Source organism: Meriones unguiculatus, chromosome 1, assembly GCF_030254825.1.
Source record: "Meriones unguiculatus strain TT.TT164.6M chromosome 1, Bangor_MerUng_6.1, whole genome shotgun sequence".
Classification (NCBI taxonomy): domain Eukaryota; kingdom Metazoa; phylum Chordata; class Mammalia; order Rodentia; family Muridae; genus Meriones; species Meriones unguiculatus.
Window position 1 is genome coordinate 198,383,781 of NC_083349.1, and position 564,916 is coordinate 198,948,696.

Below are 564,916 nucleotides of genomic sequence, written 5' to 3' on the forward strand. Positions count from 1 at the left end.
TAATGTGTGTGGATCTATATGTGCTTTAAATTTTATCAATGTTTCTTTCACAAATGTGGGTGCCCTTGTATTTGGGGCATATATGTTCAGGATTGTGATGTCTTCCTGGTGGAATTTTCCCTTGATGAGTATGAAGTGTCCTTCCCCATCTCTTTTGATTAATTTTGGTTGAAAGTCTATTTTATCAGATATTAGAATGGCTACTCCTGCTTGCTTCTTGGGTCCGTTTGCTTGGAAAGTCGTCTTCCAACCCTTTACCCTCAGGTAATGTCTATCTTTGTGTCTTAGGTGTGTTTCTTGTATGCAACAGATTGCTGGGTTTTGTTTACGTATCCATTCTGTTAATCTGTGTCTTTTTATTGGAGAGTTGAGTCCATTGATGTTGAGAGAGATTAATGACCAGCGGCTGTTAGATCTCTTGATTTTGATGTTGGCTGTGGTCATCAGGTTGTGTGCTTGGTTGCTTTTTGTTTTACTGAAGTGAGGTTATTTATTTCCTGTGTTTTCTTGAATGTAGCTAGCTTTCTTGGGTTGTATTTTCCCTTCCAGTGTCTTCTGTAATGCTGGATTTGTTTGTAGGTATTGTTGAAATTTGTTTTTGTCATTGAATATCTTGTTTTCTCCATCTATGAGGACTGAGAGTTTTGCTGGGTATAGTAGCCTGGGCTGACATCTGTGTTCTCTTAGGGTCTGCATGATATCTGTCCAGGCCCTTCTGGCTTTCATAGTCTCTGTTGAAAAGTCAGGTGTGATTCTAATGGGTTTGCCATTATATGTTACTTGGCCTTTTTCCCTTGCAGCTTTTAGTATTTTTTCTTTGTTCTGTATACTTACTGTTTTGATTATTATGTGGCGGGAGGATTTTCTTTTCTGGTCAAATTTGCTGGGTGTTCTGTAGGCCTCATGTATTCTAATTGGCCTCTCCTTTAGCTTGGGGAAATTTTCTTCAATGATTTTGTTGAAAATATTTTCTGGGCCTTGGAGAAGGGAGTCTTCTTTTTCCTCTATACCTATTATTCTTAGGTTTTGTCTTTTCATATTGTCTTGCATTTCTTGGACGGTCTGTGTCAGAAATTTTTCAGATTTAACATTTTCTTTGACAGATACATCGATTTCTTCCATTGTATCTTCTACACCTGAGATTCTTTCTTCCATCTCTTGTAGTCTGTTGGTTATGCTTACCTCTGTAGTTCCTGTTTTCTTCCCTAGATTCTTCCTTTCCATTATTTCTTCCATTTGTGTTTTCTTTAATTTTTCCAATTCTATCTTCAGGTCTTGAGTTGTTTTGTTTACTTCCTTCACCTGTCTGATTGTACTTTCCTGTTTTTCTTTTAGTTCCTTCAACTCTGTTTCTTTCATTTCATTCAGTGTTTTAAGCATTTCCTTTCTAAAGGCCATAAACTGTTTGGCTGCAGCTTCCTCTATTTCTTTACGGATGGCAATATTCTGTTTGAGTTTATCTTCCTCTATGTCTTTACGAATCTTATTTGTTTCCTCTGTTATCATCTTCATGAGCATACTTGTTAGGTCATCTTCTTGGATTTCAGTTATGGTGGGGTGTCCAGGGCTACTTGCCCCTGGGTAACTGGGTTCTGGAGATGCCATATTGCTCTGTCTTTTGTTGCTTGAGCTTTTACGCTGGCCTCTACCCATTGTGTTATCTTAGGAGTTTGGGGTTATTTTCTGGTGGTTCCTGGGGATCCTGTGGTGGAGAGAATCCCCTTTGCAGAAAGCTGGATTTTCCTGAAGGATGTCTTCTCAGCTTTTTGGGTATAGTCCCTGGATGGCTGGTGTTTTTTCAGGAGTTGCTCACCTCAGGGATATAGACCTGAGTGGTAACTGTGGTCTTTGTTAGTCGAGAGGGTTCTCCTCTCACCCAGGGAAGTCCTGAGGGCAGCTGCCCTGTTTCTGGGTTTCTTGTTGCAAATTTAATGATCAGCTGCTGTGACCCAGTTGGACATCAGGCGCGCCTCAACTGTTTGTGCTTGTGTCTGGAGCACAGCTGAGTGCTGGCGCCTCGGCCCCACTAGACTACTAGACTTTTTCTAGGGAAGGATTGGGTGATTTAGATCAGTACAGTTTCCTTCCTTCCCCGTGGATTCTCTGGAGACACGGACTCCTAGTGTCTTTTTTTTGCCCTGGTGCACAGTGCTCAGTGTCCGCCAGCTGGCTGGCCACAGAAATTTGCCTGTGCCTGGAGCACAGCTGTGTGATGGCGGCTCAGTCTCTGCCAGCTGTCTGGTGCGCAGAAACTGCCTGTGTCTGCCTTTGTGGCTTTTGGGAGTCTGAGTGGCTCCCTAAGCTGGGTAATTTTCCGGGGACCTTTTCAGGTTGGGGGTGAGCTGAGTGCTCTGAGATCAGACCCACCGTTTCTATCTCTGGCGGCGAATCAGGCGCGCAGGCAGGCAGGGCTCTGTGCCGGAACCTGGGTCCCCGGCTCTGGCTCCGGGCTGGCTCCTGGGGTGCCCGTGGAACCCGCCCGAGTCTTTTCCAGGGGATGTCTGGGTGACCTAAGGCCGGTCCCAATCGTTTCCTGTACCCTGGGGTTATCTCTCGACTGAAAATTCCAGTCTCTGATAGTGTGGTGCCCAAGGTTCAGTCTGGGACCGTGACCAGAGACACTGGCTTGTGGCTCTGGGCTGGGGCTGGAGCTGGCAGCCAGCAGCCAAGCGTCTGGCGGAACCGGGATCTCTTCCGCGGTTTAGCCGGGTGAGTTAAAAGCTGATTGAATCCCCCACCGTGGGGTATCCTCTCACCTGGGAAACACAATGACTGTGTTTTATGGCAGAGAGTTCTGATTGCTGTTCACTGTACTGATCCTGCTGTGCTGCTGCTCAGAATGAGAGTCCTCCCAGCGCCGCCATCTTGCCCCTCCTCTCGCCATTCTATTTTTCTCTACCGAGAATTCTCTGTTTAGCTCTGTACCTGATTTTTTAATTGGATTACTTGATTTGTTTCTGTTTAACTTCTTGAGATCTTTATATATTCTGGATATTAGACAGCTGTCAGATATGGGTTTGGTGAAGATCCTTTCCCAGTCTGTAGGCTGTTGTTTTTTAGGATGACAGTGTCCTTTGCTTTACAGAAGCTTTTCAGTTTCATGAGGTCCCGTTTATGGATTGTCGATTTTAGAGCCTCTTATCAAATCCTTTTAATCAAATGCATTTTATCAAATGCTTTTACAGAATCTAAGGAGATTATCATGTTTTTTTTTTTCTTTCACTTTGTTTATATGGTGGATTACATTGATGGATTTCTGCATATTGAACCACCCCTGCATAACTGGGATGAAGACTACTTGGTCATACTGAATGATATAATCGATGAGTTCTTAGGTTCAGTTTGTTAGTATTTTCTTAAGTATTTTCACATCAATGTTCATTAGGTAAATTGACCTGAAATTCTCATTCTTTGTTGGGTATTTGTGAGATTTTGGTATCAAGGTGACTGTGGCTTCATAGGATGAAGTTGGTAATGATCCATCTGTTTCTCTTTTGAGGAATAGTTTGAAGAGTATTGGTGTTAGCTCTTCTTTAAAGGTCTGGTAGAAATCTGCTTTGAAGCCATCTGGCCCTAGGACCTTTGCATATATAGTTCACTTGTGTAGCTTGGTATTCTTCTGGGAATCCTAACAGTGAGATCAGGGGCTGCCTCTGACTCTGGCTGGCTTTGGGGAACCGTTTTCCTCCTTCTGGGTTGCCTTGTCCAGCCTTAATAGGAGGAGAGGTGCCTAGTCTTGTGAAAACTTAATATACCATTTTGGCTGATATCCATGAGAGGCCTGCCCTTTTCAGAAGAGGAATGGAGGAGGAGTGGATAGTGTTGGGTGTTCAGAGAGAAGGTAAGGGAAAGGACTTGGAAAAGAAGGGAAAGGGAAACTGTAATTGAGGTGTAAAAATAATAAAAATTAAAGTTTAAAAAGAGGGAATTCTGTAACTATTAATGATGGCATTAAATGTTAGGAGAAAACAAAATAATTAACCCAGTACCCCTCAGGTTGTTATAAACACTAACAGCCGGTCAACCTGCCCTTCGGTTTCTGCTTTCTTTTCTGTAGCAGCTTGCATGTCCTGCAGTCTAAACCAGTGAATCCTGAGAAGAGAAACAAGGCAGGAATGGTAGGGGCTAAGGAGATGTTAGGAGTCCTCAGGCAAAGGTGGGTATGCTGGGGAAACAGACTTCTCAAAACACAGATTCAGTGAAATGGCTCATTTAATTGGGGGAAATTAAGGCTATTTAAACCTGAGGAGAATAGGTTGAGGCTTTGAGAGTGAGTGTTCATCATTGGCCAGACCTGGATGCTGGAAATGCCTTATATTAAGGAAGAAGAATTGCAGGTGTTTGCAGGATATGACCTTATAAGGAGAGGGGAAGTTGAAAGTGGAACCTAGCAGCCAGGCCAGGGTGGCAGAGGTGGTGGGTGTTAGGTTATGTGCTCTAGGACATGCAAGCTAGGGTATAAAGGGGATAGTCGTAATCCTGCTCTTTTCTTTTTATTTATTTATTTCTTTATTTATTTATTTTAATTTTTTATTTTTCTTTATTAATTACTCTCTCCTCCCATCCCAATTTCTCCCTTCCTCCACCCTCTGCCTGCATGCCCCTCCCCAAGTCCACTGATAGTGGAGGACTTCTTTTCCTTCCTTCTGATCCTAGTCATTTAAGTCTCATCAGGAGTGGCTACATTGTCTTCTTCTGTGGCCTGGTAATGCTGCTTTCCCCTCAGGGGGAGGTACTTAAAGAGCAGGCCAATCAGTTCATGTCAGAGATAGTCCCTGTTCCTATTACAATGGAACCCGCTTGGATACTGAACTGCCATGGGCTACATCTGTGCAGGGGTCTATGTTATCTCCATGCATAGTCCTTGGTTGGAGTATCAGTCTCAGGAAAGACCCCTGTACTCAGATTTTTTGGTTCTGTTGCCCTCCTTATGGAGTTCCTGTCCTAATCAAGAGTGAGGATTCTTGCTAAAATGCTCAATTCCTATCCAGAAAGGCAAAGAGGCTGGACATCAGAAGAAGGAGAAAAGAGGGAACAAGTCAGGAGCCAGACACAGAGGACCTCTGAAAAGCTCTGCCCTGCAGACTATCAATGTAGATGCTGAGACTTATGGACAACCTTTGGGCAGAGTGCAGGGAATCTTAGGAAAGAAGTGGGAAATAGTAAGATCTTGAGAATCCTGCTCTTTTCAAGATGAGATTCTTGGGGTTTGTACTTGCCTCAGTCTCACTCTTGCTTCAGTCAGCTCCCCTGATTGCATGGCTTCCTGGCCCCATAGCAACCACCAAATTAGTTAGTGAATATAGATAGTAAATATCTGGGTAGAAATTAGTAAAACTGAAACTAAAGGAACAATGCATGCCTTCATAAAATATATACGAGTATACTGAACCTTAATGTCCTCTACATGAAAAGGACAAATAACAGAAGGAAGTCAGAAAGGAAATGGGAGATGGAAAGATCCTCTACTTCAGAGGTTAGCAGAATATTATGAATGTTGTCTATATATCAGTCAAAGACATTTATAGATTCAGTACAATACCCATCAAGTGACTAGTGACAATAATCACCAAAATTGAAAAAAGTCTTAACATTTATATGAAAATATAAAATTGCCCAGTTGCCACAGTGTAATTTTTCACCCATCATGAAGAAACCATTATTTCTTCAAAGGAAAAAGAAGGTCACTGGTGTCATGTATCTTGACCTATCACAGTAAGATGGGAAACTTATACAACCAAACAAATTTCTATCCATGAATGTTATAGAGAGCTGGAGAGATGGCTCAGCAATTAAGAGCACACACTACTTTTCCAGAGGGCCTGAGGTCAGTTCTCAGCACTCATGTCAGGAGGTTCACAAATGCCTGTAACTCCATTTCCAAGAAAACCAATGTCCTTATCTTACTGTTGCTGGTCCTTCACTCATCCATGCATATACATACTCACACATGACACATGCCTATACCTATAGTTAAAAATATAAATGAGGGCTGGAGAGATGGCTTAGCATTTAATAGCACTAGCTGCTCTTCCAGAGGTTCCCAATTCAATTCCCAGCAAATATATGGTGGTTCCCAACCATCTATAATTGTATCTGATGCCCCGTTCTGGTGTTCATGAAGACAAAGCACTCGTGTATATTAAATACATACATATTACATACTATCATCTCATCTGCAAATAGTGATACTTATTTATTCCTCTTCCTTTCTGTTTTGTATCCCCTTGATCTCCTGTAGTTGTCTTATTGCTCTAGCTAGGACTTCCAGCACTATGTTGAAGAGATAGAGAGAGAGTAGACAGCCTTGCCTTGTCCCTGATTTCAGTGAGATTGATTTAAGTTTCTCTCCATTGAGTTTGATGTTGGCTGTAGGCTTGCTGTATATTGTCTCTATGTGCCTTGTATCCTGATCTCTCCAAGAATTTAAGCATGAATGGGTGTTGGACTTTGTCAAATGCTTTTTTGGCATCTTAGGAGTTGACCATGTGGTTTTTCTCCTTCAGTTTGTTTACATGGTAGATTACATTTTGGATTTCCATATATTGAACCACCCCTTCATAACTGGGATGAAGCCTACTTGGTCATGGTAGATGATATCTTTTATGTGTTCTTGGATTCGGTTTGCAAGTATTTTATCGAGTATTTTGCATCAATGTTCATAAGAAAGATAGGTCTGAAGTTCTATTTTTGTTGGGTCTTTGTGTGGTTTAGATATTAAGGTGACTGTGGCTTCATAGAATGAATTTGGTAGTGTTCCTTCTTTTCCTATTTTGTGTAATAGTTTGAAGAGAAGTTCTGGTAGAATACTGCGCTGAAACTATCTGACCCAAGGCTTTTTTTTTTTTTTTTGGAAGGGAGACAGTTGATGACTGCTTCAATTTTCTTGGGGTATATAGGGCTATTTAATCTTTCTACCTGATCTTGACTTAATTTTGGTAGATGGACTCTATCAGGAAAATTGTCCATTTTTTTTTTTTTAGATTTTCAAATTTTGTGGCATATAGGCTTTTGTAGTATGACCTAATGATTGTTTGGATTTCCTCGGGGTCTGTTGTTATGTCCCCCTTTTCATTTCTGATTGTGCTGATTTGGATAGTTTCTCTCTGCCTTTTAGCTAGGTTGGCTAAGGGTTGGTCTCTATTGTTGATTTTTTCAAAGAACCAGCCCTTGGTTTCATTGGTTCTTTGAACTGTTCTCTTTGTTTCTACTTTATTGATTTCAGCCCTCAATTTGATTATTTACAGCTGTCTGTTCCTCTTGGATGTATCTGCTTCTTTTTTTTTTCTAGGGCTTTCATTTGGGCCATTAAGTTGCTTGTATGAGATGTTACACATTTCTTCTTGAAGGCACTTAGTGCTATGAATTTTCCTCTGAGTACTGCTTTCATTGTGTTCTATAAATTTGGGTGTGTTATACATTCATTTTCATTGATTTCTAGGAAGTCTTTAATTTCTTTCTTTATTTCTTCCTTAACCCAGCTGTCATTGAGTAGTAAGTTGTTCAGTTTCCATGTGTGTGTAGGCTTTTTGCTATTTCTATTGTTCTTGAGCTCCAGCTTTAGTCCTTGGTGGTCAGTTAGGATATAGGGGATTATTTCAATCTTCTTGTAACTGTTGAGGCTTGCTTTATGACCAAGTATATGGTCTATTTTGGAGAAGGTTCCATGAGGTACTGAAAAGAAGGTATACTCTTTTCAGTTTGGGTGAAAAGGCCTGTAGACGTCTGTAAGGTCCATTTGAATTAGGGCTTCTGTAAGTGCCTTTATTTCCCTGTTTGGCTTCTGTCCAGATGATCTGTCCCTTGATGAGAGTGGGGTGTTGAAGTCTCCCACTATTAAGGTGTTGGTATCGATGTGTGATTTAAACTTTAATAATGTTTCATTTATGAATGTAGGCGCTCTTGTATTAGGGGCATAGATGTTCACAATTGTGATGTCCTCTTGGTGGATTTTTCCTTCCATGTGAGTATCATCCCCTGCTCATCTTTTTTGATTAATTTTGGTTGAAAGTCTATTTTAGATATATATCCTTATATTTTAGATATAAGGATAGCTACCCCAGCTTGTTTTCTGGGTCCATTTGCTTGAAAAACATTTTTCCAGCCCTTTACTCTGAGGTAGTGTTTCTCTTCATTGCAAAGGTGTGTTTCTTGGGTGCAGAAGAATGTTGGATCCTGTTTCTGAACCCATTTTGTTAGTCTATGTCTTTTTATTGGAGAGTTGAGTCCATTGATGTTGATAGATAATACTGACTAATGAACTTTAGTTCCTTTTATTGTGGAGTCTTACTGTAATTTATTGCTTGTTTTCTGTTAATTTTTGTAGAGAAAATTATTTGTATCCTATGTTTTCTTGGGTATAGCTTTTTTTTTTTTCATCGTTTTGGAGTTTTCCTTCTAGTATCTTCTGTAGGGCTGTGTTGTTATGTAGATATTGCTTAAATTTAGTTTTGTCATGGAATATTTTGTTTTCTCTGTCTTTGTTGATTGAAAGCTTTGCTGGGTGTAGTAGTCTGGATTGGCATCTGTGTTCCTTTGAAGTCTGCATTACATCTGTCCAGGCCCTTCTGGCTTTCATAGTTTCTGATGAGAAGTCTGGTGTGATTCTGATAGGTCTACCTTTATATATTACTTGGCCTTTTTCCCTTGCTCCTTTTAATATCATTTCTTTGTTCTATAGATTTAGTGTTTTGACTATGATGTGACGTGAGGAGTTACTTTTCTGGTCTAGTCTATTTGGTGTTCGGTAGGCCTCTTGTATGTTTATGGGAAAATTGTCTTCTATGATTTTCTTGAAAATATTTTCTGGACCTTAGAGCCTGGAATCTTCTTTTTCATCAATTCATTTTATTCTAAGATTTTGCCTTTTCATAGCATCTTTGATTTCTTGGATGTTTTGTGTTTGGGATTTTTCTGATTTTACTTTTTCTTTGAGAGAAGTATCTATTTCCTCTTTATCTTCTTCCATCTGTGTGGCAATTCCTTTGAGAGATTTGTTTCCTCTTTATATGCCTCTAATAACTGGATAAATATGTCTTTAAAGTCATTTTCCTGTGTTTTCAATGACTTGGAGTATCCATTGATTTGGGGGGTTGCTGGTGAAGCCATGATTTCCTGATTTTTGTTGGATGTGTTCTTTCTCCTACCTCTGGACATTTGCTTACCTGTAACCTTCACTATTTGTTCCTGGATTCTGCAGTTCAGACTGTTATTGTCTTTCTCTGGTGTCTGGAGAATTCTTCAGGAAGATGGGAGAGGTCAAGTGGTTTCAGCATGTGTGTTGGTGTTTCAGCTGTACTTGTGGGAGGAAACTCCGAGGGCACAGAAGGACAAATGCTGATAAATGTGTGCTCTGTGTGTGTGCGTGGAAGTGTGCTTTGAGGGACAGGGTGCTAGAGAATGTAGAGGCTTTCAGTGTGAGGGAAAGGCGCCTTCAGGCACCAAAGGGGTCACAGGCTCTAAAGTTATCACAAGCGCTGGTGATGATGACGGGTGCAATTCCCTGAGAACCTCAGTGGCCTACAGGATACTGGTATTCATCTCTGACTGAGCTTCAGGAGTTATTTGTCTAAATTCCACTGGTAGAGCTGTAGAGCAGAGGCTCCAATGACCCAAGAAACCCTCTGTTTTCCACAGTGGATGTGTGGGTGAGAGGGATCTGATATCTGGCTGTTAGCTTAGAAGCATCCTGGATCTGGGGCTCTATAGGCACTTGAGCATGGGAAGGTTGGAGAAATGTCAAACTCCTTGGTTTTCAGGACTGGGTGTTGTACCTCTGCGACACGCATTCCATGGAGGCTTCAGAACCTCAGAAGGTGGTGAAGCAGGTGGGCTCAGTGCAGAAATCTTCTGAGTGCTGTTATATTAAGAAGCAAGATCTGTTAATGTTTTGAAAGGCAAATCTGCATGTTATAAAGAGTTTTATTTAGTAGATCACAGTATATATTTGTTAAAACCCTGTTTAAAAGTACTAATCTTTCCCAAGATTGTGTAAAACACAGACAGTAACATACATATTTGAACATCTTTAGAGTTTCAGTTGTACTCAAAACTCTTCCAAAGTATTTCTATCTAAATTCTCAATATGTGTGAGAAATGGAGAGTGAGCAATACGGAGGGGAAATATAATGAAAGTTACATTTGCATGTTATGTGCAAATGTCATAATACAATATACAAACATGATGGGTATCTGTCAATAAGACCTTGTAAAACTTCAATAAATTGCCAACAACAGCAAACCCCAATGAGACTAAACGAACTAAATGAATGATGTTTTCTATCATATTTAAAATATGTCATATGTCAGTACCAAAACATCACTCCAGGCTTCCTAGTAGTACATCCATAAACTAAGAATAATTCAAACATATCAGAGGTAATTGATGAGAAAAGTTACATGTGGAAATGCTGATAAGCATGTAGCTCCAGTGTTCAAAAGAACATTAAAAATTTATATTCAAGTACATTGTATATTCTGAATGAGATTTAACTCTAATCAAAGTATAGACAGTTTAGGTGGAAAGAGGATAAAGGTGCTGGAGACAGGCCTCACTGGTTAGGAGCACTGACTTGGTTCAGTTTGCAGCAACCACATGGCTGCTAACAACCATCTGTAACTCCAGCTCAAGGGGAGCTGGCCTTTGAGATGCTACCCACAAGTGGTGCACAAATATACACGCAAGCACAGATATACACAACCAGGCACATAAGATAAAAATAATTTTATATAAAATAAAGAAAATGGCCAGGTGATAGACTTACATATCTTTAATCTCGGGAAGCAGAGACAGGTGGATCTCTGAGTTGGAAGCCAGCCTGGCCTACAGAGGAACTTCTGGGACAGCCAGGACCATACGGAGTCATCCTGCCTCAAACAAACAAACTGAAGAAAATGAAGTTGGGAGGAAGATGGGGTTGGGGTAGTAAGGGCAGTTGTGAGAGGTTGTGGTGGGTATAAATGATTTAAATATATTGCATAAATGTATAAAAACTTCAAGTAAGTCATAAAATAGTAGTAAAATGTTTTCCAACTCACCAACAAAATTGTCACTTTAAATAAATAATATCACACGCACAAAAAAACCTGGTAAGGGACCAGAATTTTTTTATAAAAGGAATCCTATGCTTTTTATAATTCAAATTGTATCATTTATTTTCTTTTTTAAGTTAAATATATAGTTTTCTCATGTTTTGAGATTGTAAGATAATTACATCACTTCCTTTCATCCCCTTCTGCCCCCCAAATCTTTCCATGTCCCCCCTCTTTCTCTCTTTCAAATTCATGGCCTCCTTTCTTTAGTTGCATATATATATATATATATATATATATATATATATATATATATATATATATACATGTATATATATACATGTAATGTATGTATATAATTCCCAAGGACATGAATACAACCTGTAACTCTGTGTACTGTTTATTGCATGTGTGTTTTCAGAGCTGACCATTTGGTACTTCTGTGCTATTCTCTGGGCAAGATTATCCTTCCCACTCCCACGCTTTGCATTCCCATGTCTTTAATTACATAAAATTTAAACCTGTGTAATAAAAATACAATAACATGTAACGCTGTATGGAATAGCAAACTTAGAATATTACAAAAGAAGACTATAATCGATTAGTTATTTTGAGAAGTCTTACAGTATTCAACAAATGTAACAGACAGAAGAGCAATAGCATTTAAGATGTCTGAGCAAGACCATCCATGATCTTTTTTTTTTATCAGTTACATTTTATTAACTCTGTATCCCAGCCGTGTCCTGATCCCTCATTCCCTCCTCCCAGTCCCTCCCTCCCTCCCTCATCTCCATCGTGCCCCTTTCCAAGTCCACTGATAGGGGGGACCTCCTCCCCATTCATCTGATCCTGTTTTAGCAGGTATCTTCAGGACTGGCTGCAAAGCCCTCCTCTGTGGCCTAGCAGGACTGCTCCTCCCTTCGGGACTGGGGAGACCAAAGAGCCAGTCATTGAGTTCCTGTTAGAAATAGTCCCTGTTCCCCTCACTTTGGGAAACCAATTAGTTACTGAGCTACCACAGGCTACATCTGAGCGGAGGTTCTAGGTTATATCCATACATGGTCCTTGGTTGAATGTCAGTCTCAGAAAAGACCCTGTGCCCAGATATATTTGGTCCTTGTGGAGCTCCTATCCTTTCATGATCTTTAAGTGTTTCTCTGCCAATCGATATTCGTTTATTGAGAATTCTCTGTATAGCTCTGTACCCCAATTTTTTATTGGATCACTTGATTTGTTGTTGTTTAACTTCCTGAGTTCTTCATATATTCGGGATATTAGCCCTTTCTCAAATATAGAGTTGGTGAAGATCATTTCCCAGTCTATAGATTGTCATTTTGTTCTGATATTTTGCTTTACAGAAGCTTTTCAGTTTCATGAGATGCCATTTATTGATTGTTGCTCTTAGAGCCTGTGCTGTTGGTGTTCTGTTCAGAGTCATCCTATCTGAAACAAACAAAAACTACCTAACTAATGAAAATTGAAGTTGGGAGGAAGATCGGGTGGGGGTAGTAAGGGCAGTTGTGGGAGGTTGTGGTGGGTTTAAATGATTTAAATATCTTGTATAAATGTACAAAAACTTCAAGTAAGTCATAAAATAGTAGTAAAATGTTTTCCAACTCACCAACAAAATTGTCACTTTAAATAAATAATATCACACACACAAAAAGTTGTCTCCTGTATGAGTAAGTTCAAGTTTCTTCTCCACTTTCTCTTCTAATAGGTTTAATGTGTCTGGTTTTCTGTTGAGGTCATTGATCCACTTGGAATTTAACTTTGTGCATGGTGATATGTATGGATCTACTTGCATTTTTCTACATGTAGATATCCAGTTAGACCAATACTATTAGTTCATGATGCTGTCTTTTTTCCATGGTATGATTTTGGCTCTTTGTCAAAAATCAGGTGTCCATAGGTATTTGGGTTTTATTCTGTATCTAGATTCGATTCTATCAATCCACCATTCTGTTTCCATGCCAGTACCATGTACATTTTAATTCCTATTGCTCTAAAGTACACTTTGAGATCAGGGATGGAGATACCTCTAGAAAATCTCTCATTGCAGAGGATTGCTTTCACAATTCTGGGTTTCTTGTCATTCAATATGAAGTTGAGATTTTTTTCTTTCAAGGTCTGTAAAGAACTATGCTGGTAATTTGATGGGAATTGTATTGAATCTGAAGATTGCTTTTGGTAAGATGGGCATTTTTACTATGTTAATCCTGCCAAGCCATGAGCATGGGAGATCATTCCATCTTCTGATATCTTCAATTTCTTTCTTCAGAGACTGGAAGTTTATTTTCATACAAGTCTTTGACTTGCTTGGTTAGAGTTCCACCAAGGTACTTTATGTTCTTTGTAGCTATTATGAAGGACATTGTTTCCCTACTTTCTCAGCTCATTTGTCTTTTGTATACACGAAGACTACTGATGTTTTTGAGTTAATTTTGTATCCATTCACTTGGCTAAAGGTGTTTATCAGTTGAAGGAGTCCCCTAGTAGAACTTTTGGGATCACTCTTATATAGTGTCATGTCATCTATAAATAGTAATATTTTACTTCTTCCTTTCCACACTGAATCCCCTTGATCTCCTTTGATTGTCTTATTTCTCTAAAAAAGACTTCAAGAACTATGTTGAAGAGATATGGAGAGAGTGGGCAGCCTTGCCTTGTCCCTGATTTCAGGGGTTGGTTTAAGTTTCTCTTTGTTTAGTTTGATGTTGGCTATAGGCTTGTTGTTTATTGCCTTTACTATGTTTAGCTAAGTGCCTTGTATCCCTGATCTCTCCAGGACTTTAAACATGAATGAGTACTGGATTTTCAAATGCTTCTTTAGCCTCTATGTAGATGATCATTTTTTAAGTTAATTTATATGGTAAATTATAATGATGGATTTCAGTATATAGAACCATCCCTGAATAACTGGAATGAAGCCTACTTGGACATAGTGGATAATATCTTTGATGTGTTCTTGGATTCGGTTTGCGGGTATTTTATTGAGTATTTTTGCATCAATGTTTAAAATAGATTGGCCTGAAATTCTCTTTCATTATTGGACTTTGTGATGTTTAGGTATCAAGTGACTGTGACTTCATAGAATGAGTTTGGTAATGTTCCTTCTGATTCTATTTTGTGGAATATTTTGAAGAGTATTGGAGTTAGCTCTTCTTTGAAGGTCTAGTAGAATTCTGCACTGAAACCATCTGACCCTGCGCTTTTTTTGGATGGGATAATTTTGATGACAGCTTCTATTTCCGTAGGAGAAATAGAATATAATTTATTCTAAAAGGGAATATAATTTATTCCCCCGGTGTTGATTCAGCTTTATAAGTGGAATTCATCAAGAAAATTGTCCATGTCATTTATATTTTCAAATTTTGTGGCATAAAGGCTTTTGAAGTAAGAGCTAATGATTGCCTGGATTTCCTCAGTGTCTGTTGTTATGTCCCCCTTTTCATTTCTGATATTTTTGATTTGTATAGTGTCTCTTTGCCTTTTAGTTAGTTTGGCTAAGGATTTGTCTATCCTGTTGATTTTCTCAAAGAACCAGCTCCTGGTTTCATTGATTCTTTGAATTGTTCTCTTTATTTCTAGTTTATTGATTTCAGCCCTGAGTTTGAGTATTTCTAGCCATTTACTCCTCTTGGCAGAGTCTGCTTCCCTTTATTCTAGGGATTTCAGTTGAGCCATTAAGTTGCTTGTATGAGATAACTTCAAATTTCTTTTTGAAGGCACTGAGTGCTACAACTTTCCACTTAGCACTGCTTTCATTCTGTCCCATAAGTTTAAAAATTTTGTGCCTATATTTTCATTGAATTCTAGGAAGTGTATCCTTTCTTTCTTTCTTTCATTCTTTCTTTCTCTTTCTTTCTTTCTTTCTTTCTTTCTTTCTTTCTTTCTTTCCTCACCCAGCTGTTTTTGAGTAGACAGTAGTTCAGTTTCCATTTGTGTGTAGGGTTTTTGCTATTTCTGTTGTTGTTGAGGTCCAGCTTTAGTCCACGGTGGTCTGATAAGATACGAGGGATTATTTCAAATCTTCTTGTATCTGTTGAAGCTTTCTTTGTGACCAACTCTACGGTCTATTTTGGAGAATGTTCCATGAAGTGCTAAGAAGAAGGTGAATTCTTTTGTATTTGGATGAAAGGTTCTGTAGATGTCTGTTAGGTCTATTTGATTCATGATATCTGTTAGAGTCATTGTTTCTTTGTTTAATTTCTGTTTTGTTGACCTGCCCTGTTGAGAGTGGGGTGTTGAAATCTCCCCCTATTAATGTGTGGGGATCTATGTGTGATTTAAGTTTACTAATCTTTCATTTACAAATGTGGGTGCCCTTGAATTTGGGACACTGATGTCCAGAATTGTGAGGCCTTCTTGATGGAATTTTCCATTGATGAATATGAAGTGACCTTCCCCATATCTTTTGATTAATTTTGGTTGAAAGTCTATTTTATTAGATATTAGAATGGCTACTCCTGCTTGCTTCTTGGGTCCATTTCCTTGGAAAACCATCTTCCAGCCCTTTACCCCCGGGAATGTCTATCTTTGTGATTTAGGTGTGTTTCTGCTATGTAACAGATTGTTGGGACTTGTTTATGCATCCATTCTGTTAGTCTTTGTCTTTTTACTGGAAAGTTGAGTCCAGTGATGTTGAGAGAGATTAATGATCTTTATGGGTCATTACAAATTCCTCTAAAAAAAAAAAAAGAGTGATATCCTGGATTACTGTGAGACCAAGCTTCCTTATTTCATACTAAGCATGCAAATATTCCTGACCAGCATCAGTGGAATTGATTTTGGTTCTGTGTGTGTAAAGTGCATATTTTTGCATGGGCATGTAGTGGTCAGAGTTCTATCTTAGTAACCTTCCTTATAATTCTGTTCTAAACATTTTTAATGTTTATTGATTTTTTTGTTTTGTTTTCTTTTTTATTTTATTTTTTTATCAGTTACATTTTATTAACTCTGTATCCCAGCCGTGTCCCGATCCCTCATTCCCTCCCTCCCTCATCTCCACTGTGCCCCTTTCCAAGTCCACTGATAGGGGGGACCTCCTCCCCATTCATTTGATCCTGTTTTAGCAGGTATCTTCAGGACTGGCTGCAAAGCCTTCCTCTGTGGCCTAACAGGACTGCTCCTCCCTTCGGGGGTGGGGAGACCAAAGAGCCAGTCATTGAGTTCCTGTTAGAAATAGTCCCAGTTCCCCTCACTTTGGGAAACCAATTGGTTACTGAGCTACCACAGGCTACATCTGAGTGGAGGTTCTAGGTTATATCCATACATGGTCCTTGGTTGAATGTCAGTCTCAGAAAAGACCCTGTGCCCAGATATATTTGGTCCTTGTGGAGCTCCTATCCTTTCCCCATCAGACTAACTCCCCTTCTTTCTTATGATTCCCTGTACTCTAATATCCAGTATATACAAAGAACTAAAGAAGCTGAAAAGCAGCAATCCAAGTAATCCAATTAAAAAATGGGGAACAGAGCTAAACAGAGAATTCTTGACAGAGGAATATCGAATGGCAGAAAAACACTTAAAGAAATGCTCATCCTCATTAGCAAATCAAAACGACCCTGAGATATCACCTTACACCCATCAGAATGGCCAAGATGAAAAACTCAAGCGATAACACATGCTGGAGAGGTTGTGGAGAAAGGGGAACCCTCCTCCACTGCTGGTGGGAATGTAAACTGGTACAACCACTCTGGAAAGCTACCTGGCGCTTTCTAAGACAAATAGGAATAGTGCTTCCTCCAGACCCAGCTATACCACTGCTAGGTATATGCCCAAAGTTTGTTCAAGTACACAAAAAGGACACTTGCTCAACCATGTTTATAGCAGCTCTATTTGTAATAGCCAGAACCTGGAAACAACCCAGATGTCCATCAACGGTGGAATGGGTACAGAAATTGTGGTATATTTATACAATGGAATACTACTCAGCAATCAAAAAGGAGGAAATCATGAAATTTGCAGGCAAATGGTGGGATCTAGAAAAGATCATTCTGAGTGAAATATCCCAGAAGGAGAAAGACAAACATGGGATATACTCACTTATATAGACCTATAAGATATGATAAACATAATGAAATCTATACACCTAAAAAAGATAATCAATAGAGGGGACATGGGGTAAGATGATCAATCCTCGTTTAGAAAGACAGATGGGATGTGCATTGAACGTATGACAGGAGTCTACTGAGCGCATCTGAAAGACTGTAACTAGCAGTGTTTATTGATTATTAAAATAAAATTTCATGTATTTTTGGAAACTTTCATACAAAGTATCTTGATCATGTCCACCTCCCATTCCAACTCTCTCCAACTCCTCTCAGCGTCCCAAACAAAACTCTCCTAACTTCATGTGCTTTCTTCTTTTAAAATGTATAACTCATTTCATCCAGTCACTGTTGCTATATGCTCAGTGGTGTGAAATCATTCACTGGGGCACGGGCAGTCTGCCAGTGGCCACACCTGTAAAGAACAATGACTCTCCTCTTGAGGAAGCCATCAACTGCCAATGTATTATTGGGATTTCAGAAGCTTCTCTCTCATCCCTGCTCAGTTTTTAACAACAACAACAATTACAACTACTATTATGGTGATGATGATGATCATCATCATAATTATTTTGATTTTTTGAGATGTTTCCCTTCAGCAATAGGGTCTTACCTTCAAGTTTTGGAAAGCAACAAAAGATGACACCAATAGCATATGTGGTTTGGAAATTTTCTTGGGTGTTCCCTACCAACAACTTGAATGAAGTTTCCCATGTCTGCAGCTAAGGTTTTTGTTGAAGAGTCTGTTGCTCTCAAGGGGAGCATTATAATTCCCCTGGCTTTAAAAAAACCTCTTCCATTCCCTCCATTTTCCTTCTCAGTAACTGTGTCCCACTATTTCTCTCATTTGAGCTTCTTCTTTTTTCTTCATGACCATGACACCATTCTATTTTTTGGATTTTTCCAGTTACTTCAACTTATGTACTGACATCTGAAGATTTCAGTGAAGATTGACAAATAGGACAGAACACTTACCACTTCTTTTCCTGGGTCTTGATTAACTCACTCAATATACTATTTTCCAATTTCACCCACTTAACTGCAAATTTCACGTGGTTTTTTCATTTTCTTTTTGTCTTGTTTTGTTCCTTTTTTTAAAATGATTAGAATTCTCTTAAGTTCCTACCACATTTTACTATTCATTCATCACGTGGAGGACATCTAGGTTTCGTCCATCTTCCACTTGTTCTGAATATGACAAGAGTAAACATGGCTGAGCAAATATCCCTGCAGTAGGATATTGAGTCCTTTGGTATATGCCACAGAGTGGTCTAGGTGGGTCATGGTGGTAGATGCGGTTTCAGCTGTTTGAGAATTCACCACTATGGCTTTTTGAGATTTCCATGATGGCTGCACCAGTGCGTAACCCACCAACAGTGAATAAGCAGTGCCTTCTCGCTGAATCTATGCCAGCATTTGTTGTCAGCTGTTTACTTGATCTTAGCACTTCTCAGAGGAGTAAGATAAAATCTATAACTTTAAAATTTACATTTATTTTTAATTAATTTATTTAAGTATTCGTTTTACACCTGATCTAAGGCCCTCTCCCTCCTCTACCCCCAGTCCTACCCTCACACCCCTCTTTGCAGTCCCCCTCTTGTTCTCCTCAGTTAATGGAAGGCCCCACATGGATACCACTCTACCCTGGCACTTCAAGTCACAGAAGGACTAAGCACATCTCCTCCTACTGAGGCCAAACAACCGAAGCTAGGGGAAACAAACTCAAAGGCAGGCAAAAGAGTCATACAGGGCCCACTCAAATTGTTAGGGGACCCACATGAAGAACAAGCTGCACATTGGCTACATATGTGTAGGGGGTTTAGGTCCAGCCATTCATGTGCATTACTTGGTGGTTCAGTCTCTGTGAGCCCTCATGAGCCCAGGTTAGTTTACTGTGTAGGTCTTCTTGTAGTGTCCTCAATGCCTCAAACTCCCTCAATCCCTCCCTCAATTTTTCCAAAATATTCCCCAAGCTCTGCCTATTGTTTGACTGTTGGTCTCAGCCTCTGTTTCCATCATCTGATGGGTGAATCCTCTCAGAAGACAGTTATGCTAGTCTCCTGTCTACAAGCATAGAAGAGTATCAGGGGTTGGCTCTCTCCCATGGAGTGGGTCTCAAGTTAGGACAGTCATTGGTTGGCCCTTCCCTCAATCTCTGTTTCCATTTTTATCCCTGCCCTTATTGCCCTTCTTGTAGACACAACATATTTTGGCTGGCAGGTTTTGTGGGTGCATTGGAGTCCCCCTCCCTGCACAGGAAGTTCTGCCTAGCTACAGAAAGTGGTCTCCTCGGCCTTCATGTCTTCCACTTCTTAGTTGTCAGCAAAGGTCACCCAAATGATTCCCAGGAGCTACCCCTGTCTCAGACATGCCCCCTCACTCATGGATTTCTGTTCATTCTCCCAGCCATTTCTCACCCATCTCCGCACTGGTGCCTAGACACCCTTTCTTCCCACATATCCCATCAATCTCCTTGTTACTTAGCATCTTGTGTCTTGCAGATTGTAGCATGGCTATCCTGTACATTATGGCTAATATCCACTTATAAATGAGTACATACCATGCATGTCTTTCTGGGTCTGGGGTACTTCACTCAGCATGGTACCTTGTCATTCCATTTACCTGCTTTCAAACTGCATGGTGTCACTGTTATTCATAGATGAATGGTATCCATTGTGTAAATATACCAAATTATCTTTATTCATTCTTTGGTTGAGAGACATCTAGATGGTTTCCTGTTTCAAGCAATTACTAATAAAGTTGCTATGAACATAGTTGATCAGGTGTCCTTATTTTATGGTTGTTCATCTTTTGGATCTATGTCCAGGAGTGGTATAGCTGCATCTTGAGGTAGAACTAGTTCCTATTTTCTAAGAAACCTTCAGTTTTATTTCCAAACTGGTTATACAAATCTGTACTCCCACCAACAATGGTGGAGTGTTCCCCTTGCTCCACATCTTAGCCAGCACTTGAGATTTTTATATTAGCCATTCTGACTTGTATATGGTGGAATCTCAGAGTCATTTTGATTTGCATTTCCCTGATGACTAAGGACATTAAACATTTCTTTTTTTTTTTTTCTTTTAAATGTTTATTGGTATTAAGTAGGTGGGATGGTGCAAAAGTGCAAAGAAACTTATGCATTTGGGCCCTTCTTTCCCTACTGATCACATTAGTGTAGAACAAGATTAAGTAATATTAAGAGGAATAGAAGAAACAAACATAAATATACCCATAGTAGCCAAATCCTCTAACTCAGTGAAGGATGAGTGACATTTTCAGCCTCAATTCACATTTATCTGAGAGCCTAAACCAATTACATGCTCTCTACCTGTTCTCGGCCTGTGAAAAAGGGCAGTGGACAACATTTATATTACAAGACAGCAACCTTTTATTAAAACTTTTTTTGTCTAAAACTACAGAGTTTGCTCTCTTGTTCATAAATTAGGTAAGTCTAACATCACTAAATCAATATTATATACAAACAAGAACCTTCTCTTCGCTTTATCAGTAGGTTCACAGACCCTAAACTTCAAACACCACTTCAGTCTAAATGTTTAAGTCTTGCCATCAAAGCCAGGCAACCCTTATAAGGGTCGGGAACAGCTTTTGACAGCAACATTTATCATTCACCAGAATGTAAGCCACGAGTGAACAGGATGGACACATTCCAAACAATTCCTATTTGCTTTCCAAAATCATGCTGTGCCTAGCTCATTTCTACACAGACAACCCTCTTTTAAACCAGGAGTGGGATGGCTTAGTGTGTGAGGATGGACTCTGTAAACGACGCCAGCAGACAAAAAGTCAATTGAACTTGAACCCAGACTTCCACACGCCCTGACGACGGGCCCACTCTGGCAGGTTGTTCTCACTTCTTGGTAGTTGTTATCTGGGTTGCTTCTAAATGAAGTGTGGCTGCCTCAGAGCCTTCTCCTGCTGAGTTGTTTTCGAGGGCAGGTGCTTGATGGAGTTGCCAGAACAAACTGACCACAGAAGAGAGCCTGTACCAGAGTGTCCTGTGATTATTTAGCTAGAAACTAACTACTAACTAGTCCTTGGAATTAGTGACCATGGAGACAGTATTTATCAATTTATGCATACATTCTATTGATTTCCCAATAAGGAATTAACTTATGTGTATTTTCCTTTCCCTTGTATTTTGATTGCCCTTTATCTCAAGTTTTTATTGACAGTTCCATTGTGGATATTCTTTTTGACAGTGACACTACAGTCTCATAATACTGTCTTTTTGTATATACACAAACTTTACCTTTCTATGAGTAGCTAAGATAAATTTCCTTCTGGGGCCAGCCTGTTGGAGTCCAAGAAACTGTACAATATGCCAGCAATTTTTATTATTTTGATTTGAGTTTCTAAGGAGTCTCTTCTCTGTTTTGGGGGGTAAGAACCCTGCACCTGTGACTTCAGATGAAGTGAGAACAATCTTTAAGTGCTTCTTAACCATTAGAATTTCCTCTGTTGAGAATTAAGTTTAGTTCTGAACCCTACTTTTAATTAGGTTATTGTGTTTGCTTTCCTCACCTCTTTATATATTTTGGATATTAGCCCTCTGTCAGATGTAGGGTTGGTGAAGACCTTGTCCCATTCTGTACACTGCTATTTTGTCCTATTGACAGTGTTCTTTGCCTTACAGAAGCTTTTCACTTTCATAAAGTCTCATTTATTAATTGTTAATCTTAGAGCCTTGGATGTTGGGTTTGCTTGTTTGTCTGTTTGTTTGTTTTCAGGAATCAGTCTCTTGTACCAATAAGTTCAAGGTTGATTTCTACTTTCTGTACTATTACGCTTGTTGTATCCTGTTTCAGGTAGAGGTCTTTGATCCACTTGGAGTTGAGCTTTGTGCAGGATTATAAATATTGATCTATTGCCATTTTTCTATGTGTATTCATGCAGTTACACCAGCATTATTTGTTGAATATATTTTCTTCATTCCATTGTGTGGTTTTTGTTCTTTGTCAAAATCAACTGTTTATAGTTGTGTGGGTTTATTTCTGGGTCTTTGGTTCAATTCTGGTGATCAACTAGTCTGTTTCTGTGCCTTTACTATGAAGTTTTTATTACTATTACTCTGCAGTACAGCTTAAAATAAGGAATGGGGATACCTCCAGAAATTCTTTTATTGTACAGGATTATTTTAGTTATCCTGTTTAACATTTCTTTCATATGAGGATGAGAATTTCTCTTTCAAGATCTATAAAGAACTGTGTTGAAATTTTGATGGGATTTACATTGAATCTGTAGATTGCTTTTGGTAAATTGGCCATTTTTACTATGTTAATTCTACAAATCCATGACCATGGGAGATCTTTCCATCTGATATCTTTTTCAGCTTCTTTCTACAAAGACTTGAAGTTCTTGTCACACAACATTTTCACTTGCTTGGTTAGAGTCACACCAAATATATTACATTATTTGTGGCTCTTTTGAAAGATTTTATTTCCTTAAATTCTTTCATAGCCCATTTGTCAGTTTGTGTACAGGAGAGCTACTGATTTTTTGAGACAATTTTGTATCCAGCCAATCTGCTGAAGATATTTATCAGATCTAGAAGTTCTCTGGTAGAATTTTGGGTGGCCACTGTAATTTACAATGATATCATAATTGAATACAGATATTTTAATTTCTTACTTTCCTTTTTGTATCCCCTTGAACACCATTATTCATCTTCTTGCTCTGGATAGGACTTCAAGTACTATATTGAATAGATACGGATAGAGTGGGCAGCATTGCCTTGCTCCTGATTTAAGCAGAATTGTTTTGAGTTCCACTCCATTTAATTTAATGTTGGCTATTGGCTTGCTGTGTATTGCCTTTGTTAGGTTTAGGTATTTGCCTTATATCCCTGATCTCTTCAAGTCTTTAACATGAAAGGATGCTGGAATTTAGCAAAGGCCTTTTCAGCAACTAAGGAGATGATAATGTGTTTTTTCTTTCTTTCAGTGTGTATATATGGTGGATTACATTAATGTTTTTTGTATGTTAAACCATCTCTGCATCTCTGGGGTAAAGCATATTTGGTTGACATATATGGTATTTACATATGTTCTTGGATTTAGTTTTCGAGTATTTTCTGAAAATTTTTTGATTAATCTTCATAAGAGAAATTGTTCTGAAATTCTCTCTTTGTTGGGTCATTGTGTGGTTTAGGTATCACAGTGACTGTGGCCTCCTAGAATGAGATTGGAAATGTTCCTTCTGTTTCAATTTTGTAGAATATTTTAGGGACTATTGATATGAGCTCTTCTGTGAAAGTCTGGTCTGATCTAATTCCACACTAAAACCGTCTGGCTCTGAGCTTTTTTGGGTGGGAGACTTTTAATGACTGCTTCTATTTACTTGGGGGTTATAAGACTATAACTTATTGTTCGCCTTAACTGGATTTAACTTTGGTAGGCTTTGTCAATTTTGTAGAATACAGGTTTTTGAAGTAAGGCCTAATGATCTTTTGGATTTCCTCCATGTCTGTTGTTACATCCCTGTGTACATTTATGATTTTATTAATTTGCATACTCTTCTCCTACCTTTTAGTTAGTTTGGCTAAGGGTTTTTCCATTTTGTTGATTTTCTGAAAGAACCAACTCTGGGTTTAGTTGATTCTTTATGTTGTTTTCTTTGTTTCTAACTCAGTGATTTCCAACTTTAGTCTGATTATTTCCTGCCATCTACAGTTCTTGAGCGTGTTTGCGTCTTTTGTTCTTGAGATTTCAGGAGCACTTTTAAATTGTAGTATGAGATCTCTCCAATTTCTACTTGAAGACACTTAGTGCTATGGATTTTTCTTTTAGCACTGCTTTTATTATGTCCCATTAGTCTGGCTATGCTATGCCTTCAATGTCATTGAATTTTAGAAAGTCTTTAATTTCATTCATGAACGTAGTATTAATTTGAATTGTTCTGATCACTAAGGATAATGAGCCAATTTTGTAAATGTAATGGGTGCTTTTTCTGCATGTTCACCTATATGCCTGCCAGAAAAGGGAACCAGATCCCTATATAGATACTTGTGAGCAACTCTGACCTTACTGGGAAGAGAACAGTGGACCTCTGCAAGAGCATCCAGTGCTCTCAACCACTGCGCTATCCATTTCACCAGCCCATGGATAATGAACAATTTTACAAATATTTCTAAGCCATTTTCGTTTCTTCTCTTGAGACCTCTCTGTTCAGAGCAACACCTCATTATTTAATACTTCTGTGATATCCCAGAGCCATGTAGTTTCTAACTATATTCTAAATACTTACATTTACATTCAGAGTGGAGATGTCACCCCTTATCAAAGAAGATTGTTTTGCAAAAGACAGAAGAGAACGTAGAAAGCCTGTAGGAATACTGTCAAAATACAAGGATTAGATGACCTTGGGGTGCCCTGTCTTGATTGGTAGCTCTACAACACAACACTTATTACTGAAGTCTCAGCGAGCACTGTGGAAGAGAGGTCTGAAATACTGTAAAAGCCAGAAGACTAGAACGAATACTGCAGAGTATGTCATGAGGCTGCATCCATGAAATCTCAACAATATGGTTGTCTAAGCAAGACCTGCATAATGAGAACACCAATTGAAATGCCAACACTGTTGGGGGACATTTGACGAGGCTCACGCCAAATGAAGAGCTACAGTTTTCCAATGACTGTTGAGAGAGGGTGGATCAGGACTCTCTATGGATAAAGCCTCTGAGAGCTATCAATCCTAAGTGAAGAACCTTAAAAACATGTACATACAAGCAGCCCTAACCAGACTCAACTGGTTACATATGAAACTAATGTGTAATATGTGTGTAAACGTACGTATATCACAGTAAAAATTATAAGAGGTCATGAATTTCATAAAGAATAAGGGAATGGGAAAGACAGGAGGGCCAGAGGCAGAGAAGTGGAGATGATGTAAGTATATTACCAGGATTTCCTTGGCAGACACTCTACCCCAATTCAAATTTGAAAACATAATGTTCTCTTTAGTTTACAGTGGTTGCAGATGACCTTAACTTGGGTGATGTAAGGAAACACTCACCCCAGATTGAGAAGACTCCAACAGAGCAAAGGAGTATAGTCAGGGACAGACTTTTGAAAATATTTTATTTAGATTCATTACAGTAATATGGGTGACCAGACCCAGAAAGACAAATGCATGTTCCCTCTCATCTTTGACTTTTAGTTCCAAATCCTCAGATCAAATGGAGGCCATCACAGAAAACCACTCCTAGATACAATGCAAAGATAAACAGACAGTGGGGAGCCTGGCACCTATGGCTACATCCATATCACAGCTCCTGTGTTATGGCTCAGGGAACATTTCAGAAGAGGGGGAAAAGAGATTTTAAGACCGAGAATACCAGTAAGTCTGCTGTAAAATAATCCTCCCTAAAAATGGTTATACAATAAGACTGGAACAATTTCCATATCAATACAGACATTAACAAAGAAGGGCAAAAGTCCCACGGATATCACTCCTATACAAAGAATTACATGCAACTAATGATAGCTGGAAGAAGGATAATCAGCATCTCTGAGTGTTTCATTATTATTATTGTTGTTATTTAAATAATTACCTGAAATCTTTAAACACAATACAATGAAAGTGCTTAGATCTTTCAAAAAAAAAAAACTAGTGTTCTTAAAAACACAACACTCCATAAAAACATGAACCAAGGTCCAAATGCTATTTAAATTTTTTGATTAGAAGTATTTTAATAGCAAAAAGTCAAGATAAGATATTGTTGAAACTATTTAGAAGTTCATTTTCCCACAGTGTCATAATTTGAGTGGGTAATAAATGTTCAAATTATCAAAATTATGTACATGAAATTATATTCAAGATAAATGCTAAATACCTGAGTTTTAATAGCAAACAGATTGTGTGAATTATGACGAAGGCCCTATCAGGTATTCAAGGTACACATTCTAATCTTTTATGCCATGGAAATACTACTGCCAATCAGTATACTATTTAATCTCATAAGGATGAGAAATTGTGGGTTTCAATTCAGCCACGAGTGCACTTTGAAAACAGGTCATTCTCAATACAGAAAAGGAAGAAGTGAATTGCAAAATAATTTTATTATTCCTCATTAGTAAGAAAGGGCAGATGGTTGAGTAGCAGGTGTTAAAAACTGCATTAATTCCCTCCAACCTTGGAATTTTTGTTTGTGCATAAAAGCCATAAAGAGTGATGGAGTTGTTTAACCAATAAATGAACACAAAGCAGGTTACCAGAAACAGGATGTGGTGAGCAGCTTTGCTTTCAGGAGATGGTTTGGAGGAGAGGCTTAGGCTGTGGAGGTGCTGGGCTCTCTTGTGGTGTCTATAGAGGAAAGTCATCTTGTAGCAGCTGGCACAAGTCATGATGGCCACAAAAAAGAGATCATGACTGAATATGACACTTAAAAATATCCATGAGTTTCTGTACCCAAAGTACTTGTTTTGACAGTAAGCATGCACATATCCAGTGCCAACAGGAGTAAAATTGTTTTGGCTATTACACCTTCAAAGATATATGGATAGATGAGCAGGTTAATGAGCCAGGAGCAAAGTAAAGAAGAAAAAGCCCATGTAGAGAGTTTAGGCTTAAGCCATGCCCACTTAGAATTACTAGGAATAATGGTGATGACTTGAAATACGCTTACAACACAGGTGGTGCAGATTGACATACCCCGTAGGACTCTGGTCATAAACAAAACTACCTTACAACCAATATCATCCAGAAGGTTGGGTACTCCAAAGGATGCCAGGATATCTGGTATTAATGAGAATGTGATGAACAGTATATTAACTATTGTCAGATTCATGAAAACTGAATCTATCAACTTCATAAAATGAAGCTTAAAGAAGTAACAATATAAATATAAAATGAACAGTGATGAGTTCCCTATGACACCAATGCATAACTGTGATATGAGAAAGATCCCCAAGATGGTGTCACTTGGAACCATGATGGATGTTACCGCATGTCAGATTTGTTAGGTTTAGAGTGAAAAATAACTGGACTGTATTATAAAACTATTTTTAAAATGGCAGTTGTGGGAAAATATACTGACTGACAGCACAGAGAGGTGATGAAATATCCAACTCCTTCCTTTTTCATTTTTCCTTCCTTCCTTCCTTTCTCTCCTTTTTGGGTTTTCTTCCTTCCTTTCTTTCCTTTTTGGTTTTTGAGACAAGATTTCCCTGTGTAGCACTGGCTGGAACTCGCTCTGTAAAACAAGCTGTGCTCAGACTTACAGAGATCCACCTATCTCTGCCTCCCAAGTGCTGTGATTAAAGGTGTGCATCACCACTGCCTGGAGAAAAGTTCAATTCCTTTCTGGGTTAGGTCCAGAGACTACAGATTGCAACTGCATTCCAGGAATTCTTGACCATCCTTGAAGATAGAATAAAGTGTTAGAAAGCAGGTTCAATCCACCCAAACAACCTGAATTAGCTTATGTCAGTCAGAAGGATATGTTGACCTATGTGAAAACCAAATTTGCATGTTAGGAGGAATTAAAAGATTATATATTTTATGCAAATGGCTGTTTTGCCTACATGTCTGCGTACTATATGCCTGCCTTGGAATAGAATCCTGGCAGAGCAACCAAGGAAGTTTTATTCACCAGACAGTATTTTTTTTAACCTAGGTGTGAATGTTTTCATGTTTATAACAACATTTGTTTCTATCACAAAGATCCTAACATGTGTGCTTTGTGGGTTTTGCCTGACATACATATCTGTCAGCTTAGTGATAACTAAGTACTTAGACTTGCCATGTGGGACTCTTTGCCTTGCTTCCACTCTACTCATTAACTAGCAGTGCTCTGAGCCATTCCATTCCATTTCCTTTCATTTACTTTGCTGACAGTTGGAATTGAGCTGCCAAAACATAAAGGCAAGGGTGAGACTGCAGATCCCACAGTGTTGACCACATCTTCAATCACATGTGTTTTCTGTGTATTATAATGAGCAAAACAATCAGGCTGATCCTGACCAATAAACCCACTCTAACAAAGACTTATATCTTTTGTTACTGCAACATCTGAATTCTTCTGTACTCCTGTGACAGATGCAGGGTTCTCAGGTCTGCAGTTGCTTAGAGAACACAAAAACATGAAATTTGACCTTCAATTTCACCACATGGTTATGTCACCCATGTTCTGTGTATTTGGGAAGTTTTACTGCATGTTTACTTTAGACTCATTCCCCAACTGAATGAATTATTTCTGTCACCTGAAATTCAAACCTTTATTCTTTGGTGGACATCTATTATGGCTTTCCTAGTATTCCAGTCTGAATTCTCTTTATGCACCATAAATCTCTGCCTTCATAGTCAAAGCATTTTAGTATGAGGGAACAACATTCAAATTACTTAAAGAATTTGACCATACTGAGATATTGTTCTTCCATAATCCCAATTACTCTCCATATCAGCTTCTTAATTTCTGTCTCATCACTTGCCATGTCCACCATAATTATATTCTATATAGTTAAACAACACCCAGCAGCTTCTAAGCTTTGAAAACACATCATCTCCTCTTCCCTGTGCATTACAGCTTCTTTAGACTCACATTTATTTCTTTGGTATCACTCATATTTTCCAAGTTTCAGCCTGATTGATAGATAGCCTTTCTCTTCACTGTTCACCAGAAATTTGATTTTCACTCATCTTTTCTTCTTGCTCTGCATCTACCCTTTGATGCTCCAACTTTTCCTTCTTTTCTCACCCAGCACAATCCTTGAAAATTCCCTCAACTATCCATTTCAGTAGTATTTTTTTCCGGAAAAAAATAAGTACCAGATTGTGATCTGAACAGAAATGGAACAGATTCACATTATGATTAGCACAAGAAGGTGTTATCAATGGACAATAGAATCACAAAAAAAAATATCATGCACTATTTTGACAATCGAAGAAATGAAGTTCGAATACTGATGAGCAGACTTATTGAAAAAAAAATGAAAGAAAAGAGCAACTGACTATCCAGATATAAAATGTGATAAATTTCAAATAAACATTATAATCTTTAACTACATTCATGTGTGAAGTCATCGAGAATGAAGAAAACTTACAATAAAAACTTAAACCGTAACAAAGACACAGATGATTTCCAAAAACAGACCAATGAGTTATCCAGTTGTATGAAATGCATGAGTAACTGAAAATAACAATGACACCTGAAATTCAATCATATTCCCAGTCTACAAAATGCAGTTGACACGCGTGATTTGAAACAGGCTAGTTGAACTTTACTGGGGGCAAAATTGGAATTGTTCCTTTTTTTCTCTGAATGAAACTGTCAGCATGTTGACATATATGAGGAAGAATGAAAACCTCCACATTCTAGGTAAGAGGTAAAAGATTCACCATTTTACACCAATGCAAACACATCAAGTACAATCAAGAGGACAAAAATCCCTTGCACTAGTGATGATTAGCACACAACTAGAACATCCAAATGAACATCAGAAAAATGAGTCTTTACAGCATTGCACACACTATATGAGAATCACCTTACTCATTATGTAGAAGATTCAAAAATTTAAAAAAAAATGTAAGAATTTCTAACACCCAGGAAAATTTCATGTTAAATAAACTAAATTTCCGAAAAGAAACTGTAAGAGAGCATAGGTCTTGCCTGTAAAGAACCACATTTCTGCAACAACACAATGTTTAAATTTGAGAATCAAAATCCATATGATATCATCATATATAATCAAGCTTATAAAATTGTAGGAGACATAATAATCACCTTAACAAAGTCTTATTGCATTTCACCAGGTCAACAGATAAAAGAGAATACAGGAATTAAATAATTGAGCCAGAGAACTGAAACCATCAGTTTAACAAGACTACACACCACATGATGATGCAGAAATTGTTGGACATAAGGCACATGTGAATTAAAAAGTAATCGGGGACATCTAAACAACATCAAAGAAAGGATCATCAATGGTCAAGTTTGCTCTCAGAAAAAATCTTACATCTGTAATGTTGTGTGGTACAGAAACAGAGCAGGGCAAGAAAGATGGCTCTGAGAATACAGTGTTCATCATGCAAGCATCAGAAAGTGAGTGAAGATACAACACACCAATATAGACATTAATGTGGTGGGCTAGGCAGGGTGGTGACAGGTGGATCCCCAAAGCTCACTGACCAGATAGTCTAGCCAGCTGATGTACCCTAGATTGAGTAAAAGATCCTGTCTCAAAAAATTAGGGGCAGTTAGAAAAGGACACATGATAACAGTGTGTATCTTCTACACACACATGAACAATTTAGTACACACTCACATACGTGCATATACCTCACACAAAAGGGAAAAAATTCCCAATTCCAATCATGTTAAAATTAAATGAATATCTTGGCAATCACATAAGGAAAAATTCATTTTACAAATGAATTTTCTAAAGTGTGTTTCCTGTAGAAATGTATGTGCGGAATAGACAGGAGATGTGGGGAAACAATGGCATTATTTTTAAAGGGAAATTTAAAATAAAATCTAAAATGAAGGCGTTGACTCAGTAGAAGTAGAATGCAGCAAGCAGCAGAAATATGCAGTAAAATTCAAGCTCAGGCTACAGCCTGGGAGAGAATACACTAACACTCCTCTGTGAGACTGCACTCTGCTCCAGAAGGAAAGACACAGCACCATGGTAAAATGTATACAGCATCTGAGAAATGGCAAATACTTGTTGAAAGATTACATTATGACTACAGAGGACAATAAGGGGCTTTAAGGGAAATGTGGAAAGTTCTATAAGATGTTAACAGTCCTCAAATGAATTTAGAATTGTAAAAAGTTGCAGATGAACATTATTCTCAGGAGACTGAATCACTGACTAGAGAAGATGCAAAACTATTAACAAAGAAAAATCAGGGCTTGAGATGGCTCAGTGAAAAGAGCACTGGCTGGTGTTCCAGGGAACCTGGGTTGATTCTGATCACCACATGGAGGCTCATAGTTATCTGTAACACCAGTTCCAGGAGATCTGACACCTTCTGCTGGTTTCCTGGAGCACTGTACTCATGTGGTTCACAGACATACATGTAGGCAAACCACTGTAGACATAAAATACATGGATAAAAATGAAAATGTATTCATGGAGGCCAAGAGAACTATTGTACAGAAAAGTAAGAAAGGAGTTTTACTAAATTGGAAGAAAATGGGAAAACAAATAAATCCAAAAAAACAATCCCAATGTGTAAGGTAGAGTAGTGGAAGACAGTGTCAGTGGCATGATAGACAGACCAGGGGAGAAGAGAGAAACATTGAAAAGGTTGCCATACCTCTCTCTCACTTGAGTGTTGAGCTCTGTGGACCCTTCTTCAGGCAGTGTGAATCCCAGAGACGTGAAGCATCACAGGCACAAAGTGTCTTGGAATGGCTGCCTAGCAGGAACCATAACTAAATAAGGGATAGGGTAAGAGGACTCTTCCTCCCAATGGTGTGCACAAGCTTGTCATCCATGGCATCAATGACCTTGTTTACTTTGCATCATTTTGATGCACTCCAAGGAAAACTTCACTCTCCCAGATACAATGTGGATCTCATGGCAATTGATTAAGCCAATTAAATAAGAGTGCAGTCTCTGTGTGACAATGTGCACTTTCCCAAGTTGAACTACATCAGAAAGAAAACTTTACAGTCTGGGTAATCACTATAATTTTTCTTGAAGATGTGGATGTTATCACAGCCATTATCATCTGATGACAGAAATTTCTATTTTTCCCTACTGATTTCTCCAGTGAACCACAGTTCCTTCAAAATTGTATTGTTCTATCTCCAAGTCTTCATGCAATGTCTCTTGCTACTTATTTCTAGTTTTATTATACTATTATCTAATAAGGTACAAGCAATTATACAAGTTCTTTCATATTTCTTTAAAATAATAATAATAACAAGAAGAAGAAGAAGAAGAAGAAGAAGAAGAAGAAGAAGAAGAAGAAGAAGAAGAAGAAGAAGAAGAAGAAGAAGAAGGTGTTGGATCCTCTGGAACTGGAGTTACAGATGGTTGAGGGCCACTGTGTATGTCCTGGGAATCAATCAAACCTGGGTTCCCTGGATGAACAGCCAGTATTCTTAACCATTGTGCCAACTCTCCAGCCTCCTCATCTGTAATTTTATTAATTTAGATCTTCCCTCTCCATCTTTTCATTACTTTGAAAATTAGTTTGTCAACCCTTTTTTTATTGCTCTGAAAGAACTAAATCCTCCTTTCATTAATTCTTCATATTTTTGTAGTATCTAGTTCATTCAGTGTTGACTTTAATTCTTCCTTGCAGTACACTCTAGCTATTCTTTTTTTTCCCTAGAACTTTCAGGTGTGGTTCTAAGTTAGTAGCATGTGATCTCTCCAAATTTTCTTTTCCTTATTCATCTTTTTTTTTGTCAAAATTTATTCATTATATGTCCCGAATGAAGCTTCCTCCCTCAAATACACTCATCCTCCTCCTTCCTCCCATCCCCTTCTCCTAGTCAATTGACAGGGGGAGTTCTCCACCTTTGCCAACTACTCATAGCTTGCTAAGTCTCATCAGGACTGCCTGGATCCTCTTCATCAGTGGTATGGCAAGGCTGCATCCTCAGGAGCTAATGTTCAAAAAGAAGTCAACTGAATTCAAGATAGAGGCAGCCCCTGCTCCCCTCACTCAGAGATACACATGGAGGCTTACCTGCCAATTGGCCAGATCTGAGCAGAGGGTCTAGGCCCCCCAAGCATGGTCCTCCTTGGGTGTATCAGTCTCTGCAGGATCCCCTGAACTCAGATGTTTTCATTTTGTTGGTCTCCTTGTGGAGCTCCTGTTGTCTCCCCTCCTTGCCCCCCACCCCCTGTCCCCAGATGGGAGACTAAGAGAGTGTCCTCTGAAATGATTCACGCAACAGATGATCAAAGCAGATTCTGAGACTTACAGCTAATCTTGGGCAGAGCTCAGGGAGTCTTCAGTAGGAAGAAAGGGGTGTGGATAAAGGGACATGGAGGGGACAGGAGTTCTCTCCAAATTTTTTATGAAGGCGCTTAGTAGTATGAAATTCCTTCATAGAACTACCTTCATTGTATCCCAAAACTTTGGGTATGTTGTGTATTGGTTTTCATTCAATTCTGAAACATTTGAATTTTCCTTTTTGATTTATGTCTTAACTCTGTTTTCATCCAGTTGTTCAGTTAACATTCTTATATTTTGAGACAAGGTTTCTTTATGTAGCTCTGGCTGTCCTGGAACTTGCTAAATAAACCAGGCTGGCCTTAAACTCACAGAGATCATCCTGCTTCCACATCCCGTGTTCTGAAATTAAAGGTGTGGAGCACCATGGATTTTCCCTAACTTCCCTAGCATTGACTAAAAATGCAAGGGTACCTAGATGTTTCTCAGAGCTATCCTGCAAAGCTAAGAATATTTAAGGACGCAAAAGGATATAGAAAATTATAAAAAGGTAAACATACCAGGAAGTCTTAGCAAACATATAGGTCTGTATGCAAAAAACAGGACTAGTATTATGTGGAGGAAAATCAATAGAACTTAAAGCAGGGACAGATAAGTCCATAATTACAGCTCAAGACTTCAATGAATCTTCCACCAACTGACAGAAAACCATCATGAACACAAAGTTTCAGAGGAATGCCACCAACAAGCAGCCATGTGGACATTCACAGAAATTCCACCAATGACAACAGGACACCTATTCCTTCCAAGCAGCAATACAGTCAGAACAGACCAAATCCCAGGTTGCGGGAAGTGATGGGGAGGAAGTTTTAACAGAGCAAATCAGAATAATAACAAATAGCAAGAAATACTCAAAAGACTAGGAAACTGAACAACACATTTTTAAAAAATCTGTGTCTTAGAGCAGAAATCAAGAAATTTCATAAGTGAATGTTACACAATTAAAACATATTAAAGCTTGGATGATATGGAAACAATACTGTGATATTGTTAATACCTTCTTACATTAGAGAAAGAAAAAAGCTCAAATCAATAGTCTATATTCCTACTCCAGAAATGACTAACAGCCAAGCACAAAAGAAATAAAGGAAAAGAATACAATACAGACCAAAGTAAGAATCAATAAAACTGAGAGCAGACAATGGGTTAGGAGCAAGGGAAATGATGTTACAAGGTTCTGATTAATTTGAAATGGCCAAGAAAATTGATAAATATTTTAAGATTACAAAGACCAACAGAATGGATATATATAAAACATCAGGAAATGCTACAGTTAAGTGTAGATCCTGCTGTAGTAAAAGAATAGTAAGAAAATACTTTATGGTCAGTAATGCCAGCTCTTGGAAGGCAGAGGTTGGTGAGTTCAAGGCCAACAGTACTACACAGTAAGACCTTGTCTCAAAAGGGAAAAAAAAATCAAAGATTACTATAAATATTTTTATATAAAACAAACAATTTCTTGAAAATAACCCAAAACTTCATTCAATATGAAATATTCTTAATAAGTCTGGACCTATGAAAGAAAATAAACGTAAAGTTAGGTAATCAAAACATACCACCCTTGAATTGTTGATTATTAATATTTAATGTTGATTTAACTTTTAGTTAAACAGCGGTTATTCCTAAACCAGCTGTATACCCAAATCACCACACAGAGGGTGGGAATTATTTAATAAACCAGGAGCACAATGCTGGGGAATAATTACTCCATCCTAAACCTCCAAGCATGCATAGCTTCCTCCCATTCAGACTGACCACATTATACTTGGTTTTAGTCATATCTTAGGTCGGGTTGGTTCATCTCTCCTGTTGTTTCCAGGCCCTCTACTCCCAGATCTCTCACACACACACACATCCTCTCCCACTCACTTCTCTCTCCTCCCCTCTGGACCAGGATGTCCCACCTTATTCTCTCCACTGCTCATCATTGGCTAGTTGTTTCATTGACAATACAGAGAACAAATGGTGGCATGTTTACACAAACTTGAGACAGTTGATGCTTAGAGTAAGGATCACAATGCAATGTCCAGATTGAAACCAGATAGTAGGTTAGAGAAATCAGCATTTGAATGAACAAGGGTAAATTCTGTACATTCCACAAGAACATTATACCAACATTTCCCCCAAGTCCAATAAAAGGCTCCTTTTCTTTCAATTCAGTAATATAAAATATTTATGAAAACTCTTAGGTAAGATTTACATGTGCAATGTCTAGTCCATGTGCACTTGGCAACTTAGGAGAAAGTATTTTATTATCTATCCTACCTTGACAAGTTTAAAAATTAATAAAAACTTAATTTTTATCCTTATTTGTATTATCTATATGAAAACATTTTCTTAAATTCTAAACAACTTAAGCTTAATTGTGGAACTGTAACTATTTGGTCTTCAACCCCACTCTAGAGACTTGAGAAGGAATAAAATTAGTTACTAGAGTAAATAGGAGGTGCATGTTAATAGCTTCCAAAAAAATAAAAAATTGACAGTTTGCTGCCTGAACAGTCACCCAAAACTCTGTAATGTTGAAACATCATCTTCAGCCTGGCTCAGTATATTTCACAGACATGTATGAAGCAGGAACTATGTAGGACATTCTTCACTGTCTTGGCAGAGTTCAGCAGTCAACTTGGCCTGCATTTAAGCTTGCCCGTTTTTGGCAGAATTTGTCTGTCATCAAATGAGGGCATTTTCTTTCTCCAGGTGGCTGGCTTGACACATTTGAAGCCATTTCCATATGGAGGTTCTTTGATGCTCATCATCTTCTTTGAGGCAGGGGGAGTGCTACTAGGAGATGACCAGTGTCATTGTCAAAGAATCTTTAAAATAATATTTTTAAATGCCATATTCTGTAGGCCTCAGAAGTTTTTGAAGACTTACCTATCTTTATATAATCATATCTATCTGTTAAACCTAGGATGTATATTCCTGTGAAAAATTAGACTAGTGTCTGATATGACTCTGAGTTAATTAACAATTAACTTGCATTACCTAGTATCCTAACCTTATTTTTTCTCTGAATAAGATCATTAACAACATATAACCATCTTCCAATGACAATAAACATTCATTGCTCCAGAAAACAATAAAAACCTACTCAATCCCCCTAAAAGAAAATCGGACGTTGTTCTCATGAATTTTTTCTAGCTGACTTTTTGAACACGCAGAAATCCTGTTAGGGGACCTAAAGGAAATTGGGAAAATGGTTAATTAAGCAAGCATTAACATTTGTGGTCCTGTCTTTGAATATTGAGAAATTTCTAGCTTAATAGAAGTCCTGTTTGGAACAGTCTAAAATGCTGGACCAGTTGAGATTAGTTGCTTTCTCCAAAGCTGTCTTGGGAGCAGGCTTTGATGAGAAACAGCAACTTGAAGCAGTTGAGACAGGAACAAGCAGAATGCTGGAACAGATATGTCAATGTCTCAGTGTGCTGGAAAGATGAATTCTGTCAGGTTTGACCCAGTGTCTCCGATATCTACTCCTTTTGTTCTGAAAACATATTTCTCACAAGTATTATACAGTCCTAAAATTATAAATGTATGAGATGTACAGGATGAAACTAAACTGTAAACTAATTTTATGTATGCCAATTTGAAAAATGAGATAATAAATTTTTAGGATATTGTAGCCAAGGATTTATTGACCATGTATTGTTGAAGTTCTGGCTAGGGACATTTTTTATGTCTCAGTCAGTTTTACTGTCGTTCCCATGTGAAGGTATCATCAATTTATGTTACCTGTTATGTTTAGTCTTCTTGATTTCTCTCTTCCTGTGTGTGGCCAAGATCTTCAGGGGGTCTTCCTCTGTCGTATCTGATTTTTATTAGTTTTGATGGAACCCATAATTTCTCTTCTCCTGTATGATCATATGAAAAACCTCTTCCCCAGAATAACACATTCCCTGTTTTCCATTTTAGAATTAGGACCTTAATATGCTGCTCTAATTCAGCAGTCCTTTCTAAATTCCACTGTGTCTTAGTAGGTATATTATTTATCTCATTTAAACATTTTAAAACTGATAAATCATTATTTAGTCTATTTTGCAGAAATATTACATTCCCCTTCTGTTTTATGACCATCTTTTAAAAATTGCTAGATATTCTCATAATTGTTTGACCTGTAGGTTTCTAAGTTATATCTGTAACAGTATTCATGTAATAATGTCTAAAATATTGTTGAATTCCAGTGAATATACATGCTGAAGCACCATTAGCCCCAATTTGCAAGGGCATCTCCATCTCTAACAAATGTGTAACCTTAGGATCATGCTCTCCAGAATTTAAGGCATTAAAAGCCCACTAGAATTCTAAATATGAATTTACAGCATGATGAATGTATTTCAGTTCTCCAAACTGTAAAATGGAGCACACCAGCCACTGGATGACCTTGTTCCAAGACAACACTAAACAGGATCTACATTGCTACTTTAGCATATAGACCAACCTTAAGAATACAGGTAAATCGATCAAGAAAATTGTCCATTTCATTTAGATTTTCAAATTTTGTGGCATATAGACTTTTGAAGTAAGTCCTAATGATTGCTTGGATTTCCTCAGTGTCTGTAGTTATGTCCCCCTTTTCATTTCTGATTTTGTTGATTTGGGTGGTGTCTCTCTGCCTTTTAGTTAGCTTGGCTAAGGGTTTGTCAATCTTGTTGATTTTCTCAAAGAACCAGCTCTTGGTTTCATTGATTCTTTGAATTGTTTTATTTGTTTCAAATTGATTGATTTCAGCCCTAAGTTTGATTATTTCCAGCCGTCTACTCCTTCTTGGTGTGTCTGCTTCTTCTTTTTCTAGGGTTTTTAAGCGAGCCATTAAGTTGCTTGAATGAGCTGTTCGAATTTCTTCTTGAAGGCACTTAGTGCTATGAACTTTCCTCTTAGCACTGCTTTCATTGTGTCCCACAAGTTTGGGTATGTTGTGTCTTCATTTTCATTGATTTCTAGAAAGACTTTAATTTCTTTCTTTATTTCTTCCCTCACCCAGCTGTCATTTAGTAATAAGTTGTTCAGTTTCCATGTGTGTGTAGGCTTTTTTGCTATTTCTGTTATTGTTGAGGTCCAGCTTTATTCCATGGTGATCAGACAAGATACAAGGGATTATTTCAATCTTCTTGTATCTGTTGAGGCTTGCTTTGTGACCAACTATATGGTCTATTTTGGAGAAGGTTCCATGTTTGTAGCAGCTTTATTTGTAATAGCCAGAAGCTGGAAACAGCCCAGATGCCCCTCAACTGAAGAATGGATGCAGAAATTGTGGTACATCTATACAATGGAGTATTACTCAGCAATGAAAAATAAAGAAATCATGAAATTTGCAGGTAAATGGTGGGACCTGGAAAGGATCTCCCTGAGTGAGTTGTCCCAGAAGCAAAAAGACACACACGGTATATACTCACTCATATAAACATACATCATAGGATAAACCCACTAAAATCGGTACATCTAAACAAACTGAGGAAAAGAGAGGACCCTAACTAAAATGCTCAATCCCCATCCTGAAAGACAAAAAGGATGGACATCAGAAGAAGAAGAAAACAGGAAACAACCTAGGAACCTGCCACAGAGGGCCTCTGAAACCCTCTGCCCTGCAGACTATCAAAGCAGATGCTGAGCCTGATGGCCAACTGTCGGGCAGAGTTAATGGAATTTTATGTAAGAAGTGGGAAATAGCAAGAGCTGGAGAGGACAGAAACTCCACAAGGAGAGCAACAGAACAAGAAAATTTGAACACAGGGAACTTCCCAGAGACTCATACTCCAAACAAGGACTATTCATGGAGATAACCTGGAACCCCTGCACAGATGTAGCCCATGGCAGTTCAGTGTCCAAGTGGGTTACATAGTAATGGGAAGAGAGACTGCCTCTGACACAATCTGATTGGCCTGCTCTTTGATCACCTCCCTCTGAGGGGGGAGCAGCCTTACCAGGCCACAGAAGATGACAATACAGCCACTTCTGATGAGAACTGATAGTCTAAGATCAGAAAGAAGGAGAGGAAGACCTCTCCTATCAGTGGACTTGGGGAGGGGCATGCATGCAGAAAGGGGAGGAAGGGTGGGATCGGGAGGGGAAGAGGGAGGGACTTATGGGGGGATACAAAATTAATAAAGTGTAAATAATAATAATAATAAAAAGAAAAAAGAATAAAACAAGGTGAAATTAATGTGAAAAGAAAAAAAAAAGAATACAGATAAAATATCCAGTCTGACCAAGTTGACCTGTTAGGCCCAAGGGGGGATTCTAGGGGACCCTAACTTCTCGAGGGGGATGAAGAGAACTCAGAAGACCAATCATCGATGCAATAGCAAGAGGTTTAATGGAGTCATCATGAGATGGGGCTGGCCCCCACAAAACCAGTGAGGAACAGCCAGGAGAGAGAGAAGTCTGAAGTTTTTAAAGGAAGGATCATGGGAATCACAGAGGTTGCGGGCTTGGCGACACTGGATTGGGTAGTTGACTTTTAAAATGATTGGTTCATTTTAGGCGCCAAGTCCATCTGGTCCTGCCCCATCTGCGTTGGGGAGCTATGCCTTCTGGACAGGTTACTAAGTTGTCTCCTAATGCAGATCCGGACACTCCTCCACAGCGGGGAGGAGACCTTTTGCATTCCTTTGCAACGGGGTGGGGTCTTGTCTCAATTCATCTCCTCCTCCTGGGAGAATTTAGTTTAACACGGGGTATAGAATTTATAAAGAAACCTGTAAAGCAATCCTGTTCCTTTCAGACCTATATAGGTCAAGACTCTCTCCAGCATCTCAGTAGGCTGCCATTTTGCAATATCTTCAAACGTCTGTGGAATTTTCTCATCTGGAACCACCTCTTTTGGTGTTATTGTAAGTACTAGATTGGATTACTCTGAAGGCTCTCTATTTTGATTCAAAGATTTCCTCAACCTCTGTTCTATGGCCTTTAATTTAGCATCTATTTTCTCAGTCTCTTCTTTCTCCAAATCTGTCTCATCCTGATCTTTCCCAAAGAGGATATACAAAACTGAAATCATCAATGAAAAAATTACTTTATGCACAGAGAAACAAACTCAAATGGTACCCAGAAGCACTGTGAAATTGTGTTTTCCTCCATTTTCAACATTTTCAAAAGATAATTTCAACAAAATTATCTTTTTAAATCTCAAAACCTTTCCCTCATGACTTTACTTTCTTAGACCCAGCTTCCCTTTCAGACCTTGCCAGTTCAGATCCTTGACGCTTCTCTGTCTGTCTCCTGCTTCTAGGGAGAGATATTTATTTCTGCCTCCCTCACTGGATTCTGACCTCTTCCTCATTCTAAGAAGTTATTGGATCCACAAATGCTTCCTCCTCAGACTGGCAAGAAACCCCTCTCAAAGGGATTTTGCTTTCTGCCTTGGCTAACAAAGTCTGGCTTTAAGAAGCTTCCTTGTTAAAGAGCTACTTTTTTCCCTCTACCTAAAGAAACTGCATCTCTGGGGTTTGTGTATATCAATTTTTCTTTTTCTTCAGCCTGCTGGAGGACTTGCTGCTCTGCAGGGGGTCTGTCTGTGAGATCCTAGTTTAGGAACTGCCTTTGCTTTGTTTTTAAGGAACAGAACAAAAAAATGCTCTATAGTTTTACTTTCTATGAAAGTTCTTGCTAGATCACTTTAAATTCTGCCCCACACTGGTATGCCATTTGTTGTTGGTGATTAATATTTAATATTGGTGTATCTTTTAGTTAGAATGTTATTCCTAAACCAGCTATGTACCCAAATCACCACACAGAGACTAGGATTTATTTAATTAATCAGGAGCAAATTGCTGGCAATGATTATTCCATCCTAAACCTCCAAGCCCGCATAGTTTCCCACCATTCAGAACTTCCACCATTATAGTTGCTTTTAGTCATATCTTAGGTCTGGTTCATCTCTCCTCATGATTCCAAATCCTGTCCTGCTGATCTCAGCTCTCCTACTCCTCCCACTCCCTTCCTTCCCCCCGCCCCCCGACTCCAGACCAGGATGTCCCAACCTATTCTCTCCATTGCTCAGCATTGGCTGGTTGTTTTATTGACAATACAGAGAACAAATGTTGGCATGTTTACACAAACTTGAGACAGGTGTGATTAGCATCCCAAAGCAATGTCTGGATTGAAACCAGAGAGTGGGGTAGAGACATCAGCATTTGAATGAACAAGGGTAAATTGTATATATTCCACAAGGACATTATACCAACACTGAGTGTTTCACTGGAGAAATGCTACAAAACATTACAAGAACACATAGCACCATTTACCATCCATCTTTCAATCAAATGAAAGAAAAAAGCAAAATCCTTAAGTCATATTGGAAGGCTGGTATCAAACACTTTGACACCAGACAGTGTTTAAAAAAAATAAATAAATAAAGACAGTGGTGATGACAGCTACATGTGCCATTTAAGGAACTTGGGGAAAATCTCAAGAAAATAATAGCAAGTATAACAATACAAAATATAAACAAAAATATCCTCCGTGGCTATTCCCAGAATGCAAGTCTGCTCCAATAGTCAAAGCTTAATGTGGAGCATCACATCAATAGACTACAACTCATCATCACATTAACACACATGATGAATCCCGGCACCCAGTAATGAAAGTATCACAAGAGGCAGGACATTCTCTGCATCAAGCACGTGCACATGCGCACACACGTAAGGGAAGTATTTCACGACTTAATCGCTCATATTTCTCATACAACTGATGCCTTACCAGAGAAATAGGTGGAACAAGGAAAACATTATGTTTCTAGATTTGTTCTCGATTCTTTAATACTGAACAGTAATGAATATATATGTATTCAGATATATTATCTGTATATATACATATGCACATAATATAAACAAACACACACACACACACACACACACGACATATATAGGTCCAGGTTCTTTACTCTTTTACTCCCTAAACCAAAGTTCTCTCCACCCATATTAGAAATCCAGGTGGTGGTGGCACAAGTCTTTGATCCCAGTGTTCAGGAGGCGGAGGCAGATGGATCTCTGTGAGTTCTAGGCCAGCCTGGTCTACAGAGTGAGTCCAGGATGGTCAAGGTGACACAGAGAAACCCTAATTCCATAAACCAAAACCAAAAAAGAAAAAAGAAATAGATGAGGAAAACCCAGAGACTCAGCATAGCTGTGTGAAAGCAATGTTTGGGTTTTTCATTCCCATGTCACCTCCTTTTCACATAAATGTCTAAGATAACACTGCACTGCAAAGTAGGAGATACAGTTGAAGGCTTTCATGAGTACAAAATAACCACTAGGTGTCCCTCCCCCATTCTCAGGTAGAAATGGTTCATTTTCTAATGTGTTTTCACACGATAAGCAACAATCTGCAACAAGTTTTCTCACACTGCAGACACTTGTAGGGTTTCTCTTTGACATGAATTAGCAGGTGCTATATAAGATGTTTCTGCCTGAAAAAGATTTTCCTCAGTGGTTACATTAAAAAGCCATTTCCCAACAGAAGATCTTGGATGTTGACAGAAGTTTGCCCACTTGTGAAAGACCTTTCCTCATCTGACACCCTGTTAGGTTTTCTCTCAGTGTGCATCCTTTGATGCTGAGTGAGGGTTGAGCTGCAGCTGAAGGCCTTCCCACACTCACTGCATTCGCAGGGCTTCTCCCCAGTGTGGATGATGGAGTGGCCAATGAGGTTCGTGCTCCAACAAAAGGTTTTCCCACACTCAACACACTCACAGGGTTTCTCTCCACTGTGAATTCTCTGGTGCCTTGTGAGTCCTGGCCTATGGCTGAAGGCCTTCCCACACTCTATGCATTCGTAGGGTTTCTCCCCAGTGTGGATGCTGAAGTGGCGAATGAGGTTGGCTCTATTGCTAAAGGCTTTGCCACACTCTTTGCACTCAAAAGGTTTCTCTCCAGTGTGGACCCTTTTATGCAAGATGAATGTAGAGCAGTGGGTGAAGGCTTTGCCACACTCACTGCACACATAAGGTTTCTCCCCAGTGTGTATACGCTGGTGCCTCTTGAGTTACGACCTGTGGTTGAAGGCTTTGCCACAGTCAAGGCACGCAAAGGGCTTCTCCCCAGTGTGGATCACATGGTGGTGGATCAGGGCTGCACTCTCACAAAATGCTTTCCCACACTCACTGCACTCATAGGGCTTCTCACAAGTGTGAGTCTGCTGGTGCCACAGAAGGTTTGATCTGTGTTTGAAGACCTGTCCACACTCAAAGCACTCTTATGGGTTCTCTCCACTGTGGATGATGTAGTGTTGAATGAATGAAACCTGGCCTATCTCGAAAAGCTTTCCCACATTCTCTACAAACAAAAGGTTTCTCTCCAGTGTGGTTTCTGTTATGCAAGACAAAAGTGGAGCAGTGGGTGAAGGCTCTGCCACATTCCTCACATTTATAAGGCTTCTCCCCGCTGTGGATCCGCATGTGCCAGGTAAGGTGGGATTTTCGGTTGAAGACCTCACAGTCCATGCACTTAAAATGTTTCTCCCCAGTATGCACTATATGGTGTTGAAGAAGGTGTGTGCTCTTGCTGAAGACCTTGCCACACTCATATGGCTTCATGCCAGAGTGACTGTTCTCATGCTGAGCAAGGAGGTGCTTCCTGCTGAATACTTTCCCACAATCACTGCATTTGAAGACCTCTTCTTCCTCTTGAATTACAGAGTCCTCATCAGACTCACGTGAATCACAGTTACGGACAGCATGTCCCAAAGAGATGTGCTTCTGTATCACAACATAGAACACTCATCCTCTGCTGTTCCTAAGCTAGCATGACCTAGGCTGGCTTTTTCAGAAAGCACCATTTGAAAGCATCCTTGCTGCATTTCTGAGGAAGCAAACTGACTGGGAGCTGGCACTGCCTGGGAGTCCTCAGAGGCTTCTTTTGTTATCTTGCTCTGCTGTGAGACTCCCTTAGATAGTACTGGCTCACTACTGATAAGTTCTGTGGCCTTGGTCTTTCCTTTGTTACCTGAAATAAGTAACACACTAGGGTAATAAAAAACATAGAAGAGTAAAAAGGCTATGTTAAAGAAAAACATCAGGCTTGAAATAGTGTCTTAATGTCTGTTAACCCTGGGTTGCAATTTCCTTCTTTTTTTATTCTTAAATTCTTGATTCTGAGGGAGAGACCAAACTGAAAGGCTGGGTGATACAGAGTCTAGACATCTCAATTCCTGACTTAGTCTTTCCATAAAGTAGCTTAGGAGTAGCTCCTAAATAGTAGTTCTGGGGCTGTTGAGATGTGTTGGGGAGGGTTGGGATGAGTAAAACCGATTGCCAGCAAGCCTGAGTTCAATCCCTGGTACCAACAAGCTAAAAGGAAAGAACTGACTCCTGAAAGTTGTCCTCTGATCTTCACCTGTGTTCTGTGTGCATACATGAATGAATGTACACACAACAAAATATGTAGTAAAAACAATAGTCTGGGTCTCCCAGCAGACTCAGGAGACATAGATAACAGTTTCATAAGTTTGAGAGATCAGCTTGAGCTATACAGACAGCATGAGGGTTTGCCTGGCACGCATATAAAAACACTACTTCAAAAACTGGAAAAGTATACTTGTACCATATATATAAATTATAAAAGTACTATGAGTGGGGCTGGAGAGATGGCTCAGAGGTTAAGAGCACTGGCTGTTCTTCCAAAGGTCCTGAGTTCAATTCCCAGCAACCACATGGTGACTCATAACCATCTATAATGAGATCTGGTCCCCTCTTCTGGCAGGCATGCTGGCAGAGCACTGTATATATAATAAATAATAAATCTTAAAAAAAAAAAGACCACCTGCTCAGATGTGGCCAATTGGCATCTCAGTCTCCATGTGGTTCCCGAGTAAGGGGAGCAGGGGCTGCCTCTGTCACGATCTTTGATGCCTGCTCTTTGATCACTTGCCCCTAGTGATTCAGCCTTGTCAGGCCACAGAGGAAGAGGATCCAGGCAGTCCTGATGAGACTTGATAAGCTATAGGCAGATGGCAGAGGAGGAGAACTCCCCCTTTCAGTGGACTAGGGGAAGGGGATGGGGGGAAAAGGGAGGGAGGGTGAGGCTAGGAGGAGTTGGGGGAGGGAGCTTCAATCAGGATATATAATGAATAAATTGTGAAAAAAATTAAAATTGAAAAATTCTTTTAAAAAAAGTACCATGAATGTAGATTGAGAGGTATAACTCAGTAAATGGTACTTGCCTAGTATGTCTTAGGCTTTCAAAAGAAAGAGGAAAAAAAAACAAACAAGAATATGGAAAGAACTCCAAGTTAATAACTAAATAATTTTTTTTTGTTTGTTTGTTTGTTTGTTTGAGACAGGGTTTCTTTCTGTAGCCTTGGCTGTTCTGGACTTGCTTTGTTGACCAGGCTGGCCTCGAACTCACAGAGATCCACCTGTCTCTGCCTCCCTGAGTGCTTGGTTTAAAGGTGTGTGCCACCATACCCAGCTAACTAAATTAAAAAAAAAAAAAATTTAAAGATTTACTTGTTATATATACAATGTTTTGCCTACATACATGCCTGCATGCCAGAAGAGGGCACCAGATTTCATCCTAGATGGTTATAAGACCATCCATGACCATCCATGTGGTCACTGGGAATTGAACTTAGTATGTCTGGAAGAGCAGCTAGTGCTCTTACCCTCTGAGCCGTCTCTCCGGCTCCCTAAATAAATTCTTTAAAAAGCACTTGTTTAAATTATTTCACAGAGGACACGGAATGGAAAAAAAAATCTTATAGTAAGCTACTAACCTCTCCCCTTCCCAAAGAGAAAAAAAAATTAAACACCATGATGTCCCCATCTGACACACGATGCAAAAACTGGGAACCCTTACAAGTACTGGACAGGAAATGGGTCAAAGTAGGACATGCATAATGATACTGGTAAGGAACTGAATTTTTATTGTTGTCCTAAAACTCAGAATGAGTGAAAGAGATGAGGAAACGTGGAAAACAGAACAGAACTGGAAAATTCAGAAGAAAATATAAGGCATAAAGGAAATTCCCCCACCTCAAAACCAGGGCCATTAGCAGAAGAAACATGCCCTCCAAGGAATTCCAGAAAACATCCAATCCTCATCCTCATCACACAGTCACAGGAAATCCGGTTTATCTCTCTGGTCTGGGACTGCCTTCACCAGATCCCCTCCTACCTCCTTATAATTCTCAGCCCCTGCACAACCCCTTATCCTGTACCCACAGATACTAAGCCACAAGGCTTGGGGCACCACCCTCTCAGACCAGTAAGTCTATCCTAGCTATTTTGAGGTCCAACTGAGTCTTTCTTTCACATATCTCCATGAGTATATTTCTTAAAAGACATGCTTTGCCACACTGATCTATTCAACATAAATGCTAAAGCTTACGTTTTGTTTATGTTTTGAGACAGGGTTTCACTATGCAGCCCTGGATGGCCTAGAACTAGCGATGTAAACCAGGCTGGCCTCGAACTCACAGAAATCCACCTGCCTTTGCATCACAAGAAAAGCTTACTTTTGATGTGTCAATACCCAGTTTGAAAGAAGATTTGCAGCTAAGCCTAATAAACTGAGTTTAATAAGTAGAATTCACCTTGTGGAAACAGAACCACCAGCTCCCACAAGTTGTCCTCTGACCTCCGTATGCATATTGTAGCACTATAAAAAAGAAGGAAGTAAAGGAAAAAAAAGAAGAAAAAGGGAGAGCGAGGAGGAGAAAAAGGAGGAGGAAAATAAGAGAAGTCCCCAGGAGATTGCAGGGCCACCAGCCCTGACCACTTTGCTTACCTGCATGGATGCTTAGGGAAAGGTCATGCATCACCGGCCACAGCTTCTGCCCGTGCTCCAGCTGATACATAAGCTCAGGGTTGGGAACAGGATACCCTTCAAGGAGAGATAAAATGAGATAAAGACCCTCAGTGTCATCTGGGATTTCAGGTCCAGAATTTGACCTTGAAATGAACTTAGTCTCAGCAATACAAACAATTAACATGTGACTTGGAAACTTACATAACTTTTATTTAAAAGAGTATGTCAGAAACTATAAAAGGTGTGCCTGGTGGGACAAGACTATAATCCAGCTACTGGAGAGGCTGAGGCAGGAAGACAGTAAGGCCAAGGCTGCCTGGGCAACTTGATGAGACCTTGCTTTAAAATAAAAAGGCTAGGGACACAGCTCAGTGGTAGACTGTCTAAACTGTACAAAGACAAAGGGTTCCATCCCTTGTACTGGGGTGGATAAGAAAATAATATTTTTATGCTGGTTAGTTTTTGTCACCTGGACACAAGCCTAGACATATTTGGGAAAAGGAACCTCAAGGGAAAAAAACCTCTTGCAGAATGGCTGACAGGCTACTCAGTGAGGTGTTTGTTTGTTTGTTTGTTTATTATTTATTTGGTTGGTTGGTTTTTTGAGAGATGATTTCTCTGTGTAGCCCTGCCTGTCCTAGAACTTGCTCTATAGATCAGGTTGGCCTTGAACTCAAGAGATCCACCTGCCTCTGCCTCCCTGGGATTAAAGACATCTGTCACCTTTGCCCCCCCCCATGGGGTCTACTGTGGGCAGTGCCACCTCTGAGCAGGAAGTCTTATGTTATATAAGAAAGTTGGCTGAGCAAGCCACAGCCATAAGGAGCAAGCCAGTAATCAGCACTCTTTTTCATGGCCTCTGCTTCAGTTCCTGCTTGGGTTCCCACCCTTGGCTTTCTATTACGATAGACTGTAACCTGCCCAAGCCGCTTTGGTGTTTTATCACAGTAATAGAAATCCTAACTAAGACATACTTATGCCTGGTATTTATAGGGCATCTAAGGGACTAAGAAAAGCGTATATCTGTACGTATTAGTTCATTCCATGACTGAAGAATATTTAAGGGGAGAATTTAGGAATAAAAATTGAATATTTAAAACATTAAGTATTTCCATTCAAAACAAGGAATGAGTATTAATTCATTTTTCCACGATATAAAGAAATAGTAAAGGATAGGAAATATAATTAAACAAACAGAGTCTGGCTTGTTAGCACACACTTTTAATCCCAGCGCTCAAGAGGCAAAAGCAGGTAGATGTCTATCAGTTCAAGGCCAGACTGGCCTTCATAGTGAGTTCTAAAACAGCCAAAGTTACATAGTCCAAAAAGACCCAAACATCCAAGAGGAACAGGCTGAAAATCAGTCATAGCTAGCCCCTATAACAGTAGGATGCTAGCAGTTTTACATCAGCTTGACACAAACTAGAGCAATGGTTCTCAACTTTCCTAATGCTGTGACCCTTTAATGTAGTTTGTCATGTTGTAGTGACCCCCAACCATAAAAATATTTTCATTGCTACTTTATAACTGTGACTTTGCTACTATTATAAATTGTAATGTAAGGATCTGTGTTTTCTGATGGTCTTAGGCGACTCCTATGAAAGGGCTGTTCAGCCCTCAGAGGGGCCAACCCACAGGTTGAGAACCTCTGAGCTAGTGTCACTGGAGATATGGAAGCCTCAACTGAGAAAATGCATCCCTAAGACTGGGCCATGGGCAGACAAGCCGACAGGGCATTTTCTTAATTAGTGATTGATGTGTAGGACCCAGTCCATTATGGATGCTTTCATCCCTGGGCTGGTGATCTTGGGTTCTATAAGAAAGCAGATTGAGCAAGGGACAAGAGGCAACAACCCTCCATGGCCTCTTCATCAGCTCCTGTCTCCAGGTTCCTTCCCTGTTTCAGTTCCTGTCCGGATTACCTTCAATGATGAACTATGATGTGGAAGTGTAAACCAAATCAACCCTTTCCTCACCAAGTTGCTTTGGTCATGGTGTTTCATCATAGCAATAGAAACCATAACAAAGACAACTGGCAATTGGTAGGCTAAGGCAAATAGAAGGAATACCACAAGTTTGAGACCAGGCTATATTACATAGTAAATTCTAAGCCAACCTGGGCTATACAGTGAGACCTTTTCTTAAAACAGAGCAAAACAAACCAACCAACCAAACAAACAAAAACAAAAAAACATAAACCAAGGAGCTGATGGAGAAATGGCTCAGTGGTTAAGAGTACTGGCTGCTTTTCCAGAGGTCCTAAGTTCAAGTCCCAGCACCCACATGGAGGCTCACAACCATCAGTTGCCCTCTACTAACATTCACATGTACGTGCAGCTGGAGCATATACATAAATAAACCTTTAAAAAACAAACAAACAAAAATACACTAGCCCCCCACGGTGGCTCACATCCATTTATAATGAGATCTGGTGCCGCCTCCACGCAGGCAGAATAGTGTATACCTAATAAATAAAATAAAAATTAAAAAATATATATACTAACGGTAGCAGCACATTCCTTTAATTCCAGAACTCTGGAGGCAAAGATAAATGGATCTCTGAGTTCAAGGCCATCCTGGTCAACATAATGGCCCTGTTTCAAAAAAACAAATAATATCACACACACATACACACCCCAATGAAAATAAACTGGACAGGTAAAGACACCAAGCCTGAACATGATCGCTAGAATCCATTATGTGGTAGGGAGAAGTAACTCCCATGAGCTGTCTCCTGAGCTCTATGTATCATAGCACAAGTGTGTATTCACGCACAAACAGACTATAATCCTAGGACTTGGGAGATAGGGACAAAGATTGTTAAAGCAACTTTTATTTGCCTGCTATAACATTGTTGTCTTGTAGGCTCACTGCCCTGTCTTCTAACCGAGGCCTAGTCCTGGAAGCTTCTAGCCTTTGTACAATCTAATCTAGGCCTAGAATGTTTTCAGAGTCTAAGACTTATTGCTAATAAGCCCACCTTATCTTGTTCTTTCTGAACTCTGGCTGGCTGATTCAACTCAGCCATTCTGGTTCAAACTAGGAGCGATCCAAGCTGATTCAATCTGGCCTCTCTCAGTTTCTCATTGGATAGCTCTGCTTAGCTTCAAACTAACTCTAGCAATCTTCTCGTTCTGTCTTCACCTGTGTCTACCTTGTTTTCTCTTCAACCTCTCTCTGTAAAACTCTCCTGGTAAAAACTGCCTCTGAATTCCATGAACTGAACTGCCATGAATTCAACTCTACTCTACACTATCTCACTGCACTTTCTCTCAGCTCACTGACTCAACCAAACTATCTGAACAGAACTGACTAGAACTCAGAGATCTGTGTGCCTCTGTCTTCTGAGTGCTAGGATCAAAGGCTTGTACCACCAAGCCTGAACCTAAGCTTTTCTTTACCTGAAACTTGCTCTATACCAGACTGGCCTTGAATTTACAGATCTGCTTGCCCCTGTCTCCTGGGATTAAAGGCAAGTCTGTATTCCAGATGGCTCATACATACCTAGAAGGTCTTTGGATGTGATCTCTTGCCAGAAAAGCCATGTTCTGAATTAAAATTCCTCTACACAAGATAATAAGGAACACAAGGTCATCTTCAGCTATATGGGTTTAAGGCCAGCCTGGGCTATATGAGACCCCTTTATAAAAGATAAAAACCAAGTCTATTTAGTTCACTTCTGAGGCAAGCCTTTCCTACACGCACGTACACACACACACACATTTTCCTTTCCTCTGTCCCACCTCTCTTTCTCTCTCTATTAGGGTCTCACTATATAGCGTAGGGTGGACTCAAACTACTGATCCTCTTGACGTGGGTTCCCAAGTACTAAGATTGTAGATAAGCATGAGCCACCACACTCTCAATCAATACTGATTTTTCTATAATCCATTGTCATTAATGCTATGTCATAACTAGGTTGATAAGTCCATTAACCTCTGGAAAGGATGAACTTCCAGTAACTTTTTCTTCTCTCCTTTCACATCCACGTGGGTCCTAAAGTTAGCACTCGGGTTATGATTATTTTTTTCTTTATTAATTACACTTTACTCACTTTGTATCCCCCCTGTGGTTCCCTCCCTCCTCCCATCCCAATCCCTCCCTTTCTCCACCCTCTGCATGCATGCCCCACCCCAAGTCCACTGATAGGGGAGGACTTCTTTTCCTTCCTTCTGATCCTAGTCAATTAGGTCTCATCAGGAGTGGCTGCCTTGTCCTCTTCTGTGGCCTGGTAAGGCTGCTTCCCCCTCAGGGGGAGGTAATTAAAGAGCAGGCCAATCAGTTCATGTCAGAGATAGTCCTGTTCCTATCACAATGGAACCCACTTGGATACTGAACTGCCATGGGCTACATCTGTACAGGGGTCTTAGGTTATCTCCATGCATAGTCCTTGGTTGGAATAGCAGTCTCAGGAAAGACCCCTGTGCTCAGATTTTTTGGTTCTGTTACTCTCCTTATGGAGTTCCTGTCCTTTCTAGATCTTACTGTTTCCTACTTCTTTCCTAAGATTCCCTGCACTCTGCCCAAAGATTGCCCATAAGTCTCAGTATCTACATTGATAGTCTGCAGGGCAGAGCTTTTCAGAGGTCCTCTATGTCAGGCTTGTTATTTTTTAAAAATTTATTTTTTGAGATTTATTTATTTTTATTTTACATATATGGGCATTTTGCCTGTATGTCTGTCTGTGCCTCATTTGTGTGCCTGTTGTGCTCAGAGGCTAAAAGAGAGCATCAGATTCCCTGGACCTAGAGCCACAGATGGTCATTGACCTCCATATTGATGTTTGGATATGAACCTGGGTTCTCTGGAAGAACAGCCATCTCCCAGCCTCCTAGGAAAATGTTAAGCTAACCTGCCAGCCCTAAGCCTTGCTTCTCAAAGACATAGCTACCTCAGTACCACCATGACGAGGAATAAGTTTCCAACACATAGCTGCTGGCCAAACCAAAGCATCATGCATTTCATTGACCAAAGTCTTTGTTTAGATGTTAAGCAAAGTTTTACAGCGTTCTTGCAAGGCACAGACTAAATGTGAATTCTATTCAGAATTTTCTCACAGCATCCTCAGGTAGCCTTCCCACAAGCATGTATTATAAAGAATGACCATGCAAACATAAAGTGCAAAAGAAGAAGGCCCTTAGCATACAGACCCAAGCTTCCTACATGCTGACCCTGGGTTTCCAGCATCTAGACCAATGATAAGTAACTGTCTCCTAAAGAATTAGGAAAAGAAGAAAAAGAAGAAAAGAAGAAGAAGAAGAAGAAGAAGAAGAAGAAGAAGAAGAAGAAGAAGAAGAAGAAGAAGAAGAAAAACTTCAGAGAGGCCAGGATCAAAAATGTTTCTCAGAGGGCCAGTGAGATGGCCCATCAAGTAAAGATGGTGACCTCCAAGCCTGAGAACCTGAGTTCAATCTTCAGGACCTGTATGCTAGAAAGAGAGAATGGACTCACACGAGTTGTCCTCTGACCACCATACAGATGCCATAGCAGAAAACACCATCTTCCTTGCTACAATATATAAATGTAATAACATTTATCCAAAAACAAAACAAAAAATAGCCCCCAGATAAGCCACTGCAGAAAAACAAAAAACATGCAGAAAAGTAGAGAACACTGAGACTAAGTACTAAACACATTTTTTTCCTGCTACAAATTTGATAAAGCAGAAAACACACAGAAAAGTCTTACTCTTAGCTGAAACTGGCCTTCCACTCACAATCCTCTTCCCTGAGCCTCTCAAGTACCAGCACAAAAGTGTCACTACTCCTGGAGAGAGGGCTCAGTGGTAAAGAACATGAACGGTTCTTCCAAAGGATCTGAGATTGATTCCCAGCACCATGCCAGGTAGCTCAAACTCTCCATAATTCCAACTCTAGGGACATCCAACACATCTGGCCTCCTCCATCACCTGTACTCAAACACATGACAGACACACTCACAATGTAGGAGACAGGAGATCCCTGTGTTCACATATAAGTACTAGGAAACCAGGAATGTTAAACCCGCAGAGTTCTCTCGTCAAAGAAAGAGATGCATAATTTGTTTTCTACCAATGGTGATCTGTGCTACCTGTATAGCCAAGGCACACCTGGCTCCCCAGACTCTGAACATTTATTTCAGTCAATCTATAGTGTCACCCTCTTCTAGAACCTTAACAAGAGTTGTTTACCTTGAGTACACTTTGTAAAAGGAACTTTTATTTGCCTGGTGTAATTGTTGTCTTGGAAGCTTACTGCCTCTGTCTGCTAACCTAGGCCTAGTCCTGGAAGCTTCTATCCTCTACAATCTAACCAAGGCCTAGAATATTTTCAGCCTGTGAGAGTCACTGTTTAATAAACTCACCCTTTTTTGTTCTTTTTGAGCTCATAACTGGCTGGTTCAACACAGCTGTTCTGGCTCAAACTTCTCTCCCTGCTAACTTATTCAGTCTGGATTTTCTCTTGGCTCTGAATTGCTCTGCTTGGCCTCAAACTAACTCCAACAATCTCTTCTAATCTTCTGGCTCCTTCTCTTTCCTTGACTCATTTGGTCTTCACCTTAGTTCTCTCTCTCTCCAACCTGTCTCTATTACTGTCTGTCTCCTCTCTCTCTGAATTGCCCCTTAAATAGCTTCCCTTTCCTTTTTCTTCAAGTTGGGCATATCCTATTCTGTCAAATCTTTCTCTGATTCATCACTCTTTCTGCCACTCAATTAGACAGCACTTTTAAACATAAGTGCTTCCTTCAACAAACAAGCTTTACCTTCATTGTTTGGAATTAAAGGCATGTACCACCATGGCTAGACCTAAACTTCTCTTTACCTGAAACTTGCTCTATACCAGGCTGGCCTTGAACTTAGATCTTCTTGCCTCTGTCTCCTGGATTAAAGGTATGTTCGTATTCCAGCCAGATCACACAGACCAAGAAGGTCTTTGGATGTGATCTCTTGTAAGCCATGCTGTGAATTAAAATTCCTCTACAATGCTTTCCTAGTCAATCTACAGAACTTAACTTTATGGAAGAGGCCACTGAGGGGAATGATTTTTAAAAGCTAGTCTGACTCCATGACAGCCTTCAAAAGTGGCCTCAGACTGAAAAGACTGTTTCTATTTATCAGAACACAAAACTATAGTCCATGGAGACCAGATACAACAACTCAATAAGCTCCCTGAAAACCAGAAACAATAACTTAGCTAAGTCCCCAAGCACTTGACCAATCAAATTAAAGGTCAGTTAAAAATGTTTTCTCTTAATACTTTGTTACCTGCACACTCTTTGTTACCTGGACACTCCATCAAGTCCCCCAGCTGCGGAACCAATCATAAGACCCCCCCATATACCCTAGATCAGACTAACCAATCAACGAAAATATTACCTAATCACACCAGGTTAATCCCCTAAATGTCCTTAAATTAAGCTGGTGTGTTCACTGCAAGGTTGTCATTCTATGGAATGGTGGGCCCAGCATAAAGGCAATGTCTGCAGAATAAACACTCCCTGCTTTTGCATGCTACTTGAGTCTAAGGTCTTCTTTCAGCTATTCCTGGACCTAACAGTCACATGGACTTTACAAAGAGTTTCGATGAAGTCATACCTTAAGATTTATTGTGCATACAGAATTAAGTATCACCAAGAAATATTTTTTCTAAACTCTGGTGGTTGCAGAGACCTTCACACACATACACAGGATTGAAATAAAAATAAATGTGGTGGGGGAAGCACTAGCTAAAGAAGCTGGAAATTTTACTTCTGAGTTCTACAGAACACCTTTTCTCCCACTACCATCTTCTCTACATTACACTTGGAGCCTAAAGGTGCTATGTTTCTTGTCCAAAGATATATAACACAGTGAAGAGTTTAAGTTAGCCTGGTTATAGTTAGCCTGAATAAAGAGCCATCTTGACTCGGAGCTGAATTCAGGTACCAGGAAATATTACAGAATGTACCCTTGGCAGAGGACAAAGTTAACTCTCCTAGCAACAGCCTCCAGGAAATAATACAGAATAAATACTTCATAGAAAATAGAGACAAACTCCCGGGCAATAATCAATGGGAATTGGTTGGAAATCAGGTTGGAAAATTCCCTCAGTGTTTCAGGTATGGTTTAGAAAACTAGCCATTGTGATTATATGCCTTAGCTATTGTAATTGTGTGCCTCAGAAAAGGTCACTCCACCCTGCTAAACTTCACCCAATTCTGTAATGCCAAGGCTTGTGTCCCCCTGTTTGCTGCCATGGAAACACCCTGCTCACAGACTTTCCCTTTAAAAATCCTGTTCACTCTTTGGTCTCCCCACCCCCGAAGGGAGGAGCAATCCTGTTAGGCCACAGAGGAGGGCTTTGCAGCCAGTCCTGAAGATACCTGATAAAACAGGATCAGATGAATGGGGAGGAGGTCCCCCCTATCAGTGGACTTGGAAAGGGGCACGGTGGAGATGAGGGAGGGAGGGACTGGGAGGGAATGAGGGATGGGGACACGGCTGGGATACAGAGTTAATAAAATGTAACTGATAAAAAAAATAAAAATTAAAATTAAAAAAAAAATCCTGTTCACACAGAGCTTGGGGTCCCACTTCTCTACTGCTGCACCAGTGAGACTTGGGTCCCGAGTTCGATCGCTCTCTTAATAAAGCTCTCTTGCTATTGCATCGAGTCATTTCCTGGTGGTCTCTGAGCGTCCCAGAACTTGGCATTACATGTGGGGGCTCGTCCACCTGGGATGCCTCGGTACCTCTAGGACTGCCAACCTGGAGAGCTTAGTCCCGCAGGTAAGTGTTTTGTGTTGTCTGTCTGTTGTAAGTTTTTTGTTATATGGTTTTGGTTAACCTTCAGTAGCATAGGGGGCAGAATAGGGCTTTCAGAAGATGTTCAGATGGCCATCTGCCTGAAGGGGTGTCCGAGACATGGAGCTCTCTCATCAGTTTAACCCCTCCAGAATTTCTGGGGCAGGGAAGCTGGAATGGGGATCAGTTTTAGTCTTTCTGGAACTTCTGTGGCACAGAAGTCCAGGAAAGCCAGGTTTTTGGTTTTCCTTCGTCTCTGTGTGTGATTGTCTCTTGCTTGGTGTTGTGCCAGGAGTTACTGTTTCATTTCTGTGATTAATTGTTTGTGGTTTCGCATTTGCAGCTCTTTTGCTTTCGTGATTTTAGTTTTGTCCCGGGACACTAGCCTATGTATAGGCTGTGATTTATTGTCTTTGGTTTTGCTTTTGCCTGAGAGAGCTGGCTTCTTTTTTCTGTGACTTATTATTTGTTAAAGTTTTTCTTTTGGCTGGAGAGATGGCTTAGTGGTTAAGAACACTGGCTGCTGTTCCAGAGGACCAGGGTTCAATTCCCAGCACCCACATGGCAGCTCACAACTGTCTGTAACTCCAGTTTCAGGGGATCTGACACCTTTTCACAGGCAGTCTAAAACACCAATGTACATAAAATAAAAATAAATAAATTATTTTTTAAAAAAAGAAATTTTCCTTTTGTGCTTCTTTGTGTTCTTCTGAATTCTCTTGATGAAAAGACTGACTGACGATATGGGACAGAATACTTCCAAACCCCTTGACTTGGTTCTGGCTCATTTTGGAGAGGTCAAGACTAGAGCTCACTGTTTTTCAGTTGATGTGAAGAAAGGGAAAATGATGACTTGTTGTAGCTCAGAATGGCCCACCTTCAGCGTGAGCTGGCCACCAGAAGAACTTTCCACCTTCCCACCATCCTTGTGGTGGAAAATAGAATCTTTCAGAAAGTATGTGGACAGTCAGACCAAGTGCCCTATATTGTAGTTTAAAGGGTTCTGATGATTCATCTACCTCCATGAATTAAGCCCTTTCTGACCCCTACTAACAATCCTCCTTCCACAAACTCTGAAACCAGAGGCCACTGCCCTGGATCCCTCCACCCCCTTACTCTGTTTTGCAGGATGGGACTCCCATGGAAATAATTTTTCCTCCTCCTCCTCCACCAGCAACTACTCCTTTATCCATGTTGGAACCACCATCTGGCCCAGCACCAAGGATCCAGAGCCTCCAGGCAGCTTCTCCCTCTGGGGAACCAGAAGCAGATTCTACATTCCTTCCCTTACGGGCCATGGGGCCCTCCAGATGCTAATGGCAATAAATCTCATCATTACTGGCCTTTTGCCACATCACAGGTTTAACTGGAGAACTTAGAATGCCAAGTTCTCTGCTTTTTACCTGCCAGCCCACCTGGGATGATTGCCAGCAGTTTTTACAGGTCTTATTTAACACACAGGAGTGGGGATGTATTATTTCAGAGATGTGCAAAAGCTCCAGACACTACAGGAGTTCCAACTACAGATCCCATATTGATGATCACTTTCCCTATAAGAGGCCCAATTGGGATCACAACACGGCTGCAGGTAGGGAACGTCTCCTAGTCTACCACCAGGCTCTGTTGGCAGGTCTCAAGGCGGCCGCAAGACGGCCCACTAATTTGGCCAAGATGTACAGAAACGGAAAAGAATAGGCCAGAATTTGTGTCCAAGGTGAGTCAGAATGTAGCTAAGTTTATTGAGGCAGATTGGAGATTGCATTGTGCATATAGGCCCCAAAGTTCAGGACAGATAGAGAGGATGAACAGAACATTAAAAGAAATCTTAATGAAATTGGCCTTGGAGACTGGCACTGACTGGGTGATGCTCCTCTCCTTTTCTCTTTATAGGTTTAGGAATTCCCCTTACCAGCTAGGTTTAACTCCCTTTGAGATTATATATGGGATGCCAGCTCCTATAGTACCCAACCTTAAGACTGATGCTACTGCTAAGTGAATAAAACAGGTTTTGAGAAATGTTTAAGACTTCTATGCAAGCAGGCAGCTCTTAAAGGGGCAACAGCAGCTTCTCAGGTAAAAAAGCTGCAAACCTCTATGTCATAAAAATTGGATTCAACCAGTAGCAAGATGTTCCTCCCTTGAAATTACAGCTAAAGGGAATAAAAAAAGAGTTTTATAGTTTTGTTTGTTTTGAATATATAAATTAACTATGTTCTATATATCTTGATGTCTGATTATTGATTATTAAAATGTATTAATAATCAATACTTTACATAATTTCTGTCCTGTTTTAAAAACCAGGTTTACAAAAATAATAAGGTTTGAAACTCTGTTTATATAAAATATTAAAACTGCATTTCCATGTGTTTGTATACAGGAACTTCTCTTGCTGGCAGCCAACATCAAAATAATACACTTGGAATTGATTTTAAGAGGACCGAATTGTTTGCAATGATAAAATTTTTTTGACCTTTAAAATTATGGGTATATTTTGTTACTTCATTTCTAAAAAGGGTATTTTGATATTGCAAAAACAGGTCTAAAAATATGTTTAAGGCAATAAAACATTTTAAAGTTTTTCAGGCACTTTAGGCAATGACCTGGGGCAGTCTAACAGGGAACTTGGAATAGTTTCTCAATCCTTTGGGAGAGGACAAAAGACTTTGATATTTATTTTGTTAATTTTACCAAATGAAAGCAAGCCATACTATTTGAGTCAATTAAGAAAACTGCAGTTTTTATAATATATTATGTCAAAATGAGAAGGTATAAACTATTTACTTTGTTGGTTTTTGTTTGTTTGTTTGTTTGTTTGTTTGTTTGTTTGTTTTTTACACCTGCAAGCATGATTTGAGAAAGAACTGTAAGATATGTTGCTCTTCATTTAAAAGGCTGGTGTTTCTTCACTGCAAAATGTTTTCTTATGCTCTTTAGCCCAGGTTTACACAGAGTAATATTTAAGTCATTGTTAATTACTATAAAAATATATGCCTGGTTGCCAGCTCCTATATAAATGATTTAAGGCTGTTTATTTCTGGCCGATAGGTTTGAAATGGCCAGAACTGTCCATCTCTGCTAAGGTTTCCAGTTGTGTTTAGTTCTGTTTGGTGCTAATGAAACTTCTGTCCTTTATGCTTTTTTGCTGTTTGGTCTTAATGCAATATGATGGAATGAGCAAGGTTTTCTGGGCCTTCTATGTATTGTATTTGATTGAAGGTTTTGCTTTGATTTTAGTTCAGAAAGATATTTGAAGTTATGCTAATGAATGCACTTAGTTATAAGAATGGATTTTATCTGGTCTTTTGTTTATGTTTTTAAAGTTAAGCCTAGGATAGGTAATTATGAAGTTGGCCTATACAGATCTACTTGAGATAAATATGGGTTTAAAACATTTATTTAAGGAATATGCCAGAATTAGAGATTATGACATCCTATTTCATAGGATGCAATTTAAAATAGATAATTAAAAGAGAGATGAAGAACAATTCAGATATGCCAGCCCTCAATCTTGTCAGAGATCTGATGAATATGGCATTTTAACATGTGTAAGCTTATTATGACAGAGAGTCCCAAAATCCTGGCAGTAGCTCTCCCAAGATCTCCAAGAAGATTTGGCACAATGCAACTCTGGATTATGGTATACTAACCACTGGGCAAGACTGCCCCAATTGGTCCACTGCTAGGGCCCAGCCTAAACTGTGGACAAAACTGTGGACACCTGGAGAGTCAATGTTTCACGTTGCTAAGGGCAAGGTGAGGCCATTCTATCATCTCTCATCTTCTGTGCATGTTTGCTGAACCGCCCTATTCATGATGCCATGAGACCACAGGAGCCAAGAACAGCTGCCGAGAGTGATGGACTGACTAGTTGTCACTGTCATTTTGATTGGTACATGGATTGGTATATATTTATCCTTCTCAGTCTCTGATTACATTGATGGCTAAGCTAAGTTAATGGTAGCCTTGCAGCTAAAGAGCAGATAATTAGATCCATTGCTAGTTTATTGGTTAATTTATTCATTAGTTAAAATTATAAGGTACTAGGTCTTCTATTTGAAAAAGGCAGGCAAGTTTGCCTACAGGCTTCATGTTAATTATCTATGTCTTATAGAAAGATAATGGAGTTTATGTAGAGTCTGAGGATATAGGAGTTTACGTTTTGAGAATCTAAAGAATGTTTTTTGGTCTGAGAAAATGTTTCAGGGTTGATACATGCAAGAAAGATTGAAGGATATAAGTAGATGTTTTAAGGTATATGAATTGTACTGATACAGAAAGATGATTTGAGGCATATTAATGGGAGATATTTCAGATATCTCTCTTCTTTCTGCTATTATTGTGCTTATGTTGTTATAAGATTTCAGAAGTCCAGAGTTTTGACATTGACCAATAGAGTTCTGATAAGTTGATGAAACACTGATTGCTTATTACCCAGTCACAAATTTGAGATCTTAATTGTCTTTTGGTTGTTTTCTGGAGATAGATTTAGAAGTGCATTTTATTATGCTAAACACATCTATACAATGTGTATATTTGACCCAAAAGCCATAGCTTTTACTATGGTATTCTTAATCTCTGCCATTTCTCAGATAGACTTTGATACAGAAATATTTTAAACCTATTCCTTCTTGTTGCTTTGTCAGGGAAACTCCAAGCATTCAGAGTTTAATACTAAAGCCATTAATGCATTTCTGTCTAACTTTCCAATGTAACATGGAGATGGAGACTAAAGGTAAAATGCTAAAAACTGACAAAAAGTAGCCAAGCTCTTTTGGTGGCTGATTACTAACAACAGGGCCCACAGTTAAAATGTTAGAGTTTCAGACCATGGACACACTTTAGTTGTTTATAAAGGTTACAAAACAAACAGCTAAGAAAAACTGATACTCATTCTGTTGGATGCAGTTTTACCTGTTTTAAGAAATCAAAAAGTCATGAGACCTGAATCTGTCATAGCTCAAACAGACCCCAGATGAGTTTTTCCCTGGTCTTGGGATTCCTCATTTTTCCCATTTATTAGACAAATTTTAACTTCTGTTACTAGTTTGAATTTGTCTCAGCAGATTTTCACCTGGTTGAGATTGAAAGCTAAGATCTGAACTTGCCGGAGGCTGACATGATTGCTCACTGCCTCCCCAGATGGACCACCTAACCATACGCTTCTGAGGACTACCCCATTGACCAGCCTTTGGCTGGCATTTCAGCCTTCCTAGCCCCTGATGTCAACGGTCCTATTGTCAGCTGAATCAATTTCAGAAGACGAGACCACCAGCCCAAAAATCCCACCTACAGGCTGAAATGGTAGGTCAAAGGGGGCACCCTGACATTAGCTATTATTTTGGGGACCTGCTTAGCTGGAGATATATTAGGCAAAGACTAGGGACTATACAGTTAATGATAATGAGAGTCCAGTACTGCCAGTTTAGAGATGACCTTAAACTGTAAGAGCCCAAGATTGGCCTCTTCAGGTACATGGAAAGGGGGAAATGAAGAGTTTAAGTTAGCCTGGGTATAGTTAGCCTGAGTAAAGAGCCATCTTGACTGGGAGCTGAATTCTCTACACTTCTCTACTGCTGCGTCAGTGAGACTTGGGTCCTGAGTTCAATTGTTGTCGTAATAAAACTCTCTTGCTATTGCATTAAGTCGTCTCCTGGTAGTCTCTGAGGGTCCCATGAACCTGGCATTACAACAGGAAGAGATGAGTCGAGAAAACGTCTGAAGCACTAGGAAGAAAAGGAGGTTGGATCAGAGGACCTCTCAACCATCAAGGCCTGGAGCCAGAGAGTAAAGTGAAAGCAACAGATGACCTATTCCCTGAAACAGGGAGCTAACAAGACTACCCAGAGAGACCACAAGACCATAGTTTTCTATCATCATCTCCTGGTACAGGGTTCTCTGAGCTGGAGCCAGCTGTACCCACTCCTCTTGGGTAAAAATTACAGCCACATCTTCAAAGGTGAAAGCTACCTGAAAAGTCACTATATATATTAGCATTGGTCCCAGGCTTTGTTCAAAGAGAACAGAGAGATTAAGGCCCAAACTACACAGCACTTCTTGAAGGCTATGCTGTTTTCTGGCTCACAAAGGGAGAGATGCTCTCTGGGGCATGTAATGGCAGGTTTTAGTCAACAACTTGACCCAATCCAGAATCACCTAGAAGACAGTCTCAATGAGCGACTGCCTAAATCAGGGTGGCCCGTAGGCATGTCTGTGACATTGTCTTGATCATGTTAAGTAAGGGTAGAAAGATCCAACCTAAAAGTGGTTGACACCATTCCCTGGGTTTGAGTACCAGACTGTATAAAAAGGAGAAAGTGGAGTCACTGAGTTGGCTCAGCAGGCAAAGGCACTTGGGGCCAAGCTGAACAATTTGATCTTGCCCATGGGACCTTACATAGCAAAAGGCAAGAACCCAACACCCCATAGTTGTCTCCTGATCTCCAAATGAAAGCCCATAGGTACACACACTAAGTAAATAAATATATGTAACCTTAAAATAAATACAAGTAAGTACTGGGTGTGACAGCTCACACCTTTGATCTAAGCATTTCAAGAAGCAGAGCCAGATGGGTCTCTGTGAGTTCCAGGCTTGCAAGGGCTACATGGGGAAACCCTGTTTCAAAAGAAACGAACAGAAAATGGGGAAATGCATGCACAAGCATGCATGCATCTGTTGCTATCCCTTTCTGACCATGAACATGCTGTTACCAGTTCTCTCAGGCTCACACTTCCATGACTTCCCTACCACAATAGGCCTGGAATTGTGAGCCAAATTACACCCTTTCTTCCTTCAAATGCTTTTGTCAGGCAATCTTATCACAACAATAGGAAACTAAGCTAAGACAGGGCATACTGTGTCAGTGTGAAGGGCAGAAGCCTCCTATGCAGGAGCTCTTCAAAAGTAGCAAACAAAGAACACACAAACTGTTGGTTGTGAGAAGGGTTCTGTGTGGAACATCACAGGGATGACAAAATAAGGACAACAATGGAACCAATACCAATAATATTAAGAACAGTAATTCTTGAGCTTCACTGGTCCAGCTACTTTCCTACCCATGCTGAATACTTCACAAGTTCTCAGTTCTGAAGTCAGTCTCCCAAATTTTCAATCCAAGCTCCTGAAACTACCACTGGACATCTGTGCAACATTAGGTACCTGACTTCATCTCTGAGCCTCCATTTCCAGAGCAATACAGTAATTTTCACTTCATGGACAACAGCTATTGGGAGGGAAGAAGCAGGAAAACATAGTAAACAGGGGTAAAAAGAAATAGCCAGATGATTGAGATGAGATTTTTGAAAGATAAAACATACCACACTTAACTGGTTTAGTTTCTGCTATCTAATATAGAGTCTATGGCAAATACTACAGGTCTCCTCTCAGGTCATTGACTTGAGCTAAAAGATGACCACAATCTGTTCATTTCTGTTAAGGTCACAAGTAGTCCAAGAGGGCCTCAAACTTGCTCTGGCCCAGGGCTGACCTTGAACCCCTGATACTCTTGCTTCTTCTGTCTCTCCAGTACTAGGGCTACAGGAATACCTCTCTAGTACAGGGATACAGGAATAAGGAGTGCTATTTGAACAAGTGAGATGGTTTAGAGAGTAAAAGTATTTTCCCACAAGCCAGACCACCTGAGTTCCAGCCCCAAAACCCATATAAAAGAAAGAGAGAACCAATTCCTTAAAATTGTCCTCTGGGGCTAGAGAGATGGCTCAGAGGTTAACAGCACTGCCTGTTCTTCCAAAGATCCTGAGTTCAATTCCCAGCAATCACATGATGGTGTTATGCCAGGTTCAAGGGACCCTCAGAAACCACCAGGAGATGACTCGATGCAATTGCAAGAGAGCTTTATTACGAGAGTGATCAAACTCGGGACCCAAATCTCACTGACACAGCAATAGAGAAGTGGGACCTCTGAGTGAACAGGATTTTTAAAGGGAAAGTCTGTGAGCAGGGCGTTTCCATGGCAGCAAACAGGGGAGCACAAGCCTTGGCGTCACAAAATTGGGTGAAGTTTAGCAGGGCGGAGTGACCTTTTCTGAGGTACACAACCACAATGGCTAAGGCATATAATCATAATGGCTATTTTTCTAAACCATATTTGAAACATTGGGGAGAATTTTCCCACCAGATTCTCAACCGATTCCCATTGATTATTGCCAGGGAGTTTGTGTCTGTTTTCTATGAAGCATTTATTCTGTATTATTTCCTGGAGGCTGTTGCTAGGAGAGTTAACTTTGTTTCTGCTGGGTGTACATTCTGTAATATTTCCTGGTACCTGAATTCAGTTCTAAGTCAAGATCTTTATTTCAAAATGGAGTTATATTCGGGCTAACTTAAACTCTTCAATGGCTCAAGACAATCTATAATGAGATCTGATGCCCTCTTCTGGAGTATAGGTATACATGCAGGCAGAATACTGTATGTATAATAAATAAATGTATAAAAAATTGTCCTTTGATCTCCACACTCTCCAGATATTGCTTGCACGAGTGGACCCACAAACATTTAGAGCACACAAATGTTGAAGTTAACAAAATTTTAAGCTATTTATTTTTATTTTATGTGCATTGCTGTTTTTCCTGCATGTGTGTCTGTGTGAAGGTGTCAGATCCCTTGAACCTGGAGCTACAGATAGTTGTCTGCTGTCATATGGGTGCTGGGAATTGAAACTTGAGCGCACTGGAAGAGCAGCCAGTGCTCCTGACCACTAAGCGATCTCTCCAGCCCCAAATTTATTTATTTATTTTTTAATTGGCTTCTGGGAGGCTGGAAAGATGGCTCAGAGGTTAAGAGCACTGGCTGTTCTTCTAAAGGTCCTGAGTTCAATTCCCAGCAACCACATGGTGGCTCATAACCATCAATAATGAGATTTGGTGCCCTCTTTTGGCATGCAGACATATACACAGACAGAATATTGCAGAAATAATCAATAAATCTTTTTTAAAAAGTGACTTCTGAGTGAAAATGTTGCAAAGAATGGTCCTGCAGAGATATTAGGATTGTCTTGAGGCAGAGAGCTGAGGCAGAGTAAACTGCAAAGGTAAAAGCTAGAGAAGTGAAGGAAATTTGGGGTCAGGTTGGTACACCCAAACAGTGAGCCAGAAAGGGAAACAAGATCATAAATGGTCAACCAGGAGACCATACCCGATTGGATTATGAGTTGATGAAAGCCCTTAGTCAGGAACATCGTTCACTGGACACCACGTGGTGTCCAGGGATTGCCTGTGCCCACCTCTTACTCCCCAGGCCACATAGTTCAGCTCAGATTCTCAGTGGGTGTGGGCTGAACTGTCCAGCTATCATGACATCTATGCAGGGACACAGTAGGGAGGGACGCACCCCTTATTTAGCCCTTTCATTTGTCAAGCAAGCCACATGACTCGTGTGCTGTGCCTTCTGGGTAATGTAGTTCTTTGTTGCTGACAACAATCCTGCCACCACCCAAAGTGAAGTGCTTTTCTTAATCTTTGCCTGAAACAGAGCACAGACCCAGCGTGGTGTCTTAGACAGACCTATTATTGTTGTTGTTTGAAGTTGTTTTCATTTCTAAGACAATCCTGGTGAGTTGCCTGGGTTGTCCTTAAACTGAAATTGTCCTGCCTCAGCCTTCTGAATACTTAAGATAGTAGGCCTGGGTCACCAGGTCTGGCTTCACCCCACCCCAGGAAAAATGCACAGAGCTCAGGATGATTCAGGCACTTGGTGGGACTGGCATTCTCTCTATGCAAAAAATAGGTTCTAGTGTGTTTGTGTATGTGTGTGTGTGTGTGTGTGTGTGTGTGTGTGTGTCTGGAATCTTGGACAAAATTCAGGGCAAATGTAGGAGAAACTGGGTGCCCTACAGGACACCTGACTCCTGCACATATATTATCCCTCCCTATGCCCCACTTTTCAAGTACTCATTTTGTATGGGTGTGAGCATGAGTGTGCCTCCATCCATGAGTGGGAGCACAGGGACTGAGTCTGATCCCCAGCAGCCTGGTACAAGCTGGGCACATTGCAGTATGTCTGTAATCTCCACACTGGGGAGCTGGAGACAGGAGGATAACTGTGCTTCACTGACTGCCAGTCCAGTCTAACCAGTGAGTTTCACGTTCAGTTCAGAGACCTACCAACTCAAACAATGAGATGGAGAGCACCTGAGGAAAATACCTCTGTGAATCCCTGGTCTCCACTCCACCATACACACAAGACAAAAGACTCTACCCACATGACATACTCACACAACCAAAAAGATTAACATTAGATTAATGAGGTTTAATTAGCATCTTAAAAGAGAAAACAAGCAAAACAGATGAGGTAACAAGCAGAGCCTGGAGGGCTCCCTGAAGAGACACATAGGGATAGAGGCAGGCAGGGCTCAGGAAGCCATCTGAGCACAGGGAGGCAGCACCCGACGAGAGTGCTCCTGGACCCAGGGGTGCTTCAGGACCTGGGCTAGGGTCAGCCGATCTGAGGGATGGTACCTAAGAAGCTTGGAGATCAAGTCCTGGGCCCCCACAGGCACTGATGGAGGAAACCGAAAATCCACCTAATGAAGCCGGGGAAGAAGGAGAATCTAGTTAATCTCTTTGGTTAATTTTCTCCCTGTTCTGTAAGTCTCTATGAGGCACCCTGCTGCCTAGTAGCAAATAAACTTTTGTACACAGCCCAATCCCCCCAAAGGCCCAGGAGCCATCACTTTTTGGCTCCCTGGTAAATGCCCCTTGTGTGTGGCCACTCACCTTGAGGATGCGTCTGTATGTCTCACTGTGAGTGCTGCTCTCAAAGGGTGGAGTTCCCACCAGCAGCTCGTAGCAGAGCACCCCAATGCACCACAGATCCACCTTCTCATCATACGTTCTTGCCTCAATCATTTCTGGGGGCAAGTAGTCCAGAGTCCCACACATTGTCTTTCTCCTAGAGCAGGACACAGCAGGGAGCACCGTGCATGGGCTCAGAATGAGGGGAATCCTCCCTGTTCAGCTTCTGAGGAGACGGGAAACCTAGGGACGCCCTAAAGAGTCCTCTCCTAAGCAGAGGTGTAGGGGTCAGAAACACCAGGTGTTAATGGGGATCAAGATTCAGAGAGGCTGTGGGAGGTGACACATGGGTAGAACACTTGCTATGAAAACCCTGAGGACCTGAGTTCTATCCCCAGAACCCATATAAAGCTGGTGCATGTCTATAGTCCTAGCACTCCTACAGTGAACTGGGAGGCAGAGGAGAATCCCTGGAAACCTGAAGACCATCTAGCCAACTATGAAGTAGCAAACAAGGCACCCTGTCTCAATAAGGCAGAAGGTGAGTATACACCCACACACACACATACACACAAACATGGCAAATGCGTGCCTGCCCTCACACAAGTCAACACACACATGTCTAAACACAGAGATTTTTTACTATCATTCAGAAAAGTAGGTGGGTATAGCCACTCACATCTCCTATCCTAGCACTTGAGAAAGCTGAGCTAGGAAAGGAGTGCTATGTACTTGAATGTGCTAGAATAAATGCCAGGACAGGCAGGGCTACAATGTGAGACCTTTTCAGTCAATCAATCAGAAGGCCGGGCTGGCAAATTGATTCTGTGGTGAAGAGCACTGGCTGCATGGATTTCCTGGCACAAACCTAGCAGCTTACAACCATCTACAATTCTAGTCCAGGGGATCTGATGCCCTCTTCTGGCCTCTAAGAGCCCCAGGCATGAAAAATGGTGTACAAGTTCTACATGGAGGCAAATCATCCATACATGTGACATGAAAATTTAAAAAAAAGAAAAAAAAAAAAAAAGAAACAGAACTACCTCAGAGTAGGCAAGCACTGTAAAGGAAAACACACTAACCCCATGTTTCAGAATTCTTCAACCAGGTGAGATAGGAAGATTGCTATCGTTTGAGGCCTGCCAGCTTTGCAGAGTATGGAAGATTTAGATCATAACAGTTGTTTATCAAGAGGTACCAAGCAAATGTAGCTTATCTACATGGAAAACGTCATTCCTGCAAGACTTACATGGAATCTTATTGGTAAATGAAAATACTACTAAAGACTAGAAAAGCTCTGGTTAGTCCCTGTTAGTGTGTGTGTGCACACATGGCTACACACACTAACAGGGACAGAAGAGGACATTCAGTGTCTTTATTGCTCTCCACTTTATTCCATTAAGGCAAGGTCTCTCAGTAAACCTAATCCAGGCATTTCTGCCAGGCTGCATGGCCAGCTTCCAGGATCTGCCTGTCTCTACCCATCAATGCAGGATTAAATGAATTTGCAGCTATGCCCAATTTATTTATTTATTTGTTTGTTTTGTTTTTTTATTTTTCGAGACAGGGTTTCTCTGTGTAGACCTGGCTGTCCTGGACTCATTTTGTAGATCAGGCTGGTCTTGAATTCACAGAGATCTACCTTCCTCTGCCTCCTGAGTGCTGGGATTTACATGCGTGTGTCACTGGGCCCAGATATGCCCCAATTTGTATACAGTGCTTTCAATCTAAACTTAGGTTTTTGTGCTTACAAAGGAAGGGCTCTTATCTACTGAGTCATCACCCCACCCAATTCTTTTAATTTGCAAATACATTTTCAATATATGTATGTGGAAAGGTCTGTGTTTTAATACAAGCCCCAGTTTGTATCTGAGTCTTAACATGTGAGATAAACTCCCTTAAGGGAAGGCCTCAGTGGTGTGTGTGGCCCACCCACAACCCACTGACCTACCTGAGAGACGGGGTATGCACAGACCAGCCGAAGTCTGCAATCTTCACCTCGCCCCTGAGGCCCAGCAGGAGATTCTCTGGCTTAATGTCCCTGTGAATCACCTTATTCTCATGGCAGTGGGTCAGGGCATCAGCCAACTCCTCCATGATCTGTGGGAACAAAAGCTATCTGGTAGGGGAAGACTTTTCACAGCTTCCCTGTGAGGTAGAACAGGCATTGTGAATTTTAAGACTACAGTGCAATCTCACAACTCGACTATAATTCTATTATTTCTTTCTGTGTACATACTTGCATATGTGGATCATAGAGAAGAATCTTCAGTGTGGCTCCTTATTGTCTATTCATCTTGTTTGTTTGTTTTTCTAGCTTTTTGCTTTTTTGTTGTTGTTTTGGTTTGGTTTTGGTTTTTGAGACAGGGTTTGTCTATGTAGCCCTGACTGTCCCGGAACAATCTGGTGTAGACCAGATTGGTTTTGAACTCACAGAGATCCTCCTGAGTGCTGGGATTAAAGGTGTGAGCCATCACTGCCTGGATCTTTGTTCTTTTTAACACAGGGTCTCATGGTATAGCCCAGATAGCCTTTTAGCCTTGAACTCATGAGATCCGCCTGCTTCTGCCTCCCCAAGTGCAGGATTAAATGTATGCACCACCATGCTCTCCTGGATTCCCCAATCTCCTTAAATGGCACCATGGTTATAATTTTGCATAAACACTAAAATAGGCAGGTTTTCCCAGTGGACTTAGCAGAACAAGCAGCGAGACACAGAACCTGTACTGAGCCAATCATATCATTCCCCCAAGGGATTGGAGGCTAAAAGAATCAATACTTTTGATGTGCAGTGGAACAATGGCTGCTATGACTTTCTCCTCAGTGCCCTACAAATTTCTAGGTAACTTTCATTTTTTTGATACATATATCGTTCCAAGTCAGCCAAGACTACATAATGAGAAACCCCCCCACTCTTTCTTTCTCTCTCTCTCTCTCTCTCTCTCTCTCACACACACACACACACACACACACACACAGAATCTAATTTGTCAATACTAATATTCTGGAACTACACTGGGGATCAAACCCAGAGTCATACATATAACTGGGCAAGAACTGGACTACCAAGTTACATTTTGAAACCCCAGAAGAAAAAAAAGGAAAGAAAGGAAGGAAGGAAGGAAGGAAGGAAGGAAGGAAGGAAGGAAGGAAGGAAGGAAGGAAGGAAGAGCTAATAGAATCAGAAGATGGGTCTGATGGCACATGCTTGTCATCCCAGCACTTTGGTGACTGCAAGTTCAAGGCCAACCTGGGTTCTACAGAGTTCCAAGTCATTCTCAGCTATTTAGAAAGACCCAGTGCCTCAGGAAAAATTACAGCACCATGAACCAGGCATGGTGCCTATGTCTAAGCTCAGCATTTATGAGGCTCAACCAAGATTTTAACACATTTCAGATAATCTTGGAAATTCTGTGGCAGTCTGGGCTAGCCTGGCCTATGTAACGAGATTCCCCCAACTCAGACAAAAAGGGATGGAGGCCAGCAAGATGTCTCTGTGGGAGCTTGCTGTTCAAGCCTGGTGACCACATAGGGTAGAGGGAGAACAGACCCCTCCGTCCAAGCTGTCTTCTGACTTCTGCATGTGCACGTGCACGCTCCCCCAACGAACAGTAACTGTCATCACGGCACAGCCGACCCTCCCAGAGCCTCCCCTCACCGTGGCTGTGCGCTGCTCATCTAACTTCTGGTTTCTCTGAAGCTCCTTATAGAGCTCACCCCGGGGAGCATATTCCAGAATTAAGTACACCCGGCGAGCATCGTGGAAGTAGTTGTACAGGCGCAGGATATTGGGGTGACTGAAAGAGGAAGGAAGGGTCAATGCAGGCAAGATGCCACAGCATTAGAGACACTCGTTGCAAAGTTTGCCAAGCTGAGTTCCATCCCCAGATTCCGTTTGTGGAAGGAAAGAACCAATGCCTACAAGTTGTCCTCCACATGTGGGCTGTGACTCACAAATGCCTTTGTGCCACCCCAATACCTAATTAAATAAAAATGCTGGAAGGCGGCAGTGCAGGACTTTAATCCCAGCACTCCAGAGGAAGATGCGATGAATCCCGGGGTTTGAGACCAGCTTGATCTACAGACAGCCAGGGACAGTCCCCCACACACAGATCACACTTACTGTAAATGCGACTGGATCTCCACCTCCCTTCGAAGCTGGTGCTCCAATCCCTCCTTCTCTATCTGGGACTTGAAGAGGACCTTTAGGGCCACAATGAAGTGGTTTTCCTTCAACCGAGCCAGGTACACATTACCAAATTTCCCCTTACCCAGTGGCCGCCCTATTTCAAAGTCATCGATGGTGAAACGCCTGCTAAACAAAAAGCAGAGATGACCTCATCTCAGAGACTAGAAAGAGTCTGGGATCCCAACTGCTCCCCTTCCTCATTTACTCTGCTCACAACCCCAGCCCTGGGTAGTCCATGGGGAAATAGCATTTTGGATTTATTAGCCAATGCCCCACTTGCCCAGCTTGCTCTTGTGCTTCTAGATACCGAGGCAAGGCACTCACCTGGTTGAAGTGCTGGACTCCATCTGGCCGGAGGGTAAAAAAAGAGGAAGGAAAATGGCTGTGGCAATGCACACTGGCAGTCCTGATCTGTGGAGACAGGAGGATCACAAGTTCAAAGTCATCCTCTACTTCACAGCAACATTGAGATCCACTTTGAGGCTACAGAGACCCTGTCAGAGATTGGGGGAAGGTGGAAGAGGGAGAGGATCTCTTTCTGTTCCCCTCTATCTTTCTTTTTCTCTATCTTTCTCTCTTATCCATTCATCTATTGGGGATCCTCATGCTTTTAATGGTCTAAGTGCTCTCTTACATTCAGTATTTGCATTCTCTATGCCAAGATCAGTATCAACATTTGTCTGGTCTCAGGGTCTGGCATGGCTCTATTTAGAGCTGAACCCAACCTCTGTAAGACATTGGTGAAGGCTTCTCCAGGGCCTTGAATTACCTTAGAAAATGAAGTGGTTGTTTTAGCAGACTTCTCAACCATGTCTTAATGCTGTAACACAACATTGTTCAATCACTACATCAGATTGAATTTGTGTTTGTAAATCAGCATAAAGGCCTTCACTGAGCAGCTGGTGAAACATTTATCCCTCTTATTATATTTTGTTGTTCTATTTTTGTGGCTTTATTTCTACACCACAATAATCACTGTAACTGCTGACCAGCTTCTAACACACCACTCCCTTCCAATCTTGGGGGATAAGTCTATCCTGGGTTGCTTAATATTTGCTTATCGAAATCATGTATTCCACACTTTTCAATGGATTCTTTAACATGCTTTAGATCCAGCTTTCTACTGGACTCCATATCCATTCATCAGAAGCCTCACCACCCTCAGTAGCAGGCATATGTTGCACAGACTGGGAAAACTGATGGTGCTTACATATCCCCCAAACTCCTCGAGGTGCACCTGGCTGGACTGTAACCCGTTTTCCTGTACTGCCTCCTGCTCTTCTGGGCGTCTTGCCTCACACAGGTGCTCTGGGCACCTGGAAGCAAACTGCACGGAGCAGGGCGGGGTAGCAATTTGCCTTCCAACCTAACTTGCTTTCCTATTTCATCCTGAGGAAAATGTCTGCTCTCAGATGTCAGTCCTGAACCCTTTTCTCCTTCCACTGGCACTTTTGGCTTTCCAAGCACTTCAATCTCTATTCACAAACTCTAGTACATAGACAGCTCTGCAATCCTTTCTAACACCAGAGAGTTGAGTGAACCCTGAGTTTTCAGCTTTCTTCCCAACTTTTTTCCACATGGAATATATAAATACTATGAAGCAAAACCAGAAAATCCCTTCTGGGAGCAAGATAAGGGATTACCCAGAGACAGTAGCCGTATTTTGCTAACATCCTTAAACAACATTAATAACTTATCAAAACTTGATGATTCCTCCAATATACTTTAAAAGCGAAGTTACCCATTGAGCTAAGTCACGTTGAGGCCCACTTAGGCTACAGAGACCTTGTCAGACATTGGTAGAGGGAGAAGTAAGAGTGTGAGAGTTCGGGTAAGGGAGGAAGAAAGTAAGGGAAATTGGAGGGGGAGGACGAGGAAGAGAAAGAAATGGGCTGCAAAGAGGGAGGGATGAAAAAGAGCCTAGAAGGACGACGAAGAGATGGAGCGAGGAGTAAGGGACTAAGAGAGAAGGCTGAAGTCTTCTGTGCCTATGCACCCAACCCTGGCAGCAGACCCCAGCCCTTTCTACCCCTTTTGCTAGTGTCCAGTTTCTGTTTAAAGTTTCCTAGTAGCCCAGAATGGCCTCTTAACTGTGCCCATCCTTCTGCCGGGATTACACGCACTGGCCACCACCCTGGGTGTTGGTATGGGTTCCCATCCCTTTTTACTTGTGAGCGAAGCTGCGTCCGAGGAGGGCATCTACCGTCTTGCCTGAACTTAGGAAGTGATGGCACGCTGAAGTCCTGCTAGCTGCTTGAGTCCAGGCGCCTCTTGAAAGAGGTGGGCGGGTAACGCTGCGGCTGCAGCTGCTCCAACCGCCTAGAATGCACCACCCAACCCTAGGGCGCACTCACTGGTAAACCACTAGAACGGCAGCTCTCAAGCCCTTTCTAGACCGCGACTGGCCAGGGAATTGCAGATTCCAGCTGATAACCACTAGTTCGTCTTTCCGAAATCAAGAGCACACCCAATAGGGTGGTTTGAGAAGGAGCTTCCGCCACGAGGGCGGTCGACCAATAGGATGGTAGGGGCGGGACCAGACGTCCCCAGGAAGCCAAAGTCTCGGGAAAAGTAGTTAAATTTGCTGAGGTCGGCACACGGGGCAGTGAGTTTGCGCAGGTACAGATGATGTCAATGAACCTCAAAGACCCCGAAGGAAGAAATAGTAAATGTGCGGCCTTTCTATCAAATAGCACAAAACCTGTGTTTATTAGGATAGGGAGTTTAAAATCTTTAAAAGTCCAGCCCATGACAGGAGGCGGTGGCATGAGCCTTTGATCCCAGCACTCAGAAGGTAGAGGGGGTGTGAGTTTGAAAATACAAAACAAGCCAAGAGCCCAGCAAAGCAAGATCTTTATTTGAATTAGGCAGCTCAAACTGACTAGTCAGGAACACCACCACAGACTTGGAAGCTGACTTCATCTTCGAGAGTTCATAAATAGATGACAAAAATTCATTGTATTCAGGCTGTTACTGATCCGATAGGGCCCAGAACAGACTCAGCTTAACTGTGACCCTGAGCTAGAATATCACGGAGTTTTTAAGCCTGGAATCCATAAACATTTGTGCCAAGTTACAGTTACGTTTTCCCATCAATGAGGATTTAGGGATAGGGGACTTCCTTAGGAACACGTTTTTGTGGTTCACTCATCGATTCCCATTGGTTGGTTTACTGAACTGTGGTAGGGAGGCCTGTGCTCCAGCACACCCTGCCAATCCAAGCGTTTTCATCCTCCCTACCCAGTAAAGATTTTGTTTGCACAGAGGCTTACTGCTTTAAGAATTTGATGGCGTGTGGCACTGACGGTTTCCCCTTCCTCCATTTCCTGTTCTTTTTAGACTAGCCAAGTAGGACACCCTAGCCACTGGGAAAAACCACAGCCACCAACTGAGCGAGAATAAACAAATAATACACTTCTTGTCTCCCATCGTATTCACTTATCCGAAGCCTTGAACTCACAGACATCCCCCTGCCTCTGCCTCCCCAGGGCTGGGATTACAGGTATGCCCCCACTGTCACACGGCTAACAGATCTTAAGCGTGTTAAACTGTGCTTAAGGCACAATGGATGTAGCTTTCCATTTTTAATTTTTATAGCTTGGGGTATTATTTTTCTTTTTTTTTTTTTTTTTTTGAGATGGTGCCTCAGGTTGGTCTGGAATTCACTATGAAGCCAAGGTCATGTCATGTAACTCATGGACACCTCCTGAATGCTGGCATTGTGGCAACACACAACTACACTTCGTGGCTTCTTTTTCCTCTTCATTTTCTCTTGGAGACTGGGTCTCATTATGTAGCCCCAGCTGGCCTGGAACTCAAATATTCACCTGTCTCTGCTTCCTGAATGTAGGGTTTAAAGGCTTGTATCACCACATCCAGCCTTATATTTAGCTTCTTTTAAAAAATATTTGTGTGTGTGTTTGAGTGTTTTGCCTGCATATGTGTATGTGTACCATGCTCATGCCTAGTGCCCACAGAGACCACCATGTAGATGCTGGGGACCAGAAAGTACTCAGGAAGAGCAACAAGTCCTCTGAGCACTGAGCTAGCCTCTCCAAAAGAAGAAAAGAAAAATGTTTGTTGTAGGACTTCTCAGTACACTTGGCAGAACCATCATTATCCTCTGCTATATTTGAAGCCTTTTATTTGAAGTATTGGAAAATAGTCCTTACAGATTTTTTTTTTAATTAAATATTGCCTCTCCGTCTGTGTACGTGTGCAAATGCCTGTGGCAGTCAGAAGAGGGTGTGAGATACCCTGAAGCTGGAATTACAGGTGACTGTTAACTGCTTGACGTGGTTGCTGGCAACTGAATTCAGGTCTTCCAAGAGAAGTCATTCTCTGGACCACTGAGCTACCTCACCAGAGTTTCCCATCCCCACTGCAGTTTATTATTATTATTATTATTATTATTATTATTGAGATAGGGTTTCTCTGTGTAGTGCTGGCTTTCCTGGAACTTTATGTAGACCAGGCTAGCCTCACACTAAAAGATTTGCCTGCTTTTGCCTCCCATTAAAGGCCTGTGCCACCTGGCTTCACTACGTTTTTTTACCCTGAGAAATATTTGAGTCAGCTGAACACACAGGCTTATGATTTTCACCCCATAAAGGGCAAATATTTCAACTGTATGTTATGGAGAAAGCTGTATATTTATGTGACTAAGGGGGTGGAGACACAGCTCATCAATAAGAGAGCTTACATGCTTACACATACACAGAGTAGAAACATCTTGGTAAAGGTAAAGGAAAACACGAAAACGCTGTTGGAATTTGCAAGAGTACAAATATACTTATGTAAAATATGGAACCTTACTGCCTTAAATATGAAGTATTTTCATGGCTCAAGTGCCCCATTCCTCATAAAAGCTACTGGTCTCAAGAATAAAGACTATCAGCAGGGTGTGGTGATGCACGCCTGTAATCCAAGCACTCAAGGAGGCAGAGGTAGGTGGATCTCTATGAGTTCAAGGACAGCCTGGTCTACAAAATGGGTCTAGGACAGCCAAGGCTACACAGGGAAACCCTATCTTGGAAAAAAAAAAAAAAAGGAGAAGGAAAAGAAGGAAAGAAAGAGAGAGAGCAGAAAGAAAGAAAAAAGAAAGAAAGAAGAAAAGAAAAGCAAAGAGAAGGGAAGAGAAATGGCTCAGAGATTAAGAGGGCTGGCTGTTCTTCCAAACGTCCTGAGTTCAAGTCCCAGCAACTGCATGGTGGCTTACAACCATCTATAGTGAGATCTGATGCCCACTTCTGGAATGTAGGCACACATGCAGGATGAACACTGTATAAATAAATAAATCTTTAAAATATATATATATATATATATACATATATATATATATGTATATATATATATATATAGCTTAGGACACAATATGCAATACACACTTACAGACTTGTTCTAGCTAACTACCCTAATAACTGAACAGTAACAAGTAAAAAAGGGCCAAGGCCTTGTACCTCTGAAACACCCACCTCATGCCAAATAAACTGAGGAATGGCTATCAAATGCCACAAGTTTGGCAGGAAAGTCTGAAGAGACCTGTTTTTATTTTCTCTGCATCTGCTTCTTTGTAAAACAATCCCTGAGATAACACTGCAATGTTAACTAGGAGGGAAATGTGGCTGAAGCTTTTCCTATGTACAAACAAAACAAAATCCAAGCAAGAGTCTCTTTCCTGGGTGAATTTCCAGATGGGAAATAAGGCTATAAACTGCATCTGCTGATGTTGCTCTTCAGATGACAGAAAATATTCTGCAACAGGAACTTTTTTGTTTGTTTGTTTGTTTGTTTTTTAAATAGTCAAGACACTTGTGGAGTTTCTCTTTGGTATAAACAATCAGATGCTGAGGAAGATGTTTCCTGTGACAAAAGATTTCCCTCAGTGGTTACATTCAAGAAGTCTTTTCTTAGGAGGAGTCCTCAGAAGGTCACTGAGGTGTGCGTGGCTGTAAAAGGTCTTTCCTCATTTGACACACAGGTAGTATTTCTGCCACTGTGCATCTTTTGATGCTGAGTGAGGCATGAGCTACGGCTGAAGGCCTTCCCACACTCACTGCACTTATATGGCTTCTCCCCATTGTGGATGACGGCATGGCATATGAGGTTTGTGCTCCAGCAGAAGGACTTCCCAGACTCAATACATTCAAAAGGCTTTTCCCTACTATGAATTCGTTTGTGCCTCGTAAGACCTGACATGCGAGCAAAGGCCTTCCCACACTCTATGCACTCATAGGGCTTCTCTCCATTGTGGATGCTGAAATGACAAACGAGGTCTTTCCGGTTGGTAAAGGCTTTGCCACACTCTTTGCACTCAAAGGGTTTCTCTCCAGTGTGGGACCTTTTATGCAGGATGAACGTAGAGCAGTGGGTGAAGGCTTTGCCATAGTCAAGGCACTCAAAGGGCTTCTCCCAAGTGTGGATCACATAGTGGTGGATCAGGGCTGCACTCTCAAGGAAGACTTTCCCACACTCACTGCACTCATAGGGCCTCTTTCCTGTGTGTGTCTGCTGGTGCCACAGGAGGTATGACCTGTGCTTAAAGACCTGTCCACACTCAAAGCACTCATATGGGTTCTCTCCACCATGAACGATGTAGTGTCTAAGGAAGCCTCCCCTATGTCGAAAGACCTGTCCACATTCTGTACACACAAAAGATTTCTCTCCAGTATGTCTCCTTCTATGCAAGACAAAATTGGAGCGGTGGGTGAAGGACTTCCCACATTCACTGCACTGATATGGCCTCTCCCCGCTTTGGATTCGCTGGTGCTGGGTGAGGTATGACCTGCGGTTGAAGGCCTTCCCACATTCCAGGCATTCATAGGGTCTTTCTCTTGTGTGGATCATCTGGTGCTGAAGGAGATGAGTACTCTTTATGAAGGTCTTCCCACATTCTGTACACTCATAGGGCTTCACTCCAGAGTGGATCTTCTCATGTCCAGCAAGGAGGTGTTTCTTATTAAATACCTTCCCACATTCACTGCATTTGAAGATACTTCCCTCTTTCTCATGTATGAGCACTGGATACACTTCTTCAGCTGTCCCTCCAGCATCCTGTACAGGACTCATTTTCCCAGGGAGCTTCTCCCCCCAGGCATCCATCTCTTGTCTGAAGAGTCTTTTCTGAACTTCTGATGGACCATCACGGTCTTTGCTTTGCATCCACTTCATGTCTCCTGGGGTTCTTGGTGTTACCTCTCCCCAGAATAAGGTTCCCTCAGGCAGTTTTGGCTTACAAGCAGTAGGTCCTATGGCTTTGGTTTTTCCACTGACACCTAAAACAAATTCAACACACAAGAGGGACTGTTAGTAAAGACAACATAGAAAAAACAAAACCATTATGCTATTAAAAATATATTCACCAAGAAGCTAAAAATAGTGCCTTTATGCCTGCTATGTTATCTCCAAAGCCTAAGTTAGCAAATCTTGTTTGTTTTTTAAGACAAGGTTTCTCTGTGTAGCCCTAGTTGTCCTGAAACTCAAACTGTAGACCAAACTGGCCTCAAACTCAGAGATTTGCCTACTTCTGCCTCCCAAGTGCTGGGATTAAAGGCCTGCCTCTTTTTTCTCCTGGTCCTTGGACTCTAAATACTGTGAAAAGGAGATGTTGGGGACAGACTGGATCAAGATAGAGGAAGGGCCTTTCGAGGAATTGTTTTAATAATTTCAGGCTGGCTGTAGCTGGGCAGAGTAAAGCAGACACCCTGAAGTAAAATTCCTGTAGGTAATGGCCTAATACTGTCCCCATGGAAGACATGGACTACCTGGTGAGAAAGAAAGCACCCACAGGGAGCCTCAGTTTTTGTTCAGCATCATAGGAAATAACCTTCAAGTACCAGAGGTATCCAGAATTCCTTTTAAAATTCGTTATGGGTTCCTATCATTAAAACTAGTTAAGTATACTTTTTTTTTTTCTTCCCCAAATAGCTAATTCATTTCTGGCCCACCAGCAATTAACAAAAAAAAAAAGATGACTCAGGGAAAGGCTTGGCTTCACAAGAAAAGCAAATTATATAATTAGAAGGTTTGACTTAGATAACTAGCATGGTGGTGGATGCCTTTAATCTCAGCACTTGGGAAACGGGGACATGTGGATCTCTGGGAGTTCGAAGCCAGCCTAGTCTACATAGTGAGTTTGAGGACAACTAGAGCTACATAATAGAGAAACTCTGTCTCAAAAAAAAATAAATAAAAATAAAAAAGGTTTGGCTTGGGCAAGAGGTATGTGGAGATATGGTTCAGAGTAAAGACACTACTGGCTGTTCAATCCAGGTGCTAATACTATCTTTGGTAAAGTCAGGAGAAAACCAGCTCCACAGCTGTTCTCTGGCCTTCACACATGTGCCACCAACCCCTAAAAAAATAAATGTAAAATAATTTTTTAAACATTAAGCCCAAATGCCAACCAACACATGGACAGTACCTGGCTTTAACAGGCCCACGTGACACTGTGAATACAGTGACACTGAGATCTTACACAGCAGATTATTCAGGAAGATATGAGCAAGGGACTACCTTTTAGTGACTCTCATGAACAAGAAGGTTAGAAAGGATAGTAGGTAGAGCAGAGTTGTGAATGGAAATTGGGAGATTGATAAAGGACACCTTTTCCTATGGTGTCTGGAGAGAAATGTGTGGAATATTTACTAGATATGACTAATCTGGTATAAAGGCCACACATACCCCACTTCCACATGGGCTGCACAGGCACATTAGAATTCTCACGGCATTTAGTAAACAAAAAGTAATAGAGCTTTAGACGTATTCTCCTCCTGCTCAGACACTGATGCTAGTGTATCAACACATGAAGTGATTCTATCTTTTCCAAAGGAACCCACCCCATGCTTAATGATTGCCATCAATTTCCAGGGACAGACTGGGTGCAGGCCACTAACAGATGTTGATAAAACATCTGTTCTTCTTCGATACATAGCTCAGTAACATATCCCAGCCCTGCAGGCCCCAGGAAGACCAAATGCCTAGTTCTTTTAATAGAACTGGTGTCCCTGGCCGGGTGGTGGTGGCACTTGGGAGGCAGAGGCAGGTGGATCTTTTTGAGTATGAGACCAGCTTGGTCCACAGAGTATCCAGGACAGCCAAGGCTATACAGAAAGACCCTGTCTCAAATAAATAAATAAATACAGAAATAAATAAATAAATAAAAAGATAAAAAGAACTGGTGTTCCTAGAAGTGGGGAGGACATGTCTTCCTGTCTCAGTCTCTGGAAGATGGCAGAAAACCTTACAGCAACAAGCTGCTGACAGAATGTATGTCAGTCCCTGAACAGCTGTGTGACACAAAGCTCTCAGCTGTTCACTGATACTGCAATGGGTAAGAAAAAGTTACATGCTGACCCAATGAGCCTGGAATCTGGCATGGCTTAGTCATGCTTACTTCAATGGTGTGAATGACGGCATCCCCCGTGGGCATCTAATACACATCTCCAGCTGCTGGCACTGTTTAGGGAGGCTTAGGGGTTAACCCTGCTGGAGGAATACATCATTGGGGCAGGCTTTGAGGTTTTAAAAGCCATGCACCATTCCCGGAGTGCTCTCTGCTTCTGGACTGTGGCTCAAAATATAAGCTTCTCCAGCTGCCAATTCTGCTGCTTGTGATCTCACTTCCCTGCCATGATGGACTCTTATCCCTCATGAACCATAAGCCAAATAAACCCTTCCTTCTGTAAGTTAATGCGGTCATAGCATTTAGCACAGCAACAGAAGTAATGCATACATTTAAACCAACAAGTGACTGATCCATGTCATGAGAGCCACAGAACTGGTGACCAGGAAGCCAGGCCAAGCCCATGCAGGTAGAGGGAGAGCGTCCTGAGACAGTGACTTATGAATCTGACTCATTCCCAAGAGAGGTGACAAAAGGGACATGGCTGGGGGAATCAGAAGGGCCACAGATCACAGGGTTCCACAGCTCTAAATCCTGAAGTGAGATACTAAGAAATGTCCCAGGAGAATGGCTCAGTAGTTAATGAACTCAAAGGATCTGAGTTCAATTCCCAGCACTGGAATCAGGTGACTCAACAGTGGCTTATAACCTCATCTACAGGGGGTCTGGCACTCTCTTCTGACCTCTTAGAGCACCTACATATGTGTGGCATATACTCACAGACACATAAATAAAAATCTCTAGAGGGAGGGAAAAAAAACCTTCCAGGAGATCCCTGGTCCAAACCTCCATGCTGTTCCACCAGTCCAAACCTGGACTTTTACCTAAGCAGGTGCTTTCAGAGAGGGACTTTGCCACTGTCCATGATTCCTGCACTTGCTCCGGCTGGCATAATAGCTCCACTTTTTGAACAGGATACCCTTCAGGGAGAACAGGAAAAAAAAAAAAACACACTTGAGGATTTTGGTGAAACAAGATAAATACCCTCAGTCTCACAGGATGTGGTCTGGACCTTGAAATGAAGCTGCTCCCATCAACACAAAAAAAGGTGAAACATGCCAGGAGTGGTGGCACACGCCTGAGCTCCCAGCACTCTGTGAGGGCAGAGGCAGGAGGATGTCTGTGAGTTCAAGGCCAGCCTGGTCTACAAAGAGAGTCCAGGACAGCCAAGCCTACATAGAGAAACCCTGTCTCAAAAACAAACACAACAAAAACAAAAGGTGAAACATAACTCACAAACTAAGTTTGCAGTATCATGCCACACACTCCATTAGAAACTAATACTTGTTTGGCAAGATCACTCGGTGATAGAAGCACCTGTTGCCAAAACCGAAGCAAACATTTTAAGTGCAGTATGTCATACTGGGGATGAAAGCACTCATCTGTAATTGCAGCACTTGAGAAATGCAGAGAAATAAGGACAGCCTGTTTAGATAAGAAAACCTTCCTCAAAAACAAAATGAAATAAAACAAAAAATCTCTAAAACCCAAAAATAAGTTATCTGTATTAGTCTTTTTTTTTCTGCTGAAACAAAAGAAATAATAAGCGAAAGAAATAACAATCCCAGCATTCAGGAGGCAAAGGCAGGCGGATCTCTAAGAGTTCGAGGCCAGCCTGTTTTACAGAGCAAGTCCAGGACAGCCAGGGCTATTACTCAGAGAAAAAAAAAAAAAAAAGTTTTATAGTATTCTTCCTCTAGGTCAAAGATTCGATACAGATTCTATTTTGGAATTTCCTCATAGCATCCCAGATAGACAGTTCATACTATGATCATGATTTCTCCATTTTATACATGGACAAATCAAGGTTCAGATTTTATCATGGGGGGGCAAGATGGCTAAACTAAAGCAGAAACCGAATCCCAGCCATCTCTTTCCTATGTGCTGTTTATCCACAAAATGCAGAAGGTGTGGAGTGCAGGCACAACTGGGACGTCTGTCATGAGGATCCTAGTAATGGCGATGGCAAGTGTGGGTGCAGTGGCCGACACGCACATGGGCTGTAGGGCAATGTTATTCTGAAGGCTGTTCTTGTAACAAGTGTGGGTGCAGTGGCCGACACGCACATGGACTGTAGGGCAATGTTATTCTGAAGGCTGTTCTTGTAACAAGTGTGGGTGCAGTGGCCGACACGCACATGGACTGTAGGGCAATGTTATTCTGAAGGCTGTTCTTGTAACAACTGATTTACACCGACAAGAGCAATGGAAATGGATATTCAATATGTTCACATCCAAGCAGACGATGCTGGGCACAGTGGGACTGGATAAGAGGTCTTGACACAGTGGGACTGGATAAGAGGTCTTGACACAGTGGGACTGGATAAGAGGTCTTGACACAGTGGGACTGGATAAGAGGTCTTGACACAGTGGGACTGGATAAGAGGTCTTGACACAGTGGGACTGGATAAGAGGTCTTGGGCTAAAAAGTCTTAAGGAGCAGAAGATAGGTCAACAGTTAAGAGCACTTGCTGCTGCGGCAGAAGACCTCCTTTTGCTTCCCAGCACCCACATGGGCAGATCACAGCAGCCTCTAAGTCCAGTTTTAGGGGCTCCAAACCCTCCAATACTATGCATACATGTGGTACACATACAGACAAGTAGGTGTATACATGTGCACAACAATTAAAAAAACAATTGAAAGAAAATAAGAAAAGGACCAACTCTGGGATGGGACACCAGACACTGGGCTGCAGACTCTGGACACCCAAGAGTCTACACAAAATGGAGAAAGCCACAAACTCCAAGAGGGGTCAATAGCAGAGACAGAATGGTAGGTGGTGATGAGGCAGGGCTTACATAGGAAGATAAATTAGTTGCAGAAAGCAGAGGTCAGGGAAGGGCACACTCAGTGCCTACACTCTAACACTTCACTGTAGTATTAAAAACCCTATACATAAACATTTTTTGTCTGTTTTTTTGTGTGTGTGCATGAATGAAGATTAGAAAACAATTTGTGGGATTCAGTTCTCTCCTTCCACTATGTGGGGCCTGGGAATCAGTCAGGTCATCAGGCTCGGTGCCAAGCACCTTTACCATTGAGCCACATTACTGTTCAGGATATTTAATGGTGGGGAAAGACCTTTTAAGAAGATGCTGGGCTGGAGGCGCGTGGCAGAGGTGTACGAGAGTGGGCCTGCAGGATGGTAAAACACAAGAGGAAAGGTCCTGAAGACCCAGGGAAGAAGAGTAAAAAGCAGAAGGCAACTCCGGCAGAAGAGACGCCGAGTGCACCTGAAGCCAAGCCCTGCAAAGAGGCAGCCGGCCCCGAGGTGCGGGAGGCCAGCCCTGAGCTGTCCCCAGAGGAGAGGAGGGTCGTGGAGAGGAAGCTGAAGAAGGAGCGGAAGAAGGAAGAGAAGAAGCGGCTGCGAGAGGCAGGCATTGCTGGGGCGCAGACAGCCAGGGTGCAGACCCCGCCAGCCAGCCCCTCGGCTGCCGGCTGCCGTTCTGGCCCTGGAGTACCTCCAAGGGTGGGCCCGGAAGCAGGAGAGCTGGAAATTCCAGAAGACGAGGCAGACGTGGCTCCTGCTGCACATGTATGACGAGGACAAGGTCCCTGACGAGCACTTTCCTACCCTGCTGAGCTACCTCGAGGGTTTGAAGGGCAGTGCCCGAGAGCTGACGATCCAGAAGGCTGAGGTCCTGATGCCGGAGATGGATGAGGCCGGAGACCCGCCGCTGGGGAAGGTGCAGCGCCTCCGGCAGGTGCTGCAGCTGCTCTCCTAACCTTGGGCCCTGAGGACGCCCTGGCCACCTCCTCCCACCACTGTGGGAGCAAGCAGGCCTCCAGCAGCTCATCCGGCTCTGCTCGAGGACTTCCTCCTAAGTTCTGGGAAGAGCCCTCCATCCCCCTCCCTACAAGCCGATGCCTTAGACTTGAACGTGGGCTCCCTGACTCCGAGGTGCCACCGCACGCCTGCGGCCCCAGCGTGGCTGTGAACAGACTTTGTTTTCCCACCAGGTATATCTTAGAGACTGGCCCACGCTGGCTTTCTCCGTCAACCGGACTCCCTGCTGTTGGGGCGGTGGTCTCCTACGTACTCAGTCAGGGCCTCTGCAGTGCAGCCTGGCCATAACTCACCTGTCTGCGGGGAGACCCGCTAGGGGCCTGTAGCGAGGACCCTGGGCCCTTGCGGCCACCCACAAGCTACCAGAGGCTGCTGCTCTGCGATCCTCCTCAGGTCAGCAGCCTTCATTTCTCACTGAATGTCTCAGCCAGCCTGTTGGCAACAGAATGACCTCACATTTGTGTCTGGACCGGTGTCGCCATCAGAACACATACCCCACTCCCAGTGGGGGACTTTCCCTTCAGACCATGGAGTCGCCCATAGGAGCCACATAGGGAGGGCACAGACAGCCACGGGGGATGGGCGACACAAGTCTAGCTCAGTGAGCAGTGGGTTCCCTGCGGTCCTCGAGGGAGCCATGCAGTGTCCGCCTTCTGGGTCCTGTTCTCCAGCCCAAAGCTTCTGGAACTCACTCACACGCCCTTTGCACCAAAGTGTCCCCTGGCTATAGAGGTATATAAAAGAGGTTTACAGATAAATATATACTAGATCATGAGAAGTTTATTTTAAAACAATTCTGAATACATATAATTTGCCATTTATTAAAGATGAAAGCACATTTGCAAAAAAAAAAAAAAAAAAAGAAGAAGAAGAAGAAGATGCTGACTGTGCTGAGAAAAAGAAAAGATGTGACGTGAAATGCTGCATTGTATTGAGCATAGTCCTAAGCAAAGGAAAACACCAAGGGCATTCTTGATGGAGAACAGGACAGGCAGCCTGCAGAGAAATAGGAAGGAGCCCAGGTGGACCGAAGCACTGTGCATCTTGGGCTGAAAGGAACATGTGAAATGAGACCAGAAAGGTCTTCTTATTTATTTATATTTAAAGACTTATTGTATTGTTTATGTTTGTGTATGTTAGATACTTTCTTTTGCTGTCATCAAACACCATGATCAAGGCACCTTGTAGAAGGAAGAGTTCATGTGGGTTTCAGCAGGGTTAGAATTCATGTTAGTAGAGAGACACAAAACCAGCAGGCATGGCAGTAGCAGCAAGAAGCTGAAAAGTCTTATCACTAATCACAAGCATGAAGCACAGTGAACTGGAAGTAGGGCAAGGCTTTTAGGCTTAACCCCAGCGATGTGCTTCCTCTAGCAAGACTGCACTTCCCCATAACCTCTCCAAACGGCATCACCAACCAAGGACCACCTGTTCAAACACCTGAGTCTATGGGGACATTTCTAATTTAAACTACAGGGTGTGTGTGTGTGTGTGTGTGTGTGTGTGTGTGCAAATGCACACACAAATGTGCATGTAACCCTAAGAGGATTTCCCATGAGTCTGAGGTCAACCTAGGCTACATAGTGTGATTCCAGGTCATCCTGCACTACAGAATGAGAGATCTTGCTTTTAAAAAGCTGATGGTATAGCCAGGCATGATGGCACACGTCTATAATCCCACCACTCACGAAGGAAGAGGCAGGTGGATATCTATGAGTTAGAGGCTAGCCTGGTCTACAAAGTGTGTTCAAGACATCCAAGGATACACAGAGAAACCCTGTGTCAAGAATAAAAAACAACAACAACAAAAAGCTACTGCTGGTAGTGGTAGTGGTGCAGTGGATAAAGCTGCTTGCCACCAAGCCTGGCAATCTAAGTTTGATTCCTAGGATCCATATGGTGGAAGAAGAGAACTGAGTATCTGCAAGTTGCCCTTTGAACTCCACATACAACACATGTGTACCAATGTGTATAAAAATGAGTAAAATAAATTTTAAAAAATTTAGAGTAGAAAGCCTTACCCAGAGATTTCCATCATTACCTCCCAGTATAGACTCTTTTGAGCAGGATCCAGCTGTCCCCACTCCTCCTGGGTGAAAGCCACAGCTACATCTTCAAAGGTCAGAGACACCTTGCAAAGTCAAAGAGAGGCATCAGTGTTAGCCTTGGGGTTTGATGAGAAGAGCTGGCCCATGCCTCTCTGAAAGAGGTTAAGAGAGACGAAGGCCCAAACCACACAGCGTCTCTTCAGACACATGTTCCATTCCGGGACCCAGGATTAGGAAGATGATGCTCAGGGAACACAAGTAGATAGAGAAAGGCTGCCCATGCAAGAGTCATCAGAGCCTGGCAACTCACACCTATAATCCCAGCATGAAGCCAACCTGGGCTATATATAGCAAGCTCAAAGCCAGCCTGGGCTATGTGAGACTCTGTCTTAAAAAAAAAAAAAAAAAGCAAGATAGGGTAAAGGCACTTAGTGGCACTTGCCACTAAGCCTGACAACTTGAGTTCAATACCTGGAAAGAGAACGAATTCCCTCCAGTTGTCCTCTGACCTCTATTCTCAAGCTGTTACAAGCATGCACACACACATACCATAAATAAAGCTTTGAAATATATAGCATAAACAAACAAATAAATATGGAAAAGAGCACTACCCCACACAAAACCAGAAGGATAGATAACATCAGCAAAAATGTGTGGACTACAGCATTCTGGGAACCAGAGGAACAAAGAAACAAAGGTGAAGCTGTACAGCTAACAGGCAGAGCCTCTCCATGACAGTTCACAACAGTAATTCTCTAGGGCTGCCAAGATGGCACAATGGGTAAAGACATTTGCTGTCAAGCCTGATGACCTGAATTCAAGCCCTGAACCCACATGGTGGAAAGTGAGAAGCAACTCCCTTAAGTAGTCCTCTGATCTCCTCACCCATTAACATGCATGCATGCATGCACACTAAATAAACAAACAAAAGAAAAACAACAGTTCTATCCGACAACAGGAAGTTTTAAAAGAGAAATTCTCTAATGCTCGCTGTGAAAATATTCTTAATGTTCTACAGTCGCTGAGGTCACCATCATCAGGTCTTCACAGAGCAGTAACTTGAGGCTAAAGCGCTTTACCAACTCAGCTGGAATCACATGCTACTACGGAAGGATTTGCACATGGGTTTAAAGTTGTAATAGCAATCTTGACACTCCATTAATAGCAAGGAGAATCTAAAATAACAAACTTATTCCAAAAAGGAGTTACAGAGCTAAAGAGCTAGCTCTGAGGCTAACAACAATGGACCTGAGGTTGGCTCCTAGCACTCACATCATTATCTCCTGCCCCAGGCATTGGATTGCCTGTTCTGGCCTTGGAGGGCACTTGTATTCATGTGCACATACCGTTATGCAAACATCACTTAAGAAAGATTTTTATGGCCAGGTGGTGGTGGTGCACGGCTTTAATCCCAGGACTTGGGAGGCAGAGGCAGTCGGATCTCTGTGAGTTCGAGGCCAGACTGATCTACAGACTGAGTTATAGGACAGCCAAAGCTACAGAGAAACCCTGTCTCGAAAAAAAGAAAGAAAGAGAGAGAGAGAAAGAGAGAGAGAGAGAGGAAGGAAGGAAGGAAGGAAGGAAGGAAAGGAGGAAGGAAGGAACGAAGGAAGGAACGAAGGAAGGAAGGAAGGAAGGAACGAAGGAAGAAAGAAAGAAAAATTTTTATAGCCAGGCACTCGTGACACACACTTTAATACCAGCACTTGGAAGCAGAGGCAGGCAGATATCTGTGAGTTTGAGACTAGCCTAGTGAGTTTGTATAGTGTTTCTGCTCTTTTTTTTTTTCCTGATAAATCCACTTAATCACTTCTGAAAAATACCCTTCTAACAAGACTAGATATTTTAGCTGGCTTCACAAGAAATGTGCATGAGTTGGTTGTGGTGGCTCACATCTGTATTCCCAGCACTATGGGGGCTAATACAGAATTTGAGGCCAGCCTCAGCTACAGAGTAAAACCTTGTCTGAATACAAGAAAGGTAGTAGAACCTACTTGAGACAAAGCCCTGATCAGATTCCTGAGTGGCCTAGACTTTTCTTAGGCCTCCTAGACTCCCAGAGAAATTCCACAAGGAGATGTCCCTCTTTTTTCCCTGCTAGATTGTTACAGCCCTTGTCCCTAATGTAAGACACTTCAAAACTAGGAAACACAAATGGTCATGGATTAATAATGCCAGCTGTGGCTCTCATGATTGGACACTAATATGGAGAAGGCTACAGTAACCTCATAGGTACTGGCTGGACCTCCTTAAATGGCCAATATACCTTGAATTCCTCCAAGCGTGTCTCTCTAAATGGACTGCCCTAGCTTCCTTGCCTTTCCCAATCCAGCACTGCTGCACAGAGGTCTGTTAGTCTGGGTGGCTCCTCCCAGGCATAGTAGGAGTTAATAGTATGACTGGAGCATCATTTACTCTTGCAACAACTTATCCATGATAACATAAAAAGCACAGCTCTCACCTCAAAGCAGGTAAGAGTTTATTCTGAAGCCAAATATGGGAACCATGACCCTGGAACTCAGGTTTAGGTTAACCCAAATGCCACATTCCAAAGGTTTTAAGATACAAAACAAGGAAGGGCATACATCAAGATATTTGCAAATACACTCATGTAATGATATAGTAAAAATGCCTCTTAGACATATAAAAATAGCTTAGTCAGGAACTCCATTACATCCAAGGCTGTACCTGATAACTAGAACCCAGTGACATCACTCACTCAAGATAGCCAGACACAGTCCTAGAACTGCATGATGCCCACTGGACAGTATATAAGCAGAGACCAAGAGCAACGTTCTGCTTTGCACATCTAGAGAGATACCGGCTTAATCTGCCCTGCAGTTGGAGAGTCTATCCCAGGATCCTAACCCTCAAAGAGACTTCCTTTAGAGACTGGACCTGTCATTCAACTAAGATACATGGCATAGGTGAAAAACCTTTAGTGTGTGGACATTATGTGATGACAGCATAATAAAATACAACTGTTGTTATACTAACTACATCTACCTTCTTGCTCGAGACAACTCACAAATATATCAGGCAGGCAGGTTAGAGTTCAGTGAAGAAACTTTCGCTACAGGCTTCAAATGCTATCTGATTGACTGATTGATTGATTGATTTAAGATTTCTGGTTGGTGGAAGTTAGAGGTCTGCTAAGCCAACACATCCAAAATGTTTTGTCTATGTTTCACAATGATATTAAGTCAGACACTGAGGTAAGCAAGGAATAATTATAAGGGGGCTAAAGATAGCCCAAGATAATTAAACAGGGTAAACAGGGTCTTGACCTGCAAAGTACCAATCCCTTCTCATTCACTGGCGTTCTAATCAGTCAATCTGCTGTCAGATGCAGCTTCCGTCCGGAAACTATAGTTCAAACTGAGCATCTTTAGGCAGCATCTAGAACCACTAACAAATTAGGTGGCCCTACTATGCCCTCCCCAAAAATGACAACGGTAGAGCTCACCGGGGCCTTCGGATGAGGAGCAATTTAAAGCTCACAACTCACTCACCTGTGTATGTTTCTTCCCGAACGCCATAGTTGGACTTTTCGTGGGCAGGATGAGGTGGACGGAGCGCCTTTCAGGCCTCAGCTCAACCTCCCCACGCCGGTCCGGCCTTGGCCAGGGGACCACGGAAATCGGCTGGACTCGGGACCGCGGGATCTTCCGTGGAAATGACAAACCGCTGCCCTTGGCTGCTGCACGCTGAAGGACGAGTGCTGAGAGGTCGCTGCTTCCCGGAGGAGAAGACCACCCAGAATGCGGCTACAAGCCTAGGCTTCCGGCATTTAGTTAACTCAAGCCCCTGGGAACCAAAGTGCTAAGGCAATGGCGTCTGCGGCGAGCAACCCAGAAGTGCACCCGTCCTGGTCCATTATTGGACCTGAGCGCAGTAAAGTCTTCTGGGTGATGTAGTTTTTCCACTATGCCCGACCAGACTGGTAGGGCTTTCCCCAGTAAGTCTTGCCCAATGTGTAAGGCATTAACGGTTCCAGTTTCTCTCAAATGCTGGGACATCTAGAGGACTTAGTTTGTGTGAAGAACCCAGGAATAGGGTTAAGACCACCATTCTTTCAGGGAAATAGAGCTTGGGAGGCAGAGGGATTTGCCCATTTTAGGGTTAGTGCAACAGTGTGGATCCTGAGATTTAGCTGATCTCATGATTTGTCCTTTTTAGATACTTCCTACCAGGATCGCCTTCTGAGCTGATAACAGATAGTGTAGCTTAATATTCTTCATGAGGAGGATGCTGGAAGCCTCACCTCAACATATTTGTTCCATCATCCTTACTGTCCTAGGTTTTGTGTGGCCCAGAACAGACTCAACAGATGTACAGACTTCTGGGTCACTAGATCATTCAATTTTCCCTCATCTGACTTGTGAAAGCTGCAAAGGTAGGAGGTTTAGGGGCCTCGGGGTCAATCTGATAAGATTCTAACATAGAAAAGTAACTGTCATATGGGCAGTTCAGCCTATGTCTGAACACTGAGAATGGACCTGAGCCTGGGTATATACATTTGGGAATTACGAATCCTATGGGGTTGCTCACAGTTGTGATCCCAGCATTCAAGATAGTGATTCAGGAGACTTGCCGTAAGCTCCATACCAGCATGGGCTACATTGTGAGTTTCAAGCCAGCCTGGGCTAAAGAGTTCTCCCTCCCCAGTCTATCTCCTCACCAGCCTCTCTCTCCTGAGATATATAAATTCTATACTCTCACATTCCAGCCAGGCATGGCGGTCCTTGCCTATGATTTCAGCACTTGTGCAGATAGGAGGACCAGGAGTTAAAGGTCTTTCTCAACCCTACGTTCTGCACACTAATGTGATTATCCAGTTTTGGTGCCTGGTCTTTAACATAATGGCCTATGGTTTCTTCAGTGTTGTTGCAGTTGACAAGATCTAATTATTTTATATGGGTGAATAGTATTCCATTATATATGTATACTGCATTTCTTTATTCATGAACATATAGGTAGATTCAATTTCTTGACTATTCTGAATAGTGCTGTAACAAACCTAGGAGTACAGATATTTCTTCACCATCTTGATTTTATTTCCTAACACATTTTTGTGGGTGGTGAGTTTTCTGTTTGTTTGTTTGTTTGTATTTTTTGTTAGGGTCAGTGTATTGTTACAAAGCTCAGGTTGGGCTCACACACATGATCCTCCTGCCTCAAATCTTCAATGCTTGGGATTACAGAAATGCACTACTAAGCCTGGTTCTGGTTCTGTTTCCTTTGGATGTATAACCAGAAGTAAGAATGCTGGATTTTATTTGTTTCCTTTGAGACAGGCTCTCATACTGTTACCTTGCCTGACCTTCCAGACTCCCTATGTAAAACAGGCTGACCTGGAACTCCTCCCTATGTAAAACAGGCTGACCTGGTCCGCAGAGCAATTCTTTTGTCAGCCTCCCCACTGTTGGGATTATAGACTTAAAACATCAGCTACTGTACATTTGTACTTTGTTTATGTTCCTTTTTATTTATATTTTTGGGTCTTTTATATATATGCATATTAATACACATATTATATTTTGGATATAACATGAAGTGCTCATATCTGTGCACATATATTGTTGTTCACACATGCGTTCAATATAGCAACATATTAGTCGTGGCAATATATATAAATTTGGGCAGTGGTGGTGCATGCCTTTAATCTCAACCCTTAGGAGGTGGAGGCAGGTGGATCTTTGTGAGTTCAAGGCCAGCCTGGTCTACAGAGTGAGTTCCAGAACAGCCAGTGCTGTTACACAGAGAAACCCTGTCTCAAAACAAACACTATGTATAAATTAATAAATTAATAACTATGTAACATGTAAGTGATAAATATACAACAAATAGTAAAATATATGATTATGATACTAAGGTTAATATTTTACATATAATATATTACAGTATGTATTTTATGTATATGCACATAATTATAAAAATTAGAAAAAAGAAAAGGAAGGTATTATATTTGACTATATATTATCCCCAACAGGATCATATTCTTTTTAAAAATTATATTCATTTATTCATTCATTCTGCATGTAAGTGTGAGTATGGGTAAATGTGTGGTAGGTGTGTACATGCCAAGGCCCTAACGTAGCAGTTAGAAGACAACTTAAGGAGTTGGTTTTCTTCTACTGTGTGGGTCTGGAGAACAAACTCAGCATCAGCCTTGGCATAAGTCCTTCTGCCTGCTGAGCCATCCCACCAGACCTCAAGATCCTATATTGGCAATTCTAAAATGGCCAGTGGTGTTATTTTGGAAGGTTGTGGAACCTTGAAGCTTTGAGGCCTGGCTGGCATAAGTAGGTCAGTGAAGGTGGGTCCCGGAGGTGACATCCCAGCCAGGTTTCCTGTATGAAAGGGAGAAAGCAGGGGCAAGCACTCCACTATTTCCAGCAGTGTCAGTGCCATAGACGTAACTGAGTCAGCTGTCATATTTTGGTGGACTGTACCCCTTAAGCACGAGGCCAGAGCCACCTCTCTTCTCTTCAGTGGTTTCTGTTGACGAGTCTGTCACAGTGAGGAGAAAAGTAATTAGGGAAATGAATACAGAGCACTAATGTGGGGAACTGGCTGTACCGTATGGCATGTTACAAAGAAATTATGATATTTTTGTGGTGCTTTTGCAGTTCCAAACAAATCTTCTTCCCAGGGTTTCTTGGCTTGAAAAGAAATGAATGATTCCCAGATGAAAATTTTATTTTTGTGTACAGGACCTTGAATTTAGTGTCTGGCAAATAGCTTTTTACTACAGTTATATCTCTGGCCCCAGTGGTGAGTTTTATTAAAACTTGAAATCAGGGAGGGGAGGGCTGGATGTCTCAGTGATTAGGAGCATCTGTTCCCTTGCAAAGAACTAGAGTTCAATTCTCAGTACCCACATGGTGTCCAACTCCCAGTTCTAGGGAATTCAGTGTCTGATTTTGACCTCTGCAGGCACCAGGCGAGCATGTGGTGCACAAGCACACACAGCCAAAGCATTCACACTTACAGCAGATGGACAGCTTGGTCCTCATGAAAGACCTCTAACAGCAGGAGCAGGGACTGTCTCTGACTCTGTTGCCTGCCTTTGGATTCCTAACTGGGTTGTCTTGTCTCAATAGAAAAAGATGTACCCAATCTTACTGAAACTTGATATGCCAAGGCAGGTTGATATCCATGGGACATCTGAGAGAAAGGGAGGGAGTTAGAGAGGCAGGGGAGGGAAGAGAAAGGGGCTGGAAGAAGATAAAGGAGGTGGCGCTCCAATGGGACATAAAGTAAATAAATAGACTAATAACAACAACAACAACCTTGAAAATCAGCTGGGTTGACGATTCACACTTTTATTTCCAACACTTGATGGGAAGCGGCAGGAAGAACATGGTGGAGAGTTCAGTGCCATTATGCGCTACAACAAAGCAACAAAAATAGGAGCCAGGAGGATGGCTCAGCCAGCAGATAGCTCAGTGGGTAGGGTGGAAGGAGAGAACCAGATCTTACAGGTTGTCATCTGACCTCCACACACACACTCACACACCCACACATGGACACAAAATAAAGAAGCAAAATGTAATGATAATTTTTACAAATCTAAAATTTCCTTAAAAAATTGTCACTCATACTCCCATTGTTCGCAGTTAGCCTCTGCTATTGACTTTTCCACGTTTTCTTCCTTACCTTTATTTAAAAAAAAAAAAACATCATATACTCTGGTTTCTCTCTTTCTTTTATGGTGGTGATAGGAAGGGATCAAACCCAAGATCTTGCACAAGTTAGGCAGGCACCTTACCACTGAGCTACAAATCTCCTGCCCTTTTATATTTTCAGTTTGAGACAAAGTCTTGCTGAGGTACCAAGCGTGGCATTGGATTTACTCTGTAGCTCAGCCAGGCCTTGAACTCTTAATTTTCCTTCTTCAGCTGCCTCAGCCACCTTAGCCCCTGAGATCACAGGCCTATACGTGTTAGCCTAAAAGTTGGCCTATACAGCCAACTTTTCCTCTTTTGTTAAAGTGAAAAAAATTTCCCTGGCTGGTGCTTTTAGTCCCAGCACTTGGAAGGCAGAAGCAGGTGGATCTTTTGAGTTTGAGGCCAGCCTAGTCTATCAGATAGAGTTCTAGGATAGCCAGGGGTACAAAGAGAAATGCTGTCTCAAAAAAAAAAAAAGAAAAGAAAAAGAAAAAGGAAGGAAGGAAGGAAGGAAGGAAGGAAGGAAGGAAGAAAGAAAATAAAAGAAAAAAAAATCTCTAGTAAAGCTGAATTTACATTTGAGACAGGGTCTTACTGCATAGCCCTAGCTGACCTGAAACTCACTCTGTAGACCAGGATGCCCTCAAACTCAAAACAATCCTCTTGCCTCTATCTCCTGAGTACTGCAATTAAAGGCATGCTCCACCATATCCAGCTAAGGTGAATGTCTTTTGGGCACTGCCACCATCCACTTTACCCACTGTTCATCTCCAGATGTATCACAGAAATATAAAATTACTGGTGTATTTTCTTTTAACATGGTTCAGTGAAACAGTTGCTGAATAAGCCTCAGGGTTTTGAATTGATTGCAAAATATTCAAAGGTACAGTTTGTTATCCCCCAGAATACAGTATTCAGTGAACTCTGCACAAGGGCAGTGGGACACATTTTTATATTTCTAGGCCTCAGAAGCCATTGGATTCTTTTGTTATCAGTTTGGTTTGGTTTGGTTCAGGTTTGTGGCTTGGTTTGGTTTGGGGGAGGTTGACTGGGCTATCTGTTGTTTTGTTTTTTGTTTGTTTTCTTTCTTTTTTGTTTTTTGTTTTTTGAGACAGGGTTTCTCTGTGTAGGCTTGGCTGTCCTGGACTCACTCTGTAGACTAGGCTGGCCTTGAAATAACAGAGATCCACCTGCCTCTGCCTCCTTGAGTGCTGAGATTACAGGTGTGCACCACAAGCCTGGATTTGTTTGTTTATTTGTTTGTTTTTTGAGACACAATTTCTCTGTGTAACTCTGGCTTTCCTGGAAATCAATCAGTAGACCAGGCTGGCCCAAAACTCAGAGATGTGTCTGCTGCTGCCACCCAAGTGTTTTGATTAAAGACATGTGCCACCATAGGCCCATCCTTTTTACCATTTTGGGACAAGGTCTCACCCTACAGCCCGGACTGTACTAGAACATAAAAGCTAGCCCTGTTTAGCTTCTAACTCAGTAGCTCTCCCTCTTCAACCTTCTGAACACTGAGTTTATAGGCATTAACCAACACACCTGTCTTCAGTGACATCCTTCCTTTTTTTTCTTTTTTCAATTTTAGCACATTTATTTATTCATTTATCTCTCATATATTATATTCCAAACACAGTTTCCCTTCCCTTATCTCATCTCAGTCCCTCCCCCATATCCATTCCTCCTCCTGTTTCCCCTCAGAAAAACAGGCAGGCCTCCCGGGGATATCAACCAAACATGCCATAGCAAGATGCAGTAAGACCAGGCACTTCCCCTCATATCAAGGCTGGACCAGACAACCCAATAGGAGTAAAAGGGTACCAAAAGCAGGTAAAAGAGTCAGAGACAACCCCATTGCTACCATTAAGAGTCCCACAGGAACACCAAGCTACATAACCATATCATATATGCAGAGGGCCTAGGTCAGACTCATGCAGGCTCCATGATTCTTGATTCAGTCTCTATGAGGTGCTATGAGCCCTGCTTAGTTGATTCTGTGGGTTTTCTTGTGCTGTAGTGATACCTTTCTACAGATGGGGAATTTGCTATTACAGGGGAGAGTGACCTTCCAGGACATCACTGTGAGCTTCACCTCAGAGGAGTGGCAGGGGTTGAACCCTGATCAGAAAAGCTTATATAAGGATGCGATGTTGGAGAACTGCATCAGCCTGGCCTCTGTGGGTGAGGAGGGCTTTGTGGGTAGGTGGAGCGACTGCCTGAAGTCTGAAATCTGAAATACATAAGCACCTGCTCAAGGGTGAGCAGATTTGCTTTCCAGCCACTTTTTACTATGGGGATATCATACATGAATCAGGATTAGGATGAAGCAGGAGAGAAGTGTAGTGCTGCTGTTTTATTAGTTTTCCCCTATTTTCTTGTGGGGGGGTTTGCATCCTTCTATCCATTCATCTGGTGTGTATATGTATTTGGCTATGGGTGTGTTCGTGTCATAGCATATCAGGTGGAGGTCAGAGGACCTTAGAGGTGGAGCCTCATTTTACCCTTCCACCTTATTTAAGACAACATCTCTCATCTCTCATTCACTACTACCTCCAGCAGACTAGCTAGTCCATGAGCCTTCAGGAATTCTTCAGTCTCTGCTTTGCTGACATTTCAGACCATGACAGTTTTAATTTGAGTTCTGCACATCCAAACTCAGGTCCTAACACTTGCACAGCTAATACTTTATGCATTGAGCCATCTCCACAGCCCTTTTGTTGTTGTTTTAAAGATATTTTTTCTAAATGTAGTGTGTGTGTGTGTGTGTGTGTGTGTGTGTGTGTGTGTGTGTATGTATGTTCATGTGAGTCCAAAAGAAGGCATCTCTTCAGCCCCTGTTGACTAGCACTAGCAGCAGTTGACCCTGGTAGCCCACCTGCTTGGTGGGCATAGCTGATCAGCTACTTGCCTGCTGAAGCTAGACTAAGTCCAATTCTCTGAGATCAGAATGGCCCCACTTTGTGATTTGTAGCATATCCATGTCAAACCACAAGAGTGGAAAGTTTCTCACTATACATTTATTTCAGAAGAAGATGAGGATGTTGAAAGATAGGTTGAAATGTCAGTGAATGTGGAGAAGAGTCTCAAGAGAGGAGCTGTATCCATCCACAAGAAAACATTCACTGAGCAAAAAGGCACTACACATGAAAAAAATGTTTCTCCCAAGCAATGATGTTCCTTCAAGAATCAGGCTCTTGGAATACTGTATACCTAGAAGGCATTTGAGGCATAATTTTGATAGGAAGCAGTGTATGAAAAACAATTCTCACAAATATAAAAAAATCAATTGTCCTTAATTCATGCAAATCTTTGGAAATGCAGTTTGAATATAATGTCTGTGGAAAGTTACTGAACTCGAAGCCATGTCTTCAGAGGCATAGGAGGATCCATAATGGGAAAAATTCCTTTAAATACAATAAATGTGGAAGAGCATTCAGAATGCTTTGAAAACTGAATAAACATAAGAAAACTCATCCAGAGAGAAAAGTCTATCAGTGTGCTGAGTGTGGAAAAGCCTACAGGCAGAAGACCAATCTTGTTCAACATCAGAAAATTAATGCCAAAGAGAAACCCTTTAAATGTGAAGCTTGTGGAAAGCCTTCTCCTGGGTGTCATCTTACAGTAATCATAAGAAAATCCACCATGAAGAGAAAGCCTATGAGTGCAATGTATGTGGCAAGTCTTTCAAACAAAACTCAACCTTCAGTCAACATAAAAACATTCACAAAGAGAAGCTGTACTGATGTAAGCACTGTATGAAATCTTTCATTTGGAAGTCTCTCTTGTGAAACACCAGAGAACACACATGGGAGAGAAACCCTACAAGTGTGTACTGTGTAAAAAGGCTTTTGCCCAGAAAGCAAATGCCATCAATCATGAGAGAATCCATGCTGGTGTGAGCGCTTGCGAGTGTCATCTCTGCGACAGGGCTTTTGTCTAGAAGAAAAACCTTACTCAACATTAAAAAAATCTACTCTGAAGAAAAATCAGATGGCTGTAAAAGATGTGGGAAAGTTTTCACTGTGAAGTCAAACCTCCGTGTTCATCAGAAAATTCACAGTGGAGAGAAAGCCTATGTGTGTAATGAATGTGGGAAATCCTTCAGCCAAAAAGAACACCTTGATTTTCATAAAAAGCTCCATACTGGGCAAAAACCTTATAAATGCTCTGAGTGTGGAAAAGCTTTTGCTTACAAGTCATATCTTGATGGACACCAGAAAAGAATTCACACTAGCTAGGGACTTTGAGCTCTTCAAAAGTATGGGAAACTCTTCCTTTATAGGATGGTATAAAATAATCATTCCGAAAATTGACTGCAAAATGTTCTACAGTTTTGAGTCCATCACAGAGAACATGAACATAGAGAACTTAAACTCACTGTGGCTATCTTTTGAGAACAGGTTTAACTCATTCATCCATAGATACTTGTTTTGTCTTTTCAAAATGTATGTGTATATGTATATCATGTATGTTCAGATGCCTAGGCAAGCTAGATGACATCAAGTCCCAACGAGTTACAAGTGGTTGTGAGCTGCCTGAACTGGGTGCAGGGAACTGACTTCATTCCTCTGGAAGAGCAGCAAGTGCTCCTAAATACTGAGCTATCTCTGTAGCTTCCTATTTTGGTATTTATTTTAATTTACATATTTTATGTGGGTATGTGTTTTGCCTGCATGTATGTTTGTGCCACATATGTGCCTGGTGCACATGGAGGCCAGCAGAAGGCATCAGTTCTGCCAAGACTGGAGTTAACAGATGGTTGTGATCATCTCTTTTGTGGATGGCCATGTGGGTGCTAGGAATTGAATCCAAGTCCTCTGGAAGAGCAGACAATTCTATTAGCTCTAGTGCCATCTCTCCAGCCCTTGGTATGGTATTCTTGAAATGGAGTCTTGTTATATTGCCCAGGCTGGGTTTTGACTTCTGAGCCCAGGTGATCCTCATGCCTCAGCCTCCTGAGTATCTGAGTATCTGAGTACATGACACCATGTCTGCCACGCAGCAAATATTTAAAGTACCTTTTAACTAACATGACTAAAGAGATACTGATAAACCAAATGTGTCCAAAACCTTCATGGAATTTTTGTTTGTTCTCATGGAATTTTTTTTTCTAGTGACTAATAACTAGTGGTAGCCATTTTTAATAGTTCACATCAGAAAATGTAACATTATATTGCTTAACAATATGTGCCAGGTTGGTTATATATTTGGAACTTTTTGTTGTTAAATAAAAAGCCTTGGAGTTCCAAGTGATACCATAAGTAACACTATGTGTATTGTCACACACAATACTGAGGATGGGACTCGGAGCCTTACATATGGGATTCACTTACTCTAACACTAAACTATATCCTAAAATCAACCCATTAGACATCTTAAAAGTTGTGAAAGGGAATAGGAGTGATGGCACATGCCTGCAATCTTGGAACGTGAAGGTTGCAGATGAGAGCTCAGGAGTTCAAGGCCAGCCTTGGGTAAGGTGGCTCAGCGGGATAGAGGCACTTGGAGCAGAGCTCAGCAACTTGAGTTTGATTCCTGGGACCCACATAATAGAAGGAGAGAACTAACTTCCACAAATTGTCCTCTACTGTCCACCTACAAATTGTGGTTCACACACACACTAATTTCAAAGAGTGAGTTGCTAAACATATGATTCAGGAGTTAAGATCATTTGCCCTCTTACAGAGAACCTTAGTTTAATCCGCAGAATCCATACTAAATGGCTCACATCTGCCTGAATTCTAGCTTGACGTGATCTGATGTTCTCTTCTGGCCTTGAAGTTACCACACACAAAGACACAGTGACATAAATAAGTAGAAAACTGTTTTTTTTAATGGTTGGGAAGGAAGAGGAATGGGTAGGCATCTTTTTCTGATTTTAAATCCCTGTACTTCTCCATCTCACTTGATTTTTCAAAGGAGAGTAATTTATCTCAACTGGTGGATTGGAGAAAAAGCAATCTGTAAATGATAACCCCAACCAGTTAGTTTCCTGTTTGGGTTTTGGGGGTGGAAACGATTTTTTTTTTTAATCCAATCTGTTGCAACACTTTGGCTGCTTCTAATTTGCCAAGTCACCTATGAATGGATCTGCCCGGCAAAGCCAAGTTCACACAGGACGCTGGAAGGTAAGGTAGCCAGAAGAGAACATCTTCAATTAGTCCTTTGTAGGACTGGTGGTAGGGGTGAGGGTCTTAAATCTGCCTCCTGAAAACTGAGATTATAGGCATGAGTTACATCATCTGGCTAAGCTAGTCCATCCATCTGCCATTCAGAAAACCAATCTTAAAAGATGCCCTAAAGAAAATTATTATGCTAGGCATGGTGGTGCAGACAATCTACTAGAATTCCAAGCCAGCCAGAGCTACATAATGAGATCCCCCAAAATTATTAGATTTTTACATGTCCATTCATTTATGTGAGTGCACATGTGCTAGCTTCTCTAGAGGTCAGAGGAGAACTTGTATGAGTGGGCCATAAGGCTTTGTGGCAGGTGTTTTTACCCACTGAGCCCTTGAGGGTGCTTTTGAATCTGCAAATTTATCATAGTATTTCATTTCCTGTGTAACCCTGCCAGAGAAGGAAGGACAAAACCAGTTGGTGGGCAGCTGGATAATTTCATCAATAGTCACAAACACATAGGAAACAGTGGTTTTAATAAATTGATAAAAGAACAGTAATTTAGGGAAAACACGATGAAAGTCCTCTGGAGGACATGAACAATTTATACATCCACTAACAAAATAAGACATTCTAAATTTGTCTCTCAAACTTTTTAAGTCCATCAGGGTTGTTTCTGAACCTGTTATGAGAATGGACCACAACATTTGGGCTTATGATTAGTTGCTTGCTGTGTTGTGCTGGTTCAGAATGACATTTAGGAACCACTGTGTTTTGCCCATGTGGATAGCACATATACTAGAATTAAAATGAAGGCCAAGAGATGGCTTAGTGTTTAAAAGCGGAAACTACTGCTCTAGGGTATACTATGCCTTCTGCCTCCAAGAACACATACATACACTCGCACTCAACACAGGTACTGGGAAATCAAGCTTGGGTTTTCTATAAAAGCAGTATGCACTCTTTAGCTACTGAGCAAACAAATGAAGAACAAATTAAAACAATATTAGAAAAACCACATTTAACCTTTTTGGAAGTTAACATGTATTGTTTTTGTTTTACTGAATTTTCATCTTCAGTGATATGATCTTTCATTGTGATCATATGATGTCTGTTAAGCCAAAAAACAATGTCGAGAGATCTATTTCCTTGGTTTCCCCTTTAGATGTACTAGTAAACTTGCACTCTAATGCCTTTTTCAACAGTTCCTCAAAAACTTCATTATGCATGTAAAAAAAAATGTAGCCAGTGTGACGCCTGCCCTCTTGAATAAAGGAATCTGGAATCTCAAACACTTCCATATCACTGTACAGGAGCCATGCCTGCCTTTGAAAATCATACACATCACTTACATAATGGCCTGAATTTGGGGAGCTCCCAAAATGGCTGACAACACTGACAAGCCTGTAATTCTGAGGATCATCTTCCATCTCCACATTTGATTCCTCAGTGGCATTTACTATGTTGTTGCGTTCTGTAACATTGTTATTTTTAGGATTGTTATCAGGACCAAACACACCAAGGGAATGTGGATCATCTACCTGAGCTCTCAATTCTGAAGACCTACTCATACCCTTCCCTGTGCCTTTCTGAGTACTAACACTTGGATATGATGCCTGCAGAAGCAATTCATTGCGCATTCCATTCCCATGAATCTGGTAGAGCTGTTCCACCATTTCTTGAGATCCTTCTAGAATCTTCCATTCTTTAAGATCACAAAAATATTTTGACAACTCAGTGGTAGTGTGATAATCTGACTCTTCATGTACAATAACTTTCTCATAGTCCTTAAAATCTGCATCATCGGGTACCTCTGTAAGACCTGGGTCTTGGATGCTGACAGGCTCACAGATCATAGAGAGGAAGCCTTTTCCTTCACCCACTGAGTCAGCTGCTAGCAAGGTCTTTTCACTGAGCATCCTGTATTCTGTCTTCACTAGTTCAGGCTCCAGCTTAGAACCACTTTCCAAGTCTCTCTGCTGCTGTTCCTCACCTGCATCCTTGTACATTCTCAGGAAGTTTTGTATTTCAGCATCCTCATCACACTCAACCTGAAGAATTGTGGGATCACTGGTTTCTGAAGTCACCTTTCTAGATGGCATTGACTGGTTGAGGATCTTAGGCATCACCCCTTGAGAAACATTTGAGATATCATAGTCACCATTAGGGGATGTATTGTCCAAGGGAAATGGTGGATTCCTGTTTCTATTGCAATGGGAAGATATATTTAAATACTTAGAAATCTCAACTGGCTGCTGACTCTTCACCAGCAACTTGTCAGTGGTAACTTGGTAGCGTTTCAGATGAACTATGAGGACCTTGGGGAGTCTCCTCAATGTGTACCTGAGAACAGAATTCTTGTTCTTGCATTTCTCACAATTATGCTCAATCTTTTCTGGTTTAAAGAACAGATCAAAAGACCTTTGAATTGATAGAGGGCTTTCTTTTGTCCCTTGGTGCAGGTCAATGGAGAGGTAATTACTCACTTCAGTTTTGAGAGTAGCCTCACCACAACCTTCACAAATAATGGATTTTTGTAGCTCAATTTCAAAATTAGCACGAACGGGACAAACAAACCTTTTGAAAGCAGCAGTCCCAGCATACATTAGTGAAGATGATTTCTCACCTTTGTTCTCTCTCTCAGCATTCCACATGGTATTTAGTTTTTCCATGCTCAGTTTTAATAGGTCTAAACACACACTTAAGAATTCATGGGCATCATTCTGTTCATTGTAGGAGAATGTGTCTGTAACCATGGAAATGCTTCTCATCACATTCATGAGGAATGCTCCCTTAATGTCTACATCTTGAATGTCTTTCACCACAAGAAGTTGAGTTAAGGGCTTGATAAGATCATCACCGGAAACACTGTCAAATGGAATACCTTGTGTGAGTAAGTCCTTTGCAAAGGTTGGGATCCCAAAGACAGACTGTAAAATGGAATTCATGTAACAGGTATTTCCCAAATTGGGGAAGCCTTCACGTTTTAGTTGCTTTGGTCCATTTCTTTCATCAAAATATTTTGGGAATGGAAAAGTGGTGTCACCTAGGCTAGGCTTTTCATAGGAGTTGGGACTGAATAAAAGCAAAGGGTCAATTTCCCAACTGTTATACATTTCCTGATCTCTTACAGCCATCAATTTCTCTGCTTTGCTTCTTACATTCTTGGATTTCTTTTTTGGTTCAAGATTACTTTCTTTGAAAATGTCCTCATTCGTTTCTATACTGGATGATGTTGCTGTCTTCCTCTTTTCACCTCGTTTTCCTTCTCTCTTTTTTCCAACATGACAGCTGGTGGAGTCTGACACAGAAATTGGCATCTTTCTGGAGAATGGTATCCCAGTTCCTGTTGTGGTATTCAGAGGTCCACAAACTGGCTCGTGGTGCTCCCCACAGAATGGAACACTGTTTTCAGGAACATCATAATTACTCTTGGGCTCCAGAGGTTGTTGAGATTCACATGGAATAAACAAATCCAGGGATGACTTCAAATGTTCGAAGTCTGTGGAGGATAACTTGTCAATGAGTAAGGAAGTGCCATCTCTCAACGTTAAATGCAGGTAATGCAGTTCCAGCTCACAATCTCCAACCTCGACATTGGCAACATTATCATCCAGCTGAAAAACCCTTCTCCTTTCTTCCAACTTGAAAGAAACCACCAGATTAACTTTCTGTTTTCTTTCTACTATTTGGAGGTCTGCTGATTTCCACTGAGATGCTCTGGTGTGCTTGCTCCTGTCCTTGCTTCGGATTTGGACAAAACCATGCATCTTTAGATGAGCCATTCTTTCTTTACAGATAAAATATGTATAATCTAAAAACAAATACAAAAACAGCACACACAGACATTATGACTCAGAATGGAAAAAAACTTACTTTTGTTTAGTATTTACAATTTTTGCTTATCAATTACAATTAATAAAAATTCAAGTTACTTATATCCTTTTAATAAAAAAATATTTAATTATTTGTATGTGTCTGTGCACATGTTAGTTCAGTGCCCTCAGAATCCAGAAGAGGGCACCAGATCCCCTAGAACTAGAATTAGTAACTACCCAGTGTAGGGGCTAGAAACTGAACTCCAGTCCTCTATAAGAACAGTTAAGTGCCTCAAGCAGGGCCAGTCTTTGGTTGGCCATTCCCTCAATCCTTGCTCCATCCTTGTTCCTGCACATCTTATTGGCAGGACAAGGTTTTGTGGGTGGCTTGGTGTCTTATCCTTCCACTGGAAGTCCTGCCTGGCTATGGGAGTTGGCTACTTCAGGCTCCATATCCCCTGCTGCGAGGAGTTTCAGCTAGGGTGATCCCCATAGATTTCCTGGGGCCTCCGTATCCCAGATTTTTGGAAAATCCCAGAGATGCCCTCTACCTCCTATTCTTTCCCCTGGCTCTCTCTCCCCAGGTCTCCCTTCTCCTAATACCCATCCCTGCTCTCCTCCTCTCCTCCCCTTTCCTACCCAGTTCCTTCCTTCCTTTCTTTTTTTTTTTAATTTTATTTTTTTCTTATTAGTTACATTTTATTAACTCTGTATCCCAGCCGTGTCCCGATCCCTCATTCCCTCCCAATCCCTCCCTCCCTCCCTCATCTCCACCGTGCCCCTTTCCAAGTCCACTGATAGGGGGGACCTCCTCCCCATTCATCTGATCCTGTTTTATTAGGTATCTTCAGGACTGGCTGCAAAGCCCTCCTCTGTGGACTAACAGGACTGCTCCTCCCTTCAGGGGTGGTGAGGCCAAAGAGCCAGTCATTGAGTTCTTGTTAGAAATAGTCCTTGTTCTCCTTACTTTGGGAAACCAATTGGTTACTGAGCTACCACAGGCTACATCTGAGTTCCTTCCTTCCTTTCACCTCCAATGCCTATTTGGGAAAACCCTCATTTTCCTTGTTAACTTCCTTGGGTCTGTGGATTGTAGCATGGTTATCCTGTACCTTATGGCTAATATCCACTTATAAGTAAGTACATACTGAGCATGTTTTTTGAGGTTTGGGTTACCTCACTGGCTCTGCCTGAAATCCATCCACTGGGAGAGAACCAATCCCCGACACTATTTCAATTTCCCCACAGTGTGACTTCCCTTAAGTAATTGACTATCTGCTGTGACTGTGGACTAAAGTAGACTTTCCCCCTAAGTTTCCCTGCAAACTGTTTGCTTTTCATCAGGGTGCGTTATCATGGCACTAGCAATGAAACTACAGGTACCTTAAGTGAAGTGAGGCAGCAACGTACGTCTCCTCACTGGTGCCGCTGCTCTTCTCCCCGATGAAGAGTGGAGCCAGTGGATGTTCCGGTCAAGTTCTAGTCTCTCACGCAAATGAGGCAGTTAAGAAGATAGGAGGTTACTGAGTAGGGCTGTTGTTCTGGTGCTGGCTTTTCTGATTGCAGCTTCCAGACTCAGACCCACCTCCTGCATTATTATGGTATAAAAATCAGGAGTACAAATGTGCAAGTATACACAGATTAAAGCACTCAGCATGCACAAGGCTCTTCATCAATCCATAGAATCACACCCACACACATAATTAAGTGTTGTGATTATATATGACTATAATTTCAGAACTTAGGATACTAAACCAAGAGATGAACAGATATGAGACACGGATGGAGTACATAGTGAGACCACCATCTCAAAAGGGGGTGGGGGAGAAGACAGGAGCAAAACCCAAACCAAAGATATCAGAGAAAGAGGAGAGAGAAGGGAGTGAGTCTGAGGCTAACCAAGCCTACATAGACTTTTGTCAAAAACTGAACATAGCTGGCAGGATAGTTGAGCAAGTAAAGGTGCTTGCTGCCAAGCCTGACAGCCTGAGCTTGATCCCTTGCGCCTGCAGGTTGAATGGGAGAGGGCCTGCGCAAACAGTTCTCTGACTGCACGTTCCAGTTAGGAAGTGCCAGAACACAGCATATACAAATAAATTCAAATATAATTAAAAAACACTTGCAGGCAAGGCACTTTTGATCCCAGCACTTAGGAGACAGGCAGGCACATCTCTGTGAGTCTGAGACTAGCCTTAATCTGAGTTCTAGAACGGCCAGGTTTGTAGAGAAAAGAAAGACCCTGGCTCAGGAGCAACAAAGCGTGAGGGGGCAGGACTACACAAAACAAAACAGAATCTAGAGTTGAGACACCCAGAACTCTTCTGCATCCCCAGATATCTGACACGAAACATGGAGGTGTTTGCCAGGAGAGGGGAGAGAAAAAGTAAAAAGTAAAGTAAAGGGGGCAGCCCAATACCAGATCAAAACTACAAATTCAAAAGAAAAAAAAAACTTCCCATTTTTTTGAAGACTGGGTTGCGGGGGGGGGGGGGGGGGGAGAGGGGGACCTGGCTGGCTGTGGTGACACACACGCACCATTAATCCCAGTACAAAAGGAAACATGACTCGAGGGCTAGCCTGGTCTACATAGCAAGTCCCAGAAAAGCTTCATAATAGTCTCTACTTCGAGATTATTTTTTATTGCATGTGTTTAGGTTTTGCCAGCTTTACTGTCTGTGTACTACATGCAGTGCCCAGAAGGGGCAGATAGTTTGGAACTGTAGTCACAAAGGGTTGTGAGCTATGATTTAGGGGCTGGGACCTTAACAGCTGAGCCATCTCCCTAGCTCCTGATCTTAGAACTCATAAAGAAAAGTAACTAAAGACCCTAATGTAAGGAGAAGGTTAGGGAATAAACAGAATTATCCTCAGTGAGTCTTAGGTTCCACAGAGCTAACAACTGACAATGCTCAAATTGTGGGTAGCTCTGGCTGTCCTGGAACTCGCTATAGAGACCAGGCTGGCCTCAAACATGCCGAAATCCTTCTGTCTCCCAAGTGCTAGAATTAAAGATGTGCCACTGCCACAACCCATCTGAGATATCACAAACACTCCCTGGCTGAGATCACACACACTGGTTTTTTGAGACAGAGTTTCTGTTTACCTTGCCTGTCCTGGACTTGCTTTGTAGTCCAGGCTGGTCTTGAACTCAGTGAGCCACCTTCCTCTGCCTCCCCAAGTGCTGGGATTACAGGCATGCACCACCACACTAGGCAAAATAATTTTTAAAATCAAATGAAAACAAAATATCTGGACCTAATAGTGCAAGCCTGTAATCTCTGGGAGACTGAGGCAGGAGAATTAAAAATTCAAAGCCAGGTGGGAGAGGGTAGAATCTGTAAATTCACAGGCCTGAGAGTTCCAGGACAGCCAGGGCTATAGAGAGACCCTGTTTTTTGCAATTGGTATTGATAACTGCAGACTCAGAGTTGAAAATGAGAGACAGAATATTTATGTAACCTTGTGATTGAGTGCTCCACCTGCATGAACTCCTGCCTGCCAGATGAAGGCACCAGATCCCAGTATAGATGATTGTGAGCCAGGACGTGGTAGCTGGGAATATTTACGAGACCTTCAGAAGAGCAGACAGTGCTAGAACTGCTGAGCCATATCTCCAGCACGAAAGAGAACTCTGAAAGATTGTGGTAGGCTTTGACCTGTGCAGCAGAAGCAAGATGACCAAAGAAATGTCCTCGAGCTGCCGCAGTGGCTCTAAAGCCTTCAGGAGTCAACCTGTGGCAAATGTGGCTACCCTGCCAAGCACAAGAGGAAATATAACTGGAGCGCCAAGGCTAAGAGACGAATCACTTTCAGGAACAGGTAGATGAGGCACCTAAAAATTGTCTGCCACAGATTCAGGCCTGGATTCTATGAAGGAACAACACCTCAACCTAAGAGGGCAGCTGCTGCAGCATCCGGTTCATCTGAGGATTTCAGTCAGCCATACAATAAATGCTCTGGTTTCAAAAACTAAACTACAACAAATTGTGATAGGGATCCTGAAATGTAGCTCTGGCAGGGGTTGGGGTGAGGAAGGCTTTCTTTAAGGAGCTGAGAGTTTGACTATGCTCCAGTGAGTATAAGACCAATACAAATTGAACTTGCTTTTTTTCTTTCTTTTCTCCGGGGTGGTCACAAGGTTGGGGTGATGGACCTGGGAAGAGGGGGAAAGGAATGTGATCAGGTGCATTATGTGAAAACTCCCAAATAACCAATAGTAATATTATGTTGGGGATAAAGAAAAGAAAAAGCTTCCTTTAGTAGCTGCAGGACACATCTGGGCTAAACTGGAGAAAGAAAAGTACTGAGAGAAAATGGAATTTAGCTGAGAAACTTCGAGCCAAGAATGCATGGGGCTCAGCAGGAAGGCCTTTAATCCCAGCACTCCAGGAGGCAGGGGCAAGTGGCTCTCTCAGAGTTGGAGGCCAGCCTGGTCAAAGTCTCAGGGACAAAGAAACCCTGTCTAAAAAAAAAAAAAAAAAAGGCCAGGGCTACACAGAGAAACCTTGTCTTTTTGTTTTGGTTTGGTTTGGTTTTGGTTTTGGTTTCTCTGTGTAGCCCTGGCTGTCCTATACTTTGTAGACCAGGCTGGACTTCAATTCACAGCAATCCACCTGCCTGGGATTAAGGCATGCACCACACCTGGCTCAAAAATGTATTTTGTTTGTTTGTTTTCCAGGGGCAGGGGTGTTCCAGACAGGATTTCTCTGTGTAATCCTAGGTATCCACCACATCCCCAGACCTTGTCTTGGAAAAAAAAAAAAAAAGAGGAAACAAACAAAAACAAAGAAAATCCTTCAAGCCGGGTGTGGTGGCACATACCTTCAATTCCAACACTCATGGCAAAGGCAGATCTCTGTGAGTGCAAATCTATGAATTCATCTACAAATCTATGAATTCCAGGACAGCCAAGGCTGTTACAGAGAAACCCTTCCTGTCTGGAAAAAAAAATAAATAAATAGAGAAAGACAAAAAGTCTCAGGCTTAACATGGCGGCTCATGTCCTTAAGCTCAGCACTGGAGAGGCAGATGAAAGCATATCTTCTTGTGTGAGTTTCAGGCTAGCCTCAGCTACACAGTTGAGACCCAGTTTCAAAAACAAACACCTCAGGAGCTTCGAGTTTAGCTCACTCAGTAAAATGATTGCTTACCACGCACAAAGCCCTGAGTTTGATCCCCAGGGCCTTATAAATGGAGCTTACTGGTTCACACCTGTAACTTCTGCTCTTAGGACGTGGAAGCAGGAGAATCAGAGTTTCAAGGTTATCCTCTGCTACATAGCCAAGAAGAGTTCAAGGTTGGACTACATCCATGAGACCCTTATCACGCCTCCACACCTTTCAGAATGAGTCTAGGGACTCAGGACACAGCTATAAAACCTGACAAATCAAATAGCTTCAAATTCAAAAGCGTCAGAACAATGATTGAGTGTGGAGAGAGCCTACACAAAGGGAGGAAATCAGTGTGAGCTATTGCTCTGACAGGAGAGCAACAACACCTAGATTATACACAGACCACAAAAACAAATAGCCAAACAACAAGAAAACCAAACAGAACAGAGAGTCCAACCAGTGAATAATCAAACATTCGTCAGAAAAAGAAATTCAAATTACCGTGAAATACATGAAAAGTGATTAACATCTATAGCCATCAGGAAAAGAAATACTAATCAACAGCACAGAGGTAGGTAGGTAGTCTCACATGCCTTTAATCCTGCCACCTCAGAAGCAGAAGCCAGAAGATCTCTGAGTGAGGCTAGCCTGGTCTACAGAGCAAGTTCCAGGACAGCTGGGGCTAAACAGAGAAACCCTGTCTCCAAAACTCAAAACAAAACCCAATAGGTAAATAAATAGAATGAGATTAAAATAAAAATAATCTTAACTAAATAAAAATATAATAATAGAAGGAAAACTAAAATACAGAGCGACAGTTTGACCTTACTATACCTCCTGGTGCTTATGGAAGGAGTCTGTGTCAGGGAACAGCATGGGACCTGAACACCTATGGTTCTTACACAATTATAGGAAACAACCGACTTGTGGGATCAGCTTAGATGTCACAAACAGGTGAATGGAGAAATGAAACAGGTGTAGAGATAATGAATATCAATGTATACAGACACATTGGAGTTTGATTCAGCCAAATAAGAATAAAATTACACCATTAGCAGAAATATTTGTAATGGGAATCATTCTAAGCAAAATAGACACCATTCCAAATGACAAATATTTGATAACCTCTCTCACATGCAGAATCTACCTTTTTTACAAAAGGCTTTGAAGTAGAAGAGGGAGGGAAGTTGTCATAGAGACAACAGATGCAGATAAAAAGTGGGGTTTTGTTGTTCTGTTTGTTCGTTCGTTTTTTAAAGAGCACATGAACCTGGGTGAGGTAGCACATGCCTCTGATCCCAGCCCTTGAGGCAGAGGTAGGCAATCTCTGTGAGTTCAAGGACAACCTGGTCTACAAAGTTAGTCCAGGACATCAAGGGTTGTTACACAGAGAATCCCTGTTTCAAAAAAAGCAAAATTAAAATAAAATAAAGATCACATGAATTTGGGAGAGAAAAGTGGTGGGAAAGATAATGGTGGAACTGGAAGAAAGGGAAACAGGAACGGATTTGACTGAATTTTATATACTCATTCCCAGCACCTGAGAGGCAGAGGCAGGCAAGGCTCTGTGAGTTCCAGGCCAGCCTGTTCTGCAGAACAAGTTCCAGGCCAGCCAGGGCTACACAGAGAAACCCTGTCTCAAACAAAACAAAAATCCTCGTATGAGATTCTCAAACAAGATAAATGGGGCAAGAATGACCAACCACATTATACGCTATATTAAATATCATGATGAAGCCCATTACCTAAAAATACATACTAATTTAAAAAGACTTTTTTTTGAGGCAGGGTTTCATATAGCCTCAGATTCACTAGCTGAGGATGACCCCAAAGCCTAGATCTTGTGATCCAGCACCTTAGGGGTGCCGGAGTTATAGGAGTGTTCTATCCTGCTCAGTTTGTGAAGGGCTGGGGACCAAGCCAAGGGCTTAGAGCATTCTGGGTCAGGATTCCAGGAAGGATTCTACAGTGTAGCTCCCATCAGCCTTCGTAGTTTTGTCCTTTCTGGTCATTTGTTTCACCATTTCTTTCCAGGCAACCCAGAGAGCTTGCTCCCATTGGGCCTTCTGATATCAAACATATCCACTTAGTGATACAATCTGGGACAATAAAGTTTTACTCACCAGATGTCTACGCAGGCGTGTCACAGCTGTGGAGGGCTGCTCAGGGTCCTGCTGCAGGTTGTTAACTGAAAGAAGGGTCAGACATAAAACCCAGTTTAATTTAAACCGTCCTAAGAAAAGCCACGCCCACCTTGTGATGTCATTGTCTCTTTATAAAGGGAATGGGAGGGGAAAAAGGGGATAAATTAGAAAAAAAAAAAAAAAGGAAAAAAAATCCGGTTGTATCTAGACCACACTGACCTTGAACTCACACTGACCTTGAACTGCCTGTCTCTGCCTCCCAAGTGCTGAGATTACAGGCACAAGCAACCACGTCAGCACTTGTAAAGCAGAGGCAGGAGGATTTCTATGAATTAGAGTCCAGCCGGTTCTACCGAGTGAGTTCCAGGACAAAGAACCCTGTCTCTAAGAATCAGAGGGAGAGAAAAACAGAGACTGCAGGGCTTGGTGGCAATGCCTTTAATCCCAGCACTCAAACAAACAAAAATCAATCAAACAAAAAGAGGCTGGAGAGATGATTCAGTGTTTAAAAGAATTTCTTACTCTTCCAGAGAAACCCCCCTCCCGCCAAGAAAGCCTCAATGTTGGGGTCCCAGAACCCACTTTGCTGGGTGTGTGTGTGGGGTTCACAATTGTCTGTAACTCCAGCTCCTGGGACTCTGATTCTTTTTGATACTCACATAATTGCATAAAATGAAAATAAATCTAAATTGGGTATGGTGACCTATGCCTTTAATCCCATCACTCAGGAGGTAGAGGCAAGCAGAGTTCAGTGAGAACCAGCGAAGTATAGCTGGGAAGAGAGAAAAGCAGCAGCCTACAGAAAGAAAAAAAGATTTTTATCAAGTACACATCCTCTGGAGTGATAATAGCCAAGATAAGTAAGGGACTCAAAAGCTAGATATCAAAAAAACAAAAAACAAACAACAACAAAAAAACAACCAAATTAAAAAATGGGGTACAGATCTAAACAGAATTTGTTTTCTTTTTTCTTTTTTTGGTTTTGGCTTTAAGGTGGTTTTGTTTATTTGTTTGTTTGTTTGTTTTGGTTTTGTTTGTTTTGGTTTTGTTTTTTGAGACAGAGTTTCTCTGTGCAGCCATGGCTGCCCTGGAACTCACTTTGTAGACCAGGCTGACCTAGACTAGTTCTGTAGGCCAGGCTGGCCTTGAACTCACAGAGATCTGCCTGCCTCCTTTCCTGAGCTCTGGGATTATAGATGAAGATGTACACCAGCCACCTTGCGTCTTTTCACAGTGCTGTGGGTAGAACCTACGGTTTCCAGCATGCACGGCAAGCATTTTACCAAGGAGCTACAACCCCAGGTTGTGTCTTAAGATGATTTTAAAGTAACCCTGTGTTTGTCTGTAATTAATTAACCAGACCTATTCCTTTGTTATTGCTTTTTTTTTTTTTTTTTTTTTTTTTTTTTTTTTTTTTTTTTGATTTAGAGTTTCTCTGTGTAGCCTTGGCTGACCTGGAACTCACTTGGTAGACCAGGCTGACCTCAAACTCACAGAGATCCACCTGCCTCTGCCTCTCAGGTGCCACCATGCCCACCTCAGTATTTTTTTTTTCTTTGAAACTGTTCTTAGCAGGTCATTGTGGTGTATGCTTTTAATGCCAGCACTTAGGAGGCAGATCTCTGTGAGTTTAAGTCCAACCTGGTCTACACAGTGAGTTCCAGGACAGCCAGAACTACAAAGTAAAACCCTATTCCCACTCCTCCCAAAAGAAACTGTTCTCAGATTACTCATTTTAAAAATTATTTCTTTTATTTTTAATGTTATAATATTATAATTACACCACCCCCTACCTTTCAATTCTCCACAACCTCACGTGCACCTGTTTGCTCTCTTTCAATATTATAGCCTCTTTTTCATTAATTGTTGTTTTATACACATACACACATATATGTACATGAATATTACTGAATTCACAAACATACAATGCTTAATTTGTGTTTGTTTTCAGGGCCGATCATGTGGTATTGGACAACCGATTGGTTTATTCTCTCCTGGAGAAGACTATTTCTCCCTCCCCCAGCATTCTTTTCTTGTCTGTAGTGTTGTTGTTGGGTTGACGTCTCCTGGACATGCGCCTACCCACTTTGGTTCTTATTTCTATTGGTGTTGTCCTCTTTCAGCTTGCATTTGGGCAGTCATATTGGTGAGACCGTATGGGCTCACTAGCAGGCACAATCTCAAGGCAAACTCCCTCAACTTGGTGCTTTTAGTCTTTGGACCCCTTCTTCCAAAATGTTCCCTGAGCCTACTGTTTCATAGCTGTTTCAGATCACTCTAATAGTTGTGGTGATTTGCAAGGGATGTTCACAATCAACCTCTTGAATTTGAATACTTGGTCTCTAGTAGGTATCCCTGTCTGGGTAGGCTTAGGCAGTGTGGCCTTGCAGGAGTAAGTGTGCCACTGGGGATGGGCTTTGAGGTTTCAGAAGCTGTGTGTTATTTCCAGTGTGCTCTTTTTTGACTGTTTAAACTTCAAAATGTGCCCTCTCAGCTGCAGTTCCATCCATCTGCTGCTTGCTACATATGTGCCACTATCACAGACTCTTGTCCTTCTGAAACTGTAAACTCTTTCTTCTGTGACTTACTGTGGCCATGGTGCTTCGTCAAAGCAACAGGTAATGAAATAAGACAACAGTCCTTTTACATCTGTGCAGACATAGTGTAGAATAAATCCTTAGGCTTGCTGAGGCCGGTAACTTGTCTCAGTGTGTCAGTGTCCTTGTGACAAACCTGACACCCTGAGCTCAGTCCCCAAGATGCATGCACCTGGTACCTACATTGTTGTTGTCCCAGTAGCCAACCTGCCAGTTCTGACCTCTACATGTACACAGTTGCAGGAGCACACACACACACACAGACAGACACACACACACACAGACAGACACACACACACACACAGACACACACAGACACACAAATGAACAAGTGTAACAAGAAAAATCTATAGTATAGCAAAACATAAATCAGTAACATGGGTACATTGTATAACAGGGGCTGGAGAGATGGCTCAATGGTGAAGAGCACTTGCAGCTCTTATAGATCTTATAGATCAGGACTCAGCATGCATGTGTGCACCCATACACAAAACATACTTACTCTGCTTTTTGTACTTGGTCTCCACCACCTTCTGGTGGCAGCAAGTAGCAACTGCTACAGAAATTCACAGGCTCAGTTAAGACAAAGCCTTCAGGATGCAGTCACTACATTTGCAGACACTGACTTAGAAAATACTTGTGTCCACATGGGCTTAGTTCCAATCCCCATCCAGAGGGCTGGATTACTTCTCTGTTGGGAATGTCCACAGGAATATGTATACAGACACATTACAGAACTGTAAAAGTCCAACTTAAAGCTGAGTACATTTGGGTTGTTCAAGTATGCTGTATCCACAAGCTGTATTTTGACTCCTGTGTTCTTTCTGACATAAAATAGAAGTACTTTTGATGGGTTTATCCAATTAAATCAATTGTCTCAGAACCTCTTTCATGTTTTATGTGTGTAGCTATTGTGCCTACATGCCTGCCCTGTGTGCTACTTGAGTGCAGTGCCCTGGGAGACTAGAACAGGGCCTAGGAGTCCCTGAATCTATGTAGGTACTTGGGCTTGGGTCCTTTGGCAAAGGCTGTAAGTGTTCTTTTAAACTTTTATTTTATTTTATTTTATTTTTGAGACAATGATCCTCTGTGTAGTCCTAGCTATCCTGGAACTCACTTTGTAGACCAGGCTGGCCTGGAACTCACAGAGGGGTAGGGGTGGGGAACACCCACCTAGGCAGTTTATTGGTTTCCAGGCAACAGAACTGTTAGTACCACTGAGGCAGCCACTGCCCTATACCCTACCCACCACAGAACTATTAAACTCCCAGTTTGTAGCAGCCTCGAGGAAGGATCTGGCAAGAGGATTATCTTCCTGATTGCTGCTTTATATCCTATCTAGTAGTTGAATTAACTTCCTTGACACTCCTCCCTCTTTTCTTCATTTTCTTTTTTCCTTTTATTCTTTTCTCAGATCATATATCCTTACTGAACTTTCCCATCCCTCCACTCTTCCCAGTCCTTCCCCGCACCTCTGCTCTCTCCCCCAGATCTACAACTTCTGTTTCCCTTTAAAGGGGGGAGGGGCAGGCCTCCCATGTAGCAGGCCTCTATGGTACAAGTTGCAATAAGACTAGGCACGGTGTAGCTAGAGAGATGATGGCTCAGCGGTTAAAAGCATTGGCTGCTCCCAGGAACCATGCAGCAGCTCACAACTGTCTGAAACTCCAGTTCCAGGGGATCCAATACTCTCACACACATGCAGCTAAAACACCAATGTACATAAAGTTAAAAAATAAATGTGTGAGTTCAAGACAGCCTGGTCTACAAAGCAAGTCCAGGACATCCAAGGTATTAGAGAAACCCTGTCTCAAAAACAAACAAACAAATAACCCCCATACACACACACACACACACACACACACACACCAACTTATTTATTTTTGTTTTTATTTTATGTGTATGAGTGTTTGTCTGCATGTATATATATGTGTACTTAAGAAAGCCAGGTGAGGTCCCAGTGTGCAGCCTTGGAACTCACTACTACATAGATCAGGCTGGCCTCAAATTTACCGAAATCCATCTGCCTCTGGTTCCATACTGATGATTCAGTCACAGCCTTCTAGATGAAGAAATTCACTCCTGCGGGTTATTGTTGGATCTTCTATCCAAGTTTCCTCCACTGTGAGTGTCCAACACCAATAAAGGATATTATATTATGTTATATTATATTATATTGTATTATACTATATTATTATATTATCTCCTCAAACTCTTACCCTAGCACATTTCTCTGCAGAACTTGGAGAGTATTGAAAAAGAGAATCCGTTGCTACTTGAGAGCCTGAGAAGGTTGGTGGGGCTGGCAGATATTAAAGGAGGCATCTCAGCCTGTGTTTTGGAGCTGGTTAAGACATCTTCCAAAAGGCACTGAGTGACGAGACTGTTGAGGGATGGATTGTGAAAGAAAAAAATACTGGCTTACGACCCCAAGACCAAGTTCTCAACACAAAGGATATTTATTTGCCCCAGAGGGACAAAGGGCAGGGAATAAGAGACAAAGGCAGATAGAGGATGAGAGGGGGACAGGAACAAGGGAGAGGGTACAGGGATATTTGTCCTGGAGGAGAATGGGACAAAGGACTGCCTTTGGAGAGAGAGGAGACAGACATGGCACATAGGAAAATGGCAGTTTATAAAGGTAAAGGGGGAAACACAGTGTTAAAATGAGGTGTTTAATTTTAATTGAATATGTTAATTATGTGAACCAAAGAGGGCTTTTGATTTCTGGACTTCAATACTTTGATAGCTGGACTTTGGTAGTCAGCCTCAGGAGGAAGAAATGGCAAAAAATGGGACTACTTCCTTGGGGGCTAGCTTTAGGAATATAATTTAATGGTTTTTAGCAAGGCAGAGGGTTGTGGAGAAAGGCACGGCCTGCAGAGCCATGCTTAGCATGCTGGAGCTGGCCGGAGTCCCTTCAAATTGTGACCGTACCCCCCAACTGCCCTATCTGATGAGGTCCTTGCCTTTGTTCCTCAGAACATGGCTGAAGTCAGAGGTAGATACTTTCACATCTAGCTTACAATGACATAGTAGGTCAGAAACTGAATACACAGGGATGAGGGAATGCCGTGTGCGCTTACCTCTAAGCCAAGCACGTGCTGGGTTGGGGAGTTCAAGCACACAAGAGGCAGAGGCAGGCCAGCCTGGTCTACAGAGTTAAATTTCTTTTTCTTTCTTTCTCTCTCTCTCTCTCTCTTTCTTTCTCTCTCTCTCTTTCTTTCTTTTTAGTTTTTCAAGACAGGATTTCTCTCTAAGCCTTGGCTGTCCTGGAACTCAAACCTAGAAAGATCCACTTGCCTTTGTCTCCCAAGTGCTGGTATTAAGGGCATGTGCCACCATCACCCAGCGGAATTTCTTAATTTGTCTCCACCTCTCAAGTGCTGTGATTACGAATGTGTGCTCCATCAGGGTTGGATTTGGCTGTGTTAGGAATCGAACCCTGGGCTTTGTGCTTTCTAGGTATGAAACCTATTAAATGAGCCACATTCCCAGCTCTTTCTTTTGACTTTTTTAGCGAATTTCTCTTGTAGCATAGGTTTGCCTAGAACTTGCTACAGACTCCTCCTTAGCGCGGAGTTACAAATGTAAAATCTGTGCCAGGCGGTGGTGGTACATGCCTGTAATCCCAGAACTCAGGGAGGCAGAGGCAGATGAAACTCTGAGTTTCAGTCCAGCCTCGTCTACAAAGCGAGTCCAGCACAGCGAAGGCTACGCAGAGAAACCCTGTCTTGAAAAACCAAACAAACAAAGAAAAAACAAGTGTAAAATCTGCTTTCATAGAATATTTGGAACGTTCTTTGGCCTTGACATTCATCAGTAATTGCGGTCATCTGCCAAAAGGTGGCGCTTGCAGGGCATTGACAGAAACAGAGCTGCTATTTCTGCTGCTGCTGTAGCTCTAACGTATTTCAACTATTTACCTTACAAAGACAAGGGTAGATGAAATTCAAGAGAGTGGAGCCAGGGAAGTGGGGGGAGCCAGGAAATGGGGGATTCACTGATTACGCAGGGCATTGGGATTTGAGTTCACATCCTGGCTGCAGTTCACACTTGTGTGTGTGTGTGTGTGTGTGTGTGTGTGTGTGTGTGTGTCTTTGGGTGGAGGGTTTTTGGCCTTGGGGCTTCCTCTTTTTTCTGTTTTCAATTCTGAACAGTGTAACAATGGTACTTAATAACAATGTTACTTGGAATTTGCTAGGAGAGAGTTTTAAATGTTCTCACAGTGAAGGGATGGCTTTGTCAATAGCTTGATTGAGACATATATCAGAGCATCCATGTTGTGTACTATACATAGATATAATTTTTATAAGTTCAATTTAAAAATGAAAGTTGGGCAAGGTGGCACACCCATGTCATCCCAGTACTTAAAAGTTGGAGGAAGGAGAACTGAGAAGGTGAGGCCATCCTAATCTATTTCTGGAATTCAAGGCCAGCCCAATAGCTAGGTGTTGTGGTACACCCCCTTAGTCCCAGTAAGGGGAAAACAGAGGCAGATAGATCTCTTTAACTTCAAGGTCAGTCTGGTTTACATAATGGGTTCCAGGCCAGGCAGGGCCACACAGAGTGACCTTGTCTCAAAACAAAGCAAAAACCTTACCAAGCAGCCAAACAAACAAAGTTCATGCTACATGAGACCCTACCTCAAAAAACAAAAATAATATTAGAATGTGGCTTGTGGCACACAGGTCCTATGCTCAACTACCAATAATTAAAAATTTAAAAGGGGGGGAGGGAGTATTCCTTGAGTACTGTGAATTTCTTGATTTTTTTTTTTTTTTGACACAGAGTTTCTTTGTAAAATAGAAAATAGCCTTAGCTGTCCTGGACTAGCTTTGTAGACCAGACTGGCCTTCAACTCAACAGAGATCTGCCTGCCTCTGCCTCCAAAGTGCTGGTATTAAAGGCAAGAGCATCTACAATGGATTCTGAACTCCATCTCCTGAAACTTGATGATCTAATGGTGAGCAGACGGCAAGAGGAAGAGGTCAGGTGTGTAGTATGTTGGTGCTCTGAGCCAGAGCTGCAAGGAGATTGCCCATGGGGAAGACCACAGGCTTTCTGGAATGAGGAAGAAGCCACAAAAAAGGTAATTGTAAGAGTAAAATAGGAAAGGAAAAAAAAAAAAAACCCTAAGATTTATGATTTGTGTGAAGCGATCTGGGAAAGGGTTTTTGTTTTGGTTTAGTTTGTTTGTTTGTTTGTTTTGAGACAGGGTTTCTTTTGTAACAGCCCTGATTTTCCCAGAACTTGCTTTGTAGATCAAGCTGGCTTTGATCTCAAAGAGATCTGCCTGCCTAACACCTTTTTTTATTTTAATTGTTTTTTGAGCCAGGTTTCATTCAGGATTGAAAGCTGCAAGCAAGCATGGATTATGTAAAACCAAGACTTAAAGACTCCAAATATGAGGCCAACCTAGTCTTCAAAGCAAGTTCAGGACAGCCAAGAATACAAAACCAAAAGAACAAAACAAACAAACAAACAAAAACCTGGGCTTGATGGTACACACAGCCCTCAGGAGGCAGAGGAAGGCAGATCTCAGAGTCTGAGGCTAACCCCATCTCCACAGTGATCCTTTGCCTCAAGGCAAGGACAGAAGCAACAAAAACCAACTTCCCAAACATCATCATCATGATAATAATAATAGCACAACATTATAGCATGAAATGCTTCTTCTTCTTCTTTTTTTTTTTTTAATATACTATCCCATCAAATGCTAATTTTGTACCAGACACTGATAAACAGTTCTCAAGAATTAAGAGAGTTCAAAGCCAGCCTGGGCCACATAATTTCAGGCCAATCTTGACCGCAAGTGAGACCTTCACCTTGTTTCACCCTCCCAACACTCCCACCCTGAAGCAATAAAGCCTGCAAATTATAAAATTCAATGTTGTCAGCTCTCAAAATCTGGATGAAAATGAAGGATACAATCAAGGGGAAATTTTTGAAACAGATGGCTCTTTAGACAGATGTGATTTTAAACAGACATCTCAGAAGACTGTCCACATTGTTTTGTGTCTAAGCGAGACCTTTTCCATCCTTAATTACACAGGGAGGTATATAATTCTCGGAATGAAGCCTGGCCTTTCTTTCGGTGGAAAATTCTGTTGCTGATTTGAGAGCTGAGCTGTCCTCTGGCTGCTAGTAAACACCCTGGCTGCCTTGCCTCCCCAAGGCCAAGCTCTGTGTTTGCACAGTATAATCCACTAACAAGGACTGCATTTTTCTCCATTCCCACTGCCCCCAATCTAGTCTACTACACTGCAATATATCCCTGAGGTGGGCATAGTATCATCTTTAAAATTGTTTTAGAATTATATTTATATGTATTATCATCACATATTTTTTTTTCAATGCAGTTTATTCAGGAACCTTGAACAATCCTCGGACCCTGGGGAAAGCCAGCCCACAGCTTAAATAGCCTCTGGGTAGCCAACCCAGGCGTGCCACGTGGGCAATGCATTCTTGTGCTGTGGCCCTCATTTGTAGGTAGAAGAAAACTTGCAAGAGTCAGCGCTCTCCTGCCACCATGGGGTTGAATTCAGTTTGTCAGGCTTGGTGTTAAGGTTCTTGACCCAAGGAATCATCTCTCTGGACTTAATTTCTTCTTCCTGTACCCTACCCCAAGCTGTCCCATCAAATTACATGTCACCATGATTCACAGTTGCTCAGGACAAAAACCAAGGTGGGATTCCTCTTTTGTTTCCACCACTCTCTGGGACCTGTGTACCTCAGCCATCTTTACCGATGAGCTATCTCTCCATCCTTGTAATTAAAGATTTGTGGGTTTTGATCAATATCTCCTCAACCCCTGTAACCCCCAGCCCCCGGCTCTGGCAACTACCATTTGTCTGATCCAAGAGTCTTCATGTTTTTAGTTCCTGCCAGTAAGTGAGATCATGTCATTTATCCCTCTGTGTCTGGCTTATTTCACCTAGTTGCATGATGTCCTTCAGATTTACCCATGTTGTCAAAAATGAAAGGATTTGGAAAAGTTATGTCTTTGGAAATGTTACTCAACACTTAAGTTTTTCCAGAAGGGCAACTGGACTGGTCTCTTAAAAAATGCAAATGTGTCCCAACACTTGTCTGATGGGAGTAGGAAATTTGGGAGATTACAGTCATCTTTAGCTGAATTTTGAACTCAAGGCTACCTGAGATCCTTTGCGTGTGCCCGTGCACACACACACACATGCATGCACACAAAATAAATAAGCAAAATGTAATAATTTTTTTCAAATGCAAAAAGTAATCAGTTATTTTATTCTTCTGATAAAAACCCTACAGGCATCAGAAGTTCCCCAAATCTGCCATATAACAAGGCACACCCAGAGCAGAGATCTTGATTTTGACATATTTTTCTGCCCACAAGGGGCCTGGGAACTCTGTGGCTAGTTAGCTAACTGCAGGTCAGGAGAGGGTGAATGGGAGACCAGAATGTCTCATTGTGTCTGGAAATAGGGGAGGATTTTTTTTTTTAATGTCAAAAAATTTGAAAAGATCCAGAATCAAACTTGGAGCAGTTATGGAGAAGATATATTCTGAAAGTAGCAAATAATAAACAAGCCCTTAATTAAGTTAAAATCCACAAAATGAGCATGGAATCAATTAAGGAGGGATAAAGGAAATCAGAGACTTAGAGAAGAAATCTAACAGAGATACAGCTGGAGATGCAGGATCAGAAAGTCATCGCTTGACACTTCTCATGGAATAGCTATCTAAGGAAAGAGTCCTCAGTGCTTGCTAAACTTGTATTTGTGGGGCCAGTGAGAAGGCTCAGTGGGTAAAGGCGCTTTCAGCCAAGTTTGAAGATGTAGTCTGACCTCCTGTATAATGGAAGGAAAAACAACTGATCCTCACAGCTGTCCTCTGGCCTCCACACGTGGCCTTTGGCACCTGCCTCTCTACTCACATACACAAATAAATGTAAAAATTTTGAAAAGTAAAACTCTTTTTGAGACTTTGATGCATGCGTACAGTTTGTTTTGATCGCACTCATCCCCAATCCCTCTCTAGCGCCTTCAGACCTACCGTCTACCCTACTGTCCCCAACTTTGTGCCCTCTTTTAAAAGATTATTTAAAATTTTAGTTTTGTGTGTGTGTGTGTGTGTGTGTGTGAGAGAGAGAGAGAGAGAGAGAGAGAGAGAGAGAGTAGGAGGTTGTGTGAAAGTGTGCTGGTGACCAAAAAAGCCAGAAGAGGGCATTAAATTCCCCAGAATTAGACTTCTAGGCAACTGTTAACCAGATGTGGATGCTGGGACTCACACTTGGGTCCTGTGCAGGAGCGACTAAAATGACTTTAAGGAGTAAGTTCTCTCCTCCCGTCCTTATTCAGCTCTCAGGACTGAACTCAGGTGGCCAATGCACTTACCCACTGAAGTTTTTCTTCAGATCCCTCTACCCTTTATTAGCCCCTTGATTACAGTTTGTCCTACCAGTATACTCATGGTTATGTGGGCATCCACTGGAGAAAAAAAATGTAAATAAATCTGTATTGGGCAAAGAGAGAGAGAGAGAAACAAGATATTTATGCAGATAATTGACAATGAGGAAAAATAGTAATGTCACCAGGGCAGGAACCACTTTCAACAAGTGTCAAGGCCAACAGTGCCAACGTGGGGACAAAATAATGCCATGAGCTTGCTAATTTGTTTGTTTGTTTATCTATTTATTTATTTATTTAATTTTGAGATGAGCTTTCTCTGTATATCCCTGGCTGTCCTGGAACTCACTTTGTAGACCAGGCTGGCCTTGAACTCACAGAGATCCACCTGCTTCCTACAAGCCTGGCAAGTATTCTGCCAACTGAGCTATACCTACTGGTGCCAAATAAGTTTTAATAAGTAAATTTAGTGGGCACTGAACATACATGAGCAAATAAATAAGCAAATATAGAAATCAGTTTAAGGGCTGGAGAGATGGCTCAGCAGTTAAGAGCGCTTACTGCTCTTGCACAGGACCTACGCTCTCCAGCACCCATATCAAGGGGCCACTGGCTTCCAAGGGAACCTGTATGCACAGCGTGTGCTTTAACTCACACAGGTACACACACACACACACACACACACACACACACACATGTGCAAAATAAATAAATAAAAATAAATCTTAAAACAGTTTCAAACAACTTTCCAAATCCTCTCTACGTCCATATGTGTATGTATGTATCTATCTCTATATCTCCATGTAGTAGAAGTTGTGTGGCCAGTTTCCTTTGAAATATGTTACCGTTTGTCTCCAGTCATCTGCCATTTCAAGATATGTTAAGAAGAGAAACAATTAAGTTAGTGTTTCTCTTTTGTTCTTTTGTTTGTTGTTTTTGTTTTCTGAGACAGGGTTTCTCTGTGTAGCCCTGGCTGTCCTGGACTTTATAGACCAAGCTAGCCTCAAACTCACAGAATTCTTCCTGCTTCTGCCTCCCGAGTGCTGGAATTAAAGGAACATGCCACCACTTCCCAGCAAGTCAGTGGTTCTTAATCTTTCTAATGTTGTGGCCCTTTAATACAGTTCCTCATGTTGTGGAGCCTCTCAACTATAAAGCTATTTTCACTGTTACTTTGTAACTGTATTTTTGCTACCTTTATATATTGTAATATAAATATATATAATTATATGCAGGATATCTGATATGTGACCCCTGTGGATGAGTCATTCAACCCCCAAAGGGCTCAAGACCCATAGGTAGCGAACCACTGAATTAAGCACTGGCAACCAGAGATACAGCTCACTAGTGATTGCTTGCCCAGTGCACAGGAAGTTCTCACCTCTCTCTCTAGCACTAAATGAAGACTTTGACTGTAAGGTGTCCTTTACAAGCCCAAGTGTTTGAGCACTCGGACCCCAGCTGGTGATGGTGTTCTGGGACCTGGGGAACCTTTGGAGAATGGAGCCTAGTTGATAGCTGGTATACCCAGCATGACTGCAGCCTGCTCTCTCTGCCTCCTCATTTGCACCATTAGAAGAAGCAGCCACAGACCCTGGCTGCCCCCATGGCATCTCACCTTGATGGACTGAAATCTGAAACTGTGAGTGAAAATGAATCCTTCTCCAACCTTAAGTTGTTTTTATCAGACATTTTGCCACTTTGAGAAAAAAAATATATAATACAACTAATGAAATTTCAAGTTTGCACACAACCAACCACAATAAATGACTAAGTTGCCCAGGCTAGTTCCAACTCCCTATTTCCTGACTCACAGTGTCTATGTTCATGATCTCTCTCTCTCTCTCATCTATCTATCTATCTATCTATCCATCCATCCATCTATCTATCTATCTATCTATCTATCTATCTATCTATCTCTGTACCTATGTACCATGAAGGTTTTTTTTGTTTGTTTGTTTTTGTTTTTGTTTTTTAAGATAGAGTCTCACTATGCAGCTCTGAATGTCCTAAAACTCTCTAGGCCAAGCTAGCCTTGAACTCACAGACATCACTTGCCTCTCACTCCTGAGTGCTGGTCTTAAAGGTGGACTACCATGCCCGGCATATTCTTAATTCTTCAAAAACAAAATCTTTATGGGGCTGGAGAGATGGCTTAATGGTTAAGAGCACTCAGTACCCTTCCAGAAGACGTACAATTCCAGTTCAGTGGGGGGGTCTGATGCCCTCTTCTGGTCTTCTCAGGTAATGCACACATACAGTACACCGACAAACATGCAGGCAAATATATATATACACATAAAATAAAAATAAGCAAATAAAATACTCGATGTGTTCATGTGTGTTAGTCAGAGGACAACCTTGGGTGCTGGTCCTTGCCTTTCTTCCACCTTGTTTAGGGTGGGGTCTTTTGTTAACTGCTACCTGTGCCAGGTTAAATGTGAACTTCTGAGATCTATCCTATCTCTGCCTCCATCTTGCTTGTTACAAGAACATTGGGATTTTACAGATTCATAAAACTACTTCTGGCTTCACATGAGGACTGGGGAGCCTAACCTAGGGATTCACACTTTGTACAGCAGGCACTTTACCTGCTGAGCTTTCTCCTCGGCTCTGTACTCTTAATTCCCCAACCCTGTGTTTATTCTACTCAGCATTACACAACTCCCCCTGAAGAGAAACACATTCAGCTTATGATCTGTGCTCTAGGCTGCTGCCATCTACTCAGGACCATGATATTTTAGAGGCACAATGGTCTGTGCTTTTACAATAGTAATCTGTGATGCAACCCATAAACAGTAGATAAAAACACAGTTTGGACTGTTTTCATGAGTGGGGGAAATGGAACAGATGTTCTTTGGTTCTTTTTGTGTGCCATCTGCTTCCTATCCTGAGACTGATGGAGAGTTGCCCCCAGTCATCAAGAGTTGTATTGGAAATGCCTGTCTTTGGATCTTTGCATTGTGCTGAACAATGGCAGCATCCCAGAGTCAATAGCAATCAGTTCCCAAATGCACAGATCTAGACAGCCTACACCTGCCATTGCCCTCACAGGATGCTGATCTTAGAAGTAGCATCATGTGGGTCATTAAACTGTGATTTGACCTTTGGTTTCATTCATTTCCTGCTAGTTCTTCCAGGTGGTTGGGATTCATGGGTTGCACTAAAACATGAGTCTAATGTCAAAACTAGAGAGAAAAGATGAAGAGGGTCACTTCAGACTGATTAAGGGAACAATCCATCATGAGGCCATTAATGTTCTAAACACATGAATCCAAAACACAGGTGCACCAATTTTATAAAACAAATGCTATTAGATGCAAAGCCATAGACCATAGACAAACCCTAGTACAATAGCACTCTCAGCAATTGATAAGTCTTCCCAACTCCCCCCACACGCACACAAAAACCCAGAAAAATATAAGGAAATACAAAAGAGCCTGATGTCTTTTGAAACAGGAATAAATAGAACTTGAATGCTTTTGATTCTCTGGGAGAGCTATTGGACTCCTTTTGCAGAGCAGTATTTCATTTCTTAGAGCAGAGAGGTTTTGAAATTGCATTCAAGTGCCTAATAACCTCCTTGGTGCATAAAGGAGGTCCTCCATCAGCCACACACAAAAAAAGAGGAAGGACAAAATGTACTGAATGGTGAACAGGGAGACAACATAATGAGGCTTTCTCTCGCACCTGCCACAGCTGCCCACCAAGAACCCATGACTCTCGGTTGAGTCAGCAGCTTGGATGCCTAGATTTTTGCCCCTCTAATTAAAAAATGACCTGGAGGTCTTCAGTGAGCACCAAGGGCTTGAGTGCACCAGTAATGGGGCGGAAGAAGATGACTGAAGGACTTGCTGTGGTTATTATTTTTTAAATAGAATGTCTTTATTTGTTCTTTTGCAATTCCATATAAGTAAACAATGCACCTTGGACATATGCACACTCCTTTCCTTCCCACTCCTCCAGCCACCCCAACATACCATCCCTCTTAACCCCTTTGTGTCCTTCTACTGCAGAATTTAACCCTTTTTGGGTCTCATCTCCCACCCTCAACCCACTCTGCCCCAAGGAGAAGCTGTCCTCTTTCCCCTCCAGGGTACTCAACCCTGTTAGCAACCAGAGAAGGTCACCATGGAAACCACTTGTAAGGAGGAAGGAGTGGGTGGTCAAGAGGGGTGAGGAGGGGGCAGGGAAAGATTCAGATATTGAAATACTTCAGGCCATGTGGTGTGGTTGCAGGCACTGGGTCTAGATGCAGATCAGGTGATGGATAAACATTTGTTATTTGTCATTGGCAAGGAAGCATGGAGCCTTAAAGCGCTCTCTGTGTCTACATCTCTGTAGCACATCCAGATCCATTTACATTATATCTATTTTTAAATATGTGTCATTGTTGATGTGTATGTGAGTGTGTGCCACAAGTGAGAAATCATAATTCTAAGCATTTACCAAATTCATTGGTGAGAACACCAGGCAGGTAGCTCATGGCAAGCCAGGGAAATCTTCACTGTAGCTTTCGGATGCTATCAAATAACACGCACAGCTTTGTGGCTGGTGGTGTCTGCTAAGTTAAGGTATCCCAAAGGCTCTACCTGATAGTTGAAAGGAGCACAGGACAGAAACAGACGTGGATGACAAATGGCTACTAAGAGAACTAAGCTGGCCCCAAGCAGTTTGGGCTCTGTATCTGCAGCATTCCAACTCTGTCTCCAATCACAAAACTGTTACCACTCCCTCAACCTTTTCCCCAGGCATTTCCATTTTACACAGGTTCCGCCATGCTAGGGATTGATCCAGGGCCTGAGGCAGGACAATCACAGGCTATAATCCCACATTTATTCCAGGCCCCACAATTCCTCCTTGACTCAGGCAGGCTGGAATTTGTTTTTGTTTCTTTCATTCTTTTTTGAGACAGGGTTTCTTTATGTAGCTCTGGCTGTCCCAGAACTCCCACTGTAGAACAGGCTGTCACACTCTCAATGAGACCCGCCTGCCTCTGCTTCCTGAGTCCTGGGACTACAGGTGTGCCCCACAGCTTGGCTCAAGTGTACAATTTTTAAAAAGTTTTGGTGACATGTTTAAATGGCTATCTTTTGCATCAATTGAGTTAAATATAACTCTTGTTATGGCTAATGAATCCATTCTTTCTACCCTTTCTCCCTGTGTTTCCATCCATCCATCCATCCATCCATCCATCCATCCTTCTTTTCTCTCTCTTCCTTCCTTCTTTCCCTTCTTTCTTTTTCTTTTCTTTTCTTTGCTTTTTTTTTTTCTTGAAACATGATTTTTCTATGCAGCCCTTGCTCTCTTGGAACTTGCTCTATAGACCAGGCTGGCCTTGAATTGTGTGCATGTGTGTGTGTGTGTGTGGTGGCCTGAGGTTGATGATAGGTATTATCCTCCATCATTCTGCCATCTTGTAGTCTGTCAGTCAAACCAAAAGTGTGCAGATATGACTAGCCTTGCTAGCTCCTTACTCTGGGGATGTGGTATTACACATGAGTTTCCATATCTACCCAGCATGTATTTACATGCATTTACATGTCTTCTGGAAATCCAAATTTTGGTTTTGATGCTGTCATGACAAGTGATTTAATGGCTGAGCCACCTTCTGAGCCCTCTTTCTATTTTTTTAAGTGTAGCTACTGAATATTCAAAATTACATTCACAGTGGACATTTGTGTCTCCATTACATTTAATGCTTTTATAGTAATTTTCTTATGTCTTATTTATTTGCTTTCTGCATTTCAAGGTCATGGAGAAGAGTCCATGAACAATAGTGAAGGCTTGTTGGGGTTTAAAACCTTTTCGGTATTATTCCTGTGTGTATGTGCGCATGGACACCGTGCATGTGTGGAAGTCAGGAGACATCTCTCAGGAGTTGGTGCTCACCTTCACCATGGATTCCAGGGACCAAACTTAGACAGTCATGTGCCCAAAGCAAGTGATCCTACCCTTTCTCCATGTCTCTGGCCCTTGTCTGTGTTGGTTGCCCACATAATTGGCTCAATTTAAGCATACTTTCCAACTTATGATGAATCGACATCCCGATAAACCCACAATGCATTGCAAACATTTTGCTTTGAAAATGGGCATTTAAGAGTCTGAGGAAGCTGGGTGAAGTGTGCACCCTGTAATCCCAGCACTAGGGAAACAGAAGCAGGTGGATCTCTGGGAATTCAAGGCCAGCCTAGTCTACAAAGTGAGTCTATGACAGTTAGGGCTACACAGAGAAACCCTGCCTCGGGAGGGGAAAAAAAAAACAGAGTATGGAGAACGGGCTGGAGGGATGGCTCAACCATTAAGAGCACTGGCTGCTCCTCCAGAGGTCCTGAGTTCAGTTCCCAGCACCCACATAGCAGTAGTGACTGTAGTGACTGTAGTTCCATTAATTCTGATGTCCTCTTCTGGTATGCAGAGGTACATGCAGAAAAAATATCCATACTCATAAATAAATATGTCTTTTTTTGTTTGTTTCTTGTTTTGGGTTTCTTTTGGTTTTGTTTTATTTTGTTGTTGTTTTGTTGTTTTTGTTTTTTGAGAGAGGGGTTCTCTGTGTAGCCTTGGCTGTCCTGGACTCACTTTGTAAACCAGGCTGGCCTCAAACTTCACAGAGATCTGCCTGCCTCTGCTTTGTGAGCACTGGGATTGAAGGTGTACACCACCACACCAGGCTAAATAAATACATCTTAAAGAAAAAAAATCGCCTGGAGGGTGGTGGTGGAGGCTCACGCCTTTTTAATCCCAGCACTCTGGAGGCAGAGATAGGCTGATCTCTGAGTCCAAATCCAGTCTGGTCTAGAGAGTTCCAGGACAGCAAGGGCTATCCAAAGAAACCCAGTCTCAAAGAACAACATAAAAAAGTCTGGAGAGAGGGCTTAGTTGTCGAGTACTTGCTGTGTGAGAATGATGACCTGAGTTCAGGTCCCCAGGAAGCACTGAAAAGCTCAAGGTGGCCCAACTTGTCTGCAACTCCAGCCCTGTGGGGCAGAGACAGGAAGACTGTGAGAGGGATGCTGTCAGCCAGCCTAGACCAAACCCAGGAGGCTCCAGGTTTAGCAAGACACCCTGTCAAGAGTGATTCTCCAGAATACCCCAATACCAATCTACCTCTGGCCTCTGTATCTGCATTGACATGTGTACCCACCACACCTCCACATGTGGGAAGCTGGATTTAATGCACCTAACTTACTGAGTCTATCTCATCCTGGTCCACATGCTCAGAACACATAAGTAGTCTGCAGCTCTGCAAAACTCTTCTCTCACAAGGCCTATTTTATAATAAGGTGTTGAATGCCTTGTGTATGCATTTTATAGACAGGCCAGCTTGTGCAGATACAAAATACTATACATACATATATATATATATATATATATATATATATAAACATATATATATAAATATATATATATATAAACATATATATATAAACATATAAATATATATATATATTTATATATATATATAAAGCATTGGTGGTCTGGACATGGGTACTTCAGTGGTAGAACCCTGAATGTACAAAACCCTAGGCTCCTTCCTCAACACACACACACACACACACACTCTCTCTCTCTCTCTCTCTCTCTCTCACTCCAACACACCACACACACAGTCACACACATACACACTGACACATACCACACATACTCATACACACACACTTTCACACATTCAAACGCACCACACACATATACACACACACTCAACACACCTCTCTCTCTCTCTCTCTCTCTCTCTCTCTCTCTCACACACACACACACACACACACACACATTGGAGTATAGCACAGCCTGTCTGTTGTTAACTCTCTTAATTGTATGACTGACTGGGAACTTCAACTCACTGCCCCAGCCTGTCATTGCCAGAGAGTAGTACAATGGTGCATATTAACAGTCAGGAAAAAAAAAAAAAAAAAGCTCAAAACTGTATGTACCACTCCTACTGAATGTGCAGCATGTGCTATAGTGAGGAAAGCCAAATTTAAAGCCTGGCCTGAAGAGATAGCTCAGCCACTAAGAATATTTTGCTGCTCTCGCTGAGGCTAGGTTTGGTTCCCAGCACCCGTGAGTCCATCATCTTACAGCTGCTTCTCTGTTTTGTCTTTTATCTTTTTGAGTGTGTGTGTGGTGGGGGACAGGGCTTCTCTGTGTAGCCTGGCTGTCCTGGATCTCACTATGTAGACCAGGTTGACCTGGAACTCAGACAGACATCTTCCTGTCTCTGCCTCCTGAGTACTGGGATTAAAGGCACATGAGCCCATGGCCCTGTCTTACAACTGCTTCTAACTCTGGCTCTAAGGTATCTACCACCCTCTTCTGGCCTCTGTGGACACTGCACTGATGTGGTGCACTTACAGACAAAACACTCATAAAATAAACACATCTTAAAAAGAGAGAATAAAAAAATAAAGTTGAGTCATGAATTAAGAAACATCTGTATAATTTTTCTTTTCTGTGTGTTCCTGTATGTCTTCACGTATGTGTGGATATGTTTATGGATGTAGAAGTCAGACGGCAAACTCAAGTGTTGGTTTTCATCTTTCACATTGTTTGGGACAGGGTTGCTTGTTTGCTACTGCATATACTACTGCATATACTAGCTGGCCCACAGGTTCCTTTGGATTCTCCTGTCTCTGCCTCCAGCTCACAGTGGAAGCACTGGGATTATAGAAATGCATTACTGTGCCCAGGTTTATGTAGAATCTGGAGATTCAAAGCCAGGTCCTCACACTTGTATGGCAAGTACTTTATCCACAGAGCCACCTTCCTAGCCCATATACGTATATTTTAACATATAGCTGCTGGGAAGAGAGCAGAGCCTTGAAAGTCAGCAACCAACAGAGGAATCTTCTTCCTCACTGATCACCTGGGGAGTGAGGCACTGGGACAAGGAGTCTCTTTCCCTGTCATTCACTCACAGTCTGCTCTCTCCCACTATCCCAGGACCTCACTTGAAGTGCTGACTTTGGGTGCTGGGAGAGAGCAGGGTATTTTTTTTCTGTTGTTAGAGCGGAGTTCTAAAATTGTCCAAGAGAATAGCTGAGATGTAGATTTGGGGGAAGATTAGGCACAGAGACTGTCGGTCTCCTAGCAGAATCTCTACTATACTCAGGTTTTCTCTCTCTTCCTTACAACATCCAAATCTCTCCTTGAAGGACTTCTAACCTGTCACAGTCTGTCTTATCTCAATGTATTATTCTCCAGGGAATATAACTCGACCAGGTTTTCATATATGGTAAATCTATGTATACACGGAAAATGAGAGAAAATACACATGTATAAGCACATCTACCTTTATCTATTTCTGTATCTATAGACGCGTACATATCTATATCTTATATCTATATGTATTTCAGAATCTGAAGTCAATGGGTTCATCAGACCCATAATTTTCCACAGCTCTACTGCTCTGGCATCCATTACTCTGCTTTGGTCCATAGGAGCATCCTCTGGTGTTAGTGATGCAGGCAGGCAATGCCGTTGCTATGGGAACTGAAGCTGAGAGGGATGAGGCTGGAAGACACAGGGAATAGAACTTTCTAGACTATATTATGGGTTAGAATCCCAACCAGCCATATTAATAATTCCCAGCAGTGCTTTGCTGTGGGGAATATTAGACAAAAACACAAGATCACGGGTCAGTGATTTTATGTGTTTCTGGTCCCTAGTTTTCCAGTCTACAATTGAAGAATATATATTTCTGGATTGTGGTAAAGATTATAATAGGTGCTACTTGCAAATCTCTGGGGGAAGAATTTGCAGAATAATGTTTTTCAGACTGTATAGATACAAGAATGGGGGGTACTGGGATGGAGGGAGTTGTATTAGTCAGGGTTTGTAGAGGAAGAAAGCTGATAGAAAAAAATGTATTAGAAGGTACTTTATCGAGTTAGTTTGCACAGTACAACCTGGGTCATCTACAATGGCAGTCTGCCCACTGGAGAGGTGGTGAACCCAGTAGCTTTACAATTCAGGAATCTGGAGGCCACAACAGCCCTAATCCAGTCCCTAAGGCCTGGTCCATGTTGGCAAGACAAAGAAGCGAGTTCTGGTATCTGTGAAGGACTGAATGCAGCGACAGTGGTGGTAGAGCAGATGAACTAAAAAAACAGGCTAGATGAATCTGCCCACAAGGTAGATAAACTCAAGAGCAAGACCTGAAGGCGATGAGGTAGAGAGCCAAGCTTTACCCTAGGAGCTCCATGTAGCTGGTCCCTGTAGCTGACTGTCACTGGAAGGTGATGGACCTTTCTAATAAAATGACCTGATCAAGAAAATCTCTCACTGGTGTGCCCAGCATGTTACATCTTGGTCGACTCTGGATCCAATCAGATTGACAGCTAAGATTATCCTTAACGGAGGGATGAGAAGATTGACAGAAAATGCAGATTCCCAGGCCACTCTTCCAGACCAGAGAAGGCAACATTCTCATCCTACCTTTACCATCCTGCTTTAATTTGTTTTGCTACAAAACCGTCTTGAAGCCCCACTCTTTGTCTCTGTCTCCATCTCTGTCTCTCTGTCTCTTATTCTCTCTGTGTGTCTCTGTCTCTCTCATTACTTTCTGCTCAGTGTAGAATAAAATAATGGCACCAGAATAAAGCTTTTCTCTGGTCTCCCTGCATTCCTAGCCCACCCCAATGCCCAGCACCCAGCAGATAGTTTATGTATCCAGTCATGACTCAGTATCCATGGTAGATCTGTTCTAAGACTCCTGAGCATGCTAAAATTCACACGTACCCAAGCTCTTTATATAAAACGGCAATGTTTGCATGTAACTTCTATACACGTGTGAAGTTTTGTTACATTTATTTATTTTATGTGTATGTATGGTGTCTGTTGGAATACACATATGCAATGGCACACATGTGGTGGTCATAGGATGACTTTTAGGAGTCTCTTCTCTCCTGGCACTATATAAGACCGGGGAATGAACTAAATTCATCAGGTTTGGAAGCAAGTGCCTTGACTTACCAAATCATCTCATCAGCCTCACACATATACTTTAGTCAACTCTAGAATAATTCTAAATACCCAATACTATAAAAACTCTATGTAGTAATAACTACATTGCCTTAGGAAATTCTGAACCTTCAAAAATATCTCTGTATTTTCAGTCCAGTTGTGATTTTCTTTTTTAATTTTGTTTTGAGACAGGGTCTCACTGTATAGTCCTAATTGGCCTTGAGCTTGTTTTGAAGACCAGGCTGGCTTTGAACTCACAGAGATCTGCTTGCCTCCATCTCCCACGTGCTAAGGCTAAGTGTGCACTACCTTACCAGGCTTCTGAGTATTTTTATTGTAAACCTTGTTGAATCTGTGGAGATGGGACCTATGGCTTGAGAAGGTAGAATGGGCTTGAAAAGAGAGAGGGTGTGCATGCATGTGTGTGTGCGTGTGTGTGCGTGTGTGTACATATGTTTTCATCAAAGAGAGGTGGCTGGGTCAGGTGCGGGAAGCTGAAATCCAGAATTCACAATTCCAGCAGAAGGAGGGCTTCTATGTCTGCACGCAGAGACCCTGTGAGGCGGGGAAGAGAAATCCAAGCTGGTGTAGCGTCCTGAGTGGGGGGTTTGCTTTCGTGTTCTCAGACGCGTGGAAGTGCAAAGCAAACACCTTCAGCTCAAGTGTCCAGGAAGCCTGTAGAGGTACACCCACATTACACAATTTGGAATGCCTGGCATGTCTGTAAAGGCATTTTCAGTATTTCTGTTTGTGTGTGCTCACAAGTGCCATGCACAGGTATAAAAGACAGACTTATTTCTGGGGACTATTTCTGGGTGTGAGCTCTTTCCTTGCACTCTGTGGGTCCTGAGCCCTTACTCAGGTCAGCAGCTTTGCTGGCAAGTGCCTTTTCAAATGGAGCCATCTTGCCCCTGTCCTCAATCTTTTTCTTTCTTTTCTTTTCTTTTCTCAGGTGGCTCAGGCTGGCCTCAAACTTGCTATATAGCTGAAGCTGACTGTGAACTCCTGATCAACCTGCTTCTACTTGGCTGGTATTGGGATCATGGGTATGCACTACCATTCATGGTTAATGTAGTGTTAGGAATTGAACCCAGAGCTTCATGCCTGTTATCATACTATCATTAATTTTCATGTGTAGTTTGGTGTGTAACCTCATCTAAGCAAGCATCTGTTACTAAAACATTGTAGGATTTCCTTCCATCTATACTGTATCCCTATGATAATACCAACAGCTGAGAATAAATGCAAAATTAGTATATTAATGTAAGTAGGCCAGAGAGACTGCTTGGCTGGTGAAGGTGCCTGCCACCACGGCTGATGAACTGAGTTTGATCCCTAAAACCCACATGGCAGAAAGAGAGAACTGACTACCGTAAAGTGTCGTCTGACTTCCATATGGGTAAATCAAACACACAGATACTATATATGTGGTGCATTGACTATGTACATATGTAATATATTAATATAACTATCTCTACCAGGTACACTGGCATATTACTGTACATGAAAAAATGGAAGAGGAAGATTGTCAGATATTTGAAGCCAGTGCTGTATATCCAAATGTCAGTGTTTGCATGTAACTTCTTCATACATATGAATTTTTGTCATATTTATTTATTTCGTTGTATGTATGGTGTCTGTAGGAGGGGTGCATGTGTGCAATGGCACACATGTGGTGGTCAAATGATGATGTTATTTATAGCAAGACCCTATCTCAGCAACAAGAATGGGATTATTTCTGTTATGTGGGACAGATAAACAGCTCAATCATGAACGAATAAAAAAGAAGCACAAAGAGCATTCATGTTGCTGATTCTCTGCGTCAGCTTGAGATCTCTGCCTGGGGTGGCAGAGAACCACACAGACCTGGCCTCTGCCTGTCTTTCTGCAGACACCTTGTTCGACAATGCATTTTAATTATATAAAAGTCTAAGGGCTCTGTCTCTTTCGGAGCTCTCATCTGGCCATATCTGTTTCTATGGAAACCACAGCAGACAGAGCAGAGGAGGGGGTTGCAACACCACCTGGGAGAAGGGCTGAACCTGGAGGATTGTAGGCCCTGGACTTAGACTTGTAAGCACACGTGTGTGTGTGTGTGTGTGTGTGTGTGTGTGTGTGTGTGTGTGTGTGTGTGTGTATGTGTGCACACGTGTTTGTGTAGGCTCAAAGTGCCAGTTTGAGTTCACAGTGGAGATTCTGCCAAGGCTTGGGGGTATTGAAACAAGGATTCATGGGCCCCTCTGAACTTCTCTATTGTGTAGAAGAAGCTGGAGGTCTGTGAGCCTCTGTGGGCACCCATGCCCAGCTGCTCAGCATGCGGGCTCTGACCTGTTGCCCTCATCCAGACTCACCATGGAAGTATAGGTTACATCTCAGGAACTTGTTCCTGGGCCAGCAAGAGGGCTCATCTCAAAGGCACTCACCACCAGGCCCCACAGCCAGAGTTCAATCTCCAGGGCCCACACAAAGTAGAATGAGAGAACGAACTCCTGCAAGCTGTCTTTTCAGTTCCGCTTGTCTATAATGTATGAGTGTGTGCACGTGCGCACACACACACACACACGACATGTTTTTTAAAGAAAAAATTGGTGTGTTGTTAGGGTCTTCTATGCCTGCTTCATCCTAGTCATATTCTGATCTCATTTTTCTCAAATTACTCAACTGTCTTTGAATCTGTGTTTTATTTCACTGTATATGGCCTCCCCCGCTCGGTGTAAGTGAATTTCTGTGTGCATTTGAAGGTTATCTCACTCAGCTAAACAATATGTGGCACAAAGTGGGACTGGACATCGGTGGCTTCCCACAGCCTTAAAGTTTATGCACTGTGGAGCAAGCACCAGTAGAGGGCGCCACGGATCATTCTTAAATCTACAAACTGGGAAGAAATTGATTGGCAGAGACAAGAGAAGCAAAGAACTTATGGCTGAAGATTTTGTAGCTTTCCCGTGGGAGAGGAGAGGGAGACAGACACTGGTCTAATCTCTTGTGTGTTGTGCCTCGTCTTCTTGGGAGACAGAAGTTAGGGTTCCCACACTTGCAGACTCGTACAACCTCTTTGTCCTCTGCCCAGGCCCTTCACAGTTCCAACTCCAGCTGTCTGCTGTTTCTCAGGCTTGGGATCCCGTACTCCCTCTGTGGGCCTCCAGCGCCATTCAGTGTCAAGGGCAGCTGGGCCACCTTGCTGGGACATAAGTCTGAACTGTTCATTGTTAGCTGGGGCTCCCTTCCACACTCAGGGCAAAATCTAAGCTGCTAAGGCCTTGGGTATGCCTCCAAATCCCGCCTTTACCAAACTGCAGGCTCCATTTCCAGCATCTCAGCTTTCCCCCTGACTTTGGGGTTATTGAATGTCTCACAGTTTCACAGATCTAATGCCAGTGACTCCAAATGCTTTTGAAAAGAGGATGCTTATTTATCTTATTAAAGAGTTCCTTATTTATTTATTTATTTATTTACTTACTTACTTATTTACTTCTGTATTTGGAAATGTCAGGGCCCATGTGGGCCATGGTGCACATGTGAAAGTCAGAGGACAATTTGAGGGCGTTGATTCCTTTCTGCCACAATGTGGGTTTCAGGAAGTTCGGGTAGACAGGTTTGATGGCAAACGCTTATCTTTCTGGCCTGTGTTTATTCTCAAGACAGGGTCTCGTTCTGTAGCCCAGAGTGGCCTTGAAATCACAGCAACTCTCTTGCTTCAAGCTTCTGAATGCTGGGAGACAGGCACAACCACCCTCATTGCCATGCCTAGCTGTAAACAGTGGCCTTTTATTTTTGCGGTGCTGGGGACAGCCTAGGGCCTCCCTCACCAGTAGACTCCAGGGATGCACTCAGTTTCTGAGCTGTGTCCCCAGACCTGGTCTTCAAAAAAAAACATTTATGTATTTGTGAGTGTGTTGCTTCATGAATAACACCGTGTAAATGCGGAGGTCAGAAGTCAACTTAGAGGAGTTAGTTCTCTCCTTCTAACATATGAGTCCTGGGTCATTGAACTTGGGTCACCAGACTTCCCAGCCAGTGCCTTTATCTGCCAAGCTGTCTTGCCAGCCCCGAGATAGAGTCATGATAGGTGTGATTAAGGTAAAAATGAGAGGGCTAGTCATCCATGCTTAGTGCAATGCTATTCACAATAGCCAAATTACAAAACTAATTTAGATGCCCATCAACAGACGAAAGGGTAGAGAAAAGTGTGTGCCTGCACTCTGCACCCCACAGTGGCATATTATTCAGGCATAAAGCCATATAAAGTGATGTCATTTGCAGGAAAATAAATGGAGATCATCATGTTTAACAAATAAGCCAGACACAAAAAAACAAATATTACATGTTCTGTTTCAGGCATGGAACCTAAACCTAACCATATTTATGACATGAGAATAGACAGGAAACTGGAGGGAAGAAAGAAACAACCAGGAGGGATGAGAAGAACTGGCCGCAATGGCTGTGGTGGAGAACATGAGCAACCCACAATGACACATAGAGGAAAACATTGTAGTGAAACTTCTTTCCTTCCTTCCTTCCTTCCTTCCTTCCTTCCTTCCTTCCTTCCTTCTTTCCTTCCTTCCTTTCTTCCTTCTTTCTTTTCTTTCTTTCTTCTTTCTTTCTTTCTTTCTTTCTTTCTTTCTTTCTTTCTTTCTTTCTTTCTTTCTGTTGTTCTATACAGGGTTTCTCTGTGTAGCCCTGGATGTCCTGGAACTCTGTAAACCAGGCTGACCTCAAACTCAGAAAATTACCTGCCTTTGCCTCCCAAGTGCTGGGATTAATGAAATGTGCTACTCACCATTTGGCTGAAACCTATTCTTTTATTTACTTAATTCTTTTTTTTTTAATATGATCTCACCTTTCAGCCCAGATTGTCCTGAGCTATATAATCCAAACTGCCCTTTAACCTATAACGATCTTCCTTGCTTCAGCATCCTGAGCTCAGAAATTACAGGCATGAGCCACTACTTAAAATCTATTATTTCATATATTAAGTTAAAAAAAATTGAGAGCTAGAGAGATGGCTCTGTGTTTAAGGGTGCTTGCTGCTCGTATAGAGGACCCGAGAACAGTTCCCAGCATCCATGTCAGCAGTTCACAACAGCCTGTAACTCCAGCTCCAGGGCATCTGGAGCCATCAATATGTCTTTTTTTTTTTTCTCAGATTGAGAAATTGAGGAACCAATTTTACAAACTAGTTGTTTCAGGGCCGGAGAGATGGCCTCATCAGTAAAGGGTTTGCTTTGCATGTGTAAGACCCAAGTTTGGTCCCTTAGAGTAGACTGTCCAGAGACTCACTATGTAGCCAAGGATGTGCCTCACCTCTGCATCTTTTTGTCTGCATCTCCCAAATATTGAGATGATAGATGCAGTGAGAACCCTGATTTGCTCGGTGCTGAGGACTGATCTACCCCACCTCTACTTTCCCTCCCGATTTCATATGTTCCTTTTCTCATTTAAACACACTGAGTGCACTTAGCGTTGTCTGTAGGACCGCGGGTGTAGGGCCGTCTACTGGAGAAGCTACAGCTTCTCAGAGAAGGCACCCCAAAGAAAACAGACTCTCTCCCTTAGCACTCATCAATCTAGATTCTCAGCTAGAGACCTTAATTTTTTTCTGTTTATATATTCAGTGTGTATGGGGGGTGGTGTGTGAGTGTGGGGTGGTGTGTGAGTGTGTGTGGGGGGTGTGTGTGCTGGATATGTGGAGGTCAGAGAACAACATGTAGGCATTGGTTATCTCCTTCTACCATGTTGGTTCTTGGAGACTGACTCAAGTCCTCTTATCTCTTAGCCATCTTAACAGCCCAAATATTTTTTTTTTAACTTTACGTGCATTGGAGTTTGACTACATGTCTGTGTGAGGATATCAGACCCATAGAACTGGAGTTACAGACAGTTGTGAGCTGCCGTGTGGGATCTGGGAATTGAACCTGGGTCCTCTGGAAGAGCAGCCAGTGCTCTAAACAGCTGAGCTATCTCTCCAGTTCCCCAAATATTTTAAAATTCGAAATTTCATTCTTTCATTTTCCCCTTCTCTCCCTTCCTTCTTTGTACTATTTTATTTTGGAGGTGGTGTCTCACTGAAGCAGAGGTGCATGGATTTGTCTAGGCTGGCTGTCCACTGAGCCTGTCTCTGTCCTCTCAGTGCTAGAGCTATAGGCAAGAGCCACCATGCCAGACTTCTATGTGAGTTCTGAGGATCCAAACTCAGGTCCTCATACTTGAACAACAGGTGCTTTACCCACTGAGAGGGGCATTTCCCCAGCACTCTGTTTCTGGGAATGTTCTCAGAACAAGATGGAAGACTATCTGATGTCTGAACAGCAGGCAGACCCTCATGAGTAGCTGCAGTCTCTGCTCTTGTTGATACAAATGTTAGCAGAGTGACCACTTTCTGACTGTGAACTCCCTGACCTAAAGAAAAGCTCTTTACAAGACCTTTATCTCTAAGGGATGGGTGCTAAAATATTTGTGGATGGAATTTTATCCCATTGTTAAGGCTGGATGGCTGCTCAATCTAGCTAAATTGGAGAGAGAGAGAGAGAGAGAACAAAAGCAGTGTGGGGTGTATATGGTTTAGATTATTATTATTGAGACTCATAGTTGATTACTAGTTATAAGAGAGGTGCATTTGGCTATTTTCTATACTCTGGTGTGTCCTTAAACTTTGATGGCAATGTCCTCCACCTCAGAGATTGACACCAAAGACATCTTTCTAAATCATGGATACGACCACCTTATTTTCTTATTTTTAAATTTAATTCAATTTTTTTTTAAAATTTTATGTATGGGTATTTTGCGTGCACGTGTGTCTGTGCATCATGTGTGTGCCTGGTGCTTATGGAGGCTGGAAGAGGTATCAAGTCCCTTGGACTAAACTGACAGATAGTGGTGGGTGGTAGAAACTGGACCTAGGTCCTCTGGAACAGAGGTAGCCAATGCTCTCAACTACCGGGTCCTATCTCCAGCCCCCATTTTAAGATTTTTTTTTTTAAAAAATTACATTTACTTATTTGTGTATATCTGTGTGTATGCTGTGGTAAATGTATAGTGGTCAGAGAATTAATTTTAGAAGTTAATTCTCTCTTTCCACTCACCATATAAGTACTGAAGATACAATTCAGGTGGTCAGGCTTGGTGGCAAGTTCCTTTACTGCTGAGCCATGTTGCCAGTCTTCTTTTTACTTATTTATTTATTTTATTTCTGTGTGTTTATGTACAGTGTGTGTGTGTCTGTCTGTCTGTCTGCCTGTGAGTGCACATGTGCCATGGAGAGCATGAAGAGATCAGAGAACAATTTTTTGCTTTGTCTTTAATATGTATTTTTACTATTTTGGGGGGGAGTTTTGCACAACAGGTTTTGATCATACCACCTTCTCTACCCAGGTCCTCCCAGATCCAGCCCTCCTTTCCTGCCTGCCCAACTTCGTGTCTTTCTTTTTCTTCTTTTTTTTTAATCTATGGAATCCATTTTATACTGCCCAAATACTCTTGGAGAGGGACACATGATCATGGAGTCTTACTCCTAGCTGAAGAGCTATTGGCAATTAATAATTGCTGGGAGAGGGAGAGTCAGTTTTCTCCAGAAGTGTAGCCCTGGTAAGAAGACCACATTCCAGTAGAAGGCCACAAAGGACTGTTTTGAGGAGTCAGTTCTCTCCTTCCACCGTGGAACCCAGGGATCAAACTCAGGTCACTGGCTTGCATGGCAAGCATTTTTACCTCTGAGCCACGGTGCTGGCCTGTATTCCCTATTAACAAAAACCTCACTGTCTTCTAGAAAGAAAGTTGAAAGATGTAAATCTTGCTAAATTCCCATCACACCCGGGGCTATGAATGCTTATCAGCTTTGTGCAAAGAAAATGAAATATTGATAAACTTGTGATTACATCTTGGGCTCCTGCGGCTGGGCTTCGTCCCGCGAGGAGCAGTGCTCGCGGATACCTTCCTTTGGGGAAGTGTTTTTATTACATAGTAATTGTGGGTGATGACTGTGACATCTCAGAAGTCACCAGACATACATTTTGAGCAGGCTGCTGAGAGAGGAATCTTCACAGAGCAATTCCCAAACCAGCATTTGTTGATTATGAGCTCAGCCTACATGTAATTGGTTTTTCTGTACTCTGTCTCCTTGGGTATATCCAGAGCTGTCAACGTGATTTCTCTGGAGACACAGACAACAAACATGTTCCTCATCTTTTGAAACAAACAAGTTCTATAGTGCAAACCTTGAAGCTCACGTTTCCCAGGGGCGGACATACCTAAAGCATGTGTCAGCGGATCAGTTTTCCCTACAGCTAATCCCCCTCAACAGCTGTGTTGGCCGCTGTGGTCTGTCAAACTGCCTGTGACCGGCCGGGGCCTCTGCTGGCAGGCGGGCGGGCGGGCAGCAAGGGACATTGCTGACCGCCCTGCAGGCGGCGGCAGCTGCAGACCTGTTGGTGACAGGAATGCTGTTGCTCGATCATCACGCTCATGGGTAAAGTTGGTCACCCGTGAAAGCGGCAGCTCCACCTTCACGGTGCGATTCTGAGAGGCCTCTTTGACGGAAGGAGGGGCGGGAGCTGGGGTGAGGGAGAGGATTGCCTGAGACAGCCCGGCTGCCTGCCAGCTTTCCTGCGGCAAAGGATCCCACCCACTATGGTGGGCTTAGGACATAGGCACAGGTTTTCTGAAGTCAGAGATGGAGTCCAGCTGACGTTCTGTGGGCAGAGAACCCTGGGGCTTCATAACTGAGAGACACAACAAAAACAAATAGACACGAAATCCAAGGTCCATGGGATTCTCGTATCAAGAACGGCGCCTGGGGCCTTCTTTTTATTGTTATTTTTAAATCAGTGAACAATTATCGATTTCATTACAGCGTTTCAATATATGTCCTGCACTTGGCTCATACTCTCTGGTTACCCTTCCTGCCTGCCTTAGTTAGCCCTCTTCTGCCAGTACAATTTTCCTCTCATCCGGTCTCCCTATTGCTTTCCTGTTACACACACACACACACACAAACACACACATATACACACAGAGTATTGTGTAAGAGTTTCCTCCAAGGTTAAAAGCTTCCATCTTGGAGGTAAATGCGTTAAGACACCAAATGGTCTAAAGGGAAGTAAAACACTATTCTGCGGGAAGCTTGTTCAGCCCAGGAAGGAAACAACTAAAAAGCGTCAAGAAGTCACTGAAAATGACTAGGTTCACCAAGCCCCTCCCTCCCCAAGCATGGATGAGCAGTAAAGACTGCTGAGAGACATTCTCAGGCCAGCTGAGCTGCCTGGAAGAAGCAGAGACGAGAAGGGCCCCAGAAGGAGCACTGTCCAACTTGCCGAGCTGCCTGAAGGCTGGGCAGTAAGTTCCAGGCTCCCATCTTTAATGCGCTGTCCTCATCCTGGGGTGGACTTTGATGGTGCAGCTGTTCTTGAGTCATTTCTGCTTCTGCAACTAACCCCTCCCTCACACTTCTGTGAGTAACCCCAGTACAACTCATTGATTCACCAAATGGGGCTTTGGTGGTGTCCCTACTTTGGTCTACCCTTGGCTCCCTATCTGGGGTGAGCAGACATTTGTCACATCTCACCAGGAATAGCATCACACAACACATATACACACACATGTGCATATACATACATACATACATACACACATACATACACATGCACATATGCGCAATCATACACATATACATATACACATGCACACACATACACATATACACATGTACACACATACACCCAAACATATATAAGTGCATGTACAGATACATATACATATGCATACACATATATAGATATACATGTAAATCCAGATTTACACTCACATATCCACATGCATATATATACATACACATACATATATGCATATAGACATTCACACATATACAGGCACATGTATACATATATACATACACAAATACACACATACACACAAATAAATACATATGTAAACTCACACATATACACATATAGATACATGTATACATATATATACATAAGCAGATACACACTTATACACACATATACATCCATGTAGACACAATGTACTCAGTTATATGCATACACATATATACCTATACACATGCGAACATAAAGATATATACACACACGTACATATACATATAAATATAATCACATACATGTATATTTAACTCTTGATTCCTGTGGCCTATAAGAACAGCTCTTTCAGCACCTCCTCTCAGATGGCCTTAGTCAGGACTCACTCTGTCACCATGAGTGAGGAATTCTTCAGTAAGTCTTGCTCTCTGATGCTGACAAGCGATTCAGCCCAGCTGTTGTGGTCTACCTTCCTCTGTTCAGAGAGGGGTAGGGATGGCGCCTCCTCCCTTGGTCTTCTGCAGGTTGTGTGTCATGTAACACAGAACTGTGGATTTCAGAGTGAGAGACAGAGTGTGAGCATGTGTGAGTTAGGGAGGCAGACTCTAGCCCAGTGGTGCAGCTGGCACTCCATCTGGGGAAGGCTAAAGTCTATCATCTCTGGCTTGCTCTGGCAGAGGAAGGTTCCATGCTGTCAGAGACTGTTAATGCATTTGGTCCTCTTCCTCAAAGTTTGGACATGGAGTGTTGACGCCAAAGTGACATCTGTAGAGAGAACTCTTGAAAAGGAACCAAAGTTTAAGATGGTCATAGAGTGGGCACACTGGGACTTTCTTAAGAGCAGGAAAAGATACCAGATCAATACTTTTTTTTTTTCAAAACAAGATTTCTCTGTGTATCCTTGGCTGTACTGGACTCACTATGTAAAGCAGGCTGGCCTCGAACTCACAGAGATCTGCCTGTCTCTGCCTTCCTGAGTGCTGGGATTACAGGTGTACGCCACCATGCCCAGCTCAGGTCAGTACTTTTTCAAATATTTATTTACTTTTAATTCTGTGTGTATGTGTGTGTTGGAATGTGGATGTGTGTGCAGTATCTTTGGAGTACAGAAGAGGTTTTCAGATCCCCTGCAGCTGGAGCTACAGCCAGTGCTTTTAACCACTGAGCCATCATCACTCCAACCTCCCTCCCCCAGATCAATTCTTGATTTTTTTTTCTGGATTCTCTTCCTTCCCTTTTTTCTCCCTTTCTTCCTTTTGTTTTCTTCCTTCCAGCAAGTGAGAACATAGTTAAATGATAGCCAACCATCTGCAAGCCTCACCAGGAGCCAAAGTCTGCAGGCACCTCTAGCATTGACTTTCAGCTTACAGCATGGTGGGGGGAAAAATCAGCTTCTGTTGTTCAAGTCACCCACTCTGTGCCATTTTGCTACGGAACTCTGGGGCTGACGAATGAGGGAACCCAGACTCCCTCTGTCTCAGTGTTGTGCTCTCTGCCAGGTGGCTTCCACACCCTGTCTGGGAGCTGGGACAAAGATGGTTTCTCTTCCTTCTGTCCCTCTCCCACTCCACCCCCTACACTGTCATTCCTCCAGACTGAGGTTAGTTAGTAGTCTTGTCTGGAATGTGAATGGTTTATCAATTTGTGGCTGGAAATAAGAGCTCGGATACCCATCCTGCTTGGATGTGAGATGCACATTTCATGCAGGCTGCAGATAGAATAAAGACTTCTTATCTTGGAAATTTTTAGTGAAGACTCCTTCTGATGGTGGACCCCAACGACATTGCTGATAAGTCCTTAAATATTTGTTTTTCAAAGTTCAAAGACGGGTACTTTACAATAAAACAGCCACATGTGCCGGAATGCCTGTGAAGTTTGCCCTGAGGGGGTGGAAGGTGGAGATAGCAGGGCCAGAGAGATGATAAGCCTATCTATATTTCATGGTTGTTTTTTTTTTTTTTTTTTTTCTTCTTTCTCAGAAGATGAGTCTTTGAAGCTCTGGGTGTTTGAGATCAAGCAAACATCTGATTTTCTTTTTCTTTCTCCTTTCTTTTCTTTTAAGATTTATCTTTGTTTTGTGAGTATGAGCATGCATATCCCACAGTGCACGGGTGGAGGTCAGAGGCCAACTTACAGGAGTCAGGACTCCTCTTGCTATTTGTGGGGTTGTGCTGTGCTGCAGACAACCCTTTTAGGTGTCTTTCTCATTTCTGTCTTCCATCCTGATGTAGAAATTCTGAGATTGCACTAGTAGCTATCACATTTGGCCTTTTCATATGAGTTCAGGCTGTTAGGGTAGCATACAAGTGCTTTTAATTGCTGGGTCATTTTATTAACCCTCTGTCTTTTACTTATTACTTTAAATATTTTATTTTTATTTATATGTGTGTGTGTGTGTCTGTCTATACATAGATACATATGTGAGTGCATTGCCTGTGGAAGTCAAAAGAGTCAAATCCCCTGGGGCTGGAGTTAATCCTGATTGTGGATTCTGGCAATTGAAGTTGAGTCTTCTATGAGGGCAGTAGGTGCTCTTACCTGCTGAGCCATCTCTCCAGCCCTGTCCTTTTAAACACACTCCAAAGTAATAGTAAGAATTCTCTCCCCTTCCTTCCTTCCTTCCTTCCTTCCTTCCTTCCTTCCTTCCTTCCTTCCTGTCCAACAAAGCCCTTTGTCTTCCAGGGTATCTTTGAACTTCCAACATAGCCAAAGGTGATCCTTCTGTTTCTGTCACTCAGGTGCTTACCAGCCTGAGCTCCCACGTCTGATTTTACAAAGGTGCTGAGGACTGGACCCTGGGCTTGTTGTGTGAGTGACTGTATGGGATTTGTGAGCTTCATGGTAAGCAGGCAGTCTACCAACTGATCTCCACTCCCAACCCCAACATTGTGTGTGTGCGTGTGTGTTTGAGTGTCTCTGTGTGTGTGTAAATTTTTTCTTCCGAGACAGGGTTTCTCTGTGTAGCCTTGGCTATCCTGGACTCACTTTGTAGACCAGGCTGGCCTCAAACTCACAGAGATCCATTTGACTCTGCCTCCCAGAGTGCAGGGATCACAGGAGTGAGCCTCAGTACCAGACTGTGTGTAAAATTTTATTTCTTTTGTCTATGAATGTTTTGCCTGTATGAATGTCTGTGCTTGGTATGAGTACTGGGTGCTTGAAAAGAACATTTGATTCCCCTGGAACTGGAGTTACAGATATTGTGAGCCACCATGTTCAGTACTGGGAACTGAACTTGGATCCTCTGGACAAACATCCAGTGTTTTTAACCACTGCAACCATCTTTCCAGACTCAACAGTTGGGTTTTGTTATACTATTTTGCAATTGTGCGTCTGTTAAATCTAAAGCTCTAAATTAAATCAGTTTAAAGTTTTGACATTGCAAATGCTCATGGGAAGCCAATGTGCTTTCCTTCTGAAGAAGGTGAGAGCCTAAAGAGGTAAAATCAAAACAAAGCAACAGGAACAGGCACAGATGAAACTTGATCTCCAACAGGCGTAGAAACATCTGGCAATGTCTGGAGACAGGGTTAGTCGCCACACAAGATGAGCTTGTGGGCTAAGAGGATGGCTCAGTTGATAAAGAGGTTTGTTCCCAAGCCTGATGACTTGAGTTCTGTGCCTTGCACCCAGATGGTGGAAGGAGAGAAATGACTCCCGCAGGTCATCCCCTGACTTATATAGACATAGGTACACACACACACACACACACACACACACTACATGTAATAAAATAAGATTTTACTAGAATGGAGTAGTTAAGAACTGAAAATCTGTAATACTCTAAGAAAGGATCTTCCTCCCAAAAATCCCATACAGTCACTCACAAAGCAAAGAATTCTCCAGAGTTGAATGTCCACAGTGCAAGACAAAAGAGCCCCTGGACCAGGTGCCGTCACCTGCTGAAGATCCAACTGAAGCTCTCCTCTGTTGTAAAAGTAAAGAAAAGGGAAATTTTGTTATTTGCAATAAAATGGATAGATGGGGCCATAGTAGAAATGGCTCAGTGGTTAAAAATATTTGTTGTTCTTGTAAAGGAATTTGGTTTGGCTCCCAGCCCCCACACAGTGACTCACAACTATCTGTAACTTTGGTTCCAGGGGACCCGACACCCTTTCTGACCCCTGCACCAGACATGGATATGGTACACAGACAAAGCATAGACAAAGCATCATACATATAAAATTAAGTAAATCTTTTCTTTTTTTAAAAAAATCTTTTTTTTTTTTAAGGAAAATGGATAGAATTGGAGGTTGTCGTTTGCTTAAAAACAAGCTAGACCCAAGAGACCAATACTGCATATTTTCTCTCATATGTGGAACCCAGCATATATGCGCATCACACATACATACACACCAGCTTGTATGTATATGTAGGTAAAATGGGGACTATTTGCTTTTTAAAGTTGTGTGTATCAATTCATCAACTAGAAGTTCAGGGATCATAGTAGAAGAAGGGGAAGGAAAGATTCCTTTCCAGAGGAAAGTTTGCTGTGAGATTTTGTCTCCGAGAACTGTCAGACAAGCTACATTCATGAAGTTCAACAACACAGCTGCCTAACAGTGATGACACCTGGACAATGATGACATGGACAGGACAAAGCTTGCAGGGCCTCAAACCTAAACAAAGAACTCCATGCAACTGTGGAATGCTGAACTCGGGCTTTTATTGGGTGGTAGGCACTTTTACCCCCTGAGCCAACTCCCCAGGCCCATTTTTGTTTTTTGAGAGAGAGTATCATATAGTGAAGGCTGGCCTTGAACTCACTATGTAGCTGAGCTTGAACTTTAACTTTTGATTCTCCTTCCTCCACCCTCAAAGTGCTGTGCTCTGTTATAAAGGTAGAGGAAGGAGACTGGAGAGAAAAAGGGAAGGGAACACGAAATGGCAACAAGAGGTCATTGTAATAAGGAACATGATGAAAATGTCCTCATAGAACCCATTTATACAGTGAATTTGTATAACGAACACATATAATGAGTGCATTCTCATTTTTATTTAGTTAAAGAAAATAACAGGAAGTTTTGTGGGGCTGTTGGAAGTATTTTGGTACCTGATAGGCTGGTGACATGGCTGAATAGGTAAAGTATTTGCCTTTGGAGGTGATGCAGGTCTGTAATCCCAGCATTCCCATAGTTAGAAGGAAGCCAGAGACTGGCAGATGCCCAGGTCAAGGGTCAGCAAGGTTGGCATGTACAGTGATGGGCAACAAAGATACTTCATCTCAAACAAGGCAGAAGGCGAGGACTGACACTTCAGTTTATCCTCAGACCTCCACATGTATGCTGCACACAGAGCAGCAGCACTTACATACATAAACACTGACTCACACACAAATGTGCACATACATAAACATACTCTACATGCATTTTGCACATAAACCTACATATAAACATTTAAAAATAAAATGATTAGCAAATGTTATATAGAATTGTTGGAAGCACTCTGGCGCATTTAGCAAGTTCTTCTTGGTTGAAATGGGGAGAACTGGCAAGAGACTGGTGCTGTTATGGGACACTGTTATCTCAAATGCTGAACTACCTGCTGGGATCCCCCAGCAGTGCCAGCAGCCTGCATTCTTGGAAACCTCTAGGAACAGGAAGGGGAAGAAGGTGAGAAAACAGGCCCAAGTCAGATGGGACAGCTCAGGCCACCGGCAGCAGCACAGAGGCCAACTGGGATATGCAGCACCTGTCCAGATGTGGAGATCTGGGGGAAAGAGGACAGGATTTCAGCTTTGGAGGAAAACATGGAAGAAAATCAGTTTTTGATTTTATCCTGTCACTATTGGTGGTGAGTTCTCCCAGGGAGGATGAGATGTGGGCGTGGTTAGGAGCAGATTGTAGTCAGTTCTTCAAGCCAGATCTATGGGCAAAGAGGACTACAGTGTTAGCCATGAGGACTAAGAGCTGAGAGCAGTGGACATGAGTGACTAGGTTAGCAAATGAAACCTAAGAAACTTCATTATTCTAAGTAAACCTTATTTTAATTCAGTCTTTTCTTTTTTTCTTCTCCTTCCATCTTTCTCCAGAGGTGGAACTGGAACCCAGGCACTCCAGTTTCACAGGATAGGCATGCCAGTAGTCCACCAGACTTGTAGCTCTGAGGAAATATTTTTACGTGGTACTGAGGGTTAAAGTTAGGTCCTTGTGCTAGACAAGAGCTTTACCACCAAGTCACATCTGCAGCCCTATTTTTACCTTCATTTTGAAATAGGATCTTACTTAGTTGCCCAGGCTGGCCTTGAACTTACTCTGTAGTTCAGTTAACTCTTTAATTTATTATTATTATTATTATTATTATTATTATTATTATTATTATTTGTGTGTGTGTGTGTGCGTACAAATGCCACAGAATCAGGAGTCGAGGTCAGAAGACTTTTGGAACGCTAATTTTATCTATCTACCCTGTGAGTCCCTAGGATTGAACTCAGGCAGTTGGTTTGGCAGCAGGCCCCTTGACCCACTGATCCATCTTGTCGACCCCCAGGGAAACCCCGAGTTTGCAATCTTCCTGTCTCTGCCTTTTAAGCAGCCGGGGTTGCAGGTCTACACTGCAAAGGCAGTATTTCAAAGAAGGTAAAACAACAGAAGACTAGGGAGAGCACTCGTGGGGGAAGCGCTTTCTGTGCCAGCAGAAGGGCTTGAGTTTGGATACTCAGCACTCATTAACAAGGCGGGCATGGATGCCCATGCCTGTTTGCGCAAGGTCTGGAGGCAGAGGTTGGCAGAGCCAGGGGCTTCCCTGGCTGAACTGTCCTGCGGCGATAGCTCCAAGGTTTGGTATGAGACTCTCTCTCTCAAAAAGTAAGGGGAAGAGTAAAGGGAAGAAGACATGCCAGCATTCTGGCCTCCGCTGGCGGCCACAAGGAGGCACACACACAGGCACCCCACCACAGGAAGTGAAAAGCAACACAGGAAACCCACATGAGCATAACGCCAAAATCTTCCCTAGAAACAGGGTGACAAACATCATTTCTCTTGCCCCGTCCTACTGCTGACCCCGTCATCAGTTCAAATTTGATATTTGGGCTGTGATTAATTTGGACAGTCCTTGCCTAACACGTATGAAGTCCAGGGTTGGAGCCTCAGTACCATGTAGAAGGTTTGATGTCGAATGCTCGTACTTCCAGTGCTCTGCAGAGGCAGGAGGATTAATAGTTCAAGATCAGCCTGGGATACAAGAGACCTTGTCTAAAACACAAAGACATAAAAATATAAACCCCTAAAATGTTAATATTTCACCTCCGGTTATTTTCCCTAAGAGTTAAAAGAATTGACATTAAAAATGACATTTAAAAAAAATCTTGCGTTTAGCTATTTGTCTGTGTTGTTGAGATGTTTCCACCTCACCTTTTAAATTTCTGTACCCTGTTGGAGGCTGCACCCAACTTCCCCTCATCCTGGCCCTGCTGACCGTGAACAGATGGAAGGAACATTTTCAAGAGAGAGGAAGCAAACATTTAGAATGTTCACACGAGGCTGCTGGCCACGTGGACCCTCGGGTCTCCAGAATTCCATGGGGTTTCCAGTGAGCTCGGGCGGTGTTGGATAGCAGGCAGGATCACATCCAAGTGATGGGGGCAGATCCCTGCTTTCCTGCAGACATGTGGGAGGCAGCCCCTTCCAGGATATGAAAAAAGCGCTTAATGCTAACCATCTGCTTGGCGAATTACACGAGTGCCTGCTGCTTCTAGCCGGTTTTCCTCTACCATTCAGAGCCAGTCACGGAATTTTCAAAGGGTACTGCCCATCCTTCAACCCGTGCACAGCATCAGCCATCCAGACGCTCTGTCTATTCATCCATCCGTCTGTCTAGTCATATAACCAAATCAATATTTTGCTTATTTGGTTTTTTATTTTATTTTTAAATTAGTTTCTTTTTTATTCAATGAATTTATTTAATAATTTTATTAAATAAAAAGGATTTATTTAGTGTGTGTGTTTGTGTGTGTGTTGTAAACACACACCTGCCATGCTCTGCATGTGTAGGGGGACAGTTTATGGTGTCCTTTTCTTCTACTATGTTGGTTCCAGGGATTTAACTAAGGTTGTCAGGCATGGTAGCAGGCACCTTAACTTGAGGAGCCATCTCACCAGTCCTACTTAATTTTCAAAATAATTCTATTCTATTATTTATTTTTGGTGTCTCAAGATAGGGTTTCTCTGTGTAGAACTGGCTATTCTATAACTCTCTCTGTTGAACCAGGTTGGCCTTGAACTCAGATATAGCCTACCTCTGCCTCCCAAATACTGGGGTTAAAGCCATGAGCCACCATGGTTAGATTACTTTTAATTAGATGTATGGATGTCAAGGAAACCACAGGAGGATGTTTCATCCTCTGGAGCTGTAGTCACATGCAGTTGTGAGTCACTAGATATGAATGCTGAGAATTGAACTCAGGTCCTCTGGAAGAACAGTACTTACTCTTAACCACTGAGCTGTCTCTTTAGCTTTTGTTTGTTTTAAATTACATTTTTATTTTGTGTTTGTGCTTGTGTGTGTGTGTAAAGGTTAAAGGACAACCTATAGGAAAATATTTTCTCTTCTACCACCTGGGTCCTGCGGATTAAACTCAGGTCCTTGGGTGTGGCAGCAATGGTCCTAAACTCCTGCTTTTCTTGCCTCCATCTCCCCAGTCTTAGATTGCAGGTGTAATCAATCTGCTTTTATTTGACGCTGGAAACGGAGCCTGGGACTTCACGCATGCTCGGAAGCACTCTGCCAACTGAGCCACACCCCCATGGCCTTGCCTCTCCTACTTTTAAACCAGAGTTGACTAGCTTGGCATTGTTTGCTATTTTAAGAACTTGTTTATTGTTTGAGACAGGGTTTCTCTGTGTAGCCTTGGCTGTCCTGGACTTGATTTGTAGACCTGGCTGGCCTCAAACTCACAGAGATCCAACTGCCTCTGCCTCATGCACCACCTAGCCTGCCCAGGTTACTTTAAGAACTCTTTTCATAAAAATGTTGTATCAGTAGTTAAACTGATATTTAAATTTATTAATGATAATTTAAAATTCTTCTTTATGGGGTTGGAGAGATGTCTCAGTGATTAAGAGCACTTGCTCTTTTTCTAGAGGATCTGGGTTTGATTCCTAGTATCTACATGGTTGCTCATGACCATATAGAGAGGCTCTGATGCCCTCCTCTGGCTTCCCCCAGCATCAGGCACGCACATGGTACAATGCATATACATGCAAAACAAAATACCTGTATGCATAACATAAAAAATAAAAAAAATAAGTTATCTATGGCCATAGAACATTGCATAATGCAGATTGTCTATAATTTTACAGATCAATCTCCTGATGAGTTTATATTGTGTTTTTGTTACCCAAAAATCAGAATCATCCTAGCATGATAGAAGCCACTGGCAGTTTTATCACATCGCTCTGTCACCCCAGTCTTGCCCTGACTTTTGGACAAACTCTCAAGACTGGAGTTGCAGATTCAAGGTATTGTATGTCTGCAGAATCAAGGCCATGACCACTTTCAGATTTGAGATTTTGTGCCTTGGCAGGTTCAAGGCTTTGTCTATTGTTTGTACTTTACTTAAATCCTGACCAGTTGCCTCTGAGCCAGATGGAAAATGTGCATGTGATTTTTCTAGATGTTTGCATGTTACCTCTTGTAGGTATCTGCAACCAGGGAGTCTGGACTTCACCACCAGTTAAAATTATTATTTTTTTAATTGTGTTTGTTAGTTTGGGTGGGTGAGTACTTACATGTGCACACACCTCAGAGTGTGTTTGAAAGACAGAGGACAACTCTCAGAACTGTACTCTTTCCTTCCACCTTATGGATCCCAGAGATGGAGCTTAGGTTGTCAGTCTTGGTGTCAAGTGTGTCACTGAGTAATCTTGCCTGCCCCTCACTGCCAGCTCTATGTCCTCATGATCTGAAGAAGCAACGTTTTCTGGTTTGCAACTTATATGTTCCTTTAATTACTGTGGAGATTGTGGCTAGCTATAGGACATCACTGGAACAGGGAGCACAGTGAGGGGAACGCTGTTGTGTTCTTGAGGAGTTGCTGTGGTACCCTGGTTTAGGGTGGTATTTACAAAGATGGAGGATGGGGGATGGTTTTAAGGAGTATGGAAGTAGAGTCCATGGGATGTATTGGTTCTTGGTAAGAGGAGATGAGGTAAATGAATGAGGAAGAAATGCTTCTGGAGGTAGATGGTGTTACTCACCCCCAAACTTGTCTACAACTTCAGGTATGATGCTGTTTGGAATAAGATGTTTTTGAGGGCTGGAGAGGTTGCCCAGTGGGTCCATGTGTCTGCCTCCAAGACTCATATTTTGAGTTTGATTCCTGGAACCCACATGGGAGGATAAGAGAAGAAACTCCTAAAAGGTATCCTCTCATATCTCCATTTTAAAGCCATGGCATGCATGCAGTGCATGTGGGAATTCTCTCTCTCTCTCTCTCACACACACACACACACACACACACAATATAGTTAAAAAATTTTAAATAGAAGCCTTAGGAGTTCTGTTGATGAAGGCTGTCATTCTGGATAGGATGGACTCTGAATCTAAGGGTGTTTCTTTATAGGAAACTCAAAAGAACACAACGAAAGGCAAACCCTGTGAGGGTGCAGACAGGGCCAAGCATGTGGCATCATCAAGCCAACCAGCCAAATATTTCTGGCAATAAGCAGGAGCGCAGGAAGAAAAGAGAGAAGAGTTTATCCCCAGAGCCAGAGGAAGTAGCACTGTAGACACTAGACCCTGAACTGGAGGAGAGTAACTTTGACGTCTAAAATCATGCAGCTTGTGATCATTTGGCATAGCAACCACAGAGAACCAATTTGGGGACAGTCCTTCAGACTATTACAAGAACATCCCTGTAATCAGGAGATATGGGTCTGAGACTCAGCTTGCTGCCTGCGTGACTCAGAGCAATTAAAAAATCTTTACTTTCCCATCTATGTGAAGGAGATGGAAAGATTTCAACCACAGTAGATGGCAGATAATAGACTTTCAGTCTCCATCTGTGTTTGTGTCTGTCTCTGTCTCTCTCTGTCTCTGACGCTCTCTGTGTCTCTGTCTATCTCTCTGTGGTGTGGTGGTGTGTGTCTGTGTATCTATATATATATATATGTACTCTCACATGTGTACCATATGTAACATGTGTACACAGGTCCTCAGGGTGGCCCAACTCCACCTTATTTTTGAGACAGGCTTTCACCAGTGGGCCTGGAACTTGCAATATAGACATGGCTGGTCTTGAACTTACAGAGATCTACATGCCTCTTTCTCTCAAGTGCAAAGATTAAATGCATGCACCACCACACATTTTTATATTTGAATTTTAGAGGAATACACAAATTCAGGCTTTTGCTGAATTTATGCTGAGGGCCAGTGCAATGGCTCAGGGGAAAAGGCATCTGCCACCAAGATGCATCCCCAGAACACACACTGTAGAAGGAAAGAACCTACATGTTGCCCTCTGCCCCTCGAATGTGAAGCACCGCATGCTTGTACCAACATGAAATAAACATGCAAGCACACACATGAAATAAAAGAGCGGTAAAACATTCCAAACAAATCCTCACCACCATATGCATTTTCCCTCTCACTGGTCCAGTTACAACTCTGAGTATATGAGGCTACACAGTGAACAGCATAACATGTATCTGATGAGAGTCCTGTGACATGAGGGGAGCTGGAAAACTCAATTCCTGGACAAAGAGGTTTCAGCTGTTGTGACACCATTGCATCCTTCACAGTTTGGCAGCGATGACGCTTGATGAGAAGGAAAACCTGAATGCAGAGTGGCCCCTAGTAGACTCTGGTGTCCTCACTCAGGGAAGGCAGTCTGTGGAGCAGGGTGCAGGCGGAGAAAGAGCCCACTGTGCTATTTACCTGGGGGGGAGACAGTCTTGGGGCAAAGGGGTGTGAAATTAGGGTACAGATGGAAAGGTGATCAGAGGTTAATCTCATGCAACAGTGTTATTCAGATATAGCTCAGTGTTTAAAACACTTGCCATGCAGGCGCAAGTTGTAGATTTCAGATCACCAGAGTTCACATACATGCAGGGTGGGGGAGGCATCTGATACAAGGGATCCTCAGAGTTGTTGGGTGAACACAGGTTTGATTGAGAGACCTTAGCGAATAAGAAAGAGGAGTGATGGAGGAAGATAGCAACCTCAGGCTTCCTCATATTATATGCATACATATGTGTGTAGATCCCATGCACATGTAGGCACACACATGTGCATCTGCACACCTACAAAAACATGTTTATCTACATCCATGTGGATTACACATAGGAGAAAATGGAAAAATATCTGAAGAATCAGACTTACTGGATGGGAGCGATTATTTGGTACTTTCTCGGGAATTTCACACAGCAAGATGGAGGAGGGAGGGAGGTGAAGAAAGGAGGAGAGGGAGAAGGGTAATGGGTAAAGGGAGAAGGAGAGGGAAAAGAAGAGGGAAAGGGAGATACATACATGCACACGTGCGCTTGCACGCGCACACACACAAACACACAAACACACACACACACACACACAGAGTATGAACTGGAGGCAGGAAGAGGCTTACATGTGAGCCCCAGGCCCAGGCCCAGTTTGAAGACCTTGTTGAGGTAAGATGTCAGTTCCCTAAGGCATGCAGCCAGTGATGCTTCTGTAACAGAGGGTTTAGGAGTGTTATTTCTTGGGATGGAGTCTCACGATGTGACTGAGGTAGAGCAAAGGCTTGTGGGATGTGTTTAAGCACTCTCCTGAACCTCTGTGTGGAACTGGGTACACCCTATGAGGGGTGATACCCTAGCCAAGACTAAATAAGGTGTCTGGTTATTCTATTTTCCCTGGGATTTGTTTATTTACTTTTTAAAAATTTTTTCTCTTTTGGTGGGGGTACAGAACTTTTAACAGCTACATCAGGAATGTTCCAGAGTAATCAAGAAAACTTAATCACCCCAGTGTCAAAGCACCAAATGTCTTAATGAGACTTTGGAAACTGGAGATGGTGGGAAAAACTAGAAGCAATGTAATTAAATTACATTTATTTCGTGTACGGGGTGTGTGTGACTACTGGTGTTCATAGTTTCTGAGGAAACCAGACAGACTGCACAAGAAAGAAGTGAAGAACCCTTCTAGTGGCCGGTGAGATGGCTCAGTGTGTAAAGATGAGTGCTACCAAGACAGATGGCCTGACTGGGATCCTCGGGTCCCACTTGATAAGAGAAGAGGATCAGCTCCCAAAGCTATCCGATGGCTTCCATATGCATGCTGTGGCAAGTGCACATCCCATTAAATAAGCAAATAAAATTAAAAATAAATAAATGAGTGCAACAAATTCTTCTTGTTTAGTTCCTCCGGGGTAGTGCTGGCTGCAACTGTGAGCAGGAGGAAGCCATACAAATTTCATCAATTTTACATGTTCAAGAGGGTGAAGGCCAAAGCAGGCCTTTATATTTTTCAGACAAAGAATAATATTTTTGAGAAGGAGTGACAAGACAGATGGGTCTCTGGCTGGGGGAGTAAACTCCAGGCTGTCACTAGGAGATATACTGGGCATCAGGCTGGGGGAGATAAGGGCTGCTTCGTGGTGTTACACAGGTTCAGGGCAGCCCAGTCACTGGCCTGTGGTGATCGAGGCTCTGTTCCAGCTGTGGTGTTGGAAGGATGGCCCTCCCCCAAAGGATCTTCACAGTCTGCTGCTGCTCCATGGAGAGGCAGGCTCAGTGGCCTTTCCCCTGGCCAACTGTGGGCAGTTTCAGCCTAAAACAGCTGACAGGCCAGTCTGGTGCATTTGGAGATGGCTACTGTCTCTGATATACATCTTGGCTGTTGGAAATAATGCTTTTGATGAATATGGATGGGCAGCTATCTCTTCTGAATATTGGTTTCACTTCTTTGGAACATCCCCCCCCCCCCAGTGTTCTCTTTAAACACAAATATTTGTGTTAGTGGGTTGGCTTGGATGTCCACTCTACCTGTGGCTGCTAACTGGGCTAGTCTTCAACTGGTTGGTGTAGATATTCACCCAGTGAGACCCTCCCCTTGTGGTGATATGCAGTATTCTCTGAGAATTTTGTGTACTTCTGTGACAATTTATTTTCTTCTTTTTCTTGCTATTTTTAAATTTATTTAACCTTTTTTGTTTGTTTGTTTGTTTGTTTGTTTGTTTCTCGAGGCAAGATTTCTCTGTGTAGCCTTAGCTGTCTTGGACTTGCTTTGTAGGCCAGGCTGGCCTAGAACTCACAGAGATCTGCCTGCCTCTGCCTCCCTGAATGCTGGGATTAAAAAGGTGTGCCACCACACCAAGCTTGAATTTTTATTTTCAAGACAAGACCTCTTCAATCACTGGGAAGGCTGAGGCAGGTGGATCTTTATGATCAGGTTCCAGGACAGCCAAGGCTACGCAGAGAAATCTTGTCTTTAAAAAAAAAAAAAAGACATGGCCTCATGTAGCCCAGGACCTCAAATTCATACCATAGCGGAGGAAGACCTTGAACTTGACACTTTTGCCCCCTCTTCCAGAGGTCCAGGCTCACAGATATACACTGCTATGCCCAATTTATGCAGCACTAGGGATCAAACTTGGGGCTTGGCAAGTCCTCCACAAACTGAGTGACATTCTTACTCTCTCTCTCTTGTGTATGTTAATTTTTATATTTACAATTGAGAGAAACAGGGAGAGAAAGAGAGCGAGTGAGAGCAGGAGCATGACATGGCATGCTTTTTGAGGTTGGAGGACAGCTTGTGGCATTGAACTCAGGAGGTCAGGTTTGGCAGCATGTGCTTTAACACTACACCATCTTTCCAGCCCTGCATTCTGCAGCTTGTAACTTTGAAAGGTTATGGAAGCTTTTTGAAAAGTGAGCTATCCTCTTGGTAGAAAAGGTCAATCCTGTGACTTGCAAGAGAATGAAAACACGAGGCAAGTAATTGCCTGCTGGAAGATGCTTTGTTTCAAAGACTGAGGCAGACCAAGTTCTAGGGTCCCTCAGGAGAATCATACTCTTTCAGTGTCACGACTCAGGTATAGTGAGTCATCTCCCAAATTATGGGAATTACGTGGCCGTGCAAAGACAGGGCTCAGGCTGCAAACTGGCAAATGAAAATTGCTTTTACCAATTCAGTAGAGATGTCTTTTCTGTGCTGGGTTTTGAGACTCGACATTTGTCATTTAAATGTCAAAGCCTTGACGGGAATGTCATCTGAAACAGCAATAATTGTAAAGTAAAATGCATGCCCAGCCTGTACCCCAGGAGAAAGGGTGATGGGCAGCAGCCCACGAGGTTTTGAGCAGCTGTGTTGTTGACTATGTTCTCATCAGAATATGCTGGGGCTGAAGGTCATATTTCTTTTTCAGAAAATTTAATTAAATTTTTAAATTGAATTTGGTGTGTTTGTGCTTGTGTTTGTGTGTACGCACATATGCCTGCATATGTGTTCACGCACCGACACAGTACAAGTATGGAGGTAAGAGGTCAACTTGAGGAGTTGACTTTCTCCTTTCAGTATGTGAGTTCAAGGGATGGAGCACAGGTCTTCAAGCTTGGCAGAAAGCAGGCGTCTCTACGTGATGAGCCATCTCACTGCCTGCATCTTCTGAGTGTTCCATTTCTTCCTTCTTTCCTTCATTTCTTTCTTTTTTCTTTTCTTTTCTTTATTTTTTTCCTTCAAGACAGGGTTTCCCTGTGTAGCCCTGATTGTCCTGGAACTCACTCCATAGACCAGTATCACAAAGATCTGCCTGCCTCCTCCTTCCAAGTGCTGGGATTGCAGGTGTATGCCATCTCACCCAGCTCCTTGTTTATTTTTTTTTTCAGTAAACATCTTTTGTGTCTTGTATTAGAGATGTTTTTAACTTTTACTTTATTTATGTCTGCGTGTATGCATGTGTACGGGCATGAGCTTTGGTGCATATGTGCAGGTAAGAGAACAACCTCTCCTCTCTTTATGTGGGTCGTGAAGATCAAACTGAGGTCATCAGCTTTACCCGACGAGGTATCTCCCTCCTTCTGGTGTTGCATATTTGCAGACATTAATGGAAGTAGTATTTTATTTATTATCTTTTTGTTGTTTGTTTGTTTACTTGCTTGTTTTGAGACGAGGTTTCTCTGTGTAGCTCTAGCTGTCCTGAAACTTGCTTGTAGATCAAGCTGGCCTTGAACCCACAGAGGTCTGCTTGTCTCTGCCTCCTGAGTGCTGGGATTAAAGGCGTGTGCTACCACCTGGCTTGTAACTGTTATTTAAAATTTTTATTTTGTGGCTGGTCCTTGATGTTCACCTTCTAACTTTTCTTTATGGGTTTCCTCTGTGAATTAAGACCTTAAAGGTTTTATCACTGGTTGTGGTGACCTCTGAAACTGAGTTCTGACATTGTTAATTGTTATTAGTTACTTGATTCTCATTTGTGAACTTTCAAGGATGCACAAGAGTGCTGAACAGAGAGAAGGAATCTTTTTTTTTTTTTTTTTACCCCTGAGCTTTGGAATTTCATATCTCCCCTCCCATGGTGATTTCCATATCTCCAATGTTATGTGTATTGCCCCTGAGATAAATTTTACATATGCATTTATGCAAAAATTATTCACACACATTATGCACAGACTGTTATGCATAATTACACACAGGTCATTATGTATAATCTATTATGCATACGTTGTTAGACATATCCTATTTTGCACAATTATATTCTAATATACAATATGCAAAACAGCAGACTATATTACTTTTTACCTGTCTTTTTTCATGCAACAATTCATCTTGAGCATTGTCCCAAGATAGGTTTAGAATTTGCTCATTTTCTTTTTATTATGGCAAAATCCTCCACAGTGTGAGGACGTGGGGAGTTAATAACAGATGCCCTTCCATGAACAATGGAGCAGTCTTCATTCCTGTCCCTGGGGTTCCAGAAGAACCAGAGAAGCCAGCTCATGCATATTGTACCAGGTATTTAGTTTGATGTGTCTGCAGGATGTATCCTGGAAGGAATATTGCAGAGTCAAAGGACATGGGTGTACTTGAAATAAGCATTGATTCTTCCCATATTTGCCTGAATCACGAATTGTGAACATTGGTAATAACCCAGGACTCTTCAAGTCCTGAAAACATAAAAACAAACCCACATAAGACCTTCCTGAGGGACTGACAAGGCCATCTGGAGATCAGGGAACAATTCAAATGAATGAAGCAGCCAAGTTCAGACACTGACACCAACATAGCCAATGCTGATAGGCAAAATGAAAGTAGGAAAAGGAGTTAATGGAAGAAGGGAGATTTGTCTGCCAGGGTCTCTAGCAATGCCAGTGGCTGCATGGTTCAGTTTGGCACTTTATACTATCTGGCTAAGAATATTTTTTTTTTTTTTTGAGACAGGATCTTACATACTTTAGCCTGGTCTTACATTTGCTATATATATATAGCCAAGAAGAGCATTGAACTTCTGATCCTCTTGCCTCTACTTCTGGAGCACTAGGATTGCAGGTGTGTGCTACTGTGCCTAATTATGATAACGGATTTTCAACAAATAAAGAAACACTAATAGAGGTTTTCTCAGCCTAAGTGCAGCTGAGAAAATTGACCCAGACTTGCTTCAAACTCTTGATCTTCCTGCCTAAGCCTTCTGAGTTCTGAAATGACAGGCTTGTACCACTATGGCTGGCTTCTAATCTATGTGGTGTGTGTGTGTGCTAGTGTGTGCGCACACACCTGTTCGTGAATGATCAGCAACCTGTTCAATCCTCAGAACCCATGTTAAAAAAATAAAAGCCAAGTGTGACATAGCTAAGTAAACACATATAATCCAAGCACTAGGGAGGCAGAAACAGAAGGTCCTTGATGGTCATTGGCCAGTCAGCCTAGCTTACTCGGTCAATTCAAGGCCAGTGAAAGACCTTGCCTTAACAAAACCAAAGGGCTAGGAAAATGTCTGAGAGATAAATCACTTATTATGTAACCATGAAGACTGCAGTTTGGATCCCAGAATCCATGTACAAAAGCAGGGTCATGAGCTGGCAAGATGGCTTTGTGGATAAAGACACTTGCTACCAAGTCTGATGACATGAGTTTGATACACAGGTCCTACACGGTGGAGGGAGGGAACAGATAGCATACACAAGTTGTCCTCTGTTTTCCACAAGTGTGTGTTGTGAGTGCATGTGCTTGCACACACACACAATCACACACACACAAATGTAATAAAAATATTTTTTTTAAATATTTTTTTTAAAGCTAGAGAAAAGTTAAATAAGGTTTAAAAAAAGGCCAGGTAAGTAGGGAAGCCACCTGTAATGTCAGCTCTCAGGAGGCAGAGCTGGCTACCTAGCCACTCCAGGCTCAGTGAGAGACCTGCCTCAGTAAATAAGCGTAAGAGTGATGATAGACGACACCTCATAAAAATTCAAGTCTATACACATACCGAAGTGTATACATCCTAACACACACACACACACACACACACACACACACACACACACACACGTTTTTAATGAAGCCTTAAAACAAGATTTTTATAAACAATTTTCATGCATTTTACAACTAGGGTCTAATTCTATCACCCAGGAAAACACCTGTAACTTCAGATACCAACTTCATTAGTTTGCCCTCTAAATATTTATTGAACATCTATCATATACTAAGATAAGGTTTGGGACCCTCAAGCCCAGGAGTATCTCAAAGCTTGGATAAAGTGGGCTTCCGTGCCTTTTCTTTCCCTGGTCCTTCCTCCCACACTCCTGTAGTTTCCATGATAACAACCTGAAGTGGCTTCCCCTTCCTTCCCCTCACAACAGGTTGGAGCTACCACCACCCTCCCCCTCCCCCAGGATTCTGGCAGCTAGATGGGAGAATCTCACCCTAGGGAAGGGGATGGACCACTGTTTTATTATACTTCTACTTTTGTATAGCTTTTATTTATTTCTTTATTCCTAATTGGAATCTTTGCAGATGTGTGAAAAACCACAGGCCTGTGAGTTAGCATGCTGAGGGTTGATGACTTCCAGTGTTAGCATTAGGTTAATTCTTTCTGAGATTTCTCTGCTCAGCTGATAGGAGGATGTCTTTATGTATCGTCTTTCTTCCATGAGTCTAAATCCCACCCCCTCCCCACTTTTAATTCTGTTATGTTGAGAAACATTCTCACATAGCTCAGGCTGCCCTTAAACTGATTGTGTAGCTTACGGTGATCCTGAATTTCTGATCCTCCTGCCTCTACCTCCCAGGTCCCGAGATTACTAGTGTGAGCCACCATGCCCGTATCTGATTTCCCATTTTTATAACGACATCAGTTGCATCTGACTATGACTCAACTCTAAAGACTCCTTCTTAACTAATTACATCTGTATCATTTGTAATTCCCAAAACAGTCAGGTTCTGAGTCAGAGGATAGTACAGAGCATCGATATATGGATATTAAGGGGTGCCAATTCAACTCATAACATTGCAAGAGGTTTCTCCTCATGCCTGTAGAAAAATGAAGTTTTCTGGGCTGAGGAGATGGCTCAGTAAAGCGTTTGTCATGCAAATTCGAGGACCTGAGTTAGACCCCCAGAACTCTCATTAAAGGTCAGGTAGCACATGCTCATAGCCTCAGTTCTGAACAGAATTCCTGAGACTGCCCGAATCACATAAATGGGGCGTGGCCATCACCCCAGAAGTCCCAGCACTCTAGAGACACAGCAAAAGGGTCAGAGATTCAAGGTCATTCTTGGCTACATAGTGAACTTGAGGCCAGCCTGAGTCACATGAGACACTGTAAAAATATTTTTGTACAGGGGCTGGAGAGATGGCACATTGGTTAAGAGCAAGTAATAGTTGTCCAGAGGACCAGAGTTTAGTTCCCATTCAGTGACTCATAATCATCATTACTCCAGTTGCACGGAAATCTGACCTCTCTGGCCTCCAAGGGCAGGTGCCTTACTCAATTGCGCATACCTTATTGCCACTGTGTAATTAAAAATAAAAGAAATCTTTAAAGATATATTTGTATATGTGCTAACTAGTTTTGTTTTTTGTTTGTTTTATCAACTTCATGCACAAGCTAGAGCCATTTGGAAAAACAAAACCTCAGCTGAGAAAATGGCTCCATAAGGTTGGCTGTGGACATTCTATAGGGTATTGCCTTGATTAATGAATGTGGGAAGGTCTATCCCCTTGTGGTAGTGTCACTCCGAGGCTGGTGGTCCTACATTTTATAAGAAAGCAGGCTAAGCAAGCCGTAGGGAGCAAGCCAGTACGAAGCACCCCTCCACTGGCTTCTGCTTCAGTTTCTGCCTCCGGGTTCCTGCTCTGAGTTCCTGCCTTCCATGAATGACTACAAGCTGTAAGACAAAATAACACCCCCCCATTACCTTTAGTTATGGTGTTTTATCACAGCAACAGAGGAGTAATTAATATAGTACAGAACTTCAGTGGCCATAAAATCAGGACTTCAACTGTAAATAGCAGTGGGTCCACCATAGAACCCCACACCATTGTAGAAGCAGAATAAAGTCCTTTTAGACTAAATTATTCAGCTCAGAAATGTGTTTCAGTATTTCTTTGGGTACCACTCTTGTTTGACTTCCCTTTCTTTCGCTTTTATTTTTTGACACAGTATCTCTGTCTGTCTGTCTCTCTCTCTCAAGCTAGCCTAGAAGTCACTGTGCAGCCATGTATGGCCTCAGACTCACAGATCTTCCAGTCTCTTTCAATTGCTGGGATTATAGGTATGAGCTACCTCTTTCTGCTTATTTGACTTTTAAAAAAATACTGAAAACATATGTGAAGTAGATTTGCAATGAAAATGTTTTTTAAAAAGGAACTGCCAGCTATTTCCCATATAACCAAATTTATTACCAAGGGAGGAAGGAAAGAATCCATCAGAGGTCACTTGTTGGAGGGAAGATTTTCCATTCTTGTGTAGTCTCTGACACTACTGACCGTCTGACCAGTGGTGGAGTTCTGAGGAGAGAGATAGAGGGCCAGAAGGAAGAATGTGAGGAGCTGGCATTCCCTGCATGGAGGTCTAAGAGAGGAAGCAGGGTGTAACTGAGGTTGACCCTGAATTTTTGAACCTTCTACCCTAATACCCCAAGTGTTGGTACATAGAAGCATGTACCAACACAGCCAGTTCATATGGTGCTACGGCTCAAACTCAGGCCCTTAAGCGTGCTAGACAAGTACTCTACCAACCAAGCCATACCCAAGCTCATGAGGCCTAGCTAGTGATGGTGCAGAGAAGTCTAAAAAAGGGTTGACATGCAAGAAAATCTCCTATTTTCTGCTATTTCTACAGGCAAGTTGTAGCTCCAACTTGCCTGATATATGGCTGACAAATGAAAGTTGTTTAGACTTAGGGCTAATAACATTTAAAGATCACAATAGCTGCAAAAACATAATGAAATAAGCACAGAAAGGTAGCTGTGAGGCAAAAGAGAACTTGGGCCCCCACGAACACACACATATAGTGAACTATGGATGATTCAGGAGGCAAACAACTTCGAAATAGCAATCTTTTCTGACTGAAATTACTTCTTCTAAGTAGAAGCCACTTGAAGCTCAGGCCAAGCATACACCGAGAAGATAATGGCTCAGACCAGGCCAGAACAGCTCCTATTCCATACTTAATGCCTGTTGGGGATCCATTGTGTAAGCACATAGCCATTTAATGGCAAGAAATGGCACAGGAAACAAAGTGTTGAAAAGATGCCCTTTTCAGACATTGAACATAGTCCATTAAGGTTGTTTTTCTGATTGTTTCCATGGAGACCATTTCATGTAATTATTCTCCAGTTTTTCAGGGGCTAAAAAAAAGTCTTTGTGTTTCGATTTTCTAATGCAGTGGCTTGAAGCATGCCCATTTCACAGCCCAATGCACAACTGTTGGTTCAGAAATGCTCTTTGTTCTGACTTGCAGAGAGATTCTACTTGTGCAAATGAAAATACAGGACAATGGATAGATCTCACGTTTCTTCATCTGTGTATCCAAGTGCAGGTGTACACACACACACACACACACTTAATTAAAATGTAATAAAAAGTCAAAAGTTACATGCACTTAAAAATTGAAGCAGGAGTATTGCTTGAATCAGGAACTCTTGGCTAGCCTGGGCTACACTGCAAAGCCCTATAAAACAAACAAACAACAAACAAACAAACAACAAGCAGGGGGTTGGGGGTGGAACTCAGTTACCAGGCAAGTAGGCTGTCTTTCTGTTTGTACATACATACACTAATATCTGTGTGTTTACCATACATATACCTGTTCACACTCATACACACACACACACACACACACACACACACACACACACATATATATAATAATTCCCAGTACTCTATATCTAAACAAATTTGTCTCTTTGTACAGAGAAAATCCTGTGGTCCCCACTGTCTCCAGGATGTGACAGAGGCAGTGGGAATCCATGGGGGCTTTAGGATGGGGTGTGACCAGGTCAGATGGCCCTTGAGAAGGGACATGCTAGGACCTCCCTTATAGGTCCCCTCACCCTTACTCCCTATCTGAAATAAAGATCTTTTAATATGTATCAATCAGATTCCTTATTCATTTATAGTGATGGATTTTTGGTTTCTCTTGACCTTTGATATAAAAACTCCAGAGTTTCCTGTAGCATATGCATTGCCTTTTAAAAATATTTATTTTTATTTTGAATTTTGAGTGCTAGTTGTGTTATGGTGAATATGTATGTGTGTGTATGTGGTGAGGTCTGTGTGTGTGTAGTGTGCTGTGATGTAGTATTTGTGAAGATGTGGTATGGTATGTGTGTGTGTGCATGCATGTGTGAGTGCAGGTGCCCTCAGAGTCCATAAAAAGGGTGTCAGATCACCCGGGGCTAAAATTACACGCATAAATAAGTCACAGGACATGAGTTGTAGGAACAGAACTCAGGTCCTCTGAAACCATTTCTTTGGGGTTCAATTAACTCAATTTTAATTACTAGCTAACAACCCCAGACTTAGTGGCTTTAAACAATAGCTTAACTGTGGGTCAAAAGTGTGGGTGTGGCTCAGCTGGTCCTCTGCTCCAGGTCTCAAAAATCTGTAATCTAGAGGGTGGTGTATCTGGGCTCTGAGCTAGAGAAGGATCTCTGGCCAGGCTGCCTGGGTTGCTGGCAGAATCTGCTTCCTTGCAGCTGTAGGAAGTGGAGGCCCCTTCCTCGGCTCCCGCTGGAAGTTTGCCCCACATTCTGAGGACCACCTGTGTTTCCTGGCTAGTCAAGCTTTCCCAGTACAACTCCTTCATCAAGACGGCAAAGAGAGTTGCTAACTGGACAGGGTTTTATATTGTGTTACACAGTCATAAAATGACCTCCTATCTTTTATGTTGCATTGCACAGGTTAGAAGCCCCATCCTATGTGCTCAAGAAAAGGGGATACTACAAGGACATGAACTTTGGGGCTGGTGGGTAATGAGGACATCTCCTACACCCAATGCTGCCTTTCTATATTGAGAAATGGTCTTCAGTTGGCCAAACTCTTGTCCTATACCAATGTGTATAGTATTTCCTTATAAAATTCAATTCCGTTCTTGTTTTTTTTTTCTGTTTTTTCATGTGTGCTGCATGTATTAGGGCACACATGTGTGTATGTGGAGACACCAGGTTAGTGTTGGCAATTATCCTAATTTTCCACCTTATTTACTAAGCCAATGTCTCCCGATCAAACTCAGGGTTCACCCACGTGACTAGTCTTGCCAGCCAGCTTGCTCTATGGATCTCCTACCTCCACCATCTAAGGCTAGAATCATAGGCAGAGGCCCACAGTCATCAGACACTTTGCATGGTTTTTGGGCATTCCAAACTCAAGTCCTCAAGCTTTTATGGCAAATTCTTTAGTCACTGAGCAATCTCCCCAACCTCCTCCTCCTTGTCCTCCTCTTCCTCCTCCTTCTTTTTAAATTAAGGTCTCATGTATCCCAGGTGGACCTCACACTGCCTATGCAGTTGCATATGAATTTAAACTTCCAAACCATCTCCACCACTTTCCAGGTACTGGGGTTATAGCCATGCAACAGCACACTTGGCTTACGCAGCTTGGGGTATGGAGGTCGGGGCTCTCTGCTAGGCAGGAATTCTACCAGCTGAGCTTCATCCCCAGTCTCAAATTGCGTTTCAGTAAGAACCTGCAGGGTCTGTTTCTTAAGAGATAAAGAGGCAGCCAGCCCCAGGAAATTAAAGCATAGCCAGAGGCATCTACTATCCCAACAGACAGCTGTGATTTAAATGCTTGGTAGTCTTGAGATACAATCGGCCTCTGTATCTCATCAAGCACCCACCTGCCATGCCAACGTGATGAGTGGTCATGCAGGCGCAGACTCCCCTGCACCTGTTTCTGTCCACTGATGGCCCTGCACTCTGATGCTTAGCTCTAAATCCCTCACATGTCTGTGCTGCGTGGAGCCCGAGATGTCTCCCTCACTGCATAGTCCCATAGTATGCACTGAGATAGTTCAGAACAGAGTCTCCCTTGTTGTGTTTTAATAAGCACCACTGAACAACTGTTCCTTCACAACACAACTCACAGACTCACAAACTCACCGTTTGTGTGTGTGTGAGGGGGGGGAAGTATGTGTGTGTGTAGATGTTTGTGTGTGGTGTGTGTGTGTGTGTGTGTGTGTGTGTGTGTGTGTGTGTGTGCATCTCTGTCTGTGAGAGAGAAGAGGGTAGAGGACAACCTTATGTGTTATTCTCAGGAATGCTCTCCACTTTCTTTGAGATAGAATCTCTGACAGGCCTACAGACTGTTAATTAGGCTAGACTGTCTGGACAGTGAGGCCCAAGGATCCTCCTGTCTGTGCTGGGATCCTCCTGTCGAATGTTGGGATTACAAGCATGTGCTACCACAACTGGCTTTTTACATGGTATCTGGGGATTGAACTCTGTTCCTTGTGCTTGCAAAACAAGTACTTTACCAACTGAGCCACCTTCCCAGCCCACACTGGTCAAGTTTTAAAAGAAAAACCAAAGTACCAGTGGAAGAAACTTTCTGACACAGTCCAGAGTGGTGAAGAACACACAATACGAATGTCAAGACAGGGTCCAGTTGCAAAATTCAAGCTTGGCTCCTAGGACTCCCTGTGGGTGGAACTTCATGGGAAGTGAGCGAAAGGTTCACCTGAGGCCCAGGAAGTAGCTGCATTTCCACAGGACTCAGGGAGTCAGCAGCTTCTTGGGAACAGCTCACCATGGCCAGCACTGAAACCACAGCTGTCCGCTCAGCACTGCGCGGCCCTAGATGCAGCCGATAGCCAGCTCTTCTATAATTTCCTGGGGCTGGCTGCCTTTTTTCTCTCTTGTCTGATGAAATGCATTCCTGTCCGATGTGTTTGTGCTCAGCACACAGCTGGCTCTATATGAGCGCATTTCACATTTCCACACCCTGATGCCAAACGTGCTTTCTGATGTGCTCGTGGGAGGGGCTCCTATTGCCCAGCACAGGCACGGCTGGCATATAGAACGTCATGATCTTTGTAGTAGAGGCGACTAGCTGCCCTGGGCACTGCTGAGCGACATCTCCGGCCTCCACTCATTACGTACCTGGAACATATCACCTTTCCCTGCTGTTACAACCCCAAATGTCTTCAGACATTGCCACATGTGGTGTAGCTCCTGGTAAGCTGACTGCACTTCTGGACTCAGCACTAATGACACTCACTGGGTGCTGTCAACATGGCTCAGGGGCAAAGGCGCTACTGCCTGAGTTCAATCCAGGGACTCACCTGGGGGAGGATAGCACTGACTCCTGCTGCTCTCTATTCACACTTGTGGTATGGTATGTGGATATGTACACATGCACACACACACACAGACACACAGACACAAAATAAAATAAAATAAATGTGATAACAAAGACAAAGAAATCATCTCAGATCAAGAAAGGAAGCTGTAGTGTAAAGAAACACATGATATAGTTTTTATTTTGTATTAGTTTCTGTTTTTGAAATTTAATTTTTTATTATTTCTTTCACACTTCAACACACATACACACACAATCACACGAGGAAGGCAGGATGTGGCATTGGGCTAAGGTAGTCTAGGACACAGCCTGAATCATGTGATCCTTGAAGCCTGTGTTCATGGGGTATTTTGCTCCTGGGGCCAGGTCCTACCACAGACCAAATTCTTTTTATGAGACACGGAAGATAGAGCACACAGAGTGCCATATTCTCCCCAATGATCCCACCTTACTCCCTTTGTCCTCTTACTGAGACCCACTCATCTACTCAACAAGCCAGCTTCACTTTGAATGCTACCTGGTCCCAGCCCTTAATTCTTTCTAAGCCACCACAATAATGGAACGGAACTAAAACACACTTATCTGTGCTTGCTGAAAGAGTAAACATCACAAGACGATTGCTGCGTAAGACTGTTTGCAACTTAGAAGATAGGAATGAAATGCAAGCACGTGAGCGTGAGCAAGTGTGTGCATGCACGCGCGCGTGTGCACACACACACACACACACACACACACACACACTGTGTTATGAATTTGAAGCAACCAGCTTCAAGATGAGACCTATTATTCTCCTTCAAATACTTCAGACACAAGCCAAGCAGTATCCATTGCCTTGGTCCATGTTAAGGAGTGACTTAAAGAAAGTGTATGTATACATTCATGTGTGTACATATATGTTTGTGTATATGTGGGTCCACATGTGTGCATGCATAGGGAAGGCTGAGGTTGATGTTTGTTGAGAATCATCTTCAGTGGCTCTCCCAACGTATTTTTTGAGGTAGGAGCTCTCAATCAAACCCAGAGCTTGTGAATGTGGCTACTCTTGCTAGTCAGCTCTCTTTGAGGATCATCTATCTAAACATTCTGAGGCTAGAAATGCAGGGATGCAACCATGACCACATTGTGTTTTCAAGATTTCTGGGGATCTGAACTCTGGTCCTCATGTTGGCTAGACAACGCTTAACCCCTTGGCCATCTTCCTACTCCAGGATTCTGAGCTACAGGAACCCAAGGAAAGGCCAAAAAAATGAAGGTAACGACTCAGGGTTTTATTTTGATGCTGAAGAAATGTCAAAGGTTGTGTAGTAATCAAAGCAGGAAGTTGGACAGTTTTGCTACTGAAGTGTGGCTTGAAAAGGTGGTAGTAACCTGTGGATTGGATGTATGGTCGTTAGTAACACATTTACACACCTGGTGATATTTTGCATTTGTGCAGAATGTGACACCTCAGATCCAACAATGATGAAATCTATAAACAGAGTAAAGTTCATCTTCAAAACACATCTTCAGGTGACCATCACCTGACAAGGTTTCCTCTTGTGATTGGTGTCTGAGTTACAGCTCCCCACAGCTCTGAGCCACACTACTCTTCAACAAGGGTGTAAGAGGTGGAAAGGAGACTGGAAAATTCCCTTTATATTTGTGGTCTGTCCCACACTTTTGAAATTCCTATGTTTTGTGCTGATTTTATATTACACACCTTTCTATTAATATTTATATACCAGTTCTTACTAACGAAACGTCTATGTGCACATATCTCAGTCATGATCTTACAAGTTAGATGGTGTAGAGATCAAAATCAGGGAAACTTTACAATTGGAAATGATCTCTAGAGAAAAAATAAAAAGAATATATAATAAAAGAATATATAATATATAATAAATATATCATCATAATAAATATAATATATAATAAAAGAAATGTCCACACAACCAATTATGTATTCATTTAGAAACACAAGCACAATCTCACTTAAACATACAAACACAATTTCATCACCAACACATTTGTCTTTCAATGGTAAATTCATACATTTCATCCACTAACCAATCTACCTATTTATTCATTAACCAATTTTATATCCATGCATTCATCCACCCACCCATATATTAATTTATGCATTTATCCATTATCTCACCACCACCACCTCATTCATTCATGTATCCATTCACCTATCTATCCACTTGTTAATCCATCCATCTATCCATCTAGTTATCCATCTACCCATCCCATTTATGTATTTATTCACCCATCCACTCAGCAACCTAGACATCCACATATCCACTCATCTATTTAAGAAAAGAAATAGGCCCTCCAATATTGGAAATAACTTCATCATACTCTTATGTTCCAATCTCCTAAGTGAAATCTAAAGAGCGTTGTAATCCTCTGCAGGGTTCCCTCTCTGAATTTGCCTCCATTCCCTTTTTCTTTTGCTCACTCCCCATCAGACAGCTCCACTCTCTTGTGTTCTTCTAATACAAATATGCTCCAGCGTCACATGCTTCTGAGTCAGGTTCCTTCTGCTCACAGTGGCCATTTCCCTAATGAACCCAAAGGCCCTTTCCTGCAAACAGCACCATCTCCAGGAAGACCCTCCCAAAGCACCCTCTCCTCCTCTGCATCTGACCTGTTTCCATTTTGTAGAACTGGTCCCGATCTGTTGTTTTAAGCTAAAGTGATTGGCAGATGAGCCCCAGCAATGAAAGAGCTATCAGGGGAGAGTTAGTCTTGTCTTCCACTTCATTAACTACAGTTAACTGACTGTCCGCTCATAGTGGGACTTCAGTAAATATTTTCAGAAAAAACATAGACTTAAAAATTTTACATTAGGTGTGTGTGTGAGAGAGAGAGAAAGAGAAAGAGAGCCAACCCATGTGTGGAAATCAGAGAACAACTTGAAGAAACTGGTTCTCTCCCCCATGTTCCCCAGGGAACAAATTTAGGTCATCATTCTTGGTGGAAAGGGCCTTAACCCATTGGGCTACCTTGCCAGCCCCAACACATACATTATTAATTTAGGGGTGAATATATGGTCTACCTGAGTATATAAAATTTGTTTGGTTTTGCTCTCATGTTTTAATTGTTCAGATCTAGGACAGAACAAGGAAGACATAAAGCAGATCCATGAACACTCCTTGGTCTCCGTGTTTGTCTGGGGTGAGCACATGTAAACGAACACTAAGCAGGCAGTGAGAACACACACTGCTGTGCTGCTGGGCTCTGTCAACTTTCTAGTCAGCAGGACTCCAGCACATCACATTTCTCCTTCTGTAACGCCTGGTGCAAGTGCTACAGTTCCCCACGAGCAAAATACAAGGTGCAAGACTGAAGCAGAGCCTAGTCAGCCAGCCCCATCCATTCCAGTGGCACGAGTCTGATGTCCACATGAGTCTGCTTTCAGCTTGGGAGCCCACACAGTATGAAGTAACAGGGGCTGGCTCAGGCTAAACCGCAACAAGAGGAAAGTGAGGGAATGGAGAAGGGACAGTGTCCCTCAAGGACAGGAATGGTCTCTACCCCAAAAACCAGAGCACATATGCAGATCCTACATCCCAGCCTGAACACAGTAGGCCTTTAGCACATGTTGGAGAACCAGTGCCAGTGTCCTGACACCATTCTGGGGTGAGGAGAGCTTTCTTCCATCACAGTGAAATCTGTTCTTTGAAACTCAGCTCTGCAGCTGTTTCCATCTCAAGCTTGGGATTTGAGATGGCCAATGACCTCATCCCTCTCTGCAGGGAACCTGGAGTGAGGAAAGGAATTGGGCATAGTAAAGGCAAGATGCTGAGTGTTCCACAGCACACCTGTGTCTTCTACAACTCACATTAGCATCTGGGACCAGCAAGAGAGCCCCAGAGAGTCCAGGGCTCTTTCCATGCAGGGAGTCAGCACATTGCAGCTAAGCTGCAAGTAAGCAGAGGACACAGACAGTGGAGTGCTGGGCAGAGGCAGTTCCAGCCTCAGGGAATAACAGGCATGAAGCATGAAAAGCTTTTTGTTTCACAGAAATAGGGTGAAAACCACTGGCTTCTAAAATCAAGGGAGCAAGGGAGCGATGGGCTGGAGAGACAGAACAGATCTCTAGAGACCAGGACTACTATGGTCTTCTGGGAGCCCTTAGGTTTAGTGGCCTGCCTCATTGCTGAAGCTCATCTGCCAATCACTTTAGCTTAAAACAGCAGATGGGGACCAGTTCTACAAAATGGAAACAGGTCAGATGCAAAGGAGGAGAGGGTGCTTTGGGAGGGTCTTCCTGGAGATGGTGCTGTTTGAGTGGACCTGTATGAAGAGAGCAGGAAAGGGCCTTTGGGTTCACTAGGGAAATGGCCACTGTGAGCAGAAGGAACTTGACTCAGAAGCGTGTGACGCTGGAGCATATTTGTGTTAGAAGAACACATGAGAGCGGAGCTGTCTGATAGGGAGTGAGCAAGAGATGAACTAGGTAGCAGTTATATAAAGGCTTTTAGATTAGTCACACATAAGGGATCAACATATAAAAGTATGATGAAGTTCTTCATAATATATTTTCAGGATCTAATTTTTTCTTGGGTGAGTGGGTGAATGGATGGATGCTTAGATGGACAGATGTGTGGGTGGATAGACGTGTCAATGGATGGATGGTTGATGAGCTATGTTATTAATCTGCATCAGTGCTGTCGTGGTTTTGGCACCCACTGGGACCGTTGGCATGTGTTTTTCACAAATAAGGGTGCACAATGACATACAAAATTGGAGTAATATTATAATACTCAATAAATTATAAATGTAGGTGGCTGGCTAGAAGCCAGGTGTGGTGGCTCACACCTATAATCACAACATTTGCAAGGGCAGAAGGATTGCCATGAGAATGAGGTAGGCCTAAGCTATAATATGAGACTCTATTTCAAAAAAGGAAAGGAAAAGAAAAAAGAAAAAAAAAAAAGGAGAGATGGCTCAGTGGTTAAGAACACTTGCTGTTCTTGCAGAGGACAGGAGTTCAGTTCCCAGAACCCATATCAGGCTGCTCACAACTGCCTGTAATTCCAGATCCAGGGGATCCCATACCCTCTTCTGGGCTTCATGGGAACCCACCCTCCCACCCCATCCCCACACACTAAAAAGTAGAAAATTTTGACCTGGGGCATGAGAGCTGATGTGAGCTACAGTTTGTATTTTGTATAATGAAGTATGAGAAATAGGGGGTGGCTATGGAGGAAAGAGAGAGAGAGAGACAGACAGACAGACAGACAGACAGACAGAGACAGAGACAGAGAGACAGAGAGAGAGAGTGTGTGTGTATGTAAAGTATTTTCAAAGGAGTAATAGGGGGGAAGTGATGAACCCAGGATTTCAGACTCCTAAAAGGCAAAAGGAAGGCTGCAGGAGGTGATGGACATTGAGAAAGTCCCCGGGTCAGAACAGGTAGAGGTGAGTTCCAAGGACTTGAAGTAAGCTTTGGTTTTTGAACCCACCATCTTACTGCAGGGGCTGGAAAATTCCATTCTCTGCAGCTCTCTCCCTCCCTCTCTCTCTCTTTCTGCATCTTCCTCAGCCCCTCACATCCCTGATGCCATCGGAGGTTTCCATGGCAACCGCCTGAGCTCCCAGACCTGTCCTCGAGAAGATGAGAACCCCATGGGAAGTACGTGGTAAAAGACGTCAAAAGTCCCCCGCACAGGTCAATCATGTGCGCATTTTGCACACGTCAAAATGCGTCATTGTCAGTGTCTGCGGAAGACGAATATTAGTTTCAGCAGACACCGCGGACGTGAGAGAAATCTCAAGCATTTCCTAAGGCCAGTGTCTCACCCCCGCATTCAATCAGAAATATCGACCGGCCCCTTCCGTGAGCCAGACACTTCCCCAGACATGGGGAATAACATTATGTCCTGAAAAGAAGCCTGCTCTCTGCCCTCCTAAAGCTGAGGCAATCTTAGCTGCTCTGAACTTTCATTAAAACTAAGAAAAGAAGAAGGAGGTGGAGGAGGAGAAAAAAATGTTAGTGGTAGTAGATTTGAGAGTTGGCAAATGGGTGTTCAATGAGAAATTCTTTTAACTTCGAGTGCATTACAACCTTTTTTTTTTTTTAATTTTTAAAGCTGTGGGTGATGACACCTACTGCAAGATGGAGGTAGGAGGCCCAGGGGTGCACAGGTGCACAGGCACCCTTGGCTACATAAGCTGGTTTGAGATCAACCTACAGACCACATGTCTTACCCCCAACCTAAAAGGAATAAGAAAAGCTTAACCTGAAGGTGAGGTTGGTAAGATGGCTCAGTGAGTAAAATGGCTGTGCAAACCTGGCTACCTGAATTCCATCCCTGGAACCCATGTGTAAAAGCCAGGCAGTGAGCTGGGAGGTAGAGACAGAAGAATTGGTTGAAAGCGTATGGACCACCTAGCCTGGGGTGTGCAACATGGTGGAAACAAGAAGGCTAGAGATGATTAACTCCCCAAATTGTTCTGATCTCCACATGCCTGCCAGTGTACTCACACACAGGTGTGCATATGTGCATGTGCACACACGGAGAAAGAGAGAACTCTTACAGTTGATGGCTACCACTACTCCTGTGGTGCTGTTAGAATGGCTGCACTCTAGAGTTGAGGATGTAGGAGAGAAAAATGGATGAGATTTGGTCAGGAAGGGAGTTAGGGGATGAATCATCTAGGCACAGATGGTTAGGAGTATTGTGAAATATGGCCTGTTCTGTTTTTGTATAATATGATTTTATTGGGACACAGACACACCCTTCATTTATGTTTTGTCTGTGTCCACTTTTTTCTTTTTTTACTACAATGACAAAGTGGAATTGTAAATCAGAACATATGGTCCACAAAGATAAAAATGCTATCCAGACTAGTACAGGAAAAGTTTGTGGATCTTCAATGTACTACATAAAAATTGATATATAGTCAATGCACTCACACTTTTTTTTGGGGGGGGGGATTTCCTTTCTTTGTTGGCTTCATAGCTGGCAGGACAGATTACAGAAGAATCATGGACGAATGGATGGATGGATGATGGAATGATCATTAATAGAGGGTGGATGGATGGATAGCTGGATAATTGATGGGTGGAATGATCATGAATGGAGAATGGATGGAAGAATCATACATAGCGGATGGATAAATTAAAGGATCATGGATGGTGGGTGATGGATGCATGATGGATGAAGGGAAGGAATGATCATAGATAGAGGATGGATAGAGGGATACACTGATGGATGGAAGGTTCCTGGGGTGGATGGTGACTGGAAGGCTCATGAATGGGAAGTTGTATGTATGCATGGATGGATGAGTGATAGATGAATGGAAGAATATGGATGGATGGATGGATGGATGGATGGATGGATGATTGGATGGATGTATCATGGATGAAGGATAAAATGTTCATAGGTAGATGGACAATGGATGGATATATGTGCAGCTACTGGGTGGCAGGATGGTTGTATGGCTAATAACTAGATGGATGAGAACATGAGTAAATAATTTTCTTATTATGTTATTACGAATGACCACAAAATAGAGTAACATAAAACAACATAAATCTGTTGTCTGATAGTTCATCAGGTGTCAACAAAGTTGGCTTCTCTGGCAGCCTCTGAGAAAAGAATTCGTGGTCACCTATATTTCTTAATTCATGCCCCTTCCTCCATTTTCAAAGCCAGTAGTGTAATGTCTCCAAAACCATCTCCCTTCCTCCATTGTTCCATTCCTCTGACCCTCCTGCCTTCTTGTTTTATTCTCTTTCCCACTTCCCTCCTTTTAGAATCAAACCTGGATCCATGGATGCTTATTAAGTTCTTTTTCATTGAGCTGACCCTCTCAACTCTTTGCTTTTCTCTTATAACGATATTTGTGATTGCACTTATGACACAGACAATCCAGGATAATATCTCTAGCTCAAAATTTTTAACCTAAGCACATCTGTAAGTACGTTTTGTTATATTAGACAATATTTACAGGTTCTGATAATTAGGATGCAAAGGTATTTGTTTGTTTGTTTGTTTGTTTGTTTGTTTGTTTGTTTTGAGACAGGGTTTCTCTGTGTATCCTTGGCTGTTCTGGACTCACTTTGTAGACTAGAACAGCCTCGAACTCACAGCATTTCGCCTGCCTCTGCCTCCCTGAGTGCTGGAATTAAAGGCATGTGCCACCACACATGGCTCAAATGGGGGTTTATGAAGCAGAATGCAGAGGGAGTTGGATGGATATTTGGATGGAAGGAAGAAGGGATGCACAGGTGGATGCACAGGTGGATGGATGAATGGGTAGGTGGACCAATAGCTAGCTAGCTGGCTGGCTGGCTGGCTGGCTGGCTGGCTGGCTGGATGAATAGTTGAATAAATGGTGAATGGTTGCATGAGTAGAGGGTAGATAGTTGCATGGATAGACAGATGAGTGGACAGATGGATGGTTGCATAGATAGTTGAAAGAATAAGTAGCTGGATATATATGTATGAATGGAAGTGAATGGTTGCATGAATGTGTGTATGCACGTATGTAAGAATGGAAGGTTGATGGCTACGTAGATGGATAAAAGAACAAATGTGTGATTAGATTAAAGAATGAATAAGTAGATGGATGCTATAGATAAAAGTCCTGATTCTTTTCTCCCACCCCTTCTTTTGAGACAAGATTTCTCTGTGTGGCCCTGGCTGTCCTGGAACTCATGGTTTCTCCTTATTATTGATCAATTTCATTTCAGACAAAATAGACCCTGAAGTTTACTTCATGTGTCTACACAGAAGACTGCCTACAGCTTCCACTTTTAGAAATTCATACTCTGGATATATAAATTGCTAAGAGTTTGGATTAATGCATGAGATGAAATGAGAGAAGAAATTTTCTCCAAGGTCTAGCAAAAGTAAATCAAAGCATTCAGTGATGGTCAGCTGGAGCTTGGTCCACATCCCATGCTGGAGCCACTCGTCTCTCTATGACTAGAGTTCATAGAAGATCCTCCCTAAGGCTTCTTTCAATGTCTTTCCTACGGTTGATGTCACTGTTCTAGAGTCTGACTCTGGCCATTCTCGAGCCATATGATCTTGACTCTTGAGACTGGACCTCATTTTCTCACCTATTAAATACAGATAATTTTTGAATGATAGTAATTATGGGTAATTATCTTCATTATCCATAATTACCCAGCCCACCTCATAGGGAAAGACGATAACACTCCCTTAGTCTGCTCAGAGGGTCATAACAAAGTACCATAAACAAAGTGGATGCTAAATGAAGGAACTGCAGAGAGACAGCTGGGTAGGTAAAAGGCTCTCACCACCAACAACCATGGTTGAGATTGATCCCTGGGACCAACATGGTAGAAGGAGAGAACTGATTCCTGAAAGTTACCCCCTGGCCTTATTATGCTTGCTGTGGCATGTATACTCATAGTGCCTCTTGTAAATAAATATATAATACATATTTTTTTCATGATAGAAGTAAACTTTTCACTCTTCTGAAGGGCTGAATGGAACCTTAGATCAAAGCAGCAGCCACCGCTTCACTGTCTGCTGAGGGCTACTTTAGGTATAGACAGCTGCCTCTTGCTGTGCTCACACATAGTGGAGAAAGAGGTTATCTCTTGGAGATGTCTTTCATGAGGACATTGAACCTACTCCTGAGGGCCTCCCTCTCATGATTGAATCATCTCCCAAAAGTCTCATTTCCAAATCTCATCATACTGGGAGCTGGGTCCCTTGAATTTGTTATGTATCTGAAAACAGCCTTGAATTTAGCTGGGTGGTGATGGCGCACACATTTAATCCCAGCACTCAGGAGGCAGAGGCAGGTGTATCTCTGAGTTTGAGCCCAGCCTGGTCTACAGAGGTCCAGGACAGCCAAGGCTATACATAGAAACTCAGTCCCCCCAAAACAAACCAAAACCAAAACCAGACAATAATAACAACAACAAGCAACCTAGAATTTCCAAAGCTCCTCCCTGTATCTCCTGAGTGCTGAGATTACAGGTGTGCACCACCACACCCAGTGTATGTGATTCTGGACCTCGAACCCAGCCTGCCCTGCATGTTAGATAAGACACTATTTGAGCCATATCCATAGTCCTTATTTATCCATTATGGTTTTTAACTTACTGAGATAAAATAATAAAAAAAAACTCAATGAATGAAGTTTACTCTTGATTTCTATGTTTAGTGTACTGTGCCATCAAAGAGGCTTGGTCCATCTCAGAAGATAAAAGTGGTTGGGAGAGTTTAAAGAGATGGCTCAGAGTTAAAAGCACTTGTTGTTCTTCCAGGGTACACACATAGTGGTTCACACATAGTCCAGGGATATCTAATACCTTCTTTGGATTCTGAGGAACCAGGCATACACATATTACATATACAGGCGAAACACTCACATACATAAATAAAAATACACAAATATTTAAAAACAAAAATGTTGGATAGACCTACACTGTATGCATTAAGTTTCAGTCATCCATTTTCTCAATCAACATTTAATGAAGGACCACTGTGTACCAGTCATGGTTTAAAACTGATGTTTCCTGCTCCCCCACCTCTATACAGTCCTGATGCAGTTTCCATGGTGATGCTCTGGGCCACTGTTGCAAGAGCACAGGGTTGATAAATCTCTCTCAGAGATAGTGGTTGTGGGAATAGGATGGGAGGGTCAAAAGAAGGGGACCAGAATGGGCTCCAGTTTGTTACCACCTGTCAACAGTCATAGCAGAGCATTTGGGGCCTTTGAATAAGGACATTCAGAACTCAAAACATACATATGGAAAGAATGTTGAAAGTTCACACTCATGACACTAAAATAGAGATAATATACCATCTGAGGTGATGTCTGTGTTAATTAGTTTGATTTGATGATACATTTATATGCCAAAACATAGATGTGTACAATTATCTGCCAATTAAAATATGTTTGGAAAAACAGGTGAGATGGCTCAGCTGGTAAAGGCACTTGCTGTAAATGCCTGGTGACCTGAGTTTGATCCTTGGAACTCATGTAAGGGTGGAAAAAGAGAGCTGATTCCATAAAGTCATCCTCTGGTCTTCACATATGTGCTACGGCATGTGTATGCCCCACACATACATAACACAAGATAATAACAAATTTAAAACTGGAAACATAAAGAAGTCCAGTATGCTGTGTACACACACACAGAGACACACAATTAATTAATAAAGTATAATAAATAACAATAACACTATAGACCATAGCAACCTCAGCAAATGATTTTCTTCTTACTAAGTCGATAAATTTTATCTTTTCACCTCACAGCTCATCTAAAGTGACAATGTTACTAGAGAATCGGGGTTCCCTTTTGTGAGTTCTCAGTTTCATTGATAAAAGAATGACTCAGAAGGAAACTTTGAGAAACCATGTGGCAGGCAAGCTGTAACTCTCAGCAGCTTCCAGGAGGAGGGAGATAGAGAAGAGGAAGAGAGAAGGCAATGCCTTTTAAGTTAGGGTACAAGAGAGCCGGCAGATTCGTCAATGGAGGTCTGTGAGCATCTGCAGGCATGATGGGATTAGGTGAGGGTGACTCAGGAAAGCAATGAGAAAGTCCAGAGTGTCAGGGCAAGCATGTTTAGGGTTTGGGCCATCATGTAAAAAAGACAAAAAGTGAGGAAAATTTCCATTTTTGAGTCAGAATGCAAAAAGCAAGTAGGCTTAGCAATGAAGATCAGTCCAGAACTTCATCAAAGGAGGGACTCTGGGGTATAATTATGATTCATTTCTTCAGCATGTCTTCAGGTGAATTGGTTTTCATGGAAAAGAGGGGTATCTCCTGGCCAGGTGACTGACAGGCTCAGTTGAATTAACTCTTTTATTTTGAGGCAGGCTCTCTCTACACCATCCTAGCTGGCATCAACTCACATTCACCTGCTCCTGCCTTCTGAGTGCTGGGATTAAAGACATGTACCACTACACCTGGCTGAATTAACTCTTAAGAGAGGAGACAATAGAATGTAGAGATTAAGGCAGTTTCACACTCAGTGCTAGAGGTAGAACTTAGAATCTGACCCTTTGACCAGGAGATAAGTAGTAGCTACCCCTTTAAGGGCCTCAACAAAGCCCTGATATCTCTACCTTTTCCTATGGAATTTTAAATCTGAAAGAGAGACAATTACGATGTTTTTCCCTTCTAGGGTTCAGGGGAGGGGTCCAGCCTCAATGTCTCCAAGGCCGTTAATATGTCTAGCTAGCCAACACTGTCATAATTTTTATTTTATGTCTGTTATTAAGTAAGATAAGTAAGTCTGTGATGTTGTGTGTAGCTCTTTTGAGGACTTAAGAAGCCAAGGAAAGTTCCCAGGCTCAGGAAACTCAGAAAGTTGAATAATTTACAAGCCCCAGTCCATGAAAGAATAAAAACAGTGGACAATCACTGAGGAGAAGGGCCTCTCTTCTGTGGAGTTGCCTACAAGCTGACTGAACTCTGAGGGATGCTGCAGCTTTTGTGAGTCAACAGTCAGGCTGGGGTGGGAATCTCAGTGAGGCAGTTTTCTTTGGATTACTCACATTCCTTTAACTAAAGCCCAGTAGACCCATTGGTTCGCCAAGCTAGATTTGGGTACAACCATTTCTGCTGTTGGCAGCCTAGCTGGAGTGAATATTTGTTCTTGTTTCCCTAGCCACCGAAGTCACATAGCAGGTGCCATAACATACACTCTGATCTCTGAGATAATTGTCAAGTGACTGATGGCTGGGTAAACACATACCATTTGGTTTCACCAGACCAAAGGATGGCTCCCATTCTGGGTAGGCTGGAGCTGGAAAGCACACAGCTTTCCAATAATTTCCAATAAACACAGCTTACAATAATTTAGGAAATGAAATCTATTAAAAAATTAATTCATTTCTTGAAATTTTTCACATAGTGATTTTAAAACTTTGAAGAAAAAACATTGTATTAATTGCTCTTCCCATTGTTGTGAGAACATACTTGAAAGAAAAAATTTAAGGGGAAAACGTTTACTTTTGGCTCACAGTTCAAGAGCACACAGTCTATCATAGTGGGTGGAGTTGATGTAGTAAAGCCTTAGAGAAACTATTCACATGGCATCCAGAGTCAAGGAGTACAGAGACAAATGCTGTGCTTATCTTACTTTCACCTTTAAAGTTTGTTTTTAATTGTGTGTGTGTGTGTGTGTGTGTGTGTGTGTGTGTGTGTGTGTGTGTGTGAAAGAGAGAAAGAGCACAAAGCACAAGATGGTGGCTGGCATGTAAACCCTAGTGTTGATCTTGTCCTCCTATCATGTGTTTTCCAGGTTTCAGGGATTGAAGGCAGGTCATCAGGTTTAATGGCAAGTTTCTTTCCTCACTAATCCATCTTGCTGGCCCTCATTGTCTCCTTTTTGTACATTCCAGACCCCCACCACAGAGAATATTGCCACCCACAGAGGCAATCAACTTAAACAAGAGAACTCTCTTCATGCATGCCTAGACATATTAAAAATGTATATATGGTTATGTATGCCTGAGATCCAAACATTCTTAAAGCAGAGGAGGATGAGTTCAAGGTTGTCCACAGCTGCATCGTATGTCAAGGCTAACATGGGCCACACCATACCCTGTCTTTAAAAACAAAACAAGTCAAAAAAGTAAAAAATAAAAATAAAAAATAAACAAGTTCCATCCCTGAATTTTAGCTAGGGAAATATCAGAGACATAGAAACATCTGCTCAAGAACTTAATTTTTTATTTATTAACAAATTTTGAATGAGAACTTAACTGGTAAATTCCAGGTTAATTCTTTAAATATACACTTAGTCTAATACAAAGCTCTAGAATGTTCCATTTCTCTGACATTTGCTGATTTTCGATTGTCTTCATTTCCTCATTCTACTAGAAGCTTCTATGGTAACAGGTTGAGCTTGTTTGGGTTGCTAAGCAGCAAAAAAAAAAAATCCCTAAGAGGTGACCTGTGATTAAGCTACTGTCATTAGACCAACCTGGCCAAGAAAGGGGAGGATCAGACTCTTCAGGCTATCATCTGCCATCTGTGGTCCACACACATCTTCTGTGTTTTCTCCTGACAGAATCTCTGTAGAATGACACAGTTGGACATGAACCTTAGTGTATAGAAAATTTGAATAGGCGTGTCATTCAGTTGGAGTGTTTAGAAAGCATGTGAAAAGTCCTGGGTTTGCTCCCAGCACTGTATAAATTAGATGTGGTGGAGTATGCCAGTGACCCCAGCATCTGAAAGATAGAGGCAAGAAGATTGAGAGTTCAAGGTCATCCTCAGCTACATATGGAGTTTGAAGGCATCCTGGGCTACAGGAGTCTCTATGTAAAAAACAACAATAGTTCAATGAGTAAGAGAACTTGTTATGCTCTGGCCTTTGCAAGTGTGCACACATATGTATATATACACATATATATGTGTATCCACCACCCACATGTGCATCTCATACATTCCTCATACATGTACACACATATATGCATACATACATACACATACATACATACACATATACACATTTAAAAAATTAAGGGAGTGGACTGGAAAAAAATAGATAAAAATGGAGATTATCATGTAAAGAAAAATAAACGACTCAGATGAATATCACATTTTTTCTTATGTGGAACATAGTTTATGAATATGTTATATATATATATATATATATACACACATATGCATAAAACCACACATGATGGAAAATGGGAGGAGACTTATTGTTTCACTTCTGTTGCTGTCATAAAATATCCTGACCAAAAAAAAGGAAAAAACAAACTTTGGGCATTCTGGAAAGATGCATTGATGGTTAATAGCGTTTGCTTCTCTTGCAGAGGACCAGGTTTGATTCCCAACATCCATATCGGGTAACTCACAACCACCTGTAACTCCAGTCCCTGTGAATCTGATGCCCATAGACCTCAGAGAACACTTGCAAACATGTGGCATACATAAACTCACATACATACATACATACACAAAAAATGGGAAAAAAATCTTATATTTTAAAGTAAATTTTGCAGGGCTGGAGAGAAGGATCAGTAGTAGTTAAGAGCACTGGCTGCTCTTCCAGAGGACTCAGGTGCAACCTACATGGCAGCCCACAACTGTCTGTAATTCCAGTTGCAGGGGATCCAACACCCTCATGAAGACATACATGGAGGCAAAACACAATGCACATAAAATAAAAATAAATCTTAAAATGTAAATTGGAAAGATACAGTTTAAGTCAATGATAACCAAGTCACAATCTCTATAACCACAGAGGTTAAGTATAGAGTAAGAGACTAGGGGGTGCACATAGATCTCATTAAGAAAGGGAAATAGCCAAAATATGTTTAAGTATACAACAAGAATATGTGCTTAACCATGTTCATAGCAGCTTAATTTATAATAGCCAGAAGCTGGAAACAACACAGATGTCCCTCAACTGAGGAACGGATACAGAAAGTGTGGTACATTTACACAATGGAATACTACTCAGCAATTAAAAAGAAGGAAATCACAAAATTTGCAAGCAAATGGTGAGAATTAGAAAAGATCATCCTGAGTGAGGTAGCACAGAAGCAGAAAGACACATGGTATATACTCATTTATAAGTGGATATTAGACATATAATATAGGATAAACATGCTAAAATCTGAACACCTAAAGAAACTAAGCAAGAAGGAGGTCCCTGGGTAAGACGATCAATCCTCATTCAGAAAGGCAAATGGGAGAGATATTGGAAGAGGGAGGAAACAGGGAACAGGACAGGAGCCTACCACAGAGGGCCTCTGAAAGACTCTACCCAGATGGGTATCGAAGCAGATGCTGAGACTCATAGCCAAAGTTTGAGTAGAGTGCAGGGAATCTTATGGGGAAGATAAAAAGACTGGAGGGGACAGGAACTCCACAATGAGAGCAACAAAACCAAGAAATCTGTGCCAGGGGTCTTTTCTGAGACTGATACTCTAAACAAGAACCATGCTTACAGATAACCTTACAACCCCTGCACAGATGTAGCCCATGGCAGCTCAGTCTCCAAGTGGGTTTCCCTAGTAAGGGGAACAGGGGCTGTCTCTGACATGAACTCAGTGGATGGCTCTTTGATCACCTCTTCCTGAGGGGGGGAGCAGCCTTACCAGGCCACAGAGAAAGACAATGCAGAAAGTTCTGATGAGACCTGATAAGCTAGGATCAGATGGAAGGGGAGAAGGACCTCCCTTATTAGTGGACTGGGGAAGGGGCATGGGAGGAGGTGAAGGAGAAAGGGCAGTATTAGAAGGGGACAAGGGAGGGAGCTACAGCTGGGATATAAAGTGAATAAATTGTAATAAATTCAAAAAATTAAAAACAAAGGGAAATAGACTAGATAGTTATGGATGGATAAGGGGGTGATGGAGTGGGAGTATCAAGAGGGCAGAATACTGGAAGAGACAGAAAAATTAAGGGCCATTTGAGGAGTATTGTGGAATCCTAAAACAGAAGCTTTCTAAATCACATATGAAAGTGATACAAACTGAATAATCACCAAATAATGGAAAAGACACAGAGAGCCAACTGGACATTTCTTGTCACCAAATGAAGCTCCCAATACATCTAATTTACTTGTTCAGAAGGGTCCCATGGGAATCCTCAAACAACCCAAAGTATTGCCAAGACTATAAGCTTCTCTCTACATATGGGAAGCAAGGCCCCATTGCTGAAGACAGCACCCACACAATTCATTGCACATGGAGAAGTTGAGTGTCTATATAGAGCTTCTGTCTTTGGTACAGGAAAGTACTCTGCACTCTACCAAAAGAGAAATGTAAATACCAAGCCAGCCACAAACCCTTTGCTCCTCAGTGGTGTCCTGCCAGCAAGATATGTTAGTGAGATGGTACAAAGCTTGAGGGAGCAACCAAACAATATGACTTGACTGAAGGACTCTACAAGATTGAACCCACACCCAACACTGCCTGAGTGACCAAGACCAGGGACCAGATAGACCAAGGACCTGGGTAAAACCAAGTATTACTATTCTAAAAAAATAGCAATAAAACAAAATGACTCCTAATGATATTCTACTATACTCAGATCAGTGCCTTACTTGGCCATCATCAGAGAAGCTTCCTCCTGCAGCAGATAAGAACAATACAGAGGCCCACAGCCAAACGATACACAGAGAATGAGAGACATTAGAATAACAAACCTAAATGGAATGTTTCCATCAAAGCTCAGAGTTCAGAGAACCTCAAGGAAGAGGAGGAAAAAAGAGTGTAAAGATTCAGAAGGGATGGAGGACACCAAGAAAACAAGGCCCTTTAAATAAACATGAGCAAAGCTCATATGAACTCACAGAGACTGAGGAAGCACACACCAGTTCTTTGCATGTATGTTATGGCCTCCAGTTTAATGTTTTGATGAGATTCCCAAGTGAGTGAACAAGTGTATCTCTCTGATTCTTGTGCCTTATCTTGGGCTCTTTTCCTTTTGCTTGCTTTGTCCAATTCCTATGTGTTTGATTTGTTTCATCCTATATTTTATTTTATTATCTCCTTTTTGTGTTATTATTTTTTTCTTAGATGCCCATTTGTTTTCTAATGAGAGACAGGAAGGGAGTGGATTTGGATGGGAGGGGAGGTGGGAAGGAACTCGGGAGAGGGGGGAACTATAAATTATGTGAGAATAAAATTTATTTTCAATAAAAGAAATTTTTCAGAGAGGGAGCAGAGAGAGAGAGAGGCTGCACTATGTAACTTCCGGTAAGGGTTCCTGGGGCAGGGGTCAGGAGTGAGGATTAGCACAAATTCTTAAGGCTGCTGGCCAGATGTCCAGAATGCAAATACCTCCTCTTATGCCCATTACAGTTTAAAGATGGGACTCAGTGGTGGCTCAGTAGATAAAAGTGCTTGCTACATACATTATGGGGACCTGAGTTCAATCTCTAATACCTGATTGAAAAGCCAGGTACTTTGGCACACAATTATAATCCCTTGACAGGTAGATCTGGGGGGCCTACTGGCCAGCCAGTCTAGTTAGACTGGGAAGGTCCCAGGCAATGAAGAAACCCTGTTTTAGAAAACAAAATGGAGATGGCATACTGAGAAATAACATTCTAGGTTGATCTCTGGCTTCCACATACATACACAGACATATGCATGTGTTATATACACTGTGCCCAACACACACACACACACACACACACACTCACACACACACAATGTAGAAGCTGGAGAAATGGCTCAGCAGTTAAGAGCACTTGCTGCCCTTCCAGGAGACCCAAGTTCAGTTCCCAACACCCACATGGCAACTTACAACCATCTGTAACTGCAGTTCCATGGGATCTGACACCTATAAGAGCACTGTTTGCATACAGTACATAGAAATACATACAGACAAATCACCTATATACATATAGTCTATTATAATCTTCAGAGATACTACAGAAGGGTCATTTATGCATCTAAAACAATGGCAGACTTTATCAGCAAGCATTTTTAGTGTAAGGGAAGACTGTGCTCCTCACAGAAGCCATGCAAGGATCAGACAAAGCCCCCCTCATAATACCTTATACTCTCATTCTAGTGAGAGAAGCAGGGAAAGACATGTTGGAAACAAAATTAACTGGAAGGTTGGGATGGGGGCTGCACACAATCAAATGGCGAGGAGGCATTCTCTGACAGCATGCTGACACAGCTTTAAAGCAAGAGAATGAGGCCCAGTGAGGTAGTTCCACAAGTGAGGGGCTTTTGACTGAGTCTGAGGAACTCAATTCCCCAGAGCTGGAGTTACAGGCAGTTGTGAGCTGCCTGACACTGGTGGTTGGTGATGGTGACCCAACTCAGGTTTTCCACAAGAGCATTAAGCCTCCTTAACTGCTGCCATGGAAGCTTGAGGGCCTCAGTTGGATCCCCAGAGGTCAGAGGTCACAGAGGTGTAGTGGTGTGCATGTGTAAGCCCACCATTTTTATGGTAAGATGCGAGATAAACATAGAATCATCCAGAAACTCATGGCCCAGCTAGTCAGTGACACTTAGTGTCCCTAAAAGAGGAGGTGGAAGGTTAGGACTGACTCCTCAAAGCTGTCCTTCGACCTTCCCACGTGTTGCAGTATTTGAGTGCCTATGTGCATGAACACACACACACACACACACACACACACACCCCACACACAAATAAACGAGTAAATAAAAGCAATGGTTTAATTTTAAGTATCAGCCTGCAACAACTTGGAATCAGCTGGGAAGACAGCCTCCATTCTTAATTGATGTAGGAAGACCCACCCCACTGTGGGCAGCACTAATGCCAAGGCAGCAGGCCCTGGACTGTGCAATCACAGAGAAAACTGGACGGAAGCAGAAGGCAGCATGGACGCATTCCTTTCTCTCTGCTCTTAACAGCGGACATAACTAACTGCTTGAGTTCCTGCCTTGACTTCAATGATGAACTGAAACTGAAACTCCAAATGAAGTTAAACCTCCCAAAGTTTCCTTCCTAAGTTGCTTTTTCTTGGGGCATTTGCCACACCAACAGAAACAAAATCAGGACAATAAACAAATGCAATTAAAAATAAAATAAATTCCTAAAAGACTTAATAACCAAACAAACAAAAATCTGTGTGATAAGCTGCATAGGTTGGTGATAATCTAAAAGTGACTCATGAGTAACGCATGATTCATAAGAAACCTAAGCTTAGGCTGACTATCTTGTGCTCATCACTTTTGAGAATCTTCCTCACTAAGGAAGGATCAGTCAAATTACTGGGGGTAGTCACCTATTACAAAGCAAACATCAGTAGCAGTTCAAAGCCTGGAAAATTCCAACCTCAGAGGCCCTTTGGGCTGCCTTGCAGACCCCCTCCTCTTTCCCAATACTGCTGCTGTTTCCATGGTAACCGCCTAAGCTAGACCAATGAGCGCCTTGCAGGCAGGTAAATGTTCCTAAGTGGGAACAAACATCTATTGACGTCAAACCAGCCCTAGTGGGGAATAGGGCAGGTGGAACTGCAGCCCTCTCAACAATACCTTCTGTTACATCTGTACATTTTCCTTGTCATAATCATAATAAACTATAAATCACATACAGTTTTACATTTTAACTTTTGTTGTTGTTGTTGTTCCAGAGCTGGGGACAAAATGTACGCCTATGTGTGTGGAGTCCAGAGGATAATGTTGATTATCTTGTCCATTTTGAAAAAAAAAAAAAAAAAACTTTACATTTATTTACTGTGTGTGTGTGTTTTGTGTGTGTAGAGGCCTGAGGGTAACCCCAGGTATGTTTCCTAGGGTGATGTCCACTTTATTTTCTGAGACATGGCTTCTCACTGAGTAGACTAGGTTGGCTGGTCCCAGCAGTCCCAGTGTCCCAGGGGTCCTCCATTTGTTGACTCCTGCCTGTCCAGCATTAAGACGACAAGCATGTGCTGCCACACCTAGCTTTTTCACATGGGTTCTGGGGATCAAACTCAGGTCTTACTGCTTTCATAGCAGACAGTTTACCAACAGAGCCATCTACTCAGCCTTCCTCCCCTCCTCTTCCTTCTCTCTCTCTCTTTTCTCCCCCACCTCTTTTACTTATTTCTTACTTCCTCTTCCCACTCCTTCTTTCCTCCCTGCCTGAGACAATTTCTTATTCAGCTCAGGTTAATGTCAGTATGTAGCAAAGGATGACCTTGAACTCTTGATGCTCCTGCTTCCACCTCCCCAGTACTGAGATGACAGGATTGCACTACCACGACAAACTTTAGTTCTCTTTAAAAAGGTAATCTAGGGTTCAGGAAGAGTGAGCTGCTCAGTACTGTGGCCAGTTCTCTGTGGCTTGAATTTGTTATTCTTTCCTTTCTGGAATTTTCTCCAGTTATGTTTGGCTTTTCCTCTTTCTAAAATGCTGCATCCATCCAAGAACTTTTAAATACGACCCTGGTCTCAAGAAAGAAAGGCGCTACCCATTCCTCACCTCCTCACATCCCAGGACATGGCTGGGTTTGACCAGGTCTTCAGCCCACACATAGTCAAGCTCTTCACCCCAAAGGCCCCACTCCATAAATTATCCTGTAACCAGAGAAGGTCTGCCTCTGCTTCCCAGCCGAAATACCACAGCCTCTTTGTAAAGACCTCATTCATTTTCAAAGGAAAACCTGCCTGTCTCATTCCTGTGATTAATTCGGCCACAAGTTATTATTTTTTGCAGACTAAAAAAGCCCACTGTTTCTCATCATCCGCCCTCAGTGGCTGCTACACAGGGTCCTCCCAGGAGAGGGCTTGGAGAAAAGGCTATGAGGGAGAGAGAGACAGAGACAGAGGCAGGCAGCAGACAGACAAACACACACACACACACACACACACACAGAGGCAGAGAGAGACAGAATCAGATTGACTAGTAAGGTATATCACTAAGTCCTCATGCAGTCTGAGATGTAGCACCCTCATATTCGATAAACTGTATTTTGAAACATTTAGAAAACTGGAAGTAGGAGGCCTTTCTTGCTTTCCCTTTATCCTTCTTTTCTGCAGCAAGCCATGAGACCCATACTCATCTCTGAAGCTAGACACAGAACCCTTAACAAGCAGGCTTACTGAAGACCTCTAGTGTGTGAATATTACATCCTGCTCCTATGCATTTGTTTGTTTACCTCCTTATTTGAGGCCTCTTGAGCAATAAGATTAGAAACATGTACCACTATGCGAGCTAGATCATTAAAAAATAAACAGAGAACAAACAAAATTGCTGGGCTAGTGAATAGTTCAGCAGGCAAAAGTGACCTGAGTTTGATCAGGCGCCCCACTTGGTGAAAGTAGAGAGTAAACTCCCAAAAGTTGTCCTGTGCCTTCCACATGCTATATCACACCCCACAACATGCAAACACAAAATTGATAATAAATATATAATTAAAACAAGAAAAATCAGAGTTGGACAGATGGCTCAGTGGTTAGGAGCACTGGCTGTTCTTCCAGAGGTTGTGAATTCAATTCCCAGAAACCACATAGTAGCTCACAACCATCTGTAATGGGATCTGATTCCCTCTTCTGGTGTGCATGAAGACAGGGAGCTCATATACATTAAATAAATAAATAAATCTTTTTTAAAAATTAAGAAAAAATTTATCATGCTTCTTTGTGGCTAACTTCTTCATTATACCCACCTTGAGTTTTCTGTTTCTTTGGGTCTTTGTTTTCATTTGAAAGCTCTTGTAACATGAAAATTTATATCAAGACATGTTTATACTCTTCTCTTGTTAATCTGTCCTTTTGTTTGTTACAGGGGCTTCACCACCTGGGTGGCTCAGTGTATTTGTCATGTGTTATCTTAACTACTGTGTAATGCTGTTAATTGCAAATGGCACTACTAATAATAACAGATCTTTTTGGCAGCCCAGGCTGGCCTGGAACTCATTGAGTGGCTCATCCACTAAGAAAATGGTTTGGAGCTGAAGAGATGGCTCAGTCGTTAAGAATATGTGCTAACACCCGCATGGTAGTGCTCACCTTTGATCCCAGTACTCAGGGAGGCTGAGGCTGGAGGATCACTGTGAAATTCGAGGCCATCTCGGTCTACAAAGTGAGTTCCAGGTCAGCCAAAGCTACACAGAGAAACCCTGTCTTGAAAAAAAAACAAACAAAAACGAAATTAGAAAAAGGAACACTTGCCAGTCTTACAGAGAACCTAAATTAGGTTCCTTGCTAGCGTCCATGTTAGGCAACTTACAGCCATCAGTAACTCTAACTCCAGAGGATCTTATACTCTTCCTCTAGGTCCCTTGGGTATTACATGCATGCATATACTCCACACAGGCATGTGCAGACATGCATATATGAACACATACACACATAAACAAAGACATAGCCACAGTTTTATCTATGAAGCTAGTCAAATTAACATGTTCTAGAAATGAGAGTCTACAGAATATTGCCCTCCTTCGTTGATTATTTTGAGGAAATCTGTTCCACCTCCACCCCCCAGATTTTCATTTAGAGGGGGAGATGAATAAAGCTTGGCCTTTGATCATTAGAGGAGCCTTCCTGGAGGACTCTTGGCAGAGGCACCTCATTAGTGTGAACTTACACAAGCCTAGTGGGATAGTCTATACAGACAAGGCCTGTATGACTTCTGACTGAACCATTATTCTATGGAGTCCAACAGAATTTAGAGTTTCAAACTAAAACTACACTAACCTTTTCCATTGTTGGAATTGTGGAAATTTCCCCTGAAACTTGTTAAGATGCAGGAAGTTCTAAAGGAAGCATGTTAAGATTTGGGAACTAAACAACTCACATATCTCAGAGAGTCTCTGAAACGTGTAAGATTCATGAGATGTCTCCATCCCTGAGGTTATATAGGGATTAAGAACTGCTGAGGTGATGGTCAGCACAGCTAAACTGCCTGGAAGAGAATTTTCAACCTGCTAAGTAGTCTACAAGCCATGCAACAATACTCTGTGAGTCTCTTTGCTGGCTTCAGCTGCCTTTGAGTCAATCCTACTCCTGTAAGTAGCTCCAATAAACTAATTGGTTTTGCCAGTTGGACTTTGGTGGTATCATTATTTTGGTCTACTGTCAGTCCTTTCTTCAATTCTTTCCCTGGGTAACTGTGGCATCCTCGTGACTAGGATCACTTAGATCCCATCAATATTCTGTCACTCACAGAGTGAGCGGCAGGCCAGCAATGAAGCAGACCATGTCACTTTCCTTGCACCCACCTCCCACCCCAACTTGACCTCTGTCAATGATTGCAACACAAAGTATGAAAGGACACTACCAACCATTGGTCCCCAAGATTAATGAGCACCTGTCTCTATCTGTTTCTCTAATTGCCAAGACCTTATCCCTTGACCTCTGCCATGTAGCCTTGATGGCTTCCCTGAGAAGTTTTTGCTGTCCCCAAGAGCTTGACAATTAACCTTTTCTTTAATTGCATTCCTTTCTCCTCAGCCCATTTGGCTGGCTTGTTTTCAACTATCCCATTGCGGCTCATAGATCATATCCTGAAAACAGCTGGGGTCAGGGTGAGACAAACAAAACAGGGCACTGAAATGTCCGACAGCAAGATAAATTGCACACACCTGAGTGGGCATTTCAGCGGCACTGGTCAAAGGATACACTGTTTCAGTTAAAATGAATAAAGTTCAGAGTTCTAAAGTCAACAAGTTGATTATAGTTCTATTTTAGAAAGAGTAAAATAATACTTGATGCAATATTTAATTTAAAAAATCTCACTCATATTAGAGGGACAAAGCAACAAGATTGTCAATAAAGTCCAGTATATTCTAAACCACATTAAAGCCTGAGGCAAAGGGAAAATGTGAGCCCCCATGGATGAGTTTTTGTGTGATTTTAAATGTTAATTTTCCCACAGAACATTTCAGTAGTAAAAAAAATAGACTTAAAACTTAAAAAAAAAGAATATATATTGAAACTCAACATTATCATGTTTTTATATTTTTTGCTTTGGTAGAAGCAAACTTATCAATGATATTTTCAAATTTTAAATCTGTGGAAATAGTAACTGTTAAAAAAAATGTCAGAAGCCAGGTGGTGGAGGTGCTGCGCACTTTTAATCCCAGCACTTGGGAGGCAGAGGCAGGTGGGTCTCTGTGAGTTTGGGGCCAGCCTGGTGTACAGAGTGAGATCCAGCATAGCCAAGGCTACACAAAGAAAGCTTGTCTCCAAAAAAAAAAAAGCCAGAGCCAGGGGTGTGTTTCAGAGAGCCTTGACTAAATCCTTCCCCCCCCCCCCGCCACACACACACACACACACTCCGTGAGGGACTGGAGTTTTGGCTCTATGGTAGAGTTCTTGTCTAGCATGCACAAGGCTCCGAGCTCCATCTCCAGCTCTGTAAAAAAGTAAAACAAAGTAACATACCTTCACTGAACTGTATGAATATTTTGGCTTCAGACACTAAAATAGCTTAGTAAGAGTGTTGCCCGATCCTATCTTAATTTTAAATGTTAATATTTTGTTCATCAGAGGACTTAAATTTTTTCATATTACATGAAAACATCACCCAAGACTGTTCTTGGTTGTTTACTGTTCTTGGGTCTTTACTGTTGTTTATGGCACTTATGTGTGGCCATGATTTCTTTGCTCATTTAATCAATCCAGGATGTAGGTGTTTTTTCCCCAAGTGTGGAAGCTGTACTAAGAATTAAGCTACTGTGAATACCGTCAAGTCAGAGCCCCTGACTTGGAGGTCATGTAGAAGGTGAACTAATTTCTCTCTCTTCTCCTTTCTCACTCTTGGGACCCTCATTATGCCCACGGCTCAGGAATACTCTGGGTATTCAGAAAGCACTTATGCAGTTCCTGGGGTGGAAGTGAGCATAATGAATATTATTTATATTTTAATGATATGGTAACTGTCATGGTGGCGATGGTGGTGGTAGTATGTTAGCAACCAGTGATTCGTCCCAAATATGACACTTGGTTCTAAAAATAGTAAGAATTTGGGCTGGGGAGATTGTTCCTTTCTCAAAGTGTTTGTTTCACAAGCCTGAAGAGCTGAGTTCATGGTGTCGTGTGTCTGTACGTCCAGACTGGCATGCAGAGACAGGCAGATCCCTGAAGCTCTCCCTGACCAGTAGATCCCTGAAGCTCTCCCTGACCAGTAGCTGGGTCAGTTAGCTCCGTCCAGGTCCAGGGAGAGACCTTGTTTTGAAAACATAAAGCGTTGGGCAGGAAAGATTGCTCAGCAGTTGAGAACACATACTGCTCTTGCAGAGGGCCTGAAAGATTGGCTCCCAACAGCCATAGCAGAAGGCTCATGACTACCTGTAACCCAGCTCTGAGGATCTGATTTTCTCTCTCTCTCTCTCTCTCTCATTTGTTTTTTTGAGACAGGATTTCTCTGCGTAACCTTGGCTGTCCTGGACTCATTTTGTACACCAGGCTATCCTGGAACTCACAACAATCCACCTGCCTCTGCCTCCCTGAGTGCAGGGATTAAAGGTGTGCACCACCACGCCCCCTTTGATACCCTCTCTGGTGATTCTTGGGTACCTGCTCTCTTGCAAACACACACAGAGATAGATAGATAGATAGATAGATAGATAGATAGATAGATAGATAGATAGATGGATGGATGGATGGATGGATGGATGGATAGATAGATAGATAGATAGATAGATAGATAGATAGATAGATAGATAGATAGGCATATACACAAAAGTACAGAATTAAAGAATAAAAATAGATCTTTAAGAAGAATAGGTGGCAAGTGAGTGAGGCAAGTACCAAATATTCACCACTGGCCTCTACACTCATGGTAGACATGTGAACACACACATCTGCACAAGTAAGTTCAGACACACACATACCACAAACATACATATATACAAAGATAAAATAAGAAGGAAATGAAATGCAAATGTCGTGCTGGGCCTGGTGGCTTAGGCTTATAATCTTAGGTCCTTGACAAATTAAGGCAGAAGGATGGGGGTTCAACACTTGTCAGGGCTGCAGAGTGAGTTCAAGGCCAGCCCTTGAGATATGGAGTGATAGACACTCTTATCTAAGAGGCCCTGATTTCAATCCCCTGTAAAACACACACACACACACACACACACACACATACACACACACACACACACACACACACACACACACACACATACACACACACACATACACACACACACATACACACACACACACATACACACATACACACACACACACACACATACACACACACACACACACACACACACACATACACACACATACACACACACACACACACACACACACACACACACACACATACACATACACACACACACACACACACACACACACACACACACACACGTGCCCCCGAGAGTGGGTGCACCTAAGTAACTAAGTAAATCAGCACATAGATAGGATTTCCATCCAAGCTAAGAGCTTAGCCCCAGCCACCCCATACACTCAGGTCCTCTGCTATGTTTAGGACCAGCCCCTGGTCTAATGGTTACATATCCCAGAAAAAATAATTAGTTTTTTTTTTTTTGTCTAAGTTTGTTTTTGTGTGACCATCTGATCAGGTTCTTTCTCTCCCAGTGTTCTCTAAGCTGCTAAAAGCCAATGGTGGAGTCTGAGTCTACCCTCTGGCAATTTCCAATATCCAGCAGGAAGTCTGTTATGGAGTAAATCTTCATTCAAGATGGATGATAGCAATATAGTCTCAATTTCAATAATTAAGCCGTAAATTGCCACATATATACAATGTACAAGGCTGCTTTTCTTTATTTTTAAAATTATGTTTCCTGCATTTGTTTCTTGTGTATGTGCCTCTGTGCCACGGTGTGCATATAGAGATTAGAGGTCAGTTTGACGGAGTCAGTTCTGTCTCCTCCACCATATGGTCGGGCTTCTTAGCAGTAAATGCCTTTACCCACTGAGCCACCGCACTGCTCCACAGGCATGTTTTTTATTTGCTCCTTGGTACAGTATTTCCCTGTGTAGTACATATACTGACTGAGAACTTCTGACTGCTGGGATCCAGGAGGCTGGCTACCACATGCAGGTTCTAGGGCCATACAGTTTAAGCACCACTGCCTCCACCATTGTCTCTTGCTAAGAACCCCTAATGCTGCTTTGGCTGCTCTGGTCCCCACCCTTTCTGGAGCAGATTCAATGTGCTTCTGCCTCAGTCATGAGAAGATGGGTTAACATTGCCACCGTTATGCCATGTCCCAGGTGACAGCCTGCCATTATGATTGGGATAAAACCAATTGTTTATGAGTAGATTAAGAATAAACAAGATCTTCTTGATCCTGATGGGTTTTTGTAGACAATTTAAATGTTTAATAATGAAGAAACTATCCTCTATTCCTCCTTCTCTCCCTCTCTCTCTCTGTCCCTTGCTCCCTTCTTTCCTCCCTCTCTCTTTCTCCCTCCCTTCCTCTCCTCTCTGCCTGTCTCATGATTAAGGATCTTACTATGTATCTTTGGCTAGTTTTAAACTCACCCTGTAGCAAGGCTCTCCAAACTTCCATCCTCCTGCCTCTGTCTCCTTATAGCTATGTACCATTATACTCCGCATACAACAAAAATTTTTAATGAAATTATTTTTCATTGAATATATTTACAGGCACAGTGTGATAACTCATTACACGCATATGCTGCATAATAAATCAATAACTAGCATGCAAACCTCCTTAAATACTGTTCATTTTTTTTGTATGTGTATGACAGGGACCTTGGAATTCACACTATGATTTATGATCTTCTACAAACTTCCAAATCTGCAACTTAATTGCAGGAAAGAAACAAACATGACCTTCTGTTGTTTAATCTTGTCTGAGTCTGCCTGTGGCCCCTCTCCAAACCTCTTACAACCAGGAAGACAGCAACTCAGCTATTGCCATGGAAACCACTGCTTGCCCCCTCAGCGCTGCCATGGAAACCCCAGAGGCCAGGAAGGAGAGGGGTTGCAGAGGCTGAATACGCCCAGAGGCTACAGGTGAACTTGCCTTGCTTTGGAAAAGCTCCAATATAGAAGCCATAAAATAAGTTTGTAAAAAAATGTATAATAAAAATAAAGTAAAAATACATTTGCAGCCTTTGCCCCCATCTTCCATCGTGTCATGGAGATTTCCCTCTTGCAGAGCAAAATCTGGGGGCACTGCAGGTTTGATTCTGAGATAGTACATTAACCCACTCCTCCTGCTTTGTGAATTTTGATGAATGAAACGCAAAACCTGACACCAGTGAATAAAGGAAATAATTCCAGCTACTTGTACATAGATAAAATAAATGGAGTGGCTTAGTAAACAACACTACACACTAAATCCATGGTGCCCCACCAACACCAAATCCACAGTTCACAGCCTGAACTGCTGATGTGCTGCTTGGGTAGGGTCTTTATTTCCATTTAGATGAAGTCATGAGGCCAGGCACCCACCACACGATAGGCTACTGTCTTTATAAGTAGAATGATTCAAGATCTAAGGACATTGAGACAGGAGGCTTGTCATGAGTTTGAAGCAACTCTTGGGCTACATAGTAAGTTCCAGGCTAACTGGAGCTACAGAATTAGACACTGTCTGAAGAGAAGGAGGAAGACGGAGAGAAGGAAAGAAGAGGAGGAGGAAGAGAAGTAGAAAGAGAAGGAAGAGTAGAAGGAAGAAAAGGAATCTTTCCATCTCTCTTTTGTTCTTCATAAATTTTCCAGACTGTGACATTTTGTTAGAGCAGCAACTGGTTTCCTCTGCATTTTTCCCATAGGCCTTTTTCTTTTTGTTGACTCTGTTTCCACCTTTTGATATGACTCAGCAGTGAGTGTGACCATTTGCTAAGTTCCTTGAGCCACAGAACCTGGTGATGGCCTTCAGAGATTGCAACACACATGGTATGAACTATTCTTAGGAAGTACAAGTTGTTTTATGTGAACGCGATTTTTTTCTTCCTTTCTTTGTTTCTTTTATCTTTCTTTTTTTGTTTCTTTCTTTTCCTTTTTTCTTTGCTTCTTTGTTTGTTTGTTTTTTTCTTTGCTCCTTCCTTCCTTCCTTCTCTCCCACCCTTCCTCCCTCCCTCCTTTCTTTCTTTCTTTCTTTCTTTCTTTCTTTCTTTCTTTCTTTCTTTCTTTCTTTCTTTCTTTCTTTCTTCTTTGAAACAGGGTCCCATGTAGCCCAGGCTAGCCCCCAACTCCTCACTATGTATCCAACCTCTCTTTAGTTCTAGGATTACAGGCATGCATCGCCATGTCCCATTTTATGCCATGCTGGGAATGGAACCCAGGGCTTCCACCATGCTAGGCAAGCACTCAACCAACTGCATACCCAGTCCCATGAAGTGTTTTCTTTTGACTATAAACCTTATTTTAATGACCTGCACCGTAAGCATAACTGAGATTGCACAAGAGCACCTTGGGGCTCCTGGAATCTAGAATTGGAATTTCCAAGTTAGGATTAACAGATTTTAAATTTTTTACACACTACTCAAACTACAGACAGAATGCACCACATAGATGCCCAGCATGAACAAACAGACAAGCCCCGGCCTCCAGCCTTTGCCAACTGTGGTTTTTTGGGGGTTTTGTTTATTTGTTTTTTGTGTTTTTTTGTTGTTGTTTTTTGTTTGTTTCACTTGGTTTTTTGAGAAACAGTTTCTCGGTGTAGCCCTTTCTGCCCTGGAACTCACTTTGTGCACCAGGCTGGCCTTAGACGGAAAGACCCGCCTGTCTCTGCCTCCCCAGTGCTGGGATTAAAGGTGTGAACTGCCACCACCCAGCTACCAGCTATGTGCTGTTGATAATTTCATCTTTGCCATATGCTAAGGTGAAGAATGTAGCTCACTCTGGTTTCGTGTCTTGTTCTGAATCACAAATAAGATGAGGCCTCTACTCACCTTCTCAGTGAACGCTCTCTTCCTATTTAGTTGTTAAACATTTTGTTACTGACCCGAAATGTCATTCATCCATCAATCCTGGAAGTTCATATTATTGCCTATCACTCTCCTTTTCAAGTATTTTAAAACTTATGTCTTTATGTGAGTAGACTTATTTTTTAAAAATGTGTGAATATTCTAGCATGGATGGGGAGGGGCTTATGATTCCCTACTCCCTAGCAAAGGCTCTATTGATAATTGATGGGAGAAGGATTTGGTCCCTGGCAGGTTGGCCATGCTCCAGTGGATACCCCACACCCATATCACCCATAATTGGACTCAGTGACTTATTTAAAAAAATAATATGAATGTAGGGTGTGGAATGTAGGGGGCATACTGGAGAAATTGGAGTGGACAGATGTTCTGGTTAGTTTTATGTCAACTTGACACAAGCTAAAGTATTTTGAGAGGAGGGAACCTCAACTGAGAAAATATCTCCATATGACTGGGCAGGCAAACATGCAGGGCATTTTTTAAATTAGTGATTAATGGGGGGAGGCCCAACTCATTGCAGGTGGGGAGACATCTGAGTTCTGAATAAAGACAGGCTGAGCAAACCATGAGGAGCAAGCCAGCACTTCTCCATGGCCTCTGCATCAGCTCCTGACTCCAGGTTCCTGCCCTGTTTGAGTTCTTGCCTTGGCTTCCCTCGATGGATGGTGTATACTTTGGATATCTATAAGCCAAATAAACCCTTTTCTCCTCAAGTTGCTTTTGGTCATGGTGTTTCATCACAGCAACAGTAATCAGGAGCTTAGGGGTATATTTGACCAAAATACATTGTGTGTATGGAATTCTCAGAGAATAAATTAAAATAATTCTAAAAATTGTGGGTGTTGGTCAGTTGGGAGAATGTGGATGAAAACATGAATGAAGGGATAGGTTCAATCCCCAGCACCACATAAACTAGGTGTAATGGTGAAGGCCTGAGATCCTAGAACATGAGAGTTAGAAACATAAGGATCAGTAGTTCAAGGTCATCCTCACCTAAAGAGAGAGTTTGAGCCCATCCTGGGGTATCTGAGATCCTTTCAGGAAGAAAAGAAGGAAGGAAGGAAGGAAGGAAGGAAGGAAGGAAGGAAGGAAGGAAGGAAGGAGGGAAGGAAGGAAGGAAGGAGGGAAGGAAGGAAAGGTTGGTAAAATATACAGAAGGCAAGAAATAACTAACCTTCAACACTTCCTACCCTTGGTCGTCATCATATGGGCTGTTTGTCTGGGTCCAGGAACCCCAATTAACACAAGCCTAATTAACAGGGCAAAACCACATAAGTTTCAGTAAAGTTACACATTCATGGAGTTTTTCACCAGAGGGTGAGTCCAAAGCAGGACACCTCTACACAATTCAGACAGAGAGCAATATGTTTGAGAAGGAACAACAAGATGGATGGGTCTCTGCGTTCGGGGAGTAAACTGCAGGCTGTCACTAAGAGATATATGGGGCCATTGGGCAGAGGAGGAAGATAAGGGCTGCTTCGTGGTGTTTACAGAAGTTCAGGGCAGCCCAGACACTGGCCTGTGGTGATCGAGGCTCTGTGTCAGCCTGTGTGTGAAGGACGGGCCTTCCCACAGAATCTTTATTGACTGCTGCTTTATGTAGGAGAATGCCAAATGGCTCTTTATGATGTTTGAGCCGACATTCTATGTACATGTTCAAAAAATTAATATTCAAATCCTCAAAGGATTGCAGCCTGAAACAGTTAATACACCAATCTTCTTGTGTGTGTGGGGGGGGAGGTTCATGCACATATGGAGTCCAGAAGTCTTTCCCTGTCATTGCCTGCCTGATTCCTTTGAGAGGAAGAGTCTTTCACTGAACCTGGAGCCAGAATGGCAGCCAGCAAGCCACAGTAATCCTTTTGTTTCACTCACACGGGGTCACACAGGCAGACAAGCTCATGAACATACATCCAAAGTAAAATGTATTAGTGTGTATTAATTACACAAAGCAAATTATTTCACTGTGGTGTTCAGAATGCTTTGACCATATTTGTTCCCTCTATCACTTTTGTAATATTACATTTTTTTATTAATGTATAGTTGTCATATGTAGTAACAGGCTTCATAAACATATGTTTAGGCTGGCTAGGTTTTGTGTTTTGTTAATTTGTTTCTTTGTTTTTCTGAGACAATTGTGTAGCCCTTGCTGTCCTGGAACTTGCCCCTGTAGAGCAAGCTAGCATCAGACTCACAGAGATTCACCTGCTTCTGCCTCCCCAGTGCTGGGATTACAGCACCTCCTTGTGTGTCAGCTAGTTTTATGTCAACTGCACATAAATAGAGCCATTTGGGAAGAGAGAACCTCAATTAAGAAAACGGCCCTAGCAGAATGGCATGTGGTGAACCTGTGGTGCATTTTCTTAATTGATGGCTGATGTGGGAAGGTCCAGCTCACAGTAGGCAGTGCCAATTTCCAGTACATGGTCTGGACTTGTATGAAGAAGCAAACGGAGCAAGCTAGGAGGAACAGGCCAGGAAAGAATATTTCTCCACAGCCTCTGCTTCAGTTTCTTTCTCTAAATTTCTGCCTTGAGTTCTTTTCCTGACTCTCCTTTGTGATAGACAGTGGTCAGAACATTAAAGCTGAAACAAACTTTGCTCTCTAGTGTTCATGGTGCTTTATCACAGCAATCATAATCCCAGTTCAACTAGATGCCTTTAATCCAAGCACTCCAGACGCAGAGGCAGGTAGCTCTCTACATAGGGTCAAGGCCAGTCAGGTCTTCACAGGGGGTTGCAGGCCAGCCAAGATTGCCTAGTGAGATCCTGACTCAAAACAAACAAACAAACAAACAAAAACCAAAACAAATCATCAACATCACAAAAAAGAAGAACGAAAAGAAAAGGGGACGGGAGGAAGGAAGAAAGGAAGGAAGGAAGGAAGGAAGGAAGGAAGGAAGGAAGGAAGGAAGGAAAGAAAGAAAGAAAGAAAGAAAGAAAGAAAGAAAGAAAGAAAGAAAGAAAGAAAGAAGACATTTTCATACAAACCATAGTAATCAAAACAGCATGGTACTGGCCCCCAAACACGTAGCTGAATGAAGTAGAAATAGGAGACTCAGGAATAAACCCACATGATTTTTGACAAGGATTCCCACCCAAAAATACTTTGGAGAAAAGTTAGCATCTTCTACAAATATTTCTGTGGGAAACTGGATAGCTACGCGTAGGTGAATAAAGTTCAAATCATAGCTCTCACCCTGTACAAAAACCATTTCCCAAATCATCAAAGACCTTAATGTAAGACCTGAAGGCCTACTGTTTTGTTTTGTTTTGTTTTTTTGTCCCCGCCATCATTCCTTGTTTTTCATTTCTTTACTATGTCCCTAGTATTCTTTTCCACCTCTTAATTTTCTCTTAGCTTCCAAATAGGAGAAAACAATACAGTATTTCTCTTTCTAAATTTGGCTTATTTCTTTTACAGTGATGATTTCTGGTTTCATTTTGCTACAAATGATAATTTTATTCCTTGTATTGCTGAGTAAAACTCCATATCTATCTATCTATCTATCTATCTATCTATCTATCTATCTACACATATATATATACATATGTATGTGTATATATATGTGTATATACATATACATAATCTGCACTTTCTTTCTTCCTCTGTTGATGGGTCTCTTGGTTGATTCTGTTCCCTGGCTGTTGATTCTTTTTTTTTTAATTATTTATTATAAATTATTCACTTTATATCCCAGTTGTAGCCTTCTCCCTCGTTCCTTCCCAATACCACCCTCCCTCCCTCATCTTCTCCCATGCCCCTTCCCCAGTCCACTAATAAGGGAGGTCCTCCTCCCCTTCCAACTGACCCTAGCCTATCAGGTTTCATCAGGACTGTCTGCATTCTCTTTCTCTATGGCCTGGTAAGGCTGCTCCCCCCCTCAGGGAGAGGTGATCAAAGAGCCATCCACTGAGTTCATGTCAGAGACAGCCCCTGTTCCCCTTACTAGGGAAACCCACTTGGAGACTGAGCTGCCATGGGCTACATCTGTGCAGGGGTTGTAAGGTTATCTGCAAGCATGGTTCTTGTTTAGAGTATCAGTCTCAGAAAAGATCCCTGGTACAGATTTCTTGGTTTTGTTGCTCTCATTGTGGAGTTCCTATCCCCTCCAGGTCTTTCTATCTCCCCCTCCTTTCATAAGATTCCCTGTACTCTACCCAAAGTTTGGCTATGAGTTTCAGCATCTGCTTTAATACCTATCTGGGTAGAGTCTTTTAGAGGCCCTCTGTGGTAGGCTCCTGTCCTGTTCCCTGTTTTTGCCCTCTTCCAACGTCCATCCCATTTGCCTTTCTGAATGAGGATCCTAGGCGTATATCCAAAATATGTTCAAGTATACAACATGGACATTTGCTCAAACATGTTCATAGCAGATTTATTCATAATAGCCAGAATCTGGAAACAACCCAGATGTCCCTCAGTTGAGGAATGCATACAGAAATTGTGGTACATTTACACAATGGAATACCTCTCAGCAATTAAAAACAAGGAAATCATGAAATTTGCAGGCAAATAGAGGGAACTAGAAAAGATCATCCTGAGTGTGCTATCCCAGAAGCAGAAAGACACACATGGTATATACTCACTTATAAGAAGATATTAGACATATGCTATAGGATAAACATACCCAAATCGGTAAACCTAAAGAAGTTAAGCAAGAAGGGGGACCCTGGGAAAGATGCTCAATTCTTCTTTTTCTTAGGAATCTTCTTATATTAAGGGTTTTTTTACTGTGTCGGATCTCATGCCTGGGTGTCTGCCGCATGTGTGCAGGTGCCTAAGGAGGCCAGCTGTCTGTTGGATGCCCTGGAGTGGAAGTTACAGGCGGTCTTCAACTGCTTGATAGGGACGCTGGAAACTGACCTCGGTCCTCTGGAAGAGCAGCGCATGCTCTCAACTGCTGAGACATCTCTCTAGCCCTTGATTGTTATTACATTTTAATCATTACATTTTATTTATTTATTTATTTATATGCATGTGCACGTGAGTGAGTGCTCACGTGGAAGTTGGTTTTCTCCTTTTATCATGTAGTTCCCAGGATCAAATCTAGGTCTTCAGGCTTGGCAGCAAGCTCCTTTACCCATCTTGCCATCTCACCAGCCCCTTGCTTTAATTCTATAGTTAGGTTATACTGTGGATTCTTGTGACCTATTCCTGCTTCCTTCCCTATCCATAACTGAAAGTCTCTATTGAGCTACAAAAGGATGACCCATGGGCTCCATGCTCTAGTGCCTGCCAGGGAATCAGGGCCCAAACTTCCAGTGAAAAGGTGGTTCATATGGGAGAGAGGTTTCTCCTGAAATCTTATTGCCCTATGGACAAAGCTCTAAGACTGTCCCTAGAACCAGGGAAACTGGCATGTTCTGGAATTTTCTCTGGTTAATTGAACTGCAGAACGGGGTCCAAGCGGTCACCTCACTGGGGCAGGGAAAGGCTTTCTTGGAAACTGAGACTCGTGGCCAATGTTCTAAAGATAACCCAACCAGATGCAGCCTCCCAGCACCCTCCTGTTTTGTTTATCCTGTCTCTAGACCCAGCTTTCAATGAGTTTCAACTTTCCTACGGTTATAAATCTTGTCATTGATTTTCTTAAGATTTTAGATACTACAACTGTGTCACCTTATTAAGAACCCCAAAACTTATTTTCCAAATTTTGTGCTATGCTGAATTAAGGTAAAAAATTATTGAGAAGAATTGAAATAAGTGAAATATATGTATAATAATAAAGATATGATTAATATTTGTGACTTAAATTTTTTATTATATATTATTTGTCGTGTGTGTGTGTGTGTGTGTGCACGCGCATGTGCGCGCACGCGCGCGCGTGTGTGTTTGGAGGAGTGAGTATATTTGTAAATGTACTCAGAAATATATGGTTACCCCCTCCTTCTTCCTTTCTCTTTTTCTTTGCTCTTTTATCTCTCCTCTCTCTCCTTTGTTTCTCTTTCTTTCCTCCTCTCTCCCTTGTTTCTTCTTTCCTTCTCTTCCAAAAAAGGAAAAACCTCTTTCCCAACAATTCACAACCATTTGGAAATGAAGGGGGTCTCAGAACATCCTCACTCTCTTTGCTGCCTTAAATTCTGTTAAATTCTTCTTCTGTTGAAAATACTCAGAATACTATTTCACATAATGATGTAAAACTCAAGCATGGACCGGGGAGACGGATGAGTGGCTATAAGTGCTGGCCACACACTCATGCGTTCAGATCCCTAGCACCCATGGAAAAAGCCAAGCAGTCCATATGAGTGACTGTAATTACAAAGCTTAAGGTAAGGACAGGCAGCTCCCAAGAGCTCTCTGGCCACCTGTCTAACAAAAAGGGTGAGCTAGCCCTAGGCTAATGAGAAATCCATGTCAGCAAATAATGGGAGGGTCTAGGGAAATGATTCAGCCATTGAGAGCTTGCTGCATAACCATGAGACCAGATCTCAGGTCCCTATAACCCACTTAAATGCTGAGTGGTCAAGCGGTCCACCTATATTTCTAGCCTCTAAGGTGGAGACAGGAGTCCTGGAGTGACCTGTCTAGTGAGAGTAGCCAATGGGGGAACTCTAGGTCCGATTGAGAGACACTGCCTCAGTGAATAAGGTGGAAGACTGATGGAGTTTGATTCCAGACATCAGCTGCTATATGCTGCACCTTCACAAATGCATGTTCACCCCCACACATGTGCAGATACAAAAATCATGCAGGTACATGGACTCTACACTAAGTCAGTGCAGCCATTCTTTAAATCTTCTTGTGAGAAATTCATGTCTCTCTTCTATGCCAACAAATGAGGAAGACCAAAGTGAATTCAAGGAGACAGGAAGCCACAAGGTATGGAGGAGACTGGAAGGGCAGAGAAGGCATCAGGAGGTGTTCTGAGTTTCTGTTTCAGGGAACTGAGTGCTGGGACTGTCTTAATTGAGAAAAGAAATGTTTAAATAAACAGCAGACAACTAGGAATAGTGCTTACTCAAGATCCAGGTATACCACTCCTAGGCATATATCCAAAAGAAGCTCAAGTACACAATAAGGACATTTGCTCAACCATGTTTGTAGCAGCTTTATTTGTAATATCCAGAAGCTGAAAACAGCCCAGATGCCCCTCAACTGAAGAATGGATGCAGAAATTGTGGTACATCTACACAATGGAATATTACTCTGCAATGAAAAATAAGGAGATCATGAAATTTGCAGGTAAATGGTGGGACCTGGAAAGGATCATCCTGAGTGAGCTGTCCCAGAAGCAGAAAGACACACACGGTATATATTCACTCATATAGACATGTAATATAGGATAAACCTACTAAAATCTGTACATCTAAAGAAACTAATCAAGAGAGAGGACCCTGACTAAAATGCTCAGTCCCTATCCTGAAAGGCAAAGAGGAAGGACATCAGAAGAAGAGGAAAACAGGAAACAAGCTAGAAACCCACCACGGAGGGCCTCTGAAAGGGCTCTGCCCTGCAGACTATCAAAGCAGATGCTGAGACTTATGGCCAACAGTTGGGCAGAATGCATGGAATCTTATGAAAGAAGTGGGAAATAGTAAGATCTGGAGTGGACAGGAACTCCACAAGGAGAGCAACAGAACCAGAAATTTGAGCAAAGGGGTCTTCCCAGAGACTCATGCTCCAACCAAGTACCATGCATGGAGATAACCTAGAACCCCTGCACAGATGTAGCCCATGGCAGTTTAGTGTCCAAGTGGGTTACATAGTAATGGGAAGAGGGACTGCCTCTGACACAATCTGATTGGCCTGCTCTTTGATCACCTCCCTCTGAGAGGGGAGCAGCCTTACCAGGCCACAGAAGATGATAATACAGCCACTTCTGATGAGAACTGATAGTCTAAAATCAGAAAGAAGGAGAGGAAGACCTCTCCTATCAGTGGACTTGGGGAGGGGCATTCGCGAAGAAGGGAATGGGAGGGTGGGATTGGGAGGGGAGAAGGGAGGGGCTTATGGAGCGATACAAAGTGAATAAAGTGTAATTAATAAAAATAAAAATAAATAAACAGTCAGTCTCTCGTGAGCCTCGGTTCCACAAATATTTAACCAAGAGTGGATGGGAAATATTTGAAAAATAATCTCTGTTAAACATGTATGCTTTCCCCTTGTCAATATCCGCCAAAGGAAATGGGGATTTTTACTTTTAAGCATCATTAATGCTGCATTATCTGTGGTAAGTGATTCAGATGTGACTTTAATATACAGGATGATGTACCCCGGGTATATGCAAATGATGTGCCATCTTATTTTACCTTCAGAATATTTTCATTTATTATATATATACATATCCATTTCAATCATATCCACCCCAAATGCCCTCTTCCTGTCCTGAATGCTTCCTTTTCATTTTATTCTTTTGTTTTAATTTGTAGGGTGTAAGTCTGTGGGTGTATGCACTCATGGAGAGGCCAGAAGAGGATGCTGTGGGTTCCCCCTCTATCACACTTTGCCCCTGTCATTTTCTTGTCTTTCCTTTTCACAATACTGGGGTTACTGGTGCTCATATAACCACACTCAGCATTTTATGTAGGTGCTGGGGATGTGAACTTAGGTCCTCATGCTTGCACAGCAGGTGCTCTTACCCACTGAGCCACCTGCTCAGGCTGGAGAGCAGGTTGTTTGTGAGGACTTCCCCTCCGTGTCTTGGGATTTTTAACATTCACTATTCTATACTGAGCTATTCTGACTCTGAGCTTTAGGAAGTATTGGGAAGGATGTAGAGTTCTTAAGTGGGAAGGAATAGAAGATGCTAAGATTTTTAGCAAAGTTTTTGTTTGGTTGGTTGGTTGTTGATTTTTTGTTGTTTTGTTTTTCATGACAGGGTTTCTCTGTGTAGTCCTGATTGTCTTTGGAACTCACCCTGTAGCCCTACCTGGCCTTAAACTCACAGAGATCCTCCTGCCTCTCCTCCTGAGTGCTGGGATTAAAGGAGTATGTCACCACCACCCAGCTAGCATAATGCTTTTTTTTTTTTAATCACATATTCAGTCTAGGGGTAATCACTACTTTTGTTTGCTACCATTTTCCTGGTCTTTTAAATATACATATACACGTATGTAGAATATGCATAAATTTGGGGTTATTTTTTATTTCGGAGATGTAAACACCATGGCAGCAGGAGATAGTTTTTTTATGTTTCATGGGAGAAAAAGAAGGAGTAATAGAAGAAGTAGGAGGAGGAGAGGAAAGAGAAGGAGGAAGGAGAGGAGAGAAGACAACACCATTTATGTTGCCCATCATTAATAAGTCAGTAGGTGTAAATCAAGTGTCCCCTAAGTTTGTGACAAATTAACTAAACTCAAAGAAGGCAGTGTGGGGAATCAAATTTATGGCCCATCACAACCAAATCCCTGTGATTGGCATCCGAGGACCATCTTGAGGACTGAGTCATTAACCCATAGGATCTTATACTGTTTTTTTGGATTTAGTGTCAGAAGTGACCTTGGTTGTAGGACATAGTTTGTGGGGAAAGCTCCCAACATGCTACATTCCATGTCAGAAACGTTAGCATTGAGTGGTTTGTGAGGACAGAGGGCAATAAAATGCACTCCAAAGTCAGAAAGTAATAAGGACTCTGAAGGAAGAAGCAGAGGAAGGTACAATTTCCAGACACCTGGGTGGGGGAGAGGGAGCTACCACTCTTTCAGATGGAATGGTAGGTCTCATAGCTGGAGAAAGGACAGCTGATGGAACTCTTAAGTTGTATTGAATATCTACATACCTTTTATTGCTTGTCATGTTCTCTAAACAGCACAGTGTCCAGACAAACTCACCCAGAATTCACACTGCATGCTGAGTCCTGGGGAAGTGCCAAAGTCTGGGGGTAGATACAATATGATTTGTGTATAGAGGAGAAAGAGGGAGGGAGAGATGTCCATCAGCTGTAAGAAGAGAGAGAGACAGACAGAGGCAGAGGCAGAGACAGAGAATGTATACAGCACGTGCTGGCAGCCTCATGGTGGAGGGAATCAGAAAGCATCATGGGAAGCTACTGGGATTTGAACAGGTGATTCACATCACTGCTTTATATGAGCCTTAAGATCCACCCACCCTGAGGTTATAGAGGAAGGCATGATTAGTTAGGATGCAATATACCTTACTTCTTTGTGTGTATTTTATTTTTTCCCATTTTTCATATGGGTGTGTCCTAGTTACTGTTCTATTGCTGTGAAGAGACCCCATGACCAAGACAACTTATGGAAGAAAGTATTTAACTCGGGACATGCAAACAGCTTCATAGGGTGAATACATGACCATCATGTTAGGGAGCATGCCACAGGCAGGTATGAAACTGAAGCAATAGCTAAAAGTTTATATCCTAATCATCAGGAAACTTGTGGAACCTCAAAGCCTGCCTCCAGCCACATACCTCCTCCAACAAGGCCACACTTCCTAATCCTTCCTAATAGCCCATCATCAAGGAACCAAACATTCAAATATATGAGCCTATGGAAGCCATTCTCATTCAAACCATTACAGGTTGTATATGCTGCTTTGCATGTATGTAGTTGCATCTGTGTATGTGTGTTGCATGTGCATCTTCAGGCTCAAGATTGAGCTCACAAATCTTCCACCTTACTCATGGAGGCAGGTCTATTTCACTCAAACCCAGAGCTGACTGATAGGGCTAGTCTTACTTGCCATTTTGCATGGATATCCTTTGTCTCTACTTTTCCCTTCCAAGCCTGGAATTATAGGTAGGCTGCCATGGCTACTTGGCATGTATTTATTCAAATTTTTTTTTATTTTGAGAATTATATACATTTATATAATGAAATATTACATCTACTCCCATTTCCCTTCTCCAATTCTCCCTATATTCCTGTCAACAAGAACCCCTCCCAACTTCACATTTGTTTTGTTTTTGATAACCTACTGAATTGATCTAGTGTGTAGGTGTGGAAACTTCTCATGGAGCATGGCAGTTTTTGATTACCTGCTAAGTTAGGCTGGTGTGTAGGTATGGAGCATCTCAGAGAGCTTTGCAGACTTGCCAGTGCCCATGTCTTCCATAAGCCCCAGCAGCTATCAGCTGCCAACAGCTCCTCAATATAGAGTGGGGCCTGGAGATCATCTGGGCTAGGATTTTGGCTGACTAGATTTCAGACGAATCTTGCTTGAGCAACCACAGCTACTGTGCATTCATGAGTGTGATGGCCATGCCATGTCTAGAAAATAGCATTTCACAGCTCTCCTCTTCATCTTCAAGCTCTGATATTCCTTCTGCATCCTCTTTTTCCATATTACCCGAGTCTTCTTGGGAGAGAGGAGTTTGATATAGATGCCCCATTTAGGGAAAAGCTTGTTCTCATAATTCTGGCTTATCTCGCTTATGCTTATGCATCTTTCCAATCACTGCTGCCCACTGGAGAGGGATGGGGAGAGCTTCTCTGACCAAGGTTGAAAGATGTTATGGTCTCTGGTCATAAATATAATATTCACAAAGCAACTTAATGCATGACCATTTGTCAAAATAACAGTAGCAGGTCTGAACTCCCATTTTGTGGCAAATGATTTAACCACTAAGCTATTTCCCCTGCCCTCATCCATATATTTACTAGGTTAAAAGTCAGGTTCCGGTCCTCCCTATATCTCAGGAACCCATCTCTAAAAGGAGAGAAATGGGATGCTTCAATGTTGTGGTGAGTGAATAGCAACATTCCTAGTTTTTGATAATCAGCCAGATACATCCAACATGCTGGCGCCCTACTGCCATCTCCATAGTTGACAATTTGAATCCCTTCCCAGTTGTGGTGCTTGACAATCCTAACTATGAGCCACACATCCAAAAACAACCCCGAGGAACTGGGAGTGTCACTTGGCTGATAGAGTGCTTGCATAGTATGAATAAAGTCATAGGTTCCATCCCCTGTACCAAATGAACTGGGTGTGGTGGCTCATGCCTGTAAGCCTAGTGCCAAGGAGATGGAAGCAGATGGAAGCTGGAAGACAGAAGTTTATGATCATCCTCTGTTATACTAGTTCAAGGCTAGGGTGGGCTACATGAGACTCTATCTCAAAAAAATCTGCCAGAATGCCTCTCTATCTTCCCTCAACATGATGGCCACCCTAATTTCTGCACACATTTCACCTTTGCCTCAGAGAGTTCTCTGTATGTAGTCAGCCACCATAGTCAAAGGTTCAACCAGTTTAGGAGTTTTATTTTGGTAGGGGACTAGAGATGGCTTAGTGGTTCTGCTATTTGCAGAAGACCAACGTTCAGTTCCAGAAATTCACAATGGCAGCTCACAAAAGCCTGTGACTCCAGGTCTAGGGGATCTGATTTTGCCCTTCTAGCCTGCATAGGCACCCTCGAGTAGGCACATGTAGACAGACACACAAAGTGTTAAGGTTATGCAGGACATAGGTTATGTATGTACTATAAGGGACTTGAGTACACTTAGATTTGGTGTTGGAGGAAATATACCCTGAGAAGATTGTGATTATCCTCTTGAGGCCACTTTCCTGATGGTTCTTGGTTAATCTCTTTCTCTCCTGAAGCCTGCCAATCAATGCTTACTTCTTCAGGTCAGTAAGGAACATCACATGAGGTATGTACTTAATCCTACCCAGTGACACAATATTTGCTAATGTCTACCCGGGTTAATAACAGCCAGGGGCAGGTGAGATGGCGCAGATGGTAAAAGTCCTTGTCTTGCCTCCCGATGACTTGAGTTTGATTCCTGGACTCCAGGTAAACAAACACATGAGGTGGTGCTTCTCTATAACCTCAGCATTCTTTTGTTGAAATAGGTTGAGACATCAGAATTGCCTAGAAAGCTCCTGGCAAGCTAGTCTGGAATTTGCAAGGTCTGCAGAAACAGGAGAAACGCTGCTTCAACAGGTGAAAGAACTGACTCCTGAATTTGTTCTTTGACCTTCACATAAGTACACAGCATGAGCTTACTTGCCCTGCGTGAGCGCTCTCGCTTGCTCACACACACGCAAACCAAAAGCACCAGAAGTGTCTCCATGCCTTTCAAACCCTCTGAGAGCCTACCCTTCCCACTTACCAAGTAGCTCTTCCTTCCCTGCTCCCTCTGTGCCACAGGCTTCTGCTGGATAGCCAACTGATTCCCACCTTCCAGCTCTTGCCCATACTGGTTCCATCTGGAATGGTCTTCCCTTAGGCTTTGTTCCCCCTCCTCATTGTTCTTCTCAATATTCAGGGCCCTTTATTAGCCCTCTTAAAATTCCCCTGTCCTCATTTTCCAGCTAAAATAACCCTTCCCATTCTCTTCTTCTCTTCTCTTGTCAACACAAAGACATGGCTCTCTCTTCAAAGGGAATAAGAGATAGTTTATCCTTGTGCCAAATATGAATGACCACAGCCCTGAAAGACAAGCTTCATCATGAAAGAGCTTACACAAGATTTTATTAGTTACAGAACGAAGGAAGTCATAAATCAATCTATTTTTCCAAATACCTTATCAGGGACCATAGGTAGGCAAGTTATGGCAAAGCAGGGAAACCTCTATTATGGGTTCCAGATGGTATCCAGTGACAGTCTCAGCATTTGGATTGGTAGGAGCTTGTGGCATGATGAAAACAAATTTTAAAGGCTTTGGTTGTCAAAAGGTCAGACAAGGCACTGGGCAGTGAATGGCTAAGGTGATTAAAACCAGAGGAGAATTATCTACAGATCTGCCACATTCTAATGCTCTATAATCAGCTTTCTAGTGGGTGATTCAGCTTTGTAGAATCTTCAGCACACATGTTGCTTCCCTCCTCAGAAGCTTTAGTGTACAACTAAATTATTACTAATAATTTTTAAAATTTTATTACTGTGCCTGGCATTTTGCATATGTATCTATGAACCACTGCATGCCTGATACTTGACTAGAAGAGGCATCAAAGTGCCTAGAGATTGAGTTACAGACAGTCATGAGCCACCACGTGGGTGCTGGAAATTGAAGCCAGGTCCTCTGAAAGAGCAGCCAGTGTTCCAACCAACATTCTTCTCTACATGTGATTGGTTGTTATACAATCCTGCACTAGAATAAGACATCAAGAAGGCAGCAATCTTTGATGGCCTAGTTTCTGTAGCATCCCACCATCACCTGGTCTTGGGGCCTTGTCAAAGAAAGTTCTCAGCACCTAAACATTGAAGGCCTATAGACCCATCGCAAGGGCTGTTGTCTCAGAGACAATGTGGCTTGTTTCCACCACCATTCTCTGTCTTTGAGATGAGTATCAGATTCTCTTTGAGTCTAGACTAATATAGATCTTTTAAAAATATTTTAAATGTTTTTTATTCTCTCTCTCTCCCTCTCTCTCTCTCTCTCTCTCTCTCTCTTTCTGTGTGTGTGTGTGTGTGTGTGTGTGTGTGTGTGATGGGTATGGTGCACATGACCTACAGTTCAGAACAGAGCTTCTGATCCCGTGGAGCTGGAGTTACAAGTGCTTGTGAGCTTCCTGATTTGGGTGCTGGGAACTGAATTTGAGTCTTCTGCAATGGTAGTATCTGCTCTTAAACAATGAACCATCTCTACAGCCCCTAGATTTTAAAAACTTTTTTAAAAGTAAGTTTATTTAGGGTGTATGCATGTGTGTGTGTACACAGATGCCTGAGCATGAGTGAGCATGCTTGCATGCACACATAAGCCAACAAGTGCCAATCCATGTGTGGAGGGCAGAGGATGATTATTCTCCTTTTAACTTATAGGTCTCAGGGATAGAACTCAGGTCTTCAGGCTGGACAGCAAGCAATTTTGCCCACTGAGCTATCTCACTGGATTCTATAGCTATTTCTTTTTCCTGTTGCTAATTCTTCCTGCTAGTTTCCCAATAACAGTAACTAAATATATGTATTCAATATTAGACACCAAACACCCCTATACATAGTTTTAAATTTTATTTATTATTTGTGTGTGTGTGTGTGTGTGTGTGTGTGTGCATGTGCACACACCCTGGTGCACATACATTGGTGAGAGAACTTGTGAACGTTGATTCTTTCCTTCTGCCATATGAATCTTGGGAATTGAACTCAGGTTCCCAGGCTTTAGCAGCAAGCTTTCTAACCTAACTGAGCCACTTAGGCCTAGATTTTGGTTAAAAATCAATCAAACGCAGAGACTAAACTCCTAGGTTCTTATGTACATTTATGTGCATCTGTGTGCTTTTCTGCAATGATACCCAGTCTCATGATCCACATGAATGTTCACAAAACGATGTGCTCTACCAGGATGGGGGAGAAGGAAGGGCTATGGATAGGAAACCCCTGGTCCTGTTCCTCACCTACATGTATCCCCTCCTGACTCTGCCGCAGCCAGTCCTACTTTGTTCAGGCTTTTCCCTCCAGAACTATCAGGGACTTAGGTATGCTCAGGCTGTTGGCATGGAAACCTGCAGCTACAGTGAAGGGAGGGGGCTGAGAGGCCTGGGGAGGCTGGAAAGTTCCAGTTCTTAGATTTATGGTGAGTCAAAGTGCCATGCTAGCAGGGGCTTCCCAAAGCTTGCTATGGAAGAAGGGAGGCTCAGGCTCCCTCCCCACTCCCATGACTGAGCTTTGCAGGGGAGATAGACACTCATCTGGTGAACTCTGGTAGTTGAGACTAGTCGTACCAGTTGAAGGTTGGAAATGGAGAAAGCTTTTAGTAGATTAAATCAAAAGTTACCATACAATCCAGCTGTGACATTTCTGAAAAGATCCAAAAGTGGGGAATCAATAGATATTTGCATCCCCAGGTCAGGGCAATGTTGTTTGAAATATCGACCCAGTGGCTGAATGAATAAACAAGTGCTTCGTCCACACAATGAAACAATGCTCAGCCTTACTATAGGCAACTAAGGAATGTGGAGAATGGGAGAAACAGTCTTCCCCAGGGAAGAACACACAATCGGTTATTGGATACTGAATGGTCAGCCCTGCAAACATAATACACTAACAGCATGCAAACTGAACGGGCTATATTTAAGAATGTAAGTGCAGATGCATATGAGCACGTAACAACATTTAATGAAAAGTGAGGCCATGACTTTGAAAGAGAATAAGCAGGGATATATGAGAGGGCTTAGAGGGAGGAAAGGGAAGGGGAAAATGGTGTAATTATGTTATAATCTCAAAAATAAAATAAAATATTCTTAAAACAGAAGGAAACTGAGTGTGTGAGATGGTTCATTGGGTAAAGGTGCTGGCTGCCAAACTTGAGCACCTGAGGTCAGTGCCTAGAACCTACACAGCTGAAGGAGGGAACTACTTTCCAAAAGTTGTCCTTTGCTCCATATAGACACACATGATAAATAAAATGTCATGATTTTCTTTAAATTAGGAAGCTCTGATATATGCTACACCCTGAATGAACCTTTAAGATACTGTGCCAAGAGAAATAAGCCTGTCAGCTTATTAGTGTGAAGTACCAAGTGATCAATCCCCTGGGCAAATTAGGATGATGGTTGTCCTGGCCTTTGGGACCAGAATAGAGACTTATGACCTAATGGCTGCAGAGTCTTGGTTGGTAAAGATAAAAAGCTTTGGAGCTAGAAGAAGGTAAATGTTGGACATTATAACTGTATTGATGAGCATGGAGCAGTACACTTGGTACAGTGGGAAACAGCAAAATTTCACTTATTCATATTTCCCACTATAGAAATTGAAGGAAAATAAAACCCAAAAGATGGTTACACCTTCAGAGAATGGCGAGGTCAATAAACAACTTGAAACAGGTTACAGAAAGAGATTGCTGGAAATAACATGTCAATTGCTCTTTCTGTAACTGGCCCCAATTTTTTTTCAGGCTTTAAAAATTATTTTATTTTTGTTTCATGTATCAATATATATAAGTATATGCCACATGTATGCAAGTGTTCTTGTAGGACAGCTGGGGCTACCTGAAGTTGTGAGCCACAAACACGGATTCTGAGAATCAAATTCTAGTTCCCTGATAGATTAGCAAGTGTTCTCAACTGCGGAGCCACTTCTACTTCTTCCTGATTGAAACGTTCGTCCAAGCCGTCCCATGAACACACCTGGGCTGAGTAGACACACTGAGTGGTCCCTCCCTCCTGCCTATCTTGTCTTTGCTGTAAGTTGTGCCACACATCCCCAGTGCCCAGAGCATACCTGGTCTACAGTTTCTGCTGGAAAAAAATATTGATCAAATGATTATTGCAGCAGACATTCTTAACTTCCCTTCCTTGCTCTCCGTGCAAGTGTTCCTCAAGGTCATAATGCACCTGGAATGTCTGGGTGTTGGGAACATACTAGGAGCATTATCAGAAAACTGTGGCCCTCTCTCCACAATGCTCTTGTATTTGCACCCTCCCCCACCCAGCACCACAGAGTAAACAACTGGATCCACAGCAGACATGGTGCCTAACGCATAGCAGGTGTTCTACAGTTTGGTGTAAGCGGACAATCGATTTAGCACCTGGATTATGTTTGCTTGACGTGGGTGCATCCGTAAATTTTTAATCTAGCCTTTGTTTAACACACACATAGCATGAAATCCCCTTGAGAACAGTTGTTTCTTCATCCAGTAAGGAGGTTATGTCTTTGGACTGTAAAATCATGCAGGAATCGTGTTCTCATTTAAAATGTTTTCTTTTAAACATTTATTCATTCACATATATTTGTGTGTGTGCACATGCTATAATATGTCTATAGAGGTCAGAGAACAAAAAGAAGAGAGTGAGAGAAAGACAGAGTGAGATAGACAAATAGAGAGGGACAAAGAGTAGAAGGGTTGATTTTCATTGTAAGGAATTAACTCATGGGATTATAGGGCAGAGTGAGTTTGAAGGGCAAGCTGGCAGGGATGAGTTCAGGCAGGATTCCTGTGTTTGAGCCTACCACAGAAGGTGACCCTTACTTCAAGTCAACTGTTTTATGGATGTTAATGCCATCTACAGTGATATGCAGCCTAGTGTTTAATCAAACAACAGGCTGCATTGTTTAGCCAAAAGACACATAAAATTAACTATCGTTATATTTGCAGATATGCTTATTGCTCTATGTCCTAGAATAATTGGAAATTCAAAAGAGAGGTCAAAGACAACTAGACATAGATTTCCTCACTTAGGTCCTCACTTTCTATAATACACAATTATATGTGTATGTGGTATATGTGTGTGAGAATGTGTGTACACATGCCTGTAAATGTGCATGAATATGTGTGTGAGAGAGAGTGTGTGAATGTGTGTACAAGAATGAGATTGGATGGGTCAGAGCATAAGTGTGTGAGAGTGTGAGTGTATGTGAGAGAGTGAGTGTGAGTGTGTGTGAGTGTGTATGTTTGTACATAGAGGCCAGAGATGGATATCAGGGCTCTCTGCTTCCTTCCTTCCTTCCTTCCTTCCTTCCTTCCTTCCTTCCTTCCTTCCTTCCTTCCTTCCCTTTTTTATTTATTTTTGAGGCAGTGCTTCCCAGTGATCATAGAGTTCATTTATTCCACTAGACTGTCTAGGTAGCAAGCTTCAGGGACCTCCCTGTCCCCATTGCCACCACACACTGCCAGCACAGGAGTTGCAGCCTAGATTCTGTGTACTCTTTCTTTCTTTCTTTCTTTCTTTCTTTCTTTCTTTCTTTCTTTCCTTCCTTCTTTCTTTCTTTCTTTCTTTCTTCCTTCCCTCCTTCCTTTCCTTCCTTCCTTCCTTCTTTCTTTCTTTCTTTCTTTTTCTTTCTCTCTCCCTTTCTTTCAGTCTTTCTTTCTCTCTTCTTTCCTTCTTTCCTTCTTTCTTTCTTTCCTTCTTTCTTTCTTCCTTCCTTCCTTCTTTCATTTAAGTGTGTATATATGTAGGCACACATGTGGAGATCAGAAGACAATTTTCAGGAGTCATTTCTCTCGTGCCCTGAAGGGGGTTACAGGGATTAAGCTTGGCATCAAGTACCCATACCTACTGAGCCCTCTTGCTCCCTGCTACATATGCTTGTACAATAGAAAAATTTGGTTACAAGAAAACTTTGCCATTTTTCTGTTTCAGAGTTTAGCTTATTTTAAAGTATTTTAAAATTACTTTTTTTGAGTGGGCATTGAGACAGCATTTCTCTGCATAGCTATCCTGTAATGCCCTCTGTAGTTTGGACTGGCCTTGAACTCTTATTTATTTATTTATTTATTTATTTATTTATTGTTGTAGGAAGGCATGGATGTCCTGGTGTGTATGTGGTGGAGGTCATAGGATAACTTATGAGTGTCAGTTCTGTCTTTCCACCATATACATCTCAGAGATCAAATTTGGGTCACTGGGCTTGGCAGCAAGTGCCTTTACCTGCTGAGCCATCTTGCTGGCTCTGAGTCTAATATATTCTCTTTAATGTGATGATGTCCAGTCTCATTTACTTCCCTGAAATGGCATAATTATACTCTTTTTCTATTGCATGACAAAATTCTACTGTGGATATATAAAACATATTTTTACCCACTTCTATGCTGCTGAGTATATAGCTTGACACCATAACCTGACTAGTGTGAGCAGGGCAACAATAACACAGATGTGTACACATCTTTGTCATAGGTAGACTTCATCATTCTCTACTTTAACCCAGTGGCTGCTTTTAGGAGTCTCCAAAAAAGAATTCTGAGGCTGAAACTTCTAGGTCACAATCAAGAGCTAAGTCTTGGGCTGAAGAGATTGCTCAGCCATTAAGAGCACCAGCTGCTCTTCCAGAAGACCTGGGTTTGGTTCTCAGCACTCACATGTCAATAATTCCAGTCCCAAGAGATATGATACCCTTTTCTGGTCTTCTTGGGCACTGAATACATGTGGTACATAGGTAGGTATTCATTCAGGCAAAACCACTTATACACATAAAATAAAAATAAATATTTTTAAAGTGCATACCCTTCTTGCAGAAGACCTACTTTTGTTTATCAAAACCCACATCAGGCAGTGCATAACTGCTAATAACCCTAATACCTAAACATAAACCTAGAGGACCAACACCTCTAGACTCCAAAGGCATGGACACCCATGTGCACACACATACACACAATGAAAATAAAATTAAAAAAAAAGAGTTATGCTTCAAGGGCTGCAGATGTAGCTCAGTTGGAAGAGTGCTTGTTCTCACGCGTGCAGCATTGGGTTCAGTCCTTGGCACCATATAAACCAGGCACAATGGCACACATGGGTGATCTCAGCTTTCAGGGGTAGAAGTAGGCAGATCAAGCAGCAAGGTCAGCCTATGCTACATACAAGTTTGACTTCAACCTGGACTACACGAGACCTTGCTGCCAAAAACAAAAGTTAGCTATAAAAAGAAATGGGAATATGTTGAGGTTTTTATAAGCATGCAAGGTATTTCTTCACATATATGCAGTCAGGCTCCTCAAAGGAAAATTCAAAGGCTTGAAATGTAGAGGGAAAGAGATCAGCAAGGAGGTGGCCTTGGGAACACCACAGGAGATTCCAGCATGGACAAAGGAGCATCAGTGGAGACAGAGGGGCACAAACTGTCTAGGAGTATTGAGATATGTCTAACTGCACGTGATAAAGGCTGAACAAATACCTCTTCCCAACAGGAATTAAATGTCTATGATCAGAGCTAAGGAAGAAGGAGAGCCAATTGACATCATACATATGAACTGTGTTTCAGTGGGGTCTAGCTAGGCTCAGTTGATCCTAGGAAGGATCTATGTGTGATGTCTTGCAAAACTGTCATTCAAAGATGCCCATGAAGAGTCTAAAATGTCTCACACAGACCTGGGCTATAGCTATAAGTTGGATCCTTTCCCACACCGACAGAGCTGCTCTGATTTTTTTTTTCTCTCTCTCTCAGAATAATTACCTGGTCCAAGGAACTGAAAAGGGCTCAGGCTGTTGTCATGGAAACAGAAGCTGGTCCAGGGGAAAAGGAAGGACTGGACTGGAATTTTCCAGGCTCTGATATATTGGAGAGAGATTTTGGATATTGGAAGATGCAGAGAAGGGGATGGGAGGTCTTGCAAGTGTCAGGCAAGTACACCCTTGGTGCATAATAAATGTTTGTTGCGGAAAGTAGTGGGGATCTGAAGAGTCAGCAGAGTGCTTGCCTAGCATTCAAGAAGCCCTGGGTTTGATGCCCCAGTACCACATAAACTGGATGTGGTCATGCACATGTGTAACCCTAGCACTCAGGGAGCAGAGGCAGGAGAATAGGAATTCAAGGTCATTATCAGCTTCATAGAATGTTCTAGGCTAGCCTGGGCTATGTGAGACCTTATTACAAGTAAACAAAAAGTGGCTCCACTCAACAGATGTCCTGGGAAATGTTTCTCTCCTTTACAGAACTGAAATATGTCACCAACCTCCCTTTCACTTTTAGATAAGGTCTCACTGTACATCCAAAGCTGACCTTGAACTCACAGTCTCTTTGCCTTAGCCAAGGAGGAAAATGACAACAGGCATAACCACCACACCCAGCATGAATCACCCTTTGATATCAGCCTCAGCTGCATTCATCCAGGCTTTTCTGTGGACTGCTTTGTTACAGAAAATCAAAGCAACATTACATAGATGGACACTCTTGAAGAAAGAAGCCAGTTCCACCCAAGGGTCCCACCAGCTGGGCAGGGGGTTGGCTGCCAGGGTCTGCCCCTAGTCAGTGTGCCTCATTCTGTTGATGGGCTGAGATATGTTTATATGGATTTCTACAATTCTTGGTCTTCACGAATGGCCAAATGTATAAATGTGCACATGGTTCCCAACTTACTGTGGCTTTGTTTACGCTATTTTAAACAAAACAACTTTACAAAGGCACAAAAGCCATACACAGTAAAAAACAAACAACAACAACAAACCTGTGCTTCAAGCTTTGAATTTTGTTATCTTTCCAGAGTTCTGTCCTCTAAACAGAATAGCTGCTGTTTCTGTCAGATCAATGTTCCTATCAGCAGCGGATATCACAAATGGGCCAGCAGAGTACTGCCGTTCCACAGAGAAGGATGCAGAGGGATTTCATTGGATGCTCCAGCCATTCCTCCCAGACTTTAGTGTGCAATTCTGACCCACTACATGTAGCCTCATCGAGCATATATGCTCTTGGGAAGGTTAGTTGAAAAGGTGCTTTTTGTATGTGACAATAGGGAAGCTGTATGCTACACTGAGAGGGTGCTTTCTGGTGTGGTTGCTTTGGGGTCCCTATAAGTGAGCCCAAGAAACTCATTGGTTCCACAGGGTGAATTTGCTGATCTCTTAGTTTGGTGTGCCATGTGGCCTTATATGGAGGCGGTAGATGGTCCCAGGGAAGGAATTCTTCACAATAGCTAACAATAGGCTCAACCATATTCTCCTGTGGTGCTGAGTAGGGGATCAGCCCACAGTTCCTCAGTCATTACAGGAAGCAGTTGATATTCCACAGCATGGTGTGCTGCTAAGTGGCATGTTCAGTGAGTTAGCTGTATTCCTTGTATCTTTGGCTTATGATGGGCTTACTCATCAGCACCAAGATTTATTCATTGTTTTGTCAATAAACATTAACTGCCCCACTCCTCCCCTTTTGGTATAAAAAATACAAACAGCCTCCATCTGGAGTCCAGTGCCAGACACATAAGAGACGATCAATCCACAGATCCTGGTGAATAAGCAATGCTATGAGCATTGTTATAGATGATGGAAGCAGGGGGCCAGCACCGGAGAATGCATACCCAGGAATAGAATTGCTATGCTCCTGATCATGTGCCTCAGGTTTGACAGCACTGGCATTTGGTCTGACTGTTCTTTGTCATGGGGAAGGCTGTGTTGTATAATCTGTATATTTATCAGATTCCTTCCTCTACTTATTAGATGCTAGTGACATCCTCTGTCTCTAGTCCTGACTATCAATAATGTCTCTAAGGGGACTGGGAAATGGATCATTTGGGGAAGTTCTACCTCTGTTACTTGAGTTCAGGCACCAGCACCCATGTAAAAGAAAAAAATATGGTGGTTCATGGCATTGGGGAAACAGTTCAGCACTGGGGAGGCAGAGATAAGAGGATATGTGGGGTTTGCTGGTTGGTCGATAAAGCCCAGTTGGTGAGCTTGAGGTTTGGTGAAAGATCCTGGCTTAAAAACTAAGGTAGATGGATGGAGAGATGATTTAGTGGGTAGACCAGTAGAGCTTAGTTTTCTAGCACTCGTGTAGATGCCAGGTGGGTCCAGAGACCTGCCTGCAATCTCAGCAATGAGGATGCAAAGACAGGAGATTCCCCAAAGCAAGGTAGCTAGCTGGGCTCCTAAATAGCAAGCGATGGCTTCACGAGAGACATTGTCTCAGTATATACAGTGGAGAACTATCAGAGACACCTAGCATCAGAATCTGGCCTCTATATGCACACACACATATTTGCCCACACAGGTGAGAACATATATACACGTAAACACAAACTACACACACACATATACATGCAAAAATTAACAAGGTGGTAAGTGAAGGCCACATCTAATAACAACTGATGTTGACCTCTGACCTTCACACACACTTGCACATTCACCTATACTCACATACGTGAACATGTGCATACAACAATTTTTTAAAAAAATATTTAAATTAAAGTGGAATGTGTGTGTGACAACTTTCAGAAATTGATTCTTTACTTCCACCATGTGGGTCTCAGAGATCAAACTTAGTTTATCAGCTTTGGTGGCATGCACTTACTTCCCTGGCTCTTTTCCAGTTTCTTATTCAGTGTGCGTGTCCAGGTTTTAAGTATAAATAGAATATTAGCTGTTTTCTATCATGATTAGTAAGATGGTTTACACCATAGAGATTTTTAACTTTGGTTTTCTAAGACAGAATCTTATGTTGTCCAGGCTAGCCTAAAACTGCTATGTAGGTGGGGCTGGCTACTACCTTTCAGATTATAGGCAAGTCTCCATTATTTTTGTAGTTTTATTTTGGTTTTTCATATTTTTCTTCTTTTTGTTCTTATTTTTAATTTTTTTCACACAATATATGTTGACCATGTTTTTTTCCTTTTAGTTTCTTGGTTTTGAGTTTTGATTGTGTGTGTTTGTGTGTGTGTGTGTGTGTGTGTGTGTGCTCGAGTGCACGTGTGCACGCACTAGGGCAAGTACATGCCTATGTTTGAGAGAACATCGTTTGAGTCTCACATGTTTGAGAACATGTTTGAGTCTCATATTGTAGCATGGGCTGGTTTAGAACTCATTCCATGCCAAGGCTGGCTCGCACCATTGGTGATCCTTCCCCTCACTTTTCTGACTACGAGGATTTTATCTGGTCCACCAAACCCAGCTCCATTCTTCCTGATTACTGAAATGCTCATCTGTGTCCTCACGGGGAGCAGACAAGGGTAGGTTGTGATGGCTCCAGAAGGACCCGAGGCCAGTGAGATGGCTCAGTGGATAAAAGCGCTTGTCACCAAGCCTGATGGCCTGCTTCTGATCCTCAGGACCAGGTTAGTGGGAGAGAGAGAACTGACCCTTGCAAAGTGTCTTCTGACATCCACATGTGTGCTGCAACCACACACATGCACTCTTTCATACACACACATAAAATATAAATATAAATTAAAACTTTTCTAATAAAAATGAGTTCAGATGGTTAATGGGCAGTGATTTCTCAAGAGCAGACAGGGAGCTTCCAAAGACTATGCTTCAAGCAGTGCTGAGACAGTAAACAAGTTCACACCAGTACAATCGTCAAGTCCTGACCTGACACAGAGGTTGTGTGGAAACATGTCTGGAAATAGCCAGAAGCTGTCCAGCTGGAGAGAATCTGAGTTTGTCCCTACATGAGAAGGAGTGAATGTGATGTCCATCAGGAGAAAAGTTCAGCCAAGTAGAGGAAAGCTGAGAACAAAGTGGTAAACAGCCATTCTGTTGTGAGCTTCTGTCTCGACAAGGATGGAACTCCCTGCTAAAGAGTGGGCAGGCCCTCAGCACCACCCAGCAGGGTGGCCCACCACCCAGGCTTGTCCAGGACTGAGGCAGTGGGTACCATCATCTTGGCTTGCTGAGGGCTTCTGGGGCCTTTATGAAACTGACAGCAACCCAGGAAGTTAACAATCAGTGGGCTTTGCCCTCCGGGAGTGTAAGAAATGCAAAGTCACAGATGCCACTTGGTACCTACTAGATCAGATCCTTGCAGACTGGGAACTGCATTAAAGATTGAGCACAGGGCTGAGTAGATGACTCAGAGGGTAAGGCATTTGCCTTGTAAGCGTCAGGACCAGAGTTCGGATACCCAGAGCTCATGAAAATGCTGGCTGGGCATAGTAGCCTGCCTGTAATCCTAGCACTTTTAGGATGCAGAGAATCCCTCAAGTAGGCTGCTCAGCCAGACTACCTGAATTGGTGAGCTCTGGATTCAAGTGAGAGATCCAATGTATAAGAATGGAAACAATGTTAGAAAATGATCATTGTCAACCTCTGGCTTTCACACACATACAAGTTCATACACAGGACACAGATCAACACCCAAGCATATGCAAACACAAATACACTTACACTTGCACATCACACACGTGTCTTTATACAAAACAAAGACTGGAACTGCGAAAGAGAGGAGACTGGTATGAACAAGGCTTATCTGAGGGCATCCTTACTCCAAAGACTTCATCTTCCCATCTAGGCCTGGGGCTGCTTCATTCTCTCACAGGTATATATTAGCTCTCTGCTAGGTGAGTTAACCCTAGCTTCAATTTAATTAGCATATACTCATTATAGACAAGAATGGACTTCATTATGACATTTTCACACACTTACACTGTACTTTAACAGTACTCACCCCATGAATCCCACCTGTCCTCTCATTCCCCCTGATCTCCTTTCTCTTCTCAACTCTTCAACTCTCCTTCCTTCTACTTTCATGTCCGTGTGTGTGTGTGTGTGTGTGTGTGTGTGTGTGCAATGCAATGAATTTAGCTAGCATTACTTATACAAACTAGAGTGGAGGGTTATTCACAGGAATATCAGCAACTTACTAGTGCCTACACCACTGAGAAGAATGTTTTTCTCTCCCTCACCAAACAACCATTAATAGTTTATAGATCCTCAAGAATGGGTGGGGCTTCCATCTCCCTGGAAATATAAACAAACTCCTAGGAGAGTGTCATGTCTTTCATATGGGACTTTATGAATAGTGAGCACTCATCCCCAACATCATTTTCATTGAGCTCTGACCTCCTGTCACTGCTTACCCGACCTAGGGCTCCAAGGCCAGTTACCAAGCAAGCATACAAGCATGCATGCATTCATTTCTCTCCACTCTTGACTGTGAATGTGTTGTGACTGGCTTTCTCAGGCTCTTGCCACTGTAAAGAACCACAGTAATGAACTGTGATCTGGAATTGTAATCTCTTTTTCAAGAAAGAGGGTATTTCTTGTCAGGACATTTTATCCCAGCAACAGAAAGAATGCTGAAAACGAGAGGAGGGAGAGGAATGCTGTGAAGTGCTGTCTTCTGGATGTGATGTGGCCATCACACTCAGGAATGCAGCAAGTGTGCCTCATCTATACAAGACCTGCACAAGGTCAAAATAGCCAAAATGCAAGCCTACTTGACCTAGATGATCGCTCAGATCTACCCCTTACTATTAGCAATGGATAGTTGCTGTGGGAGGGAGAGTCACTCTTATTTTGAAGATGTGGCCACTGTCAGTTTCCCATGTTCCAGTGGATGGCCCCACGTCATGAACATACAGACAGCACTAACTGGACTTAGTGGGTTACTGAAAAAAAAAAAAAAAGGCTTAAAGTGGGGAAGTGTGTGTTTGGGATGATACTTAGGAAGTTTGAGGGGTGGAAATAGGAGGAGGTAGACATATCTAACTGGATACATGTATAAAATTATCAAAAATAAAGAAAACTTAAAAATGGGATTAAAAAAAAAAGATATAGTCATTTCTGACAGCTGGCTACACTGTCCAGATACAGAAAACTTTCAGTATCTAGGTCCTATCATTTCTTCACTATAAAAATTGTTTTCTTTGGTTTGGCAGGATCTCTATCATGTAGTCCAGGCTAGCCTGGAACTCACTATGTTACCAGGGATAACTTTGAACTTCTGATCCTCTTGCCTCTACCTCCTGAGTACTGGCATTATAGGCATGTACAATTCTACCACACCTAACAAAATCTTCAAGAAATAACATAGAAATGTTCTCATTAGTGAAAATATAAGATAATCATCTAAAAAATATGTCTAGTGTCACTTTTTAAATAACAAAATGTTCATTTGCCTGCCCATTAAAAGTGGCCACATGAAAATTCAAAAACAAATAAACGGGGATTAAGGCTGAGCCTCCAGACAAGGAATAAAATTTACTAATCCAAGCAAATCATGAGACCCTTTCATTCCCTTTGACCCAGTAACTTGACTTCCAGAAGTTCTTTCTAGGGAATTAATGAGGCACACAGAGACAGAGCTGAACAGAGGTTGGGCGTTCCATTTTTCCACTGGATCAGTGAAATGTCAGAAGAACATTTTTCCTTTCCAGAGCCAAGCCAAGGCTCCTTCGTCTTCTTAGGAGGTCTTTCTACTGCTATACAACCCCACCATTTCATATCCTTCATTTTTTTTCTGGAAAAAAAAAAGCCTGTGCCAACTGAATTCCTTATGGAGAAATGGCAATCAGTCTGGGCTCCACCAGAGACACAGAGCCATTGTGGGTTGAGTTGTGCCTACCCCTACCCTCTCAACTCCCACCCTGACTCTGTTCTCACCAAAATCACATGTTGAATTTCTGAGCTCCCCTGCCTCAGACTATTCCTGTATGTGAAGATCTTGAAAGAGGTAATTAAGGTCAAATGGAGTCATTAGGCTGGGCCCTGAACCAATAAGGACTGGTGGTTTCATAAGGAAAGAGGCAATTTAGACACAGAAATGCACAGAGAAGAGTCCATGTAAGGACACAGGGAGAGGGCAGCCAGCTGAGGAGAGGGGCCTCAGAGGGGATCAGCCCTGCTTCTGCCTGGCCTTAGACTTCAACCTCCTGTGAAACTTTTTCCATAATTTAAGCTATTGTCTGTGACTACTTTTTATGACATTCTTGGCTGGACAGGAAACACTGACTATAACAACTATAGATGTGTGTATACATGCACACACACATTTGATGTGTTTTTCTAAGAGATTCATTGTGGAGATGGGAAGATAGCTCAGTAGGAAAAATGCCTGCTGCCCAAGCATGATGACCTGAGTCCACATCCCCAGCACTCATGTACAAAACTCCAGCTCCTAGATCTTTGACTTTCACACCATGATGGACTGTATGTACCCCTCAACTGTGAAGCAAAAAAGACCCATTTTTTTTCTTAACTTATTTTTGTCAGGGTTTTGTTGTTTTGCGCCTTTTTTTTTTTTTTTTTTTTTTTTTGCAGGGCCTCCACACTAGCCTTCGCTGGTTTGGAACTTACTATGTAGATCAGACTGGCCTCAGACTCACAAAGGTCTGCTTGCTTCTGCCTCTGAAGTGCTGTGCTGGGATTAAAGGTGTGCACCACCACCCTGTGCAGCTTGTCTTGTAATTTCTTAAGTAACTGGAGAAGAAATTAAGACAGGAGGTTACAGTGAAAAAGATATGCAGGAGGCTGGTGAGGTGGCTCAGGGGCTAAAGAGCGCACATTTTTCTATCATGAGGACTGGAATTTGGTTCCCAGGACTCACAAAACACCTGTAACTGCAGCTCCAAAGGAGCCAATGACCTCTTCTAGGTTCTGCGGGCACCACATGATCATGTGCACAAACACCCAAGCAGATACATACACACATTGTACATAAATAACAATTTTAAAATATGAGTTAGATTATACTGGGCACAGCATTGTCCCCTCCTCTAACCACAGCACCTGTGGGTGGACCAGAGGGATCTTTTATGTTCAAGGCCAGTCTGAGGTACACAATTAAATCCTATCTCAAAAACTAAGGGCTGGAGCTGAAGAGATGGCTCAGTGACTAAGAACAGCGTTTCCAATGCTTAATGGTTTTATGGTTTAGGGGGCTGGCAAGCTGGCTCAGTGTGATAAAAGTGATTGCTGCACAAACCTGATGACCCGAGTTGAAGACGCAGAGTCCATGTATTCAAGCTGAATGTGGTAACATGAATTTCTAGTCTAAGCGCACTTAGGGAGAGTAGGAGATGGAGACAAGGGAACCAAAACTCTACAGAGTGGCGGAAACAAGGAGACTCCATGGCACAATTCTGCACTCCACACTTTTTCTCCCTTAGCAAAGAGTATTTTTTTTTCTAGTGCTTGGATGAGGCTAGACTGTAATTTCTAAAACTACTTTGGTGTTTTCTTCTGGTTTCTCCGTGTATACTCTTATGACCGAAAGTTCTGTGCTGGGTGCTTATAGGTGTGTGTGTGTGTGTGTGTGTGTGTGTGTGTGTGTGTGTGTTGGGGGATAAAGAAGCATGGGGTTCCCAGAGAGAGACCCTGTATCAACAAGGTAGAAAGAGGAAACCAACTTCCAAAAGTTGACTTCTAATCTTTACATAGATGTTGTGCTGTGTTGTTGTCCGTGCACACACACACACTAATAATAAAAATAATAATAATAAATATAAATTTTTAAAAATATGTTTTTATGACCTGGAAACAGAGGTGCCCAAAACACTGGCTGGGTTGTGCTCTTTCCGAGAATGCTAGTCTCTTCCTGAGCTGGATGGCGGCATGTATATATTGCTTGGATTTCAGTCCACGACTTAGCTCATTAATCAGGGGGAAAAATTCCGAGGTGGGTTGTTGAACCAAAGTTTTATCTGGCACCTGGACCAGATGTTGACATTGAAACTATTTCTGAAAGACTGAGAGTCTCCTGTCAGAAAGGCTTCGACCACTGAAATTCCTTTTCTATTTATTTAGGTTAAGCTCAAATCTTCCCCATACTACCGGATGTCTTCTTGAAGAACCCAAGAGTAACCATGTCTGGTCGGATATAATTCGAGCCTATGTGTATTATTTTAAATATCTTTTTAGTTTTTTTTTTTGGAACAAGGGTCACATGTAACTCAGCCTGGCCCCTAACCTGCTCTGTACCTGTATATAAACTTGAATTGCTGATCCTCCTGCCTCCAAACTCCCAATTGCTGGGATTACAGGCATAGTTTATTCAGGGTTGGGGATCAAACCTGGTTTAAATTTTCCACTAGACATTTATAGTTTTTGTGGGCATTGCTAACCACTATTTTAATTTGGTATTAAAATAAATAGTCGGTATTAATTTTAATAATGATTTTGTTTAAAACAAGGTTTTAAATACATCATCACATCAACATGTAATTGCCTTAACACTTCTAATGCCACACTTACATCTTTATGCATGATAAATTTGTTTGTGCCACAGCCTTGAACACTTCCTACAGGACAAACTCTGGATAATGGGGAGTGTCAGTGGCTACTATTGAGCATTTCATCTGAGAGTTTTGCTTGAGTAGGAAAAGCAGTCTTTGGGACAAGAGAATAGTCTCATGGCCTCCTCTTCAAATTCACGAAATGAAAATGAAGAGCATTTTTCTTCCTCTATACTGAGGTTAGTCCTGGGAGGGTAAGATTGCTCAGTAGTTAAGAGTTGGGAAAGCCTGATGATCTGAGTTCAATCCCTGGAACCCATGCAAAGGTGGAAGGAGAGAACGACTTCTACAAAGTTGTCTTCTGATCTCCACACATCTCTCTCTCTCTCTCTCTCTCTCTCTCTCTCTCTCTCTCTCTCCCTCCCTCTCACTCTCTCATACACATATACACACATATACACACACCTCATGTGCATTATAGGCACAGATTCATCTACAAAGCAACAAAGGGAAAAAAATGAAACCCTGGAATACAGAAGGTTTTACTACACTTGGCAAGAAAGTCGGTGAACACAAAATAAGAAATAATATAAATTTGATTTCATTAAAATTGAAGATTTTATATATTGGGAAAACCTTCCTATAGATAGGACTTCAATGGCCAACTCAGGTTAGGCCGATGGCAGATAATAGGTGTGCCAGTCAAACACTTACATAGCTAACATAAAGAATAGGATGAGGAGGCTGGAGAGAAGGCTCGGTGCTTAAATGTGCTTGTTGCTCTTACAGAGGACTCCAGTTCAGCTCCCAGCACTCATTTTGGGTGTCTGCAGGGATCTGACACCTTGTTCTGGACACTGAGGGTGTGCACACACGTGTACATATGCACCGGTGCACGCAACACACACACACACACAGGAAACACACACAGGAAACACACACACACACACAGGAAACACACACAGGAAACACACACAGGAAACACACACAGGAAACACACACACAGGAAACACACAAGTTTAAAAAGAGATGAATGTTTCTATAAAAAAGAGCCAGTCCTAGGCAGCAAATATACTGATCACATGCAGCATTGAAATGTCACACCTGGTCTCACAAGTATATACAATTGGTAGGTATCCATTAATGAAGTAGTTTGGAGGCTGGGGAGATATAGCAATTGGAAAAGTGCTGGCCAGAGTTCAATCTACAGAACCTAACTAAGCTTAAAAAATGGGTATTGTGGTGTATGCTTGTAATCCTATAGAGATATGGGAGGTAGAGACAGAGTCACAGGGAAGCTTGAGCATCAGTTAAGCCCAGAGTACACAGCAGAAACAAGACAGAACCTGCTTCAACGAGGCAGAAGGCAAGAATGGTCTCCCCAAAAGTGTCCTGCAGCCTAGACACAAGTGCTATGGCCCATCATTCGTAGAGAGACACACTGAAAAGTAGGGCAGATTTTAACTGTTCTTAACACACACACATACACACAGAGAAAGGTAATAGCTTAATGTGGCCATCTCATTTAATCCATACCTATTTTTAAAATCATGTCATGCATCAAAAATATGTATCATGCAATTTGCCAATTCAAAAATGAATGGGGCCAGGGAGATGGCTCAGTTGTTAAAGGTGTCTGCTGTCTGAATCTGATGACTCAAGTTTGACTCCCAGAGAGAAGACTGACTCTCTGAAGTTATCCTCTGAGTTTCATTCATGTGTGTGGGTACACATACAAATCTCACATACAAATAAATAAATTCAGGTAAATAATTTTGAGTGAATGAAACTGTTGAAATAAAAGAAAGGTTCCAGAGAGCTGCCTTGCCCTTTCCACCATCTGTGGACACCGAAGACTGAGTGTCCTCACACCTTCAGCTTGGCCTTGCAGCCTGTGAGAAACCCATTCCCGCTGTTGACAAGTCAGCCAGCCTGTGACTTGAGATAGTGGTTTGTTCCGATTGTGAACATAGCATGACCCAAGATCAGGTTGGCCTGTGTGGCACATCCAGGAGGATTCTCCTGTTTATGTTGAGAGGACTTAAACTCGAGTGATACCATTCTCTGGTTTGGGTCCCTGGACCATGTAAAAGTAGAGAAAGCTATCTGAGCAATAGCATGCATGCGTTCATTTTTCTCTGCTCCAAGCTCGACAAACAGTAGTCTACTTTATCTTTGCCAGTGTCTTATCCCAGCAACAAAAGTGACACTAAGACAATTGCTATGGTCCTATAATCTGCAACACCTCTGACATTATTGCCACCAACAGCCACAACTTATATGACAACTCATCTCGACTTCCTTGCCCGTCCCACCTTCTAGAAAACCCATCTTTCCCTTCTCATTCATAGCCATCAATTATTTCTCTTGAGATCCATAAGAAAAAATTGAAATCATACAGAAAACAAAATGATCAGTTTTTTCCCCCAGACTCTTTTTTTTTTTAATCAACAGGAACATTCTTACTAAAATTGGAGGTGGAGCATACACTGAGCTGGGCTGTTTTATGAACTGAGCGTATTTATTTATTTTTCAGAGCTTGGAAAATTCCATGCTCAGAAGCTCTTTCCTAGGGCCCCCTCTCCATCTCTCCTGAGCTGAGGTTTCCATGACAACAGCCTGAGCTTGCATCCATCACCCAGAGCAGGTAAATGAGGAGGACAGAGAGTTCTTAATGCTGAGACGTTTTGGTACAGAGGTGGGAAGGGTATCATGGTAGGCTTGTCAAGCCCTTCACCCCCCCGCCCAGGAGCTATTTAAAAATCAGTCTCATCTGGAATAGATACCTACATCCTGTTGTCAGTTTCTTGTTACGGGAAAACAACACCTATACCCAGGGACAGTTACGGGGAGAGGGTATGATGTTCCTGAGGCTGAGGTGGAAGAACAAAGATTAGGGAGCTAAATGCCATGCTGTGTGCACACTGTGTGCAAGAGAGCCTCTACAACAGTGGTTCTCGACCTTCCCAATGCTATGACCCTTTAATGCAGTTCCTCATGTTGTGGTGACCCCAACCATGAAATGATTTCCATTGCTGCTTCACAACTTAGTTTTGCTACTGTTCTGAATCATAATGTAAATATCTGATGTGATATCTGATATGCGATTTCTGTGGGGGTCATGTCCCTCAGGTTGAGAGATGCTACTTTAAGAGTTTCTCATGAACCATCCCTACAGGGCCTTAGACTCTACATTCTCCCCCTTTCCCTCACGTCACTATGTAATGCTGGTTGGCTGGCCTGGAACTTCCTATGTTGACCAGGCAAACCTTGAACTCTCAGAAATCCACCTGCCTCTGCTTTCCAAGTGTTAAGATAAAGGTGTGTATCACAATATCGGGCTAAGAATGTGTATTTTAACAGGCATCCAAGTGACACTTTTGTTCTTTATTTATTTCTGAAATTTTTGCACATGTGCTGTGGTCACATTCACTCTCGTTACCCACTATTCTCCTTCCACTCTACCCCATCTTTCTTGCCAGTGAGTCCCCCTCTAACTTTTGGATTTGTGAGGCAGCCACAGGTGCTAAGTGTTCTCGACTATGGCAGCTGTGTTACAACCGCTCCTCACCCTCTGGCTTTCAAATTCTTTCCAACTTCTCCTCTACAGTATTCCTTAGGCCTTGAAAGAGGTGAAATAGGTGCCTCCTTCATCGACAAGTACCCAACAGTCTCCCATTTTCAGAGTTTGGGCCAATTATCAATCTCTGAATTAATTGTTACTTCTGCAAACAGAAACATCCTGACCCAGGTTTGGGCAGCTCTAGTCTATGGGAATAAGTGTAAATATTTAGAGAACCACTGATTACTGGTGCCTTCCCTCCCCCACAACACACACCCCTCTGCTATGCCCCACCTACTCATTTAATATGTATATGCTTATGAATTTATATTATATTTAGATAATATAAGTGATTCCTGCCCCTAAGGAACAACAGGTCTCGGAGGCAATTATGGCTCACTTTTCTGCTTAAGTCACTCCAACAGTTCTTTTTGCTATACAAGTATGGAGAATGAGGGGTGGGCTGTTTTCTGGGTGGAGAGGGGCTGCCTCTGGGGCCTTCCTTTGGGATTCATTGATACTATATTTTGAGTCTTACACATACTGCCTGTAGGAAATGCAAATGATTACTTTGAATATATGTGCATAGATTTATGAGACAGACAGAAAGAACACACACAAAAAGCTCTAATTCTTCTCATCTTCCCAGCTATGGTTTCAGCTTGGGTTGTAACCTGAGTTTGTGAAGCACTGCCCTGAGCCTGGCAGTGACTGTGTGTAAGAATCTGAAATGTGTGAACAAGTGTGCAATAGCACCAGCTTTGGAACAGGGACATCAGAAGAGGCAGCCAGCATTTTACCCCTACCCACTCACCCCAACTCCCCCAAAAAGAAAACGAATTGAAAAGCTACAGAAGGCAGGCATGGAAGGACAGAGCTGGTAACGTGGACTGCTTTTATGGTTTGGAAATGCTTGTCTTCCCAACAGAGGCCAATTGAGATACTTCCAAGAAGCCCACTGCTTCCTGCAGGGCAGGAGATGTATGTGTCGCTTGGTTTATTGCCGAGCGCCGGGCGAAATGAACCTTGGTGAGTCCATGAACTAAGTACAATCTGATGATGGGAGCCAGGAAACAAAGTTCAAAGGCTCCTTTTTGAAGAACACAAGTTTCCAATTAGAAACTTTCTCGTTCCCAATCAGCCCTGTCACAATGCAGACCCAGCCCATCCCCTTCCCTAAACAGAATCAGGGCCTTAATGAAGACTAGAGTTCTTGAGAGGGGAACAGTGGTGAGCATTTTTTGTCCAAGCTCTCAATTGCAACATAAAATTTTGGAGGAGAATTTGTCCATGACCACTAGGAGGGAAAGTCTTATTCAAGAAAATCCACACATTAAAAGACATAGAGTGGTATTCATTGTGATTACATAAAACTGAAAAGATTGGAATGTGGAAGTTTGTATCATGAATAGGAATGAACAGCCCACTGGGTGAAACTGTCAGACTGGGTAACCTAAAGAATTCTACCACATCCCAAAGACTGAGTGGGTCCAAAAGCTAAACATCCTGGTAAGTTCTTTGGATGATCATGTTCCAATAGATAGCCTCACACCTTTGAGTACATGAGCTACAAAAACTAGAATCAGTGGGCTAAAAGAATAAAATAAAGGATAAGAAAATGGGTTGGAGGAGCAGATATGGAAGGAGTTAATTAGTAGGAAGAGAGAGAGACAAATATAATCAAAATACATTGTATGCATGCAAGAAATTCTGAAAAAAATCAATTAAAATATTATATTAAAATGTTACATTAAAAATATTAACTACTCCAAGAAAATCTGAAAGGGGAATTCTTGAGAGAGAAAATGTATGACTTGAGGAAAAGGAGCAGATTCTCTAACCTACTGGTTGGGTATTTTTCAATATACATTTTATTTATAAAGTGTGTGTGTGTGTGTGTGTGTGTGTGTGTGTGTGTGTGTTTGTCCATGTGTATGACACATGTGAGGGTCAGGGGAAGACTTTTGTGGAGTTGGTTTTCTCTTTCCACATTCACATGGATTCTGGAGCTTGAAGCCAGGTTGTGAAGCTTGCACTTGCACTGTTGTGGGTGAAGGCTCAGCACTCTACACATGATGCAGCATTTGAAGCCTAAAGGTAGAAGAAGACCCAGTATCTATGCAGTAAATAGTGAGATGGTTATTTTTAACCTATCATCTTGACATAATGTAGAATCACCTGAGAAGAAAGTCTCTCAGCAAGAGATGGTCTGCATCAGGTTGGCATGTAGGCATGCTGGTGAGGGGTTTTCTCATTTGGATAAACTGAGGTAGGAAGACCATGGGCAGTATCGTGGGCTGTGTCTTGGAGACATGGAGCATTATGCATAACTTCATTGTTTTGACTATGGGTGTGATGTGACCCAGTTCCTGCCTCAACTTCCCCCATGGTGAGGAAGTGTAACCTGGAATTATGAGTTTAACAAAACCATTCTTCTCTAAGTAGCTTTAGTCAGTCTATTTTATCACAGCCACAGAAAGAAAACAAGAACAGTGCAGGCAAGTGAAATGTAGTCTATTCGCACATCTGAGTAAACAGGAGCTCTGACACAATGCAGTACAGGTGAACCCTGGGGTCATTATTGCTAAGTGAAAGTAGCCAGTCACACACATGAAAAGATATCTTCTGCATGATTTCACTTATACGAGGTACCTAGACTTCTTTAACTGGCAGAAAGTAGGGTAGTAGTCAGGGAAAGAGAGGAGAGGGAGGTGAGAGTAAAGATAAAAGTATTCAGTGAGTTGCCTTGGGTTCTTTTCCTTTGCTGTGATAAAAACTCTCTGACAAAAGCAAATTAAGAAAAAAAAGGATTTATCTCATTTCACAGTTCAAAATGCAGCCCACCATGGCGGGGAAGTCAAGGTGGCAAGAGCAGTTGCTCACATCTCATCCACAGTCCAGGACAGGAAGTGCACGTATGCTTATTTGCATGTGGACTGAGCTTGTTCAAGTCAATTTCTTCACTCAAATCCAATTCCCTGCCTAGGGAATGGTGTCACCCACAGTGGCTGGGTCTTCCCACATTAATTAACTTAATTAAGCAACCCTCCACAAACACAGGCCAACTCAATATAGACAGTCCCTCACTGAGACTGTCTTCCTTGGTAATTTGAGTTTGTGTCAAATTGACAAAGCTAGCCAACACAGTGACAGAATCTAGCTTGTCCAGGCTTCCCAAGGCCAGGCTTTTATACAAAACAAAACAAAACAAAACAAAACAAAACAGAACACTTTCAGAAACAAACTGTCATTGTCCTACCAGAGGAAAACACAACTGGCAGAGCTGGCAGAGGTGAAGGGAAGTGAGACCCTCTTTAGATGGAGCTTGGTGGAGAGAACATGCATAGTCTTTCTGAGAAGCCTTTTAGCAAGGAACATCCAGGACTATACACATACATTTCAGACCAACCATTCTATATCCAGTACAGGGTTAACAAGAAACTCAGTAAGGCTTGAATATCTGCAGGGAGACATTATGAGCCTGTGAATGGAGGGTAGAAAATCAGAAGCTGGTACATAAAACACATGTGCAAGCGGGATGTCGGCTGCATGCTGTAGTGTGATGCATCATTTTAAAGCCAGGGGCTGGTGGTGCCTTTGAAAAATGAACACAGAAAAGGAATCAGATGTCTGCACTGAGGAACATCATTTGTCTCTGTAATGAACATTATATTGGTAAATGACATGAGCCACTTGAGCTCACTGCGAAGCTGGCTCTGGAATTGACCCCTCCCATTTCAGACCCAAGCATGTTTATCTGAAAGTGTCTTCTAAGGCCTGTTGTCTGAGGCTAGGCTGGCCCCAAGCCTCTGTAAAAGGGAGGAAAGAGAACAAAACAGGCAAAAAGTAAAAACATGTGCCCTTGAAGACAACAGGATAACTATTGTTTAATCCTGTGATGTAAAAGTGCCCAATGGAAAAGATGAACCAGAGGTTCAGACACGGGAAGCTCAGTCCTGGAGAGAGAGAATGCTCAACCAGGAACTGCCTGCCTTGGCTTCTCCAGTCAGTTTCTGATGCCATCTGTATCCTGTTTGTTCCTTTATTTTTGGAAGCTTCACCTGAGGGGATGCTCGGCTCTGCCTGCTGGGAACTCTAGTTCACTGGTTCAATGGAGCTTCATAGTCAATTCCTGAAGTCTCTTCTATGTGCCTGGTTTGATGATCCTTTGCCTTGTTCTCCGACTCTCGCTAATTTGATACTTACTCTTTAGTTTGGGCTTGCTATAGACTTAATAATTTCATTCATCCAAAATACAAAGTATTAGAACATTCTCTGGACCCTACCTAATTCACCAATTAAAATTTTATCTATAAACTCGTTACCATATTTAATTAAGTCCATTATTGTTTTTGTTAGGGTTTTTATTGGGGGGGGGCAGGTCAGGGTCTCATTACTCTAGGTTGGCCTGGAAATTGTCTGTAGCTCAGGATTACCCTGAACTCCCAATCCTTCTGCCTCCACCTCCCAGAGACTGCAATTATAGACACTCAGTTACAAACACTTTAAAAAGAATTTAAAATAGAGCTTGGGGATGTAGCTTAGTTGATAGAGTACTTGCCTAGTATTCATAAAGCCACGAGTTCAATACCCAGTATCATCAGGTGTGGTGACACCTGTAATCATGTAATCACAGCACTCAGAAAGTGGAGGCAGAAAGTTCAGAAGTTCAAAAGTAACATAGACTGTGTGTAGTGCATTTGAGGCCAGCCTGGGGTACAGGAGACTGTGTCTCAAAAAGGAAAAGAAAAAAACAAAAACAAAAAACAAGACAGTAAGTTAACAAATAGTCAACAAAACCTCCAAAATTATATCAGCAAAAAACATTTATTCATGTGCACACATTCTAGAATATTCCAATTCAAGAGGGAGAAAACTTCAGCCATAAAGGCATGCCATTATGCTGTCTTTCCAATTAAAAACAACAGGGCTCAGCGGATAAAGGTGCTTGCTGCCAAGCCTGATGGCATGGGTTCAAGCCCCAGGGCCCACAAGGTAGGAGAGAACCAGCTCCTGCAACTTGTCCTCTGACCTCCACGTATGCATTATGGCATACAAACACCTCTCTGCACACACAAAATAAATTAAAATTTAAAAACAGAGACCGTACACAGACTTGATCAATATGAAAATTGTGACAACTATTTCAAAAACAAGTTTTTTAGTGTGTGTTTTCTGATGGATACATGCTTCTGTTCTGAGAAGCCAGCTGTTCAAGAGGCCAATTGCCATGAGTGGCCAGTGGCTACCATTAAGGACAGCCTAGGTGCAAATCATGCAGAGTTGTTTTCAAGCGGATATCCATTCACCTTTAGAACCTGGAAAATTCCAGACTCTGCAGCTCTTTCTCCATGGAAACGCTGGGTGCAGTTTCCATGGCAACAAGCCCCTGCAAGGACTAATGATGATGGCTCTTGAGTGGCTCAGAGCCAAGTGTCCTGACTGGGGGATGGGCTCAGCCGTCTCTTTTGCAGTGATAGTACTTGGGAAAAAAGCAACCAAAAAAGATTGTTAGACAGAGTCATTGCAAAATAAAACAAATATTGGCTTTTAGGAAAATATTTTTATTACATTACTGCAACATTATTGTGTGTTTGTGAGTGTATTCCATGACATGTATGGAGATCAGAAGATAACTTGTTGAAGTCAGTTAGTTCTCATCTTTCATCATGTAGAGTCTGGGAATTGAACTAAGATCCTTGGACTTGGAGGCAGACACACTGAGTCATCTTGCTGGCCCCAAAAGCACCTCTGTTTTGAGTCCCTGTTTAGCCATCAGAAACCACGAATCCCCCCTGAATTCCAGGAGCAGAAGCATTACCTACTTCCCATTGATACCTGAGAAACACAAGTGAGGAAAATTGACTGAGCCCTTCCCATTTCCAAGACTCCATGTAAGGTGGTGGTTCTCAACCTTCCTAATGCTGAGGCCCTTTAATACAATTCTTCATGTTGTGGTGACCCAACCATAAAATTATTTTGTTTGCTACTTTGTAGCTGTAATTTTGCTGCTGTTATGAATTATAATGTAAGTATCTGTTTTTCGAGGGTCTTATGTGACCCCATGAAAGAGTTGTTCAACTTCCTGGTTGAGAACCACTGATTTAAGGACCTGGGATTACAGACATATTCACAAACAGGTAACCCCTCTGCTTGAGAGCAAGGGAGAGACACAATGTTCTTTCAAAAGAAATTTCATCTCATTCATTATCTGTTGCACTGAATGCCTGTCACACACCAGGCATCATTTTAGAAAAGGGGGATTGTCTAAAAGTAGCAATAGAAGCCTCTGTTGTCTTAAATTTTACCTTGTAACAGAAGAGGTGGGTTGTAAATGAATTCAGGCAGTGGTCTGGAGGTGATAAGTCTTAATATACATAAACAAACCAGAGTTTAGTGGGTAAAGTTGCATTTGCCAAGCCTGAATATCTGAGTTCTATTCCCAGCACCCATGTGGCAAGAGAGAAAGTTGCCTTCTGACCCTCACACATATGCCATGGCTTGTGTGCATGCCCTCTAAATAAATAAATGCAAAAGTAAGTGTGAAATGAGGATGAAATGAGATTTTTCTAGGCTAACCACAGAGATTTGAGGGATAGTAAGGGCATGTCATTGGAGAGTCTTCTGAGGAGCAACACAGCAAGTACATGTTGTGTGGCACTATTCCTGGGGGGTCACCCGAGTCGGGAAACCATCAACAGGCCAGATCAGGAGACTGCCTGTGATGGCTAATCTTGGTTTTCAACTTGACGCAGCTGAAATCAACTAAAGTGTGAGCTGTGGGGCACTCCTGTGGGGGATTTCCTTGGTTGGATTATTTGAAATGAGAACTCACCCTAAATCTGGATGGCACCTTCTGGATGTGAAAGAAGGAAACTTTGCCTTTTGCCTTCTTGCCTTCAGAGAAACCCCTTCAGCAACATCCTCTCTCCCAGCACACACAAGGTTACTCCCAACAACTCTACAAATTCTGTCTACACACAAAGGTGCTCATTATAGCATGAGCTGACAACTATGAGAATGTGTCCTAAGGTTCAACACACAAGGTAAAAAGCCAGGAGAGTAACAGCAACAATGATGCCTAAAAAGGGTTGCATTGATGTCTGTATAAGCAAACATACTTTGGATGCAAGCTACAGACAATTAGATTTCACTTGATCATGATACTTTGCAACTCTGTGATTGGGTTGGTACCTCACTGACCCTTAAGTATAATTTTAGAATTCATCCCTTTCTACATACAGATGCTTGATTACCGAAAAGCAGCCCAGACCTTCCTTCAACTGTTAATCCTACTATGTCCACTCCCCAAATGCAGTACAGGTGTAATAGCTATGCTTTGCCACATCCAGTTCTGTGATGTGATGGGGACTGAACCCAGGGCTTCATGTATGCTAGGCAAGCACTCTACAAACCTGAGCCACAGCCCTGTCCCTCCATGCTTCTCTCCTCTTTTTTTTTTTTTTAACAAAACAAACCAACCAAACAAATAAAAACAACAACAAAAAGACAAGAATAATCAATCAAATGCACCAAGATCAGCTGGTAAAGTTGCTTGCCACCAAGCCTGGGGACCTCCATTTGATCCATGGGACCTATGTAGTAGAAGGAGACATCTGACGCCAGAAAGGTTCTCCAACCTCCATACTCCCACTATGGCAGTCTTCAACTGTAAATGAGCCAAAGGGGAGGGGACCCCAATACTTTAAAATCATTGATATAGCAAAAGGAAATAACCACAGTCCAAGGAAATGTTCTGTATCAAATATTTGTAAGTTTTTCACAATATAGGAATGAATAAAAACACCATTGGACAAAACTGAGATAAGAATAAGAATTATTAGAGGGGAAAGATAAAGACATAGGAAATAAAAACAACTGCAGGAGACATTTTCTTTTCAATGATAAGAACCAAGATTTGTCCAAATAGGAAATTAAAAGCATAAGAAACATGGAGGCCAAGAAAGGAAAAAAAAAAAAAAAAAACAAAAACCCGCAAAGGTCACTGAGGCCTAAGTTTGGACGAATTTGCTGATTTTGATAGGGACTTTCAGCTCTGTCTGGGACTAGCTGAGATTAGCAATACTTTATTCAGAACTCTTGACAAAGGCTAGCTCGTCTCTCCGTTTTTTCCAAAAGCACGGCTTTCAGTAACACTTACAAAGAACACACCAAGGCGATGAGAGATGATAAGGAATAGCCCACTCTGAGAGCCACAATAATCTTTATCACATTTTATTTGTTTACTTTTGTGCATACTTTTCTCTGTGTGCGTGCCCTGCCACAGCTGTGCAAGTATAACCCTGAAGACAACTTGTGGGAGCCGGTTCTCTCTTTAAACCATGTGAGTCTGGGGACCCAACTTCAGGATTGTCAGCACTTTAAACTGATGAGTCACACCGATGTCCCCAACCTAATCTTTCCAAACCCCAAAGTTTGCATACCACTGTTTCCTTTGCAAATGCTTTTCACCCAACCAGTCCTCAAAGTGGACAACTATCTCGAGAGCCCTCCAACAACAGAAAGGCTTTGCAGAACACAGATGTCTATCTGTACTTACCCAGAGGTCACATTATTTAAATAAAACTTCACTGGGCCAAACAAAGGGATTATTTATTCTCAAATCACACACACACACACACACACACACACACACACATACATCTTCATGGAGACATTATACTTACCAAGTATACACAGAGAAGAATGTCCAAGTATGCCTGGCTCAAATGAGCCTTTATAAATAATTTTTTTAAGATACTGGAAGAAATATTTACAAAACAGAGTGACAAATCAAACAATCCAAGCCTCGAGCTTGAAGACCACTTCCGTGTTTCCATCTACACAGAATTCAACAGTTTAGGAACTGGCTTCATTTTTTTTTTTTTATAATGAAAAGAACTTAAGAACCATTTTTTAAAAGCTTGTGCTGCTGGCCTGGCTCAGTGGATTTAGCATGTTCACTGGGGCCCAGATTTCATTAGGGAAAGAAAAGGGTTCTTGTCATTCTCTGACATCCACGCACGCACGGTAGCACATGTGTGCTGCAGACACACTAATTGATTAATACAATATATTTTTAATTATCAAAAAGCAAGACAAATCTGGGGTGACTATCCCACGGAATCAATGTTGGGCAGGGTGTAAAAGGCAGATCTCCATTTGAGGGTGAGAAGTTTCAACCGTCCCTAAGCACATAGGCAGATATTCAGACAGTCCCAGCTGACATTCATTCCTTTTATGTTGCACAGTAAAAGCCGCCTACACCCATCCAAGGGGCTGACTAATTCTGCATATTTAAGCGTTCTCATAGGTAGAATATTTCAGTTTATAAACATCGTGGTAATATACACAAAACTTAAAATGTAGCATCTTGCAATCCCACCCCCTAGCTGAGGAGTTATTGGCAATAACAGTTGGGAGGGAGGGAGAATCAGTTTTCTTCAGGGATTCAGGACATGAGACCCCAAGCCTCTATAGACACTCTTACACCATGCACACACTGGCATTGCTGAGCGAATGTAGCAGGTTTAGGAAAAGAGCACATGAAGACAGGAGAAGCTGGAGGTCAAGGAACAGGGGATGGCCTAATCAAAGCACATTATTTGCATGTATAAAATTATCAAACAATAAAAAGAAATTTACCATCTTTATCTTTTTTTTTTAATAGATCTCAGGCAGTCCAGGCTGGCTTTGAACTCATTCTGTTGCTGAGGATGACCTGATTATCCTCCTGATTATCCTTCCCCATCCTCCCAACAGCTAAGATTACAGGAATGTGCCATGCATTAGGTCTTCCCTCATGCTAAGTAAAGCGTGCTACCAAATGAGCTCCATCTTTAGCCATTTTTCTTAAATGTACTACTTGGGAAAGTTCAGCAACAGTCTCCACACTCAGTCTATAGAACTTTTTCTTGTAAAACCACACTCTTGGTGCTGGAGGGATGGCTCAGTGGTTAAGCACACTCACACAATGCTATTCCAGAGGACTGGACTGGGGCTTCCAGTATCCCCACTGGGCAGTGCACAACCACCTATATGTCAACTCCAGAGGATATCGCACCCTCTTCCTGCCTCTGAGGGCACTGTAGTTGGCCAAGAGCACTTGTGCATACCCACATACATATGTATAATAAAAAATAAAAACAAAAGCTTAAAATAACCCAGAGACTTCTGTACTTATTAAACAACAATTCCCCATCCCTGCCACAAGCCTATGAAAACCACTATCTTACTTTCTCTTTCCATGAATCTTCTGCCTTTTCAGTGTGTCCTACCTGTATGCACCAACACAACCAGTTGGGCCTCTTAGTGATTATCTGTAAAGTTCATAAGCCTCAGTTTGCTGGTCCAGGGTAGCTCATGGAGTGGCATTCTGCAGGAATCTAATGTCTACTCTTTGGATTTCTGCTACTGGCTGGAGAATGAGTTCCCAAGTTCTAGAACAGCATCTCACTGATTGAAAACCCCTCAACCCCCATGAAGCAAGTGTGCTGGAGACAAGTTTATTCTCCTGGGGGCAGAGGTAGAAATCGGGTGATGAGAATGAAGGATTGAATGGGGTGGAGGAGGAGTGAACAAATAGGATGGAGATCGTCATCAACTGTCACCCAGAGGATGGTTTTGCAGCACATGGACATCATCAGTTTCACTTGACTCATGAATCTGTTAGAGAATCAATTTTGGAGTCGTCCCTCCCTACTTCCCCACCCCCACATCCATGCTCCCATAATTAACTCTCCTATCCCTAAACATACTGGTTCTTTGCACTTCAATGCCTCCCCTGGCCCTACAGCTTTAATGAGACTTCCAGGTGTTCTTGACTGTGCTCCACTTGTGTTTGATTGGTTCACCTTCACTGAGTTGACAATATTTTCCTGCTAATTCTCATCAGATGAGAACTAAGTGTGAAGTCCTCTGGTCTCTGTTGTCACTGGGATAATCTCTCTCCATGTGGTCCTTTGGCCATTTCATCCTTGTCTCTCTCCCACTCAATCCTGCATCCGATGCTCTCATCTTTCCCCATCCCCAACCTCTTTCTAGCCTATGTGCGTACTAAAACATCAAGGGCTGGAAAGAAGCTGGGATGGGGATCGATTGCTTAGCAGGCTTGAGGTTTCCTTTTGAAGGAGGACGAGATTTGAAGGGGGAGAGTGCTGTAGAGATCTCTGAATCGAAAACTCACTCTCGAGACTAGGGGAGGTAAAGAAACTTCCAAGGCTCAGGAATCTTGTACAAATTACAAGATTCAGAAAGCATAGGAAGTTGAAAGAACCACAATGACCAATACCACATTTATGTAAAGCATTAAACAACTGCTGAGAGAGAGGAGATTCTTCAGTGGAGCTGTATGCAAATCATGTAGGGAGCTCCCAGGATGCAGGTTTCATGAGTTATTGCCCATGTTGGGGTAGGTTTTTCAGTGATGCAGCTGCCCAGGTTATCCATGCTCCTGTAAGTGACTCCCCCAACCCCAAACTCGTTCACCGGGTCAGACTCTCGTGAAATAATTTCTTTAAGTTTCAATGCCCTTCGGGGTATGAATAGGTGTTTGTATGTGTTCTTTGGGGGGAAATCAGAGGGCCAGGTAATGAGTCCATTCTTAAGCAAGACAAAGGTGGTCTTGTATAATACATTGAATTCCTCTCATTGATTGAAATGCGTGGGATCCCCATTCTGCAGGAGAAGCTCTAAGGTGCCACTACACCATAGTGGCTATAATCAGTAATGAAAATTGCTTAAAATTACTTGAAAATTGCTGAACACCTTTAATCCCAGCACTCAGAGGCAAAGGAAGACAAGTATCTTAGTTCAAGGCCAGTCTAGTCTATAGAGTGAGTTCCAGGACAGCCAGGGCTACACAGAGAACAAAACACCCTGTCTCAAACAACAACCCTGTCTCATTCAACAAAATGCTGAATTTTTTTTTTAATGATGGCTACATAACGGATAGGTAAGCCAATCTGTCTGAGAAGATCATTACAGAAGTAAAATACATGATTTGAAGCACCATATTATATGTATAATATGTATATAAATTGTGTATATAAATTGTTGGCTACGATAAACTAAAAATTATTAAACTTTATGCTATGTGAGTTTCAAAAATGGGTGTTCCTGTGTTTTCTCTTTAGTGGAATTTAGAGTAGCTGCTATATTGGACTCTGTGGAATTTCCCTGGAAGCTAGGTCTCTGCAGGTTTCTGAACTATTTGACTCTGCAGCCTGGGATGGCTTTTTCTCAAAAGCCACGTAGTGAATATTTTAGTTTTTGTGGGCTGTGTGGTTGGAACTCAGTTATTCAACTCTGCCACTGTAGCATGAAAGAAATGAAGGAAAACATGTTATGAGTGGTCAGAATTGTAGTCCAATAAAATTTTATTTGTGGACACATTTCTACCTCTTCCTGGCTCCATCTTATCAGTGATCCCACCATTTCTCCAGTCTGTCCTTCAATCATCCCTTCATGGGCCTCCTCCATCTAACTATCCCCGGTGTGTAGATGTGGATGCCTGGGATTGATGTCAGCATTTGTCCTTCGTTGCTCTGTCAGCTTATTCATTGAGGCAGGGTTGACAAGCAAACCCAGAGCATGCAAATAAGGCTGTCTAGCTAGTTAGCTTGCTTCAGGGATCTCCGGCCTGGAATTCCAAGACTGGAATTCCATATATCTGAACTTTGGTCCTCCAGCTTGCATGACAAGCACTTTAATCACTGAGTCATCCTCCCAGTGCTGTAGTTAGTTTTACTCAGAGACTCTGAGTTTATCAGGGAACACCCAATCATGCCTTAGCCTTCCTTAAAAAACTTGAACAATTTCCCAGCTCTCTTTAGATGCATCACTCTTTTGTTGTTGCTTTGTTTTGTTTAAGTTTTGTTTTTTGAGACTTAATATGTAGTTGAGGATGACCTCAAACTTCTGATCCTTCTGCTTCCAAAGTTCAGGCATTACAAGCATGTACTACCACACCTAGTTTATGCAGTGCTGGGGATCACACCCAGGACTTTGTGCATTCAAAGCAAGCACTCCACCAACTGAGTGAGATCCCCTACCTTGAATGCCAGTGCTTTAGGAGGCTCTGTGAGTAGTTAACACTCCAAGCTTGCACTTATTAAGAGCTTAGGAGAGACAGTCTGGCCTGAGGTTGGAAGACTATAGATCCTGCCAGGCAGCCATGTTTGCATAATGGTGCTCACTGTTACACAAGGCAGCTATTGGGGGAAAGCACACAGCTCCTCTGAATGCATGCATTTAGAGATTTATAAAGTCGGGTATAGAGGCACAAGAGTGAAAATGAACTTACTTGTTTGACTTATTATTTCAATGTTTATATAATGTAGTTCAATACACATGTCTGCAAGGAGGTTACTGCTTCGTGCCAACACTGAACAGGAAAGGTGGGGATCATGGGCTGCAAAGGGCACTGGGAACAGGCATTCAACTCATCTCCAAATGAGGACGGTCCACCCCCACCAGAATACCAGAGAAAACCCAGTTATGTGCACGACCCAGGAATATGGTCTACAAACAGACAGCTAGTATGAAATATTTTTATGGTTTTAGAAACGGACGTCTGAAGAATAGTGGCCATGTTGTGCTGTTTCTGGGAAAATAGTTTCCCTTCCTAAGTTGGATGTCAATGTATATAGAGCTTGGACGCCAGCCGGGCATTCGTAGGTCATTAATCAGGGAAAATTCCATGGTGGGCAGTTGCTGTGGGGTTTTACTTGGCAACTTGATGAAACTGACATCCTAACAGCTAGTGTTCAGAGACATTTGCTTTAACACCGCCCCCTCCCGAAACAAGCTCCAATAGAACCTTCCTTCTCAATCCATTTTGGTCCAGCTCTTGCTTTCAATAATGAACACTTAAGACCAAGACGTGTCAGCTGGGTGTCTGAGCTAGAGACAGTGTGCGCAGCACGTAGAGAGCTTCTTTCCTAGCTTCTCCACGCGTCAAGATAGCCAAGCAGCTCTATAATCACAGGAAACAGTCCTTTAAACTTAACAAAGAAGCCAGCAAGGCTAAAAGAAATCAGCTGAGCTGGGGGTGTGGATCACTTGATAGAGGGCTTATTTAACCTGTACAAAACCATCACCAAAGCTTCATAAACTGGATGTGGATGAAGAGAGAGAGAGAAAAGGAAAGGAAGTGACTGCTCCTAGGCATGGTGGAGGAGGAAGTTGATTATAGAGATGTGGGAGAGCATAGCCAGAGGCAGGGACTTCTGGAGAGTCCAGAGTGGTCATGACCCTGAGCCGTGTTCCAGAAGGGAGAGGGGAAGGGAGAACAGGCAACCAAGTACAGCAGCCAGTAGGCCAAAGGTACAAAGGAAGGGTAGGTAACCACAGTGTCTGTATTAGATAGGAAGAGCCTCTGAGGGAAAGGCAGCCCAGCCTTCAGGCTGGAGACTTCCAGATGGAGGACAGAGTATGCCAGCCTGAAGGATACAGAGAGAACCTGGAGGCTTGGCCCACTTTGATATGTTAAATAGGCACCTCAGCTGCTTTTCTGATGTGGTGTAGGCCTTTCATCCCAGCACACTGGCAAAAGGGTCATCCTCAGCTACACAGCAAGCTAGCTTGGGCTACACAAGATCTTGTCTCCAACAAACAAGCCTATCTTTATAAATACTGGGGGGTGGAGGGACCTTTCCCGCTCTGTAGAATTTCCATTAAAAAAACTTTTATTACATTTATTTATGTGTGTTTGTATGGGGAGTGGGCAGGTAAGCTTGGCACATGTGTAGGTCAGAGGACAGCTCGTGGGAATCAGTTCTCTCCTTCCACCATATGGAGACCAGGAGTAAAACTTGGGAGCAAGTGCCTTTTCCCACTGGGCCATATCACCAGCACTTTCAGAGTTTTAGAGTCTGTAAATTTCAAGATCAAAGTGCCATAAGATTCACTATCTGGTAAGGACTTCCCCTGCTTCATGGATGGCTCCTTCTGTGTTCCCATATGTGGCTGACAGGCCATGCAGGGAGCCCTGGGGGTTCCTTTACAAGAGCATTTTCGCATTCACCAGCCCTCCACCATCATCACCTCCCTACTTCCTAACGCTTGCATTTTAGGATTGAGTTCAGCTATGAACTCGGGCAGGACACCTGCATTCAATCTACAGCAGGGAGTCAGGCACACAGATTGGGGGCGGGGGAGGGGTGGGGGCAGATGGATGCCATAAAAGCTATGAGAACAAGTGAAACCAACCAAAGACAGGATGTGGAGGGGGGAGGGAAGAACCTTAAAGAAAGGCTCCTGTTTAAAGGTTACATGGAGGGGGAGCCATTCCAGATTGTGAGAGAGAGGACACATGGAGAGGGAGGAATAACTAAGAGAGGGCAGAGGTCACAAAGAAAGCTACACACACACACTCACACTCACTCACTCATGCACACACTCAATGATAAACATCCCACATCTGCATACATCCGTACTGACAGACACACAATTGTGATTCATCATGCCTGGGGTGCTTGACTGAGGGTGACCTGAAACCCCTGATCCTACTCTCTACACCTGAGCAGCAGAATCGCAGGCATTCTCTAACTGGGATAGAACTCAGGGCTCCGTACTTACTATGCAAGCTTTTTACCTGTGCAGCTATATTCCTGATCCCCAGCAAGCTTCATTGTTGCTATTGTTATATGAGGATTCTTGTGAGTACATGGGTTTGTCTCATTTCTATCTTCCCTCTCCCTCTCCAGTTCTGCCATTGTCCCCTGAACCAACCTCTCTCAAATTCATGACCTTGTCTTCTATAGTTATTGTTACAAACACACACATACACATACAACTGTATCCAATTACTATTGGACATATGTGTATGTGTCACTGTTTTACACACACACATACACGTATCCCATTACTGTTGGCCATATATGAACATATTTTTGTTTTGTACAGACACACATACTCACACACACACTAATAAATCCTGTTACTGTTGCCTATATGTGCACATGTTAGAGCTGACCCCTTGTGATTCAGAATTCACCCCTGAAGAAATTCCCAACTGCATTCTAAGTACTTACCTTACATCCATAGAAAAGTGCAGCCTCAACCCCTCACCAAAGAGCCTCAACCCCTCACCAAAGAAACTCCCATTGCAGCAGACAAAGGCTATTATTATGCTCTACCACTGCTCAAAATGCAAAAGATGGGAGATGGTGGTAGCCTGCAAATAGATTTAGAGGGACTGAAATCTCAGGACTGGTTCGGGTTGGGCATGCTGGCACTAGAACCAGAAGCAGGAGGAAATGGAGGGACGGGGGAAGGAAGATGACCTGGAACAGGCAGACGTGAAAAACGTCCACCAAAGCTCAACCTGGGGAAACCAATAACCTTATTGGGTTTACTTAGAGCACAGATGAGGGGCAACTAAAGGAGTGTGGTAACCCCAAACCAGTCCCACTGGAAAGCCTTCAGCTAGCATTGATGATGGCTTCTCATAGCCACAAAGATGAAGCCCCATTTCAATGAACTCTCCCGGCCTAGAGATAGTGTAACACCTAAGTTCGTGTTCAGTCAGGGTAGAGTTCTATAAAAATGTGTAGAAGGAGTGGCTGAAGGGGATGGCAACAATCCACAGGTCTGGTGGCACTGGTCTCCTGGAAGCTGATCTGATGAAGATGAAAGCTTTTTCTCTTGGAGGACCTCATTCTACAACAAACAAATCAGGGACCAGTACTCCAATGAGAGTGGAGGACTGAACTGGATTCTGAGACCACTGCCTTCTTTCTGGGGATGAGCATGAGGATGGGGTCCTAGGGAAGATGGGGATGGGAATGCTGGAGCAGGGTGTGCCAGAAGCCTGTTGCCACAGGTCTCTCCCCCCTGACCCCGGTCTGCCCCTTCAGTGACCTGGCTTTCTACCTGGGAATTGCTGCAGCTGTGGCCAGGAGCCTGCCTGGGGAGACCCATACCTGCAGATTCAAGGCTGGCCGCTCCCAGTCCTTAGCTCCTCCAACCAGTCAATTACTCTTCTCCCCAAAGATTTGTCTGAATCTTGAGAGTCACAGCAGCCCAGGGGCTCTATCTGTACTCTAGCCAAGAGTACCCCACTCCTCCATCCATCCTCTACTCTGCAAACAGCACAATGTTTCTAAAGGGAAATTGGACTCTATTGCTTTCAGTTCAAGAGTATTCTTTTGAAAAGAAAAGAGACAGGAAGATGGCTCAGTGGTTGAAGCACTTGCTGTGTGAGCATCAGAGTTCAGATTCCCCAGAATGCATGGGAACAATACGTGGGCATAGCAGATGGACTGTAATTCCAACCTTGGAAGGCTGATACAAAAAAAAAAGCTGTTCAGAGAGACTAGCCATGCTAGCAGGCTTGGAGTTTTATTGAGAGACCCTGCCTCAGTGAATAAGGTAGAGGAATGATGAAGAATGATTCCAGGCATTGACCTTGAGCTTCTAGCATAAGCACACATATTCATGAGCACCACCCCCACATTCCCACACACATGCATGTCAACATACATACATACAAACACATGCTGCACAGGGATGAGAGTACAAAACAAATAAATTTATTATTATGGACAACAGATATACACTTAAAAAAATTTTAAAGCTGAGTGTAGTAGCTCATGTCTATAACCCCAGCACTAGAGAAGTGGAGGCAGGAGAATTACCATGAATTCCATGCCAGCCTAGGCCAGAGAGTGAGACCAGCTCAAAAAAGAGCTGGAAAAGAAAAAGAAAAAAAAATTACTTTAAAAATAAATTAAGTCACCAGCCCAGTCTATAAAGCACACCCAATACAGCCAAGGCTACACAAAGAAACCCTGTGAAAAACCTAAATAAATGAATAAATAAGTAAATAAAGTCCTATACTGACAGTGCTTCTTTTCTTTTCATTTCTTTTTTTTTCCCCACAGCAACAAAATGAAGACAAAGAATTAAGCAAAACTGGTGGGAAAATAAGACAGTAGTTTACTAAGGGAGGAGGGAAGAACCAAGGTAGGGGCTTGGAGGCCTGGATACATAGCAGTCTTTATAATTCTTTATTTGATGACTCTGTTAAGGTAAATGTACCTTAACTCAGGATTCACATCAACAGTTTGGGGCTGGCTCACTTGGTAGACTGCTTTATACACAAAGCCCTCAGTTTGACCTCCAGCACCCAGAGAGTGTACTGGTGCACATCTGTGCCTCCAGCATCCTGGAGGTAGAGGCCGGAGGATCAGAGGTGAGAGTTATCCTTGGCCAGCCTGAACTACATGAGACCCTGGCTCAAATAAAAGAAAAAGAAGAGTTTGGAATAAAGGTATTTACACACGAAGCCAACTGGCTTTGAATTAAAAAGGCTGAGCTAATTTTTTCTGGTCTTTTTTTATTGCTTCATTTGGAATACGTTAGTGAAATTTACTGGGGTCCCACAGCACACACACACAGTTTGCCTAGGAGTTTGCTCTGGTCTCCTAATGCATCCCTAAATGTTTCACTGGGATGATAAGCTGGGAAGCCAAGGGAATGTACACTGAGATAAATAAACTAGAGATGAGATAACACCCTCAAAGGAGGATTCCTCTTCAAAAAAGAGCTGTAGACCTTAAGCAGAACAGAGTTGAAGTTGTCAAACAGATTTGTTTATTGAAATTTTTTTTTTAAGCAACAAGGGAATGTGGCTCATTTAGTAAGAGTGCTTGCCTAGCTCTCACAAAGCCCTGGGTTTGAACCCCAGTGCTACATAAACCAGATGTGGTAATACATGCCTCTGCCAGCACTGGAGACGTGGAGGCAGGGAGATCAGGAGTTCAAGGTCACTTTCAGCTACAGGGCCAGCTGAGGCCAGCCTGGGCTACATGAGACTCTGTGCCAAAAGTAAGATGAAATAAAACAAGTTCATAAGAACAAGCAACACATTTACCAGCTCCAATGTATTAGCTGTCTTTTTTTCTGCCCATGCATTTAGAAAACTGGGAAACAGGACAAGGTATCTTCTTGTGAAATGTTAAGAGTGTTCTGAGGGGCTGGAGATAGGCAAGCCATCCACCAACTGAGCCCTAGCCCCAAACTGTTGATGTGAATCCTGAGTAGAGGTACATTTACCTTAACAGAGTCATCAAATAAAGAATTATAAAGACTGCTATGTATCCAGGCCTCCAAGCCCCTACCTTGGTTCTTCCCTCCTCTCTCTCAGTAAACTACTGTCTTATTTTCCCACCAGTTTTGTTTAATTCTTTGCCTTAATTTTGTTGCTGTAAAAAAAAAAAAAAGTTCAGTAGTTATGAGCTTGCTTGGTTGGCTCTGAAACAGGACCAGAGTTCAGTTCCCAGAACCCATATTGGGTGGCTCACAACATCTTTAGCTCTAGCACATGCGCGTACCTACTCACAGGCACATACAAACACACACACACACACACACACACACACAAAGATTTTAAGAAAGAAAAAGCTGGACAAAATTCCACTTCAAAAGCAGAAGAAACAAAAGACACTTTTTCAAAAAAAATATAATAAATGAAGGTATATAAATAAATGTAAGACTTTCCTATCTTAAAAGTTGACTGGGAATAATAAAATTTCTGGGTTTTTTTTTTTTGTTTTGTTTTGTTTTGTTTTTTTAATGAAATAAGTGAAGAGAGAAAGTTGTCAGAACAATAAAATTACACACTGAGGAAACAACCAAAGATGGGGGAAGACTTCATGTGTTTTGCTGGTGTACAAACAGATGGTGTTTAAGTCTCTTTCTTGGCAGTCAAAGGACGAATCTAATGTGGAGAGTGGTGGGCTACACATTTGAGTACATCACTCATTTGCTTCATGTCACTGGGATGGGGTATGGTTGGGCTCCCAGCTCACTTTTGAAGCCTGGGGCACATTCCATGGTGGTGATCTACTGACAGAGGATCTGGCAACTGGACCTTCTAAAGAATCCAAATGCTCTGTTTCAGTGCTCATCAACTTTCTAAAGAAATTGAACTCAAATTCCGTTCTTCCTTAGAAGCTACAGGAATGTCTTGCGTTGCCTGTGCTGTGAAATAGGTCTCACACAGGGAACGGTGCATAAGAAAACATGGGTACTTGCCTGGCGTGCAAGAAGCTCTGACTTCAATACCCAGCCCCACATTCACTACATGTGTGGTGTTGCTCTCCCCTTATCCAACACTCCCAAAGTAGAACAGGAGGATCAGGAGGTCAAGGGTATCCTCATCTATAAGCCTGTTTGAGGCTAGCCTGGACTACAAGAGACCCTGCCTCAAACAAAAACAAAGTCATTACAAAGCCAAAACTCCCTGGTCATCAGCCTTTCTCACATCACCAATGTAGGGTCAGTCCACTAAACACCACGTCTCCTTAGTGAGCATTTTTGCTGACTGTTAACTCCCTAAGTGGCCCAAATGCACCAGATTCATTTGGGAATTTGCTACAACAAAATAAGTATGAATTGTTTAACCCTTCATGAACATTTATTATGATCTCATTTGCAAAAGAGTTGGAGAAGCTTCTGTCACTTAGATTGACTTGACAGTTGAACTTGATTTTGGTGATCATGTTTGCATTATCTGAGGCTGCACATGTATAAATCATAGTTTAGTGTGTTCTAATGGCTTTTCTATTTTAAAAGTGAAGCTTTCTAAGTATTCTCACCCTCCCGGTTGGATGATGATGATGATGATGATGATGACAACCCAAGGCAAGATAGAGTTATCTGGGAAGAAGAAAAACCTCAACTGAGAAAAATGCCTCCATGAGATTAGCCTGTAGGCAAAACTGTAGAACATTTTCTTGTTTGCTTGTCGATGTGGAGGACCCAGCTATGAACCCACTATGAATGGTGTCCGTCCTCGACAGGTAGATGGTCCTGGGTTGTATAAAAAAACAGACTGAGCAAGTCATGAGGAGCAAACCAGCAACATTGCTCCTTGTCTCTGCTTCAGTTCTTGCCTCCAGGCTACTGCCTTGGGTTCCTGCCTTGATGTCTCTCAGTGATGGAGTGTGAACTGGGAGCCATAAGCCCAACAAATTTCCCACCCAAGTTACTTTAAGACATGGCATTTATCACAGGAATAGAAAGCAAACTCTGACACCTACAAATGTATTCTATAGGTCCTGGAAGTCACAGAAGGTCTGAGTCAGAACAGTTCTATCATCTGCCTCTTTTCACTCCTGTCTTCTGCCTTTGAATTTTCCTGAAGTTACAAATCTGTCACCCAGTGTGATACCACAAACATCTGTAAGGAAAGTTTGAAGCATCCAAGGAATGCCACTATGACTGGAGTCACACCCAAACCTAAGGTGTCATTGAACTGAGTTTTCGAATCAGTTCCAAGCCTGAAATGAACCTGCTGAAGCAAAACCAAAATCAATTTGCAGAAACCAAAACCAAAACATCAGAGGGAAATAATTATGCCTGATATCCGTGAACACCGTTCCATGTGTTATGGATGGGCTGGATGACTGTAAAGATTTAACGGCCATTAGTTTACAGCGAGTTCATAATTTGGCAAATTGTCCATTTGGTAAACCCTGTTCCCAGCTGCTCCCAGAAGTGAGGCACACCACTTGATTGGAGATTGTTTATTTTCAAGTGACGTGTGTGTGTGTGTGTGTGTGTGTGTGTGTGTGTGTGTATTTCCCTTCTTTTGGTTTTGCTGGTGTGAGATTATTTATTTCCTGTGTTTTCAAGGGTCTAGTTAACTTCCTTGGGTTGGAGTTTTTCCTTCTAGTATCTTTTGTAGGACTGGATTGTGGATAGATATTAAATTTGACTTTATAATGGAACAACTTGTTTTCTCCCTCTATCATGATGGAAAGTTTTGCTAGGTATAGTAGCCTGGGCTGTTGTCTGTGGTCTCTTAGAGTTTACAGAACATCCATCCAGGACCTTCTGGGTTTTAGAGTTTCCATCAAGAAACTCAGTTGTGTGCTGCTCATGAGCCTTTGCATGAGTATGTGCAGTTATACAAATATTTGAGAAGAGGCTGTCAGATCTCTTGGTTCTGGGTCTATAGACAGCTATGAACCCTAGTGTGGGTGCTGGAAACCAAACCCAGGTCCTCTGCAAAGCAGCAAGTGCTCTCAACCACCACACCATCTTGCTAGCCCCTGTGATGAACATGTTTCTCTGTCATCTTCTGTTCTCTGGATGAACCATTGTATCTCTTATCCCCACCAGCATTTAGAATGCTGAGATTTCTTCCATCTCAACCTAAAGATACTCCAGTTTAACTTATCACAAAGGTATCTGCACTATTCATGATCTTGAAGCATGAAACCAACCGACGTATCTAATAACAGAGGAATGGAAAAAGGGAAAATGTGGTGTATATATACACAATGGAAAAATTTTTAATATTTTTTACCGTTATCTATTGTGTGTGTGTGGTTACACGTGTGCCATGGCACCTGTGTGGAGATCAAAGGGCAACTTTCTCCTTCCAGAATGTGGATCTCAGCAATTGAGCTCAACCCATGAGGCTTGTTGGCAATTGTTTTTATCCTCTGAGCCATCTTGACAGCCAACGTAACGGGATTTATTTTTTTCAACCATAAAGAAAAACATGGGGAAATAGATGCCACTGGAGATAATCCTATTCAGTGACTTGAGCTAACCTCAGAACGACAAACATTGCGTGCTTTTTCTCAGTTTTGCTTCATAGATTTTATGTATGTTGATGAAATCAAGAAGGCTTGGAGGCACCTTGACCAGTGAGCCATCTCAACAGTTCCCTGCTCCAATTTCTTGACCACATGTGAGAACTCAGACTCTAACTCCCTGATATATTCTGTCACTTAGTTCCCACCCTGAGCCATACGAGTTTCTATTGAGCATATCTCAATAGAGGAAAGGGCACTGATGGAGTGGTGTAAGGAACTGGAGGGAGAGAGTGTAGACAGAATATACTAAAAATATAACATATACTTGCATGAAAACTAAAGAATAGCTTTGTGCTCATGAGCTCACCTGCATAACACCTGCACAACACAAAGCCAGGGAAAGTTTTCCTAAGGAGTGGGGAGGAGCTCACGAGGCCCCACCCCTAAGGAAGGAGCTATTGGCAGTTGACAGCTGGTGGCAGGGAGATCTTTCTTTTGGGGGAGTTTCCCATGCTCCAGGGGATTGCCTCACACCCATGCACATATGGTCAGAACTAAATGTTTTTGAAAGAGTGTAAGAAGTTGGAAAGAGGGATGTGGTGGTGGTGGGGTTTGAAAAGAAGTTGGAGAGAAAAGTAGGGAGGAGATACGATCATATTTTATTGCATACATGTATGAAAATCTTCAAAGAATAGAGTTTGTAAAAGGTAAAAGCTAAAAGTAAATAACAGAACTCATTAAACGGAAGACTATTTTGTGAGTTCCCCTGTGTCTTGTTTTAAAACATATATTGTGTCTGTAACATAGATCATAAAATTTTCACCATTAAAAAAAAAACACTTCAGTGTTGGAGAAATGTCTCATAACCACCTATAAAACTCAAAGGAATGGTGTTTGGCCCTCAACAGTCATGTCAGGCAGCTCACAATTGCTTGTAACTCCAGCTCCAGGGGATCCAGTGGTCCTTTCTGGCCTTCTCAGGCAACTTCATGTACATATATATATATATATATACCCATAGATGTACACACAAATACATATAATAAAAGATGAAATAAATCTTTTTAAAGAAAAAAAACTTCAAATAGAAATAAAATGTTTTCTTAACTCTTAGCACCTCTGAGTGACTGCCCATCTTTTTACATTATTAGAGGTGAAATCTACCTAAAGCATCTCTCTACTTCTGTCTTACCCAACCTGCCATCCATTCTCTCCTGAACTCATTTGTACCAGGCTCTTCCATCATTTGCTATCCACTTTTTTCAAGTTCACCTAAATTCTCAATTCTTAATCTAACTGAACCAATTTCTTTTTAAGCATTATGTAGCTCTTCTCTCTCTCTCTCTCTCTCTCTCTCTCTCTCTCTCTCTCTCTCTCTCTCTCTGTGTGTGTGTGTGTGTGTGTGTGTGTGTGTGTGTGTCTGTGTGTGTGTGTGTGTGTATATATGTGTGTGGGACATAATGATTCTATTGCTGTCAGAGGACAGTTCTCGCCATCCACCATGTGAGTCTTGGTTTGAATTTATGTCATGAGGTTTGGAGGCACCTTGACCACTGAGCAATCTCAACAGTTCCCTGCTCCAATTTCTTGACCACATGTGAGAACTCAGACTCTCTAACTCCCTGATATATTCTGTCACTTAGTTCCCACCCTGAGCCATACGAGTTTCTATTGATCATATCTCCTGCATCTTCAACATATTTCCTTTAATCACTCCCCAAACCACCAGCCCATCAGGCTCAGTACAAATGGTTTATCATTATACTGTTACACATCCTCACCTTATATATTCATGATACCATGCATTGTTTTATTACATTATATATTTCTTTATTTAATGCTCTATGTTCTCTGTCTCTCTACATTACATTATACCCATTATCCTTCATTTTGGCCCTCTTGGTTTATTTTCTCCCTGATCTAGAAGCCTTGTAGAGATGGGATTTATTGTTTTATCACAATTTCTTTTGTATATGTGTTCATATGTGTAAAGTTGTGTATCTGTGAGCTCATGTGTATATGAAGGATAGAGTTCAACCTTGGATACAGTTCTTCAGGAACCAACCACCTTGTTTTGAGAGGCAGCCTTTCTCACTGGCCTTGTACATGCTGGTATTATAAACTGGATGACCAGTGATTCCCAGTGATCTGCCTGTCTCTACCTCCTCAGCTCTGGGATTACAAGCATGCACCCCCAAATGCCAGCTTTTGTGGTAGGTTCTGCGATCAAATTCCGGTCATCTTTCATGCAAGGCAAGCACTTTACTGCCTAAACTGTCCCCACATCCCTCTCTAACAATTTTCATTCAAATATCAGAATGGCATTGGGTGCATAGGAAACGGTCCATAAATTTTCATTAAACAAAGGAAAGTATGTAGCCCAAATTCATAAATCTCTCAATTTTGTCATAGTTTTATTAAGTTAAATTTACTTATTTTATTTTTTATTATTGTTATAAATTTATAAAATTAATTTACTAAATTAAAATTTGAAAAGCTTTAAAATCCTAATCACTTGGAGAATTATCCCTCAGCCAATTGTAAAGTATAAGATTCCCACCCACCTACCCCCAAAATAAACATCCTATGAGAAGTCCCAGCTAGGCACCAAGGTACAGCAGGTAAATGCTGGTCCATTGTCATCTGATGCAAAACAAGGACCTTTCCAGGTCATACCACTGTGTCCAGCACCCGTTGGGCAGGGGGCACCCCACATGCAAGAGATCACAATCCTCAGGAAAATATAGCAGGTGCTGGCCTGGAACCCATCAAACAGGTAATAAAGAATGACTCATGGCAACCATTGAGGAGACAGAAGGACACCTGCTTATGGTACTTCTGAGATGGAGAGAGGATATAATGCCACAGGTGTCCTGATAGTGACTGGTGGGAAGATAAAACCAGTCTCTAGATAGCAACAGGGGTACAGACCTAGACAGAGAGTGATTAGGTGATAAGATGAGGACACTGTAAGGAAATCATGACTTTGAAGGAAACTCTGTCAGCATCACAGGCAGAATGAAGGTCACTGAGAATATAGCAGTATAGGAAACATAATGTGTGTGTGTGTGTGTGTGTGTGTGTGTGTGTGTGTGTGTGTGTAATTGAACTCATGTCACCAGGCCTGTGTGGCAAGCACTTTTAACCTTTCACTATCCCAAAACATACTTTAAAAAATATGTAAACATTTCAGGTCTTATTGAACAGCTCTGAATGGTACCTCAAGGTTGAGTTGGCATGCTTATTTAAATTTGTCAGCCTGTGCCTTATAACTCAGCTACAAACAAAGAAACCTCCCTGTTTCTGGAATCTCTGCTTTAAGTGTCAAGTAGCAGTGATAAGGTACAAACCCCAGCAGCAGATATTGTAACAAACAAAATTTTGCCCAGAGGGATTTGTTGAAGTCTCAAAGAAAAAGAACTACTGACATTTGAAAATCAGCAGAAATGCAAGTATAAATAATCATGTTTTTCTCATTTTTCGTATGGCAATTTCCTTTGCCATGTCTATCATCAACCTACTATTAACCATAATCTGCCTTTCAATCAATATACATACCTAGAACATATATATCACCAATCTATCAATCATCTGTTATCTATCTATCTATCTATCTATCTATCTATCTATCTATCTATCTATCTATCTATCTATCATCTATTTCCTATCTATAACCTGTCTGTCTGTCTGTCTGTCTATCTATCTAAGGAAAAGGAGGGCTAGTAAGAAAACTTAGGAGCAAAAGGCTTGCTACACAAGCCCAACAACCTGAGTTTGATTTTGATTCTGAGAACCCACATAAAGATGGAAGGAGAGACCCAAGTCTACAAATTGTCCTCTGACATGCACACACTCAGTAACCCCCTCTCACACACACACACACATACACTAAGATTTTAAAACAAAGAAAAGAAAAACAAAAAACAAAAAAAGCAAATGTCTATCAGTTAAAGGACAAAACCAATTGCTACTTTGAAAGCCATTCAAACACCAGTAGAGAGGGGGAAAAGGTTTTCTCTTTTCCTTTTATGGAACAAAAGAGGGATATATGTTAGTTTAAAGTCATCAGGCCCAGCACATGAAAAAAAAAAACCCTCAAATACTGGTTTATGTCACTTTTTTAAGTCAAGAAAAAGAAAACAAGGTTGTCAGAACTGAAAATTAGAGGGAGAAACTGACTGAAAACAGGTCCTGGGAAATAACCGCACAACAGATGGTGTGCTTAAATCTATTTACCGTCAGGAAGTGGATGCCTCCCAAATACTGACCACATGGCCCCAAGGCTCCAAGGACTCTCTCTCCTTGCCTAATTGTGCGGCAATGTATATATTTCTTGGAATCAACCTGGCTTTTCTGCCTGGTGGAAAAAAATCCCATGGTGCGTTGATGAGCCTGAGTGTGTCTCTGGAAACTGGGCCATGTGTTAAAAATCAAGCTATTTTGTCTTGTTTTAGGCCAACTTTCCAATCCACCCACCCTTAGCTGGAGTTCATTCCCCTCCACTTGGGAGATGTGTGATGTCCAGGACTTGGTTTTCTCAGCGCTCACATCTTGTGATTGATAGGATGTGTGTGTGGGGGGTGTTTGCTAGGTATTGGGGAGAAGTTTATTGTTCATGGTGACCCCTTTGGTACTGTGGTATAGGCACATAATGAAATGTCTGTTCTCCAAAGAGAGAGAGAGGGAGGAAGGGATGAAAGGAGGAAGGGAAGGAGCACCAACAGAGTCCAATTTGGAGACCCAATGTGCTTATTTTATTTTATTTCTTCATGTGTGTGTTGTGTGCATATGTATACAGGTAGAAATTCGAGGCTGACATCTGGAGACTTCCTCCATTATTCCCGACTGTATTCACTAAGGTAGAGTCTCTCTTTCAATTGAACTTGGAGTTCTTTAAGATGGGTTACTGTAGCCAGCCAATTTGCTCTGGATACCCCATCGCTGTCTTTGGGGTGATAGAATTACAGGTGGGCAGCCATATTCAAAACTTGCATAGATTCTGGAGATCTCCAGCTCTGTTTCTCACCCTTGCGGCATGTGTTTGAGTCACTGAGCCATCTCCCTGGGTATATTATCATCATCATCAGTTTTATTATTATTTTAGAGACAGGGTCACATGTAGTCTAGGCTATCCAAAGCCACTTGAAGACAGCATGCAGCTGAGATGACTTTGAACTTCTGAACCTCCTCTCTCTACCTCTCAAGACCTAGGATTACAGGTATGTGGTATCTCTCCTGCCTTATGCATTGCCAAGGATTTTGTGCTCATTGAGGGCTATTTACCAACTCATAAACAATTCAAATGCAGCTGCCTAACCTGAAAGTCACAATCTAAGATGAGTGACAAGTAACAAAAGCTGCACTACTGAAAAGTCCCAATCCTCTAGTCAGCCCTTCATGTCTTTGTACTGTAGCGTCCTCCAACAAAGGCAGAGTAGCAACTGGAATCTCAGGGGAGAGGCTTATGAGCTTCTCCCTCTTCCATGGAGAGAACATTGGTGGCCTCATTTTCCTTGTCAAACTCTAGTTATCAGGTATATTGTTCTGGCATGACTTCCACACAGGTCTTCTTTGGGTCACCATGGCAAATCTACTCTGTGATGGTCATGCTATGTTCTGGAGAAATAACTAAAGCTCAGAGCTGTATGCCTGGCCGTATGTTCACAGTACCAAATGACAGCATGGATGTCAGGGGAAGGTCGAGGTAGGTGGGTTCCAGAGATCAAACTCAGGCTTGGCAGCAAGCACTTCTACCAGATGAACCACATTGCTGAGCCTTTACTATTTGTACTGTTTGTTTTGGATTTGATTTGGTTTTCTAACCTTGACTGTCTGGCTTCAGCCTTTGGGATTCAGACATGTGCCAATCAAGTCTGGTTCTTGAAGGCCCCACTGACACTGTGTGGTATGATTTGTGAAGGACCCACATAAGACAATCACCAGGACATATTGTTAGCTTGACAAAGCAATGTGGAGGCTGGAGCGACATCTCAGTGGGTAAAAGTTGTCTAAGCCCTGTAACCTATAGTGGAAGAAGAAACAGCTCCCACAGTTGTCCTCTGACCATCACATGTGTGTTATGACAAATGTGTACCCAAGTTAACACACATATATCATGTACACTCAATAACATATAATTCTTTATGTGTATGGATGTTTTGCCTGCATATATGTCTGTGTACCACATGTGTGCCCTGGTACCCAAGGACTTCAGAAAAAGGCATTGATCCCCTGGAACTGGAATTACAGGTAGATGTGAGCCTCCCTGCTAAGTGCTAGGGATTGAATCCAGGTCTCCTCGAAGAGTAATAACTGTTCTTAACCATTGAGCCATCTCTCTCTAGTGCAAGATATACTTTTTAAATAATTAAATTAACTATATGGTTAAAAACTTTTAAAAATAATTTTAGAAAAACAGACGCACCACAATTAACTAGACTCAAAGTGTGTACATCTCAATGAACTTCTTCACAGTTTGAACAACCATTCTGAAGCTGTGGAGTCTCCCACTGGATTTTGTTCTTTCACTACGGAATATATTCTCCGGCAAAAAATGGAAAATCCATGATAGAGCTAGAGCTAGAAAAATAACCAACTTTACATCCTGTCTTATAAGTCATGCCCACTACCTGCATCTAGGCCTTCCTCATCCCCTGATTGCTGTTTCGGGTCTCTCTTCTGCATGTAACACCGAACTCACAGTTCCCACTTGATTACTCAACTCTGTCATTTTGGATTCCCATTGAATACTTATGTTTCTCTCTTAAAATTTTTGAGAAATTCTAATTTTGTTCAAGATGACAGTGCATGCATTTACAGCTACGTGAATGGGGCAGGGGTTCCAGTTGAATCACCAACACATTGTGTGTGGGGTGGTGGCAGGGGAAATCTTGTCATTTATTTTTGAGAACAAAGCACGCTTTCAGTACAGGCAACGCCCCCAACCCCTTTCTTGCTGCCTGGACTAAGGATGTGATGCTTGGAAGTGCGGCCCTCACACTGTGACCACCAGAAAAACAACCTCACCTTAAAAGAGGAAAACAAAGGCCTGTCCTCATTTATGGAAGAATAAGAAAGAATAAAGCCCTTATTCACTTACATCAATGTGGTAGGGTTCTCTCATGCATGTGTTGAGATAAATTCAAACTGATAGTGCTTAGACAAGAACTTAAGCATTTGGGGGTGGGAGAGAAGGCTCGGAGTTGACTGTGTGTGCTGCTCTTGCAGAGGACTTGAATTCAGTTCTCACCACCGGTATCAGGTGGCCCACAGCAACCTAAACTTGAGCTCTAGGGAATCCAGTGCTCCCAGCTTCCATGCAGCCCTGTACAAACTTCCGCACAGATACATGCATATACAGAATTTGAAAGTTAAAAGAAATTCTTTTTTTAAAAGTACTTGTACTTGGGCATCTATAAAACATATGCAGGGTCATTACCTCCCTTTTCTGGGAAAGGCTGTTTCAGTCATAACTCAGCCATGATCACAGCCCAGCAACCACTGTAGACCAACTTTAGTTCACACAGTTCTCCTCCCAGATGCCTTACAGCATTAGCTGATGAAGAACCTTGGGGAAGAGGGGCTTTCACAGTCAGCTAGCCCACTGCCTCTATCCCTCCCAACCCCACAGACTTCTGTCTTGATTGCTAATTCTAGTCCTGGTGGCCATTCATTCCCCAGCACAAAGCTAACCTCTCTAACCTTGATTTGTTCCCTAACAGCCCTGTGCTTCCAATCCTTCCTCTGCAAACTGCAATGATCAGAGGCTCGGGCTCCCCTGGGATGGGGTGGGAGTTACACAACCCCGATGGGCCTCCATCCTTTTTGCTGGGAAGGGAATGTGCTGAACAAGGGCTGCGTGGATCCAGAGGGGGCTTAACAGCTAATTGTGTCCTTGGATGCAGCTGCCTGTATACACGTGCACACCGAGGACCTTGGTCTTGGCTGTGCTGTTTGTCCTTGGCTTCAAACTATCAGCAAAAGCTGTGGGATTCAGTGTAGCCAGAGGAAGTGGGGAGTTTAATTTTTTTTTTTTCAGAATAGCATGTGAGGATCTACTAATGCAACCTGAGCTGATTTAAATCTTGGGGGTAAATACCCAGCAAGCTATCAAAATTCCTGACATTGTGCTGGGGATGGGGTGTGGAGGGCAGAGGGGCAGGAAATGAGTAAAGGCGTTGGGAAATCATATGAGGCTATAAGGCTATAAGAAATAGCTTTGTCCCAAAGACACTGAATAACATGTTAGAGCAAGAGGTGAGGGCGGAAGGTGAAGTATGGGATGAGGCTGAAGGGATACCTCAGCACGTAAATATTTGCCATCAACCCTGATGATATGAGTTGGAACCCAAATAGTGAGAAGGAGAAAGATTTATCCTCTGATCTCCATACATATACTGTAACATGTGTCCTCGCCCCCTTAGTAAAAAGATAGATATAAAATATAAAGAACAGTAAGACAGGCTGTGGAAGAGGTGAAAAAACTACACATTTGTTACTGGAGCACACACCTCAGAGTAGCAAGGAGGGATTCATTTGCCAGACTTAGCACACAGAAATACAGAACACCCAGTTAAATTTGAATTTCAGGTAAACAACAAATGAATGTACAATTCATACTATGCTTATATTAAAATATTATTCACTACACTGCCATCCAAACCAAACCAGTGTCCCTGAAGCATGAAAAAGGATGTCAGTACACACAAACCACGTGTTCCAGACACTTCACACCCAGATATTTGCCCAAGAAAGATGTAAACACATCTCTACACACACTTGTACATGAATATTCATGCCAGCTTTGTACATAATAGCAAAACCACGCAATAACTCGAAAGGCAACTGACAAATAGGTGGGTAAATACATCATGGCTCACCTCCACAAAGGAACTCTATGCAGTCACAAAGATGAATGGATGACTGGCTTTTGGAACAAAATGTATTCACCTAAAAATGACTACATGAAATGAAAGAATCTGGGGGAAAGAAAGAGAAAACACACTACACACTTTCAAATATGTAAAATTTGGGAAATTAAAACTAAATGTAATGACACAAAGCAGATGTGTGGAAGTGTGGGGTAGTACAAGGAGAGAGATAAGAAAGAGAGGCAGAAGCGTTTGAGACTGAAGTCTATGCTCACTGCCTTGATCGGGCTGTGGTGAAGGTTGCCTGCGTGTTTGTCAAAGTTTCCCACATCGAGACTGGTGAGCCAGGTCCAGTAGCTAAGAAAACATTTGCTCTCCTTCCACCGTGTAAGTCCCAGGGCTGGAACTCAGGTCGTTAGGCTTGGTGGCAAGCATCTTCATTGGCTGCCTAATTCATCTTGTCAGCCCCAAATTCCCCCAAACCCATTTCACCATGTCTTTGTGTATAGCTCAGTGGCCTTGTGTGCATTCATGTAGTATGCAACCATCACTAACATTCATCTCTGGAACACTTTTCATTTTGTAAACTTGAGACTCTGGGTTGGGGAACATAGCTTAAAAAGTTGTTAGAGTGATTTGGGGGGCACATAGGAAAACCTGGGTTCCATAGTATCACATAAATCAGGCAAGATGGTACATGCCTGTTGTCTCAGCACTGGAGAAGTAGAGGCAGGAAGATTAAGAGTTCAGGATCCAATTGGGATACATGAGACTCAGTCCAAAACAAAGCAAAAAATCTGTGACTCTACTAAACAATAGCCTTTCATCAGCCACTGGCAGCCACTGTGTTACTGTCTATCCTTGGGCACCTGAACCTTATGAAAATGAAATCACACCATGTGTGTCCTTTCCTGTCTCACTTAATTGCATGGAGCAAAATGTCTTCAAGTTCCATCTATATGATAGCATGTGTCAGAAGTGGCTATCCTTTGTAACACTGAGTATTGCTCCCTGGCACATGCAAATGATCTTATTTATCTGTCCACTTGCTGATGGACATCTGTGTTGTGCCTAAGGTGCTTTCCTTCGTCCCCCTCCTCTCTGTGTATGAGATGGACTCTTTTTTAAAAATTGTTTTATTTATTACAGTTTATTCCCTTTGTATCTCAGCTGTAGCACCCTCCCTCATCCCCTGCCAATCCTGCCCTTCCTCCCTCCCTCTTCTCCTCCCATGTCCCTTCCCCAGTCCTCTGATAGAGGAGGTCCTTCTCCCCTTCCACGAGATAGACTCTTATGCCACCCTCACAACCCCAGCCTTTGCTGCCATTTTAATTTAGTGGATCAATAAAAATTAAGCTGCATCATGATACTTTGATTTATACATTTAAAATAATTGTATGTGTATGTGGTTGCCTGTTTGTATATGTGTGAGCACACATATGAGGGTGCATATTTGGGGCTGTGCATGCATGTGGAAGATAAGCTTGCTGTCAGTATTCCACATTCATTCATCCTCTCCCTTAATCATCTAGTTGGGGATCTCTCAGTCAAGCCCAGCAATCAGCAATATGACTAGAGTTACTCCCAAGCACACTCTTTCTCTACCTTCCACCCGCTGGGCATGGGTATCCAAATCCTGTTCCTTGATCTTATGTGGCAAGCACTGAGCTACTTCCTCAGCCCTGTCATGGTGACATATTTCACTCCATCTTCTAACTCCTGTGTCCTTGAAGCCAACTTGCAGGGATACAATGGTGTGTGTGTGGAGATCAGAGGTTGCTAACAGATTTGTCCCTCTCCAACTTATTTTTGAAACAGGGTCTCACTGAACCAGGAGCTCATCTTTTAGTGTCTCTGCCACCAGGTGCTAAGGTTACAAACACTGCAGTGCTCTGATTTTTACATGGAGGCCGAAATCCGAACTTGAGTGCTCATGAAGTACAGAAAGCACTTCAACTGACTGAGCTACCTCCCCCATTCCCAAGGACCAAATTTTAAACACCAGAAACAAAATGTCACAAAATGGCAGTACCGGAGGGTTATAGCGAAAGAGCACAGGCCCAGGCAGGGGCTCCAGAGTGAGTTTTGCCAAACAGCCTTGAATCTGGGGATTAAAGTCTTTCTCCCATCTGGAACCTGGCGGCTGCAGAAACAGTGACCACATTGTGTTCCTTCCCAGAAAAAGCACGGAGTTGCCTGGCTACCCAGCAATGTATATATGACTTGGCAGCTCGCCTGGCTTCGTAGCTTGGAGGAAAATTCCAGGGTGGGATTCAAACTGAGTTTCCAGCGATAAATGGGCTGGGAGGCTTAACCCCTTCATCTTGTGGATTCTAGGCCCAGGTAGTACATAAGCCAAGTGATCAGATCTGCCAGGGGCCTCCAATTCTTTCTTTGCAGAATGGGCTGACCGGGATCTGACCTGGTGACAGATTATGTAGAATCCTTGAGATTCAGAACTAAGCATCTTTGAGACTTGGCCTTCAGAAAGAGGTCTTCATAGTCAGGCCTTTCCTAGCTCAGACTCTCTGATTTTGCAGCCTTGGGGTTCTTTCTGCTTTTTAATTCATTATCATTACTGTGCGTGCTTGCACGTATGTGTGTTTGTGTTTGTGTGTGCATGTGTGTTTGTGTGTGTACGTGTCACAGCCCACACGCATTGCTGTGAGGGCAACTTTGGGAAGTCTGTTTTCTCCTCAAACTGTTAATTTGGATTCAGGGATAGAACTCAAGTCATCAAGTTTGCACAGCAAAGATCTCTTCCCTGAGCAAAGTTCTAGTACATAAACCATGGGTGATCAGATCCACTCAGAGCATGGAGGTAAGAGTGAGATCTTCTCTTTCTGTATTTTTCTCCCATTTGGCACACTCATGACTTAGTTTCAGTGACACCAAACTCAATTGATTCTGCTTAGGCATTGCCCTGGATTCCTATGCTAATATCCATCAAGTGGTTCACCAACCCAACAAGGTCCTACCTCCTGTTTGCCCAGTGTTCTTCACCACGATCTGTCCTTGTTCATCACAAAAAAATTTCTTCCTCCTAATGATTCTGTGCTCAGATAAAGGCTCACTCCTTTATCTGACAGTGAATTCTGCTTGGCTAGAATTCACTGTCATATACTTTAAGAAGTATTTCCCAACTGTACCATCTCACCAATGGCCAACTCCAAGCCCCTAAGCCCTACTTACCAGCTTATGCTTGGTGGTATTGGGCTCTCTGAAGTCACTTCTAGTCTTCCATCACATATTATGTAGGTTTCCTGTAAAATTTACTTCTCAAGTTACACATGGTAGCACATACCCATACCCCATTATTCAGTGGGGTCATACAGGAGGATCATAACTTTTGAGGCCACTGTGAGTTACATAGTGAGAGACCCTGTCAAAGAAACAATGCAAAACAACACAAGCACTAAAAATAGTCCCCAGCCCAGCAAGATGGCTCAGTGAACAAAGACATTTAGGGTGACCTGAGTTTGAGCTTCAGGATATTCATGGTGGAAAGATAGAATCAACTTCTATAGGTTGTCCTCCAGTTTCCACAATACTGGGTATGGCATATATGTGTATATGCACAAGGGGGGGAGAGAGAGGAAGAGACAGAGAGAGACAAAAACAGAGAGAGAGAAAGATTAATAAATGTAGGCCAGTGAAATGGCTTAGTGGGTAAAGGCATTTGTCAAGCCTGACAACCTGAGTTTGATCCCAGAGACTCACATGATAGAAGAAGAGAACAGACTCCATCAAGTTATCCCCTGACCTCTATATACATACCATGGTCACTGTGTACCCAAACATACAGAACAAATAAACAAATTGTAATAAATGAATGTAAGTACATAAAACCTTCCCTGTACTACTTCTAAAATGAGTTTATACATGTTGAGGTAGGCCATCTACAAATCAACCTTCTCTAATATTTTTGCCCTACCATTTTCTATTTTACCTGAGGAATCAGATCACCTCTATTCTCAAGTCATACAGTTTAGATGGAGGTGACGTCATTCTCCAATCTAGGAATAAAGTCTGTTCCAGGCCTGGCCAATCAGGATCTCAGGAGCTGACTCACCAAAGGGTCTGGAACATTTGAGAAATTATATTGTAATAGAGTCACCGTGTCCCTGGGATGATTTAGCTGGCAGCAATATCCGCAATGACACCAGTAGCCATCTCTGACTCTTTGAGATGAGGCCTCTTGGACAGAGTTATGGCAGATTAGAAGTTGACAGTTTCCAGAAACTGAAACATCAAGATCACATCTTGATAGTATCATTTGTGGTTCTGATAGTTAACAGATGTAATCCCCCTTGTTTTGTTTAATCCAAATTGCAGTTTATTTGTCTTTCATTGATACATGAAATAGACACTACAAATAAAATCCCTGTCTTGGACCCTTGAGCCTTGCATATTAGAAACATTCAAGCTATCCCTGCCCATCCTCTTCTCCATTTCCCATATCCAGAGACCATGCTCTCTGGAGATAGATGTCTACTCATAAATGTGTCTCCTACTTCTTTCCTGATTTCTAATCTTTCATTTTTACATTTATTTGTTTGTTTGTGAGAGAGTTTGTATGCACAGTATGGTTGTGGTAGTCAGAGGACAACTTGCAGGAATCAATTCTCTACTTCTACCATGTGGGTCCTGGAGACTGCACTCAGGCCATGAGTCTTGGCAGCAAGCACCTTTACCCACTGAGCCTTCTCACTAGCCCCCATTCTAATCATATACATCTCTTCAATATCTGTTTACAATGACACATCTCCCGCATTACATGGCTAGTTCACTCCTCCATGAATTATTATCCATTGCACTGCTATTTTTCTTAATTTTTTCCCATTCTCCAATCCCAGGAAAGATGTACTTTCAAAATACAAGCCTAACTGTTTGACTTCTGGAGACATTTTTTCCATGATATGGAAACTCTAATTGCTAAAGCACACACACACACACACACACACACACACACACACACACAGAAGGAGAGAGAGAGAGAGAGAGAGAGAGAGAGAGAGAGAGAGAGAGAGAGAGACATAACTGAGAAGCCCAGAGGCAGTTGGCTTCAGGTATGTGGACTCCTCAAAAAGTTCAGCAGAGATCTCTCACTGTCTAACTTTAGGCTCTGAGTCACTGTCAGGAATTGTCTCTAGTACATTTAGGAAAATGCTTCCATGGGTGCTCTTCATTGGTCCAAACTAGGTCATATGTTTCATCCCTAAACCAATTATAGTGACTTCTGAAGCTCTAATAGACATCACAGAAGCTGAAAAGCTTCATAAGAGGTGGGGAAACTGAGGGTGTCTTCAAAAGCATAAAGGTGATTTTGTGAGTCTTTAAAAGAGTAGCCAATAAGATGGCTAAAAGTAAAGCCACTTGCTGCCAAGCTAGTTCAATCCCCAGCACCTACACAGTGGAAAGAGAGAACTGACTCCCATAAGCTTTCCTCAGATTTTTATACATGCCCAGTGGTATTCATCCACCTAGATACATATACACAAAAAAAGTAAATGTGATATTGTTGTTTTTGTAAAGAGTGAACACCTAATATCACTATACTCACCTAAAATGTAACAGGACCTCCCAGAGTCAAGTTCAGGGTACATGAATATCTCTTTGTGGCTTCCTCTGTAGTAATGTCTCACAACATCACTGTAGCTTTCACACATTAGGTAAAATAAATTTTTGATGCCTCTGACTCTGATCCATGGACTTTGTATATTTCTATGCACAACACAAAATCCCCATTCATTCCATTATCCTTTTCAACAATCTTGAGCTCCAGTCTTGGGGCCTCATCACCCTTCGTTATTTCTGGGGAAGTTCCTAATAATATCCTTTGCTTTGTTTAATCCAATTGTAGTTTATTTTTCTTTCATTGATACATGAAATGGACATTATGAATAAAATAGCTATCATGGACCCTTGAACCTCTCAGATTGGAAACATTCAAGCTATCCCTAACCCTTCCCTCTTCTCCATTTCTCATATCCAGAGACCATGTCCTATGGAGATATATGTCTACTCATAAAAGTATCTTCTACAAGAATAAGATTTCGTGCCTAAGGTAGATTTTACTGTTTAAGAAAAAAAAAATAAAGGAATTTTGAACATGTATGTAGTTCATGCTGACTACTCTCAACTCCAATCTTTCTACCAACCCCTATCCACCCTGTTTCCTCCCACAAATCTCTCATGTTCTTAGCTATTTACATTGTCTGTGACCCACTAGGGCCACGTGTGAGGCTGTAGTTTTGAAGCTATCTGTTGGAGCCTGGTGGGCTCAGCAGAGGAGACACAACTAAAGACACCAATTCCCACCCCACATCCCCAGAGTTTAGATGTAAAAAGCAGGGCCTTGCACACAGTGGTGGTGCACATCTTTAATCCCAGCACTCTGGAGACAAAGGCATGCAGATCTCTGTGAGTTCGAGGCCAGTCTGGTCTACAGAGTGAGTTCCAGGACAGCGAGGGCTATACAGTGAAACCCTGTCTCAAACAAACAAACAAAGTAGGGCCTCCCTTTTTCATGAATGATGGTTGACAGAGCTGGTTTTGTGGGGGTACAGCAAGGTAACCAGAGTCTCTGTGAGTTAATGATTGCAATGTTTGGGTGGAATCCAGAGAATGGCATTTCACAGCCATTAATGCTTATCTCTTAGTGCAGATGTGCTTCCTACCTCCCTTTTCTGTAATGTTCACTGAGCCTTAGAGAGGGTGGTAGACTCCACCTGTCTGTCACAGGGCCCACACCTTTCTCAGATATTCTGCATCTTTGGAAGCTGTGAGTCTCTGCATCCACCACTGTTCATGGAAGGAGGGGCTTCTTTGATTATGAGAAGCGTGAGGCCACTTTTGACTACAGGCATAAACATTCAGTATTTAGATGGCAGTTGATTTCAGTACTCTGTCTGTGTTGTTTAATCTTTGGAGAAACCAGCCATCTTCCTAATTTGCCAGGACCACTTCTCTCTCCCACCTGTCTCCCCACCACAGATTAGTCTGTGATGCTAGCCCTGGCTTGGGAATGCATGACCCATAGCAGGCCAGCTAGGAGTATTCTTCTAGGCTCAAGGGAAGCCAGCCTTTCCCACACAGACAGATGACCTGAGAGTAGTGCCACTCTGATCTCATGGGGAAGCTTTGCATGACAGTGCCCGGCCAGGGTACAGGCTCAAATATAGGAGAGACAGCTGCTGGCTGCACTCCATCACCCCAGGACTGCTACAGCCCTCTCCTCTCTGGCAGCCAGTTCCTGGAGCCAAGAAATTCCCACTACCCCCCAACCCTTGCTGAAACTGGTTGGAGCACTCTATCATCCTCAGCCCTCCAAGCCAGGCAGGGGCCCCCTGCATTCCATGCAGTGGCCATGTATAATGTTAACTAAAAACCTTCATTTGCAGAGTGAGGCTTGCAGTGAAATAAGTGGGGGTCATTTGTTTTACAATGGAGAGTCTTGTATGACCACCAGCTGGGAGGGACATACAGTCCTGCAATGTAACTCCTATGGACTAAACAAATTGATTTTAATGCACTGATGGCTGCCATTTGAGACACCACTTATGAAGGAACATGACTGCCTGGTGATGTCAGGCTGCATGAGAAAGCTGTTGAAATGAATGAGTTTCTGAGACATAATACAGCAGGTGTCAGTGGAGGATGGAATCTGTGCAGCTAATCCCACTCCAATTCCAGCCCTGCATGCAACAGAGTTTCTTTGGTACCTTCTTTGGTCTTTGGTGTCTCTGTGGATGAAACAAGCAGGATACTAAACATGTAAAAGACTTTCCAGGATGGGTGGAAAGCCCAAATAAGTTTGAGTCACCGCCCACTTTTGCTGAGTGTTTCATAGAAAGAGGCAAGCAGAAAATATTTGCCGTGCCACCAAAAATATCGGAAAGAAGAGGGAAAACATGATCATGAGTCTGAATTGAGCAGATAGGAGTAGCTCACCATCTGAATACCCAGCAGGCCTCCTTAGAATAGCTACGATGTATCCCACACCATATGTCCTCTTCTCCTGCCAAGTACTTGGTGGCTTTCCTCCGAGGTAGTTTCTCCCCTGGCTCTCATTTTCCAAGACTCAGCGAAGAGGATTCCTTTTCAGGATCTAGACAAGGTCACCAAAACACAACCCCAACTGAAATCTTTTACTTACTGAGGTTTGAAAGCTCTCAGGGGGACACTGTCAATAAGTTAGGAGCTAAGACGTTTCCTGGAAGAGGATTTAGTGATATAGGCAGACAGACAGAGAGACAACAGCATGGTAGGGATACTGAGGAGACTCCAGCTCCAGTGCACTAAGGGATGGCACAGTGAAAGTCCTAAAGAGGAAACCAGGCCTGTGTGGCAGAGTTGGGGAAGGGGCATTTGGAGGAATAGGTTGGGTTTCACAGCCAAGCTCCCTGATTCCCCCTGTGAGAGGTAAAAGAGCAAGTGAGGAGCAGGATGTATGGGCAGAGATAACCCTGTGCCCTTGCTGATATAAACTTACTTACACCGTGAGAGACACAGGCACCTGGAAATCTGTTAGTTTCTCAGAGGGCACTCCCAGTAGGGACCTGACATTGTCTCCGAAGGTGGGGAGGGCTTCTGTAGGGTTTGTGGTGGAAGCAGCAATCTGCTCTGGGTTCCAACAGGGTCATGTTTTACTTCAGTTTCTGTTGCTGTGATAAAATGACCTGACAAAAAGTAATTTAGGAAAGAAAGCATTTAGCTTAGTGCACTACTCCAGGCGACAATCCATCATAATAGGAAGCAAATGAAGCAGGAACTTGAAACAGTTGGTCACATGATATTCACAGTCAAAAGCAGAAAAGGATGGTATTCACTTTTTCTCCTTGTATATACTCTAGGACCCAAACTCAAGGGAGTGGAACCACCTGCTCTTAGCCCAAGTCTTCTCATATCAATGGGCATAGTTAAGACAATTGTCCACAGACATGCCCAGAGGCCTACCTGATCTAGACAGTTCCTCACGTTAGCATAAACCATCACAAATTGCTAAGCTATACCTTCCAGGGGTCAACCTGCTGCAAGCTAAGGAGACCCAGAGTTCACTTGAGAGGAAAGCAGGCGACACTACAAGATGGGAAAGTAGCTCGGCTGGTAGAGTGCTTATCCAGCACACAGGGAACTCTGGATTTGCTTTCCAGTACCACATGGACTTGGGAGTGGGTGATGCACGTCTGAAATCCCAGCGCTGGGAAGGTAGAGGGAAAAAAATCTGGAGTTCAAAATTTCCTTGGCTACATTGTTGGTTTGAAGAAAGCCTGAGCTACATGAGACTCATTGTGATAAGTTTTTAATGCTGCATCTGGCATCGGACAGTAACGCCCACCTCTCTTCCTTAGTGGATGGACCTATCTGAAATGGCTCCTCTCCCTTGCAACTAAGAGATGAGTGGGAGTCCTTAGTCCATTCATTGGCTTAGGACTGCTATACTTAGGGCATACTGCTATTACTGTCTTAGTCAGAGCAGCCTTGATTACCTGCAAGAGACCTTCAACACAGAGACCTGTTGACTGGTCCTCCCTCAAAAACAGAGAGGCTAGGGAAGATCATGAGACCCTCACCTGAGGCTCCAGCTGCTCTTTCCTGCTTCACCTCCCTGGCAGCTGCAGGCCATTCTGCCCCAGGCACATAGTCTCTAGGTCTTGGGAGGAGCACACAGAGTAAAGGTGAACTGTTCAGCTATGGGGAAGTTGTTGCCTGTGCTAGGGTGAGAGTTCATGCTAACACAGCTGTTTGCAGGGAGTGGGGATCATACAACAACCCTGCAAATAACACCCCCACCCTCACACACCCCCACTCCCTCTCTTGTAACTCAACGGACCAGAGCCATCAATTCATCAAGTGGGGGAATAAAGATTCACACAAAATATCTGCATCAGTGTGTGTGTGTGTGTGTGTGTGTGTGTGTGTGTGTGTGTATGCATGTTCCTAAGAGACAGACAAGCAGACAGGCAGGCAGGAAGACAGGCAGACAGACGGGGACAGAGAGAAAGAGAGAGATGGAGAGAAACAGAAAGTCATAGAGTGTCTTTTCTTCACTTAGTTGTTTGATTGAATCTAGGGACCCAAGAAACACAAGAGCTAAGTATGAAGAGAAAAAAACATTAAACCTGCATTAATTTTATATATCCACTGAGGTTTTCATCAGCATCTGATGTCCAAATGTGCCCTGGCACATTTCAGACAAAGAGTAATATTTTTGAGAAGGAGCAATAAGACAGATGGGTCTCTGACTGGAGGAGTAAACTCGAGGCTGTAGCTAGGAGATATATGGGGCTGTCAGGCTCGGGGAGATAAGGGCTGCTCCGTGGTGTTACACAGGTTTAGGGCAGCCCAGTCAATGGCCTGTGGTGATGGAGGCTCTGTGTCAACCTGGTTGCTCCTGGGAAAGCAGGCTCACTGGCCCTTCCTGTGGCTACAGTTCCTCTGGGAGTTTCAACCTCAAATAGCTGATAACCCAACATGTTATATTTTGAGATGGTTTGTCCTTAAGTCTTTCACTTTCCCATGTAATGGCTCTGTCTTTCCTGGACACTTCACATGGAATTTTATAAACGGCCACTTTCAGTATTAGAGAGAAACCTACATGCATCAATAAGCAGAATGAAGCCAGGAACAGACAGAAAGCTGAGAGAGTAAAGGTGCTTCTCACCAAGACTGATGACCTGAATTTGACCCCTGAGATCTACATAGTGGAAGGAGAGAACTGACTCCTACATGCTAGCTTCCGACTTCTACATGCGTGCTGTGGCACATTCACACACACACACACACACACACACACACACAAACCTTCATGCATGGGCTTATGCACAGCACACAGACTCATAAATAAATATATGTAATTTCAAAATTCAAATAGATTTAGAGGAAATGCTTCTCAGGCAAGGTAGGCCTCAGAGAGAAAAAGATATTTGAGGAAATGTGTGTTGGCATGGCCCCTGCTCTCAAGTGTTCAGTGGCCAGTTTGTTTTTAAATTTTCCTTATTTTAAATTTTTATACAAGTATGTATTATATGCTGAGTACATTTTTCCACACCCCCTATCCTTCTCACCCTACTGGGTTAGTCCCTTTTGTCCCCATGGCTTCATTTTTACTTTCATGTTATATGTGCGTGTTTGTGTTTGTGTATGTGTGTGTGATTTTTATGTATCTATGTAATATCTAGGACCTTCAAGTGAGAAAAAAAATACGAGTCTTTCTGAGCCTGGCTTAACTTGCTTACTATGACAGTCTCCTGTTGATCCCATATGTGGATGCTGGCTTGTACTGGTTACATCTGTGTACATAGGAGTGGGTGTGAATGCAGGTATAGACTATAGGATTAGAACAGAAATCCAAGGCAAGAGAAAAAGAGGAGTTAGGGAAGGAAGGTGGAAGGGCAACAGGGTGCATGTGATATGAAAGAAGAAAGGAGGAGACTGAGGGTAGAAAGGTAAAAGAAAAGACGGGGAACAGGGAGAAAAGCTGAATAGGAGGATAAGCAAAAACAAATTTTGTTTGAAAATCCATAATGAAACCTAATCCTTTGTATAATAACCAAAAACTAAATTTAAAACATGCTATTTTTAAAACATACCCATTTTCTTGCTATTAATATAACTATTTTTATGTACAATAACTCACATACACATATGTGCGTATATGTATAGATAAGTAGACAGGGCACATTTTCTATGTCCATCACTCTGTGGATGGATACCTAGGCTGGCCCCCATATCTTAGCTTTTGTGAGCAGTGTTGCAAAAAATCTTGATGTGCAAGTGTCTGTGTGATACATTGACTTGAAACCTTTTGGATAAATACCTGGACAGGGTGGGTTTAGTGATATATGGAAACCCTATAGCTTGAGTCCTAAGAAAGCAAGCAAAGAGAGAACCAATAGAGAGACTAGGCCTGGCAGCAGCTCCCAAGTTCTCTGGCCTGGCAATGTCACTCAACTGAAACCTGCCAACACAGCATCTAAATCTTCATTCACTCATTTGAAAGAAAGTCCAAGCTTGCTGTGATGTCAAATTTCCAAAGTCGTGGGATTTGGGGAGGTGTGGCAAGAAGACTGAGGGTTCAGGACACCAACCTGGGTTACACTGTGAGTTCCAGGACAGCCTAAACTACATAGTGAGGCACTCTCTCAGAACAAAACCAAACCATCACCACAACAGCGATAAAGACAAAGGAAAGAAAGAGAAGTGGGAAGATGGTTCATTGGGTAAAGGCACTAGCCACCATGCCTGATGAACTGTCAGAAGGAGAGGACCAACTCCAGCAAGTTGTCTTCTGACTTGCACTCAGGCACATGCACAAACACACACACACACACATGCACAATAAGTAAAGTGATGTAATACAGTGTTTAGCAAAATGAAGGAGAGGAATCTTAACCACCACAGTGGTTCTCAGCCTTCCTAGTGCTGTGACTCTTTAATACAGTTCTTCATGTTGTGATGACTCCTAAACCATGTTTCATTGCTACTTCATAACTGTAATTTTGGTACTGTTATGAATTCTAATGTAAATGTCTGATATACAGGATATCTAATAAGAGACCCCCAAAGGGGTTGTGACCACAGGTTGAGAATCTGGTCTATCACATGACAATTGGAATGTTCACCCAACACAGCTGAGTTTGCTCATTACCTCTGCATTCAAATGATCAACTTATTGTCCTTGGAACCAGCTTCATAATCAATATCATCATCACTGAGCATATTCCTTTTCATATGGATCAAAACTCACACTGAACAGAAAGTTCAAAGTTGTAAATGAGGATTTACTTTTGCACTTGTTTTTTTGTGTCTTTGTGTGTCAACCAAGTCAACAAAACACACACAGTTGCTGTGGAACCATACCCTGGAGCATAGAGTGGGTCTTAGATCTCAGAGGAGATAAGCTCGTCTTGCTTAGCAAGGTGCTGTTGGAAGGTCCCAGATGTAGATCAGAAGATTGGCTTGGCCAGGCAGCTGCCTATTGCCTCAGACAGTGCATGAGAAGATGCTGGCCTGCAGAGCACTCTTACCAACTGACCATCTTGCACACAGTATCAACATATTAGAATGTACAGTATAAATGATCTTATTGTAGATTATCACGAATTATGTCACCTCCATTCACCTTAGGCAGTGCACTAATGTTAGTGGGAATAAATTAGCAGAGAACTGACTGGTCGGTGGTGAACTGAATACTACAGCAAGAAGGCTGGTTAAACAGCCACCTTTCAGTCAACACTGGTGACAGCTGCTTCTCCTCCCATGTAAAAGAAGTTCAAGAAAATTGAAGACATTATTTCCAATACATTATATTCCTTGATGTTTTAAAAATTACATTTATATACATATATGTTGTGTGTGTGTGTGTGTGTGTGTGTGTGCGCGCGTTGTATGGGTGCACATGCCAGAGCACTTTTGTGGCATCCAGAGGACAACTTTCAGAAGTCATTTTCTTATCTAGATGCTATTTCAAAAAACAAACAAATAAACAAAAAACCTAAGCCACCACAACAAAGATGAAATGAAAGAAAGTGAGCTCAAGAGTAAAAGCACTTGTCAACAGGTCTGAAGACACGAGAATCCTCAGGACTCTCCTGGTAGAAGAGAACTGACTTCAGAACATTGTCCTCTAACCTGCATAAGCAGATTCTGGGGCTCCCATTCTGGTAAGCAAGTTTGATGGTGGGGACCTTTCCTGCTAAGCCACTTTGTTGGCCCTCCCATGGATCCCTTGTTATCTGATTTACTAAAATGGCTAAGCACACCCCTAAGCAATTGTGGGCAATTTTCACTCCTTGCTGCTTTCTGCCTTACAGTATCTGTATATCTCTACCTGAGGCTCCTAGGCGCTTTCAGGAAGGAAGCTAACTGGGAGCTGCTAGAAACTTCTCTCAGCACCCCAGACTGCAGTGCTGCTGAGAGGAGGGAGGGGAGAAGAAGGGGGCTCTTTTTGTAAGGAGTTCGGAAGGCCTTTATGAGAGGGCACCTCTCTGGGAAAAGAACTGGATTCAAACATCTGCCTTTCTCCCCCACCCCCTTCAAGCGTGTGCAAGCCTCAGGGTTACCAGGATCCTGATTCAAAGGTCACCATTCAGTGACCTTCAGACCTCTGATTGATTTGGGAGCCTCCAGCCCTCTGGCCCACTCAGCTCTCCTGGGACATCCTGGGCAGCCACTCCAGACTCAGGGACGCCAGGAGCCTCTTTTCCTTAATCCCTCCAGCTGCTGGCTAGAGGCCCCAGCAAGGGCCAGGAAGAAGGCTCATTTCCCTGACCCCAGCAAAAGGGGAGGGGGAGCTGAGTCCTTGGGCCTGCCACCCAAGAACCATATTTCTATAGCAAGAGAGTTTAAGGAATGCTGCTGTTTGGTTTGGGGGAAGAAGAAAAATCATAATAATAATTTTCTGTACTGTTAAACACACACACACACATTGAATTGTTAGAAACACTGTAAGAAAATTTTATTGAGGACTGTTCCAATAGATATAATGCATTTTGACAATGGAGTTTTAAAAATTACATTAACTTATTTATTTTGTGTGAAAGGGAATAGGAACTTCTGGAGGTCAAAAGACAACTTGCAGGAGTCAGTTCTCTCCTTCCCATGATGGAAAAACTGCCTGGCCCCCGGGATCAAACTCCAGTCTTCATGCTTGGCCACCATCACCTTTACCCAGCTGAGCCATCTCCCTGGCTCTGAGTTTTCCTATGGGGCCTGAGGGGTGAAGATGCAGTCTAACTCCAAACACAGTGTGGGCAAGTTGGGGCCTAATAATCAGGAATCAGGATGCGGGTCCATGTATAGGAAAAGGCCCCATGGGAACATCAGGAATGAGCTAGACTCTCTCTGCTCTGACGCAGCCATCTTGCAGTGTACAGGGCAGGGTGGGGAGACATCACTGGTGGGATGAAGAAGGTGATCAGGTATGTCAGATGTGGGGTGGTAGGTTCTTGCTAATAAAAGATTTTACATAAAAGTATGTGGACCAGCCCAGAGGTTTCAGGAACTCCATGACAGTCTGACTGGAAGGACTAGAGAGATTCCTTTTGTCTCTAGACCCTTAGTTCCAGGAAAAGCCCGTGAAAGGTCCTGGGTAAACCTGAGCCAATCAGCTCCAAGGATGACTGTATATGGTTGAAAGGCCCAAAGACTGTTGCTTGAGATGACCTGGCCCCAACCAATCAACTTAGGCCTAATGTAACTGCTCCTTAGCCCCTCAATCAAAATAGAGATTAGCTCATCATTCCTGGAAATCCCCAGTTTCCTTTAAAAGCCCTGTGCATCTTTGTCTCAGGTCATCATTTTCCAGAATGGTTGACCCCTGCATGCTGTAACACATCTCTTAGTAAAATCTACTCTTGTCTTTGCATACTCTCTGAGTCTGAGTCTTGTAAGTCACTTTTGGACCCTACATGGCAAAGCCAAGAGTGTATCCAACAGTGGGAAGCTGTGAACCCTGATCTTATTACCAAATTCCTGAAGATATTGATAGCTGAGTGTGTAGGTTCCATTCCCATCTTTTCTGAGAAAGTGACCCTCAATACTCACCTCCTGTTGCAGCAGAGAGGATGGAAATGAAGCCAAGATCTCCTTCACCTCACTCTGGTTGTTCTCTGCATCCCTTAAAAGCCTCACGTTCATACCCCCTTCGAGGGATCCATTCCATGAAGAGCACAAAAACTCTCTAGACCTTCTCCAGTGCAAAACTCTCTTTGGACATCAACAGCTTCAACTCATCCCTTAGGTACTATATTATGGGATGGCAGGTGGCTCCACTCCTGAAACCCTCGTCCCTTTTTTCATAGTATCTACTAGAAGAATCTTGAGGCACTGTCCAGGGATGGTCAGGTATAGATTCTGAATCAAACCTTGTCAAACACCACCCAGTCACTGCACACACATCTGCAGGCCTGTGGACAGGCACAGCTTATATTCAGGGATCAAGGAACACACAGAGTGCCCTGCCATCTGGGTGTGGTCATGCAGGCCTGTAATCCTAGCACTCTGGAGGCTAAGGTATAAAGCTAAGGGATTGTGAATCCCTATAATTGTGAGTCCCAGCATGGGCTACATAATGAATTCCAGACCAGCCTTGATGACTCTGTCTCAATGCTCCCACATCACCATAGAAGAGATGGGCTCTCTTTTATCTGGAGGTGATAGAGTAGGGAACCAGACAGTGGCAACTGAGGCAAGGAAATTTTACAAGTGAATAGGGATCTGTGGCTGTAGCTCAATTTGTAGAGCACTCACCTAGCATACACAAGACCCTGGAACTGCAAAAAATAAAAATTTAAAGAAACTAATGGAGTTAGGCAATGGCATGTGATGCTCCAATATTATAAAGAGTTATGGGTGACTATTCAGGCAGCAAACTGTCTCTGTCAATTTTTTATTTATTGGAAGCTGCTAACATGCACTTCCTAAATGCTCTAAACACTACTTTTATTCCTTCTCAAGTCTCTGATGGGGTTGAAGACCAAATAGTCATAGTGCCACATTTAAGCTTAAGTTGTTTAGAAGTTAAGAAATGCTTTCTTATAGGTAATACCAATAAGGTTAAAAGTTAATTTAGGTATAGAACTTTAAACTTGTCAAGATAGATAGGATAATCAGATACTTTCTCCTAAGTTGCTAAATACACATGGACTGAACATTGCATATGTAGATTTTACCTAACAGTTTTCATAATTTCATAATTATTATTGTATTGAAAGAAAAGGAGCTTTTTATTGGACTTAATGGGGGAAATGTTGGTATAATGTTCTTTTGGAATGCATACACTTTACCCTTGTTCATTCAAATGCTGATTTCTCTCCCCCACTCTCTGGTTTCAATCTGGACATTGCATTGTGATACTTATTCGAAGCATCACCTGTCTCAACTTTGGGTAAACATGCCAAAATAAAGCAACTAGCCACAATGTTGAGCAAGGGAAAGGAAGCAGGAAGAGAGGGAGGAGCCAGAGGACAGGAAGAGCTGAGAGAGCAGAGGCAGGAGGAAAGGTCTTGGAACAACGTGGAGAGATGGACTGGACCTAATATATCATTAAAAGCAAGTATAATTTGGGAAATTTAAATTTTAGGAAACTATGAAGGCTTAGAGGTTTAGGATGGAGTAACTATTGCCCAGCATTGTGTTCTAGGTTAATTAAATAAATCCCAGTCTCTGTATGGTGATTTGGGTATACAGCTGTTTAGGTTTAACAGCATCATTACTAAAAGATAATTATTAGTAACTATTAATCGCCTCATACAACAGGCATGCTCAGACATGCCATCAAAAACACAGAGAAGCCTGAAAATGGACAAATAGAATCACACCAAACCTAAAACTTCTATGACCAGGAGATATATGATTGACAGATTACAAAGGCAGTTTAGGGGAGCAGCATGATGGCTCAGTAGACGCTTTCCCAACCTGAGTTCTGCCCACATGGTGGAAGAAGAGAAACAAAACACAAAAATATTGTTCTCTGACCTCCACATACATACTATGGCAAGCTCTTCTGTATGCTATACATACACAGCATACAGAAAAACAACAAACAAATAAATAAACAAGATTTTTTTCATTTCTTTTTATTTATTTATTTAGTTAGTTAGTTTTTATTAGTTACATTTTATTAACGCTGTATCCCACTCCCTCATTCCCTCCCAAACCCTCCCCCCTCATCTCCCCCTGCCCCTTTCCAAGTCCACTGATTGGGGAGGACCTCCTCCCCTTTCATCTGACCCTGTTTTATCAGGTACCTTCAGGACTGGCTGCAAAATCCTCCTCTGTGGCCTAGAAGGACTGCTCCTCCTTTGGGGGGGGGGAGGTCAAAGAGTCTGCCATTGAGCTCCTGTCACAAATAGTCCCTGTTCCCCTTACTATGGGAAACCAATTGGTTACTGAGCTACCACAGGCTTCATCCAAGCAGAGGTTCTAGGTTATATCCATACATGGTCCTTGGTGGAGTGTCAGTCTCAGAAAAGATCCCTGTGCCCAGATATATTTGGTCCTTGTGGAGCTCCTATACTTTCCACATCATACAAACTCCCCTTCTTTCATATAATTCCCTGCACTCTGCCGAAGTTTGGTTATGAGTCTTAGTATCTGCTTTGATACACTACTAGGTAGAGTTTTTCAGGGGCTCTCTGTGGTAGGCTCCTGTCCTAATAAACAAGATTTTTGTTTTGTTTTGTTTTGTTCTGTTCTGTTTTTTCAGGACAGGGTTTCTCTGTGTATTCTTGGATGTCCTGGACTCACTCTGTAGAACAGACTAGCCTCAAACTCACAGAGATCTGCCTATCTCTGCCTTCCTGAGTCCTGGGGTTACAGGCTTGTGCTACCATATCTAGTTAAATAAACAACATTTTAAAATGGCAATGTTAAATGAGACAGTATCTATGTATTGTGTTTAAATATATAAGGAAACTCCTATAACTCAACAGTTTAAAAAAAAAGTCATGTGGCAGGAGAGATGGTGTGGCAGTTAAGAAACTGGCTGCTTTTCCAGAGGACTGGGGATCAGTTCCCAGCACCCACATGATGTCTCACAACCACCTATAATTTCATTTCCAGGGCATCCATGGGCACCAGATACATGGTGCGCAGACACAGATGCAACCAACACACTCACAATAATAAAAGGAAGTCTTAAAAACAACAACTACAACTTGGTTTTATCTTTTTTTTTTAAAGGAAATGCTATTAATGTTTCTCCAAAGATGTAAAATGGCCAACAAAGTCATGAAAAGGCAACTGACATCATTAATCATTAGAAAAGTGAAAACTGAAACCATGATGCAGTAACACCAACCAATTAGGATGACTGAGGGCCAATGAGATGGTGGTAAAGGTGCTTGCTACCAAACTTAATGACCTGAGTTCAATCCCTGGGACCTACATAATAGAAGGTGAGAACTAACTCCTGAAAGTTGCCCTCTGAACTCTACACATGTGCCAAGACTCATGTGTATGCATGAAGTTATACATACACAGTAAACACAAACAAACAAATAAATAAATAAGAGAAACGAAGAAGCCACATGATAGTGGTGAATGCCCTTAATCCCAGAACTCAGGAGGTAGAGGAAGGTGGATCTCTGAGTTTGAGTTTAGCCTGGTCTACAAAGTGAGTTCTAGGACAGCCAGAACTACACAGAGAAACCCTATCTCGAAAGAAAAAAAAAAAAAAAAAGAAGAGGAAGAAGGAGGAGAAGGAGGAGGAGGAGGAGGGGAAGAAGAAGAAGAAGAAGAAGAAGAAGAAGAAGAAGAAGAAGAAGAAGAAGAAGAAGAAGAAGAAGAAGAAGAAGAAGAAGAAAAGAAGAAGAAGAAGACGACAGCAGCTACAGCTGTGAGAACACCTGGAACCATCTTTATTTCTAGATCCACAGATTTGGCTGCCAGAAATAGCTGAAATCACATAACATTTGCTTTTTTCCTGTCTGCTCTTTTTCCACTTAGCCTAATGTCCTCCAGTTTCACACATGGAACATGTATCTGAATTTCCTTCCTTTTTGTGACAGAATAATATCCCATTTTATGAGCATGCCACACCTTGTTTATTCGTTCATGTATTGGTGAACACTTGGTTATGTTCTGCTCCTTGACTGGCATATATAATACTTCTATGAACAAAAGCATAAAAACATTTCTTCCAGACCCTGCTTTCATTTCTTTTGGGTCTATGTCCAAAGTGGAACTGCTAACAGAAATTGTTTTGCAAGTGACTGTTGCCTAAGCATAGTGCCTGGAATTCAGGAGACTTTGAACTATGCTTACAAAACAGTCCTTGGAAGATGCCTCTGCTAAAACTTAGTACAGGTTATCTCCTTCAAGATATAATCTCTCTGTGTGTATGCATAGGGGTGGTAGAGATGAGGGTATCCTGTGTACGTGCACGTAGAAGCCAAAGGGCAAACTCAGATGTTAGTGTCAGTGACTATTCACCTTAAGAAAAGAAAAACTCAGAGCCCCTCACTGGCCTGGAACTCACCAAATTCTATTTCTCTAGCACTGAGATTACAAGTGCACAGCACCACTGTGGTTTGTTTGTTATTAACATGGATACTAGGGATTGAACTCACTTTTTCATGCTAGCAAAGTAAGCGCTGACTGAGGCAGGAACTCATAGGATATCAGTTGGGGCCTAGGAAGATGAAATAAGCTGATTGATGCCAGGAAGCAGTAACAGTAGGTCAGGCGAATGCTGAAGGGTCATGTTCTTGTAAGTTTCAAGCAAGGAGGTGATGCCCTCTGATTTTCCTCTTGAAAAGATACCTGGGGCTGAAAGTGCTGAGTTCATCAGAAACAACTCAGGTCTGGGAGTAAGTTAGGGAGACATGTGGTGACCAGAAACACAGGCACAGCCATGGGTACATGGAGAAGAAGGGCCATGGGAAAGACCTGTACAGGGACAGGTGAGTTACTGTGTAAGATGAAGGGCTGGTGGTGGGATGGGAAGGTGCGACATGAAACATCGTCTTCCGGATATGGCATGCAGTCATGGACACACAGCAGTGGTGGCTACCTGCACAAACAAAAAAACAAAGTCATGAAAGTAGAAGGGGACTCATGGGGAAGAAGAAAAGAAGAAGAGGAGGAGGAAGAGAAGAGGAGGGAAGAAAGAGGAAAAGGAAGGGGAGAAGGAGGAGAAGGAAGGAGAAGGGTGTTATCAGGAGCAGGAGAGTGATAAGAAAGAATAATGTGGGTGGAGAGGTGGCCAAAAATGTAAAGATTGAAGACTGGCAAGAAGGCTCAGCCATTAAACTGCTTGCCATGAAAGTATGAAGACTATAGTTGGTATCCCTAGAAACCCATGTAAATGCTGTGTGGCCGAGGGGCCCAGGTATAATTCCACCCTCAGAAAGTGGAGACTGGGAAGCCCAGAGCAGGCTAGCTAGGGATCCTAGCCTTAGAAGTGAGCTCTAGGTTTGTCTGAGAGACCCTCTTAGCCTCGAGCCTCCATGCTTGTGTACGTATATACACATACCCATGCACACCACACACATAGGAAAAGAGAAAAAAACGTTAAAAATTATATGAACAAAGGCATGGATGTCTGATGGAGTTATCACAGCCTCCCCGTTCCCCACCTCCTGTTATATTAGGTGGCTGAATGACAGACAGCCCTTGCTGCTCAAACTGAGACCATGTTTAGATACAAATGGTTGGCAGTGGTCGGACAAGTTTCTCCCGGAACTAGAGGAGTGTGAGGCGTGAGTTTTCTCCATATGCTGAGCCAGCAAATGTGTCCGTGGATCCGATGACAGCTGTGGGGGTGGAATAGACTAGAGGCAGAGAGACCAGAGAGCCGAGATAACCCAGCTCAGACTTAAGCCTCCACAGTTGCTCTGGCTCTAGGCACCTATATCACGTGGGGTGTTCCACCTGCCCCCCTCCTGTCCTCTCTTTTAAAGATTTTTCTTTTAAGTCTTCTCATGATAAAAGGAGCATGTGCTCTTTGTAGCTGTGTGGGAAATCATGAGGGAAGATATCAAGAAGAGAGAAGGGAAGTATCCACAAGCAGACAAGCCAGAGATACACTGGAGTCATTTTTCACTCATTTATTTCCATGAAGATCTATTCGTAAAAAAATGAAAGTTTAAGAATACTATTCATGGTTTTTCATCAGTTTTCAAGTGAATGCCTGGTAACATGTAAAACTTTGTTTCAAGTGTGAGGGTCACAAAAAGAAAGCAGAAACTTCGTTGTCTTAGTGAAGTTTTCATATTCCACATGGCTTTGCCATTCCACCCCCAACTCCATACATTGCTTGCTGTTCCCACTCTCACCCCCATACCTTACCTCACCAGGATGGCTTCTACTCTGATCTGATAGTTTTAAGAGACACCATCTCTAGGACAGCTTAAAAGTTCATATCATGGTTATGCAAACATGTATTTATCAGTCAGCTATTATTAGAAATTTAACCTATTTATCTATGTCCCATCTAGCCATCCTATTGTCTATCTACCACTTACCATCTACGTCTCTACAATTTATTCAAAACCAAGCAATTATCTAGCCAACTATCTATCAATCTAGCCTCCATCTACCTCCTCACCATCACTCTTCTAGCCACCAGGGGTAAGACCAAATGGACACTGGTGCATGAAGAGGTCCGAGTCTACTGAAATTGGTTGTGAGACACTGACAGGATTGATGGGAACTGGACTCAGATCTTCTGCAGGAGCAGAACACTCTCTTAACTACAGAACCATTTCTGCAGTTCTCTCTAAAACCAAAACAAAACTGTGTTTGTGGGTGTATGAGTATGTGCATGCATGCATGTGTGAGTTTATGTATGTCTGCATACACACATACATGCCTGAGAGTTGACTACCCCAGAAGCTGGAGTTACAGGTGATTATGAACCACTCAACATGGGTGTGAGAACTAGACCCAGGTACTCTGCAAGAGCAGTGTATACTCTTATCCATCTCAGCCCCATCTCAGCCCCAGAGGTGGGAAGACACATCCTCAATGTGGAAGGCACCGCTGTGTGGGCCATGTCCTGGGATGAGTGAACAGGAGGGAGTTAGCTCAGCACTACCAAGTATTCATTAATTCACTGTTCTCTGCTCTTGACTGTAGATTGAAGTGGTGCTTCAAATTCCTGCCTCCTTGGCTTTTCAAAATGATGGACTGTAACCTGGTTTGGAGTTTACTTGTTTGTTTGTATGTTTATTTTTAGAAGACATACATGGTCTCACTATGTAGCTCTGACTATTCTGGAACAAACTCTGTAGATCAGGATGGCTCAAACTCACAAAGATCCGCCTGCCTCCGCCTGCCAAGTGCTGGGATTAAAGGTGTGTGCCCACAGCTGGCTTAAACTGTAGCCTGGAACTGGGACTCAAATAAAGCCTTTCTCCATTGCGCTGCTTTTGTTAGGGTACTTTGTCACAGCAACAGAAAAGGAAACTAACATGACCTCACGATCCAGGCACCTCTCCACCACCGCCAGCTGGGCACCAAAGCAACCCAGAAGCCTTTCTCAGGGAGCTTCATTTCCAAGCTTGAACATGTAGGTACTTACTTTGATAGACCATGGTGAGATGAATAACCCTTCACCAAATCCATGCACTGAGTTCCCCACCCACTCAGAATATACTTAGAGCTAGGGTCGTTTTTTTAGAATAATAGAGTTTGGGGGATTTGTTTGTTTGTTTGTTTGTTTGTTTTTTAAGAAAAAGCAGGATGCCTGTGCCCAGATATATTTGGTCCTTGTGGAGCTCCTGTCCTCTCCAGGCATATTAACTCCCCCTTCTTTCATATAATTCCCTATACTCTGCTGAAGGTTTGGTTATGAGTCTCAGTACCTGCTTTGATACACTGCCAGACAGAGACTTTCAGAGGCCCTCAGTGGTAAGATCCTGTCCTATTACTTGTTTTCTCTTACATCCAATGTCCATCCCATTTGTCATTCTAAGTGAGGGTTGATCATTTTACCCAGGGTCCTCTTTCTTGTTTATCTTCTTTAGGTGTAGAGATTTCAGTATGTTTATCTTATCTTATAGGTCTAGTACCCACTTATAAGTGAGTATGTACAGGAGCTCCACAAGGACCAAATATATCTGGTCACAGGGGTCATTTGTGAGACTGTATCTCCAACCAAGGACCATGTATGGATATAACCTAGAACCCCTGCTCTGATGTATCCCATGGTAGCTCAGTATCCTAGTGGATACCCTAGTAAGAGGAACAGGGACTATTTCTGACATGAACTCAATGGCTGGCTCTTTGATCTCCCCTCCCCACTCAAGGGAGGAGCAGTCCTGCTAGGCCACAGAGGAGGATTTTGCAGCCAGGCTTGAAGATACCTGATAAGCTAGGGTCACAGTGGACTTGGAAAGGGGTAGGGAGTGTGGGAATGGGAGGGAATTAGGGAGGGGGCTACAACTGGGATACAAAGTTAATAAACTGTAACTAATATTAAAAAATAAAAATTTACTTAAAAAAAAAAGAAAAAGCAGGACGATTGCTAAGGTAACATAACTAACATCCTTATAGAAGAAGAGAATGGGACTCAGACCACGCACAGAGAGGGAGAGTATGTGATCTGACAGGAAGAAGACACACACCTGAAAGTTATGAGAGGGAACTGTGGAGAAGCCAACCGGTTTATGGGGGAGAGGAGAGTTTAATGAAGAAGGCTCTACCAGGCAAACAGGTTGTAAGAGCCAGAGGATTGAGGCGTGTGCTGGCTGATAGTGTTTTCTGTACATGACATGGGAATTGTGCCCATGAACTCTCATCAATATTGCTGCCTGAACAAGACCAGCATGGTGACAGCACCAGTTGACATGCCAGCATGGATGAGCGAAATTTCACAAGGTACCACCATTAGACAAAGAACTGCAGGTAATTAATGACCACAGAGAGATGGACAATCAGTCTGCTCCAGGGACAAGCCCCCTGATATATTACCCAGTCCCAAGCCGTCAACCCTAAACATGTATACATATGAGCAATACTAAAAGAATTCAGATGTAGCCAACTGGCAGCTCAGTCTCCATGTGGGTTCCCAAGTAAGGGGATCAGGGGCTGTCTCTGACATGATCTTTGATGCCTGCTCTTTGATCACTCGCCCCTGGTAATGCAGTTTTGTGAGGCCACAGAGAAAGAGGATCCAGGCAGTCCTGATGAGACTTGATAAGCTATGGGCAGATGGCAGAGAAGGTGAACTCCCCCTTTCCATGGACCAGGGGATGGAGATGGGGGGAAGAGGGAGAGAGAGTGAGGCTGGGAGAAGTTGAGGGAGGGGGTTTCAATCAGGATATATAATAAATAAATTGTAAAATAAATAAATAATTTTTAAAAGAACTTAGTGAGAGATAGGGGTGTGTGTGCGAGTACTTGTGCAAAACAAATAAGAGGTCATGAATTTGAGAGGGAATGGGGAGATGGCATAGAAGGAATTAGATGGGGGAAGTAGGAGGGATGGAAATGTTGTAAATACAGTTCTCATGTATGAAACTCCCAAAATTTTTTTCCAAAAACATTAACATACAAAAGGCCCTGACAGTGGAAAAACTGACAGCTATTAGTTCATCTATACCTCATACAACCAACTGAGCATGCTCTGAAAAGCCCAGAGTTGAAGGATCCCAAAGCTGGCTAATATGTTACTGATCCACAAAAAAAAAGTCATTGCAGACTTCACTTCTCCCCTTCGCTCTTTCTTGCCCTCTAGGACCAAGGCTATTCAGCAGGCTTAGCACACCTCCCCCTCTCCTTGACCTCTCCCTCGTACACTCTCTCTGTCTCAGTAATGATCCTCCTATCTCTACACATGAAGAGCCACAAGCACCTGGAAACTTTATTGACTGTCTTCTAGACTCACATCAGCACCTTGATCTTGGAATTCAGCCTCCAGAAATATTTGTACATTTCTGATGTTTAAGTTACTGAGTCTGTTAGTACTATGTTTTGGTGGCTCTAACAAGTGAATCCAGTTAGGGATCTGAAATTACAAAAAGACAATATTCTATTTATTTCTTCCCACAAGAAAGAGCTAGGCTAATCAGGAGTCTCTCTGAAGCTTGGTACTCTTCTATGCAGGGTCTGGGGGCAGCAGAGGACAGGTGCTGTCCGGCTTTCAAAGACAGAAAAGGATTGACATTGACGTCATCTGCAGAAGTGTGGTCTCTGGAGTGAGACCCCACTGGATTGGTTGGCAGGCAGAGGCGTGTTTATCAGACTGAGTCCATCTTTGATGGGCCCCGGCTCTCCAAAGCAAAACAATTGTTTGGCTTGCAGAAGCGTGTCCACTGAGGCGAGCTGTCATTGATCAGCTGAATGGGCTTGTTTCTGATTCTGATATCTACTTCCTTCCCTGGCTAAGAACCAATACAGCTTTTCCTTAGCTCATAGAGACTTTCTTATTCTTGACATTGTTTTTCAGGTAACTGTGGCTGTGATAGACTGTCAGTGGACTGAGACGAGAATGTGGTCTGCATTACTTATCTAAATATATACAATGCCTACAATTGGCATTCCATACATGGGGACTATCATCATTTCATCGCGCGCACTGTTGGGAAATTTGCATGAAACTGGGTAAAGGATGTGCATATGTCCAAGTTTAACTTTTATTTACTTATTTTTCAATTTTAAGATTACATTTGTTGTGTGTATGGCTGTAGGTATGTGTACTTATATATGTAATATACTATATACGTACGTACATACATACATACTTACATATGAATTAACAGATCTGTGAAGATGAGAGGGTACAGGTGATGCTGACCATGAATCTTGAATCATCAGTCTCACTCAGCCTACAATTCGAAGGAACACTAGAGCCCTTCAGTTTGGAAGTACACATGCATCTGGCCCAGGAGAATCTGGTGGGAGCTAGAAGTGACTTGACAGGCTTTCTCGAAATACAAAACCAAAGTTAAGCCAAAACAAAACAAAAACAGCAAAAGTATAAAAAAGAAGAAAGAAAACAAAAGGCAGGGATAGGCAAATTGGACTGACTAGTGCTGACAAGTTCAGTAATTGATGAATAGAAAAACTTGGCTGTGACAACATGAAGGTCACTGTAGACCTTGATGAAAGGATTTTCTGATAGAGATGCCCAGCCATTCAGGGCTTTGGACAAGACACACTAATTTCAGTTGGATTTTCTTTTTGGCATCTACCTGTGTATGTGTGTGTTTGTACGTGTATGTATGTGTGGGTTCATGTGTATAAGTGTGTGTTATGTATATGTCCATTTGTATGTAAGTTTATGTGAGTGTATGTGTATATGAATGTGAGCATGTATTGTGTGTATGTGAGTGTGTACATGTGTGTATGTCTATGTGCATGTCTGTATAAGTGTGTGTATGTATGTGTATGCTAGTATATGTATGTGTATATAAATGTGTGCATGTATGTCTATGTGCATGTCGTATAAGTATGTATATATCTATGTGTGTATGTATCTATGTGTCTTTGTATATGTGAGTATATGAGTATATGTGTAATATGTGTATATGTGTATATCAATGTGTATGTGCATGTGTATGTGAGTATGTATATGTATGTGAGTACATGTGTGCATGTGCATTCATGTATGTGTGTGTGTGTGTTTGTGTGTATGTGTATGCATGTGTAAAAGCTGGGCTATGCTGTGATGGATGGGGAGAACATATAAGAAATAACACCAGATGCCTGGGGAGACATGGTGGCAACAAGGGTGTGGTCATGAGGATAGACACGCTTACAAAAGAGGTTGGCTTTCTTAGGCAAATATGGAGTAGTGGAAATAGAGCCCTGAATCAGACTTCAATATCAGCTTCCTCTCCCAAAGGTCAAGGAACATCTCCGAGAAGAGGAGGAAAGAATGTAAGAGCCAGAAGGCAGGGAGGAGAGCTGTGAAGTGCTGTCTTCTGGACATGTTTGTGAACTCACAGCAGCTGTGGTTTCCTACACAAGACCTGACCAACACCAAACTTCCAACATAGATGGGAAAGGGGATTCCCAAGACCCCACCCCTAATTGAGAAGCTCCTGGCACTTGGTGACTGCTGAGGAAGGGACAGTTAATTCTCTTGAGTGGAATGGCATTGGTAGGTTAGCCATATCGCAGGGTTTGCCCCAAATCCATAAGAACATAGGCAGCAATGATTGAACTCAGTGTATTGGTTTTTAAGAAGGACATGAAGGTGGGTGGGAGATATTTAAGAAGGACATAAAGGTGGGTAGGAGATGTTTAAGAAGGACATAAAGGTGGGTGGGAGATGTTTAAGAAAGACATGAAGGTGGGGGAAGAGATGTTTTTGCTGGAGAGAAGATGCCTAGGAAGGTTGTGAGCAGGGAGTAGAAGATGGATACGATCAAGATATGTTGTATGCATTGTAAAGTGGTCAAAGAATAGGTACCAAGTAAATTAATAAAGTTTAAAACAAACTTTAGGAAAGTTAAATAAACGTCAAGATGTGAGTCTGAGGTGTGTGATCCCTGGTGAGAGGCCTCAAAGCATCGTTACAGAGCTATGGGTCCACAAGAGCCTCCTGACTAACATCCTCATCTCAGCGTGGTCCCTTCATTTCTGAGCTAAATTGCAGGTGGAAACAAAGACATTTCTACCTTGCTGCCTAGTACACAGGGGTGGGTGTGTGGAGGGGAGGAGAAGATAGTTCTGCTTAGAAGAGGTGGCCACAGTCTCTTCCTAGTGTTCCCTAGAGGAACAGTTCCCAGTCAGCAAGAGACTACTGCTCTTCCGGATCAAATCCTAGTTCCTGGTTTTCATCAAATCATTTGTTCATTGCCCATTTTCCATCATATTGTAACACAAAAGCTCTACAACTTTTGCAATGACCAGCGTTGAATATGACCCCAATTCTTACCTGTTGAACTGCATTCCAAATGATACCCCAAGTTAGATGAGACGATGAAGCAATAATAAATATTTCACTAGGACAGTGAGAAAAGGAGCTTGCCACCATGCCCGATGAGTAGAGTTCAACAGAACCCTAGAACCCACACAGTGGAAGAAGAACACCAACTCAGACAAACTGTCCTCTGACTTCCATACTCCAGCCCTGGCATGCATGCTCTCCCCCCCAGCACATACACACATTAAATGAAAATGTAACCAATTTTTTAAAAGAAATAAACTTATTTTTTTCAAATGTTCACTATTATGACATTGTATCTATATCAAAGTACAAACACACAAACACATACAGAAATACACTGGCTTTTGTTTGTTTGTATTTAGTGGTATTAGTGTTTCATAAGGTGCTAAAAATGTGGCCTAGCCTCCCAGGTGCATTCAGGTAGCAGCATGTTTAAGTGCTTTTCAAAGGCCTTCTGTTTGCTCCTGGCGAGTGTGATAAATGGCACTTCCAGCAAAAACACCTCAGAGACCTGTCTGCATGATCTAACATGGATTTTCATTTCAGAAAGGTCATGGAGAACAGATTAAGGGTACAAATGCCAGAGGATTGGACCCAAGGCAGGAATCCAAGCTGAAGGGGGTGGTGGCCTTCACCATATTGCAAAGAGTAAAGTGGGGTATGAGGGAAGAATTATTTTAGGAGACAACACCAGAAAGGCTGGTGACAGATGGGACAGGCCAGGTGTGGCAGGAACAGCATTCATGTTTCTTCCCTGGCTCCCTAAGATGAATCGTGGCTAAGAATGAGTGGATATGAAGTCCCTTGCTGGAGCAGAGTCTGATTGCCTCTTCAGTTCTGGAAGGAGATAAAGTATATCCCCTCTCCATCAGTAAAGATATTAAGTTCTGAAAGTAGAACAGACAGTTTGTCTGTTTTTGTTTTTGTTTGTTGTTGTTGTTTTCCTTTGTGGGACTCCATGGGAATGGAAAATGGTTCAAAAGCCAGAGGAAGGGCTGTGGAGATGGCTCATAAGTCAAAGGGCTTGCTGCACAAAGCATGAGGACCCAAGGCCAAAACCACAACATTCACATAAAAAAGTCAGCTATGATGAAAAGGCTGTACTTGATCCCAGTACAAGAGGCAGAGACTGGACGATTCATGAGGCTCGCTGGCAAGCTCATCTAATTGAATCAGTGGGATCCAAATTCAGTGAGAGACCCTGTCTCAAAACATAAGGTGGAGAGCGATTAAAGAAGATTCCTGGTGTCATTTTCTGGTTGACACACATACAAGGTGGGAGTGAGGAGACATCAAAAATACTAAAGCAAGTCTGTGACACAGGTGTGGGATGTTTGTTTGTTGAGATAGTGTCCCTGAACCAATCAGAGTGGACATGCTTAAGAATGGAATGACTAGGCCTTGGTCAGATTTTAACCAGTTTCTTTATGGGAAGGATGGCCTTTATCCTATAACAGAGAAGAGAGGAATACTGGTCAGACAATTGCAATAACAGAATTGTGTGTATGTGTAAGAGAGAAAGAGACAAAGAGACACACAGAGAGACAGAGAGAGAGATGTATGTGTGTGACAGATGTATGTGTGTACCCAGTGTCTTTGTACAGAACAGAGAACTCCTGACAGTTGGTTCTCTCCTTCCACCTTGTTTTTGAGGCAGATTCCCTTTTGATTTTTCTACTGTGCTGTGTATCTAATGTTAGACATCCAGCAAGCTTCCAGGAGATTCTCTTGTCTCTGCTCATCATCGTGGAGAAAGGAGTGCTAAAACTATAAGTGTACATTACTACACCCAATTTCTGTGTTAATGCATTCTGAAATTGAGTTCTGGTCATTAAATTTGCATAGGGCTTTTTTATTTTTTATTTTATTTTATTTTATTTTTGACCTACAGAGCCATCTTGCTGGGCCCAGCTTATATTTATGACTATTAATGACACCTACTATACATCTGGAATTTTCATTTATCTCAGTCAATAAATTTTTCTTTTTATTGAAGCCAATTTGAAGTTAAAAATCTTACTTTAGATCTCAGGTCATTTATGTACTTTTTTCTTTTTCCTGTTGCAATAAATTCTATGAGAACAGATGGTAAATATATTTTTTTCATTGCTCCAGTCTCTTTGCCTAAAACCATGTCTGACATTGCAAACATTGTTCAGTGTATGTTAGTGCTTTCATTATTCATTTGATATTGGTCTCACCCCAATCCCAACAAGCTCATTTCCATGCAACACAATATTCAGCTTTATTTTAACTCATTTCTACATCCCCATGATCCTAGTATATATTCCATATAAATAGCACCCTTTGTCCCTTTCTCTTATTATGAGAAATAAGAGACTAAATGCCATATCTGCTTTGATAACAATTGCATCCTGTGGACCAAGCACTGTCTAGCATACAAAACCCCACACCCACTCCTCACTGGTAGAATGGATTGATAAATGGTGAGCATGAGGGAAGTTAATGCCACTGTGGTTGGTAGAAGCTTCTGAAATGAGAATGTGTGACTCTATGGGGTCTGCAAAGAGTCATCAACTTTCTGCAGTTCTGGAGAGATCAACAAAATTCTTGCACACTAACAGCGAGTTTGTCAGGGCTCTGGAGAGTTCTCCCTTCCCCCATCAACTTAAGTGGACTCCAGTTGTTCTGCTTTAGCCGATTTCAAGACTTGTTAACTACAGAGTCAGGTTCCTTCTATTGCAGTGGAAACTGTAGCTGTTTGGGGAAGGCTGGGAAATGGGCAGGGACTGAAAATTTTCAACTCTTGAGACAAGCTGGGGGAGGGGTGCTGGGGGGGGGGAGGCAGGAATCTGACCAGCATACTGTCAGGTCCCAAGAAATTTAATAAACATCAAATATTTAATGAAGATATGAGACCAAAACTTTTCAATGCTGCTATGTGGGAGTTCTCAATTAAGGTGACATAAATAAGGGCTGGAGAGATGGCTCAGTTGTTAAGAGCACTTACTACTCTCGCAGTAGACCCAGCTTGGATTCCAAGTACCCATGTTGGGCAGTTCAAAACTACCTGTAACTCCAGATTGATCAAACCTCTCCAGCCTCTGAGGAACACCTGCATTCATGCTCTCCCTCCCCCCGCCTTGCTCTCTGGCTCTCTCACATACACACACAATTTATGTTTTTTAAAGTGATGATATAATTATCACACAGCACAAAGTTTATAAATTGCAGTTTATTGGGCATAGCCTCCTAATCTCCTATGTAATTGTTTGGAGATAATTATTTATAAATTCCTTTGCAACACAGTTTTCTTTTCTCCTTCAATTCTTTTTCTAAAAGGATGAAAGTCATCTTCCATCTTAAACTTAACAGTCGCTTTAGTGTGCCAGACAAAACACAGGACAGGCAGTATATCCAAGTTGGAAATTCTTGTGGGTTTTTTTTTTTAAATTGTTTATCTGAAATTCAAATTTAGCTGGGTTATTCTGTTTCTTTTTTCATTTGCTAAATCTGGAAGCACTAGTTCTCACACTGCACTACGCTGCTTTGTGGCAAAGGTGAATTGGTTTTCTCTCCTCCCCCGTTACACCATTCACCCAACAGTAGGTCAGTGGTTCTCAACCTGCCTAATGCTGCGGCCCTTTGTTCAGCAACTCAGGTTGTGGTGACCCCAACCACAAAATTATTTTCATTGCTATTTCATAGCTGTAATTTTGCTACTGATATGGATCATAACGTAAATATTTTTAGAGATAGAGATTTGCCGTGGGGTCTCAATCCATAGGTTGAAAACCACTGCTCTAGATACTACTTTTTCAGGGCTCAGTCTCTGGGGAAATAGTTATTGAGTGGGTTAAGAATACAGTTCAGTTGACAGAGTGCTTGTCTAGCATACATGAAATCCTGAGTTGGATCCCCAGGAATCAGGCCAGGGAGGCAAGACAATAAGAGGTTCAAAGTCATCTTGGCTATCATAGGCTAGCTATGATATATGATACACAGAGAGAGAGAGAGAAAAAAACACATACATACACACCTATGTATATGGTTTTTTCTCTACAACATAATGAAATCCATTGAAAATATGATTAAGGTAACTCTAAACTGGAAACATACTTTGAAAGGGCACTGCCTAGCATATAAAACCCCATACCCTAATCCTCATTGGTAGAATGATAGACTAAACAGATTGATCACTAGTAGGTATGAGTGAAGTTAATGCCAGTGGTTAGTAGGTCAAAGGAGTGTTCACAAATATGAATCTCAAAGAACCTCAATTCCTTGGGTATAATAAACAGAGGCCATCATTCCACTTCCCATTCTCTACAAGGAATTGCTAAGTAGCCTATAGCAATGAGCATATGCAAAAGTTGGAAGCCTGCCTTGGAAAAAGATGGGAAAGATTGGGGGCTAGATGCATTCACAGAGTGCCTGGGCTGGGAGCAGGGTACCTGAGTAAGTGCAGTTCACAGGTGTCCAAGCAGGAAGCTGTCCCAGGTGGCTGCCCTCAGCAGCCCATTGGGAGGCAAGGAGTCACTTGATGGCTGCACAGCCCAGGTTCCCTAAGGGTTAAAAGAGCCTCAAACCAAATGAACAGTAAGAGCCTGGGGCCTACTCTTACCCTACCCCCACCCACATACCTTTACTCTACAGTCGATGAGTTCTGATGAGTTCTCAGAACTTCGTGTGCCTAATTAGCATTGACCAGAGGAGGAGAAAACCTGTAAGAGGCTTAGCAAGGGGTCTAAGGATCTTTTGCCAAGGTACCTGACCTTTAAATAGCTTTATTGAGATTGGATTCACGGAAGTCAAAACTACACATAGCATACAACTCAGTGTTGTTGTTTGAAGGAAATTTATAAAGCAGTAGTTCCTGGATGTCAATCTATTTCCAGATCAGCTGTGGGCCATCACCAGCACTCACTGTTAGAACAACCTCCCCCCCACCCTCATGCAATGTGTGTCAAATCCTCTTTTCCACCAGCCCATTTCTGTGGGTTGTGGCTCTCAACCCTAGGGAAGCATTCATCTGCCTGTCTTTAAGTTTTCCATTCCCACCATTTCATAAAAATGGAATCTTCACAACTTGGCCTAACTTCTTTTAACTAATCAGTCCTTGATGTTTATCAAAGTTGCAGTTCGTCAGGAGTCTGGCTCACTCTCAAGAGGTTTTCGGAGTTTAGAACTGCACCGCTGGACATCCAGGTGAGTTATGAAGAGTACTGAGTGTGACTGGAAAGAAGAGGTCTGGCCACCCCCACTCTCACCACTCCCCCCCCCCCCAACCTCAAGTTTGGCTTCTTCAGCCAATTTCTCTTTACCCTCAATTGAACATGATTCTTTTCTAATTTGCTGATGGGAAGACTGTTAAGGTTGTAGACTTTGTTCTCTACCTGGCTTGGCTTTAGATCCAGGCACTCTCCATTGCTAGTTACATGACTCTTGTGTCTTGGTTTTCAGGAAACAGTGGTTTCTGGATTAATTTGTGACTGAAGAGAAATTTATTGTATAGATTCAGCCATGTGGCTGAAAACATTAGCTCTCTGTTTCCTGAAGGGATTCCTACTTTTATCTCTCTATCCATCCATCTATTTATCTCTTCGTCAACTCATAAACAAACAAACAGGACAGGTAGAATGAAAAATACCTTTAATCCCAGCACTTGGTAGGCAAAGGAAGAGGCTCTCTCTGAGTCTGAGACCAGCTTAGCCAACACAGAGAATTCCAGGACAGTTAGGGCTGCATAGTAAGACCTCATCTCAAAAACAAACAAAAGCAAATAGTAAAATCCTAACCAAGTCCCCATGGCTTCAAAATGGCTATTTTAACTGTATAGAAGTCCATTTGCTGTGTGGAGATTACAGGCATGAACGACTATGTCTGGTTGTGTGTAGTGCTGAGGATCAAACCCAGGGCTTTGTATATGTTAGGCAAACGTTTTACCAACAGATATATGCCCCTAGCTAGGATCCTGTGTAAAAAAAAAGGTGGTGTGAGATTTTGTTAACAAGCCGCCCCCCCCCCCCCTTTTCTTTTTTCTTTTTTAAATGTCCAGGTCAATTCTGTAACATAAAATTATTTGCTCATTTTGCACAGGGTGGAAATTTATTCCTCCCTCCTCCAAGATTATTTTTTATAATTTTGGTCCTTTTTTTTCTTTTCCCTCAGGAATGGTTGTTCAACTCTGGAAGTGAGCCATTTGCTTGCTATATGCAGATTTATTTGATTGCAATCAAATGCTCTAGCTTTAAGAGCAGGCATAATCTTCGGAGGTAGAAACAGAGATGAGTCCCAACTTCTTCCCAGTAAATGGAGGAGTGTTGAACAATTTTCTTAGCCTTCTCAGGCCCAAGATTCGCCCCCAGAAGTGGATAGCAATGGCACTACCTTCCCTGGCTGCCTGGGGGATTAACCGGAACTCTCTGAGTGAGCACAGCACCTGGCGGCCAGCGACTATTGCGCAATTGTCAGCTGTTGTTATTTCATTATGCTGAGTTCCTTCCAATTAAAATCACTGAGGGATTGTAAACCTCTGTGGACCAGTTAATTAAAATGAACTGGGACGAACTCCACCGGTCTCTAGGCCTTGGCACGCTTTGCAGGACGGATGAATTATCTGTTCCTTGAAAGTTGGAAGAGAACTTTATGCTCCTACTATAGTCGCGCTGTTCCTTCCCTTTTGGTGTGAAGGGGGGAGGGGAGGTTACTTTTAAAAATACTCTCCTGCCATTTAAATAAGAGTTTTAAAATGTAATCCTAAGAATAAGGTCGGCCAAATCTTTCTGTAAAAAAAAAAAAAAAAAAAACAAAAAAACAGTGGCAAAATATCAGGCTTTGTAGCACATACAGTGCCTTCTATTTTAAGAATTATTTTTTAAAAAGTGTGTGTGTGTGTGTGTGTGACACACGTGCCCACACTGAGTGCAGCTGACTGCAAAGCACAGGAGAGGGCCTTAGAGTCCTGGAACAGGTGGTATTGCTCAGACTGGTGAGTGCTCTGAAAGAGCAGCCAGTGCTGCTAACCATGAGCCACCTCTTCAGCCCTACAATCTGATTTTTACTGGTGGTCAGTTATTACTTAACCATTGAGCCATGTGCCTTTAGACCCATTACCCCCACCTCTTTGTGCCTGTCCCCCTCTGTAGAACAGGATTTCCTAGCAGTGCCTACTGTAGACAGGGGTCATGGGTTCGGTAAGCTATCAGCTCTAAACTGCCTGGACGCTTTCCTGGTTATCAGCTGTCGATATTCAGGTTATCACCTCAAAGTAAGGCATGTTCTGGGCTTCTAATGCCTGTGCGTTAAGATCGCTCTCTCTCCTCTCTCTTAAAATGTATAATGCATGAGAATTATTCCTTGGGAGAGTGAAGAAGGTTGTCTATAAACTGACAAGGACTTGGAGCACATTTTGATGAAAGCACTCCTCTGACATTGCTAAGTTCTTAGTATCTACCTTTTCAGAATGATACATTTCATTATGGCTTTCAAATTTAATAGCCTAGAAATGTACCCAGTGGTTATTGAAGAGTTCAGGTATCTAGCAGATTTGGGTTTGATTCTGAGATCTGCCATCTACACTAACTTGTAACCTGGAGGGGGGAAAGAATAAAAGACACTAACCTCCCTTCTAACCTAAGGCTCACCTCCCTTCTATGAAAGATGGAAAGAGGAGTTATCACATACAAGGTGTGTAACAAGTCTGGGGCAGGGCCTTACACACTGTAAAATTTTAATAAGTGATACTTATTATTTTTACTATCCTCCAGGGAATTCGCTCAGGAACCCACTTAAGATTAAAAGCCATTTGCTGGATTTTTAAAAGTGTTCTCCTCTTACTGTAGGTCTCAAGTGCCTACCTGTGGGGCTGCTGGAAAGATGGCTCTCTGGTTAAGAGTGCTTGCTGCTCTTGCAGGGGACCAGAGTGCCTGTAATTCCAGCCCCCGGGGATCTCACCCTCTCCTTTGGCAGGTGGCATTCATGCACATGCATGAACACACACAGTTTCTTTCTCTCTCTCTCTCTCTCTCTCTCTCTCTCTCTCTCTGAAATGCCTACTTGTAGTAAAAGAGCTAATTGTTTCCCAAAGATTGCCTTCATGAGCCTGTCTGTCTTACTTTCTCAAGGGTGGGCATTTCTGAAGCCTTTCCAGTACATCTGTGTGGGGTTGGTTTAGAACATACTAAGCAGTATAGACTGAGCCAGATATGAACCCTGTCTTTTTTTCAACTTCTTAGGTTCTGAACTTGAACCTAGGTGGGTAATATCCTCTATGAGTTACAGGCTTATCTTTAAAACAAGCCACCTTGGTTTCAGTTTCAATAAGGCTGCTGGGTGGATGAGTGCACCCACACATATGTTTTTTATATCAGCTTTATTAAGCCATTACTCACATACCTAAGATTTGCCCATTGCAAGTGTGTGATTTGGTAGCACCAAGTATACGACAAGAGTCACCAAGCTATCACTGTAATCAATCTAAAAATGCCCGACTCTACACTCTCTCCCTTCTCTCTAGCCTTAGGCCACCATTAAATTTACTTTATAAATTCTCCTTTTCCTGACAGTTCATGTAATGAAATTATCTGGTAGATGGCATCTTATGACTGGCTTTTTTTGCCTAGCAGATTGTTTTCCAACTTCATGCTATAGCATGTATCAGGATTCCATTTAGTTTTAATTTAATATTTTTTAAATATTTTGTGTGTATGAGTGTTTTGCATGCATGTATGTCTGTGCGGCGCAGACAGGGGATCTGTTGGATCCCCTGGAACTGTTGTGCTGAGCACTGCACCTTAGTCCTCTGGAAGAGCAGTCAGTGCTCTTAACTGTCGAACCATTTTTCCTAACCTCTGTGCTTCTTGACCACAGATATAGTGTGACCAGGTGCCTCTGGTTCCTGCCACTCCCCATGACAGACTGAGCTCCTGCCAGCTCCAGCTTCCCTGCCATGATGGAGTGTACCCTAAAACTGTGAGTCAAAATAAGTTGACTTTGCCATGGTGTTTTATCTCAGGGACAGGAAAAGCAGCAAATGTAGCATGCCTTCTGTCTTTCTAAAGACACCCAAACAGTTTGTGTAGACTCAGACTGCTAGTTCTTGGGTACTTGAAAGTAACTGACAATCAAAAACTGACATTTCAGTTTCTGCTTCCCTAAAATTGGATGCACTTCTCTAAGGTTTTCCAGCTCGGTGGTGTAGAATTAGGTATTGTGGTGGAAGAGTCTGACCTGTGGAGTCGCTGGTTACGAAGCTTTGAGTAAGCTTCCATTTCCTTATGTTGAAATATAATGGAAGGCACTGGAGAGACGGCTCAGAAGTTAAGAGCACTCGCTGCTCTTGTAAAGGGCCTGAATTTGGTTTCCAGCACCCATGTTGGACAGCCTACAGCCGCCTGTAACTTACACTCTAGGGGACCCAACGCACACTTCTGGCCTCTTCACACCACTAAACACACATGATGCACACATGTACAGACAATTTAAGGTAAAAATGAAAAATATATTAATGGGGATATCTGGCTCCGAAATATTGTGAAGATTAACAGCAAAATACATATGTTGCTTGATGCATATCTAACTCCTAAAAACTTCCCAATAAATATTTATTGTTATTTCATGGATTCTATGGGGTGCTAGGTAGTGTGTGTGTGTGTGTGTGTGTGTGTGTGTGTGTGTGGTGTCAAAGCACACGTGTAAACAATGTGGGGGCCCAATGGTGACATTGGGTGTATTCCTCAATTACAGTCCTTTTATGAACTAAGGCAGAGACTCTCAAATTTTTCAAATCTGTATTTATGCTTTCTGATTCATGTTTTACTTAAAGGTTTTTCATTTATTTATTTTTTTATGGGAAGGGCTTATGTGTAGAGGTCAGAGGACAATGTATGGGAGTTGGTTCTCTCCTTTCTCCATGTCAGTCCTGGAGATGACTCTCCTACTGAGCCATCTTGACAGTTCCATGTTGAACTTTTGTCTCCCTGTTGTCTTTCCCCACTCATTTTAGCTTTGTCCTATGGTGCAGCCAAGTAGGAATGCATTTTATCTTTTGCCTCAGTGATCTAAAAGTGTGGTCATGGAAGCCATACTCCTAGTTCTGGCTATATTCTAGAGCACTGACATGTGAATATGGGTAGAAATTATGGCAGTTTTCAGGTCATGCGCAGGATTGGTGCTAGTTACACTAGTGGTGATTCCTGTGGTATACCAGAAGTTGTGGCTCTCTGAAGTCTCTAGTTTGCAAATGGCTGAAAGGGTCCTGAAGGGGTCTGATTCCATACTATTAATAGTTCTTTAGCTGTTCTCTCATACTTTTTGTGTGTGCTTGCATGTGTGTGTGCATATGCATGCATGACAGTGTACATGTGTGCCCACATGTGAAAGCCAGAGGACAATCTGCAGGAGTCAGTTCTCTCCCTCCACCACATGGGTCATAGAACAGAATGGAGGTTGTCAGGCAGGGCTGCAAGTGCCCTTACTTTGGGAGCCATCTTGCTGCACCCACCTGGCAATTGGTCTTTTAATATTTGGATGTAGCAGCAGTGTGAAAAAGCTGGTTGTCTTTAACATAAATGTTTTGGCTTTAGATTGTGTAGCTCCTTGAACAGGTAAAAAAAAAAAAAAAAAAAAAAAAAAAACAAAAAAAACACCTAAATTTAAATTTTCCTCTAAGAAAGCTTGGTTGGATTTTTATCACTGAGGACTGCAATGGAGATCTGCATATGAATTTATGTATCAACGAAACACACACACACACACACAGACTCAAGAACTTGTTTATTTCTTTTGTAAATTAGTGTTTATTGTAAACTGGAGCTCTGGTGGAGACCTCTGGAGTCCCCACTTAACATCTCCACTTACTTTAAAATAAGCAACTCAGCTGTTACATATCCCAGAGACCTCTTACTCTCATGCCTTGCTGTGTCTTGCATCTCAGATATCCACCAAATAAAACTTCTGTCAACCCAGTCTCCCCAAACACAATCACAGGGCTAATGTCTGATGCTTTTTTCTTTGCCACACATATACAAATCATTAGCAAGATTTATTTATATAGTCTTCAAAGAAAGTCTTGGAGGTGTTCGCTTCTCCTTGTCTCTGCCATTTCTGTGCTTGGAGTTCTGTTGTTCTCTGTCTAGGCAACTGCCTCATGACAGGCCCTCCCTGTTCCCTCGCCTTCCTATTTCTGGTCTCCTAGCTATTTACACAACAGCCAGAATCATCTCTCAATGGATGGTGTCAGGCCTTATTTAAAAGTATTCAGAAACTCCTTACTGTATTTAGGATTTTAAGATTACATTTTTCATAGCTTTTGCTCTCTTCTTTTTTTCTTACATTTTTTCCAGTTCTGTATGTGTGAGTGAGTGTGCATATTTGCATTTGTGATATGTGGCAGTTGCATTGCACATGTGTGTTTGTGTGTGCGTGCAGGTGCACAAACATGTCGAGGGCCAAGAATGATATCTACAGTCATCCTCCATCAACTCTTCCATGTTAATCATTAACCCTGGGCCTCTCGAGCAAACCCTGGGTTCTCTGAGATGGCTAGTCTTGCTAGCCAGCTTGCTTTGAGGGTCCCCATCTATGCTTTCCAACGCTGAACTTACAACACTGCTGCCATGCTCACTCAGCATTTCTGTTAGCTCTGGGCATCCAGACTCTGGCTTTCCAACTCAAGCCGCAAGTACTCAACCACTGAGCCATCTCCCCAGCTCTGTATATTTGGAATTAAAGTCCTTTTATTGGCCCTGACTCCTGATGAGTTATTCACTTTTCCAAATCCATATAATTGCATCAATTCCCTTTAACGCCCCACATTGTCCTTCAGATATTCTGGTTGTGTGTTTTCCTGCCTGTTTTCCTTTCTTTCCTTCTTTCTTTTTTTTTATTTTCCTGGCATTTATGGTTTTGTACAATACTATTGTATGTATTGTATGTATGTATGGATACTAGGATACTATTGTATCCATCTGGAGTGTTTCCATACCTGGCTCTTAAAATTTAGTCTTAGCTTCTCCTCAGAGATACTTTTTCTGATCACTCTGTCCACCATAAAAGCAGTCTTCCACCAATTGAGTCTTCCCCTCCTCTTCCTCCTAAGCAGTTAGCATAATTTTTACACGTGTATTTGTCAGCTTACCTACTGAATGAGTCTTCCAAGCTAGAGATTAAAACTCTAAAGATATACTTAACTAAATAAATGTCATTCACATGGGAACCACTTTGATTTTATTCTTAAGGAGCCATGCATACAACCTGGCATTTGCTCATATCAGTGGTAGTGGCCAAATATTAACTAAAGAACAGCTGAATCCACTTTTGGTTATATGAATTCTGCCTATTGATACCAATGCTTTCTTATGATAGCCTGACTTAAATTTTATTTCTGACTCTAGGCTTGAGGCAGAGCAATTTGCATTCATTGGAAATTGTATTTTTGAATTTTTATTTTTTTTCCCAGGTTAGCAATATGTACTATGATGCTGTCTAGGGAATCTGGGCAGGAAGCCATCATTCCCAACAAGCCACATGATCACAGGGCTATACAACAGCTATCTTCTTTCTAAAATTAATTTACTTATTTTTTTCCTTTAGGACAGGTTCTCATGTAGCCCAAGCTGGACTCAAACTCACTATGTAGCTAAGAATGACCATGAACTTTTGAACCTTCTGCCTCTACCTCCCTATTGTTGCGATTATGGGTGTGCCTTACCACATGCAGCTTTGTGTAGCGCTAGCAGTCAGACCCTGATTTCTGTCCAGGCTAGACAACTATGCTACCAACTAATCTATAAGACCAGCTATAAAGAGAAATCATACAGTGCTCAGTATTGTTACACTGTGTTTGGTAGGTGACATTTTAACTTTTTATTTATTTAACATATATGAGTGTTTTGCCTGCATGGACATGTACCATGAATACATCTAGTACCCATGGAGTCCAGAGGAAGTCATTAGAACCCTGTCATGGAGTTAGAGGGAGATGTTTGTGAGCTACCATGTAGGTGCTGGAAATTGAACCTAGGTCCTCTGTAAGAGCAACAAGTGCTCTTAACTGCTGAGCTATCTTTCAGCCCCTAAATTTATTTTTTAACTTGAGATATTTTCACTTTACAATGAAAGGAATTAGTTGTACGCAGTGCCATCATAAGTAGAAGGGCATCTGTAGCTTTACTTAGAAGTTAAAATGTTGGAGCTGGAAAGGTGGCTCAGTGGTTAAGAGCATGTGCTGCTCACCACAGGACCCAAGCAACATGTGGGGCAGTGCACAACTGCCTGCACCTCCAGCTGTAGGGATCCATTACCTTGTCCTGGCCTCCTTGTACCTGAGACTTACATCCACCCATGCTGTGCAAGCTCTCTCATGCATGCATACACACACACACAAATTAAACATGCTAAAACTGAGTCTTGCAAAAGAACTAGAAAAATCTAACCAAATAAATAGTTACTAAGGAGATTGAATCTACGATTCAAAACTTCCCAAGAGAAAAGTATCAAACCCTCAGTTGTAAATTCAACCAACTATTCTAAGAAGAAACAATGTTAACACATCACATTCAAAGATACTGTAGAAAAGGGAATGTTTTTTAAACCCATTTCTCAAAGGCAGCATTACACTAACACCAAAGCTAGGCCGGGATACTACAAGAAAATACAGGTCACAATTCTTAATGAACACATGTGCAAAAATCATCTACAAAATACCAGTAAATCAAATTTAGCTCATTAGAGGATCAGGTACCTAGTCAAAGGGGGAGGGAAGAATGGTTTAACAACCATAAGTCAAGCACTGTGGCAACCACTTCACTAGAATAGGGTCAACCTAAAGCTCTGTAGTTAGAGAAAGGATTTAGCGAGGTTTAGCATCATTTCAGAATAAAAGCCCAGTGATTTAAGTGTGGAAGAAGGTTATCTCAGCATAACAAAGACCAGTTTTTGGCAAAGTCACAGTAACATAATAATGATAAAAGTTTTCCTTCTCTTTCTTCCTCTAAGAATCAAGACATAAACATTTTTTTTTTTAGACAAAGTCTTTCTATGTAGTTCTGGCTGTGTAAATCAAGCTGGCCTCAAAATTCACAGAGATCCTCCTGCCTCTGCCTCCCATATGCTGGTATTATAGGTATGTGCCACCATGCCTGGCAAAACAAAAATGCATTCTTTTACCACTTCTTGTCAACATAATCCTGGAATTCCTACCCAGAAAAATTAAATCAAGAAAAGTAAAAGGCATTAGAAAATAAAAAAGTAAGATGATTTGTCTGTAGTCAACAAGACTTATATATAGAAAACCCTATTTTTTTTTTTGGTAAAAAAAAATTAACATAAAAATAACCTGCCAGAATTTATAGGTTGGTTCAATAAAGTTGCAGGGCACAAAATCAACATAGAAAAATGTTGATTTTATACTTATGTTACATCAACAGAAGGAATTTATTTTTTAAAAATCAAGAAAATAGGGCCAACAAGATGGCTCACTGGGTCAAGGCACTTGCTACTTTGTCTGACTACAACCTTAGTTCAATACAGTGGACCCACATGGTAAAGAAAGAGAACCAAGTCCCGGAAGTTGTCCTCTGATTTCTGACACACTAAGATGCAGGCACATACACATATGCACTAAGAAAACAACCAAAGAATGAATTGAAGCAAGTAGATGTACGCAACGAACACGGAAAGACAATAAATAGGATTGTTGCAAACCAATTTGAAACCTCCACACAATAGAGGAAACGTGCAATGCAAGGACCATGAATGAACTGAAAGAAGCTACACGTAAGTCGTATACCTGCTAAGGAGTTAGTGTCCTAAATCCGTAAGTAACTTAATAGCAACAACAAAAACAATCTTTTAAAAAATAAAATTACTTTCTTCTAATTAACTGTCTGACAAAGACCTCACACAGCTTGTTTAAGCACTCAGACATGAGCCAAGTCCCAAACTCCATTCATCCCAGTGAACTTCTGTACAGTTTCAAAGGTCCTGATTAGGCCCTGGGGCTTTATGTGGGTTTTACACCATCACAGTCTCTTACACTTTAATGTACCTACCCACTGCACGCACACATTCACACACACTCACACTCACACTCATACACACACATTCACACACACTCACACACACACTCACACTCATACACACACACTCACACTCATACACACACATATTCACACTCACACTCACACTCATACATACACACACACATTCACACACACTCACACTCACACTCATACACACACATATTCACACTCACACTCACACTCATACACACACACACATTCACACACACAAAGAAAACTACAACAGACTAGAAACTAGAAAAACAGTTATCTTTATAGCCTCTTTTTAAATCATGTCCTTTACCTGCCTTTCTGCCCTTCCCCTTTACCTACTATAACCTCTTCTTGGTCTCTTCTTTAAATATTATGCTGTGCTCACATGTAAATCTCTGTGTGTATGTATATATATTAATTAACTTACATATGATATATATATATATATATATATATATATATATATATACACACATTATAGGCTGGGATCTAGATATGAAGACCAAGGTGTTTTGTTTTTTCTGAGTTTGGGTCATTTGTTTCATATTTTCCAAATCCACCCATTTTCCTGTAAATTTTGTGATTTCACTTTCTTCACAGCTGAGTAATATTCTGTTCTTCTCTCCCAGCCAAGGAATTTTAAAATAACAATGGCAAAGTACTCCAAGAGACATTTATCAGAAGACACCACCAGGTACGTGAAAGCGTGCTTAGTATTCATTATCGCAGGGAAAGGCAAACTAAAGCCACAATGAGATGTTACCTCATACCTTCTAGACTGGCTGTTATAAGACCAATTTATGAGCATGGATGTGGAGAGAAGTGAAAGCAACATGGAAGTTTGTAATTATATATCAAAGCATACCATTGCATGGCATAAATATATGGAATTGTTATCTATTGATTCTTACCTACCTTAACAGACGAGAAATCAAACAACTTTGAATGTACATTTACTAGTTTAATAGTAATAAACCTAGTAATAATAGTAATATGTTAACACTTTAAGTGAAAAAAGACTTTTTGAGACAAAAGATTACCTGGTAGCATCGTTTTACATCTCTGCAAATCTCTTCAGGGTCAGCCTTGATAGGGAACAGCTGGATTCTCATCTGCTTGAGCCTTCAGCCTGTTATGGTATCACAGGTCATAGAGCCTCAGGAAAATGCCACTGCACGCTTGGAAGCAACAACTGTTACAAGCAACGAAGACAATGCTGTGTGTGTATGTGCGTTTGCATGTGTACATGTGTGTGCAGGTGACTATGAAGGGTCATTGTCCCTCATCTTCCTCATTCACTCTCCATTTTATATTTTGAGACAAGGTCTTTCACTGAACTTGAAGCTCACCAATTAGGCTAGACTTGGTGGCCAGCAAGTCCCAGGGATTGTTCTGCCTCTGTCCCCCCAGCACTAGGATTATAAATATGTTCTGTGGCCAGCTTTTCATTGTGTTGGTGCAGGGGATGGAACTCACGTCTTCAGACTTGCAGGGCAAGTGCTCTACCAACTGAACCATCTCCCCAGCCCAAACAGAAATACTGAAAAAAAATATTTATTTTATTTTTATGTGCATTGGTATTTTGCCTGCATGTATGCCTATTTGAGGGTGTCGGGTCCCCTGGAACAGGAGTTACAGACAGTTGTGTGCTGCCATGTTGGTACTAGGGATTGAACCCCAAGGTCCTCTGGAAAAGCAGCCAGTGCTCTACCAAATGAGCTATCTCTCCAGCCCAAACAGAAATATTTTTCATTGTTGTGGCCCCATGAATTTGTGGGTTCATACTTTGAGATAAGGTCTGTTTTAGTATAAATTTGGAATGATAGAGATAATTGTACAATAATATTTAAGATATGTTAATGATAGATATTTAATGCATTTTAATACATCATATTAATACATATGATAGATATTAATACATTTTTTGTTTTAAAGTTTCTAACTGGAACATTTTATATATATATATATATCTTATAGATGAACACTTTATGGATATTCTATCTTTTCAAGAATCTTGAAAGTGGGGGTTAGAGTCAGAGCTACACAGAAAAACCCTGTCTTAACCCCCCCCCCAGATTTTTTAAAATCGGGGACTAGAGAGATGGCCCAGGCATTAAGAGCACTTGTGCTTTTGCAGAGGGCACAGATTCAGATCTCAGCACGTACATGGAGGGTCACAACCACCCATAACTCTAGCTCCAGGCGGAATATAACATCTTCTTCTGGAGCCCTCAGATAATGCATGCACATGATGCAAATATATACACCTGTATGCACGAAAAAATAAATCTAAAAAGCAGAATTATAAAAAGCCACAAACTTCTTTCATAAACAAAAGAGGAAACTATTATAATATTGTAGCAGGTACAGAAAAATAGAAATTGAATGGCAGTAAAGGGCTGTTTAGGACATACTGGCTAAGAATTCTGCGGAATAGAGGAAAGGCACTACCCCCAACTAATCACTGATATTCCAATCATATTCCTATACTAAAGGCTGTGGAGGAAAGCCAGCATCCTCAGAAAGAGATATTATGCCTGACAGGAAGATCTCATCTGCAGGGTTAGATGACAAAGAGAAAACAGATAAGCAACGTCTTTAAGCCTTCTACCTGGCTATGCTGTTAGTCAAAAATATATTTTAAAGGTATTGCAATGAATGGGAAAATGATCCTAGAAGGAAGGAGGGAGACTTTAGAATGAGTGACTTGATAATACATCAGTCCACAAAATTAGTATTTTCTAATATAAAATGGATTTGGGGTGGTTGGAAGTTAAAGGATGTAATTAGCTGGGTGCTGTAGGACATGCTCTAAATCCCAGTGCTCAGGAGGACTTGAGGAGCAGATTGATGTCTGTGGGTTCAAGGCCAGCCTTGTCTACATAGTGAGTTTCAGGGCTACACAGTGAGACCCTGTCCCAAAACAAACAAAAAGCCAAAGCTAACTGAACAAACAAACAAAATAGGTATAACTACAATTATGCTAGCATGAAAAATTCAGTGCATTGCTAAGGTGTGCCAGAATCTTTGCTTTAATACATTTAGTATTTGTAAATGTTTTTTTATACATTAAGAACTTAAAGAATTAACAGAAATTGAATGGAAGAATAGAGCAAACAAACAGAAGGAAATAAAGGACAGTAAGAAAAATTAACCAACCCAACAGAAAACTGGAAAAGAGAATATGAAAAAGAAAAGGCATATTAAATAAATATGTCCATAATTACATGTGTAAACAGATATACTCTCTTTGTCACTTAACAGAAGGACTCTGGACTTGTTCATTCCTAACAACATGACTTTGAAATACTTAAAGCAAAAATTACAAGAAGCAATGAAAAAAAGCATTGGCATATTAGTTTGCATTAATTGGAACTATTTAGAGTGAATGGATAAAGCAGACAAAAATTAGAACAGTGGAAATGTAAACACAGTTAGCAAGCTTGGTCTTATGCATATAAATGGAAATTAATGCCTAGCAATTAGAGAATACTGTTTCTTGTCTAAAACCTTGAACAATTCAAAGTTAACCAATCATACCTAAGCTAAAAGACACCTTAAAAAATGGCAAATTTCACAGACTAATTCTATTTGCCTGCAATGCAGTGGATTTTCAAAATGTACATTCAAAAGACAGTTCTTTTTTTACGTAGAATTCAGAATCGTAAACACATTCCTTTATGCCACTAATGGAAACAAAGTGCAGATCTGAACCATGATGAGGTATGTCGGATCTGGCTCAAGTGGCACTTGGAGGAGAATTTATAGCCTTCGATGCATATGTTAAAAATTAAGAGAAAATAAAAATAAATGAGATAAATATGCAACTCAAGAAGCTAGGAAAAGGAGCTCAAACAACTAGGAAAGAAATCAAGAGCAAATTAAATGACAAAGAAGAAAGAATGTGGTCGGCAAAATCAAAAGCCACTTTTACAAAAAACAAAGACATAAAGTCTTTGGCAAAGCAAAAAAACAAAAACAAAAAAACAACAAAAAAACAAGAACAGTATCAATAAAAAGCAATTCTCACTGGAAAAAAGGTAATAAACTGTAATCTAAAGTGTTTTATAAGGCTTGTATAACTTTGATACCAAAGCCAGACAAGGACAAAATAATAATAATGAATAATAACAATACAAAGTGTGAACTGAGACACAAAAATGATATCCAGCTGCATGTCTGTATAAACCATAACCTCATAAGCATGGTTAAGTAGGGTTTAGAAATGTAAACACAGTTTAACCTCAGAAACGACTGTGAATCACATCCTTAGTAGATAGGAAATCATCAGATCTCTCCAAATACAGAAAATACATAAAATTAAACTCATGAATGGTATGATTTTTTTTTAAGCTAAAATTTTTATAGCCTTCAGTGAACAGGCTCAGCCAAAATGTCCACAGTAGGCATTTGTATTCGATGACAAAGATAAGACCATCCTTTCTCTCAGGTTTAGGATCAGACTTATTTTGTCTCACAACAGAGATAACGACTGTTAATAAAAGTTTAAAACAAAAAACAATGATTAGTGAAGATGTTAACATTTTAAAAATCCAAGGGAATTCTATAGAAAGATAATCAATTAACAATAAACGCCAGCCAGTTCAACAGCTCACATACCAACACATGGACAGCAACGGCCAATATTCCCTTCAAAAAATGTATAACCCAGGTCAGGTCATGAAAAAAACATCATATAAACCCAAACTGAGACATATTCTATACAATAGTTTTCTTTGTACACACCAAAACAGCCAAGTTTATGGAAAATAAAGAACGCCAAGAAACACTGAGGGCCTGAATGTGTGTGTGTTTGGTATAAGTGGTGGTAGTCCTGTGTGTGTGGTATTGGGGATTCTGTGTTTTGTGTGTGTGTTTCTGTGTGTGTGGTGTTGGGGTTCCTGCATTTTATATGTGTGTAATGTGTGTGTAATGTTGGGGTTCCTGTGTTTTCTGTGTGTGTGTATGTGTATGGTTTAGAGGCTCCTGTTTCTGATATAGACATTAATGGAAAGATGGGTAAAATCCAGACATAGTCTGTAGTCTCAGAGTTTTGTGCTAGTATTGATTTCTTTTTGACAATGTCCTGTGCCAAGGTTCTGTTAAGATGTTCTCATTCAGGGAAAATTGCAATAGAAATTTTTGTATTATCTTGACAACTTTTATAAATCTGAAATTATTGGATTTTTTTTTTTTTTTTTTTTTACAAAATAACCAAGTAAAAATGACTGACAACAATGAATAGGAAAAATACCTGCTAAAGACAAACAGGACCCTTATAAGAAAAAAAAATCTATTATACTATCTTGTTCATATCTGTAGGGTATGAATAAACTGTGGCACAGACTGTGGTCAGAGATGAAAGCATTTGATAGCATGACATTTGCTGCCCTATCTAAATTACTCTCCAGCCTTAATAAAACATGAATACAAATCTCAGGAGGATATTTCATCAAACTTGACAAGCCCATTTGAAAATTCATTTGGAAGCAACAAGGTAAGGAGCTTTACAGAGCATTTAGGAAACCAAAGAGAGGGCGGCCCCTTTAGAAGTCAAGGCATCATAAAGCAGTGTTAATGAACACGGTGTGTTAACACACAGAGGTGAACAAATGAGCCAACGGACCAGATCAGAAAGTTCAGGAAGACACCCTGATATAGAAACATTGAGTGTGTGTGTGGGGGGGAATCCATATCACTAGAAATACAATACAAACATTTTTTAAAAGCCCTAAAACATAATATTTATTAGACTATCTATTAGCTTTCTTAAGCACAATTTTTGTCAGGCATAATGGCATCTTTTCCTAAGGAAAAAAATTGTTGGATTTTATAGTACCAATATCTGACGTTGTTTCAAGACCCTTAGGTACCTTTGCACTTTGTTGACAGTGACTAGTGGAAGCCAGAAGGCAGCTCAAACTCGAAAAAGACATTTTGTTTGCCTTGAAAGATCAGTGTGTGTTCAAAAATCTGTTCAGTATAGTGTGGAGAGTGTCAGAAGGAAGAGTTTGGAATAAAAGAAACTTAGTAGGAAAACTGGGTGGAAATATATGGGACAAATTTGGGGTGTGTTTTGAATATAGTCAGGATACCCTGAGTTTAAAAAAAAAAAAAGATTGTGAGATTTTTTTTTTATCTACAACAAAAGATGCTGTTTTTAGACACGAGCAAAAAGAAAAAAAAAATGAACTACACCCACCCCAGCCCTATAACATGCTGTTTTGGGTGCTTTTGAGTTGCCTGTTAAATACATGAATGAAGCATCTGGCTTTCACGTGGATTGTTGAATATATGAGATTGGGACTCAGTGGAGTGTTCTGTGGCATAGAATTGAGAGTCAGGATTCACTGGTGTGTGACTAAGCATTAAACCTGTGACTAGGTTAGGAAATAGGTGGCTATCTAAGGAGAGGTTGTGTAAGAATGATGGCCACATTCTGATGTGAGAACATCCCGTGCTTGGGGATTGAGGAAAGGAAAAGACGACTATGATAAGGGAAGAGGCTATGGGTAAAGAGGACCATGCAGTGTTACCCCAAACCATAGAGAGGGTTACTGTCACTGCTCGTTTTCAGATGTTAAATGTCATTGCCGGATTAAGCATGAAGACGGTAAAATTGTCATGCAATTTCAGGGACAGGCAAAAGGAAGTCTTCATATATTAGCCAAAAACATGTAGTGAGGCTGTGGAGTTGATGAAAAGAGCCTGAGTGACAACAGTTTGAAGAGATAGTGGACATGGGGAATACTGGGGGGGGGGGGGAATCCTATCTCTGTGGGAGTTCTTTCAGCCTACTGAATTCCAAGAGAGCAGATGAACTGATAAACTGGTTTTGCAGATAGACGGGATGAGTCCTTTGAATATGGTAACCACCCCCCCCCACACACACACACAATAAGAATTTTAACAAGATTTTAGAATTCCCTGGGGGCTCCAAAGCCAATCTCTGTGGGGTCCTAAGCTTGAGAACTGTTTAACAGCTCTCCGTGCGAGCAGATTGCGTAGTCAGATTCAAAGACCCAAAAACACAGTGTGGCATTCACCTTCGCGGGACAGTGTTTTCACTCATATTTTCCGCGTATGTGGCTGTGTGAGATGAGAAAGCCTATCCAACCAAGGTCCAGGGCATTAAAACTACATACCCTATCCACAACCCCGCCACTTCACTATCTGGCAAGCAACCCCGGATAACTCCGTGGTATAGATATAAGATTAAATCCGAGGCATCAGATTTTCTGTGCTCTTGGGTAAAACTGTTTTTAATCCATGGACCACGGACTTGCATGCATTTTTTTTCTTTAAAATTAAAATACTGCATTTTATATGTCTAATAAAAATATACAACCCAAAGTATTAGCGGCTACACAAAAATACAATTGTATGGATTTACTGGAATTCAATTCTGTTCTGCAGAGTACATTCCTAGTCATAAGATAGGACGCTCCGTAAAGACCCCCGTAATTAGTCTTTCACACACCTGTACTTATCTCCGTCACTTAAATTCCTTGGCAGTGGAATGGTTCCATCAATAGTATAATAACAAACTTTTAATAATTAATTGATTCTACTGCCAGGGAAGAAATACCGTTTATCTGCCAAAGAAATTCATGGGCACAGAGAATAAAGCCAAAATCATCTTTTGGTAGTCTGTCCTCCCCTCCCCCATTCCTTTTCCTAGAGGTAACCAGTTAAAATTTTCTTGCACATCGTTCTAGAAGCTTCGCCCACATTTGTATTTATTTTTAACAAAGAAACAAATGAAAGAGAGAGGGGGAAAAAAGCCACACTTACCATTTCGTTTCTACAAACTTCAGCAACGAGTTTTATTTCATTGACTCTATTACGATCTGGTCCTTTATGGCAGCGATACCCCTGTTATTTTTTCCGGTAACAGGAATTTCTTCTTTCAGAGGCAGGCTTGGTAGTCTACCTGCTCACTCCCTCGCAATTTCCTGCTATTCTACGCAGTGGATTCACGCAATGGTAGATGACAGCATGCGATTCAGCGCACTGCCATAAGCCGCCTTCACCCGCTATCTCAGGTTGGCATTTCGCTATGCAGAGTCAGGTCATGATTCTTCCAGCCATTTGTATTGTCCTGTGACTCGAAGTCTCTTTGCGCCCCCCCCTTTTTTTTTTCTTGGTTTGCTTTTGTCTTTCCCTTGTTGCTTTCCAATAGCTTCTTGTTTATTAAGGAAATTAGCTTAGTGCTTGGGTGTTGCAGGCAGAAAAGTCCTTTCTTCTACCTTTATCATTCGTGGTTAGACCTCAACGTATGTGTTTCTGTCTCGATTTTTCGTAGTTTTTCTTTTCCTTTTTTCCTCCGATTTTAGGCAAATATATGCTTGTCCTTTTTCCCCCTCTTTCTTCTCAGGTTTTGCATTGGGGCATCATTAGTAGGTATTTCTGTTTCACCTCGATTTCTTTGGGGGGGCTGCGTCCATTCACACCCACATCCCATCCCCCTTTTCCAGACCCTGCTTGGGGGCCCCTAACACTGACTCCGCTGACGTCAACTCCGTGCCTTGGCGCCAAGCTGTTGCCTTGACAACCGCAGTCTGATTGGCAGGGTATGAGAGGCGTGGCGAGGGCCAGAAGCGGGCAACAGGGTCTTGGATTGGTCCGAGAGGAAGCTCCGCCTCTGCAGAGGACCCTGACAAGGAGGCGTCCCACAGCCCTTGCTGCAGACGCTGGGGAGTCAGGAGTCGCAGGAGGAAGAGCATCGGAGGAGAAGTGGAGAGATGTCCACCCTGAGCTGGTGGCGCCTCCGGGCGCCTAGTTCAGTGTGGGTGAACTAGACAGCCGACCCTGGTCGGTGTGTGCGCAGAGTGCAGTGCTCCCGGGAGGTGAGTCAGCCGGCCACCTGCCTGCCCAGTGGCACACGCTCTCTTGTACACCGTCTGCAGAGTCCAGACGGTGTTCGGGGTGCGCTGCTGTGGGCCAGGGGCGGCAGACCATGTCACGGCTCACCAGGGGTAGTTGACAAGGCTGCAGACCGCGCCTTCGGGAAGGGGGTTCGCCACCGAGTGGCCGTGTTGCCACAGGGATGCCTTTTCGGTGACTGGGAATCTAAGGGTACTCCATTTGTCACGGCCTTGGAGCCGCAGAATTAGGGTTTTAGGGCGAACCACCTAGAATCCCAACAGAATCCAGGCTGCTTGCCTCGACTGCGTGGCTAATAGCCACTCAGACGATGCGTGGGTTCTGCGGCAAGACCACCCAGGTGGACATCAGCGTGCGCTCTTCGAGCCACCTCTCCCGTGGCTTCACTTTCCTTGCTCAGCAGAGTCCAGGGGCTGCGCGGTCAGCCGCTCGCCCGGGCGTCTGGCTGGGAGGGTCTTGAGAATCCAGCCGTCCACCGCTCTGCGCGGCACGTCCGTGGGGGCGGGTCTTGTTTTGCCGCAGTGGTGGTGGGCGGGATTACGAGCCACTTGGGGGTGGGGCCAGAGCACGGCTGGGAGGTACTTTTCAGCTCCACCCAGTTGGCGCCATCTTGGAGGGTGGAGACAGGTTTGCTGCGCAGGCTTATCCTGATTGGCTACCTGTGGTTGGGGCAGGGCTCAGACAGTGATGTCACCCACTTAGGGCCGAGGCGGGCCCTCGTAGGTCCCGCCCACCAGCAGCCATCTTGCGATGGCCCCCGGTTTGCCGCGCAGGCGCGGCTTTCGCGTGGTCGTGGAGGAGCCGGAAAGGCCGAAGTGGCTTGCGTCCTTGGGGTGCTGTCGCGTCTGTGTTCGCTTTGGTGGCCAGCAGCGCAGACGTCCCCCAGATGCTGTCCGGCTGGCCAGGGGCCCGCCCCGCCGGCACTGCCCGCAGCTTGCCGCGCCAATGCTGCCTCATCGCGGCCGCGGGAGCGCGCTCTCTGCCTTTCCTTGGCTGCGTTTGGTCCATAGCGCCGGGTCGTCTGGCCTGGGGAAAGTGTCTGGCTCCGTATCTGAGGAGCGCTCTGGAGGTTATCAACAGCTAAAAAGGGTCGTCCTGAGTGACTGACAGACAGCAGGACGTGGTTCACCCCCAAGGGCTGTTGGCATGCCGCAGGCAGGACAGGCGCCCCCTGAGTGACGGGCCGGTGGCCTGTGAGAGGTGGGCTTCCGGGAGGGGCTGTTAGGTTGAAAGACAGCGCCTCACAACCCCGCCCACCCTGGCGCCATCTTTGCTAGTCTAGGGTGGGGCTTCGAGGCTCTCGGCTAACCTGTTGATTGACAGCTGGATTGGCTTGCCGCAAAGAGGCGGGCCGGAAGGAGGGGCCTTCTAGTCCTGAGTCACCGCAAAGCCCCGCCTACCCTGACGCCATCTTTGGGGGCTGCCGGCGGAAAGGGAGAATGGCCGGGAGGGGCTAAGAAAGGGGGTGGCTGAAACGATCTTGAATGACAGCCTATCTGGCTGCAGGAGGTGGGCCTGAGGGAGGGGCTCGCGTCTTGATTGATGTGGCCACACAGCTTTATGGGCTTGTTAAGTTCTCCACGGGTGTCATTTTGTGCGACTGCTGAACTTGTTTGCGGCAAGAGGTGGTCAGGGGGCGGGGCTCTCTGATCTTGAGTTCCCATAGAGCCCCTCCCAATCTGAAGCCATCTTTGCTGGCATTAGCAGGCCGCTAACATTTATGATGAAGACGCCATCTTGAATGACAGTCAGGCTGGCTGTCGGGGGAGGGGGTAGATCTAAGGGAGGAGTTTTCTTGTCATGATTGATTGGGCTATACAACTCCACCCACCTTGTCGACACCTGTTTGCCAAAGGTGGGGTGTCTGAAGTTATCTGTCAAGGTGTCATCTTGATTGACAGGTGGCCTAGCTGGCTGTGAGAGGCTAGCAGGGAGAGGTTGTTTGCTACTGAGTGCCCACAGAGCCTCATCCACCTTGGTCATAAGGGAGCACCTGACTTTTATGGCGCAGGTGCCATCTTGCACGCTAGCTAAGCGGGCTACAAGGGGTTATCATCGTGACTGATGGGGCAGATCAGCCCCTGCCCATCCTTAGTGTCACCATTGTCTGGCATGCTTGGGTCGGGGGTATATATGAAGTTCTCAGTGAGCCGCACTGGCTGGGCTGGCAGCAAGAAGCAAGCTATGAGGGCATGGTCTCGCGTGACCACGGAGCTCCGCCCACCATGACACCATCTTGCTGACGTTTATGGTGCAGTAGCCATTTTGAATGACAGCTTGGTTTGCTGCAGGAGGAGGGCCAGAGGACGGAGCTCTAATCTGGACTACAGAGTTCTGCCTACCTGGGGCGCCATCTTTATTTGTCATGGTTGTGGGATGGTGTTTAATGTACTTTGCATTGCTGTCACCTTGAGTAACAGCTGGAGTGGCCACTAGAGGCAGGCCAGAGGGAAAGAATCTCTGGTCCTGCATTAACATACAGCCCTGTTCACCACGTCACCATTTTCTTTCTTTCTTTCTTTCTTTTTTTTTTTTTTATGGCCTTGTCGTTTATGGTGCATGAGCAATCTTGAATGACAGCTTAGTTGGTTGCCGGCGCAGGTTCAAGGGAGGAGCTCTTCCTGAGTAACTGGCCACAGAGGTCAGCCTGCCCTGGTGCCATCTTTGTTGGTCACAAGGGGCGTCTGGTGTACATTCTGCCAGTGTCATTTTGAATGACATCTGGGCTTGCTGCAGGAGGTGGGCCACAAGGAGGGGCTCGCTAGTACTGACCTCAGTGCCCTCCTCACCCTTGGTGCCATCTTTGTTGGCCAGAAGAGGGTGTGTGGTGTTCACTGAGCAGGTGTCATCTTGAATGACAACAGCCTGGCTTCAGGGAGCGATTCTATTCCCGACTGACATGATCCTCACAGCCACACCCACCCTCCTTGGTACTATCTTTGTTGGCTACAAAGGGGTGTCTGACATTCACTGTGCATATGTCACCTGCATGCTGCAGGTCCAAAGAGGAGGTTGTCTTTTTATAAGTGACAGTTGCAGAGCCCTGTTTCATCTTGGTAGACTAAGAACTGGGACCTCAGAAGGTTTAATCTTGGTTCCAGTAGATGGCAGGGGCTGCAGTGCCTCCATCCTATATCCATACATAGATGACTGAAGCCACTATTTATACATGCGTACCAAAAGTGAATCACACCCAACTGCACAGCTCAGGACCTTGGGCAGAAGGGCGAGGTAACAAGAGGTTGTTAATTCAGGGTAAGAAGTGTAGTGTGTGAATCACTGGCAATACCCAGAAGATTGTTAGAGCCACTAGAAGGCTGCTTCCCAACCAAAGAAGACTGTAATTGTGAAATAAATTGGGTGCTTCATGTTTTCTCTTTTTCTTTTTTCCCCCACAGCTTTACCTTTTTGATCTATCCTTCTTGGGACAACTGGAAGGAAGGCTAACTAGGTCCCCCAACAGCTAGGTGGCTCTGGTCCAGGTGAGTTATACTCACACCTCACAGTACTACACCCATCTGTGAAGTATCTACTTCCCTTCCTCACATTGACATTTTCCTGATGTACATATATGCCACATAATTATAAGAACACCATTTGTGCTCTCTTGAGAACACACATACCTGTCTGGTGGGTCATGACTTTGCTAGAATTTCCCCTTTAGCCTTACTCCATCCTTTCCAGTCTCCTATCTTTTCCTTTGACACTTCAGGCTTCTTGTTTGCCTTTTATTGAATGACTGAAGAAACAGGAGAAATCTATTCACCTTCCACCTACCTTCTGTATATGTTGTGTCACTTACCAGAGCACCATCTCAACTAGGAAAGAAATTATTTTCATGTATTATGGGGGAATTAAAAATGTGTAAAATATGATTGTACAGTTTGTTGCCTTGAAAGTACATATTTGCATGGAGAGTCTAACTTAAGGTGGGAGAGGACAGCCCATGCCTCCCTGAGATTCTGGGGAACTGTAAAGCTGATCTCCGAAGAATTATAAATGGTATGTTTCATGGGGATAATAGATTGAGCAGAGGGGTCAAATATGTTCCTGAGGGATGCAGAAAGAAGAGCTGAAATCCCAGGATGTCTAGAACAAGAGAAGAGACAAATGACAACTGACTGAGGTGAGAAAAGGTAAGTTGAGGGCTTCATACTGTGTGCAAGGCCTTAAAATCAATGGTAAGTATTTGGGCTTAACTAGAAATACAATGGGAAGCCATTGAAGTGTTTGAACCACAACGATGACATGACGATCACATGTACATTTATAGAAATCATCTGGTTGCAACCTACAGAGGGCAGGGTAGGCACACTTGGTGTTTGGGTGAGAGGTGGCTTGGCTTTGAGTCCCAGCACTGGAAGACGCAAAGGGGGCATGTTGGAGTATTGCCAAGAAGGGAGACCTCACAGAACTTGCTCCCTTTTTTACTAGTTTGCTGACTGATTCAGACCAGACATGATGAATCACATGATGAGGAGAAGTGAGCAGAATATCCAAAGGTTGTCCATTTGTTCAATCCACCTGCAAGTGTTGATACTCAGCCTATTTGGGACAGAATCATGCCAGACTCTGGCCCTCCAGAAGTGAGTGGTATAATCCCTATTGAATGAGAACTCCATTTACTTGGAAAGTAAGGAACTGTGCTTAGCAAAAATAGCTGGCTATGCTTGTGGGGGAGTGCTGCCTGGGGAGGGGCTAACATGGCAGAGAGGGCCCCTGGAAGCTGGGTTGTTGCTTTCCTGACCCACGTGAATGCCTCAGGATTCCAATTTGGTGTTCAAGCCTACGAAGAGCTAGAGGTCTTCCTTTTCTGCAGGATTCATGTATTCAGACCCACGTTTTACAAAGTTCAGGGATTTCACTTAGAACTATACCGACATGGGAACTAAAACAAAATGCTCCTATTCCTTCAGAAATTTATGGTGGGAGAGGATTGTAGAAGGGACCCAAATACTGGAAAGTGTGTGATCAGCAAATTCTTCTCCCTGTAGGCAAACCTACATGGGAAATGAAAGCATAATGAGGAGGTTGATGGGTGAGTATGAAATTAGAACCAAAAGGTATAGAAGAACCTTGATAGCACTGGCCTTTAAGACAGCCTAGTGCAACCACCTGGTCATATTGATGCTGTTGCTATGGCAATCAGAAGACTAGACTCCTACCTTTTGCCCCTGTTCTCCACCATCTCCATTCAGGCTAGTTCTGATTAGAGAAGATCTATTGCCTGTAGATGGTTGGATTAGCCATGCATTTTAGCTTAAATTCCCATGCTCCTATCCCCTAAAATAAATACGACCAGCTGGTCATTCAAATAAGGTCAAACATGTCATGCTGGTCTAGAAGACATTTTGTTTCTCTGAAGTAGCCTTGTCTTAGTGCTGATCATGAAACTGAACTCTTAGCTATTATTTCCTCTCTTTCTGAACTTTTGGGGAAATCCCTCAAGAATGGACAACAATAAGGAGATTTGGCTGGAGTGTGGTAAGTGCTAAGCTTATACCAAGTAGAAGAAGCCAGGATGGTGTAGAAAGGACCTGAAAGAGCCATTAGACCAGAGGGTAGGGCCTTGGCCTGAGTGTTAGGGGTAGAGGTCATTCATTCCTTGCTCACATTCCCATGTAGGATTACTAATCCCCTAAAATGTCCCCTTGTCTTATATATATGCACACTTAAGCTTAGGGAGGTAAGATCAGAGTCTAGTTATGAGAGACCTAGTTGCAATGCCTATGTCCTAAGGAGCCATACACTTAAGTTGTCCCACAATAAAGACAACTACCTTTCTCATAATCATCCCAGGTGACCCATCAGCATATGTGAGTTTGAGATCCCACTATTAGAAGAAATCAGGCTACAGTATGTCTCAGAGTCAGATTTCTGGTGAAAGAACAGAGACTGATGACCCTGTCAGTGTTAGAGCACTTAAACTGAGAGGTGAGGTTAGGCCTGGGACTGGGACGGCACTGGACTCCATGAACGTACTGAAGTAGAGAATGCCGGTCTGCAGAAAGAGGCAGGAGACTGGAACAAACAAGAAGAGAGGAGAGACTGCACACCATGCTGTCCCTGAGAGATGACAAGAGTAACCTCCTCGGTTCCTGACTTTAAAGTTCTCAATTCCAGCCCCCTTTAAATGAGGTAGGTAGAATGAGTTAGTGGGCTTAATGTAGGTGCGCTATGATGAGGGCACACAGTAAGTAAGTAGAAGTGGGGTAGGAGGAGATGGGGTGGAGTTTCTTTCTCCTTTGATGGGGATGGGGGAGCCCGAGACCAATGACTGGGAAGTCACATGATTTCTCTCTTATCACACATAGTCCCAGATCCTTTTAGCCCCTAATATGTGTCCCTGCTCATCAGAATGCTCACCCATGGTTTGTCTGAGGGGGAAAAAAATCCCACCTACTATTTTGAGTAAAAGATACCTAATGAACTCAATCTTTATTATACATTATGCTAATTTGCCTGCCCACTCTCCTCTTCTAATTTTAGAATGAGAAAGAAGTTAAGTATTATAAAATATTCAAAGATTGGCACCAACACTGCCACACTGACTACAGCGGCAATGTCATCCTCTAACAGGCAGTATCACTGATCTATGGTTTCATATATTCCAATTCATAAGTGGAATTTTATTCTCCATGCAGAAGACTATTTCATGTCTTTATGAACAGACTCTTCAAAAGTAGAAAGATAGCTAGACATCCTCTCTAGTATCCCTCTCTGCCCAGGATGGGAAGGGCATGTTCATTACTAGCCTACATCATTTGGCTCCTCTCTTTAGCTTCCCTTCATCTAGCTCAGAGTCAGGGTAATATCTGTGAGCCTCCCAGGTGCCCTTGGCCAATGTCCAACTCATGCTAAGGTTCCTGCATGAAGAGAAAGATGAGGGGGAGTGTGTAAGCCAGGGAGAGACAATAAATAAATGTTTTGCATGGGGCCAGAATTCAGTCTTGGTTTGTAAAGAGGGTTAAGTAATAGTTTGCTGGGCAGAGGTGGGATTCAGTACCTGGTAGCCAGCCCCCTTGAGCACACACTGGGGAAGCAAATGCAAATAACAGCAGGGTGCCAGGGGCAGGCTTCAAGAGATAAAAATGAGTGAGAAGGGAGGTCTTGTCAGGAGATCCCAAGCAGAGCAGTGGGAGAGCTGATAAAGCAGACTAAACTATGTGGAAAACAACATTAGATTTATTTCTATGTTTTAAAATAGTTTCTTCTATTTTGAACTTTATTATTAAAAAGTTGGAAATTTAAAAAATTCACACAACTAATAAGCAGACACAAAGTTTAATTGTGAACTTAAGATAACACCCTAAATAGAAGTTAGGAGAAGTTTCTTTTTGATTAATCTGGGTTTTGGTTGGTTGGTTGATTTTGTTGTTTTGTTTGTTTTTGTTCATTTCAGGAGTAGTAGACATGAATGTATTTGAACATTTTCTTTCAGCTTACTTTAAATATAGTTCCATACATTTAAGTACACACACACAGTGTAGTTTTCATGTGAGATCAGGTCATTCATCAGACATTTCAAACTCAAACTCCTCAACTATGATTTTGTTTCCTGGTCAGCACTGTAATTTTCATAGATGAGTATATTTTTAGTAAGAAAGACACATGTATGGACTTAAAAGGGTTTAGGAGGGGTTGGGGTATGGCTTAGCAGGTAGAGCACTTGCCATGCAAGTCAGAGGACATAGGTTCAGATCCCTAACACCGATGTAAAAGCTGGGTGTAGTCTGTACATGGAACCATAGTGAGAGACTAAGAGGGGGGTCCTTAGGAAGGGTGGGTCTCTAGGGCTCAGTGGTCAAAACAAAATGGCCAATAAAGTGGAGAGTAATAGAGGAATACACACAAAGTCAACCTCTGGCCTTCATAAACACAGGCATGAATATGTATGGACACAATACACACACATACATGCACATGTAATAATAATATAAAAAATTAAAATAAAAAGGTCTAGTAATAATGATAAATTTAACCAGTAAGTATGGCTTGCTGTTTCCACACTATTTTGTAGTACACAAATATATTACATTTGTAATTGGGAAATAAAGCTGTGACATCCCTCAATGTCACATATGACTCACTGATTAGGTTACAACATACTAAAAGTGTTCTCACTTTCAGTGCTTCATGAACTCAGGAGGCACGCTCTCTTCTGAGTACACTGACTTAGCTCAGTCAGGTCACCCTGTGTTTCACTGGGCTTTAGTGGCTCAGTCTTCAGGGAGGTATAATTGAAGTACATCATTTCTTTAAGGAGATTTGACTCAGCACTGGTTTTTCCTAGTGCAAAAAGGCTGTCTAGACTTACAAATAAATGCTTGAGTTAACAGCTCAACTATAAAGTGATAGCTGTCCACTCTTTCTTTCTGTTGAAATTAACCTTTCATTTAGTTCAAAGAAAACTTTGCATTTAAATAACCCAACATTTTTTTTCTGATTTAAAAGTTCTTTCTGTTTCAGAAATTAAGCCCCCATGTGGGTATGTACTGCCACATAAGTGCATATGTAGACTTCCTTATGCTCCTTATTTTGAACAGAACATGTTATTTTCATATTTCAGGGTCACATTACAGGCAAACAGGCCCCTGCCTTTTCTAGATCTGCTTTTTCAGACCTCTGCTGTTACCTCTGGCCATTTAATTTCTAGAAGTTGTCTTTGTGACTTTGTCAAAGTTCCTCACAAGAAAGGCTAGTGTACACAAGTTCTTGTGTGTGTGCCCATGTGTGTGCTGTGTGTGCATGTGTACATGCGTGTGTGTGTGTGTATGTGTGTGAGAAATAGGGAATATATGTGACAGTGTGTTTTATATATCTCTTAATTTATTTAGGATATGTCTTATGCCTCTATATACATCTTAAAATATTTATTTAGACTTACGGGTAGTTTGTAAAGCATATTGGTGAGAACTTACTTATTTTGCTGTTAATGGGATTTTTCTATTACTATATTTACCAGTAAGTTTTTTTCAGGTCAAAATAATACAATGTAATATACTATGTTAGATCCAGAGTAGCATTTACATCTTTCTTTTCCTTTACTTGCATTAGTCAGGGCCTCCTAGATAGTGTGGAATGCTGTTTGTGGCAGAGGGAACACCTTTCTCCCACATGTGGAGGAATACCTTTGGTATCTAATAATCTGTTTCCTTGTGTTTATCTGAGATGGAGCTTTATTATGTGCAGAAATCTCCTAGTCTTGGTTTTTGCTAAGACGTTGTAAAGAAAGGCAGTGGGAGTTTGCAAAGTCTTTGAAACATGGCGTGGTACATATGGGCTCTCCCTCTCCCCTTTTATTTATTATGCATAAAGTTCACCCTAGAAGAGCACCATCCTTAGATTGATAGGATGGCCTTTCATGGACATAGATTTTTTTTTAGATTTTGCTAGACTGTGTTTATTAAATATTTTTGCAGGAAACATTTGCTCTAAAAATAAAGCAATGAAAAAGACAAATGAGTCCTTTCCCTAGAGACCAGTGGTAGGGTATACAAATGGGTACTTCAGTATTCTGTTGTGTCCAGTCATCTTCAGGTATCTCTGATCTGGTACCTTTTTTAAAGAAGAATATCTTTTATTTATTCCTTTGAAATTTCATACATGTATACAATGAATTTTTATCTTATCAATTCCTCTATTTTCTCCTTCCAATTACTCCTGGGACCCACAAACTCGGGCATTTGTATTGGTGGCCTTTCTGAGCTATTCTGGGACAGATTTCTTTCTCCATCTTAATATTTCATTTGATGCTATTAAGCATTGTAATGCTTCCATATTTTAGTGTATCAGAGATTATCTTACACCCATTTACTCAAGAGTCACTTAGTTCTTTGAAATAATTCACTGTTGGATACACTATATCTTGTCTATTACCAAGATCATTTGAATGATGATGTTCTTGGCCATATGCTGTTGAATATCTCAGGGGTTTCATAGAAGTGGAGCTGATAGGACTGAATATACACACCTCAAATTTTGATGAAATCAGCTGTTCTGCAAGCAGCATGCAATAAGTGTTCATTACTTTGCAAGCACAAGAACAGAAATGCTGTACAACTTTGGATTATTTTGTTTCCAAGCCCCTCCCCTCATTTTGTTTTTTTGCTAACAAATGTATTTTTTCCTGTCATCATAGGAAAGAGTACTTCTGAAGTGGGTTTTGATTGTTCTCCTTTCTTTCTCTTAAAAAATCATTTGTTTTGGGCTTGGGAGATTGCTCAATCATTAAAGTGTTTGCCTTGCAAGCATGAGGACTGTGTTTGATCCCCAAAACCCATAGTGCAAATTAAATTCAGGTGTGAAGCTAGGCTTGGTGATGGTGACACATACCTTTAGTTTCAGCACTTGGAAGGCAGGCATATCTCTATGAGTTCAAGGCTAACTGGTTTACATACTGAGTTACACACCCTGTTTCACACACACACACACACACACACACACACACACACACACACACAGAGTTGTGTTGATTGATATTTGTAACTCAAGTGTTGGTAAGGTGAAGATAGAGGCGTTAGTCTAAGTGGTGAGTTCCAGGCCAGTGAGAGACTGTCTCAAAAGCAAAAAAAGGTTGACACCTTAGGAACAGCACCTGAGGTTATCGTCTACTCTGTACACGTGTGTGCATCCATGTGTACTCCCTCCTGCACATAACACACCCATGCATGTCATGCACCAACACACATACACATAAACATAAATCTTTTGTTCCTCTTTGCTGGTTTATCAAATGCTAGTCTATTGGCCTTGCCAAATAATCTTGAGCTTATTAAACAAAGATCACATTTGTTTTCCAGAGTCATGAAATTTCTAAGAAAAGCAAATCATTTTTTGGCACAGAAGTTAGAATGCTTCTCGCGATGAGCTATGTTGATCCCTTTGGAATTACTGATAATATTTAGACATTAGCCACATAAGTGGCTTTCATTCACTAAATTTAATGTGCCACATGTATGTCACTATCTGGCTTTGTGTCAAATAGTGAGAATTAAATAACGGAAAAAAAAAAACATTTGAGTTACCAATTTACTGCTGTGAGATAAGCAAATAAGCCCATTATTTAAGAATAATGATGATGCATATAGCTCCTCTCAATATCCAGGACTGTGAGTGCGCTTATAGTCTGTCACATGCTTTCTGTTCACTTGTGTGTTTGTTCCTCTCAATAAGAACTTTTAATTTGAGAAATTCTCACTCCATATCACTTGTCTACCACCATACCTGAGACATTCTATGGGAGCTAGAGATTGACATGATTAAAGAGCTAGATGCCATCCTGGGAGACGACCCCACTGGTCTGAATTCTTTCATCAGAGGTTTTGAACCTTACAATAAGCGGAATGTGCTGGGTCTCAGAAAACCCTGCTCAGACTCTGAAAATTCTGCCTCGATTGGTTGCAGGCAGACCCTCACAGCAAGAGGAGATCAGCTGACCATCCTTGAACTGCTCAAGCCCTTGGGTGTGAGCAAAACAGACTTGAGAAACTCACCATTCCACTGGAGAATTACAAGATGTACCACCAGGAAGGTGAGACACTACGGAAGGTCGTATTATATGAGTTCAAGCCTGAGTTCAAGGCTCAGACACTACGGAAGGTCGTATTAGTCTTGGTCCTGCCAATGACTGTTCTGGTCAGGCTATTCTCTCTCATGGGGCAACAAAATAGGCCCCACCTGGACATATCCCACTAGATTGGACAACAAACTGTCCCCAGCTAAGACCAACCAGTGAGCCAGCAGAGGAAAAGTGGGCCATCCTCTGGGAGGAAGTCCATTAGGGAGAGAACCTTTCATTACCATCATGGTATGGTAGCTTGGGAAATGGCCTGTTGGCTGCTTTTGGGTAGTGGTATAGTAGAGATGGTTACAGACATGTTCCCCGCCCAGGCTTTAGGTAACAGGAGTAGATAGATGCCACAACATGAGGGCTGAGATGAAGCATGAAGGACCTGGTCACTGAAACTGCTACGGAGAGGGTGGCTGTGTATGAGAACATAGGCCAGCTACCAAAAGTATTAAGTTACTGCCTGGTGTCTTCTCAGACGACACCAACAGTGACATGACCAGTGACGACGACATGAGCCGAACTGGAAGAGAAACCCCACCACCTCGATCATCCCATTCTTTCAGCAGTGAGTACCCTACCCCACCAGATGCCATGTCATTAAAAAGCATAGGGGCATGTAATCTCCATGAAGATTATAGCCCGAGAAAGTTCAGCATCACTCAGAGACCCAAAGAGAGCAGATTAACAAAGGCATTTTCATATCAGAACAGGCACCTATAACTGAATAACATGCAGATGTTTTTAAACAATAAAATATTTACACTATTTAACATCTACTTCAGGCTGTGCTAGCAGAATTGTTCATACAGTGGACACGTGTTCTGCTTTCTCGGGTTCTTTACAATAGAATGTTGTACAATTTAAAGTCACCTGTCCTATGCTAGACATAGAAGGTCTATAGTCCCTTTCCCAAATTTGGAGTTGACCACTCCATAGCTGAGAAAACAGTTGGGATGTCTGAAGTAAAGCTAGCTTACAGAATTAGCTTTGGTCCTTCCTATGAAGCAAGCCCCACTTAGGGAAAAGCTTCTAGGGTAGCTACTGAGCCTGGAAGTCTGTAACCTTCCATTTTTCATCAGTCTCATCAAGGGAGGCATGTGTGCACACATAAAGGAAACACAAAAATGTCAAAGCACTTTTGTTCAATAAAAAAACATACCTGCCTAGGTGACCGAGACCAGGAGCGCCGGGGTAGAAGCAGAGATGTGGAGCCTCGAGACCGCTGGTCATACACCAGGAATCCCAGAAACAGTAAGTTGTCTGCTGGCCCGAGGCTCAAGACAGAGCCTGAGCGCAGAGGCCTCGGAAGGCCCTGCTGCTCAATCTCAGTTGTATTTCTGTTGCTGAAAGTGTTTGGTCCCAGGCTCTAGCTTCTGAACTTCCTCTCAGCAGAGCCATTTCATGCCACAAGCCTATTTCAGCCTATGCTGTTGTTAAGTCAATATTTTTTTTTCTAAGCAGACTTATTTCATTTAAAGAAAACTGTAGATATATATTTATACATATACATACATATTTGTATATATGCCCATGGCTGCTACAAAAATTTAAAAAACAATGAAGTACTACAGACAGAGGTATGATCATGAGAAACAAACACATTTTTATTATGATGACATTGCCTGTCATGGTTTCATGCAAGTATGGGGAGACACTGCATCAAAGTGCCGCACATAAGTCTTTTTAGTGACTAAAAGAGAATTAGAGTAGAACCAGTAAGAACCATGCCAATGCATTATTGGCACTTAGACCACCAGAGCCCATCTCTTGTTCTTCTGGACTTGGGAGAGACTGTATTTATAGGATGCAGGGCATCCTATAATTGTAATGAGGAAAAGATTCTCAAGTCTATCATATTTACCAATAGTTTATTTGGCGACCCTCTAGGCTTTATCTCTGATATCAGATGAGGGAACCAAAGAGGGTCAGTGACCGAGAATCAGAATACATGCATCACGCTTGGACCCTCACAACTTGTGGCATGACTCTGACTCTAAGATTAGGAAAGACGGATGAGGCAGGGACCTTGGGATGCTTCAAGGTTATTCTACAGAAAGCAGCGAAAACAGACACATTTTTGAACATTCATATGCTAGGTAACTTCTGACGTTAGCAGGGATACCTGAGCCCCACCATGTTGGACTAGGTCTTGCAGCCCCTGACAGTTTTCTTCCATTGTAGGGCTGCCTCAACGGGATCTTTCTCTTCCTGTGATGTCAAGACCACATTTTGGACTGGAAAGAGATGATGACAGACGTTCCATGGATTATGAGTCCCGCTCCCAGGTATGCTCAGGTTTCCTCTCTTTCTAGAAAAATCTATCTTCATTTCACAACAAAGATACCCGTTTCTCCCGACAATATGTTCATCTGTCCCTAGATGTCTACTTGTGACTGAGATCCCTCAGTCACTCTAAAGACAAGGCAAAGATCATCTCCACAGGGAATAAGTGGCCAAGGTCACTGTTGCCTGTTTTTTGTTTTTAATTGATCCACACACCAAAGGAGTGCTTGCTCCTCAGTGTGTGTGTCACTTGCTAGGGTAAGTGGCAGAGGGATTCTATACATCTTACTCCCCCCCCCAAAGTCACCAGCAGAATAGCTGTGACCCTAAAAGGCTTACTGGGCAGGGAGAACAAAGGCTCTGGAGCTGATGAGAATGGGGTACAAACTTGGCTCTGCCACGTACTGCTGTGTGGGATTGGTCACCTCAACTAAGCTGAACCTCAGTTTCCTCATCAGTAAAAATGGATGTGGCGATTGTCTCCCGGTGCCATTGTAAGGAGTCAGTGAGAATCACACACCCATGCGTGTGTTGAGTTCCTATATTGCATTATCTGGCACATGGCAGGCACACTGCATGGGGCAATATGTATTAGGGTGTTGGGTAAAGGGGAAGAGGATGTGGGATCTGAGCTGGCTCTTAACAGAGGAGAGCCTTAGCATCAATAGGCCTGAGGAAAGAGGATGAAACCCTCATTTCCTTTGAAATTAAGCATCTAAGCCCTGGGAAACACAGCTGTGGCCAAGACCGACAGGATCCCTACTCTGAGATGCTGTTGCCAGTGGCACAAGTAAATATTCATATAAACACTACGTATGTTTGATGAATATTCTGAATGCTCTCAAAGAAACAGAACAGCACAGTCTTGATTTCAATCAAGAAGCTGGGAGGAATGGGCCAGGCATGAGGTTGAAGGGGGTGGAATCCCAGCCTTTAGGAAGAGCATAGGCAAATGCTTTCTGATCAGAACTAAAGCCAGGGCATCAAGCAAACCAAAGAAGAGCCAAGCAGATGGCTAAGGGACACAGGGCTAGATTACTAGTGCCTGATAGTTGAACTTCATCTAGCTTTGCTGTTCACATTCTCATCCACGACAATGTGCAAAGGGTTGCTGACCAAGAACCATGCCTGCATAATGCAAAAACTCTAGACGACACTGATTCCCACTCACTCTGAGTAGAAACAGAGGTGCTAGATGGTACAAATCACATTTTGAGGATGTGCAGAACAGAACGTTCTCTTGCAGTCTCTTTAATCACATGTAAATCCCTTAATAGTTCACGTGTATAGCTCACATTGTGAAAACCTAGACTGTGCCATGTTATCATGACTCTCAGTCCTCCTCTTCCATTCAAACTTGTTTGTAGCTTGTATACATTTAGCTATCACAGTTGATGGCAAACATAAAGGCTGTAACTGCTTTAAAGCTACCTAAATTATTTTTATACAAAAGCGCCACTTTGTTTCATAGATGCAATGTCATTCACATTTTAATTTATGCAAATTAGACATAAATACTTAAAAAAAATACATCTGCCATTTCCCTTGGGCGCTGTGTACCCCAGGGACAGTGACCCTTTTGCTTCTCAGGCTCCCAAACTCTTGACTCCTTTGCTCTCTGCCAGCTTCATACTGTGAGCTCTGGTTTCCTATGTTATCTTAGGCATGTGGATGTACCCTCTTGCTCTGTCTTTCATTGTAAGTAAATGTCAACCCTCCCACCCCAAACCTGGGTAGCACACAGCATGTACCTCCAGGGAGCTTACCATATGGAAAGAGGAGAGACAACCAACAAAAAGGATGCATTTAGCATTCTGGGATGTTAGCTCTACAAAGGTTGCAATGCTTCCTGCCTTTTTTTGGAGTTGATCTTTTGTCCTAATTTTCAGCCCTAAGTGAGAAAGATTTTCTTTCCTGAAGCTCTGCTTCATTTCTTTGCTCTAATTTTTGTTGTTGCTTGCTTCTCATTGTTTGCTGTTTAATGACTAGCTATGGGCAGTTGCATAGATGAAGCTTTTCTTCTTCAACCCTGATGCTTGTTCTTTAAATATTTTTGGCAGTTTCCCATGTTTCTATTTAAATTCAAGCCTCCGTTCAGTAACAGAACAATAATAAATTTAATATCAAAACATGAATGCTTCCTTTGCACTATTTTTCTTTCTATTTAAACAATAATCACACTGTGGAATCTTAACCCGCAGTGTTGCAATATTGCGAGTTCTCACCATTTTACAATGAAGAATCCGAGGCTCTAAAAGCTTTCCATATCTAAGCTTTCCATATCTAAGGTCACACAGCTCATGAACGCTGTGGTCTGCTTCAGACCCTAAAGTTCTCTCCAGCTCCAAAGCCTATAGACTCCCACAGCACCCTCTCCATACTCAGGTCCCTTCAGGCTTCAGTGCCATCACCTTGGGCATTGCAGTTCACCAAGACGGTGAAGCTCTAGTACTGTCTTCTGGTAACAAGCAAAGGCCCTTTAAGCTCCTGCAAAGAAGACGGTCCTGAGTATTACAGGGGATTTTGTATTTCTTTTTGAAAGAAATATCTATCAAGGCAAAAGGTAGCTCTAAGTTGAGAGTTTCGGATGTGTTGACTTATTTGGAAACCATACACAATGGAAACTCTACACTGTAGCCATGCTATGCGATAGAGAGACAGGAAGGGAGCTTAAAACCATGTAGTGTGACCAGATGTTTGTAGAGAGCATTTTCTTTCTGTTCCCATGAGTATACCATGCATGCTGATTATTTAGCCTGCATGGGCTTTCCCACCAGCCTGCTCCATACATATCTGTAACTTCACCTACCACTTCAGGCACCATGGGAGGCCCTCTGTAAAACCTTTGCTCACTGTTCAGGACCACCCTGAACTGTCCCTCCAAGAAACCCATGTAGCATTTATTATCTGTATCCCAATTTACTGTTTACTGTTCTCTAATTGTTTCATGAGTCTTTTCTCTCCAACCAAATTATAAGCTGCATGAGGGCAAGGAATATGTGTCATGCGTCTTTGGGATCTGCCTCAGAGTGTAGCACAAGGTAGGTACGATGTAGGCCCTTAGTAACACTTGCCTTGGATCGCTCAGAGCCCCAATACCGTGAGCACTTCCTATATAACTTCATAATCGTAGCTCCCATGTCGCCACCATTAGTCTCTCTTTGAATATCCATGGGGACAGATTCCATTGAGAGGCCTGTGTTTGATGTTTTAGGATGCTGAGTCATACCAGAATGTTGTGGAACTTAAAGAGGACAGGAAGTCTCAGAATCCAATTCAGGACAATCTGGAGAACTACAGAAAGCTGCTCTCACTGGGTGGGTACCTAACTCCCCTGGCCACTTTCAATCCCATTAGCAGAGCCTTTTGTTACTGTGCTTCTCTCAAGGTCTTTGAGTCCATGCTAGCATATTTGGGCCTCTAGGATAACAAGAAGGCTTTGGTGAACTTGCTCCTCTGTTGAGAAATTAATCTGTCTACCTTTGATTGAAGAATATATTTTATGAACTAGGGCTGAGCAGGAAGATGGCTTTTGTCACAGTTTTTCTATATGATCTCACTTCTACATGTGGATCCCTCCAGAATCATGCAGCCTAAAGTGATAGTAGGCAGTTGCTGCAAAAACACATAAAACCAAAGGATCTATGGTGCTAGACAGTATGTAGAGAAAGACTACTGAGAAGCAGGGAGAGGAGCATAGTGGCACATGCCCCAAAACTTCAGCACTGTATGCTGAAACAGGAGGATCACCAGTTGAGGCCAGTTGGGGCCACCTACATAGTGAGCCTTTCCCAGAAAGAATGGAGTCTCTCAAAGAAGTGATCAGGAGGTAAAGACTAAAAGAAGGTACTCTGTCTGAATTCATGCATATATGGAGTCTTCATACCATTTTCTAAGTGTGCTTACACTAAGGGAGTCAAAATGTCACTTTCACCAGGTCAGAAAATGAATAGGAAGGAAACAAAAGACATTCAAAGATTTGAATATGAGACAGTCAGTCGATACTTAACTGTGGGGGGGGGGATCAATTTATAGTTATGGGCCTCAGTCTTCAGGTTAAATTTGAATGGCCATTTTGTGTTTGTAACCAGGAGTACAGCTTGCTGAAGATGACCGACACTCTCACATGACACAAGGCTACTCATCAAGGTCCAAGAGAAGTGCCTACCCAAGCACAAGTCGAGGTGAGTGACAAGTGATCTCACACGGAGAAACTTCAACATTTCACACTTTCAAACACCACAGCACTGAGAGGCTAGGGAAGAATTACATATGGGGGTTTCTTTCCAGGTCTGAAACCCATGCCTGAAGCAAAAAAACCAGCCCACCGCCGCGGAATCTGTGAAGATGAATCTTCTCATGGAGTGATAATGGAAAAATTCATCAAGGACGTGTCTCGCAACTCCAGATCCGGAAGAGGGAGGGAACTGACTGAGCGTCCTCCTCCGAGGTTCCCCAGGCCCAGTGACAACTGGAAGGATGGTTCATCAAACAAAAGAGAGTCAGTGATCCAGGAGAGGGGTTATGAAGGGAGCATGTTCAGGGGAGGCTTCAGGTTCAATGCAGACTTGGTTTCCAGAAGCAGAGGTCTAGAAAGGAAGAGGCGTTACCATTTTGATTCTGATGAGAAGGGTTCAGGTCATGAGCATAAGAGCTGTGTGAGGAAGAAGCCTTTTGAGTGTGGTAGTGAGATGAGACAGGCGATGAGCATGGGCAGCCTGAACTGCCCTCCCTTCTCTGAGTCACAGTCAATCGATTTTGCGGCAGATCCGTATGTGTGTGATGAGTGCGGGAGGTCGTTCAGTGTCATCTCTGAGTTTGTGGAGCACCAGATTATGCACACTAGGGAGAACCTCTATGAGTATGGAGAGTCCTTTATTCACAGCGTGGCCGTCAATGAGGTGCACAAAGGTCAGGGTGGGGGAAAACGCTTTGAGTGTAAGGAATGTGGAGAAACCTTCAGTAGGAGCGCCGCCCTGGCTGAGCATCGCCAAATTCATGCTAGAGAGTATCTTGCAGAATGTAAAGATCAGGAGGACGAGGAGACTGTTATGCCCAGTCCTACCTTTAGTGAGCTGCAGAAGATGTACGGCAAAGACAAGTTCTATGAGTGCAAGGTATGCAAGGAGACCTTTCTGCACAGTTCTGCCCTAATCGAGCATCAAAAAACCCATGGTAGAGGCAACCCCGGAGATGACAGAGATGAGCGCGAGCGCAAGCGTGCACGTGCATGGGAGCAGCGGGAGCGTGAACGCGAGCGGGAGCTTGGAGAACCCTTTCTGACCTGCCCAAACTTCAATGAGTTTCGGAAGATGTATAGGAGAGATAAAATCTATGAGTGTAAGGTATGCAGAGAGAGCTTCTTTCATCTCTCATCCCTGAGGGAACATCAGAAAATCCACACTAGAGGAAATCCATTTGAAAACAAGAGCAGGATGTGCGAGGAGACCTTTGTCCCTAGCCAGGCCCTCAAAAGGCGACAGAAAACTTATCGGGAGAAGCTGTTCAACTTCAACAATGCCAGAGATGCTTTGATGGAAAGCTCAGACCCCGGCGAGCGTCCGAAAAGTCGTTCTTGGAAGCATTTCTTCGATGGCAGAGGGTATGAAAAGCCCTTTGCTGAATCGCAGAAGAGTCATACCATAACAAGACCGCCTGGGGACAAAGAGGATGACAGGCCGTTCACCATTAGCACCAGCCCTGGCGACAGGCCGGACTTTCCCATAGTGGGAAGCGGCCGCCAGGAGACATCCCGTGAGAGCACTGTTATTCACATCTTGGGCCCTGCAGAAGCTCAGAAGAGTCATGGTGTACTGGGGTTCACTAAACCAAAACCAGTGGCAGAGTCTAGCACCCAGAGCTCAGGCAGCATTGGGCACCCCAAAGTCCACTCTGGAGGGAATAGCTATGAAGGAAAGGAATACAAGGGATCCAACATGCACAGCTTGCCTGCTCCTCGACCTCTGAAACGTCACAGAGCAAATGACCAGTGTGATGAGGGAGGAGAACCCTCCATTTACATCTCAGATCTTAATAAGCGAAGGAAGATTCCTACCAGAGAAGACACTTATGAAGGAAACAGCAGCAACAACCATAAGGATTTCATCACACCAAGTCTATTGAGTGCTGAGCCTCCAAGTCTTTCTGGAGAGTCTCGTGATCCTAATCAAGATGTCACATTTTCAGTTCCCAGCTCAAGTGTTCGTGAACACCAGAAAGCTCGTGCCAAAAAGAAATACATTGAGTCCAGGAGCAATGAAGCCTCTGTTATCCACTACCTACCTTTTGGTGACCTGCAAGCAATTCGCCGCCGTAGAGCAAAGTTCTTTGAATGCCAGGAATGTGGGGAGATCTTTGCTCATAGATCTGACCTCATTGAGCACCAGAAGATTCACGACAGAGAAAGGCCTTCTGGAAGCCGACATTATGAGCGATCTGTCATCCGCAGCTTTGCCCCTAGTGACCCTCAGACCAGTTATGCCCAAGAACGTTTTGTTCAAGAACAAGTACGCAAATTCAGAGCATTTGGACAATGCTCTGCGACCAGCAACAACCTCAGTGTACAGAAAATCTATGCCCAAGAGAAGTTTTATGCCGAGGAGCCCCATGATAAAGAAACTCATGGTCAAAACATTCATGAAAAAGAGCCATATGGTAAGGAGCCCAGTGGCAAGGAGCCTCATGGTGATGAGCCCCAGGACAAGGAACCTGTTGATCAGGAGATGCACAGTGAAGAGCCCCATGGTGATGAGCCCCATGGTCAGGAGCCTCATGGTGATGAGCCCCATGACAAGGACCCTCTTGATCAGGAAATGCACAGTGAAGAGCCCCAAGGTGAAGAGTCTCATGGTGATGAGGCCCCTGGCCAGGAGAAAGCTGAAGATACTACCATTCAGGCGTCAGGTTCCAATGAGCATCAGAAAGATGATGCTAGTGACACTATATATAAATGCCAGCACTGTGGGCTGGGCTTTGCTGATCTCACAGACCTCACAAGCCACCAGGATGTCCACAGCAGAAAGTCTCTGGTTGACAGTCGCGAATATGCACATTCTGAAGTTCATGTCCACTCCGTCAGTGAATTTGAGAAAAAATACTCTGGAGAGAAGCTGTATGAATGTCCAAAATGTGGGGAATCTTTTATTCACAGCTCGTTGCTTTTTGAGCACCAGAGAGTCCACGAACAAGACCAGCTGTATGCTGTAAAGGCCTGTGATGATGGCTTCATCACTCTCTTGCCTGTGAGGCCCCGGAGAAATTGTGCTGCAGAAAAGGATCCTGCTGTCACTGGCTCAGCCATTCGATGCCGTCAGTGTGGACAAGGCTTCATTCACAGTTCTGCCCTAAATGAGCACATGAGACAACACAGGGATGATGAAATACTGGAGCAGAGTGAGTTGGCAGACGAGATTTTCATTCAAGGCCTAGCCCTCACTGAGTATCAGGGAAGCGAAACCGAAGAGAAGCTTTTCGAGTGCACAATCTGTGGGGAATGCTTCTTCACTGCCAAACAGCTGGGAGACCACCACACCAAAGTTCACAAGGATGAGCCCTATGAGTATGGGCCGTCCTACACCCATGCCTCCTTCCTCACTGAGCCCCTCAGGAAACACATCCCACTGTATGAATGCAAAGATTGCGGGCAGCCCTTCCTAGATGACACCGTCATCACTGAGCGTATGGTGTTTCATCCTGAGCGAGAAGGAGGGTCTGAAATAGTAGCTGCCACTGCCCAAGAGGTTGAAGCCAATGTCCTCATTCCACAAGAAGTACTGCGAATCCAGGGGTCAAATGCAGAAGCTGCTGAGCCTGAAGTAGAGGCCGCCGAGCCTGAAGTGGAGGCTGCAGAGCCAGAGGTAGAGGCTGCGGAGCCTAATGGAGAGGCTGAAGGGCCAGATGGAGAAGCTGCTGAGCCAGATGGAGAGGCTGAGCAGCCCAATGGAGAAGCTGAACAGCCAAACGGTGATGCTGATGAGCCTGATGGAGCCGGGATCGAAGACCCAGAAGAGAGAGCCGATGAGCCAGAGGAAGAAGAGGTTGAAGAGCCAGAGGGAGATGCAGATGAGCCTGATGGTGCAGACATCGAAGACCCAGAAGAGGAAGGAGAAGATCAAGAGATTGAGGTTGAAGAACCGTACTACAACTGCCACGAGTGCACAGAAACCTTCGCTTCCAGCGCAGCGTTTGGAGAGCACCTGAAGAGCCACGCCAGTGTGATCATCTTTGAGCCTGCCAATGCTCTCGGAGAGTGCTCTGGCTACACCGAACAGGCCAGCACCAGTGCAGGTAGTGCCGAACAGGCCGATGACAAGTACTTCAAATGTGATGTGTGTGGGCAGCTCTTCAATGACCGCCTCTCCCTTGCCAGACATCAGAATTCTCACACTGGCTGAGGAAAATCAGAGAGAAACCAAACCTTACTCCCAGAACCAGACCCTTAAATCAAAGAGAGAGCCTATACCAACCCATAATGTCAATAAGAAATTCAACTTTCTATATACATCCTGGACTTCACATCGGATAACTGTGAATGAAAAGGGACAAAGAGATTGAATACAGAGATTCTTTCAGTCTTAGCTCTTCTCTACTGAGCATCAGTATACACTTGGGAAAGCTAGAGTGCACATCTTCTCTTTCATCCGAGTAGCTAGATTGAGGGAAAACCTGGTGACTATTCAAGACCACAGAGGTTGCCCCAATTGACTGTACATGATCTCCTTTCATACCCTATACATAAGATTCCTGCCGTGTATATAAATGAGCAAATCACAGTGAATCAGTGATACTTATATTTGGATTTAGTGTGCTATAGAATTTAAAGTTTACTCACAGAGCTACCTAGCCTGGTGCTCTGATTTTTTTCCTGAGGAGGAAGAGAGCAACAATTTAGCATATATTTGTAAGTATTGTCCATCCTGCGGAAGCTTTACTGTGCATCCCTTGATCGCCATTAGTACCCTTTCCAGTAATGGAATGTTTTGTCCCCTACCTCTTAGATAGTCCTGTGAAGGTGTGAGTGTGAAAGATCTTTGAATCCTGGCTGTGTGAAAACAAACATCATTTTAGCTTCCATAGCCATTTGATGTGCACCCAACCCCCTTGAGACTGACTGTATAAACCTTTATAATATGTGGATTTGTCTTTGTGACCCAAATCAACCCATCCCCATATTTTATGTACCTTATAGTGGTTTTCATGCAAAAAAAAAAAATATGTTACATTTGAGGTGTTTTTTAAGGTTTCGGTTTTTGTTTTCTAGCCAATTTGTGTGTTCAATAGTGAATTCATGAAACCTGAAGCTTTTCCCTGTAAATCTTAGTGTCTTTGCCTTTAGAGTGGGTGACAACCATCGCTAGATCACAGTAGTGCCTAATGAAGGTTGGGAACCACAGGAGAGGCTCTTACATTGTAAATAAGGAAGCAGACTGACAACCTTTCATTAACTCTGCTGTGTGCTTCCTGCCTTAAGTGACAAGTGGCAGTGTCTGTCGCCTGTGTGGTATTGTCTGTGCTTGCCACAAGTCACTGTGTTCCCTGGGTGCCCCAGGAGCTATTATCCTTAGATCTTTGTATCTCCAAACTTAACGCCTCTGTTCTTTATGTGTCTGTCAACCCCAAGTCTAATTTGCATTAAAAAAAAAAAGCAAAAACACACATTTAAAAAAAAAAAAAAGCTTTCTTTATAGTTAATCCTAGCTTAACATGGACTCAGGTTCCCCAGCAGCCTTAATTTGTTTTTTGTTACCATTGTTCTTTCTCATTGAGCCCTCCTAAGTGTTTCTGAGCTTTCCATTTAGTGTCCTGTCTGTCTTGATGTCATCAATTGTCTCTTGATCACAAAATGACTTCCCAGCTTGAGATTTCCTGCGTCCTCTATATGGACTGCCTGCGCTCCTTTTCTTCCCCTTCCCTCGCATAATGGCTAGATAAAGACAATTTTTTGGCCTTCAGTTGGCTGGGGAAAAAAAAATTTAAAAATTTAAAAAATAAAAAAAAAAATAAGCAGATCTGTAGTTGAAAGATCAAAAGATACGTACAGATCATCTGAGAAAGCGAAGAGAGATACCTGCTGATTCTGACTCTTAATTTTCTAGATCTGTAGTCTGGAGCTCATGGGGGAGTGTGTCAAAGCCTTGCTGAATGCCAAAGTCTTCGGAGGTTGGAGAGCTAAGAGTAAGAAACAGAAATGTGTGAGCCAAAGCAGGGAGTTCCAAGATGACAGCAGATCTAGGAAGGAAATAAGACTATAAAACACCAGCAGCAGGAATTGGAAGGTCAGGGTGGTAAAAACAAATTTTATGAAGTGTCCTGGGTAGTTGGAAGAAAGGCCTTTCTGATGGCATGGTGTAAGTGAAGGTCAGCTGCATAGAGAGGCCCCAGGTTGGAATTGACACCAAGGAAATGGGGGGGGCAATAATGCATTGGGGAAGCACCCTTGAAATGGAAGTCAGTGTCGTAATCATCTGGCTAAAATTGGGGATTGACAGCATTACCCTATGAGACCCTTTACAGAAAGGAACTTGTCAAAAATTCAGAGTGTCCATTCTAACCATAACAGAGTGAGGAGAAAATTAGGAACAGTTGACATGCCAGAGTATAGACAACTAAGTCAGGGTGCCCCTGGATGCCTATGCAGTTGTGTAGAGGTGTGATACTCACAAAGTGTTGTGAAGCAGATATTCACAGAATATGAAGTGGAGGAAGCAGGACACAAAATTATATTTATACTACAATTACAACTGTTTTAAAATGTATGCTTATAATCAAAAGCTATTGTGTTGTCGTAGTTCTAGTTGAGCATTATTTTCTTAAATTTTTAGAATATTCTTTATAGTAGTTTACTCAAAAGTTAAGGATCATATTTCCATCATGAACATAATTGGAATTCATTATGAAGAACTTGGAAAATAACAGAAAAGTGGAGGAAAGATAATCCATGTCCCCACCATCCAAAGATAGATATACTCTTTAATATCTTGTTTATTCTTGTTGCTGTGCACAGGTTTATATATTATAACTGTGTCAAAACGTGTATTCAAGATAGTTGTTCTAGTATTCCTGTAAAATTACAGTAAAATACTTTGATCTGAAGTTTTCCCTAAGCTCCTTGTAATAGTCACCTGATAATAAAGTTTGGTATGGTATGTCACCATTATAAGCATACTATGTACCCAGTGAAAATTGGAAAATACAGTAAAATTGAAAAGAAAAATCTGCCCCCATTCCCCACATTCAACAACTGTTAAATCTTCATCTGTGCTCTCCATCTTGTGTCATCGCACAAACTTGTGATTAAAACAGTGTTAAATAGTCTAGCAAAAAAGAAATGTGGGAAACAATTAAAAATAGTGTTTGGGGGGGGTCATGATTAAATATTTTGTTCCAAATTTCTTGAATAATCTTCTGGTGTTTGGGTAACAAACTTTATGTAATATACTCTGCATCACAAATATAAGCTATACTCAAAGAAAACTGGGAAACTGTGGTGAAGTAGAAAAAAATTGTATTTCCAACAAAGTCTTGGTACCACCTGGATCTGTGCACCACATGTGTGATTATTAGGGTGTCCATGATAGTGTCAACAGCAGGAAGAAGTGTGGATTAGTGGGGTAGCTGTGGTGAGATTCCAGCGAAGTGTGTTTTCTCCGTTTCTTTGAGGGGTCTTTAATCATAGTGTTCTAGTAGGCTGCCCTTATTGCTTATATTTCCATTATAAATGCAGTATGTGCCCATTCTAGTAACCTTGAAGATATGGAAACGTAGAAGAGAAACTCACCCATATTTTCATCACCCAAAGACTGTGTTAACATCTATATTTTCTTTGTCTTGTTTCTGTGCACAGGCTTTTGGTTTGTTAATATGGTTGTAGTTGTTCTATCTTGTAATAGTGTCAACAATAAAAAAATAAAGTTAAAAATAAGATAATTTTCAGTCTCATCTTTTGTCCAGTTTATGTGTTTGTTGTTGGTAACTTTGTAGGGACTTGTTGCTGTTAATAAAGTTTTAACTTCAAAATGGTAGTGGCCTCTTAGCCCTACAAAATTTGAGTTATAAATCTTATTCTTAAAATTATGGATATCTGTGTGTGAGTATAAGCAGACACACTCATGTCCCAGTGTGGGATTAAAGGTCAAATGACAGCCTCAGGTGTCAGTCCCGACCTTCTGTGTGACAGAAGGTCTCTTTTTGTTCACCACTATGTACCCCAGAATGGATGGCTGAAAAAGTTCTAGAGATTCTCTTGTCCCAGGTTCCAAGATTGCTGTAAGAGACCTGAGATTGCAGATGCATGCAACAGCTGTGGGCTTTATGCAGGTTTTGGAGATACAAATTTTAATGATTTTGTTATAAGTGCTTTGCCCATGAAGCCATCTCTTCACTTTGTCTTAGATATATTTTTAAGGATTTTATAGTTCAACAATTACTTTTCAGGGGTCTGTGGATTCTACTTGAGTCTGTGTCTTTAACTGCACCTCTAAGACTAAATCCTATATAATATTAAATCATAACCACTCAGTAATGGTTTTAGATTTTATTATAATCATTAATAAATTTTGGCTAGATGCTGGGGTATTTTTAATTGGAAATATGAAGTTCTATATAATAAGGGTTAATGAATCCTTAACATAAGAATAGTAATATTAGGGTTTAACATCACAAGGAGGTGTTTATTCCTAACTTTTGCAGAAGATTAAAAAATGTTTATTTAAATTCATTATACTTTATCTTTGATTCACCATCAGGAACATAACAGTTCAGATGGTTATTCTAATTAATATCTGGGAGGTTTTGTGTGTGTGTGTGTATGTATGGGGGCACACATGGATGTCAAACTTTAACATTGGGTATGTCATTCCTCCGGCACAAATACAAATGTTGTTTTTTTTTTTTTTTTTTTTTTTCCAAAAAGGGTCTCTCATTTGTCTGGACCTCCCTGAGTTAGCCAGGCAGGCTGGCAGTGGTCCTCAGGATTCTTTTTGTTCCCCCAACCAACAACAGCCAGCTTTTGGGATTGCAAGTGTGTGCCGACACACCTGGGTTTTTAGATGAGTTCTGGGTATTAAACCCAGTACCTGGGGCGCTGGAGAGATGGCTCAGCAGTTAAGAACACTGGCTGCTCTTCCAGAGGGTATTTGTTCAATTCCCAGCATACACATGGCAGCTCACAACTGTCTATAACTCAAGTTCCAGTGGATCTGACTCTCTCACACAGATAGACATATAGACAAAACACAAAATGTACATAAAAATAAAAGAATAAATTATTGAGATTAGTTAAAAAAAGATAAAAAAAAACAGTGCCTCATGTTTGAATGGCAAGTACTATGCCAACTGGTCCATCCCCCACAGCCCTTTAAGAGATGATTATTAACCTTGCTTGTAGCTTCATAACTGAATAGGAAAAAAAAGCAGCATAAAGGGGAAGGACAAGACTGCTCCTACGCATAGCAGAGGAGAAAGATTATTATAGATATTTGGGCAAGCATAGCCAGAGGCAGGGACATCTGGAAGAGTCCAGAGTAGACATGACTCTGAGCCATGTGAGGAGAGGGGGAGGGGAAGAGAGAGGGAAGTGAAGAGGACCAAAGAGAGTATACAAAAAGGACAAAGTAACCGAAATGGTTGGATTATATAAAAAAGGGAAACTCTGATGAAGGGAAGACCAGCCCCTGGGTTGGAGAAGTTTAGGGTAGAGGGCAAGGCATGCCAGCTGGGAGGGCCCTGTAATAGGTAGGGACTGAGGGATGCTGGGAGAATGTGGTGGCCAGCATCCACTTTGATATGTTAAATAGACACCTCAACCATTGGCCCCTGAGTTTGAAACCTAAGCATGACCAGACATTTTAAGCCTGGTAGCTAACTGGATCCCTGTTGGTGACCACAGTGGAAACACCACATGAAATCCATGGTGCTGCATCTCTGATTCCATAACTCAAAGGTGATGGCCAAATCACTTCATATTTTCTGCTCACCCTCCACAGCCCATGATTAGGCTTTGTTCTTAAGATAGAAGAGTGTAAATATCTCTAAATTCTAGACACTCTGGCCAAGAGAAACAAACTTTCCCAGAATTACTGAATGTTGAATGAAAACCAATACTAATCCAAGTGTGGGGATGTTGTAAATCAGAGAACAATTACAATCTGTTATCAGCAACGGCAAGCAAACCAGTTTCCTCCCCTGGAAGGCAAGAAAGAAGCCAAGACTGGTACTCTACCTACCTCCAGTCAGACATCTGGTGGCATGATGGTTGGTCACATTAAAGTCACTTTTACTATAGTGAGGGCAATGTTGCATCCTTAGTCAAGCAGAGACTTCTACATCTAGATTTACTCCCCCGCCCAACACATGCCAGCCGCATATATTCATGAACTTATGGTATACCTCATATACCATCACATTTCATGTAGTAGTTAACTATAGTTATAATAATAAGGCATAGGGTGACTCACAACTACCTAAATCCAGTTCTAGGGAATGCAACACCCTCTTATGGTCTCCACAGGCTCCTGTTCATGTAGTGCATATGAGTAAACTCAGACACACATACACATAAAAACAAAACAAAACAGAAACTTTAAACCATAGCTCTTCCTCACCGGGCATGGTACTGTGCACCTTTAATTTCAGCACTCAAGAGGCAGGTGGATCTCTGAGGCCAGCCAGAGCTACATAGAGAGACCCTGTCTCAAAACAACAACAAAGCTTTTCAAAGACACACAAATGCTTCTTGCTCATGACTCTGGGATAAGCTAACGATGGGTTAGGTGATACTGCTTATGTTGATTGACCAGGCCTGCTTTTATGTCTGGTGCTGACTGGCTGTGAGCTAACCTAAGTGTTTCCATCTTAGTTCCCCCTCCTGTTGCTGTGATAAAATAGCCTGACCAAAACAACTTAAGAGAGAAAGAGTTTATTTTATATTGAAATTCAAGCTATCATGGGAAAAGAGGGTGGAGAGTTCAAGCAGCAGGAGCCTGAGGCAGCTGGTCATTTCATATCCACATATTTGGATGCAGAGAGTGATGGCTGCATTCTGTTCCTCAGTTTACTTTCTCCTTTTTATACAGTCCAAGATGGCCTGAACTGAGACTGGTCCCACCCACAGTTAAGATGGGTCTTCCCACATCTAACATAATCAAGACAATCTCCCCCCCTACCCAGATGGGTGGCCCATCTCACAACTGATTCTACATCCTGACAAGTTGACAGCACCAACCATTACACTGAGGGTGGGAGGTTATTATTTCTATTACTATTTATTGTGGATATGTGTGCCTCTGTGGAGGTCAGAAGACAATCTGTAGAAGTCAGTTCTCTCCTTCCACAGTTGTGGGTCCTGGGATTGACTCCATGCCTTAGTTATGGTTTCCATTGCTGTGAAGGAACACCATGACTTCAGCAACTCTTATAAAGGCAAACATTTAATTGAGGTTGGGTTACAGTTTCAGAGGTTTAGTCCATTGTCATCATGGTGGGAAGCATGGCAGTGTGCAGGCAGACATGGAGCTGAAGAAAGGCACTGAGAGTTTATCTGGATCAGCAGGCAGCAGGAAGAGACAGTGAGCCACTAGGCCTGGCTTGAGCTTCTGAGACCTCAAAGCCTGGCCTCAGTGACACTGTTCCTCCAACAAGGCCATCCCTACTCCAGCATGGTCACACCTCCTAATAGTTTCACTCCCTATGAGCCTAGGGGTGCCATTTTCATTCAAACTACCACACCCCAGGTTATCCAACTTGGGGGCTGTCACCTTTTATCCACTGATCTCTCTTACCCATGGTCATTCATTCATTCCGGCAGAAGTGTAGGAGAATCAGTGAACCAGCCCGATGATACTTGGAATTATTGCTATCCACTTCATTCTGTTAGCTATAGCAAGCTTCCTGGAATAAAGAAGTTTATATTCCACCTTCAGGAGAGAAATTTCATACCCTGCGGCACAAAGTGTGACTATGAAGAAGCATTAATGGTATATCTGCAGGAAGAGTGAATACATTTTCCTCTCCCAGACATACATCCTCCACACGCTATAATCCCTATACAACAGTGGGAAGTTCGGCCCTGATCGGCAACGAACGGATACCACTTGTAGAAGCCGAGGAGTTTCTCTACCAGCTGGGAAATACGTCCCAAGTCTATGCTATGGTCATGATGGTAGGTAAGTCCAGAAGCAAGGAAGTGAAAAGAGAAGCGGACTGATGACTCACCGCAGTAATCCCAACATTTGGGGGGCTAAGGCTAGAGGATCAAGAAGTTGGGGTCAGCCTGGTCTACATAGTGAAACCCTGTCCCAAACCAAACCACTTTTCCCCAGTGTGTCATTACGTAGTCTGAAAAATATTTTCTTTTCCTACCATCAGTCTCTATCAATTTAGAAATTTTGCTACCGAAGAAAAAATTTCCAGCAGGAGACGCAACAGTTCAACAGCACTAGAATTGGAGCCTCAGAGGGGCAGAGCCTCTGTTGAGCGCTTGTAGCGCGCAGTTATCTTACTGGGGACTACATTTCCCATAAGGCTCAGCGTGCTGTGCCCGGGCTCGGCGTACTACATAGCCGCGAAGCCGCGAGCTAGACCATGCATGAGGTTCTGGGACATGTAGTCCGGTGGGCGGTGCCTAGGAGCGGGGGACTTGGGTTTGAAACTCTTCCCGCCGGCATTCCACTCCGGGTGACCGCGGGCTGCGGTGCCTGGAGCGAGTGAGGCTGGACAACCGACCACGCGGGATGAGAGGCAAGGACACGGGGGAGGACTGAGAAGCCAGGGTGTCTGCATGCTGACTGGGTCTCCACCTTGGCACAGCTCTGTTGAGGACAGTGGTATGGGTAGCGGGTGCTCGAGGGAAAAGTGTGGCAGACCTCTCAGACAGTTGTGCCACTTTATAGAGATTTGTGTAACTCTGATTTCGAGGGTCTGAACCCTGCGATGGGCGGCTTAGTTTGTCTCGCCTCTGTGTTTGTCGTTGGTGCTAGCTGGGTTGTGTGACTGTACGCTCACATTCTCTCCTTGTGAGGGTATGTGTGAACTTGTGTACTTTGTAACCATTATCTGTTTTTTGTACACGTATGAGCTGCGTTTGTGAGTTTTGCCCAACCCAACTGTGCCAATGTGGCCAAGTGTTGATTGTATGAGTTTGTATATGTATGTTAGGCGATGTGTCTGTAGTTGAGCCTGACTACACGTCTTATTCTGTGGGTTTACTAATGTGTGGCATTGTGAGTGTGAATTTTTTATGCTGTTTATTTATTTATTTATTTAACTTATTTACCTTTGTGTGTTTGTGTGCGTGTGTAGGTCTCTGGACAACTTGCAGGAGTCATTTCTCTCCTACCATGTGAGTCCCGGCGTTGGAACTCAGGTTGTCAGGCTTGGCAGCAATCGCCTTTACCAGCTGAGCCACCTAGCTGGTCCCAGATTGTGAGTTCACAGTGTGCCTGGCAGAGGGTGTTTCTGTAGATTTTAGGATGTATTTCTATCTGTGGTATGGTTCGGAATGTGTAGGTATGGTTGAAGGAGTGGGGGGCTCAGCTGTGGAAATATACATGCTCTGGGTTTGTGAATAGTGAGTTGCATCTTGCTGATTTGAATGCAAACTGATTCTGTAACATTGGATGCATCTGTATGCATTTGAGTGTTTGCTTATATGTAGGTTAGGGTGACAGTTTGTGCATATAGGAGCTGCTCTATGTAATCAATAAGTTTGGTCACTAGCACATTGGTGCACTATCTGGATGTCTATTAGCTAAACCTGTGGGCACTCGTGGCAAGGTTGCACTAGGCAAGTCATTTCTCCCCTACCTAGTGGCCTGTGCCCAGCATGAAACCTTGGATAATTTCAACCCAAGTCTGGACGACAGCCCTATAAGTCCCAGTTCAGCTGGAATGAACTGTTTCAGGACTGGGGCATCAGAGTGGCTACAACACAGTGGAAGAGACCAGATAGAGGTGTCTTTCCTACTTCCTAGAATGTGCCTGCTGGCCTCGGGGCACAAGGAAGATTATAGGGCCTGGGGAAGGGTAAGCAGGGCTGCAGATTGGGAATTTTCTGAGCCACAGAACCAGCAAATTCCTGCATGTCTCTAGACACCATGAGGAGAGGAGAAAACACAGAAGTAGAGTAAACTAGAGTTGGCTCAGAGGAGATCATCGTGGTTCACTCTTCAGGGCACACACCCAGGCTTTACAAAGAAGGATCTAGAAGCCCTTAAGGCATCTTAGTCTAATGGACCAGAAGGAAATGAGAGGAGGCTTCCTACACTCTAGAATGGTCAGTTGGGAACCAGAGAAACCACTTGATTTGATTTTTAGTCACTTGATTTGTTGGGTCTTCCTGCGATGATTTTAGAGACAGGCCCTTTAGGCTAAGTATGGAACAATGGGGGAGTTCAGGAGGTGTTTGGGGTTGCACACAGGACATGTATGAAGATTCCTGGGAGAGAAGGATGCTTGGGAAAGATTTTGAACATCCAAAGCAAGTCAGTATGCATTGGTGCCAGTTGTGGTGGAGGGCAGGGAGCATTACTGCTGGGGTGGGTACCACTGGACCCCAAGTGAGACTGAGGTCAGCCAGAGACTTAGAGTCAGTCGGAGAGGGCTCTGTCAGAAGGGTGACCAGGAGTTCTAGAAATCCTTCTATAGATGGTGTGTGTGTCTGTCCACACCCAAGTACACCTGGTGAGGTCTCAGCATTTACAGATAGCCTGATGGGCAGATTCCTCCGTTTCAGTGGCATGTAGCTGTGCAGATAAATTTGTGTCTGTGTGCTGAGGTGTCCTGAGTTTTTCTCTGAAAAATGTGTTCCTGATAGCTAAAATGTGGTTGAATTTTTCCCAAGTTTGAAGTTATATCAGCATGAGAATCTGCCATGATTTTTAGTGTCTTAAAAAAAAAAAAAACACCTGCATAGCAGAGGATATGTTTGTCGATTCCATTTTTATTGTTGCTGTTATTGCTACTACTATTGTTAGTTGTGTTTATTCTTTGATATTCTCACAAATGTCTATAATGCATTTGTTTACTCCCGCTCCCCATCTTCTTCTGTCTTCCACCCCTGCATCCACCATCCCCACCCCAAAACAGATCATTTTCCACATTAGGCCTTTTTGTTTTGTGAACCACTGATTTTAACCAGTGTCAACTGTGTGGCTGCAGGTTGGAAACAATTTCCTGGAGCCTGGTGGATTTATCCATTTGGTACACAACTGAAGGCAATGACTGTTTCTCCCCCAGAATCCATCAGTTACAGTAGTTCAGTAAGGATGGCTAGGAGCCTACGAACCTCCCCCTAACCCAGGAGGGCTACTGGCAACCCCAGTCTTGTGTGGTGGCTACGAATTCTCGAAAGAGCATCATTATGAAAACAACAAAGTATGTCATTCTGAGTAGCAAAGTGCATGGCAGTCTGTAAAGGGGATCATATGTTGGGGGACACTGTGTGCCTGGCAAAGCCTGGCCCCTGCTGCCCAGCCACAGGCCATGCGTACTGAGCCCTTTATGCTTCTTCTGTGGCCCACAGATGCTCTTCTTCAGTTTGCTTTTTCCTGGAGGTCGCACTCACAGGGAAGGAATGCTAGGGGAAGAGTGTAGCCACACGTGTACCCGTTGAAGACCTTGAACATAGGTACATAGTGCAGGGGAAACTGAGAAGGGAGAAATCCCTGGACCTTGAGGCTCTAGTAGCACTAAAATTGAAACCAGTGCACAAGAAGCATCTACTCTCTCTTGGGCACTGTTCAAACATTACTTGATGTTTATGAAGCAGTAGATCTTTGTATTTTAAGAAAGCATTTATTTTTTACTTTTAAATTATGTGTATATGTGTGTGAGGGGGAGGTCTGTGCATATATGAGTACAAGCATTCACACATGTCAGATCTCCCTAGAACTGTAGTTATGGGCAGTTGTGAGCCATTCAACGTGGATACTGGGAACAAACTCGGGACCTCTGCAAGAGCAGTAGTTGCTGTTAACCACAGCCTTCTGCCCAGTTCTTTAATCTTCATAGTTAATCATTTAAAAATATTTATTTATTTGTGTGTTTGATTGTGTGTGTGTGCACACACATGCACCCAGGTGCCCAAATGGACACTTGTATGTGAGTGTATGTGTGTAAGGGCCTGCACATTCTGTGTCACTCATGTGGAGGTTGGAAGAGGACACTTCAGGTGTCATCTTCACTTTCCATCTTGTTTTGGAGACAGCCTCTTTTGCTTGTTGCACTGTGTATCCTAAGCTAGCCGGATTTTGGTCTTCCTGGAGTCTTCCTGACTCTGTCTTTCATCTCACTCTTGGAATGTTGGGAAAACAGACTGGAACCGCTTGTGCCAACCTTTTTACCTGCCTTGTGGGATCCAAGCTCAGGTTATCAGGCTTCCATGGCAAGCACTTTTATGCTATCAGTGCCATTTCCTTGACCTCCTCAATCCATTTTTGTTCTTGTGTTTTTTCTGTTTGTTTTGTCTTTGAGTGAAAAATATGAAAAGGCTGAACAACATATGAAGAGAGAGAGAGAGCTAGTTATTAAATACATCTAGAAAATAGTTCTTTGGAGCTGGGGCATAACGCAGGCAATAGAGAGCCTGCCATGCAAATGAGAATCTGAGTTCTACCCACATAAAATGCCAGGCATGTAACCCCAACCCTAGAGAGGAGTAGCTGAGAGGGTCCCTGCTACTTATTCCTTGGCCAGCAAGTCTAGCTCAGTAAGTGGATGCTAGATTGCAGTAAGAGACCCTATTTCAAAAAACACGGTGGACTTGCTCCTGAGGAATGGCACTTGAGGTAGACCTCTGGCTTCTGCATGCACATGCATACACATGTGATGGCTCCCCTCGCCTGCCACACACACACACACACACACACACACTTGGATAGGCATGCCCCAGGTAGTATTTGAGATGTTTCTATAGCTGAAAATTATTCTTTGCTTATCTGAAAGTTATTTGTACTGTGTTCCACATATTTTTATTTATCAATCCTGGCAACCTAGTCCCTAACGTCTCACAGCTAAGAATGGTTAGATGATCCCCTCCCTTCATCCCTGGAAAAAGGACTTGCATACACAGCTCACCGTGGTGTCTTCTGGCTTGCAGCAATACTTGGGGGAGACTGGGAGCTCAAAGCATAGCCATTTTATTGACCACTCTTACTTTTATAGAGCTGGCTTCTCCATGTGCCGTGTGTTGAGGGGTACATGGAACCAGCTATCTTCAGAGGGGTCCTGTAAAGGAATGGTATAGCATCCCTATTCAGAGTCTACAGAATCTAGGAAGAATGATCATTTGCCCAAAGTCCAGGTACATAAATATTTTTCCTTCCTGCTATTGCATACAGGCTGGGGTGTAACTCAGCTGGGAGAGCACTTGCCTACCATCCAGGAAGCTAGTACTGAATAAATTGAGCATGGTGGAGCATTCTTATATTCCCAGATCAAGGGTAGTGATGGCAAGAGAATCAGAAATTCAAGGTCATCTTGGGATATAGATCTAATTCAAGGCCAAGCTGGCATACATGAGATTCTGTCTTACAGAAAAAAAAAAAAAAAAAAAAGTTAGTGTGTGTATGTGTGTGCATGTTTGGAGGGATGGAGGTGTGGCATCAGAGAGTTACTGGGGAAATAGTCAAGCAGGTAAGTCACTTGCTGTGTAAACATGAGGATTTGAATTCAGAGCCTCAGAACCCACATAAAGGCCAGGTGGAGTAGGGTGGCCTACCTCTAATCCCCATGCAAGGGAAGAGGAGACAAAATCCTTGGAGAAAACTGGCTAGCCTGACTAGGGGTTACTGAAAGCCCCAGCTTCAATACATTAGGTAGAGAAGAATCCAGGAAGATGCCTAATGTCAACCTTAGGGCTCCGTACACACATATAGGCACACAGACTCCCTCCATGTGCACCTATCCCACCATGCATGCACATACACAAGCAAAAAGAAAAAAAAAACACCCCTTAAACACCCTATAAATAAAGGATCATTGAACTCACAAGTTTGGAGTCTAAAAGTAAAAATATATACATTGTCAGGCCCTCAGCAAGGTCCTGCTTGGCTGTACTGCCTCCTGGTGGGAATGTGTGTGCTGTCTCTCTCCCTCTTCTTGCATGAGCTAGCAAAATGACTCAGTGGATAATGGTGTGATGGCCTGAGTTCAATCCCTGAGACCCACATGGTAAAAGGAGAGAACCAACTCCTTACTCAGTGGACACACACACACCTCCCACACAAAGTAAACAAACAAACAAATAAATATTACCAAAAAATGGAGAAAGGATTACACGGTGGGGTACTACTAAAATCGAATCATTCCCCTGGAGGCCCCATGTTAAACACTGTGGGCAGATTAAGTTTCTACTCTCTTGATACCATTAATGCAGCATGTTGTCCATTAAGTCCCTGTGTGGGTCTGGGGAGGGCTGGGGACAGAGCTGGTATATGGACCTGGGCTTCTGAATTCCTCACTTTAGAACAGGATTAAAACAGTGTGAGAATTGAATACTTATAAGATCTGTCTTTACTGAGCGCTGGCTGTATGCCAGGCACTAGAGGTAGGATATGATTTATAGCTGAGATTTTCCCTCAGCACTTTTACACTCATAATGATCACTCTCAGAAGCAATCTGAGAGAATCCCTAAGGAGAGATGCTATTTCTGTGAGAATGCAACCTGCCAAGGTAAATTCTGGGCATGTTCAAGGCTGAGGTAAAAGGAAAAACAGGAGAGACTTGGGGGCTGAGAGAAGGCTCATCAGTTAAGAGTACTTTCTTCTCCTGCAGAGGATCTTTCCCTGTTCCCACAAATGGGAGCATCACAAATGCCTGTGACTCCAGCTCCATGGAATCCCACACCCTTGGTGGGTATTGCATGTACATGAACACAGACACACACAGACAGAGACAGACAGAGAGAGACAGGGAGACAAAGACAGACAGAGGACAGAGGGAGAGAAAAGGGAGAAATTGATGGATGCTGCTTGCATACAGAGCTCAATGGTTTTGAGACCTGAAGAAGCAATTGGCATCAGCTCCTTGGTGAGAAGTTGTAGAAAAGTATTCCATCAGAGCATGTCAGTATGCTGAAGGTAGAATTCCTTACACAAACATGTGCACAGATGCAAGGCATGTGAAGCCTGGGGTGGGGAGGTGTGTAGGCCAAGAAGGAATTTCTCATGAGGCTTCAGAAAATCATCTAGAAAGTGCTCACTCAGCCATCAGCCATGCATTCTTGCTTTTAAAATGTATTTGTTCCTTTATGTGCATAAGTACCTGTGCCTGCATGTGTGTATGTGTATCACACATGTGTATGTGTATCACATGCATACTGAACCTGTGGAGACTGGAAGGGGGCCTCAGGTCTGCCAGGGCCACTGTGTGGGTTGTGGAAACTGAATTCAGGTCCTCTGGATGAGTAAATGGCTGCTAAACCATCTCTCCAGCCCCTAGTTCTCCCTCTCTTACAACTTCCTGGCTCTCGTGTTGGCTAGGTGTGATGAAAGATTTCATGTTGGTAACAGCAGATTTCACACAACCTTTTTCTGCCCTTTAATGTGGCCCAGGCAGGCCTTGAACCTGGGATCCTCTTGATTCTGCCTCCCCACTAGCTAAGAGCTGCACCACCAGGCTTCCACCTTTCTCTCTCTATCTCGTTTTCTCTTCAACATTTATTTATTTGTTTGTGGTGTGTGTGGGTGCGTGCACACACCCACACACACTCCTTTACAGAAGGGGTTAGAGTGCACCTTGCAGGAGTCAGTTCTTTCTCACCACATAAGCTCCTGGTATGAATCTTATGTCTTCAAGCTTGGTGCCATGAGCTTTTACCTTCCGGGCAAAAGTCCCGCTCCACTTTTTCTTAAAAAGGACCCTCATAGGACCATCAGGATGGCTTGGTGGGTAGAGTCATTTGCTGCCAAGCCTGACATAAGTTTGATTCCCAGGACACTGACTACACATGAATGCTGTGGCTCCCCTCCAAAAAAAAAAAAAAAAAAAAGATGTTTAAACTTTATTGATGTTCTTGTGGGAGGAGCTGCTCTAAATCCATTGGCTGCCTTTGGGACCCTTTACCCTTATTGGATTGCCTTGTCTATCCTTAATAGAAGAGAATGTGCCTAGTCTTACTGCAATTTGGTATGTCATGGCTGGTTGATAGCTATCGAGGCCAGCCCTTTTCTGAAGAAACAAGGGGGAGGAGTGGATGAGGAAGGAGGAGTTGTGTGTGTGTGTGTGTGTGTGTGTGTGTGAAGGACTGAGAAGAGGGAGGGGAAACTGCAGTTGGGATGTAAAATAAATAAAATTAAGATAAAAATTTAAAAGATACTTTAAAAAGAAATACGACTACACCTGAGCTCCAGATCCCATGGCCCATAGCTTCACCCTTGTCAAGCTTGACAGATAGCGTGCCTTCTCTACTGATCATCTCGTTGACCTTCTGAGAGAGAAACTTCACTGACATTGCTTTCCTATTAGGGACATGGAGCCTGATGACATCACATCCCCTGCCCGAGGCCTCCAAGCTGCAGAGCTAAGAATTTAAACCCAGACCTCCTGGCTCCACAGCCCTCTCCTAGTAATCCTACCTATATTTCACACAGTACTTTATTCTCTCACCATGAAGAGAAAGAGGAACCCAGAGGAGAAGAGTAAAACTCCAGTTAGTGAAGGTAAGAGACACAACAGTTTAGGAAAATGTAGGTTTGTGTAGGAGGGAACCTCCTAGGCCTGGCTTTAGACTTGAGACCCCCTCTTCCCACAAATATTAGCGCTAGAATCCTCTTGGGGTACTACTTTGGTTGTCTATTGCTGTGATAAAACACCTTGACAAAGACAACTTGTAGATTTATGTGAATAGGTGTTTTTTGGGTAATTCTTCGGTGCATCTCTGAATTGGCAGAGCACTTTCAGAGCCAAATGTTTGGGATCAACAGGTACAAACTTTCTTAACTTTTTTTTCTTAACTTTTTTTTAATGTATCCATCATGTATATGTATGATGGAGGTCAGAGGATGACTTTCTGAATTCACTTCTGTCCTTTCACCATGTGGGTCCCAGGCTTAGAAGCAGATGCCTCTTACCTTCTATGCCATCCTGTTGGCCTGGCACCACGGTGTCTAATGTACAGAAGACGTCACAGTTAAAAGTAGTATTACCTCTCCTTCCTCAGCAACCTGTGTTTTCTCTGGACTAGTGCTATCCGGAAAGTGTTACATTCATAACCAACTATGTGTGTATTCATTACTATGTACCTATGCACACTTTTCCACACATGTGGTCGCCCGCTACAGGTGCCACTCAGGGGTTTCTCTGAACAATCAGATGCCTGCCTGGGATGGAGTACAGTGTGCAGCACGTGGCAGTGCTTGTCAGTTGCGCCCCTCATGGAGCATTTATTATGAATGGGTTTCCCTACTCTTAAAAGCCTGAATGGCCTCATGACTCCTTCCTCCTCCACCAGCCTCACCTTCACCAAATCCTGATCAGACACAAAACCAGCTCTCTGAAAAGAAGCAAAGAATCCCAACCACATCGCTGCCAACCTGGTACAAGGTAAGTTGCTGGTTTTTCCCTTTGACCAGAAACTAGGTTGGTCTGGAGAAGGTAAGGGCATTCCCCCCTTTCTATCCCATACATTGTACTTTCAAAGGACCACCCCATGGGGGATTTTTCTAAGAGATGCTCCCCCTTTCTCAATTCCCATCTCTGATAGGATGACACCAACTTCACAATTTTCTTCCTTCTCTTTCCTTAAGATTATTTTATTTTAATTATGTGTATGTGTGTATATATGTGCATTTGAATGCAATGCCCTGGAAGCCAGAAGAGGGCGCCAGACCACCTCGAGCTTGAGTTACCGATGGTTGTGAGCTGCTAGGCATTAGTATTGGGAACTGAACTCTGACCGTCGAGCAGGGAGCACTCTTAATCACCTAGTTATCTCTCCAGCCCTTGCTTCATTTTCTTTAGAGCCGTCATCGCCATCTGTCACTGTATTATATTTTTAGCTTGTTCATCAACTGTCTGCTCTTTTGCATCTGCGAGGACAGGGCCGATGCCTTCTGTTGACTGGCTGACATATCCCCTGTGCCCAGGGTTAGGCTTAGGCTTAGGCTTAGGCTTAGGCTTAGGCTTAGGCTTAGGGTTACTAAACACTAAAGCATATTGTCCTTTGGAGGTAAAAGGTTTATTCGCACTGTGGATAGATAGATAGCAGCATGGCAGGGCCTCTGAGAAGGTTCAAACCCGAGAGGCAGAGTAGAGAAGTTATTCTGCATGAGCCTGCATCCATGTGGCAGCGGAAGAGAAGGGAGCTCTGAGGAGGAATGTGGGACTACTAAAATGTGAGCCAACAGGGCGCGTGCAGTAGATTTGTATCTGTTATACTCATAGCCTTCTGATGTGGCTTTCGTTAGTCTGGAAGCCTGAGACCTATGAACTTCCTTGGGGACATAAAAACGATACCTGCCATTCTCCTGGAATCTGGGCACCTGGAGACATTCTGAGCCCTTGGTTAGACATTCACAGACAGGCACTCCCTCAGTGGGGGCTTGCTCTTTCCTTTACAGAAGAAAGAGGCCATTGTAGGCCCACCCAGCCTAAGCAGCAGTCTGGTCTGGATTTTAACAAGCACTTTATATCTACGGGCTGTATGAGTGAATGAACAATGAATGAGTGCGTGGATGAAGGAATGAATTAGTGAATGGCTCTTCTGAGACATTCAAGCCTTGGCATAGTCCACTTAGAGTCCACACTTCCTTCTTATGCTGGCATTTCAAATTTCTATTTGGGGATGCCTTGTCTTTGAATCACTTTGGGTAAAGCTGATATTTTCTTTCAATTCTTTTAAGTTAATGACGTTAATTATGTTTTCCAATTCTTTAATGTAACATCATTTTCTGTGACAAGTTCACACATGTATAGAGTGTATCATGAGCCTATCCACACACACACACCCATTGTCGTCTCTCACCCCTCTCCCATTCCTACTCCTTCCCTCTAGAACCTTCCTTCCTTCTATTTTTATGTCTTTCTTTTTTGGCCCATGAATGTAATTAAGGTTGTTTGCTTTAGCATGGGTGTGGGATTATTTACTGGACTGTGGGAAATTTAGCAGTGGTTACACTACTGAAGAAAATGGCATTCCCCTCCCCTGGCAAACATTAGCCACCAATAGTTCCTAAGAGACAGGTGGGGCCTCATGATCCCCTCCCCCCTGTAATTATGGGATGTTGATGGGCCTACTCTTGCGCAGGTACCCACAGCTGCTGTGTGTTCATGAGTGCATCGACCATGTCATGTCCAGAAGACAGCATTTCACAGCACTCCTCTTCATCCTCCAGCTCTTACATTCTTTCCACCTCCCTCTTCTACAGTGTTCCCTGGGCCTTGGACAGGGTGATGTAGGGAGAGGTTGGTCTTTACCTCGCCCCACTTCCAGGCTTGCTCAGGGCCATAGCGATTGATTCAAAGCTGGGCGTGTGACTCAGTCCTAACCAGTGAGAACTGGTCTTGAAACTTTTGTTGACCTCAGGGTTGCTTAAACTGCTGGGACAGAATCCTGGAGGGGCACTGTGGCAAATGAGAGTTCCAGAGGAGAGATGGGGAGAGATGGGCAGCCATCAGCAAGTCTGAAGTGCCTGGAGGCTCACATGGGCTTCCACTCAGCAACTGGAGGACCGGACCGTCTTTTCTATTAGCAACAGCAGCAACACACACACACAATGCACATACAGAGACACACACACATATACACACATACATATATACATACATATATATACACACCCACATATATATACACATACATATATACACCCACATACACACACATGCACACATACACACCATACATACACGCATATACATCACACACATATACAGTCATAGACACATATCCACTATATACATACATATACACATACAACACACACACAGAGATTATACACATATACACATATACATACACACTATACACATACACACAAACACTATACGCATACCCATATACACATATATGCACATATATATACACATACCCAAATACATATATACACACATACATACATGAATACACATACTACACATTGACACACACAAATACATACACATATCCAGACTACACTCATACATATACATACACTTACACATTGGACACATACATAAGCACATACGAGTACTCACTATACACACATACACACATAGCCACCGTGCATACATACGCATTTACCACACAAGAATACATACCTACATATATACACACCACATATACATATCCACCGTACATATCCACCACACAGACATATTACACAGACGCACACACATGCACATACACAGAAACAATCATTTAAAACTCACAAGGTCGTAGTTGTAACTGCACAAAGTTCACCCAGCATCTGGAATTTGCTGACATTTCTCCTATTGCTCCACTCTACGCATACTTATTTTCAAAGCCAGTGAGCACAGAGCGCCCACCTCTTAATACTCCAGTCTGTGTTTCTTAAGGACAATAGTGATTTTTAGTGCTGGAGACTGAACTGTGCTGTCAGTCAGTCTTCGCATCTCACAGATGTGGAATCAGAGGCATGGGAAGTCACTCACTTGAGGACCCCCAGCTCGTTGGTGGTTAGGGGACCTCAAGCCCAAGGCCCTGGCCCTGACTCCACATGCCTCAGCCCTGGAACTGTACAGTGCTCACTCTAACACAGTGCTAAACTTCTCCCTTTCCTTCTCTGTTCTTTCCTCTTGAAGCTGTTTTCCTTCGGTGTTCACCCCCCGAGTGACCTGCTCTGCTCTGCCTTCTCTGCCTTCTCAGCACTGGAGCTCCAACTGTTATCTACTCTTTTAAGCACGTGGAGAGGTCTCCTGGGCATGATGCTCTCCTGGCACCCATCATGCCTCATGGGGATGCTCCCGAGGCCATGTCCAGGCCCCCCTCCCTGCTCTGCCCTGGGTGCTCTCAAAGGACATACATTTGGCTGTGGCCATGTGAGGTGTTTGAGGAGAATGGTGCTGCTGTCCTTATGTGTTAGTCTGTGTGTGAGCATTCGGGGGACCTTTGATCTTGTTCTTTCTTAGGAAGCTGAGGTGGGTTCACCCCAGTGCAATTCACAATCTGAACCAAAGGAAACGGAGTATAGGAAAGAAAGGTCCTTTTCTTTGGTCCTTCTAAAAGCAAATACAGGGCCTGCGAGATGGCTCATTGAGTAAGGGTGCTTTCCAGTACCCGCTCTTAATCAAGAAGCCATCTCTCCAGCCCCTGATTATTGAACATTTTAATGCTTTTTCTTACCTCACGGGTTTCCAATATCCCATCAGCCAAGCCTGGGTTCAGAATGGGAACACAATGCATGGTCACACACTCCTAGTTCCATCTCTATTGATAAAAGAAGGGGAGGCTTTACTTGGCTTATAGTTCCAGGTCACAGTCTACTGCTGTGGGGAAGTCAGGGCACCCACAGTCAAGAGCAGAGACAGGAATGCACCTGTGCTGCCTGCTTGCTTAGCACTCAGCTAGATTTCTCTCCTCTTACACTGTCCAGAGCCAAAACTATGAAATGCTACACCTATGATCAGGCTGCATCTTCTGGTCCTAATGGACTCAATTAAGATAACTCTTCCCCACACAGACTGGCCTGATCTAGACAGTTCCTCACTGAGACTCTCTCTGTGGGTGATTCTAATCCTTGCCAAGTTAACAATTAAAACATGGTCAGCAGTTAAGACCACTTACTTCTCTTGAAGAGGACCTGAATTTGGTTCCCTGCAAATACATTAGACAGCTCACAATGGCCTATGACTCCAGTTCCAGGAGATCTGACATCCTCTTTTGGCCTTTGCAAGCACCTGCACACACGTGACACAAACCACATAGACATACACATTACACACATACACATTAAAACACATACACACAAACATACACACAAACACACACAAATGGTATGGACCTAATGCAAAGTGAGGAGGTACCAGGGCCATCTTCGAAGTCTGCAACATTGGTGTAGAATTCTGAATACAGCCCAAACTCCCACCTCTTTGCATCTCCTCTCCTGGGCCAAGGGAAAGACGAGGCCTCGTATGAGCGGGAGTGGGACTTTGGTGTTATAGGAACCAGTGATCTTCAAAGATGTAGCTGTGTACTTCAGCCAGAAAGAGTGGCAGCTACTGGAGCCTGCTCAGAAGGACCTGTACAAGGACGTGATGCTGGAGAACTACGGGAACCTGATCTCTGTAGGTAAGGATGATCTCCTTACACTTTGTTCTGGCCTCATGAGAGCCTGTGGGTCTCACTTTTGAGAGGCTGTGGTTCATATGCATGAACTCTTGCCAGAAGACTAAATTCAGACACTGTAAATTGGATGCCATTGGCATCATCCTAAGACTGGCACTTTCAACAACCATCCCTCCTCCACTTCAGAAGCTTAGTTTTTAACTCATACCCAGGGAAAAAAAAGGTGGAATGTGTTAGGAATGGATAGGCCCCTCTTCTCACTCATTTCCTCACCTTCTTTGACTGGTCTGGCTGAAGTCACAGGAGCCCAGTTAAGACAACAGGGTTCCAGAATGGGCTCATTGGCTACTACAGTTGTGAGCTCAGTTTCTTGGATTAGCATGATGGGGAGATAGTAGTGGAACAAGGCTAAGGATGCGATTGCCTCCAAATTCCAGTTGGCTGTTCTTTGAAAAAAAATCTCTTAGCTCTTTCCTTCCTATGCAAACATTTGTTTTGATAAGGGATTCCTGGGAGCTATGCAAAAGTTTTTTTCCTTGTTGTTGTTCTTCTTCTGTGGAACAGAATATTATATTTTCAAGCCAAAGTTGATCACCAGGTTGGAACAAGGAGTTGACCTTTTCTCCAAAGAGAATGATGTTCCTGGAGAGCCCCAGCAAGGTGCAGCAGGAGTCAGCAGAAGTGACACCACTGCAGGTGAGTCACAGGGACATTGTAATATCTCTGTGAGCTATCATTCCTGTCCTCCATCATTGTGGGGAGGGGGGTGGTGACAGGGTGACTGCAGAGCTTGATTCATTTGAGGCAAAGTTCATCTTTCTGCCAACCCCAGAGATATTTGCACTCGCCAGTGTAGCACTGTACTTCCTCCCTCTCCCATGTTCCCTGCGGTTGCAGGTGACAGAGACAACCTGACTTGAGACCTTTATTCTGGACCTATTGTCCTCAAATGACAATTCTCCACTGTTTTACAGTTATCGCTCCTACCAGAACATTTTGCTTTTTATTTGTGTGTGTGTGTTGCCCACATGAGGATCTGGGTACATGTGGAGGCTAGAACAAGATATCAGATGTCTTCCTCCATGTCTCTCCATCTTTTTTTTCTAAGACAAAGTCTCTCACTGAACCAGAAGCTAATCTTTTTGGCTAGGCTACTCAGCTAGTGAATTCTTAGAATCCATCTGGCTCTACCCACTAATGATGGGATTACAGACATATAGCTATGCCTGGATTTTTAGTGGGTGCTGAGGATTTGAACTCAGTTCCTCATGCTTGCAGATGAAGTGCTCTTACCCAGTGAGATAGCTCCCCAACCCCTAACTTTCCTTTTTGTCTATAGTTCAGTGTCTTAATTGTTTAAAGGATGTTAATAGCATTGTTTTTGAGAAGATTGGTTTCTACCTGACTTTAATCTTTTAAAATATCATTGCTAATTCACAGCCCTCTGTTGACTTACAAAAATAACAGTACTTTTTTGAATCACATAATCATTACTTACCATGTTCTGACCTCAAGAATTCAGATAGATGATTTTTATTAAGATAATATATACAACTAGGATGAGGATGAGACAAAGCTTGCTATGTATCCTAGCCTGGACTTGTTCTTGGAATCCTCCTGCCCCAGATCTAAGTGCTGGGATTATAGGTATATTATGTCATCCTCAGTTAATGCATGCATTTATGAAGAATTTCATTTTGTAATAAGTGGTGTTCATTAAAGATAGCAATCTGGAGATGGTGAGATGGCTCAGTGGGTGAAGGTGCTTGCTTCCAGGCCTGACGTCCTGAGTGCAGTCTCTGAAACTCACATGGGGAAAGGGAATGACATCAACAAGTTGTCCTCTGCCCTCCATGGCTGTGTAGAGGCGTACACATGCCCATTCCACACTCAAATAATAAATGTAATTTTAAAAACAACAATCCTTGTGCACGCCTTTAAACCCAGCACTTGGGAAGCAGAGGCAGGCAGATGATCTCCATGAGACGGAGACCAGCTTAGTCAGGATAGCCAGAGCCACACAATGTGAGATCCTGTCTGAAAGCAAACCAGAACAAACCACCAATACCCTTTCTTAGTCTAGCTTCCACTTCCCTATTCTAGTGTTTTCATTTGTTTTTAAATTTGCATACAAAGTGACAGGCTTCGTTGTGGCATTTTCTGACATAACTCTTCTTGTCGATTGTCCTACCCCATTTCCCTTGTTCCTCCCTGCAGCTTCACTTCTGCATTTATGGCCCCATGTTTCCTATCACCTTCCTTTCTCCCGTCCCCTCCCTTGCAACCTTCCTCCACTCTTGTGGTCTTCTTTCTAGTTTCATGTCCCACGTTTGTCCACTTCTAAATATGTGTACACATGTACATGAAAATTGAAATATAGGATCTCCAAATGAGAGAAAATATCTGATTTTTGTCTTTCAAGTCTGCCTTTTCTTTTTGGTTGTTTTTCAAGACAGTTTTTCTGTCCTGAACACACTTTGTAGATCAGGCTGGCCTCCAACTCACAGATATCCAACTGCTTCTGCCCTTTTTTTTCTTTTTTATATTCATCACCTAATCTCCCTTATGTATCATTTTTAAGAAAAATTGTGATTTACAGTGATTTTAGCACCTGCCTACTAAAATAATTGAAATATGAAATAGGAACATTATGGAAATGTTGTCTTAGGCGTTGTTAGGACAAAAAAGGTCCAAGTGACTTATAAAGAACATACATGTATCTTTGTAGTTCTAAAGTCCAGGTTTTGGGAACAAGCCCAACTGATCCCTATAGAGAGCCTTCTTTTGGACTGTAGGCTTCACACCTTCTTTGTGTGCTTACATTATATAAATATATCTGGAAGCTCTCTGGCCCTTTTTTGAAACAATGCTCTCATCCATGAGGGGTTCATTCTCATGGCGTAAATAACATCTTAGTGGCCCCACTTTTAGGGATTAGCAGCCATGATAGTAGGGATTAACCAAGATGGCATAGCATTCAGTTATTAAGAGAGAGAACATCAAGAACTCCCACAGACATCTGGTGGAAATGCTGATTGGTAGAGGTCTTTAGGGGAAAATAACCATTAGACAGTACCTACCAGAACTGTACAAATATGAGTATCTCAACGACTATAGTCCCAGATATAGACATAATAGAAATGTGTGCTCTATTCAATGTGCCTCAAACTGAGGTCTAGGCAAATGCCAATTAGTGGGAAAATAGTGAAATATATTTCAATGTTTATATAAAGAAATATTATAAATAAAGCAAATGAGAGAGAACCATGATACAGAATAGTGCGGGTGAATCTCACACAAATAATATTAAGCGCAAAAAGGCCAGGTACTAAAGAGTACATATTGTAGCTGCATTTAAGATATCTAAGAACAGACAAAACTAATTTATACTCTTAGAAGCCAAAGTTGGGGCAGGGAGATGGCTCAGCAGGTAAGGGCACTTGCCACCAAGCCTGACAGCCTGCCTTGGTTGGATGCTAGAACCTCTAAAGTGAAAGGAGAGAACCAGCTTATACAAGGTGGCCACTAACTTCCATATGCAAACTGTGGCACACTTTGTACCTCCCTCATTCCATAAGTTCCAAGAATGTGAAGACAATGACTAGAAAGAAAATAACAGAGGGCTGAGGTAGAAATGATTGCTTACATGCCTCTTATCTTAACCTTGATACGATAGGCACTAATATGTTCAATCTGTGAACACCAGACAAATTAATATTTTATATTTTAAACTTTTTGTACATGTTAATTATTAGTAAATATTTTTTATTAAAATAAAACTGTACACGAAACAGAAGTTTCTGTTCTAAATCTGGAGCTAGAGAAATGGCTCAGTGGTTAAGAGTGTTTATTGTTCTTGAAAGGACCAGGAATCAGCTCTCAGGATCCATGTCACACAGCTCAACTGCCTGTAACTATAGATCCAGGACATCTGATGCCCTCTTGTGGCCTGCACAGGCATCTGCATTCACATGCATGTACTCATATACAGTCACATACATATACACTTTTTTTTTAATAATTTAATATTTAAATCTTCTTCAGGGAAGAAGACAGGGAATAACTCAAAGACAGAAATCTGGAAGCCAGACAATTCTAAGACAACATCACTGGAGAAGCGAAAGAAAACAGATAAAGGGGGTGTTTCCCAGAGTTTGAGGGCAGAAAAGAACTCCAAGTGTGATGACAGACCACCTCAGAATAAAGAGAAAGGTGGTTCAACTTCAACTACAGAAGGAGGCAAAGCAACCACTCCTGGCCATAAGAAGCATGAATCTGTGACCCCGGGAACATCCTCGAGTCAAACATCAGCAACCACAACACCACAGAGCACCCCTCAAGAAAAGTTGACTTCGGGGAAAGACTCTCACGAGAAAACACAGAATGTCAGCAGCTCCTCAAACCCAAAGCGCAAGCCTGCCCGACAAGGTAAGAACCACTTTAAATGTAAGGAATGTGGGAAGACCTTCAACCAGACCCTCCACCTTGTGGAGCATGAGAGAATTCACACGGGGGAGAAACCACACAAGTGTGACACATGCGGCAAATCTTTCAGGCACCTCTCATACTTTCTTACACACTACCGAATTCACACGGGAGTGAGACCCTACAAGTGTAAGGAGTGTGGCAAAGCCTTCAACAGCAGCTCCACTCTCAACAACCACTGCAGGATCCACTCAGGAGAGAAACCTTTCAAATGTGAGGAGTGTGGGAAAACCTTCAAGCAGAGCACAAAGCTCACTCGTCATCAGCGGATTCACACAGGGGAGAAACCCTACAAGTGTGGAGAATGTAACAAGTGCTTTGGCCGCAGCTCATCCCTGAGGGAGCACAAGAGGATCCACACTGGAGAGAAGCCATACCGCTGTCAGGTATGTGGGAAATCCTTCAGGGTCAACTCACATCTTTCGGAACATCAGCGGCTCCATTTAAAGGTGAAGCCTTACAAGTGTGATAAGTGTGGGAAGCACTTCCGAAATAGCTCTTACTTGTCAGAACACAAGCAGATCCATGTGCCTGGGGCCCGGGTGGACTGCTCAGAATGTGGAAAAGTCTTCGCTTGCAAAATAGCCCTTCTGAAGCACCAGAAGAGACATGAGGCAGACTCCAGGTATCGGTGCAAGGGATGTGACAAGACTTTTAGATGTAAGTCAAGCATCCAAAGGCATGAGAGGCTACACGCTGGAGAGAAGCCTTTTGTGTGTACTAAGTGTGACAAAGGTTTCACTGACAAAACTACACTGAATAATCACTTGAAAATCCACTCTGGAGATAGGCCAGATCCATGTGCCCAGTGTGGGAGAACCTTTAAAAAACTGGCTACCCTGCTGCTTCACCAGAAAAAGCATGTTAAAAAGAAACCTGAAGATATATAAAAGACCTTTATCTAGAACTCATATTTGGGTCTTGGGAACAAAGTCAAAATGAGAGAGACTATGTAAGCAAACAGTCCTTTCATTTCTTAGTTGTTTTCTAAAAGACTGATTTGAACCTTTCCCCCATTTGGAGCACTTGTGCAATATAGGGACATTTGTTGTTGTTACTTTTTCAACAGACAGGTGCTACTATCAACTGCATCTATGGATGGAGGCAAAGGATGATGTCAAACATCCTACAATGTACTAAACAGACTATCTTGCCTTCCGATAACTCAGAATGATCTGGCCTCTCTCAAACAAAAGCCCTTTGGGCATTTGAATTTGAGAAAGAATTCAGGTAGAATTTTGTCTGCCAGCCACTACAGTAACCACTAACTAGGCACAGTTGCTTAAATGTCAAAGAATCAACATGAAAAAAAAAAACAAAACATTTAAATGTAATCTATTGGCTGTGTCATCAACAGCACCAACATTTCAACAATTAGCGTGTCTATGGGGCATCATCAACAGCTACCGTTTTCCAACACCATGGAAGACTCCATTCAGAGAGGATCTTAATGACAAACAATTCTTTTATGGGATGACCTTGAGAAAATAGGACAAAGCTTTGTGACACTGAATTTGTGTGTTTTGTTTTTGGTTTTGTTTTTTTTTTTTTTTAATAGCAGAATGTAGCATTTTGTAAGTTTTGTGAATGTGTTGGAGCCTGTGATATTTGGAGCACTTTCATATCTCCAATTGGCCAGTGGTCCACCCACAGGACTCCTACCTCCATCTGTTCAGTGGGTTACTGATGACGGCACTAATAACTGTGAGCGTCTGTTGATCATTATCTACCTAACAAGTGTGGTGCTGAACTCTTTATGTGGATTAGCAGAGCTAATTCTCATCAGAGTCCTATGAAATAAGAACTGTTATGTACCTAGTTTTCTGTTGATCAAGGCTTTCTTTAAGAGTGTTGTTGTTCTCCTCTCCATCTCCTACTCTGCTTCTTCTGATTCTTCTGATTTTATTATTCTTCTTATTCTTCCCAGAGGATGCCTACCTCCACTGTGCCATGGGCAGAATGATCAGTAGGTTACTAACAGCATTACTGAGACATTTCTGTGTTTGTTGATGTCTTTCTACCTGTCAAATATGGTGCTGAAATCTTTACATGAACTACATCACTTAATCGATCCTACCAGTAACATGAAATAAGGAGGATTATGTACATAACTTTATTTTATTTTATTTTACTTTTTTATTTTTATTTTTATTTTTTTTTTTGAGGCAGGTCTCACCATGTAGCCCTGACTATCCTCAAGCTTGTGACAGTCTTTCTGCCCCAGCTTTTCTGGTGCTGGGATGGCAGATGTGAGCCACCATGCCCAGCTGAGCTGCTTTGTAAGGAAGGTTTATTTCCAATATTGCACTTAAAGCAAGACTGCATTGCTATTTTTATATTGCACTCTTTCAAATAGATAAGATTTATTATATGTTAGCATAAAATGTGTGTGTGTGTGCGCACGCGCGCGCGCGCGTGTGCGTGTGTGTGTGGGTGTGTGTGCTTGCATTTCTTGTAAACAGCTCCTGATAGCAGAAAGCAGGAGCTGGGACTGAGGTCAGTAAATCATGAAGTGTACAGACATAGGTGGGTCTAGCTACAGCCAGTTGGAAGGTTTTGGTACATACCACACGAAATCATTTATGAATTTTCTGTCCAGTGATTGTTTGGAGGCATACAAAGAAGGTATCAAGTTATTGGGACAGAGACTCAGCATCTCATGAATCTGAAAGTATTTTTCTCTGTGACCCTTCATGGGAAACATTGGCTGGCAACCTCTGAATGGCAGATGAGCTGGCGTGGATTGAGACTCCTACTGCCATTGTGCTGAGGGCAGAATGCTTCATGGGTTACTAATGAGATCACTGATAACTGTGAGCATCTGTTGATTGCATTCTACTTATCAAGTGTGGTTCTGAACTCTGTGTGTGGATTAGCAGAGCTAATTCTCATCAGAGTCCTATGAAATAAGAACTGTGTGTACCAAATTTTCCATTTTGAAAATCAAGGCTTTTCTTTAAGGGTATCTATCTCCTCTCTCTTCTCCTTTCCTTTATTATTATTAATATTTTTTTAATTTACAGGACTCCTACCTCCATTGTGCCTTGGGCAGAATGATCAGTAGGTTACTAACAGCATTATTGAGGCATTTCCGTGTTTGTTGATGTCTTTCTACCTGTCAAATATGGTGCTGAAATCTTTACATAAACTATAATAGTTAATCAATCCTACCAGTAATATGAAATAGTATGGAATAAGTATTATGTACCTTTTTTTTTTTTTGAGGCAGAGTCTCACTGTGTAGCCCAGACTAGCCTTAAACTTGTGACAGGCTCCCTGCCCCAGCTTTTCTGGTGCTGGGATGGCAGATGTGAGCCACCATGCCTGGCTGAGCTGCTTTGTAAGGATAGGTTATTTTCAATTTTGCACTTAAAGCAAGACTGCATTGCTATTTTTATATTGCACTTTTTCAAATAGGTAAGATTTGTTATATATTTGCATAAAATGTGCCTTAAAATTTTGTATATTATACACATATATGTAATATATATGCGCTTGTATTTCTGCTGTCCCCTGACAACAGAAAGCAGGAGCCGAGACAGAGTTCAGTAAATCATGGAGTGTACTGACTTAGGTGGATCCAGCCACAGCCCACTGGAAAAGTGCTTTGGTACACACCACATAAACCTGTTTATGGATCATCATCTATCCAATGGCTGCTTTGGGGTTTGCAAAGACAGAGTCAATTTACTAGAACAGAGAGCCAGCATCTGATGAAGCTGTAAAGACTCTATGGCCAGTGGAAAGTTGGCTAGCCCACCTCTGAATGGCTGATGAACTGGAATGAAATAGGGAGGAAGCGATTCAGAAAAAGCAAAGGCTGATGTTAAGGCAGCCTCATTGGAACTTTTGGGCCACATCTCTCAGTATTGAAGATGTTGCAGTCTACCACAGACCACCCGTGTGTGTTTGTGTGTGTAGCCACATGTCTGCATATTAGAAGACAAGTTTTGGAGCCATGGAAATGGTTCAGTGGTTAAAGCCCTCGAAAATGTGAAGACCCAAGTTCAGGTCCCCAGAATACATGTAAATATCAAGTGGGTGTAGTGCCCTCCTGTGATTCCAGGCTCAGAAGGACAAGGGCTCTCCAGAGCAAGCTTTCTAGAAGAACTAGCCACATGGAAGAATTCTGGGTTTTTATTGAGAGACTGCTCTCTGTTTGCACTCTCTCCCACTTATGTGTGTGTGTGCATATGTAGACACCCATGCACACATGCACACAGCACTCACACATATACACTCATGTGTATGAAAGTGGAAAAAGCACAAATTAAATTAAAAAGACAAGTGCCATAAATAGGACCTGCCAGTATTAGATGTAGGTTCTAACCTGCTCTCACTTAAATGTGCCAGTGACAACACTCAACACTGATTTTGTTCAGATTGTAGAAACTTGTCACTCACAGTTTGCAAAGCTCTGGCAGGTATCGGGGCAGCAGGTGAGAAGACCAGAATTATCTACTGTCTTCTTCACCAGACCCTCAGCCATGCTTGAAGGACTTCTCAGAAGACATATATGGTGGCTAGTCCCACAATACCAACTGATGCAGCCTGTGTGTTCCAGACGCAGCCAATGGAGTTGGGAGCCAGGGTATAGCAATGTTCCTAGGCTTCCTAGATTGTCTTTATATCTTATTTGGAACATTTTCTTTCCACCCTTTGCTCTGAGAGAGTTAGAGGGCACACAGATCTCTTAAAGTAAAAGCAGGGAAGCCACAAATGAAGAAATCCTAGGACTCTGGTTGGAGCTATGTGATGTGGACATAACTCTCAAAAGGATCACAGGAGTGGGACCAATATGTGATGTGGGGAGGTGACTCCATGTGTCCTGTTATTTTTATAGTGGTTGTTTATGACTGTGAAACATTTGCATGTGAATGGGACTGGCTAGGGTATCTTCCCCTAGCAAGAGGAAAAAGAGACTATGTTTATTCGGATCCCTTTGGTTGCAAACAAGAAGCCAACTCACACTAGCTGAATTGAAAACCAAAGCAACAAAAGGAAATTGTGAACATGTATACCTGGGAGGGCTCCGTGCATGAAGGGTTCATTGTTGACAGCTGTGAACCTCGATTAGAATCAAGAACTTGATACAGCCAAGGCATCTCTTATCTCAGGAGCTCTGTGTATTTACATCGTCCTTCTTTCATAAGACTGGAGCATTCTCCATGACAAGGAAAGATGAATGCCTCATGTGCCGATGCTTTTCAAACTTAGAAGAAACAGTGTCTCTCTCCCAGATAAGTCCCAAAGAAGATCCCAGCGAGGCTGCTGCAATTGGGAAGTGGTCAAAGGACTGGTTGGGCCTTTTTATCTTTGAGGAACTGCAATGAGAATGCAGCAATTTTGTAATTTTTAAAAAAGATGATCTCTACAGGGAGTTACCAGAAAGATAGGAGCAATCTCCCAGCAGTAGCATGAACAGAGACAGCAGTTAGAGAGCAACCTGATTGAAGTATTGCCAGCAATAGCTTTCTCTGTCTTAAACACACTCTATCTCAAAGCATGGCTGGTGTTTTGTTTTGTTTTGTTTTGAGACAGGGTTTCTCTCTGTAGCACTGGCTGTCCTGGAACTTATTATGTAGACCAGGCTGGCCTTGAACTCACAGAAATTCACCTGTCTCTGCCTCCCAAGTACTGGGATTAAAGGTATCACTGCCTGGCTTTTTTATTTTTTTGGTTTGGCTTTGTTTTGTTTTTCATGATAAAATTATTATATTCCTAAACTGGCAAGAAGATTAAGCCAGTAACGGCGCATATTACTAAGCCTGGCGACATGAGTTCAATCCCAGGGTTTTACACAATGGAAGGAGAAAACAGACTCTGGCAGGCTGTTCTCTGATATCCATATGGACACCCTGGCTTGCACACAAACATAAACATATACACACAATGAACAAATGTAATAAAAAATGTCTTCTTTGATTTGTAATACATCCCTGGTTATTATTCAAAGTTTAGTCAAAAGGTATGTAAGAAGGTTCATTCTGACATTTATCTTAAAGAATGAATACACAGCAAATATTCAACAATGAAACATATATTATACTTTTTGCTTTTTTGAGACAGGGTCTTTCTATGACATCCTGGCTGACCTGGAATGTAGATCAGGCTGGCCTTGACCTCATAAAGATCCTCCTGTCTCTGCCTTCTAAGTGCTGGAATTAAAGGCATGTACCACCACACCCAGCTATATATGTATTTTAGTGCATGTACAAGAAAAATAAAAATAGACTATTGTCTTATTTTTTGTGTTTGTTTTCTCTGACTATAAGCAACATTTTGATAATACTTTACATTTATGCTTTGAAAAGTACTTTTCATACATGTATGAATACAATATATTTTGATCATATCTACCTTCCAGTTCTCCCTGGAACATCCCTCTACACACATGCACACACACACACATTTCTCTCCCAATTAAATAGCCCTTTTTCCCCCTAAAGCCAATGAGTCCAGTTAGTGTTGCCCATATGCTCATGGGTGTTGGGCCGTCTGCTGGGGAACAGACAACCTTCCAGTGGTCCCTCACGTTTAACAATATATTGAATATTGAAATCAATGATACTCTCAAAGAAAAGTGACTCTACCTTCTCCAGTGGCCATCAACTGCCAACAGCATAACAGGAGACTTTCCTGCACCCATACTTAATTATTTAGCAAGTTTTCCCCCTGTGCAGGACTTGTATAAGTGACCATAGCTGTTGTGAGTTCTTACGGCCGTGTCAAATGCACAAGAAACCATCTCACAGCACCCCTCCTCATCTTCTAGTTCTCATCTCATGTTCTTTCCACTCTGCATCACAATCTCCTTTCAGCCCACAGCAGTCAGGTTGATACAACTTCTCATCTATTGATGAGCACTCAAAGTGGCTTACTCTCAGTACTCTGAACAATTGTGAAGCTCTGGGTCAGGGCCAAGTGGAGAAATGAACAAATCTGAGGCAGGAGACTCCATGGGCCAGGAGCCTTGAGTGGGCTTCCAGGGCTCAGGCATGTTTCAATCCCCTGAACTGTGGAAGTGAGGCAGGAGGAACACTTCCTGGACTTGTCTGAGGCAGTTTCATGTGCCAAATTGTACAGAATGGTTTTGAAGTCAGTCCGGGTTACATAGCAAGGTTCTATTAAAAAATTAAAATAAAGGAAGCTGGAGAGATTGATCAGCAGTTAAGAGCACTGGATGTTCTTCCAGAAGGCCAGGGTTTAATTCCCAGAACACACAAGGCAGCTCATAACCGTCTATAACTCTAGTTCTAGGTTTTGTGACACCCTCACTTAGACATACATACAGGAAAAACACCAATGCAGATAAAATAATTAAATAAACATATAAATTTTTTCAAAAGCCTTAAAATTAATAATAAGGAAAGGGAAGGTGAAAAGCCTGCAAAGGAGAGAGGAGGGGAAAGGAAACAGTTAAAACATTGAACAATGAGTGATTAGAAGTGGGATGTTCATTCTTGTAAAAATCAGAATAATTAATTTATCATATGTGTATGCAAGAGAGTACATGTGGAGTCAGAACAATTTGAGGGAGTCAGTTCTCTCCTTCCACTGTGGAAAGATGGTGGAGCCAAGCTGCAAGTTCCTTTTCAATAGAGCCTTCTCCCAGCCCAGTGAACTGTTGGCTCTGCCAGTCTGTGGTCACATCACAGAGCTTCACAGGATGTGTGTTACAAGGGTGCACTTTTGGCCCTCCCTCTGACATCTAAAAGTCACTCATTCACACATGCCTATGTAAACAATAAAAGCACAATTTTGTTTTCTGAGTAGTAGAATGGTAGATTTTATAATCCAAAGGGTACACCAGATGGGAAAAGCCAATGGGAGACAATGGTATGCTTTTCTATTGCCTGACCTGCACAATGACAGATTTTTAACGTCAATTAAAGCAAGGTTTGTTGAAATTTTCCTTCCAGTTTCCTCTAAGGGAGGGGGTACCATGGGAGATATTTTCAAAGCCATCCAAATGAGTACCTGTATAATTGTGTGGGGATGTGAAAATTTGGGCTCAAGTAATGCAAAGACAATTTCACTGTAAACTTAATGGTCAACGATTTGAAAGTATGAAGTAACTCTTCAGTAAATTAATACATTAATTTGAGAGCCACAGAGCATTGTTTGCACTGGGACTGCCTCTGAGTCGCCAACTGAGTTCTTACCATCTTCCTCACCGACCCCACCCAGCACGTGAACCTTCTCGTTCTAAGCCCCCACCCAGTGCCAAGAATTGGCCTTTTCCAGGCACTGAGTGGAGTTGCCCAAGTGCGCATGTGTGAACCTGTGCTGCGCATGCGGGAAAGATCTTAGAGATTGAGTCTAGAACCTTCGGAGAGCTGGGTGAGTGTTCTAGTGTTTGGGAAGATTGAGACAATGGGCCTGCAGGGGCAGTAGGAGACACAAGGCCGAGGGTGGCAACAAACAGGCAGCACAGGGTCCATACTGGGTTATGCCATGGTGGGCTTTGGTGGGCATGCTGTGGAAAAGTGACTGCATAGTGAATGAAAAGTGGAGCAGGCCTCTAGGGAGGGCCCTGATGTTGGAGGCTGGATTTGAAGAGTCATGTCTAGGCCACATTTAGGAGCCCAAGAAAGCTGGCATGTGTAGGTAGCCTTCCTGGCCCATTATTACCCTGTGCATCCAGAGACTGCCATTTTCCTGCCCATGCCTGCATCGGGGCCACATTCTTCCGAAGTCCTAGAATTTGGTGTTTTGTGAGATTATCCAGCAACAGCCTCAGTGCTTCTCCTCCTCTAGCTCAGCCCTACCCCTCTTCTCACTGTGCCTCCTCTTCCTTTACATCTCTTCCCCCAGCCTGTCCATCCTCCCCAACCCCACTCCTTCCCTCACTCTGGACCTTCTCAGCTGTATCCCACTTCTTTAAACCCTGATATTTCCTTCACAACCTTTGTCACACCAACAGCCTTGGCTAAACTTAGTGTGTCACAAAATCAAGACAGAACAAAAAGATATAAATATAGGAAATGGATTTGTGGGAGAGTGGGGCACGGACATAAGAGAGGATAAAAGGACAATAATCAAAATTGTATATGAAAATTATGTTTTATATATATATATATATATATATATAATTGCCAAAGAACAAATTAAATTTGAAAAAAAAAAAGGATTCATCAAAAAGAAAGTAATTCCTTTCCTTAAAGAGTTAAGATTTCCATCAGCTGCTGGATAAGGCTCTTAGTCCTGCTGCAACTTGATGGCCCAGGGCAGGCTTGTACCCATAGGGGCCTTCCTGTTCAATGAGGAGAAGGGGAGAATGATGAGAGGGGTGTCCTGGTGGGACTGGAAGGAGAGGAGGGTTTGATCAGGTTGTAAAGTGAACTTAAAAACAAAACAAAAAACAAACAAATGTGCCCAGTGAATAAAGACAAAGGCATTGCTTAAATACCCTGAGAAGCACAGGATGACACCTCTCTTCATCAGTGCAGACTCAGAGTCTATTCAGTTGTCAGCAGAATACAGGCTGTAAAGCTCTGAAGTCAACTGACTTCGGGATCTACAAACAGGTCATAAGCTGCAGCTTGAAAAGAAAAATGTCAACTTGTAGGAAAGGCTCACTCAGCAAATTAAAAACACAAGAAAGAAGTGCTGCAGGGCAGAGGGAATCTGATTAATAATCAATGTCCTGGAGTGACAGAAAAATCCCTGTCACATATAAGCAAGCCAAAGCAGCCTCCCTGTAAACCACCTTTCTTACCTGTGAAGTTGTGATAACAGGATGTCCCTCACTTGGAGGACTGCATCAAACAGTACTACTTAAGCAGGTAGCACCATGTTTAAAAATCCAACAGACATGGTAATCTTTAAAGGAGAAAGCTGGGGAAAGAACTCTTCGTAACATACTTGCTGCACAACCATGCAGCCTTGAGTTCCATCCCCAGAGAGACATGACAGCAGGTGCTCATAACCTCAGCATTGGACAGAGGGATGGAGAGGATCCTTGGACAGCTTGTCTAGGGGAAAGGTGAGTTCCAGGTTCAGTGAAAGACCTTGTGCTGAAAAATAAGGAAAATGATAGGAGACACCTGAAAATGGCTCTGGCCTCTATGTCTGCATATGTATACAAACATAGAGAGAGAGAGACAGATAGAACAGAGAGACAGAAAGATGCAGCCTACTTGCCATGGTATTACATATTGCTATCCTAGCACTTGGGAGATAGAGGCAGGAATATCAGGAATTCAAGGTCGCCTTCAACCACATAGTGAGTTCAAGGCCAGACTGAACTATGTAAGACTGTGTCTCAAGGTATACAATATGGAATGAGATGAGATGGAATGGAATGGGATTGGATGGGAAAAGAGGAGAGGAGAGAGGAGAAGAAGGAAGGAGAAGAGGAGGGGAGGGGAGGGGAAGACAACGACAGGAAAGATATTCAGGAAATAATGTGCCCCAAAGCACAAGTTGTGGAATAAGAATAGGACGGTGTCTTAGTTTGGGTTACTTTTGCTCTGATGAAACACCATGAACAAAGCAGCTTGGGAAGGACAGGGTTTATTTGACTTATGCCTCCATATTGTAGCCCATCATTAAAGGAAGTCAGGATAGGCACTCAAACAGAGTGGGAATCTGGAGGCAGGACCTGATGCAGAGGCCATGGAAAAGTGCTGCTTATTGGCTTGTTCCTAATGGCTTGCTCGGCCTGCTTTCTTGTAGTACCCAGAACCACTGTCCCAGGGGTGTCCCCACCCACAGTGGCCTGGACCCTCCCCCATCAATCACTAACTTTAAAAATGCCTTCCAGGCTTGCCTACAACTGGTCTTATGCAGGCATTTTCTTAATTGGGGTTCCCTCCTCTCAGATGACTTCAGCTTATGTCAAGGTGACATAAACCTATCCAGCACAGATGGTACATTGCAAAACACACTACAGAGTTATCTTGGTTTTGTCCTCAGGCCCAGTGTACAGGTACATGCACCAAAAGTTAGGGAAGGATACACCCTGAAACAATGACAGAGATTCCTCTCAAAGATGAGGATCCTAGTTGAAGGTAATAGTTACCAAATTTTAAATTTGACCTTTTTAAATTGTGGGCTGGCAAGGTGGCTCAGTGGTTGAAGGTGCTTGCCACCAAGCCTGACGTTTGAGTTTGATCTCTGGAAACTGCATGGTGAGAGGAGAGAACCTGGAAGTTGTCCTCTGACAAACACACACACACGCATACCACACACATACATACATACATACCACACACATACACCATACATACACACATGCAACATACATAAACACACACAACACACACACCATATGCATATACACACACCACATACATACACATACCATACACACATTCATACACCATGCATACACACATACAACACACATAAACACACACATACACCACATACACACCCATTCCATATACATGCACAAATGCATACATCCCTCAAACACATAAATGTAATTTTAAAATCTGAGTTTCTTTAAAAGAATTAATATAAACAAACCACCACTCTTAAGAGCAAGCTCAGCAGTTTTGGGTTTTTTGTTTTGTTTTGTTTTGTTTTGTTTTGTTTTGTTTTAGTTTTTGTTTTTGTTTTCTAAGAAGAGATAGAAAGAGTGTGGAAAGGACCTAGGAGGAGTTGGGAAGGACAAACTGTGAATTTAAAATGTATTTTCAATAAAAGAAAAATAGAAAATAAAAGAGTTACTATAGAGACAAAAAGTACCAAGGCTAATTCCATCCACACTCTTTTTGGAATTTACCTTCCAGTCTGGGCATAGGCTCTTGGTGAGCTTAAATCCTGGGCCATCCCAAACTGAGTATGTAGGTAAAGAATGGGTTTTAATCATTATTGGATGTTTTAGTTTGTCAAATGGAATCATTCAACTAGAATATGATCTTTCCTTAAATTCTTTACTGCCCAGAGAAGAAAACAGATTCTTTCTTTTCTTTTCTTTTTTTCTTTTTTTTTTTTTCAATGCAGTTTATTCAGGAACCTTGAACAATCTTCTGACCCTGGGGAAAGCCAGCCCACAGCTTAAATAGCCTCTGGGTAGACAACCCCAGCGTGCCACATGGTCAATGCAGATAGGCCCACATACACGGAAGCAAGCCAGATCCTCAGCCTTAGCCAAATATGGAGTTGTTTGTGACAGAGAGCACTCACCATCGGGAAGGTGGAAGGCGGAAACCAGCTCCATCTTTAACGCACGGCGTTATGCAGCTCTCTATAGTTCCCCCTTTTTGTTTTAGACGCATCAGGCAAGAGTAGAGGTCTGATCTCTGATATTAGAAATAAATTGGGACTTTGTACAGATGTTCATTTAGGTGTCATCCACCCAAAGAGCATCAGACCCTTCCGATACCTTTTTCTCAGAGGCGGGACATGGGGCATCAACCTGCATGCAATCAGACATGCAAATTGATACCCTGTGGCAAATCGCTCAACTTGGCTGTCAATGGAAGTATGCTGGACTTTGTATCACTAGCATACAATATGAGAATTTTTCCTGTGCTGCAAATCTGTCTAAACAATTGTCTAGCTATATTTTAGCTAATTGGACTGGAGAATTCGATACTCTGATGGAGCAGCGGAGAGTGGCCATTGTCACAGTAAATTCTACCAGAGTGGACGCAGGACTAGCCACAGGATTATCATCATGGATTGCTGCAGCCATGAATCATCTGAAGGAATGGGCAGGCATGGGAGCGTTAGCAGGCCTTCTGGTGTTGGTCTCCTTGGTTTGCCTGTGATGTATATGCAAGATTAGAGTCTCACAACAGCGTAATGCAGCCATGACCATTCAAGCCTTTACAGCCATTGAAGCAGGACAGTCTCCCCAAGCATGGGAGCTAAAATGTTACGCTCAGGATGTGAGGCTAAGCACTGCACTCAGGGTCAGCCACTTTCGACCCAGATTCTTTCTTTATCTCATATCTGCTGGGATTAAATTTCTGACCCATTACTGAGTCAGAAAATACATTTGGCAGGGTCTAACCATCATTCTTTTAATAAAGTAGAGCATTTTAAAATGTAATCATGGCATAGATTAAGGATTAGAACTTTTTCTATCATCCCTCTTAACTCCACCCCTCCCTATGTTAATAATGTGCAACCAAAGAATGCAACATTTTTTCCTTAAGATTGGATCTCACTATGTAGCCAAGGTTGGTCTGGACATCATAATGTAGCTCAGGCTGGCCTCCAAGTAATCCTGACTCAAGCTTTCAAAGTCTGAGGTTATATGCCTGAACCACCAGCACTTTCAGGGACCAAAGATGCCCGTATATAGATGAGATAAAAAGCTGTACCCTGATAGCCAATTCCTCTAACAAAAGACTCGGTGCCTCCTACAGGAAACTGGAACTAGGGCTGGAGGGTGCAATAAAATCTTGGGGAATACACAGCCCAAAAATAACAAGGCTTAGATATCTGACTTGATGAGTACCCCTTTGACCACCTGTGAAGGGAAGGTCATAATATACTTGTCCTCAGGACAAGAGGAAAGAGAAACATTTTCGACTGAGTATGTGCTACCAAGGGTTTCAAAGAGTAGGCTAGAAACTTGAATCCACACCCAGCCATTTACTAGCTGTGAGAATGGCTTAACATCTCCATCCCTCATTTGCAAATTTATGAGAATAGTCGTATCCACTCCTAAGAGGTCAGTGAGGATTAACTGAGGCTATGCATAAGTCTTGGTATTTTAAACCTTCCACGGCAATATGTAATCATCACCTTCATTAGTACCAGCACTATCAACATAGTCCTCCAACACAATCAACATCACCCCATCATCACTATCATCAGTGTTATCTTTTTTCAAAGCATTATCATTTTGTTTTTCATATACAAGTACGCTATCTGTAGGTCATTTGCATACTAGAAGACCCCCGTACAGATGATTATGAGCTACCATGTGATTGCTGGGAATTGAACTCAGAAGCTCTGGAGGAGCAGACAGTGCTCTTAACCACTGAGCCATCTTCCCAGCCCATCACTGTTATCTTTATCACTGGCACTGAGACCTCAGGATCACCAGCATCATTACTGCCGTCATCAACATGGTCATCACTATCATTTTTATTACCATGACCATTATCTCATGATCATCATCACCAGGTGATGATAATCTTAGCCATTACCACCGACACCATCACAGCATCACCATACCATTATAATCTTAATCACCATCATCACATCATCACCATACCATTATAATCTCAATCACTATCATCACCATGTTACTATAATCTTTATCATCATCACCAACATCTCCATCACCTTATCCAACCATCACCACCACCAGCAGTAGCAGTTGCTGCTGCATCACATTACTGCTGCAATCTTAATCTTCATTGTCATGATTACCACCTCTATCAGCATCACCATCAAAGAACAAAGAAAAAAAAACCAATGATGTTCTGCTCCCAGTGATCATTACAGCATCTCTCAATCAGACAGAGCCCCATGTTCATTCTTCCCTTCAACCTGACCCCTTGTCCTCCATGCTCACTTTCTGCTTCTCTGTCTATCTGGAACTGAGTTGTGGGAAAGCTACTCCCTTGATCAAGGAGCTCCTGGGGCTGACTGGGATTTCAGAGACCAAAGATTTCAGTCTCTGGCTCTGGACAGAAAATGAGAGCCCTAAAGGCTCTCCCTTTGGAGAAATGTGCTCATTATGTGTTCTGGGCCCCATGTGAAGGCAGAGGGAGGCAGAGAGTCTGGAGCCCCTACTTCCTCTAGAGACTATGAGCTTCACCATAGTTCTCTCTTCCTGGTTTTCCCTTCTGACCTACTAAATTGTGTTTGTCTTTATCTCCACATAAGAAATCCACACTCCCCTCACTGTTCTGCAATGCCTCTGAAGATTTCTCCTGCCCACCCTTTCATCTTTATGTCTTACCATGTTGTGTCACAACTCTCTACATCCCAATGGCTCCTAGCAATCCCAGGGAAACTGAGAAGGAGTTAAGGTTTTAGTATGAGAAGCTCTTTGTATGCATTTCCACTTCATCTGGTGAGTGAATGAAGAAGATAAATTAGGAAGGTTCCCACAGACCTTCCAAACACAGCCTTCATTCTAGGAAAGCACAGAGCTTAATAGGGACAGGTTGTAGCAAGTCCATATGGTTTTGATTCTCGCACCACTATTCTCTGTCCGTGTAATACTAATGAGTTAATTCTGTTTGCCTTCCTATAAAATGAGATTCGTGTAGGACAGATTTCATAGAGCTGAAGACTGTATTCAACTAGTTGATCATTTTTAGTGCTTTATTCTACTTTTACTTTTGGGATGTGATGCAGAGGCATTGGATCCCCTAGAACTGGAATTACAGGCTGCTGTGAGGGGCCTGATGTGGATGCTGACACTCAAACTCAGATCTTCAGGAAGAGCAGACCACAGTCTGTAGGACTGAGCTGTCACTTCTAGCCAATCTTTGGAAAGTGCTTAGAGCAGTACCTGGTTTGCCCCTTAACAAAGTATCTTCAAGATTCACCGTGTCGTAGCTCATGCCAGCCTTTCATGTCCTTCATTTTATTCCATCTCACATGCACTTGTGTGTGCATGCGCTTACTTTATCTGTTCTTCAGTTGGTGCCAGTAATTGAACGCAGACTATTGTGCATGCTAAGCAAGCATTCCTAATGCTAAACTATGCCTCAGCACCTCAAAGTGGGATGTAGATGGATGCTCTATCACTGAACCAGCTCTTCACTGGTAGATTATAAACAATAATTATTTAATGACTCTTTCTCCAAAATTCTCACAGGTGGCTTCTAGGTAAACACTATCACTAATCAGTACTTCCTTCAACTCATTGGTGGATTCTAGGCAAGTGGTCTGCCACTGATACACGCTTTCAGACCCTCAGTGGAGGAGCAAGTTCTGCATTACTTGAGCCACACCCATGAGCCCTTTCCCTGGTGGGTTCTAAGCAGGTTCTCTATCCAATGAGTTACAACCAGAGCCTCAGTTAACAGACTTTTGAGTTGTTTCCACAGTGTTGTAACACTGATGTAGATATCATACAGGTTTTGTGTGTGTGTGTGTGTGTGTGTGTGTGTGTGTGTAGGCTTATGCTCTTGTCTGACTTGGGTGTCTACCAGGGGTGGAAACTGAACTATGTGACTCTTCTGTGCTCGATGTTCTAAGAAGCCATTGATCTGTCATTCTTACTATGTATTTGTTCACTCTTCAGACAGTAGATGGAAGGCATATCTTAATAATTTTTGAACTACTGGTCCACCAATGATGGAAACATCATCTAATAATGAGACTTACTGTTCACTGGTGTAATGCCAGGTTCACAGGACCCTCAGAGACCACCAGGAAGTGACTCAATGCAATAGCAAGAGAGCTTTATTATGAGAACACTCAAACTCAGGATGCAAGTCTCACTGACACACCAGTAAGAGAAGTGGGACCCCAAGATCTGAGTGAACAGGATTTTTAAAGGGAAAGTCTGTGAGCAGGGGGTTTCCATGGCAGCAAGCAGGGGGACACAAGCCTTGGGGATACAGAATTGGGTGAAGTTTAGCAGGGGAGGGTGACCTTTTCTGAGGCACATAACCACAATGGCTAAGGCATATAATCACAATGGCTATTTTTCTAAACCATATCTGAAACATTGGGGAGAATTTTCCCACCCGATTTCCAACCAATTCCCATTGATTATTGCCAGGGAGTTTGTCTCTATTTTCTGTGAAGCATTTATTCTGTGATATTTTCTGGAGGCTGTGGCTAGGAGAGTTAACTTTGTTTTCTGCACATTTTGTGATATTTCCTGGTACCTGAAATTCAGCTCCCAGTCAAGATGGCTCTTTACTCAGGCTAACTATACCCAAGCTAACTTAAACTCTTCACTGGCTATTGGCTTACTGGAAAGATGAACTGAATGGCACTCAGTTTGTCTTGTTCAGTGATGTATCCCAGGTTCAAGACACTTCCTGAGACAGAAACATTGATCAATAAACACTTGAACTGATATGGCCTCCCTTGCCAAACAGTTACTGAATTTTCTTAGCCTTTACTTTTGGGTTGTAGTTTTAAACATCTTGATGACTAGCCCTTGGTTCTACATTTTGCCAATATTCTCACCCATTCGTTATTGACTGTCTCTCTCACTCTTCTATTGGTATAATGTTCTTTTGAAATGTATACACCTTACCCTTGTTTATTCAAATGCTGATTTCTTCCCCCCCCCTCTGGTTTCAATCCGGATATTGCATTGTGATTCTCATTCTAAGCATCCTGTCTCAACTTGGTGTAAACTTCCAAATAAAGCAACTAGACACAATGTTGAGCTGGGAGGAGCCAAAGGACAGGAAAGAGGGGAGGAGCTAGAGGGCAGGAAATGAGTAGGTGGAGAAGGGGTGAGAGGAGAGCTGGAGGAGAGAGACCTTGGAATTACGTGGAGAGATGGACTGGACCTAAGATTTCACAAAAAGCAAGTATAATGTGGGAAATCTAAATGTTTAGGAAACTATGAGGGTTTGGAAGTTTAGGATGGAGTAGCTATTGCCCAGCATTGTGTTCTAGGTTAATTAAATAAACCCAGTGTCTGTGTGGTGATTTGGTTATACAGCTGCTTAGGATTAACAACAGCAATACCAGAAGATAAATCAATAGTAAATATTAATCACCGCTTACAACACTCTTCTAACGTTGTCTTTCAGTGATCAGTAATCATTAATTATCTGAGGCAAAGTCTCACTATGCTGCCCCAGACTGGCCTTGAATTCATTGTGTAACCTAGGAATTCATGATCCTCCTGTGTCAGATCCTGGGTGCTGAGATTATAGGCACTTACCACCATGCCTGGATAGTGTTTATTGATTTTAGTGGTTCTTCTCTTATTACAGTACTCAAAACTCAGGCTAAAAAGAGGACTAAAAGCACTGCTGCCAAGTATTTCTGTGAGGTATTCACAGAGAAGACTGTTCAGACAAGGGTTTCAGCCAACAGATAGTGTATATCAACCAGCCTTTGCCAACACTGGAAGTTTAGGACCCCAGTGTCGCCCCGAGCCTTTCTTAGGGTGAGCTTTTAAGCACAAAAACCATGTTCTGGGCTGACATACTTCAGTTAACAAGAACAGTTAGCCAGAAGCAGAACTACAGAAGCCAAAAAGCAAGGTTAGCTGTGGAGAGCCATTTCTTTGTCAGGCTGTTTTGTTATTGAGCTCTCAGAAAGAAAAAAAAACAAAAAACAAAAAAACTTGTTTTCACCCTGACATTCACCTGGAGACAGGGATAGACAGGATGTTTTGCCAAGTTTACTTCCTTTTGTTTATGTAAGGATCAAAGACAGGTAGTTGAAGTAAACAAGCTTGACTTCTTCATGAACTCTTTCATTGTATCAAGGTGCTTTTTTGTGATTCTAAAAAGGGACTATGGAATAAAGTGGTGTGACTAGTTTCTACTGGAAGCCGACTCAAACAGATCCCATGTTAATGTCTTGTTTTTTTATTATTATTATTTTCTTTCAATACTCACTCCCCACTCAAGAACTGTTTGACTCTGCCGGCAGGCTCTGGCAGTTAGTATATTTGAGACTTTCTCAGAACTATATGGACTTTTATATTAAGCCTTTGTTTCAGCTTTGGCAGGTGGTGCTGTCTACATGCTGAGATTTACAGCCAGCGGCATTACTATCACGGAGTCAGTAGTGCTAAAGTCTGCAGCCCTGATACAGAATGACAACCTGAATTCAGTCTCAAAGACCCACATGGTGGAAAGAGAGAACAGTCTTTCAGCTTGCTACAGACTCAGCTTGCTCTCTGACATCCACGCTGCACGTTATCACACACATATACACACACACACAAACAATAAACAAATGAATTAATTAATAAATTAATTAATGAAGTTAAAAGTAGATTTGAGAAAGTCAGAACTAATCACAGTCATATAAGGATCGTCCTTGGCTTTGGAAAGATGGTAAGTTATGTGGAAATGACACTGAGAATTCTAATAGGGTTTCTCGTGTCCCCTTAGCTCAGTTCAAGTGTTCACGTCTGTGTGCAGTTGGTGCTAATTTATTGCACTCAATGCTTGAGGTATGTGCTTATATCTAGTAAAAATAACCATATAGAGGGCCTAAATGTAGAAAACAAGATTATTAGCCATCAGCTACCGTGGGTATGAATGTTACAGTCAGATTCATTTCACATTTGTTTTCCTTTTAAAAGGGGTAGGCTAACTTTGTAACCTATATGTCTTCTAAAGCCTGTAGTTTTGAGTTTTAGGTCCAGGTTAAGCTAAAGCCTCTTAGTACCTTTCCAGAGAATGGAGGAATGTGACCCTATCTGTGAGGACAGATATAAAAAAAGGCAAGCAAGCAATGACCTTCACTCAGCAAAAGAAGGACCAGACCCTTGTCTTTGAGATTGCATTTCTTAGCAACGAACCTAGACTTCTTCTGAGTAGCTTTTGACCTCCAGCCAAAAGTCTGTAGCCCCTAATCTTCAAGCATGAGCTAACCACCCCCACCTCCAATTGCAGCTGCATCCACACTTGGCAGGACTGGCCAAGCTTGAGCACCTAAGACTAACCAATTATCTTACTTTATATTTTCCTCAAACAATCCTAAATTGCCAAACTGCAACTTCAAATTTCCCGCAGTTTTTCTTTTAAAAACCTAAGGCCTTTGTCTCCCGGTGCCACTCTTTGCTGACCGGCAGGGGTGACCCCATTGCACAGTGGTTAAATTAAACCTCTTGCTTTTGCATGGAGTCGGGGTCTGTGGGAGTTTCTGGGAAGGGCACGATCTTGAACTCCTGAGCTGTGAGACCCCAGGTCTTACAGTAACAGAGTGTATTAGTGAAGGTGGTTTGGTATATATTAATGCTCTTGATTCTGGTAGGTGGCAGCTTTTCAAGAGGTCCTACTGCCTTTTGTTTTATAGGTACAGAATTGAGTGATTTTGTCTATGCTTATGATTCCACAGTATTTTTTTTATTAATTACAGTTTATTCACTTTGTATCCCCCCATAAGCCCCTCCCTCCCTTCTCCCCTCCCAGCCCCACCCTCCCTCCCTCTTCTTCTTGCTTGCCCCTCCCAAGTCCACTGATAGGGGAGGTCCTCCTCTCCTTCCTTCTGATCTTAGTCTATCAGATCCCATCAGGAATGGCTGCATTGTCATCTTCTGTGGCCTGGTAGGGCTGCTCTCCCCTCAGGGGGAGGTGATCAAAGAACAGGCCTATCAGATTATGTCAGAGGCAGTCCCTCTTCCCATTACTATGGAACCCACTTGGATACTATGCTGTCATGGACTACATCTGTGCAGGGGTTCTAGGCTATCTCCATGCATGTTCCTTGGGTGGAATATGAGTATTCCACAGCATTTTAAAATAATTTTATTGTGTGGCCAAAGCAGCCCTTGAACTCTCAGCAATCCTCCTATGTCATTTTCTGAGTGCTGGCATCACAAGTGCTACCACACAGAGGTTCCACAATTTTTAACTGGCCATCAGGTTCTAGTCCTGCAGGCTGCTTCCTGGTTTGTATTTTTCCCTTTGATTTTTAAATTGTTCTCAGAGAATTTAATACAGTGCATTTTGGTTAAATTGTTCCCTGTGCCCTAACTCCTCCCAGGTCTATCCCTTTCCCTTATGCACCCATCTCTCTTTTTAAAAGCAACCCCCCTTCCACGGTCCTGTGTTCTTAACCATGTTATACTGCTTTGTGTGGACATAGTGGGTACTGCCCTAGAGGTTAAAATCAACCCAAGGAACAGAGAGCAAAGCTGAGGATAGGGAGAGGAATGAGGGATGGTGCGTAGGGTCTGAGGAATAAATAAGAACTTACTGAGAAGATCCCCTGGAAAAGAGGACTCTAAAGTCTAGGCTTCTGGGGTAAGGTGGCCTTCTGTTCTAGATTACTGAGGGAAGGTATAGGAAGGGATCCATAAAGGTGGCCTTTCAAATTACACCTACCTACACAAGCCCTTGGAATTATACATTATCATTTCTGATTTGCTGTTGAGAAGTTGAAGGTACCTAAATTTTAAGTGTGTGTGTGTGTGTGTGTGTGTGTGTGTGTATTGTAGCTATCTAAATATATGTAATGTACCACCTGCTTGCAGGAGCCTGTGAAGGTCAGAAAATGTGATGGCTCTCCTGGAACTGGACTTATAGATGGTTGTGAGCTGCCATGTAGTGTTATGCCTAGATGTGGAGACCCTTAAAGAGACCACCAGGAACATGAGTCTGATGCAAACACACAAAGGCTTTATTCAAGCTTAATCTCAGTCTATCAATCACCCCTGAACCAGTAGGTCAGAAAGAGTGGCCTTGAGTTTCAGGAGGGCAGAGTTTTAAAGGGAAAAACTATAAGTGGGGAATTCCAAGCCTTGGTGTTATAGGGTTGGGTAAGATTGGGTGGTGGGGTTTCAGCAAGTGAGGTGACCTTTAGGCTGACTGTTCCGAGCCACCTGGTTAAACCACAAGATATCTGTATGATAGCCTGCTGGGTGAAGGACCCATTAACACATTCTGTGGTATTTATGACAATCTGTGGGGTGGAGGCCTGATTATAGTTATCTGTTAACATTCTGTGGTATTCACAACAACTTGCTGGTGGAGGTCCAGATGGTTTTTCTCTGAGCCCAAAGGTGGGAGCCAAGTCACTCTAAGGACAGTTAACTTAAGATAGAGTCTGAGAAACAAAATGGAGTTAGCCCTAGTTGTATTGGTGGAGTTATTCAGAAAATTTGTAGACTGACTCAATATTAGTTTCTGCCAGGCCAGATTTGTTGATAGAGTAATAGCACTTTTCTTCCAAGAACATCCCTTTTCTGCCATGAGAAAGTCCAATATTTTTTGGTTGTGCATGGCCACCTGTGGCCTAACCATTTTGGAGCTAGCAGATTTTGGATGCAGATTTTGAGGAAACACCTGAACTTGTCACAGTCCTGGTAGTTGGGGGAAGGAGGACCAAAACCAGGGAAAGGGTAAGGGATCCCACCATCAGGAACAGGCAGGCGTTGATTGACAGTGTTTATTTGGAGTCCATTTGACCTGTTAAAGGTAGATTCAAGTATTAAAATCCACGTGATAGAAAAGGCAATAGACTGGAAGGAGAGGAGGACCTCCCCTATCAGTGGACTTGGAAGGGGGCAGGGAGGAGATGAGGGAGGGAGGGGAGGATTGGGAGGGGAAAAGGGAGGGGGCTACAGCTGGGATACAAGTGAATGTATAAAATTATTTAAAAATTTTAAAAAAAGATAAAAAAAAAGAAAAGGCAATAGACACTTGCACCTTGGTGCCATAGAAGAAGGTTGGGAAATGATTTTGGGTTAAAAGCATGAACATTCTTTAGTATGATTACAGACTGTAAGAAAGAGGAGCTTCTTTCCTCTGTCTAGAAGAGTGGACATATTTAAATTTATCACAGTAAGAAGCATTTTTAAGTTTATACTTAAAAGACAACCAAAGGAAATTTAAAATCCTGAACTGTGGCTATGATATTAGCAGAATTCCTTGATCAATGTAGCACAGCGTGGGAAAGGAATCTGAAGCATTTGTTATTTCTCTTATATATACTTTAAGTCATTTCCTTATCGTCAGTTAAGCTTTCAAGTCCTCAAATCTTCATAAATTACCTTTACAAACCTTACACTTTTTTTTCTAGTCAGTTATCATAAGACACAGGTGGTTGATTATTGGGAGTAGTTACTATAAAGTGAGTTCCTTTAGATAAAGGAATAGTAAACATTTACTTTGAAATCTGCTTTCTGAGTCTGGTAACAGGGTTAAATGTGTCTAGACCTGGAAGTGGCAATATCAGGTTTATCAGGTGCTGGGATAGCAAAGTCACCCAAGGTTCTTCTGTGGTCATTGTGTCATCAGTCAGCTGTCAAGAAAAACTTTCTTGTGAAGCAGGAATTTTGAAGGACTGACCCACCTGGTGTTGGCAAAGTTGGGCAGTCGACTTTACATTGTCCTGCTTTGTTACTATTTGGGCAGTGTGCTGTTAGCAGTCAAGGCAAAGGGCCAGTGTTCAGCTTTGCCACATTTAAAGGAAGATTCCAGGTAGAGGTTCTTCTGTGCCCATCTTTGGAGGAGATTAGGGTTATTGTCAGCAGCTGGCATGTCTATCAAAAAAAAAAAACATTTTAAATGCTGTCCATATTCTGCAGGCCCCTGAGTGTTTTACACCAAATGTCTGTCTGAAGTATATTTGAATGGACAAACTTTGCATGTTTCTAGTTCCCTGCCCTAGGATTAACCTTGAGGGCAGGGGTGTTCAGGCTAAGGGAGCAAGCAGCATGAAGTCATCACACAGACACTAGGAGTCGGTGAAAGCAAACCAAGGGAAAGAGGCTGCAGACTCATTTATTCAGGAAGAGACAGCAGGTTATATAGCTTTGGGCAACCAATCATGTTCCTCCACACCATCTCCAAGCTAGCCAATGGATTGTTTGTCTCTGGGAAGACTCTCCAAAGTCAGGTCATGTACTTTCCACCCAACTACTTCCATAGATACCTCTGCAGAAGTTGCCCCAGGCTACAAGTGCTAATAGCCCTTTGCCAGGAATGCGCTCATACCCTCCATTTTGTTTTATTTATTGTGACCTTGGGAGATCCTTTGCCCCACCATTGTAGACCCCAAGCCTAGGGGGCTCACCTCAAGCAATGGTGCCTATCTTAGGTTACCCCAACTCTTGGGGTCTTACCTGCCATTGGCTATCCATCTTCCTGGTGAGTACTCCCTGAAGGTTGCTCTGTCACATAGGAGGTTTTTCAAGGGCATGCCCATATTAGTCAGAACTGTAGGGATGGTAGTTGGATAATTGGGCTCAACTAGAGGGAAGGTGGCATGGAGGGAACCAAATCATGGGTGGGAAAGGTCAGAGAGGATTTCATAGCAACCTGTATGTAGCAACCTGAGGTTGGTGCTGCAACCATTGGTATGTAGCCCCTTGAAGGACCTGGTTAGCCTGGACCACTGTTACCCACCTTCGTGATTCCTCCAAGGGGGCATTCCCCTCCTTCCGGACAGGCTCATCACAGCCGTTGGTTGCCGGAGCACATTGCGAGCTGGAACCCAGATGAACATTTGTGAAGTCTCTGGAAAGACACAAACAAATCCTGGGTTAGGAAAGGGGGTGTTGCATCACGAAGGAGCGAAAAGGGTGGAATTCTGCCCATGGATAGGTGGGGGGAGCCTCTTGTTGGGTTTGGACAGAACTAATGTGAGGTGATTCCATCTGTGTTCAGGAAGAATTGTCTTCCTCATCACTCAAATGATCGGGGAGTTGGGAGGAAGTGAGGGAAGGTGAACGCTAGTGGAACTTTACCCATAGTGGGTGGGTGGAGAGGTTTCAGGGGTAAAGGTGGCATTGAATGGAGTATGCGATAGGTGATCTCAAGAAAGTAGAAAAAGACTATGGTAATAACGGTACCACAGACAATGAGGGCAAGGATAGGAGCCCAGTCAGACATACAGAGTGAAGTTCAGAAACCAAGTGTCCTGTGCTTAGTGGGAGACTTCTGTCAGTCATTAGTCCTTAGCCATATGCCCAGGCAGTCAAAAGCTGAGCTCCAGGATCCAAACTCAGTTGGTCAGATCCTCATGAGATCTTACTGGGACAGACCAAATGGAGGGACCTTTTGGCAGTATGTGCCTGCCTAGCCAGGAATGACAGACCAGAGGAAAAGGGGAGGAGGGAGCTGCACACTCACCCCCAAGCAGCCAAGAAACACAAAACATAAAAGTGGCCTACTAACTGAGAGAAAGAGGGAGGTGCTCCACTGTCAGGATACAGAGATAGTGGTTGAAGGCTTTGGAGTGTCCCTCCAGAGCCTGGGGTTGGCTTCTTCCTTTCAGGGCATCCAGGGACCAATTCATACTGGTGCTCTACTCAAAGGAATGAAGCATGGGTGGAGGAGTGATTTGGTAGTGAGTGCTGGGTGTTGGGGGAGATTGCCTTCTCTGATACAGCTCTTTAAGCAATAAGGCCCTTTTAATGATACAGCTCTCTTTATTGGGGGAAGTAAGGACTATATAAATTTTGGGGAAGTGTGTAGGCTTTGATTTTCTTAAACCTACTTTATTTGTGGTTCTTTTAATGTCTGCATTCCTTCCACCACCACCCCCAATCCTAGGCAGAAGAGAAAGGAGATTACTAGGGACAGGTAGTTTTTCAGATATAGTTCCTTGGGACAGTTCCACGCTTCGTCATCATAACATACAGCAGTCCAGCAGTCTAGCAATAGCAAAAGTAGCAACAAGGACCAGCAGCAGCAGGGGCATCAGCAACTTCCTTGAAGCATTCTCCGAAGCATTTCTCTCTGTCTCTGTCTCTCTGCCCCCCCCCACTTGCCCCCGGCTCCTATGCATACTTTCTCAGAGTCTGCACCAGCTGACAAAGATCATGTGCCTCTCAAGAGGCTGTTATCAGCTCACAAAGATCACACACACTCTCACAAGGCTGTTATCAGCTATAGATGAAGCATTCCTGCGTCCCACACTTGGGATTACAACAAAAAAACATATCTACATAACATAACCAAAACTTCCACTATAGAAGTGGGTACAGGTTTTTGGATGAGTGTACTTCATTGGCTGGGGCTGAGATCCTGGGAATGCTTCATTTTCATGGAGAGGAATTCCAGGTGCTAGGCTGAGTACTTTAAGAATTGTGGAGATGAGGGTTGCATATACTACATGTGCCCTTGGGGCATGCAGGCCAAGAACAGGGAGGATGTGATCTTATCCTTACTCCTGTCAGTCTCAAGATTGAGATTTTTGGGGTTCGGACACATCTTGACCTTACTTCAGCTCCAGGATGGTTTTACCAATCGCATAGTCCTCATGCCCCACATTGGAGGGCATGGGCATGCCAGGGGAACCTGAGGCGCTAGAAGACAGTCTCTGTTGGGGCCATTTGGTTTAGGTGTTTTGAACCAAACCCATCTCCTTTGGATAGTACCAGGGTCTTTTCTGAAGAAATATAGCCTATTTCCCCAGAATCCTCCTGTGTTCCAATGGGACTTCTCAGAAAAGTCATATATGTTCCATAGTTTGGGTGTGAAGGTCACAGGATTACATGATCCTTGTTTACATTTGGGAACCATCTTGGTAAGGTTAGGGGTTATGGTAAGAATATCTCCTCTGTTGTGTCTGGTTTGCAAGACCCCAAAAGACCACCACCAGAAGCTGAGTCTGTTGCAAAACACATGAGGATCTTTTTATTACAAACTACAGCTTGGGCTCACACACTTTCACTGCCAAAGCAGCGAGAGCCGAGAGCCTCATGTTTGGGTTAATTGGCTGATTTAAAGAATCTGGTCCCTTCCAGCACGCCCAAAGGAGGGGGATTCCTGCCTGGCAAGCATCTATTGGTCGAAACACAAAAGGGGATGTTGCATTTTGAATTGATTGGCTATAGGAAGGCCCCCAAATCATTAATGGTCAGGCGTCCCTTCCTGGGGCCAGTTTCCTAGCAACTGTATCTCTTGTGGGCAGGGAAGAATGCAGTGAGGCTAGTTCTTCCCTGAAGGTGGCTGGACATGTCTCCACCTGGCTAGCCTTAGTTCAGGCTTGTGCTTTAAACTTTAAAACAATAGCCACTGATTTCTAATTCTTTGGTCTCTCACCTCAATCTGAGTTTTTCTAAAGGGCCACATGAGGCACAATAGTATTTCCCATACCCTTTGCAGGAGGTGGGTCCTGACACTGGACAAGCATAGATCTGAGGACCTGGTAGTTTTTTTTGTTTTTTTTTTCCAGTTCCAAGTACCACAGCCCCCCACAAAAGGGCCCAACCTGGTTCAGGTCCCGCTCCCCAAAGAGAGAGGAGCTGGCAGAGATCTTGGGTTGGTGTTCAGTTGTAATACTAACTAGGGCTTTTCCAGTGTCTGTCATTCTCTAGGTTACATTCCCATGTAGGTGTTTATGTGGGTTACAGTAGTTAAAACTTAAGGGCATGACTATGATGTACCAGATTGATATAAAAATTCCCATGGCCCAAAAGGAAAGTAAAAAATGAGCAAGTTCACATTGAAACATTAAACCTTAGAAATCTTAATTTTTAGGAGACCCTACTCAGTCACTTTACATATGGAGGCCCATTTCTGAATTAACACACTCCTCAGGTTCCTTATTAAGATATGAAGGGTAGATACATGTAATATGCTACCAACTTTAACATTAGTGGGAGTCTGGAGAATCACAGTTTAGGGTTCTTTCCATTTGGGTTTGAGGCTACCCATTTTGAAGCATTGCACCAGCACAGTGTCACTAGGTTTGAATGGATGATCCAGGGAGCAGTATCTAACAGTTTGGGCAGCTAGGAGCAGAGAAAAGATCTTATCCAGAGTTAATTGTAATCCTTTCAGGGATTCAGAGTTTGGGGAGTCTTGATGTACTCAGAGGATCATGGGGGAGGGTTGCCCATGGATTTTATTATATGGAGTGAATTTTTCCCAGGAGGGGTACAACAAGCCCTTAGTCGGGCAAAAAAGCAGGAGATCAACCCAGTTACCACTGGCCTCAAGAAAGTATTTAGTTAAAACTTCCGTTAAAGTTCTATTCATCCTTTCTACTTTTCCTGAACCCTAAGGATGACACATTCAACTTAGTTTCCTGTTGATGCTCATTTTTAACTCTGTTTTATTTGGGGGTATTTAAGCCTCTGATTCCCTTCCACCATTCTCTTAATCCTAGGTAAGAGACAGAAGGTTAGTGGAGAGAATGGGGTGTAAACCACTTTACTTTTCCCAGCTGTTTAGGATCAGTGAGTTCTTTTGGGTCAATACCAATCTCTGTCAACTGCAAATACAGCAAGCAGTCTCCTCCATCTATCTCCTTTAAGCCACTGCTACGAAGCATCTCTCCCATATCTCTCCAAGCCATCTGTCCATCTCTGGCCTCTCCAAACTGCCACCCATTCTCTTCCTGGGCTCTCATATTTATACCTGTAAGAGTCCTAGACTATACCCCTCTCCATGCCGCACGAGACAGGCCATTATCAACTGGTAAAGAGCATGCCCACACCATGCAATTATCACCTTTGGGCAAACTAAAGCCCAAACTAAAATTTCACTCTTGGGATTAAAGCAAAAACATATTTACATAACATAACTGAGTTTTTAAAGAAACCAAAACTTCCATTACAGTTTTCAATTTATATTGAGAGACTTTGAGATCAATTAAGACAGCTTGGCCATGGAGAACAGGTCATTGTCAGACCCCAGAGTTAAGGAAAGGCCAAACTCTGGGATACTTTCCATTAATTTTTTTTGCTAGGCCATTGCCATTTGGCTTGAAAAGGATGCGACCAAGCACAAGACAGTATCGACAATGACCAGCAAACATTTATATTCATATGGTCCTTGTTTGACTTCAATGAAGTCCAATTTGCAGAATTTACTAGGTAACATACCTTGACTCTGGTGTCCTTGGTCAAGCATGTTCTTTTTGGCATTTACCTGAGTACAGGTCAAACAGCGATGTAGGATGTTTTGAACTATCTCTAAATATCCAGGCAGCCAAGCATGGAGGGAGATAAGTTCTTAAATTTTTTTGAGTGATCAATGCATTGCTTTGTGGAGGGTAATCAACCAATTATTTCTCAATTAACTCGGGTATGCAGATTTTCCATCTGGTAGGATCACCATCTGTGATAATTCTTATGTCCCCTCATGGTGGGGCATAACTCAGTTTTCTCTTGAGAATATATAGGATTGACTTAATCAAGGCAGAGCAGTGCCTGTGGGATGCCTGATAGTTCCATGATAATAGGGGGTAAGCATCCACAAGAGCAGCCTTTATGGATGGTTGATGTGCAAAGTTGTTTCTGTGGGTTTGGTAGCTATTGTCCTTTTGATGTCCCAGTCAGTGTATAATAGCCAGTTGAGCTGTCAGTCAGATGGCTTCCAAACACAGATAAGGTCCTGGTTTTTTTCTAATAGTTTTTTTCTTCTGAGATTAATAGACCTTTGCATTTATAAGTCTGCCCATTAACATGAGCTGTTGCAAAAGCACACTGGCTATCTGCGTAAATACCTTTTTTTCTCTTTGGCCCATTTTAATGCCTGAGTTTAAAGCTACAAGTTTTGCTTTTTGAGCTGGTGAGCCCTGTAGTAAATCTTGGGCTTCACTGACCTTTTTTTCCTGGCCTGTAACCACTGCTGTACCTGATTTCTTCTTGGTTAAACCTGCTGCCATCACTGAAGAGGTCTGTCTCTGTCAGTGAGGAGAATGTCTGTTAGGTCTGGTCAGGTATCTTGAATAACATCAGGCATCTCTGGACAGTCATTGATAGGTTCTGCAGTGTCATCATTGGGGAGCAGGGTGCTATTCAGGGACCTATTCAAAGTCAATCTGTTCTTGTCTAGAAAGAGGACCTGACATTAAGTTAGACATGAATTTGGTATCCATCACTTAGTGTCATCTCCCAATAGGGTCTCTATGACATGTGGGCTCATTGTGGTCAGAGTCTGTCCTAGGGTAAGTTTGTCTGCCTCTGTTGAAAAGATTGCAGTAGCTACACAAACAAGGGGGCATCCTGGGGCTACTGGATCCAGTCTCTTTGAGATATAGGCCTGTTGTTGTTTTGTTTGTTGCTGCTGGCCTACCTTCCTGATTGGGTGGGAAGGTATCCAGGAAACTCTCAACTACAAGGGCCAGGAAGGAATCCCAGATTTGAGGTGGTACAGTGTCCCAAGAGTACCCTGATACATGGGAGTTCAGGAACCTCACAGCTCTGGGGTGGCAAAATGTCTTAGGCGTATCCTGAGGGACAGAGTACCAGGAGCCTCACAGCTCTGAGAGGAGGCCTTCTCAAAAGAGACATTATTACTCCCAAGGGAGGGATACCCCAATCACTGAGGAGCTGAGAAGCTTAGGATTCTGAGTCCTGCTCCTTCTCTAGCCATTGTAGCTCCCAGGGGAGGGTTGCCCTAACCCCTGATAAGCTGAGGAGCTTTGGAGCCTGAGCTTTGTTCCCTCTTCACTTCTTTTTTCTCTTTTTCATTGTTTCTTCCAACGAAAGACTCATAGCAGGCAATAAATATTTTAAAATAGGTTTATTGAAGGGACAAATCCAGGAGAGGAAGGACATATTCAGGAGTGTCTGCCTTTCTGCTCCCAGGAGGAGACAGCAGAGACAGACACAGCCTTTATATAAGATTTCTTAGGGGGCCAGAGCTTTTTAGGGAAGGGGTTTCCAGAGTGTGGATTGGTGGGATTTCAAGTCCTGAGCTTGGACAGCTCAGGGATTGGTGGGTTTTAGAGGGAAGCTCAAGGATTGGTCGGTTTTCCTGCTCAGGTATTGGTGTGGTTTTACCCCAGCTTTTCACCTCAAATTAGCATAATCTGGGGTGAGTCCTACAGAGGGGCTGAAGAGGACAATTATAGAGGTCTGGGGAGGAGCTGGGCTGCTGGAGCAGGTAGGGATCTGGCCCCCTTTCTGCCTTGAAAGGTTATAAAGTACACAAAGAGTCCACATTGACAAAGAAACCACTGTAAAGGCAGTAGGCTGAAGCAGAAAAGGTTGCTGTCATCTTGGACAGCTCCCACAGCAGGCAGCAGTAGGCATTCTGAGGCAAGAAAGGTGTCAGTTCTTATCACAGTAGGCTGAGGCAGGAATAGTAACCATGGACAGCTCCCACTGAACCAATGACGGGAGTGGCCATTTTGTCTCTGGTCTTCACAGCCTCAGGGTAGGAAGGAGAGTCTAACAGTGTGCCACTTTAAGCTTTAGTGGCCCGTTGCTCATATCAAGAATTATAAAATCATTTTTATATTGATTCTGCAGGAAACCTGTCCAATAATGAAACTGCAGACCATAGGCAGTGAGGATTTCTCTATGACATGCCAGATATAAGAGAGATATAGCAATGACAGGCATGGAAAGGCATATCAGCAGCAGGAAGAAACCTTGAGACAAAGCTTAAGGTCTTAAACAAGAGATGGTATTACAGGGAAGTGGGATCAATGTTATCAAAAAGGGATGTGAGGAGAAACAGAACCTCTGCTCTCTGGGTTCCTCTGTTCTTCATCTGGAAGCCAACAGCCATGCCCCAGACTACTGCCATATAGAGAATGACATAAGTCAGAGGCCAGAGCCTAGTCAAATGTGGCCTGTTCTGGAACCCCTGGGGTAGGACAGTCCAAGTGAGCTGGGTACAAATGTGAGTGTCTGGGTCAGCCCAGAGAAAAGCAAAGATGTTTTGTGAGTGGACGTGCAGAGGAATAAAAAGAAAGCATCTTTCAGGTCTTGGACAGAGAAATAGGAAGACTCTTAGATAATGGTGGAGAGGAAAGTGTAAGGGTTGGGATTCACCTTGTGAAGGGGAACTATTGCTGAATTGAGATCCTGAACCAAGTAATAAGTCCCATTGTTTTTTGTTTTGTTTTGTTTTGTTTTGTTTTGTTTTAACCGTCAGTATAGGGATATTAAAGGGGAAAGAAGGGGGATGCAGAACCTTCTTTCCCTAAGGGTCAGAGATGAGAGGCTTAAGTCCCTTGAGGCTTTGGGAAAGCAATGGGCATTGAGCCTGGGCTATATATTTGGTGGGGGTTTGAAATTGAATGGTTACTCGGGGGTGATGTTGGCAATAGAGGGGTTTGGGGTGTCCCATAGCTGAGGATCTACCTGATAGGCTGGTAAGGGAAAAGGCATGCCAGAGTGTGTAGTTTGGAGGAAAATGAATAGGGTAATGTGTGGTTAGCCTGAGGTCAAGCAGATGTGGGAAGCAAAAGAAATAGAAGTTCCTACTTTGGATAGGAGGGCCCACAAGGGGATGGGATACATTGGTGCCACTAGGAATGTATGAATAATAGGAATGCCCCTAAAAATACAGCTCAGTGGTGAGGATTGGTGACCTGGTAAGGTTTCCTCCTACTTCAACAATAGAGTAGGAAGGAGAAGTGGATCCTCTGAATTTTATCAGGACTGTGAAAGTGGGTCCCAGGGTCCAGAAGGAAGGATATTGATGACCCTGATACTATGTTAATTACCTGAGGCTCCCTGACAGAGATGGTGGTGGTCAGGCCAAGGGAGCCCAGGCTCCTTCTTTTGTCCATGGTTAGACAAAGGAGGTTGGCTGAAGGACAATCTGGGCTTGATCTCCTCATGCCTTGAGGGAAATGGGACATCAAATGCTCCAATGGCTTCTTGAGGGCATTGTGGTCTTGGTGGTTTACAAGGATTTGGACCAGCCTGAGCCCAGTGACCCTCTTGACCACATTTGAAATGGAGACATGGATGTACTTAGGTATTGGGAGACAGGGAACCTGGGCTTTTGCTTTGGCTGGCTGAAAGGACTTAGCCATCATTGGGTATTTTTGTTTGGGGTCTTTTTCATCTTCTCCATGGTACATCTTGAAGGCCACAGCTAAGATTTCTGCCTGAGTAGTCAGGGATTCTTTCTCTGGATATTTTAATTTGGCCCTAACATTGGGGAGACTCTGGGGAAAATATAGCTCATAATGAGGTGTTTTCCACCTGGGGTCTCAGAATCTAGAGTAGTATATTTTAGGAGGAACTCTGAAAGATGGTCTAGAAATTGAGAAGGATTTTTATTTTGATCCTGGATAACCTCTCAGAACTTACTGCCTTCTGGGCAGCCTTGCAGAGACAAGCCAGGGGGGAAGTTATAAATTGATTACTAGCCAGGATGTCCCTTTGGGTATTGTAATCCCATTCTGGATGCTGGTTGGGAACTGCCCTGGCCTCAGTTGATTAGGTGTCATCTGTTTGATGGATTTTATCTGCGTGAACCCTAGCCTGATCCCAGACTCACCTGTTCTCTTCTGGGAGAAGACTGTTGATGAGGATGATATAAACATGGAATGTAAGGGTATAAGACTGGGTAAAGTACTGGAATTCATTAATAAAGGTGGGAGAATTGGCAGTCTTTTTTTTCTATTTGTAAGTGTTCAGGTAACGAAAAGATATGTACCCTGTCTAAGTCATCTACCATGGAAACCTACAAAGGGCTTTTAGGCCAGCTAGTGGGCGGTGAAGAGGGTTCTATGGCAGATCGGGAGCAAGTAAACAGGGGTGAGGACTGGGAGCTGTTTGTGGGCTGAAAGTGGGTGCCAGTGTTGACTTGGGTGACCCTTTGCTGAAGGAGAAAGGGAAACTGGAGGGTCCAGGAAAGGAGAGGAAGCTGTGGGTTTGGTCAATAGTGAAGAGACTCATTAGCTGGATCAAAAAGTAGTGGAAGAGTCATCTTGTTCTGATTTCATAGCTAGAAGGAGCTGAGTAGGGGAACAGGAAGTACAGAGGGCAGGCTTGGGGTGAGAAAGCTTGAGACGTAGAAGATCTCATTCCATTCCTTTACAAAGCTGAGTAAGTTTAGGGCCCTGCAGGTTGGGTGTCAGGTGTGTAGGGCTTTCATTGCTGCAGTGGTGGAGACAGATTGAAGCAGTCCACTGCCTCAGCAGAAGGCACACTGGCAGCAGTGATCAGCTTGTCCAGAGCTGATAGCCACCCCCACCTTGGCAGAGGCGTATCAAAGTAACCTGCCACAGCGATGATGATAGATGCCCCAAGACCCTCAACCCCACCCTCAGGTGGAGATAGCACCCCAAGCCATAGCAGATGCCTCAGAATGTGGCAGCAATTGCAGCCCACCCCCAAGCCACAGAGACAGACCCCAAGGTGCCCCACTGTGCCCCCAAGCTGTGGCGGCCCACTACCCCCCACCCAACAGATACCAGCCGAACTGATAACCCCACCAAGAGCTAGGTCTAGCCCTTGAGCATTGGGCCACTAACTCTTCTACTGGCTGCTGTCAGCCCCTTCTTCCCGCCCTGGGTCTATGGAGAAAAGAGACAAAAATGGTAGCTCTAGTTGGTGCCTCAGAGGGAGCTGTCCATGGTGACTTTTCCTGCCTCAGCCTACTGCTATGGGAGGCCTTTCTGCCTCAGAGTGCATACTGCTGCCACCATGGGAGCTTGGGAGCTGTTCATGATCCCAACAACCTTTCCTGCTTCAGCCTACTGCCTTCACTCTTTGTAAACGTTGGGTTCTGTAGACTTTATAATCTCTCAAGGCAGAAAGTGGCCAGACCCCAGCCTGAGGAAGCTCCAGCAGCCCAGTTCCTCCCCCAGACCTCTCTAACTGTCCTCTCCAGCCCCTCAGTAGGACTCATCCCAGATTATGCTAATTTGAGGTGAAAAGTCTGGACAAAATCCCACAAATCCCTAATCAGGAGAACTGACCAATCCTTGAGCTTCTCAAGAAAACCGACCAATCCCAAAATGACATTTATAATCCTTGCCTCCAAAATATCCTCAATTGGCTGAATAAATGGCTACACACCTGGGCAGGGCAGAAGTAAGGGAGGAATGGCCAAAGTTTGCACACTTGGAGGAGTAGAGGACCATGGAAAGAAGGAGGAGACAGGCGCAGCAGGAGAAAGAGGGAGGCAGAGCAGCCATGGGGCATTATGGAGAGAAGTACGTGACTGGATCTGAGAGGGTGGAGGAAAGCAGCCTAGATGAGAAGCGTGTGCATGTACTTATGGATTATGGGTGGGAAGTAGCCCAGATAGGAATTATTCCAGCAGTTGGCATAGGATATGGGAGTGGGAGATAAAGGATAGTTTAGGAGGTTAGTATCTGCCCTGGCCCAGATGAAATAAGCCTTATTTAAAATACAACAACAGTTGCCTGTGTCTTTTGTGATTATGATAGCAAGTTAGATTTTGTTTGTTTGTTTTGTTTTTATTTTCTACAACACTGCAAACTTGCAGCTCCTAGAGTGGTGGAATAGGGTCAGGAGGAATTACAATAGCCCAGTAGAAAGAAACTGCAAAGTTGCAGCTCCAAGGGTGGTGCAATGGGTCAGGAAGGGGCACAATAGCCCAGTTGGGCCTAAGGGAACTGAAGGATTGCAGCTCCAACAGTGGATTACATAATGGGGTCAGGTGAAGCCGGCCAGCATGACCTTAAAGACTGTGACTCTACCTCTACCTCCCAGAGTACCAGAGGGTACTGGACATTCAGTAGTCACTTCCTCAGATTCAGGGAGGCATTTACACTGGTCAGAAGAGGAACTTTCCTAATTGTCAGTAGTGGATGGAGTGCTGAGCAATCAGCCAGAAGGTGAGACTGCTGCAGACCAGCTGGAGATGAGGGATAGGGCTGTAGTGCAGCCCAGACCCCAGGCAAGGAGAAGCACACCAGAAGAGCCTGTCCAGAAGAGTTACGGCACCACATGTCCTTGCTCAGATGGAAAGGTGTCCTGGGACGTGGGAGCCCAGGAACCACACAGCTCTGAAAGGAAGCCACCTCAGCAGAGGTGTTGCAACTGTTAGCGGAGGGTATTTCCCACACCAGCATTGCTCAGGAGCCTCAGCCCCCCTCCCTCCTTGATGCTGCAGCTCCTCGGTATGCCCAGCTGAGCTGAAGAGCTCAGGAGCCTTAGCCCCGCTCCTTTGCTCCTTCTCTTCTTTGTTTCTTTCTTGGCTTTTTCCCATGAGAGTGTCACACCAGGCAATAAATCCAGGAGTCTGCTTCCGGGTGAAGGCAGCAGAAAATTGAGCAGACAGAATCTTTATATAGGATTTCTTAGTGGGTAGAGCTTTCTAGTGAAGAGATTTCCAGAGTGAGGATTGGTGGGATTTCAAGTTCTAACTTTGGGGCACTCAGGGGTATTGGTGGGTTTGTGGTTCCTCGTTCTGCTTCCTTTCTCTCTAGGAAAATGACGTAAATCCTGGTTGAGAGCTTCAAAGATGGGGACTTCTTGAACCCTTGAGGTAATCAGGTCCAGGTTAGTTGCCCCAATATTTCCAGTGTACAATCAACCAATTCAAATGCAAAGATAGACAGCTTAATTTTGACAAGGGGATGGAAAAATGTGCCCTTAAAGTCCAATACTGTGTAAACTTGTATGTCCTGGTGGTAGCAGGAAGGGTAAGGTACACTTCAATGAATGGTTTTTATTCCTCTATTCACCTTCCTTCAGTCTTGTACTGATCTATATTCATGGGTCCTAGGTTTGTGGACTGGTGAGGGAGTGTTTCAGGCTCATTGGCATTGAGTGAGCATCCTTGCCTTATGGAGGCATTTGATGTGGACCTTGATCCCCTTTCTGGTTTCCAAACTGATGAGACTCAGATGAACAGAGATCCAGAAGCCAGTTGTGTTATAATGGGGTGCACATGTTTGGTAAGGCAGGAGGATTCTCTGCAGCCCTTCCAGTTGGAACATCCCTGAGCAGCTCACTTTCAACTCCTTTTCAGAGGTCTGAGTTGGGACTGGAAGGAGGAGGTGTTCCTCACTCAAAGGACATCTGATGGTCAGAGCTTTTGGATGGGCCTCCAGCTGTAGCCTAGGTGCATCTCCTGAGAATAAAAGGTTGCCTGGAACTTAATCAGGAGGTCTCTTCCAGCAAGAGGAGTAGACATTCGGGGATAACAATCAAAGAGCAAGTCACTGTCTCCTTTCCCAGATGAACAGTTCATTCTGTGGTCCATCCTATGTGTGTGTTGTTATGTTTCCCTTTTCATTTCTGATTTTGTTAATTTGGATATTCTCTCTTCATTTTTAGTTTGGATTTGCCTATCTTGCTGATATCTCAAAGAACCAACTCCTTGTTTCATTGATCATTTGATCATTCTTTGTTTCTGTTTTATTGATTTCAGCCCTCAGTTGATTTCCTGCCATCTGCTCTTTTGTGTGCTTGCTTCTTTTTGTTCCAGAGCTTTCAGGTGTGCTATTGTGCTATTACTTTACCAGTATGAGATCCCTCCAGTTTCTGTATGTAGGCACTTAGTGCTGTAAACTCTCCTCTTAGCTTTCATTGTGTTGCCTAAGTTTGGGTATGTATTCATTTTCACTGAATTCTAGGAAGTCTGTAATTTCTTTGTTTATTTCTATTTGTAATTCAGTAAGGAATTATTCAGTTCCCATGACTTTGTAGGCTTTCTTCTGTTTCTGCTGCTGTTGAAATCCAGATGTAATCCATGGTGGTATGATAGGATAAAGGGGATTATTTCAGTTTTCTTGTATCTGGTGAGACTTGCTTTCTGACCAAGTATATGGTCAATTTTGGAGAAAGCTCCATGAAGTGCTGAGAAGAAGGTATGTTCTTTTTTGTGTTTAGGTGAGATGTTCTATAAATATGTTAGGTCCATTTGTTTTATAATGTCTGTAGCTCCAGTATTTCTGGTTACTTTTTGTCTGGATAACGTGCCCATTGCTGTGAGTGGGGTATTGAGGTCTCCCATCATCAAGGTATGAGGGTTGATGTGTGATTTAAGCTTTACTAATGTTTCTTTTACAAATGTGGGTGCCCTTGTGTTTGAGACATAAACATTAAGAATTGAAATACCTTGGTGAATTTTCCCATTGATGAATATGAAGTGTCATTTCCTGTCTCTTTTGATTAATTTTGGTTTGAAGTCCAATTTGTTAGATACTAGAATTGCTATACCAGCTTCTTTCTTAGATCTGTTTGTTTGGAAAATCTTTTTCCTAATCTTGTACTCAGAAGCAATGCCCATCTTTGATGTTGAAGTGTATTTCTTGTACGCAGCAGCAGGATATATCCTGTTTTTCATTAGTTATATTATTCTGTGTCTTTTTATTGGGGAGTTGAGTCCATTGATGTTGAGAGATATTAATGACAGGTGATTGTTAACTTCCTGGCAAGTTTCGGGGGTGGCAGTGGCTATGTGTGTGTGTGGGTGTGGGTATATGTGAGTTTCCCTTCTTATGATTTTGCTTGTGTGAGATTATTTATTTCCTGTGTTTTTATGGGTATAGTTAACCTCCTTGGTTTGGAGTTTTTCTGTCTAGTTTTTCTGTCTTCTGTAGGGCTGGATTTGTGGATGAGTATTGTTTAAATTTGATTTTGTCATTGAATACTTTGTTTTCTCCATCTATGGTGATTTTAAGTTTTGCAAGGAATAATAGTATAGTAGCATCTGTGGTCAGTTAATGTCTTCAGGACATCCGTCTAGTTTCTTCTGGGTTTTAGAGTCTCCATTGAGATTTAGATGTAAAGTCTGCCTCTATATGTCACTTGTTTTTTTTCCCCCCTGCATTTTTTTAATTCTTTATTAATTACACTTTATTCACTTTGTATCCCCCCTGTGGTTCCCTTCCTCCTCCCATTCCAATCTCTCCCTTCCTCCACCCTCGGCATGCATGCCCCTCCCCAAGTCTACTGATAGGAGAGGTCTTCTTTTCCTTCCTTTTGACCCTAGTCAATTAGGTCTCATCAGGTGTGGCTGCATTGTCTTCTTCTGTGGCCTGGTAATGTATTCCTATTACAGTGGAACCTACTTGGATACTGAACTGCCATGGGCTACATCTGTGCAGGGGTCTTAGGTTATCTCCATGTTATTTCTTTCTTCTATGTTTTGATTGTTATGTGACAAGAAGATTTTTTTTTCTGGTCTAATTTATTTGGTGTTCTGTAAGTTTCTTGTACATTTAGAGGCATCTCCTTCAGGTTAGGAAAATTTTTTGGTTTTTTTATTATTTTTATTTTTTATATTAATTATAGTTTATTTACTTTGTATCCCAGGTGTAGCCCCCTCCCTTATTCCCTCCCAATTCTACCCTTCCCTCCCTCATCTCCTCCCTGCCCCTCCCTAAGTCAACTGATAGGGGAAGTCCTCCTCCCCTCCATCTGACCCTAGGTTATCAGCTCTAACCAGGACTAGCTGCAATGTCCTCCTCTGTGGCCAAGCTCGGGTGTTCCTCTCACGGGGGTCGGGAGGTCAAAGAGCTAGCCACTGAGTTCATGTCAGAGACAGTCCCTGTTCCCCTTACTAGGGAAACCCACTTGGATACTGAGCTGCCATGGGCTACATCTGATCAGAGGTTCTAGGTTATATCCATGCATGCTCCTCAGTTGGAGAATCAGTCTCAGACAAGACCCCTGTGCCCAGATATATTTGGTCCTTTTGGAGCTCCTGTCCTTTCCAGGTTTTACTAACTCCCCCTTCTTTCATATGATTCCCTGCACTCTGCCCATAGTTTGGTTATGAGTCTCTGCATCTGCTTTGATACACTTCTAGGTAGAGTCTTTCAGAGGCCCTCTGTGGTAGGCTCCTGTCTTGTTTCTTGTTTTCTTCTACTTTCAATGTCCATCCCATTTGTCTTTCTAAGGAGGATCAACTTACCCTGGGTCCTCCTACTTGATTAGCTTCCTTAGGTGAACAGATTTTAGTATGTTTATCCTATCTTATGAGTCTAGTATCCACTTATGAGTGAGTATATACTGTGTGTGTCTTTCTCCTTCTGGGATACCTTCCTCACTCAGGATGATCTTTTCTAGGTCCCACCATTTGCCTGCAAATTTCATGATTTCCTTGTTTTTAACTGCTGAGTAATATTCCATTGTGTACATGTACCACCATTTCTGTATCCATTCCTCCATTGAAGGACATCTGGGTTGTTTCCAGGTTCTGGCTATTACAAATAAAGCTGCTACAAAAATGGTTGAACAAATGTCCTTGTTGTGTACGTGAGCATATTTTGGGTATATGCCTAGGAGTGGTATAGCTGTATCTTGAGGAAGCACTATTCCTAATTGTCTGAGAAAGCACCAGATTGATTTCCAAAGTGGTTGTACAAGTTTACATTCCCACCAGCAATGGAGGAGGGTTCCCCTTTCTCCACAACCTCTACAGCATGTGTTGCCACTTGAGTTTTTGATCTTAGCCATTCTGATGGGTGTAAGGTGAAATCTCAGGGTTATTTTGATTTGCATCTCCCTGATGGCTAAGGATGTTGAGCATTTCTTCAAGTGTTTCCCTGCCATTCTATATTCCTCTACAGAGAATTCTGTGTTTAGCTCCATACACCGTTTTTTAATTAGATTACTTGATTTGTTGCTTTTTAACTTCTTTAGTTCTTTATATGTTCTGGATATTAGCCCTCTGTCAGATATAGGGTTAGTGAAGATCCTTTCCTAGTCTGTAGGCTGTCATTTTGTTCTGATGACAGTGTTCCTTGCTTTACAGAAGCTTTTCAGTTTCATGAGGTCCCATTTATTGATTGTTGATCTTAGAGCCTGGGCTGTTGGTGTTCTGTTCAGGAAGTAGTCTCCTGTGCCAATGAGTTCTAGGCTCTTCCCCACTTTTTCTTCTAATCAATTTAGTATGTCTGGTTTTATGTTGAGGTCTGTGATCCACTTGGACTTTAGTTTTGTGCAGGGTGATACATATGGATCTATTTTCATTTTTCTGCATGTAGACATTCAGTTGGACCAGCACCATTTGTTGATGCTGTCTTTTTCCATTGAATGATTTTGGCTTCTTTGTCAAAAATCAAGTATCTATAGGTGTGTGGGTTTATTTCTGGGCCTTCTGTTTGGTTCCATTGATTTACCATTCTGTTTCTATGCCAGTACCATGCAGTTTTTATTACTATTGTTCTGTAGTACAGCTTGAGATCAGGGATGGAGATACCTCCCTATGATCTCTTGTTGTACAGGATTGTTTTGGAAATTCTGGGGTTTTTGTTTTTACATATGAAGTTGAGAATTTTTCTTTCCATGTCTGTAAATAATTGTGTTGGTATTTTTATGAGAATTGCATTGAATCTGTAGATTGCTTTTGGCAGAATGGCCATTTTCACTATGTTAGTCTTACCGATCCATGAGCATGGGAGATCTTTCCATCTTTTGGTATCTTCTTCAATTTCTTTTTTCAGAGACTTGAAGGTTTTTTTTTTTTCAAACCGGTCTTTGACTTGCTTGGTTAGAGTCACACCAAGGTACTTTATGTTATTAGTGGCTATTGTGAAGGGTGTTGTTTCCCTAATTTCTTTCTCAGCCCTTTTGTCTTTGGTATATAGGAGAGCTTCTGATTTTTTTTTTGAGTTGATTTTGTATCCAGCCAATTTGCTGAAAGGTGTTTATCAGCTGAAGGAGTTCTCTGGTTGAATTTTTGGGGTTGTTCATGTATAGCATCATATCACCTGCAAATAGTGATGCTTTGACTTCTTCTTTCTGATTTGTATCCCCTTGATCTCCTTTAGTTGTCTTATTGCTCTAGCTAGGACTTCAAGTACTATGTTGAAGAGATAAGGAGATAGTGGGCAGCTCTTGCCTTGTCCCTGATATCAGTAGGATTGATTTAAGTTTCTCTCCATTGAGTTTGATATTGGATATCGAATTGCTGTATATTGCCTTTACTATGTTTAGCTATATGAGGAAAATTTTATTCTTTGATTTTGTTAAAACTATTTTCTGGGCCTTTGAGCAGAATTCTTCTCTTTTTATTCCTATTATTCTTAGGTTTGGTTTTTCCATAGTGTTACAGAGTTCCTAGATGTTTTGTGTCAGGAATTTTTTTGATTTAACATTTTCTTTGACCAATGTATCTATTTCTTCTATCATACCTTCAATGCCTGAGATTCCCTCTTCCATTTGTTGTATTTGGTTGGTGTTGCAACTATCTGTAGTTCCTGTTCTCTTCCCTAGGTTTTTCTTCTCCAGGATTACCTTAGTTTGTGTTTTCTTTATTGCTTCCATTTCCATTTTCACATCTTGGAATAGTTTTATTCATTTCCTTCACCTTTTTGTTTGGTTAGTTTTCCTTGTTTTCTTTAAGGGATTTATTCATTTTCTCTAATTGTTTTTGTTTTCTTGGTTTTCTTTAAGGTATTTATTTATTCCTACAATTGTTTGTCTTTTCCTTAATTTCTTTAAAGATTTTTTTTTTTTTTTACTTTTTTAAGGACCTCTATCATCTTCACTAAAGCTGGTTTTAAGGCCATTTTCTTGTGATTCAGCTGTGTTGGGATAGTCATTGCTTGTTGTAGTAGGATGGCTGGGTATATTGGGTAGGATAACTGACATATTGCCCTGGCTGATATCGATTGTGTTTTTACACTGGCATCTAGGCATCTGGGTTTGGGATATAGGTTTAAGAACCAACTTCTGAGTTTGTCTTTGTTGGATGGGTATTGTATTCTTGGTTTCTTCCTTGTCTGGTCTTATGGCCTGGGTGGCCTGTGGTTTTAGTGGCTGGCATGTCTTCTGCCTCAGTACGGTATGTCTGCTGGGGTTCTTGTGGCCTGTGCGACCTCCAGGGTTCTGGGTGGCAACATGGCCTCTTGTAAAGCAGGGTGCCTCGCCTGGTATTGTGGTCTGGGATATGGTGATAAGGAGAATGGAGGCTCTTGGGCAGGCTCAGAGGAAGAGGTAGTGGCCTTCAGCTGGCTTTCACAGGGTTCTGGGTGCAGTGTGGCCTCTGATAGAACAGGGAGCTTCCTCCAGCATTGCCTCAGCTCTTGTTTCTGCATCTGCCGGGACCTATTTCAGCCTTTCTAGCTTCAGTCATGATTTGATCTGTCTCCTCAGCAGTAAAAAGGGTAGCAATCATCTCAGGTAGGTTGATGGGTTTAAAAAACAAAACAAAACAGTTTCAAACAGGCTAATGAAAGCCTGAGGTTATTTTTTAGAAAAGGGAGAGTTCTGAGTCTTTTAGTTATACAGGTCATTGGTTGAAAAAGGAACATAAACTAGAAAAGGAAGTCTAGGCTTTATCCCTCCCACCACTGTCAGCTACTTGCACTGGTATGGTCAGGGTCAGGGACCAACTAGGAAGTGCCTCTCTAAAAGAGAGAAGAGCTAGGGTGGGCTATAATCCTGCCCACTCCTAGTATGTGGAAGTAAGAGCAGGTTAGACTATATTCTTGTGATTGCCAGTGGGTGCCCTCCCCTCTGATACCTTCAGATCCTGGATAAGCTGTATGAGCCCTCCTTCTTGTCCTCTTCCTCCTTCTCCTCTTCCTACTCCTCTTCTTCCTCCTCCTCCTCTTAATCTTCCTCATCCTCTTCTTCATCCTCTTCCTCCTTCTCCTCTTCTTCCTCTTCCTCTTATTCTTCCTCCTCCTCCTCTTAATCTTCCTCATCCTCTTCCTCATCCTCTTCCTCTTTCTCCTTCTCCTCCTTTTCCACATCCTCTTCCTCTTCCTCCTCCTCCTTCTCTTCCTCTTCAGGGGTCAGAACAGAGAGTCCAGGCATTTTACTTATTTTTTACTTAGCCTCTGACTCATTGACTTGCTAACTAAAACAGAGGAAGTTTGTTAAAGGCACAGTATTTCAACCACAGTGGGAACTTGAGGAGGGAAAGCCAGCAGTCAATGTAAGGGAGCTGGTTAGGGTGACTAGGGTTTCCTATTATGACCTGCCAGACTCTTTTGGAAGTTTGAGGGATGAAGAGCCCTGCATCTGGCCATCCCACATCAAAAGTGGATCATTCTATTTCACAGAGAGGAGGGAGATTTCCACAAGACAGTTTAACTCTCTAGTTCCCCATCCCATCCCCCACCTATGCCCCTGACAGACACCTGGATATGTTGCAGCATTCAGCTCAAGGGTGGTCTGGCTGTGTTCAGTCCAGTTCCCATTTCTGCAGCATAATTTAAAACCACACTAGAAAACATTAGTTCAGCAGACACAAACACACACACAGTCAGAGGAAACCAGACAGACTTAAGCATATGGTGGCTACCTTCACTCACATGCCAAAACAAGGAGGGATGGTAGTAGGACATTTCTGAAGACTGGGTCTCAGGTTGGGTCTGATCTCCCCCTGTGCTTCCCCAGATGCCCAGATTCTCAGAACAGCTCATTGACTGGTCTTGTCTTAAGCTCATGTCAGCCAACAATTCTTTGTTTTGTTTTAGTTTGCAGATTTGCAGTGGTCCAAGTCCACAAAGTGTTTGACCCTGTCTAGGGCATCTTGCCTCTTCTTACTCTCTTCTAGGACCTATCCTCAAATAGTGACTCATAATTTGTAGTCTCAGGTACCCCCAGACCCCCTAGTCCACCTCTGACTTGCCTCTACTTAGGGCTTATCCTGAACCCCTAGCCTTGAGTCTGGAGTCCTCCAGGATCTCACTGGAGCCTCCAAGAACATTACGGAGTTTGAGACACCCCTGCACCAGAAAAGACCACAGACTCAATACAGATTGTAATTACCCAAATTTGTTAATTCGGCTAGCAAGGCAGCTATCTCTAAAACAAATCAGAAACATTCACCTGAAGCAGATGGGGGAAAGGTTTTTTAAAGGAAAACCACATTACTCATTCCACTTCTGCAGAATTTACAGTTATGTGAGGAATTGACCCAGTCCATCAGCTCCGAGAGGAACTGCCTCACTTTTTACAGAATTCTGAGCAAATGGCTGATTATTTTGCAGAGGTCATAGTTTTCAGGAACTTAAGTCAGAAGCCAGTGGCTGCTAAAGTCGATGCCAGGTACAAAATGGAATTTCCTCGGCCATCACATGTGCAATAGCATACATTAGCTTCCACTCCGTTTTACACACTGAAGAGCTTCTGCCATCATCACTCCTGTGTCCATCGCTGTTTCCTCTTTGATAGGTGCATGGCAGGTGGATTTACATGTGAGATTACTCTCTGGTTGTTTGGATATTGATTGGGGGTTTTTATAATTATAAGGGATACTATAATGACAATTTTGGTATTTAGAGCCTCTCACCCCCCCCCCAACTTCAGATTGCTTTCTTAAGAGAAATTTTGGCAAAGGGGTTTGTTGGGGGTCTGAAGGTATAATTGTTATGAGGTTCTTGATATGTCCAGGCTACTTTTGAAAACATGGGCTTGTTCAGCGTGGGGGCTGGTAACACATAGTAACATGTGTCATACCCAGCAGCTGGCATTGTGTAATTTAATGAGGAGTCCAATTGTAGTAATTGGATGTTAAAAGAAGCTAAACGTGTTCTTGGGTGGTCACTGAACATTTTATTTTCTCTACACTGCTTTTCAATCTTTTTTTCTCTCCCTTTAGTATCTTTTTTTTTTTTTGCCGTAGCCAATCTCTTTATAGGTTAAAGACTAACCTCCAAACTTGTTTTGGCCCCATGTGTTTTCCTCAGTTTGTTTTAGACATTTTAATATTAATTTTTCTCCAGCAAGGCTTCAATTTATTATATAATTCAGTCATTTTGTTTTCTTTCTCAAGCATACAAAATCTAACCCCGTGTAAACACTGAAGTGCTTTATTGTGGAGGTTTTTACTTAATTACACACCAGCCGCTCTTGAATTGCCCTGGTTGACCTATGTGAAACGTTCTTTGTTAAGGAGCATTTCCCTAAATCAGGAATTAGCTCATGGCAGATAAGGTCATATTGCACAGTGCAAGATCTAGCTCTCGAGGCCATTGGGGTGTTTGTTTGTTTAATTTGTCTTACATCAGCATTGTTGTGTTGTGCAGGCAATTCAACTGGCCAGCCTTTAGGGTCCTGACAACATCCTATGTCAGTACCTGCGTCCTATGAAATCATCTAAGCCAGGTACTCAGTAGCCAGTCTGCTACTCCCTCTCTTTCTTTCTCTCTTGCTCTCTTCTCCCCTCTTTCTGTTGGGGCACCCCCTTCCCCTCCCTCTCTCTGATCCTCTCTCTCCATCTCCATCCAGTAAATATGATAGAATCAGGTGTATCACTAGTCTATGAACTATATCTATGACAGAAAGTTTTGCTTTGATATTAGTTCAAATATTTATTTACAGTCATGCTAAAAAGAAAAAACTACTTAAGTTTTACCTAGTCTCATGTCTTATGTTTTTAAGGTTAAGCCACAGATGGGTAACTATACAATCAAAGTTTGTTTGGCTCAGCTATAATTATTAGACCATGGTCCTCAAACCCTGTCAGAAAATCTGAATAGTACATTTGAATGCTTAAAAAAAAAAAAAAAAAAGCTTAATGTGACAGAGACCCCAGCTTCTAGTGGTGACCCGAAGGCCTCCAGGAAGATTTGGGCAGAGCAGATGACTCCACCTGGATACTGTAATACTGGGAAGAACTGCCCCAACTGACCTGATGTCCCTGTCTGAACTGTGGACAAATACGAGAACCAGAGAGCTGACTGCCTCATTTTGCCTAGACAAAATAAGGTTAGTCATTCTCCCAAATTCCTTTTCCATGGAAAGACCTCTCAGATTTGCTGGGCCCAGCACCCCAAGACTGAATGTTGTGATGCTGCCTTACTACTTTTGCCCACAAGAGCCACTGTCACCACAGGACCCAAATGGGAAGGCCATATGGATAATGGGTAAGCCTCTGTCATATTAATCAATACATAGACCACTGGACTATTCTTCCTGTGCTAATTTATCCTTCTCAGGTCTCTGATGGGTTTGAAGATTAGTTTAACAGCAGAAAGCAAGGCTTCACCTGCTCTCTCAAAAATGTATAGTTTATATAAGGTCTGAGCCTCAGAGAAAATGTTTGAGGGTCTAAGAAGATGTTTTCAGGTTGATAGATGCAAGTTATGAAGGTTGAAAGGTCTGAGATAATTTAAGGTATCTTAAATAAATAAAAATGCTTCATATTTCCTCCTGTTGCTGTTCTATTGACTGTCTAAAGCTTTGACATTTATCACTAGAGCTTTGATTTATTAATCTAAATCTGATAAAACATTCTACTGTATGATCCACTATCACAGTTCCAAGCTCAAGATTTTAAATCTTCTTTGGTTTGTCTTTTAGGTATAAACAGAAAAGTTGTTCCTCAATGTGCTAAACTTACATACATCCAGTCTTCTGGATAGAAAAAAGAAGCCTCTTTTTCATAATGTGTAATCATACTGAAAGTTAAGAGCAAGTGAGCTTTTACCCCTTCTACATCATGAAAGACTGCTACCTTTCCAGAGCTCACCTTAAAGTGTTCATACTGTTAACACAAAGGTTAAACTACTGCCTTTTCTACAATGTATATTTCATTACAGATTACAGTGGTGATACTAACATGTCTAAGGTTTTATCTCCTTTGTGAAATTAAAAGGGATTCTTGCAAGCTGCAGAAAGTCCACCCGAATCCACTTCTCGGGTCAGTTGGGCTCCAGATAAGTACTGCACCTGTTGTCTATCTCAAAAAATGGGATTCCTCCCCCTGATTTGGGACTCCTCTTTCCTGGTTACCCAGTCGCTACATCCATACATCCAACACCAACAGGTTGGTGAGTTCCTTTTCATGGTTGTTGTAAACGTTCTCCTTTGGGGGACTAACCAGTATATCTTCGGTTCATTGGGGGAATGGAGGAACCCTCCAACCATGGCCTTCAAGGCTACAGTTGACTCTTCTCACCAACCCTCACAAAGACACCTTCCCTTGGGTGAATAATCTTTTTCTTTTTACCAACACTCTCTCTTTTCTTTTCTTTTCTTTTTTTTTTCTCTCGTGTTGGAAAATCCTAGTACTAGGTAAGGCCATGTCCTTAGGGAGTCTTCCCTGTGGCCCCTGTCACTGATTGTGACGACCTGCTTTGCCAGTTTGTTCCCTCATATCCCTGATTCTCCTATATTTTGGGGGACACCCCAAACTCTGGCAGAACTGATTTATTTTTCCCTCTTCACCCATGGGAATCATGTCTTCCACTGTACCCCCACGCTCTCTTCTGGAGTGTCTCCTAGATAATTTCAGATCCATACAGCTAGCAACTGCTTTATGGGCCTCTACACTTACCCACTTCTGCATCCATATTTGGTCCCAGTATTCCTTAGATGACAGATCCAAAACAAAATCTTTTTAATTAATATCAGTGATCAGATAAATGGAGGTTCCTTCGGGTAAATGGAGGTTTCTATGTTCAAGTTTCTTCTTCATCTCTGCTTGCTCTCCCAAAAGTTTCAAATGTACACCTAAAAGAAAATTTATCCTTAATCTATGTAACTTTGTCTTCTGCCAATATATATGTTTCAGTATCGTGCCAGACCCAAATGTTTCCTACCTCCAAGACATGGCTAAAGAGTTACCCACAGGTGCTCCAGTCTAACCTCATAGACTGTGTCAAGCCAGACCTGCACTTTCACTCCCAGCCATAGTTGTTCTCACAGATCCTGGACAGAATCAAAACAACCTGCTCTTCCTGGCAGCATTTCAGCCTTTTGGCCTCCCTATTGCCACCCTAGTGTCAGCAGAAAATAGCTAAGGATGATTGATATCATCGCCCATTATACACTTATCAACAAAAGGCTGGAATGGTGTGCTTAAGGCCCAGGACCAACAGCTCTAGGTTCTCCCAGCATTCCTCAGTCCCTGTCTGCTGCTGGACATGGCTGGAAAACCCTACCCTCTACCCTGAACTTTCCAGGGAAGGGGCTTCCTCTCCTCACCATGTAATCTGGACATTTTGGTGCCCTTACTTCTCTCTCTCTCTCTCTCTCTCTCTCTCTCTCTCTCTCTCTCTCTCTCCTCTCCTCTCCTCTCTCTCGCATTGTGACCAAGAGCTGCTTCCAATGAACCTACATTTAAATACTTCAATCTACCTTACATAAAAAGCAGTCCAACATCTTTATTCCTACCTTGCCACCCCTCCATAGCTCATTTTTTTAATTAAACAAAAGAGGAAGAATGTTATGTTGTGCAGGCAATTCAACCGGCCTGCCTTTAGGGTCTTGACAACGTCCTATGTCAGTATCTGTGTCCTATGACATCATCTGGGCCAGGTACTTAGTGGCCGGTCTGCAACTCCCTCTCTCTCCTTTGCTCTCTTGTCTCTCTGTGTCCTCTCCCCTCTCTCTGTAGGGCCCCACCTCCCCCACTATGTCTGTCTGTCTCTCTCTCACTCACTCACTCTCTTACTCTCTCATTTCCTCTCCCCATCCAATAAATAGCTTTTATACCAGATCTGTGGTATGCATGGCATATTTTTAAATATATTCCAAAAAGCATTCTTTGTAACTTTTGTAAATTTGAGTCTCCAGTCATTGTGCTGTAAGTGTATATTTGATTTTTCTGCATTTAAAATGATGTGATGACTATGATTGTTATTCCACATTAAAATCCAATTGAAAGGTCTTTTGGGTCATTGGAATGAATTTATAAATGAGATAATAAAAAATTAACATTTAAAAAAACTTATTACAGTATGTGTGTGAGTGTGTGTGTGTGTGTGTGTGAATGTGTGTGTGTGAGTGTGTGTGTGTGTGTGAATGTGTGTGTGTGTGTGTGTGTGTGTGAATGTGTGTGTGAGTGTGTGTGTGTGTGACTATCAGATGAAAATGCTCAGGACTTAGTTCTCTCATCCCACCCTTTAGGTCCGGGAAGTGAACTTGAGTTGCCACCTCTCCAGCCCCAATGTGTCAGTCTTATGGAGTAAACTCTTCTCTTCATTTCTCATTTTTTAAATCCCAATATCTCAGGAACAGGTTTATTTTGGCATTGCCAGAGAATCCAGATAGTTGGCTGCTTCATTGAAGCCTCCATCAGTAGGTCCCACTGCATGATTGAAGCTAACCCCATCTTACAAAATCTGAGGACTGCTTATTCTTTAAAATATATGAATATTTATTGCACCATTTTTCATAGGAAGAGCCTCAGAAATAGCTACTCAGCCCAGTCAGGGCAATGACAGAGCAAAGCAATGATTCTATCCAAGTCTGGGTTGGTGACCAGTGAATTTATTGGAGTGAGTTACAGCAGCATGGTTGTGGGATTGGGTAGGGGAATATGAATTGAGAGGACAACATAAGCTCCCATTTTTCTCCATTTTAGGACTGGGCCATAAGTCACCAGTCCAAGGGATTAGGCCATAGGTCACTAGTTCCAGAAACAGACCATGAATTCCAGGAACAAAACCATAAAATCCCCTGCCCAAAGAACATCCTGGAGATAACCACAAGAATGGGAAATATCTTATCACAGGATGGGCATCTTTGCCAGGCAGCCTTATCTCATCTTGTAATTTAAATGTTCACGGCACAGGAATGCAGTCCACCAACCACCTGGACACAAGCCAATCAGGAATCAACCTATGTAACTTCCTTGCCATTTGCCAGTGAGGTTTTAGATTACCTAACCCTTGCTAGAATTCCCCTAGTTTCTTATAAAAAGGCCTGCACAGCTTTGTCTGGGGTCGCCATTTTTTTAAGTGCCGAGTCCTGCATGTAGGCTTCTTGCTTTTGCAAAATAAAAAAACATTCTTGCCAATTGCATATGTGAGTGGTTGTCTCCTTTCTTCACTTTTGGACATAGCATGAATGGCAGCTTCACTTCAGCATGGGCAGTTTCTCAGGAAAGCTGTGGTACTGGGGATTCCTATGCAAATGCTGGAAACTACCTCAAGTCTAGTGTTTGTTTAACCTGGGGGGGGGGCTTGGTGATTCTTAGTCTCTTGTGGGTCTCATGAGCCTCTCAGGCCTTCCCCATTCCTTGACAAGATTACACATTTCAGTCTGGAAGAAATAACACTAGAAGGTAGACAGCCAAGGAAATGAACTACCAGTCAACACATTGGCTGATAGGTAGACAGCTCCTCTTACCCCTTAAAGAGCAACACAGTAACTATTTTAAAGAGTAACAGGGGCCTTTCTGATGGTCTCCAGGCATTGGCTAGAGGGTAAATTCAATGCAGGTTGGTTTCTGAACCTTCCCATGTCTACATGCCATGGAATTGGGTTCTACGATGGAACATGTGGATAAAGTTTCCTCAGAGCAGCTTTCATGTCCTTGTTTCTCAGGCTGTAGATAAGTGGATTCAGAGTTGGTATGAGGATAGAATAGAATATGGCAGCCATGCGCCCTTGCAGTGGAGAGTAGTGAGCTGTGGGCTGCATGTAGGCAGAACTTCCAGTGCCATAAAATAGGAGCACTGTGGCCAGATGGGAGGAACATGTGGAGAATGCCTTCCAGCAGCCAGCTGCAGAACGAATGTGAACTACTGTATATACAATAAGAACATAAGACAGGCAGGTGAGAGCAAAGCAGGTCATGATGACACAGCCACTGACTATAAAGCCTGCAGCCTCATGGGCTTGGGTGTCACCACAGGCTAGATGCATGAGTGGGGGGATGTCACAGAAGAAGTGATCAATCATGTTGGGGCCACAGAAGGGCAAGGAGAAGGTGTTGACCGTGTGAAAAGTGGAAAAGAGGAGCCCACTGACACAGGCCACCACTACCAGGGAGAGACAGGACTGAGAACTCATGGTCATGCCATATGTCAGAGGCCTATAGATGACTAGACATCGGTCAAAAGCCATGGAGGTGATGAGAAAACATTCTAGAGAGCCAAGGCACACAAAAGCAAAGAGTTGGGATGCACAGGCCAGAAAGGAAATCTCTTTGGTGTCTGTCATGGTAGCCACCAAGGCCCGGGGCAGGGTGGTGGACATAGAGCAGAGATCCACCAGGAAGAGGTGTTTGAGGAAGAAGTACATGGGTGTGTGCAGATGGGTGTCGAGAGTCACAGCCATCATGATAGAGACATTCCCGAGAACCCCAGCCAGGTATATGAGAAGGAAGGTGGCCATGCTCAGCAACTGTAATGCTGGGACAGTGGAGAAGCCCTGGAGAATGAATACAGACACTGCAGAGAAGTTGGCCATAGTGTGTCTCTGGAGAATCAGAACAAGGACAGTGCATGAAGAGAAGAGGCAACCATAGCAAGAACCTATGAGGAAAGGAAGAAAAAGAGGTGAGATGTTTATGTTTATAGCCTTGGTTAGAGATGCTTCTTACTGCGATCAGTGCAGAGATGTATTACCATTGAAAGCACTGACAAATGGATGTGAGTGCCCAGCGGTGGATGGAACATCTGTATTAACTCTCTTGGGGATCAGAGAGCATCATGGAAGAGGGACCAGAGAAAATGTAAGAGCCCAGAGAATGGAAGGAGTACTCTGAAATGCTATGGCATGGCTGTTGCACACATGAACCTACAGCAGCTGTGATTACCCTACGCAAGATCAAGCCAGGTATAATTTCAACATGGATGGGGGCCACTTCTGAGGTCCTACTGCTACCTGAGGAAGTAATGGGAGCCAGTAGTGGTGTGTCACTTTTCTTTGTGGTGTGGTCGCTGGTAGGTTTGCCACACCCTAATAGCTAGCCCTAGACCCATGTACATATGGGCAGCACTAATCGGACTCAGTGGGTTAAGATCAATTAACAATTTTAAAAGGACATGAAGCTGTGAGGAAGGCATGAGGGGCCTTCTGGGAAGGACCTAGAGGAGAAAATGAGGGATGGATAATGATCAACATACATTGTATACATGTATGAAATTTTCAAAAAATAAAAAGCATTGTTTAAAAGGATGGGTTGCCTCTAGAGAGAATGCCCATGTTTCTTCATTAAAACCCTCATGTGTTGCTTGGCTGCCATTGAGATCCCAAACTCAAATACGTACAGAGACACCTTACATGTAAGAGGTGTGGGACGCATTAGGAAATAGTGGAGACTAGAAAGATAAGGATTCTGCTCAAATGAGGCTTTCCTGTTCCAGATCTGTATGTAAAATCTCTTGACTTTCATGTATTCTCAATTAATCAAAATGTGAAAGCCTATGCCTGTTTGGTTGGCTCAATTGTTAAGTGTTTGCTACATATGCATGAGGACCTGAGTTTAGTTCCCAGCACCCACATGAAAATGCTGGTCCAGTGGCATGCATCTCTAACCCCATTCTGGGAAGGTAGAGACAGGCTTGCTGGCTGGTCCATTTAGCTAATTACCATAGTATGTTCAATAAGAGATCCTGTCTCAACAAACAGGGTGGAGAGCAATTGAGGAAGACACCTGACATCTGCCTATGGCCTCTGTTAGTTTAATGCTTTTTTTTTTTTAATTTTATCACATACCCATCTGTCTACTTTGTTTTGTTTTGTTTTGTTTTTTTCTTTGAGACAAGATCTCACATGACTTAGGGTAGCTTTAACTTAATTGTGTAGTGAGGATAACCTTGAAAACCTGATCCTTCTTCTGCACTTCCCTAGTATTAGGACCAAGGGTATGCATGGTTACGCCTAGAGCGTAGGTGGCACTGGATTGAACCCTGGGATTCATGCATGCTACATCACCAGCCTTCCATGTACACTACTAGGCAACTCCCCTTAGGTGGAACACCACGTTTGAGGTCCAATAGTAGACCCCCTCCTCCCAAAACCAGAGATCATTTCTTACTTTTCTCTTTACTCCCTCAGCATCTTTTGTTGGAAGCTGCACCGAGGTGTGTACTTAATCTCTGTTGTTCACCCACATGGTGTGCTGCAGAGACACCAGTAGGCTACCTGTGCTCCACTCCAGAGGCCCCGCCCACTGTAGTCCCTGGGCAGGGTGACTGCCAAACACCACAGTTTCAGCCCAGTGAGCCTTCCTCCCCCATTTGTTCTCGGCTTTCTCCCCACGGACATCTGGGTGACTCACCAGAATCCTGCCAGCTGCTTGGCTGGGACCCTCTGGTTGACCTGTCCAACCCAGCACTCGGTACTGGGTTGTAAAAGTGCTTAGTGAAAGTACTGAGCAAACACCACCATCTGCTCCTCCCTCCGGAGGCTCCTTGCAGTTTCTCTTCTTGCTCTTTTTCTGGGAAGATGCTGCCCTCTTCAAGGATGTGCGCATCTGCAGGAGATGGTGTCCAGGAATAAACTGAGGGAATGCCTTTACTTCAGTGTGATCAGCAGACACCAGCTTCATGTATTACTGTTCAGAGAGACTGAAATGCACACTGACATTCCACAAAAACAAAAACAAAAACAAAAAAACCCTGACTGGTGAGAGAGAACTCAGTGGGTAAAGGTGCTTGCTTCTAATCCTAACAGCCTGACTTTGAACCCTGGGAATCCCATGGTGGATGGAAACCCACAAATTCACTTCACTTGTGTATGTAGTGTATAAGTACCTCCACAAAGGACCTCCCTTAACAGTGGACTTGGAAAGGGGCAAGAAGGAGATGAGGGAGGGAGGGTGGGATTGGGACGGAGAGGGCTACGGCTGGGATACAAAGCAAATAACCTGTGATTAATATAAAAATATAAAAATTAATAAAAAGTACCTCCACCAAACACAGTTAAGTAAATAAAATGCAAAAAATAACAACAACAAAACCTATTGGAAGAAATACAGCATCTAGCCAACAGCACCACTGCTTTTTGGAAAAGTTGTGAGATTTGCCTGTGAATTTTCTCTGCAGAAGGGTGAGCCCTAACTGGGGTATTATCACACACACAGTTTGCCTGTTTTTTGTTTTGTTTTGTGTTGTGTTGTTTTCATTTGTGGAAGAAGAGCTAGCAAGGGCATTCTCCCCACCCCCATTGCTATTTGGAGCTCTAGGGAACCTCCAGAACATGGGGAACCTGAGCTTTTCTTTCAGTTAGAGAAATTTATGTTTGTTAAGTTTTTATTGGAGTTGGGTTGGTTTTGTTTTTGCTTTTGTCATTTTTGCATTTTTTGTTTGTCTTGGATTTTTGGATCCTCTTCTTTAAATGACAGGATCTAGCAAAATAAAATACAATAAAAGTTTGAAAATAATCCAAAGACAAATTGTTCAGGGTTCCCAGTTCCACCACTTGCTTGTTACTTAACTGCTCTGTTTTCTTCTTTCTTTACCTGCAGTGCAATGGATTTTAATCTTTTATTACTATTTGTGTGCAAAGTGAGCACACACAGGTGACACAGTGCACCTGTAAAGGCCAGAAAACAGCCTGGGAGAGTCATTTCTCTCCCTCCACCATGTAGATTCCTGGCACTGACATCAGCGTTGGCAGTGAATGCCTTCACCTGCTGAACCATCTTGCTGGCCCTTTGATGTTTTCTTTGAGACAGGGTCTCATGTTCCCTAGGTTAGCCTTGAAATCACTAGCTCAGAGTGTTCTTCAACTCTTGATCCTCCTGCCTTGAGCTTCTCAAGTACTGTGCTTGCAGATGTGCACCACTGTCCTGGTTTTCAGTATTGGATATCGAGCTCAGGGCTTCATGAATGCTAAGCATTGCGAACTGACCCAGTTGCCTTGATGATGAAATGAGGTTAGTTTGTGTAGACATAAGCCACCATGGGCCTTTATTATCTCCATCCAAATGGATAAACTACACCTCTCACAACTTTACAGAGCCACCTCTCCATGGGTGTGACTAGCAATAGCTGTAAGTGGGCAGAGCTGCTAGGTTTGAGCCTCTTCTCATTGGCTAATGAGGTTCGCAGGAGCGTCAATTCTGGGGTAGGTTGAGATGTTGGGAGTTGCCAGTTCATGAAGTCTGATCACTGTGTGTACGTGTGGCATATGCATGTATATGATCCTATGTGTACGGGTGGACAGAGGCCAGAGGTCAATGCTGGGTGCCTCTTTCAGTTCTTTTCACCTCCTCTTTTGAGACAGGATCTCAGTAAACCTGTAGCTCACCAATTTGGCTGTCTAGCAGGCCCCATGATCCTCCTGTCTCTGCCTCCCCAGTGCTGGTGCATGCTGTCCCTTACCCCCAGATTTTTACATGGATACTGCGGGTCTGAATTCAGGTTCTCATGGCAAGCACTTTCTTAGCTTTGCCATCTCCCCAAGCCTGGGTCTCAGAATTCCAAGTGTGGCATTGTCTTAATTCCTGTCTCACAAATGAGAAAGTGGGGTTCAAACAGGAAGAGGGAGAACAGTCCCTGAGCCCAGGCCTCTCTGTCTGCAGAGTTGTGCTCCATCAGCCCAACAAGAACCAGCTAAATGCTCTGGGAGCCCAACTCTCCTCTCAATGCTTTCTACAGCATTTCTTTACTTTCCCACCCACCCTGGGAGGCAGGCATCTTTATCCCCTCTCAGGCAGAAAACAGAGGCAGAGAGAGGTGAAGGAAATTGCTCAAGTTCTCATAGCTACAGCTATGAAGTCCTCTGAAAAAGTCATGGATATTCAAGAGCCTTTGGACCATTTGACCTTGCAGACAGATGGAATCTTGCAAAGAGCCAACATTATCGTAGACTATCTCTAGGCCCTTCTTATAGTTAGTATCAACCCCTGCATCCAACATTTTCCTTATCAGACAGAACTACAAGACAAACTACTCCAGTACTCAGGAAATAGATGTGAGCAGATCAAGAGTTGAAGGCCAGCCTCAACTCTATTTTGAGTTTGACTGAGGCCTGCTCAGACCACAGGAGATCCTGCCTCAATAAACCCCACAAACTTCTTGAGTTTTATGCTCAGCCTAACAGACCACTAGTATCTGAAGCCTATGGAAGAGATTCCACACCTAACTAGCACACCTATATGATAAATTCACTTTTGACTCACTTTCGTTGTGTGACTATAAAGATCCTGTAACTTCCACAGAGGGAACATGTCCTTCAGGATAAAGGATAACTTGAATCTCCGTTCCTGAGTGATGATATTTGACTCAGAGTAAATGACCTCCTTGTTCTCTATAAAGCAGGTCAATTTTATGTTGGTGCTGGTGCTAGGCTAAGCCTTCACTGACCCACGCCCACAACCAAAGGTGTACATACTTCTGCAGTCTCAGGCATCCCAGGGGCAAAATTGCAGCTGCTTAGAAATTTGTATCAGGGCAACCTACCTGGCTGCTGACCACTCTCTCCACACAGTAGGTGAAGCTGAACCCTGTTTGGTGCTGGGTGAGGCTAGTGGGAGGCAAGTTCCTGGGGGTGGGATGTGGGGAGGTGCGGTTTGGGTACAGATACAACATGGGAATTTCTTACTCAAGGATGAAGCCACTTTTTAAGCTATAGCAAAGACGGCTTTGGGGATAGACCAGGTCTGCTTAATTTCTTGAGGCTGGCTCTGAGCCACAGCTCCACCTCTAGGTTGTTTCTTTTGGATTTTTCCTGGGAGTTTGCCCAAGCTTACCTCTGGGACCTTGTGTCCTGTGGTGGTTCCAAGTTCTGAGAATGAGGCTCTTTGGGAGGCAGGAGATCAGTCCTGGCCCAAGGTGTGACCTGGCTAGAATATTCTGGTAATACTCAATGATAGTGAACATTCTGATACTATTTACTATTTTGGCTTTATAGGTACTTTGCATTTAAAACTGTCTCAGACAGATACTAAACAGGAATCACACATAGAAATACCTTTTTTTTTTAACTGCTGCAGATACCTCCATGCTGTAGATAAGGAATTAAGGTGTACATTCTCACATCAGTGGACTTTTAGGCTGTTTTCAACATTTTCCCAAGGCTAATGGTTCTGAAACTGCCATTCTTTTTTTTTCTTTCTCTTTTTTTTTAATTTTTCATCAATTACACTTTATTCATTCTGCATCCCCCCATAAGCCCCTCCCTCCTCCCCTCCCAATCCCACCCTCCCTCCTCCCTCTGCTTGCATGCCACTCCCCAAGTCCACTGATAGGGGAGGTTCTCCTCTCCTTTCTGATCTTAGTCTATCAGTTCACATCAAAAGTGGCTGCATTGTCCTCTACTATGGCCTGGTAAGGCTGCTCCCCTCGAGGGGGAGGTGATCAAAGAGCAGGCCAATCAGATTATGTCAGAGACAGTCCCTCTTCACATTACTATGTAACCCAACTGGACTCTGAACTGCCCTGGGCTACATCTGTGCAGGGGTTCTGGGTTATCTCCATGAATAGTCCTTGGTTGGAGTATGAGTCTCTGGGAAGTTCCCTGTGTATAATTTAATCTAATAATGACATGGTACTTCTAGGCTTTCTATAAGTATAAACGTGCTCTTGTGGGAACAGTTGATGCTGCTGAATGCAGAGACTACTGAGTGCCTGGAATGTTGCTGAACTGACAAGTCTTGATTGTTTCATGCAGCTGATGAAACTGCCATTCTTATATCTTTCCCAAATATCTTAGGTGGAGAGATGGTTCACTGGTTAAGAGTTCTTGCTGCACAATCATGAGGAGCAGAGTTCACATTCCAGCACCCATAAAACAAACCAGACATCCTCTTATACACCAGCCCCAAGTATGATATGGGCAGAGATGGGAGCTTGCTGGGGCTTGATGGCTTCTGATCTAGCAGAGAAAATGCAAGGCCTACATTCAGGGAGAGACCCTGCCTCAATAATGGCGAATGATAGAGGAAAGTACCCAATACTCTCTTCTGGTCTCCACATACCCTGGTATATCCACCTACTCACACATAGATATTTTAAAATAAATACCTTAGGTTTATATATGTATATGTGTATAGATGATATATAATATATATGTGTGTATAATATATAATATACATTTAAAAAGATATACACTTATATATTATGTATTCTATAATTATAATATAAATAATATATTTTATAATGTAATTATATAATTATAACAAACCACATATTATAATGTATAATACAAATATTAAAATATTATTTATATTATATAGCACACATATATTATAATGCATATATTACATAGTTTATATATTATATAAATATGCTTATATATTATATGTAAATAATATTTGTAATATATATTACAATTAAAATATGTTATACATTATATGTATATATACTTAATATATATACATATATAAACTTAAGATGTTTATATACATATGTTTACTCATATATCAAGTCTTAAAAATAAACATCTTAGGTTATATATTTTTAAGTATGTTCAACAAATTTCTTTATGAATATTTAGTTTAATTTTTGTTTGTTATTACACTGTAAGTTTGGTTGCTTTTATAAATGACATCTTATTTTCAAGACATTTTCTCATTGATTACAGTAGAGAGTCATATATATTATTGATCTTTGTGTTTTATCTTACATCTGTTTATTCCATTATTATTTTATTTTTCTATTTTCATCTATGTGTGGTGTATGCACATATGTATACATGTTTTTGTGTGTGTGGCCACATGTGTGTGTTTTTGCATGTGTATGCCTGCATGTGGAGACCTCAGGTTGATGTCTAGAATCATTATCAACAGCTCTTCCACCTTATTCACAGAAGCAGAGTCTTTCAGTCAGACTCAAAGCTGGTCCTTATGTCCAGTCTTACTAGCAAACTTGCTCTGGGGAATCCATTGTCTCCACCTTCTAAGGCAGGCCACCACACCCATCCACATTTACCTGCTTTCTGGGGATCTGAACTCATACTTGCCTGGCAAGCCTGTATATATTTAGAAGATGAAACATATTCTCTTTATATATAGGCATATTTTTGCCCAATAAATTGGAATTGGTGGATCAACAGGTGTGTACACTTTGTTCCTGGGAAATTATTCAACTCAATATAAATGAGCTTTATCAATGTATGTGAGTTATGTGTATGAGCATCAACTTTTGTCTTTATGAACTAACTGGATAATTTTTACACTCATTATCACCCAGTGGCCAAAGAATCGTCTTTTTTGTTTTAGTTTACATTTCCATATTGCAATGGCTTGTGTCTGTTTTAACTAGACAGGATCTAGTATCACCTTGGAGGCAAATCTCTGCGCATATGTTTGAGGGAATCTCTAGAGGTAGTTAACCAAGGTGAGAAGAGCCATTCTATGGGCTGGGATCCCAGGCTGTACAAAAAGAAAAGTTGCTGAGCCCCATCTGTTGGTATAATATTGTGGAATGAACAATTTACCCTTGTTCATTCAAATGCTGATTTCTCTCCCCCACTATCTGGTTTCAATCCAGACATTGTATCTCGATGCTTATTCTAAGCATCACCTGTCTCAAGTTTGTGTAAACACGCCACCATTTGTTCTCTGTGTTGTCAGTTAAAACAACCAGCCACAACGCTGAACAATGGAGAGAATAGGGTGGAACATCCTGGTTCAGGAGGGAAAGGAGAAGGAAGCAAGGAGGGAGGGGAGGGGAGGGGAGGGGAGAGGAGGGGAAGGGACGGGAGAGGAGGGGAAAGGAGGGGAGGGGAGAAGAGAACCTGCAGGAGAGGTTGGAACCAGGTGGAGAGATGAACAGGACCTAAGATATGACTAAAAGCAAGTATAATGGGTGAAATCTGAATGGCAGGAAACTATGCAGGCTTGGAGGTTTAGGATGAAGTAACTATTGCCCAGCATTGTGCTCTAGGTTAATTAAATAAATCCCAGTCTCTGTGTGGTGATTTGGGTATACAGCTTGTTTAGGAATAACCGCTGCTTAACTAAAAGGTATATCAACAGTAAATATTTATACCCTCAAGACCCAGCATTCATTTCTTCTTCCTGACTGCAGATGTGATGTAACCAGCTGTTCTCCCTTCTGCTCCGATGATTTCCCTGCCATGTCATTCTGGAGGGTGTGTGTGGCCATATCTATTTTTTACGATTTATCTTTTGGGTATGTACACTTGTATACACATGTGTGTGTGGTATGTGTACCTGTATGCCTGCACAGGCCAGAAGAGCACAACAGATTTTATCACCCTCTGTTCATTCCTTTGAGGCAGCATCTTTCCCTGAATCTGGAGCTTGTGTTTACTTACCTAAGCTGGAAGCCATCAAGCCCCAGCAATCTTCCTGTGCCTGGAACTGGGGTCACAGGCGTGTATGGGATGCCTGCCTTGTTTCATGAGTGCTGGGATCCAACCTGTGCTCATGATGGTAGAACAGTGAACACTTAACCACTGAACAATGCCTCCACTTGTTGTTTTATAAGATGTTTTTTATTTTTATTAATTACAGTTTATTCACTTTGTATCCCACCTGTAGCTCCCTCCCTCTTCACTACCCTCCCTCTTTCTTCTCATGCCCCTTTCCAATTCCACTGAAAGGTGAGGTCCTCCTCCCCTTCCATCTGACCCTAGTTTATCAGGTCTCATCAGGACTGGCTTCATTGTCCTCCTCTATGGCTTGGCAAGGCTGCTCCCCCGCTCAGGGGAAGATGATCAGAGAGCCAGCCACTGAGTTCATGTCAGAGACAGTCCTATTCCCATTACTAGGGAACCCACTTGGACACTGAGCTGCCATGGGCTACATCTGTGCAGGGGTTCTAGGTTATCTCCATATATCTCCGTATCTCCAACCATACTCCTTGGTTGGAGTATCAGTCTCAGAAAAAAACAAAAACAAAAACAAAAACCCTGTGCCCAGATTTTTTGGTTCTTTTGCTCTCCTTGTGGAGCTCCCATCCCCTACAGGTCTTTCTATCTCCCCCCCTTCTTTCATAAGATTCCCTGCACTCTGCTCAGAGTTTGGCTATGAGTCTCAGATCTGCTTTGATACCCTCCTGGGTAGTCTTTCAGAAGCCCTCTGTGGTAGGCATTTGTCCTGTTCCCTGTTTTTGCCCTCTTCCAATGTCTATCCTGTTTGCCTTTCTGAATGAGGATTGAACATCTTACCCAGGGTCCTCCTTCTTGCTTAGCTTCTTTAGGTGTACAGATTTTAGTATGTTTATCCTATATTATATGTCTAATATCCACTTATAAGTGAGTATATTCTTAAATTCTTTTATTAGTGAGACTCAGAACCGCAAGAGAAGAACCCAATTGTATGTGTTTGATACGAAGTTCAGCGCGGTAACATGCCCTTGATGGGCTTTTCTGAGTAGGACATAGCCTGAATGGTAGTTTTAAATACCTGCTTGAATTACAATCTGGAGACAAAAACATAAGAAGATGTGGTATAAACTTGAAAAGTCTTGTTATTGACGTGGGAGACAACAGCAATAACACGCATGGCAATAGTGAACATATGATGTTTATCTGTGCCCTGTACCTATCTATCTGTCATCTCTCTCTCTCTATCTATCTATTCTCTATTTCTATCAATTTATCTATCTTCTGCCTATGAATCCATCTGTATTCTACACATTGCCTGTCCTGGGGTTTCTCTTTTAAACTCTCATTTTTTTTCTATTTACCTACCATCTATCTATCTTCTATCTATATATCTACCTCTCTTCTATCTTCTATCATTTATGTGTCATCTATCTACTTCCTAGTATCTTCTGTATTTCTATCTATGTATCTATCTACATTCTAGTTATCCATATTGTATCTACCTATTGATTTATCTATCTTATATTTCTAACTTCTATTTATTTCCCGTCTACCTACCCACATATCTTCTATGTATATACCTTTGACATCGGTCTATTTCTATCTCTTCTACCTATTTATCTTTCCATCTGACATCTAACTATTCACTGCCATCTATGTTTTATATATCCATCTATCTATCATCTACCTACCCCTATTTGTCAGTCTATCCAACTATTTGTCTATCACCTATATACTCTTTAATATCTATCAATCTATCTTTCTATGTGGGTGTATGTATGTATGTATGTTTGTATCTCTCTGCCTATCTTATGTATCTATCTGTCTACCACCTACCATCTATCATCTATCTATCTTGCAATTTATATCTAGCTCCATCTATCATCTATGTATGCATGCATGTATGTAACTATATATCTGGCTTTTTTAAATTTAATTTAATTTTATTAATTACACTGTATTCACTTTGTATCCCCCCATAAGCCCCTCCTTCTTCCAATTCCAGTCCCACCCTCCCTCCCCCTTCTTCACACATGCCTCTCCCCAAGTCCACTGATAGGGGAGGTCCTCCTCTCCTTCCTTCTGATCTTAGTCTATCAGATCACATCAGGAGTGGCTGCATTGTCATCTTCTGTGGCCTGGTAAGGCTGCTCCCCCCTCAGGGGGAGGTGATCAAAGAGCAGGCCAATCAGATTATGTCAGAGGCAATCCCTCTTCCCATTACTATCTAACCCACTTGGACACTAAACTGCCATGGGCTACATCTGTGCCGGGTTCTAGTTTATCTCCACGCCTGGTACTTGGTTGCAGTAGGAGTCTCTGGGAAGACCCCTGTGTATCTGGCTTTTATGTATCTCTGTATCTTTATACTATCTATATACCTATCTTTTATCAGTCTGTCTATCTATCTCTATCTACCTATTTATCTATAGTCTTTCTTTGTGTATATGCATGATCTATCTATCTGTATATCTATGACTTTCTTACCCAGCTATCACTGTATCTCCTTTCAATCTAACAAGAACTCACTGAGGTATGCCTTACCATATCCTCTTTTCACAGATTAGCATGCTGAGACACAATTTTTTTTTTGTCCAAAGCCACAGGGCTAGCATGTAGGAAAGCCATGATTTGAACTCACTCATCTCTCTCTACCTTTAGCCATCATGGTTTAGTGCTGGAGGTGAGCTTTGGGCTTTCATCCTAAGTGCATGATGGATAGTGATATTTATTTGCACACACACACACACACACACACACACACACACACACACACACAAACTCAAAGGAAGGGAATATTTGGAGACATAAGACCTGTTTCTGCCTCAATGTGTTAGCTGTGAGATGTTTGTTAGACTTCCATTTGGAAACTCTTGAGGAGGTTTAGGAACCAGGAGGAGGTGATTACTGGAGAAGATAAATAGATAGGTGTGATGATAGAAAGACAAACAGACAGAGATTCAGAGAAGCCACGAGTAGAACATCGATGAACTAAAGTCACAGGACTGAGTGAAGTTGGTCCCAGCGCCCCCAGGGATTCATTCTTACTCCAGTGTGATATCTTCAGCATTGACACCCAGGTTGACTATTATACTCAGTATCTACAGAGAGGTTTGATAACTCAAAGAACACAACACAAGCACCGCAGGGCTGATTGCAGCAAACTTCAAACTCTGAATCCCCTAATGCCTGGTGAAATTCTTCTCACCTGCTCTCACAAGTTGGCAATTCCAAGAGCCCCAAGTCAGTTTAGATTAACACAACAAACCACTCTCCTAAAGCTAAGAAGTCTCATTAAGTTGAAACTCCTGGTGGCTTCCCAAGGGTGAGAGCTCTACTAGCTTACTGAGCACCCACAAGGTCTCCTCCCATGGGGCTGGAGTAATTGGCTTTCCATTTCATCTAGGGTAGCCTCTAGAGGTGAGGTCTCTGTGCTTGTTAAGAGCAGGCAAGCCCAGACTGGTCTGGGAATTGCAAGGAAACTTTTTGACTGGCTAAACTCATTAGCAAAGAAGCCAAGGAGGGATGAGCCTCTCCCAGGGTAGCAAGCCTGGCTCTGTGCTGAGGAAATGCACCCTGGAGCTGCCAGAGAGGAAAAGACTATATTGGCATGCCCTGCTACAGCTGCTGCTTAGCCGCGCGTGTCTTGGCTCCACAGGAAACTAGCTTTTTGTCAAATAATAGTGCCAGTGAGGGCAATGCTTCTCTACGTCTTCAGTGCCTGAAACAGTGCTTTCAGAACCCACGCAGCCAAACATTGGCTGAATGATTGAAAGGATTTCTTTTGGATGTTTTCTTGGCAGCAATAGTTTACAGTCTGAGGTGACACTATCCATCAGGGCACCCTTGGTGATGCTGGAGAACATTTTTGGATGCCACAATAGATGGGGGATAGCAAAATTTAATGTGTATGAGCCAGAAATTCTGCTTAGCACCCTACAACACAGGACAGCCCCTCACTGCAATGAATGTGCAGAACCCCAAATGCCAAGGTTACGAAGCACTGGCTCACTGATTCCTAATGGGCCTGTCTCCTGTTCTTCATCTTTCCCCCATGATAAAACACTCTGACCAAAAGCAATTTAGGGAAGGAAAATATTTTTTCTATGCTTCCATGTCATAATTCATCATTTATGGAAGTGAGAGCAAGAACTCAAGGTAGGGACTGAAAAACAGGACTATTTGCTATTCCATGAGGCACTGCCTCTGACCAAGGAACCCAGTTATGGTCAAGAAAATACAGCAGAAGCCAGAGAAGAATGCTACTTGCTAGCTTGCTTGTAGACTAATGCTTTATTAGCGTTCTAATTTTAACCTAGGACTAACTTTCCATGAAATGGTACCTCCCAGTGTGGGCTGAACCCAACCTCAGCAATTAATAAACTAGATAATCTCCTTAGACATTCCCACACATCACTCTGATCTAGACAACATCTCAGCAGAGACTCCTTTCTCAAGATGACTCAAGGCTGTGTCAGGTTGACAGTTAAATCTAGGACAATAACCCACTTCCATATTTGGGAACTCATAATACACAAGGAGGAATAAGAGGTCTGGGAAGATGACTTGATGGATAAAGTGCCTGTTGCACAAGCATAAAGTCCGCAACAGCCAGGTGAAAGCCATGCATAGTGGCCTGTACTTGTAACTCCAGCATAGGAAGGTGGACCTCCAGGGCTTGTGGCCAGCCAATCTAATTGAAACAGATCTCAGATTCCATGAGAGATGCCATTTCAAAACTAATGTAGAAAGTGAGAGAGGAAGACACAAATGTCAACCGCTAGCAAACACACACGAATGAGCATACATGAATATACATGTGTTCCTATATTCATATACAACATGAGAGAGAGGAAACAGAGACAGAGAGACAGAGGTGATTGAGAAGCCGAACAAAGAGGCTTGGAGATGACTAAGTCAGTAAAGTGCTTGCCTTGCAAGAATGAAGATCTGAGCTACCTCCCCCCATCACCTTATAAAAAGTTGACCACAGCAGCAAGCACTTGCAATCTCAGTGTTCAGAAATCAGAGGCAAGAAGATTCATAGTACATGGTGGCTAGTCAGTCTAGATGAATCAATGACCTCAAGGCTCAGTGAAAGGCCTTGTCTAAAAAAACGAAGGTGGAAAGCAAATGAGGAAGACAGCCAGGGCCTGGAGAGAGGGCTCAGTGGCCAAAAGCTTCTACTGCTTTTCCAGTGGACCCTAGTTCATCTTCTAGTACAAACCATTAGGTGCTTGCAGCTCCAGCTCCAAGAGATCTGACACCCTCTTCTGGCCTCTGCAGGTACTGCACACATGTGGATTCATACACACACACTAAAAATATTAAAACTGATAGAAGATAAAAATAAAGTTTTTTTTTTAAGATGCTAAATGTCACCTTCTGGATTCCATGAACACATCTTCACATTCACGCAGACACATAGATACAGAGACACACACACAAAAAAATATGAAAATAAAAATAAATAAATAAATAAATAAATAAATAAATAAATAAATGGGAAACAATCTTTCAAGCAACATGGACAAGCCTGCAGACCCTTATGTTAAGTGAAATAAGCAAGACAGCAATAAAAAAAGAGATACTGGGAGTTATGGACTGGAGAGATGCTCAGTGGTTGAAGTGCTTTCCCCACAAGCATGAGGATTTGAGTTCTGATGCCCAGACCCACATGAATGATGCATGAGCATGGTGGCCCACTTGTAGTTCTAATTTTGGGAAACAGTGGAGTTCTTAGAGCAAGCTTGCTTGAGAAAGTAGGTTTGATTGAGAGACCCTGTGTGCTGGATGCTGTTTTTGTAAATTTAGTATAAGCTGGGATTGTTTGGAAAGAAGGAAGAGAAAAGGCCTTCATCAGATTGGCCTTAGGCAAACTTGAGGGGAATTTTCTTGGTTAACAATTGATGTGGGCAGTCCCAGCCTACAATGGGCAGCGACACCCCTGGGCAAGTGGGCTGAGCAAACTATGAAGAGAAATCCAGTAAGCAGCACTCTTCCACAGCGTCTGCCTCAGTTCCTGTCGCCAGGTTCCTGATTTGCGTTCCTGCCTTAATTTCACTCAGTGTGACTGTGATTGAGAAGTATAAGATGAAATAAGCCCTTTCCTCTCCAGGTTGCTTTTCGTCATGTTGTTTATAACAGTAATAAGAACCTAACTAGGATACCCTACCGCAATGAATAAGTTGGAAGAGGGATTGAAGTTGATTCCCAACATCAGCCTTGGGAATCCACAGGTTCACACACATGGGAACACACACACACACACACACACACACACACACGGCGGGGGGGGGGAGAGGATAAAAAGAACAAGAATAGTTATATTTCAATGCCTCCAAGTAGTTCAACCTCCAAGATTCCTTCTATAACTATATCCAAGAACAACAACGCCCTCTCCCTTGAAACAGGACACTTTATAAGAAAAATGGAGTCTCTGCCTGCATTGAGGTGACCACCTGATGAGAGATGCCAGACTGGAAGCAAGTAAACATATCCGCATAGAACGTGATTAGGTTACTTTTCTCTTGCTGTGATAAGAGACTGTGACCAATTTAACTTAAAAAGAAAACACTGGGCAAACCTCAAAGCCGACCCTAAGTGACACATCTCTCTCAACACAGTCACACTTAATCTTTCCCGAACAGTTCCATCAACAGGGACCAAGTATTCAAACATGTGAGCTCAGGGACCATTTCATTCAAACTACCACACAGTGTTATAGGTACATGTATACAAATAGTATCAATCACTAATCCTGCCGATTGAGCAATTAAGTGACTTGGTACCAACTAGTTCCCTTGACTCTCATAAGAACCCTCTGGAGACAGGTTCTTCTAGAACTCTCAGTGCTCAGAGATAGAAGTTCAAGTACAGTGCCCTGCTTTATTCTCCACAGGCTCACAAGTGAATACTAAGTCACCAGGCAGTGGCACTGTTTGGGAACGTTCTGGAAACTCCTTCAGAAAGTGGTGCTTTCCTGGAGGAAGTAGGTCACTGGAGACAGACTCTTCATAATATTTTGTCCCTAGCCTCTTCTCATTTCCTACACTCTGCAAACAGTGATATACTGACTTTTTCTTTTCCTATTTACATTTCTTTTATTTTCTTCTCTTATTGCCCTATAAGACTTCAAGAACTATAATGACTGGGAGTGGAGAGTGGCCACCTTACTTTCTTCCTGATCTTAGTGGAAGCGCTTTGAGTTTTTCCTCTAATTGGCATGTGCCAGCTACACATTTTTGTGTGGACTTTATTATGTTGAGATGTGCTCCCTCCACTATACTCTCCATGGTTATTTTTATGAAGAGATGCTGGATTTTTTCAAAGACTTTTTTTCCATCTGAGATAATTGTGTGATTTCTGCTCTTGAGTCCACTTACGTAATGGATAATATATATTGATGATGGATAACATTTATTGAATCATCCCTGAATCTCTAGAATGAAGCCAACTTGACTGTGATACGGTTCTTTTTTTATATGAGCTTGGATTCAGTTGCTAGTCCTCCCTGTTTATATGATCACTGAGCCTTTTGGCATGTGTTATACAGTTAGTGACTGCCTTTCCCTCCCAAGAAGCACCATGAACAAATTCACTCTCTTCTCACAGATTCTATTTCAATAGATATCTTTTGTTTTTGTTTTTCCCAAACATGTCTGATGGGCAGATTGTCATTTTGACATAACCTAGAACCACCTGGGAAGAGAGTCTCAATGAAGTTTTGTCAACATTGGGTTGGCCTGTGTGCATGTCTGTAGGGTTTCCAAGTTAATTGATATGGGAAGACCCAGATCATTATGGGTAGCATCATCCCCTAAGCAGTTGGCGTAGAACTGTGTAAGAGTAGAGAAATCAAGCTAAGCATAAACAAGCATGCATGCATTTATTCTTTCTTCTTGTTTGTGATTGCAACCAACTGCCTCAAGTTCCTGGCACCTTGACTTCCCAACAATGATGGACTATAACCTAGAACTATGAGCTAAAATAAATCCTTTTTCTCTCCGTTGCTTTTTGTTAAAATATTTTCTCACAGCAACAGAAATAGAACCAGAATGCCATCTCGCCTTTCCAAACTCTAGTGCAAACTGCCAGAAAGACATAGTCTTCATTCCTCAGAGCTTAATACAACTGATTTCTGGGGAACAGTCTCCAAACTCAACCAGAATCCTCCATGCTCCTGTCTCTGAGCTCTTCATTATGTTACAGAGTTAATGACTGGCATCTCCTCCTCAAGAACAAAGCAGCTCCAGTTGTCTCCTGTTCATAGATTCTATATCAATAAGCGTTTTTATTTTCTTTCTTAGTATGTACAGTAAGTTTTCATTTACTTATTTATTTTTATAGTTAGGGAACTGTGCCAAAGTGCACACATGGAAGTCAGAAATACAATTTGCAGGAGTCAGTTCACTCCTTCTACTGTAAGGACCCTGAAGCTCTAACTCAGGTTTTCAAGTTGGTGGCAAGTGCCTTTACCCACTGAGATATCCTACCTACCAGTGTAACACGTTTATTTGCTATGGTGAACATTTACCAGTTTCCTCTTGAGAATCTATTCTCCACTGTTGATGTCATATTTTTCCTTCCACCCTTGGTCTGTATGGTCTTATTGTTAAGCTCAATTTTCAAGCATGATGATTTGAGGGATGAAGATTGTGACCTCACTGTGACCTCAACCAATCAGAATAAGAAATGTAGTGTCACTGCTCAAGTCAGCCAGTCAGGATCAACGATGTTAGTTCAGGGGATCATCTTCAGCCAATCAGCAACAAAAATGTTGATTAAGGGATCAATGTATGGCTTCAGCCTCAACTATTCATGATCAGAGAAGTTGGCTCAGGAATAGAGGGTTCTTTACCATTGATCAGCCTCAGTGAATTATCTTTGCTATGTTTATTCATTTACTATATTTATTCTGTCATTCATTTTGCTTTATTAAAGAAATACTAAAGTTGACAAAAATTGTATATATCGATGATACACAGTTTAATGCTTTGATATTTATAGGCTTGGTGGAACAGCTAAATAGAACTATTTAACAAATATTTATCTATCATACTTAGAATAATGACACTTAAATATATTTCAGTAATTTTCCTTACATTTATTTACTTGTGCATTATGTGAGGTATGTGTGTGTACAAGGAGGTTAGAGAACAGCCCACTAGAGTCAGTTCACTGCTTCTACCATGTGGATCCCCAGGACTGAAGTCAGGACATCAGACTTGGCAGCAAGTGACTTTACCCACTAATCTATCCCACTGGCCCTATCTCAGTAATTCCTCCTGCCCAAGTGAAATGTTCCATCCTTTGAGCCAAATCTCAGTATAAGAGCCATTCCATTCTGTGTTTCTGTGGGCTCTTCCTTTTAGACTCCACTTGTAAGCGAGATGTCACAGTATTGTCTTTCTGGGTCTTCTGCTTTCTCTTTATGTCATGTCCTGGTTCACACATGTTCTTGCAGGTGTGTATTAGGTGCAACTTCAGGGAGGAAATACTTACTCTTGGATCATGGTTTCAGTGATTTTTTTTCACCTAGCATGGTGGGCTCCATTGTTTCTGGGCCGGTGGTGAGACAGGACATAAAGGCAGTGCAAGCATGTGGTAGAGCTTCTTAAACTTATGGTGGACAAGAAGCAGAGCCTGAGTTAGGTATTGGTGGCCAGGTACAACTTTAAAAGGTACACTCTCCAGTGACCTGCTCCTCCAGCCAGATCTCATCTCCTAAAGTTTCCACCACTTCCCAAAGTAACTCCATCAGTTAGGTAGCAATTCAACTCATGAGCTCACTAGACACATTTAATATTAAAACCATATTAGGCTCAATGTTACCCTGTTGTATGTACATGCCATTTTTTATGCTTTTATCTATTAGTGGACACATGCCTCCTGGCTATAGATGACTAGTGCTTCAGTAACATGGGAGTGCAGGTACCTCTTCAACATGCTGATTTCACTGCTTCTCTTATCATGTATGTGTGCAGTGTTCATATAGCATGGGTGTGCAAAAGTAACACTCACCTGTGCATGTGCTTGTGGAGGAAAAAGGTTGGCTTATATCACTCTCCACCCTGTTTTTAACTATTTAATTGATTGATTTATTGATCGAGGAGCAGAGGTATGTCATGGCACATGTATGTGTGGACAAAAGACAACTCAATTCTCTTCTTTCACCATGTAGCTTCAGCAGATCAAACTCAGATCATTGGGCTTGGCCATGAGTGTCTTCACCCATGGACAGTTAATTCTTGATACAGACATTTAAAATAATGAAGCTTTGATTTTTGTTTTTGTTTTTATCTTTACCTCAGTCATCCTGCCTGCCAATGACTGAGGGGGGTGGAGCTAGGTGTGGTGGTGCACACCTGTAATCTCAGCACTCAGGGAGGCATAGGCAGGTGGATCTCTGTGAGTTCAAGGCTAGCCTGGTCTACAAAGCAAGTCCAGGACACCAAAGGCTATACAGAAAAACCTTGTCTTGAAAAACTAGAGAGAGAGACAGAGAGACAGAGAGAAAGAAAGAGAGAGAGGAGGGTTCTGACACAGAGCCTCAATATCACTGATACAGCTATTCCAAAGACCATGTGTTTCATACAAAGGCACCATGTGCCTTTGCTTCTTTGTGCTTATTATATATTCATAGCTCCAGTAGGATTCTCTGCTTCTGTCATGTGAGTCCTAGAGATTATCAGGCTTCTTGCTAAGTATCTTTACCTGATTAGCCATTGCTCCATCCCTTGGCTCAACTTTTTTGTTGGGAGTGGGGCCTTTTTTTGTACATAGACAATTATTTTTCAATGATGGGGTAACCCAGCCTTTCTGAGGCCCCTAGTCATGTATCAAACTAGATATTCCACATAATCTTAGCCCATTTTAGACAAGATTTACAGTATTTTAAAACATTTATTTATTTTTATGTATATGGGTGATTTGTCAGTACCTATGTCTGGTACCCTAGGAGGCCAGAAGAGAGCATCAGATCCCCTGAGACTGGAGTTAGAGACAGTGATGTTCTGTCATGTGGATGCTGGGAATCAAACTTGTATCATTTGGAAGAGGAGCCAGTGCTTGTAGCCAGTAAGCCATTTCTCCAGCAACAAGATTTACTAGCTTAAAAAAAAAGTTTAGTGAGCAAAATAGTCTTCATTATTTTGTCTTCAAAATAGTATTCATTATTCATTGTCACTCTCATTCTGGAAACTCAGAGGGTATTTTAACATGAGAAAATAAAATATGTGCCACTTAACTGCTCAAGGTTTGGGACAAACCCCTCCTGTGTGACATTTATCATGGAGTCACAGCACACTACTCACCCCAGACAGAAAGCCCACAACAGACAAGAGTAACAAGTCTATCAAAACAGAATTTGATGAGCGTATGTGTTTGGGTGAGGGGTTGCTTTCAAAATTGTGGGCGACACTAGACCAATGCATGACTGAAAGGCCTGCCCCAGCTGACATGGTGATTCCCCCAAATCTGTATCCCTGGAGCTCTCTGCAGAGCCTATGACGATCTTGACAGGTCTTGCCTCTATCATTCTGCCATTCACAGTCTTATCTCCCAGTGGTAGATTGTTGCTTCTATAACCTTGAGTAGTCCTTTTGAATCTTGTAAGTTCAGGCTATCCCAGACATGTAAGATTGTTTACTTCCTATGTAAACAATGTATTGTTTACTATGTAGCCAGAGCTGGCCTTGAATTCTCATTTTTTCTACCTTTATTTCCCAAGTGCCAGCATTGCAGGTGTAATCCACCATATACTTCTGAAAAGAGATTGTTAAACTTCAGTCATGTAGAAAATGCCTCTAGAAGTCTTTCAGAAAGAACCTAGTAAGATCATTCTAAAAACAGGTTTAATTTTAGATCAAATCAGGCTTAATTTGGAGCCTGACACAGCTTTATTGAGGTATCAGAGGCTGATAAAAGTTTTGTGTACTCAAAGCACATAACTTTTAAAAATATTTTTATTTATTCTTTGACAATCTCAACATATACTCAGTAGATCTTGATCATATCCATCTCCAACTCCACCCCTCCCACTCCCTTCAGTCACCCACCACATGCACCCCTTATTTAATCTCTTCTCCTTTTTTTTCTTTCTAAACTCAGAGTCCAATTAGTGTTGCTTGATTGTATGCTGACTGATTTAAGGAATATAACTTGAGGCCTTGTTATATGCATACATTATGGTGGTTGCCACAATTGCATTAATTAACATATGCATCTTCGTTGGCTTACTTAAAAAAAAAGAACTCTTTTATTTACATTTCTTATCTTTTTCTCCCTACTCTACTCCAGTCCCTTCTTATACTCCACCACCAGGCAGGAGAGAGAAAGGGTTGGTGGAAGAGGGGGAGTAGTTCTTTCTTAGTTGCTTCCTGCTGGTCAGGGTCATCAGGTTTCTTGGAGCTAGTCTAATCTTCGTTTCAGGAGATCTCCATCTTCTTCTTTCACAACAGCAACCAAGAGCAGCAAGGGGGAAGCAGAAGCAGCCTTGTTCTTTCTCCCTTTTCTCACTGTCTGGGCTCTGGCATTTATTTTGTCTCCAGAGTCCTCAAATTTAAACTATCTATAGCTGGCAAACTTCTCTCAGAACCAGCATAAGGCTAATAGTCTGCTGTGGACCATCTGAATCAGTCCCACATCCCACACTTGGGACCAAAACAAAAACATGTTTCTAGCCACAACACATCATCACTTGTGCATCTGTTTATGTGTGTGCCGCACTTGTGGTACAGACGTTTATCTACATGAGCCTCTTAGCACATTTTGAGTTTACAGTACTTCATTTTTAACTGTAGTATCACACTGTGCAATCAACACACAGAACACATTTTCTGTTGAAGTATGAATGACTCCTCATATCCCATTATTTTCCCCGTGCTGTGGACCCTGGAAAGCCCACTTTTTACTTTCTGCTTCTATGAACTCAATCTTTTCCAATTCATCACCGTGTGATAATGCAGCCCTTGTTTTCCAGTGACTGGCAGGTTTCACTTACCATAATGTCCTCAAAGGTCAATATTGCTGTTGCAGAGAGAGCATTTAAACTCCATTTAACCATGCATCTATCCAAGTACTTTGAGTTCAGTTGTCTGAAATGTCTAGTTATAGGCCAATGAGGTGGCTTGGTAGGTAATAGTGTTCGTCCCGTGTGTGAGGACCTGAGTTTGATCCCCAGAACCAACGGGTGGAAGAAAATTGACTCCTAAAAATTGTCCTCTGACCTCCCCGTGCCTTTTCCTCCTCTTCTTCCTCTTTCTCCACTTCCTCCTCATTCTCTTCCTTTTCCTCCCCTTCCTCCTCTTTTTTCTCCTCCCCCTTTCTTCTCCTCCTCTACTTTAGACTCTACCTTTTTTTCTCCTCTTCATATCCCTCAATTTTTCCTTAGAGCTATCCCATCATATCACTCTGCAAAGAGCTATTTTTACTTAACTAAACATTTTGGGAAATCCTCATTTTTCAATACACAAAGATCTCTACAGTGTTTCCTATAGAGTGAGTGAATTATTATAGTGTACCCAGCCAATATCAATGTATAATTCCAATGTCAATATTGCTATTGGTATTCCGTATACATCCTTCCATGTCCCTACCTACCCCACCACGTGAGCATTTCCCTTGCCTGGTACTGAGATGAGTTATTACTGCCCAGCTACCAGAAATGCTCATCCTAACATTGATTTGATTCTCTCAACTTTCTCCCAAGGGAAATCCTGACGCTCCTGCCTTGGCAGTAGGAGGGGATTCATCCCTTCAGACCCCTGCCAACAGCATGCATTCTCTCCATGGAAGGAGCTTTCCAGTTTACAGAGGTGACTCAACCCACCTGTGCCATGGATGGAAGAAGGAATAGAAGGACACTGCCTCACCTTGTTCTCCAGTGGGCATAGAGAGTAATGAGTATGGCTTCTACACTCCTCGGGGAAAACAAACAGCTCCAGATCCCTGTCAGAGGTTGATATCCTTTGGACTTACCATCAGCCAGCCTTGACAGTGCATGAGCAAAGAGGTGGATCTTCATCCTCGTTCTCTTTGGGACTGTGTGGTTACTCATGGATGAGAGATGGCCTTTTTAAAGGACATTACTGGAAAGGTAGGAGGCATGGGTGTCTCTGCTTTGCTTGGCAAGGTTGCAAGGTCCCTGGGCTTTGGTTTCTTGCCTCAGTCATCACCTGATAATTAACTTTAATGAACAGAACTGTGACAGATGCACCGTGGTAGGAATCAAGAAAAATGGTGACCTAAAGGAAATCATTACACTCAACAGTTCTAAAGCAATCTCTCTCTGCCCCGCTCTCTGCTTTCTTCTGGATTTCCCATTCTTCTTCTCTGTTCTCTCCCTTTTTTCCTTCCCACTTTCCTCCCTTCTCAATTCCTCCTCCTCCTAACTCCCTCCATCCATCCTTACCTCCCTTCTTTCTTGTGTCTTTTCACTGTCTATCTTAGTTCCTCTATGCCTTCTTCTTCTCTTAATTATCTTACAACTCAATCAACTTTTAAAAGAAAAGCCTGAAATTTCTCTACAAATGTCTATTGCATTAGTGGGGAGCAGTAATTGGACCAGGGTCTCAGTATCTATCATAATCACCCTGCTTCAGGCACTGGAGGACTGCAATTACAGGTGTGCACCATCATACCTCGCTGTTTATAATATAACAATATAAAACTGAAGACAACTTCACTGTGTAAAGCAGTAATAAAACAGCACTTATAAAAATAACTGTGTGTGCTGGGACAATGCAAAGAACTCTTTTTAACTTTTTATTGCACTTATTTATTTGTGTGTGGGATGATGCCTGTGTATAGCACATATGTGAAGGGTAAAATCAGGTCACTTAGCTTGGCAGCAAATACTTTTACCCATTGAACCATCTCACACTGAGAGGATTAAATGCATTGGTTCAATTCATCCCCACTAGCCCCATGAAACAAGTGCAGGGTTTTTCTCCGTTCATTGGATCGACAATAAAATGAAGGATTCCCCATGTAACCCATGTGATTTAGAATTGATCTAGATACTATCTGTCAACCTTGTAAAAGAGACAATTATCCAGCTGGTTTTAGTAACAGGAAAAATTCCCATGCTATCCCATGAAAACACAAAAGACACAAAATAAAATTATAATTTTATTTTTAAAACTGGACTTTACAGGGTGGGGGAGATGGATGGCTTAGTGGGGTGAGGGGCAGGAACCATGCCTGTGATTTACCCAAGCATCCCAACATTGAACTTTGTCCTCTCAATATGGAAGATTGGGTCTTCTTAGTCCCATTTTATCTAAGTGGAATTGAAGGCTCAGAGAGGAATGAAAGTCTCCCAACATCTCAGAGCAAGTGAAAATATTTTAGGTTTCTTTAACAGAAATGAGTCTCATGTAATCCAAGATGACTTTAGGAATTTTTTTTTTATCAAAATCAGCATAAAGAGTTGATTTTGGATTCTCAAAATCCACATAAGAGTCATCTGTAACATAGAGGTAAGAAGCAAGGGGAGGTGGAGTCAGGCAGATCCTGGGAGCTCACTGGCCAGCCTAGCTGAAAGTGCAACCTCCAGGTTCAGTGAAAGACCCTGTCTCAAAAAATAAGGTGGAGTGTGACAGAGGAAAATACCTGATGTTAATCTCTGGTTGCTACATGTCCATGTGTACACGCATGTAACACACACACACACAATCTATGTATTAGGAGAAAATGTACCAAACACTCATTGGAATGATCTTTGGTGATAGAACTCCAGGTAAGCTTCATATTTTTAAGATTTATTATGTGTGTGTGTGTGTGTGTGTATGTGTGTGTGTGTAGATGCATGTGGGTACCTATAGAAGGGTACCTAGCAAATGATGACCTAGAACTTCTGACCTTGCCTCTACCTCCTGGGTGCTGGGATTACAGGTGTGTACCACCATGCCCAGGTGCTGGGGACTGAATTCAGGGCTTCATGTCCACTAGGGTAAGCACTCTACCAGCTGACCTGCATTCTAGCCCACATTACTATAAAGGGACCGTTCTTCCATTGATCAGCCTGAGTTGGTCCCCCACCATCCTGAGGAAGGCACCACTGCTATCTCCATGTTTGAGTAACAGCACTGAACAGTAATCTTATGGTACAAAAACACATTTTCCCTTTCTTAAAAAAAATAAAATTTTATAATGCAACTGTCAAGTTGCATGGGTCCTCTCTGCACCTGCCTGGCAGTATGATCTTCAAATCTTCCATCAGATATGGGAGAAGCTGTCAATGGTCTCATTAGGTTCTTCTGACTATGTGAGGCAGGTTCTGTCCTCCAAAAGGGAACTGTGTGGTTGGAAAATTAAAGGTGTGCAACTTGAATTTTTTAAAAATTTAGTAGAAAACATCAATTATACAAAATGTTTCATTATGACATTTTCATACGTGTGTATAATGTATTTTAACCTTCTTCCTCTTCTCTCCTCTTCATATTCATACTGTTTCCCTTCCTCTTCCTAACTAGTCTCTTTTATATATTCATTTCCCTTCCTTCCTTCCTCCTCCTTCTCTTCTATCACTCTTCTCCTTTCCTGCTCTCCAATGAGTTTTCATTAGGGTGACTTTTCACATATGAATATTTTGTGAAACAACAGCTATAACTAAGCTAATACATCATTTGCTCACATGGTTGCTTCCATGAGTGACTCATGAATTTAAAAAGCCACCTTCTTATCAAGTCACAACTTAGTCTTGTTAACTACAGACATCATGTTGCCAAAATAAGCAATCTCTCTCTCTCTCTTTCTGTTTCTCTCTCAAAAGAATGATATCATGATTTCTTTGTGATAGAATTAATGTTTAGAGATGTGGAGGTTCTTATTTACTTATTCATCACATGGCTGAGAAAGGGTGGACCCCAGATGTGAACCAGCTCCATCTGAACTCTGCCAGTGACACACCAGAGAGTACAGGACAGAGGACCCAGCCTCACAACTCAACATTCCCACCAGGTAAGTGGGGATTTGGGCATGAATGCTCTCTGTGGTTTTGGGAAATTACACAGGGGCGTGGACAGAGCTGGTATTGACATACAAATGACTTGTTAAATGTCTGTTGTTAGAGGCAGAAGAAGATACTGTTTGTCTGTAACAGGCCATCCTGAGTTTGTATCTACAGTTTTACTTGGCTCCAGAAAATTTAACTTGTCTCTATATTCCTTGATATGGCAGCTGCACATCTTAGGAATGCAGTAGCCAGTCATGTGCCTCCAATGACAGAAGAGGACATAGAGAAATTAATCCTCTCTCATCTTTGTGTATTAACTGAAGCATTTTCTGGCTGAAAACCCCTCATGCTTCAGAGGTTCAAATACTCACGGCCATACTGAGTCCCTCATCTAAGCTCTAGTCTGTAAACTCAAAAGCCTTCTCTACAACCCGACAGGGAAGTCTCACAGACTCTCTTTACTTTAGTCAAAGATGCATTTTTTTTCCTTCCCACCTTCTTGAATATTTCTATCTTAACAAATGCCTTCATCCTATGACTGGCCAGACGCCTAGCAGTTGTGTCTTATTCTTCTCCATCCCTTTTCCTCACATCTTCAGTAGTAGCCAGTGAGGTAGCCTCTAGAATGGGTTCTATGCATTTGTACCTCCTTGTTGAGATGTCTGACACTACAATGTAACCAGCAGCACCCCTCATATCCAGGACTGTTCAAGTAGCCTCCTGATGTCCTCTTGTGCAGTAGCCTCCTGCTGTTCTCCTGAGCCTCCAACTTTGCCATCAAGCATTCTCAAGTTGAGACCCTTTGTCACCTTGCCTATTTTGGGAAATGAAACAGAGAGATGCTCTACAAATATGTCTCAAATAAGTAACACCAGATAGAATCCTTCAGGCAAGCTGAGACATTACTAGTCAGTCCCTGAAGAGGTGATGAAGCCTTTTGGTACCAGTTGAAAAGGAATTAAATACAGCCTCCAAAGGCATATTCACCAAAGCAGCATCTCAAGGATGGCAATTCAGGAATTCTCCTGTGGTTCTCAATGAACTGCAGTCCTCTCTCTGTGTTTCTGTCTCTCTCTGTCATGTCACTGGAGAGATTGTTTGGTTTAAGAGCATTGTTTCCTCTTGAAGTTGAAAAGATGTCAGTTGTCTCTGTGTTTAACTTTCTTCTTCATATTCTTAAGACACACATCCCCACCATGAGGGTAGTTTGCACTAGAGTAGTGTGCTATCACACGTGCCTGTGCACAAGCATGCAGAGGCCAGAGTAGGATGGAGACCAGTGATTCTCAACCTTCCTAATGCTGCAATCCTTGAATACCGTTCTTCGTGTTATGGAGACCCATATACTACTTCATAACTGTCATTTTGCTACTGTAATAAACTGCAGTGTAAATATCTGATATGCAAGGTATGCAGATGGCCTTAGGCATCCCCCTGTAAAAGGCTGTTCTACACCAAAGGGGCTTCTTTCTCCCCACCTTGTTTCCTTTAGACAGTCTCTCACTGAACCAGCCCTTTTTGGCTAGGCCTGATGGCACCAAGCTCTGGGGATATGCCTGTCTATGTCCTTCTTTCCATTGCTGGGGTCCCAGGCATAGATAGCCATGGCTGGCTACTGAAGACTGAACTCAGGTCTTTGTACGCACAGAGCAAGCACTTGTACCTGCTGAGCCATCTCACGGTTTCATTCTCTATAGAACTCACTTCTAGATGTGGAGCTGCACAGCCAGGTACCACACGGTCTGGGACTGGCTTAATTTCAGGTCTATGTGGAGAGTGTTGGAACAGCATCTACCACCAAGATGAGTGTGAGAAACCAGCACACAGCAGGAAAGAAGAGCAAATGAGAATGCATGGGAAATTATGAAGATGTTACCAGGAAAGGGGGCATGAGAACAGTGGCTGTCTTCAGATGGCCAAACAAGTACTTCTGGGTTTCTGTTATGTGTGCCAGGCACTGAAATTAAAACTGGAGGTGGAATTATGAACAAGACAGTTATTCAACCATCTGGTAAATATTATTCTTCACTTATAATGAGCTAGGTATTGGGTAAGTGCCTGGAGTATACATAAAGCAAAGAGATACACATGCATCACATGCTGCTGTAAGAATATTTGATGATCTACACATAGAACTAGGTGTTAAGATGCCATTCTATGACATCCTTTTGTGCACCCTCCACCGTCTGAAGAAGCATCAGAAGTCAAGGAACAAGTCTCACTTTTCCACTTAAAACATGAATCCAAGAGCCATGTGAGGAGGCACATGCCTGTAGTCCCAGCAGGAGGATCTCTGAGTTTGAGGCCAGCCTGGTCTACAAAGCAAGTCCAGGGCAGCTAAGGCTACACAGAGAAACCCTGTCTCAAAAAAAAGCAAAACAAAACAAAACAAAAAAAACTTGGATCCAAGATTAGTGTCTGCTACAGTATCTGGTGCTGTGAATTATCTTCTGGATTAGATGTATGTATGTATGTATGGATGGATGGATGGATGGATGGATATGGATGAATGGATGGATGGGTGGGTGGATTTGGGAGCTATTTCCAAAGAGAATGTGAATGTCATGATGAGACAATTAGGCTTCATCTTTCATTCAATGAGTATAAAAAGGACTTTGAAGTCACTGATGTCTTTGGACATATTTGAGCATGACCTAGTCTCTGGTGTGAGTGTGTGTGTGTGTGTGTGTGTGTGTGTGTTGTAATGTATGCATGTGAAGGCATGTTCACTTGTGCATTTGAATGTAGAGAACAAAGATCAGTGTTAGTGTCTTCATCCACTGTTCTACTTTTAGTTTTAATTTTTAAAAAATTTGATATGTTATGTGCATGTAGGTGAGCATATATGTGTTCATGAGCATGTGTGCAGAAGCCAGAGAAGGCACTACATCTTCCTTATCAGTCTCTGCCCCACTCCTTTAAGACACACCCCCTCAGTGAACCAGAAGCTTGCTGTTTCAACTAGACTGGTTGGCCAGCGAGCTCCTACAGTGCACCTGTCTCTAATCCCCCAACACTGTAGCTACGGGCATATGAAGCCACACCTGGTTTTCACATGGGTGCTGGAGATTTGAACACAGCTTCTCAGATTTACACAGCAAGCTCTCTTACCCACTACACAATTGTTCCAATCCCACTGCCTTACTTTCTCAGAGAGGGCCTGTCACTGAATGTGGATGTCCCTGTTTCTGCCAGACTCTGGCTGTCAAGCAGCCCCTAGGATCCTCCTGTCTCTCTATCAAATGATCTGCACTGGGGTTACAGAGGTAGCACCCAGCTTTTATGTGATGAGGACCTAAACTCCAGTCTTCCTGCAAGTGAAGCAAACACTATACACACAGTGCCATTTCCCCAGGCCCAGAAATCCCCTATATTTTACTCAAATTTGATTTTTCACAAAGCCCAAATGAGAGACAAGTTTTTGGCAATATTTAGTGGAGAATAATCTCCTGGGCAGTAGATGAAATAGCATGACACATGGTACTTGTAAATTACAGAATAAATAGACTTTGCTGAATAGGAGGAAAATTTGACCTAAAATTTGTTCAATTACAACTGCAGTCAGAAAGTGCAAATAGCAGAAAGGGTGGCCACTTGTTTTATTCTGGCCATCAAGTTATAGGCTCTTTAAAAGTGTGACTTGTATACGTGTGGAGGGATGTGGGTGTGGGTAATGCATGTGCCATGTAGATGTCAGAGAACAACTTACAGGAGTTGGCTCTCTACTTCCATTGTATGGGTATTGAAGCTTGAACTCAGATCTTCAGGCTTCATGGCAGGCTCCTTGAAGGTGATGTTTTAATGTATACCTGGAGACTGAGAATGGTCTAACAATGCCAACATGTGGAGGAAACAGAACTGTGTAAATGCAAAGGCCCAAGGGAGGACATGCCGGGAGTTTGGGGAGAAGAATGTTAGGTGTTGAGGATCATGAGAATCCGTTGGAAGGGTGGAGAGAAATGTGTATGGAGAGAAGCAGCACACATCCATCTTTATAAATTGACATGGGAAGAATAGTTGGAGGACAGCAGTGACGAGTGGGAAGACTCTGAGGTGGTACACATATGCTGGATGAACATTGACCAGAGAAATGGGGAGGACTTAGGGCAGCACAGGAGGTCATTCATTCATGCTCATTTACTGAGGTGTTTAAGAAAGGCCTTGCACTAAGGAAGCAGAGGCAGGTGGATCACTCTGAGTTCTATAAAGTGATCCAGGCCAGCCAAGGCTACACAGAGAAACCCTAAAAAGAACCAAAAACAGAAAAAATAAAAGGAGAGGAAAAAAGAAAGGAAAGAAAGAAGAGAGGAAGGAAGGAAGGAAGGAAGGAAGGAAGGAAGGAAGGAAGGAAGGAAGGAAGGAAGGAAGGAAGGAAGGAAGGAAGGGCGGGCCTTGGGTGTAAGGGGATTTGATTTGCATTTGGATAAACTTTCCTGTGACTGTAGAAGACAAAATCTAGGCTGCAATTCTCACTTCATCTTCTTCTCCCTCAGGTCCTCCATAGGGTTCCTCTCCAGTCCTTAGCGCAGTGCCCTCTAATCCTAGGCCCATGCCACCCTCCTGGGCAGCGCTGCCCTGGGTCAATGAGAGCCTCGCACACCAGATGGAGTTCGTGCTGCTGGGTTTTGCACACGTGCCCTCGCTGCGCCCAATGCTCTCAGCAATCTTCCTGGCTATCTTCCTGCTCACATTGCTAGGCAACACACTCATCGTTATCCTCACCAACCTGGATCCAGGCCTGCGCAGTCCCATGTACTTCTTCCTGCGCCAGCTGGCACTGGTGGAGATTTGTTTCTCACTAGACGTGGCACCCCGTCTGCTGGTGACCCTGCTGCGGCCTGGACGTGGGGTGTCCCTCACAAGCTGTGCCCTGCAGCTGCTTCTCGTGCTGTCTTGTGTCACATCTGAGTGCTTCCTCCTCACGGTCATGGCCTGGGACCGCTTCCTGGCCATATGCAGGCCACTGCGCTATGGTGCAATCATGAGCCCACGGCTGTGCCGCCTGCTGGCCACCACCTGCTGGCTGGCGGGAGTCCCTGTGGCACTGGTCTTCACCATCTGGCTCTTTAACTTCCCGTTCTGTGGGCCACTTGGTATTAGACACTTCTTCTGTGACATAGCGCCTCTGCTGAGCCTGGTGTGTGCAGACACCAGAGTCTTCGAGACCAATGTGTTTGCGGCCACAGTTCTCGTCATCATGGTTCCCTTCTGTCTCATAACCACATCCTATGTCATGATTCTGGCTACTATCCTTCGGATGCCATCGGCCTCTGGGCGCCACAAGGCTCTGTCCACCTGTGCCTCCCACCTCGTCGTGGTTATTCTGTTTTATGGCACAACGGGAGTCATTCACTTGCGCCCCAAGTCCAGCTACTCTCCTGAGAGCAAGCAAGTGGTGTCCCTGTCATATACCATGGTGACCCCCATGCTCAACCCCCTTATCTACAGCCTGCGGAACAAGGAGGTCAAGGCTGCCTTTGGGCGAGTGTGCTGTGGACGTCAAGGGTCTAGACTCCATGAGTGAACGCTCTCCTCTGCCCCTGTTCAGAGTCAAGAGATTGTTGAGGCCCACCTTCCCAGGGTGTCTTAACACCTTGACTTTCTTCTAGGAAACCCATGGCTGCTTCCATTTTCCTACATAAGAGAAGACAGAACACCAAACTTTTCATCTCTGATCATGATTGTTTTAAATGAAGGCAGACAAATCCACTTCAGCCAATTAGAGTGCATTAGCTAGCATCTTCTGCAAGAATGCTCTGTAACAAATCATCTTAAAATTTAATGTTTTAAAGTCTGTAACTTATTCTTTAATATTTGGATTAGACAATCCAAACCCCGTTGGGAGATTTAAAGGCAAGAGGCAGTTGATACCCTCAGCCTTTGAGTTATATAAAACTTGACCTTCATAGAGAGGTAATTGAGGCATTCAAGACATTAATAAATCTACATCAGAAAGCCAGATCTCAAGATTTCTTCTTTCAGATTTTTTTTATCTGTCATCTTAGTTAGGGTTTTATTGCTGTGAGGCGTCACCATGACCATGGCAACTTTTATAAACAAAAATATTTAATTTGGGACTGGCTTCCAGATTCAAATGTTCAGTCCATTATCATCATGGTGGGAAACATGGAAGCATGCAAGCAGACATGGTGCTGGAGAAGCCAAAAGTTCATCTTGGTCCTCAGGAGGCAGAAGGAAACTGTGTACCACACTGGACATAGCTTGAGGATAGGACACCCGAAAGCTCACCCCAGTGACATACTTCCTTCAACAAGCCCACACCTACTCCAACAAGGCCATACCTCCCAATAGTGTCATTCCCTTTGGGTCAACCATCTAAACTCATGGGGGCCATACCTATTTAGACCACCATATCTATTACCTTAGTTGTGTTTTCTATTGCTGTGATAAAACACCATGGCCAAAAGCACCTTGGGAAGGAAAAGGTTTATTTCATTTAAAATTCTTAGGTTACAGTCCTTCACTGAGAGAAGTCAGGGTAGGAAATCAAGAAAAGAATGTGGAAACAGGAGCTGAAGCAGAGGCCATTGAATTATACTCTTTACTGGCTCACACCACCCCATGACTTGCTCAGCTAATTCCTTATACAACCCAGGACCACTGTTGGCACCACCTACAGTGGACTGGGCCCTCTCACATCAATCATTACTCACGGAAATTCTCTATAGACTTACCTATAGGATCATCTCATGGAAGCATTTTCTCAGTTGAGAATCTCTCTTCCCAAATGACTCTAGTTTGTATCAAGTAGACATACAACTACCCAACACATCTATAGACTTGTAGGAGTTGTAGATATTGCTATTTGGGCTTTATCAGAGAAGGCTCAACAGTTCAGAGTCCTCACTTCTCTTCTAAAGGACCAGAGTTCCTTTCTCATCATCCATGTCAGGTACCACCTATAACTGCAAATCTAGAGGATCCAGTACCTGCTTCTGCCCAATGTGGGCATTGCACACATGCACATTCCCTTACATAAATGTGTGTGCATATGTATAAACAATAATAAAAAATTCTTAACAAAAGTAGGAGTCCTTGCTTGATAATAGACTCAACAAAAAAGGGAACAAAAAAGTGAAACAAAAAAGTGAAGTTAGAAGAAAGAAAGAAAGAAAGAAAGAAAGAAAGAAATGAAGTCCTAGTAACTAATGGATAATAAATCTACATCAGAAAGCCAGATCTCACAATTTATTTTTTCAAATTTTTTTCTTTATCTGTTGTCTTACTTAGGGTTTTATGGCTGTGAAGAGACACCATGATCATGGCAACTCTTATAAAAGAAAACATTTAATTTGGGGCTAGCTTCCAGTTTCAGAGGGTCAATCCATTATCATCATGGTGGGAAACATGGCAGCATGTAAGCAGACATGGCGCTAGATCCTACCATACTTGAAGTTTGGTCTACTCATGGAAAGTCCCCTTCTGTGAACAAATAAATTCACTTCTACTTAAGTTTGGATTGAGTTTTCTTTTTTTAATTTTTTAATATTAGTTACAGTTTATTAACTGTAACTGTAACTTGTCTCCCAGCTGTATCCTCCTCCCTCATCCCCTCCCAATCGCACCTCCCTCCCTCATCTCCTCCTTGCCCCTTTCCAAGTCCACTAATTGGGGAGGACCTCCTCCCCTTTCATCTGACCCTTGTTTATCAGGTATCTTCAGGACTGGCTGCAAAGTCCTCCTCTGTGGCCTAGCAGGGCTGCTCTCCCTCCGTGGGGGGTGGAGCAAGGTCAAAGAGCCAGCCATTGAGTTCATAGTCCCTATTCCCCTTACTAGGGTACCCAATTGGATACTGAGCTACCATGGGCTACATCCAAGCAAGGATTCTAGGTTATATCCATACGTGGTCCTTGGTTGGAGAAACAGTCTCATAAAAGACCCCTGTGCCCAGATATATTTGGTCCTTGTGGAACTCCTGTTCTCTCCATCTCATACTAACTCCCCCTTCTTTCATATGATTTCCTGCACCCTGCAGAAGGTTTGGTTATGAGTCTCAGTATCTGCTTTGGAACACTGCTAGGTAGAGTCTTTCAGAGGCCCTCTGTGGTAGACTCCTGTCCTGTTACTTGTTTTCTCCTACATCCAATGTCCATTTCATTTGTCTTTCTAAGTGAGGATTGATCATCTTACTCCAGGTCCTCTTTCTTGTTTATCTTCTTTAGGTGTTTAGATTTCAGTATGTTTATCATAGCTTATAGATCTATATAAGTGAGTATATACCATGTGTGGCTAAAATAAAAAACTCAAGTGATAATACATGCTGGAGAGGTTGTGGAGGAATGTAAACTGTACAACCACTTTGGAAATCAATCTGACGCTTTCTCAGACAATTAGAAATAGCGCTTCTTCAAGATCCAGCTATACCACTCCTAGGCATATATACAAAAGATGCTCAAGTACACAACAAGGACATTTGCTCAATCATGTTTAGCAGCTTTATTTGTAATAGCCAGAACCTGGAAACAACCCAGATGTCCATCAACAGAGGAATGGATGCAGAAATTATGCTACTTTTACATAATGGAATACTACTCAGCAATCAAAAACAAGGAAATCATGATATTTGCAGGCAAATAGTAGGAACTAGAAAAGATCATCCTGGGTGAGGTATCCCAGAAGGAGAAAGACACACATGGATTGAGTTTTCTATCTCTTGGCATGATTCCTGATTTTAGCTCTAACAACTAGCCTGTTATTTGAGAGGTAATGATAGTGATGATGGTGATACTGATGGTGATGGTGGTGAAAGTAATGGTGATGATAGTAATGACAATGGTGATAATTATGGCAATATTACCATCACTCTCTAGCAAACTGAAAAAATTTTTGTTCTGGGAAATTACATAATCTTCTCACTTAAAATAGCTCAGGGCTGAATAAAGATGTCAATACACAGGACGCTAGTATCAAAATGCTATCACAATAATCAAGTGTATACTGACTTTTTGAAATTCTTTTTAAATTTTATTTATTATTTACTACAATTTATTCACTGTGTATCCCGATTGTAGCCCCCTCCCTCATCTCCTTCTGGTCCCACCCTCCCTCTTCATCCACTATGCCTTTCCTTTATTCCACTGATAGGGTAGGTCCTTCTTCCCTTCTATCTGACCCTAGTCTATTCAGTCTTATCAGGCCTGGCTGCATTGTCTTCCTCTGTAGCCTGGTAAGGCTGCTCCCCTCTCAGGCAGAGGTGATCACAGAGCCAGCCACTGAGTTCATATCAGAGACAGTCCCTGTTCCCCTTACTGGGGAAGACTGAACTGCCATGGCTACATCTGAGCAGAGGGCCTAGGTCCTCCCTATGCATGGTCCTTGGTCTTGGAAGAGCCTCTGGGGCCCAGAATTTTTGGCTCTGTTGGTCTCATTGTGTAGCTCCTGTCCCCTCCAAGTATTTCATCTCCCCCTTCTTCCATAAGATTCTCTGCACTCTGCCCAAAGTTTGGCTATAAGTCTCAGCATCTGCTTTGATAAAGTGCTGGGTAGAGTCTTTCAGAGGCCCTTTGTGGAAGGCTCCTATCCTGTTCCCTGTCTTCTCCCACTTCTGAAGTCTATCCCTTTTGCTCTTCTGAATGAGGATTGAGCATCTTCTTATTGTTTAGCTTCTTTAGGACTATAGATTTTAGTACATTTATCCTATATTATATGCCTAGTATCCACTTATAAGTGAGTATATACCATGTGTGTTTTTCTGCTTCAGGGTTACCTCACTCAGGATGATCATTTCTAGTTTCATACATTTGCCTAAAAATTTCACAATTTCTTTGTTTGTGATTGCTGAATGGTATTCCATAGTGTAAATACACCACAATTTCTGTATCCATTCCTCAGCAGAGGGACATCTAGCTTGTTTCCAGATTCTGGCTATCATGAATAAAGCTGCTACAAAAATGGTTGAGAAAATGTCCTTATTGTATAGTTGAGCATATTTTGGATATATGCCTATGACTGGAATATCTGGGTCTTGAGGTAGCACTATTCCTAACTTTCTGAGAAAGTGCCAGATTGATTTTCAAAGTGGTTGTACAAGTTTGCATTCCCACCAGCAATGGAGGAGGGTTCCTCTTTCTCCACATACTCTCCAGCATGTGTTGTCACTTGAGTTTTTGATCTTAGCCATTCTGGTGGGTTGTAGGGTGAAATCTCAGGGTTGTTTTGATTTGCATTCCTCTGATGGCTAAGTGTGTTGAGCATTTCTTTTAAGTGTTTGCCATTCGATATTCCTCTATTGAGAACTCTCTGTTTAGCTCTCTATCCCATTTTTAATGGAATTAGTTGGTTTGTTGGTGTTTAATTTCTTGAGTTCTTTATATTTTCTGGATATTAGCCCGATATAGGGTTGGTGGAGAGCCTTACCCAGTCTGCAGGCTATCCTTTTGTTCTGATGGCAGTGTCCTTTGCTTTACAGAAGTTTTCAGTTTTATGAGGTCCCATTTATTGATTGTTGATCTTAGAGCCTGTGTTGTTGATGTTCTGTTTAGAAAGTTGTCTCCTGTGCCAATGAATTCCAGGCTCTTCCCCAATTTTTCTTTAAAATTAATTTATTTTTTATTAATTATAGTTTATTCACTTTGTATCCCAGGTATAGCCCCCTCCTTCATTCCCTCCCAATCCAACCCTCCCTACCTCTTCTCCTCCTATGCCCCTCCACAAGTCCACTAATAGGGGAGGTCCTCCTCTTCCCTCTGACCCTAGCCTATCAGGTCTCATCGGGACTGGCTGCATTTTCTTCCTCTGTGGCCTGGCAACAGTGCTCCCCCTCAGGGGGAGGTGATCAAAGAGCCAGCCACTGAGTTCATATCAGAGAGAGTCCCTGTTCTCCTTGCTAGGGAACCCCCCCCCCCGATACTGAGCTGCCATAGGCTACATCTGAGCAGGGGTTCTAGGTTATATCCATGAATGGTCCTTGGTTGGAGTATCAGTCTCAGAAAAGAACCCTGTGCCTAGATTTTTTGGTTCTGTTGGTCTCATTGTGGAGCTACTGTGTCCTCCAGGTCTTTCATCTCCCCTTTCTTTCATAGGATTTCCTGCACTCTGCCCACTTTTTCTTCTAACAGGTTTAGTGTGTCTGGTTTTATGTTGAGGTCTTTGATCCACTTGAACTTTAGTTTTATACAGGGTGATAGATATGGGTCTATTAGCATTTTTCTACATGTAGACATCCAGTTAGACCAGCACCATTTTTTGAAGATGCTATCTTTTTTTCATTGTATGGTTTTGTCATCTTTGTTAAAAATCAAGTATCCGTAGGTGTATGAGTTTATTTCTGGGTCTTCTATTCTATTCTGTTGATACACCAGTCTGTTTCTATGCCAGTACCAGTTTTTATTACTGTTGCTCTATAGTACAGCTTGAGATCAGGAATGGAAATACCTCCCAAAGATCTGTTATTGTACAGGATTGTTTTAGCAATTCTGGGTTTTTTGTTTTTCTATATGAAGTTGAGAATTGTTCTTTCAAGATTTGTAAAAAATTGCGTTGGTATTTTGATGAGAATTTCATTGAATCTGTAGATTGCTTTTGGCAGGATGGCCATTTTCACTACTTTAATCCTACTGATCCATGAGCATGGGAGATCTTCCCATCTTCTGATATCTTCTTCAATTTCTTTCTTTAGAGACTTGAAGCTTTTTTCATACAGGTCTTTGTCTTGCTTGGTTAGATTCACACCAAGGTACTTATGTTATTTGTGGCTATTGTGAAGGGTGTTGTTTCCCTAATTTCTTTCTCAGCCCATTTGTCATTTGTATAAAGGAGAGCTACTGATTTTTTTTAAGTTAATTTTGTATCTAGAAACTTTACTGAAGGTGTTTATCAGCTGAAGCAGTTTTCTGGTTGAATTTTGGGGGCCATTTATGTATACTATCAAATCATCTGTGAATAGTGATACTTTGACTTCTTCCTTTCTGATTTGTATCCCCCTGATCTACTTTGGTTATCTTATTGCTCTAGCTAGGACTTCAAGTACTACGTTGAAGTGATACAGAGAGAGTTGGCAGCCTTTTCTTGTCCCTGATTTCAGTGAGATTGTTTTAAGTTTCTCTCCATTTAATTTGATGTTGGCTATAGCCTTGCTGTATATTGTCTTTACTATTTTTAGGTATGTGCCTTGTATCCCTGATCTCTCCAAGACTTTAAACATGAATGGGTATTGGATTTTGTCAAATGCTTTTTCAGCATCTAAGGATATGATCATGTGATTTTTCTCCTTCAGTTTGTTTATATGGTAGTTTATACTGATGGATTTCTGTATATTGAATCACCCCTGCATGCCTTGGATGAAGCTTACTTGGTCATGGGTGATGACAACTTTTATGTGCTCTTAGATTCGGTTTGCGTGTATTTTATTGAGTAGTTTTGTGTCAATGTTCATAAGAGAGATAGGTCTGAAGTTCTCTTTTTTTGGTTGGGTCTTTGTGTGGCTTAGGTATCAAGGTGGCTGTGGCTTCATAGAATGAGTTTGGTAATGTTTCTATTTTGTGGAATAGTTTGAAGGATACTGAAGTTAGCTCTTCTTTGAAGGGCTGGTACAATTCTGCACTGAAACCATCTGGCCCTGGGCTTTATTTGGAAGGAAGACTTTTGTTTATTGCTTCTATTTCCTTGAGGGATAAAGGACTATTTAATCTATTTACCTTCTCTTGATTTAACTTTGGTAAATGGAATCTCTCAAGAAAATTGTCCATTTCATTTAGCTTTTCACATTTTGTGGCATATAGGCTTTTGAAGTAAAACCCTCCTCAGTTTCTGTCATTATGTCCACCTTTTCATTTCTGATTTGGCTGCTTTGGATAGTTTCTCTCTGCCTTTTTTGGTTTGGCTAAGGGCTTCTCTAACTTGTTGATTTTTCTCAAAGAACCTACATACTGGCTTTTAACACCATCATTGCCACCATCATAATCTAGCATATATATTTTATACTAACTTCCTCTTGATACCTCTACAGTAACTCTGGATGTTGGGAGCCATAGAAGCCCTTAAGCCCCAGTCCACTCCTCCTGTTTGGAGAGCATCAAATTAACCCTGAAGAAGCTGAGGTGGTTTACGCTGTTTGGAATATTGTGGTCCATCCTTAACACTTATAATAGTTACTTTTTGGTTGATGTGATAAAGCACCATGATCAAGGCAACCTACCAAAGAAAGAGTTATTTATGCTAATGGCTTCAGAGGACTAAGAGTCCATGATGGCAGAGTGGAGCTGGAAGCTAAGCACTTACAACCTAAAACTACAAACAGGAAACAGAGCTTATGAGCTGGAAATGTCACCTCAAAGCCCACCCCTACTGTTACACCTTCTCCAGCAAGGCCACACCTTTTAAAAGTCCCAAAACAGGGTCACCAACTGTGGACCAAGTATTCAAATGCCCAAGGCTATGGAGGACATTTATCATTCAAACCAGCACAGTACTACAATTTTTTTTTCAATGCAGTTTATTCAGGAACCTTGAACAATCATCTGACCCTGGGGAAAGCCAGCCCACAGCTTAAATAGCCTCTGGGTAACCAACCCCAGCATGCCACATGGGCAATGCAGATAGGTCCACATACATGAAGCAAGCCAGATCCTCAGCCTTAGCCAAATGTGGAGTTGTTTGTGACAGACAGCACTCACCATCAGGAAGGTGGAAGGTGGAAATCAGCTCCATCTTTAAGGCGCGGCATTACGCAGCTCTCTACAGTTCCCCCTTATTTTTTAGACACATCAGGCAAGAGTAGAGGTCTGATCTCTGATATTAAAAATAAATTGAGACTTTGTACCGATGTTCATTTAGGTGTCATCCACCCAAAGAGCATCGGACCCGTCCGATACCTTTTTCTCAGAGGCGGGACCTGGGGCATCAACCCGCATGCAATCAGACATGCTCTTCTCTGGGTCCAAAGTGGCTGACCCTGAGTGCAGTGCTTAGCCTCGCATCCTGAGCGTAACATTTTAGCTTTTTATGGTAGCCAACCATGCTTGGGGAGACTGTCCTGCTTCAATGGCTGTAAAGGCCTGAATGGTCATGGCTGCATTACGCTGTTGTGAGACTCTAATCTTGCATATATACCACAGGCAAACCAAGGAGACCAACACCAGAAGGCCTGCTAATGCTCCCATGCCCACCCATTCCTTCAGATGATTCATGGCTGCAGCAATCCATGATGATAATCCTGTGGCATTGTCACGGTAAATTCTACCAGAGTACTACAATTTTTTAAATATTTTTTTTCATTTTATTTTTTATTAATTACACTTTATTCACTTTGTATCCCCCCATAAACCCCTTCATCCTCCACTCCCCCTTCTCCATGCATGCTCCTCCCCAAGTCCACTGATAGGGGAGGTCTTTCTCTCCTTCCTTCTGATCCTAGTCTATCAGATTTCATCAGGAGTGGATGCATTGTCTTCCTCTGTGGCCTGGTAAGGCTGCTTCCCCATCAGGGTGAGGTGATCAAAGAGCAGACCAATTGGTTCATGTCAGAGGCTGTCCCTGTTCCCATTACTATGGAACCCACTTGGACACTGAACTGCCATGGGCTACATCTGTGCAGCTCAATCCTCATCCCAAGGAAGGACATCAGAAGGAGAAGAAAATAGGAAACAAGTTAGGAGCCTGCCACAGAGAACCTCTGAAAGGGTCTGCCCTACAGACTGTCAAAGCAGATGCTGAGACTTATGGCCAACTGTTGGGCAGAGTGCATGGAATCTTATGAAAGAAGTAGGAAATGTAAGATCTGGAGAGGACAGGAGCTCCACAAGGAGAGCAAGTACTACAATTTTTAGATAATTGTTTAATATTATGCCTTCTGTACAAAACATAGCTACTATCTCAGAAGAGCCCTGAGAGTGCTTACTACACGAAGCCAATGCTTCTAATATCATGATGGAAATCATGTAGTGTTTAGCGAGACTCTACTTGATGACAGTTTTCATGCCAACATGCTAAATGTTTCTGCTAATTTAATTTTCAACAATGTCTAGACTTAATACCTGTATAATGGTAATAATATAAAATTATTTCATTGGAAGAAAATTTAATTTTCACTGAGTGACAACTACATTCACTATTTTTGTATTCTTTTTTAAGTCAGTTTTTATTTGTTTTTAAGTTCAAGCTTTTTTTTTTCAATGCAGTTTATTCAGGAACCTTGAACAATCCTCGGACCCTGGGGAAAGCCAGCCCACAGCTTAAATAGCCTCTGGGTAGCCAACCCAGGCGTGCCAGGTGGGCAATGCAGATAGGTCCACATACATGGAAGCAAGCCAGATCCTCAGCCTTAGCCAAATGTGGAATTGTTCGTGACAGAGAGCACTCACCATCGGGAAGGTGGAAGGCGGAAACCAGCTCCATCTTTAAGGCATAGCATTCCGCAGACAGTTCCCCCTTATTTTTTAGACGCATCAGGCAAGAGTAGAGGTCTGATCTCTGATATTAGAAATAAATTGGGACTTTGTACCGATGTTCATTTAGGTGTCATCCACCCAAAGAGCATCAGACCCTTCCGATACCTTTTTCTCAGAGGCGGGACCTGGGGCATCAACCCGCATGCAATCAGACATGCTCTTCTCTGGGTCCAAAGCAGCTGACCCTGAGTGCAGTGCTTAGCCTCGCATCCTGAGCGTATCATTTTAGCTTTTTATGGTATCCAACCATGCTTGGGGAGAATGTCCTGCTTCAATGTCTGTAAAGGCCTGAATGATCATGGCTGCATCACACTGTTGTGAGACTCTAATCTTGCATATATACCACAGGCAAACCAAGGAGACCAACACCAGAAGGCCTGCTAACGCTCCCATGCCCGCCCATTCCTTCAGATGATTCATGGCTGCAGCAATCCATGTTGATAATCCTGTGGCTAGTCCTGCGTCCACTCTGGTAGAATTTACTGTGACAATGGCCACTCTCAGCTGCTCCATCGTAGTATCAAATTCTCCAGTCCAATTACCTAAAATATAGCTAGACAATTGTTTAGACAGATTTGCAGCACAGGAAAAATTCTCATGTTGTATGCTAGTGACACAAAGTCCAGCATACTTTCATTGACAGCCAGGTTGAGCGATTTGCCATAGGGTATCAATTTGCTCCTGCAAGAGGTCAATCCTCTGATTGACCACCATCAAGCTTCCTTTTAGTTGAGCATTAATTCCTTTATGTACAACTAAGGCATGAGCTACATTGGCTAAATGATTATTCAGGGTCTGAGCAGTCTGCCCAGTATGACTCATGGCTAATGCCCTGGTGGTAGCTCCAACAGCCGCCAATGAGATGGTAGTAACAATGGTGGCTGTAGTTCTAAGATCCCTTTTCTGTCTGAAGAGAGTCATAGCGTGAGGGGCATCAATGGGCACAGGCACCCGGTGAGGCATGCGAGTAACCAGGGCATACCTAAATTTACTAGCATTCCAGCATTGGGCAAAAAAGCAAGTATCATTACCACAACTACTTGGCTCTATCTGGCTAATAATGAATAAAAATGGGGGATATAGACAAACAGGTGTGGGCTTATAGGAAATATTATGAGAAGCCTTAACCCCTCGTTGGAACATCCTGCGTCAGTTCTAGAACTAGCAGTGGTGGTGTCCGAGGTCTGAGTAGGTTCAGGAGACCATTGCCCCCAGGGGCGAGATGTGCTCCATGCCAATTGACTAACTCCATGTTTTCCTCCACTTTTGAAAGTCATTTAAGGTTCTTAAACTATTTTTTCCCTTTTTTTTAACTTTTTCATCAATTACACTTTATTCATTCTGCATCCCCCCATAAGCCCCTCCCTCCTCCCCTCCCAATCCTACCCTCTCTCCTCCCTCTGCTTGCATGCCACTCCCCAAGTCCACTAATAGGTGAAGTTCTCCTCTCCTTTCTGATCTTAGTCTGTCAGTTCACATCAAAAGTGGCTGTATTGTCCTCTACTATGGCCTGGTAAGGCTAAGTTCAAGCTTTTTAATGTAATAGGAAAAAAAAACTTTGAGGAAGAGATTTGTGTCTCTTGTTTCTGTTTTGCCTACTTCTAAAGAGGAGTTGGGTCATCATTGGCAAGTCTTCTGGCCTGCAGTTCCTTTCTTTTTTTTCTGTAATTTTTTTTTATTTTTATAAATTACAGTTTAAATTCACTTTGTATCCCCCCCATACCTCTCTTCCTCCTCCCCTCCCAATCCCACCCTCTCTCTTCCCAACCGGTGTCCCTCTCCTAGTCCACTGATAAGGAAGGTCCTTCTCCCCTTCCCTCTGATCCTAGTCCATCAGGTCTCATCAAGAGTGGCTGCATTGTCTTCTTCTGTGGCCTGGTAAGGCTGTTTCCCCCTCAGGGGGAGGTGATCAAAGAACAGGCCAATTAGTTCATGTCAGAGACAGTCCCTGTCCCCATTCCCATGGAGGCCACTTGGACACTGAACTGCCATAGGCTACCTCTGTGCAGGGGTTCCAGGCCATCTCCATGAGTGGTCCTTGGCTGGACTATCAGTTTCAGAAAAAAACCCTGTGCCCAGATTTTTTGGATCTGTTGCTGTCCTTGTGGAGCTCCTGTCCTCTCCAAGTCTTACTATCTCCCACTTCTTTCAGAAGGCCTCTGAAAAGCTCTACCCTGCAAGGTATCAAGGCAGATGCTGAGACTCATAGCCAAACTTTGGGCAGAGTACAGGGAATCTTATGAAAGAAGTGGGAGACATTTTTGTTTTCTTAATGATTGTGAGAGAAAAACAAGTTTATAGACATTTATTAGAGTGGTTTAAAATCAGTTTAATTTGTTAAAGTATACAGCTTTTGAAATATAGGTCAAAGGCTGAATTTCAAATCTGTTGTCAATTCTCTGTAATCTCATTCTGTCCTCATTTAGAAGATGACCAACCTTAGACCCACTGTGTGGCTTGGTCAGAGAAAGAAGTCAGCCCTATTTGGCTAGAGACATAAAAAGTTAATAAAGCCAGGCACAGTGGCACACACCTATAATCTCGGAACTTAAAGCAGGTAGAGGCAGGCAGATCTCTGTGAGGTTGAGTACAGCCTGATCTACAAAAGTGAGACAGGAAAGCCAAGCCAAGGCTACACATAAAAACTGTGTCTCAAAAAAACCAAACAACGGGGGGGGAGGGGGGGGGAAGATGGCGGTGCAGGGAGAACACTGTGTCTGAGAAGCAGGACAACACTCTCCGTGCAGCGACCAGGAGACTGAACTCTGGGCCCTAAAGCTACAGCGATCATGTTTCCCAGGTGAGGGGAGGCTCCCATGGCTTGGGAATCGGTCGGGTCCACTCTCGGGCCGTGCAGCCAGAACCCAGAAGAGATCCCGGGTAACTTGGGCATTGGGTCTCCGGGCTGGAGCCACATGCCTGCTTGTCCCGATCACTTTCCCAGGCTAATTAGTGGGCACAAGGGCTAGGAGTCCCAGCTGCAAGAAAACCCCACGGGGAAGGAAAGTTGCGAGACTGATCATGGGTCACCCAGTCTTTCCCTGGAAGGTCTCACTGACCGCGGGTACCCGCCACCATCACAACTGAGCTCCCACTGCACGCAGAGAGCAGCTGTATGCCCAGTTCAAAATCTCTACTCCCTCTTCGGAGGAGGCAGGAGGCATCTAGCAGAATCTGCCACAGACCACATTGTCTGTACCCCAACCTGAGATCAGGGCTGAGAAAACCCAATCCTTCCGGGCACTCCCCCAAACGCCACCATAACCCTGCCATGGTGGAGCGGAAGGATAAAGAGGCACACAGTGGCTTCACAGTGCTGGGACCCCAGTGCTGCTGGCTGCTCCTAGCAAACAAACTTCAGCTTGGGATCAGGGACTGTGATCATTCAACACATCCTGACACTCTCCTGGGTCCAGCACAATAAGGTCTAGCACCAAGTCCTAGCACCGGCGGCCCTCCAACCCCTGGCAGAGAAACCCTGGCTCAGGATCGGGACTGAGAAGTCCCAACCCCTTCTGGCACTCCCCTGAGAGCACCGCCATAAGCTTGCCCTAGCAGAGGGGAAGGTCAGAGGGGAAGGACAGAGAGGCAGCCTGCCACAGGACACAGCACCCCCTCTCCAGCTCACCCAGCGGCCCCTGGAAGAGAAACCCAAGCTCTGGATCTGAGGACACTCAACCCTACCTGGTACTCTGTCGGGATCAGCAAACATAGGTTCTACCGCCAGGCTGCTTCTGGCAGAGAGATCTGGGCCCGGGATCTGGGATTGAGAACACTCAACCTAACTCTTTCCAGTGCTACCCCGGGACCAGTCAACATAACCCCTCTTGGCAGAGGGAAAAGACAGAGAGGCAGCACACAGGAAAGGTAGACACCAAGTCCTGCGGCCACAGTGTCACAGAGCTGTCTGTTAGCCTACCCGTACATTTTCTGCAACAGGACCAAATCAGAGAGTAGAGAGCAAGGGGAACCCCTGTGCATTTCAACTGGTCCTGCAAGAGAGTGAGTGAGCCTTCTAAGAAGAGTTTGCCCCAGACCCAGGGCCTCTCCACAGAAGCAACCAGATGAGATCCCTGCCACTTACACCCCTAGTGTGGGCATCATAGGGATTCTTGGGATAGCGACACCAACGTTGAAGCCTTGTGGGTCCACCAGTGTAATCCAGGCAAACAATCCCTGGATCTCAGACAGAACTGCATAATAGTGGCCTGCAGGCCACTATAATAGTCAAAGAATCCGCACATGCACACTGTGCCTGCTAAAAGCGCATGCGAATAGTGCCAGCGTCACATTCCTTACTTAGGCAAAACTGAAACCACAATGCACACTCCCAAACCAGTGAACCTCTCTCATCTTTCTGAAAAAACAGTCCAGAAAACAGAAAGAGACAATCATAGCCTGAACTATAAACTTGAGGAACAAACAGTGAGGGTTATAAATAACCAGATGGCTAGAGGCACACATAAGAACACACCCAACAAAAATCAGGACATAATGACCTCACCAGCAACCCCACAAATCAATGGACACTTCAATTCACTAGACATACAAGAAAAGGACCTCAAAACTATGTTTCTCCAGCTATTAGAGGCCCATAAAGATGAAATGAACAAAGCCCTCAGAGAAATAGCCAAAGAAATCGAGACGAACCAAGAGGAAACAAATCGAGCTTTCAGAAAAATGACCATGAAAATTGAGGCAAACAAAGAAGAAATGAACAAAGCTCTCAAAGAAATGTCCACACAAATGAAGGCAAATAAAGAAGAAATAAACAAAGCTCTCATAGAAATACAGGCAATTATAGCCAAAGAAGTAGAGGCACAATTAGTGATACATAGAGAGGAAACGGACAAAAAAATAGAAGCTGTCATTGAAAAGCAGGACTCCACATTCAAACAGATGAAGGAAATGGTGCAAGACATGAAAACAGAATTAGAATCAATAAAGAAAACACAAATAGAGAAAAACCAGGAGCTGGAGAACATAGAGAAAAGATCGGGAACTACAAAGGTAAGCATCACCAACAGAATACAAGAGATGGAAGAAATAATCTCAGGAGCCGAAGATACACTTGCGGAAATTGACACGTCTCTCAAAGAAAAAATAAAATCCGAAAAGTTCCAAACACAAAACATCCAAGAAATCAAGGACACCATGAAAAGACAAAATCTAAGAATAATAGGAGTAGAAGAAAAAGAAGACATCAGGCTCAAAGGTCCAGAAAATATTTTCATGAAAATTATAGAAGAAAACTTTCCCAACTTAAAGAATGAGATGGCCATAAACATACAAGAGGCCTACAGAACACCAAGTAGACTAGACCAGAAAAGAAAGTCTTCACGTCACATCATAGTCAAAACACAGAACCTACAGAACAAAGAAAAAAAATTCTAAAAGCAGCAAGGGAAAAAGGCCAAGTAACATATGAAGGTAGACCTATCAGAATCACACCTGATTTCTCAACAGAAACTATGAAAGCCAGAAAGGCCTAGACAGAAATTGTACAGTCCTTAAGGGACCACAGATTCCAACCCAGACTACTATACCCAGCAAAACTTTCAATCAACATAGACAGAGAATTCAAAATATTCCATGACAAAACCAAATTTAAACAATATCTACATAGTAACCCAGCTCTACAGAAGTTACTAGAAGGAAAACTCCAAACCAAAGAAAACAACTACATGTAAGGAAACAGAGGAAATAGATAACTACACAACAACAACAACAACAAAAACCCAAAAGAATACAAGCAATGAAACTCAGTGACACCACCAACCCCACATCAAAAGTAAGTAACAATTGTTGGTCACTAGTATCTATCAACATCAACGGACTCAACTCCCCAATAAAAAGACACAGACTAACAGAATGGTTGCGGAAACAGGATCCAACATTCTGTTGCATCCAAGAAACACACCTATGCAACAAAGATAAACACTACCTCAGAGTAAACGGCTGGAAAAATGTTTTTCAAGCAAATGGTTCCAGAAGACAAGCTGGAGTAGCCATCCTAATATCTAATAAAATAGACTTTCAACCCAAGTTAATCAAAAAAGATAAGGAGAGCCACTATATTCTCATCAAAGAAAAAAATCCACCAAGAGGACATCACAATTTTGAATATCTATGCCCCAAATACAAGAGCACCTACATTCGTAAATGAAACAATATTAAAGCTTAAATCACACATTGACCCTAATACCTTAATAGTGGGAGACTTCAACACTCCACTCTCACCAAGAGACAAATCAACTAGACAGAAAACAAATAGGGAAATAAAAACACTTACAGAGTCCCTAAATCAAATGGACCTAATTGTTGGGAGCCGCGTGAGCGTTACGCCGGCAGAAACGCACGCGACCACAGGAATCCTTCCGCAGCAAAAACTTTATTAGTCACGCGATGAAGAGGGGAGAGAGGCCGCCCGGCCACCTCGTGGGCGCGGGCGGCTTCCCGTGGGCCGTGGCCCCGGGCGGGGAAACGGGGAAGGAGGAGAGCGGAGGAGAGGGCGGGCCCCGAAGTGGCGCTGTTTATATAAGCCCGGGTCGCACCTGAGTGACGTGTCAATACCCTGATTGGCTGCTCACTCTTACCGGCGTGCCTACGCAATTCTTAGCGTGCTTACGCAATCTTTAGCGTGTATACGCAATCTACGCATGCGCCCTGGAGGTTTATAGTTTTGAGGGCGAGATGTCAGCGCCACCTAGTGGCGTCTGAGTCTCGGCTCTCCACACTAATAGATGTCTACAGATCTTTTCATCCAAACTCAAAAGAGTATACCTTCTTTTCAGCACCACAAGGAACCTTCTCCAAAATAGACCATATAGTTGGTCATAAAGCAAGCCTCAACAGATACAAAAAGATTGAAATAATCCCTTGTATTCTATCTGACCACCATGGACTAAAGCTGGACCTCAACAACAACAGAAATAACAAAAAGCCGACACGCATGTGGAAACTGAACAACTTGTTACTCAATGACAGCTGGGTTAAGGAAGAAATAAAGAAAGAAATTAAAGACTTCCTAGAATTCAATGAAAATAAAGGCACAACATACCCAAATTTATGGGACACATTGAAAGCAGTGCTCAGAGGAAAATTTATAGCACTAAGTGCCTGCAAGAAGAAATTCATAACATCACATACAAACAACTTAAAGGCCCAACTGAAAACCCCAGAAAAAAAAGAAGCAGATACACCCAAGAGGAGCAGACGGTTGGAAATAATCAAACTCTGAGCTGAAATCAACCAATTAGAAACAAATAAAACTATTCAAAAAACCAATGAAACAAAAAGCTGGTTCTTTGAGAAAATCAACAAGATAGACAAACCCTTAGCCAAACTAACTAAAAAGCAGAGAGAATCTATCCAAATCAGCAAAATCAGAAATGAAAAGGGTGACATAACTACAGACACTGAGGAAATTCAAACAATCATTAGGTCATACCACAAAAGCCTATATGGCACAAAATTTGACAACCTAAATGAAATGGACAATTTTCTTGATAGATTCCATTTTCCAACATTAAGTCAAGAGCAGGTAGAAAGGCTGAATAGCCCTATAATCCCCAAGGAAATTGAAGAAGTCATTCACAGTCTCCCCTCCAAAAAAAGCCCTGGGCCAGATGGTTTCAGCGTGGAATTCTACCAGACCTTCAAAGAAGTGCAAACACCAATTCTCCTCAAACTATTCCACAAAATAGAAACAGAAGGTACATTACCAAACTCATTCTATGAAGCGACAGTCACCCTGGTACCTAAACCACACAAAGACCCAACCAAAAAAGAGAACTTCAGACCTATCTCTCTTATGAACATTGATGGAAAAATACTCAATAAAATACTTGCAAACCGAATCCAAGAACACATCAAAGATATCATCCACCATGACCAAGTAGGCTTCATCCCAGGCATGCAAGGGTGGTTCAACATATGGAAATCCATCAATGTTATCCACCACATAAACAAACTGAAGGAGAAAAACCACATGATCATCTCCTCAGATGCTGAAAAAGCATTTGACAAAGTCCAACACCCATTCATGTTTAAAGTCTTGGAGAGATCAGGGATACAAGGCACATATTTAAACATAGTAAAGGCAATATACAGTAAGCCTATAGCCAACATCAAACTGAACGGAGAGAAACTTAAATCAATCCCACTGAAATCAGGGACAAGACAAGGCTGCCCACTCTCTCCATAGCTCTTCAACATAATATGTTGGTATAATGTTCTTTTAAAATGTATATGGCTTACCCTTGTTAATTCAAATGCTGATTTCCCCACCCCCAACTCTCTGGTTTCAATCTGGATATTGCATTGTGATACTCACTATAAGCATCCTGTCTCAACTCTTGTGTAAACAGGACACAAATAAAGCAACTAGATACAATGTTGTGCAATGGGAGGAGCCAGAGGACAGGAAAGAGGGGAGGAGCAAGAGAACAGGAAGGGGTGAGAAGGCAGAGGAGCTCGAGGAGAGGGGAGCATGAGGAGAGCAGAGCGGGAGGAGAGAGCTTGGAGGACCTGGAGTATGAACCAGACCTAAGATTTCACAAAAAGCAAGTATAATGTGGGAAATCTAAATGTTAGGAAACTGAAGACTTGGAGGTTTAGTGGGAGTAAATATTGCTCAGCATTGTGTTCTAGGTTAACTAAAAACCCAGTCTCTGTGTGGTGATTTGGATATACAGCTGCTGAGGATTAACAGCAGTGTTACCAGAAGTTAAACCCATAGTAAATATTAATAACACTCTACAACAAATGGTGCCCAACTAATCTAAGTATCCACACACCCTTTAAATCACATTTTATGATAATTTGAAAGGGGGAATAAGTTCCCAGCGATAAAACCCAAACTTAAAACCAAAAAACTCCCAGGTCAATTACTGTTTCTTTTAGAGGGAGTCTTAAACTGGATCTAGGAGCAAAAGACAGCCTCCTGTGGGCAGACCTGAGACTTCCATGACAAAACTGGCTGCTGCTGCAGTCTAACTGAGGGATAAACAAGCATGGCTCTCTTATACTGTGGCTGGCTCAACTGGCTCAGCTCCACAGCCATGGCAGGAAAGAAAGTAACTGGAGACAGACAAACCTCTAGACAGAGTTTGGCGTAAACTGCATGTAAAATAAAAATTGCCATGGCATAGGGTGTTTTAATCTCTTTTGGCTTCATTTTGGCTGTCATATTCATGGATCTGGTTGCAATATGTTTAATGGTGTTGGTTCTTCTCCATGCCTTCTCCAAGAAAGTTCAAGGAGAAAATGGGGAAAAAGCCAAGGACTGGGGTACTAAGTTACAGACAATAGTACTCATCCAAATAATTAGGTTAATAAGGGCTAAAATTCAAAGCTCTCTGGCTGCAAGCTTTTTGTCAGCTCTTTCTGGTAAGGGTCCGCCAATTTATTGAAACATCAACTAAAATAACCAACTGGGCTTTGTTTGTTACAGCGTAAATTGGCACAACTGACCCCAAACTCAAATTTTTCTTTTCTCTTTGCTGGATTTTCATTTAAAGGCTTTGAGTTAAAAATATACTGATTTGAAACTATATATATCTGAACAAGATGGTGAAGGCACATGCCTTTCTTCCCAACACAAAGTAAAAAGAAACAGGCAGATCTCTGAGTTCTGGATCAAGCTTATTTACATAATAAAAGCCAGGATGGCAACTCCTGCTGTTTAGCCACTTACAGAGACAGTCTAAGATCCAAAATGACAAAATTTTCCTTAAGGTTACCATGTAAATTCTTTTTTCTTAATAACAGATGTTATATCCTTACTGCTCTAAAGGTTGGATTCATATCATTTTTAGGTTTATGTAAAGAGAGATAATGTCATACTGCTCTGAAATCTAACTAATCCTTTTAAACGTGAGACATTTTCACGGGGGAAAAAAGTTGGTCATGCTTAATGTAAAAAAGACACAAGAGGCTTAAGGATGGCAAAGTATATGCCAACGTAGTTTAGTCCTGAAAACTCAAAAATTATATTCATATGTTTAAAAACAAAACTGTCCATCCCATATCAAAAAGAGGGCAAGCCAAGGAATAGCCAAAACCAATGTAAAAGTCCAGGTACAAGATGCCTAGGATATACTTAACGCTAAGGGTAAGAGAGTTTATATACTAATGCTAAGAGAGTTTATATAAAGTTCGGCTATAATGACAGTCTGTATAAATAAGGGGTGTTGGTATAATGTTCTTTTAAAAGGTATATGCCTTACCCTTGTTAATTCAAATGCTGATTTCCCCACCCCCAACTCTCTGGTTTCAATCTGGATATTGCATTGTGATACTCACTATAAGCATCCTGTCTCAACTCTTGTGTAAACAGGACACAAATAAAGCAACTAGATACAATGTTGTGCAATGGGAGGAGCCAGAGGACAGGAAAGAGGGGAGGAGCTAGAGAACAGGAAAGGGTGAGAAGGAGGAGGAGCGTGAGGAGAGCTGAGCACTAGGAGAGCAGAGCAGGAGAAGAGAGCTTGGAGGACTTGGAGCATGAACCAGACCTAAGATTTCACAAAAAGCAAGTATAATGTGGGAAATCTAAATGTTAGGAAACTGAGGGCTTGGAGGTTTAGGAGGGAGTAAATATTGCCCAGCATTGTGTTCTAGGTTAACTAAAAACCCAGTCTCTCTGTGGTGATTTGGTTATACAGCTGCTGAGGATATCTTACTAGAAGATAAACCATAGTAAATATTAATAGTCACCTACAACAAATGGTGCCCAACTAATCCAAAAATCCACACCTTTTAATCTTACTTAAACATAATTTGGAGGGGGGAATAAGCCCCCAGTGATGCAAACCAAACTTAAAGTCTAAAAACTCCCAGGTCAGTTACTGTCTCTTTAAGAGAGGCTCTTAAACCAGCCCAGGAGCAAAAGACAGCCTCCTGTGGGCAGACCTGAGACTTCCATAACAAAACTGGCTGCTGCTGCAGTTTAACTAAGGGGTAAACAAGCATGGCTCTTTTCTACTGTGGCTGGCTTGACTTGCTCAGCTCCACAGCCATGGCAGGAAAGAAAGTAACTGGAGGCAGACAAACCTCTAGACAGAGTTTGGCGTAAACTGCATGTAAAATAAAAATTGCCATGGCATAGGGTGTTTTAATCTCTTTTGGCTTCATTTTGGCTGTCATATTCATGGATCTGGTTGCAATATGTTTAATGGTGTTGGTTCTTCTCCATGCCTTCTCCAAGAAAGTTCAAGGAGAAAATGGGGAAAAAGCCAAGGACTGGGGTACTAAGTTACAGACAATAGTACTCATCCAAATAATTAGGTTAATAAGGGCTAAAATTCAAAGCTCTCTGGCTGCAAGCTTTTTGTCAGCTCTTTCTGGTAAGGGTCCGCCAATTTATTGAAACATCAACTAAAATAACCAACTGGGCTTTGTTTGTTACAGTGTAAATTGGCACAACTGACCCCAAACTCAAATTTTTCTTTTCTCTTTGCTGGATTTTCATTTAAAGGCTTTGAGTTAAAAATATACTGATTTGAAACTATATATATCTGAACAAGATGGTGAAGGCACATGCCTTTCTTCCCAACACAAAGTAAAAAGAAACAGGCAGATCTCTGAGTTCTGGATCAAGTTTATTTACATAATAAAGCCAGGATGACAACTCCTGCTGTTTAGCCACTTACAGAGATAGTCTAAGATTTTAAATGACAAAATTTTCCTTAAGGTTACCATGTAAATTCTTTTTTCTTAATAATAGATGTTATGTCCTTACTGGTCTAAAGGTTGGATTCACATCATTTTTATGTTTATATAAAGAGAGGTAATGTCACACTGCTCTGGAAACTACCTTATCCTTTTAAACGTGAAACATTTTCACGGGAGAAAAATGTTGGGTGTGCCTATGAAAAAAGACACAAGAGGCTTACAGGTGGAAATGTACACACCAACTTAGTTTAGTCCTGAAAACTCAAAAAATTATATTCATATGTTTAAAAAACAAAACTGTCCATCTCATATTAAAAAGAGGGCAAGCCAAAGAATAGCCCCTACCATTGTAAAGTCCAGGTACAAGATGCCTAGGATATACTTAACGCTAAGGGTAAGAGAGTTTATATCCTAATACTAAGAGAGTTTATATGTAAAGTTCGGCTATAAAGGCATAACTGTCCAGTCTGTATAAATAATGGGTACGCCAAAAAATAGCCACTATCAATGTAAAGTCCAGGTACAAGATGCCTAGGATATACTTAACGCTAAGGGTAAGAGAGTTTATATGCTAATGCTAAGAGAGTTTATATAAAGTTTGGCTATGAAGGCATAACTGCCCATCCTATATAAATAAGGGACAAGCCAAAAAATAGCTACAAACATTGTAGAACCCAGGCACAATATGCCTAGGGTATGCTTATATGCTAAAGGTAAGAGGGAGTTTAAATAAAGTTTGGCTATAAAGGCATAACTGCCCATTCTATATAAACAAGGGGATAGGACAAATAGCTACAACATATATAAAAATCTAGGGCTAAACCTCAAAACAGGTACAAGATACCTACAGTATGCTTATATTTTAAATTAAAAAGGAATTCATATAAAATTTACTTAAAACATGTGTTTTCTATTGCTCAAGGCAACCAGCTTGTCTCTCTAATGGGAGGCTTCTCTAGGGAAATAGGTAGCAACGTGGCCTACTACAACAGGCACACAAGAGCCCGAAAAGATATTTTAATCTATCTAACCTTGTTTTGATGATAATGATTGTATGTTCAATAATAATGGTAACTTATATTACTAATCCCTTTACATGGGAACAACTCTAAAATTGAGACATAAAAATGTGTCTCCAGCCAAATACTTGGCCAATAAATCCTTAGCTATAATATCTTCAAAATACATTATGCTAACCTTTTAATTGATATAGATTAAAAATGGCTTATAGTTTACTTTCATCCTGCACATCTCATACATTTATAATTTTAGAACTCCATAATGCTTGTGAGAAGTTATATGTTTGTAGAACAAAAGAACTGGACACCAGAGATGCTGGATCAAACCTAACAGAATCATTCTTCAGCATGATGAAACATTGACACATCTGTTCCAGCATCTGGCATATTCCAGCAATCTGCTTGTTCCTGCCTCAACTGCTTCAATTGAAATTTACTCATCAAAGCCTGCTCCCAAAAGAACTTTGAAGAAAGCTACTAATTTTAAGTGGTCCAGCATTTTAGACTGTTCCAAAAAGGACTTTTATTAAGCCTGAAATTTCTCAACATTCAAATGTTATTGGACCACAAATGTTATTGCTTACTTAATTAACCATTTTTCTTTGGGCCCCCTACAGGATTTCTACATGTCCACAATGTCAGCTAGAAGAAACTCATGAGAACAGCATCCAATTTTCCTTAAAGGGGGTTGGGTATGTTTTTGGTTGTTTGCTATGGCTATGAAATTTTTTTGTCATTGGGAGATGTTTATTATTAACGGTCTTATTCAAAGTAAAACAAGGAATATACAGGGATATTTTATAGAAATAGAAAAAGGGTAGATTATTAAATCTACTCAACTTACGGTTTTATTTGTTATTCCCAAATAAGGTTAATTTTAACTCTGATATAGGATTCTGCATATTGATGCAAAAATAAGTATTTTTAATACATTGGTATAAGTTTTACTATATTGATAGAAAGTCAAGGTTACTTCCAATACTTTTAAACTATTATTAAAAGGTGGTTAGGATATTAGGTATGCAAGTTAATTATTAGTTATTCAACTTAGTCATTTCAGACACTAGTCTAATTTATCACAGGAGTATATCTCATAGGTTTGACAGATATGATTTTGTATACAAAGCAATTACATAACGATAGGTAGTCTTCAAAAACTTCAGAGACCTACAGAATATGGCATTTAAAATGTTCTTGTTATTTTAAAGATTCTTTGACAATGAGACAAGTCATTTCCTGGCAGCACCCCGCCTACCTGAAAGAAGATAATGAGCATTGAAGAACCTCCATATGGAGATGGCTTCAAATGTGGCAAACAAGCCACTCGGGTAAAGAAAATACCCTCACTTCACAACAGACAGATTCTGCCTAAAATGGGCAAGCTTAAATGCTGGACAAGTCGACTGCCAAACTCTGCCAAGACAGGGTAAGCAAGTCCTAAATAGTTCCTGCTTCATGTATATGTCTGTCAAAATATTTTGAGCTAGAAAGCTGAAGATGATGCTCCAACGTTATAGAGAGTTATGGGTGACTAACTGTTCAGCAGCAAACTGTCTCTGTCAATTTTTAATTTTTTGGAAGCTGCTATTTGCTCTCATAACTAATTTTATTCCTTCTCAAGTCTCTGATGGGGTTGAAGACCAAGTAGTTACAGTATCACATTTAAGATTAAGTTGTTTAAAAATTTTTTTGAATTTTTTTATTAATTACACTTTATTAATTTTGTATCCCCCCATAAGCCTCTCCCTCCTCCCCTCCTGATCCCACCCTCCCTCCCATTTCTGCATGCATACCCCTCCCCAAGTCCACTGATAGGGGAGGTTCTCCTCTCCTTTCTGATTTTAGTCTATCAGTTCTTGTCAAAAGTGGCTGCATTGTCCTCTTCTGTGGCCTGGTAGGGCTGCTCCCCCCTCAGGGGGAGGTGATCAAAGAGCAGGCCAATCAGATTATGTCAGAGGCAGTCCCTCTTCCCATTACTAGGTAACCCACCTGGACACCGCCCTGCCATGGGCTACATCTGCACAGGGGTTCCAGGTCATCTCCATGAATAGTCCTTGGTTGGATTATGAGTCTCTGGGAAGTTCCCTGTGTTCAAATTTTCTTATTCTGTTGCGCTCCTTGTGGAGACCCCATCCTCTCCAGCTCCCACTATTTCCCACTTCCTACACAAAATTCCATTCACTCTGCCCAACAGTTGGCCATCAGGCTCAGCATCTGCTTTGATAGTCTGCAGGGCAGAGGATTTCAGAGGCCCTCTGTGGTATGTTTCTAGTTTGTTTCCTGATTTCTTCTTCTGGCTTTCAGAGGCCCTCTGTAGCAGGTTTCTAGGTTGTTTCTTATTTTCTTCTTCCTCTGATGTCCATCCTCCCCGCCCCTCAGAATGGGGATCGAAAACTCTAGCCAGGGTCCTCTATCCTGCTCGGCCTCTCTAGATGTACAGATTCCGGTGGGTCCGTCCTACGTTGCATGTCTATATGAGTGAGCATATACCATGTGTGTCTTTTTGCTTCTGGGACAACTCACTCAGGATGATCCTTTCCAGGTCCCACCATTTACCTGCAAATTTCCTGATTTCCTTGTTTTTCATTGCTGAGTAGTATTCCATTGTATAGATGTACCACAATTTCTGCATCCATTCTTCAGTTGAGGGGCATCTGGGTTGTTTCCAACTTCTGGCTATTACAAATAAAGCTGCTACAAACATAGTTGAGCAAATGTCCTTGTTGTGTACTTGAGCCTCTTTTGGATATATGCCTAGGAGTGGTATGGCTGGATGTTGAGGAAGCACTATTCCTAGTTGTCTGAGAAAGTGCCAGATTGCTTTCCAGAGTGGTTGTACAAGTTTACATTCCCACCAGCAGTGGAGAAGGGTTCCCCTTTCTCCACAACCTCTCCAACATGTGTTGTCACTTGAGTTTTTGATCTTGGCCATTCTGATGGGTGTAAGGTGAAATCTCAGGGTTGTTTTGATTAGCATTTCCCTAATGGCTAATGAGGTTGAGCATTTCTTTAAGTGCTTCTCTACCATTTGATATTGCTCTGTTGAGAAATCTCTGTTTAGCTCTGTTCCCCATTTTTTAAGTGGATTACTTGGTTTACTACTTTTCAGCTTGTTTAGCTTGTTTATATATACTGGATATGAGTCCTCTGTCAGATAAAGGGTTGGTGGAGATTCTTTCCCATTCTGTAGGCAGTCGTTTTGTTTTGATGACAGTGTCCTTTGCTTTACAGAAGCTTGTCAGTTTCATGAGGTCCCATTTATTGACTGTTGCTCTTAGAGCCTGTGCTGTTGGTGTTCTGTTCAGGAAGTTTTCTCCTGTACCAATGAGTTCTAGAGTATTCCCCACTTTTTTTTTTCTAGCCGATTTAATGTGTCTGGTTTTATGTTGAGGTCTTTGATCCACTTGGACTTCAGTTTTGTGCAGGGTGATAAGTATGGATCTTTTTTCATTTTTCTACATGTAGACATCCAGTTGGACCAGCACCATTTGTTGAAGATGCTATCTTTTTTCCATTGTATGGTTTTGGCATCTTTGTCAAAGATCAGGTGTCCATAAGAGTGTGGGTTTATTTCTGGGTCCTCTGTTCGGTTCCATTGATCCACCATTCTGTTTCTATGCCAGTACCATGCAGTTTGTAAAACTGTTGCTCTATAGTACAACTTAAGATCAGGGATAGAGATACCTCCAGAAGATCTTTTATTGTAGACGATTGTTTTAGCAATTCTGGGTTTCTTGTTATTCCATATGAAGTTGAGAATTTTTCTTTCCAGGTCTGTAAAGAATTGTGTTGGTAATTTGATGGGCATTGCATTGAATCTGTAGATTGCTTTTGGTAAAATGGCCATTTTTACTATGTTAATCCTGCCAAGCCATGAGCATGGGACATCTTTCCATCTTCTCATATCTTCTTCTAATTCTTTCTTCAGAGACTTGAAATTTTTTTCATACAAGTCTTTGACTTCCTTGGTTAGGGTTACTCAAAGGTACCTTATGTCATTTGTGGCTATTGTGAAGGGTGTTGTTTCCCTAATTTCTTTCTCAGCCCTTTTGTCTTTTGTATACAGGAGTGCTACTGATTTTTTTGAGTTAATTTTGTATCCGGCCACTTTGCTGAAGGTGTTTATCAGATGTAGGAGTTCCCTGGTGGAGTTTTTGGGGTCACTCATGTATACTATCATATCATCTGCAAATAGTGATAATTTGACTTCTTCTTTTCCAATCTGTATCTCCTTGATCTCCTTCAACTGTCTTATTGCTCTAGCAAGGACTTCCAGAACTATGTTGAAGAGATATGGAGAGAGTGGGCAGCCTTGCCTTGTCCCTGATTTTAGTGGGATTGCTTTAAGTTTCTCTCTGTTCAGTTTGATGTTGGCTATAGGCTCGCTGTATATCACCTTTACTATGTTTAAATATGTGCCTTGTATCCCTGATCTCTCCAATACTTTAAACATGAATGGGTGTTGGACTTTGTCAAATGCTTTTTCAGCATCTAGGGAGATTATCATGTGTTTTTTTTTCTTTCAGTTTGTTAATATGGTGGATCACATTGATGGATTTCCGTATATTGAACCACCCCTGTATACCTGGGATGAAGCCTACTTGGTCATAATGGGTAGTATCTTTGATGTGTTCTTGGATTTGGTTTACAAGTATTTTGTTAAGTATTTTTGCATCAATGTTCATAAGGGAGATTGGCCTGAAATTCTCTTTCTTTGTTGAGTCTTTGTGCAGTTTAGGTACCAAGGTGACTGTGGCTTCATAAAATGAGTTTGGTAATGTTCCTTCTGTTTCTATTTTGTGGAATAGTTTGAAGAGAATTGGTGTTAGCTCTTCTTTGAAGGTCTGGTAGAATTCTGCGCTGAAGCCATCTGGTCCTGGGCTTTTTTTGGATGGGAGATTTTGATGACCACTTCTATTTCTTTGGGGGATATAGGACTATTTAGTTGATTTACCTGGTCCTGGTTCAGCTTTGGTAAGTCAAATCGATCAAGAAAATTGTCCATTTCTTTTAGATTTTCAAATTTTGTGGCATATAGACTTTTGAAGTAAGTCCTGATGATTGTTTGGATTTCCTCAGTGTCTGTAGTTATGTCCCCTTTTTCATTTCTGATTTTGTTGATTTGGGTGGTGTCTCTTTGCCTTTTAGTTAGCTTGGCTAAGGGTTTGTCAATCTTGTTGATTTTCTCAAAGAACCAGCTCTTGGTTTCATTGATTCTTTGAATTGTTTTATTTGTTTCCAATTGATTGATTTCAGCCCTGAGTTTGATTATTTCCAGCCATCTACTCCTTCTTGGTGTGTCTGCTTCTTCTTTTTCTTGGGTTTTTAAGTGAGCCATTAAGTTGCTTGCCTGAGCTGTCTTGAATTTCTTCTTGAAGGCACTTAGTGCTATGAACTTTCCTCTTAGCACTGCTTTCATTGTGTCCCACAAGTTTGGGTATGTTCTGTCTTCATTTTCATTGATTTCTAGAAAGACTTTAATTTCTTTCTTTATTTCTTCCCTGACCCAGCTGTCATTTAGTAACAAGTTGTTCAGTTTCCATGTGTGTGTAGGCTTTTTGCTATTTCTGTTATTGTTGAGGTCCAGCTTTATTCCATGGTGATCAGACAAGATACAAGGGATTATTTCAATCATCTTGTATCTGTTGAGGCTTGCTTTGTGACCAACTATATGGTCTATTTTGGAGAAGGTTCCATGAGGTGCTGAGAAGAAGGTAAATTCTTTTGTGTTTGGGTGTAAAGTTCTGTAAATGTCTGTTAGGTCCATTTGATTCATGACTTCCGTCAGAGACATTGTTTCTTTGTTTAATTTCTGTTTTGTTGACCTGTCCTTTGTTGAGAGTGGGGTGTTGAAGTCTCCCACTATTAATATGTGGGGATCTATATGTGGTTTAAATTTTATCAATGTTTCTTTAACAAATATGGGTGCTCTTGTATTTGGGGCATAGATGTTCAGGATTGTGATGTCTTCCTGGTGGAATTTTCCTTTGATGAGTATGTAGTGTCCTTCCCCATCTCTTTTTATTAATTTTGGTTGAAAGTCTATTTTATTAGATATTAGAATGGCTTGCTTCTTGGGTCCGTTTGCTTGGAAACTCGTCTTCCAACCCTTTACCCTCAGGTAATATCTATCTTTGTGTCTTAGGTGTGTTTCTTGTATGCAACAGATTGCTGGGTTTTGTTTACGTATCCATTCTGTTAATTTGTGTCTTTTTATTGGAGAGTTGAGTCCATTGATGCTGAGAGAGATTAATGGCCAGTGGCTATTAGATCCCTTGATTTTGATGTTGGCTGTGGTCATCAGGTTGTGTGCTTGGTTGCTTTTTGTTTTACTGTAGTAACGTTATTTATTTCCTGTGTTTTCTTGAAAGAAGCTATTTTTTGGGAGTTGTATTTTCCCTTCTAGTGTCTTCTGTAATGCTGGATTTGTTTGTAGGTATTGTTGAAATTTGTTTTTGTCATTGAATATCTTGTTTTCTCTGTCTATGAGGACTGAGAGTTTGGCAGGGTATAGTAGCCTAGGCTGACATCTGTGTTCTCTTAGGGTCTGCATGATATCCGTCCAGGCCCTTCTGGCTTTCATAGTCTCTGTTGAAAAGTCAGGTGTGATTCTAATGGGTTTGCCATTATATGTTACTTGGCCTTTTTCCCTTGTAGCTTTTAGTATTTTTTTCTTTGTTCTGTATACTTACTGTTTTGATTATTATGTGGTGGGAGGATTTTCTTTTCTGATCAAATTTGTTGGGTGTTCTGTAGGCTTCATGTATTCTTATTGGCCTCTCCTTTAACTTGGGGAAATTTTCTTCAATGATTTTGTTGAAAATATTTTCTGAGCCTTGGAGAAGGGAGTCTTCTTTTTCCTCTATACCTATTATTCTTAGGTTTTGTCTTTTCATATTGTCTTGGATTTCTTGGACAGTCTGTGTCAGGAATTTTTTGGATTTAACATTTTCTTTGACAGATACATCGATTTCTTCCATTGTATCTTCTACACCTGAGATTCTTTCTTCCATCTCTTGTAATCTGTTGGTTATGCTTACCTCTGTAGTTCCTGTTTTCTTCCCTAAATTCTTCCTCTCCATTATTTCCTCCATTTGTGTTTTCTTTAATTTTTCCAATTCTATCTTCAGGTCTTGAGTTGTTTTGTTTACTTCCTTCACCTGTCTGATTGTACTTTCCTGTTTTTCTTTTAGTTCCTTCAACTCTGTTTCTTTTATTTCATTCAGTGCTTTAAGCATTTCCTTTCTAAAGGCCATAAACTGTTTGGCTGCAGCTTCCTCTATTTCTTTACAGATGCAATATTCTGTTTCAGTTTATCTTCCTCTATGTCTTTACCTATCTTATTTGTTTCCTCTGTTATCATTTTCATGAGCATAGTTGTTAGGTCATCTTCTTGGATTTCAGTTACGCTGGGGTGTCCAGGGCTACTTGCCCCTGGGTAACTGGGTTCTGGAGATGTCATATTGCTCTGCCTTTTGTTGCTTGAGCTTTTACGCTGGCCTCTACCCATTGTGCTATCTTAGGTGTTTGGGGTTATTTTCTGGTGGTTCCTGGGGATCCTGTGGTGGAGAGAATCCCCTTTGCAGAAAGCTGGTTTTTCCTGAAGGATGTCTTCTCAGCTTTTTGGGTATAGTCCCTGAATGGCTGGTGTTTTTTTCAGGGGTTGCTGCTGCTCACCTCAGGGATAGAGACCTGAGTGGTAACTGTGGTCTTTGTTAGTCAAGAGGGTTCTCCTCTCACCCAGGGAAGTCCTGAGGACAGCTGCCCTGTTTCTGGGTTTCTTGCTATAAATTTAATGATCAGCTGCTGTGACCCAGTTGGACATCTGGCGTGCAGCAACTGTTTGTGCCTGTGTCTGGAGCACAGCTGAGTGATGGCGGCTCGGCCCCGCAGGTCTTTGCTAGACTTTTTCCAGGGAAGGATTGGTGATTTAAGTCAGTACAGTTTCCTTCTTTCCCTGTGGATTCTCTGGAGACAGGGACTCTCAGTCTCTCTTTTTTTTTTTTTTTGCCCTGGTGTACTGCTCAGTCTCTGTCAGCTGGCTGGCGGCAGAAACTGCCTGTGTCTGGAGCACAGCTGAGTGATGGCGGCTCAGTCTCCACCTTTCCGGCCTTTGGGAACCTGGGTGTTTGCCTAAAATGTAATTTTCTTGAGACTTTTTCCGGGTGGGGGTGTTGGCTGAGTGCTCTGAGATCAGACCAGCCGTTTCCCTCCCTGTGTGTGTGCACCGGACAGTGAAACTCATTCGCTGGTGCCCTGGTGCCCACTATCTCAGGCGGCGAATCAGGCGCGCAGGCAGGCAGGGCTCTGTGCCGGTGCCTGGGTCCCCGCCTCTGGCTCTAGGCTGGCTCCTGGGGCGCCCGTGGAACCCGAGTCTTTTCCAGGGGATGTCTGGGTGACCTAAGGTCGGTCCCAATCATTTCCTGCACCGTGGGGTTATCTCTCTACTGAAAATTCCAGTCTCTGATAGTGTGGTGTGCACGGTTCAGTCTGGGACCGTGACCAAAGACACTGGCTTGTGGCTCTGGGCTGGGGCTGGGGCTGGCGGCCGGCAGCCAAACGTCTGGGAACCGGGATCTTTTCTGCGGTTTAGCCGGGTGAGTTAAAAGCTGATTGAATCCCCCACCGTGGGGTATCCTCTCACCTGGGAAACACAATGACTGTGTTTTATGACTGTGTTTTATGGAGTTCTGATTGCTGGTCACTGTGCTGATCCTGCTGCTGCTGCTCAGAATGAGAGTCCTCCTGGCGCCGCCATCTTGCCCCTCCCCCAAGTTGTTTAGAAATTAAGAAATATTTTTATATAGGTAATGACAATAAGGATAAAAGTTAATTTAGGTATAGAACTTTAAACTTATCAAGATAGATAGGATAATTAGACACTTTCTCCTAAGATACCCTCTCTATGTGCTAAATACACATGGACTAGACATTGCATGTGTTGATCTTACCTAACCGTTTTCATAATTTCATAATTATTGTTGTATTGAAAGAAAAGGAGCCTTTTATTGGACTTAAAGGGGGAAATGTTGGTATAATGTTCTTTTAAAATGTATATGCCTTACCCTTGTTAATTCAAATGCTGATTTCCCCACCCCCAACTCTCTGGTTTCAATCTGGATATTGCATTGTGATACTCACTATAAGCATCCTGTCTCAACTCTTGTGTAAACAGGACACAAATAAAGCAACTAGATACAATGTTGTGCAATGGGAGGAGCCAGAGGACAGGAAAGAGGGGAGAGCTAGAGAACAGGAAGGGGCGAGAAGGAGGAGGAGCTCGAGGACAGGGGAGCATGAGAGCAGGGCGGGAAGAGAGAGCTTGGAGGACTTGAAGCATGAACCAGACCTAAGATTTCACAAAAAGCAAGTATAATCTGGGAAATCTAAATGTTAGGAAACTGAGGACTTGGAGGTTTAGTGGGAGTAAATGTTGCCCAGCATTGTGTTCTAGGTTAACTAAAAACACAGTCTCTGTGTGGTGATTTGGATATACAGCTGCTGAGGATTAACAGCAGCGTTACCAGAAGTTAAACCCATAGTAAATATTAATAACTTTCTACAACAATAGTACTTGAAGTCCTAGCTAGAGCAATAAGACAACTAAAAGAGATCAAGGAGATACAAATCAGAAAGGAAGAGGTCAAAGTGTCACTATTTGCAGATGATATGATAGTATATATGAGCGACCCCAAAAATTCAACCAGAGAACTCCTCCAGCTGATAAACACCTTCAGCAAAGTGGCAGGTTACAAAATCAACTCAAAAAAATCAGAAGCCCTCCTGTATACCAAAGACAAAAGGGCTGAGAAAGAAATTAGGGAAACAACAGCCTTCACAATAGCCAATAATAACATAAAGTACCTTGGGGTGACTCTAACCAAGCAAGTGAAAGACCTGTTTGAGAAAAACTTCAAGTCTCTGAAGAAAGAAATTGAGGAAGATATCAGAAGATGGAAAGATCTCCCGTGCTCATGGATTGGTAGGATTAACATTGTGAAAATGGCCATCCTGCCAAAAGCAATCTACAGATTCAATGCAATTCCCATCAAAATACCAACTCAATTCTTTACAGACCTTGAAAAAAAGATTCTCAGCTTCATATGGAGAAACAAAAAACCCGGAATCTCCAAAACAACCCTGTACAACAACAGATCATCTAGAGGTATCTCCATCCCCGATCTCAAGTTGTACTATAGAGCAATAGTAATAAAAACTGCATGGTATTGGCATAGAAACAGAAAGGAGGATCAATGGAACCGCATAGAAAACCCAGACATAAACCCACACACCTATGAATACTCGATTTTTTACAAAGAAGCCAAAACCATTCAATGGAAAAATGATAGCATCTTCAACAAATGGTGCTGGACCAACTGGATGTCTACATACAGAAAAATGAAAATAAATCCATATGTATCACCCTGCACAAAACTAAGGTCCAAGTGGATCAAAGACCTCAACATAAAACCAGATACTCTAAATCTGTTAGAAGAAAAAGTGGGGAACAGCCTAGAACTCATTGGCACAGGAGACAACTTCCTGAACAGAACACCAACAGCACAGGCTCTAAGAGCAACAATCAATAAATGGGACCTCATGAAACTAAAAAGTTTCTGTAAAGCAAAGGACACTGTCATCAAAACAAAACGACTGCCCACAGATTGGGAAAGAATCTTCACTAACCCTTTATCAGACAGAGGACTAATATCCAGTATATACAAAGAAGTAAAGAAGCTGAGAAGCAGCAAACCAAGTAATCCAATTACAAAATGGGGAACAAAGCTAAACAGAATTCTCAACAAAGGAATATCGAATGGCAGAGAAACACTTAAAGAAATGCTCAACCTCATTAGCCATCAGGGAAATGCAAATCAAAACGACCCTAACATTTCACCTTACACCCATCAGAATGGCCAAGATCAAAAACTCAAGCGACAACACATGCTGGAGAGGTTGTGGAGAAAGGGGAACCCTCCTCCACTGCTGGTGGGAATGTAAACTAGTACAACCACTCTGGAAATCTATCTGGCACTTTCTCAGACAATTAGGAATAGTGCTTCCTCAAGACCCAGCTATACCACTGCTAGGTATATACCCAAACTTTGCTCAAGTACACAAAAGGGATACTTGCTCAACTATGTTTATAGCAGCTTTATTTGTAATAGCCAAAACCTGGAAACAACCCAGATGTCCATCAACCGAGGAATGGATACAGAAATTGTGGTATTTTTACACAATGGAATACTACTCAGCAATCAAAAAGGAGGAAATCATGAAATTTGTAGGCAAATGGTGGGATCTAGAAAAGATCATTCTGAGTGAAATATCCCAGAAGGAGAAAGACAAACAAGGTATATACTCACTTATATAGACCTATATGATATGATAAACATAATGAAATCTATACACCTAAAAAAGATAATCAAGAGAGCAGACATGGGGTAAGATGATCAATCCTCATTTAGAAAGACAGATGGATGTGCATTGAACGTATGACAGGAGTCTACTGAGCGCATCTGAAAGACTCTAACTAGCAGTGTTTTCAAAGCAGATACAAAGACTCATGACCAAACCTTCGGCAGAGTGTAGGGAATCATAGGAAAGAAGGGGAGTTAGTATGATGGGGAAAGGATGGGAGCTCCACAAGGACCAAATATATCTGGGCACAGGGTCTTTTCTGAGACTGACATTCAACCAAGGACCATGTATGGATATAACCTAGAAACTCTGCTCGGATGTAGCCTGTGGTAGCTCAGTAACCAACTGGTTTCCCATAGTGAGGGGAACAAGAACTACTTCTAACAGGAACTCAATGACTGGGTCTTTGTACCCCCCCAAGGGAGGAGCAGTCCTGTTAGGCCACAGAGGAGGGCTTTGCAGCCAGTCCTGAAGATACCTGATAAAACAGGATCGGATGAATGGGGAGGAGGACCCCCCCCATCAGTGGACTTGGAAAGGGGCACGGTGAAGATGAGAGAGGGAGGGTGGGATTGAGAGGGAATGAGGGAGTGGGATACAACTGGGATACAGAGTTAATAAAATGTAACTGATGAGAAAAAAATAAAATAAAAAAATTAAAAACCAAACAACAACAACAAAAAAGTCAATTAATATTTTTCAAATATTGCAGTGTTCAGTTTAAATTTTAAAAGATGGATCATATTTCATCACAAGAAAAAATAAACTGTTGTAACATGAGTAGATCTGTGCAGGTCAGGGTCCATGCACTTTTTGTCACTAGTGTGTATGACTAGAGATGAAATGTGTGAAAGGCTTTGCACAAGTATTCTAGGTTATAAAAACAAAAGGTACCCCTCCCCAAGGCTTAGTGAGTATCAGGGAAGAAACAATGGGAAGAATGTAAAAGCTGAATGACGGGGAGAAAGGCTCTGAATGCTGTATTCTGGACATGACATGGCTGTTGCACACATGAACTCATTGCAGTTGTGGTTACCTGCACAAGATCAGGCTAGCATAGTTAATCTATATGTTAGCAAGCAGCACGAGTTAGACTCGGTATATTTTAAAAGGAAGGGGAGAGGAAACAAAGGTGGGAGGGGAACATGTCTGGAGAAAGTGGAAGAGAGAAGTTGAGGTGGATATGATCAAGACACATGGTATAAGCTCATAGGATTGTCAAAGAATAACCAGAAGATATTCTAAAATAAAGTAAAAGTAGTGAAAAATAGGATGAGTAAATGGTACATTAGAAAAAAATCTGTAAGTATACTTGTGTGGGTTTTTTCTTGGTTGCTGTAAACTGTGGTTTTTGTCTTTGGGAGAAAATAATTAAATATAAATAAAGTTTAGACTGCTAGTATGTGAAAATGTCAGAAGAGGGCAGGAAGAGCTGAAGGGCAGAAAGTTGGTGTTGGTATGGTCAAAATACATTGGATACATTGTTGGTATAATGTTCTTTTAAAATGTATATGCCTTACCCTTGTTAATTCAAATGCTGATTTCCCCACCCCCAACTCTCTGGATATTCAATCTGAATATTGCATTGTGATACTCACTATAAGCATCCTGTCTCAACTCTTGTGTAAACAGGACACAAATAAAGCAACTAGATACAATGTTGTGCAATGGGAGGAGCCAAAAGATAGGAAAGAGGGGAGGAGCTAGAGAACAGGAAGGGGCGAGAAGGAGGAGGAGCTCGAGGAGAGGAGAGCAGGACAAAAAGCAAGTATAATGTGGGAAATCTAAATGTTAGGAAACTGAGAGCTTGGAAGTTTAGGAGGGAGTAAATATTGCTCAGCATTGTGTTCTAGGTTAACTAAAAACCCAGTCTCTGTGTGGTGATTTGGTTATACAGCTGCTGAGGATTAACAGCCATCGTTACCAGAAGTTAAACCCATAGTAAATATTAATCGTTTCCTACAACAAATGGTGCCCAACTAATTTAAGAATCCACACCCTTTAAATCATACTTAAATATAATTTGGAGGAGGGAACAAGCTCCCAGTGATAAAAACCAAACTTAAAATCTAAAAACTCCCAGGTCAGTTACTGTTTCTTTGAGAGTCTTAAACTGGTCCAGGAGCAAAAGACAGCCTCCTGTGGGCAGACCTGAGACTTCCATAACAAAACTGGCTGCTGCTGCAGTTTAAATAAGGGGTAAACTAGCATGGCTCTTTTTTGCTGTGGCTGGCTCAGCTCCACAGCCATGGAGGGAAAGAAAAAAAACTGGAGGCTGACAAACCTCTAGACAGAGTTTGGCCTAAACTGCATATAAAATGAAAAAATTGCCATGGCAGAGGGTGTTTTAATCTCTTTTGGCTTCATTTTGGCTGTCATATTCATGGATCTGGTTGCAATATGTTTAATGGTATTGTTCTTCTCCATGCCTTCTCCAAGAAAGTTCAAGGAGAAAATGGGGAAAAAGCCAAGGATTGCGGTACTAAGTTACAGACAATAGTACTCATCCAAATAATTAGGTTAATAAGGGCTAAAATTCAAAGCTCTCTGGCTGCAAGCTTTTTGTCAGCTCTTTCTGGTAAGGGTCCGCCAATTTATTGAAACATCAACTAAAATAACCAACTGGGCTTTGTTTGTTACAGCGTAAATTGGCACAACTGACCCCAAACTCAAATTTTTCTTTTCTCTTTGCTGGATTTTCATTTAAAGGCTTTGAGTTACAAATATACTGATTTGAAACTATATATATCTGAACAAGATGATGAAGGCACATGCCTTTCTTCCCAACACAAAGTAAAAAGAAACAGGCAGATCTCTGAGTTCTGGATCAAGCTTATTTACATAATAAAAGCCAGGAAGGCAACTCCTGCTGTTTAGCCACTTACAGAGATAGTCTAAGATTTTAAATGACAAAATTTTCCTTAAGGTTACCATGTAAATTCTTTTTTCTTAATAATAGATGTTATGTCCTTACTGGTCTAAAGGTTGGATTCACATCATTTTTATGTTTATATAAAGAGAGGTAATGTCACACTGCTCTGGAAACTACCTTATCCTTTTAAACGTGAAACATTTTCACGGGGGAAAAATGTTTGCTGTGCCTATGAAAAAAGACACAAGAGGCTTACAGGTGGAAAAGTACATACCAACTTAGTTTAGTCCTGAAAACTCAAAAATTATATTCATATGTTTAAAAACAAAACTGTCCATCCCATATCAAAAAGAGGGCAAGCCAAGGAATAGCCAAAACCTTGTCTCTCTAATGTAAAGTCCAGGTACAAGATGCCTAGGATATACTTAACGCTAAGGGTAAGAGAGTTTATATCCTAATACTAAGAGAGTTTATATATAAAGTTCGGCTATAAAGGCATAACTGTCCAGTCTGCATAAAAAAGGGGCAAGCCAAAAAATAGCCACTATCAATGAAAAGCCCAGGTACAAGATGCCTAGGGTATGCTTAAATGCTAGAAGTAAGAGGGAGTTTAAATAAAAAGTTTGGCTATAAAGGCATAACTGCCCATCCTGTATAAATAAGGGACAAGCCAAAAAATAGCCACAAACAGTGTAAAACCCAGGTACAAGATGCCTAGAGTATGCTTATCACTGTAAAGCCCAGGTACAAGATGCCTAGGGTATGCTTAAATGCTAAAGGTAAGAGGGAAATTAAATAAAGTTTGGCTATAAAGGTGTAACTGCCCATTCTATATAAACAAGGGGATAGGACAAGTAGCTACAAAATTTATAAAAATCTAGGACTAAACCTCAGAACAGGTGCAAGATACATACGGTATGCTTATATTCTAAATTAAAAAGGAGTTTATCAAAGTTTACTTAAAACGTGTTTTCTATTGCTCAAGGCAACCAGCTTGTCTCTCTAATGGGAGGCTTCTCTAGGGAAATAGGTAGCAACTTGGCCTAATACAACAGGCACACAAGAGCCCGAAAAGATATTTTAATCTATCTAACCTTGTTTTGATGATAATGATTGTATGTTCAATAATAATGGTAACTTATATTGCTACTCCCTTTACATGGGAACAACTCTAAAACTGACTGAGACATAAAAATGTGTCTCCAGCCAAAACTTCAACAATACTTGGCCAATAAATCCTTGGCTATAATATTCTCAAAATGCATTATGTTAACCTTTTAATTGATATAGATTAAATTAATTGGCTTACAGTTTAGTTTCATCCTGCACATCTCATACATTTATAATTTTAGAACTCTATAATGCTTGTGAGAAATTATATGTTTGCAGAACAAAAGAACTGGACACCAGAGATGCTGGATCAAACCTAACAGAATCATTCTTCAGCATGCTGAGACATTGACACATCTTTTCCAGCATCTTGCTTGTTCCAGCATTCTGCTTGTACCTGCCTCAACTTCTTCAACTGCCATTTCACATCAAAGCCTGCTCCCAAAAGAACTTTGAAGAAAGCTACTAATTTTAAGTGGTCCAGCATTTTAGACTGTTCCAAAAAGGACTTTTATTAAGCCTGAAATTTCTCAACATTCAAATGTTATTGGACCACAAATGTTATTGCTTACTTAATTAACCATTTTTATTTGGGTCCCCTACAGGATTTCTACATGTCCACAATATCACTAGAAGAAACTCATGAGAATGGTGTCCAATTTCCTTTAAAGGGGGTTGGGTATGTTTTTGGTTGTTTGCTATGGCTATGAAATTTTTTTTGTCATTGGGAGATGTTTATTATTAATGGTCTTATTCAAAGTAAAACAAGGAATATACAGGGATATTTTATAGAAATAGAAAAAGGGTAGATTATTGAATCTACTCAACTTAAGGTTTTTTTGTTATTCCCAAATAAGGTTAACTTTAACTCTGGTATAGGATTTTGCATATTGATGCAAAAATAAGTATTTTTAATACATTGGTATACGCTTTACTATATTGATAGAAAGTCAAGGTTACTTCCAATACTTTTAAACTATTATTAAAAGGTGGTTAGGATATTAGGTATGCAAGTTAATTACTAGTTATTCAACTCATAGTCATTTCAGACACTAGTCTAATTTATCACAGGAGTATATCTTGTAGGTTTGACAGATAGATGTGATTTTGTATACAAAGCAATTACATAAAGATAGGTAGTCTTCAAAAACTTCAGAGACCTACAGAATATGGCATTTAAAATGTTCTTGTTATTTTAAAGATTCTTTGACATTGAGACAAGTCATTTCCTGGCAGCACCCCGCCTACCTGAAAGAAGATAATGAGCATTGAAGAACCTCCATATGGAGATGGCTTCAAATGTGGCAAACAAGCCACTCAGGTAAAGAAAATACCCTCACTTCACAACAGACAGATTCTGCCTAAAATGGGCAAGCTTAAATGCAGGACAAGTCGACTGCTGAACTCTGCCAAGACAGGGTAAGCAAGTCCTAAAAAGTTCCTGCTTCAGGTATATGTCTGTCAAAATATTCTGAGCCAGAAGGCTGAAGATGATGCTCCAACGTTATAGAGAATTATGGGAGACTGGTCAGCAGCAAACTGTCTCTGTCAATTTTTTATCTTTTGGAAGCTGCTAACATGCACTTCCTATTTACTCTCATAACTAATTTTATTCCTTCTCAAGTCTCTGATGGGGTTGAAGACCAAATAGTTACAGTACCACATTTAAGCTTAAGTTGTTTAGAAATTAAGAAATCTTTTTATATAGGTAATATCAATAAGGATAAAAGTTAATTTAGGTATAGAACTTTAAACTTGTCAAGATAGATAGGATAATCAGACACTTTCTCCTAAGATACCCTCTCTATGTGCTAAATACACATGGACTAGACATTGCATGTGTAGATCTTACCTAACAGTTTTCATAATTTCATAATCATTATTGTATTGAAAGAAAAGGAGCCTTTTATTGGACTTAAAGGGGGAAATGTTGGTATAATGTTCTTTTAAAATGTATATGCCTTACCCTTGTTAATTCAAATGCTGATTTCCCCACCCCCAACTCTCTGGATATTCAATCTGGATATTGCATTGTGATACTCACTATAAGCATCCTGTCTCAACTCTTGTGTAAACAGGACACAAATAAAGCAACTAGATACAATGTTGTGCAATGGGAGGAGCCAGAAAACAGGAAAGAGGGGAGGAGCTAGAGAACAGGAAGGGGCGAGAAGGAGGAGGAGCTCGAGGAGAGGAGAGCACGAGGAGTGCTGGAGGAGATCTTGGAGGTCGTGGAGCATGAACCAGACCTAAGATTTCACAAAAAGCAAGTATAATGTGGGAAATCTAAATGTTAGGAAACTGAGAGCTTGGAGGTTTAGGAGGGAGTAAATATTGCCCAGCATTGTGTTCTAGGTTAACTAAAAACCCAGTCTCTGTGTGGTGATTTGGTTTTATAGCTGCTGAGGATTAACAGCCAGCATTACCAGAAGTTAAACCCATAGTAAATATTAATAGTTTCCTACAACAATACATATACAGAATTTTACAGAGTGTATATATATGTATGTATAGATAGATAGATAGATAGATAGATAGATTTACAAGTTTGCCAGGTGGTGGTGGCACACCCCTTTGATCCCACCACTCAGGAGCAAAGGCAGGTAGATCCCTGTGACTTTGAGGCCAGCTTGGTTTACAGAGTGAGTTCCACAATAGCAAGAACCACACCAAGAAAATGGAATACTGTTCGGCAATTAAAAACAAATAAATCATGAAATTTGCAGGCAAATGGTGAAATCTAGAAAAGACCATCCTGAGTGAGGTATCCCAGAAGCAGAAAGACACACAGGGTATATACTCACTTATAAGTGGGTACTTATAAGTGGGGACCAATAAGATAGGATAAACACACTAAAATCTGTACACCTAAAGAAGATAAACAAGAAAGAGGACCTGGGGTGAGATGATCAGTCCTTACTTAGAAAGACAAACTAGATGGACATTGGGAAAACAAGAAACAGGACAGGAGCCTACCCCAGAGGGCCTCTGAAAGACTCTACCTAGAAGTGTATCAAAGCAGATTCAGAGACTCATAACCAAACCTTTGGCAGAGTGCAGGGAATCATATGAAAGAAGTGGTAGTCAGTATGACCTGGAGAGGACAGGAGCTCCACAAGGACCAAATATATCTGGACACAGGGGTCTTTTAAGAGACTGTTTCTCCAAACAAGGACCATGCATGGTTGTAACCCAGAACCTCTGCTCGGATGTAGCCCATGGTAGCTCAGTATCCAATTGGGTACCCTAGTAAGGGGAACAGGGACTGTCTCTGACATGAACAAAAGGAAGGAAGGAAGGAAGGAAGGAAGGAAGGAAGGAAGGAAGGAAGGAAGGAAGGAAGGCAAAGAATTTATTTCACTTGGGATTTTACAATTTTCTAGGACATTGATTTCCTAAAGGTTTTTTTTTTTTTTAATGTATGTGAATGTTTTCTTGTCTGTATATCTTTGCACCACATATGTACATCACCTACAGAGGCCTGAAAATGTCACCCGATTCACTGGAACAGGAGTTACAGATAGTTGTGAACCACCATGTGAGTACTGGGAACTGAACTCAGGCTGGCTGAAATTTTAACCTCTGAGATGGCTCTCTAGCTCCTGGGAGCCTTTCTGTGACTATTTCACTTGACATAGTGTCTTCAAGATCCATTCATATTGTAGCATTTATCAGAATTTCCTCCCTTAAGGCTAAACAATGTTACATTGTATCCCCCTCAAAGGAAGTCTGCTTTCTTCCACCTCTGGCAACCGTAAACACTTATGCTGTGGATGTAGGTGATAATTATGCTTTCAATAAGCAACATTTTCAGCATCTTTTCAATTAAACTTTCTCTCCTATGGTCATTAGACCCATCAGCACCAATAGCAGGGCCTGAAATTTGAGAAAACACCATCAATGCCCACTAATGAGAACTGAGGGTGGCAAAGATACTTTCTTGCCTCTGTCCATCCTCCAGTCTCTAAGGAGCATCAGTGAAAGGCTTTCTGCACCACTTTCCCAGTCCATGGAGACTATAGACGTCTCTAGGGTCCAAAGGTCTGGCTTAAGTTGGCCTATGGCTTCTCACCCTGTGGGCAGGCCATTCAGCAACTTCAAAAGCTCAAAACAGAGAAGAGGTAAAGGTATTCTCTCTTTATCTTTCTCTATCTCTTCTCCTTCTCTCTTTCCCTCCCCCTCTCTCTAGCTCTCTCTTTCTCTGTCTCTCTGTCTGACTCTGTCTCTCTCGCGTGTGCATGTGTGTGTGTGTACAACTCCTAAAGGCAGAGAGAAAGGTTTCATTCTTTGGAATCTCCTTCTCTAAGAAGAAGTTGAATCTATGTAATTATCAGTCTCCTCCACCATCAGAATCGGCAAGAAAGAATCAATACCTCTCTACCATCAACTATCAGGTATTCTTTGTGGGTGAAATCAGAAAATATAAAACAAATCCTTTTCTAGAGTACCCAAGATATCAGGTCCATATTTCAGATTCTGAATGCTTTAGAGATACAAAATGGCTTAATCATCAGGAATAGTAGTTTCATATAAATATATAGATACATATGTGACATGTACATACATGAGCAACAAATGATAGATTTATTGATGGATATATAGTAAATAGAGATAGATGATAGATATATAGGTAATAGATAGGAGATACATAGGTTATAGAAGATGGGTGTGTGGATAACTATGGGATAGATGATGGATAGATGATAAATATATAGGTGATAGGAAGGAAGATAGATTATATTAGATTAAGTATGGGATACATAGATGATAGATGAAATATAGGATAGATGGATTAAAGGTAAGATAGATATTTTATAGATAAGACTGATAGATGATAGATAGATAGATAGATAGATAGATAGATAGATAGATAGATAGATAAATAGATAGATGAGTGGATTGGATGGATAGAAAGACAGACAGATATATCTGATATAGATGAATCAAGTGTTTTGCCTATTAGATTTATCCATGAAAAAATATCCTGTTGTGCATGTCTGTCTCACTTCACAACCTCTGCTTCTTACTCCTATGTTTTACCATCACAAAGAATTCATTCACATATATAACATGGATGTCCCTAACAACAAGCATAAAGTACTAAATAGGCTAAGAAGCTTTTCCAGAGACACACTGTTTCAAATTTTTCAGACACCTTTAGCTAAAACTCAGGTTCTTCCTTGCCTTTGTATGCCCAGCTCTTTAGGGTTTTCTTTCTATCTACCAAGTCCTTGACAAGTGTTTGTGGAATTAAAGACCATCACAGAGCAGTTAAGATTCTACCTACTCTTGAGAGATGTCCGAGATGTCCTCAGTTTTTGCCCATAATAACAGGTGTAAGCCATACCTATTCATACTCAGGGTTAAAATTAGGTCCAGATTCTTATTATTTTATATATAACCTTAATATAAAACATTTCTCCATACCTCCAGTTCTGATTTCTAATGTCCTGATTCACCACAACCATAAAAAAAAATAATAGCTTTAAATCTTGCCTTCACAATATTCTTCCTGGTCCCTGGCACTCAAGAGAACCTATCTCAAAACTTTTTTCATCTCTGAAATCCTTTACTGGCTTTACTGGTTGATTTTATCACACATCCCATGAGTAATTTGTGACTCTTAGCAACTATATTTCATTACCCCATTTTGTACAGCAGCTATCACTTAGATCAAGAGCCTAGTAAACAATGTTGAGGCTGGGTATTATCTGAACGTTCTCTCTGGGTTTAAGCTCTCAGTGCAGCTATTTGTGTGCATACATACTAACTTTTTCAAGTGCATTTCTAGTGGTACCTCCCCACATTTGACTCAATCAGTTATGGATGGTGGCACAGAAAATACTTCATGAAGGAAGTGATATGCGTTGACACAGAGAGATCAGTGGAAGGCCAGGAATGGAGAAAGAACATCAGGAAGGCAAAAGACTTCTCAGAGAAAAACATAAGTTTCCACCAGGTTAATGACAGCTCCTTTGGTTGTAGAAACATATCTTGTTAATGACAGATTAGTAAGGCATCTGTTTAAGATTCTAATAAACACCCCAAGTAGAAGCCAAACCCAAGCTTGAGAAGCCCACAAACAGCTCCATGGCTCAGAGTTAGTGCTTAGCATGGAGGCAGCCTTGATAGGAACCAATAATGGGCATCATTTTCCAGGACTCACATTGGTCTGCAGTCATTCATGTGGCTATGCTTTAATTTTTCTTCCCACTAAATTCATGAAGATAAATGATGGCATCCCCATTGCTTGAGAAAATGTGTATTGGACATGGCTGCTTTCAGATTGGTGTCTGATTCTACAGAATATTAAAGTCTCTGGGACTGGACTTGACTTATATTCAACTAATGTTTACCAAAACACAGGACCTGTATAACATCTTTGAGAGTAAGACCTGATGACACTATGAATCTCAGCTTCATAATGTCTATAATAAACATCTGTTCATACCAAAATATTAAATATTTGTGAAAAATACTAGAATATAAAAAGGGAAAAGGAAACCAAGCATGGAGAAGAGAGTTGTCACTCACTTACCGAGAGTTCTTTGTACGCCCTAGCTCTTGGGAAGTTAGTTAATATCAGAACTTAATGCTTCAGCTTCAAATAAGAAATCAAAGTTTCTTTCTTTAGTGTGATACTGAGGATTGAACCTAGGGACCATGCAAGCAAGCCACCACTGAGCCATAACTCCACCCCAGCAACTGTCATTCTACAAAGGCTTTAAAGGGCTAAAGTGTCTTGGTCATATCCGCCCGACCCTCTCCCTCCACCTCACCCTGTCTCCCTGTAACATACCTCCCCCTTCTCTCCCAACCAACACCCTATCTTTATTTCATATCCCACTAAGTGCAGTCAGTGATGCCCATATGTTCTGTGTGGGGGTCATCCACTGGGGCATGGGCAGCCTAACAATGGGCATCCCAGTATCATGCAAAGCAACCCTTCCTCCCTTTACATCCATCAACTGCCTTTAGCTCCTCAGGTAGGGGTGGAATTCCACCCCTTGCTGGAATTTTAAACTCCTTGGTCTTATAAGACACAGTTATTGTACCAAGCATTGTACTGGGAAAGGGGGGGGAGAGGATGTGATTTATGTGATGGACAGGGAGAATGGAACAATTTCTAGTAAGGAACTGGAGACTCTGTGACCCATACAAGAAGCCATCTTGATGCTACTAAGAAGGGACCAGCTCTGTGAGGTATTGAATATTTCTAACATTTGCTGAGGCACATGTGAGGATGTTGACAGGAACCATACTTCTGAAAACTGGCTGGGTAAGTGTCCAACTGAAAAGGATGAGGAAAATACTGACTTGAATATTTTAGTAAATATATTTGCTTATCATAACAAGGCATAAAATAAATGTTTATAGACAAGAGAAATAAAGGAAAGGAGAGGAGGGAAAAGAAAAGAAAGAAGAGCCCAGACAAACAGACAGATTGAGATGGGGACAGAGATGGGGAGGAAAGAACAAATGGACAGAGGGACGGACAGAGGGGGGGAGGGGAAGAGGACAGGAGAGGAGAGAGGAGGGGAGGGGAGGGGAGGGAAGGGGAGAAGACAGCAGGAGAGGGAAGGATAAGGGGAGGAGAGGAAGGGAGGGGAGAGGAGGGGACAGAACAGGAGGAGAGGGAATGAGAGGGGAGGAGAGGAGACAAGGGAGGGGAGAGAAAAGGAGAGGAGGGAAGAAAGGAGAGGAGAAGAGAAGAGAGGCGAGGAGAGAATGAGCTAATTTATCTTCACAGGTAGAAAAAGTAGACCTAAGACTGTCAATCTTTTACCATCTAAGACTTTGAGTTCCAACTTTGGAGGCTGAAGCAGTGGCTTCGATTGGCAACTGAACAGCAAGTTGAATTTGTTCTATTTTCCCATGGTGGAGCCACAAGATGGTGTGCAAAGCAGAGATCATTCTGGGAGAATCACGGATGTGTTGTCCATTAAAAATGCTTGAATTGGCCTGGTGAGATGGCTCAAGAAGTAAAGGCACTCTCGTCTAAATCTAACCACCCGAGTTGGATTCTCAGGATCCACATGGTAGGAGATAATTAAGTCTTGCAAGTTGTCTTCTGGCCTCCTCACATGAGCCATGGTTTGCACATGCAATGCAATTTTTAAAATGAAACATTTGAAGGAATTTTGGGGTGTTTTCTTGAAAAAGAAACCATATGAGGAGCTAAAAATCTAAAGTGGTGGAAATCTGATAGATGAAGAAGCAGATTTTCTGTCAGGCAGTTCTGTAACAACATCAGACCACTAACATTGCTCTTCCTTTGTCAAAATGTTCTCCCCAAGCTTTTTCCATGCTCAGTGAGTGGCCTCTCACCTCCTGCATTGGACTCTTAATCATTTTTGAATGAGGAGCATACAATATCAAGATAATGTGATGCTTAAGCTCTGTAATAGCTCAAAACTCTTCTAAAATTGCTCTGTTTTTATATCTATTTGTTGGCTCTATGTTTTGCAAGAAGTTGGTTCTTGATAGATGAGAGAAGTGTTGCCTTGAATTATTTAGTACATATATTTGCTTATAATAGCAAAATATAAAATTAAATGCCTATATTTAAAAGAAATGAAAGAGAGATAGGGAATGAGAGGAGACGAAGAAGACCAAGGGGGAAGGAGAAGAGAGAAGAGGTGCATTGAGAGAGTACCTAACCCACTGCAGGGGTTTAATTCAACCAAGTGTAATCTATGCAGGGTACTCTGAAGCAAGAAAAACTTTCAAATTGTGTATTTTTTTTTAGCTCTCGAAGTCTGTGTCTTAAATGTTGGAGAATATTCTGGTCTTGTTTTCAAAGGGAAGTGACACAGGAATGAAGTTGGGATAAGGCACAGCAGCTTCCTGGCTGGGTCATCTTGGGCTGTGATTGTTCCCATACTCACCCTGTGGGACAGAGGCAAAGAATATAACCATGCCATTTAAGAATAACTAAGTCAAGGGGGCTAGAAAGATGGTTCAGCAGTTAAAAGCACTAGTTGTTGTGCTAGAGGACCCAGGTTCAGGCCCCAGTACCCACATGGCAGCTCACAACTACCTGTAACTCCAGTTCCAGGGGATTTGCTGATCTGTATGGTCTCTGTGACACTGCATGCGTGTGATATAGAGATATCATGTGATTTATACATATATGTAGACATGCAGGTAAATATACATGTTAATAAAATAAAAATAAATCTTCAAAAACTTACAGAATAATAACTAAGCCATACCAGAACTTAACAGCACTGAATGAAACAACAAAATCATCATGAGATGTTTCTAACATAATGTAAAAGTTCAATGGATCTTACAGATTTTTATGATCAGGGTGTGCACCCCAGATTACACCCATAATTCCCTCTGTATATCCCTGCTTTTCTCCAAACAGCAGTGTGTGAATGATAAGGAAGTATACATATGTTATAATCTATGTTGGCTGCAACCAATAGAATCTCCAAGATTCAACTCAATGTAACATTGGACAAGTTATGAATATTGTGTATGTGACCACAAAAATTGGGTCCAAACAATGGAATCTCTAAACTTCTTCTAAATGTGGTACCAACTTTCTTAGAATTTTCAACAATGTTATTCACAATAAAACTTTTTGTCTATGGGCATAATAATTTGACACCTATAACATAATGCAATTCTGTAAAAAACAAAGTCACTTTAAGAGACGATTGTAATTTAGAGGCAATCAGGCCCATTCAGGGCAGTGTAGGTGTAGGCTGGACCCTGTTTTAGAACAGCAGAGATAGCAGTCTTATTTTTCTGGGATTTTAAGAATATTTCTAAACTGGTGTGTAAGAAAAACAACCTGGGAATAACACATTTTAAAAACTGAAATAAAGAAAATTATCTCATACTTAGCATTGCAAATGTCAATTTTTCCTTCACTTGATTTCACAGGGAGCAAATTTTATCCTCTCCTCATTCAGATGTTGCATTCTTTCTACACATTGAATCACCAGCTGCAGCGTTCATCTTAAGGATATGAAGAATATTTCTCTTAGCCAGTTTTCAGCAGATGTTGAGATTATTAAGTCACTCAAGGTTCAAACCACTGTGAACATCCTTCTAATTACTTTTACTATGATGCTTCTGAAGGACAGGTGTTAACAATCTGTCTCTCTGCAGATGGAGAAGTACCTAGAGTTGGCCAACATGACCAGGGTTCAGCAGTTCATCTTGTTGGGATTGTCCACAAGGTTGGACATAAGGGATGCCCTGTTCGCGGTCTTCCTGACTCTCTACCTGCTGACACTCCTGGAGAACACACTCATCATCTATCTCATCTGCAGTCACAGTGAGCTCCACAAGCCCATGTACTTCTTCCTGGGCAACCTCAGCTGCCTGGAGATGTGCTATGTGTCAGTCACCATGCCCACCCTACTCTTGGGGCTGTGGACAGGACCCTACCATATTTCCTTCATGCTCTGTATGACCCAGCTCTTTTTTTTCATAGTCCTCATCTGCACAGAGTGCACCCTCCTGGCCTCCATGGCTTATGACCGCTATGTGGCCATCTGCCGCCCACTGCACTACCCACTGCTCATGAGGCCACAGGTCTGCCTGGGCTTAGCCTTGTCTTCATGGCTTGGTGGGCTGCTGGTCTCTGTGGCAAAAACAACATGCATTGCCAGCCTGACCTACTGTGGCCCCAATGTCCTCAACCAATTTTTCTGTGATGTCTCCCCACTTCTCAACTTGTCCTGTACACACGTGGCCCTCACAGAGCTGGTAGACTTCATCTCAGCCATTGTCATCTTCTGTGGAACACTCCTGGTGTCCTTGGCCTCCTATTCAGCCATTGGGATGGCTGTACTCCGCATGCCGTCAGCTGCTGCCCGCCGCAAGGCCTTCTCCACCTGCGCCTCTCATCTGGTAGTGGTGGGCATCTTCTACTCAGCAGCCCTCTTCATCTACTGCCGCCCCAGCCGCATCAAGTCCATGGACCTCAACAAGGTGCTGTCTGTCATCTACACGGTGGTCACACCTCTCTGCAATCCTATCATCTACTGTCTGAGGAACAGGGAAGTCCACACTGTACTACAAAAGACCTTCCACTGGCCTTGATCATGGTCTGCCAAAGCTGGACCTTCTCTCCCTGGATCAAATGTTCCTTATAATCTGGGGATGTAGCTAAGTAGTACATCTCTATCATAGCATACACAGGCCCTAGATTTGATCACCGACACCATTTTCAAAAGAACTACAAATATTTCTTGACTTCAAAACTCCATAAAGCTTAAACTCCAAAGAAAAATAGAATAAAATGTTTTTCATTTAATATGTGATACCAACACAACAGGCAATAACTAAATCTGAAATACCTAAGAAATCAGCAAAGCACAATAGAAAACAAGACAAAAATTGTGTTCGTGTCCAGTGAACCCCTCCTTAAGTCATAACCCAAGGAATGCAGCTTAAGCAATATTGAGGCATACTGTGTCACTATCCACATATACATCTGCCTGCCAGAAGAGGGCATCATATCACATTATAGATGGCTGAGAACTACCATTTTGGTTGCCAGGAATTGAACCCAGGACCTCCAGAAGAGCAGTCACTGAGCCATTCTCCAGTCTGGAAGATGTGACTCTATATATTCAATACTTGACTGTTAAACTGGCAGAAAGCAAAGTGCTAGCCAGATTTGGGATTGTTGTTTGTATGGCCCATCATCAGTCTTATATTTTGTAAATATTTATCTTCCTCACTTGTTTATTGGTTGTAATAAAGATGTGACAGCCATTAGCTGGGCAGGAAGTGGAGGGCAGAACGTCTGAAGCAGGGGCATGCTGGGAGAAAGCAAGCGAAGGTGGCAGATTCTCCAACGGACATGAAAGGTAACTGGACGGAACAGAGCAGATCAGAGAGGTATTGCTGGCCGCGTGGTGGGATGCGGTGCCAGGATCAATGTGGTTAAACTAGGTGGCTGGGATCCGTTCAGCTAAAAGGCATAAGCTTTAAAATGTTGAAACGTCTGTGTCATTATTTATATTGGCGGGTCTAAAAGTCCCACTATAAAGCATAATATCATTTTATCCCTAGAAGACTGATGCATTTTTACTGAATGCATCTGTATCCTGAAAAATGCAGTTAACTAGATGTACAGAATCTTTGTTGCTTTAATATTTGCAGTGTAGATACAACCTAAATATTTAATGATCGATGGATTAAACAAGTTAATTGTGAGATAACTACTGTGCTTTTGGGGGATTTGTTTGTTTGCTTATTTGTTTGTTTTGTTTTTTATTTTGTTTGCTCCAGATAGTTTCTCTGTGTAGCCTTGACTGTCCCAGAGTCACTTTGAAGACCAGGCTGGCCTTAAACTCACAGAGATCCACCTGCCTCTGCCTCCCTGAGTGCTGAGATTACAGGCATGCAACTAATGAGCTTTTAAATAAAAAGAAACAGATGTGTGTGTGTGTGTGTGTGTGTGTGTGTGTGTGTGTTGTGAAGGGTATCAATGTTAAATTTTAAAAATCAAGTAAGGGGCTGGAGAGATGAGGGCTCACTGTTTGCTGCTTTTGCAGACCTGAGTCCAGTTCCCGGAACCCACATAAAGCAGCTCACAACAGCCTGTAATTACTGCTCCAGCAGAATCTGACACCCTCTTCTGATCTTCATAGGTACTTGCACACATGTGCACATACACACAGAAATGTATGAATAAGTAATAATAAAGCCTTAAAACTGTATTCATACGTATTGATTTTATAAAAAGAACATCATTATGGCATTTTCTTGATTATATAATTAATTGTGTTCACCTCTTATAACCTTCATGTCTACCTCTTACCCCATGCTGGTCTTTTTCCTCTTTCCAATAATCTTCTTTCAGTTTAGTGTCTTTTATATTTATTGGTGTGTTTTGTTGTGCATTGTTACTTTTGTGGGAGAAATATTAAAGAAGTATCCTCTTATCTGAACTGTTATATTCTGTCTTATGTCTTCAGCACCAACTGACTTTTTAAAAACAGGTTATAAATTCATGGTTCCGTGTCGGCATGCTTCTCTACACCAAGTTCTACCGACTGAAGGCTGGACCAGTTTTCTGCACCCTTAAACACACTGCACTCCAAGCATAGTCTTCATATTGGATAAGAAACCAACCAGTGTAGGGCTTGGCAGGCGGCTCAGGAGTTAAGAGCACAGACTCTTTAGGCAGGGGACACGAGCTCAGTTACCAGTACCTATGGCATGTGGCTCACAAGCGCCTGTAACTCCAGCGCCAGTGCATCTGTTTTCCTCTTCTGGCAACCACAGACCCCTGCAACCATATGCACATACTCCCACACAGACACCACTCATATACATAATCTTAAAAATTTTTGAAATAAGTCCATGTATGATGATTCTAATTGAGAACAGTCAGCAGGCCTTTCTACTTAAATCTCTAAGAATCATCAGTAAAATTCTTTCCTACCACTCCTCCAACTCCTCAGGGGCCAGGAGAGTCTCTGAGGTTCAGAGCTTCACTGTGAGGCCCCTGCCTCCTCTTTTTACTGCAGACAGTGCCCTCAGCACTTCAGAGGCTCCAGAGCCACAAAAAAAAAAAAAAAAAAAAAAAGGTTTGTGATTGTTTCAGGATCAGAGTCAGTTCCTCCAAGATGTGCTGAAGGGCTCTTTTGTTTCCTTGCATGTACTCTGGGCAGCAGCTGAGTGTCAGATCGTCCTCCTGATCATATCTGCGAGGAAAGATCTGTACCTACTCCCTTCAGACACCAGGTGAGGTGCTCCAGCTTTTCTTTGGGGGTGAAGGCAAAGAGCTTTGATGAATACCTCTAGCATGTGAGTATTGACTGGTTTTGGAGATACAAATAAATTTGGACATCAGAGGAATGGATGGAGAGATAGTTACAATAACTGCAACTATAAGTTAAATTAATAAATGATGCATGTCCCATGTAAAGGCTTCCTGAGGACAAGTTAGGGTGGGAGAGATGTTTTGAAGTTTGACTTCAAAAATGTTGTTAACCGTGATGTTACACTATCCCAAAGAGGGCTGGCATGCAGTTACTGTTAGATGGATTTGGCTCATTTCCAGGGAAAGACTGTGCACTTCTATATCCCAGAACAGACAAGGCAAGATTAAGTATGTTAACCAACTTTTCTAGAGTCATAGTTCCTCAGATGTACTTTTAGAATAAAGTACAACTATATGTCATGTGTGCAACTCCTGTTGCATTGTATCTTCATACACAACTTCATTTCTCTAAGTTTTTATTTTGATTGAGTTTGGTCTTTGACAATTTTATACAAGTATAAAGTTAATTCTGATTAACCTCCTCTACTCCCTGTAATTCTCTTTCAAAATCCATGTCTTTTTAACTATCCATTGAAACCTGTTGGGCATCTCAGTAGGTACAAAACTGAAGACAGTGACTGCCCGTTCTTTAAAATCCATCAGTAACCAATACTTCCGCTGATGTTCCTGCTTCATGAATGCCAGTGCAGTCGAATGAAGCTATAGACCATTAAAAACTTCTACTTTCTCATGAAAGAAAGTCTAAGTTTTGTTTAGAACAGATACAGTCTATGTCACTCAGGGCCAATTGTGGGTCTCCACATTACATTCCCTCTTCATCAATAGGGGGAAAACAATTCAGAATACAGAACATTTTACCTATAAAAGACTTACTGTATGTGTGTGTGTGTGTGTGTGTGTGTGTGTGTGTGTGTGCCTGTGTCTGTGAATGGGGTAGGTGCATGTGCAGTGGTCAGAAGAGGGTGTCAGGACACTTGGAGCTACAGTTACAGGTGTTTGTGAGCTGCCTGTTATTGTGCTAGCAACTGAACCCAGGTCCTCTGCAAGAGCAGTAAGTGCTCTTAAATTCTGAGGTATCTCTTCATCCTCCAGTATCCTTATTTTAAAAAGAATAGAACACGGAGGCAAAATGCTCAAGGAAGTATATAGAAAGCATCATGGCCCAGTTCCTCTAGAACAGTGGTCCCCACCTTTCCTAATGCTGTAGCCTTTTAATACAGTCTCTCATGTTGTGGTGACCACCAACCATAAAATTATTTTCATTCCTACTTCATAATTATAATTTTTCTACTGTTATGAATCATATAAATATCTGATAGGCAGACTATCTGATATGTGACCCCCAAAGGAGTCATAACTCACAGGTTGAGAATCAGTGCTCTGGGGTATAGACTCGTGTGTGTGTGTGTGTGTGTGTGTGTGTGTGTGTGTGTGTGTGTATGTCTGTGGGTGTCTGTGTGTGTGAATTTTTTTTTTTGGTAAGTCTAAATACTTGTTGGGTGTCTTCTATTCCTCTCTACCTTGATTCTTGAGACAGGGTTTCTGGCTGAACCTGGAGATGACCAGTTGGCTAAACTGGCAGAATAGCTCCAGGTGTCAATCCTGTCTTCCACCCCAGGGACTAGGGTAGCAGGTGCATGCCACCACACCCAGTTTTTGCACTGCTGATGGAACCCAAACTCTGGTCCTTATGTCTGTATGGCAGTCACTTTCCAGACTAAGGTGTCTTTCCAGCACTAACAGCAACTTTTAATTATTGAAGACAATTCTACTCAAGGAACCAGAAGCTCACTAAGACAGGACTCTTACTTAATATTATCACTAGACGCCAAACTCAATTTCTTGAAAAGCTTAGTTTTGTTAAAAATAAAGAATAGCTACTCCAGACTTGGCTGGTACTCAGTTGAAGAAGAGACCTTGATTGATGAAAAGATAGATCTATTCAACCACAATGGACACTGGCATGAACTCTGATAAAAATAGGAATGAGAGTTGCCATCTATGTGGTCATGCTTTGTGGTTTAATCTCTTCAATAAGTGCATGAGGAAAAGTGACAATGTACCCATTGTGCTGATTTAAAAACAGTTGAAAGGTTGTGAAAAAAATTAGTAAAAATGATATCATTTGGGATGGAATGAAGATGAACTTTGCACCATTTGGTTCAAGGGTAAAGAAAAAATGATTGTATAATAGCCAGGACATACTATTTGTAATAGGAGTTTTAGTGCCTAAAAATTGGACTGCTGGATTCAAATCAGAACCTTGACTTCTTCCTCTGTCTGAAGTCATGTATTCAGCATTTCCATGTCTCTAGGACTCAGTTAGCTCAGGAGCTTTGTGCTCGGCCTGGAACCTTAAGATCAAATGTTCCCCAATGTTTCCAAATGTGGATCCTTGAGAAACTGATTCTCTGGAACTAGAAAAGGAGGGTAGTAACAAGCCCAGTATGCTGAGGAGGTTCCTGCTCCTCAAACTCAAGGGGGTCTGTTTAAAAAAACTTTTCTTGGCTATTGTGAATGGCACAACAATGAACTTGGATGATCAAGCATCTCTGCAGTAGGATTCACAATCTTTGTGAGTATGCCAAGAAGTAGTATGGTTCTGTCTTATAATAGATCAATTTTTCTCCTCTTGAGGAAACTCCGTATTGATCTCCACAGAAGATGCACAAGTTTACACACACACACCAATAGTGAACATGTGTTTTCCTTTTCTCACAGTCATGACAGCATTTGTTGTAAAATATTTAAAAAGTCTTAACCCTTCTGAGTGCTTAAGATGAAATCTCAAAGTACTTTAGTTTGCCTTTCCCTGATCCCTAAGGATGTTGAAAGTTTTAAAAAGTATTTATTGACCACTTCTTCTTTTTTTAATTCTCTATTAATTACACTTTATTCACTTTGTATCCCCCCTGTGGTTCCCTCCCTCCTCCTGTCCCAATCCCTGCCTTCCTCCACCCTCTACATGCATGCCCTTCCCCAAGTCCACTGATAGGGGAGGTCTTCTTTTCTTTCCTTCTGATCCTAGTCAATTAGGTCTCATCAGGAGTGGCTGCATTGTCTTCTTCTGTGGCATGGTAAGGCTGCTTCCCCTTCAGGGGGAGGTGATTAAAGAGCAGGCCAATCAGTTCATGTCAGAGACATTTTCTGTTCCTATTACAATGGAACCCACTTGGATACTGAACTGCCATGGGCTACATCTGTGCAGGGATCTTAAGTTATCTCCATGCATGGTCCTTGGTTGGAGTATCAGTCTCAGGAAATAGCCCTGTGCTCAGATTTTTGGTTTTGTTGCTCTCCTTGTGGAGTTCCTGTTCTCTCCAGATCTGGAAAAGATCATCCTGAGTGAGCTATCCCAGAAGCAGAAAGATGCACACTGTATATACTCACTCATTTAAACATATCATATAGGATAAACCTACTAAAATCTGTACACCTAAAGAAACTAATCAAGAGAAAGGACTCTTGCTAAAATGCTCAATCCCTGTCCAGAAAGGCAAAGAGGATGGACATCAGAAGAAGAATAAAACAGGAAACAAGTTAGGAGCCTCCTACAGAGGGCCTCTGAAAAGCTCTGCCCTGCAGACTATCAAAGCAGATGCTGAGACTCATGGCCAACCTTTGGGCAGAGTGCATGGAATCTTATGAAAGAAGTGGGAAACAGTAAGATCTCCTTTGATTTTTACACCAATACAATCTAGTTTGTTTTTTCCATGCATTTTTGTATGTGTGACCTTCCACTGGAGCATGGTCAACTTACAAGGGTCTACACTCTTAACAAAAAATGACTGCCCCTTACCCCCAAAATCGGAAGCCATCAGTTGCCAGGAGCTTCTCCTCTAGAGGTGGGACTTCATGCCCAACTCTCCTCTTCTTTTTGGGAATTTTTGTGGTGTGAATTTGCATGGGTCTTATGCATGCTATCACAGCTACTGTAAGTTCATATGTGTAGTTGCCCAGCTGTGTCCAGAAGACAGTGTTTCCTGGGACTTATCCACTGCCTCTCCTCCATTTTTCTTCAAAATGAATTCTATAAATATATGGAATTCTCAAAAAATAAATACAAATAGGGTCTGGCAAGATGGCTCTATGGGTAAAGCCACTTGCCACCAAGACTAATTGCCCCAACCAGTGGGGGTTCAACAGGTTCCTAAGGAGGGGTGAAATGAATGGGGTGGGACAAGAGACATGAAGAATGAAGACCAAGACAGTCTGTCCGATCAAGGTCTCGTTTATTTGAAAATTTTCACATTTATAGGGAGAAGTCAGGGAAGGGGAAGGATAGTTTATTGCTGCAGGAGATAGCAAAGTGTTTTATGATGCAAGATACTGCACCTGCAAGATACAGTAAGAAGGTTTCCTTAGTATATCTCAAGGATGCTCCAAGCCTAATGAGCAGATGTTCTCACATAAATCTCTCACCCATGACCTTAGATCCTACCTAGTGCAGCTGTTGGTAACTTTCCACTAATTGGCTTTGGCTCCACTAATTGGCTTTGGCTCCCGGCAAGTAATAGCCTAAGTTTTATTCATAGAATCAACATGGCAGAGAAAGGACAGACTCCTATGAGCTATCGTCTGACCTCCACTCATGTGCATATATACACATAGCCAAAAAAGTAACCAAAATATTGTAATTTTGAAAGGTATTATGGAGCTGAAGAGATGGCTCAGGAGTTAACAGCATGCACTATTTTGGCAGAGGATGTAAGTTTGGGTCCCAATATCCATATTGTGAGGCTCACAACCATCTGTAACTCCAGATCCAGGAGATCCAATGTATCTAGCCTCCTTGGGCACCTGCACTCCCAAGACCACATACTGTCACACAAACACACATATGCATATGATTAAAATGAAAAGAAAGCTTTCAAATTAAAAGGGAGTAGGCTACAAAAATACAACAAAAATTTTTGTCTCTAATATTAAAATACAGAGTCTGTATCAAGTTTAATAAAATGTGGTTTAAAAAATTGTGTTCACACTACTTTATATATACAAATAGTTGTTTGAACATAGAAAACTCTGCAAGAACTAAACAAATACCAGGAGGAAAAAAAAGACCAGGGGGGAAGGAGCACTGTGCCTTTGAAATCTATGTGATTCTCAGTTCTAGCAACATGGCTTTTTGTTTTAAGGAAGTCATTTATTTCTCTGTCACCAGCCAGGATGGGGCGAGAGCCACCTCTCCACCCATAGTTTATGGAAAGAGATGCACATGGAAAGTACTAGAACAACAGTAAGCTCTCAAAAGAAGAACTTAGCATGCAGTGTTCTTATTACTACTCCATGCTGATTATCTCTCATTTGGTTTTTCTTTATTTATTCTTCTCTCACACAACTCATCCCAACTGCAGCCTCCCTTACCTCCACTCTCTCCCATATCCTCTTTTTTTCCATTTTCCTTCAGAAAAGAGCAGGCCTCCCAGTGATACCAACTGAATTTGGCATAACAAGATGCAATTAGACTACAAATAGACCCTCATATCAAGATTGGATAAGACAACCCAGTAGGAGGCAAAAGAGTTAGTTAAAATATTGAGAAAAATGGACATAGGGATTAGAATTAACCTACGTGTTGTTTTCTCAGTGTGTGTGTGTGTGTGTGTGTGTGTGTGTGTGTTTATGAGTATGAATGCTCGTTGGTGCAGCTTTGTGTATACCTATATACAGATTCCTATGGACATGTGTGCATATGCAGCAGAGGCCAGAGGAAAATCCTAGATGTCATTCCTCAGAATCTGTCTTCCTTCTTTTTGGAGACATGATCTCTCACTGGTCTAGAACTTGCCAATCTGTGTAGCCTTGGCTGGCCTGTACTCACTTTATAGACCAGACAAGCAAATCCCAGCGATTCACCTGTTTCTGCCTCCCAGTGATGTGGTTTCAAGCATGAACCACAAAACCTGGCTTGTTTTTAACCCACAGTTTAATTATTATTGCAACACTATGCCTTAAGTCCAGAAAAGGAAATAATTTATATGTCTATGGACAGTTGAATAAATTTTTAATTATTTTTTTATTTTTGACATCATAATATAATTGATTACATTATTTCTCTTCACCTTTCATCCTTCTATTCTGACATACCACCCCTCCCCCAATGTCTTTTTTAAATTCAGTCTCTTTTTTCTTTAATTGTTGCTGTGCGTGTGTGTGTAAAACGAGCCTGTTTTTTATGCGGAATTTGAAGTTGAAAATCAGTACTTGCACTTGTCATCTCTTTACTAAGTAATCCATCTCCAAGTTAGCCTAGAATTAGTCTAAACTTTATTGCATTTGAGGGAGAGAGAGAGATTCTTTTCATCAATGTGAAATTTAATCCAAATGTCTCCTAATCACGTAGGGGTCCTAGGCTAAAATCTGGAGGCTGAAAGTTTTTACATCTTCAGTATTTAATTTGGACCAAGAGAGAAAGCTCAGGGGGAACTATGAAGATTGTTTTTACATTGATGACACGAATGTGCAAAGCAGGTGGAGCTTACTGTAGAGAGATTGGAATGCATCCTTGAAGAAGAGAATACTCTAGAAGGTCAGTAGATGGAAAATCTGAGAGAGGAGGAAGTAGATTCCTGGGGGAGGAGGAAGTAAGGAAGTGTTTCCCATATCTGAAGACGATCCCTACTGCACTGCCAACATCTTGACTAAAATATGCTCAGCTCACTCCACAGTCAAATGGTTCTCTCTGCTCATGGGTCACTTCCTCAGTCACTTGGCATCACTAGCCTTCATCGTGATCTCCCAGGACCACCATAGTTTGCATCTTATGAAATTGCTGTGTTCTCTTTCATTCAGTTCTTCATTGTTTGCTTCTCAACAAAAGCTACCATACCTAATCACCAAATAACACCTAAAGGACCTCAGTAAATGTCACTGGATTAATTTTCTGTATGATTCTCTCCACTGAGGAAAATTCTTTAGCTCTAATCTCTGAGTTTCTGAAGTGGAAGGTGCTTGGGTCCCCTGCATTGAGAATGATGATAGGGGGAGAGTGGAATTTACCCAGTGCTGAAGCAAGGCCATCTTAGGTTAATTTTCTGATAATTTCACTCCCAGGCTGTGTGACTTGAAAGAAATTATTTGCCTCTTTGAACCTTGTGTATTCCTAATGCAATGGGGCAGCAGAAAATAACTAGGCTTTTAATACGGTCCTGATACTCAGGAGGGAATTATGAACTGTGGACTTTTTGCTATTTTGTCTTATACCCTTTGTTTGCATCAATAATATTTTCTGTGAACGGTAATATTCTCAAGTGGTGCAGTGAGGCAATAGTGTATGTCTATTATAATCACAAACATTGGTGGTATTCCATGATTTTCAAACTTTCTAATAAATATTGTGTGGATTGTTATAGGATTCTCTCTCACTCTCTCTGTCTCTGTCTCTGAGATTCTGAGAGATACTGTACTCTAAGATGTTGGGTGCTTGCCAAGGATCTTTCTCACAATGAAAGAGAAAGAAATGCAACAGAAATAACACCAAAATTGATCTTAGGAGCTTAGGAGATGGCTTAATCAGTAAAATTATTATCTTGCAAGCATTAGGACCTGAGTTCACTTCCCAAAAAACTGGGCATTGGCCGTGCATGTTTGTGATCTCTGTTCTATGGAGGTGAATCAGGCAGGTCCTGAAGCTCTTTGACCAGTCACACCAGCCTACTTGGCACACTCCAGGATGCTAAGAGACTCTGTCACAAGAGCACTTGGTGGTGTGTGTGAGAGAGAGAAAGCTCAGTAATTAATTAAGAGCACTCGCTCCCCTTCCAGAGGACCTGGGTTTGATTTCCAATACCTACATGGTGGCTCACAGCATCAGTAACTTGAGATCTGAGGCTCTAACTCCCTCTTCTGGCTCCATAGGTACCAGATATGCCACATGACTCACATTTCATATGTAGGTAAAACATTTATACACATAAAATACATACTTTAAATGCAACGGATAGGACCTTTGGAACAATATGTGAGGTTGACCTCTGACCTCCACACACACATGTGCACATACATATATACACACAGGCACAAGAAATAGTAATCATTGTGCTGATGCCCATAATATAATAATACAGCAATAGAAAATGAAATCACACTAAGAAGAAAAACAATTTTTGGAAGATTAAAACTAACAGTCTTGTTTCACTCTGGATTTGTCGTTAGGAATTTATTTCTGTGTGGATAATGAAAAAAGAAAGTTAAAAACCATCTAGCAGATGACATCTATTGCAAAGTAAACCAAAAAGCGATTGTAGTTTCTTATTGGGCACAAAGCTTATCATTCAAAGCTTCACATATTACAACACATAAATGTTACTCTTTTTATGTTTTCTTTGGTGACATCATTCCTACAAGATAAAAAGATACAAGTTCTCTTCTATCCTGTGAGTCTCAGAGAGTGAGCTGAGTTCATCAAGCTCGATGGAAAGTATATTACCCAATGATTATATTCAGACACCCTTTTTAAATTGCATTTTATTTAATGTGTGTGAATGTGTGTGCCTACACGCTCATGCATGCACACATGCACATATTCAAAAATTTAGAGGACCTGTATAGAGATTGGAATGAAAAACATCTCTCATACACTCAGGTATTTGAACATTGCAAACTCAGCTGGTTATACTGCTCAAGAACTTAGGCGGAGTGGTCTTAGTGGAGAAAGTATGTCACTAGGGTGGGCTTTGAGAGTTCATAACCACAGTCTATTTCCAGGGTGCTGTCTGTTTCAAGCTTGCCACTAAGGATGTGTGCTCTCGGCTTCTGGCTCCTGCAGCCGTGCCTGCCCACTTCAATCAACTCTTGTTGCCATGGAGCCATGAGCTAAAATAAGCTCACTCTTCCTTGATTTCCCTTAACCATGAGGATTCATCATACCAACAAGAAAAGTAACTAATGCAAACAGGGACCTTGCTTAGAGTTTCTTTAAAATCTCAGCTAATGCTCTACTTTTCTGGACAGTTGCCTGCAACACTAATTTCTCCAAAAAATGTTGAAGACATTCATAAGTTTAAGCTATTGTGCTTGTTCCTGAACAATGCTCTTTTATCTCCACAGATGGAGACATCACTTGAGTTGACCAACATGACCAGAGTCCAGCAATTTGTGCTGTTAGGCTTTCCCACCAGGTTGGTCATAAGGGATGCCCTGTTTGTGGTCTTCCTGACTCTCTACCTGCTGACACTCCTGGAGAACACACTCATCATCTATCTCATCTGCAGTCACAGTGAGCTCCACAAGCCCATGTACTTCTTCCTGGGCAACCTCAGCTGCCTGGAGATGTGCTATGTGTCAGTCACCATGCCCACCCTACTCTTGGGGCTGTGGACAGGACCCTACCATATTTCTTTTGTAACTTGCATGACTCAACTCTTCTTCTTCGTCTCTCTCATCTGCACAGAGTGCACCCTCCTGGCCTCCATGGCTTATGACCGCTATGTGGCCATCTGCCGCCCACTGCACTACCCACTGCTCATGAGGCCACAGGTCTGCCTGGGCTTAGCCTTGTCTTCATGGCTTGGTGGGCTGCTGGTCTCAGCAGTAAAGACAAAATGCATTGCAAGCCTGACCTACTGTGGCCCCAATGTCCTCAACCAATTTTTCTGTGATGTCTCCCCACTTCTCAACTTGTCCTGTACACACGTGGCCCTCACAGAGCTGGTAGACTTCATCTCAGCCATTGTCATCTTCTGTGGAACACTCCTGGTGTCCTTGGCCTCCTATTCAGCCATTGGGATGGCTGTACTCCGCATGCCGTCAGCTGCTGCCCGCCGCAAGGCCTTCTCCACCTGCGCCTCTCATCTGGTAGTGGTGGGCATCTTCTACTCAGCAGCCCTCTTCATCTACTGCCGCCCCAGCCGCATCAAGTCCATGGACCTCAACAAGGTGCTGTCTGTCATCTACACGGTGGTCACACCTCTCTGCAATCCTATCATCTACTGTCTGAGGAACAGGGAAGTCCACACTGTGCTGAGGAAGACTCTCCACTGGCCTTGATCACCATCTTCCATACATGAACCTCTCACACCCTGGGTCAAATCTTTCCTGGCCCAGCCACCACAAGTAAACTTTAAATGCTAACTAAAATATTAGAAATTTTTTAAATATTTTCTGGAGAAAATATTTTCCTAGGCATTCAAATATAAAAAACATCAAGACAAGGGCAGGCTCTTTGACCTCCCCACCCCCCAGGGGAGGAGCAGTCCTGTTAGGCCACAGAGGAGGACTTTGCAGCCAGCCCTGAAGATACCTGATAAAACAGGGTCAAATGAAAGGGGAGGAGGTCCCCCCATCAGTGGACTTGGAAAGGGGCAGAAAGGAGACCAGGGAGGGAGTGTGGGGTTGGGGAGGGAATGAGGGAGTGGGATACAGCTGGGACACAGAGTTAACAAAACGTAACTAATAAGAAAAATAAAATTTAAAAAAAAAGAAATGAAAAAAATAAAAAAAAACATCAAGAAAAAAATCGTTAAGAGAAAATTATCAAAATTTTGAATAATTTATGAAAGTTCAAGAATAATATCTGTTTGCTAACACCATGTGTATATGTCTAATTTCACTCACACATTCATATTTCGTAGCCCTGTAATTTTTATTGCTAATTAACTGATTTATATATACACATATATGTGCATGTGTCAAGTGAGCCTGCAGGAGTCTTCAAAAATAGATACTGTGTAAAAAAATTACAAGTTTAATGAGTCATTTTCTGCAACAACAAAGAATAAATCAATTTATATGTCTATCAATAGTATTCATATATAGTGAGAGTTTAATTATAAGGTTAAAATATGAGCTAGTAAAAAGGAAACAATTTGTGTTTTAAATATTTATATTTATTATTTTAATTATGTATACACTTGCATGGCTATGTGTGGGGTATGTGCATGTGAGTGCAGCCACCCACAGGACTCAGAGCCATCAGATGCCCCCGCAGCAGAGTTACCTGCAGTTATGAGCCACTCTATATGGACACTGGGACTTGAACTTGAGTCCTCTGCAAGAGCAGTGAATGCTTTTAAACACTGAGCCATTTCTCCAGCCCATATGTTTCATGTGTTAGCATGAAAACATGACTAACTCATAGGTATTTAAAATCCAAGTCAGATGTGGTATGAAATTCTTTTGTGTGTATATGATGTTTGTGTGTGCGCATACACATGCCTTAACATGTGTGTGGAGGTCATAAGCCAACTTCAGGTGTCAGTCCTCAACTTCCATCTTCTCTGAAGCTTTCCTTTCCCCATTTCTTCTAATCCACAGGGACCAGGGAATCCTCTCAGGTCTAGAGAGCATGTTTAAACTCGTGTCCCTGCCTTCTCTCACAGAATAGTCAACTCAGTACTAGGAAAATCCAGAACAGAAACACTGAGATGTGCATATGTGTGTGTTTGGTTTAAGACCAAGGACAGTTTTATTCAAGATGTACTGAAAAGCTCCAGTCAACGACATCCCCTCCTTAGGCCAGATGATTCCATCTGACCACCACCAGAGCCTACTCCACGTTCAGCATCAGCAAGAAAGGATTTGTGGTTATCTACCTTCAACCAGCAGGTGAGAAGACCCAGAGAAATTCTTTGAGGAAATGAAACAAGTAACAACAGAGCTGAGGATCTATCTCAGGTGGTCAAGTGTTGCCTAACATGCCAGAAGCCATGGGTCTGAACCAGGCAATATAAAATAGGGAGTGATGGCACAGACTTGTAATCTCAGTACTTGGAAAATAGAGATAGGGAGATCATAAGCTGAGGTTATCCTTCACTAGATAACAAGTTCAAAGCCAACCTGGCATAGATGAGGTAATATTTAAAAGCCAATACAAGGAACAGCAGAAAGAATGTGCAGTAACATCATGCTGGCCTCAAACTTGTGATCCTCCCACCTCAGTAAGCCTTGGAATGCTGGAGTTACATGTATGTAATAACAGGTGTGTATGCTTGGCTCTAGAAAAAAGCTTGCATAGAACACACAATTGTTTATTAGGTACCATCTTCAAACACTTGGAAGAGATTGACTTAATGCTCTTGATAACTGCATATAAAAATATAAGCATATATGGGTAGAGATAGTGAGATTGACAGCAGGGAAGCATGAATGGTTTCTGAGGCACCACATACTTACAATGGAGGGATAACATGTCAGGATGTCTTCAGCCTCTTGATTCCAGCAGAAGTTCAGTTATCATCCCAAAACTGAGAAGCTGGGCACACAAGCAAGGCTATTATGGAATCTATTCATTTCAAAGAAAAGAAATGGCCCTAGATTACAGAGAAGACAAAATGGCTTGAAGTGGATAAAATGATTCCTAGAGCCACACAGCTTCAAGGTTTTCAAACATTTTGGTGCCAACAGCTGAGCTTGCCTAATGACAGTGCATCCATTGCTCTGGTGTCTGGCTCTCTCTGCTCAAAGCCTTCCTTCATGAGCATTTGTGGAATGCATAAGACAATGACTATTGAAAACTTTCTTCAGGCCAGTCGTCTTGTTGAAGAAAAACTTAGGATTTTATTTAAGACAAGAGATTTTCAACTTGTCCCTGTTTAATTACAAGCTCAAGCCTTACAGTAAGGTCTTGCATTTAACATAATGTTTTTCCCTCTTTTGTGGGGCAGAGAAGTGATATTCACCACAGTAGAAGAGGATTGTCTCTCTTTTTGAAAAGTACACAGTTGACAGCTGAAGAGAGTTAGTCGCCTGCTCAGGGCACAGATTTGGGGAATCATCATGACATGTTCCTCTGGGGAGAAATCAGAACATTTTGAACCTAATATAGATGCTGCCGAGTTGGAATTGGGTGTCTTCTGGTTCTCCTGATGTGCTGAGACACTTTGGGTGGCTGGTAGATATTTGCATGATTTTTATGGAATTCTTTGCTGCATTTCAATCCATTGGTCAGGAAGGGTCACCCAGAAAAGCATTCACAGAAGAGATGAGCAGTGAGTGGGGTCGATAGGATGGGGGAGAAAATGAAACTCAAAGGCAGAAGCAGGGAAGATGAGAAAACAATGTGCGGGGAGATTACAGGAAAGGGAGTACCTGGCAATGAAGTCACTGCCAGACTCTTCAGAGTTTTAGCATCAGTCCTGAGGCTGGATGAAGAGCCCTTTTCAACAGCTAACAGAACCCCAGCTGCAGAGAGTCAGAACCTAACTTTTGAGAGCACTCGTATAAGCCTGCAGAAAGATCTACCACCCAGAAAAAAACCCTTGCTAATGAGATGCTCCTGTGCAGACAGAATCAGCCCCACACTGCTCTTCAGACACCGAAGAGGCTTGTTCAAGACAAAGCATAGGCACACCTCTCTGGTGATAGGACCAGTGTGAACTTTTCTGATAGTCTTCAAGAACTGGAGAAATCGCCTGGCATGTGCAAGCCTTGGATTCAGTCCCCAGCCCTACACACCCACAAACACACACACACACACACACACACACACACAACTTTTACTGTGAAGGCTCTTGGAAAGAGTATTATTATGAAAATGAGTTCTTACCAGTTGTCCAAGTCAATATTTAAATCTATAAAGTGGAAATTTGACCAAACCTAATTTCTGACATGTATTATGGAATGACTGAAAACTATAGAATTTTAAATATCTATTAACTTCTATTAAAAGTTAACATATAAAGTACTGGGTTTGGAATTTCATTTCTATATGTGCATATAATATACTTTATATTATCCCCCCTCTCTACAACCATCTTTTACTTCTCTCACGCCTTCTTTTCCTGTGCTATATTCACAATATCCCCTCTTTATTTTAATTTTTTAATATAAAAATAAAAATTTTATTAAAAACTCAAGTTATACATACTTTTCTATTGTACTGAGAGGCAGATGAATGAGCACATAACTTCGTAAAAAGCTGAAGGTCTTCTGAGCTCCTTATTCTCCTCTCTCAAATGTTGATATTACATGCATCTGCATCAAAAGCTTTAGATACATACTTTTAAAAATACTATTTTTAATTAATTAAAATTAATGCACCTTAACAATCATACAGAAATGCAATCTGTGTGTAAACATGCATGCAGTATATTTGTGTGTGTGCATGTGTGTGTGTGTGTGTGTGTGTATCAATACATGTATGCACATGTATACTTGTAGGTATATAGGACAATTTTGGGTGTCTTCATTTATACAAACACATATAATTAAAAATAAAACAATTAAACATTAATAACAGTTGAATAATATTAAGACAGTCATTTTGTTACTTAAAAATTAATCAGAATTATCTGGATGATGAGTGGCTCACGCCTTTAATCCCAGCACTCTGGAGGCAGAGGCAGAGGATTCTCTACCAGAGGAGTTTGGGGCTCCTCTGGTCTACAGAGGGGATTCCAGGTTAGCCATTGCTACAAACAAACAAAATTAATCATACTAACCTGTGATGAATATTTAAAAAAATAAAAATTTTAAGAAAAGGATAGGTCGTTTTAAAAACATATCCCAGCTTTGCTCAGAAGTATATCCCTGTCATCCTAGACCTGTGAGTTGGTGGCAGGCTAATCTCACTGAGATTGAGGCCAGCTTGTTCCACAGAGTGAATTCTTTTGTTTGTCTGTTTCTTTGTTTTGGAGGCAGAATTTACTTGTGTGTTTTAATATTTTATTCATTTTTTATCCTGGTCATGGGCCTCTCCCTCCTCTTCTCCCGCTTCCACCCTCCTTCCCTCTGCCCCTACCTTCCCTCCTCTACTCCTCAGAGACGGGGAGACCCCTACCCCAGCATATCAAGTCGCACTAGGAATGAGTGCATCCTCTTCCCCTGTAGTTTGGCGAAGTAGCCCCAACAGGGGAAAGTGATTGAAAAGAAGGCAACAGAGTCCATTTCAGAGTCGGCCCCCAACCCCCTCCTCGGAGACCCTTATGAGGACTAAGCTGTCTATCAGCTACATCTGTGTGGGGGCCTAGTGCTAGTCCATGCATGGTCCTTAGCTGGTGCTTCAGTCTCCACAGGCTCCCCTGGGCCCTGGCTAGTTGTCTCTGTTGGTCTTCTTGTGGAGCTCCTGTCCCTTCTGGGTCCTTCTACCCTTCCCACACTCTTCAACGGGACTCCCTGTGCTTCACTCAATGTTTGCTTGTGGGTGTCTGCATCTGTTAGCATCAGCTGCTTAGTGAAGCCACTCAGACAACAGCTAGGCTAGGCTACCATCTGCAATCACAGCGGACCATAATATCCCTCGTTTACATTGTTATTTTTCTTTTAAGCGGGAGCTTCAAAGAGTATTGCCTGCACATGCCTCCATTAAAACTTTATGTCTAAGTTTGTTTTATATTATATAATGTCTTGATCATATCCACTCCCACCCAGCTCCTTCCAATAATCCTTCCTTTCAACTTCATGTTCTCTTTTTAAAAATAACCCACTGTCCAGTTAGTGGTACTTATATGCATGTGGGTGTGGAGTCCTCTGCTGGAACATGGGCAATACAGCAGTGGTCCCCTGACAGACCTGCAAAACAATTGTCTTCCTTGGGGTTATTTCAAACATTCAGTTTCATTGTGGCATTTTTAAAACAAAGCTTGTTTTTGTTGATTTTCTTCCCTAATTCTCTCCAAGTGTATATTTCTTTATACACTTTATGCACACATCTTTATATTTCATTTCTGAATTTAATATATGAGAGGAAATATTCAATACCTTTTTCACTTATCATGATGATCTCCAGTTCCAACCTTTTTATTTCCTCTCCCTTTGTGACTGAATAAAATCCCGCTATGTATACACAGCACATTTCCTGTTTTCACTCACTGTCAGGTACCTAAGATGTCAGGATACAGAACTTAGAATTTGTCAGGGCCCAGTTTGTAAACCAGCTCCACTCACTCACCCCCCACCCAGTGTCTTGAGTGTGTACTACTTCTTATCCTGTCCTCCCCTGTGATTTTGCAATGATAACTCATCTTCAACAAGGTTCGTGAAGCTTTAAAGGGATAAAATTTGAGAAGTGAAGAGAAAGGCTTTAGCCCAAAAGAGAGCTTAGGACATAGGACATAGTAATTATTATTACTGCTGTACTGTTTAATCATTTGATGCTTGTGCGGTTGCCATTTAGAATGATGCTGACCAGGGAATAACAATCAGAGAGAGTGGCAAGACAGGGGCTTGAATTATCCGGAGATTTGATCCCATCTCTCTTGTTGGTCATATGATTTAAAGCAAGTCATTTTAATTGGGTTTTAATTTCTAATAAAAAAAATTGTGTGTGTGTGTGTGTGTGTGTTGTGTCACATGTGTGCTTGTGTCATGACGTGTGTGGAAGTCAAAAGACAGCTTTCAGGCATCTGTTCTCTCTTTTCACCATGTGAGAGTGACAGGGATCAAACTCAGGTTTGTAGCAAGCAGGTATCAAACTCAGAGTTGGTAACAAGCAGCTTTACCCACTGAGCGTTTACTTTGGCTGCATTGTAGCACTATGCTCTATAAATTGAGGGTAAGGCTATCATTGTATAATGTTCTAGAAGGAATTGAAAAAAGGAGGAGAGAAGGGAAAGACAAGATGGGGAAGAAAGTGGTAGAAAAAGAGGAGAGGAAGAAGGAAGTAGAAGGAAGGGATGGAAATTCAGGAGAAGCAGCAGAAGAATAGAAGGGGTGGGGAAGAAAGAAAGAGGAAAGAGGAGAGAGAGAATATTATTCTAGGCTTTAGAAATTAGTCTGTAGCTTTTTTGTTTTGTTTTGTTTTGCTTTGCTTTGTTTTGTTTTGTTTTGTTTTCAAGACAGAGCTTCTCTGTGTAGCTCTGACTGTCCTGGAACTCACTCTGTAAACCAGGTTGCCTCAAACTCACAGAAATCTGCCTGCTTCTGCCTCTGCAGTGTTGAAATTAAAGGCATGACCATCACCATCTGCCTTTGAATACCCTTAGTGAATGTATCACTTACTGAAAGAAAAGAAAACATGGTCAGAAAGACTATATAAAGATGACATATATATATTTTATGTGTATATATAGTAATATAGATTGTGTGTGCATATAGTGACACATACATGTAAAAATATATATTTGTATATATATAAAATATGTGTGCATGTGTATATAACGACACACATATATATGAGCATATATATGAACACACGTATGTGTGTATATATGTATTATACATATGTATCTGTATACTTCATAGTAATATATATTATATATTAATAGTATTATATATTTACTTGTTATTATATTATATATTCTATATAATTTATAATATATAAATATAATTATGACATTATAATATAATTAATTTTATATAATTATAATATATACTTATCTAAAATATAATTGTATAATAATATTAATATAATATTATATATAATATAGCTTCATAGTAAGATTATATATGTGATATATATCAATACCCTGATATTCACTGTGTGCACCAGGTTAGCCTCCAGCTCATCTGCTTGCCCCTGTCTCCCAAGTGCTGGGATTAAACAATCAGACTTGTGGAAAGCCCATTATTTAATTTTTCTTTGTAAGAGGAATTTACTATCCATTGATACACTTGCTTGGTTGTGATATATACAACCAAGCAACCCTTGCATGCTTTGTATGAAGTCACAGATTTAGTGAGATATCATGCTCACATAGTGTCCCATAAATCTGCAGTGTATTTCTCTAGAACGACTCAAACTGGTGTTAGACTGACAAATGTGTTGGAGATCTCCCAGTACTCTGAAGGTCATCTCAGGGTTTTTTTATATCGCTGTGTATCACCAGGAATAGAATGTCAACAATTTTCTTTGTCTCTCTATAAATGGAGAAATCCCTGGGGTTGGCCACTTGAGGTGTAAAGCACTGTGAACATCCTTCTAATCATGTTTACTATGAGGCTTCTGAAGGGCAGATGTTAACAATATGTTTATCTCTCTACAGATGGAGAGGTACCTAGAGTTGGCCAACATGACCAGGGTTCAGCAGTTCATCTTGCTGGGATTGTCTACAAGGCTGGTCATAAGGGATGCCCTGTTCGCGGTCTTCCTGACTCTCTACCTGCTGACACTCCTGGAGAACACACTCATCATCTATCTCATCTGCAGTCATAGCGAGCTCCACAAGCCCATGTACTTCTTCCTGGGCAACCTCAGCTGCCTGGAGATGTGCTATGTGTCAGTCACCATACCCACCCTACTCATGGGGCTTTGGAATGGACTCTATCAAATTTCCTTCATATCCTGTATGACCCAACTCTTCTTCTTCATTGTCCTTGTAGGCACAGAATGTATCCTCCTGGCCTCCATGGCTTATGACCGCTATGTGGCCATCTGCCGCCCACTGCACTACCCACTGCTCATGAGGCCTCAGGTCTGCCTGGGCTTGACTATGACTTCATGGCTGGGTGGTCTACTGGTCTCTATGGTCAAGACCACTTGCATTGCCACCCTATCCTACTGTGGCCCCAATGTCATAAACCATTTCTTCTGTGATGTCTCCCCATTGCTCAACCTGTCATGTACCCATGTTGCCCTCACAGAGCTGGTAGACTTCATATCAGCCATTGTCATCCTTTGGGGTTGCTTCCTCATGACTATGGCCTCCTATGTGGCTATTGGTAGGGCAGTTCTGCACATGCCTTCTACCACTGCCCGCTTCAAAGCCTTCTCTACATGTGCCTCTCACCTGGTAGTGGTGGGCATTTTCTACTCAGCCACTATCTTCATCTATGCCCGCCCCAAACGCATAGAGGCCATGGATCTCAACAAAGTGCTGTCTGTCATCTACACGGTGGTCACCCCCATGTGCAACCCAATAATCTACTGTCTGCGGAACAAGGAGGTCCAAGTAGCTTTCCACAGAACTATGCACTGGTCCTGAGTTGACCAGATGACTGAGTCCTGGGGGAAGGACCTTAAATTACCATCTATTTTTTTATTAAAATATGATTCACACACCATAAATTTCAACTTTTAAACAGGAAACAGCATTTTATTCTTAGCTTCACTGCAATTATGCAAGCATCACCACTTTCAAGAACATTTGTTTTTGCCTTCAAGATAAACCAAGGCATATTAGAAATCATTTCTAATGTCCACCACTCATTACTCCAAGCCCCCAAAATCCAACAGCCTATATTATGTTTCTGTAGATTTGTCTCCTCTAGACATTTTCTGATAATGGGTTCATGCCATATGTTGCTATTGTAACTAACTTATTTTGAAAGTTGTATACATTGCTACATGAATTAGCACTTTATTTTTTGTATCAACATAATATTACATTTGCTTGATGATCTCTATTCTAATTGCTCATTTACCAGTTAATAGACATATGGGTTGATTCTGCTTTGAGAAAAACTTTGGCCTAATGGATCTGCAGACATTCTTTTATTTCTGTAAACATTATTATTGCTGTTATTTCTATATGGAAATTTTTCTGCATGTATATCTATACAGGTGTACATGACTGGTGCCCACAGAGGTCTAAACGTAGCATTCAGTCCCTTGGAACTGGAGTTACAGAGAGTTTTGAGCCACCATGTGGGTGATGGAAATCAAATATGGGTTCTCTGGAAGGGCAGTCAGTGAATGCTCTTAACAGGTGATCCATTTCTTAGCCTCTGTGAATACCATTTTAAACATTTTTAAAGACCTCTATTTATTCTTTGATGACTGCATTCATGTATACAGTGTGTCTTGGTCACATTTCCCCCACCCAGTCTGCCTCCTTGTGTACTCCCCAAACACTTCATCCTTCTGCCTTCATGTGCTCTTTCTTAATCCTCTGAGCCCAACTAGTGCTGCCTGAATGGGAATGAACAACCTGCCAGAGTCCATATCCCTAAAGAAGAATGGCTTACTCTCCTACAACAGGCATCAATTGTCAATATTGTCACAGCTGGGGAAGAAATTAATGAGCCCTGAACCATCCATGTTTAATTGTTGACTAGATTGATCTTGTGCTGATCGCCATAGCTTCTGTGGATTCATGAGTACAATGGCTTTATCACATCCAGAAGATGTAATTTTCAGCATCATCCCCTAGCTGTAGTATCCTTTCTCTCTCTTATGGTGAAGAGAGTTTTGTTGTTGCTGCTGATGTTGTTGTTTTTGTATAGTTAAAGATGTTTGTTTAAGATGTATTAATTTGTGTGTGTTTGTGCATCCGTGTGTGTATGTGTTTGTGTGTATGGTACATGGACGTGTGTTTTCAAAGACCAGAAGAGGGTCCTGAATCTATAGAGCTGGAGTTACAGGTGGTTGTGAGTCACCTGATGTGGGTAGCTGAAAACTGAAACTGGATCCTCTGCAAGAGCAGTACGTGCTCTTAACTGCTGAGCATCACTCCAGCCTCTAGTGCAGTATTTGAAATGAAGTTTTTGTTTAGAAGAATTCAGAGAAAATTTGATTTACTTAAAACCACAAATTATGTTCACTTAGTTGATACTTAAAAATTTTTAAAGACATGTCCTATGGATATTGGGCAATGTTGGCAGAGGCCATTTTGAGGAGTCACATCCTTAAACCCTAAAGGTGAATGAGAACATTTTCAAAACAGATTTCAGTAGCAGAGAAAAGCATTAATCAAATTGTCAGGATACCTTCTAAGGAACGTTTGATCATAAGCATCAAAAATTAGAAACTTTGAGGATTCTGTGATGACATCATCGTAAGCAACTTTGATACAATAAATAGCGTGAAATGTAGGCATCCACTCAGTTATAAAAAGAATCCCCAGATCTACGCTCATAGTGAAAACTATTTGACAATATCCATATTCAAAGTATTAAGTTCAGAGTTGGAGACAGAAAAATTAGGGATTCAAGTTCACCCTTAACTACATAAGGCCAGCCTGAGCTATATGAGGTCCTGTCTCAAAACACCAAGAAACAATGTATATAACCACACAACTGCCATTTTATATTATGTTTAGATAAAGAACTGTCCTCAGCACCAATTATTATAAAATAAAAATATTGAGAAATTCTTTTAAAAAAAGACCCCATAACAAACAGCAAGCTCATCTATATACTGAATACCCACACAATGGAATACTTGTGTCATTTCATGTACTATTGTGTTATGTTTCATGATAAATGTCAGTCATGTGGGTAGAGAGTTGGCTCAGTTGATACAGTACTTGTTCTGCAAGCATGGGAACCTGAATCCTGTTATCTACAGGGATTATACTGGGGTGGTAATAACATATTGCCCAAATATGTGAGCCTGAATTTTTTCAGTCAACATAAGAGCCAGTGAGGCTAAGGGATTTATTTCATTTTTTTCCTCTATATCATCATTTAGTAGTCTCATAAATATAATTAGAACACATCCATTTCTCTTGAGTGACTGTCAACATAAACTGTTTAAAATAAAAATTTACAAAACCTTCCAGTTTGATGGGCAAGTCACTAAGTTATTCCATAAAAGGTCATTCTTTTATTTTATTTTCTTTTTCTTTTTTCTTCAGACAACATCTCACTGTGTAGCCCTGGCTATACCAAAAATTACTATGTAAACCAGTTTTGAATTCACAGAATATTGCCTGTGTAGTGCTAAGATGAAAGGCATGAGCTACTGAAACTTGCTTAGTTTCTCTTTTTATTAATTTATTTATTTTTTATGTGCATTAGTGTGATGATGTCAGATCCCTTAGAACTGGCATTCCAGACAGTTGTGAGTTGCCATGTGGGTGCTGGGAATTGAACCTGCGTCCATTTTGAAGAGCAGGCAGTGCTCTTAACTACTGAGCCATGTCTCCAGCCCCTAATTTACTTATTAATTCAATTATAAAGCTAATACAAACTTAATGCAAAATATTAGGCATATAAAAATAGGCATATAGAAAATGAGTTTCTCATGATTCTTTTCATTAACAAAACTCTCCTAGCAACTGTTAACTATATTCCATTTCCTTTTAAAATCCTTTCTAGATACATATTAGTGTAAATAATTACTGCTATCACTATCATTGCCATTGTTGTCTTATGAGAATGATACAACCATGTAATTGTCTCTTTTATTTTCAACTCAGCCACCTACCTGGATTATCTCTCCATGTCAGTAGCCAGGTTTAATCTTTGATTAATGCATATCTTTTCACAATATGTATATTATAAATGTAAATAATCTTTGAATAGATCTTTAAGTTATTTCCAATCATTTCAAATATTTATTTATACAGTGTCTATTCTAAATGTCACAGTTTGGCAATAACAATTTTTATTGTTCAATAACATATGGTTCACTATCTGTACACACATACATGTAGCATATATGTTAGGATGTAAAGAGTAAATGATAGTCTCTCAAGTTTTTATTTAATAGATGGGGTGTTGATCTTTCTATCACTTACTGGGCAGATATATTTCTTTGTCAGCATTTCTGTTCACAACTATTTTTATTTTGTTTTTATTCGGAATATTCCTTTTTACTTTTTCTTCTTTCCATCCTTCCTTCCATTCTTCATTTTTTTTCTTTCTTTTCTTCGTTGCTGGATAGTTTTACATCAACCTGACACAAGATCTGAGAGGAAAGACCCTTGATGAAGAAAACGCTTTCATAAGATCTGGCTGCAGGTAAGTCTGTGGAGTTGTTTCCTAATTAGTGATTTATGTGGGAGGATTCAGCCCATTGTGGGTGGTATCACCCCTGTGCTGGGGGGCCTAGGTTATATAAGCCATAAGGACCAAGCCAAGAAGCAGCACTCCTCAAGCCTTTACATCAGCTTTTGCCTCCACATTCCTGTCCTATTTGAGGTCCTGTCCTAATTTCCTTCAATGAACAGTAATGAGAAAGTGTAAGCCCAACAAACCCTTTCATCCCCAAGTTGCTCTGGTCATGGTGTCTAATCACAGCAATAGTTACCCTAAGGCACTTTCTTTCTGTCTGCCTTGTACATTGGAGTATACACATACAAAGATCAGAGGCCAACCCGTGGTTGTCAGTCCACTCGTTTTACAATGTGAGTCCCAGGGCCTCGGGAAATCGGGCTTGAAAGCGATTGTCTTTACCCATCTGAGCCATCTAGTCAGCTCCTGTAATAATCCTATTTTTCATGTTAATTTTAAGAAGTCTCTTTATACAATGTTCTAGAAACTTCTACCATGTTTCTCTCTGACTTTGGAATTTCTTTATGTGCTTTTGGCCATGAATTGTTTTCAAACCAGGAGAGGAAGGACGTCAGTTCTCTCAAGTATCTCAGTATAAATGGAGGGTCTTTTTCAGCACTGCATGGACCTCCCTATTCCTCAAGCAATAGATGATTGGGCTGCACATGGGCGTAGCCACTGTGTAGATGACTGACAGTACCTTGTTGAGGTCTGTGGATTTGATATGGCTGGGCCTGGAATACGTAAACAAGATCACAGAGTAGAAAATGCCCATTACAAGGAAATGGGAGGCACATGTAGAGAGTGCTTTGTGGCTCGCAGCAGCTGAAGGCATTTGGATCAGTACCCTACCAATGGCCACATATGAGGCCAGAGAAACTAGTAATGATCCACAGAAGATGACAATGGCTGAGATAAAGTCTACCAGCTCTGTGAGAGCCACGTGGGTGCAAGACAGGTTAAGCAGTGGAGAGATATCACAGAAGAAGTGGTTGAGGACATTGGGGCCACAGTAGGACAGGCTTGCGATGCATGTGGTCTTGACCACAGAGGCCAACAGTCCACCCATCCAGGAGGACAAGGCCAATCCCCAGCATACCTGGGGCCTCATGAGCACTGGGTAATGCAGTGGACAGCAAATGGCTACGTAGCGGTCATAGGCCATGGAGGCTAGGAGGGTGCACTTGGTACCAATGAGAGAGATGAATAAAAACAACTGGGCCATGCAGGATGAATAAGATACTCGGCAAGGGCTGGATCTCAGGCCCATGAGCAGGCTGGGCATGGTGACTGACACATAGCACATCTCCAGGCAGCTGAGGTTGCCCAGGAAAAAGTACATGGGCTTGTGGAACAACTCACGGTGGCTGATGATGAGGTACAAAACTAACATATTCTCTAAGAGGATCAGCAGGTAGAGGGTCAGAAAGATAACAAACAGACCAACCCAGATGTCTTTCCTGGCAGACAAACCCAGCAGGATAAAATCCTGATCAGTGGACCTATTGGCCAGTTGCAGAAATCTCTCCATCTAAGTAAAAGAAGAAATAGGGTTATAAAGACCCTGATCTGTTCCAAAGTATAAAGGCATCTATGGGTAAACCTACTTGGAGCTAAGTCAACTTAGCAAGCTGTTGACCTGTGTCAGGCAGAGAAACTATGAGAAACTGGAAAACTGCAAAAACCAAAAATGGAAAACTGACACACATGAAATCTACTAAGTCCACAATTTTAAGAAAGCCACATTTGTGAGCCTCAGTTACTATATTGGTAAAACAGAACTGAGGGGCTGGAAGATGGCTCAGCAGTTAAGAGAACTGGCTGCTCTTGCAGAAGAACTGGGTTTGGTTTCAGGTGCCTACCCAGAATCTCTCAGCCATCTCTGAGTCCAGTTCCAGGTGATCTAAAGCCTTCTTCTGACCTCTGAGAGCATCAGGCATGGACATGCAGCCAAAACAATAACACACACAATATAAAATAAAAAAATCTAAACGAAATTAAACAGAATGAAATCCATCTTCACAAAGCCCTTAGGCCTTGTGAATGTTTAGTGTTTTGGGGTTTGGTTTGGTTTTTGCACTGCTGAAAATTGAACCCAGGGCTTTCCCCCCATCTTAGATGAGAGCTGCACCACTGAGCCATATCCCAGCCCCTTCATGATATGTAAATACAGCAATAAATGAGATTGTGCTTTATAAAACAAGGGATATTTTCTTGGTTTTAATGACCTTAAATGATCATTTCTGGATCAGCTTTCTTTCTTCAAAACCCTCTAAAGATTTCAAAATTATTTCAAGTGAGACTCATGACAAACATTCCTGGGTATATGTCTCTTAACTGAGATCATTTCTAAATGAAATCTATCACCTCTCTGTATGTGTGCGTGCGTGAGTACATGCATGCATGTGTGTATGTGCGTGTGTGTGTGCATGCATGTGTGTGCGTGTGTGTGTGTGTGTGTGTGTGTGTGTGTGTGCCTGTGTGTGTTTTTGAAGTATAATACCATCTCTGGGTGGAGAACAGGTCAGGAGAAGCATTAAGATGTGTTTATTTTATGTGTGTGAGTGTTTGGCCTGCACATATGTATATGTATCATGTACACACCTGGTAAACACAGAGGTCAGTACAAGGCATTGGATCACCTAGAACTAGAGCTTGGGATGATTGTGAGTTGCTGTGTACGTGCTGAAAATAGAACCTGGGTCCTCTGCAAAAGCAACAACATCTGTTAATCAGCAGTCATCTCTCCAGCCCCTCACCTTTATTAGAGCAACACAATAACCAAGACTCGCAAAGCTTGGGTAAAGGAAATCCTTTCAGAAATAGCCACAGGCATGTGGGTGTGTGTGTGTGTTTATATCTGTGTGTGTGTGCATATGTGCATATATGTACATATGCATACGTGTGTGTGCCTGCACGTATGTTTCCCATGCACATGTGTATAAGGACCTGAGTTTGGGTTCTCAGAGCACAGCTGTAACGCTACCACTGTCACTGGGAAGGAACTAGGTGGATCTCTGGAGTTCTCTGGCCAGTTATCTTAGCCAAACTGGTATTCCACAGGCCAGTGAAAGTTCCTGTCTCTAAAACTACAGTGGAGAGAGATTTAGGAAGTCACCCAATATTAACTCCACCATGCATACACACATGAGCACACTGATGCACACACACACACAAAGAGCTCAATCATTTATCAAATAAAAATATAAATGTAGTGTGGATTTTATTTTCCTCAGCATTTGAAGAAGAGTAGTTAAGTGGTATTAACTACCAACAACAACAAAAGGAGAAGCTTCCCTGGCCAGAGAAGTCGCTCATACTGTCACCAAAGAAATGAGGACAAGATTATCAGGGCTGGAGGAGGGGAAGAGTCTTGTGAAATGCTGTCTGCGGCGGGATAATGCAACCCTGCACCTGATGCAGCTATGGCTACCTACCCACGAGAGGACTGCACAAAAAGGATGACCTAAGAGTAGGAAGAGTCTCATTGGAAAAAGAAATGGGTAGTCAGGAATGGGATGGGGGTAAGAGAGGGCAACTGGGAATGAACTTGTTCACAGTATTGTATACATGCATGAAATTGTCGAAATTTAATGTTTGTACAAAACAAAAATCCCTATAATTTTAGAAAACAGGGCATAAGCATGTCTTTATGGCCTTTGGTGTACACAAAACAACACTAATAAAGAAAAAGCATTTAATGTCTCATCAATGATCTCATGAACTCACAGACTGGAAACCATCCTATATACACAGAGGATGTGGTGCATGCACAGGGCTGTACCACATCCTCTGTGTATATAGTATGGTTTCCAGTTTTTACGGGAAACTTATTCGCACCACATCCTCTGTGTGTGTGAATAAGTGTGTCTCAGATTCTTGTGCCTTTTCTTGGGCTCTTTTCCTTCTGTTGGATTGTCCTGCCCAACTTCAATGTGACAGCTTTTGTTTTATTTATTATATTTTGTTTGGTTAGAGTTTAATATTATCTCTTAGAAGCCTGTTCTTTTCTAATGAGAGACAGAAAGGAAGTGGATCTGGATGAGAGAGGAGGTGGGGAAAACTGGGAGAAATAGAGGGAAGGGAAATATCAATCGGGATAAAGAATCCGCTTACAGTAAAAGGGGGAAACATTAAAAGGAAATAAAACAACTGCCTTGTAAAGTTTAAAATTTTGCATTATCCAAAGAAATTCTGATAAAAAAAGAGTACAAGCTGGGAAAATGTCACCAGTACATGTTACTGATGAGGGTGTCTCTATAGAATATATGAAGACATTGGTTGTTTGGTGTGGGAAGTAATTCTTTTCCAGTCCTAGAGCAGCGGTTCTCAACCTTCCTAATGCTGTGACCCTTTAATACAGTTACTCCTGTTGTGGTGGCCCCAACCTTAAAAATATTTTCATTTCTACTTCATAACTGTAACTTTGCTACTGTTCTGAATTGTAATGTAAATATGTGGTATGCAGGATATATGCTGTGTGACCCCCCAATGGGGTCTTGACACACAGGTTGGGAACCACTATCCTAGAGGCATATTTTGAGCAAAATAATTAATAACTTAAAACTAGAAAGTTTTCTCATCTTATTGGAAAATAAGTTTCCTAACATCTTTTTTTTTTTCAATGCAGTTTATTCAGGAACATTGAACAATCCTCAGACCCCGGGGAAAGCCAGCCCACAGCTTAAATAGCCTCTGGGTAGCCAACCCAGGCGTGCCACGGGGGCAATGCAGATAGGTCCACATACATGGAAGCAAGCCAGATCCTCGGCCTTAGCCAAATGTGGAGTTGTTCGTGACAGAGAGCACTCACCATCGGGAAGGTGGAAGGCAGAAACCAGCTCCATCTTTAAGGCATAGCATTCCGCAGCTCTCTACAGTTCCCCCTTTTTGTTTTAGACGCATCAGGCAAGAGTAGAGGTCTGATCTCTGATATTAGAAATAAATTGGGACTTTGTACAGATGTTCATTTAGGTGTCATCCACCCAAAGAGCATCAGACCCGTCCGATACCTTTTTCTCAGAGGCGGGACCTGGGGCATCAACCCGCATGCAATCAGACATGCTCTTCTCTGGGTCCAAAGCAGCTGACCCTGAGTGCAGTGCTTAGCCTCGCATCCTGAGCGTATCATTTTAGCTTTTTATGGTATCCAACCATGCTTGGGGAGAATGTCCTGCTTCAATGGCTGTAAAGGCCTGAATGATCATGGCTGCATCACACTGTTGTGAGACTCTAATCTTGCATATATACCACAGGCAAACCAAGGAGACCAACACCAGAAGGCCTATATTTTAGGTAATTGGACTGGAGAATTCGATACTACGATGGAGCAGCTGAGTCCTAACATCTTATTAGGAAACAGTTTCCATCTTAAACTGAGGTTGAAATAAGGTGTCGGCTTTTACAGCCACAGAGACTCTGTGCATATGAACATCTGCACACATTATGCTCCACTTATGGGTCTTCACCCACTGCCATAGAAACCCAGATCAGTACTGACTCTTGGGAAGGGAAGTAACCATCATCTAACAGTTTTTACAGTGTGGTTGCTGGGTGAAAAGCCACACAAATAGGAGCCCTCCTTCGGTGCCAAGAAAACATTGTCTGAACATTTCAAATGCCCAGTAGTAGAACTGATATGTACATGAGCCCTGTGTATAGAATGGGGTGCTGCTTTGTCAATAAGTGAGTCCAGCATCCTCCATGTCTAATCTCAGAAATGTAATCCTGAGGGGGGAAAAAACATGCATAAGCATGCAACTGGTATTAATCATTTACATGAAATAAAACTGCAAAAATGTCTCAAAGACATATGCTTTAGAGGCTGGAAAGATGGCTCCATGGGCAAAAGAGCTTCATGTGCAAAGCCTGACATCCTGAGTTTCTAACAGGGGTGTTCCTGGAATACTCCGTGCAAGGAAGGAACTGACTCCTGAAAGTTGTCTTTTAACATACACATGCATGCTGTGACATGTGTGTGCTGCATCCCTCCCTTATTATACATACAAACACATTATTGTTAATTTTAATTGTAATAACAATTAATAAATAAATGTTGAAAAATAGCATTAAGCCAACAAGACGGTTCAGTGAGTAAAGACTCTTGCCACCCAGCCTTATGATCCAAGTTTGATCTCTAACACCCACATGGTGGAAAAGAGAACCTACTCACAAGTTATTCTCTGCCCTCCATACACACACACACACACACACACACACACACACACACACGTTCACACGAAACAAGATGTTCTTAATTTTAAAATAATGTTTATAAATATAAACTCACAATACTTCTTCCATATAAGCCTTGTAAAAAAATCAAAGAAAGTGTGCTAAAAAATGCTTTCAGGCCACCAGCCTTTGCACCAGTCAGGATGGATTCCCTAACACCTAACCCATGTCACAAGAGCTGCCCTCTTGAAGCAGGAGCTGTCTCTGGTTCTGAAACCATGGCGGGTCACTTAGACTGTGCCCTGAAAGCATTCTCCGCGCCTCCGGAGCTGTCCGTGGTCCTGAAACTGGTTCCTGTTTCTCTTCCACTGCACTTTTCCTCTTCAGTTAGATGGATTTCCTTCTCTGGGTCTACTTATCCCTTTGTCATTTATTTTTCATCCTTTCCCTTATATGCGTACTGCAGATGATATAGCTTCTCCTGAAGGCTTTTTTATATGACCTTGCCTCTCTGATAAAATAAGATGCCCTGTGACCCTAATTGATTTCTCAAGAATGATGACTGTATTTTGAAAGATACTGTACGATTTGGGATGAGTCAAAAAGATGTTTTAAAGCATGGGTGGTGGAATGAAACAACAGCTAATGTAGTCCAGGCTGGCTTCAAACTCATTGTATAGTAAAATGTAACTTTGAGCTCTGCCTCTGCTTCCCAAGTTCTGGTATTACAGGCATATGCCACCATACCCAGATCTAATAATATCTTCTTTTGAATTATCTATTACATAAAGAGACCTCATCATATCTTTCACTTGTTACCTGTGCCAACTGTTGGGTGATTTATACATGACAAGATATAGCATGCTCATAAGTTATTTTACTACAAGAATAAAAAAATAGTTTCCATCATGAATACATCACAATTTCATGTATACATGAACACCAAGGACAGTTCTTAAAACGTTTAAAACTCACTTTTACATCATATGGCTAGGTTTGATGATGTCTTCACTTATGACAGACATAAGTAAAGATGCTCTCCATTCTGTGTCATTTTTTAATACTATTATTGACCCAGTAAGTTGATTTTATGAATCTCAGCTTTAGATATACTACCAACTTTAAAAAAAAGCGTGGAAATGACACTAATATGGTTCCAATCCATCAGAGTTTGCATAGGTTCTGAATTTACAAAGCTCATAACATTCATCTCCAGAATGAAGACGTTATCCCATTTTATTTTCTTTTTAAAAATATCTTACCAGTGTATGGTTTATGCAATGTTAACATAAATATAGACAATTTCTTTTTACTATATTACATAGTTTAAACATATTCACCTCTTCTCATTCCTTCCCTTTAGTCTCCAGTCCGTGATCCAGTTGATCTATTCTCTCATGTTTTTCTGGTTTTGTAAATGACCTTGAATTTTAGTGGCTGCCATGGCAATTCATTCCAATGAAGTCTGTGTGTCATTCAGGCTGTTTCTACCATCTAGAGACATTCTATAGGAGAAAGAACTTTTTGTCATCCTTGAAATTATGTAGTTGTACCTTCTTACCTCTGTTTTGAGGCAAAGTGGGTCTTTCTTTTTCTTCTTTAAGAATATCCCAGTTTCTTGCTTGGACATAAGTGAAGATAGCAGCAACTTAAGTGGTTGGACAATGAATTCAAAGCCAAGTGTTTCAGAAAGTTATCTTTAGTTCTTGGCAATGAGTTCTCAACTAGGCTCTCCACATTTTTCTGCATTTGCAAAAGAGTTCTGTTCTTCTAGCCAGCTGCAAGCAGAAGCGCCAACTTAAATCCAAGAACTGGGCCTTAGAGGGCCATCTTAATCTCTGTAGGTTTAGAGCAAAAACTCAAGTAAAACTTTTTCATAAGGTTGTACCGGGGCTTGTGAGGGTGACTCAAAGGCAGCATTGGTTGAAAACAGTTCTCAGAAAGTTCACAACTCCTAACAAGGCCAAGGACTTATGTCAGACACTGGCATCAAACAGGTGTGTGAAATCTAGTCACCGCTCTCAAGTTGCTCCCAAGATACTGAAGGGCACTGAACCTACACAAGATATTTATAAAATCTTGTAATAAGTAGAAAGTGACATGCCAGGTTCAGAAGGTGAGAATCTGGATACTTGGGAATTTCTGTAGGATGTACATATGAACTTGTCTTCGAAGGAATATCACTAGAACACTGTGCTTGGTACAAGACAAGAAAAAATGAGGCAGGAGTTCAAAGAAAATTAAACAAATCTCTCACCACTATCTAAGTGTTATAAAATATGATAAAATATTTCTATTATAAAAAAATCATGCTTAGCACAGAAAGTTGACATCAGACAGCAATGTGAAAACAACACCTTCCACATTTTTCCACACTGAGATATTATTAAAAATTTAAGGCACTGCTTTCTAAAACTGACTCTATGATCTTATATACAAACTGCATTTTGTCATCTGTTTTGAAGCAAGGTCTTGTGTAGTCTAGGCTACCGCTGAACTCACTGTGTACTTCAAGATCCTCTGCCTCCACCTACCAAGCACTGTAATCAAGTGTGCATACCCCCCACACACACACTCTTTATGTTCAAACCCAGACTCTGTGCATGCCAAGCGACACTCAACAAACTGAGTTACATCCCACCCTTCAAGTGCATTTTCAAAGGCTGAAACATAAGTATACTGAATGAAGCTGCTTTTATTTTTCATGTTTATTTATTTTTATTTATATGTGTGAATGTTATGCCTGCATGTATGTACTCTCCATGTGTGCCAAGTGACTGCAGAGGCCAGAAAGTGTTGGGTCTCTTGAAACTGGAGATGGTTGTGAGTCAGCATGTAGGTGTTGGAAACCGAACCTGGGTTGTCTGCAAGAGCAGCCTGTGATCTTAACTGCTGAGCCATCTCTCTGGCTCCAGACATAGTTTTGTAACCTAACTCTTCAATAACACAATGTGTAATTATCATACTTTGTGGTTTACTTATGAATAATTATAGCTGTGTATTTCATCTGTGTTTATCACATCATTGTGTAGATGTGATAGTTTGCATATATTGGACCTCTATAATTTAAGTTTTCCAACAGTTCTCCATTAAAAGCACAAAAGTGAAGCTAGAGAAATGACTCAGCCTTAGTTAAGATCGTGGACTTTTCTTGCATAGTACCTGAGTTCACTTCCCACCACCCATGTCAGGTAGCTCACAACCACCTATAACTTCAGCTCCAAGTGAATCTGATGCTGTGACACCATCTTCTAGCCTCTTAGGGCACCTGTATGCAAACACACATACAAAGACAGACAAACAGATCTTTTTTAAAAGTACAAAATATCACAAAGATATCACAGGCACATACAATATTCTAAATTATTTTCTTTGCAAAAAAAAATCATGTTTTGAGTTGTGTTCTCAGTCAGCATTCATACACACATAATAACACATAGTTTCAATTTTGCCCTGAAAATTGTGTCACCTTTAATTAATATTTTTCATTATTACTAGAGTTTGCAAGTAAAACTTCCCACTGTCCTTAAATTGTTTTTCGTTTCTCAAAATCCCTATGATATCCATATTCGATATTTTTAAATTATAATTTTACTATAAAACTTCAGGTTACAAGCTTCTTGTATGTTTTACCAAGACATATGTAGGACTACAATTAAATATTTTAATGTTATATTCACTATACGGAATACAGTGACATTTTATTTATTTATTTTATTCAGTCATTGACTTATGGGTGAATATAATCATTCATTCTGGTTTCATAAACTTGACACAATGTTACAATCAACCTCCTTTTTCATTTACTATGATCTATTGTTTTAATTGTCTTATGAGATATTCATATAGGTGAAGACACTGAGTCAAAGTTTACAACCAGTTTTAAATATTTTATACAGGTTAATGTGCTATTGTATAAGAAAGTTTAAACCATTTGGTATGTCACCAGAAATACATGAGCATTTGTTAATTGTTCTAAACTCTCCTTAGGTTAAGATGTGAAAATCATCTGAATGTTCTCCAACATGATAGAGTGGTAGCATAATTTTCTATTTAACATTTTATGCAAAGGGCAGTGAGGTCTTTAGATTTGGTAAACATTTGTGTTGTTTCAACTCCTAAGTCAATGATGATGAATAACACCACCTGCCCAAACATAGATTTTGGGGTTTTCTTCCTGTTATTAAGTTTTTAAAAAATAGCATAAAGTAATGATTTCATTACTCCATTTTCATATGCACTTTGTTTGCTCTCCTCCACTCCTCCCATCTTCTGTCCACCTGTTCATCCTCATGTGGCCTCCTCCCTATAGGAGCCCACCTTCTATATGCAGAAGGTGTGTGAGAGAGAGAAGGGGGACTTTAAACACATATAAGATATGCATCTTAAGTAAAGTAAAGGTACATTTTAAGAGCAAAGTATTAAAGGTTTTTCCAGCTAGTTTGTCAGTTGCCCAAAGCCAGCCATTCAGTTAACAGTTGGCTGCACTTTGCTATGACCTCAAACGAACAAGAAACATGCTTCTGCTCAGAAATTATGAATTGTGAAGCTGAAAAGTTCTCTCAGTGGTTAAGAGCATTTGCTGATCTTGCAGAAAACTGAAGATCAATTTCTAGCACCCACATTAGGTCACTCACAACCATTTGTAACTGCAACTCCTGAAAAACCAGTGCCTGCTTCTGGCCTCTGCAGGGACATGCCTGCATGTACATATACTCTTGTCCACACACAAATAAATAAATAAATAAATAAGAATTAAATGTTTTAAAGTTATGACTAAGTGTTCATAATCAATTCACAATAGCCTGGTAGCAGAAACAATTGAACTATCAGTCAATGAATGGACAAATCAGCATAGCCTGTCCATGCAATGCAATGATGAGGTCAAAGAAACAAATGAATCACTGATACTTGCTTCATTATTCATGGACTTAATGCATTATGAACTGTGACAAGAGTCTGCAATAAAAGGTGATATTACATAACTGCATGTCTACAAAATGTCAAAAACAGTGACATCTATGCAGATAGAGTAGATTGGTTATTTTTTTAGCAGGAGTAGAGATACCACAGAAAATTACTTCCAACTTGTACAGGTATTTTTCTGAGAGTGATGAAATTACATGGTGATGATGGTTGTACAATTTTGTGAAAATACTCAAATACTGAATTAGACCTGTTTTAAAGGTGAAGTAATGGTGTATGGATTAGATCTTAACTCAAAAAATAGGATGTAAGTAAATTGAATCTCACCTCTTAAGCACCTGGTCAAACTGAGGACCAGTGCATGGTTCTACGAAAAGCTAATTGCACCTCTCTGTTCCTCAGACAGTAGATTATTGGGTTGCACATGGGTGTGACCACCGTGTAGATGACAGACAACACTTTATTGAGGTCCATGGCCTCTATGCGGCTGGGACGGGCATAGATGAAGATAGTGGCTGAGTAGAAGATGCCCACCACTACCAAGTGGGAGGCGCAGGTGGAGAAGGCTTTGTGGCGGGCAGCAGCTGATGGCATTCCCAGAACTGTTCTACCAATAGCCACATAGGAGGCCATGGCCACAAGGAGTGAACCCCAGAGGATGACAATGGCTGAGATAAAGTCTACCAGCTCCGTGAGGGCCACATGGGTACAGGACAGGTTAAGAAGAGGAGAGACATCACAGAAGAAGTGGTTGAGTACATTGGGACCACAATAGGACAGGCTTGCGATGCATGCTGTTTTGATAACTGAGACCAGCAGCCCACCAAGCCATGAAGACAAGGCTAAGCCCAGGCAGACCTGTGGCCTCATGAGCAGTGGGTAGTGCAGTGGGCGGCAGATGGCCACATAGCGGTCATAAGCCATGGAGGCCAGGAGGGTGCACTCTGTGCAGATGAGAGAGATGAAGAAGAAGAGCTGGGTCATGCAACCTGTGAATGGAACATGGCAGGGTCCTGTCCACAGCCCCAAGAGTAGGGTGGGCATGGTGACTGACACATAACACATCTCCAGGCAGCTGAGGTTGCCCAGGAAGAAGTACATGGGCTTGTGGAGCTCACTGTGACTGCAGATGAGATAGATGATGAGTGTGTTCTCCAGGAGTGTCAGCAGGTAGAGAGTCAGGAAGACTGCAAACAGGGCATCCCTTATGACCAGCCTTGTGGACAAGCCCAGTAAGACAAACTCCTGGACTCTAGTCATGTTGCCCAACTCAAGTGGCTTTTCCATCTAAAAACAAAATACATCTACAAAATATTATTGTCCAAATCTCTCTCCTACCCTACCACCTTAGAACAAAGCCATTATCACAACTCCATGAATCACTTCTTTAAAACATTTTTTTACTATATTTATATATTTTGCATAGCATCTGGGGTGCAAGTGTGGGGGACCTAAAACAGTTCTCTCCTTCCATCATGTAGGTTCCGGGGATCAAACTCTGTTCATCAGTCTTGGCTACGAGCACCATTGCCCACTGAGCCATTTCACCAGCCCTGATACCACTTTTGATTCAATTGTTCCACTTCTATATTTGACCCATAAAAATATTTGTGTATCATCAGTAGTGTCTTTACAAACCATGCCTGACAAAAGGTTACTCTTCTCTCTTTAAAATACCCATATATCCTTACAATTCTTTTAATACACACACATACACACACACCACTTTTTTTGAGACTGTGTATAAGGTAGCACAGGCTGGCCTTGAATCTATTATATAAATGATAGTCTTGAACCCCTGATTATCCTACCTTCGTCTCCTGATGCTAGAATTACCAGCATATGAACCACACTCTATTTACCATAAGCCCCAAGTGCTCTGGTTACAACTGATTCAGGTGCAGCATCCTCTGAGACCCCATGTTTCCCGCTCCATGTCCTCAAATGCTCCGAGCTCCTGCTAGCCCTTCTACCTGAAACACACTTCTCCACATTCTTGCTTTTCATTTTAAAGTGTTAACCCCAGATAGGCCTCTCTCAAGATACCACAGAGGGCCTCTGAAAGGCTCTACCCTGCAGGGTATCTAGGCAGATGTTGAGACTCATAGCCAAACTTTGGGCAGAGTACAGGGAATCTTTTTTTTTAAGTTTTTTTTTATTGATTACACTTTATTCACTTTGTATCGCTCCATAAGCCCCTCCTGCCTCCCTTCCCAGTCCCACCCTCCCTCCCCCTTCTTCACGCATGCCCCTCCCCAAGTCCACTGATAAGGGAGGTCCTACTCTTCTTCCTTCTGCTCTTAGTCTATCAGATAACATCAGGAGTGGCTGCATTTTCATCTTCTTCGGCCTGGTAAGGCTGCTCCCCCCTCAGGGGGAGGTGATCAAAGAGCAGGCCAATCAGATTATGTCAGAGGCAGTCCCTCTTCCCATTACTATGTAACCCTCTTGGAAACTAATCAAGAAAGAAGACCCTGACTAAAATGCTCAATCCCCATCCCGAACGGCAAAGAGGAAGGACAGCAGAAGAAGAAGAAAACAGGAATCAAGCTAGGAACCTGCCATAGAGGGCCTCTGAAAGGCTCTGCCCTGCAGACTATCAAAGCAGATGCTGAGACTTATGGCCAACTGTTGGGCAGAGTGCATGGAATCTTATGTAAGAAGTGGGAAATAGTAAGATCTGGAGAGGACAGGAACTCCACAAGGAGAGCAACAGAATCAGAAAATTGAAACACAGGGGTCTTTCCAGAGACTCATACTCCAACCAAGTACCATGCATGGAGATAACCTAGAACCCCTGCACAGATGAAGCCCATGGCAGTTTCGAGTACAGTGAATATTAAGAAAGAAGTGAAAGATAGTAAGACTTGGAGAGGACAGGAGCTCCACAAGGACAGCAACAGATCCTAAAAGTCTGGGCATAAGGGTCTTTTCTGAAACTGATACTCCAGCCAAGGACCACTCATGGAACCCCTGCACAGAGGTAGCCTGTGGCAGTTTAGTGTCCAAGTGGCCTCCATAGTAATGGGGACAGGAACTGTCTCTGACATGAACTGATTGGCCTGCTCTTTGATCACCTCCCCCCAAGGGAGGAACAGCCTTCCTAGGACACAGAAGAAGACAATGCAGCCACTCCTGATGAGACCTGATAGACTAGAATCAGAGGGAAGGGGAGGAGGACCTCCCTTTTCAGTGGACTGGGAGAGGGACACGGGTAGGGAAGAGGGAAGGTGGGATTGGGAGGGGAAGAGGAAGGGAGATACAGGGGGGATACAAGGTGAATAAACTGTAATTAATAAAAATTAAAAATTAAAAAGAGTCCCACATCAAATCCTGTGTGTCATTATTCCTAATTCCATACTTTACTTCTTCCTTGTAAAATGATGCCTATTAGTTTAAATTACTGGGAGGATCTGGAGGAATGGCTCAGTGGTTAAAAACACTAGATGCCTGGGTTTGGTTCCTGACACCAACGTAGTGGCTCACAACCATCCACAACTCCAGTTCTAAGCTACCTAATGCTTTTTTTTCTGAACTGCACTGGTACCAGGCATGCACTTGGGTCACATGGATACATACAGGCAAAAACATATATATGTATAAAATAAAATGAACAAATCTAAGGGAAAAATTAAACTACTGGTGTGGTTTTTTTTTCAATTGGTCATTTTCTCTCTAGCCAGTTTGTAGCCTTCCTAAGAGCAATAGTGCATTGATTTACATCAGTCTCACTTGGAACTCTGTCTTCCACACTCCATTAAGGACCCTCATACAGTGTGCATGTTCACATTATGCATGGTGATCAGAGGTTGGCTTTCTAAGCATCAGTCTCTCCCGCCACAGGCCTCACAGTAAGTGAATTCAAGATCATTGAGACTCAGGCTCAATTTGCAGTGGTTGTTCATTTATTTTGGCTAGGTTTTGGAGTTTAATTTAGACAGTGTCTCACTTGTGGTCCAGTCTGTCCTGAAAGTCATATTGTGAACCAGAATGACCTTTAGCTCACAGTGAGACTCTCCAGTGCTGGGAGTACAAATATAAGCCACCACGCCTGGCTCTGATGGTTACTAAGTTAGAAGAGACACAATGTAACGCTGTCAGAAACTGCTCTTTAGCCAAAAAAGAAAATCTTCTTTGTTTACCTATTACAATCCTCAAAGTGCTGGATTTATTCAAGCTTCAGTTTTTCCTCTGTAATGTTTTTTTAATGATACTGGCTTCCATGAGCTCTGGTGGAGTTGATACAAGAACATGAAAAGTAAAGTTTTATAGAAATAAGTTATTATTGGTTTTTATATTATTTTACCAAGCCATTTTCTTTTTTAATTAAATTTTTATGTTTATATTAATTACAGTTTATTAACTTTGTATCCCAGCAGTAGCACCCTCTCTCATTCCCTCCCAATCCTACCCTCCCTCCCTCATCTCCTTCCATGCCCCTCTCTAAGTCCACATATAGGGGAGGTCCTCCTCCCCTTCCATCTGACCTTAGCTTATCAGGTCTCATCAGGACTGGTTGCATTGTCCTACTCTGTGGCCTGGCAAGACTGCTCCCAATTCCCGGTAGGGGAGGTGTCAAAGAGCCAGTCACTGAATTCATGTCAGAAACAGTCCCTCTTCCCCTTACTAGGGTACCCACTTGGATACTGAGCTGCCATGGGCTACATCTGAGCAGGGTTATAGGTTACAGAACACCAACAGCACTAAGATCAACAATCAATTAATGGGACCTCATGAAACTGAAAAACTTCTGTAAAGTAAAGGACACTGTCATCAGAACAAAATAACAGCCTACAGATTGTGAAAGGATCTTCACCAACCCTATATCTGACAGAGGGCTAATATCCAGTATATATAAAGAACTAAAGAAGTTAAAAAGAAACAAATCAAGTAATCCAATTTAAAAAAATGGGGTTCAGAGCTAAACAGAGAATTCGCTGTAGAGGAATATAGAATGTCAGAGAAAGACTTAAAGAAATGCTCAACATCCTTAGTCTTCAGGGAGATGCAAATCAAAATGACCCTGAGATTTCATCTTACACCTTCAGAATGGCAAAGATCAAAATCTCAAGTGACAATACATGCTGGAGAGGATGTGAAGAAAGAGGAACCCTCCTCCATTGCTGGTGAGAATGTAAACTTGTACGACTTTGGAAATCAATCTAGCACTTTCTTAGACATTTAGGAATAGTGCTTCCTAAGGATGCAGATATACCACACCTAGGCATATATCCAAAATATGCTCAAGTACACAACAAGGACATTTGCTCAATCATGTTTGTAGCAACTTTATTTGTAATAACCAAAACCTGGAAACAACCCAGATGTCCCTCAACAGAAGAATGGATACAGAAATTGTGGTACATTCACACAATGGAATATTACTCAGCAATTAAAAACAAGGAAATCGGGAAATTTGAAGGCTAATGGTGGGATCTAGAAAAGATCATCCTGAGTGAGGTATCCCAGAAGCAGAAAGACGTACACGGTATATACTCACTTATAAGTGGATATTAGACATATAATATAGAATAAACATACTAAAATCTGTACGCCTAAAGAAGCTAAGCAAGAAGGAGGATCCTAGGTAAGATGATCAGTCCTCACTCAAAAAGACAAATGGGATGGACATTGGAAGGAGAAAACAAGAAACAGGACAGAAGCCTACCACAGAGGGCCTCTGAAAGACTCAACCCAGCAGTGTATCAAAGCAGATGCTGAGACTCATAGCCAAACTTTGGGCAGAGTGCAGGGAATCATATGAAAGAAGGGGGAGATAGTAAGACCTGGAGAGGACAGGAGCTCCATAAGAAAAGCAACAGAACCAAAATATCTGGGCACAGGGGTCTTTTCTAAGACTGATATCCAACCAAGGACCATTCATGGATACCAAGTCATTTTCAAGTGACCACTAATACTACAGTGAATGTCAGTCATTTTCCTAGACACATCATAGTACAGCATAATTCTCATCTCCTTGACTCTGAGTTTGTTTGCCTATTAATTTGAAAACAATGGTAACATTTAACAGCATCTGTAAGTGAATTAGATATGGTAATTTTCTAGAGAAATTGTTCTTGTTCACAGCTGCACTGAATGGTTATATCTAGTTTTATTTTATTTTTGATGGGTCATTGTCATGGGCATTTTTTCTGGTCACTATTATGATAATACCATAATACTATCTCATTGATAATAGCATCACACCCTAGTTTTAAAACCACTTTTCAATTGTGTAGCGCATAATCTTAATACTCTAGAGTGGTTTCATACTATGAGCATGCCTCCAGCATTAACACTGTGAGATGCCCAGGAATGCACAGTGGAAATACAGAAATAAGCAAGACTTGTCCCCAGACAAGAACTTTCTGCTTCCTTCTTCACTGTTGGTTAAACATTGTTGGATAAATTACTCTAACCCATCTAACAATAACTTTGGAAAACAGATGTGATTACCTCCAATGAAGATGTATACCTCCATAATTAAGTAAGGGTCAAGTAGATCTGGGTTTCAGCATTATTAGAGATTGGACAATATATTAGATAGCAATAGCAGTGATAGCAGAAGAACTTACATGCCCTCCGAGAGCCTCCATCTTCTCCAAAACAAATTATGGGTTATAAAGTTGGTCTAATTAGAGGCACATGTGCCAAAATTCTGAAAAATGGTAAACAATAAATATTACCAACTATGATTAAGCCATATGCATCTAAATATAAACATCATATTTGTGGAATGTACATGGTTTATAAACCCAGGTTGCAAAGCATTTTGTAAGTGGTGTGTTACTCCATGCACTTTGCAGAAAAAAAATCAAGCCCAGAAGGAGGATAAATCTTGATTGAGGACACCCAGACAGTGAGCAGGAAATCCAGCAACCAACCCAGGATCTACCTGGATCTGAAGCTAATGACCACTGCTTTACTCTGCACATGTTGGTACTGCAAATCTCTTGTTGTCCTGGCCTCAGAACTGGATTCTGGGGCTATATAGAAAGCAGCCATGAAAAAATAAGTTCAGCCAGGTAAAGGCACCTTCCATGAAACTTTGACAACATCAGCTTGATCCTTGGAGCCCACATGGTATAAGGAGAGAACTGACTTCCCACAAGTTGTCCTCCAACTTTTACACATATGCTGTGGCATATGTACCACATATATGCACCCAAAATCAATCAATAAATACATAAGTAAATAGAAAGGCAAGAACAGTAAAAATTCAGTAAATGTATAGGCAAACTAAAAAGAAACTGAGCAATCAGGACAAAAAGATGTGATCACATTTTGACCAGAGTCCCTCAACAGTTGAAAATGCCCCATTTTTATCTCTCAATCCACATGTTCTATTCCACTCATCCTTGAGAGAAATCTTGTTATGGTAGAAAGAATTTGGGGCTCAGAATTGTGTGAACCAGAACTAAAATTCAAGATCCTAAACTAGTTAGTTGTATGAAAGCCAGCATTTAAAAAAAAATGGGCTTGCTAGTGTTCAGTTTTTTCATCTGTAAAATAAGGCCTATGTGGATAACTACATCAAAGGGCTGAGAGGAGAATTCATGGGAATGAAACAAGAAGATTCAACAACACACCTGAAACAGAGTACATGATGCTGAAGTACCACTTTTCTCATCCTCATCTTTCCTTCTCCAGACCTTGTACCATGATTCTTCCAGTTTGCTTACCTGAGAAGTCTGAGTAGTGTTCCTCTACTGGGGTCTCTGCTCAGTGATGGGATGACACAAGTGTCCACTCGGAGGTAAATTTCTCAGTGATGAACCTAAAGGATTCAGCACTCAGTGGGCCAGGGCATTTCTGAGAGGTCTTGTGTGCCTTCGGCACTGTCCTTGATTCTAAACTAAGAGTCCTAGACCCTCCTCATCCCTTCACCCACTACATGAGCTTCTTGTCTGGACAACGCCAAACTGCTCTGTACTAACAGGCAGGAGGCATGCAGCAAGGCAAGCTTAAGCCGTGGCCGAGGATCTCTGAGACTGCCTTCAAGTCTCTGTGGGATTAAACAACAGATGGAAGAGATTTTTTTCTAAACTGCTATTAGGCTTGAGGAAGAGGGCAGAGGCATGCCCAGTCTGGAGTGTTTTTCCACCGTGTTGATAAATTTCATTCCCTTCTGTATGATAGAAGGTGTGCACCAGGAATATGAAAATAAGCCTGACATTGTCCAAGTTCCTAAGGTACCTGGTAAAGGTTAATATGAAAATGGGACCAGAGACTGGGGGTGGCAGAGAGGAAGACAAATCACATTAACTTTTCCCAGGGAGACACGAACAAATGTCCATTCACCCCAGACAGGGTACCAGTGACAAACCAATGTGATGACATCACTCAAAGTCCAGCCTGAAAAACTAATGACTACATTCAGTTTACTTAAGGAACTTGGTGAGGCTCTGCTAAAATGAGTGTGGGTAACCCCCAAACATCTACATCACCACAAAACCTCCCGCCCCGTCATAGGCAATGACCTCATAGAAGCTGCATCGTGGAGTCTCAGCGTCAGGTAGCCTTCCACTTCCTGAATACTCCAGACTCTCCTAAGTTGACTCACAGCTGGGGTGGGCAAAAGAAACTCTACTTATGGATACTGTGACCCACACACCCCATTTCCACTAAAGAGTGTTAATATCTCTGTTACTATCACTACAGACCTACCTAACCCTATACCAATCTGCTCAGTTTCCAAGGTAGTCTCCAATATGATCCTGTTATCCTGAAGAAAAATGGAGACAAAATTAAGTGTCTAGGAAACCTTCTAAAGCTCCCTTCATCCAGCACAGGTCAGGAAACATTCTGTTGTACAGACACATGTTGGATCATGGGTACAAGTTTAAAATAAATGTTCTTGGGGGCTAGAGAGACAACTCAGAAGTTAAGAATGTTTGTTGTTCTTACAGAGGATCTAAGTTCAGTTTCAAGCACCCACAGTAGGCAGCCTACAACTGCCTGTATCTCCAGCTCCAGAATACTTAATCCTGTCTTCTAGCTTCTATGGATACCTGCATGTGAGTGACACATGTGTGCATGCAAACAGGAATAGAAGAAAGAGAGAGAAAGAGAGAATGTTGTGATATTGTGTAGCAATTTTCTCCAAGATAAAACTTTCCAACTTTGAGGGACATTCCTTATGACACAGAATGTTCTAAGACAGTAAGTAGTTCTTAACCTGTGGGTTGTGACCTTGTGGGGGGGTCAAATGCTCTTTTCACAGGGGCCACCTAAGACCATCAAAAAACACAGATATTTACATTATAATTCATAAGAGTGGCAGAATTACAGTTATAAAGTAGCAGTAAAAATAATTTTTTGGTTGTAGGTCACCACAACATAAGGAACTGTATTAAAGGGTCACAGCATTAGGAAGGTTGAGAACCACTGTTCTAAGGGGAAGTGAAACAGTCCATCCTGCTGGGAAAGCTCTTATGCTCAGGAAGTAAACATAGCTTAAGGAAGTTCTCAAAACTGACCAAGTACACTAGGCTTCTACCTGCCTGAGCACATGTAAGCAAGTAAAAGGTGCCTAGAGACGCTCTCTAACGAGCTGCTCTCCTAGATGATGTTTAAACCACCTGAAATGCACAAGATACACTCTCACCTGTCAAACTGTCTGCAAGTTGTGGAGTGAGCTGAACAATTCCATGCACCATCACCATGTTAGAATGGTCTTTAGGTGATGCAGCTGTCATTGAGTAATTTCTACGCTTGTAAGTAATCCCAGTTAAACTCACTGGTTCAGCAAGTTGGACTTTGGTAACATCATTACTTTGATCTGTCATTGATTTCCTATCTGGAATGAATATACATTATTTGTTCACATCTCCCCAGAAATAGTCATCCACACACAAACACATACACACAGAGCAGAATTTTGTCTCTCTGTCTCTGTCTCTTTATCTCTCTGTCTCTGTGTGTGTATGTGTGTGTGAGAGAGAGTTTATTGACTTCAGTGTATAATTAGTAATGACATTTCAGGCCCCACAGTACATGAACCCAAGAAATACTTTCTGCCTCTTTGGCTGTGATTCTGAACATCTCCAGATGCCCTGCCCAAGGTAGATGTCCTGATGCCCTTACTCACTTTGCTATCATGTCTTGATCTGGATGATTCTGCCTGGAGCATCACCTCATAGCCCCTCCTCCTGAGAAATACAACTCATTCCTGATCCCTGAATTACTCAGAGAAACTGTCAGTAATCTTCTTTATCATCAGAAACTCCTGTCTCCTTTTTTCTGTTTTAATTAATTATTTCATTTGGAGTGCAGTCCTGGGGGTTGAATATAGGGCATCAGATATTCTAGAAAAGTGCTCTTCCACTGAGCTATAAAACTTTCCACATCTGAATGTGTATATATTAAATGTATCATCTTTTATGACTTTCATTACACTTATTTGTGTGTGTGTGTGTGTGTGTGTGTGTGTGCCCATGCCATAGTATACATGTGAAGGTCATAAGACAACTTGCAGAGAGCAGTTCTTCCCTCCCTCCTTTCCTCCTTTGGTTCTCCCTTTTTCCTCATCCATCACTATACTTTTGTAGGAGGTGCTATGCTTAATTCCAATCCTGAGGACATATAATAGCACAATCATCCAGGGCCTCATAGTACATCACAGGCTTCATCAGAGGTCACTCTAATGGGTTTCTTTAGTTTGTGCAAAGTACAGAACAAATACCCCAGACTGAGTGGTTTAAAAACCTCTGTTCTCTTTTTCTGGAGGCTAAAAGTTGAAGATCAAGGTGCTGGCAGATTCATTGCCTGGTGAAGGCTTGCCTCCTGGCTTTCTGACAGTTGCCTTGCTGTGCTCTCATGTGATAAAAAGATCTCTTGTGTCCCCCACACCCTTTATAAGGGCACTAATACCATTGTAAGGGCCTCAACCTTACGATTTCATTCCATGATAACAATCTCCCAACAGCTGACTTCCAATACCATCCATTTATAATTAGAGATCTAGTGTACAGAACTGGAGGAGACACTGTTGTAGTATGTTATTAATATTTACTGTGGGTTTAACTTCTGGTAACGCTGCTGTTAATCCTCAGCAGCTGTAAAACCAAATCACCACACAGAGACTGTGTTTTTAGTTAACCTAGAACACAATGCTGGGCAATATTTACTCCCTCTAAACCTCCAAGCCCTCAGTTTCCTAACATTTAGATTTCCCACATTATACTTGCTTTTTGTTAAATCTTAGGTCTGGTTCATGCTCCAAGTCCTCCAAGCTCTCCCCTCCAGCTCTGCTCTCCTCATGCTCTCCTCTCCTCGAGCTCCTCCTCCTTCTCGCCCCTTCCTGTTCTCTAGCTCCTCCCCTCTTTCCTGTTTTCTGGCTCCTCCCATTGCACAACATTGTATCTAGTTGCTTTATTTGTGTCCTGTTTACACAAGAGTTGAGACAGGATGCTTATAGTGAGTATCACAATGCAATATCCAGATTGAATATCCAGAGAGTTGGGGGTGGGGAAATCAGCATTTGAATTAACAAGGGTAAGGCATATACATTTTAAAAGAACATTATACCAACATTTCCCCCTTTAAGTCCAATAAAAGGCTCCTTTTCTTTCAATACAATAATGATTATGAAATTATGAAAACTGTTAGGTAAGATCTACACATGCAATGTCTAGTCCATGTGTATTTAGCACATAGAGAGGGTATCTTAGGAGAAAATGTCTGATTATCCTATCTATCTTGACAAGTTTAAAGTTCTATACCTAAATTAACTTTTATCCTTATTGGTATTACCTATATAAAAATATTTCTTAATTTCTAAACAACTTAATCTTAAATGTGATACTGTAACTATTTGGTCTTCAACCCCATCAGAGACTTGAGAAGGAATAAAATTAGTTATGAGAGTAAATAGGAAGTGCATGTTAGCAGCTTCCAAAAGATAAAAAATTGACAGAGACAGTTTGCTGCTGAACAGTTAGTCACCCATAACTCTCTATAACGTTGGAGCATCATCTTTAGCCTTCTGGCTCAGAATATTTTGACAGACATATACATGAAGCAGGAACTATTAAGGACTTGCTTACCCTGTCTTAGCAGAGTTCGGCAGTCGACTTGTACTGCATTTAAGCTTGCCCATTTTAGGCAGAATCTGTCTGTTGTGAAGTGAGGGTATTTTCTTTACCTGAGTGGCTTGTTTGCCACATTTGAAGCCATCTCCATATGGAGGTTCTTCGATGCTCATTATCTTCTTTCAGGTAGGCGGGGTGCTGCCAGGAAATGACTTGTCTCATTGTCAAAGAATCTTTAAAATAACAAGAATATTTTAAATGCCATATTCTGTAGGTCTCTGAAGTTTTTGAAGACTACCTATCTTTATGTAATCGCTTTGTATACAAAATCACATCTATCTGTCAAACCTACAAGATATACTCCTGTGATAAATTAGACTAGTGTCTGAAATGACTATGAGTTGAATAACTAACAATTAACTTGCATACCTAATATCCTAACCACCTTTTAATAATAGTTTAAAAGTACTGGAAGTAACCTTGACTTTCTATCAATATACTAAAGCTTATACCAATGTATTAAAAATACTTATTTTTTTGCATCAATATGCAAAATCCTATACCAGAGTTAAAATTAGCCTTATTTGGGAACAACAAATAAAATCTTAAGTTGAGTAGATTCAATAATCTATGCTTTTTTCTATTTCTATAAAATATCCCTGTACATTCCTTGTTTTACTTTGAATAAAACCGTTAATAATAAACATCTCCCAATGAAAATAAAATTCCGTAGCCATAGCAAACAACCAAAAAACATACCCAACCCCCTTTAAAGGAAATTGGACGCTGTTCTCATGAGTTTCTTCTAGCTGACATTGTGGACATGTAGAAATCCTGTAGGGGGCCCAAATAAAAATGGTTAATTAAGCAAGCAATAACATTTGTGGTCCAATAACATTTGAATGTTGAGAAATTTCAGGCTTAATAAAAGTCCTTTTTGGAACAGTCTAAAATGCTGGACCAGTTAAAATTAGTAGCTTTCTTCAAAGTTCTTTTGGGAGCAGGCTTTGATGAGAAAACAGTAATTGAAGCAGTTGAGGCAGGAACAAGCAGATTGCTGGAACATGCAAGATGCTGGAACAGATGTGTCAATGTCTCAGCATGCTGAGGAATGAATCCTTCAGGTTTGATCCAGCATCTCTGGTGTCCAGTTCTTTTGTTCTGCAAACATATAATTTCTCACAAGCATTATAGAGTTCTAAAATTATAAATGTATGAGATGTGCAGGATGAAAGTAAACTGTAAGCCATTTTTATCTATGCAAAATAAAAGGTTAGCATAATACATTTTGAGGATATTATAGCCAAGGATTTATTGGCCAAGTATTGTTGAAGTTTTTGGCTCGAGACACATTTTTATGTCTCAGTCAGTTTTAGAGTTGTTCCCATGTAAAGGGATTAGCAATATAAGTTACCATTATTATTGAACATACAATCATTATCATCAAAACAAGGTTAGATAGGTTAAAATATCTTTTCGGGCTCTTGCGTGCCTGTTGTAGTAGGCCAAGTTGCTACCTATTTCCCTAGAGAAGCCTCCCATTAGAGAGACAAGCTGGTTGCCTTGAGCAATAGAAAATGCATGTTTTATGGAAACTTTATATAAACTCCTTTTTAATTTAGAATATAAGCATACTGTAGGTATCTTGTACCTGTTTTGAGGTTTAGCCCTAGATTTTTATATATGTTGTGGCTATTTGTCCTATCCCCTTGTTTATATAGAATGGGCAGTTATGCCTTTATAGCCAAACTTTATTTAAACTCCCTCTTACCTTTAGCATTTAAGCATACCCTAGGCATCTTGTACCTGGGCTTTACAGTGATAAGCATACTCTAGGCATCTTGTACCTGGGTTTTACACTGTTTGTGGCTATTTTTTGGCTTGTCCCTTATTTATACAGGATGGGCATTTATGCCTTTATAACCAAACTTTATTTGAACTCCCTCTTACCTCTAGCATTTAAGCATACCCTAGGCATCTTGTATCTGGGCTTTACATTGATAGTGGCTATTTTTTGGCTTGCCCCTTATTTATACAGACTGGACAGTTATGCCTTTATAGCCGAACTTTATTTAAACTCTCTTAGCATTAGTGTATAAACTCTCTTACCCTTAGAGTTAAGGATATCCTAGGCATCTTGTTCCTGGACTTTACATTGATAGTGGCTATTTTTTGGCTTGCCCTCTTTTTAAAATGGGATGGACAGTTTTGATTTTTAAACATATGAATATAATTTTTGAGTTTTTAGGATGAAACTAGGTTGTCATGTATTTTGCCATCTTTAAGCCTCTTTTGTCTTTTTTACATAGACACAACCAACATTATTCCCCCTTGAAAATGTCTCACATTTAAAAGGATAAGGCAGTTTCCAAAGCAGTGTGACATTATCTATCTTTACATAAACCTAAAAATGATGTGAATCCAACCTTTAGACCAGTAGGGATATAACATCTGTTATTAAGAAAAAAGAATTTACATGGTAACCTTAAGGAAAATTTTGTCATTTAGAATCTTAGACTATCTCTGTAAGTGGCTAAACAGCAGGAGTTGCCATCTTGGCTTTTATTATGTAAATAAGCTTGATCCAGAACTCAGAGATCTGCCTGTTTCTTTTTACTTTGTGTTGGAAAGAAAGGCATGTGCCTTCACCAACTTGTTCAGATATATATAGTTTCAAATCAGTATATTTGTAACTCAAAGCCTTTAAATGAAAATCAAGGAAAGAGAAAAGAAAATTTTAAGTTTGGGGTCAGTTGTGCCAATTTACGCTGTAACAAACAAAGCCCAGTTGGTTATTTTATTTGATATTTCAGTAAATTGACGGACCCTTACCAGAAAGAGCTGACAAATACCTTGCAGCCAGAGAGCTTTGAATTTTAGCTGTTATTAACCTAATTATTTGGATGAGTACTACTGTCTGTAACTTAGTACCCCAATCCTTAGCCTTTTCCCCATTTTCTCCTTGAACTTTCTTGGAGAAGGCATGGAGAAGAACCAACACCATTAAACATATTGCAACCAAATCCATGAATATGACAGCCAAAATGAAGCCAAAAGGGATTAAAACACCCTCTCTCATGGCAATTTTTTATTTTACATGCAGTTTAGGCCAAACTCTGTCTAGAGGTTTGTCTGCCTCCAGTTCCTTTCTTTCCTGCCATAGCTGTGGAGCTGAGCCAGTTGAGCCAGCCACAGTATAAGAGAGCCATGTTTGTTTACCCCTCAGTTAGACTGCAGCAGCAGCCAGTCTCAGGTCTGCCCACAGGAGGCTGTCTTTTGCTCCTGGGCCAGTTAAAGAGCCTCTCTTAAAGAGCCAGTAACTGACCTGGGAGGTTTTAGATTTTAAGTTTAGGTTTTATCACTGGGAGCTTATTCCCTCCTCCAAATTATATTTAAGTATGATTTAAAAGGTGTGGATTCTTAGATTAATTGGGCGCCATTTGTTATAGAATGTTATTAATATTTACTGTGGGTTTAACTTCTGGTAACGCTGCTGTTAATCCTCAGCAGCTGTAAAACCAAATCACCACACAGAGACTGTGTTTTTAGTTAACCTAGAACACAATGCTGGGCAATATTTACTCCCTCCTAAACCTCCAAGCCCTCAGTTTCCTAACATTTAGATTTCCCACATTATACTTGCTTTTTGTGAAATCTTAGGTCTGGTTCATGCTCCAAGTCCTCCAAACTCTCTCCTCCTCAAAAAGCAAGTATAATGTGGGAAATTTAAATGTTAAGAAACTGAGGGCTTGGAAGTTTAGGAGGCAGTAAATATTGCCCAACATTGTGTTCTAGGTTAACTAAAAACCCAGTCTCTGTGTGGTGATTTGGTTATACAGCTGCTGAGGATTAACAGCAGCATTACAAGAAGTTAAAACAATAGTAAGTATCAATAACTGTCTACAACAAGACACCCATATTTAGTCTGTAAAGTAAAATTTATTAAGAGCATTTTCCTCTCTCATTCATTGTTTTAGGAGGATTCATTGGGAAAAAAAAAACTTCTAGGTAAAAATTTCATATTGTCTCCCAACAGTTATGAGGTATATCCCTCATGGTCTAGAAGCATCAGTGAGCTCCAGGTTCAGTAACAGTAACAAAAAATGAAGTGGAGAGTAATAGAGAAAGACACATGATGTTGACCTCTGACCTCCAGGCATTCATGGGCATGGACTCTCTCTCTCTCTCTCTCTCTTTCTCTCTCTCTCTCTCTCTCTCAAGCATATGTTTATTTTGTAATTAAAATAGCTAAAATAACGTGAAAAGTGGTAGTACAATTGTAATCGTAGCATTCAGGAAGCAGAAGCAGAAAGGGTGTGAGTTGAAGTCCAGCTTGGACTACCTTACGAGTTCCAGGATAGCCTAGGCTACATGGTGAAACCCTGTCTGAAAAAATAAACAAATAAGTTAAATATTTCACAACAAATTTGATAGCTTATTGATTTTTAAGACAGGGTCTCATTGTATGATACAGAATTAACTCCAAACTCACAGATATCCTCCTGCCTCTGCTTTCTGTGTGCTGGAATTAAAAGTGGCATCACACCCTACTAATAACATTTATTTTTAGAAGAGTAGAAAAGTCACATCAAACTCTCAACTAATGTGGTGATATGAATAACAATGTCTCCCACAGTCTCAGATGACTTAGTCACCAAGGACTAGCACTATTTGAAAGGATTAGAAGAATTTGGAGGTGTGACTTTATTGGAAGAAGTGTGTCACTAGGGATGGGCTTTGAGGTTTCAAAAGCCCATGGCAGACACAGGCATTCTCTCTCTCTCTCTCTCTCTCTCTCTCTCTCTCTCTCTCTGTGTGTGTGTGTGTGTGTGTGTGTGTTGTGTGTGTGTGTGTCTGTCTGTCTGCCTCTCTCTCTCTCTCTCTCTCTCTCTCTCTTTCTCTCACTGAAGATCAGGATGTAGTTCTCAGCTACTGCTTCAATGCCATGAGTGCCATCATGATACCACCATGCTTCCTGACATGATGATAGTTGACTAAACCTTTGAAATTATAAGCAAGGCTTCAACTAGGTGTCTTTTTTTATAAGAGTTGCTGTGGACATAGTGTTTCTTCACAGCAATAGAACAATGGCTAAGATAACTAGCAAAACAGAAAGGTTTTAAATATTTTTAATACAAAAGACAATATTTTAAAACAAAAGATAGAAATATTTTTACAAGCTAATATTAATGTAAGCAGGATATTTTGTCATCTTGAGACAAGGTCTCCTGTATCCCAGTTGGCTTTAAAATTTACATATAGCTGAGAATGATCTTGAATGATCTTGAACTCCCGATCCTCCTGCCTTCAACTCCCAAGTGCTTGGATTAGAAGCATACAACACAAGAATATTGATTTTAGCCCAAGTCTCCTTCAAACCACTCACTCTATAGTTAGTTCATTTATATGAAGTTTGTCTTACAAACTCAACTTGGCAAACTGAGCCTTTTTGGATTAAAGCAGCCACTATAATTCCTTTCCCCATTAGGTATTGGGAGATGCTTTCTCATCTGTGGGCTTCAACTAAGTTTAGGTCAAGCCCTATAGACTTATCATTTAAATTCATCTAAAAGCAATGAGTATCATACAACTTTGATAAAAGAGAGTGCTAAGTCACAAAAGAATTCAAATCAGAAGACCAAAAAGACAATTATGTACCCATGCCATTTTGGCATTGACTCTCTTGACAGAAGTTGGATGAAGAAAATGTGGTAAGTTCATGTAATTGATTATATTTAACCATTAAGAGGAAAGAAATTCTGATATTTGTTATTATAGGGCTGTACTTTGATGTCATAGTGAGCAAAATTAGCAGTCATAAAAGACAAATGCTGTGTGATTCCTCTTGTGTGGGTTACAAGGAATTGGGTTTCTAGGCACATAAAGTAGAATTATGGCTGCTAGCATCAGGGAAGAGGTAGAATAAGGAGTGACTGATAAGCAGGTACAGAGTTCCCACTTTAAAGGATGAAAAGCATTAAAGAATATAGACAGTGTCAGTGATTCAAAACAACATAAATGGGTTTATTGTGAAAATAAAATAAAATTCCAGGTGTCTTCAACCCCTAACTCTCTTAGAGCACCAACTCTGACTTCCTTCTTGTCAATCTGAAAGAAAACCTCAAAACTACAGTAGAAGTGAAGGGTTAATACCCTGATTACATATTGATGGCGATTGACACGACTCAGGGACACCTGGGAGGAGGGAATGTGTCAAGGGTTCTCTATGTTAAGGACTGTGTAAAATTTTCTTGACTGATGGTTGTTGGTAGTCCAGCCCACTGTGGGTGGCACCATCAATAAGCAGGTGTGCCTGAGCTATGTAAGAAAGATAGCAGCAGGAGCCAGTAAAAAGTTCTGCCTCTAGGTTTCCTGCCTTGAGTTCCTGCCCTGGCTTCCCTCCATGATACTGTGACCTGCCACATAAACCATTTTCATTCTTTTTGTTGCTGTTTTTTTTTTTTTTAATCACATCAACAGACACTCATTCTTCATTCATCCTCTTGGCAAACACTTATTAGGTTACTAGTAAATACTATGCATGGTAATGGGTGATAAGGATAAAACAGATTATACAATGTCAACCTAAATTTATTAAGATGTCAGACACAAGCCAAATCATCATTCAGAGCAACTGAAATTTACAGTTGTGGCCTCATGTAATGGTACATGCCAGTAATCCCAGTATTTGGGAGAGTAAGGTAGGAGGACTGTGAGTTTGAGGCCAGCATGGGGCTACGTAGCAAGACTTTACTCTAAAAATGTAATGAAATGTTGTAGTTTTTTTGAGTGATGGGAATTGGATATGATGCTGTGAAAGTCTGAGACATAGCTTACTCAAAGAAGATTGGGATGGTTTACCCACAATATGTGAGGGAGCAAAGCTTTCAAGGGGTAGCTAATTTTTTTGTTGTTCTGAGTAAATAACTGGCAAATCAAACAACAGCTTAGGAAGAGACACTGTCCATCAAGATGATGAAGGCAAGGCATCAGGAGCAAGAGGTGGCCGAGCACACTGCATATGCAGTCAGGAAACAGGGGACAGGAAGTGGGCTTGGACCTTCAAATCTCAAGGCCTGCCCCCAGTAACCCATTTTCTGCAGCAAGGTTCTGACTCCTAGAGGTTCCCCAATCTGTTAAAAATCTACCACCAGTTAGGTCAGTGTTAGCAGATAGCCTATGTGTACTCTCCTGGTCACTTGTTCATCCAGTATAATGTAAAGGCTACATAGTATTGCTTGTGGTGTATTGTTTACAAAATATAAGAAAAAGTCTGTATATATTCAGCACAGATGGGATTTGATATTTCAATTTTTATTTATTCTTTGAGATGTCCATACAAGTATACAGTGTGTCTTAATCACATCCACCCTTCATTCTCCACCTTCAACTCCCCATGGGATCACAGTAACATCTCTATTCCAACCTCATGTTCTCCTATAATATTTATTTATAATCCAGCTAATTTGTGCTGCCCATATGCTCATGGGCATGGACAACCTTCCAGAGGCCACACTAAAGAAAGGGTTCTTCCTCCCCCAGTGGCTATCAAGTACGGGTGGAGATTCACGAGCCCCTCCCTCCTCATGCTGGGCTGTTTAACTGTCTTGACCATCAGTAACCACAGTTGCTGTGAGTTCATGTATGCAACAGGTAGGTCATAGCTATAGGACAGCATTTCACAGCACTCCTCCCTGTCCTCCAGCCCCCACAGGCTAGCACTCAGCATTTCAAACAAGAATGAGAATCCTCATTAAACACTAACCACTACAATAAAAAGCCCCCCAAGCCATAGCTCTTTGACAGATTTACCAAAGTAAACATGAATATTTAGGAAGAAGTTTAACAAGATGACCGTTGTAGCTCTTCTGGAGATCCTGAGTTCAGTTCCCAGTACCCACATCAGGTATCTGACAAACTGTCTCTAACTCCAGCTCCAGGAGATTAAATGCATCTGACCTTGATGCTTTTGACACTCACTAGCACATACCCACATGAAGACACAACTACATAAAATTAAAAATAATAAAAAATAAATATTTAAAAAAAAAATACAGGGGCTGGAGAGATGACTCAGCAGTTAAGAACACTGACTGCTCTCACACAGGACCCAGCTTCAATTCCCAAGACCCACATGGCATTTCACAACTGTCGGTAATTCCACGATCTGACACCCTCAGACAGACAGACATGCAGAAAAACACCAATATACATAAAAATGAAAATTAAAAAACCACAATTTTGTCTTTCAGGAAATGGATATAATTGAAGATCATTGTGTTAAGAAAAATAAGTGAGAATCATAAAGACAAATATCACATGTTTTCTGTACTTTGTAAAATGATTTTTTTATAAGATGTTGAAGTAGGAAGGGAACTATTTGGGAAGTAGAAAGGCTACCAATGACAGGGTACAAAAGAGGATGATGGGGTGTGAATATAACTTTATTTTTACATATATACATGTGTGTGTTTTTGTGTATACACACAGGTCATCATAAATCCTGTTATATTTTCTTCACTAATATACACTAATTTATAAAGAAATTTGTGGGGAAATGAGATGGCTCAGTGGAGAAAGGTGCTTGCTGCCAAGCCTGATGACCTCAGTTTGAAACCCAAGGATCTACATGATGGAAGGGGAGAAGTGACTCCCTCAAGTGATCATGATCCCACAAGTGCACTATGTGTACACACACACACACACGTGTGTGTGTGTGTGTGCACAAACATACTTAACACAGACATTTTTTTCGTTTGCTATTCAAGACGAGGATTCTCTGTGTAACAGCCCTGGCTATCCTGCAAATCATTTTGTAGACCAAGCTGGCCTTGAACAGAGATCTGCCTGTCTCTGCCTCCCACAGTAATTATCTCCTTAAAAGAAATTCTATCAACAAATAAAAGGGAAATGGTCACCTAGAAAAATCACCATGTGCTGAGGGTAATTCTGGAAACCCACATGTCCTCCAGCTAGCTCAGTGATCCCATGTCAAAGACAAGCTGTAAAGCCTGCATTGTGATAGCACTTCTAATCCTAACATTCTTTGTGTTTTTCTTTTTAGACTGGGTCTCACTATAGCCCTAACTGACCTGCAACTGCATATGTAGACCAGGCTAGCCTCAAACTATTGAGCTCTGCCTGCCCCAGCCTGCTGTGTGCTGGGGTTTAAGACAAGTACCACTACAGCTTGCCTCTTAATGTGATGTGTCTTCGTGTCAAATACAACACTGCAGCTCATTTTACTCTCCGAAACACGATTCTGTCTTTTTATTGGCAAATAAAACTATAAGTATATTTGTGTTTGAGTATTTTTTAACTTCAGATGGGATATCCTCATCCCATGCATATATTAGCTACCTTTCTTGTTGCCCTGTCTAATACCTGACAAAAAGGAGCCTAAGAAGGAAGAGCTTACTACAGCTCCCAGTTTTGCGGGGTTTTTATATATTTTTAAATATATAAAATATATAAATATATTTATATATATTTATTATTTTTATTTCATGTGTATATCTGTGGGCCTGAGAGCATGTACATGAACCATGTGTACAGTGCCCATGGAGACCAAAAGAGGGTGTGTGGTCCCATAGAACTGGAGTTACAGACAGTGAGACCCCAGAGGTGGCTGCTGAGAATTGAACCCCCTTCCTATACAAGAGCAACAGGTACTTTTAATGGCTGATTGGCTCGCCATTTGAGGGTTCAGTTCCTCATAGCCTGGTAAGCATAGTGGTAGGGATATGAAGCATTGCATCAGCCGTCACAAAGCAAACAAGGAAGTGAGGCCTGGAAAAACAGTACCAACATCCAGGGGCCAAGTGTTTAAATGAATGAGCCTGTGGGGCAAATTTCATACTCAAACCACCACATACCCTAAATCAGTTTATGTATAGGAGATTAAAATTTGACTTTTTTTTTCTTTGCTAAAATTTGTTTTTTGTTGTTGTTATTTTGGTTTGGGTTTTGGTTGTTGTTTTTGTGTTTGTTTGTTTGTCTGCTGCTACAGCAGGCAGTTATACTTGCACAAGAAAGATGCTATCACAATGCTTTTGAACTCTGATCCAGGTGCTATGCCACTGGAGAAATAGAATGCTATATATTCAATACACTGAGCAAATCAAAATTCTGAATGTATACAAGGGACCAGTAGAGAGTTGTGATGTCATCCACACATCCTTGCAGGGTCATCCTGGCAACAGAATCTTTTAGACAAGGTTTAACTTACTTGTGTGCTGAGGTCCTCTAGACTACTAGGATGGAAATGATTCCCCAGAGTGTTGAGTAAATGAAGTCATATACAGGTCAGGAGACAAAAGTAGCTCTTCTCTGAATGAGACGACCTAGTGCAGCCTTGACCTCCTTGTTCCTCAGGCTGTAGATGAGGGGGTTGAGCATGGGGGTCACCATGGTATATGACAGGGACACCACTTGCTTGCTCTCGGGAGAGTAGCTGGACTTGGGGCGCAAGTGAATGACCCCCGTTGTGCCATAAAACAGAATAACCACGACAAGGTGGGAGGCACAGGTGGACAGAGCCTTGTGGCGCCCAGAGGCCGATGGCATCTGAAGGACAGTAACCAGAATTCTGGTATAGGACATGACTATGAGACAGACCGGAACAATGTTAACTAACATGGTGGCCGTGAACAAACTGGCCTCATAGAGTTTGGTGTCTGCACACACCAGGCTCAGCAGAGGCGCTATGTCACAGATGTAGTGTTTGATGCCACGTGGCCCGCAGAAAGGAAAACTGAAGAGCCAGACGGTCAAAAACAATGACACTGGGGCTCCTGTCAGCCAGCAGATAGTGGCCAGCAGATGGCACAGCCTCCAGCTCATGATCACACCATAGCGCAGTGGCCTGCATATGGCCAGGAAGCGGTCCCAGGCCATGACCGTGAGGAACAAGGACTCAGATGTGACACAGGACAGCACAAGAAGCAGCTGCAGGGCACAGCTTGTGAGGGACACCTCACGTCCAGGCCGCAGCAGGGTCACCAGCAGACGGGGTGCCACGTCTAGTGAAAAGCAGATCTCCACCAGTGCCAGCTGGCGCAGGAAGAAGTACATGGGACTGCGCAGGCCTGCGTCCAGGCTGATGAGGATAACGATGAGTGTGTTGCCTAGCAATGTGAGCAGGAAGATAGCCAGGAAGATCGCTGAGAGCATTGGGCGCAGTGAAGGCACATGCGCAAAACCCAGCAGCACGAACTCCAGCTCATGTGCATGGCTCTGATTGGCCCAGGGCACTGCTGCCCAGGAGGGTGGCATGGGGACAGGGTGAGCCTGAACAGCCGTCAGGACGAGGAGTAATCCTATACAGTACAGAGGGAGAAGATGAAGTGAGAATTGTAGCCTATGGATCCCACACTTCACATTCCGAAGGAGGAACTTATCCAGAGGTAATCAAGTCCAGTACCTCACCATGGGAGGAGAGGCCTTCTTAAAATTCCCAGTGAGTGTGGGATGAAAAAAAAAAAATGACCTCACGTGCTGGCCCTGGCCATCTTTGCCCTTGCAGTTCTCTCTTCCAACTTCCCTTTCCCTGGTTGGTTGTACCATTGTTTGAGTTTTTATAAAGACCTTTGCGAGATTTTTATTTTCTATTGAGATAGTGTCACTGTAAGTAGCCCTGGCTGTCCTGAACTCACTTTGTAAAGCAGGCTGTACTGAAACTCACAGCAATCATCCTGCCTCTGCCTCCAGAATTCTGGGATTAAAGGCATGGCCACCACACCTGTGAGATTGTTCTTGGCTAGCTCTCCATCTTCATCCCCTCTGGACTTGTAGCTCACTAGGCTTGGTTTCCAAAACCCTTTCATCTATGATCCTTGATATTTCCTTCACAACCTTTGTCAACCTTGGCTAAACTTAGTGTGTCACAAAATCAAGACAGAACAAAAAGATATAAATATAGGAAATGGATTTGTGGGAGAATGGGGCACCGACATAAGAGAGGGTAAAAGGACAATAATCAAAATTGTATATGAAAATTATGTTATATATATATATATATAAAATTGCCAAAGAACAAATTAAATTTGAAAAAAAAAAGGATTCATCAAAAAGAAAGTAATTCCTTTCCTTAAAGAGTTAAGATTTCCATCAGCTGCTGGATAAGGCTCTTAGTCCTACTGCAACTTGATGGCCCAGGGCAGGCTTGTACCCATAGGGGCCTTCCTGTTCCATGAGGAGAAGGGGAGAATGATGAGAGGGGTGTCCTGGTGAGACTGGAAGGAGAGGAGGGTTTGATCAGGTTGTAAAGTAAACTTAAAAAAAAAAAAAAAAACATGCCCAGTGAATAAAGACAAGGGCATTGCTTAAATACCCTGAGAAGCACAGGATGACACCTCTCTTCATCAGTGCAGACTCAGAGTCTATTCAGTTGTCAGCAGAATACAGGCTGTAAAGCTCTGAAGTCAACTGACTTCGGGATCTACAAACAGGTCATAAGCTGCAGCTTGAAAAGAAAAATGTCAACTTGTAGGAAAGGCTCACTCAGCAAATTAAAAACACAAGAAAGAAGTGCTGCAGGGCAGAGGGAATCTGATTAATAATCAATGTCCTGGAGTGACAGAAAAATCCCTGTCACATATAAGCAAGCCAAAGCAGCCTCCCTGTAAACCACCTTTCTTACCTGTGAAGTTGTGATAACAGGATGTCCCTCACTTAGAGGACTGCATCAAACAGTACCACTTAAGCAGGTAGCACCATGTTTAAAAATCCAACAGACATGGTAATCTTTAAAGGAGAAAGCTGGGGAAAGAACTCTTCGTAACATACTTGCTGCACAACCATGCAGCCTTGTGTTCCATCCCCAGAGAGACATGACAGCAGGTGCTCATAACCTCAGCATTGGACAGAGGGATGGAGAGGATCCTTGGACAGCTTGTCTAGGGGAAAGGTGAGTTCCAGGTTCAGTGAAAGACCTTGTGCTGAAAAATAAGGAAAATGATAGGAGACACCTGAAAATGGCTCTGGCCTCTATGTCTGCATATGTATACAAACATAGAGAGAGAGAGACAGATAGAACAGAGAGACAGAAAGATGCAGCCTACTTGCCATGGTATTACATATTGCTATCCTAGCACTTGGGAGATAGAGGCAGGAATATCAGGAATTCAAGGTCGCCTTCAACCACATAGTGAGTTCAAGGCCAGACTGAACTATGTAAGACTGTGTCTCAAGGTATACAATATGGAATGAGATGAAATGGAATGGAATGCATTGGATGGGAAAAGAGGAGAGGAGAGAGGAGAAGAAGGAAGGGGGAGAGGAGGGGAGGGGAGGGGAAGACAACGACAGGAAAGATATTCAGGAAATAATGTGCCCCAAAGCACAAGTTGTGGAATAAGAATAGGACGGTGTCTTAGTTTGGGTTACTTTTGCTCTGATGAAACACCATGAACAAAGCAGCTTGGGAAGGACAGGGTTTATTTGACTTATGCCTCCATATTGTAGCCCATCATTAAAGGAAGTCAGGAAAGGCACTCAAACAGAGCGGAATCTGGAGGCAGGACCTGATGCAGAGGCCATGGAAAAGTGCTGCTTATTGGCTTGTTCCTTATGGCTTGCTCGGCCTGCTTTCTTGTAGTACCCAGAACCACTGTCCCAGGGGTGTCCCCACCCACAGTGGCCTGGACCCTCCCCCATCAATCACTAACTTTAAAAATGCCTTCCAGGCTTGCCTACAACTGGTCTTATGCAGGCATTTTCTTAATTGGGGTTCCCTCCTCTCAGATGACTTCAGCTTATGTCAAGGTGACATAAACCTATCCAGCACAGATGGTACATTGCAAAACACACTACAGAGTTATCTTGGTTTTGTCCTCAGGCCCAGTGTACAGGTACATGCACCAAAAGTTAGGGAAGGATACACCCTGAAACAATGACAGAGATTCCTCTCAAAGATGAGGATCCTAGTTGAAGGTAATAGTTACCAAATTTTAAATTTGACCTTTTTAAATTGTGGGCTGGCAAGGTGGCTCAGTGGTTGAAGGTGCTTGCCACCAAGCCTGACGTTTGAGTTTGATCTCTGGAAACTGCATGGTGAGAGGAGAGAACCTGGAAGTTGTCCTCTGACACACACACACACACACACACACACACACGCACACCACACACATACATACATACATACCACACACATACACCATACATACACACATGCAACATACATAAACACACACAACACACACACCATATGCATATACACACACCACATACATACACATACCATACACACATTCATACACCATGCATACACACATACAACACACATAAACACACACACACACAGCACATACACACCCATTCCATATACATGCACAAATGCATACATCCCTCAAACACATAAATGTAATTTTAAAATCTGAGTTTCTTTAAAAGAATTAATATAAACAAACCACCACTCTTAAGAGCAAGCTCAGCAGTTTTGGGGTTGTTTTGTTTTGTTTTAGTTTTTGTTTTTGTTTTTGTTTTCTAAGAAGAGATAGAAAGAGTGTGGAAAGGACCTAGGAGGAGTTGGGAAGGACAAACTGTGAATTTAAAATGTATTTTCAAATAAAAGAAAAATAGAAAATAAAAGAGTTACTATAGAGACAAAAAGTACCAAGGCTAATTCCATCCACACTCTTTTTGGAATTTACCTTCCAGTCTGGGCATAGGCTCTTGGTGAGCTTAAATCCTGGGCCATCCCAAACTGAGTATGTAGGTAAAGAATGGGTTTTAATCATTATTGGATGTTTTAGTTTGTCAAATGGAATCATTCAACTAGAATATGATCTTTCCTTAAATTCTTTACTGCCCAAAAAAGAAAACAGATTCTTTCTTTATCTCATATCTGCTGGGATTAAATTTCTGACCCATTATTGAGTCAGAAAATACATTTGGCATGGTCGAACCATCATTCTTTTAATAAAGTAGAGCATTTTAAAATGTAATCATGGCATAGATTAATGATTAGAACTTTTTCTATCATCCCTCTTAACTCCACCCCTCCCTATGTTAATAATGTGCAAGCAAAGAATGCAACATTTTTTCCTTAAGATTGGATCTCACTATGTAGCCAAGGTTGGTCTGGACATCATAATGTAGCTCAGGCTGGCCTCCAAGTAATCCTGACTCAAGCTTTCAAAGTCTGAGGTTATATGCCTGAATCACCAGCACTTTCAGGGACCAAAGATGCCTGTATATAGATGAGATAAAAAGCTGTACCCTGATAACCAATTCCTCTAACAAAAGACTCAGTGCCTCCTACAGGAAACTGGAACTAGGGCTGGAGGGTGCAATCAAATCTTGGGGAATACACAGCCCAAAAATAACAAGGCTTAGATATCTGACTTGATGAGTACCCCTTTGACCACCTGTGAAGGGAAGGTCATATTATACTTGTCCTTGGGACAAGAGGAAAGAGAAACATTTGCGACTGAGTATGTGCTACCAAGGGTTTCAAAGAGTAGGCTAGAAACTTGAATCCACACCCAGCCATTTACTAGCTGTGAGAATGGCTTAACTTCTCCATCCCTCATTTGCAAATTTATGAGAATAGTCGTAGACACTCCTAAGAGGTCAGTGAGGATTAACTGAGGCTATGCATAAGTCTTGGTATTTTAAACCTTCCATGGCAATATGCAATCATCACCTTCATTAGTACCAGCACTATCAACATAGTCCTCCAACACAATCAACATCACCCCATCATCACTATCATCAGTGTTATCTTTTTTTTAAAGCATTATCTCTTTGTTTTTCATATACAAGTACGCTATCTGTAGGTCATTTGCATGCTAGAAGACCCCGGTACATATGATTATGAGCTACCATGTGATTGCTGGGAATTGAACTCAGAACCTCTGGAGGAGCAGACAGTGCTCTTAACCACTGAGCCATCTTCCCAGCCCATCACTGTTATCTTTATCACTGGCACTGAGACCTCAGGATCACCAGCATCATTACTGCCATCATCAACATGGTCATCGCTATCATTTTTATTACCATGACCATTATCTTATTATCATCATCACCAGGTGATGATAATCTTAGCCATTACCACCGACACCATTGCATAATCACCATACCATTATAATCTCAATCATCATCATCACCATGTTACTATACTCTTTATCATCATCACCAACATCTCCATCACCATTATCCAACCATCACCACCACCAGCAGTAGCAGTTGCTGCTGCATCACATTACTGCTGCAATCTTAATCTTCATTGTCATGATTACCACCTCTATCAGCATCACCATCAAAGAACAAAGAAAAAAAACAATGATGTTCTGCTCCCAGTGATCATTACAGCATCTCTCAGTCAGACAGAGCCCCATGTTCATTCTTCACCTCAACCTGACCCCTTGCCCTCCATGCTCACTTTCTGCTTCTCTGTCTATCTGGAACTGAGTTGTGGAAAAGCTACTCCCTTGATCAAGGAGCTCCTGGGGCTGACTGGGATTTCAGAGACCAAAGATTTCAGTCTCTGGCTCTGGACAGAAAATGAGAGCTCTAAAGGCTCTCCCCTTGGAGAATTGTGCTCATTATGTGTTCTGGGCCCCATGTGAAGGCAGAGGGAGGCAGAGAGTCTGGAGCCCCTGCTTTCTCTAGAGACTGTGAGCCTCACCATAGTTCTCTCTTCCTGGTTTTCCCTTCTGACCTACTAAATTGTGTTTGTCTTTATCTCCACACAAGAAATCCATACTTTCCTCACTGTTCTGCAATGCCCCTGAAGATTTCTCCTGCCCACCCTTTCATCTTTCTTTCTTACCATGTTGTGTCACAACTCTCTACATCCCAATGGCTCCTAGCAATCCCAGGGAAACTGAGAGGGAGTTAAGGTTTTAGTATGAGAAGCTCTTTGTATGCATTTCCATTTCATCTGGTGAGTTAATGAAGAAGATAAATTAGGAAGGTTCCCACAGACCTTCCAAACACAGCCTTCATTCTAGGAAAGCACAGAGCTTAATAGGGACAGGTTGTAGCAAGTCCATATGGTTTTGATTCTAGCACCACTATTCTCTGTCCGTGTAATACTAATGAAGTTAATTCTGTTTGCCTTCCTATAAAATGAGATTCGTGTAGGACAGATTTCATAGAGCTGAAGACTGTATTCAACTAGTTGATCATTTTTAGTGCTTTATTCTACTTTTACTTTTGGGATGTGATGCAGAGGCATTGGATCCCCTAGAACTGGAATTACAGGCTGCTGTGAGGGGCCTGATGTGGATGCTGACACTCAAACTCAGATCTTCAGGAAGAGCAGACCACAGTCTGTAGGACTGAGCTGTCACTTCTAGCCAATCTTTGGAAAGTGCTTAGAGCAGTACCTGGTTTGCCCCTTAACAAAGTATCTTCAAGATTCACCGTGTCGTAGCTCATGCCAGCCTTTCATGTCCTTCATTTTATTCCATCTCACATGCACTTGTGTGTGCATGCGCTTACTTTATCTGTTCTTCAGTTGGTGCCAGTAATTGAACGCAGACTATTGTGCATGCTAAGCAAGCATTCCTAATGCTAAACTATGCCTCAGCACCTCAAAGTGGGATGTAGATGGATGCTCTATCACTGAACCAGCTCTTCACTGGTAGATTATAAACAATAATTATTTAATGACTCTTTCTCCAAAATTCTCACAGGTGGCTTCTAGGTAAACACTATCACTAATCAGTACTTCCTTCAACTCATTGGTGGATTCTAGGCAAGTGGTCTGCCACTGATACACGCTTTCAGACCCTCAGTGGAGGAGCAAGTTCTGCATTACTTGAGCCACACCCATGAGCCCTTTCCCTGGTGGGTTCTAAGCAGGTTCTCTATCCAATGAGTTACAACCAGAGCCTCAGTTAACAGACTTTTGAGTTGTTTCCACAGTGTTGTAACACTGATGTAGATATCATACAGGTTTTGTGTGTGTGTGTGTGTGTGTGTGTGTGTGTGTGTGTGTAGGCTTATGCTCTTGTCTGACTTGGGTGTCTACCAGGGGTGGAAACTGAACTATGTGACTCTTCTGTGCTCGATGTTCTAAGAAGCCATTGATCTGTCATTCTTACTATGTATTTGTTCACTCTTCAGACAGTAGATGGAAGGCATATCTTAATAATTTTTGAACTACTGGTCCACCAATGATGGAAACATCATCTAATAATGAGACTTACTGTTCACTGGTGTAATGCCAGGTTCACAGGACCCTCAGAGACCACCAGGAAGTGACTCAATGCAATAGCAAGAGAGCTTTATTATGAGAACACTCAAACTCAGGATGCAAGTCTCACTGACACACCAGTAAGAGAAGTGGGACCCCAAGATCTGAGTGAACAGGATTTTTAAAGGGAAAGTCTGTGAGCAGGGGGTTTCCATGGCAGCAAGCAGGGGGACACAAGCCTTGGGGATACAGAATTGGGTGAAGTTTAGCAGGGGAGGGTGACCTTTTCTGAGGCACATAACCACAATGGCTAAGGCATATAATCACAATGGCTATTTTTCTAAACCATATCTGAAACATTGGGGAGAATTTTCCCACCTGATTTCCAACCAATTCCCATTGATTATTGCCAGGGAGTTTGTCTCTATTTTCTGTGAAGCATTTATTCTGTGATATTTTCTGGAGGCTGTGGCTAGGAGAGTTAACTTTGTTTTCTGCACATTTTGTGATATTTCCTGGTACCTGAAATTCAGCTCCCAGTCAAGATGGCTCTTTACTCAGGCTAACTATACCCAAGCTAACTTAAACTCTTCACTGGCTATTGGCTTACTGGAAAGATGAACTGAATGGCACTCAGTTTGTCTTGTTCAGTGATGTATCCCAGGTTCAAGACACTTCCTGAGACAGAAACATTGATCAATAAACACTTGAACTGATATGGCCTCCCTTGCCAAACAGTTACTGAATTTTCTTAGCCTTTACTTTTGGGTTGTAGTTTTAAACATCTTGATGACTAGCCCTTGGTTCTACATTTTGCCAATATTCTCACCCATTCGTTATTGACTGTCTCTCTCACTCTTCTATTGGTATAATGTTCTTTTGAAATGTATACACCTTACCCTTGTTTATTCAAATGCTGATTTCTTCCCCCCCCTCTGGTTTCAATCCGGATATTGCATTGTGATTCTCATTCTAAGCATCCTGTCTCAACTTGGTGTAAACTTCCAAATAAAGCAACTAGACACAATGTTGAGCTGGGAGGAGCCAAAGGACAGGAAAGAGGGGAGGAGCTAGAGGGCAGGAAATGAGTAGGTGGAGAAGGGGTGAGAGGAGAGCTGGAGGAGAGAGACCTTGGAATTACGTGGAGAGATGGACTGGACCTAAGATTTCACAAAAAGCAAGTATAATGTGGGAAATCTAAATGTTTAGGAAACTATGAGGGTTTGGAAGTTTAGGATGGAGTAGCTATTGCCCAGCATTGTGTTCTAGGTTAACTAAATAAACCCAGTGTCTGTGTGGTGATTTGGTTATACAGCTGCTTAGGATTAACAACAGCAATACCAGAAGATAAATCAATAGTAAATATTAATCACCGCTTACAACACTCTTCTAACGTTGTCTTTCAGTGATCAGTAATCATTAATTATCTGAGGCAAAGTCTCACTATGCTGCCCCAGACTGGCCTTGAATTCATTGTGTAACCTAGGAATTCATGATCCTCCTGTGTCAGATCCTGGGTGCTGAGATTATAGGCACTTACCACCATGCCTGGATAGTGTTTATTGATTTTAGTGGTTCTTCTCTTATTACAGTACTCAAAACTCAGGCTAAAAAGAGGACTAAAAGCACTGCTGCCAAGTATTTCTGTGAGGTATTCGCAGAGAAGACTGTTCAGACAAGGGTTTCAGCCAACAGATAGTGTATATCAACCAGCCTTTGCCAACACTGGAAGTTTAGGACCCCAGTGTCGCCCCGAGCCTTTCTTAGGGTGAGCTTTTAAGCACAAAAACCATGTTCTGGGCTGACATACTTCAGTTAACAAGAACAGTTAGCCAGAAGCAGAACTACAGAAGCCAAAAAGCAAGGTTAGCTGTGGAGAGCCATTTCTTTGTCAGGCTGTTTTGTTATTGAGCTCTCAGAAAGAAAAAAAAAAAAAAAACTTGTTTCACCCTGGCCTTCACCTGGAGACAGGGATAGACAGGATGTTTTGCCAACTTTACTTCCTTTTGTTTGTGTAAGGATCAAAGACAGGTAGTTGAAGTAAACAAGCTTGACTTCTTCATGAACTCTTTCATTGTATCAAGGTGCTTTTTTCTGACTCTAAAAAGGGACTATGGAATAAAGTGGTGTGACTAGTTTCTACTGGAAGCCGACTCAAACAGATCCCATGTTAATGTCTTGTTTTTTTATTATTATTATTTTCTTTCAATACTCACTCCCCACTCAAGAACTGTTTGACTCTGCCGGCAGGCTCTGGCAGTTAGTATATTTGAGACTTTCTCAGAACTATATGGACTTTTATATTAAGCCTTTGTTTCAGCTTTGGCAGGTGGTGCTGTCTACATGCTGAGATTTACAGCCAGCGGCATTACTATCACGAGTCAGTAGTGCTAAAGTCTGCAGCCCTGATACAGAATGACAACCTGAATTCAGTCTCAAAGACCCACATGGTGGAAAGAGAGAACAGTCTTTCAGCTTGCTACAGACTCAGCTTGCTCTCTGACATCCACGCTGCACGTTATCACACACACACACACGCACACACTAAATAAATGAATTAATTAATTAATTAATGAAGTTAAAAGTAGATTTGAGAAAGTC

The 564,916-nt window shown here is 42.1% G+C and overlaps 13 protein-coding genes, 1 non-coding gene and 4 pseudogenes across 36 annotated transcripts; 8 read left to right on the forward strand and 10 right to left on the reverse strand.

The window, feature by feature from the left end:
• Window positions 1-26,050: 26,050 nt before the first annotated feature.
• LOC132655118 (vomeronasal type-1 receptor 4-like) lies at window positions 26,051-27,036 on the reverse strand (annotated as a pseudogene).
• A 15,324-nt stretch (window positions 27,037-42,360) lies between these two features.
• LOC110542170 (zinc finger protein 805-like) lies at window positions 42,361-54,039 on the reverse strand (annotated as a pseudogene).
• An 11,730-nt stretch (window positions 54,040-65,769) lies between these two features.
• Aurkc (aurora kinase C) lies at window positions 65,770-76,061 on the reverse strand. 7 transcript variants are annotated; one of them, XM_060375854.1, is made up of 7 exons: window positions 75,939-76,061; window positions 70,789-70,875; window positions 70,399-70,587; window positions 69,934-70,072; window positions 68,227-68,375; window positions 66,258-66,432; window positions 65,770-66,064 (listed from the first exon to the last, which is right to left on the reverse strand). In XM_060375854.1, exons 1-7 carry the CDS (start codon window positions 75,941-75,943, stop codon window positions 65,894-65,896), a joined length of 915 nt encoding a protein of 304 aa, XP_060231837.1. In that variant the 5' UTR covers window positions 75,944-76,061; the 3' UTR covers window positions 65,770-65,893. The 7 variants fall into 7 exon arrangements, with proteins under 7 accessions (XP_060231837.1, XP_060231832.1, XP_060231867.1 ...); XM_060375849.1 differs by having other exon boundaries at window positions 70,399-70,590; XM_060375884.1 differs by lacking the exon at window positions 75,939-76,061 and adding an exon at window positions 72,819-72,919.
• Window positions 73,300-89,558, reverse strand: LOC110542172 (zinc finger protein 264-like). The gene is made up of 4 exons (XM_060375820.1): window positions 89,215-89,558; window positions 85,676-85,785; window positions 80,692-80,787; window positions 73,300-77,738 (listed from the first exon to the last, which is right to left on the reverse strand). The coding sequence occupies exon 4, from the start codon at window positions 77,632-77,634 to the stop codon at window positions 76,387-76,389; it is 1,248 nt and encodes a 415-aa protein (XP_060231803.1). The 5' UTR covers window positions 77,635-77,738; window positions 80,692-80,787; window positions 85,676-85,785; window positions 89,215-89,558; the 3' UTR covers window positions 73,300-76,386.
• On the forward strand, window positions 82,975-84,506 carry LOC110542171 (uncharacterized protein C7orf50 homolog; annotated as a pseudogene).
• Window positions 89,559-94,355: 4,797 nt separating the features above from the next.
• Window positions 94,356-315,457, reverse strand: LOC110566737 (ubiquitin carboxyl-terminal hydrolase 29-like). 14 transcript variants are annotated; one of them, XM_060375805.1, is made up of 7 exons: window positions 314,589-315,457; window positions 307,835-307,923; window positions 146,163-146,262; window positions 142,638-142,882; window positions 110,554-110,618; window positions 104,703-104,803; window positions 94,356-103,315 (listed from the first exon to the last, which is right to left on the reverse strand). In XM_060375805.1, exon 7 carries the CDS (start codon window positions 103,284-103,286, stop codon window positions 100,602-100,604), a length of 2,685 nt encoding a protein of 894 aa, XP_060231788.1. In that variant the 5' UTR covers window positions 103,287-103,315; window positions 104,703-104,803; window positions 110,554-110,618; window positions 142,638-142,882; window positions 146,163-146,262; window positions 307,835-307,923; window positions 314,589-315,457; the 3' UTR covers window positions 94,356-100,601. The 14 variants fall into 14 exon arrangements, with proteins under 14 accessions (XP_060231788.1, XP_060231781.1, XP_060231786.1 ...); XM_060375798.1 differs by having other exon boundaries at window positions 104,703-104,907; XM_060375803.1 differs by lacking the exon at window positions 146,163-146,262 and adding an exon at window positions 163,147-163,251 and having other exon boundaries at window positions 104,703-104,907.
• LOC132655133 (zinc finger imprinted 3-like) lies at window positions 96,697-97,619 on the forward strand (annotated as a pseudogene).
• LOC132652038 (small nucleolar RNA SNORA40) lies at window positions 276,153-276,284 on the reverse strand. Its single transcript, XR_009589533.1, has one exon. It is a non-coding gene; the product is annotated as a small nucleolar RNA SNORA40 (small nucleolar RNA).
• Window positions 315,458-315,479: 22 nt separating the features above from the next.
• Window positions 315,480-341,460, forward strand: Peg3 (paternally expressed 3). 4 transcript variants are annotated; one of them, XM_060375783.1, is made up of 11 exons: window positions 315,480-315,643; window positions 319,079-319,162; window positions 320,115-320,266; window positions 320,675-321,818; window positions 327,087-327,213; window positions 327,728-327,817; window positions 328,420-328,503; window positions 329,434-329,537; window positions 332,750-332,852; window positions 333,627-333,719; window positions 333,826-341,460. In XM_060375783.1, the coding sequence occupies exons 5-11, from the start codon at window positions 327,198-327,200 to the stop codon at window positions 337,926-337,928; spliced, it is 4,593 nt and encodes a 1,530-aa protein (XP_060231766.1). In that variant the 5' UTR covers window positions 315,480-315,643; window positions 319,079-319,162; window positions 320,115-320,266; window positions 320,675-321,818; window positions 327,087-327,197; the 3' UTR covers window positions 337,929-341,460. The 4 variants fall into 4 exon arrangements, with proteins under 4 accessions (XP_060231766.1, XP_021514006.1, XP_060231779.1 ...); XM_021658331.2 differs by lacking the exons at window positions 320,115-320,266; window positions 320,675-321,818; XM_060375796.1 differs by lacking the exons at window positions 320,115-320,266; window positions 320,675-321,818 and having other exon boundaries at window positions 327,091-327,213.
• An 18,003-nt stretch (window positions 341,461-359,463) lies between these two features.
• On the forward strand, window positions 359,464-370,483 carry LOC110561802 (zinc finger protein 485-like). The gene is made up of 4 exons (XM_060386800.1): window positions 359,464-359,487; window positions 359,630-359,756; window positions 360,318-360,449; window positions 363,798-370,483. Exons 1-4 carry the CDS (start codon window positions 359,464-359,466, stop codon window positions 365,126-365,128), a joined length of 1,614 nt encoding a protein of 537 aa, XP_060242783.1. The 3' UTR covers window positions 365,129-370,483.
• Window positions 370,484-414,573: 44,090 nt separating this feature from the next.
• LOC110541329 (olfactory receptor 5AR1-like) lies at window positions 414,574-415,500 on the reverse strand. The gene has a single exon (XM_021628098.1). It carries the CDS (start codon window positions 415,498-415,500, stop codon window positions 414,574-414,576), a length of 927 nt encoding a protein of 308 aa, XP_021483773.1.
• Window positions 415,501-445,787: 30,287 nt separating this feature from the next.
• On the forward strand, window positions 445,788-446,762 carry LOC110541328 (olfactory receptor 10A7-like). Its single transcript, XM_021628097.2, has one exon. It carries the CDS (start codon window positions 445,788-445,790, stop codon window positions 446,760-446,762), a length of 975 nt encoding a protein of 324 aa, XP_021483772.1.
• Window positions 446,763-494,868: 48,106 nt separating this feature from the next.
• On the forward strand, window positions 494,869-495,807 carry LOC110559129 (olfactory receptor 6Z7-like). Its single transcript, XM_060375836.1, has one exon. The coding sequence runs from the start codon at window positions 494,869-494,871 to the stop codon at window positions 495,805-495,807; it is 939 nt and encodes a 312-aa protein (XP_060231819.1).
• Window positions 495,808-507,542: 11,735 nt separating this feature from the next.
• Window positions 507,543-508,495, forward strand: LOC132650498 (olfactory receptor 6Z7-like). Its single transcript, XM_060375829.1, has one exon. The coding sequence runs from the start codon at window positions 507,557-507,559 to the stop codon at window positions 508,493-508,495; it is 939 nt and encodes a 312-aa protein (XP_060231812.1). The 5' UTR covers window positions 507,543-507,556.
• Window positions 508,496-509,950: 1,455 nt separating this feature from the next.
• On the forward strand, window positions 509,951-517,305 carry LOC110559131 (olfactory receptor 6Z7). Its single transcript, XM_060375821.1, has 2 exons — window positions 509,951-510,052; window positions 516,367-517,305. Exon 2 carries the CDS (start codon window positions 516,367-516,369, stop codon window positions 517,303-517,305), a length of 939 nt encoding a protein of 312 aa, XP_060231804.1. The 5' UTR covers window positions 509,951-510,052.
• Window positions 517,306-521,627: 4,322 nt separating this feature from the next.
• LOC110559133 (olfactory receptor 6Z7-like) lies at window positions 521,628-522,569 on the reverse strand. Its single transcript, XM_021654408.1, has one exon. The coding sequence runs from the start codon at window positions 522,567-522,569 to the stop codon at window positions 521,628-521,630; it is 942 nt and encodes a 313-aa protein (XP_021510083.1).
• A 9,911-nt stretch (window positions 522,570-532,480) lies between these two features.
• Window positions 532,481-533,527, reverse strand: LOC110559130 (olfactory receptor 6Z7-like). Its single transcript, XM_021654406.2, has one exon. The coding sequence runs from the start codon at window positions 533,423-533,425 to the stop codon at window positions 532,481-532,483; it is 945 nt and encodes a 314-aa protein (XP_021510081.1). The 5' UTR covers window positions 533,426-533,527.
• A 20,948-nt stretch (window positions 533,528-554,475) lies between these two features.
• Window positions 554,476-555,444, reverse strand: LOC110559114 (olfactory receptor 10A7-like). The gene has a single exon (XM_021654384.1). It carries the CDS (start codon window positions 555,442-555,444, stop codon window positions 554,476-554,478), a length of 969 nt encoding a protein of 322 aa, XP_021510059.1.
• Between the last annotated feature and the right edge of the window lie 9,472 nt (window positions 555,445-564,916).

Excerpts from the sequence above, each read along its gene's own strand:
- Aurkc (XM_060375849.1), bottom strand. Across the intron at positions 68,376-69,933 it reads ATGAGCAGCGCACAGCCACG|ATCATGGAGGAGTTGGCTGA; the intron begins GTGAGGGGAGGC and ends TTGTTCCCACAG. Across the intron at positions 66,065-66,257 it reads CATACAGACGCATCCTCAAG|GTGGATTTTCGGTTTCCTCC; the intron begins GTGAGTGGCCAC and ends CGGCTTCATTAG.
- LOC110542172 (XM_060375820.1), bottom strand. The coding sequence starts at position 77,634 with ATGAAGTGGATGCAAAGCAAAGACCGTGATGGTCCATCAGAAGTTCAG.
- LOC110566737 (XM_060375811.1), bottom strand. The coding sequence starts at position 103,286 with ATGGCTCATCTAAAGATGCATGGTTTTGTCCAAATCCGAAGCAAGGAC.
- Peg3 (XM_060375783.1), top strand. Across the intron at positions 329,538-332,749 it reads ATTATGAGTCCCGCTCCCAG|GATGCTGAGTCATACCAGAA; the intron begins GTATGCTCAGGT and ends TTGATGTTTTAG. Across the intron at positions 332,853-333,626 it reads CAGAAAGCTGCTCTCACTGG|GAGTACAGCTTGCTGAAGAT; the intron begins GTGGGTACCTAA and ends GTTTGTAACCAG.
- LOC110561802 (XM_060386800.1), top strand. The coding sequence starts at position 359,464 with ATGGACCTAATGCAAAGTGAGGAG. Across the intron at positions 359,757-360,317 it reads CGGGAACCTGATCTCTGTAG|AATATTATATTTTCAAGCCA; the intron begins GTAAGGATGATC and ends TCTGTGGAACAG. Across the intron at positions 360,450-363,797 it reads CAGAAGTGACACCACTGCAG|GGAAGAAGACAGGGAATAAC; the intron begins GTGAGTCACAGG and ends AATCTTCTTCAG.
- LOC110541329 (XM_021628098.1), bottom strand. The coding sequence starts at position 415,500 with ATGGCCAACTTCTCTGCAGTGTCTGTATTCATTCTCCAGGGCTTCTCC.
- LOC110541328 (XM_021628097.2), top strand. The coding sequence starts at position 445,788 with ATGCCACCCTCCTGGGCAGCGCTGCCCTGGGTCAATGAGAGCCTCGCA.
- LOC110559129 (XM_060375836.1), top strand. The coding sequence starts at position 494,869 with ATGGAGAAGTACCTAGAGTTGGCCAACATGACCAGGGTTCAGCAGTTC.
- LOC132650498 (XM_060375829.1), top strand. The coding sequence starts at position 507,557 with ATGGAGACATCACTTGAGTTGACCAACATGACCAGAGTCCAGCAATTT.
- LOC110559131 (XM_060375821.1), top strand. The coding sequence starts at position 516,367 with ATGGAGAGGTACCTAGAGTTGGCCAACATGACCAGGGTTCAGCAGTTC.
- LOC110559133 (XM_021654408.1), bottom strand. The coding sequence starts at position 522,569 with ATGGAGAGATTTCTGCAACTGGCCAATAGGTCCACTGATCAGGATTTT.
- LOC110559130 (XM_021654406.2), bottom strand. The coding sequence starts at position 533,425 with ATGGAAAAGCCACTTGAGTTGGGCAACATGACTAGAGTCCAGGAGTTT.
- LOC110559114 (XM_021654384.1), bottom strand. The coding sequence starts at position 555,444 with ATGCCACCCTCCTGGGCAGCAGTGCCCTGGGCCAATCAGAGCCATGCA.